We start from the raw sequence: 576,716 nt of genomic DNA, 5'->3' as shown, positions 1-576,716 counted from the left end.
GTACAGACAGAAAGGGCCTGTCTGACTGGAGTGGAGATTGGGGAAAACCAAGGGAAATGGATGGGTGATTATGGATCCAAAGATGGCCTCCCTGGCTTTCAGCATCTCCGGGAGGCAATCTAATAGAAAGTGGCATGCAGAAGGGTCAAGGATAAGTGGTATCAGATTGGAGATAGGACTTTCCGTTGGTCCAAATCAACTGAGTAAATGCTTTTTGTTCCTACTCAAGTTTGTTGTTTGTTTGTTTTTTAAATTTCTACAGAAACAAAACATCTATTCATGTGTGATTGCTTTTTATAAAACCAACCTCTCATCCAGAAACAACCCTCCTCCCCACCCCACCCCCAACTTTACAAATAATTCAGCAATCACTCGATATGTCCCTACAGCCAGCACCTCACCATCACACCTGATGTGAAAAGGCTGAGTTGCTTCATTGTTCCCCAAATTGATCCTCTGTGGTCTCCCTGGGAGATCTAGTTTTAGGTTCTCTTGCCTATAGACTCACAGGACTGCTGCCTGGGCTTCCGTCCTGTGCCCAGGACCCATTTAAATGACCATTGGAAACTCTAGGCCCCGTGTCTGAACTTTGACCTCCCACCTGTTCTCTGGGAGCTTTTTTTTTTTTTTTTTAACCAAGTCTTACATATTCATTCTGGTCATAGGACAACTGGGGCTCCTGGATCCTTAGGGGCCCCAAGCTAATCATCTCTCTATATGGACCATGTCATAGTTCATTCGCATTCTCCAATCTGGTTCTCTCCACATTGCTCTGTCTTCTGTTGTGTTTTGGGGGTCTTATGGCCAGTTCTCCCAGAGAACCCTGACCTCCAACCATAGTTTGGGGAAGGGGAGGGCGGGGGCTGGAAGGTTAAACTCACAGGTTTAATTTTCTTAAGGCAAAGCTCTGAAGCCAAGTATTAAACCAAGAACACCCAGTGCTGAGAAGTTGGAGCTCCATTCTTTTCTTGCCTGTACTCTTTGGGGCTAATCTGTAGCTCTTGAGCAGAAATCCTTCATTTCCCAACAAGGAGGGGGTCCTCAGCCTGTGCTTTGTATCAAAAGTGGTACCTTTAGATAGAAAGGTGCCTTCGCTTAGGTGCCTTGGCTGCGATGTTCAGAGAGGACGCAGGTGTTGGCCACAAACACAGTGCATGGCCCAGAGGAGGGGGAAGGGGCGCTCATCTCGATTCAAAGAATTTTTGGATGGGTGAGTATACTTATCAATGACAGCCAGTCGCTCTGGGACTTTTGGGCATTCCTTGAGCTGGATGATGACCTACGTCCAACCTAGCCATGAGAATTTGTTGGGCCTGCAGGGAAAGCTAAGTGGCTGTGCCTACTTTTTGGAGCACCAGACTGTCAGGATCTGTTGCTGGGCTCGCTCAGTGGCCCTGTCTAGTGGAGATGCTAGTGGCAGGATATCTAGAGCCACACCTCCGACCTTCTGATAACTTCCTACGACTTAGCGAAAGGGAGCTGTCAGGTCACACTACCAAATTCTGATGTATAACCCAGCCTCCTCTCAAGGATTAGTGTAGACTGGTATCATTTTTAGAATGGTATTGACATGTGTCACCTTAAAAATAATATCCCAGGAGCAACTGACTTGTGTTTCAGAACCAAGAAGTTCACAGACTATGGAAGAGAAGAAATGAAGAGCAAAGAGGGGCATTTATAAAGTACTCAAACAGCCAAGTATCCAGAAACCTGTTTAAATTCTTTCACTGAGAGAGGAGAGTGAACCCAGGGCCTCCTAAGTGCTGGTCTGCTGAATTACCATCACGACCTCCTTTTAATTTCTTGATCACAGAACACTAAATGTGTCGTGAACTTGCATTTAACCATGACTTTACATAGAGTATGGTGTGCTTTTGTGTCTTTGTCTCAGTATCTCTGAAGAATACTCATATCATCGGGGCACGCAGTTCAGATGAGACCATTCTACTTGGGAGAGGAATCTGAACCAACCATGATAATGGGACCGACAATGGGACCCCCCCACCCCCCACCTCCTTCATCATGAAATTTCCAGAACAGCCCTGATTTCAAATATTTTGTCATCTTGTCACAACCACAACTGGTTCTCCAACACTCTGTCATCCCAGCTGCATTTTCTGACCACATTGCACACAGTAGGGCACAGTAGAGCTGTGTAAAAGAAATGACTGGTTTCTCTCCTGAAATGATCTCAGTGGAAATGACCTCCAGCCTGGAGCATGTGTAGCTGCAGCTTGCATATTAGATCCACAGCCTTTCCCTACAAGAGGTAGTGCAACATCCACCCTCTGGCAGGAGAGAGGACAGAACTCCAGCACGGGACTCCTTGGAGTAGTCCCACCTGTAGGAAGTAGGCCAAGATTCATTCAAATTGGAAGGATACTATTAGAGACTCGTTTTCTGAACATCAGAAAACTGACGACACAAACAGTGGTACATTCCAGGCTTACTAAAAGCTTCTCTGTAATCAACCTGAAGTCAGATCATTCAAGCATTTAATATTCCATTAAAATGTCTAACCATTCATAAAGACTGTACCTCAATCAGCTTGCCCAGATGCCCATGACTCTAAGAGTAGCTCACAGAGAGGTGAGACCCCTCCATTGAGTTCAATAAACAAGGGACCTCTTCTGTTGACCTGCTCCTCGAAGGATCTGATCTTGGCATTGTCTGTGTAATGGCACCCAGCATTTTCCAAGTCGGGAATTTGACACTTTCCTCATTCATGTTCTGAGTATAACCTTTATTTTTGGAGACCTTTCTCTCTGCCTTCTGGGTTTCCCAAATTGATGTGTCACCTTGGCCACACCTTGGCCAGGTAAGAGGCCCTCCCTTCTCCTTCAACCTGCTTCTGTAAAAGTTTTCCCTACTGGTAAGATTGCACCAGCCACGGCCACCTAGGTTGAACAGTAGTTCTCCAATACCATGTCTCCTGTCCCAGCTCCCAACAGGCCTTATCACTTTTTGGAAGAGGTATTAGAGGCATCTGACAGACCAATATCTTCCACACACAGCACAGATGAACTATAGGCAGATAGCACATGTTCTAGAAAAAAAAGCGATAAAATTATGCTATATATATATGCCCTACTAATGTCAAGTTTTGTATTCCCCCTGCATGGACTTTTTGAAGTCTGTCATCTAGAACATTCTTCTGACATCAGCTCAGTCACAATTTAGATAATCCCTGCTTTGGCAACTGGTTAGTACCTTATGGGATTCCTAAGCATCCTCTGGTGTGCAAAAAAAAATTAAAAGGCAATGGCTAAAATCAGGACCCATGAATAGGCAACAAGAGCTTCATAAACACACTGAAATTATATGCAGTGGTTTTTTTGTTGTTGTTGTTTTGTTTTTTGAGTCTGGCTTTGCCTAATTTCCCTGGGCGAATGAGTTTGGTGCCTTAGAAGTTCATCACTGGGAAAGCACATCTCCATGGGTATCATAGCCAACTTTGGTACTTATGTCCACCAGGAAAAACATAGACCAGAACAATAGGCTTGTGGAGCCTCCTTTCCACCTCTCACACCCCCTACCCTCTTTTTTCCACCAAGAGATCCAGTCTGTTTTAATCAGTGCATGGGGGGCTCAAAAAGTCGATGTTTGGAGCTTAGTTTGTGCCTGAAGATTGACAGGCAACTGTATTTGTGCACTTCTCCACACGCAGAGTGCATAGACCATCATATGCCTGCTAATGGACTCAACCATCCAGACTACCCCGCTACTTTAGTCATTTCCCCTTTCTTCCCATAGCTGCTCTTCATCTCAGGCAGGGAGCCATGTGAATCACTTTCTCTAACTCAACAAATCATCCAGCTCTTGCTTCCTGTTTACTCAATTTAAACCCTTGTAAAGAGTATTTTAACACTTTGGTCATAGGATGCTTTTCTCTCCCAGCACAGCTAGGCACCCCTTGCTTCCCATCTCCCATCACCTTAGGCCGACCTATGGAGGTTTCCAGAAGGTTGTCATAGATTTTCCAATATGGAAGGAAAATGGCAGATTGCTGACACCGCTTTCTACGTCTTCATGAAACTTTGAAATGACTTCAGGAAGGCATAAGGAAAATTCTACAACACATAAGCATAGGTAAATATTTTCTGTAGAGGACTCCGGGTGCCCAGGCAATTCGAGAGCAAGAATTGACAAATGGGGTTGCATCAGATTAAAAAGTTTCTGCACATCAAAAGAAAGCAACTATCAGACTCAAGAGATAATCCACATAAAGAGAGAGACTCCTCACCAGCAATCCAAAGATTTAAAAATTAAACAATAAAACAACAAATAATCCAATGAATAAGTAGGCAAACAGATTGGACTGAAAGCGCTCAAAAGAATAAATACAAATGACTAACACACAAAGCAGTTTTCGCCATCTTTAGCCATAAAGGAAATGCAAATCAAAAGTACACTATACCTCCCCACAGACAGAATGGCAATCACCAAGAAAACAAGAAGGTTCTGGTGAGAATGTTAGGGACCCTCAACTAGTTTACATTGGTGAAGAATGTAAACTAGTAAGTCTACCATAGAAATCAGCATGAAGGTGCCACAAAAAAATTAAAAGTAGGCCTACTTTATGACATTGTCATACTACTCCTGGGCATATAGCTGAAGAAGTGTAAACCAACCTACAAGAGAGACACTTGCACCCCCATATTGGTTGCAGCCGTGTTCACAATAACCAAACTGTGGAATCAGCTGGGGTGCTTAATAGTGGATGTGTGAATAACTATGTGTGTATGGACATGATATCTCCATATATGTAGTTATAGTGTATTTATGAAATAATACTCCGCCACAAAGAAAAAAAATGAATAGATGGTGGAAACGTGCTCAAAATGCCAAATAACCATAGCCCTTGCTCATTTGTGAAATCCAGACCTAAAATGATCATGATACTGGTAATGGAGCAAGAATGAAAGCAGGGGGCTGTCTAGGAGGGAGAGCACCAAGTGGAGGACAGAAAAGGCTATTAAGGGGTAAAGGAGCCCAAAGTACCATGTGTACATAAGAAGACAGAATGAGGAAACCCACCAAAGCCTTGATTGAAACCAGCAATGGGGGGGGAGGTGAACATGCCTGTACTCAGCACCCTATGCTCCTGGGCATTGATTGTGAGGAAACTCCTCCTATAACTCAGATTTTTTAACTAAATTTGAAATATTCAGACTACTGAGCAGGAAAAGGGGGGTTATTTCAGGCATTGCCTCTGGTACTCAATGTGCCCCCATTTTGCTATTTGAAATTTATCAAGGTAGAATTTTTTTTTCCCCTTTCCCTAATACTGCAAGCACATTCAGATGCTTCCTTCTGGTCTCTGTCTAATGCTGTATGGGGTTGGGGGGAGGCGGGATGGGCCTCCCTTTCTTTCCTGCTTTCTCCAGAGTACTCAACAGACCAGATGCGGATCTTGACAGTGGCTTCTTTCCCCAGACAGCCTCTGTGGCTCAGACTGGCTGGTAGGACACTGCAAAGATATTTTCTGACCACATTAAAGTCCACCCCCTCTCCCAGGGAAACCAAGGACCCCTGCAGAGCCCTAGCATGCCATCCCTGGTCCTGATCTGCATCTTCCTTTGAGCCGTTCGTCCGCCTTTCCCTTCCTGGGAACCATCCAAGATGAGGTCGAGTTGCATGTGAGACTTCAGAGCAACTAGCCCTGGTTGCTACGTGGACAGGAGAATGACCTTTTTGCCTGAATGCACCCTGACTGTTCGCTGAAGGACTCATTTCTCCTGTGGAGCCATGGCTTGATCCCCAACCCCTCGGTTTCCCCAAGGAGGCATATAAGTGAGGTAGACATCATGCGCTGTGTCATCTGCCTCTCACGGCACCCCCACATTTATTACCTTCTTTTTCAGGGATGCACAGCACCCTACCAAGTGTGCCTTTCTCTCCACTTTCTGACCTCTGACTCCACTCACTTCTCCTTTTCTTTCTTCTCTCCTCCTCTTCAACCAGTACCTAAGTACAGACTCAGATAATCTTGACAAGGAAAATGGAGAGATGTTGGAGAGGGCTGAGAGTCTACGGGGGACTCCATGTTCTGACTCTTTATTCAACAGCTTAGAAACGCTGGTGGTCTTTAGAACTCCCAATAAGTGAAAGTGGCAAAGGTCTAATGGATAAGTCAAAGCGGCAGAGCTGAAATTCACTCAACAGGAGAGTCATGTGAAATTGAGATGTGTTTTATCAAGAAGGCAGGGAAGGCGGAAGCCGCAGCATGTCGAACCACAGGACCTGAGGCTCGGTTCTGCTGCGAATCTTGAGTCACTGAAATGCACCTTCAATATGTGCAAAACAAGGACAATCTAACCACAGAACCCTCCAAATCTAGTACAACCACTATGAAGCCCCACACATGCTAAAATGAGTGAATCTAAAAGGATTCATCCAAATGAACACTTATACCAATTTGAACTGGCACTGGTACTTCCCAGAGATCTGGCTTATCTTTTTATGGGTGGGAAAACTTGAGAGCTCAGGGCCCTCTGAGACAAGAGACCCCTTGGACACTAAGACTTTGCCAGACTCTGTTCTTGGATGATTTTTACCTCAACTCTGAATAAACCTAAGTAACTGTGTTTGCCCCCATAAAACAATTATCAACACCTCCTAAGTGAGAACACTGTGTGGTCCAGTTTTTGCAATGTGAATGAGAAGGGAAATATTTAACTGGAATGGGGGTAGGGGGGGTGTCTTTACCAAGTCCCGGAAAAAGCATAAAAAGACAATATGCCAATATCCTTAAGACTAATGATCAGCAAATTCCATCTATTAATCTATTACACTGTTGCTTGGGAAGGAAACATACATAAGGGTTGATGAACCAACATGGAACAAATAGCATATATGATGCTTATCGTGGAAGTGGAAAAAGAGGCCCCCGGACTCTTCCTGGGCTTTGACCTGTAGACTTTGGTCCTAACCAGTAGAATTCTAATCCCCTCCCTCCAACACACACAAAAAGTTTGTCCTCTGAGACATTATTAATTCCCTATCAAAAAAAGGACAACTGTGACAAATCTCAGTGTTCTCTCTTCCTGTCGTTTGTCAGCAAAATTGTGTCTCTGAGAACATTTTGCTAATCTCTCTACCAGGACGCAATTGGGGCTGTTAAATTCAGCACCCTATCCATGCTGGAGCGTTGGGGTGTCTGGGACCACCTAACTCACAATGGCACCTTAGCAATAGCAGAAAAAGTTGCTCAAAAGCAAGCGTGATGACAGATGCAGGAGTGAAGGAGGTCGCAAAGAAGACAGGCAAAGCCAGAGTTGTATAGCAGGCTTGGATGCACGCACCACGTGGCCTCCTGCGTCCAGCACTGAGGCCCCACCCACAGAGAGGTGACACGACATGACAATTCCACACCTTTATTGCCTCCTAGCACCAAACAGGAAGCAAGAAGCAGAGAGGAGGCAGAGATGGGGTTGTACAATGAGACGCCATTTTCTAGAAAGGTCATAAAAGGGGAAAGCTACTATGTTTGAAAGACTACGTTCATTTCTGTTAGGGACTCACCCAAGATCATGTTGAACTGGAGTCTTGATTTGTCAATTTCATAACATTTCCCAATCCCAGGGCAAAGATAGGAAATCCAATATTTAGAAAAATAAATAAATAAACCCTGACACCAACAATTCACCAGACCTCAGTACTGACAGAGCTAGGACCTGAGAAAATACTCCTGCATATGCAGTCCCCCCTCTGCATATGCAGAGTCTTTCTCCCCTGAGATATAAATTTAGGATCTTGTAGCAGGTGCTTTGACACTTGAGTCCCCAAGTCCTTTTTGTATTCCAATGTTTCTCATCAAGGGTCACCATGCTTTTACCTTTTTGTATTCCAATGTCTCTTATTATCTAGGGCTGTCCCAGGCTTTTGCCTGAGACAGTCTTAAAACCAGGATCCCTCCACCTTGACTCCCAAGCAGCTGAGATTACAGACATGCGCCACCACACCCAGCCTCTTAAGAGTCTTTTCAGTCTCCCGTTCATACTACTCTCCGCATTTGAGAAGGGGGCGGGGAAGGGGATTCTATTTCAACCCAGTGAGAATTGAAGCTACTTTGCTTTCAAGGACAATGGCACAGCTTCCCTTCTATAGGAGGTTTTTCTATTCAGATTTCTTTTGGATGGGCTTTCCAGGCTCCTCTGGGATGGGGACATTGAGGCCATACTCCCACTTCTCTGGAGCTTCCCAGATGCATACACCGAAGCTTCTGTACTTGACTATCTGGACCACGTGGGTGTGGAAAAAGTCAAAGGCAGCTAAAAAAAAAAAAAATTGCTTTGTTTAATCAAAACCACCAGCATTCTGTCTTCATGTGCTACCAGGGCTGGGATTGGGGACACAGTTCCGATCTTGAAGAAATGGAAGAAATGGGCAGGTCATGAGGACCGCAGCAGTGGGAGACCTCGGGAGCCAGGTGGCCTGTAGCAAAGCCCTCCCAGGAATTCTGTGGGTTCTCTTTCCTACTGGAAACAGGGCTAACATCTCCTCCGTGAACCCCAATCTTTTTTTCAGCCGCACACACAGAAGCAGCTATTACAGACGGAAGTGACAAGGACCGCCAAAGAGAAGTGTTATAAAAGGCCACCAAAGTGAAATGGGACTATCAAGAAATAGGTAGTAGTAAGAACTATGGGGCTGGGAAGGAACCAGAGACATTCAAAGCTCTCGTGGGGGGAAACCCTTGGCTGTATTTAGGATCAGACTAGGTCTCCCCAGCATCCATGAGTGGGGACGATGAGCCAAGCGATGCCCTCCCTAAGGGACAACATCCCGACATGGGGACACAGGAAGATGCTGCCCCAAGTTAAGAATGGAAGAGCATGGTCCCCGGGAGTAGCCCCCTCCTCCTCACACTCAGGCTGCTCTCCCCTCCTCCTCCTGTCTTGTCTTTTTTGGTCATCTCCTCTACTTCCAGTTTCCCTTAGCCTCCTCTGAAGGCTTGTTTTCATTTATCCCCATTTCTCTAATATTTCATTTGTCCTCTGCCCCCCACCCCGCCTTTCCCAATAAGGAAGACCATCTCTGGTGCTTTCAGTTCCCGTTTCTCTGATTCTCCCCTCCCTGCCCCCATCTTTGGGACTTCTGTTGCTTTGGGTTTTTTGGTTTGTTTTTTTTTTTTACTTTGATCTACTTGAGGGATGCACCGTCCCCCTTTCTCTTCCCTTCTTTCATGCCACCATTCTGTAACTAATCATAATTAAGAGCACGGAACCTCCATGTGCCCTTTTTCTTTGGTATTGCTATGGAGTGTGATTTGATTATTAAGAGATCCGTGGCCCTGAACCTCTCTACCTGCCCAGACCTCTGAAATGGTGAACACGCAAATGATGAATCTAAACATCTGATGTTGTCTTTGGTCATGCTGAAGCTGGCCCTCTGAGTCATTCTAAAGCTCTATCCCACGCAATAGATGACATGTGCGCTGTCTCAGGACCGTAAAGACCGGCTGAGGCACAAAGACACCAATTCAAACAACTTTTGCTGCTTTGTCTTTTTTTTTTCCTTTTGCAGGAAAGGAACTAGGTACTCCCTTTATTTCCAAAGTCTTGATACAGCCTATCGCAATGATGCTCCACGTTAAGTCCCTAAGAAAATTGTTTCCACATACGTCAAAGCAAGTTAGGGCTCCACAGAATGGAAGGCAGATTGATAATGGTTGTAACTGCTGGGGAAAACGGAAATCTTTGTATTACTCTACAGAAAATCTGATTCTTTTTTTTGTTGTTGTTGTTGTGTTTCTTCGCTTATTCTCAAAATGTCCATTCCTTTCTCCAACCCTATAACCTGGAATGATAGCTTTAGTGCCCTAAGCAACCCCAGAGTGTGTAAGAAAACTTAATTTTGGCGTTACGCAATCCAGGACTGCCTCCTACAGACTGTGTTTACATTGGGCAGTCTTCTCCCCGCCCCCCACTCCCCTCTGAGGATTAGTTTCTGCATCTGTAAAATGGAAACAATTACTTGACCTGGCAACATTTGTTTACTGTTGTTTTAGTTTGGGGTTTTTGTTTTGTTTTGTTTTTATTTATTTTTTTTAGACATGGTCTCCCTATCTCAGCATTATACAGCCCAGGCTGACTTCAAACTTGGAATCCTTCTGCCTGAACCAACAAAATGCTGGGATTTGCAGGTAAGGATCACCATAGTCAACTCAGTTTTAATTTTTAACTGTATATATAAAAGGAGTAAAATATGTCTGAATGCATTAATATACAATAAAGTGGCTGTTGTAGCCAAACAAATTGGCACTTATCATCTTATAGTTACTGTTTGGTTAGGTTCTTTAATGTCCTCCCAAAAGCTCATGTGTTCAAGACTTGGTCCTCAATGTAGCAGTGTCAGAGGTAGGGCCTTTAGGAAGTAATTAGAACATGAAGGCTCTGCCCTCCTCGGTGCTTTGTAGCTTAATCAGTTTGGGGAGAGGAGCTTCATTAGAAAGGCCAGCTCTCTCTTGCTTCCTCAGCCAGGTGAGGAAGAGCCTGGCTTCACCTTGCTCTTCTTGCCATGATGTTCAACTTCACCAGAAGCCCAAAGTCAAAGGGCCAAGCGCATGGACTGAAGCCTCTGAAATCATGAGCCAAAATAAATCTTCCTTCTGTTTGCGGTAACTTTGTCTCAGTAACACAAAGTTGGCTGACACAGAAAATTGGTACCAAGAAGTGGAGATTTTTGTGACTGTCGCTAACAATGTGTTCCATACATCGTCGTATCTGTTTATAAAAGAAGTTTGTAGTAAGCAGGCTAGGAAAAACTTAGAATGCTATAAATAGGCCTCAGTTGGCAACTTTAATGGGAACTCAGAAGACCAGGATGCCGATCAGATAATGACTGTTGACAAGGTTTTGAAAGAGGTGGGAATCAGGCTCTAACAAAGAAGTGTGTCCATATTTTGTCAGTGCTCTGAGATTTTGTTGGAGGTTGTATTTACAAATGACAGACTGGACACACAGAGGAACAACCATGTCTAGACACAGACAGAACACAGTGTCTGCAAGTTAAAGGACAGAGGCCTCAGGAAGAGCCAACCAGTCCTGCCCATGCCTTGATCTTGGACTTACAGCCTCCAGAACTGTGAGAAAATCAATTCCTGTAGTGGAAGCCACCTAGTCTGTGGTCCTTCCTTGCAAGAGTCCAATCAGGTTCATACAGAGATGCCTCGTCTACACCCACCATCTTCCAGAAGCTTGTGCAGGGACCACCAAGGTGACAGCACAGACCTAAGTTTCTTAGAGTCTTATCTGAGGCTTAGGATCAAACACTGGTAACTCAAGTGGTTTCAACCTGCCTGCCCTGCCAACTTGCTTCGACCCCAGAGAATTTTCTCTCAGAACCTGAAGCTGAGAGTCTGACTGAAGAGGTCTGCCTTTCTCAGGACAGTAGAGAGAGATCATAAACCAGACACTAAACATGCAGCAAAAAACAAACAAACAAACAAAACCTAATGCAATGAAGACAAAGCTTCAGCCCTTGGAAGAGGAAAAGAGAAGAATGAGCTGGCAGATGAAACAGCTATTGGATCCAGGTGGGGGGCGGGGGGGGAGGGGGGGCTCAACTTTTGTTCAGACTTGAAAATGTGAGGTACTGGGTAGGTCTTCAAAGGCACCACTATGAGGATACTCGAGCTGGAGCTTCCACACAAAAAGGAAAGAGGCATCAGCAAGCCCTGCCCTGAGCCCGTCCAGAAGCATCCACGGTATGAGAAGAGAACCCGAAGAGCTGACGGAACACCTGGACCAGGGGCTGGACGACGTGCCCATGTCTCTACAAACAAAGGGCTGCCTGGACTGGAGCACGCCTCTGCTGCCGAAAACACGCCAACAGCTGGAAAAGAAACTTCATTTCAGTGGACAGAACTGGGCCGAGTCTACTTCAAACGCATTAGTGCCCAACCAGCCAAGAGGGATCCTGCAGAGGGCCGGGAGGTGACTCGGAGGGATTGGCTGAAGAGCCTGGAGGGATGGCAGGAGGTGGCTGCGGGTGGTGCCGCTGAAGAAAAGGAAATTCAAACACTAACAGGTGTCGAGGACTGGAAGAACAGTATGAGAGAAGAGAGGCTTGCTCTGTGGTGGGTGAAGCTCCAGAGGCCCAGGAAGAGCTCCTGGCGCCCTCTGACCTGCTGCAGAAGGCACTTCACGCCTCCAACCTCCCAGCCAGATTCCCTGCAGCGCTGGGGAGGAACTGTCCTCAGCCCCAGCCCCAACCACTTGCTGTCATGGGAGGAGAAAAGGGCCCATCACCAGGACCTCGCAAGGCCCCAGTGGAAGAGCCACAGCCGGCAGAAAAAGAAAGTTGATTCTGTATAAGACAGCTGTTGGGCTTCAGGCAGATTATAAACCACAACTAGCCTAGGCCAAGTTGTTGCCACATCTCCCTTACCTGCCCTGCCTTCCACATCAGGGCTCCCCTTCACCCTGCAGCTGAGCCCCCCTCTTCCAAGCCAGTGGTAGCCGCTCCCCTCCCACCCCCCCTCCCCCCCCGGGGGGCAAGGAGAGTTTGTCACCATGATTCAGTCTGCCTCCTGGGTACATCCGGGCAAAGCCAGGTACCGTGCTACCAGAGGAAAGATCAGCCACCCACCACATCTGGAAGGAGAGTTGGCCCAGCTTCCCAAACCCAAGACCTTTCTTCTCCCCGACCCTCTCTCAAGAGCGGCTCCTGCTGAGCCCTCCCCTCTGCCGCTCAGGCACCTGGCGGCCCCGACCAGTGGCTGACATCGATTGTGATGACAATATTATTGTCACGCTGTCTCTGCCCATGAAGAAAAACCCCTGCTGCGTCTAGGCCCATACTTGTTGTCTCCAAATCATGATGCTGCCAATGAAAGAGTAGGGTCAAAGGACAAAGCACATTCTAGAGGACATACTAACCAAACTTGAAAAGATCAGTGCATCTTTCTAGGAAAAGAACAATATACATACCTCCCAAACACCTCAAAAACATAAGTAAAAACCTGGCTGGCTAGGCAACGCATGCCTGTAATCCCAGCTATTGGGAGGCTTAGGTGGGAGGGAGTCTGATAGTCTGAGGCTGGCCCTGGGGCAAAAAAAAAAAAAAAACTATGAGAACTTATTCGAAAAATAACTAAAGCAAAAAGTGGACTGGAGGAGTGGTGTGAGTGGTAGAGTGCCTATCTAGCAAGAGAAGAGTCCCTGAGGTTCAAATCCCAGTACTGCCCAAAAAATAAAACTTTTAAGTGACTAATCTGGTGGAAAAAGCAACTTTTCAAGGTGGTACAGCATTCAGACTGTGACATGGAGAGTGTCCATTTACAAGGAGAATGTTGAGATAGAAATCAAAGTGGGCCCAGGGTGTGGTGGCTGCAGGTCTGTCCTCCCGGCTACTCTGGGTGGGGGGGGGGGGGAAGGGGGAACAGGGCGATCAGGAAGATGGTGGGTTCAGGTCAGCTCAGGCAAAAAGTTAGCAAGACTCCATCTCAATCAATAAGCCCGGGCATGATGACTCATATCTTTCATCTCAGCTACAAGGAAGGCTATAGGAGAATCGTGGTATGGGCAAAAACATGAGACCCTACCTTTAAAAAGCGGGAGAGGGGAGCTACAGCGTGACTCAAAGTCAATCAAGTGAAAGAGCACTTCCTAAACAAGCGTGAGGCCCTGAGTTCAAACCCAGTACCATACACATACAGAAAAAAATCAGAATGGGAATATTTGAAGAAAAAAAAAAAAAAACATCCCCCCCCCTACCCCGCCACCAAAGAACCATGCAAATTTGACCAGAAAATGAGCACGTGTGAAGTTGTGGCCAAGGACTATATATGGCTTCTGAGGAAAGAAGCCTTGCATATTTTGCACTAGGACATCTCAGGAATCAACAAGACCCCACCCTTCGCAGGCTCTAGAGTATAAAATCATGAACTTCTTTGAAATGAGAGCGCGCCCCGGGGTGGGGGTGCGGGGTGGGGGTGCGGGGTGGGGCTCCCTGCTCACAGCCACTGCAAAGACTGTGGTCGCCATGTTCCAAGCAGCCTCAGCTTTTCTGGCTGGCAGCAGTCCTTGACACCATCCACATGATGATGGTTTTGCAGGCATGCAGATGCAAGAGTTGCGGGGTGATGGAGGCTTCCGCCAAGATTTTGAAAGAAGGCTGGGGGAATGGGGTGGGGTGGGGGGGGGCAGGGTGGGGAGGAGGAGGTGTCTCTACATATCCCTGAAAGGATGAGGTATGAAGCCATGAGAGTGAAGCCAACGCTGCAATGGAGACCCCTTCCCCCCCTTCCCCGGCAACTAGAAGTGCCAGGCATGTGGACTGCCTGCTGAGAAGAGCTATGGGCAATGGGCAGAACCACACAGAGAGGCTTATTTAATGGGAAATGTAAGCTACTCTTTCCTAGGAGGTCAATAGGAAGCCTCTCAGATCTTTACTCAAGCCTGTTATGAGAAGGCCCTCTTTGCGGCCATGTTCCAAGCAGACCCAGACAGTCCGTCTGCTGGCAGCTAAGACACCAATCCACAATGATCATGGTTTTGCAGGCAACTCTTGCATGCAGGTGCCAAGAATTGTGGGGTCATGGAGGCCTCCTCCAAGATTTCAAAAGAATGCCTGAAAAGGGCAGGGGTGTCTCTGAAGGCAGTCCCTGAAAGGGTCATGTAGGAAGTTGTGTGATATATGAAGCCAAAGCTGCAATGAAGACCATGTTCCTCTCCCCCCCACCTCCACACACACACACACACACACACACACACACACACACACACACACACACACACACACACACATGCGCGCACGCGCGCTCCCCCCAGTAAGGTACAGGTGCTAGGAATGAAGAAGGCCTGCCAAGGAAAGCAGGTACTGAGCAGAACCAGCCCTAGAGAGGCGAATTTAATGAGCAGCTTAATTTATTCCTATGGTCATGTTTTTTTTTAAATGTAAGTCAAGTCATTTAGGAATTGTTTGGGGGAAAATGAGATATGAGTTACTGCCTTTTGAAGTCTTCATTGAACTGGCAAGAAGCTGAAGGAGGCCAATAAGAAACTTTTATCTTGGAGAAACAGTAGAGCACATCTTTTCTAAGCTCTCCAAGTCCCAGGCTTGTCCTACAGTGTGCTGGTCGTGATGCACTGCACACATTTTTGTTTCGACTCAGAACTTGGTTCCTATTTGGAACTAACAGCCTTCAAATAAGAGCTTGGAGAATCTGAGCAAGGTTAGTTTTGTCCCCCTGCCGCCCACACCACTGTGGGTTTCTGATATCCAGACTGCTTCCCTTTATCCTTTAATATGAAGAGCATTTTCCATTAATTCATACTAGTCTGGTTTCTCTTTTTGTCCCCAAATGTCACATTCAACTTCATCCTTGTATACCAAGATAAAGAGTTGACGTTGGGCCTCCAAAAGGCCGTCAGTCGGTCAGTGACCTGTTTGATCTTCAGCCAAAGGGAGATGAAACATCAATGCTTCCCTGCTAACTCTGCCTCCGGCCCTCGGGTTCCAATATCAGAAGAGCGTTCCATCACCATATTTGTCTCTTGTCCTCTTGGAGGAACAGTAAGTTAGCCAAAACTTCCATTCTTTTCTTGAATCATTTGACCTTGAGGTAAGACTTTATATGGTGGATGGAGGAGGAGTATAACTCTAGATCTGTGTGGAGCCCTCAAAACTTAAGAGGTGCTAAGAATTAGAATTGTGAAGTTATTGGGGTCATCACCCCCATCATATGAGAAATTCTGCTCTGGGATTATCTAGCTAAGTATGCCACGAGTTTACATAAACCCAAACTGAAGCAAAATTCTCTTTCAGGAAACTATATGGATCAATTCAACAAGTATATATTGACTGCCTGCTTTTTCTTTTTTGTTTTTTTTTTCCCCTTGGGCCCTGAACATAAGTAAACTGGGTCCATGAAATTTCTCTCTTCATGGAATTTGTGGATGTTCAGGGGAGGAGACAAGCTTGTAAGCAAATGATTAAGACAGAACTAAATGCATTCACTGAGCTATGGAAAACAGAGTGAAAGGAGGTTTCCCAGAAAGAGGAAAAACTTACAATTTCACCCAGGTAAGAGGAAAGTGAGTTTTCTGGGTCCAAAAGTTGAGCAAGTCATTTCAGATTGTTATATGGGAATTTAATCGCGAGATACAAAGAAGCCACATTTTTGAGAGGTCAAATCGGGAGCCTTTAGTAGAAAGCCAGTGATGGCAGGCAGACACGTGTCCCCAGAAAACTTGCAGCCTGGAATACACTTAACACTGTTAGAAAACTGAGCCATGAGTGTAGTAGTAAAGCAAAGAAAGAGCAGAAAAACAATACCAACAAACCAGATCAACTCCAATAGAACACTAAACTGGGATGTAAGGTGACCTGAGTTGAGCCAGCACACACGAGGCATGGAGCAAAATGGTGACTGAGCTGATCAGTGTCTAAATAGGGTCCTGGTCAGGGAGCAGGGTCTTAGGGAGATCGAGAGCTCAGGAGTTCATGGCACATGACTGGCAGGCCCAGGAACCTATTGTCCAAGTCCCTGACTCTGCCTCTAGGAATTCAGGCACACCCATCACCTGGGGATGGGACCCCTCACCTTCATCCACCAAGAAGACAAGATGGTACCAGTTAAACCCAAGTCCCTATCATCCACCATGCTGCCAAGATGGCACCCGTGAGAACCAGTATCCTTATTCCAAGATAAAAGGAAAGGAAGTACAAAATCCCAGGCGATGAAACAAGTATACACAGCTGGGAACTATATGAACGTTCAGACAGCCAAAGTCCAAGGGCCAAAAGCAGAAGCTGGAGGTGGTCAAGGTTTCATCAGGCTGGTGTGGAGCAAAGCCTAATGGGAAGAAGCCGTTCCACCTGCCTCTTCCCTGCTTTTCTCAGCAATGTGAGTTGTCAGCTAGAGAGGTGTAGGAGCCAATTCAGAGGCTGTGAGGTTTGTAGTAGAAGTAGGGAAGTCTGGAGAACAAAGCCTTGGGAGTTTTCTGCGCCGTGACCTTCAAGAAATAAGGGGGTCCATTTCTGTCGACTGCTAAGAACTTGTGTAGAGGTATACATTCCCTGTCATTTGTCTGCAGCATTTTGGTTCCCAGAAGCGGCGACCGTTCTGGTCCTCGGTGGGGAGAGTGGGGGGGGGAGGAGCGGGAGAGAAGGGGTCCAGTTTCCAGGAGGAAGTGGCAGCCTCCCCAGACTCAGTGGACACACAGACCAACTCTAAACACCTGCTTCTGAATGAAGTAAGGGCCTCCGACCCTCAGACCCAGCCAGGCCCAGCCAGTAGGATGGAAGGGGAGCTTGGATCGCCTCCCAAGGACCTTTTGAAAGAGAGCCACCAAGTGAGGTGCCTTCATTTAGAGGCAGTCATCCGTTCTTTACAAAGGGCTGCCGGTACCAGGGTCCAGGGCTTCTCTACACAGAAAGCCACCAGGTTCAGGTACTCCCAGTGAGGGGGGATCGAGTACAACAGGGGTACACAAGAAATCAACAAGGGAGGTTGAATGCACAGGAACGTGCCAGAGGGATTTCCACAGGCCTGTGCCCCCCCTCCAGACAACCTGCCAGAGCATCGGGAGGTATGGCCTAAGGGGAGACTGCAAGTTACAAACCCAAAAGGCCAGGCTTTCTCTTCTTGAAGAGGACTCAATTCCAGTTAGGGTGCCCTACCCATTCTCCTTAAAAGACCTTAATCAGATGAAGACACGCCATAGGATGTGTTCAAAGGTCCATTCCTAGGCTAATGTACAGCCTTGCCCTCTAACAGAGACTCTTCTGCTCCTGGTTTGTTTCAGAGTAGAGGATTCTGTTCCTTGCTGGCAAAGGCTGCTTTCTAGCACTGGCCCTGTGGTCACATCCATCTTGAAACACTAGCTTTAGGGTGCAGGATCTGGGTTGTCACCACACGGTGACAATGACAATCAACCTGAGGAGTTAACGCACTTGATTGTGAATGTTAGGTTTGGGCAGGGGGCATTGGTCCATCAGGCTCTGGGCAAAAATACACCACTGGAATTCCCAGGCAAGTCACCGTCCGTTTTCATTTTTAAATTCAACTTAGTGTGTGCCTCAAAACTTTTTGTGCGCATGTGTGTGAACACATTCAAAATGATCTGAGATCTTTGATGCATAAAAACTGTTACCACTAACCAAGAGTTATCTTGCTCAATAGGTTTCAAAGGGGTGGGGGGGCGGGGAAAAGAGCAGCTTTAAACTCAAACTGCAAAGGAGGCCTTAAGATTGGGGGATGAACAAATGTATCTAATGGTTATTTCATTTTTTAAAAAAAAGAGAGCTTCAAATTGCTTTTCTTTATAGAGCATTTTCATAAAAAGAAAACTACGTTATTTGAGTTCAAGGCTTTTCTAAGAGTTATTTCAAAATACGAACAAATTAAAGGGAAGAATCAGTAGGGGATAAGGAAGTATAAAGAAAGGAGAGGCTTAAAGAAACAGGCTTTGGAAGAGGAAAGGGAAAATGGAGGAGAAAAGCAAAAGGACTCCATTCTCAACAGGCTAGGAGTGTTGAAGCAGCGGGGGTCACAGCCTTTCTGCGGAAATAGAGGTTGTGCGAGGTGGAGGATTTGGGGTCAGGCTTATGTGAGGTCTGAGCAAAGAGGCAGAGATGAATGAAAAATCCATTCGGTCTAGGGAGATGGGGAGCTTTTCCATTGGGCCCACAAGACAAGGCTTACAGCCAGGCGTATGTGGATGGCCCTGCTTGCACCCCAAGCATGTCCGTGCCCACCTGGGGTTTTGTCTGGCGTCTTTATGAGTCTGGGATGGTCGGGTGGGCATCAATCCTTCATATTCCATCTTTGGATACATAAAACAATTGGGCCAAGAAGGGAGAGGCAAGTCTTTCCATTTCCTTTAGATAAGAAAGGATTTGGAGAGTAAGACGTGCCTTACATGTTTGTTCCAAAAGGAAAAAAGGAAAAAATTAAGACCAACCTCAGTATGTTCAAGAGAGCAGCAGATGGTAAGAGTGTCTTGAGTTGTATCAGATAGCATTTATAAAATGTTAGTAAAATTGGCATTAACTGGCCTGTCATCTAAAAACGGATCTCAAGATTTTTTTTTCCCCAAAGGTCAAAACCTAAGTACCAAAATTCATTTAAGTACCTGTTTACATCAAAGTTCTTCAGATGGTCACCTTTTAATTGATTAAAACTGAACTGGGTGCAGGTGGCTCACACTTGTAATCCTAGCTACTCAAGGGGGCTGAGACCTGAAGATCATGGTTCAAAGCCAGCCCTGGCAGGAAAGTCTGTGAGACTCTTTTAACTAACCACCCCAAAACCAGAAGTAGAGCTGTGGCTCAGAGTGGTAGAACACTAACCATGAGCTCAAGAGCTTAAGGACAGCACCTGGGCTCTGAGTTCAAGCCCCACCACTGACCCCTCCCCCCCAACAAAAAGTAAAACTGAAATGATAATTGTTGCTGTCTAATGTTTCTGTTCCCAAGTATGTCAGGTGCCATGGATAGAAAGCTGAAAAGGCCACCAAGCAGGTGGTTGATACCACACCAAGCAGGCCTGTGTCTATGTGTTCCTCATTGTAAGCAGAAAAAGGCTTAGTGGCGTCTACAATTCTGCCAATCTTAATTAGTATCCTAAAATGCTATATGCAATGGAAATAACTAAACAGTTTAATCAGTTACTGTTTCAAAGTTGCCATGACTACTTTTAAGTCTTTTGTCATTGCAGGTTTAACCCTCTGTGGCAAATGCAGTCGGGCTGCACAAGATAAATGGCTACTGGTCAGTTTCCTGCTTGGGAACTTGTTTCTATTGATCTCCTTGTTGGCCCGGACTCTCCCCTGATCTGTCATTTGCACTGTCCTCCCCGCAACATGGGATTGGACCTACTGGGACACATCATCCCAGCAATGAGAAGAGATCTGTCAGGTCTTCCAGGACAAAGCGCATCCTGGCAACAAGGGATCATCTAGAGGCAGCAGGAAAGATTTGCACCAATAAGAGGGGATCATGTCAGAATCTCAGTGGAGTCACTTGTGCTTGCCCTTTCAAAAGTAACTAAATCCAGGATGTCAAAAGGAAATAGTTCATGAGCAAACCTTGCCTAATGTCCATGCCTGTCTACCTTCTAACCAAACAGGATCTTACACCCTTGCCTTTTTGGCACCTATAGCACCAGAATAAAAACTCAGATGTCACTTCTCTGGTATGGGTATGCATAGCTTTTTAGGACTAAGCATGCTTTACTTTTCCAATGTCCCCTTTAAGAGATGGTTGGGGTTTGTTATGATCAGCCCCAGAGCTCAAAATGATGGGGCTGCCTTGCGTATAACCCAACTGTACATGGAGGTGTCTAGACTGTGGGCCAATGAACTCTTAGCCCACAGCTTATGGACCTCCCATAATTATACTGACAAGTTTTCTCACCTCTCAGAAACTATGACCCACAGGACTAAAAGGAAAGCGATCACCTCCGTTGTAGTAGGCATTATTAATTGGTGTAGACACTGGGTAAACTCACCTGTAGAGTATTTACCAACCATATCGTCATGGCAACTTTAACCCATACACTGTCACATACTTCTGAAGAGGCAGGACTAGCTAGAGTCATCAATCCTTATCCTCTCTCACTTGTATTGTACGAACAAGTAGACTTCAGCCCTCAACAAGCCAAATGGTTAAGAGAGCAGTCTTTGCAGGCTCACCTAAACTCTGAAGTGTAGAGGAAGTCCTGGCTCCCTTCTCGCCACTTGGCTCCTGCCCTTTGGGGGGGGGGGCCAATAGGACTGCTTATACCCCTCCTGCTTGGGCCCTGCGTGTTTAAAATACTAATAAAGTTTGGGCTCTCTCTTAGACAAGTGATCATGGACACATGGCATCACAACCATGCATGCCTAGGTCCTCTGTTTTCCCTGAGGCTCTTCTGGTAGCTGTCAAGGACCCTTTTGTTATTGCTCTCAGCAAGAAGCAGCTAGACAGGAGCTCAATGCCTGCCTGTTCAGACAGCAGTCAGGGAAACACTCAAGAGGGGGAGAAATGAAGGGAAGTATTAGCTGACCACTTCAGGCAAGCCGCCGTTCTTTCACTACAGAACTGGATTTTAACATGAGTTAAAAAAGCTGGTGTCCTGGAAAAGCCAAAGACCTGGAAAGTAAAAGCTCATCATAAGACCTTCTGCAAATAAACTTAGGTAGGAGAGAACAAGACAATAGCCTTGCTTTGGTCATTCCTGAACTGACCAGTCTATGCACAGCAAAAACTTGAGGATGACCCTCTGGAGCAGAATATTGGGGATAATTGCCCTGACTGGACTGTGTATAAAAACTGTAACATCTGAGGATGGACATCAGGGCTGTATGTACACCACCAGATCAGGACAAACCCTGTTGCAGACATGACTTTATCATTCATACTACGTCTGTCCTGTAAAGAAAACCCAATGCCAGCACATCCAAGGATAGTACTTGTTCTGTGATTTCAAAGATGAAGCTGTATGCTTTGACCTCCAAGGTTCCCTTGAGGCAATATGGTTTGAACTAAGACCCAGGCAAGAAGCAAAGGCCTCTGGTATGAGAGACTCCCCAGATTTGCCCAATGGGAGCTGTTTCTTTCCTCTTTCATGTCTGTAAAGCTATTTCCCTCCAACATATTCAGAACAGCTGTGGAGGGATTGAGCTGAGAAAAGAGAATGCTTGAATAATAAAAGCCATGTGTGCGTGTTCAGGTAGTACCTAACTGTGGTATGGCAGGCAGCTTCCCCCATTTTTACTGTCCTTATGGGAGCTGTGTTGTTTGGAGCACCTGGCAAACCAAGGGAGACCTGGACAATCTAAGGAAGGGAGCCATAAGCTCGGATTGCCTGGAAGGGGGTGGGGGCGTTTTTCAACATTAGGCAGATTCCAGAGCTTAACGGGCTGAATCTTAGCCATCACAGCAGGGTGCGTAATCATTCCAGGCAGACTGACCCTCATCCGACCTCTCTCTCTCTCTCTCTCTCTAGCTTTATAGAACAGGTAGCAGAGAAAAAGCCAGCTGTGCATATTCTTGCTGTGCAAAAATAACTAGCCCTTGAATCAACAAAATTTACTTTAAAATAATGCTAAATATAGATAGGTATATATATAATTTTAAAGTATGCTAATATATAGGTATGTATACCTATATGCAGATAAGATGGATGGATAGATAGATTGATAGATAGATAGATAGATAGATAGACAGATACGTGTAGAGAGAGCATCAAAGTGGGGAATGATATGGAAAACCTGCCATTATCAGAATCAGATTGCCCTACCATTGTCAGAGCTAGTGCAGCCTCATAAGGGAAAAGCTGACATTGTTAAAACCCAGCTTGACCAGAACTAGCTTGACTTGTGCTTCTGTAGTCATCCCAGGGTTACTTTCTGCACATGGCTGTAATTTCTGAGAAACTGTCACATGCCTTCTGAGAAACTGTCACTTTCAGTGGTGGGGGGAGGGGACTAGAAACTAATGTGCATCCACCCCAAACTGGAATCCGGAGCCCCAATGCTATGAAAGGATTGTGCTCCTGTTGGATGGTGCTCAGTCTTGGGAAGTTCAAGCCCCACTGAGTTCTCCAACTCTCAAAGTGCCTGGTGGTGCTTTCCCATCATTCTTGTATAACAGAAGGAAAGAGAGAAGGATCCAAGTGTTCTGCCTAAAGGGGAAGTTTCCAAGAAGAAGCTTGCCCATAAGGAGGTGAAGAATCTCAAGTGCTGGTCCCAACGCCTTCCCATCCAAAGATTTTACTGAGGAGTGCAATAGTGATACTGACCAGAGGGAGAGGAGGGCTTGAGCTTGTCGGTACTTGAGCGGCAGAAAAGAATTTCCCCCCCCCCTCAGCCCAAATAGTTTGGACTTCCGGGGTTTCTCTCACAGTACATTTCCATGCTCTCAACAATAATTCCTTTCCCCTCTTTTCAAGAGAAGAAGGCATTGACAGACAGGCCGTCCATGTTTAGTCATTAATCCTTCTTTGTCAAGAACTACCACAAGATTGTTAAGGGGCCTTGGATCTGTGTTTCCGTATCTATACTGGGGAAGAGTCTCAGCAAGTTGCCCTCAAGAGTACTGTCTTCAAAGGTGGCAAAACTCCTTTATGGATATGTGTAGTCTTAAGTAAACTTGTTCCTGGCAGGACATTAGGGGTTTCATCTATTCCCATTGGCATATGTATACTGGAAACATACTTTATTGTATCCTACTGTTCTAGATAATGCAGTCCATGTAACTGGGCGGCTACTATGCACAAGGACTTAGTTTCAGGTACTCCTGGGCACGCAAGAAATTTTTTTAAGAATGTGTCCTTGTAATTACGGTTTTCTGTTTAGTTCTACCTATGCACCCTGTTGGGAAATAGCCACAGGCCAGTTTCACTTTCCAAAATTGTTCTCAAAAGCACTGACTAAAGAGGTACATGAAAGTATTATCCCAAGTAGATATAAAGCCATCTTGAGCAGATGAAAACCAAGGAGAGAGAGGAGGATGAGCAGGATGGGGAAGAGAGAGAGACTTGGTTTTAGCTCTAGGTTGCTCAATCACGGACTCTTCCTGCGCAACTTCGTTATTTCTGTGTTTTCCTCCCCATCTATCTTCATGTGTAGTTCTTACATTATGATGATGATGGGAAACTGCAGTTCAGGCAGATAGGACATGAAGAATACAGTTCTGGGTTCATTCAGGGACCAGTCATTGCTGATAAAAGAAATTTACAATCCACGGCCATCTCTATGACACCAAAGAAATTTTGTGGGGCATTTGGGCTTCTAGAAATGAAAGCAAAAGAAATGTCTCCAAAAGCTTTCTCATCAACTAACAGTAAATCTGACTTATACATGAAAAAGAGAGCTTATTGCTTCAAGTGAGGATGTGCTAGTACACAGACATGTATAACCATGAACCCATGAATACTTACATCAAGCAAGTAAAACACATAAAGAATGCCAGTTAAGGATACTGACTACTGGCAGTGAGCTTCCTGAGCAAGGAAATCTCAGAGCCTGCATGGCTGTGTAGAAGAGCTGAGTTTTGAGTAAGGATGGATGGGATTTACAACTGGAAGAAAGAAAAGGACTTCTGTTGTAGAATAACCATGCAAAGAATTTCTGCAGAGCCACAGAAGCTGGTCTCAGAGATGTGAATGGACCCATTTGAATCCAAGATTACTATAGATGAACATCATGAGAGAAGGATGGATTAATAGGCTGAATAGGGCCATATTAGATAAGAACACTTTCCTTTTAGTTTTTCTAGTGAGAAGCCAGTAGCCACACTCAGTGTTCGACTGGGCTCCTGAAAATGTAGCTGGCTTCTCAGCCAGTCCCAAATTCCAGAATCACCTATATACCATTATCTAAAGTGAATGCAGAAAAGAGGGTAGCTTAATAACTCATTCTTTGTCTTTGGGCATTTCCCTCACTTTTCCTGTTGAACTTAAAGCATCAATCAGCACATACTTTCATGAAATAACTCATGGCATACTCTAGACAGCAAATGCGAGGTTGAAACATTTGAGGATTGTGGAACAAGAACACTTGCCAGAGCACAAATCATTGAAAAAAAATTAGTTGAATCAGAAAAATTAGTAAGAGGTTCCCCAAGACTGCACAATGCACCAAATACATGCCGGTGAACGTGTACAATCACAAGACATAGAAACAAGAAACCAAATTGTTGTTCTTCAGTATATAATTTGCCAATGGGAGTGTATCTACTGAATTTCAGTGTTCCTGGGTTTCTTTTTCTTGTTTCCCATTTTAATGCCACCCAGGCCACATTATCTCCATTTCTCAGAGGATCTGAACTATAAAGGAGATAGCCAATCAAAAAAATCGACATAGAAAAGGGCATTGGGAATGTAAGAAAATGTGTGCATTGTTCAATGTCAAAAGAGGCAAGAGGAGGATATATAGAAGGTACAGAAACACTTTTGTAAACTCAACATCTATAAATCTTATATATTCCATTTTTTAATTTAGAAGAAATAGCTAACTATAAATCACAATACTGTGATTTTTTTTGATAGAAGCAACTGCAAGAGATGTTTTTAGTGCTTTTATCCCCATTCATACTACTTGTTTAATGTTAAAGCATGAGCGCTAAAGTTTTTAACTGCATAGGAATTTGGGGTTATAGTTCTTACTCCCAAACATTACTGAGCCCTTTGTCCTTCTCCCTCTAGCAATCTGACCACAGGAATAGTCTAAAGGAATTCTGATTGACTTAAAGCATTTACTGACCTTTCACCACTACTAACACCAGTTTTCGAGACAGTCTACCTGACTGATAAAGACTCCAAGCATTTTCACAAGTGATTATGCTCATTTAAAGAGAGAGTGTGCTAAATGCCCATGAATTTCTTTTAAAGCTAAAGAAGAATGCTAATTCAACATGTCTAATCTGTGCTCTGATATCCCCCCAGTCACTTCTGGGCTTCCAGAAGGACGTGGGCTCCATATAAGTGATAGATCACTTCGTTCCTCATCTTCCAAAGTAGACACAGTGGCAGCTCATGTGTCTCATTCCACTGCAATGCAAGGCACAGGCCAGGGCTTCTTCAGGAAAGACCATTCTATACTCATCCTGGGTCATCACCTGCACAGTCCTCAGTAGGAGACTACAGACAAGCCCTCCTGACAACTGGAAGGCTTCCTTCCATTGTTGCCCCATGTAGACTTGCTTGTATGTCTGTAATAGAAGTTACCAAAATCGGTTGCCACCTCTTCTTTCACACATCCTCTGAAAAGCCATTAGCCATGACCAGTATGTGGCTTGATTTTTGCATCTGTAAGTCTTAGGATGGAAATGCGAGCTATCACACGTATTTTGAATCTGTATGCCATCTGAGTTCATGAGGATGAGCGACAAGCATCATGCCAAGACACTCACGCCAATGTCTCACAGTGCCGGTGACCTTCAACAGGTTTTTCCCCACTGCCCTCAAAAAATTCCTAATGGTTTCCACTTCTCTCCATTTTTTTAAAGTAACAAAGTGCTTCTGAGGAAACATAATCCTAGCATTCATGAAACAAATAGGGTAAAGGATTAAAAAAAAAAACCTGAACATCTGAAACCAGATGTATTCTTTGTATTCTCTCCACCTGCTCAGATAGAACCATTTTGGAAACATGGAGCTTTTCAAACGTCATTGTGTATATGAATCACCTGAGGGTCTTTAAAGCAAAACAAAAATCCCCAGGTCCAGACACAAACCTAGGATTTGGGACTTCCAGTGAGTTCCAACACAATGATCATGGGAAGGTTGGCCCATGGTCCATACTTTGGAAAGCAGAAGCATTTGACATTTCCAGCCTTGGTATATTCTGTATCCCAATGGACCGAACTAATTCACCCTAGCACTAGTTTAGCTTGTGGGTGATCCAAGTTAAAAAAAAGTGTTAATCTGGTAATGAAAGGCTCACCTCTGACCAGACAATATTATAAAAACAGTCCAAGTCCTTTGTGCTCTGCACTCTCAGCCAAAGGGGAAATGGAAAAAGGAGAGCACAAGAGAGACCGGAAATATCACACTGAGAGGAAATAATATCCACATTTGGTCTAGAAGCTCAAAAAGCTTTAAAAGGCAAAGCCTGTTCTTTTAATATTGCAACCAAAATAAAACCAGGCACCCAAAACAATCCCAGAAACAGAAATGAACAAAACCAAAATGGAGACAGAGTTATTGGTTTTCCTAACTACTTTCTCTTGGAATCCAAAAAAAGAAAAGAGGAAGGCTTTTCAGAAGACAAAAGGGGGATCTGTGTTGCCATTGTCTTGGTTACTCTTGGTTGCTGACTTATACCTGCTAAAGGCGTTGGGAAACTGCGAACTAATTAGAATCTCCCTTAATTCAACACTAGTCTTGCCATTGTACCCATGAACTACAGAGCAGATGAATTAAACTGGTTACAGTAATGAGGTTCATTTCTAATCTCTAACGCTGCTATGATTACAGGACATATGTGAATTAAAACACCAACCAAGGTACATTTACTTCCTTCCTAAATGAAGCATTTGCACCTAAGTTTTCTTGACTCTATCAAAGGTGCTTACACCTTTTTTTTTTTTTTTTTTGCTTTCCACTACATAAGACAGTAGTAAATACAAAGAGGCATTCACGTATCTCTACACCAAAACATTGCTAGGTTAGAACAGATTGATACACACAAATTCTTAGAACCCTAAAGGACTAGAGAGAGGTCGGTGGTGACTTGTCCAACCAATACCCCAGTCTAGGGATTATGAGGGAATCCTTTCCAGAAGAATCACAGAGGCTTCATACTGGCTGGATGTATGGGGATACAGCTTATTTAAAAAAAAAAATTTTTTTTTTTGCCTCTCTACAAAAAAAAAAAAAAAGCAAGAAAGAATAAATGGCCAAAAATGTGGACTTCCTTCTGCAGTGACTACTTATAGAAAATAGCAGATTCCCTGAAAGAGGCTCAAAACAAGAGAATCCAACTAAGCATTCTAATCCCAGAGATGGACAGACAGATGGATGGCTCCGCTGAGAACCCAGCGTGTCCCTATAGCAGCTGAGGGACCTATTTCCATCACTCACCCGAAAGATTATGCTTTCACTTGAAAGACATTCTCTTTTATTGTCCAAGATTACTGTAGCAACAAATGGAAGCTTGCACCTGACCTGCTAGGCAAGAATCTAAGAATTGAGACAAAGGGGAGTATTTCCGTATCTTTCAGGACCTCACCCCGACAATGATCTGGCTACTCCTCTTAACAAGTCCTGTAATATCATAATGGAAAGTGAAGAGAGAAAAACAAAAGGACCTCATTCTCAGGATCCCTAAATCCTAGGCAAAGAAAAACTGTCCCAGATGTCCTTGCCTACATGATCAATAATACCTCCACCATATATGCAGAGAAGCGCAGTTACCATACTGACCTGAGTAGCAAGCAAGCTCAATAAAGACCTGTGGGAGAAAGTGAACTCTATTCCTCCAGCTGCCAGGCCACTCCCTAAAAGAGCCTCTATCTTTGAAACACTGAATTCTAAGCCTTCATCGCCGTCTCTCCTTATCCTTACAACTTCTCTTCCTTTCCCCTCATCACATCAGCTCTTCAGTCTGTCTCCTGTGTGTGGTACCCATCCCTTCCTTTTCTGGATGGACTAATGGTGAGATTACCACTGAGTCCTGTTCCCTTTCTTCTCCACATCATTAATGCCTGAACCACTCCCTTCCCAGTCCCAGTTGGCCTATTGGTCTATTGCCAACCTCTGATCAGTCCAAACATAGTCCAAACATTCCCCGCCCCTGCCCCCCCCCCATTGCCTCATGCGTCTATCTGTGTGCTGCTCAGCACTGCTTGAGAAAGTCAGTGTCTCTCGGCCTAGATTGGGATCACAACATCCCATAATAGCCCATATCCCGCCATAGATATCCCAAACCTTTGCCACTCTTAAATCTTCATCCCATCCCCCAACTTCCCACCCTCAGGAAGTTGGCCTGACCTCCTACCTTCATTGAGGAAAATAAAGCCCACAAAGGGGCCAGGCAAGATCCTCTATGCCTATGAATGAATCAACATTTGCATTCATCTTATTCTACATCTCCTCTAGAGAATATTAGACATTAAAGGCAATGCCCAATGCTGGGCACATGTCCCCCTTTCCTCCTTCTCTTCCTGGCCAAATAACCCTGTTTTCCCAACTCAGGTTCTTCCTCTCCTCTAACATTCTCCACTTCTCTCATCAGGCTACTACATTCAGCTTACAAAGGTGCCACAGTGCTTGCCATATACACAGGATTTCCCCTCATCTTCCATTTTCTCTAGCTGCTATGCCCTCCTCCTGGCCACGCTTACCAGATGTATCAACACTACATGCTCTTTTCACTACCTTCCCCAGCCTGCTCTAACCAAGTTATCAACACTTCTTTACTGAAGATGTTCCGAAGATGGTTCTAGGCTACCACCTAAGTAGCCAAGGCAGACTCAATAGACACCGTTAATAATACATAATGTGTGAATATACTCTGCTGTTCCTTCTCAAAATCTCAAAATGCCCTCTCTGTTGTAGGCCTGGCTTCCAGCTGCTGAACCAAACCATTTCTCTTGTCTCACCCTCTGCCTTGTTAACTTTCCCTAAGTGTCTCTTGATAGTTTCTCCTGTTTCTCTACAATGCCTCAAAAGTACTAGCCTTTTTCGTCTATGTGCTCAGGTAAAGGGCCTTCCCTACTCTTGTAGCCCTGTCTCATAAATAAATAAGCCCACGGTATTCAAGGCCTTTTCTGATCATCTTCTGAAAAGTATCTTTGCCTGGTGGCTTCTTCCCTTCCCACAACTTCTATGCCACAAAGAGGAGCACACTAGGTTTGAGTGCCTTCATGTAGGAGAGGATGTTAAAGGTAGAAAGACTGATGATGCAAGAAAGGTCTCTACAAAATCCTGAACAAATGGGATTACTGAGGGCACTAGTGGGAACATAGCCTTGGACTAAAAAAACGTTGTTCTGAAGAAGATTCTAGTATTATTTATTGAGTATTTACAGATGCCAACAAATAACAAGCAGTTGGCAATTTTGATAGCTTGGTTTATCTTTAATAATTGTGTGACGTGTGACTATTTTTGTTGTTTTACAGAAGAGTAAATACATATCAAATAATGTTAATCTGACACCGTCCAAAGCTACTAAGTGCCAGAATCAAGACTCAAACCCAAAGGAGCTTCAAAAGAAGAGTGCCAAGGTGAAGAGAAGGAAAACAGAGAAACCTAATAAGCTTCTACATATAAATATGAAATGAAGAAAGGCATGAAAGTCACAAAATACAATAAACACAAATGTTTGAGGATTATTTTCCTATTCCCCTCCCTCCACACACACACACACACACACACACACACACACACACTTCAGTTAAGAGGCAGAAGACAGGATTTTAAGTCATCTGGATCAACTGTATTTCCCTTCAAAATGTGTGTGTGTGTGTGTGTGTGTGTGTGTGTGTGTGTGTGTGTGTGTGTGTGTGTGTGTCTGTATCTGTGTGTGTGGTTTTTCTCATCTTTAACATTGAATTTTAAATTGAGAAGGAATGGAAAACTTTGTGCCTCCCATCTAAGGACTTTTTTTTCTTCTCCCTTTTCTACCAACTACTGTATCCAATCCTGAAGTCATTAAGCATTCAGCACTGACAACATTTTGTTGAAACTTAATTGGGTTCTCAAGAGAGGAGATCTGAGATAAGAACTCCATAAAAATATTTTCTTGCCTTTTTCTCTAAATTTACTCTATTTTCCTATCAGCCAGGAAAGTAATTTGTTCTTATTTTTCCTTTAGACTGTGAAGACCAGTAAGAACTTCATTGAATGGGTTCAAAGAGGGTTGGCTAGTGTATATGGACTATATGTGTTTGAGCACACAAGTATTTGTGTATTGAGGGTGGACCAAGAAGATTTTTTTTTGTCCCTAAGAAAGTGTCAAGTGAAATTATGCTTCCCAATTAAAGTACCTTCCTAGGACAATCAGAAAGAAGTCCATTATTCTCTTTAAACATTACGAGAAAGAAAAATTCTGGTCAGTAATAAAACCACAAATGATTATTGCTTATAGAAAGTGTATTTTGTTTACAACATTTGCAGTGAGAAAAGATTTTTAAACAACAAAAGCATGCCATACTATTGTTCTACTATTTCTCTCTGCCTAATACATGTCTCTAATGAGACCTCAAGATTTTTGGTACCATGCAGGGGAGAGCTGATTCCCAGAGCCCTGCGGGCAGCCTGCCCGACCACCTGTGATTCACCTAGACTATCTACATTTGTGCCAAACCCTCAAAGCAGCTTTATCCTCAAGTTTCTGTTCAAAAACAAGCTATCTGTTCTCCTCAAAAGCCTCGGACCCCAGGTCATCATTGAATTATCAAAGAAAGATGACACAGACCCTACAAAAATCACATAAAGAGAAACAAAAAAAAAAAACCAATTAGATGGGAGTTGGAAATAGTAGATCTTAACTTTGAGATTCAAAGTTTCCTCAGACACAGAGGGAGGCTGGAGCTAGGTCTCAGAGGGAATCCAAGTGCAAGTGGCAAGAGGAACAGCCAAAAGGACAGTTTAACTGAATGGAACTTGAGCAGAGGGGAGTTGCCACAGAAACCCACAAGCTTGGGGGTGGGACTTGGGAGAGTTCAGGGCTCAAAGCGAACCTACGACTCTTCCTCTTATAGCCACCACTCGTTTTCTTGTTCCTTTATGGTAACTTAATGCATGTTAGTGCTCCAGCCAGGCCTGGTAAGAGGATGCCCACCTATGAATATCAAGGAAAAGAATGAAGGAAGGAAAGAAGGATGGAGGGAGGGACTTGAGCAGCAAGACTTGTCCCAGATAGACAACAGGAAGACCTGGGCATTTTTGTTGTTGTTGTTGAAATCTCTGAAAAACTCATTGGGCTCTGAATAGTGGAGATGGAGTCTGCAATGTTGTTGTCAAGGCAAACAGGGAAAGGGTAAGGATGAGCACAAGGAACAATGTTGCCTTTCTTTTGTTCCATTTCATCCAGGGCCTGAAGTTAACAAAGAATCTGGTGAACAGATATTTCCCTAAAACCATGTCAAAATCAGGTGAAGCTCCTCTCTAAGGTGTTTTCCAGCTCTGACATTAGGGGATTCTGCCTTAACTCTGGTGGGAAAATTGATCTGACCTTCTGCAAGTATCTCAAAAAGCAAAGAAGAAGAAAAAAAAATGTTATGCGGAGATCAGAGAGAGGTAGAAGTGACTAGATCACTTTGAGAAACACTTCATTGTTCCAGTTGGCAGGGGTGGGGGGTTGGGGGGGAAGGGTCAGGCAGGTTGCCATTGCTGACCAAAATGGATGTTTTCCTCTTCTTTGGAAGATTGTTTTGTAAATGAATGGTAGTAGATGCTCCATTGAGAGAAATGCAAAACAAAAATGAGTACTTGCTTTTTGAATATCTACTCAATGGACATCCTATCCCCACTGATGTATGTCCCTCAGTTTCTCCACTCTGGAGGCCCCCCTTCCCCCCCATAACTTGATGGAAGAAAAACTCCCAACTTCCTGCGGAGAGAATTGTACTCTTCATCCCTTTCTTTTGTGCTCTATCTAACAAGGGAGCTCAGCCAAGTTGTCCTCAGAGCAGGATGAATGGTATAAGGACACAGGTCAGGGTCTCTGTCCCAGGATAACAACAGTGTGTTGTATGCATTTAGGAACTGACAGTCAATATGGGAAGAGAAAAAAGAATGGAGAAGGAGGGAGAAAGGAAGGGAAGAATACCAGAGATTTGGTCCCTTAAACTCATAAGAATGAGTAGATATTTTTGGCAAAAAGGAAGTAAAAGTTACTTCATTTTGCTAGGCAAAATGAAGACTATGTGAGCTGCTATCTTAAAAAAAAAAAAAAAAAGTACAGTCTTCCTCCAGTAGGTTTTAAATAAAGGCTTAGCAGCCATGGGATTCTGAATGGCTTTGGCCTAGATAATGGCCTTGATTGAGGTCTGATGTGCCGGCATTAGCTTCTGGAGCTGTAAACCCCTTGTGTCTTCCTGCTGTTCTGCCCCGAACAGTTCCTTCACTCCCATGGCCAGCTAAAGAGGGAAATGATGGCCTTGCCTAAAACCATGAAGACATAGTGAGTTCCCTAGCATGGGGGAGTAGAGAGGAAATAAAAAGGGGGGAAACCTTTTTAAAACTTTTCTAACTGCAAGCAGGCCAGTGAGTAGAATTGAGTTTGCTCTTAGGATTAAAACTATAGTTGTGAGCATATTCAGTGTCTGCTCCTATTACAGTGGAAGAAAGGATAAAGGGAAGGATGGTTGTTGAACCATCACTATTAAGTATAGATATATATATTAAGGGTATATATGTTTATCATTGAAGATGAAATAAGACTCCCACTTCCAGTCCACAGGCAACTCAGAAACTTTTTGTGGAAGAAATCTCAAAGAAAGGAGAAAGCGAGGCGGTCCAAGTTGTAAATAACTACCTTTGGGTCTGTGTTTTCTAGCTGGGTGAAAAAATTCCTTTAACTCAATCATTAGATACCTTTGGTTCCCCCACAGGGGGGGGCCCTCCATGCCATGCGGGTCTGGATTTGTAGACTTGGATAACATTTTAACTAGACCCCCTTTGGCCACACCCTTCCTCACTTGCCTGCAGTGGTACCTGACACCCTGGAGGAGAAAATAAAGCTCTCTGGCTTGTTACGCAAGTAGGACCAGGGCTCAGCTGCCCCCACAGTCCTGCCTTTCCGAATCTTAACAGTCCCATGTGGTTCATAGTTCCCTGAGTTCACCCCATCCACAGCATCTCTGTGCTTTTGCTAGTGGTTTTGCTCTGTCTTGAGACTCAAGTCCCTTACCAAAACAGAACGCTGCTCTGCTCCCTGCTACGTGGCAGCCCTTGCCCAACCCAGACAGGCTTCGTACATCACAATGGTCATGTCCTGTGACATGGCTCAGTGTCCCAGTTTCAAACTCACTAGACCAGAGAGGGGTCCTATGGATAGAAGACAGCGTCTTACCTCTACCCTGCCCCTTTGGGGTGCCATGGCTTGCACCTAGTGGGTACTCAATAAATGTTTGTTGGGTGAAGAGGTGAACGCATGATCAGTCATCATCCCCTTCCTGTGCTTGACTTCCATCTGCTCTTTAAAAACCTGTTCCGTTTGAAGCCACGCTGGGTGTCATTGCCTCTCTCTAGTTCTCTGGCACGCCATAGTCTGTGCCCTATCCTCCTTGTTCACTATCTCCTTTCTTATTCTTTGTCACTCTAATAGCAAGCTAACCCGTGGTCACTCTAATGGCAAGCTACCCCGTTAAGCAATTAGTAAGCAGCAGTGATTCTACAAGCAAGCACCAGCAATGAGAGAGGAAAGGATTAGGACTTCTGACTTTTTCCAGCCCAGGAAAAGTCAACATCCGAGTTTAAAAGCACAGTGGCCCAAACTGAAATGTCCCATTGGTACACATGCACAGATACATAACGTCTCCTGAGTTAGCTGAAGTGGTGCACCCCAGTAGCAGGAGCAGGCTTGACAAGAACCGTTTCTACTGCCTTTGCCAGGAGCACCTCCCTGCACTTTGGTTTGGCTGTCTGTCCACTGGTGACTTCCAGCTACAGAACTTTTGTTTTCCCCCTGAGCTGGTCCTGGAGCTTGAAAGCTTGAACTCAGGACCTGCGTGCCGTCTCTGAATGTCTGTGCTCAAGGCTAGTACTCTACTACTTGAGCCACAGCTTTGCTTTTGGTGGTTATTTGGAGATAAAGAATCTCACGGGTTTTCCTGTCCAGCTGGTTTCGAACCATAACCTTCAGATCTCAGCCTCCTGCATAGCTAGAATTACAGGCGTGAGCTACGGGATATTCTTGTACCTCCCATATCCTGTCTTCCAACTTGAACACTGGCAGCAGCGCAGAGTGGTCCTCCAGAAGAGCGAGTGGAGAAGAAGATAATAAAGTATTATATGTGAGAGTCGCTTCTAAAGGACTCTCCTAGCTACCGAAGAGGAGCTTGAGGAGGCTGGGGCCCCCGTTTCAGGGGAAGTGTGTGTGTGGGGGGGACTCTGAGGAAATGAGCCACCTCCCCGCACCACACTAAGATGACTCACTTCTGCTGGGGGCGCCTGGACATAACAAGGCACAACGATTTGAGATTTGTGAACATCCCTACCACAGTGTGGAGTGAGTGACAGCAGCAGTGGCTGGCCAATCCCAATGCAGGGATCTCAGCGTGGTATTCCCTCCCCGCCCCCCCAGGCAGGCTGAGAAGAAGAGAGGCAGGCCCTGGCATTTGACAGCACTGAAGGGGCAGGGCAAATGACAGTGCTGGGGCAAGGGGGCAAAGGGGTAATTTCATGGTAATTATCCAACTGCTGGCAAAGCAAGATTCCTCACCACCACCATCCCCCCCCCACCCCCGGACCTCAGGACTGTCTGTCTTAGTGACCGCCGCATGGCTTCTACACGTGAAGTCAAGCACTGGGACTCCATGCCATACTGCTTGCCACATGGTCGCCTGAGGAAGGGCGTACTGCTGGCCCCATGGCCATATACAGGCATTTCATCATTCCTGTCAGTGCCCATGTCTCTACACACCAAAAGGCTCATGGGACGGACCTCGTTTTTTGTTTGTGTTCTTTTTTTAAGGGGGGGGGTGTCTAGAAAATCCAGACAGATACTGAGTCCCAAAGCACCCAGAAATTGTGTTACAATCCTCCGTTCCCAAGCCTGCCTGATGCTCACCTTCCCGGGCTCCGAAGACCATTTGAAAGTGGGTTCTTCCAGTGAACAATGATCACGACAGGTGCTATTTTTTTTTTTTAACAGAACCACATAAGACTTAAAAGGGCCCCTAGGAAACACATGAAAAGGAGAGATACCAAGGCAGCAAATGAAGCCAAAGCCTGTCAAAGTGCAAAAGCAGAATTTCAAGGCCGGGCCCTTACTATGTGGGAGAGAAGATGCCAGGGAGGAAACGCAAGAGAGGAAGGGGGGGGGCTGCTGCCTGCCTCCATCTTCTCTCTGCAGGATCATCACAGGATGAAGAGAGCCTCTCAGCTGGAGGCTCCAAACTTCATAAGGATTCCTCTACAGTTCTCCGCCCTTCATTGCCTTTAAAAGAAACAGCTTAGCAAACCATAAAGCAGATAGTCATAAGGTAATCGCTTGAACCTATTGGTACCCTGTGCCAACCAACCCTAGGCCATCCATAGGGTAAGATCAGAGATGTTTCTGATTTCCCTTGCCGCCACCGTGAGCAGGCAGGAAGGGGACAGGATGCTACTCCTCACATTCAGGTCTGAATCACTACTAAGCCTCACCACAAGCTCCGGCCTTGCGGCCCAATCAGTGCTTTAAGCCGAGACCCAGGGAGACATGAGCCTGGGTGAAGGCCTCAATAGGCAGGTGCCACCCACCCGGCTTTCTGCTCATCTTCTAGCTGAAAGCACAAACTCAGGGAGTTGGTAGTCTATCGGGCCTTAAGACACTGTTCCAAGTGAGTCTGAGGAGGGATGGTAGATCCCTAGCCCATCTGTTACCACTGATCACAAAGGAATGGCTGGACACTGGTGGCTTCATCCATAATCCTAGCTACTCGGGAGTTAGTGATTGGGAGGATTACAGTTTGAGGCCAGCCCAAGCTTAAACATAATTACGCTGTCTCTTGTCGCTGAACATGGTGGCATGTGGCTGTGGAGAGCATACATAGACGGATGGTCTTCCAGACCAGCTGGGGCAAACACAGGAGACTCTATTGGAAGAAATAACAGGCAAAAAGGGACTGAGGCCTTGAAGGAATGAGGTAGAGAACTTGTGCCTATTAAATGGCAAGGTCCTGGTTCAGCCCCCCAGTACCACCAAAGAAAAATAATGACAGACCGATGGTACTGACTAAAGCCCCCAATTCCGCCCCCTCCCCCCCGCAACCACCATGTGACTTTTACACTTGGATTTGAAATGTAAAAGCTTGAGGAATGGAGCTCAGCAAAGTCACGCTTTTAACACCCATCTCTGACTCAACGTGACAGGTGTGGGTCTTTAAGCAAGTTATACTAACTTGCCTAGGCCCTAAAATACACCCAGCTACGAAAAGGAATCGCATTGTTGTTTTTATGCACTTTGCAATAGGACTTCACAATAGGTTTGACAAGCCAGCAACTGTTAACAAGTTCTTCTATTTCTCTTAGGGCTAAAAAAAAAAAATTAAGATAAATGGGGGAAAAATATTTTAAGAGAAACCATCCAACCCCTATCTGTTTTCTTGGTGTGTAGCCCCCAACCTTGAAAGATTTCTGGACAAGAGTCAAAGTCAGTTGCTCACACATTTTCACAAGCTGCGTGAGCCAAATAATGAGTCACATATGTTTTCCAGTGGATCACCTGTATCCTTCTGTATAGAAAACAGAAGAGGAAAAAAGTAGTAATAGCAGTACTAATAGACCTCATATTGAACCATCGTTAGAGCTATTTAAGTATTACTTAAAGTATTTTATATTAAAGGCATTTTGTACATGTATTCACTTAGTGTGTGTATACACACACACACACACACACACACACACACACACACACACACACACACACACACACACACACACACACACACACACGGGTTTCTTACTCAGTATGTCCAGGCGATTTAATCTGAATAATTCTAAACTTTTGCTGTTTAGTTTTTTTTTTTTTTTGAGAGGTGGGAAGTTCTCTTTCTAAATACTTTTTTATTATCTTTAAGTAGTTGAACAAAGGGGTTGCCACTCAACAAAACTGGTTATGAATATAATTAAGAGGCCATTCTCGTTGCCTTTAGCATATCTTCTTGGTCTCTCGTCAGAAAAGACCCAGAACCTAGGTTTAAAGACCTAAAAGTTTCAGGGGCGGGCAGGGAGAGGAAAAGCCTACGGCCCTAGGACGTGAGCACTCTTTATTTAGAGAAGTTGCACTGGACTTTCCTGCTCTGTTTGTTTGTCCCTTCTCAACAGGCTATAACACAGCTCTTCCTGAGGCAGGTGCCCGGAGAGAGGGCCTGCCTCCTCGCTTTGATAAAGTCATCTGATGTATCTTCTATGTCTTTCACCCTCACTTTCAACAGTGAGGAGCTTCTCGTGCAGAGGTGGGTGAGCCACTTAGTGCTAAGTCCTTCCTGATCTCAATGCTGAGTGGAGTCGAATGAAGCCATTTTCTGGCCTCACTGTCTTCAAAGATCCCCTGGTAGAAGTCAAGCAGGCTTCCCTCACTTTTCTTTGTAATAGAATTATCAGGAAGTGTGCTGTTTTCTCTTGAGCACTGGCCTTGGGCCTTTGGACAGCCTGGTGCAACAGAACTCCCTCTTTGGTCTAAGAAATCCTTTTTTTAATCCTCTTAAGGAAACACTACACAGGGACAAGGGCTAGAAAGCTGGGCAGAAAGCAGAGCCGCCCAGAGCTGGCCCCTCAAGGGTTCCAGGCCCACCTCCTCCTCAGTCTCTTTAGGCTCATTCCTCTTTGGGTCTTTTGTGGCCACGAATCACCTCAGAATGCTAAATCTTGTTTTGCACTGTTTCCTCAAGTCATTCTCCCCCACCCACCCCCCCTCTTTGTTTTCAGGCTTTTAGGAAGGACCTGGCCTTTGCGAAATTACTAAGGCTACTCTTTGCTCTTCAACATTGTCCACTGTGCTCGGGCAGGGGGATGTAAGCAATGTGGGGGGATCCTTCATCCTTGGTATCTAGTGGGGCTCACCAGCCACACGGTGCCCCATCAGGACTTGGTTAACACCCTCCATTCCTGCCAGGAGCCGCCATGCCCCCACTGGGAGACACAGCCACCAGTACCTTCTGCCCAGATACTCTATGCAAGCTCTCCTCTTTGGGTTTCTTTTCCCCTTTCCATTTTGTTTCTTCCACTTTTTCTAGGTTGGATTTTCTTTTTCAGAAGGATTAACTTCCTTGGCAGTTTTTATTGTGCAAGGTGCAAGGTGGGTTTTTTTGGTGGTGGTGGTTTTTTTTTTTTAACCTGTATTCCATATCTTTTCTCCTTTGCTTTTTCTCATTGTGCTATTGCTATCCACCAGGGACTGAAGAAAAAGCCAGAAGAATGTCAGGCCATACTCACTTTCCTCCTAAGCTCATACTTCTGTTGCTTGAGTTGGGGCCAGTGGAATACACAGGGAGTGGACAATGTGGAAAAGAAAGAAAATTCAAGGAGAGAAAAGAAAAATTTCTACCATGGGACATTGTCCAGCCTCGTTCATAAATGGGCTAGTTAAATTAACTGTGGATCCGTTTAAAATTGGGTCTCTTGAGAGCCTTTCAGAGGCCTGGAGAGAGGAGAGGGAAAGAAAGGATGGATGAGTGGGGGAAGGCAGGACTTCCTCATCCCTCTCTTGGAGGCCCATATTTTGGTTCCTTGGGATTTGTCTGTCCTGTATAAGCAGGAAATTGATCCTGAACTCCAGCTTCCCTGGGACTAGGCGGGGGGGGGGGGGAAAGAGCTTGCTCAACAGTGGGCACCAACTCTGTGTTTGGCTCCCCACAGTGCAGCCTAGCTCAGATGGGCCTAAAACTCAGTATTTGCAGGTGGCCTTGAAGGTGGAGCTGATGTAATTCCTCCACTCTCACCAGGCTTCCCCCATACTGCCCTGCCCCCATCACCCACCCCCCACTCTGCGGGAGGGAGGCAGGCTCAGCTTCCCACGTGGCTGGGAACTACTTTCTCTGTTTGTACAAGCACCTGGCGGAGGCCGAAAGGAATCTGAAACCAAGGACCCGCTAAGGGCATTGCCCCTTTCTCAGAAAGAGAATTTTGTTCCCAGTCATAATGCACATACGCAGAGCATAGCATCTCCAGGTACCAATCTTCTACAAATCAGGAGGGGGGAAAAAATGATCATCTGGTCCCACCTAAGAAACAAGATAATTCCGGTGCAAACAAACCATTTAGCACAGGAGAGAGAAGAAAAAAAAAAAGAAGTTCATAGGTGCAAGAATTAATGGAGCCCTTTATTCTTCTACAAGTCAACATGACACCTAGAACTATGGAGAGAGATTTTACTTCAGAAGATAGTTTAAGGCTGGGATCCTGGGCCCTGTACCTGCTGCCCATCCAAGCCCCAGCCCTTCTGGCAAGGCCACCCTGGGTCTCTATGGTTGAAGCCCACACTGCTCTTCTCTTCAAGGGATATAGGACCCAGACTTCCCTGTCTGCCCTGTCCACGAGCAGAAGGGAAGCTTGTCTTTCCCAGCACTATGTTTCACGTTCCTTTGCTCTTCATCACGGGATGAGTCTACCTTTTGAAATAAAGAGGCAAGAGTCCTCCTGTCATTGTATTTCTCTCTAAAATGAAGGTTAGGATCTGGATTCTGGACTCTGCCTGACTTAAGGCCTTAGGAGGAGGGGAAGAGCAAATGAAGAGCAATGAAATACTCTGGGTATTATCCAATCACACTCGCTGCTGAAAGTGACAATCCCAGTCATAATCAGTGAATCGTTGGCTTTAACCCTGGCTTAGAGTTTGTAATTTATCTCATTCTTCCCTTCACACATACACACACCAAAAAAAAAGAAAAACAACACTTCATACAACATGAGGGTATGTCTACAGTATTTCCAGGACATGCAAAAGAACCTTAAAATTTATTACCCAGCATGGTGCCTGGAGTTTACTGCTCCCTCATGGATGCCTCCTCTTACAGGGAGCTGGTGTTGACCACTATGGAATACACAGAGCTTCAGTTTCTCTTAATTCTTCTCAGACTTGCCATCATTCTTTGTGCTTCCGAATCCAGTCACTGTGTTATTGCCCGCCTTTCCACTCCCCAGGGCACACAGCCAAAGGTACGATCCTGAAGGGCTCTGAGCATGGCTTAATTGTTCCCCGTCACTCTTCCAAGGCCTCATACACAGTGGGGCTCTCTAAATGTTTGTTCAATAACTAGACAGACTGTACAACTTTAATCAATTACCATTGCCATTGGTTAATTGTCTCCTTTTCCTCCTCTGAGCACAAATCCAGTGGAGAAATTATTTGCAGTTTACATTCACTCCTTGAAATAATGGAGTGGCCCGTTTTCTTCTTCCTATAGACTCGAAGCAACTGTCGAACAGGATAGATTCTTTAAGGCATGGGTGAACATTTGATATAAAATATCGAAATGGACATCCATAAATGATGCTAGTATCTACATTTGCCAGTGATGCAATTGATTCCAGAATGTTAAAAGTTCTCCCAGATTCTTTGTTACAAAAAAAAAAGTCACGTCTCACTGGGATCCTGCTGTTTGCCTTGGGCATTCACAAGTGATTTAACGGGGATATTCATGTAGGCAGTTCATAGATATGCAATTAGAGTATTGTATTCAAATGTTACCACGTTCTAGATAAGGAAAAGTGCATGTGTAGATTGGTCTCCAATAAATTATGATCTTTACACTTTAATAAACACAGTTTCCAAATAGGTTGTGTGAGAAAGCTTTTTCTCTTTTTGCTTTAGGCTCTTTCAATGTCTTCCAAATTTCTCACCAAATTTGTATAACGTTTTTACATAAAGACAGTGAGTGGGTGCTGAACCTGTCTGCCATTTCAGATTCTATTATAGTCAGGTGGGAATCATTCCCAAAAGAGTTGTGCCATTCTGGTTCCATTAGTTGATGTGAGTTCATAGAAATGACCAGGTTAAAAAAAAAATTTGCCACTGTGATCAGTAATCTGACTCCAGAAGTCATCCCAGATACTCTCTGTTGGCCTGGAGTACTGACCTTTGACCTGCAGTCTTCTCCCATACTGCATTCTTCTGAACTTCCCACTGGTCAGTCCATATTCCAGGACCTCTTCTGCTCTGATTCTCTGCAGAATTCCTTCACACCACGTGTTTTGGTCTGCTATTGATGCTGCACACACCTGCTAAACTCCTATCATGTGCCAGGCACAAGAAACCAATGAGAAAGAGGAGACAGACAGACAGACAGACAGCGAATCCCTTCAGGAGCTTCCAATATGGGAAAGACGTACAATTATGAAAATTGAGTGTCTGTTGTTACTAGGGAATCACTAGACCACTATCTAGTCCCAGAGCACCAGAGAGGCTTCTAGAAGGCTCCTTCTTATGGCACAATGGCCAAGAGATAGAGCATGTGAATCCCCTCTCGTGAGCCTCAGGACTAACTGGAGACACGCTGAAGGGCTACAGTCCCCACAGAGGCAGGGACAGAGAAATAGAACTGTACGGCCATTGCTACGCCATGCTCACGAGGGTCAGCCGGAAGCCTCATCCACTGAAAATATTGTGTCTATGTACTGTGAGTCCTCCAAGAACAGAAGCTGTCTTCTATCATTTTGGAAAATCATTTTTAGGTTCAACAAAAGCTAACCAATTAGCTCACTTATGTCCTCTAGATTTTAATATTACTCATTTCTGAATACTCTACCCTTGAACGTAAATGAGTACTGAAGAGGCAATATCTTGGTACTGCTTTGAAAACAGTGGGCCCTCTTGGGGGAAAAAAAAATTCAGGGGTTTATATGAGTTGCAAAGCCATATTTTGAGATCTGGGAATGTACTTTTGAAGTGGGAGTATAATCTCAAAATGGATTCTAAGAATGCATTTGGATTAATGGAGCAGGAATTCTGTTATTGATGGATGATGCCTGCCTCGGGCAAAGGCGTTAGGCAGTGGCAGCACACTGGCTGGTGTTCAAGAGTCCTTCAATGCGCAATCTCCCATTTCCAAGAGGAATAGCTCCAATTCTCTCTGTAGTCAGAGGGCTGATTTTTAGCTAAACATTCCAGTATCTGCACATCTGGGAGCTAGCTGTCCTTCAGGGTCACTATCTTCTGAATCTAGTTACAGCACTAGTTACACCAACTGTTGCTGTGATTTAAATTTTGGAGCTCTTTGTAAATCAAAGCTACAAATCTAACTCATTACCTGATAGACAAACTTGGTTTTACCAAATACTACTTGGGAGTTGGTTAAATTAGTTGGCTCCAGGTGTCCTCTGATAAATGAGAAAAATCCAATCTGCCTTGAAGGATGTACATTGGTTGACAGCAAAGGTATCTTGTCCAGTGCTGAAGACAAAAGTGAAAAGCACAGTTTCTACTCAGAGGAGCTTATAATCTACATGACACAAACAGACCAAGAGACTAGCAGTTAAAAACCCAGAATAGCAAACCCTCTGCTGGAGGGAGAACCAAGCTACCTGGAAGGCAGCTGACTGGGAGGGCTAAGAGGATTTAGGAAGGACTTTCTCCAGCAGGTACCTCTTCTACTGGGTCCCAAAGTGAACAAGTGAGGTCATCTTGGAATGGGGATCAGGGCACCTAGACGAAGAGGACTTCTAAAAGGGACAGCAGGAACCAAAGACCTGGAGAGAGAGCAGAAAAGAACTCATGGACCATTTGAGGACCTCACAGGTTAATCCAGGGTTGGCAGTGTAATGAGCCAGAAGTTCACAGAGGGACTGACAGACCATTGCCCTTGGGTTTTCTGCGGAAGGCCAAAGAGAAACACTGACCTATTTGCAGATCTAGAAAACTCTCTTCGAGTTCACTGTATCAGGCCCAAGAAAACAGTAAAAATGAGTCCGCCCTGTCCTTGACCACCGGTGACCATCTCATTGGGTTAGCTTGGGCCAACGTCTTGGCTTTGACTTACCCGGAGGCCACATGGCCTTGCTCCATCCTACAGCCAAGATGTACCTTTGATGTCACGGTAGTCCTTCCTTACAGTAGGAGGGGAGAAAGAATGAGGACAGAGCTGGAAGAAGCAAGTCCCCTTTACTGGAAAGGTGAGAAAGGTGATGAAAGCACAATACATTCCCACTAATGTTGCAAGCCAGTTAAGTGACTCGGGTTTGAAGGTGATTTGCTTTCCGATGAGGTGGAGTTTCTCTAAGCTTTAAAGTCCTCAACCACCAAATGAACATGAACTCACTGACTCTTGGAGTGCTAACTGTGATGTGGCGCAAACCGTCTAACATAGTACCTAGTACATAATAGGTACTCAAAAATAGAGAAATCACCGTTTATCTTGACCCGTTATCACTAAGGCTGTGGGTGGAGGACATATATAGCGAGAGCAAATCCGATACAGCTTGAAATGTCAGCCTCCACCAAGAAGTGATTTACGTCAGAGTGGAGTATTTTCATGTTCACTTGGTTTTTGACCTAGGAAATGTGACTTGTTTGTTGTGAAACCCAGTGCCCAGCAACATGCAATCAGGATCAGGTAAAACAGGAACATGAAGGTAAATGTTCAGCCACAATACTGGTTTGTTGGACATTGTTTTTGTTGGAGATGGTGGTTGTGGGTGGAGGTGGTTGGAACTCCTCCTCTTACCAGACAATGAATGGCTGGCACCCAGATCTGCACCAACAGATACAAGGACGCAAGTAGTAACTGGAGAAAGAGCCCCTCAAGATAGAAGGCCTGTCTTGAGTATAGCTCCCAACCCAGCCAACCGTGAATCCCACATAGCCCCAGAAAATAAAAATACAAAATAAAAACAGAAGAGACACGAGACTGGATCTTCCAGATAGTCTTTGTTGTCATTTTCTCCATCATTGCAAAAGAAATGACATCATCAAATAAAGACAATAGCAGCACAGCTTCTTGAAATGTTACGAGCAAAGTTGCTTTCATACCTTTTCTAAGAACATTATGAAATCCCGGCCGCACGTATTATTATCTGTAAAATGCCTTTAAAAAAAAAAAAAGCACCATGAAATCCTACAGAAAGGAGAAAACAAAAACAAAAAAGGTTAACCAATCTCCACACATGAGTTTAGCATTGTTGTCACTGAGTCCCTGGCCTGAGAGTCTGGGAGGAGAAGGGGCAGAAGGCGGGCACGTGGAGGGGTCGGCTTCACTTGTAGGCCCCCACCCTGGGAGACCCACTGCAGTGCAAGCCTGCAGGCAGACAGGGAAGGCCTCCTCTTGAGCCTTGTTTTAATGGGCCAGCCACTCTCTGACAATTTTTTTTATTCACTTAAGAACCAAGAACACGAAGGAGATGTCAGCTCTTAGGCACCTGTGAACAGGATCATTTCTAGTAAATCATAGATGCCTCTCGTTTGTCCTCAGGACCATTGTACGGTCATGTGACCCGCACGAGCTCCCAAGGAGGACTTAGATGCAGTGTGGATGGGCCGGTAACGTCTCACTCAACCATTACCCCAGGGCAGAGCCATGTAACTTAACTAGCATGCCATTCCAAAGTTTCCATCTGCAGAATTAACTTCATCCAAAATACCCAATGAGAGTGACATTTGTGGCAGAGTTAAACTTTTCTTCTTTAGCTACTAGTTAGATCTTACCACCAGAAACTTCCTCTGCTCATTCAGCACACAATTACATGACAACAATGAGAAAGAATACCCACACACACACACACACACACATACACATACACATTGAAACACCAGCAGATGCAGAAGACAGTGTGCAATCCAGGTTTTTGTTCATGAGTTTTTTGGGGTTTTTTTAAAGCAAGTTTCTACAGGCATGTTTGTTTTCATATGACCTTCTGGTGGTTGACAGATCAAGGTCAGATGGAATGGACTGCCTCATATTCTTACACAATCCATTGAGCCCCAACCTGTTACCCTGATGACCTTCTCATTCATTCCCAACACCAAGCATACAAATAGCTATTCAGCCCTAACCTAGCTAGCTAGGAAATGATATCATCTCAGAGGAAGGCAAGAGGGTGGCTTGCTAATGTTTAGCACAACTAAAACTTTCAACATCCAATGGTCCCCCATAGAGCTCAAAGCAGCTACTTCCTGTGTATATGAAAGGAGAGAGAGAGAGAGAGAGAGAGAGAGAGAGAGAGAGAGAGAGAGAGAGAGAGAGATGAAAGTACTCAAATACATGAAGTTATCAAAAGGAACTTTTAGTACAACTGGCTGAAAATAGCAACGGCTTAAAATTCTTTAACTAGCTTTAACACCATGCAAAAAATGCCCGCACAGCCTAAGCCCCCACCCCGGGTGACAGTGTGCTAAATTTCTACAAGGAAGGATAGAGCCTCCCCAGGGTGGTGATCCTATTTTGGATATCAGTCTCCCAAATACATCTGGTCTCCATTCATCATCCGGAAAACAAACCCATGAAGGCAAAAAAAAAGATCTTCCCCCGAAGCCGAAGAAGAGCGGGACCATTCATTGGTATTCACAAATCCAACTTAGAACTTGCTGGTTAAGTTGGATTAACTCACGGACAGGGGATGGTTTTTGCCAAAGAACTCTAAAACCCAAAGAGTGCTGAGGTTCAGGGTGTGTTCTGCGCACACTGGTGGAGCCCAGACAGTAGTACCAGGCAGTAGTACCAGTAGTACCAGACACCAACCACCACTGCCACAACTACCATCACAGTAATAGAGCCCTAACCCCAGACTAGCACTGATTACTGAGCCGTGAGCGATGAGCTGTGCAAATGCATGTCTAGAACATGTGGCTGCTTGGCCTTTGTACATGTGTTCCACATACTAGTGGCCCTGTTCTTCACAAGGTTAACATTCAAGTAACTTCAGGACAACTGACTCCTTGGGCCTTAGCTTATGCACACAAAAAGGAGTCCAACCTCTCATCTTCCCTCAGCTCCTCCTCTGGAGAGTGGTGTTTGTGAACCATGTGGCCCACCTATTGACTGGCTCCCTGTCCCCGAGGGTCTTCTTTGACCCTTATTTGACAATGCTTTTGTCTATATTGTTCTCGGAGAGCGGGTGATAGGAGCAATTTCCCTTCTCCCAAATCAAACCTAAGTTTGATTCTCTGTTTTACCGTGGTTCAACTCTGGGGAAGGGTTTACATGCGCACCGATACAGGCACCTGCTCCATTGGGTGGACGAGGCCACTTTGAGCTCTGAACTGTTTCATTCCTGTGATGCGCAGAGTTTCTGCAAGTTACGCAAGTAAAGTGCAAAAGAGTGCTATCAAAGGGCAATTTTAGCCATACAGAAACGAAAACAGTGCACAGTAGGTACCTTCCAGGGAAACCTCTTGAGACCATGTTCACACAAAGATCTCGTGGCCTTTTGGGGGTAAAAACATCACCTCATTCCTGTAAACTGTGTCCATCAAGCTTAAGAGATATGTACATCTCTCTCTCTCTCTCTCTCTCTCTCTCTCTCTCTCTCTCTCTCTCTCTCTCTCTCACACACACACACACACACACACACACACACACACACACACACACACACATACACACACGGATACATGACACAGCCACTAGCAAGGTTGCAAACAGACCTTGATCATACTTGGAATACTCAGCCCTACCACATCCCTGCTGTGTGCTATTCAACGAGTTACTTTTGCTCCCTCCACCTTTGTCTCTAGAGTGAGTTTGTACATACTTCCCACATAGCATTGTGAGGTTTCAGCGGGTGCCGTCCCTAACGTGCCCGATCGAGTGCTGGACACACAGAAGGCACTGGATACCTGACAGGAAACCTCTTTGCCAGATCTGGCGGCTGGGCCTCCAATTTCAACATAGTACTATAAAGCGATAACAAGGTATGGCGAGGTATATGCTGCTATAAAGTGATAGCAAGGTTGGAGCCCATATGAATGAGCTCCAGACAGTTTAATCAGGACACTTGAACTTGTGGGAATAAGAGAAGAGGGGTTCCCACTTAGCTATTCTTCCAAAGGCCTTGGGTGAGACTGGAGCAGTTCCCACAGGAGACAGCCAGCAGCCACCCCTGCATAAATATCACCTGCCAGGGTCTACTCCAGACTCTGCAGACACCTGTGGAGACAGAGTTCACCCAAGCCTTTATGGGACAAGATGGGTCTCATCAGAGGGCTTCTCATTTGGCCCCTTCTCAAAAGCAATACGAGAAGTATTGGAGGCGACAGGCCGTGGGAGTGAGTTGTGCATTTTTTGGAAAAATAAAGGGAGCCAGGGAATAGGTCTTCCAAAGTGCCAGTGGTCCAGGATAGAGTGGGCGTCATTTCCCTCCTGGACATCAGAAAACACAAAGGTGGTTTCTGGACGTCTCCGCATGTGCTGTGCTGTTTTAGTAAATCTACTCTGTGAGTTGATTATATGACATCTCCAAAATGGCTTACTGAGCCTCGAAGACCCATAACCAACAACTTCCTGGTCCTGCCAGCGCACCGTTGAAGTGGCTCACCTGGCTTGCTAGCTTTGAACCGGCAGCCGGCCACTTAGGATCAAAATCCAGGCACACACAGGCGCCGATGGCCTCGTATGAACTGTTTCCCAGGACCAATGACTACCCCATCCCTCCCACTTCCCCTCACTGAATGGTCCAGCCTCAAGAGCAATCCTCCTCATTAGTTACCAGACATTGCCTTGAGCACATCAAGTCCAAGCCTTAGTGTAAGACAGGAGCAAACCGAAGAGACAAGGCGAAGAAGTGTCACTGTAGGAATACAGGAGTACAGCCCAACATAAAAATACAATCAAAGCTTTTGGAGACCTTTTTGTCGGTATTACTGTTTTGAATGGCATTAATGGCACTTAAGCTACAAGCAATTAGAGTATTTCAACCCTGCTATTCGGGGGTTGGATAAGGGAAAGTCTTCTTGTGTGAGAAAAGCAAGTTCGGGTCTCATAACTATGTCTACCCTCAGACACCCAAAGGGACAAAAAGCCCTGAGATGGAAAGATGCTGTGGTCCTCTTCACTGCCTCAGCACTGCAGGATGTCTATTTATATGTATATATAAAATTAGCATCAGCTAGACAGAACAGCCAGCCACTGGCATCCTGCAAGGAAATGGTTTTGGTGGTTGGTTGTTGTTGTTTTTTTTTCTTCCCCCCCTATCAAAACAAAAATGGGAAAAGCAAAGCTACGGTAGAAAAGTGAACATGGATATTTCAAAAATTCAGTTTATTTTTCACCTTCACACCCACTGAGGGAAAAGAAAAAAAGAAAAACAAAAATGCGTGGCTTGCCTTTTACCAGGCAGCAGCTGAGGATGAGTCTTTACCCAATGGTGGCACGTTCACTTGGGTCACCAAGCCCAGAAAGATGACAAAACACAACAGACGTGTGTGTCGTTGGTTCAGTGAGATCCACAGTATGATGTGTCTGTGATTATTTTGTGTGTGTGTGTGTGTGTGTGTGTGTGTGTGTGTTGTAATGAGAAAAGCAATTGCACCTTTTAGTTCGTGTGCTCTGGTCTGCTTCCAATAAAAATCCCAGGTCCCACTGGGTCCCACGAGCATTCATCTGGAGCTCTCTAAGTGTCAGATCCTATGCCCTGAAAGGTTGGTATCAACGGTCAAGCTCACAGCGTATGCCATTGTGTTAGCCCTAACCCACAGTTTACCAGTTCACCTGCAAACCGGCCCCACCCCTGCGGTGTGTGACTTATCACCAACAGTAGGTTCAGAAAATGAGACTCCCATTTAAACGTGCACGCGCACACACACACACACACACACACACACACACACACACACGCCTGTTGTAAGAAAGAGCTGCTCTTTGTCTGCCTGCCATTCCAAGTCAGCATCACTCCGGGAAGTCCCTCCATGTGTCCTGCCCTAACCTGCTATGTATGTGACCCCCTCCTCTCCCATGAGTCCCATCGCCGCTATATGAAAATGAAGTTCTTGTCCTTGATTCATTTTGGCAGAGCAATCTCTCAGTTGTTTATGGCACAGTGAAATAGATTCTTCAATGCTATGTAATTTTGGACTAACAAGAAGTCTGTTTAAGGCACGTGTCTTAGTGTGAATATTTAAAAAAAAGAACGAAAGAAGGAACGAAAAAGACCGCACAACACGTAGTCCCCAGCGTCTGTCACATTTAGTTTCTGTCTTCAAGTAACGCATTGTCCTCAAGCTGCTGGTCTTTGGTGTCGGTGGGGATCATTCCGTTCTCCATCTCAGCGTACTGCTGGATGGACTCTGTCAGCATGGCCGTGCTGGAGTTGTCTGAGTTACACATCTTTTCCGTCTCTTCCTCTTTCTTCTCTTCATCTAGTGAGTAATTGCGGAAGGTCTTGTAGATTTTCTGGACGTCCTCGGGCAAGGTCTTTTTGAGGTCCTTGTTTTTCCTCTTGGTGAGTTTAGAGGTGGACCCGAACTTGTTGATGATGTTGTCTTCAGAGGCGCCTTGCCCGTGCTTGTTGAGCTGCTCAGACCCCCTAAGGCGCAGGTTGTTGGGCCGGTTGTTGATGCTCTCTTGGGAGGAGGCCTTGAAGCGGCCTGTGTCCAGGGCAGCAAAGACGGAGCGCTTCTCCGGGGACAGCATGTCGAGTGAGTGGGCCCGCTGGTCCAGGCCCAGGCGCCGGCGCTCCATGCTGCGGATGGTGGCGGCCCGCTGCAGCTTGTCATGGATCTCCACGCTGAGCCGCCGCCTGGTCTCTCGGAACTCGGCTGTCACGTTGGCCTTCCACTCTGCGGCGTGGGCCTTGATCTCACCAACCTGGCGGAGAGAAGGAAGAGCAACAACAACAACACTGAGAAATTCCTCCCCAGCGTCCTCTGGGTGTCCCCGAGGGGAAGGGGTCCTTTGGGGGGGGGGTGGGTGGGAGATGTCCCAGGGAAGGGTGGACCACACGACTTCTAACCCCGGGGCTTGCTGACACCCAAGTAAATGCCCAGCAGGACCAGCGTGGATGGAGGGTCACCCAAGAGATGCCTGAGCCAGGCAGATGGCGGCTGAAGGAAAGGTGGGTGGCGCTCTGGAGGAGAGATCCGTCCCTGGGATTCTGGCCGGTGCTCATCCTATCTAGCTACCTGCCCCAAATCACTGAGGGCGTTTCCATTTTAGAGGAAACATAAATCCAGTGCCATGCTGAAACCCCAGGAGCTGGGCAAACCGAAGCAGGCTGCCTTCTGCTGTGGCTGCGGGCTAGGGGGCCTGTCCCGCTGGAAGGCTCTTCACTGGCACCTTCGGTCAGGGTGCAGGAAGGGAAGGGTCTATTTGGCCAAAGTGTCCCCCCACCCACCCCTCACCCCCCCCCCTGCAACGTATCTCCTTCAAAATCAAGCTATTTAAGCCTGAGGAAGGAGGTGCACTCAATATCTTGGCTTTTATTCAACAGGACAGTCAGTACACATCCCATGCTCCCCGGTGGAGACGAGGGACTCCGATTTGGGGACGGACAAAAAGTCCGTATTTTACGTTGTTCCTTTCACGCTTGTCATGGCCGATCTTCGGCAGGCCCGCTGGCCATTTAGAGAAGCAGAGTGGAAATAGCACTGGCATGGCCGAGGCCGGCCAGGAAACCCAACACAGGGGCCCAGGGAAGGGGCGGGACACGGCGCCTTCAGTAACTCTGTCCTGAGGCCCTTTATGTGGACAGAAACACAGAGCTGCCCCTAAAGCCTCCTGCCCTACGCTTGCTCTCTTGGGTTTTTCTTCTCTCACTTCCTTTTACTTGGCTCCTCCTTTTCCTCTCGCGCTAGAAGAAGCATCTGCGAGTCTTCTAAGTCACAAAATCCATCTTCCCCTTCCAGGTCTTCCTCTTTCAACTTTGTGTGGATGCTTGTGTGAGGGGTAAAGACCAGGCTTCCTTGGCAACAGGAATGCATGGGTCTCGGAGGGGGGAGGGCGGGAGGGACGTGTGGAGGACATGGTGAAAGGGCCCCCCCCCCCAGCCCCTGTCCCCATGGCTGGCTACTATTTCAAGACTTCGCTCTCGTATTAAGCAAAGAGCCTGGTATTCTGCTGCAGCCCCAGGCAGACTTCTGGACCTTGGAAGACCAGCCAGCTTGCCCTGGGATGTGTGCCTGGGGTCTCCCAGGTATTTGCACAGTCTGTCTTCACTTGCTATTTGTTTTAATTTCATTTATTTTAAAAAGGAAATCAGTTATTGTTTCCTTGTCTGCCTAGGGTGTGAGGGTTAGGAAGTAAATAACCATATTTTTCTCACCTCCCCCCTCCCCACCCCCCAAAAAAGATTCCAGAGAACAAAAATGTCCATTCCACTCCACTTGGCTTCTTGGCTTGAGGTCAGGATTGAAGGGGCCGGAGGGTGGGGGTGGGTGGGGGAGAAGCTTTAAAATAGGCACCATTTTTTGCATGGAGTCAGAAACATGCCTGACCAGAGAATAGACAGGCAATACTTGACACGAGTCAAAGTTGGAAGTTAGGGAGTTTGGAGAAAGTCCTACCTCTTCTTTTGTCTTTTTGGAGAGCACCCGTAGCCAGTCTCCGATCATACTGAGAACAGCGGCGAAGTAGGCCAGGCCAACAAGGATCCAGAACCACACCAGGGGCTTGTACCACTCCCGGTAATTGATGCCAGCATTTCCCCCTAAAAACAACCAAACATTTCCCCCTAAAAACAACCAAACATTATTGGGCGGGGGTGGGGGGGGTGGGACATGTGTGTTACAGTGCTGGGTCTTGAACTCAGGGCCTGGGTTCAGTCCCTTAGCTATCTTGCTCAAGGCTGGTTGCTGCTCTAACCACGTGAGTAGCAGCTTCACTTCAAGCCTTTTCCTGGTTAATTTGAGATAGAGTCTCATGGACTTTACTGCCTGTGCCAGCTTGGCCCCCACGATCCTCAAATCTCAGCCTCCTGAGTGGCTTGGATCACAAATGTGAGCCACCAGCATCTTGGCCCCACAGGTTGTTTTTAGATGGCCTTGCAAGTGCTCTTAACAGAGCAAACATGTGCCGGTCCATCCATGCAACGGAGATGTTACCTCATTATCCTAACACTCAGCCATCAGACTTGCAGAGTAATATAAGATATAGTGAGGGTTGGGGCAGCAGGAGAAAGATGTGCCCCTTTCCTGCAGGAGCCAGGCCTGTGATTCCCTTCCCTGGTTCTTGACCACTAACTGGAATGCCTGTAAGAGTACAATTATTAGAGGGCCTCTTGACTCCTCTCAACCTGAGCATCAGTGATGAAGGACTCCACTGATACACCTCAGGTCAGGCTCAGCCGCCATTGTTTTTGCTCTTAAACTTTGTACATTTATTTGGCTAAAGAGTCCAATATTTCTACACCCTCCCAAATGGTTTGGAGCTCTTGAGACCAATTTTAAGGTCACACTTAGTTACCAAAATTTCTTGGTTGGGTGCACAACAGTAAATTCGGGCATAATGGCATGACTGAGACTTTGAGCCGTGAAATAGTGATTTCATGCTGATGAGGGGTGATGTCTACACCTGGCAAATCCAAAGGGTTAATTAGGCCACATAATTAGAATCACAGTAAACTAGATTATAAAGGGATCTGGGGGTGGGGGGGAACCAACTATTCCAATCTCTTTAGATTATATATTTTTAAAAAGGGCTACCTTTAAAAATCCATCAAAACAAATTGGTCAGTTGCCTAAGGGTATTGACTAGCTGTTCCATTGAAAACACTAGTTGATCATTCCGAGTAATCAGCCTATTTATTGAAGCCTTCATACAAACACTACAGAGGGCAGCTAGGCAAAATTGACAGGCACCAAGCCCAGCCCTCACTCCAGAAGAAGAGAAGGAACTTGGTGACATAACAGATCAGCCCTGTCCCCACGCTGTGAGACACGCCTGCCCCATGGAGCAGGCAGGGCCATTTCTAAGAGAACCAATATTAGGCAATGACAGTAATGAAGGATGACGGATGGCGAGACTTTCCCACTGGGTCACAGCGCTAACCACAACTGGCACCACTGAAGCACAACCGAGCTTTGACCACATCTGTGGTGGCTTGAAAAGCCACCTGGACAGACACTGGGACCTGCGGCTCTTCTCAACGCACCCATGCCCACTTTGCAACACAACACTTGAGGTCTTCACAGCTGCTGCCACTTCTGAAAGTGAAAATACAACCCTACAGTGGTACAGGACTATGGTTTGCTTTAGCTGCCTCTGTTTTGGTTTTGGTTTCTGTTTTCTCTGTAGGCAACGTTCTCCCAAAGCTTTCTCCAGAATATAATTTGAATTCCTGTGACTTTCACTTGTTTTTTTGTTTGTTTGTTTGTTGAGGTCTGTTTTGTTTCTGTACAAGGCTAGAAAGCTCCCTCTGTGTAGAATTGTTTGGATTAAGTAATTATTTACCTTTGCAAGTCACTAGCACCTAACCAGGGCTGCCACCAGAGGGCGCTAGTGAACAATCCAGTCGACAGCCGTTTGAATTTATTTTTTTATTTTTTTATTTTTTTTATTTTGTTTTTAATCACAGGCTAGGCGGGAAATGGAAATGGTGAATGCTTCTAATCAGAGTTGCAAAAGGCTGCAGTGTTGTTAGACTGACCTCAAAAGGGGTCAGCTGCAAAACAAATGTGCAAACAACTGTATATGACTGATACCCCAATTACATTTCTACCAGAAGTCGATGCCAAGTCAGATGACAAAGACCATCAACTCTTGGCCATGTATCTTGTTTTAATGGCCAGACAACCTTCCCTCCCACTCTTACAGGACTGTTGGTGGGCTCGACTGAAGGTGTGTCAAAAAAGATTCAAGAGAAAAAAAATACTGCGTCTATATTAACATGTGCAGACTTTTATTTTCATTGTTCCCTTAAAAATAGGGTATTAAACAACTCTTTTCAAGGAATTTACATTAGGCCTTACACATAATCTACCGGTGACCTGAGTTATACAAGAGGATGTTCGTAGATGATGAAAAGAAATAAACCGCCATTTTCTCTCTAAGAGATTTCAGGATCTTAGGATGAAATGGTTCTAAACTCCCTCTAGCTTACCTGTATTTAACTCAGATTGGAATCTTGATAAAGTCTTCGTAGGGACAGGCTATGGATGATGCTCAGGAATTAAACTTAACAACTCCTACAGTTGTTCGTACAACTTCTCTCAGCTCCTCTGGCTTGTCTTTAGTGCGTGCGGTCTCTGCTCCGATAGCAATGGCCGAGCATTACGCACAAGGAAAGACTGGCAGGGTCCCAGGCTCTAGCTCTCCAGGAAGCTTTCATTTATTTTCTTTTTTTTTTTTTGAGACAAGTTCTTTCTATGTAGCCAAGGCTATTAAGCTAGCCTGAAATTTGGCCTGGTCCTGCCTCTGCCTCCTAAGACTGTGCGAGTGGCATCACCACACCCAGCTGTAAGCCATTTTTAATCGCTTTGACCCGGAAATTCTTTGTCATTTGTCCACAGAAGGGAAAGAGGGGGTAAAACCTCCCGACTATTTCTTTACAGTCAGCTCTAAGCTTCTGCCCAGGAGGAATAATTACCAAGCCACTATCTTGTTACAGAATTAGCATGGAAACACACACGCACCTATTGGTAATCTTCTAACATTCCTTCCAGAATTTTCTACTTTTACCAGATTTCCTAAAGACCAGGGAGATCCCTCTCCTCCTTACACACACTGTCCCCACAGAAGCGCGCGCGCATGTGTGTGTGCGCGCGCACACACACACACACACACATACACGAGGGAAACATCTCAACCTTATGATAGAATCATTTGGTCAAAGTGCCCATTTCTTAATGTAGAATATGAGCAATTATTAGAACACATACACTATCGCTATAGGGAAGAATTAGGATGGCCTTTTATTCCTGCCTTTCTGCCATACTTTGGGAAATTGGTTCATGAATGAAGCCAACTGCCATTTATTTTCAACCTCCTTGTCCCTTGAGAAACCCAAAGAAAATCCTGAGGACGGGTGCTTGTCTATACATTCCCGCAGACTCCATTCCATCACATCCTCCCCGGAGCCACCACAAGGCCTATCTCCTGCCAGCCAGCAAACCCCAGACCCGGATTGCGGGTCAATGGCGCTCAGCCTGGCATCAGGGACCAGGACTGCGGGTCAACGGCGCTCCGCCTGGCATCAGGGACCAGGACTGCGGGGTCAACTGCATTTAGCCTGGCATCAGGGACCAGGACTGCGGGGTCAACTGCATTTAGCCTGGCATCAGGGACCAGGACTGCGGGTCAATGGCTCTCAGCCTGGCATCAGGGACCAGGACTGCGGGTCAACTGCATTTAGCCTGGCATCAGGGACCTGGACTGCAGGGTCAACTGCATTTAGCCTGGCATCAGGGACCTGGACTGCGGGTCAACGGCGCTCAGCCTGGCATCAGGGAGCTTCCCCTCGGTAGGCCACCGCAGGCCAACTTTCACATTAACCTCTCCTGAGCATCTTATTTGCCTTTTGCAAATTCAAAACACAAAAGCTAGGATAACAGCTTTTGTCCATTGATAAGGAACCAGTCTAGGCCTCAGTGAGACATTCATTCCACCCTGGTATTAATTCAGGCAATGATAAGGCATCCTGAGGAGGGGGGGTGGAGCTGGCTTTCTTTTCATGGCAATGGGGGCGGGGATGTCCTGCTGCTGTTTTACATCACACAAGATTCGGGGTTTGAAATGAGTCGGTGCACAGTGGTCATAGCAATGAGCCATTTTTCACTTGCGGAAATTTCCTACAAACATCAGTTATCTTGATTTTGGAACGTACAACCCACAGATGACCCCCTCCCAGTGACACCCCCACCCCCACTCCCACCATGACAGGCATGCCCAGGATGCTTACCTGCCACAAAATCACCAAACCCCACAGTGGTCAGAGTGACTACCACAAAATAAATGGACTCCAAGGCCGTCCATCCCTCGATGTACTTAAAAATGACCGCAGGAATCGTCACAAACACAATGCAGCCCGCCAGGATGAACAGGATGGTTGAGATGACCCGGATCTTGGTCTGGCTCACTTGCTTTTTCTAGGAAGAGCAAAGAAGAAAGGCGGACAGGCAAGTCAGTACTGTCACCTGGCTTCAGATGTAGAGAAAATAAAGGAAGTCATGTCACTGGCTTTGAACCTTTCTCCAATCAGTCGTTGCCTGGGGCAAAAAAACTGGGGAAGATTGCAGCCTCTTTCCTAGGGAAATGCACCTATAGAAGTTTCTAGATGGACTAGGAAGATCTCAGGCCTCCATAGTTGAAGCCTATTCATGGACACCAGGTCAAGAAACACTGCTTCATGTATGCCTCAAATCTCTCTCTTTCTCTCTCTCTCTCTCTCTCTCTCTCTCTCTCTCTCTCTCTCTCTCTCTCTCTCTCTCTCTCTCTCTGTCTCTTGGTTTTATGAGTTAGAACCAAATACTAGTTCTAACTTTCTCATGAATACAAATGTCATTATTTCCTAAGAAGGGCTTGCTTTAAATATCCATGTGTTACTAACTCTCCGTTAGGGGGAATCTCTAAGGACTTTTGGACTCTTCCTAAACCTAGGGTAATAGAGTTGAACCTAGTTTCAGTCTCGCAAAAAAAAAAAAAAAAAAATGGAGTGAGGAAGCAAGGATCTGGTTGGCTGTAAGAAGTAGTATGCATATTGCCACGTTCTGTGGAGGAGACGTCAGCAGACCAAAGTGAAATTCAAACAGAGCCAGCCCAGCCTCACTGGTGACAGACTGTAGCCCAGCACTGGTGTGTGTCTCCACCCCCACCGTCCCCTGGTAGAGGTTGTCTATTTATGACACACATTTGTCTCAAAACCCACAGGGGGCTTTGATGATCAGATCTGCTGGCTGTATTACCCACCTGAGAGGAGAGAAGTCAGAAATGACAGGATCACCGCCTAAAGGGGCAGGCGGGAGCCTTATCTACTGCCAGCTTCTAAGGGAGTGAACAGTGGACTTAGATTGATTCGGGGGCAAAGGAACTGTGCTGGTGGAGTAAGGGGGGTGGATGGGGCATCTCTGGGAAGGCTACTGGTAAGACAAGGCTGCATTGTTTCTAAGCAGAATAATCCATGTGCTCGCCAGGCCCACAGGCCTGGTGCTGGAGATTTGCATCCGGGGCCTTTGGTACCATGTACTGGCATAGATTCATGAAATGTATTTTTGTATTATGTACACCTGAGTACATAGCCTGGCTATACTACTACCTAGATGGATTTGGGCAAAAGTGTCATTTGCTGGGGAAATGGAGAGGCAGTTAAAAATTGTAACTCGGGCTCAGAGAGTCAAAGGATCTATGTCTTCTTTCCTACATGGAAGTGTTATGTTGTACACATATACAGGCTCATATGTATATGTATAAATATATATATATGTATATATACAAAAAGTTAAAGTATGGTATATGCTGGGGTGGGCTCAATGGTGGAACTCCTTTGAACAACTAACTTACGGTTTAACAAGATGAATGCCAGGGAGCTGGAATGCGTATTATGGGACTCACGGAAAGTCAGGGACAGACAAATGGAGAGAGGAATGGCGGGTGAATACAGTCATAATATTCAATGGACATAAGTGAAAATGGAACAATGGAAGGGGAGGGGCGAGGTGGGAAGAAATGGGGGAGATAATGTAAGGGGTGACATTGATCTGGACGCTGCCTTGTACCCATAAACTGCTATGCTGAATTGAAACCCCTTTGAACAACTATGTACGGATAAGAAAACAAACTAAAATTTAAAAAAGGAGAAAAAAAAACCATAAAAATTTGTCAATAAAAAAGAAAAGTGGGCTGCTCCGGGGCTACCAGTAGAGGAGCTCTATACCATGCCATCAACTTCCTACTTGTCGCCTTGAGTCAAAAGACCATTTCAGAGCACAGAGGCCTTTACATTCATGTACTTCATTGTACGGATGCAAAACAGAAACCAAGAGGGACCATCATAAAATGAGGTTGCTAATTAGGGGCATGGCTGAGATCAGGATTCTGCTGTAATTAACTCTCAGTCCGGTGTTTAATTGCTGAAAACAGCTTTTCAGCTTATTCAACTATTCACCAGCTCAAAGAAAACCACTGCACTCTGCTTCACTCAACAGAAGACAACCAGATTCACTCTCATTGAAGAATCATCTATGCCCGTGTCCTTTTTGGAAAGGAAGGCCGAGAATAAACAACTTAAAAAAGTTATAAAATTAACAAAAAAAGAGTCACTGGCCTGACTCCTTTGAAAGGCGCTCAGGATATAAAGTGAGGAGGAGGAAAACAATTTGATCTGCACTCTTAAGTCATTCCCTCCTAGGAAAAGCCATAGGGGAGGGGAATGTATCGTTGATTTGTATTATTGAAACTGCATATAAGAATACTATTTCTTCTTCCCCCATACACAAAGGTATCGTGATAAGAGGAATTGCCTGAACACTCTACGGAATGTTTTGACCCATTCTTCAGTTTCCAAGTTGGGAAGTGGAAGAGGATGTTGTGAAGTAGCTAAGCCCCTCTTGAGAATCCAAGAACTTCTGAGCCTCGTTTGGTTTGTAGCTACGCATGACAGGCTCAGAGCCCAAATGGAAATTTGGCTTTGGATCTTTTCAGTTAATCCAGTTGCTGGCAATAGGAACATCATCGCCCGCCTCCCTCCGTAAAGAGTCCTCCTCAAACACATAATGAAATTGAAGCGAGCTAAATGTTCTACGAGCTACATCAGCCACAAATGAGGATGTGAGTGTGACTGCAGTCTAGTTGAGATGGAGGTTGGAAGATTGGTGAAGGCAGGCTTAGGGAACATACAGGAAGTTGGAGATGTGCCCAAGTTACCTGAGATGGGCAGAGGGGAGGGGAAGTTTGGTAGAAGAGAAGGCATCACAGCTCAGAGGCCGGGCAGCAGTGTCTTCATGACACAGTTTTCTGGAGAGTGTCTCAGTCAGGCAAACATTTCTCCCATCGCTGCCCTTCCCAGACCCCCAAGACCCTCACAAAATGCTTGTGGCATTTAATGACTTGGGAAGAGGGGTTATTTTAGGAGTGTAAGAAGTATTTGGCACGTGTGTGTGTGTGTGTGTGTGTGTGTGTGTGTGTGTGTGTGTGTGTGTGTGTAGGTATATGAAAATATGCATATACTCATGTTTGGTTATAAAAGGAAAGGAGATGTAAGTATAACATTTTAGTAATTCCTGTGATTCTGGAACCTAGTTATTTGCTGTTTTCTACATAAAGACAAAAACAAACAGTTGCCTCTGATCAACATTTTAAACTGTAGCTTGCACCAGGGAATAAACCCAGACTCCAAACTACCACATGTGCAAAGTGGTGATGGATCTGCAGGTCCCTTGTCCCTGTTTGCTCTTGCAACTTTCTCTCCAACCATGAAACAAGTGTTCTAAGAGCAGAGACCAGGGGCCGACTGCCCAAGACACAGCCCATCCTCACGCTAGTGAGCTGGGTGGTCTCATGCAGCCCCTCGGTACCTCGGTTTCTTCTGGAGATAAGAGAATCAACCATGTAGAGTTATTTGGAAGAATGCGTATGAACACTTAGCACAGTGTCTGGTAAGTGTTCAATCACGGTGAGCAGCCTTTTTTTTTTTTTTTTTTTTTTTTTGGTGAGTTGTGGGGCTTGAACCCTGACCTTGGGCATGTCCATCATCTTCAGCTCAAGTCTAATACTCTACCACTTGAGCCACAGCGCCACTTCCGGTTTTCTGGTGGTTCATTGGAGATGAGAGTCTCATGAACTTTCCTGCCCAGGCTGGCTCTGAACCACGATCCTCAGATCTCAGCCTCCTGAGTAGCGAGGATGACAGGCGTGAGCCACGGGCGCCCGGCTGGCAGCCATTGTTCATGTATCTTTGCTTACGCGTGGGCAGTCCCGCATGTGTTCTCTTTGCAGCTAAGGCAATGTCTCCCCGCCCCCCCCCACTTCATTTCTGGCTTAAGAAAATCGGTTTCGTTTCAGGATGTCGCTGGTGTTTGTCTCTTCCTGGTTACATTAGCTCATTTAATTTGCTTCATTCTTAATGGGGGATGGAGGTCCCTCATTCTCCACTCTCTGTGCCAAATCCAAATTAGGCTCTCAGCTCACAATTGTGGAAGCATTTTTTTTTTTTGCCCCTCATTTCTTCATTTTTCATCATTTTTCCAAAACTGTGAAGAATTACAGATGTCTGTGAAGAATTGCAGCTGAGGAAGCAGCTGTGGGGGGGGGTCCCCAATTCTCCCTGCCTCCTCCACTCCCCACACACCCCAACTCCACGTGGCAAGGCAGCTACAGATCGGCACTCTTGCCTCCACAATGAGGTTGCCAGACAAGACAATCCCGTTGAGGTACCAGCAAGCAGAGCAGGCAGCAGGCGGCTGTCTGAGCCAAGACCAATGGAACACAGAGCCTGTGGGCCCTGAGGCTGACAAAATCATGATCTAGGGGGAAATGGTCCTCTGTGGTATTGGGAGACTGAAGTAATGTAAGATGGTTCTATGTTTGTGACCCATTCTTGCTTGCCCCCCTTTGTTGATTGGTTAGAACAGATGGTGGGTCATTCACACTCGTATCCAAAGACTCGTACAAGAAACACTCTTGTGTTTGGCTGGTGCGGACAGAAGGAGTTATCGAAGGACTCAAAATCCATGTCCAAACTGCATGGACAATTATACCAAGGACCAAACCAGCTTCATAAACAGAAGGAGAGAATCAGCCAATAGCTCCCCGCTGAGAGAGAAGCGTGGATCACCGGCCAGGTGGGTTTACTTGAAGCCCTCGAAGGGTCCAGCCACCTGCCCAGTTATCACTGGGCATTATCTCCTGCCTGTTTGTATTTATTTCCACAGTGTTACCTTAGAGAGCACATATATTTCTGTTCTCTCATTGGCCTTTTGTTTCCCACTTACTTTTTGCCTTTTTCTAAAACCCAACCCTCTCATCGTTAGGTGGTTACATAGAACTCTGATATTAATGATTCAGAGTTTTGTCAGTCTGAGAAATATTTGGGGTGTAATTTGTGTAAAGCAGGACATTGGAGATTTTACTCAGAGAGACTACAATAAAAACCCTAGGAGTAGGAGCTAGAAAATGCCAGGTTCGCTAGTTTATGGTTTCCTTTGGTTTTGTTGAAATGCAAACATGTCACCATGGTAATGCAATTGAACTGAGGGTAATTTCTCAAAATGGAAAGATAATAGGAACTGTCTCAGAGAACCACCGGCTCTATTTTCCTACACATATTTCTTACATACACTTTCTGTAAAAATTTCTCCTAAAATACCCACTTGTAGCTAATAGTTTCAACACCACCACAGATAGCCACAAAGCACCAACCACTCTCTTTAAACGTGATCGCCTCTCATCTCCATGGTTGGAGACATTGTAAGCACATATTAGTGAGCACAGGGTAGTAAAAATCTCCATGGAGACTACTGAAAACATCCTACTCCAAAGCTGAATACACAAATGGATCTCTATCAAAATCAAGAATGATAGCCAGCCTGCGGCTCTGTATCCTATAACAGACTAGCCAATTCAGTGCTCTGTGGGGCTCAGCATGCAAAGTTTCTGAGAAAGAGCTTTATTATTCTGCTATGCAGGCAAAAAAAAAAAAAAAGAGTCAGACCATCTGCTGTACAGTAAGTTCTGCTAAAGGGGAGGTGACTTCCCTTCTTTAGAACGTGGATGTTCACCAAGAAGTCAAAAAGCAGAAAAGCCAGGGCGAGATTTCAGCAGGTCTGCTTGTTGCAGGCATTCAACTAAACAGGAGGCAAGGAGAAAAGAAAGCCCTTAAGGAAGCCTGAGGTCTAGATGCACAGGTCTTCAGGGTTGAGGCTCTGAGTCTGGGCTTGCGTAAAGCAAGATCAAATTTTTTGTCCTTCCTGGCCATCTCTTAGCCCTGTGACTGTTCACAGGATCCAAGTGGGAGAGATCTGTGGTCTTTTTTTTTTTTTTTTTAATCTTGCCTGTTAGAAGATTTGAAGGAAGTCTGATTTCAGCCAGATTCAGGTCAATACTTTAAAAATATGCTTAGGTAGAGATTGGGTGATTAAAAACTCTTCCTTCCTCCCCTCCTTCTTAGATAAATGCTTTTTTAAAAAAGATTTTTGAGAAGATCATCTTTAGTTGTCCAAAGGGAGAACCATTTAGCACAGCAGTTTATGAATACAATATATCTTGATCAATGTCACCCCTTTCAATATTCCCCCCATCTCTCCCTACCCACTCCTTCCCTCCCTCTTCTTAATTTTGTAGCAACTCCATTGGATTCTTGACTGCATTCCCACCCCCTTCTCCTCTTCCCTTTGTCCACTGTTTTTCCCTTGACTCCACCCCTTTCCAGTGTCTGCTTCCTAGTGTTTCATTTTGCTGAACTTCGACTTTGCCTTTCTAAGGAATTGTACTATTTGAGTTCTCTCTGGACTCTACCATATTTCGGTTAATATATTTGTATATACTTGCATGCCACTCAACGTATTTACTTACAAGTTTATACTCTAAATCTAGATCCCTTGTAAAACATAGATCCCTTGTCTCCCTAGGCCTGCCTGCCTTAACAATTTTTTCTAGGTCTTTCCATTTCTGTACAAATGGTACAATATCATTCTAACGGATGAGGAACATGACAAATGCTTTATAATGTAAGCAGATATGGGTGCTTGTCCACATGAAGTTACAAAGAATGATATTAGCTTCAAGAAATTTTATAAGATTGTACATTAAAAGAAAATGAAAACAATAGGCAAGAAAAAAGTCTCTCAGAATATTAAGTGCACACTTGAAAAAGAGCTTTCTCAGTTTAAAAGGTAGACAGAAAACAGTGGCTTTGTGGGGTGTTAGAAATCTAGAGATAAGACTAGTCATCTAAGTTTAGACATAATTGTTTCAGAAATGGAAATAAATTAAAAGAAAGAACTACATATGAGCTTTTAAGTTGGACTAAGAATAAAGAAGGCTAGATAAGAAGGGAATAATACATCTTTATGTGGAGGCCAGAAATATATCATAAACTAAGATGGCCTGTCTTGAGGGAATGCAACAGAAACATCTAGAACTGAGAAAATATCTTGGAGATTTCCCAAACTATGAATGGCTTTGACAGTATGACTTTTCTATTCTTTAATAAATATCTCTGTCAGATACGGGGCTAACTTTAGAATTTCTCCAAGATTCACTAAGCTAAAAGAGAGAGTCATAAAACCGTCTACGGAGTGAGAGCACCCCAAGACCACCTAATAATACTGCCGAACTACTTGCGCACCATCGCCTCCCTCTAGAAGATTCCCACATGGCAGTAAATGTTCCCGAAAATGAGCTTTGTGCTGGAGAGAAACAGCCTTTCAAGAAGGCCCACGAAGGTTCCGGTGAGCTTGGCACATGGCTCACATTGCTGTCCTCGGTCTTGGCAAAGTTTGCATTGACGGCTTCATAGCCAAACCATCCTGATCTCACCCATGTTTGCACAAAAATGCCTCTAGGAAGGTCCCAGTTGCAAGTCTGCACACATTGTGGACAAATAAACAAATGGGTAATTCATCTGTTCGCTCATCTACGATCCTCCTCCTCATTGTTTTGTTTTTAAACTTGATTAGAACGGATTTGATTTATAGCCTGTAGAAATCTATTTAGATTATGGAACACATATAATACAAGTCCCTGTTTTTTTGAAGTTCCCACATTTCCTCCTTTGAGGAATTAAGTTACATGAGAATCCTTTCACAGAGTTAACACCATGTTCAGAGCACATTTTCCTCTCTCTTTCTGGAGGAGCAATACTAGGATTTGAACTCAGGACCGTGCACTTAGGCAAGAGGCTCTACCACTTGAGCCATGTCCCCAACCCTTTTTTTGCTTCATTTTTTTTCAGAGAAGGTCTCCTTTTTTCTCAAAGGCCAGCCTCAGACTGTGATCCCCCCTCTTAGGCTTCCCGGACAGCTGGGGTTACAGGTGCACACTACAATGCTCAGCCTATCCATTGAGGTGGTGACTTGCTCATGTTTTGCCTTGGCTAGCGTTGAACCATGACTTTTCCAATCATCTCTACCTCCTGCACAGCTGAAATTACAGGTAGCAATTAACCATGCCCAGCCCTAATTTGACCTCTTTGTAAATTAGCTATATATATTTAAAACAAAAACCAGGTATTCATCTTAGTACAGCCAGGCATTGTCTCCAGGGACAAGCTGCTCCACACGCTAAGCTACTGAGCAGTAACCCCCTCTTAGAAAGGGTGGCCTTTCTGCAGGTAGTATTTTCTTCTTATAGACTGCACAGTTCCTGCAAAGTGTTTTTCAGAGAGAGGCTTTTGTTTAAACAGTTCTTCCAAGAGGACTAGAAACTGATACCTGAAAAACCAAAAAAAAAAAAAAAAAAGAGTCCCAACCTGATGCTTACCTCATGTTGGAACAATTAGAAAATGGAAATTAATGAATCCCAGTAAAGTCCAGCCGGCAGTCTACGTTAATAATGTTAATAGACATCAACAATGTCGTGCCAGGCCACGAAGATACAATAGTGTGTTGTGATGCTACTGGGCTAATGCAATCACAGTGCGTGGCCACGTTAAAGGATATTGAGCATTCATTCTTTTATCTGCCGTCTGCTGGATCCGTTTCTCGAGTCTGGCGCAAAGCAGACATTTCCTCTCGTCGCCGGCCTCTCTTACTGTGAGGACACAGCACAGGCCCCACCTCCCTGAACCATAAAGGTGCAAGTCTGACTTTGCACCACTTTGATTCAGGTGTGACAGGTTTACATCTTGGATTTGTTTGTCAGTTGTGGAGCTTGAACTCGGAGCCTGGGCACTGACTCTGAGCTTTTTCCGCTCAAGGCTAGCGCTCAACCACTTTGAGCCACAGCTCCACTTCCAGAAATCTTCTGGTGGCTAATTGGAAATTAGACTCTCACGGACTTCCTACCAGGGCTAGCTTCGAACCACAATCCTCACGCTTTGCCCTCCTGAGTAGTTAGGATTTACAGGCATGAGCCACTAGCACCTGGCATTCTAAAATACTTATCCAATGATTTCCTCCTGTTTCTCCTTTTCTTTCATGGACTACACCCCGCCCCCCGCCCCACAAGACTGTTTCTAAGGCATGCTTGTAGACCAATTTCTCCTCCCCCAGGGGACAAGGCAGAACTGGGATGGGGATGGGCAGAAAGAAAGAGGGGAGAGAGAAAGAGAAAGAGAGAGAGAGAGACAGAGAGAGCATGGAGGTGAAAGATGGTGGTGAGAGAAGGTCTTCCTAGGGTCTCCTGGGGGAATGGAAAAAGTTCCAGTGTAGAGGACCAGAGGGAGAACAGGAAGGGGTCAGACACAGAGCTCTCCTCTAGTGTGGGCACCAAATGATTGACCTTCTGTGCAAAGCCAACCTCTCAGGAGTCCTAGCGCCACGCCCCCCAAGTCCCCTGAAGAAGAGGGCAAAGGACTGTGGACACCTGAGTGGGGTGGAGGGGGGGGGAGACGTCTGCAGTGATCAGGACAGGGGTGGAGCAGCACCGTGTTGGAGCTCTCACAATGGTACAAGGGCCATTGTACCACTCATCTCAATGGAGTCACCTGGGCACTCCGAGCAGTGGCATCTAACACAGTGGGGCACCAGCTATGCCAGGTAGGCCCAGCAGCGGCTACTTCCGGGACCATTTTGCCTTACTTTTCTTGGGGATCTTCCAGGTGTGCTACTCCTATCCTCAGCAGCTATCCAATTTCCTATTGGAAGAGTTTCCTTTCTGCTTAAATGGGTTCTAGCTCGTCTTCTTTTATTCGGAGCCAAAGTGCTGGCCTGCAACAACCCCTGCCAGAGGTCAGGGTGGGAGCTGGCTAAGTCAAGACCACAGCCCAGCCTCACCCCTCAATGACCAGGCCCGGGAACTCAGGCCTCCCAGAGCAACCGGCGCTATAACCGAGCGAGCACCGTGGGTAAGATCCCTCTCCAGAATTCATGAATCTGGGGAAGTCTTTCTAAGAAGCAAAGCTGGTCTTGGCCGCCACGCAGCAGGTCTGTTGTCACTCCCAAGCCCATGCGCTTCGAGGAGAGCAGCAGCGGTCTCATCTCCAGAAGCAGCAGTGCAGTAGCACATCTGCTGAGGTAGAAGGGCCGTCCTTCATCAGGAAGGGACTGACTGCACTGCCTAGAAAGCTCGCTCGGTGGTTAGGGCGGAGGTGGATGATGATCAGAAGGAGAGGTGGACTCGGATGTCAATTTGTTTTCTTCTTCTGTGATTTTTATCAGCTTATTCATTGCACAAAAGGCTTTCACAGTGACATCTCCATTCATCCACGCAATTTGCTTTGACCAAATCACACTTACCCCCCCACCACCACTGGCTTTTACTCTTTCTCACCCTCCTTCCCCTTTTTAAACAATTTTAACAAGTTTCATTCTGTTTTCATACGTGCACATGGATGAAGTCCCTTGAGTGTATTCACCACCAGCCCCTTTACCTCTCTTTCCACCCTCCCCATGTTACACTGTGTGTCATCCTTTTCGCTTCTGCATATGAAAGAGAGCATGCCGAATTTGACTTCCTTTTTTTTTTTTTTTCTTTCTTTTTTGGTCCAGTCATGGGGCCTGAACTCTGGGCCTGGGCGCTGTCCCTCAGCTCTTCAGCTCAAGGCTAGCGCGCTACCACTTGAGCCACAGCGCCACTTCGGGCTTTTTTGTTTTTGCTTATGTGGTGCTGAGGAATCGAACCCAGGGCCTCAGGCAAGCGCTCTAGCACTGAGCTACCTTCCCGGCCTGGTATTTGACTTTCTGAACCTGCTTTGTTTCGCTTAACCTGATGATTCCCAGTTCCACCCATTTTCTGGTAGGTGACACAACATTAGTCTTCTTTATGGCTGAATAATACTCCATTGTGTGTATATACTACATTTTCTTTGGCCAGTTGTTAGTTGATGGGCGTCTAGACTGTTCGATAGTTTGGCTACTGCAGACAGTACTACCATTAACATGGGTGTTCAGATACTTCTGTTGTGCGCTCCTTTTGGATATATGACCAGTAGCGGTTCAGCAGGATCATAAGTGAGGTCTAGGTTTAGGTTTTGAGGAACCTCCATACTGATTTCCCATAGAGGTTTCACTATTTTCTATTCCCATCATCACCATCCTTTCTTCCTGCATTCTCACCAGGACTGGCTGACGTTTGCTTTCTTGATGACGGCCATGCTCACAGGGGTGAGATGGACACTCAACGCGCTTTGGGCTAAGGATGGTAGACACTTCTTCATGTCTTTATCCGCCATTTTACTTCTGCTAAGAACTGTCTGTTCAGCTCACTTGCCCATGTATTAATGGGTTGTTTGTTCTCTAGGCATATAATTTTTGGAGTCATTTGAATATTCTGGAAATTAATTCATGTTTAAGTGAAGAGCTCACAAGTTCTTCTCCCATTCTGTAAGTTTTATCTCAATTCTGGTCGTTGCTTTCTGTGCTGTGCAGAAACGTTAATTTGATTCGGTTTCCCAAGCAATAGAAACCCTATCAGAAAGGCTCTGCCTGTGCCTATGTCTTCAAGGGTTTTCCTCTGGTAGTTTCAAAAGTGTCAAGTCTCAAACGTAGATCTTTAATGCACTCTGAACTAATTTTTACACAGGGTGAGAGATGCATGTCTAGTTTCACTCATCTACTTGTGTACATCCAGCTTTCCCAACACCATTTGTTGAAGAGACTAGGCTATCTTTTCTACAATATATGTTTGGAGCACCTTTGTTGAAAATCAGGTCACTATTGCTATCTGGACTCATTCCTGAAATTCCATTCGATTCCATTGATCCAAATGTTTGTTTCTGTGCCCGTGCCATGCTGCTTTGGTTGCCATGGCTCTGTAGTATAACTTGAAGTCAGGCATTGTGGTGCCTCCAGCATCACGTATTGACCAGCATTTCTTTGGCTATTCGGGGTTTTTTGTTTGCTTGCGTGTAAATTCTAGGATTGATTTTTTTTAAAACTTTTTCTGTAGAGGATGACACACGAATGTTGATGGGCACAGCACTGAATCAGTAGATGGCTCTAAGTAGTATGACCATTGTCATGTGAATTCTGCTGGGTCATCATAGGGAGGTCATTTCTTTGGAGACACTGATGTTTGTACTCACACTTGCTATGTTCCTACTCTAGGACATCTCTAGTCATTTTTTAAAACCTGGAGCTAGACTCAGACCATAATTCTCCTACCTATGCCAATGGCAATAGCTCGATGCATGACACCATGCCTTGCTTGTTTATCAAAATGAGATTTTGCTGACTTTGGGCTCTGACTAGCCTCTTTTTGTTCAGGCTAGTCTCAAAATTCAATCTTCCCCGTCTGTTTCTCAAGTTGCTGGAATTACAGACATGAGCCACATAGCACCAGGCTCAATTTCTTCAAGATTTTATACATTTCAATGTATAAGTCTTTCTCCTCCTTTGTTAGGTTTACTCCTAGGTATTTAGTTTTCGAAGCAATTGTGTGGTAGATTGTGTCCCTGATTTGTTTTTCATTGTGGTATATATTTTAAAACTTTTGATTTTTTATTATGTTGATATGATACCCTCCTACTTAGCTGAAAGTGTTCATCAGATTTAAGTGTGTGTGTGTGTGTGTGTGTGTGTGTGTGTGTGTGTGTGTGTGTGTGTGTGTGTGTAGCCCTTAGGGTCCACTAAAGTACAGGATCATATTACCTGCAAATAATTTGAATTCTTCCTTTCCTACTTATACTCCTTTTACTTCTTTCTCTTGTCTGATTACTCTGGCTAATGCTTCAGGCACTATATGGAATAATATTATATTGAATCTTTTTCCCCCAATAGTGTACAGCCCTGTCTACTCCTGACAAGAAGGCAATGAAACAAAACCAAAGATGGCTTGCTTTTCTTAATCTATCGAGGCAGTCACATGATTTCTGTCTTTGTTTTATGCGGTGTACCACATCTATTGATTTACACATATTGAACTATTCTAGCTTTTTTGCTTGAGGCTGGCACTCTACTACTTGAGCCACACACCTCAGCACTTTTTTAATTTTCATACTGCATGTTTCTGGATATGATCTTGGCTTTTTGCCCTGAGCCAGCCTCAGACTGCCATACTGCTGCCTCTCCTGTAGCTAAAATGACAGGCCCATTGGCCCATTTCCACTGTTGGTTGTTGGTCTTGCTAACTTTTTGCCCAGGCTGGCCTTGAACTGCAGTCCATCCATTCTCCACCTCCTGAGAAGTTGGGGTTGCAAGCATGCACAACCACACTAGGCTATTATTTTCTTCATTGCATTCCTACCATTACCAGGTGTTCTCCTTGTAATTTTTACAATGAAAGAAAAGAGAGAGATGTTGGAGAGAGAGCACGGAGGAGGGAGAGGAATAAGAAAAAGAGAAAGAAAAGAGAGCAAACAACCAGGATGCTTCTGACCATAGCCACAGCAGTGGTTCCCCTGAGAGTCAACAATACAATGCTCTACAAAGAGCCTGTTCTTTGCTTTTCTTTGGGAAATGGGTGACAGCTATCCCTTGAGCAGAGAGCAGTGTGTCTCCCCTATGTACAAAGAGGCAGATGAGTCTTATCTGAACCGTCACAATCCCAGGAACACGTACCAAAGTTGGCGGAGGAAGCCAAGAGACCTGGTCACGTTCCAGCTCAGTAATTACATTCTGTTGGCTTCTCCAGGCCACTTCCTCTTCCTGCATTCTGCAGCAAGCCCTTCCTGAGCAGCACCATTGGAAAGCCCCACCGCGGGCACGCGCCTGCTGTCACCTCTCTCTTGTGTCCAGTAGCAGAGAAGTGGCTGCTTGCTCTCTGCAAGGACTAGAGTGCTCTCAGGGATTCAAAGCCGGCACCGTCCCATGCTTCTGGGCCCTGGTTCTTTGGGATTTGCAGCAAAATGGAGGGGAAAATACCGAAATCTCTCCTCCACACATCCCCAGCCTCCCCTCCTCTGAGCATTCCCACCGTCCTTGGGTATTCACTGCAACTATCTAATCTGCATGGCATAACATGTCACCCAAAAGGCCATCAGGCACACAAGGGCTCACTCTTGATGTTGTCTGTTCTAGGGGTGTAGATAAACACATGTATCCACCCTGATTGTGTTAGATGGGCTATGTTCAATGCCCTAAAAAATAATCCTCTGGGATCTACCAGTTGCTCTTCCCCTACCTACTAATCCTGGACTCCCCTGGTCTCTCTACTCTCTCAAGTTCCACCTTTCTATAATGTCACATAGTTGGAAGCATGAAGGTGGTGGCCATTCCAGATGAACTTCTTTCATGGAGTAATAAGGACATGTTTCTTCCATGTCTTCTCTTAACTCTGTGCCTCCTTGAAGGCTGTTCTGATCTTCTCCCTGTTTTAGTGCTTGCCAAACTCCTGCTCAGTCCTCAAAACGTAATTCTGGTATTTCTTCTTTTTGTGTGCCAACATTAGGGCTTGAACTCAGGGCCTCATACTTTTCCTTAGCTTTATCACTCTTGGCTAGCAGTCTACCAGCTGAGCCACAGCTCCATTCCCAGCTGTTGGCTGATGTACTGGAGATAAGAGTCTCTTGGATTTGTCTTTCCAGGCTAGCTTCTAACCATGATCCTCACATCTCAGCCTCTGAATAGCTAGGATTGTAGGCAGAAGCCACTGGCACCCAGCTTGAACTCACATTTCTATCATCTGTCTCTCTATTACATGGGGCATGTCTTCCTTTGTGTGACTTTAGTGTCCAGCACAGTGCCTTGTTTTACACATGGCCTCTCTCTCTTTTAGCATCTAGAGAAAATTCAAGTGCAGCCATAGAGGGCAAACAAGAAAAGAGACTACTATATGCATGTAGCAAGAAATGAATTTGAGAAATTCATAATATGGAATGGTAGTTAAATATATGTGATATAGGCAGAAGAACACATACATGCACATAATAAATATCTGGAACTAGACCATCTTAGTACCTTAACAGTTTGTCTGTGGACACTTACACAAGAATAGACAGGATACATGAGAATTCCTGGAAGTTATTTTTCCTGACATCATTTTAGATTAAAACATCCTAAGAGGGGGATTTGTGACTCTGTCATGCGGCGTGTAGTGTCCTAACAGCTGGAGGGGAACTCTTAGCAAGTAGCAGGTGGGAAAAGAAAGTTCAGACATCCTTTAATAGAAGAGGTAGTACCACAGGTCAGACTTATTCTACATCCAGTGGGAGCTTCGAAAACCCCATTGAGAAAAAATAATAATGTCTATAACTATCTGAGCCAAGAAACTTATACCCATATAGAAAGGGTTCTTTTTACACCACTTCAGTATAGAAGAAATTTTACAAGCATCTTGGCCAGTATCAACTGTGACAAGGACAAATTTTTAGTAGAGGAAAAATTGCTCGTGGCATCTTAGCCACTGCCACAATACACCTGAGGCAGGCTTTGTAATTAGCGCCAAAGCATTTGAAGCAACGTATTGATCCCAAGATTTGCTGTGTCAGCAGCTCTTCTAGGAATCCATGGCCAAACACCTAGAGTTAAGACAGACTTACAAAATATTTTCTTTTCATCTCTGCTTCCTCTGGCAACTAGGAAAAGAGTGTTGAGCTTTTCAAAATTACCTATCTGGGTATGCTACGCTACCCATGGAATTCAACTGGATGTAGCAAGTAAAACTCTAATACACATTTGCTCTAAAAGGGGATATTGCACACTATAGAATTAAGAGCCACCGGGCAAAAGCCAAGTACATACTGTACTTAACAAAGTGGACTCGTTCAGTGTGCAGAATTCTCCTTCCATCTGTGAAGGGGGCAGCTCCCCTACAAGATGAGCCACCTTTTCTCCAAAACGACGGCCCTTCAACGGTGAAGAGCTCTTCCCACCCTCGCCACTGACAGGTATTTGCGCACCGCAGTGCTGTCGGTTTCAAGGTCATGTTCTTTATCAAGAGCAGTGAGGTCACATCTGGTCCTGTTAACTTACTCCCCTAGTTAAGGGTGAGCCAGGCCCTGGCTCAGTACTATAGACAGTGGCAGTCAGGCAGGTGAGACCTGAGCCCACCTAGCTCTTGGGCTGACCAGGACAGCAGGTCCCAACCACTCCAGTTACAGTGAGGTGAGCACTAGCCTGCACCAAGAGGGACAGTGGGGTATTGGGGGTGCTGCCTTCAGTTGCTGGCATTTGTGCTGAGACCAGACTGAGGACATTGTGCCAAGCGTCCCATTATACCCAAGGATCTGGAGATGGAAATGGAGGCGCATTTGGGGCAAAGACAGAGGCCCTGGGAATTCCAGTGGGGAAAGCAGAGCTTTCTGCCCAAGCATCGTCAGCAAGGGGGAAACAAGAAATTCACTCTGGAAAAACTTTCTTTTGATGAGTATTGAAGTGTGTTTGGGGTTTTTATTTCCCACCCATGTGTTTCCCTCTTAGGAGAGAATTCAAGTGCAAAGATCTTTCTAGAAATATGAATACCATAAAAGTGTGATCCGTTTTGTTTCGTTTTTCTTTAAAAAAAAATGAATACATGAGATAGGAAGCAATATGTGCCCGTTGCCCACACAGAGAACAGTCCCAAGGGAAAGAGGAAGAGGACTTGTCCAGATGGCCCTATAAACATATGACACCTGCTTCCGGGAGCCACCACTGGGGGCATTTGATTGGATGGGATTATTCCCTCCTGCCCTGTCTCCACAGGGATGGTAGGAGAGAAATAACACATACTTTAAATGCAGAATGGAAGGGCGAAGGACAGTTGAAATGTCTTCATAAAGAGTAGCAGAGGCAAGAAGCAAACAGCCATGTCTGGAAAGGGATGAAAGCCAAAAAGAAAGCAGTAATAGCACGGCAAGAACACCATATGGCATTTATACACCATGCATTTCATTTTAAATGTTGATACTTGCTTGCTTGTTAGTTTTGGTACCATCTCTGTTATAGTGCCTAATGCAATTCATTTTTTTAAAAAAGAAATCACACTAAAACTTTCCTTTATACTCTATTCTTAAAAGCCTGTTCTTTGATTCACACAAATTCCTTTTCTTTTTGGACTCCATGTTTCAGATTCCTGTCTCTAATCATTTGAACTAATTTACAAAGCAGTGTCAGAATTAAAAGAGTCTTCAAGACATTTGTTTGCAGTAAGGAGGAATGGTATGTATGTGGATTGGTAGACAGCTCAGGATCACTAAGAATAATTTAGTATTTACCATTCCAACTGTTCCCCACGCAGAAAGATGGTTGAAGCTGCTCAAAGTAAAATTCCCTTACTACAACCGAGCACTGGTGGCTAACCTCTGTAACCCAAGCTACCCAAGACGTACAAATAGAAGGATTACGGTTCACAACAAGCTTGGGTGGACAAATTCAAAAGACTCTTATCTCCAATAAGCAGCAAAGAGCTGGAAGTGGAGATGTAGAACTCCAGCCTTCAGTAAAAAAAAAAAAAAAAAAAAAAAAAGGAAGAGCATGAGGCCCTGAGTTCAAATCCCAGTACAGCATAAACAAAATTCCCCTACTGCATGGGAATGGAAAAATGAGCAAAGGGGACATTGTTCAGTCCCCGTGGAGAAATGGTAAAAGTAACAGGAGAGTGATGAGAGAAAAAGCACATGAGCTCCACAAAACCCATCTTTGAGATTCGCTTGCGAAGGGCTTGGCATCTTTGGAGAAGAGCTCTGCCTTCCTTTGGTATCTTTTAAGACCACTTTGTTCTCCCAGGAGAACACAAGACTGGTCTGCAGGTTCACCATCCAGTCTCAGCACAGGCAAGCTGAGAGACAAGCAGGGCCTGTGGCTGAAAAAATAAATAAATCTCATGCTTTGTTTTGTGGTGTTTATTTCTCTTCTTCTTGCTTAACTAGAATCTCTGTAGAATTTCTGTCTGAACAGTGGTAGCCAGTGAGGTACAGCGCAGCGTAAAGGACATGACAGAAGGGCAGGGGCATGCTCCTGGGCACCCCAGAGCGGCTACCAACTGGCCATCTGCATTCTTTTTGTTGTTGTTGTTGCCGTTGAAAAGGGCTGGCTGAGTCACCGCCCATGCCGTTCCTATCTCCTAATGCATTGGTGAAGGAGTCAAACTTTGTTCCAGGCCTACGTCTCACAGCCTGTCTTGTTATCCATTCTCCTCTCCCCACCTACCCTGTCTGTGGCTCCTTAGACCTCTCCAGCCGTACCCAAACCCTAGTACCCACTGCCAAGGACAGAGGATAGCACTAGCAAGCACCTCGTTCTTTTTCTCTGGCAGGAGGGCTACATTATCCACACATCTTAGATAACGGGGTAAGACGTTTGCCTTGTGTCACTCCTCTCTCCAATCAACTTAAGAGTATTTACTGAACACCCCTGGGGTACTTGGCACTGAGTAGCTAGGTGCAGGACCAAACAAGTACAGCAGCACTTGGTTTCAAGACCCCATACGCATTAGCTGAGCTTCACAACCCCTTAACAAGGTAGGCAGGTGCCGTGTGAAGTCCAATTCACAAGGTCGAATTCTTGAGTGCTCACACAGCTAGCAAGGAGCTAGAGAGGAGATGAAGTGTGTTACTGAGGACTCACGATGCACCAGACATCGCTTGCCTACATCAACTAAGTACAAAAGACACAAGCACTCTTATTATCCCCAGTTTTCAAATTAGGGAATAGACACAGCCTGAGGTCAGAGGGAGATTTATCCACTGAGGCAGCGTGGCCTCAGAGCCTGCCTGCACAACACTGCCTTGCTATTATAGTTTTGTGCGACATTATAGACACTTGGTCTCCATACGTGTCCACTCTGTCCTTGGGAGGAAGGGCTCTCTCTTACTGGTTGCCCCACGCCCCCATCATGTTGAGAACACAGTAGATCTTTTCTTGTCAACTGTCAAATGGACCTGGGAAGGGATCTGTAAGAACAGCCACAGTAAGGAGCTGGACCATTACGAGGTAAATAAGAAGGATCTGAGAGTCAGAAATTTAAAAAAGAAAGCCTGGTAGAAATTGAGTGCCATCAACTTGCATGCCCAGATTGGCCTGGCATTGAACCGCCCGCCCTGTCACCAGATCTGTGGCAGGGCTGACGCAGCAGAAGAAGGCCTGGGAAGAAATCCAGAGACCCTGCCAGAGGTGAGGGCAGGGACGGGAGGGAAGGGCAGAGCACGCAGCCTCCCCCCTCTCCCCACGACATAACACAACGGCGGCTGTGAGAACTGGATTCAGGGGCAGCCGCGCTGCAGTCTGTGGTTCACAGAGGTAAAGAAGAACAAGACAAACACGTTGATGGGCAAGTAGAAAAGTAGGAAGCGGTGTGCCGCATAGACAGAAATGTAAAAGGGCATAGCAACTGTGGAAAACAGTAAGTCTAGAATTACCATCTGATTCAACAATTCCACTTCTGGGGACACATCCAACAGGATGAGAAACAAATACTCAAGTGAGCATTTACACATCACAGCTGTTTCCAAAGTCAGAAACAACCCAAAAGTCTAGCAACACACAAGAGGGTACCTAAAATGTGCTAATATACATACGGTGCAGTATCACTCCGTCCTAAAAAGAAAGTTTTGACACATGCTACAACATCCCATTTTGTGAAATAAGGCAGACACAAAAGGACAGATACTGTATGATTCCATTCATGAGCTATCTAGAGTAATCAACTTAATGGAGACAAAGTAGGATGGTGGAATACAAGTTCGTGAGTAAATAGATTCACTAGAGGAAGACAAGACTTTCAAGTTGGATCATGGTGACAGTTGCATAACAAAGGGATTGTACTCAATGCCTTTGAACTAAACATACAAATGGCTGAGATGACATGTCTTTTACTCCAGTAAAAATAGGGATAAAACAAAAATGAAGCAGGCTATAAAATATCCAAGTACCCCTAAGGTTATTTTATAGGAAAAGTAGACTTCTTTGAAAAATTGACTATGGACAGAACAAAAAATATTTTTATTGTGAAAATACTGTATAGAGGGGTTACAATTACATGGGCAAGATAATGAGTACATTTCTTATCAAGCATTGTAGCCTCCTCCTCTGTTTCCCCTTCCCATCCCTTCCCATCCTCCCCCCACGCCTTCCCAATCCTCTCCCCCCCTCCCCCGCACCAAAGTTCGTTTTCGACTTAACAACTTGTACATCTCATTGTTGCAATGGGTCCACCTGTGTCCCTATTTAAACGATTTGTTTTTCCCCTTCCCCTCCACAAATTATACCCACATCAAATACAGTGAAAGCAAGGGTTATACTGTGGGGGAGGGACATCCAAAACAACAAATAATCTTATAAACGTGTTAGAAACAATCACATGAAAGAAAAAAAAAAACATTTGAATACATATCTTAGGGTTCATTTCCCTAACATCAACTTATCTGACCTTTTCTGCTTGACTCAGACATTTACTAGTTATTGCAAATAAGGGAAACCATGGGACCTATGTTTCTTTGGGCCTGGCTTACTTCACTTAATATAATTTTTTCCAAGCCTTTCCATTTCCTAACAAATGGGGCAATGTCATTCTTTCTGATGGAGGCATAGAATTCCATTGTGTATATATTCCACATTTTCTTGATCCATTCATCTACTGAGGGGCATCTGGGTTGGTTCCATATCTTAGCTATGGTAAATAATGCTGCAATTAACATAGTTGTGCTGGTAGCTTTAGTGTGGTCTTGTTTGTAAACATTTGGGTAAAGTCCCAAAAGTGGGATTGCTGGGTCATAGGGGAGCTCTATGTGGAGTCTTTTGAGGAACCTCCATACTGCTTTCCAAAGTGGTTGAACAAGTTTACACTCCCACCAACAATGCAGTAAGGTTCCCTTCTGTCCACATCCCCTCCAGCATCTGTTGTTATTAGAGTTCTTGATTATAGCCATTCTAACTGGAGTGAGGTGGTATCTCAATGTTGTTTTGATTTGCATTTCTTTTATGGCTAGGGAGGTTGAGCATTTCTTCATGTGTCTATTGGCCATCCTCTTTCCTCTTCAGAGAAGTTTCTCTTTAAGTCTTTAGCCCACTTATTTATTGGGCAGTTGTTTCTTTGAAGATTTGTTGTTGGGGGATTTAATTTTTTGAGTTCCAGGTATATTTTAGATATGAGACCCTTGTCCGTTGTATGGCTAGTGAAGATCTTCTCCCAATCCGTGGGCTTTCTGTTGATCTTGCTAACTATGTCCTTTGCCATGCAGAAGCTCTGCAATTTCATGCAATCCCATTTGTCCAACCTTTCTTTGATTTGTTGTGTTTCTGGGTCTCTATTGAGAAAATTTCAGCCTGTGCCAACAAGACCTAGGGTTTCTCCTATTCCATCCTGTAATGTTTTCAGAATGTCTGCTTTGATTCCGAGGTCTCTGATCCATTTGGAGTTGATTCTAGTGCAGGGTGATATATAAGGATCTAGCTTTAGTTTTCTACATGTAGTTAACCAATTTTGCCAGCGCCATTTACTGAAGAGGCTTTCTTCCATTCTATTTTTTTAGCTCCCTTATTGAAGATTAGATGGCTAGGTTCATTTCTGGGCTTTCAAGTCTATTCCATTGGTCCTGAGGTCTGTTCTTGTGCCAGTACCAAGCTGTTTTGATTACTATGGCTTTATAGTAGAGTTTGAAATTTGGTATTGATATTCCTCCAGCAGTATTCTTTCTGTTGCGGATCATTTTGCTATTCGGGGTCTTTTATTGTTCAATATGAATTTTGGGATTGCCTTTTCTATTTCTTTGAAGAATGAGGTTGGAATTTTGATAGGTATCGCATTAAATTTGGAGATAGCCTTGGGAAGTATTGCCATTTTCACAATGTTGATCTTTCCAATCCAGGAGCATGGGAGTTTTTGCCACTTTCTAAGTTCTGTTTTGATTTCCTTTTTCAAGCTTTTAAATTTTTCATCATAGAGGTCCTTCACTTCTTTGGTTAAGTTAATTCCTAGATATTTTATTTTTTCTGGGGCTATTACGAATGGAGTTGCTTTCCTAATTTCAGCCACACTTTTCTCATTGTTGGCATACAAAAAAGCCATTGATTTTTGAGGGTTAATTTTATACCCTGCTACTTTGCCAAGGTTTTAAATCAGCTTGAGTAATTTGGGAGTGGAGTCTATGGGATTCTTTAAATACAAGATCATGTCATCTGCAAAGAGGGAGAGTTTTACTTCTTCTTTCCCTATTTGGATCCCCTTTATGTTTGCATCTTGTCTTATTGCTGTAGCTAGGTATTCTAATACTAGATTGAAGAGAAGTGGAGAGAGTGGACATCCTTGTCTTGTTCCTGAGTTAAGAGGAAATGGCTTTAGTTTTTCATCATTAAGTATAATGCTTGCTGTTGGTTTGTCATATACAGCCTTTATTGTATTGAGGAATGTTCCATGGATTCCTAATTTTTCCAGAATCTTCATCATAAAGGGGTGCTGGATCTTGTCAAATGCTTTTTCTGCATCTATTGAGATAACCATGTGGTTCTTATCCTTGCTCCTGTTGATGTGATGAATAATATTAATTGATTTGCGTATATATTTGCATCCCTGAAATGAATCCTGTTTGATCATGATGTATGATTTTTTGGATGAATTGTTGAAGTGGATTGGCCAAAATTTTGTTAAGAAGTTTTTCCTCAATATTCATCAAAGAAATGGGTCTATAGTTCTTTCTCTTTGATGAGTCCCTGCCTGGTTTTGGGATGAGGGTTATGATGGCTTCATAGAATGTGTTTAGTAGTGAACTTTCTCTTTCAATTTCATTGAAGAGTTGGAGGAGTATTGGTGTGAGCTCTGCTTTGAATGCCTTGTGGAATTCTGCTGTAAAACCATCTGGTCCTGGGCTTTTCTTAGATGGGAGGTCTCTTACTGCTGCTTCTATTTCAATGCTAGATATGGGCCTGTTAAGATGGTTTAACTCATCTTGGTTTAGTTTTGGCATGTCAATATTTGCTAGGAAAAGGTCCATTTCTGCCAAGTTCTCAAACTTACTAGCATAAAGTTTTCAGAAGTATTCCCTTATAATGTTCTGAATCTTGGTTGTTTCCGTGGTGATGTTTCCATTCTCATCTCTGAGTTTATTTATTTGGATGTGCTCTCTTCTTTTTCTGATAAGATTTGCTATGGGTCTGTCAATTTTGTTATTTTTTTCGAAGAACCAACTCTTTGTTTTGTTGATTTTTTCTATAGTTTTTTTTTTGGATTCTAATTCATTTAATTCTGATTTAATTTTAATTATTTCTTTCCATCTACTGGATTGGGTTTATCTTGCTGCTCTTTTTCAAGGAGGTTCAGATGTCTCATTAAATTGTTGGTTTCAGATCTCTCCAATTTGTTGATGTAGGAACTCAGAGCTATAAACTTGCCCCTGAGTACTGCCTTTGCTGTGTCCCAGAGGAGCTGGTAATTTGTGTGCTCATTTTTGTTGAATATCATGAACATTTTAATTTCCTTTCTAATCTCTTCCATGACCCACTCATGATTCAGCAGTGTGTTGTTCAGCCTCCATGTGTTACAGGACTTTCTTTGGTGACTTTTGGTGTTGAGTTCTAATTTTATTCCCTTGTGGTCAGAGAGAATGCAAGGTATAACTTCAATGTTTCTGAATTTAGACAAGTTTGCTTTGTGGCCTAAAATGTGGTCTATTTTAGAAAATGTTCCATGTGCTGCTGAGAAAAACGTGTATTCTGATGCTGCTGGGTGAAATATTCGGTAGATGTCTGTTAAATCTACTTGATCTATGCAGTTGTTTAGATCTGCAGTTTCTCTGTTGAGTTTTTGCCGAGTTGATCTATCTAATGGGGAAAGTGGTGTGTTAAAATCCCCAACAATTAATGTCTTTGGATCTATGTGGGATTTGAGGGAAAGTAGTGTTTCTTGGATAAATTTGGGTGCTCCGTTGTTTGGCGAATAGATATTTAGAATTGTAATATCCTCCTGAAGGAGAGATCCCTTAATTAGTTTGTAGCGACCTTCCTTATCTCTTCTCACGAATTTTAATTTGAAGTCTATTTTATCTGATATTAGGATTACAACTCCCGTCTGTTTATGGGGGCCTTTTGCTTGGTAGATTTTGTTCTAGCCTTTAACATTGAAAATGTGTTTGTTTTTATGGGCAAGATGTGATTCCTGAAGGCAGCAGATAGAAGGATCTTGCTTTTCAATCCAACTAGACAGTCTATGTCACTTAATTGGAGAGTTAAGTCCGTTAATGTTGAGAGATAGGACTGAGAGGTATTTGGGAGTTCCTGCCATTTAATCCACCTTCTTGGGGGCTGCAGCTACTGGGTTCTTCCTATGGTTCTTGGATTCTCAGTTTGGGTGCGGTTTCTTGGCCTTTCTTATGGTCTTGTTGGTTTTCTATGTGTAGGACATCTTTAAAGAATCTTTTGTAGGACTGGTTTGGTAGAGATATATTGTTCCAATTTTTCTTTGCTATGGAAGGTTTTTATTTGGCCTTCAGTTATGAAGGAGAGTTTAGCTGGGTACAGTATTCTTGGTTGATAGTTGTTTGTTTTTAGGGCATGGCATGCATCATTCCAGGCTCTTCTTGCTTTGCTTGTCTCTGCTGAGAAATCTGAGGTGATTCTAATTGGTTTCCCTTTATAGGTGATTGATCTTTTCTCCTTGACAGCTTTAAGGATTTTTTCCTTGGTCTAAATTGATATTGTGTGGATTATAATGTGACCGTGGGATGTCCTATTCTGGTCTGGTCTATTGGAGTTCTAAAAGCTTCTTGTATCTGAATAGGCCTATCTTTTTGCATGTTTGGGAAGTTCTCTGCTAGGATCCTGTTAAACAAATTTCCTAGACCATTAACTTCTGTTTCTAGGTGCTCCTCTATACCCATTATCCTCAGATTAGGCCTTCTGATGGTCTCTTCCAAGTGTTGAATAGATCTATCATATTTCTTGGACTTGTCTTGGATGGTTGTATGTTCTTTCTCTATAATATCTAGGCTGTCTTCAATCCCCGAGATTCGATCTTCTGCATGGTCTAACCTGCTGTCAAGACTTTCTACTTTGTTTTTCATTTCTTTTCCTTCTAATTGGTCAGCTTTGATGGTTTCAAATTCTTTGTTAAAGCTTTCTTTTAGATCTTGTATGAATTTCTTTACTTCCTTGATTTGGTGTTCAGTGTTGATTCTCAAATCACTTAGTTGATTGGTTATGGTTTCCTTGGACTCCCATTGCTTCTGTTGGGTACCATTCAGCATTCCCTTTCTGGTCTCCCTGACTTCCTTCAGCTCTTTGTTAATGGATTCCATGAATGCCTTTAGTGATCTTTGTGTATTCTCATCCTGCTCTCTCAATTCCTGTATTACTCTTTGCTTAGCTTCCTCACGCAGAACAAAATGTTTTAAATGTTAATTTCATTAGCATTTGTATGTACATCATGACACATAACCAAGGTGCTGATGGTTCACACCTACAATCCTATCTACTCAGGAGACAGATCTGAGAATCATGGGTTGAAGCCAGCCAGTGCAAGTAAGCCTGTGAAACTCTGGTCTCCAATTAACCATCATAAAGCTGGAAGTGGAGCTGTGGCTCAAGTGGTAGGGCACCAGCAGCAAAAAATCTCAGGGACAATGCTCAGGCCCTGAGTTCAATCCCAGGATCAGCTCCAAAAAAAAATTAATCATGATATTTTAATTTTGAAAAGCCAGTGTATTTAACTTAGTATGGAAATCCCTTTTGAACATTAAAAATACAAGAATTCCTTAATCATATATCAATAGGAATTTTGGCAGCAACTAGTGTTATAAATTCAGGACAGAGGGGCTGGGAAGGTGGCTCAGTGGTAGAGCGCTTGCCTTGCATGCCTGAGGCCCTGGGTTCGATTCCCCAGCACCACATAAGCAAAAAGAAAAAAGCCAGAAGTGGTGCTGCGGCTCAAGTGGTAGAGTGCTAGCCTTGAGCTGAAGAGCTGAGGGACAGTGCCCAGGCCCAGAGTTCAGGCCCCACGACCGGACCCCCCAAAAAATAATAATAAAATAAAATAAAATAAATTCAGGATAGAAATCACTCTTTAAAGTAGGTTAATTCTTGATGACAAATTCTCTCTCTCTCTCTCTCACATACACACACACACACACACACACACATGGGTGAAGACATGTGGTTTATTCTATCTAACAGCAACGCTTGAGGCACAAAGGATCCTCTAATGATCTTTCAAAATAGCAATAGTGGCTCCTGGGGGACTCACTACTCACAGAGTAAGAACCACAGCCCTGCCAAGCACTGGTGGCTCACACCTGTAATCCTAGCTATTCAGGAGGCTGAGATCTGAGGATCCCAGTTCAAAGCCAGCCTGGGCAGGAAAGTCCATGAGACTCTTATCTCCAATAAACCACTCGAAAACCTGAAGCGGCACTGTGGCTCAAGCAGTAGAGCACTCACCTTGAGCTGAAGAGTACAGGGACAGCACCCAAGCCCAGAGCTCAAGCCCCACAACTGACCAAAAACAAAAAAAAGAACCACAGCCCTATACTAATAAGAAGAGCCTCAGCAGTAAACTCCCAAGGCTCAGCTAGTGGCATTAAGTCCAAGAATGCTGTGGTAAGCCAGACAAGGTGGCTCAACTTTGCAATCCAATCTACTTGGAAGGTAGAGATTGAAAGACTATGGCTTGAGGTTAGCCCAAGCATAACAGTTCACAAGACTCAATCTCAACCAATGGCTATGTGGAGAAAGAACAAGGTGTCTGCTATCTCCAGCAACACAAGGAAGCACAACTAGAATGACCATACTGTCTCTTCGCCCTACTTCTTAGCAGTCTAGGCTACCCCAGGCATATAGCAAGACCCTATCTCAAAAGTAACCCATGCCAAAAGAGGCTGGAGGTGTTGCTTAAGTGGTAGAGCACCTACTTTGCAAGTTCAAGGCTTTGAGATCATTCCCCAGTACCACAATACCACTGCCACTACCACAAAAAGAGAGAGAAAAATAGGAAGGGAAGGTGGTAGGAAGAAAGGAAGGAAAGAAGGAAGGAAGGAAGGAAGGAAGGAAGGAAGGAAGGAAGGAAGGAAGGAAGGAAGGAAGGAGGGAAGGAAGGAAGGAAGCAAGCTGTGGTGTACGAAGGCAGCTCTTCTCAGAAAATGAAAACTTAACAAACACCCCCATCCTCCAAATACAGAGCATTTCCTCTATAGAAGTGCATATTGCCTAGGCTGGAATCCATTCAGGGGAACATCTGTTGACCTCCCTTCCCTCAGCGCTGCTCAGAGTGTGATTACACGTCTGTCACGCTGCCATCTCTCCAAAGAATAACCCCTTTGGGGCAGCATAATACCCACAACACTTCTCAATACTTACAGGTAATGTCAACATCTTCCCTTCCCTACGGCAAAGCACGCTAAAGCTTTCAGAATTATCAATGACTCCTGACATACGGGTCATTTAGAATCAGCCTAGGTGCTTCCCTAGTGCAAACACACTGATCACACACTCAGCTCCATGATGAGTGGACTCTGCTCAGCAAGCAAGTCTGTCAGTTTTCAGGGTCCTAAATTGTTGTAAGCTACACCACTGCATTATGACTGGCTTGGCTCACTGTCGTGGTGTGCTAGCCTGTCATCACTGTGATAAAATACCTGAGACAAATAAAAGAGAAAAGATTTACTTTGCTCTGTTTCAGAGGTTTTGGTCCCTGGTGAGCTGGATTCATTATTTTGGACCTGAGGCAAGACAGAGGACCATGGCGGGGGAAGGGAAGGAATACGTGGGAGAGGAGACTACTCACCTCATGGGGGCCAAGAAATAGGAAGAAGAGAAAGAAAGTGACCCAGATCTGTGTCCCCCTACTAGGCCCTATCTCCGGAAGGAAGGAAGGAAGGAAGGAAGGAAGGAAGGAAGGAAGGAAGGAAGGAAGGAAGGAAGGAAGGAAGGAAGGAAGGAAGGAGGGAAAGAGGGAAAGAGGGAAGGAGGGAGGGAGAGAAGGAGGGAAGGAGGGAAGGAGGGAGAGAAGGAAAGAGGGAGGGAGGGAAGGGGGAATGGAAGGAAGGAAGGTGGGAAGGAGGAGAAGGAAAGTGGGAAGGAGGGGAAGGAAAAGGGAAGGGACAGGAGAAGAGAAGGAAGAGGGGAAGGAAGGAGAGGGGGAGGCTGAGGTAAGGCAAGGGAGAAGGATGGAGGTAGAGAGGAAGGAAGAAAGGGAAGAAGGGAAGGGAGACCTTTCTGCATTGATAAATATAATAAAGGATCTAAGGGTTCTGATTCTATTAAATCAGGGCCTTCCACAGGAACTAAACTAGCTTATAAAAATCAGTGATAAAAGGGTGAACACAGGGAATCACCTACCTATTAAGATGATGTTATGAGATTAATAAAATGTGAGTGCTAATAAACTCTTAACATGTCATTCATAATTCAGAAGTTCCCATTAATTGTAGATACAATCTAAAGCATCACTAGATTGTTAGAGGCCTCCACATACAAAGATATAAAGCACTTTAATTAATAAATCCTGTGGGAGTCTTGGAAGTGATTGTCTCTTCAATGGGCAAGACCTTGCAGATAATGGATGAATTCCCATTTACTCTCTAGATAGTTTCCTCTATTGGTGCTTTTGGAAAAACTCCACAGCTTTCCTCTGAGGATGGGCTAACAGACAAAAAGAGAAAATGAATAGGTAAACCTGGTCATCGACTTCCTTTGGGATAAGTGTCTTGGAGACTTAGGTGTAGAGGCAAAGCCTGAAATTTTGAACATGGCACTCAAACAACTTGACAACAGGACATATGACACAACATTTTAGAGCAAACAGTAAGGGACATTTGGGCTAGAATTCCCTTGTGCTCTTGAGGTACAGTCTTGGGCAAGTTGTGTAACCTTTCTGTACCTCAACTTCCTAGAAGTAGAGTGGATGGATAGTATTATCTGAAAGGCTGTCTTGGGGGTGATATGGCATGCTGAATATAAAGAAGCATTTATTACAGGGTCTAGCATACAGTAAAAGTTATCAATAAATATCAACTATTCTAGTTATTGATGACTCTTCATTGTTGAAGCAAAGCATAGTCTAAATCCTTTCTCTTACATGTATCCATCTCCTCCACTGCCCAGTTTTTCCCCTACCCCATTGTATCTATCTTCCCAGCAACAAAATTAAGCAACTGAACAATTATTGAAAACTGTTTCAGAGAAGGCCTAGAAAGGATGAAACGTCCAAGGTATTGGCCTCCTCTCTCTAAACGTTGGAAATAATCCTGGGATCATCCTGGCATCCTTTGTAAGGGATCTGATTCAAAGCACAGACAAAGAAAGATAATGTATAGAGAATAAGAAGGCAGCCAGGCACTGGTTGCTCACACCTGTAATCCTATCTAGTCAGGAAGCTGAGATCTGAGGATTGCAGTTCAAAGTCAACCCAACCAGGAAAGTCTGTGAGACTGTTATCTCCAATTAACCACCAAAAAGCTATACATGGAGCTGTGGCTCAAGTGGTAGAGAGCTAGCCTTGAGCAAAAAAGCTTAGGGATAGCACCCAGACTCAGAGTCCAAGCCCTAGAACAGGTGAATGTAGGCGCGTGCACATATGCACATGTGTGTGTGTGCACACACACACACACACACACACACACACACACAAAAGAAGTTGGCATTTATTAAGCTCTTACTGTGCTTCAAGTATCCTGTCTGGTGCTTTTAGGACAATTCTGTGAGGAAGATGTTATGATCCTGTGCAGACCAAGAAATTAGAGTACAAAGAACAAATGTAAACTGCTCAAAGTCACAGAGCTAGAACACACAGGAGTTATGGTACAAACGCTGTTCTTCCAGGCCTTGGGAGTCTCTGGTGAGACACAAAAGCATATTAAACCTGCCTCTGAGTCTCCCGTGTATATCCAGTCTGTATATGCATGTCCTGCTCATGGTGAGTAAAACCCTAAACCAGAATGTTGTCACTGAGACCAGACAGCCTAAAAATATCCCTGGCAGATCTTCTATAGGTTCTCCTTTACATATAGTGCAACTAGTCTTTGGGTTTGATGTGTGTGTGTGTGTGTACCTGTCCTGGGACTTGAACTCAGGGCCTGGGTGCTGTCCCTGAGCATTTTCGCTCAAGGCTACTGCTTTACCTCTTGAGCCACAGCTCAAGTGGGCTCTCTGGTAGGTAATTGGAGTCTCACAGACTTTTCTGCCCAGGTTGGCTTCAACCTGTGATCCTCAGATCTCTGCTTCCTGAGTAGCTAGGATTACAGTCATGAGCAACTGTCACCTGGCTCAGTTAGATAGGCTTTGGTTATAACACCTAGCAGCAGTTGATAAGGACCTTAGTATGAGAATAAAGATGGAGACCCAAGACTTGAAAGTCACAGGAAATACAGCCTTGTCCCTTCCTGCAAGCAAGCAGACCATTGCAGCTACTTTTCCCACTTCACCGTCCATCCGTGCCATCTTCCTCTCAGGAAAGGAGAAGCAGCTCCAACAGCTGGTAAGGCGAAGGTTGGAATGTTGAGATTGTCAGGAGCCTCCAGAAAGCCCGAAACACAATAAAATGACTTCACAGTTCTTTAAAGGGAGAAAAATTTCAGAATATCACTAAAGCAAACCTTGAGTTTAGATCTGAGCTAAATCCTCAATGAGAATTAAAGTCTTGGTGCTGATACCCTCAAACCTCCTGTCCTCAGAACCATGGAAGCTGAGCACTGAGGCTGATGACCTTTGAACCAGGAGGATGGATTTGAAGAGCAAGGCCAGCTACCTCAGCAACCCAGGAAGCCTGGCTTTGAGTGTGTGTCTTTCTTCCTCTTCCAGCCCTGAGTTGGGGGTGTGCCGGGCAGAGCAATGGAGTGGAAGAGCATGGAGCACAGGGTATTGCTGCCTGGTGGATGCTTTTTTGGAAGGGGGCCAGAATAAGTCAGCCATCACGCTGGTAGGGGCCCCTCTGTGGTAAATCCATCTGGCATAGGTTGCCTAACAGAGTTAGACCCGAGCAAGGGGCCATTCATTTCCATGAATAGAGAAGACCAAGAAAGAGGTGTTAGCTAATAATGGTCTTAGGACCTCCTTCAGGCTGAAGAAGGATCAGAGGAAACTGGGGAGAGAGCTCCTTGGTAAAGAGCATCCCTAGCATGCACAAGGCCCTGGGTTTGACCCTTAGCACTGTAAGAAAAATAAATGATTGCTGAATGACTGCTGGGCATGGTGGCACACTCCTCAGGAGGCTGAGGCAGGTAGATCATGAGTTGGAGACCACCTTGGCCTCAAAAAAAAACCTAAAATACAAAACAAAAGCCTAGAGACTTTCATCCAATTCAATGAACAATAGGATAAAGTGCTTTGAAGGTGGATTAAGGCAGGGCCAATATCAACTTTCTCTCATTGGCCCAATCCATCCCTGGATCTCATTGAAACTTTGATGAAGAGTCTGAGGAATCATTAGACACAATTCCACCTTGCAAGAGGAAGAAGGAAGAAAGCACAAAGTGATTAAATGTAAGTATGTTCTCAGGACAGGAGGACTTGGTTGGAAGTACTTTTTCTGTCACTTCTGGGCAGGGTGACCTTGGACAGGTCCCAGAAGTGACTGAAATATTCTGATCCCAGAAATGAGGAAGACAATGATGTGTCACTGAGAGACTTATCACAGAGCTTGGATAAAGCCCAAACCCTAGTGTCTGGCCCACTGGAGTAGACACTCCAAACAGATGAGCAACTCCCATCTAATACTTAGATACCATAGTTCCAGAACACTAAATCTGACCTCAACTAAGCAAGTGACAAATTCAAGTCTCCCAAGACTATATCCTATCTAGGGAAGTTTAGGAGTAATTCTGTCCAGAAGGGATAATCACATTCTCCAAAGTCATCTGTAATCAATGTTTGTCAGAAAGAACAAGAGAGACACCATTAAAGCTATCTTTAATAATGTTTGACTATTAATCACTACTCAGACAGTATGGTAAGTAATTATACTTTAGTCAGAGTTTGATAACTTTAGTGTTTGTTTTTTTAAAAAAAAGATGTACTTTCAAGGCCATTAAAGCTTCCTGCCATGATCTCAGAAGGCAAAAGGAAATAATACCAAGGAGACACTGTCCAGTTACTAAAGATAAACTAAGAGAGAGGAAGAATCATACATTCAGTTAGTCCCTGTTGGATCAGCTAAGTGAATGCTGAGATGTTTGCCTGCTGAAAATCCTGAAGAACCAAGTATCTTGACATCTACTCATCAAAGCCAAGCCAAGCCTCTAGGCATTAACCCTTCTCAGTGAAAAAAAAAAAAAAAAAGATCTCATCTCCCAGCCTATGAGTCTCCCAAGTCCTCTTTAAGGACTCAGCTGTGACAAAAGAGCTCTGAGTAGAAATAGTGCTGGCATGAAGAAATGGGTAAGACCGTGGACTAAGAGCCAGAGCTCATGTGGAAGACTTGGTCAGGAGGCCAGGATGTAGACCTCAGGACCTATGTCACAACTGAACTCTTCCATTCCAGTCTAGCTATGGTCTTTAACTGGGAAACGTTAACCTGAGGAAGGCATTTAGTTATGACTAGAGACATTCTGAACTGTCATAATTGGGAACAGCGACGGTTCCGTTGGCATCTACTGAGGAAACGCTAGCACATTACAATGAGAGGACAACTTCCAGAACAAAGAATTACCCAAACCAAACATCAGCCAGACTGAGACTGAGAAACTCTGCATTAGAAGAAAGGAGAAAACGAAAGATCCTTCTAGGGTAAAATTGTGCCCTGGGCAGTTATTAAGAGCTACTGTGGAGTCTGGTTCATGGATGTTATTTATGTAGCTCACCTTCAAAGACCTGTCATTAAAACTAGATGATGTCCCTATTTGGAAGAGATCCAGTTGATAAAGCTTTAGAATTACTGACTTTTGTTTTTTGCATTTTAAGACCATGAGTTCCCATCTCCATCTAGCTCTCTGGGGAAATGTAAGAAAACAACTGTCTACACTAAAACTAGTATCTTCTCTTGGATAAAAAATAAACTCACATTATCCACGTAACGTTAATCCTAGTTATTTCCTATGAATTTATAATATGCTATGTATTCATAGAGGTGTCTTATAGAGACAGACCCACAGAGATTTGTGCACACACCCGCACATGCACACACATCTGCAAACACACACACATACACACACACACACACACACACACACACACACACACACATGCACGCACAAACATGTAGGGACTTTCACCAAGTTATAAACTGAAGGTCACCAATATTGCACCTTTTCTATGCTACAGAACTGCAGCTCTTTCTTAAAAACTCAGTCTACTACCATCCCCTCCTCCCTCACCTATCCACATACAATACTGGTGTGCAGAACTAATACCTAATGGACATCCTCGCCACTCATAGGACTTAGAAGCTATGATTGAACACACAGAGCCGAAAATAACACCCAATTTTCAAAACAGTGTTCTTTTTAACTGCTGTAAATAATCATTTTAAATCAATTCTTTGGCTGCTGTATGCAAGCTCAAAGATAGATGCCAAGTACATTCTTCCAGTTTTTCGCTTGATTCCTGACGGCCATATGGCAGAGGCCTCCAGGACTCTCCCTTCCTCCACCTGTCCTCTACTTCCACTCCACAGTGACGAATAAGCCCAGGAACTGAGTATCATGAGATTTGCCTTTACCCTGTTTTAAGCATTTGGCACGATCTAAAGTCCCTAAGGAATCAGGCACTGAGCCTAGGGTAATGCGTTATTTGTAAGCTACACCCACTTTCCCTTGGCTCCAAAAGCAAATAAACATTTCTATTACGTCCTTGGGGAGAAAAAAAAGACCAAGGAAGAAAAAATATATAGCCCCATGGTTTTAAAGGAAATATCAGAAAACTTACTGTTCAGCCTGATAAAAAAAAGAAGCATCTGCCTACTCCCAGAGACCGAAGCCCAGCTCCAAGCAGGAAAGCGGGATCTGCTCTGGAATTTGGCCAGTTTTCTTACAGTCAACTATCAAATGACAGTCAGTCTGGCCCAAAACAACAGCCAGCCCACAGCAGGGGAGAGAGAGGCTGTTCTCTTCCAAAATCTGCTTCGGAATCTGGTGTCAGCACTGCTTAATTCCAAGTCATTATCCTCCTTTGCTAACTGTTCAGATTTTCCAGTGGAAAGTAGGGAAGAGTTGTTTTCACCATAATTAGCATGATATGTTAAAGGAACTCAGACTCCTCCGTGTTGACTTCATGGTGGGGCAGGATACAGTATATCTGATAGTAAATATTTCCTGCCCACCTGAGAGAAGTTAGGGCAGGATAACTGGTTCAAATCCAGACAAGTGGCTTAATAAATCAGTAGCCTCATTTTCTCAGCTGTGATTTGAGCCTTGGGCAGTGGGCGTGGCTCAAGTGGTAGAGTACCTGCTTAGCAAGTACAAGGACCTGAGTTCAAACCACAAAGCTGTCCCAAGAAGAAAGTAAAGAGGAGGAAGAAGAGAAGAGGAGGAGGAGGAGGAGGAGGAGGAGGAGGAGGAAGAGGAGGAGGAGGAGGAGGAGGAGGAGGAGGAGGAGGAGGAGGAGGAGGAGGAGGAGGAGGAAGAGGAGGAGGAGGAGGAAGAAGAGGAAGGGGAGGAAGAGGAGGAGGAAGGGGAGGAGGAGGAGGAAGAGGAAGGGAAGGGAGGAGGAGAAGGTGGACGAGGAGGACGAGGAGGAGATATAGAAGGAAGAAGAAAAAAAAGAGCAGGAGGAAGGGGAGGAAGAGAAGGAGAGGGAGGAGAAAAAGAACAAGAAAGGAGGATGATAGAGAAGAGAGAAAAATGAAATATGTGTCTCACAATAATAGTATCCTAAAGAAGAAGACATAGGCTACCTGTATCTAAATTCCCAGGATACTTGTCATTCTAGAGTAGGGCCTAAGAGCGCATCCCAAGAAATATACACAGGATATCTCTACTAGTCACTGATTTCCCCATCTCCTCTTCTATGTGGAACTCAATACAATGCAGACCCCCTTCACTGTTGGGTAGGTGTCTAGTTCAAGTCAATGGACTCACCCTGGATTCCAAAACTCTTTAAGTACCACACAGACACACAGACACAGACACAGACACACACACAGACACACACACACACACACACACACACTATAATTTCCAACTCTCCCCACCACAGCAAATCCTAAAGCCCAGAGCATTGCCTGGGCCACAGCAGAGCTAACAGGTGAGAATAAGCTCAGGCTGTTGGTTGGCAGTGCAGGAGCTAGCTCTCCTAACCAATTGAAAGATCCCAAAGGCCTCCCAACTGTGACAAGAGGGAAATAACACAGCTTTCCTATGAGTGGTCTGGACGGCTAGCTTCCGATCCATGCCCATGACAGATCTTCATCAGCCAAAATAAGACTTCTCTTTTCTGGGTTCCAACATTTTGAATAGGCGTCAGAACCACCTGGAGAGCTTGCTATGCACAGATTTCTAGGTTACAGTCCCTCTCAGAGTACTTATGGCTACCAAGTTTCCAGGGGATGATGATGCAAATAGCGAAGGAATCACACTTGGAGACTCACTGGTCTAAGTCATCCCCAATCGTCCTTTACTAGATACCTGCTTTTCTAGCCTCCCTTGCAAGGGAGAATAGTCATGTGATCCCAGTCTAGTCAACAAAATAGCAAACAAAAGCTGCCAAGTAAATTCCAGGACAGATTTCCTCTGGAAAAGGAGTCCCTGCCAACACAATATTGAAGGAGAAAGTTGAAGAAATGACATTACCTGACTACAAACTTACTTTAAAAAGTATGCTAATAGAGTGTGGCATTGGTAGAAAAATAAATAGACCAATAAACAGAATAGGGAGCCCTGAAACAGATCTGTATACGAGCAGTCAATTTATCTTTACAAAAGGACAAAGGCAATCAAGAGGCAATCTTTTCAGAAAATAGTACTGAAAAACAGAACATACCCTTTTTTTTAATGGTGTGGATACAGACCTTACACTTTCCCCCAAAGATAACTCAAAATGGGTCACAGACAAAAATGTAAAATACACAACTATAAAACCAGAAAACCCAGTAGGGAGTCTAGATGACATTGAGATTGGCAATGACCTTTTGGCTCACTACCCAAAGGCACGATGCATGAATTAAATAATAAGTCTGACTCTATCAAAATTAAATTTTTATGCACTGCAAAAAAGACTTAACAAAATAAAAAGCTACATTTTCTGGTCAGCTCATCAGCAATAAAGTTAACATTTTGATATCTGTCTGATACCTCAATTCATTCTGAACTCCATAGGAGAGGAAAGCATTCTTACTTATTCATTCTTTTTTTTAAGCCAATAGTCAGGTATTTTATAATTCTTTTTTTATTCTTTAATTTTTTTTAATTGTGAAAATACCGTATAGAGGGGTTACAATTACATGGGCAAGATAATGAGTACATTTCTTATCAAGCATTGTTGCCTCCTCCTTTGTTTCTCCTACCCATCCCTTCCCATCCCTTCCCAACCCCCCTCACCCCCCCATCCTACCCTACCCCCCTACCCCCACCAAAGTTGTAAAGTTCGTTTTTTGACATAATGACTTGTACATCTCATTTGTTGCAATGGAGTCCACCTGTTTATAATTCTGTAGCCACAAAAATCATGGCTAAGGAATATGGTGCCTTTCAGAAATTCAAAATGAGGCTCAAACCTCATGTTTCTGGCCTAAGCCAGAAACATTCGAACATAGACACCTACAGGATTACTTCATGGGTTTTTTTTTGGGGGGGGGTTGTTTGTTTGTTTGTTCTGTTTTGGTTGGTCATGGGCATGAAATCTCGGCCTGGGCACTGTCCCTGAGCTCTTCAGTTCAAGGCGAGCACTCTACCACTTGAGCCACAGCACCACTTCTGGTTTTCTGGTGGTTCATTGGAGATAAGAGTCTTAGGGGCTTTCCTGCCTGAGCTGGTTTTGAACCACAATCCTCAGATCTCAGCCTCCTGAGTAACTAGGATTACAGGCAGGAGCCACCGACGCCCAGCTGTTTGCTTTTTACTCCAAAAAAAAAAAAAAAATTAAATCCTCTTCCCAAGAGCCAGCTGAGAGAAAACATGACATATGAAGATTTTTAATCTAATCACTATGGAGATCTTTTTTTATACATAACCTTTCCCCTTGAGAGCCCCAAGCTTTGTTGGTTTATATAATTTTCATCCCTCAAATCATCACCTAGGAATAGCTAGCCACTTAAATGTACTTTACATGAATGGATGAGAGAGCTTTAAAGGGATCCCCCTCCCCCTTTGAAAACTTCACCCACAGCTAGCAAACTGCTGCAGGAGGGGTTGTGTGTATCTTTGCATATTCAGAAGGATACTCGTATTTCCTGGAACTCCATTTGTCCTGCCCACATTCAGCAAGTGCGCCTTTTAGTCTATTATGTACTGCCAATTCAATGGTACATATCTATCTCGCCTTTCTGAACAATTCCCTAGTCTTTCTTTTCTTTTCTTTTCTTTTCTTTCCTTTTCTTGTTATTTTTCCTCTTGATATACCGGGGACTGACCCAGTGACCTAGCAGCCACTCTAACACTTGAGCTATGGCCCCAGGCCAGCTCCCGGTCTTTGATGGCTCTACAAGGACCTAGAGGGCCTTCATTATAAAAATGGAAAGTGAGATTTTGTTTAAGGCTCTGCCCCACAGTCTATTGAAAGGCCCATGTACACAGCTGTAAGAAGGAGAATGGCACACTGGACCTGTCATCTAGAATGCTTAAAGGGGAGAGAACAAGTTCTAACTTGATACCAGCTGCAGTAAAGTGATCGCAAGCTCTTCCCTCATTTAGAAGCCAGTACATTTTTGTTTTGTTTGATTGCCAAGAGGGATTTGAAAAGCATGCAGTCCAAAACCCTTTTCTTCTACAACTAAGGAAACAGGGCTAGAGAAACGACATAGAAAGTAGCATACCAGATCAGGCATTTCATCATGTGAGAGCTCATGTGCTTTCAAGTGTTTAATCCACCAGATTTCATTTTCCTCTAGCAGGGAAATGAATGGCCCTTTCTCACAGGGACATTCAGGCGATGTGGAGACACATCAGAGTCAGGGAGGCCTAAACATCTGAGAAGCTGAGGACTGCAGTTTCCATGGTGACCACACTGAGAATGAGGCCCCCTAGCTCCAATACCCAGAGAGCAAAGGTTGTGAGGTATTCCAGAGAAATTTCCATGTGGAGCTACTCAGCTAAAACCTGAGTGCGCAGCTAGCCTGCCAAGAAAGTTCTCCTCTCAGGACTAATGCACAACAGCTCTGAACTCTACGTGTGTGGCCCTGTGCCAATCTCTTTCCCATACCTTATTTCATTTAATTACCAAAATGTTATAAAATAGATCCACATTACATCCTCTTTGGTTAATGAGCAAATTAACACAGCTTACCCAGAATCAATGAGCTAGCAGATGTACCTAAACAAACTCTGAAACTGCTCACCTGGGAGACTCTCTAGCATTCTTCTAAAGAGAAGTATAAGCCAGGATCTGAGGGGCAGCCTTGAATATAGTTTGAAAGTTCTTATCTCAAAGGGAGAGCAAAAAAAGACTACTGTAAAGCTCACCCCTCATGTATCTTTGCCCATGGTTGCTAGGTTCTGAGAAAGTTCTCAAAATGTTATTTTTTTTAAACTAAGTCATCTGGGGAGAATGATGGAATAATTGATCAAGACAGCTTATATCATAGACTGACTTGTTGAATTGAAACCATTTTATACAGACACTTAAGTCTTTAAAAAAAAAGATGTATCATGCTCATAAACTGACATGCTGAATTGAAATCCTTTGTGCAAATACTTCAAAATGAAAAAACAAATAACATGATTGTGTCTACATGGGGGGGGGGAAAGCATTAAGTCACTATCAAAAATAATTTTCTTTCTCATGCTGAAAAGTCTAGAACACTTGAGACTTAAGTCAAGACTGGCCAAAGAGCAGAGGTAAACTTAGAACTTAAGCGAGACAAGAGTTCTATAGAATTAAGTGAGTGGATGTGATTTCAAGGGCTTTAAAACCTCAGTCTATAACCACTGCCACCCACCTTCCTATCACCAATGCTAGGCGTATTATCATCTTTAGGAAAGCAATTCCTTGAATTGAGATTTGTGTCTCTTGTTTACATACTTCCCAGAGGAAAACACTCACTAAGTCAGTAACAAACCTCAGCTACTCCCTTAGCCTGAGTCATATCAATGCGCTGGCTAGTCCTGAGGGATCCTTCAGCAGGAGGAGGCAGAATGGAGAGGAGCCACACCCAGAGCAGAGTTCAGAGAGGACCAGCTTTTGCAAGAAGCTAGGATCAGCCTGGAAGCATTGCAGCTATAAATGAAATGAAGGCAAGGAGTTCTGATAAGAACATGAGTGCATTTACATTGTTCTGTTTCCTTGCAAAACCACTATGGAAACCATTTTCCATCTTTAAGAAGCTGAGTGCTGTGATTTGAATGTGTCTCCTACAAAACTCAGCTGTTAAAACATCATGACCAGTGAGACAGTACTAAAAGGTGTGAGCCTTTACAATACAATTCCATCCTCAGGGCTCCTCATTCTTGAATGGGCTTTTATAAAGAGAGTTCACCCAGTGTTAAGTCCCTTTTCTCTTCCATCCCTTCTGCCCATGTGAGCACATAGCATTCTTTCTTTCCAAAAAGAAGTCCGCTTAAAGAGGACAAACGGGACCCTCAGAAGACAATCCAGACCTTCATCTCTGACCCTCAGCAGCCAAACTTGGAGAAGTAAATTTCTGCTTTTCATAAATCACCCTATCTCGGGGCTGGGAAGGTGATTCAGTGGTAGAGTGCTTGCCTTGCATGCATGAGGCCCTGGGTTTGATTCCTCAGCACCACATAAGCAGAAGAAAACAAAAAGCCGGAAGTGGTGCTGTGGCTCAAGTGGTAGAGTGCTAGCCTTGAGCTGAAGAGCTGAGGGACAGAGCCCAGGCCCAGAGTTCAGGCCCCATGACCAGACCCAAAAAATAAATAATAAATAAAAATAAATAAATCACCCTATCTCAGGGATTTTGTGCTAGCAGTGTAAACCGACTATGACACTGTGTGCATCTTAGTGTTAGTACTTAGCCATCTTGTACTGTATTTCCACAAGTACCATTATAAAGTAGGGAGCAATTCAAGAGAAGGGAATTTTGGCATTTAGTAACTCTGCCATTGGCCCAAACAGAAAACACAGTCAGAACATTAAACTATTTTATTTAAAAAGAAAACATGGGGCCCTGATAATGCCTTCTGAACCCTGGATCACAGTAGTTAAGGGTGAAATAGATGCAGTACTCACTCGAAAGACTTTCTCCACTCTTGCAATGCTTTTCCCAAAGATGGTTCCAAGTTGGTCTCCAATTCCAGCCAATAAAAAACCAAAGAGTGGAATCCCAAAGATGGCATATAAAATACAAAAGATTTTGCCTCCTTCAGTGCTTGGAGCAATATTCCCATACCCTAGTGAGAAATCGTAGAAAGAAAGAGGGAAAGTGGTGAGAGGGAAGAGAAGGTGAAATACTAACCAAAGAATTCACAGGTCTGTACATTCCCCATTTTGAATATTTGGCAGAAGAACTGCATTGTCCCATTGCTTCTCTTCCAGCCTTCTTTGTAAATAGTTTCCTGGACCTTAATAGACCTTATGGCAGACATAAAAGAAATGCAAATCAAAACAACATTGAGATACCACCTCACCCCAGTTAGAATGGCTACAATCAAGAACTCTAAGAACAACAGATACTAGAGGGGATGTGGTCAGAAGGGAACCTTACTGCATTGTTGGTGGGAGTGTAAACTTGTTCAACCACTTTGGAAAGCAGTATGGAGATTCCTCAAAAGACTCCACATACAGCTCCCCTATGACCCAGCAATCCCACTTTTGAGCATTTACCCAAATGTTCACAAACAAGACCACACTAAAGCTACCAGCACAACTATGTTAATTGCAGCATTATTTACCATAGCTAAGATATGGAACCAACCCAGATGCCCCTCAGTAGATGAATGGATCAAGAAAATGTGGTATATATACACAATGGAATTCTATGCCTCCATCAGAAAGAATGACATTGCCCCATTATATTAAGTAAAGTAAGCCAGGCCCAAAGAAACATAGGTCCCATGGTTTCCCTTATTTGCAATAACTAGTAAATGTCTGAGTCAAACAGAAAAGGTCAGATAAGTTGATGTTAGGGAAATGAACCCTAAGATATGTATTCAAATGTTTTTTTTTCTTTCATGCGATTGTTTCTAACACATTTATAAGATTATTTCTTTGTTGCTTTGTATGTCCCTCCCCCATGGTATAACCCCTGCTTTCACTGTATTTGATGTCAGTATAATTTGTGGAGGGGAAGTGAAAAAAGAAATCGTTTAAATAGGGATACAGGTGGACCCATTGCAATAATGAGATGTACAAGTTATTATGTCGAAAACGAACTTTACAACTTTGGTGGAGGGGGGAGAGGAGGATTGAGTGGGAGGATGGGGTAGGATGGGAAGGGATGGGAAGGGGAAACAAAGAAGGAGGCTACAATGCTTGATAAGAAATGTACTCATTATCTTGCCCATGTAATTGTAACCCTTCTGTACAGTATTTTCACAATAAAAATAAAAACAATTCTGACAGAAATGATACTATCCTTTTCAGAAATGCCAAGTGTCCTGGACATGATGGTTTATGAGAACCTGAACATCTGGAAATAGAATTTTGCAATTGCAGGACTGAGGATTTATCTCAAGTGGAAGAGTTATGAAGCTCTGGGATCCATCTCCAGTACCTCAGGAAAAAAATGCAATTATATAAGCAATGCATGTATAATGAATATTGGGTACACTCTATTAGATGGAACTAGAAGAAAAAGGGTGGGAGATGACAGCCTCAATTAATATCCAATCCCATAACAATTAGCATTGTACCCTCATGTTAGCCAGTGTCTACTGTAGATAGTTGCCTAACCATTCTCCCAAATTTGGGTAGCTCTCGTGAGGCCTGTATGTGAATCTATGCAATGAGTGAGTTATCAGTCCATGTTTACACACACATTGAGAATGTGGCAGAGTAAGAAATGATGTGGATGACTGCTCCATCATTTTTCCTCCTACAAGCCTGGAGAAGTCACCGTTGACTTCTGCCTTTGGGAATGAGTCACTTGGCTATTTTCTGTCTCAATGTTCTGTTTGGAACCATTCAAACCTCCTGTCACAGATTATTTAAAGTGTAGTTTCCATTCTGTAAATGAATGCTCAAGGCAAGACTTCCTCATTTTAAATTACTTTTACTCACCATCCTTTTGATTGAAACTGACAAAACTACTTGGGGAACTTTTCTCAAGCACTTGCAGGAATTTGAACAAAAATCATTTCACCAAGCATTCTCCTCCAGAACAATCTGAGTTACATTAACTTAGCCCTATTGCAAAGGAAACAAACATCTGTCTACAGCTGTTCACACATTTATGGTGACTCTTGGAAATATTCTAGTTTTGTGGACGCATAAGAACTCTAAGTGGACTGTATCGTAATTGCTTGATTTCCTTTTAGTTTGAGTATCTCTGAAAGAAACAGACACAGGAAAAATGAAGCTTTGAACCCACTGAATGGGCATCTTACTGATCCTGACATGTGCTATACTGTTCTTCCAGCTCTCAGACCGCTTTGCACATCTGGGCTAAGGTACTGTGTTCTCAAGGCATGTCAGTGTCACCAAGGAGGGCCAGAGAGGTGCCGGGGGATGAGGGTCCAGGTTCAGTTCTATCTACCTTCCACAGCCTGGTGGTCCTGAGACTACTTAACCTCTCCGAGTCCTAGTGTTAGAGGAATTCAAGAAAAATGTGAAATGAAAACCAGTAAACTAGCCTGCCTGGCACCAGTGGGTCACATCTGTAATCCTATCTATTCAAGAGGCTGAGATATGATGATAGTGGTTCAAAGCCATCCCGGGCAGGAAAGGCCATGAGACCTTTATCTCCAGTTAACCACGAGGAAAATGGAAGTGGCACTGTGGCTCAAAGTATTAGAGTGCTAGCCTTGAGCAAAAAAGCTCAGGGACAGCACCCAGGCCCTGAGTTCAAGCCTTACTACTGAAAAAAAAAAAAACCTAATAAAGTATCATACCACTACAAATTATTATTATTACCAAAGTATGACAATGCAAATATTATTAATAATAGTAGTAGTAGTAGTAGTAGTAGTAGTAGTAGTAGTAGTATTGGGTGAATTTTCATAGACTAGAACACTAAAATGAAGTTCACCTAGAAATAAAGTCTCTAGAAAAATTTAAGGGCCTCTTTTTATGATAGCTCACTTCATAGGAGACATAAAGTGATTATATTCTTGAGAAATGCTAAATTTTGCAGGTGAGCCTGTAAATGCCTGCGTTCTCCTGCCTCTAGGAACCTATATGGAAAAACAAAAGCAAAAACACTTGACCCTCCACCTTGTCACTTTGGAAAAATTCTGTAATTTGCAACTTCTCTCTGAAGCAATGAAAGGGTCCATCCCTTGACTTTGGATCTAGGTATACTGTACCTGTAGGACTGCCCTGCCCATCTTTCCAAAACACCTGTTAGAAACCTGAAATCAGATGTTATGCTTATATGCAGGCTCTAGAGTTGGAATCCACATGGTTTCCTGTTCTGATTCTTCAATTTATTGGATCTTGGGGAAATTATCTCAACTTCTCTGCCTCACATTCTTCCCATCTGAAAGGTGGAACTATTAAACACATCACATCATAGCCATTGGACTATTAAACACATCGCATCATAGCTACATGGGAAGCATGAGTTACACATAAGGACTCAATGCATATAAAGACTGCACAAGGTAAGTCTCAGTAAGCATGAGTGATTGTGCCCTGTGGCTTTACACTTCTGAACAATATGTCTCCAGGAAAACAAAGCCCTAGGAGCAAACAGATGGTGGGTTCCTATTTTTCTTGCAGAAACTCTGCTGTTTTCCCAAAGGCACCCAGACAAGGGACCAAATGACTAGACAATGAGCTAGGCTGGCTCGTGGCTTAGGTGGGCATATGGCTGGATAGTAGGTATATGTTACTTGTGGGCAGCCAGAGGCCATTGAGACTGAGAAATAAGAATAGTGACACAGCTGCTAGAGGAGCAACTTCCCAGGAAAACTAATCTGGAACACTGGAAGTAAAGCAAAAAGTACAAGAAGTTCACTTGGATGCTGGTGACTTTCAGCAGCAGATGAGCTGCCCTGCAAGGACACACCCAGGAACAGAGCTGTTCTGAGGGGTGGAACTCTGCTCACCCATCAAACTGTAGAAAACAGTTCCAAGTCCTTTATGAACCAAAAACAGATGTGTTAAAAAGAACTTAGACCACACACACACACACACACACACACACACACACACACACACACACACACACACACACACACACACACACACAAGCTTCCATGTGCTACCTCTACACCAAAGTCAAAGTCAAGGTTTTGCCAAACTGTTTAGTTCAGAGTGCATTCTGGAAGCAGCCAGTCTATTCGTGTGGACCTGCTCAGTGGATGTGAAAATCATGTCGTCACACAGGACCTCACACTTAGAAGGACCCCATGCTTGGTTGAATGGCCTGCTCTTGACGTTTTAGGTTCTTAATCAGTTCGTTTTTAAATAAGGTACCACATTTTCATTTTGCACTGGGCCTCACAAACTGTATGGCCAGACCTGGTGAAGGATGTTAAGATTCCATTGCTGACTAGGCTTACTGCCTGTAAGATAATGGGCAAAACTGAACTTCTGTGGGCCTCAGTCTTCACATAGGTAAAGCATGGCTCATAACAGTACGTACCTTGTGTGGTTACTGCTAGATTAAATGAGATTGTATGTGACACATAGTGTCTAGTATTTAATAAAGCACTCAAGAAGTGTTAGGAACAATGACTTCTATGCCCACAGCCACGGTTAAATAAACATCCAAAGTGCCGCAGAAACACAATGAGCTACCTTAGCACCTTGGTAAACAGGTTAGTAGAGGCTGCCAAGCAAGTGATAAAGTCACCAGATACCATCTGAGACCTAAACCAGATACTTTCTCTGATGTAGGTAGAGCAAAGTGACTCAGTCAGAAAATGCTTCAAAGACTACATTCCAATTGCCATCCATAACTGTTAGAAAGAATGCAATCCGTTGCTGCCCTTCTGCTAGTCACAATTTGTAGTAAAGTATCGGAATACACAAATGTGCATCATTTCTCCAACTTATAAAGCCAGTTGCTGCAGTGTCAATCATCAACAGGAAAAGGGATTTTACCACATCAGAATCAGTGATGGCTAAAGAGACAGGATGCTGGGCACCCTTGACAAGGACTGAGCAGTCCTTCTGGGTTTCCTTCTGGTGTGGCTACTGATTTGGAGAAGTGCCTGGGTGTATTGCCTGTTGGTATCCATGCAGGATAGGTTCCAGGAGCTCGTGCAGATAGCAAAAATTCAAATTACTTACGTAAAATACTGTATTTGAGTATGAGCCTACACACTTCCCTCCATCTACATCATCTCTAAATTACTTGTAACACTTTATGCGTGGCCATAAAATGAAATGCCAATCAAAACAACACCAAGTCCTATCTCACTCCAGTAAAAATGGCCATTATCAAGAATACAAATAGCAAATGCTGGTGAGGATGTGGGGGTGGAAGTGGAGAAAGGAACTCTTATTACATTGTTGGTGGGAATGTAAAATAGTGCAACCACTACGGAAAGAACTTTGGATATTCCTCAAAAAAGAATGAAACATAAAACTATCAGAAATATCACTCTCAGGTATTTATCCAAAAGATTACAAGTCCAAATAAAGTAAATCCACTTAACACCCATGTTCATTGATGTACAAGTCACCATAGCCAAGTTAATACAAACAACTTGGCTGCCCTACAATAGATTAATCAGGAAATCACACACACACACACACACACACACACACACACACAAACATACACAGAGTAATATATGTTTTATTCATTTATTCATTCATTCATTTGCAGGGAAATGGATGGATCTGAAAAAAATGTCAAGTGAAATAAGTTAGGCTCAGAGAAACAAAGAATATAGGTTTTCTCTAATATGGGGAAGTTAGATCTAAATTAAAAACATAGATGAAAAGATATACAGACACATATACATTATATACAAACATGGTAACTAAAGTATGCTGTCTTCAGGGGAGTAACTCCTTTGAAAAACTAACTTACAGTTTAATAAAATGAAGACTAGGAAGCTGAAACATGTTTTGTAGGAGAGGGGTTGTGACTCGAGGGGAGGGTAGAAGTATGGAGAGAAAAAAGATGGATGAATAAAGTCATTATAGCCAATGGACACATGTCAAAATGGAACCTTTCAAAGATAACTGATTGGATGAGTAGGGCTGAGATAGATGGAGATGTGGTAGAAAGGATAACATTGATCAAGACACATTATATTTATAAATTGACATGTTGATAGTTTGTACAACTGCTTAAATAAAAAATGAACAACAAGGAAACTTTCATGCAATGTAAATGCTCTGCAAATAGTGGTTATACCATGTTGGTATGGAATAACAACATGGAAAAAAAAAACCTCTACATGATCAATACAGGTGTCTCTTATTTTTCTTTTAAGTTCTCTTAATCCGAAGTTTGTGGAATCCTTGTACACAAATCCATGGATATGAACGGAAAGTGTATAAATACAAATCTCTGTATCTTTCATCATCAGAAAGGCTTTTAAAAATAAGTGCTTTGATATTCTCAGATTAAAGGAACCTCTGATACTGAATAGTATTGCTGCTTTTCAATGAGGACTTTTCTATTTCTAAGATCTCTTCCCTTCACTTTCAAAATAATAAGCATAGTTTTTGCATCTGAAAAGTATATAACCTCATGCTGCTCGTGAGAATTTTTTTAAGCAATCTGCCAAGTCCTTCAGGTCCATGCCCTTTAACAGAACAATCCCTTCCAAGGAAGCCTTTCCAAGGAAACAAGCAAAGATGAAAACTGCACTTCCTGAACAAAGGTTTCCTTGTGGTGTTAACACTCTAGCAAAAGTAGAAATAGCTTAAGCCTCTCATGTGTGATCACAGTGGGAAAGGTAAAAGGGAAATATCAAGACATTGGGAGTGCTACCATTACTAATTGCATAAAGAAATATGGACAATATTGTGTTGCAAACTATTTGAATTCAAGCAAGCAGGCTAGTATTTGTTTATTTCACAATTAATGAGAATGCAGCTCCTCACTATTCACGCTCTGCTTTCTTGACCCCTAAACAGTGGAAATTTCCCAGGAAGAACTGAAAGAATTAACAGTCCTTGATTTCTTCGTATTCTATGAAAGCCTTACAACGAATGAATTTACCACCAAGTAATGAGAAAAGCAATTATTTCCTCACCTCCCTATTCTTACTTACTTTGCATTACAGTTTTCTTTGAAATTCTCTAACTGTTTGACTTTATGAAGACACTCTCTACTCTGGGGTGAAAATTCAGTTTAAAAAAAAAAAAAGGAAAAAGAGAAAAGTATCATGTTTTCTAAATTGAATAAAACAAGAACCTAACCACTAGTGCTAACTCTGTGCCATGGGTTTTATTTTTGTCTGCTCTGTTTGCATGTTTATTTTGTAATAGTTTCCTGTGGGCATCCAGCATCTTTGTGATTTGGGACAAGGTCCCTATCCTGTGCATACGTGGTGTCACATCATCCAACCTCTTGCTAGCGAGGGAGTAGCCTTCCAGACAGCCAGAACATGGGCATGTAAACCTGGAGGTGCATCTGACAGGATGTTCTGTTTAAACTCTGACTCTGGAACACATGGCCCAAACATACAGGAGATGAGGAGATAGAAGCCACAGTGACCAGCAACATTAGCATTGGGGTCAGGAGACAATTACAGACCCTCCTGAGCTCTTTCCCATGCATATATATAGATATATATGTATATCTATATATATATATATGTGTGTATATATGTGTATATATATGTATATATATATATTTAGGGTTTTCTTTCCAGTTGTAGCTACATATACAAATATGAATTATTTAAATTTGAATCATATTGACCCTTGTAAACAAGAGATTTCCTATTTATTTCTTAGGATGTGATAGTAACTCCATCCAGAGCTCAGAAGATGTGAGAAGGAACCCCATTCTTCTTTTATTAACTCTGTTGTAGTGTTAACTGAACTCTAGACAAAGGAAGAAAATGCCCCATAGTGCCTTGGGTCCCCTTCTGTAGACTTATCTTCAGTAAGAGAAGAAGTCATTCCCCCCAAAGCACCAGTAAAAACCCGAGGCTCTTGTTGACCAGATCACATGTCCATCTTGGAGCTAAGGACTGTGTCCAAGCACTGAATTTCTTCATCTAGAAAACAGTTCTCCTGAGGTCTAGGAGATGGTGAATGGGGGAGAAATACTAAGTTAATGGTACTGGAAATACTAAGTTAATGGTACTGGTGAAAAGGAGAATGGATGCCTGCCAGGCTACAGGAACCAAGAGTAAGGGTCATTTTTACAAACTCAAAGATCTAATATCCACATATTGGATCAGGGCAGAAAATGTTTCACATCAAATGCTTTTCCATGGAACGACGGAGTGGTCATTCCTCAAGCACATAACGCCATGACCACCCACAAAACATATCCCTAACGGGTTAACAAATTAATTAGCCAATTAGCACAAGTTAATTTCCCAACAAATTAACACAATAAAGACCATTAGTGCTTCACAGAGGAAAAACAAACATGCTGTTGGTGCAGTCCAGTGTAGCTATATTTTTTTCCAATGCATCAGACAGAATACTGATTCAGCCTTTTCATAAAACATGAAAATCAAGCTTCCTATCAATCTTGAATAACCTGCACTCATATCTCATGGATCATAGACCAAACAAAATACATCCAGAAGTAGCAAGGACCTTCCCAACTTTAATTATGTTATAGCAAATCCTCCTAAAATACATGACCCATTTCGCCTCCCTAACAGTAAGACTGTCATCTACAGCCCTGGCTTGTACCAGGAGACAGGATAAAGGGCCAGGGCCAGGCTACAGGCTTCCACAGTTGTGTGCAGTGATGCTCTAGGCTAGCATGGACCAACCTGATTTGCAGTGTCACAAAAGGCTACTAGGCCCCAGACCTACCCAGGTAGTAGACACCTTGAAACCTGGAATAGCTAATGTTCTATACTTCTCCATTTGCAAATGTAACACTTGTATGTCATATAATTACACTAAGTAGCTGTGATTGTTAATTTTACATGTCAGCTTGACTGGATTTATGAATACTGAGAACTAATTAGGGAAATGATGAAGCATTATCACTACATGTGTCTATGAGGATGCATCAGAAGGCGTGTAAGTTGGTGAACTAAATGTGATGAGGAGATCCAACCTCGGTGTCTGAAGGTACTACCCAATCGGCTAAGGAACTGGATAAAAATAAAAGGGAGAGAAGAAAAGACTCTCTCTCAGTCTCTGTCTCCACCTCTGTCTTGTGTCTCTGTCTCTGTCTCTTTGTCTCTCTGTGTCTCCGTGTCTGTGTCTCTCTGTGTCTCTTTATGTCTTTTTGTCTGCGTGTCTGTGTGTCTGTGTGTCTGTCTCTCTCTCTCTCTCTCTCTCTTCCTCTCTCCCCCCGCCTCTCTCTGCTGAGATACATGGACCAAACCACACTACAGGCATGCCAGATTCTCCATCTTGCATATGGCCTGCAAAGGGACTTCTCACCCACCATGATTACATGCACCAATTTCCTTCCTTCCTGTCATCCTTCTTTGCTTCCCCTTTCTCTCTCTTTCTCTCACCCTCCCTCCTTTCCTTCTTTCCTTTCTTTCTGACTTCTTTTTGTCCTTCCCTCCCTCCTTCCTTCGTCTATCTTTCCCTATCTTCCCTCTTTCTTTCTTTCTTTCTTTCTTTCTTTCTTTCTTTCTTTCTTTCTTTCTTTCTTTCTTTTGTCAGTCGTGGGGTTTAAACTCTGGGCTTGGGCACTGTGCTCTTCAGCTCAAGGCAAGTGCTCTACCGCTTGAGCCACAGCACCACTTCTGGTTTTTCTAGTGGTTCATTAGAGATAAGAGTCTCACGAACTTTCCTGCCCAGGCTGGCTTTGAACCATGATCTTCAGATCTCAGCCTCCTGAGTAGCTAGGTTTACAGGTGTGAGCCACCAGTGCCCAGCTTTCTCTCCTTCTTTATGTTTATTTATTTATTTATTTTAAATAGAATCTTCTCTGTGTAGCTTCTCTAGAAGGAACTTGCAATCCTTCAGCCTCTACATCCTAAGTACTGGGATTATAAACATACCACCACATCCATCTTATCCCTCAAGATTATTATTAAGTAACTGAGTATGCTTTTTCACCAAGCAACTGATAAAGAAAATTATGTCCAAAAGACCTAGAGATGAACATTGGCAATATTAAATTACAGAGCTATGACAAAAGCAATGTCTCAGATGAAGAGAAAAGAATGTAATTGTATACCTTGATGTTACACTATAGAATGATTCAATGAATAATAGCTGAGATGCTGAGAAATGAATTGAGTTATATGAAATAGTTGAGAGCCAAGCAGCCTTGCTTAAAGCTGGCAAAGCCAGAATATTTAATCACTAAGGTAAACATTAACAAGATTGTGCCAACTGAAATTTTGTACTGGAGAAGAAGAGAGAGAAGAGATATCACCGCTCATAGGAGGTTGGAAGTCATGCTTGCTCGTGAGTAGAAGCCTAAGGTTATTACATACTGTTATAATTGTAAAACTCTAAGACAAAAATACAAAACTCACCAAGTATCAGGAAGAAACACATATACACACAACGACAACAATAACCCATGCAAAAAAAGAAGTGATCATAGTCTACAATATGATCAGTAGCAAAGAGCATCTGCTTAGTTTGAGTTTATCTCACTAAACTATCTTCAGAAAATAGGAAGGTAAGTGAGGCCTTCTGCTATGGGGTAGGAAAGACTAATTCCTCGTCTTTCACAATGGAAAGCCAAGAAACAACCCTTAAAACTGGAAATTCCACAAGTGGCAATACACAGGTGACAGTTAAAGGCATGGTAATAAATGTCAAACCACTGAACCCAAGAGATAAACATGGGTGTTGCTAGGAAGGTTAAAAAAGGGGTGGGGTGTAGAGCTGGGAATGTGCATTAGTGGTAGAGTGCTTGCCTTGTATGTGTGAAGCCCTGGGTTCAATTGCTCAGTACCACATAAACAGAAAAAGCCGGAAGTGGCACTGTGGCTCAAGTGGTAGAGTGCTAGCCTTTAGCAAAAGAAGTTCAAGGACAGTGTCCAGGCCCTGAGTTCAAGCCCCAGACTGGCAAAAAGAAAAAAAAAAGGAAGAGGGAGACAGTGGAGGAAGAAATATTCTATTTTTCATAGATTGTTTTTATAAAGTATTTGGGTTCTATTATACATAACTATAACAACAAGAAGTATATAATCTTTATAATAATAGGTGGTAAATTATGTGTGCCCATACATATAATTTGATATATTATATATTATAATTACATATTATATACATTTTATATGCACACACAGATAGGTAGGTAGATAGATAGATAGATAGACAGACAGACAGACAGACAGACAGACAGACAGACAGACAGACAGACAGACAGACAGACAGACAGACAGATAGATAGATAGATAGATAGATAGATAGATAGATAGATAGATAGATAGATAGATAGATAGATAGATAGATAGACAGATAGATAGATAGATAGAATTTGAGCTCAACTGTATAATCTGGGTTCAACTGGCTAGTTCCTCTTTTCTATTTCTTCCAAACTCAATGCTTCTGAGCCTTTCATTCCCAAGAGTCTTTATTGTACTTTGCCTTTTATTGAAATCACAACTATTGTATTCACTGACAGTGTTCCCCAAGCCTCCCTCCAGTCTCACCCTGCCCAGGGCTGGGAGGAGGAAAGGCTGGCAAACCACTACTGCAGAGGAAAGATATTAGCATGAATGGATACCTATGGTGGTGATGACAGTCCCAGCAAAGAAAAAGGCACTTCCAAGGTCCCAGTGGCTGCTGCTGTTGGAAGAGTTTCCTATCGGGCTGACTCCTGCGTTGTCAGCATCCAGAGCATGCTGCAAAAAAAAGGAAGAGCACGAGACTCAGTTAAGAAGGGTTGGTTTTGTTGGTTGGTTGGTTTTGTTGTGAATTGATCCCTGGCCTGGGAAACTGCAGTGATCTTAGGTGGCTGTTAAGGGTAGAGCCATGAAGACAGGATGCACTCATTTAAAGAAATTACAAAATGATTTGGGGGGGGGGTCTAGGATATAGAATATGATGAGAATTACATAGAAGTTGGGGGCATAGAATAGCTATAATGATGCAAAATGAATTCCTATAGCTGTGAGAAGATGCCTCTCAGACTCTGCAGCCCAACTGGTCATTTCTGGAAGGCAGAGGCCTTTGGAGCTTCTTTCAACAGCATAGGAGTTAACAGTTTACACTCTCCACGTCAGGCCATCTTGGCTATGCCTGTGGTTAACTTTGGAATCTTGGGTAAGTTATTTTAACCACTCCAAACCTTACTAACTCCTTTGCAAATGGGTGACAAGGCCTCACTCACTCACACACACACACACACACACACACACACACACACACACACACACACACACACACACACACACTGTTATAAGGATGGGTGAGATGGTCCACATAATATTCTCAACCGAGTGTTTGTCTGTTTGGGAGCTTAAGAAAGACAATGATGTGATGATGGTAGACATGTTTCTGACAAATGTACTGCTAAGCTCCTCTGTCATTGTGAAATCACCATAGTGTGTACTTCCACACACCAAAATAGACACAGTGTCACTTGCTGATACAGCCTAATGGAATCACCATCACATCCACGGTCCCTGGCTAACCAAAACATGCAGTGCATGACTGTAGTAGTAATTCCTAGACTGTAACTTTACTCAACTCCAACATACTCATATATATACACAGAGAAAGAGGAAGAGACAGAGACAGAGATCTTATTTTTTACTAAATTACAATGATCCCTTGTTAACTACTGGGCTTAGAATTCCATATATTTTTTAAACTACCACTACATTGGCCAGCCACACTGATAACCTTTTCTTGTGCCCGAGCAGTGTAAGTGTGTCCACTCCAGACAGGACAGTCCATGAGGGGTCCCCTTATCCCTCTGTTTAAGGCCTCTCCCATGTCCATTTGAAAGCATGTATCAGATCCATCTTCTTCCTGGAGACTCCCTCTGTTCAGCCCAATGTCTCCCTTCCCTGGTCTCACACTTCTGTACCTATCCCATGTTCTCCTAACAGTCCTTCTTTAGCTTCAGCATGAATAGAATAGGGGGGAAATGCTTCACAGTCTTTCTCCAGTTGGCCCAGCCACCCTGGTTCAGGCAGGGAAAATGTGGGAAATGAAAGCATTGTAGCTGAAGTCCACACTGCCCACACTTATAGAGCTGAGATAGGGAAGTAACAGGTGAAATCTTCAGAGAGGAGGTGACAGATCTATTTCTAGAACAACTAACGGACACACCTTTCCCTAAGCAAAGTTAATATCGGGCCTGTGTAGCAAGAGCAAGACTTTGAAATTGAAATGTGATTATATTTCTCCTCAACAATGCCAATTGAGCTCTGTTTAAACAGGCAGATAGTGCGCGTCATAAATTAGATTAGAATGGAAAAAAAACAATCATTACATTTGCTTTCAAAATGGATATTTAATGAGCTGTCAAACCCTCTAGATCAAGGATAAGCAAACTTTCTCCTCCTCCTGCTCTTCCTCTTTCTCTTCCTTCTCCTCCTACTTCTCCTCTTGCTACTTTTCCTCCTCCACTTCCTTTTCTTTTTTCCCTCCTTCTCTTTCTCCTTACCCTTCGTAGCCATAGAACCTTGCATTTACTAGGTAAGTGCTCTACCATTTGAGCCACACACCTTTTTTAGACAAAGAGCTGCAGACTAAATATTTTTAGCTTGAGAAGGTTACAAATAGTCACTTTTGTATTTTAATCTTTTTTCCTTTTCAAAAACAACAGTTTTTTATTGTAAATATTTTTAATTTTTTTATTGTGAGAATATCATACAGAGGAGTTACAATTACATGGGCAAGATAACAAGTACATTTCTTAAAAAGTTGATGCTAGTGGAATGAACCCCAAGATAAGTATTCAAAGGTTTTTTTTGTTTATTTTTCCTTTCATGAAATTGTTTCTATCATATTTATAAGATGATTTCTATGTTGCTTTGTACGTCCCTCCCCCACAGTATAACCCATACTTTCACTGTATTTGATGTTGCTATAATTTGTGGAGGGGAAGGGAAAAAAACAAATTGTTTAACTAGGAATACAGGTGGACCCATTGCAACAATGAGATGTACAAGTCCTTACGTCGAAAAACAAACTTAACAACTTTGGTGAGGGTGGGGGGAGGACCGGATGGGGGGAGGGGAGGAGTATGGGAAGGGATGGGAAGGGGAAACAAAGAGGAGGCAACAATGCTTGATAACAACACACTTTAAATATGCAAAAATCACTCTTGCTTTGGAGCTGGTATAAAAAGAAGCTGCAGGCTAGGTTTGTCAGACAAATAGATGATTGACTAGATAATAGTAAAAAGTCTCTTTTATTTGAATTCTTAGACTATTCCTTCTTGTTCTAAGAACATGAAACACTATGATGGATATAGCCAGTCACCATTTCTAACACCAATCCTGGCATACCAGAATTCAAAATCCTGCTGTGTGCATCAGATGTGGACAAATGTCTTTGCTAGTGGTTCAAATCAGTTTAATTGACAAGGACCATTTATTCACCCAGGGAATGTATTCTGCTCTGCTTTTGAAAGGAGACAGATGGTGAGTTCTTTCCACTGGTAAAATATTCACTTTCCCTGTGCTGGGTGAGCATTATCAAACCAAACCACAAAGCCTAAACCACGGGTTATATCCTCATGATTTTATCCAACTCTGGTGAGCCTACTTGGTTAAAAAAAATTTATTTTAATTAAAAACAAAAACAAAAAGCCCTCTGCCAGGTGCTGGTGGCTCACACCTGTAATCCTAGCTACTCAGGAGGCTGAGATCTGAGGATCACGGTTCAAAGCCAGCACAGGCAGGAAAGTCCATGAGACTCTTATCTCCAATAAACCACTAGAAAATCAGAAGTGGTGTTGTAGCTCAAGAAGTAGAGGGCTTGCCTTGAGCTGAAGAGCTGAGGGAGAGTGCCCAAGCCCAGAGTTCAAACCTTACAACCAACAAAAAAAAAACCCTCTGGGACAGATCTAGGCTCAGTCACCATCAATACTGATCTTTGCATCTTCCAGAGAGCTGCAAAGAGAGTTTAAGTTTAACCAAGTCTCACAATTTTGAAAACTACACATAAACATCACAAGCAGACTTAGTGCAGCTCATAAAAATGCAGATTTGCGTGAAAGACAAATGGAGATGACTATTTGTTTCATCAAACAAAATCCAAAGAAAGATGCCTTTTCAAGTTTCGCTTTTCTTGAATTATGTGATTTATATGTCTTTAATGTTTACACATCTATTCCTCAAGGGAAGTGTTTGTCAGATGAAAAGAAATGGAAACTGACATTTGTTAAGTGACTGTACTTAGCCAGGTGTGCTCGAAGTTTTATTCTGATTTATCCTTTCCATAATTTGCAAAGAAAAAAGTAGTATCATTCGCATTCTAGTGATGAGGAGAGAGGCGCATGAAAATTCACAAATTTATCCTTTATCAAGCAGTGGGAAGTAGAGAGGTCATGAGTCAAACCCTATCTAGCCCAAATGTCATGGTTTTTCTCCTTCCTCTACCTAGGCTACCCAGAACACACGTCACCTCTGCCACTGCCATCTTCACACCCACACAGGGATGAAGGAAGATGGTCATTGTCCAAGAATTTAGGTGGAAGAGACACTACAAATAATCATTTCTAACTAGACTACTGCCTCCAATATGCAAGACCCCAAACTTTGGTTGGGCTCTTGGGGTGATGATAGTTTAATTACTCTGCACTCAAAATAAAATTAAAAAAATAAGACTGGACATAGTGGTTCACCTGTAATCCTGGCTACTCAGGAGGTAGGGAACCATGATTTGAGACCAACCCTGAACAAGAACTAACCCATAAAAGCTAGACATAGTGGCATGTAGATATCATACCAGGTACAAAAGTATAAATAGGACAAGTGTGGTCCAGGTGGGCATAAATCCAAGGGCTTTATTCACAAAAATACCTATAGCCCAAAAGGGCTATAGATATGGCTCAACTGGGAGAGGGACTGTCTAGAAAGCATAAACTCCTGAGTTCAAATCCCAGGACCAGCAACAGATAGACAAACAGATACATAGATATAGATATATACATATATATGTATACATATATGTATGTGTGTGCTATATATGCTCACATATATCTATATCTGCAAAGGGAGAGAGCAGGAGAACAGAAGCACTGGATCAGAGAGCGGGAGGTTCAAGCTCAGAAGCATCAAGGCAGAGCACTTGGAAAGAACAGCTCCACCTAGTAACCAATATTAACTTGTTTTATATCTGTGATGTAAATTCCCCTCCCCTACCCAAATCTCCCATAAAGCAGGGAATTTGTCCAAATGCCTAGGGGAAGCCGTTTTGTGAAAATTATCCATAAGGGTTGCTACAAGCGTAATGAAGTTATGGATGGCTTGAACTAATTCCTTAAAGCAAAACATCATTAGAAAGAAGTAAAAATAGTTCTCAACCAGATATCACTGGCTTATACCTATCCTCTTGGATACTCAGAAGGCTGAGATCCAGAGGATCATGGTTTGAGGCCAGTCCCAGCAGAAAAGTTTGTGGGATTCCATCTCCAAACTAACAAAAAGCCAGGCAGAAGGCACAGATCAAGTGGCAGATTGCAGCTGAGCAAACAAGCCAAGCAAGTACAAGGCTCTCAGCTCAAACTCCAGTACTACCTACCAGGTTAAGAAGAGACAGGGAGAGGTAGAAGAAGAGAGAGGTGGGGGAGGGAGAGAGAGAGAGAAAGAGAGAGAGAGAGAGAGTGAGAGAGAGAGAGAGAGAGAGAGAGAGAGAGAGGAGGGAGGGAGGGAGGGAGAGGGGGAGAGAGAGAAGTAGAGAGAGAAGTAGAGAGAGATAAAGAAAAAGAGAGAGAAGCAAAGAAAAGGCAAGAGAGAGTGGGAAAAAAAGAGAAAAGAAAGATTCTCCTACAGGTACCCAAACTTACTTGAATTAGGACCATCATTTTTTTTTAAACACTTTTAACTGGGGAGTAAAAACTGTACATATTGGTGGGGTATCAAGATGTTTTGATAGATATAATACAATGGAATGCTCAAATCAAGATTCAGATATTTATCTCCTCATCCAATTATCATTTAGCACTTAAAAACTCTGACTTTTCAACACATATGTGTATAAGTGTGCATACACAGAAGGGTCATTTTACAGTAATAATAATTCTAATGAGTTTGTAGTTTCAATTCCTATTCATTTCCTAAAGTGTTTTTCAATGATCTTAGTGGCTTAAGCTCAAGTAAAACATTTTAAGACTAAATATATTTGCTTTAGGGTTTTTAATCTTGGTGTGTTCATACTGAATAAGTGAAGATAACTCAGCCCATTAAGAATGCCTGAGTACACAGATAATGAAATGGCACAAATGAACTGTCCAGTTGAGCTCAAAAGGTATGACAGGGCAGAGTTTTAATCAAGGCAGAGATTTAAATTTAGCCCACAATCTCAGACTCAGTGGGCATCATTTGTTCAAGTACAAATTCAACCATTACCAAGTTCTAAGGCCTCTTATGAACACCAAGACAGACAGGTAGATAAATAGACAGACAGTAGATACAATTAGGTAAGAAAATACATCATGCACTGGAAGTTCATGCCTATAAATCCTAGCTCCTCAGGAGGCTGATATCTGAGAACGGAGGTTCAAAACCAGTCTGGGAAGACAAATCCAAGAAACTCTCTCATCTCCAATTAACAAGTAAATAGTCGGAAGTGAAGTGTGGTTCAAGGGATAGTATGCCAGTCATGAGTGAAACAGTTGAGTTGTAAAAGAGAGAGCCAGAGTTCAAGCCCCAATATAGGCACATACACACACAGAAGAAGATAAGGAAAAGGAAGAGAAGGCAGAAAAGGTGGCAAAAGAGGAGGAGGAGAAGGAAGAGGAAGAAGAGCAGATAACATTGCCTTGCATTTTAATCCATCCCTTTTTGAATTTCCTCTAGGTTAGATTCCAGCACCTACCCAACTGCCTAGGTAATGACTCAACAATGAATCCTTATGGCAGCAATAAACAAATAAACACACCAAATAATAAATCTAGACACATAATCTTCCCAGAGGTGAGAGAGGAATATATTTTACTTCATAGTAAAAATGAGACGACAATCACACCTTCCCTTCTCCCAAGAAAAGTGTGTGTGTGTGTGGTAATTTTTATAGAGTAGAAAATGACAAGATCCAAAAGAATCCGTGCATCCCTCCTTTTCACTCTCCTTCATTCCTTCTTCCCACACCGTGCAGTAAAACCACTGCAAGAAAGTGTTAAGAGAGAAATGGCAACCTGTCACTGGGAGAACCAGGTCTGAGGCTGACATGAAGGAAGAGAGGAGGAGGTAACCCCTCCCACCTGCAGGACCCCCTGCAGGAAGCAAGGCTGGGGCTGCATAAATCACCATTCCAGACAGCGCAAGATGCCATCCAGAGTGCTGGTGCGGCCTGGAGAAGACTGATGGTCCACTGGGGACTCGTAACTGTCTGGGGCTTTTCTCCTGTGATCTGTGTACTCATGAGATCATCCCTTTTCTCTGTTCCCTAATGGGGCACCTGAAAAAAGAAAAAAGAAAAAAAAAACAGACAACAAAAGTGAAGCCATAATCACTCAGCTTGTCTCAGATTAGCTGAAGAAATCAACCAATTCATGCCACATGAAGGAGAGTGACAGCCCAGGTGGCCATGGGATTTACTGCAAGAGGACAGTTGCAGAATAAACGGTGGATTCTGCTTCAATGACGCTCAGCCCACAGCTCAAGTGCAGCCTAGAATGCACAGTCATTTCACTAATAACATTTCACTGGACAGAAAGAAAGGGACTGGGTTAGGTATGGTAATGCACACTTGGAATCCCAGTACATGAGAGACAAGAGACAGGAGGATCACGAGTTTGAAGCCAAGTTTGAAGACAAGTGAAAACGTGTGTCAAAAGGAAAAGGTACTCTTAAGAGAGGAATACAAAGGCGTAATGCCTGTGTGCATTTGATCATATAAAATAATACTTATCAAAACCAACTCGAGGAAATGAAGCAAGCAGCTTTTTCTTTGTTGCTGTTTTTGTTTTTCTTTTGTCTTGTGTATTCATTTCTCTGTCTTTGAGAGGGTAAGGGGGGAGGCACAGAAATGGAGGGCAGTGGAACTCACTAGACACTACTGAAGGGCTGGGAAGGTGGCTCAGTGGTAGAGTGCTTGCCTTGCATGCCTGAGGCCCTGGGTTCGATTCCTCAGTACCACATAAGCAAAAAGAAAAAGCCGGAAGTGGCGCTGTGGCTCAAGTGGTAGAGCGCTAGCTTTGAGCTGAAGAGCTGAGGGACAGTGCCCAGGCCCAGAGTTCAGGCCCACAACCGGACCCAAAAAAAAAAAAGAAAGACACTACTGAAAATAGACTAGACAATCTTTGGTGGGGTGGGGGTGGAGGGGATGAGAGGGGAAAACTGGGGAGAAAACAAGGGAAGGGATGACACCATCCAAAAAGAAAATGTACCATCTGACTTATGTAACGGTAACCCCTCTGTACATCACCTTTACAATAACAATTTAAAAATGCAAAGAAATAAAAAGATATTTAAATGTTACACACATACACACACACACACACACACAAACACACACACACACACACACAGGTCTGAGGACACAGTAGTGGCTCTACATTACAAATGTTCTTCATCCTGACAGGGCACTGTCAGCAAAGCTATTTATGAATTAGAAATTAAGCCAGGGGTTGAGGTAAGCTAAGGAAATGAGTGTGGAAGGCAACTTCCTATGTGTAATAAAAAGGGAGTATGCTTTCAACTACTAATGGATAGAAGGAACACCACAAAAGTGCTATGAGAAAGGTGTGGCAGACCACGTTCATGACCACTCAAAAATGCCCTGAGTGATCCCCAAACCAGCAGCATCTCCTCACTCATGGGTGGCAGAAGAGCCGTAGGTGAGAAGCAGAGAGCCGAGATTAATTTGTGTGCCACATTGCTTTTCCTCTCTCCTGCTTCAGAAGCACTACACCTATAAATATTTTACAGACTCAGAAGCGACTGTGCTGGGCATAGGGCAAAGGAATTTGCACCAAGAACAAGGCTGCATCCGAAAATTGCAAGCAGTGGGAGAAAAAGAAACTCTCAGCCCCACCCAGCCAGGCTGTTCTACGGTCTCTTCATCAAAGTCTTCTTTCAAACAGACAGGAAGAGGGGATCAGCACCCTATATACCCTATGGCCTTTTCAACACAGAAAGTTCTTATACAAAGCAACAAATGTTCGCCTATGCAAGTTACTCAGCTTACCTGAGCCTCAGTGTCCTCATCTGTAAGACTAGGAACTAGTAATATCTTCTTTGCAGAGTTGTTGGTATAGTGCCCAATGCACTGTACCTTGTCATTCTTATATAGTAATGATAGAAGAATTGGAATCTTTTCTGAACACCTCGTTGTACATAGATTAATTCAGCCTCCATTACTGAGTCTGATAGTTATTGTTACTGAACCTCTGGGACTTGTGAGACTCTGATTAATAAAGTTCCTGGTCCATAGCACACATGTGGCACATGGTAAGGCCAGCAAGTGATGCTACTAGAATTGTCAACAGGAAGTCGAGTGCCCGTGGCTCATGCCTGCAACCCTAGCTACTCAGAAGGCTGAGATCAGAAGATTGCTGTTCAAAACCAGACTGGACAGCTAAGTCCATGAAACTCTTACCTCCAATTAACCACCAAAAAGCTGGAAGTAGGGCTGTGGCTCACGTGGTAGATTACTAGCCTTGAGCAAAAAAGCTAAGAGATATTGCCCAGGCTCTGGGTCAAGTCCCCCCCTCCCCCTCTGCCCCCCCCCCACATACAGGCAGTTAACAGGAAGACCTTTGTGCTAAATGCGGGAAAGGTAGATTCTCTCCACCCTGAGTCTTCCTTCTTCCCATATCACTCTTGACCCAGCTTGCTTACCACCCCAGCTCACACCCAAGCTAGGACGTCCCAACTATCTGCACAAGGCTCAGGATACAGGAAGGAAATGAATGAACAGGTTGTCATTCTCTCCATAAGGGAGATTGTCAGTCTAGCAGCCAAGCCTGCGCTGACCTGAGTGGATCTGCCATCACCAAGTGGCCATCCTCACTGCTCCAGCATCTCCACGTGCCACACAAAGCCCAAGAGAAGGCACCAAGGGGAGGGTATACCGTCAGCACTGAGTATTTAGTTATATGCAGATGCTAGCCTTTCCTTGGGTCCCCAGGGGAGGCCTGCCATGCAGCAGACCTTCATCAGAACTTGACAACCTGGTTATAAATATGCAGTGAATGCCACCAGTAGAAGGTAGAAGAAGAAGACAAAGAATCTGTGGAGAATAAAAGAAACCCCAGATGAGCCAGCTTGGCTAACATAGCCCATGTCCTAGACAGGCTGGCTTTTCCCTGTGATCCTACATTAATTCTGTAGGCAGGGAATGGGAGATATTCCAGCACTTGAGTCATTAGTACCTTGGGTATATGTAATGACGGACCCAGGCACATTTGAAGGAGCTTGCTTATCTTCTAAATTGTGCCTAAAATGTAGACTGTAATATTTCTTCCCTCTTTGACTATCTCACAGAATAAAATGAAAGATATGTTCAACTCTAAGAAAAGCACTGAGCCTTAAGGAAGGGAAGGGATGTGTGTGTGTGTGTGTGTGTGTGTGTGTGCGCGCGCGCGCACGCGCGCACACGCACGCGCTTTGATATGATCAATGAACGTTCAGAGTAACTAACCATCCCCCTTTCATCTTAGTTTGGGTTCCACCTCCGCTGACCAAATAACAAATTTGCCAAGTGATGTTAAAGAAGAGGAAGAAAAAAGTCTCCCTGGTCCTGAGAAGAATACTGATGTATCTTCACTTTAGATTATTCCTATCTAACATGAGTCTATTCAATTCTTGACATGAAAGATGAAGAAAATAATTAATTTACTAGGCTAGAAAAGCTATAGTGATTCTGATTCATTGCAGTGTGAGCTAAATGAAAGATTAATATTCCTTCTATTGATGATCAGTGACATGCAAGAGAGAGACAGAGAGATTATGAACTAGACAGGATAGGCGCAGTCCTGTAATCTCAGGACTCAGGAAGCCAAGGAAACAGTGTCATGAGTTTACAGACAGCCTGGGCTATAATAGCAAAATCTTGTGTGTGGTGTGGTATACGCACGTGTGTGTGTGTGTGTGTGTGTGTGTGTGTGTGTGTGTGTGTGTGTGTGTGTGAGGGAGAGAGAGAGAGAGAAAGAAAGAGAGAGAGCCTCCTATCTTATTTTTTTGTTGTAGCTGTTTTCTTTAGACTCCCTACTGCTCTTGTACGATATTAATAAATAAAATGCCATGTCTTGCATCCTCTTAGAGAATGGGTCAGTACCAAAGAGCAGCAGGTGCCTAATGAGCACAGTTTGATAAGGGGGCAGATTAGAAAGTGGAAACAGTTTCTAGAGACTGAAGAAAGATCTAGAATGGCCTTTAAAATCATCATAGCAGCCAGCATTTTTATGTTATTGGATCCTTTCCACTAAACCCCTGTAATAAAAGGGTCCTGATGCTTCTCTCATTTTACAAATGAAACAAGATGTAGCAAGAACCCAGCCAGGGACCAAGTGGTTAAAAGGCGGTTACGTGTTAGCTGAGACTGGTTAAAGTCCTCTCCTTTAACATTGACCTCCGCTATCCTTTACAAATAAACTCTGTCTGGCTTATACACATTTTATTAAAGCTTATCTGATAAGTCACCTTCCAGGACAAGAAAAACACGTCAGAATTTGTATTTCTGATCCCCATTTTTTAAAGAACAAAAGGTTAAATCCTCCCTGACTCAGTACAGCTCACCTGAACCACACTTTTCACCTCTGCTTCCTATTTCCATTGAGATGGGAAAAATAAATGTTCTCAATCCACATTGATAAGCTACACAACTGCAAGCCTGAGTGATGAATTATGTACATTGATTGCAGACAGAACACATTGACCCAGCCTGACCACCTTATGTTAAACTCACAAAGCCACGAACCCCTGAGGAGATGAGCAAGCAGGCAATCATCACTCTCCAGATTACATTTTCAGGTGAATGACCCCCCCCACCGCCCCGTTGCTTTCTCAGGGGTCCTGAGGGTTGAGTTGAAGGCCCCCGCTATGTAATAAGGTCCTGAGTGCTTTCTGTCCTCTAGAACCACACACACTGGACACACTATCCAAGCCAAGCCTCTCTGCTCAACTCAAGAGTAGTGGTCAAAAGAAGCATTAATTCTGAAGCCAGACTGCCTACTATGCATCTCAATTCTGTCTCTCACTTAAGCTTGGACACATTATTTCCTTTTTGTGTTCCTCTGTTGCTTGCTCCCATCCCAGGATCATTGTCAAGGTTGAATGAGCTACTCTATATAAAGCAAATAAAGAAGTAAGCGTTTGGTAAGTGTGAGCTAGCAAATGCTCTGCTGCAAGCTCCTGGAAGACATATGTTTGCACTTGTTGTTTTTATATTTTATTATTATTAATCATTATCTAGAATCATGAGAGCTTGACACATCCAAGACATTCAGTATATATGTAGTTATTTAAATACATTTGATTATGAGTAGGGAGAATAATACATCAAGTTAATATATCAAATAATAAATAATCACCCATTGTGTATACAGCAACACTTCAAACCAGATCCAACATAGGTGCATTTGTACAGAAAGGTCAGCACAGTAGCAATCATCTCTGGGTCTTGGCTTAATTTTTATAGGAGATTTTGGGTTTTGTTTTTCAGAACATTGAATTCTCATTTGCAAATTCATTTTCCAGGGGCTTGCCAATTTCCATTACCTCTTTAAATGTGCAGCTTAAAAGCTTTAGCACTTCTGCACAGAAGAGAGACAGAATCAACAACCCCGGGGAGAAAAGCAGTAATAATAATGAAGTCAAGGCCTGCAGAGGCAAGCTGGGGGCCACAGGCCCAATCTTGCATGCAATGAGCAATCTTCTGCGTGACTGGTTCACTGACTAAAGGGCAGAGCTTCTGACTCCATGTCAACAACCAAGAAGAGTCACTTCAGAACTGTGTCCCTGGGCACAAAGGACCCAAACCTGCACTCACCAGAGGTCATCTGCTGGTTGGGTTGCTGTCTGAACTCAGGGAAAGTGAAGGGCTGGTCTAGCCTCACATTCTAAAGTCACAGGGAACATTTCCACAGCCTGGTACATGAATATCTCAAAATACTTTCTGATTGTTTGTTTCCTTGAAGTCCTTTCATTCCAAATATGTAAAGTTTTGGGAAAATATACGTACCAAGGAAATCTGTTCACACATAAGCAAGAGAGAGGTGATTTGTTGACAGCAATACTGACAACAAACCAAAAGGAAAGTTGTGTCCCAAAGAAACAAAATAATTTTCTGCTTGGCTCCTCTGAAAGTCCTGAAGGAAGAGCTCATGATCTCCAAAACAAAATTAAAAAGGCATGAGTTAGGCACATGCCGGTATATCAATAAAACACACATAACTCAACCTCAGAAGAGCTCAGTCATGGGTAAGGAGGGAGATGAGCAATCTTCATCGAGTCCAGAAATGTGGTGACAAATGTGAATGCTGGAGGCCAGGGGATCAAGAAGGGCACTACTGCGCAAATGGAGGGCCCACCAAGGGTGCCACAGAAGTAAATTTTGACACCACTGAGGATGAAATCAATCAGAATTCCAGAGCAAAGCACTTATCAGAGTGTCACAGGTGGCCCTCTATAAATGTTTAGATGTTGAATGAAAAAAATAAATGAATGGCCTAAGACCCAACTTATCATTACCACTACTACCCTTTGGGTTTCCATAAAGGACCAAAGAGCAACTGATTCATTCATCAGATCGTGGCATCCTGGTATTTAAAACCACTGCAGTTTCTTAAGGTAAGATCCAAAATCAGCCTTTGCCTGATTTGGTACCTGCCTGTCTCCAGCCTAATTGTCTACCAAGTTCCTTTACAAAATGACCTCTTGCCAAATGTGTCCATCTTGCCCAAATCCTCGGGCAGGAGGTTCATGCTTCTTCTTCCCCACACAGAGAATCTTGGCAGTTACACCCCAAATACTCAAATCCCTTTGCTGCACTGTCAGATCTTCTGCTCAGTTTTCGTATGACCCCAGCTCCTTCTCCTTTGAAATTCTCATCCTGAAGTCATTTGTATATATTTATGTGATTTTATGCATGAGGTTTGCCTCTCTCACTAGCTACAGAGATCATTTAGTTTTGAAGCCAGGACATTTTTCTGAGAGATAAATGGGTACTATTAACAATTACTCCCAAACCACAAAAACTGGAATATTAGGTCATGCTAGCTGCAAACTCCAAAAAGAAATACCATAACTGTCTTGGAGGCGTTCACCTTTCTGCTCCAGTACCTGGCACTGGCTGACATAGAGTAGGCAATCAATAAATATAGTGAATGGATAAATGGATACATGAGTGAGGGCTGTGGGTCTTGGCAATGCTACAGCCTTGGAAAACGGTCAAGGACCATGAAAAATTATTCCCACATCTCCTCTCTTAAAGAGAATAACTAGGCAGTTCATGATCTCTAGCCCTGTCCTTAGCTCCAAAATAGCAGCTATGGTCACTATAACATCAATCAAAGGTCCATGCCCAAGACTACAGCCTGGAACACTGTCTCTCATGCAGTTTCCCATACCCAAGGAGCACAGCTGATGGACCAGGTCAGTTCCTCCCAGAGACCAAAACTCCCACACCACAACCTAATGTGTGCAGAAGGCTCCCAATTCAGCAGAGAGAGAGAGAATATGATAGACACTCCATATCAGTGGGGAAGTACTGCCCCTCACAATGGAGCTCTTCCACCAGGCCATCTGAGTGGATTTCTCCTGAGGATTCGGTATACTCTCTATCATCTACTGTGTCCAGCCTGGAGGAGAATCTAAGTGAGCAAGCGTAGGCTCTGGGCTTGGAGAAAGTCAGATTTGATTCTGACTTTGTCACTAGTGAGGGGTGAGGCTGTAAAATGGATCAATAAGAAGGGCTACTTCAGGGCTGGGAATGTGGCTTAGTGGTAGAGTGCTTGCCTAGCATGTATGAAGTCCTGGTTTCAATTCCTCAGTACCACACACACAGAAAAAGCCAGAAGTGGTGCTGTGGCTCAAGTGGTAGAGTGCTAGCCTTGAGCAAAAGAAGCTCAGGGATAGTGTCCAGGCCCTGAGTTCAAGTTCCAGGAGTGCCCCCCCCCAAAAAAGAAGAAGGAAGAGGAGGAGGAGGAGGAGGAGGAGGAGGAGGAGGAGGAGGAGGAGGAGGAGGAGGAGGAGGAGGAAGAGGAGGAGGAGGAGGAGGAAGACTACTTTTCTGGAGAAATAGGAAGAGCCAAAATGAGGCTCAGTAATATATATGCAGTCATTGTTTAATAAATGATGGCAAATTCATCAAGCACATTTTAAAGCCCAAGTACTAGACTAAGTACCTGAGACTCCATTCAGAAAGGATAAAAATTCCACAACCACAAGTCTCTTCAGAGCCTTCCAAACACTCACTAAGGCAACCCTAACCACCCTTCCACTGACCCCCATTAAGATTTAGCTCCACTAAGCACCCATGGCTTGTATCTGTAATCCTAGCTATTTGGGAGGCTGAGATCTGAGGATCATTATTTGAGCCAACCAGGACTGAGTCCATGAGACTCAGATGTCTAATCAGCCAGCAAAAAGCCTGAAGTGGAGCTGTGGCACAAGTGGTAGAGTGTCAGCCCTGAGTGAAAAAGCTAAGGGATAGGATCAAGGCCCTGAAACAAGTCCAGTACTAGTACAGATAAAAGGGGGGGGGGGGGGAGAAAGAAAAACAATTATCTCCTTGAGTAAACAAGAATAGCAAAAGCAGCAATTATCTACCCTTTACCCTGTACCAGCACAGTCCAATTAAATCCATTGTTATAATTAATCTTTTAGCACCCTAAGAATAGGGAAATCCCCTGTCTTAATACACGTCTTAATACCAGCACCAGAATTAAGACTTCCAACATTCCACCATCCTGTCATCTATATTATTGCCTCTGAGCTCTTTTATGTAATAAAGAATCAAAGAATAGGCAATAATTAGCATTGAATTAATCAATAAGTAAGTTCACAAGTCTTGTGACATCACCAGTGTCTGAGATGTACTTTGATATCTCACTCAAAAGCATTTATCTGTTGGGCAGTAATTGGATGATACAGGCCATACACATATGCAAAGATATTATGACATGATCCCTTTCCTCATCTGTGGTATGAGGCTCAATTCAGATAATTTTCTACATTACTGTCTAATGTAACTATGTGCCACTGGTAAAAAAAATGTTCCCAGCATATCTCTTAACACTATGTGCAAACGTAATGATATTCTTACTTTAAACTACTCCACAATTGTTTCTCTCTCCCTATAGTTTATAAAGCCTCAGATTTGGCATCAATTGGTCCAGTATGCTCATCAACACAAATTGGGTAGCATTTTCCAAAACAAAATAAAATTAGGCCATCCATCCAAAAAAATTCCCTTAGTATGAAAGATTGATATAAAACACCACCCTCAGATATTTTTTAGAATATTTTTATTATTAACTTTAAGTAACTGTAACAACAGCATTGTCATTTAACAGAGCAGTTTATGAATACAATATATCTTTTTTTTGGGGGGGGGTCCAGTTGTGGGGCCTGAACTCTGGGCCTGGGCACTGTCCTTCAGCTCTTCAGCTCAAGGCTAGCACTTTACCACTTGTGCCACAGCGCCACTTCCGGCTTTTTTCTTTTTGCTTATGTGGTGCTGAGGAATCGAACCCAGGATCTCAGGCATGCAAGGCAAGCACTCTACCACTGAGCCACCTTCCCAGCCCCGAATACAATATATCTTGATGTATATATAGCACTCCTTTCAACATTCTCACCCTTGGATTTTAATGTGGAAAAGATTCATTTTAATAAAAATTGCAAAAATGGCTATAAAATCATAATTAATCCCAAAGGTGAAGAAATTTGTTCTTCTGTTTAAGAAGCAAGTTATACGCCTAAGACTAATTTAAACAAATATTATTGCTATGAAGATGCTCGCTCATAAGTAGCATTAGCATTTAGAGTTGTTTGAAATAAGTAAATAATAAGCCAACCCAGATTTCTCATTGCTACACAATTCTGGACCGTGGTAGCCATTAAAATGTAATACAATCCCAAAGCCAGAAGGATTGGTGAAAGCTATCTTTTTCATTCCTTTCCTTCTAAACTTTATAACATCCAGAAAAATAAGAATTTCCCTCTAAGTCTCCATCAATGTCATGGCCATCCATTCCTCCCCAGCATTTTAAGGGACAGGATGGTGTCTAGAAGAGAGATCTGCGACCTCAGCCGGTAGCTGGTCCTTATCCCCAAAGAAGAGTCCTTAAAGTGATCATTCAACCGCTTCCCTCTTCATGGGATTTGGCTTTTCTTTTTTTTCAGGCTTCCCAGATTTCTCAACTCTCCTGATTATCCTTCTATGACCCACCTTGGCCTTTCACTACCATAGTCCTTCCCGACAAAGCCCACCCTGCCTCACTTCTTCCAAGTTTCATCTAAAGTCTCATGGACACCAGGCCTTAGCCCTAAACCTGACATAGAAAATGTTCAAAAACAACAAGATTAAGCTGTGCACTGATGGCTCGAGCCTACACAAGAGGCTGAGATCTGAAGATCACAGTTCGAAGCCAACCCAGGCAGGAAAGTCCATGAGATACTTACCTCCAATTAGCCACCAAAAAGCTAGAAGTGGAGCTGTGACTCAAATGGCAGAACACAAACCTTGCTCACAGAAGCTCAGGGGCAGAGCCCAGGCCCTGAGTTCAAGCCCTGCCAGGACCAGCAAAAAAAAAAAGAAAGAAAAAACGAACTTGATGATTATAATCACTCTGAGCCTTATGACTTCATCTCCATTAACCCACAAAAAAAAAAAACTGTCACCAATAGATACATGAAGAAATAGTCAACATCGCTGGCCATAAAGGAAATATGAATCAAAACAACATGGTCCTCAGTTAGAACAATAACAGATGCTGGTGAGGATGTGGCCAAATGGGAATCCTAATACGCTGTTGCTGGGAACGTAAACTTGTTCAACCACACTGGAAAGCAGTGTGGAGGATCCTCAGAAATTAAACCCTATGACCCAGCCATTCCACTGCCAGGCATTTACCCAAAAGATTACAAACCAGGATACAGTAAAAATCACCAGTGCAACCACCATAGCCAAGGTACAGAATCAGCCCAGATGTCCCTCCATGGACAAATGGATCAAGAAAGTTTGGTATATATATATATATATATATATATATATATATATACACAGTAGAATTTTACTCATCTATTAGAAAGAGTGATATTGTACCTATTTTTTTTTAAAAAGGAAAGACCTAAAAAAGTATGTTAAGTGAAGTAAGTCAGACCAGAGAAATAAAGGATGCATGCGTATTTTCCCTTATATGTGGAGGCTAGCTTACAATCTTATAAGTAAATACATTGGGTGGTATATAAGTGTATACAAATGTATTCGTGGAAATATGCTAGATTCAAAGAAGAACTCACAAAATATAATTCATTAGAAAGGCAAAGTCAAAGTTCAACAAAATACAACACCAGAAAGGAAGTACTCAAAGGGGGTAGGGTAGGGTCAAGGGGAAAGAGGCCGGTGAATTAAGGGGAGATGGGAGGGAGAATTCAGACAAGAATCCAATGTATATCCTACAAAATTAAGAAGATGAGGGGGAGTGGACAGGAAAGGGGATAGGTGGAAATGTTGAAAGGGATGACATTGACCAAGATATATTCATAAACTGCTTCATTAAATGGCAACTCCTTTGTACAACCACTTAAAGATAAATTTTTTTTTTAGTGGGGGAAAAACACACAGTTTTCTCAAGCCACCAACAGCTTGTTCATCCACATGAACAAAAAAAAGCTTGGAGCTTTTTTTCTCCTTTATCCTTGTAGACTTGGGACCAGTAATCCCCCCAACACACACACACACACACACACACACACACACACACACACACACACACACACACACACACACACAGAGTCACACACCCCTCATGTCTCAGGTCAAATATCACAACCCCAGAGGGAAGATGTCCCTAAACCACAGTAGCATCACCTGCCCAGGCAGAACTCAGAGCTGCCCTCCCTCCCCACGGGTTGTTGGATGCCGATCTCGATCTCGCAGCACATACCTAGACCCTGCTCACCTGGATCAAAGTCTCCAGCTCCTGGGGACTCACACAGATGTGATCCCGCAGGAATTCGGCCTTCTCCAAGGCAATGGTGTTCTTCTGGCTACTCTCAAAGGGCTTCTCCAGTGCCCGGAAGACGAGGCCACCAGTGACGAGGTAGACCACGACGACCACAAAGATGGCAACCACTGTTTTCCACTTCATGACCGTCTGCAGGCCCCCCTGGGAGGCACCTTCCATTCTGGCTACCACCGTGGCTCTGGAGGAAATGGAGAGGCGAGGAGCAGCCGGATGGTGCCCGTTAGCAGCACTCTTGGGCTGGCACACTGGAGGGACAGCTGCAGGGACGGCCACTGTGGGAGCAAGCGGGGAGGCAGGGGCAGGGGAGAGAGGGGGAAAGACAGTTTATTGACAAATACAATATCCAAAACAAAGCACCAGCTCTCAGATGGGACGATTAAAAAAAAAAAGGTTCACCCAGCCTGCAGTAAGGGAACTTGATCAGTTGCTAGGTGCTTGTTTGTAGTTCTTAAAAACAAATGCCAGCAGTCCTAATTTTAAAGTACAGTGTGCTGATCAGGTTTGAAATGCTGTTTTCCACAAAGGTCCATATTGGAAAGTCATCTCCCTGTTATTTATAATTCATCTCTTTCCCTTAACGCCCTTGGTTAAGCAGTGTGCGGGAAATATGACAGATCACCACGTTTGAAAAACAGGCAGTGTTCAACTTGGAGAAAAATAAACAGGAGAGGGATGCTCAGCTTTTTATCCCTGTACGGGAGAAGAGATGAACATCAACTTGAAAGGCCTATCTTGTCACAAAACAGAGAGAGAGAGAGAGACAGAGACAGAGACAGAGAGAGACACAGAGACACACAGAGAGACAGAGAGAGACAGAGAGAGAGGAGAGAAAGGAGAAAGGATGATTTTGCTGTAAGGGAGCAAAGCTAAAAGTTAGACACAAGAGAGGTTTGGGCATTCAAAAACGATAAGTAGTAAAGACAAAGAAAAAGACAGGTGGCTATAATTAGGGAAGAGAGCAAGAGCGATGTTTTAAGTCTATTAACCTGGTTTCCTGGGGGAGGGGGGAAACAATAGGAATAATAGAAATTCCCAATTGTATTGCTTAATAGGAAATGCATTATCTTGGATGTAACCACTCCTGATCTATTAGTGACAGTATTTTTCTTCTTTTGTCTGCCAGTAAGGAGCCATTAGACAGGAAATTTCCCCTGGTTTTCATAACACCAACAATTCTCTAAGGTCATTGGTTCTCTGTAAAGGTTCTCTGTTCTACCTTAGATATAAATACGTTAAGCTGGTGGCTCTTCCACAATGGCAGGAAGTTCAAGACAGTGTTGGAAACGTAAAGCTCTCGTGCCTTGCAAGGAACTGTTCTGTGGATAGTGGTTACATTCTGATTTTGTTCTTGCTCTGTTATTCTCATTCTCATTATGGCCTCTGCCTTGCTATGGCCTGCCTGTTGTATAAATAAGGAATTAAGAGACGACAAACCTAATTACCTGAGTTGAGCAAGCAAATCCATTCATTCCAGGGGGAGCTAACCTGCTCAGATTCCATTATGCAGGCCAATTGAATCAATGATCAAGTATGTCACTCCTCATTTAGAATACCTGTAAGTGCCGCCGGAGGAAGGCATGGCTCAAAGGTTAAAGTGCCTACCTTGAGTTCAAATCCCATCTTATGAAAATATCAATGATTGACAACATGGAGCTGTCTGGGTGAACCATTAGGAGACTCAAAATATGTAAACATCATGCTCTGCTCCTATGCCCTCAAATCACCCTCTTCTCTTTGGAAATGGGTCTTTTTGTGCATATGACTCTGCCCAGTTTGTATCCAAAGTTACATTTCACCTGGATTTCACATGAGAACAAGATTCTCTGGAGTCTCGGAATACTCTTTAAATTAGCAACAGCTACTGAGTACTGTGTTCTCGCCACCCTCGTCTGAGTTTCCCACTTGCAGGTACTTGTTGGCACTGAGGTGATCCTGGGATAGGCTTTTCTTTAACATTGTCTGTGCTTCCCACTCTCTCTGCCTTTCTGTGCCTCTCCGTCTTCTGTGCCTCTTACTGTCCCCATGGCCGCCGGCCTTACACAAGCTAGCATCACATCTTGTCTGAACCAATCCAAGAGCCTCCTAAGTCATGTCCCTGCTTCACTTCCATTCAGCTCTGACCCATAGATCTTGGGCTAAACACCACTTCTGGAAGTACCTCTTTTCCATACCCCATGGTAGGCAGGATAACAGCCTCTAAAGATGCCCACATCCTAATACCCAAGACCTATGAGTAGGTCACCTTATCGTGTAAGAAAATAGCCTCTGGAGATGTGATTAAACTAAGCATCTCCAGGAGAGGAGATGATCTTATATTATGGGTAGGCCTGGAATAATCACACAAGCGGATGGTAAAGTTAGAATGTAAAGACAGAAGCAGACATGGGAGAAATGTAATCATAAACCAAGGGATATGATTCCTCTAGGTTCGAAGCTGGAAATGTTTCCCCCACCTCCTCCAGCCTCCAAAGGGAACCATCTCTACTCACAATTCAGCTGAGACCGATTTTGAGTAGTTGACTTCTGGAACCACATGATTATAAATTAGCATTGTTTGGGACAGCTTGTTACAGTAGCCTCAGTAAACGAATACACCCTGCACTAGATCAGGTTTCTCTGGCCCAGCACTCCGTTCACCAGTCTGCTGATGGAATCTGATTGTTTCTCCGGCTCACTAGCCTGAAAGCTCCAAGGGCAGCCTCCATGACCACCCTTTGCCCCCTTATCTCCAGCCTATGTACAGAGCCTAGCACACAGGGGCAACCAATCAACAGCTCTGGGACACCTTCACCTCCCTGACAAAAATCCCATCCTCCTCAGCCTCAGCCCAAAGCCACCTCCTCCACAAAGACCTCCTGGGCTCTTCCAGGCATATTCAGCCTGCCTGTCTCCCTCACTACCCTTGAAAACTTCATGGAGTTCCCAGCATAGGACATAGTGTGTGCTATACAATGTCATATTGTTATTGCTACATACCCACATGTTCCTCAGAATGACCACTACTTCAACAAGCAATTATTGAACACTGAATGGACGTAAGGGGCTGGGCCATGATGGGGTTTACTGAAGGAACACACTCTACAGTGCCAGCTAACAAGCCTGAGCAGGGAGGTCAGGTAAAGCCAAGTTTCCTTCACTGAGCTGCATGGCGGATATCTCCAGATCTTCTAGCATCCCTGAGGCTGGGCAGAACTGGACTTGAGAAAGGTCTTTTTAGGCCAGCTCCAGCTGAGTTAGAACAGAGTCCGCCAAAGCCTGAGCTTGCAGTGCACTGGAAGAGAAACCAGGGTTTCTATCCCAAGCTCATTAGTCACTGGGAAACCTTGAAACTGTCACTTGGCCTCTCCATTTGCTATCTGTGATAGGTGATGTGTGAGAGAGAGAGAGAGAAAGAGAGAAAGAGAGACCTTGCTGGGTCCTCAAGAAATGCAAAAATAAGCTGCTCCAGAGAAACAAATGGCCCATGTTTTCTCTTAAATGCAGAAGCTAGATCTAAAATACACTGGGACATGATAAATTGTACAGGTTTCCTGGCAGTCACAGAGTGAGATCAAACGAGGGTAGATACCCTTAGGGGAGAAACACAAAAGCGCAATGCCTCTGCGCATCTGATCATACAAAATAATATTTATTGAAATGAACTCCAAGAAATGGAAACAAGAGGGTTTTTTTCTTTTTTGCTGTTTTTGTTTCCTTTTATTTTTTTCCTTTTATTTATTTATTTATTGCTCATTTATCTGTCTTTGGGAGGGTAAGGAGAGGCACAGAAATGGAGGGACAAATGCATCATTGGTACTCACTGGACACTAGTTTGAAAATGAACTATACAACTTGTGGGTGGGGATGGGAGGGAAATATTGGGAAAGAGTGAAGGAAAAGGTGACATTGTCCATAAAGAAATGTACTTTATCTGACTTATGTAACTGTAACCTCTCTGTATATCATCTTTTTTATAGCAATTAAACAAATGTTTATAAAGATGCTCCACCGAATGAGCATGGTGATCTATTACTTCTAGATGAAACACAGACTTAGGTTCTTGCGGGCCTGTGGTTGATAACAACATTCTCATCAACTGATCAGATGTGTTTCTGCTTAAGGGCCTAGCATTCAAGCCTCACTACAAGATTTACTACACTGTGCATCCAGGACTTGCAGAAGCAGATGCACTGAAAGGGTTAAAGGTGCTTGGATTTTATTAGGGGGAATGCATGGGTGAGAGCAAATGAGAAAGGCTTGGGGGAATTAGGCTGGTCATCAGACACTATGTCAGTATGCATCCACATGCGTGTGTGTGCACGCACACACATACACACACGCATACACACACACACACACACACACACACACACACACACACACTGTGTAGCACTGTATGTGGGAACAGAGATAGATGTGTCTTAGATTATCTACAGAGTAAGGAAAATTCGACAGGTTGCCACAGAGGCAAAGCCAGACACCAGAGGAGTTCAGAGTCTCCTAGAACAATGCCCTCACAGTCCCTGCGCACTTTATTCTTTATTTCTAGCTGAGGGCAGGGCAGGGGAAATGCACCCACCCAGCAAGTTCAGAGACAGATTTTGTTGTAGCAGCTGGGTCTCTGGGTCCATTCTCCTTCCTCCAGTCTGCAAGCACATACACATGACCACCACACAGTCCCTGCTACACAGATCAAGAAACCGAAAGCAGCCAGGTTACAGGACTAAGCTAAGGCACAGTGTCCTCAGAGTAGAGCCGAAGTCAAACATGAAGAATCTGACTGCAAAGTCATTTATTTCTTCTGTAGGCGTTAGAACAGGGCAATAAGAAACAAGGCAATTTCTGAAGGATAGGCCTTTCTAATTAAAAGTGAAAATAGCATTTCTTTCAGGTAAGCATAAAATCATTTCAGTCTGAGATGGACTGCTTCTGTTTCCTAGTGGTGATGGAGTTCTTTCCTATAGAATACATCGATAATGGATGGGCCATACAAAATAATAGCCTAGACTACTTCCTAACTCCAACAAAGGAATATTTGGCAGGAAAATCACTGTAGATAACTGTCAAGAAGGAAATTTCAAAAGATAATATTCTTTCAATTTTTTTAAAAAACCTATTTCCTCATAAATGTTTAGCATATTTCATGTTTGTCTACACGAAGGTAGCTATAGTAGCAAATATGGTAAACAGCTTTTCATGGCTGAACTAATTCTTAGTGGGTTTATATTATGCAGGCTTTCCTTATCCAGGCTTTCTCATAGATTTTTTTTTATTGTAAAGGTGATGTACAGTGGGGTTACAGTTATGTAGGTAAGGAAATGCATACAAGTGTTGTCGAATATTATTACCCCTTCCCTTATTTCCTCCTGCTTATACATTTTGAGGGTTTTGGGGGCTGGAAAGGTGGCTCAGTGGTAGAGCACTTGCCTTGCATGCATGAGGCCCTGGGTTCAATTCCTCAGCACCACATAAGCAGAAAAAAAAAAGCCGGAAGTGGTGCTATGGCTCAAGTGGTAGCGTGCTAGCCTTGAGCTGAAGAGCTGAGGGACAGCGCCCAGGCCCAGAGTTCAGGCCCCACAACCGGACTCCACCCCAAAAAAAGATTAAGATTTTGAGGGTTTTTGTTTTGTTGTTTTTGTTTTGTTGGAACTGGAGTTTGAACTGAAAAAACCTCACATTTATTAGGCAGACACTCTACCATTTGAGCCATGACCCCAACCCATTTTTGCTTTTTTGTTATTTTTCAGATAAGGTCCCCAACTTATTGCCTGGGGCCAGCCTAGACTATGATCCTCCTAACCTCACCTCCTGAGTAGCCAGAATTTACAGCATATACCACCAAATCTGGTTTATTTAGTGAGATGGAGCCTTGCTCATTTTTTTCCATGCTGACCTTAAGCCGTAACCTTCCTAATTTCTGTCTCCCAAATAGCTGGCATTATAGGTGTATACCACTATTTCCATCTAAAATATACTCTCTTTATTTGGCAGAGTCAGTATTGGGAAAAATACAATTTTGTGCCTGCCAATTTTGCCACTTGACTTTATTGTATAAGGCAGCCATTCCTTTTTTTTTCTTTCTTTCAGTGATGAGGTCAAACCCAAGGCCTGTACGTGATAGGCCAGCACTCCAATACTGAGCCACACTCCCAGCCCTGCCCTTAATGTCTTTCTTTAGGGTGAGTGGTACTGAGGATTGAATTCAAGATCATGCACTTTGTAGGCAAACACTCTACCACTTGAGCCACGCCCCCAGCTTCTATAGACTTTACTGAATCATTCATGCATGCATTTAACTACCAAGCATTTGAGTTTCCTTGATACCCTGTTTGCCAACGTGGTATGTCAATGAGCATGACACATCGCTGCCTTTAGAACTGATCAAAGAGTTGGAAAAAAAATCTTAGGGGTAGGGGCTGGGCATGTAGGTGCATACATAATAACCACAGCTAGTCAGGTGGTCAAGGTAGGAGGATCACAGAAAAAAAGGCAAGGAGTTCAATCCCCAGTACATCCAAATGTACATCAAAACATAAAATGCATGCATGTTCCTGTTTTCACAGACCCTCTGAAGAGGGTAATGATCCTCATGTGACCCCACTTTTCAGGTGAGAAAACTAAAGCACTGAAAAGTGACCTTGAAGAATTCTTCACAAACTAGAGGCAGTTAGCATGTTTAGCTTTGTCCTCAGACCCTCAGCACTGGGTACCTCAACTCTTCCACACACTAGGAAAGACATAGCACCCCAAAGGATTGCAGCCACTTCAGCGATGACACAGCCACCCAGCAACCTGGCCTGCCAGGTGACCCAGGCAGAGTACAATGGACAGAGGCAGGCAAACCCCTCCTCTCACCTCCCACCCTCATTAACCACGAAGTCTCTGCTCTGGATTCTCCGGAGCAACCTTCTCAGAGCTTCCCAATAGCTCCAGGACAAAGCCTGTCTGGGGTCCCCAGGCCAAGCAGACTCCAGGCAGGTGGGGAGACACAGTGTTAGGAAGAGGAAAGGACAGGTAAGAAGGAACCAACTCCACCTCTGAGGCTCCAGCCACAACTGCCTTTGGCAGCCAAAGTAGCTGTTAGAGCCGAATGGGCGCCCTCTCTGATCCACACAACCCAGCAGCCAAATCTTGATTTATCCTCTTTCTCTAGGACAGCCTCCTACTTTCTTTTTTCCTGGTGGTTAACTGGAGATAAGAGTCTCATGGACTTTCCTGCCTGGACTTCTGACTTGGACCCATGATCCTCAGATTTCAGTCTCCCGGGTAGCTAGGATTATAAACCTAAGCCACCAGTGCCTGGCTGCCTTTTACTTTTTAAAAAAATTATTATTTTATTGATACATATTAACTATAAGAAGGTGTTTCATAGTGATATTCTCATATGTGCATACTTCAATCAGATTTAGCCCTCTATTACTTTCTTACTGCCCTTTCCCATTTTAAAACAATATGAATGGTTTACATTATTCCCATTTATACACACATATAGTACTTCAAAAATATTCACACCCCTTTCAGTCTCCCCTTTTGCTCTCTCCCTCCTTCCACTTCCGAACACACCCCCATTTTATACTCATGCACAACTCCCCCATCAGAAAGGCAATCACACCGTGTGAGGAAGGCAATAAGGCTCAATCTACAACCATTCCTGACATGTCTCCCGAAGGAAGGTTCTTCCTTTAGTCCAGTAACTGCCCTCTCCCCCAAACCCTCCCAAAAATTTTAGTCTTTCAAAGTGTAAGAGACCTCAGTACTACAAAATGCCCGCTATCCTAGAGATCTTTAAAAAGAGAGAGAGAATAGGAGAGAAAGGGAGGAAGAGGGTCCTATGGACAGGTTGCCCCCTGGTCTCCCCTTGGTAAAATGCTCATCTGTCACCTGAATCATTGAGACAGCCTCTAGTCCCAACCCTTTCAAATCCATCCTGAGCATATGGCAGCCACAGGAGCCCTCTGGTGAAGGAATCACAGGCTCCCTGTGTGTGGGTGTAAGGGCCTCAGCCAGCAGACTGGATCCATAGTAAAGTTCAGACTCCCTGGCTGGTTCCAGGACTCTCTTCCAGGACCTGTGCTGCCACACCCTCACCAACAACCTTTGCTCCAGACAAACCCAGCAGCACCGAGGCCTGCCCAGGCCGAGCCATCCACCCATGCCCATTGTCCCAGAGAACAGTGCTTGGCTTCCAAGTTCCTTTCTCTCCCTCCCCCACCCCGATTCTATTTTTGGCTAGTTTCTCAAATCTCACCTCAGATGTCACCACCTCCACCAAGTCCTCCCTGACTGCCAGTATGATCAGATTGCCTTTTCTTGGTGTCTCAAAGTAGAATGCCTACACTAAATATATATAATATTATATACATTATATGGTAATATAATATATTGTGTATTAGATATTTATGTAGGCACACACACACACGGTGTGTATGATCATTAGTGATCATTGGAAAGATGAAGCTGATTCATTCCCCAAGGTCCCCCCTCAGTTCTAGGCTCTCTTGTTCTCTTCATGAAGGGCTAGAAGTTTCTCATGTATTCATGTACACAAAATGCTTGTTCAGTTAAGAAAATCAAGAAGTCATAAGTCACCCCTGGTGAGTGCCTCTCCTGGGGTCCCTCTGACTACAGCCAAATTAAATAAACTTAGAACTGACAAGTCAAAAACAGAAAACCTTTTCTTGCCCTGCTTCAGGGGCTAGTGACGTCATTCCCAGTGCTAGGAAATAAACGTCTCCCCACCAATCTCTTCTTGTGTTCATATATGGCACAAAGTCAGCGTTCTTCACCAGCAAAAGGGGCCTCAAAAGTGGGACTTGTAGAGTGGGGGAAACGGGAAAGTGGCAGGGTTTCAATAGTCACCCATTCTACCCTCACCGAAAGTTTAAATTCCATCACAGCCCCACCCTTCACAGAAAACTTTAGGAAGTGTTGAGAACCAGAGTCCCTTCTCTGACAGGCTTCCTTCTCTCCCACCTGGAAACACACAGAAGTCGCAGCACCAGCTGGCAGACTGGATACAAGGCAGGACAAGTTGCCCAATGCCTAGTTCTAAACAAGCACGCAATCAACGTGTGCCCTTCTAATCGCTAGGAGGTGAGAGGAGCTCTGTGACCTACACAGACAAATGCAGCAAGTGTACGCATGCCTCCTGGGCAGAGAGAAGGTGATCAGAAAAAGATGAGACCAAAGAGGAGACCAAGAAAGGCTTCAGAGACTAATACAGAGAGGGTCTGCCTAGGGCAAAGGGAGACCAGAAAGAGGCGGCAACATGTACAAAGATACATAGCCATGTGTCCACCTGGGAAGTTTGGGGAATTACCCAGGACTGTGGATCAGGACCAGAAGGCTTAAGGACTGTTGTATCAAAATACATCTAGACACACAGACAGCATGGGGCCCGGGGTGGGGGGGGGGTGAACCTGTTAATGAGTATGGAAAGTCATCAAGGCCAATGCAGAGAACTACAGGATCAGATTTTAGTTTAATTGACAGGCAAATATGTGTGTGTGTATCATATATTATATATAACATATATGTTATGTGTATTATATATGTGCAAATTGAGAAACCATCAGAAGCAAACGTGAGTAGAAGTTTATTGGGCTTGATTTATGAGGATCTTGACTCAGACAAGTAGCAAAGGAAGGCTCAGAAACACAGAGAGTTAAGGGAGTAAAACCTACAGGTTCCTGTAATGAATGGAAAGCAAGAAGTCTTAGGGAGGGACCTGGGTTACTCCAAGCATGAGGTTCTCTAAGATAGAAGAATTTAGAAGAGCTTGGTTTACAGTTGCAGCCCACTGAGGGGAGTTATCCAGGGACACCAAACACAAGATACTAGAACTCTGTGGGGGATTCTAGCAGGATGGCTGGGTGGGAAAATGATAAGTATATAAGCAGCATTGAACCCACAGGACTGAATAAAAATGGTCCAGAGGGAGTTATAAAATGAGAAGAAAGTAAAAGATGGTGTTCAAGGGGGCAACATTTAAGAACAATGAAGAAGGAGCTGTGTAAAGGAGATGAGAAAGAATGGAGAGGAGGTGGAAGAGAACCCGGATGTGGTTTCCTGGACCCAGGTGCGGTCAATCTTATTTCGGAGTCTTTGTCTGGCCTGGTTCACAAGGCCTGACCCACGGGTGTCCAGGTGTGCTGAACAAGTCAATTAGTGTCCCACTGGATCATGTGCTGCTTTCACCATGTTCACTTTCTGACTACGAGGAACTCCTCTTCAACAGAATCCTGTTCTAGAACTTCTGCACTTGATCCATTGCTCCTGATCGCAGGTAGGATGCTTTTATTGCCCAAATGAAGTAAACTCTCTGTCACCTGCCTAGGCACAAAGAGCTACTCTTTGCATATATTGAACTGGTCAAAACAGCCCAGGCACTTCTGACTGACCGCTCACCTCCAGGTTCCAAGGGTACCTACCTCCCAGTCCACCTGGCTGCCGAGATAGCATCCTTGCTTCTCATTCAAGGTCATGGACAGAGAGATCCACAGCAAGGCTGCTCCAAAATGTTTCCCGGATGAATTATTTTGCCTCTTGCCCTAATTTTCTCCCATCATTTAACTTATAGTACTTTTAAGGGAAAGATCTTTTTTTCCCCTTCCCTGAGGATTAAAAATAATATAAACAGTTGGTAGTTCCCAAAATATCTCCTTTCCCCTAGGGCCAAGTATTTTAAATCTTACTTTAAATCCTACTGGCAGGGCCATTCCTGCAAGATAGAGGTTTGCCTTTCCCAGGTGTCTTGGGGAAAGCCGTTACCTCTCCCAACTGGGATCTGGTACAGGTTTTCTTCCCCCCTCAGGCTTCACACTACAGCTGGGAGTTTCTTCTAAAAGCTTCACCTGACTCCTGCTTCAATCCATACTCCCTCTTTCCAGAGTCTTTAGTGTCCTTTTCATGGCCAGCTCACTCCTCCATCTTTCGTTCTCTCCATACCCTGTCTTCTTACCCCACCAATAGCCCTCCTTTCGGCAGTCACACAAAACAGATTATCAGTAGCTACTCTGACCTTGCCAATTCTCCCTACAACTCCCAGGCAAGAAACAAAGATCCTATTACTTCGGTGCACATCCTTCATCCGACTGCCTAATTCCCTAGCCAGTCTGCTCATGGCATCCCACCTAATCATAGTAAGTAGCTAGAGATGTGTCAATAAATTCCATATGCATCAGAGCACAAAGTACATTAGAGAAGAACAGTAAAGCTTTTGATGATGAAAAGGAAGGGCATCTAGAAGTTGATGTATCATTCATTGACTTGTTCGACCTGCACATGGCAGCCACATGCCAGGAAGAGTTCCAAATGCCACACCCCTGTGTTTAGGCTGCAAAGCCACCATCCACCAGAAAGGAGACTGAGGGGACCCATTTGAGAAATGGGAAGCTGGTTGAGCCAATAGATGGGGGTGTCTCTGACCACAGAGCTTTGGCCTCACTCCTGCTCACCGCCTCCTGTCTTTAGACCCAAACTTCCCTCACTCCCATCCCAGACCATCCAAGACACCTCCAGAACTTCTGCTCAGAATCTCTCCTACTTCTTCAGTCTCTCCAGTGCTCCTTCTTACCTCTTTTCCCTGATCCTAAGCTCTTGAGTGTGGTTCTTGAGTACAGGCTATTTGATCTCCCCATCAGCAGTAGCCCTCACTTCCCTTTCTGATTCCACCAAAGCCTTTTATCCAAGACCACGTTCCTCCTGACCAACATCAGTATGCCACAGACAATTCACCCCAACAGCCAAACCTCTCATTTCTGCCAGTTCCTCTCCAGCACCATCATTTCCTCTCCATTCCAATTCCCGGTTGGATCTGCTTGTGACTTATCGCAAGTGGTTTACTTAGGAAAAATCCCTAAGGAGGTGAAAGGGTAAGAACCCCAGTAAGGGAACCATTCCAGGTAAAGTCCTTTCATCCATATGAGTGCACAGGAAGCTCTGAAGTTGAAATTCCTTCTTGGTGTTTATCCCACTTAGAGGCAAGCAAGCTGGGATTCCATACTTCAGTAAGTCACTGACTACAGGACAGCCCTGGGGGATATGGAAGCATCCTAGAAAGAGATGCTAGTGGATGAAGGAAGTTTCTCTGAAGAAGGCTGTGGGTACAAACCAGAAAGAGAGCAGCCCATAGAGCTGAAGGATAGGTGCACAGGGAAAAATGGATCTGAGAGGGAAGAGCACTGCATCCATTACAACTGCTTCCTCTATGGCCACCTCAGCATCATGAGAATTGTCCCAGGGTCAGAAACGGTGAAAGAAACTGTGACTCTACTGTGGTCAGAACGTTTATGTCACCTCAAAATCCATACACTGATCAACATAGACATTAGAAGGGAATGAGTAGGATGGGACAGCAGAGTCCTCATGAATGGAATTAATGCCTTTATAAAGGGGACCCCAGAGTGATTACCGGGCCTTTTTTACCATGTGAGGCCATACTGAAAAGACAGGTGTCTTCACCAGACATTGAGCCTGACTTTGACCTTGGACTTCCCAATCTTGAGAACCGTGAGAAACACAGTTCCCTCGTTTCAAAGGAACTCAGCACGTGGAATCTCGTTACGGCAGCCTGGGCTGGGTGAAACACTACCTTGCAGCTCCTCTCCACCTCTTCTCGAAATTCTCACACGGGATGTCTTGCCTCGCTCCCTGGGTTTTCTTCCTCTTCCCTGCCCAGGTTAGACCTCACGTTCAATGCCTCTCCTCTGCTAACAGACTTCAACTTGCCATCCTTTCATCTTTTCCTGGAACTTTCTGGAAGCACTCCCCGCTTACTCTCTATCTTTGCTCAGAGTCCACAGCCAGGATGTTGGAATGTGTCCTCTGAGATTGCTGTTTCTCTGAAACCACACTTTCCTTCCTCAACTGGGCCTTGGCTTCCCACAGCTATCCTGCCGGGTCCCTGCAGGGACAGCTGTCGTGATAAATGTGAACATATGAAGGTGGACCTCACTCCTGACAATCTTGAAACTGGAATTAGAAACCCTGATCTCTAAGATCTTTACAAAAGGATTTTCTGTAGAAAGCACTTAGCCCACACATTCTGTGTGCACCTAAAATGGACTTTGGTTTTTACATCTGTATGTTTTAAAGACTAAATCATTCCTATAGAATGAGATGTATCTTCCTGTTGCCCTCCTCCTGGGTCCCCAATACTGACTCACAAGCAGCCCTCGCCATCTCTCTTTGCCAGCTTAGCTGCAAGGGACTCCTAGCTCATTGAATAGTCACCAAAAACACCTACCCAAAAAACATGAAAACCAACCTCCAAATGGAAAATTCACAAACTGAGATGATTCTCCCTGTACTGTGCTACTAAGTTACAAAAAAAATAATTAAATAAACAACATCTGCTGAAGGGAGAAGATAGTTTCTTCAAAATACCCTACAAAGCAGCTTTGCATTTCAGCATTGCCCTCTAGGTAATTTCAAAAACCAAAACAAAATTCCTGTATACTGCTGACATCAGCAACATATCTGTGCCTTAAGTAAATGCAGCTATTAGAGGCAGGAGTGGGTGTGGGTTGGAAGAAGATAACAATAATAAGGGAAGAGGATCTTCCCACGTGATTACTCATGAAGCGGTGACACAGAAAACATGCAAGTCCATTCATCTGAAGATGGAGAAGGGTCCCTTAATACTAGCAGTCTTCAAGATGTCCCAGATTCACAAAAAACCTGAGCAAGTGAATTCTCTTCAATAGGATGTCTTGCTGCATTACCAGCAATGCTGAAAATGGGGGATAAATTGGGATCTGAGGAAAATTTATGCAGTTGGTGCCACATTCTTGGAATGGAATCAGCCTCCTGGGGAATTTCCACCCGAAAGCTGCTGAATATAATTTGGACCTGCTAGCTAGATGAACACCTCACTCCATCCCCCAAATGTCTTTCTTGCTTAACAATTCCTCCCATCTATGGCTAAACTCATGTGGATGACTCTTTCAGCTCTGTCTACAATTCCAATCTCAAGGCACAGCATCTAATAAGAGCTCAAGTAAAGTTCATAGAAGGAATTCCACCAATGTTTGCCAAGTGCCTATTGTACTTCCAGCACCAGAGGGCACAAAGATGATGAGCAGAATCTCAGCTGTCTAAGAGCTAACTGAAGTTAAAAAAAAAAAAAAAAGATGAATTACCAGGAACTGATGACTCACATGTGTAATTAATACTAGCTACTTGAGTCTGAGATCTGAAGACTGCAACTCAAACCTAGAAACATCTGAGAGACTCTATCTCTAACTAACTAGAAAAGGCCCAGAAGTGGATGTGTGCTTCAAGTGGTACAGAGCCTTAAGCACACACAACAACAACAACAACTACTACTAAGGAACAGTACACTGGCCCTGATTTCAAAGCCTCAGTACTGGGACGCACACAAAAAAGAATTGAGTGGAGAGATCAGGGAGTGCCCTGGCAGTATCTTCACCTCCACCACTATGTAATACAGAAAAGGCCCAACACTCAAAGTCCAGAGAAGGCATCCAACAATCTCAGAGGATTAACACATCTCATGGCTCATGTGGAAAGCTGCCAAGCTGGTCCTTAAATCTGTTCCCTAAATAGCAGGTCAAAAAGCAAGAGGAGATTGAAGTTTCCTCCAGGAATATTTTCAAGAACTGAATCCCTTCTATGAGAAGAGACCTCAATTAGTTACCCAGAGCTAACCTCCATACAATGGGTTAGTGGTAAACAGCCACCATAGCTATATTTTCCTTAGAAGAACTTTGCAGTCATAAAAATCATGTAACGTCTTTCAAGTGGGCACCGGTGGCTCATGCCTGTAATCCTAGCTACTCAGGAGGCTGAGATCTGAGGATCACAGTTCAAAGCCAGCTGGGGCAGGAAAGTCCATGAGACTCCAGTTAGCCACCAGAAAACCCAAAGTGATGCTGTGGCTCAAGTGGTAGAGAGCTAGCCTTGAGCTGAAGAGCTCAGGGGCAGCGCCCAGGACCAGATTTCAAGCTCTATGACCAACAAAAAAAAAATGTAAATGCTTTCAAAAATCTAAATTGGATTAGATGTTGAATAGTAGCATATAATAGATCACAGTAACTTCACGTAGAATGAAAAACTATATGCTGCTCACCATATAAGTAAGTGTGAACTGGAAATACACCATCCTCATAAATAGCAATGCTTGAAGGAAAAAAAATCACAAGAGGGGGAAAATGGCTTTTCACAGATAGTCAATTCTAACCATTGGGGTCTCAAGTTTTAGCCAAGGAATAGGACCTTGGTTAAAAAAAAATCCAGCTGATATTTATCATCCACTTGGAACCTAACCCACACTTAATTTCCTTGAAATTGCCTCTGAAAGAAGAGTCAGCTGAAATAGTGTGTGGTTGCAACTCTATTTAGAAAAAAGGAGGGGGGAAAACACAGAAATTGTCTCGACCAATTAAAATAGCAAGCAACTCCATCTGACTGTTGTAGAACCTGTGGACATTTCCAAGCATTCTCTGCCACTTAAAGATCTTTAATGGCTCTCAGAAGCCTGTTGCACTTAAAACACAAAACTGAATGGCGCTGAACTCAGCAAACGCATTTGCACCCTGGGCGCAAATGGAGTAAACACACTTGGCTTCACAAACACAGCCAAAAGTTCCAAACACAGCCAAAAGTGCCACATCACTAACTCACTGAGACTTCCATGTGAGACCCACCTCTAGCCTTCTCTATAGTACATAAGGCAAAGGAGTTAGGTAGAGGGGAAGAATTCTCCACAGAGTGAATTATGACAGGCTGAACAGGTGAGGATGGAGTGCCATCTGGAGAGTATGATGTCATCAAGCCTGTGGCATTTTAAGGAGGACAAGGTCTTCTTATGGGTGCTGCTGACAGCAAGTCACGTTGCTTCCATGAATGGCAGCCCCAAGACTTGGAAGAGAGAAGAAGGATAGGGATGGAAGCCAGGTGTTGTTTTTCAGGATTGGTATTGTCCACTGTCTTAGTCTTTTTTCTGTTGCTGTTACAGAGTAACACAAACTGGATTATTTATAAAGAAAAGACAATTGTTTCTCATAGTTCTGGGAGCTGGGAAAGCCCAAATTCAAGGGAATGGCATGTGATGAGCATCCTCCTGTTATCACATCCCACAGTGGGTGGGAAGGATGATGGAGGAAGAGAGAAAGCCAGGAAGAGAGAAGAAAGGGAGAGAAAGCCAAGAAAACCTAAGTTCAAAGTCCAGTTTGGCTTGCTGCTGTTTGTTATGGAGATTGTCAGGTTTTAACCAAGTCATCCATAGAATCAAAACACCAGAGCAGATAAAAAGAATCAATGTTTACAGCACTGTATCAAGTACTAATAAAATTAAGCTACTGTAAATTGTTGCTTCATTAGTTAGTGGAACAGACACATTAAGTTGTCTTAAGGAATCTATCTATTCAGTAAGTGACACTTTACCTTTTAACATCATGATGAATGTCCAATAAGGTCCCCTTTATTTATTTATTTTGCTGGAGTAGAGCCTGTTTCACACATTCTTGGCATGTGCTCTACCACGGAGCCACACCACCAGCACCCCATTACCTCAACATTACGGCAGTGGGGTTGAAATTCCAACACATGTGCTTTGGTGGGAAGGGACACACGGAAACCCTCACATCCAGTTCAGTGCTTCACTACATCTTTAGCTGCTTGTGTTGGATGGTTGTTAGGTGTTCTTCTCCTGTCTCTAACTCAAGGTTAGAAGATAAGATACCACATACTCAGTTCATTTGACTTTAAGGAAACAAAATTAGGGTAAGTGTCCCATATAATATTTATGACATATTTAATCCACATGTGACTTCGTCTCAGATCTTCACTTTATTCCTTCTTAAAATACCCCAGTGACATCATTGCTCCAGATTGGCCTCCACCCTCTCCAATTCCAGAAGAAATGCCCTAGATAAATAATAATAATAATAATAATAATAGCAATAACAATAACAACAACAATAGAGGTCCAGAAAGGCATTGCTGGGGAAATGGTAACATGTAATACCTTCTTATTCTTATGATCTTCAAAGTATCAAGCCATCCCAGGTCATATTCCCATGACCTTCGTGTTATCAAACCACCCTATGCTGAAGAATCAATGGAACCTGGAATCTATGACCTCCTGACTGCATTTCAATGTTGCACTACTCCGGTTGCAAACTTTCAAAACAAAACCCTTTCTTCAAATGTTCTAAAAGTTCAAATTTACCATGGAAATTCAATTAAACACAATTCAAACTTTAAGTGGGAATTATAGCTGTAGAGGGCATTTCAAGGAAATTTTTGTTTCTAAAAGTCCATTTGGTGTTCTGAGCCTTTCCTGGATATATGAATATAATATATTAGTGGTGTGACATACTAAATGTGATATAATTGATTATCAAAACAGGCTGCATGCGGGGTGCTAGTGGCTCATGCCAGTAATCCTAGCTCATCAGGAGGCTGAGATCTGAGGATCATGGTTTAAAGCCAGACCAGGCAGTAAAGTCCCGTGAGACTCTTATCTCCAATTAAGCACCAGAAAACTGGAAGTGGCGCTGTGGTAGAGCACTAGCCTTGAGCAAAAGAGCTCAGGGACAGCGTCTAGGACCTGAGTTCAAGCCCCATGATAAAAACAAAATTTAAAAACAGGCTGCATGGTTTGAATTTAGAGTAGAGCTCAGAGTTACAGGCACATTGTGTTCCCTTTCAGACCCTGCACCTGTAGCTGAGAGCACCTTAAGAACCCAGAAGATTTAGCACATAGTTGGAAAACCAAGTGTGTAGGAAAGAACACCAAGGAGAAAATCCACACCTTTGTGTTAACCAGCCCTATCGATTTCAGTTTTCACTGTGGAGCCAGATGAACTGACCAGAACGCTGGCCTGTAGGACTTAACCTCTGTACTACTCCCCTTCACCAACAGCATGGATTCCCTAAGGCATCTGCCTCATTGGATTATACAGCAAATTAAGCATATATAATACTGCTAGAGAACTTAGTCTACTGAATAGCTATAGTAAAGAATAATTGCTAGTAGTGCTCATGATTAATTAATAGGCAACATCCATAGAACAGGAAATGTGCTCCTGGATAGTGAAGGCAATGCTCCCTGAATAGGATTTCATTAAACTCGTTCCCTGTCTTGTTTTCGTACGTTTTAGTTGAACTATCATTAGGGGTTGTCAGTAGCCCCTGTCTTTTCAGAAGCTTGTTAATTGAAAGCCAACTGTATTCACCTCCACCTTCCAGCTTCTTGATTGCTCTGGGTGCCTCGATATGCCCCCATAGCAATTAGCACAGAGTCTTGCACAGATCAGAATTCACCACTGATTATATTCAGTGTTCATTAGATGAATGAAAGCTTACCAGTTCTAACAAGTCAATCTTAGAATTCTGAAACAGTTTAAGTTAAGAGCAAGCAAGCCCTTTTAATAAGCAAAAGAGCTTCTATTTTCATGTCCAAATGTCAGAAGTATACTGAATCCTGTAAGCCAGATAATCTCATGAATGACGTTCTACTTAAGTCTCTTGGCAGAATGTATTTTTTTCCAAAACTTACCACAACAATATCTCCCATCTCACATGATTTTCTTACTACGTGACATTAATAAATAATCTTCCCATGGGAATGTGGGATCTATGCTACATCTCCTTGAATATAGACAGACCACTTCTCTGGTTCTCTTGAGACACAAGCCATGCTGGTTGATACAGAAAGACCCCAGTCCATAATCACAGATAGACAAGATGCAATCTCAGCTGAGAGCCAGAATCCACTTTCACTCACTTAAGTTACAATATACCACTTTTTTTTGTCAGTTGTGGGACTTCAACTCAGGGCCTGGGCACTGTCCTTGAGCCTTTTTGTGCTCAAAACTAGCACTCTACCACTTAAGCCACAGCGCCACTGCCAGTTTTTGAATGGTTAATTGGAGATATGAGTCTCACAGGGACTTTTCTGCCTGGGTTGGCTTCGAACCATGATCCTCAGATCTCAGGCTGCTGAGTAGTTAGGATTACAGGTATGAACTACCGGTGCCGAGCACAATATACCTCTTTTAAGCCTCAAACTTTCCCAGATCAAGCTCTTCTGTGTCCTTAAACTCTGAATCAATGCATAAAATAAAACAATTGTTTTATGCCAGTACACAGGGTGGTTTGTTATGCAGTAATGGGAACAGAAATAGGCTTGAATAAAAACTATAATAGATCAATTTCTCAAAAATATAGAATAGAAGCAGCATTCGATATATTCAATAGTATTCAAAGATCCCACACATTGACTGATAAACAAGTTAGACAAGATTCTAAGGTCACACTTGTGTTATACCTCCCTCTCCCATCTATTGCAGTACTTTGCAATAGAAGCAAATAGAACAACAACATTACAATCACTATCATTCATTGAGTGTTTATTATATGCCATGTACTATTCCAGGAATTTTACATGCACAAACTCATTTAAATGTCAAGTACTATATATGGTAGGAATTATTATCGCCTCATTTTACAGATGAGCAAGCAAATCCCAGTATACTAGCAAGAGTCATGGCTGGAATTTAAACTTGGAAAGTGGCTCCTGAGTGGGTAATCTGACTCAGTATACTACAGATAGCTCGCAAGCCTTACACCACATGAAAAATAATATATGCAAAACAGCCAGCACAGTGCTTGGCAGACAGTCAACATAATACAAACTGTTTCCTTCCTTCCTCCACATTAACATTATAATTGTGTTTGCCTAAAGCAAAAAGCATAGCCCTCCTCAAGCAAAGTGTTTTCCTCCAGTGGTATTATTCACTCCCTGTCCACTGTCTATTCAATAACTCCATCCAGATGTTCAATAAGGGAGACTCAGTGGAACATGACTTAAAGAAAAATCCTGTTTTTCCTCACGCAGAACACCCAAATCTGCCTCTTCCCCTAGACTTGGTGCACTGAATGCTACCCCAATGGTCCATAAACTCAGCCAAAGAGTTTGGAATCATCTTTGATCTCACTCTGTCCAGGTGGCTCCAACAATCTAGCCAAACCCACCCAAAGAGATGCTGACTTCTGCTTCCCCCGTTACCACTGCAACCCCAATTTAAGCCAGTGACATTGTTGCCAACAGTGCCTTGGCCACCCCATCCATCACATAAGTCCATTCCCTGTATCACTGCTTTGCAGAAAACCTTCCAGGCATTCCCATCATCATCTCAAAATACCCAGACTCACCGGGCACCAGTGGCTCATGCCTGTAATCCTAGCTCCTCAGGAGGCTGTGAGCTGAGGATCATGGTTCAAATCCAGCCTGAGAAAGAAAAGTCCCTAAGACTCTTTTTTTTAATACTTTTTTTAATTGTGAAAATACCGTACAGAGGGGTTACAGATACATGAGCAAGGTAATGAGTACATTTCCTATCAAGCATTGTTACCTCCTCCTTTGTTTTTCCCCTACCATCCCTTCCCTCCCACCTCCACAACTACACTCTCCCTCCACCCCCCGCCTAAATTGTAAAGTTTGTTTTTCAACATAGTGTCTTGTACATCTCATTGTTATCCATGAGACTTATATCTCCAGAAAACCGGAAGTGGTGCTGTGGGTCAAGTGGTAGGGCACTAGCCTTGAGCTGAAGAGCAGAGGGACAGTGCCCAGGCCCAGAGTTCAAGCCCCACAACTGACAAAAAAAAAAAATACCCAGACTCCTTCCCATACTTCCCCACATTCTGATTCTTTCTGGCCTGTCCAATATCACCCCCTACCACCGATATACCTCAGCACCCTCCAGCCTCACTGGGCTCTGAGTTTGTCAAATTGACCTCCAGTCTCTTTGCAGGGTGCCTCATTCCCAGTACCACCTCCTCAGAGAAGCCTTCCCTGCTCCTCCTCATCTCTTGGGGCCAAGACTATTCTCCCACATCACTCTCTTGCCTGTCCGCTACCCAGCTTTAGTTTCTTCACAGCACTTTATTTTGATGGCTGACTGAAATCAGATTCTGCTTGCTCATTGTGAATCTCTTCCCATCTAAAATAAATTTCCCATCTAAAAATATGAGCTTTTAAATTCATTGTTTGTGCCCCAGTATCCCAGATTACTGCCTGCTGCTTAATAGATGCTCAAAAAAAGCTATTGAGCAAAATCAACAAGTACTCTTATTTATCAACAGTCAGAAACTGATCATTATTCATCTTTGTATCCTAAATTTTAAGCCTATGTCTATTCCACAATAGGTATTAGGAAGTGAGGGAGTAAGGAAGAGAATGGGGAGCAGAGGAGGCAGAAGGGAAGGAAGGAGATGGAAGAGAAGTGAAGGGAAAAAGGATCAAAGACACTAAGAGGCAGAAAGAAGGAAGGAAGAAAGAGGGAGGTGCAGAATGGAAGTCAACCTGTACCTGGTCTTGCTCTCCATGTACAATTTCCATTTCCTCTAAAGGAATTCTTGTCAGATGAAGAATAATGTGGCCTTTAGGAGTCAATTTCTGCCTTTCTCTTCTGACTCACCTGAATGTACCATTTTTGCCTTTGAAAATCTCCAGGTGGTGTATTTATGAATCACTACAGAAACGAGGCACTGAGCACTTTCTTTTTATTTTCGCACTCCGAGTTGAGCCAGACCCCATTAACATGATGATAAATGATCTTCAGAGGGAACCAGTTTGGTTGAATAAAAAACACATTCTGTTAGAGTCATATTAAGACAAGCTAGCATTTGTCCAATTGTCAAGGGCCTGAATTTGAAGTTCTGGACCCTCTTTGGCAGAGCTGGGAGAAATGCACTTGTTGGCCCTAAGAAGTCTGCCAACTGTGATCTGTTCTACCTTAGCTGGTCAATCTTATTTTCAAATACTGTTCAAAAGAGAATCCAAGATATGCCACCAACCTTTTAAGAGGCAATCTATAGTGTAATATTTAATTATAGAAACTTAGACTCACACAGGCCTGAGCTCATGTCATTAGCTATGTAGCCTTTAGGGGAAAAAAAAAGTAAGCCTCCAGTTTCTTATCCTTGGAATGGAAATATCTTCCCCTTAATGCTCTAGTAAGACTTCAAGACAATCTACTGAAAGTGCCTAGCTCCATACCTAGCATATGGTAAACAACCAGCAACTATTACATACTGTTCTTGTCCTCATATAGTTATTTTGGCATAACCATTGCATCTTATTTACTCTGCATATCCAGCATGAGGTAGAGGGTCTGGTACACTGTAGATCAAAGATAATCTTTAAATAAAAACTTAAGTAGTCAGAATAATGACCCTCAAAAGTTATCCTTATTCTGATCCCTGGACGTGACAAAAAATGCTTTGCAGAAGGGATTAAATTAAGGATCTTGAGATAGAGGGGTTACTATGGATTATCTGAGAGGGACCAGAGGATCACAATGGCCTTTCTTAGAGGGAGTCAGGAGGGCATGAGGTAGAAAAGAGAACACAAGGACCAAAGGAGAGGTTATCGTTGTACAGAATGGAGCTGCAATCAATATGAGTGGCCTTTGGAAGTGACTGGAAGGACAGATTCTCCCCTAGTACCACCAGAAGGATCACAGCTCTGTGGAGATCTTGCCTCAGCCCTGTAACAACCACTTAGGAAATGTGTAGCCTGCAAAAGGATATGGCCATTCATTTGTATTTTTTTAAGTTTGTGATAACTTGTCGTAGCACCGATAGGAAATTAATACAATCAGTGACATTGCAGATGACCCATGCCATGGGCTCTGTGTTTCAGGTGAATGTCCTCACAGAGATCAGCTCAGGACCAGGGTTCTACTCTTGCCTCCACTGCCAGTCTTACCCCTGAGGCCCAGAAGCATTTAGGTAACTGACCTACTGCCCAGACTCGTAAGCACAATACTAAGTACAAAGATGAAAGAGAGCCTTTAACAGAAAAACCTCTCCAGGGAATTCTTGGGTGATGTTTCTGTGAGGCACAATAACTCCACCCCAACTAATATAACCACAAAAAAAACAACCAAATTATTTCTGTATGTGGTATAGTTGCTACACTGAGAGCCAGAAGCAGATGCTTTCATTCACAAAGAAGACATCCATCGAGCAGGTTTGTACAGAAGCCCAGCACTCCCCAGAAAGTTCCCTGTAGGTGTCAAGAGGCAGAGCAGCCAATTTTCACCTGGCTGGACTGGGCAGTGCTCCATGGTAGCCCAGCAGATGGTCCTCTACTACAGGCATAGGCTGTACTGGGATGATTTCCATCTCCACATGACTTGCACAAAATGTTGTTTTCACCAGAAAAGTATGAACAAGTCAAACACTGCAGAACTAGAAATAGCAGAAAACTCTCCTTTGTCAGGGCAACCATGGCAGGCTCCCCTACGCCTGTGGATTTCAGTGGATTTCAGACAGTGCACAGGAGCCAGCCTCGGGCTGGTTGCTCTTCACGCAACCTACATAGTACCATCTCTATATTGGACTTCCCTGTCACTTTCATTCAGAGTGTTTTTCTGTCCTAAGGCAATGTTAAATGGGCTGTCTATGGGTGTGGAAGTCAGACTGAAGTCCCAACACTGAAGACTAGGCAGAACCTGCTAAGAGGAGGTCAACCTGGTTCAGAAATGACCTGCCACATCCAATCTATGTATAAGAGAGTTGGCTGGAGAAAAAAATACTTCTAGAAAAAAAAAAGAAATAGCATTGGAGAACACTGTGTCAAAAAAAAAAAAAGGGCCAGCACAAGATCTGCTGAGAGAGATTAGGGGAGACTGAAAGAAGGCAGTTATGCATCTGAGACCCTACTGGGTGTTCACTGAGCTGCACTCCTCCTGGAACTTTACCTGTGCGGCTCCAGGGAGGACTGTGAGAGACTTGGAGGGGACTGAGGATGATCACATCCACTCCACAGATGAGACGTGCCCTCTGGGATGTGTTGTGGTAATGCTCTGGGAAAGTCAGAACATGGCCTGTGATGGGAGGCCAAGGTCAGAGGGCAGCAGTAGAGTAGATACTTTATCCTAGCCTGGCATCACAAAGATGTTGAAGGGCTTCTCGTGAGCCAAGTAGGCATGAAAGGGCTCTCCCATCCAGAGGGCACCAGCCAAGGTGACTTTGCCATCTAATCATACTTCTCCCTGCCAGCTGGCTGCAGGGAGCAGAAACTGCAAAGCGAAGAGGCCGGAAATCTGGACAAGGGAAGAAAAAGAAGAGGTGCAGCTGTCCTCATGTCTGTACCTGGCACAGAGAGAAAGGAAGGCTTTGAATTGCATGGGAGGTTGACATTAAAATTTCAATAAACCTGGACTTCTGAATGCCTGAACATGTTAGACGATAACAAACATACTCATTTCTATGTTCTTTCCTTTTAAAAGTGCCTGAAAAGTTGTGGGATGTTTCTGGGAGACCACCTAGGGATGGTCTAACAGCAAGTATGAAGAGAGAAGTTGAAGCTAAAAAATAGGCCAGTTTTTGTTTGTATTCTCAACATGGCCAGCCAAGCTACTAAACCGATTACAGGGGTATTTAAAAATAAAAATTATTATACCATACCCTTCTTTTTATGGATCCATATGTCCATGAGTGTGTGTGTGTGTGTGTGTGTGTGTGTGTGTGTGTGTGTGTGTGTGTGTGTGTGTGTATTATCTTTTCACAGTCCTACCCTATAAATTCTAGACTCTTTACTCTGTTTAGTTAAATTTTCCACTCGGATATCTGGCTTCTCAAGTCCCACAGAATCAAAACAGCACAAATGACTTTAAAGTAATAGCAATGAAGCCAGGCGCTGGTGGTTCATGGCTATAATCTTAGCTACTCAGGAAGCTAAGATCTGAGCATCATGGTTCAAAGCCTTGTCAGGAAAGTCCGTGAGACTCTTATCTCCAATTAACCAGAAAACCAGAAGTAGCACTGTGGCTCAAAGTGGCAGAGTGCCAGCCTTGAGCCAGAACTCAGAGACAGATCCCAGGCTCTGAGTTCAAGCCCCATGACCACTCAACTAAATAAATTAATTAATTAAATTTTAAAAAATAAAGTAATAGCAATGATAATATAACAAAACCTTCCAGTTTCATCTGTCTCAAGAAATGATACCACCCTCATCCCAAGATGTTCAGTTCACAAACCTAGGAGTCACTTCCAATTCTTCTTTTTCTTTCTACCCCCAGCATGTATTCCAGCAGCAGATCTCACAGATTTCATCTCCAAAATATAAACCAAACATATACAACCCTCTCCATCTCAACTGCCGCTCTCCTTGTTCAAACCACCAAGATTCTTTTTCTAGAGTTCAATCACTGCCCAACTAGAGTATCCCTGCATCCATTCTCATCCTCTCTCTCTCCTCTCCCACCATCCTCTCAGCACTATAATCCTGCCATGTTGTGGCAACTGTGCACTCATTTAGTTTGGGGAAAACACTACATCCTAATGCTTAGTTCTTGGCCTGGTCTTCACTGGCTTGCAGAAGTAAAGCACCTGACCTAGGCTAAGCCAATCAGTGCATTCAGTTTAGCACCACCATTATAGCCAATTCTAGACAAGCCGATTGGGACCAAGAAGATTCCATTGCAAGACTTTCATTTTAGCCTTGGTGAAGTGAATCTTCTCTTTCCTAAAGGATATAAATCTGGAAGAAAAATGAAGCCCTGAAGCCATTGGCAGTAGTAGTTCCATGAAAGAATTTAGGCCTGAGAACAGAGCGATTAAAAGAAGATATAGAGAAATGAAGAACTATCCAAGCCTGCATGCAACATCTGAGCTCTACATTGAGCTTCATCTGGACTGCTTAGTTAAAAGAATCAATAGTTCCCTTTGAGATTCTGTTTGGGCACTGGCAACTGATTCATTGGCTCTTCTAGTGACTGTGTGTATGCCTGTGAGTCTCAAACATCAATCAACTGAACAAGCATACAAATATCTCCACAGGGTCACATGAGTAAAAGTCAACAAGAGGTTCTAAGTGGTCTTCAGAACGCCAATCTAGCAGCAAGGTATTCCCTTTAGGATCAATTCGTAACCTGAAACATCACCATTTGTCCCTTTACCCACCAAATCTAACATGCAACTTTAAGGTTACTCTCCAAATTTCTCCTTTCAGGCAGTCTAATAATGTTGCTTCTGGCCTTGAAAACACTTCAATAGATAATAAATCCTATTTTAAAAAATTTTTCAAAACATGTCCTTCCCAAAATCATTTAAGAAGGTAAGAGAGAAAAAATTTTAATGAAATTATCTGTGGCTTTTACATAACCTTCTCTTTGTACGTTCATGAATATGCTGAGTCAGAAAACTCTTCAATGTATGTCTTACACATTTTCTCATATATATTTATTTATATATTTCTTATACTTTATATTTCTTATTTATCTCTCTCTAAATATATGTGTTTTATCATATACATATGGGTAATTTTTTAATCAGTCATAGGGCTTGAACTCAGGGTGTAGGCACTGTTCCTGAGCTTTTTCTCTCAAGGCTAGCACTCTACCACTTTGAGCTACACCGCCACTCCAGTTTTCTGGTGGTCAATGGGAGATAAGAGTCTCACAGACCTTCCTGACCAGGATCCTCAGCTCTCAGCCTCCTGAGTAGCTAGGGTTACAGAGATGAGCCACCAGCATCTGGTTCATGTACGTATATTTATATTGAAATTTTCTCTATGTCAAAGTGATAAGACAAATGCTAAAAGTCAAAGTGCTAAGTCACCTCTTAGTGAGATACTGTATCAAGCCAACAAGTGGTTAAGCACATAAGAAATACTTCCTAATGACCAAAAAATAAAAATCATCACCTTATTGTGTGTGTGATTGAAGCTATTCAGAGGGATGTTTTCTCTAAATTAATAAAAATCAACTTTGTTCTGCCGCTTGTGTGGGAAGACATTAGAAACAGGCTATGTGAATAACTTAGAACCTGTCCTCCTTCCTAGAGTTAAGTAACTCTACTTTTATTGTCTTTGAGATCTTGGAATCTTTATTATAATCAGTAAAATTCAATCCTTGCTTTTCAATACCTTGTAGCAAATAACGTGGTGATTTTATTTTTTTAATTCATTAAACAGTTGTAAAAGGGACTCATCATTTTTAATATTTGAACAGAATGCACCTTGAGCAATGTCACCCCTTTCAACATTCTTATCCTCAACCCATCTTTTCCGTTACTTTCCTTAATTTTGTAGTATATACAAAGAATTCTTAACCACATTCTCCCTCCCCCCTGTACCCCATTTTTCCTCTTCATTGTCTACCTCTCTCCCTTGGCCCTACTCCACTGTTTACAAGTACCTGTTTCCTGTTGTTTATTTTGCTGGGCTTTGACTTTGCCTTTCTAATAAATTGCACTATTTGAGTTCTCCCTATTCTCCCATATTTCAGTTAATACATTGTAACCTCTTGCATGCTACCCAATGTGCTTATAGATTTATAGGCTAATTTTAGCTACCAGAGATGAGGGAAAGCATGTAACCTTTGTGTCTCTGGGTCTGACTTACTTCACTTAATATAATTTTTTTCCAAGTCTTTCCATTTCTTCCCAAAAGATACAATATCATTCTTTCTGATGGATGAGTAAAATTCCATTGTGTGTATCATACATATATATAATATATGATCTACATCACATATTATACAGATCATATATTATATATCATATTTTTTTCTTGATCCATTCATTCATTGAGAGGCATCTGGACTGATTCTATATCTTTGCTAAGGTAAATACTGCTATAATAAACATGGTTGTGCTGGTGGCTTAATACAACTTTGTTTTGTGATCTTTTGGATAAATGCCTTTTGGATCATAAGGTAGTTCTATGTTTAGACTTTGAGGAACCTCCATACTGCTTTCCAGAGTGATTGAACAAGCTTACATCCCCATCATCAGTGTATTAGAGTTCCTTTTTGGGGCTGTATCCTTGCCAGGATTTTTTTCTCGATAATGTGGTGAGGTAGTTGTTTTGATTTGCAGTTCCTTTATGGCCAGAAATGTTGAGTATGCCTTCATGTGTCTATTGGCCATTTTTACTTCCTCTTCTGAGAGTTCTTTCTTTGTTATTAGCCCATTTATTAATTGAGCTGCTGGTTCTTTGAGGGTTTAACTTTTTGAGTTCTATGTATATTCTGGATATTAGGCCCTTGTCTGATGTATAGCAAAGAAAAATTTTCTCCCATTCTGTAGGCTTTCTTTTTAGCTTGATGTCTATGACCTTTGCCACGTAAAAACTTGAGTCTGGTGCTATGCCATTTACCACGTCTTCTGATTTGTTACATTTCTTAACCCAGTGATTTTAAATGACTCCAAACATTTTAAATTTCCTTAAGGTCCACATGAGATCAAAATCTAAAGGGAATCCATTGGCAGGAGAACATCTCCACAGATAATAAAAACATAGCTAAAATTGTTCATCAGTTCCCAACGATGGATTGCGAGCTCAACCTCTTGGGATTATGGGCTATGTTAAAAGACCATGCCACCACGCTCTGGATTCTTAGCTTCCAACAGCACTGTGTGCTCTTTGGGATCTGACTGGTAAAGTGACAAATTCTTGAACCTCAGCCCTTAACTGCCAGGGCCCACTGAACATCTGCCCCTTCAGATGTGGTCCAGCCCAGGCACACACACAAAAAGTTAGAGACATCTATAGAATCATGCTCAATGACCTGATGCTATTGTATATAAGATGTGATAGCCACTCATCCCTGCTTTCTGGGACCTCACATAACTGGACATAAAATCAAATGCATAATGGGATTCTGTGCAGCACATAAAAAGTAGAGTAGACTTTGACGGCCTTTGTAGACCAAAGACTGACTCTTGGCACTACCATGTATTAACTACATGATGCAAGTGTTCAGTTGACCCTCTCCACACCCATTTTACACATGTAAGGGTAAGAATGGAGCTCAACAAATACCTAGTTTGCAAAGTTACGACTCTTTTTCAACATTGTGTTTAAAATGGTAAGGCACTAGATAAGTAGACGTTGCTGCTGTCATCATGGCTCTGGTGTTCACGCTGCCATCATCAGTTATACATGCTGACCCTACTTTCTCCATCTCCCCCACTAAGCCCTTTCTGCTGCCTCACACTTCCCCTGTCAGCTTGGATGTCCAATAGAGTTACACAGCAAGGAATTTATGCAGTCTCAAAAAGAGAACAGATAGAGAGACAGAAGACATAGAGAATTTTTCTTCATCTCATTGCTACTGTTTATGCATCTTGAACACATAAGATCCTCATCCACCTTCTGATTTGTACTCAGATACCAACATCTAGATATGTGAGTTGTGGTATCTCTGGATAAATGTCAATGTCTAAAACTAGAAAGACTTAGCATTAGTACCAAATTCCAAATGGAGCCATTATATTGTTCAAAGCATAGTGCCAAATAGTAATATACACACATTCCCTATCAAACCAAATATACTACCAATTATGAAATACATCATTGTATATAAATACATAGCTGTACAAAATTCAACTATGACATATCACTAACAAAGAAGTATACTTTGTGACTGGAGATGTAGGTCAGTAGTACAATGTTTGCTTAAACTGTGTGAGGCCATGAATTTGATCCCAAGAAGAAAGGAAGGAGGAAGGATGGACAGAAGGAAATAGAAGGAAGGCGAAAGGGAATAAAGAAGAGAGAGAGAGGAGAAAGGAAGGAAGGAAGCAAGGAAGGAAGCAAGGAAGGAAGGAAGGAAAGGGAGGGAAATGGAGGAAGAGAAAGGGGGAAGGAAGGGGAAAAACACATTCTGATTTTAGAAATATTCAAATACTAAAATCTACATTTTAGAATCAATATGGGACAATAGAACATTTAACAAAACATTAAAAGTACAAAATATGGCTTTTAAGCTTGTTTCTCAGACTCCTGGGCTGATCTTGACAGCCATAAATAAATATTTGTTTAATAAATAAGTCTGTACATGAATAAATGAATTTTCGAACAGCTATATTACCATCTAAAGAGAAAATCATGCTAAATACTATAGTTAAATATTCATCATTTTGCCAACTATCCATTTAAAATTTACTTAAAAAGATAAATGTACTTCACTCTGAACAGTGTGCGGCTACTAAGTTGGAGACTTAGATCTAGTAATAGATTCCAAAATTATAGTGCCTACTTAATAGCCAGTTTCAAAGAAGATCCTATTTTTAAGTATGCAGTAATGAAGATCATGAAAGTGGGGTGCTTATTCAGGAACATCTGGCAGCATCCTCAGGGTGCACTTTAGGTTCCTATTAGCTGAGAGACAACATTGCCATCTTCAATAACTGGGAAGCAGATCCATTGAACAGTCCCCTCTTCCTTCTTCTGTGCCACAGTAAATTGGCTGTGCACTTTCAGATTCCTCCTGGAACTCAGCCAATCCCATTCATGGTGATGAAAATGGTGGCCAGAAAGTCATAGTCTCCAAAGAAGTTTCATTAGGAGAATTCAGCCTACTTCCTGCTTAGAGCAGGATTTCCCATGAATTGCTTTGCCTTTATGCATTACAGTAAAATGGGTGCAGCTCCTACCAGGTACTACAGAAGTAAGCACTACATACAATAACTATGAGATCAAAACTCTACAAGCAAAGGTGATTTAAAACTGAGATGCGGGCTGGGAATGTGACTTAGTGGTAGACTATATGCCTAGCATGCATGAGGCCCTGGGTTTGATTCCTTCTTACCACATAAATATAAAATTAAATTTTTTAATGAAAAATAACCATTAAATTAAAAAATAAACCCAGACACAATGTCTCTGGAGAAACATCTAGTGGGACCCTCTTGACTGAAAATCCCAGGCACTAGCTAAGCCTTCATCTGTTCTCGCACCTACACTCCCATTAGAGTTCTTCCTGGATGAAGGCAGCACTCTACCCACAGCTGTCAATTGTCAAAGTCTTTCAAGATGGAAAACAAAGGATCAAAGTTGATGAATCCTGTCATGTAAGTTTCCTTGACAGTGGAGAAATTGAAGAGGAAACGCAAGGCCCTTATCTTGAAAGGTAACTAAAGCAAAAAAGGGCTAGGGGTGTGGCTTAAGTGGTAGAACCCCCTTCCTAGCAAACACAAAGACCTGAGTTCTAACTCCATTCCTGTCAAAGCAAAATAAAACTAAACTACATTAAACAACAACAACAACAGATCATCTCAGCCTAAATGTCCTGTCCTTGGATCTTCCTCCAACCACCCACTCTCACCAGGCCCTTCTGTCCATAGCACTGTTGTAATTTTCTGCATTGCCTGTAACTCCATGAAAAATTCTATTTATTAGGTTAGTGAACTGAAACAGATAACATGAATAAACTAAAAGCACTAAAATGGCATCTCCATGAAAGCAAGAGAGTCTTAAGAAGAAGACCTTAACTAGCATTGTTAAATGTTCTTACAAAGTCTGAAGTAAAGATGATCATGAGGACAAGGATGGTGGTGGTGGTAACTATTGACTACTGAGAGGTGTGTGTGTGTGTGTGTGTGTGTGTGTGTGTGTGTGTGTGTGTGTGTGTGTGTGTGTGTGTGTGTGTGTGTGTGTGTGTGTGTGTGTGTGTGTGTGTGTGTGTGTGTGTGTGTGTGTGTGTGTGTGTGTGTGTGTGGTGTTTCCCATAAACCTGGAATAATGTCAAAGATCTTGCATAGGTTCTCTTTCTAAATCCTGACAAGATCTCTGTCTCCAGAGTATGCATTCATTCTCATTTTTTCAGAGAACAATGAGACTTGGGGAGATCAGCTACTGTATCTAGTATATGCTAGTTTTAATTTGTGTTTTCTATGTGTGCGAATGGATTTCCCCCAAATCCTGAAGCTGGAAAATGATGAAGCTGAGAGTCCAGTTTAGGTCTAAGTGAATCCAAAGTCTAGATTTATAACCACTCTTCTATACTTGCTCAGATGAGGACTAAGAATAACTGATTGAGATAGACACCCTCTCTGAAAAAATAACCAAAGCACAAAAAGGAAAACCCAAAATACGGCTCCAGTAGCTCAAACTCCAGTACCATCAAAGTTTGAAAAAAGAAAAGATTAGGCTAGTAATACAGTATCTACTGGTGACCTTGATAAGAGCTCTCTTTGGAAGCATCAGTGGCTTAGAATGTGATGTAAGTGAAGATAGTGACTTCAGACTTCAGATCTTCTTCAGTCATTTTGCTATGAGGTGTGAAAAAATAGGTGGTATCTAGACAGGATATAGAGTCTAAGGGAAGTCCATGTATACATTCCTGGGAATATGCAAGTAGAGAGAGAGAGAGATGAATGGTTTTTGAGAGAGTATCCCAAAGAGCAAATGGGTTCCCAGTGTGGTTAGAAGCACTGGGCTTCGATTAGAAGACTCACTTCACTCATAAAGGAATGAGGAGGAAACAGTGAGCGAAAACACAGGTCGCTTGGCAGATTCTATCACAAGAAATCAAATTGTTCTGACCAAAGAAGCAATCAAATTGCTTCTTTTTGTCAGCATTGTATAGGAGACTCAGAAGAAAACAATGAACATGACTGCATTCTGCCTTCTCGCTTCAACCAGTGTGCTTTACGAGACCTAAAAAAGTGCCTGAGTTTCATATCTTCAAGTTTTTTGTTGGTGATTTCTCTGTGTCACCTCAGCTCCCCAAGTATAGTACTGATGCTCCTAAATGCATTTATTTACAGAGAAAACATGTGCGTCAGATAAGCTTCATGCAGGCAGGAGTATTGATTCTTTATTCAGTGCTGTTGCCATGAGTTCATTGATAAAATCAACAGTATTAGTGATGACCTTAAGCAGAAACACATCTGATCCATTGATGAGAATGTTGTGACCGACCACAGGCCTGCAAGAATCTAAGTCTGTGTTTCTTCTAGAAGTAATAGGTCACTATTCTAATTCAGTGGAGGGTTTTTTTAAAAATGATTTTTAATTGTTATAAAAAAGATGATATGCAGAGAGGTTACAGTTGCATAAGTCAGGTAAAGAGTACATTTCTTTTCAGACACTGTCACCCCTTCCCTTGCTCTTACTCAGTTTTTCCCTCCCACCCTCACCTACAAGTTGTATAGTTCATTGTCAACATAGTGTCTAGTGAGTGCTACTGCTGCATTTGTTCACCCTTTGTCCCTCCATTCTGTGTGTGCAGCAGCTCTGTAGAACATAGTAATTATCAATAGTAAGAATCAACCCTGTTTCATTTTGTCTCTTTCTGAGGAGAATTATGGAAACAAACGACAAGGCTAGGGCAAGTCGCACCCAGCTTTCTGCAAGCTTTATGGGTCGCTTACTAGTGCTAGGATTCAATGAAAAATGTCTTAGGCAGAGAGCTGTTGGTTGGTTATCACTTTTATCCCTTAGGATCCATTGAACCTGCCTAAGAAGTCCAACATGCTGAGAGTGTACCCTCTCCCTTTGCTTCTGTCATCAAAGCTAGCTCACTAGAACCGAGGCAAAAGATGTGAGGAAAGACAAAGTTTCGTCATGTGTCTTCTTCTTACAGCTGAATCTGCAGCAAGAATTTGTGTACCAGTAGTGTTTTTTGGTTAAAAAAAAAAAAGAAGTATCAATAGAGGAATGGTACAAAGAGACACAGGGATGGGAAGGCCACCAAGAAAACTAATAAAACATGTAGCATCAGGCTGCCACCAGGGCTAAACAGAAGTTTTTCCACCCAGGAAACAAAGATCCTATGCAAAACATACTTGTTCTCCCTGAGGCTGCTGATAGACCAGAGCCAACCAGATGCTTCCTTTCCAAGTCATCTTCAGTGAACCTGACATCAGTGAACCTCCCATCACTCATTGCTTGAAGACTGTTCAGGGTGCTCCAATTCCCCAGTGTTTTCTACCTTCCATGGGAACAGCAGATGAGGTTCAAGAATAAGCAATCCATGGAAGTACTGCAGTAAGTGGGTCAGCATATACCGATGGAATAAGAATGGAAGGAAACAGGTCCTGGCCTGCCGCTGCTTCGCGTAGAGCTGACGCCTGAAAGTCACGAATCAGCTGAGATCAGGAATGGGACCACTTCCATGAGAAACCTCCAGCCGACCAAATGCTTAGACAGCAAGCACGTACCTGCAACCAAGGCCTGGAGTCATGGTGTGCTTTTGGATAATCAGCTGACTAACGGCTAGTTCTCACTCGTTCTAAGTAAGGTTTTGTTTCTAAAGGAACACAGAAGTACACGAAGTTAGTGTCTTACGTACCGAAGCAGTTTGAGGGGACCATGGAGGAAGACTGGTACTTCCCAGCATGTGCTGTCTCGCTGCCACTGACTAGTTTCCAGATGCTCAGTGAGGTCATGGCTCTGCCTAAGAGCCCCCTGGTACTATGCCCTTTCCTCCCAAGAACACCTGTGCCCATCCACACTGTGTTCTTAGCAAGTAGATAGCTCAAAAGTCTCTTCTACCTTCTTTTTCTTTTGTGGCAGTACTGAGATTTGAACTCGAGGCTTTGTGCTTGCTGGGCAAGTGCACTCACTACCAGTTAGTTGAGCCACATTCCTAGCAATCCCTCCCAACTTCTGAAGTGAGTGTAATATGAATAGGGCAAGCCTTGGACATTTACATCACATGTGGAAATCTGTCTTTGGTGCCCTTCAGGACACTTCCCTTCTGGGCCTTCAGTCCACTCCCTGTAGGGCACCTCACCAACACCTATCTTAAAAGATGTTAAGAGTCTCACGGGCTTTCCTGCCTGGGCTGGCTTTGAGCCATGATCCTCAGATCTCAGCTTCCTGAGTAGCTAGAATTGCAGCCGTGAGCCATGGGCTGGCTCCCAGTCACTCTTGATGCTCTCTCAGAAGCAATGAACTTGGCTGTCCCAGTGGGCACTAAAGAGGTAGTAAGATACCCTGAGGGACTCTTATTTGCAGTTTAACAAGATGTGTTGTGGAGATGAGGTATTAATCTATATCTCTATTGATACATTTATTATGGTGCATAGCAGTTACTGAAAAAGGCTTCTGTGTCCGTGGGCAGACTGCAACTTCTCTAGTTGCACAGCCTCAGGCTCTCTCATTTGTGTCCAGCCCCCTTTCTGCCAGCAATCACTCCGTGTTTATAGAATGATCAGATGGATGAATGGCAGCTCCTGGTGGGGCTGAAGGATACTGGTGGTGATGGGAAACAGTGTGGGTCAGGGTGGACAGACTTAGGGTTCCTCCAGCCCCTCCCGCTGTGGCTGTCTGCTCTGCCTGTCTTTAGAACTGAGTGCAGAGCTTACTGCCTGATGGGCAGGCATTCATGCTCCTATAGAATTTTCTCTCACAGACCCCGCTCATTAATTCAGTCTCTGGGGAGACCATCTGAGCTGCGGGCCACAAGGACAGGCCTGGCAGGGGGTCCCATTATAATCAAAGAAGAAATACCTCAGTGTTAACAAGACCTCCAGACACACCAGAAACAAAGTAACTGGAGGGATGGAGGGAAAACTGGCCATTTCTATTAGGCTCATTATGCAGGACTGGTAGCTGCATGCTTTCAAGAGAGGCTTGAAGAAAGGAGGAGAATACGGTTTATTGCTTTGTTTATCCCAGATATGTACACGATCATAGAAGCCAGGTCTGAGTAGCAAAGCCAGGGAAAAGATTCTCTTCATTCATAGAAATTGACAATGCAGCTGCCTTTGCTTTAAGACATAACTCCCAATTGCAACCAGAGCATTGGAATTGGTTATCCTAAACCAAAGATGTCAAGAGGAGCTCTTTCCTGCCTTAATGTTTCATCATTTCCCATGATTCTTACAAAAAGACACAGACCCCAGGGGAGTCCAGCACTCAGCCTCATATCTGCCACATCACAGACATCTTTTATAAGCAGTCACTGCGTCGATGATTCCATATAAACCATTCAATCTTCAAAATCAAAATTCCATATATCAACCTCCAACTTCCCACCATCTCAGGCCTTCCCATTATTTGTGTGTGTGGAGGTGGAGGGGAAGACTCCTTCATATAACCCCTCTAAACCCTGTATAATCCGACACCCACCACCTCACTCTCGGACCACCACACCACCTCACCACAGCCTCCAGGCAGTACCAAAATCCACATGTCTTCACCAAACACTACAGGTTACATCTCGATGTTTCATTGGCTTTCTCTATTCTTTGAGAACACATCCAAAAAGCTCAAGGTTTGAACCAGACTGCAAGTTCAAGGTTAAGTATCAGGCCAGGTGCTGGTAGCTCAAGCCTATAATCCTGGGCACTCAGGAGGCTAAGATCTGAGGATCTGGGTTCAAAGCCAGTCTAGGCAGAAAAGTCCTTGAGACTGTATCTCTAAGTAACCAGAAAAAAAGCCACAAGTGGAGGTATGGCTCAAATCATAGAATACCAGCCTAGAGGAAAAAAGCCAAGCAAGAGTGAAAGCCCTAATACTAGCACAAAAAAATTAATTAAATTAAAAATGAGACTTAAAGAAGTATAAAGATATCCCTCTTGGTCATCCAAAGCATGACAAGTCAAGATGTGGTAAAGACACCTGCACATCCATGTTCATTGCTGTACTAGTCACAACAGCCAAGTTAGGGAAATACCCCAGATGTCCCACAATGGGTGAGTTGATGAAGAAAATGTGGTACCTATACACAGTGGAATTTTACTCATCCATTAGAAAGAATAATATTAGTGTTGTATGAATAGAGAGAAGGCTAGCACTCCCCTGGACAAGGATGGAAGAGGCCCTTGGGCCTAACAACATGTATACGGTTAAGGCATTGCCACCTACTTTGTGGCATCTAAACATTGTTTTTCAAGAAAATGTGGTATATATACACAATGGAATTCTATACCTCCATCAGAAAGAATGACATTGCCCCATTTGTTAGGAAATGGAAAGCCCAAAGAAACATAGATCCCATGGTTTCCCTTATTTGCAATAACTAGTATATGTCTGGGACAAGCAGAAAAGGTCAGATAAGATGATGTCAAGTGAAATGAATCCCAAGATAGGGACAAAAGTGGTTTTTTCTTTCTTACTATTGTTTCTAATGTCATTTATAAGATACCATGTGCTTTTTTTGTTGCTTTGTATGTCCTTCCCCCACAGTATAACCCCAGTTTTCACTGTATTTGATGTTGGTATAATTTGGGGAAGGGAAGGGAAAAAACAAAATGCTTAAATAGGGATACAGGTTGACCCATGGCAACAATGAGATGTACAAGACACTATGTTGAAAAACAAACTTTACAATACTCATTACCTTACTCATGTAACTGTAACCTCTCCGTACAGTATTTTCATAATAAAACCCTTATTTAAAAAAAATAATATTATGTCATTTGCAGGGAAATGGATCGACCTTGAACAAACCATGTTAAGTGAGGAAAACCAAGCTCAGAGAGACAAATGGCATGATTTCTCTCATATGTATAAGCTAGACCTAAAATATAACTCTGCATGATACATACTCAGGGCTCAATGCATTTACCGAAATAAACTGACAAAAGGAAGGTAGACTTAGGTGAGGAAACAAAAGGCATAACTCCTTTGAACAACTAACATACTACTTACCAAAATGAATACCAGGAAGTGAGAACATGTTTTGGGGGTAGGTAAAAGGGGCACAGGAACAGAAGAAGCGTGAGCAAGTGTAGACATTATATCCAATGTACATTATGTAAAAAGTGAACCATGTAACTAGAAGGTAGGGGACAAAAGGAAGAACACAGGGGAGAAGAAAGGAAGGAGTAACCTTTATCAAGAAGCATTGTACTTACAACCTGACTTACAGAATTGTTACCTCTTTATACAACTACTCAATAAGGATTGTTTAGTGGGACTTCAAGAAGTGTAAAGTTAGCTACAATTTAAAACTGCCCAGAGTAGAAGCCATCCTGTGGAGAAGACAGGGATGGGTCCCGGGATGAAGGAATCAAGCACAGAGAGTAGGCCCAGTGGCACATTGGCATCCTGAGGGCTTTTTCCTTCTGCCCTTAGTTGCTATGGTAACAGACACCATGAGCGCTGGCTTGGAACGTGACTAGAGCTCCAGCAGCCTCATTTACACACACATACCCTGCCTTAGACCCTGTCTTTGTCACTTTGTGTGGGAAGTGACATTTTCAACAATGTCCGGCTCCCCATCATTCTCAAGTCCATAGTGGCACTCTAAAAAAAAAAAATCTTCACTCTTCTCTGCCCAGGTCCCAGAAACCCAAACTTCCTTCCCAATACCAGGCATGGAATGCTGGGAAACATGGAAACCTTAAAACATCAGATCAGGCAGGATGCTGCCTCCAGCAAACCACATTCTCCAGAATGTACAGAGAAAGTAATGAGAGCATCAAAACAATGTTTACTGGAAATAGGACAGCAAGGGCCAACTGCCCTCTCTCCACTGGTGGCTTTTCCCTGTGTGCCCATCACCCCCAGACACACTGCCCCTGCCATCTTGGCAGGGCTCTGTGTTTGTCATACCATTCAGACAGTGGCTGTTGTCAGTATGGAAACACACCAAACACACAGACACCCTCTCCTTTATGTAAGCAAGCGGGGTTTGCATTCACTAAATCATTGAAAGAAGGAAGCTTGTAAAGAATTTAAAAGAGAAGACAAAGATTTTACATTCAACCTCTTTGGCTTCACAGTGAGGAAAATGTGTATATTGATCAAGCGGTCATTTTTTTTTCTTTTGTTAATCTTTAACCAATTTATACACCATGGTCCCCACATCAGACAGACTTGATAAACAGTTTCTGCATTTAAATAACACAGAACATGTGGACTGGTAGTTGTATTAGGATATATTATAAATCCATGTATTCATGCTCTTTATAAAGCATAATCATGCTCACTCTCTTTCGAATATCATTTCAAGCAATGGGTGAAAGGAAGGAAGAAAGAGAGCTAAATGAGCCAGGGTTTGTGGTTACATGGTAAAGGCAGAGATAACCAAAATTCAACATACTTCCCACCACAAGATTATTAGAGAGCAGCATACAAGGTAGAGGTAAGAGCTCAGGTGTTAAACTCTGACAGACCCAGTTTCATGACAGACCAGGTGTGCATGTAGGTAACTGTGGGCAAATGAAGCTCTGGGGGGCCTCCGTTTCCTCATTCCAAAAGCAACGACAATCATTTTGGCTGTGTCTTTGGATTACGAAGAGGAGGACATGACATAATGACTCTAAAGCTCTTGGCACTATGTATTCATAGTCAATAAATAACAAGAAGAAAATACTTACAATGGTTTTTAAATATACCCTCAAATTCTTTGACATTCCTCCCCTTCCTGAATTTAATCAATCCCACTGCTGCCTAAATGTAGGCGAAGCTTAGTGGTTCACATCTAATAAAAAAGATGTTGCTCAACATTGAGATTCCACCTCACCCCAGTTAGAATGGCTATAATCAAGAACTCCAATAACAACAGATGCTGGAGGGGATGTGGCCAGAAGGGAAACTTACTGCATTGCTGGTGGGAGTGTAAACTTGTTCAACCACTTTGGAAAGCAGTATGGAGGTTCCTCAAAAGACTCCACATAGAGCTTCCCTATGACCCAGCTTTTGGGCATTTACCCGAATGATCACAAACAAAACCATACTAAAGCTACCAGCACAACTATGTTAATTGCAGCATTATTTACCAAAGCTAAGATATGGAACCAACCCAGATGCCCCTCAGTAGATGAATATATATAGATAGATAGATAGATGTATAGATAGATAGATAGATAGATAGATAGATAGATAGATAGATAGATAGATAGATAGATAGAAATTCTCTGCCTCCATCAGAAAGAATGACATTGCCCCATTTGTTAGGAAATGGAAAGGCTTGGAAAAAATTATATTAAGTGAAGTAAGCCAGGCCCAAAGAAACATAGGTCCGTGGTTTCCCTTATTTGCCATAACTAGTATATATCTGGGACAAGCAGGAAAGGGTCAAAAGCTATGTACATATGACCAGATAAGCAAAATGTTAAGCAAAATGAACCCCAAGATAGGGACACAAGTGGTTTTTTCTTTCTTGCTATTGTTCCTAATGCATTTATAATGTACCATGTGATTTTTTTGTTTCTTTGTATGTTCCTCCCTCATGGTATAACCCCTGTTTTGACTGTATTTGATGTCAGTGCCCTGTATATACACTTCTCTAGCTTGCGGAGGGAAAGGGAAAAAACAAAATGCTTAAATAGGGATACAGGTTGACCCATGGTAACAATGAGATGTACAAGACACTATGTTGAAAAACTAACTTTACAATTTAGGCAGAGGGAGGAGAGAGAGGGGGAGAGGGGTAGTTGCAGAGGTGGGAGGGAAGGGAGGGTAGGGGAAAAACAAAGGAGGTGGTAACAATGCTTGATAGGCAATGTACTCATTACCTTACTCATGTAACTGTAACCCCTCTGTACAGTATCTTTACAATAAAAACGTATTTTTAAAAAAGATGTTGCCGTAATAGTGTCTGAGTATACCATAAGGTATTATTGCAATCTATATTTTACCCAGGAGAATGCTAAGCAGGCTCACAGAGGTTAAGTGATTTGCCCAAGTTCCTATGGTAGTATGACCCAAATGTCTCTCTCCTCAAATCTTGTTGTTCCCATTCAAATCCCCAGGGAGATACTATGAGGTTGTTGGCCCCTAAGGAGTGATTAGGTCCTGAGACCCTCTTGATGGTATCAGTGTCTTTATAAAAAAAAGGTCTCAAGAGAGACACCTCACTTCTTTCATCAAGTGAGGACATAGTCAGAAGTCGTCATCTGTGGGCTAGAAAATGGGCCATTAAATCTGCTTGTACTAGGACCCTGTCTTTTCAGGCCTAAAAGAAGCAAGAAACAGCCAGGCGTCAGTGGCGCATGCCTGTAATCCTAGCTACTCAGGAGGCTGAGATCTGGGGATCACAGTTCACAGCCAACTTGGGCAGGAAGGTCCATGAGATCATGTGCCTCCACTCCTCTTTAATCTGGTTTAAGAATGCTGAGAATACCGGACCTTGAATACTGAAAGTCTATGAGAGATCCCGGAGGAAGGGAGTCTGCTATGGGTCACCCTCCTGATCATCTGGGAGGGTCATGGATGCTTCTCCAGAGAGGCTGAGCAGATGCTCATCCCAACACCCCAGTTGGGACCCCTGTAAGCCTAAGTGGACAAACTCCTAGCACCCTCGGCATACTCCAGCACTCTTCGAAGAGTCGTTCATTTACCCTACATAGCAAACCTAGGATGTACTGGCTATAATTCTTCCATCCTACAGATGACAAGACCAAGACTCAGAGACATGAGGCAGCTTGTCCAAATCAGTCACTACTAACTACATAATGCACCTCAATTTAAAAAAATATATGGCCTTAATCAACAGCCTGACTCCCTTCTTTTCCACTGGAGTGGTAGGACCAGCTCTGGATCCCAGGTCCTCCCTCACTGAGATCCGACATTGTACAGACTGTGACGTCTTGCCATGAATCAAGGTTAAATGGCTGTCACCAGCACTTAATCTCCTATCAGGTGGTCATAGAGACATTCATGCTCCACCAGATCTCCCCTCACGACTTCCCATTTGGCTCCAAATACAAAGCATAGAAATGAATGCCTTTGACCCAAAGCAATACTGTCAACAGTAACATCCAGGAGCTGACCCAGGCTGATCCATGGTTAAAAGGGGTAAAAGTAGATGGTATCCAGTTAACAATAAATTCACAAAAATCTTTTGATCTCTAAGCTTTTCCTCACCATTTTTCTGCATTGTTTGGTGCCTGCCTTCTTGTCTCCCATGACAGAGAAGGTGAATGCTCAATTGTCAAATATCAGACTTGACACCCAGCATCTGTATACAGCCTGTCGGGATCATGTCACATTAAAGTCAGTCAGTTCCACTATGTTATTGTTGTCCCGCTAAAATACTTGGTGTATTGTAACTCTGGGGACCTCCATGTCTGTCTGTACATATGAAACTTCTTTTCTCACTAATAACAGTGTTGCTAGATTACATGTCAGAATTACAAATATGAACACTTCAAGCCGATCAACAAAGATCAAAGGTCTCCGTTACCCAAGCATATCTCATTGTCTCTTCCTGTATCTTCCTTTTTAAACTGAAAAAAATGCTAGGTGTGGTCATTTCAGAAGGAGAAGAAATTGAGGCTTCTCTGTAGAAGACATAGCAAATGAGAACAGAATGAAGTGAGAATGTGGTAGGGACAAAGGAAGTAAAGAAGAAAGGGAGGAATGAAGGGAAAGTGCCTATTATCCTCTTACTATACATAGTGGAAAATCTTATGTTTTCTTCCTCAATGCCATTTTCCACCCTTCCATTCTGCTTCCAATTTCCCTCCATGGAAAGAAGGAAGTGATTGAACAAAAGTATTAGCAGAACGAAAACTAGAATTCCTTTCAGTCTAATCACTCCCTAACATGGCTCTCTCAAGCTCTAATGCCCACCCTCTTACACTTCTGAACCTACAGATGGCAGAGGAAGAAGACACAATCTGGCAATAGCTGTCATCCTCAACCCCTTTCCTTCCATCTTAAGTGGAGGATTATAAAGTCCTCCATTTTCAATGGCACTTAAGAGAAAGGAAACCAATCTCAAACTTTGTCCATAAACCACAAATAAATTTTCTAGAGAGTAACACCAGCAGCTTTCCCCCGAGAGGAGCCAGGGGACCAGAAACCAGGAGTAGATGGGCTCCTAGACTTCCATTATTAGTATGGACAGAAACCAGCCAGGGAGTGTAACAAACACGGTAGACTTTCCCAATGCCACATTCAAGTGGATTCCATAACCAAGCCATGCAGAGTTGAGCTGCTAACCAATTCTGACCCTATCTGAGCCACTCAACCATTACCCTTTATAAAAAGAACCTGAGTTTTTAAAAAGAGACTCAGATTTTCTCACCTTTCTGCTTGTGCCAAGAGAAGTGAAACCTCCTAATTATCTGTCAGTAAACTGCTCTCTCTCTCTCTCTCTCTCTCTCTCTCTCTCTCTCTCTCTCTCTCTCTCTCTCTCTCTTTCCCTCCCCCTCCCCCCTTCCTCCTTCCTTCCCTTCACCCTCACTTTGTGCTGGTCCTGGGGCTTGAACTAGGGCCTGGACACTGCTCTTGAGCTTCTTTGCTTAAGGCTACTGCTCTACCAGTTGAGCCACTGCTCTCCGTCAGCTTTTTGATGGTTAATTGAGGATAAGAGTATCACAGATTTTCCTGCCTGGGCTGACATTGAACCACAATCCTCATATCTCAACCTTCTGAGTAGGTAGAATTACAGGCATGAGTCACTAGAACCTGGCTCTCTCCTCTCTCTTTCTTTCTCCCTATCCCTCTTCCTCTCCTGCTCCCTCTCCCATCCTCCTATTGACTAAAAGTAAAATGGAGCTTACTAGTTCACTGTACAATATTAATTTGCATTGTATCTCAGCTCCAGGGGAAGGTGCACAACTGGGGACAAGACTCTGTGTGTGTGTGTGTGTGTGTGTGTGTGTGTGTTCATACTGGGGCTTGAACTCAGGAACCTAGTGCTATTCCTGACCTTTGTCACTCAAAGCTAAACCTCTACTACTTGAGCCACAGATCCACTTCTGATTTCTTGCTCGTTAATTGGAAATAAGAGGCTCACAGACTTCCCTGCCCAGGCTGGCTTCAAACTTTGATCCTCATACCTCAGCTTCCTGAATAGCTAGTACTGCAGACATGAGCCCCCAGTATCCAGCCAAGACTGTATTTTTTAATGCACCTGATTCCAGAGAACACCAAAGCCCAGCCTACTCAGCATGCATTCCAGCCAGTGATTGCTGGGATTGGCAAAGCAATGATGACGTTTCCTTAGACCCCAGTGGAAAAAAAGTCTAAGCTAAATCTTGGCCCAGAAACTCTTTGGACCATCATTCCTCTGTACTTTCTAGGATAATTATGGTGATTTGGGTACATTATCAATCTCATTTGGAAAGCAGTCTGGCTGAAATTGGATAGCACATCAAAAATAGATGGTTTTCTTTCTAGAAAATCTATACTAAGTTAATGTGTGTTTGGAAACAGATTAATAAAAACAGCCCCTTCAGACACTAAGTATATATGGAATCCATTCACATTGAATCTCCTTCCAGCCAGGACCTGGCTGCTCAAGTCCTGGGACATGAAGAAGACGGTTTGTACAAGTACAACCTGCTGAAAACAACCGGTGGCTTGGGACTGGCCAATCATAGGAGACACAGTTTCCTCTAAAACACCCAGAGAAAATTTTAAGATATACCTTCTTCTTAGAAGAAATGGGAAACTGTGGACAAAGGCCCTAGAAGGAAGGAGAACATGAGGGAAAATGCTCTGAACGAAAGCATCAAAAGGCCTAGGTTGGGCCCCATTCTGTCTGCAGCTTTGGACCTCAAACAAGGTATCTATCCTTCCAGCCTTTCAACTTACCATCTGTAAGTCCTAATATCTACAAAACCAGGGTTCCTTAAAGGGCAATGAAATCATTTGTAAAAAGTGTTCTGTAAGCTGAGAGGTGCTTTATGCAAACACACTTGCACACACACACACACACACACACACACACACACACACACACACACACACAGGAAAAGCCTCTCTGGAATTCTGTGTTAAAAGCAGTCACTAAAAACTGCAGCTTTCTTTTAAACAATCCATCTCTAGTTCTGTGGTTTTGCTTCTTTCTTGAGTGGACACAAGTATCTAAAAATAGCTGCCCAGCCAGAGCTGCTGTGGTCCATCAGTAACAGAACGCTGATCATATCTTTGTCAGGCTACCTGAGCCCACCACCCATCTCCACCTTACTTCTTCCCCTTTAGCCTTCTCACTCCTGGTAAACAGGGGAGGAAAGGACAAAAACGGGACACTGAGGCCTGAGAATAGGTGACATCAGTGTCCTTTCTGAAAGTGGATTACTTAAAATTTATCTTCTCTTCTCCTTCTTTGCACCTGGGCATCTGTAGTCAGAGACGGCCTGGAATTTCCATGATTCTCAGAGCCTTGACTCCTCTTGGATCCATTCATTGATTCATTCATTCAATAAAGGACTGCTAAGTTCCTTACTGGGTGCCAGGCACTTCGTGGGGCACTGGGAGTATGACAATGAACCTGACAGGCTAAGTCCCTGCACATGGTGGAGTTCACATGCTAGCATCAAGTGTGACACAGAAGAAAGAATATTCCAGATCACTGAGGAAAACTGCAAGCACAAAGATCCCTGAGGCAGAGACTAGGATGATTTATTTGAGAAAGAAAAAAAAAAAGCCAAGTGGCTCCAAGGTCACTTGCAGGAATAGAGAAAGCCAGAGAAAAGGTGATGTAGAAAGCCCCTTTCCAACACAGATAGACAACGAAGCCCAGACAAGCTGTGAGCTGCCCAGAGTCACACAGCGAACTATTTCCACCGATCATTCTAAAGCCTAACTCTTCAGCCGTCAAATCCAGACTTGCTTAACCCTATATTGATCTGTCTGCCTCAAGCCATAGGAAGACTCTTTGCTGCTCTCATTAATGTTTAAAAGCTCTGAACCTCAACAACAACAACAAAAGCAAGCCAGCCCACATTTTAAGCAGAGAGGGATTGCTTTTGACTTAAGTTGCATGTAAATTCTGCTGTGACAGCTAAGACTTAGCACCAATCTACGTCTGTGCAGGTGCTCCCCAAACAGTCCTCCTATTTGTGGAAGGCTGGCTTCTCTAACTAGGGAGAAAGGACGTAGCTCACCAGAGTCTAATCGCTTTATATTTAGGTCTTTTTTTTTTTTTTTTGCACCTCCACCTCTTGATAGTGCTCTGTTTAATTCACCCAAGTGCAATCAAAGCCAATCTGTTCTAAAACTACCTTCATCTGATGCCTTTAAATTGACAGGTAATGTAGCTGTGAGCAAAACATCATAATTACAACTTCCTTCCTCAACCTAAGGGTTGTCTGTTAACAGCAAAATCCTGTAGTCCCTGTAATGTGAACTATCCTTCACTTTTCCCATTGCTATGCTACATTCCCCTTCTTCATCCTGGTGTGTGAACCTCAACCCACACCCACAGTCTAGCCACAGGATGGTGCCTTGGCTAAATGGGTAAGTGGAGAAAGGAGCAAAGAGGTAAGTCACTGCCTTCTTCCTCCTCACTTTTCCCATTCCCCTCTCCTTCTAACTCTTTCCACTTCTTTCTCTTTCCTTTTCCCTCCTCCAACAAATTTTTTCTAGTCTGGGGACTTTGGAAGACCAGAGACAAACTAGAAGAGAGCTTAAGAGCCTAGATAGTAGCCCATTATACCCCACCAAACAGGATCAAAAGGATAGCCCTAAGATGTTTGTAAAGTGTATTAAAATACACAAAGCATTAGACTGGTAAGTGGTGCACAATTCCATCCAGGCGTGAGACACACCACCCACTCCCCACCCTCCTCCTGCCCCCATGGCCTAGCCAGGACATGACTGTCACCTCCATCTTCAGGATGGCTCGTGTGAAATCCCATCACCTCACTGAAAGGCAGCTTAGTGTCCTGATGGCAAGTGAGCGTTAGATGGGACAATAATGAAATCAAGTAAGTATTGTAAAAATAACTATGAAGTAATACACATGAAGCATCTGGTGAGCTTCTGCACTCACTGTTGTTTTTAGTGTGTGTGTGTGTGTGTGTGTGTGTGTGTGTGTGTGTGGTGCCAGAGTCAGGGATGGAACTGAGCTCTTGCTCAGCTTTTTCCACTCCTGGCTGCTGCTCTACCACTTGAACCACATCTCTAGTCCAGTATATTTGCTGATCGGGGATGGAGTCTTGCAGACTTTTCTAGCCTGGGCTGATTCCAAACCAAGATCCTGCATCTCAGATTCCTCAGGGAACCATGACAAGGCTCGGAGGTCTTTTTTATAATAGCCCTGAGGGCTGTAACTGTAGCTGTTCCCGGCCCACTTTTCTTCACTGTGTCAGGCTAGAAAGTATGAGAGATTCATGTGCAGGCATCCCTGGGACATGAAGATATACACTGATGATCCACCCGGAGTGGATTTGAAAAGCTCCAGCCTGCTTCACAAGGTAAGTCCCACGGTGATCCCTCTACCAGAGGCCCTGGAAGCTCTCCTTAGATGGCCACCCCTGACACACCCTGGACACACTTGGGCCATCTCCCACTCAGCCAGTCCTCGGCTGCACACCTGCATTTTCTCTACCATGGCCCTGACCTGGTGGCCCGCCCAGTTGTTCCAAATGGTGACCACTCTTCATTCACACACCACCTATGCATTTCATGTCCTTTATAGCTCAGACTCCATCCACTTCTCCATCCCCTGTGGCTACCATCCCCGCCCTTACACCACTGCATATGGTCTGACATAAAAAGAAGACCAACCTGGCGCTGGTTTTGAAATGTACTTCAGATCACAGCACTCTTCTTCAGGGCTTAAAATAAAGACTATGCTCTCCCTCCCCTCCCTACCCCTCCCCACACACACCCCACCCCAAACCCCATCTACTTCCAACACTAGGGCTTTAGAATCTGTTCCTATGCATCTCCTATTCATGTCTCAAAACACACAGGCTCCCTTGGTTTCTGCTCCAATCATGGGAACCTCCTTTTATTTCCTGACATACACCTACTCTTTCTGCCCCAGATCCTTTGCACTTGCTGACTCCTCTTCTGTAAATACTTCCTCTTCTCATTGGACAAATGACTCATACTTACTTCTCAGAGAAGCCTTTCCTGACCATCCCTTCCTTGGTCTTTGTCTATGCCTTTGATCAGACGTTCTTAAAACTTCATTGAAGCTGTCCACTAGTGGCTCGTGCCTGTAATGCTAGCCATTCAGGGGGCTGAGATCTCAGGACCATGGTTTGAAGCCAACCCTGGGCAAGAAAGTCTGTGAGATTTTTAGCTCCAGTTAACCAGCAAAAGGCCAAAAGTGGACCTATGGCTCTCTAGCCTTGAGTGAGACAGCGAAGGGACAGTGGCGCAGTCCCTGAGTTCAAGCCCCAGTATGGGCACACACACACACACACACACACACACACACACACACACACACACCCCTGATACTTATGGAACATACATCAATTTTTCCATGCAATGATTGATTTAGATGTCTCTCCAGCCATAAATTCCAAAAAGTCAAAACTTTCCTCTTTGCTGTTCTGACTGCATTTCCAGTGCCCAGGACTGTGCGGCTGTGAAGTTAAGATTTAACAAATACATTCTGAAGGGATCAGAAATAAAAACACAATGTCTATATTTCCAGACACTGAGAGACAGACAAAAATAGCAGGTTAAGGTCGCATTTAAAGTGTCCACAAAACATCTCAGTGTTTCACAAGGACAGCCCTCAATTTCAATAGCCAGTCAGTTCATAAGACATTTTCCTCCACCTCTCAGGTTTCCTGGCTCCAGTCTGCAGAAGAAAAGAAATGCACTCACAAAGAAAAGTAAACACACACACACACACCGCAAATAAACAAATTTCAAACTGCAGTACGCACAGAGCTAATGCCTGGCCCAATTCAGTGGTCAGCAGAGCTAAGGGAGCATCTTTATAGTGTATTCCTCTCACAACTGGACGCAGGATTTCAACTTGGTCTGACGCCCTACCGGGTCCCTAGGAGGAACCTGTGTGCTGCTTTCAGGCTCTGTGACTCACGTTAGGTACACAGTCGCTCCCTGTTGCTGGGGGGCGGAAGGAGGACACGGTTTCACTTGGGTAGAAGCATGTCCACCATGCCACTGCTTGGGTGGCCACGCTGCCCGGCCCTTCCCTTTCCCTTTCCAGCCACGCCCTTCCCCACAATCTCTCCCCACCCTCTTCTACTCCAACCTAAGCCAAACTAGCTGCCTGGTTTAGGAATAAGATTGAGCCAAGACTGGAGAGGCCCTGTGGGCTTCATTATTCTGTGTTGCTCTAGGAGAAAGGGCCATGGGGGGGGGGGGGGGGGGAGACAGCTGCGGTGTGAGACCTGAGTCTCACTTGCTGCTGGGAAACCTTCCCCCCTGAGGACACCCAGGGCGTGTGCTGCTGCTCCTCCAGGTCCGGGGAGGGGCGACACCCCACCCATCTGCCAGAGAGACAAAGATCACCAGAAACAAAGGACACACGTACACACACAGACACGCTTGCACACCCCAAATCAGAAGCAAATACCCAGACTGGGTGCGATTTCCAACGAAACAGCCGGCTTGGTGTGTCTTTAAATAGGATTTGAAAGGATCCGGGAAGGACAAATGAACGTGTGCTCGTGGCAGGCAGGCAGGCCGGCCGGCAGGCGCGAACTGGGTTCCGAACCCACGCTGCCTCCGCCCTGGTCCCACTGCGCTGCGGTTCCCGGGCGCCTTTCCCAGCCCCAGGACACAAGCCCGGCCCGGCCCGCCCGCCACCAAGACCCAAAGCGCTTCGATTCGTGGAAGCGCACACTCTCAGGACAGCAGATCGGGGGCGCGGAGGGGGGCAAGGACGTCCCCCCAAGTCAGAAATACCAACCTTTAGGATCCCAGTTCACCTGTTTCCTTGGTGTCTCGATTGGAAATTTCATTGCTCCAGTTGCCCAAAAGGGGGAGGAAATGACAAGAAATCCAAACAACAACCACAATAATAATAATAATGATAATTAATAAGAATAAAAGTCCACACGCTTTCCCCGGGAGTCCAGGGAAACAATTTCCCAGGATCTGGGAGCCTTGGGGCGGGGTGGCGTGCGGAGAAAGGCCGGCAGGTGTGGCGGGGAGCCCTGGGGTAGGAAAGGAGCGGGGAGAGACGGCTTGGGGTGTTTGGACGGGCGGCGTGTGGGGTGGGGGCGGCCGGCTGCAGCCCAATGGGTGAGAGAAAAAGTACGGGTGGGCGAGGGATGGATGGAAGGCTGGCGACGGGAGAGCCAATCTGCGTCGCCAGAGCCGTGTGGGCCGGGGGAGGGGGGAGTGGAGGCCGGGCGGGAAGGCCGGGGCTGGGGAGAAGCCCACCGCAGTGTCACTGGGGCCGGGAAGGCGTGAACGCACGCACACGCGCGCACACACACACACACACACTCGGACCCGCGCCCCAGCAGAGCACGTCAGCGCACACGCCCCACCCTAAACCAGACACCCTCCCCCCCCCCCGCCGCCCCCACCCCTCACACACTCTCCCCACCCCTCGAAAGCCATTGGACAGAAAGCCTGGCAAGGCGCGCGCGGAGGGAACCCGGCGACCACCCGGTGGCGCGCGGCAGGTGCAGTGCGCGCGCGCGCGCGCAGAAGACCCAAGCGCCCCCTCCAGGGCTGCGCGCCGCGGAGCCCCCAACGCCCCCACCCACCCCAACGCCGGTCCACCACCCCGACGCCTGGCCCCAGGGTGCGGGCGGCGGCGGGGGGCCGGGCGGGGCGAGGAGTGAGGATGCGCGGCTACTCACTGGCTGATCGGGGCGGACTCCGCAGAGTTGCAGCCGGAGACACGCTTGGCTGCCCGGAGCCTCTGCGGGAGGCGCGGGAAGGGCCCCGGCGCCCCGCCGCAGACCTCGGCCTGGGGGCGGGCGGGAGGGGGGGTGACCTCTTCTCACCACTCTCCACCTTGAGCACCCTCTCCTCTTGTCACTTCATTTTTGTTTTACTCCAGTCCTCTTCCCGTGCCTGCTGAGCCCCGAACCCACGGCCCCACCGCACTCTGAGGAAGCCAGTGCCAGCCATGCGTCTTTTGTTCTGGGACCGCTCCGTCGCCTGCGGTCACCCCCATCCGGGACGCCAGCTCCCCGGGCGCTGCTTTGGTTCCCTTCCCCAGCTACCTGCAGCCCGACTGGGGCTCCCGGCCCGGAGAGACTGGGGAGGGGGGCCGGAGAGAGGCGCCTGGCCCCGGAGGAAAAGAGTTGCCAAGGCCGGGCAGCCCGGGGAAGCTGTGGCCCATCACCGGCAGGTGCAAAGAGGTCCCACGTGGCCAGAAAGAGGCTAAAGCTGGTGCATCGCTGCCCCGGCCACCACCCTGCCCTGCCCGCTGCCCCTGCCGGAAACCCTACAGGGGTTTGTGGTGGAAGCTGCATCTCCAGAAAAACCACATCGTCCCGAGGTGCCCTTGGATGGGCAAGTATCAAGATGAGCGGTGCTTACTAATTCCCTGGGTGCCTTGTACAGTATAGATGTTCAGGAAATACTTAGACAGGAAGCTCTTTAGGTCCATAGCCTAGCTTACAGATTTTTAAAATTCATTGTTCATTTTACACATTTATAGAGAGAGATCCCTTGTTTCCCCTCTATGTATGTACATGCATATGTTCATTGTGTTTATATACATGTACATATGTGTGTATATACATATAGATGTATGTATATGTATTATGCCAAACCTGTCCTACTTACTAGGTGCTGGCTACATAGCACAGAAGATAGACAGGGACCTTTCCTCCTGGGATGACCTCAGGTTTGCTATACTGTTGCCTTTACCTATGGAAGAGAAAGCAAACCAAGCTGGATAGATGTAGTTAAAATCATTAATTAATTCATTAATTAAACCCTCCTCTCTGAATTGCATGAACTCACAGGTACCTTCAGGCCTCTGGGGAGCCCTGGATCAGCAAAGTCTTTTTCATCACCAATCCCCCTCTAGCACACCCATGGAGATCCACTGTGGTGTGTGGGAAATGATGGGAAAGTGCTTTGTCACTTACTCCACAGGCAGCCCAGGCTTGAGCCCTGAGTTCTCTGTAGATGCTGTTCAAGCAAAACTGGTACCCATGGCATTGGTTCTGCTCTTACTGCTCAGAGCTTTGGGAGGGGTCCCCAGGTTCATCAGAGCTACTTTCTTGGGACTCAGTTTCCCTGTTTTATGTCTTTTGGTCTAGAGGAAGACTATAGGTTAGACATAGAAATGAGAGAAACAGAATTTCTGCTTCTCCCATCTGTGTACCCCCAGGGACTTGAGTATGTATGGAAAGTCAGTTCCGAAGCCCAGGGACAGTGCTTGTGAGAAGCATTTTCAAGCCCTACCCTGCCTTCTCTAAAACTGCTCACCAGAACTGGGCTTCGGTCCAGTGACTGCGATGAAACATTCTTACCCCTGTCAATCAGAGCTGTGTCGGCAGGGAAAGACACTTTCTCTCCCGGCCCTCCTAGGTAGAGTAGGCAAAGACAGAGCTTATTGAATACCCCTTCACCTTATTTCTCCTCCACCCATCTTCCTACATGTCCTTGAAGAAACTCCCACTGACCTCCTTTTACTGATAAGAACTCGGCTCAGGAGGATAATTTAAAATAAAAAAAAAAAACAAAAAAACAAAAAACTTCCAAAGTTGCAACATGGAGATTCAAACCCAAGTTTGCCTGACCACAAGCCCACACTTCGTGAGCTCATCTGGTCCCTAGATGGGTGACTCTGACCATGAACTTGCTAAATGGGTCCTTTGAGGGGCAATAACGGGCCAAGTATTATAGTATCCAAGACTCCGGCCTCCTCTCCTCTTTTGCAAAGTAAACTGGGCCATCTTTGCATTTGGGGGTTGGCATAAGGTCCTTGGCTCCCTATCCAAGGCAAATTTCAAAGGCACAAAATGCAGTCTTAGGGTGCATGGTTATTCAGGCAATTAACAAGCATGGACTGAAGAGTGCTCATGTGCCAGAAACGTTTCGGGTCCTCTTTAGAAGTTATTTTGGCCTCTGGCTAATAAAAGACCTTACCTAGAATGCCATCAATGAGGCAGCTGAGGAGGAATGCTTGGAGATGTGAGATGGATCCTGTTTGGCTGAGGAGTACCATAGTCTCCATAACTACTCTCTGATTTAAAGAATTGTACAAGTCACTTGTCCCTGATACATCGAGAAATGTTTTACCTCTCCTTTTACTTTCCATTGGCCACCACCATTTTCTCGAGCTGGCTCTTACCTCCATTGTGACTCTCCCTTCTCCTGGTGTGTTCAAAGACAAGTTTGTAAAGGGAGGAAACAAGATCCGCCAATAGTAAATAAGTAAATAAATCCCAACCTCTCCTCCAGCGTGCATGAGATCAAACCCAGCTCCTCTGAACCTGCGGTAGGTGGGTGGGATGAACTTCACCGAGGGAAGGGGTGGAAGACCCCCTCCCCCCCAAAAATAGAAATAAAAAACTTAACACATGAACCCTTGGCACTCCTATCATTCCCCCTTTTCCACCACCCGGTGATCATTCATGGACTGATTCCACTTACCCAAAGCAGGAGGGAAGAAGTAACCCGTGCAGAGCAATAGCATCCAGAAAAATCGCCGCCCCAAGTGCTCCCCTCTCCCCCTGTGCCTCTCCAACTTCCATGGCTAAAGCTACGGGGCGGGTGAAGAGAGGTGGAAAGGGACCGCCTCGCGTTCCTGCCGCAGGAAAACAAAGCATCGTGGCGCAAAGTCTCCCAGTCCCCCCCCTTTCCCGCGGCTCCCCCACCCCGCCCCCCATGGCCAGGAGTGTCAGCCTGGCAGCGTTGGATGGTGAAGCGGAGGATGCTACCCGGCTGCCCGCTGCCCCGCTGCCTGCAGCCCGCGTCTCTGCAGCCCAGAACCTGCCCACCCCTCCACCCCCAGCACCCCAAGGAGCGCAGCAACGTTCTGCACCACTTACTCTTAGCGCGCCTTGTGGCCTGGCGTGGGAGGGCTGGGGAAGCCCCCGAGACCCGCGGGTGCCTGGCGCTGAAGTTTGCCTTGCATTTGACTCCCTCGGTACACTGCAGCCCGACCAGCAGCAGTGAGACCCAACGGCAGGGGAGGGGGGTGCCCGCCACCTCGGGGGAGTCTCTCTGGGTGCCTGGCCAGGAGCAGCTTAGCCATTTGGGGAGTGGGGGGGGGGGTGCGCAGGAGAAATTTACGGGTTCAGAGAGTCCAGTCGCAGGGAGTCGCAGCTTGGGGAGATCCTATTTATTCCTGGTTTGGCAAACAGAAGAACAGGGGGCCGGTCTCCTTGAACCTGCTTTGAAATTCAGGAATCGCAGAATGAATTCGTCTATCTGCCTTGAACTGTTTCTCTTTGGTTTCGTCATTCCTTCCTAAAGTCAAGAAGTTCTAGCCCGCCAGATTCCTCCCAGTCCTCTTTTTAAAAAAGAACTGCAATTAGGTTTCCTTATCTTTTTGTTACACACACACACACACACACACACACACACACACACACACACACACACTATGCTTTCCCACTGATTAAGAAAAGTGATGGGGTTATACATTATCCTTAACTTAAACCTCATCCACCGCCCTGCATTGTTTCTGCATTGTTCTCAGCATTTCATCACTCCTACATTCGTCTTCATGTCCCAACCAGCATCTGCAAAAACCTAACCTTAAGTATATGTTGCCCTAATCTTGGGCTCGGCTTTGGCTTGGAAAAGCCAGGCAGCGCAGCAGCAAAAGGATAGGGGAAATAAGGGGAAAACTGGGAGTGGGGGCGGAGTGTAGGGAATGGAGCTAGTTGCTCAGTAACAAACGCTATGCATAAATCCGGCAGATTTATTTTAATGATTCAGATCTCTGATTGGAGATTCATGAGGATAACATACTATAAACTCCAAAGAAGTTGTAATTAAAGCTTCAGGCTGATGAACATGTTTTATAACCAGGAACTACAATCTTTTTCCCTCCTAAATTTCCCTATTCTAAATCTTAGCCAAGAAGAAAATATTATTTAAGCTCCTGTTGGGCATTGTGCCAAGCATCCTACCAAAATGTACAAAGCTATAATCTTGCTTCTTATAAAAACAAGTTATAAAATGATTTCCTCACTCTGGGTTACCACCAAAACATGACCCAATGTCATTTGTTTTAAGGTTGAGCTGGAATTTCTCATTTTGCCTTCAAGTTTTGACTTTAAAAATCTTAAAACACCAAGAAAAATCATAGCTGTTTGGTAAAGAATAGAACTATGTCTTAAATGTTTATGTCCTTCCAATATCCATGTCAAAACTTAATCCTTAAAGCAATATAGCTAAGAGGTGGGGCTTTAAAGACAGGAGGTCTCCATCATCATGGAAGGGGCTCTTTATAAAAAGGTGTCTTTCAGTCCCACATGCTGAGAAATCAGCCAGAAGGTGCCATCTTGGAAGCAAACAGTAGGCATACCAGCTAACAAACTTTTCGGGAAACTTGATTGAATATTTCCCAGCCTGCAGAACCTGAGAAACACATTTCTATTTATAAAGTAGTTTGTAGTAGAAGCATACATTGACTTAAGATGGCCAGGGTCTAATCAAAGACAGTATTTAGTTATGTCCCTTTATTAGATACCTTTGATATATAATGGAATTTTACTCGCCCATCAGAAAGAATAATATTGTTATTTGCAGGGAAATGAATGGACCTAGAAAACTATGAAGTAAAATAAGTCAGGCTCAGAGACACAAAATGGTGCACACTTTCATATGTGGAATCTAAATCTAAGATATGTGACAGTAAATACAGAGTTATATTCATCTACCCACAAACAAATTGATCTAATGATACTATACTTAGGGGGGGAGTTCAGTAGTGTAACTCTTTTGAATAACTAATGAACTCTTCAACAAAATGAAAATCAGAGAACTGAACCATGCTGGGTAAGGCAAGGAGAGGAGGCACAGGAATGGAAAGAGGAAGGATGAGCAAATACAGTCATTTATCCAGTGTACAATATGTAAAACTTAACTACATAACTTGAAAGTAGGGATAGGATGGGGCAAACATGAGGAAGACAACGGGAGGGGTGACTGGCCAAGATGCGATGTGGTCATAACCTGACTCACGGAATTGAAATCCCTTTGTACAACTTACATAATAAAAATAAATAAAGTTTTAAAGTTGAGTGGAAGGGGAAAAATATTTTTTGGCTAGCAAGGTATTAAAATAACACCACCTTCTGCATGCAATTTTCTCAAAATAGAAGAGTTAGATCCCCACTCACACAAGTGTCTCTCTTCCTCAGTCAAAGAAGTTAGTTTTGTTTCTTACTCCCTAAAAAGACATTTTTCAGGCATAGATGAGTGTTCCACACATACATACTGGGTTTACAATTTAAAAATCAGAACCTTAGCCAGGCACTGGGTGGTAGAACATTAGCCTTGAGCATAAAAGCTCAGCACCCATGGGGCTGAGAAGGTGGCTCTGTGGTAGAGTGCTTGTCTTTCATGTATGAGGCCCTTGGGTTCGACTCCTCAGCACCACATAAGCAGAAAAAGCCAGAGGTAGTGCTATGGCTCAAGTGGTAGGACGCTAGCCTTGTGCTGAAGAGCTGAGGGACAGTGCCCAGGCCCAGATCAGACCCCACGACCAACAAAAATAAAATAAAATAAAATAAAGATAAGAACCTTACCAAGGTCGAAGTCATTAAGAAAAAAATCAGCTCTTATTTTCATGTAAAGGGCATGTGTTTTCAATAACTTGTTTATAAGCAAATCTTATTCCTAGAGTCTTTCAGCTTTGGGCAGAGTTGAAAATCGTTCAGTAGGATGTACTGTCTAGGCATATTGACAGATGATTCTCCTACTCAGCTGATAAAAAGGATGAAATAGTCTGAGCGAAAGGATTGGCTCAATAGTGGGTGGGACATAGACTCGATATCCAATGGGGATATTAACATATTGGGATATATTGAGCTATGCGCATTTTATTCTTGCTAATTTTAAAGCTAATATTAGTAAGGATATGAGAACTTCCCCCCTTACTAATCATCTAAATATCTTCTAGAACTAGAGTTGAAAGAAGTCATTGTAAAATATTTCCTCATTCAGTTTCCACCTCTAAAGAAAACTGTAATTTATATGATTATCCGACATTTTAATACATCTAGTAAAAGAGATTCCAAACTCTTTATTAACAGTCTTTTCCAAAACATGAGAAACTTCGGTGAAGTAAAAAAATAATCTTACTTCCAGTCTAAATCTCTTTCTTCCTTAAATTTTCTAATAATTCACTGAAGATGAACAACAATAAATCCATCTAACTTTGTTAGAAATTGAATTGTTCAGAGCCTTCTTCTTTCTATCTCGTAACTTTTTACTCCTTTACCAATATGCACAAACATTTGACCAACTCATACCTTTCCTAAATGCATCTTTATTACAAGGCTCTAAAAACGAAAACCAAAATCTAAGACTTACTGAATTTCTCCATCTATAAATAGAGATCCCTAGTAAGTACAGTGTATTTGGCCAACTTATAAATATCTCAGCCAACCATCCTTCTCAGTAGGTAGTCCAACAAAGTAAAGCAGTAAGCTTTGTTCCGCTTCCCCACATATAAAATGGGGCACTAAATACATTGGCTAGCTCTCCCTTCAGGATTTCTGAAAGGACACAATAGATGAGAAAGTCCCTTATATCTGCAGAGCTGTGCAGGTGAAAGGGAGCATCCTTACTATTACTTGCTTCATAGGATTCTATTCACTCTGTGCCAAGCTCACAGCAACTATTTTTAAGAATATCTCATTTCCTTCTTATAACAACCCTAGATGATGAGTACTATGATTATCATGATTTCATTTTAAACAATACCTGCCATGTATTAGGCACATAAATGTTTGTTGAAGAGGAAATTGGAGTCTGGAGAAGCAGTGCCTGTCCAAATAAATATGCTTAGTTAGAGATGGAAGTAGAAATCAAACCACAGCTGTCTGGCTGATGTCTAGGGCCCACCAATCTCTAAAGTCAAATTATTCCCTCATACAGAACTGATTACATAAAGATGTCGATATCTGGTGTAGAATTAATCTAACTTGGACTTGAAATTGTCTCAATCTTTTTCCTATTTTATTGTCCTACCTTCAGGTACTGTCTACTTGTACGCTTGTCCCTTCCAGAATATGTTTTCTCCATACTGATTAACAAAGACAATGTTCTTCCCACCCCAGAGTTATTTAATAGGTGAGTCTTTAAGACAAAGTAGTGAATAAGTTTTAGATTACCAGGCAATGTCAATTCTTAAATATAAGAAATATTGGGGAGGGAAACTGGGAGAAAAATGATGGAGGGGGTAACAAGTTCAACAAGAAATATACTCATGTTGCAACAATGAGAAGAACAAGTCATTATGTCGAAAACGAACTTTACAACTTTGGTGGGGGGGGAGGATTGGGTGGGGGGGCTGGGGAGACGGATGGGAAGGGATGGGAGGGGAAACAAAGGAGGAGGCTACAATGCTTGATAAGAAATGTACTCATTATCTTGCCATGTAATTGTAACCCCTCTGTACAGTATTTTCACAATAAAAAATAAAAAAGAAATGTACTCATTACCTTATTTATATAACTGTAACCCCTCTGTACATCACCTTGACAATAAAACTTTTTAATTTTTTTAATTTTTTAAAAAAGTATTGGGGATGAGAAGGGAAGAAAAGAAAATTTTTGCTATGACCCTGAAATCACACAAAGTATACAGTTGTTTTGAGGTACTTACATATGTACTCTTAAAGGAATTACTTAGGCTTTTAACAATTTCTCCATGACATTGTTCAGCCTACTCTACTCTTCATTGTTTGATTCATAATGCTGAGTATAGACAAAAATTTTTTCTAGCTCACAATAACACTTTTATATTTGGACTCTAATGTATTTTATTAGCCAGTTAATGTTACTGGCATGTATTAAAATATTGATCTGCTCAGGCAGGCAAAATAACCAATGATCTTTACCACTCTTTTCAACAGGAATCAGAGGTAAGATGATTAACTGTAATATATAAGGAGTCTTATTATATCTTCTAGAAAAGATAAGTCTTACTTCTTTCCAAATATAGGTCAAGATTGTTTCAAGAAAAGTTTCAGAAGAGCCTTGTTGTCAGGTTCCCTAAAGTTGTGACTTGGCTTAAAAGAAAATCATTTTCTTTAAAAAAAAAAAAAAGAAAGAAAGAAAGAAAGAAAGAAAGAGAGAGAGAGAGAGAGAGAGAGAGAGAGAGAGAGAGAGAGAGAGAGAGAGAGAGAGAAAGAGAGAGAGAGAGAGAGGAAAAGAAAAGAAAAGAAATACCACAAATTAATTAATTAATATTAAAAATCTCAGCTGGTCAGAAATTACCCTGTTAAATCTGCCACCGGCAATACCTTGCAAGAGTCTAATAGTGTATCTGTGAGTACTAAACAATGCCATTTCAAGCCTACATAATCACTGTTAGCCTACGTGATAACTTGCCTACGTAAGCAAGTCATTACCAGTCTGCATAGTAATTAGAGAAAGATGCCCCCTTCTGGTGGCAAAAGCACCATGGTATTGTAGTGTTAGCTAGCAGGATACTCCTTGGGGATGAGGGACATGGCAGGGGAAGCACAGAGGGTGTCTAAAACTTGGATTGGATTTCAATTCCCACTAGGTCTCTTTCTGGTACCTACATACAGTGCACATAAGAAACAACTGTAGGGCTGGGAAGGTGGCTCAGTGGTAGAGCTCTTGCTTTGCATGCCTGAAGCCCTGGGTTCCATTCCTCAGCACCACATAAGCAAAAAGAAAAAAGCCAGACGTGGCGCTGTGGCTCAACTGGTAGAGTGCTAGCCTTGAGCTGAAGAACTGAGGGACAGCACCCAGGCCCAGAGTTCAGGACCCACGACCAGACCCCCCCCCAAAAAAGAAACAACTGTATGTTGTAACCCCTTATATTAAGATATACCAGTAGGTACAGCAAACAGGATTATGTGATAAATTCTAATTAGTCAGGGTCAATTTGGGGGAAAACATCTCCATACTTTATGTTATAGATGAATTCAAATCAATTTTAGATTTGTTTTAAGAAAGAAAATATATTATTATGTTAGTCATTATTGGGCATTTTCAGCATCTCATTTACTATTGTTCTCATTTTTAAAAAAAGCACTGTGCTATCATTCTGCAACATCATATCCATATTTCTTTAAATCATAACATTAAGCTTGTGTTTAATATAATAATGATATCCCTATTGCTTTTAAGCCATGAGTGATGGAAATCATAAGTTAATTCTAAAATATTTGGAGGAATAGCCACATTCTACCTCTGGCTAATTAGCATGTTATTTTATTAAGAAAGCTAGAGAAAAGATGTAAAAGTTCCAAATGAATACTTATTTAGAAAGACAAACTAAATCTCTAATAAACTAGTTTAAAAGTTGGCAAATACAAAAAAAAATGTTGCCTTTGAATACCCTGAAAGATAGCATGATTATATCTTCATTAACCTCTTTAGGAGGTATGTATTTTCAGCCTGAGATCCTTTCATATAATTTTCTACAGATAAAATTTTTTCTCATTTTTTTGTGTCCAAAAAAAATATGTGGCTGGACGCCAGTGGCTCATGCCTGTAATCCTAGCTACTCAGGAGGCTGAGATCTGAGGATCACAGTGCAAAGCCAGCCTGGGCAGGAAAGTCCATGAGACTCTTATTTCCAATAAACCACTAGAAAATGGGAAGTGGCGCTGTGGCTCAAGCGGTAGAGTGCTTGCCTTGAGCTGAAGAGCTGAGGGATAGTGCCCAAGCCCAGAGTTCAAGCCCCATGACTGACCAAAAAAAAAAGAAAAGAAAAGATGTAAAGTTTCTACATTTGTCTTTACACTGTGACCATGCCTGGCATGAACTGGTACATCCTGTTCCTTGACCCTCTATCTTTGCCATTTAAACAACTTTATTTCCACTCATCTCTGTTACTTTTCAGGTTTTTTTAAGTGTGGGACCCATCATTTTGTATTTTACAAGCCATATGATCCATTTGTATTCCTAGAGACCCTACTCCAATTTTTTAGAATTTTTATTTACCCATAGGTCTGTTTGTATTAGCTGAGGTTGGAGTCATGTTGGTTTATGGTTTTGAAATCATTTAGAGGATCCCTGGCCCCACAATCACAAACATCATCATATTAATTTGTTTTGTTTTGTTTTGTATCTTAGAAAAGTATATCTTAAGAGACATGGTACTCTCATATATAAAACTGCTCTATCCAGGAGCAGTTCAGTCAGTAATATTCAAATGTATTGACTGTAGATAAACACTTTAAAAGAGTATATGTGGTGATCGAATGTGCCTGTTCGATGAATAAATCACTCTAAAGTTCCAAGCAATGCATAAAGCTTCAGAACAACAACAACAAAAAAAGCATGTGTTATTTCAGGACCTTGGACAGTAAAAAGTACTCTATGATCCATGGCACCACCACATAAGCAAGCTTCTGGTACATTTTTAAATCTACAATATTATGCCATTGGTGGTGACTTGGAATGTCCTGCTGCTGTCCTTCAAACAAAAATAATAAAAATCGACCTTTAGCAAGTAATATAGAAAATAGACCCTTCTCTGTACCTCCCTCTAAAATAAATATGATAGGAAAAATTATTACAGAATTTTTTAATCTGTCAAGTTATTTGAACTCTAAGCTGAAAGCCCAAACTGACTAAAACCTCAGACAAGTAACAAATGCAAGTTATTTGGCCACATTCTGAAACTTAAGATTCTAAATTTATAAATCTCATGTGTGTTCTGAAAAATAATTATCATCATGAGAATTTTCTGCGACTCACATTTTACAAGGAGAAAATTAAGACTTCTATGGTAAGGGACTACAAAGTCTAAGCTGCATAGAGTTGCAGGAGAGCGAGCAATGTTAAGAGATGTTAATAACTGTACTCCCGTCATGGGGGTGGGGTTGCAGCAACGGGGCACTGCCTTGCCTCCTTAATTGGTCTATCACTTTTTTTGGGGGGGGGGAGGGCGGGGTCCGGTTGTGGGGCCTGAACTCTAGGCCTGGGCACTGTCCCTCAGCTCTTCAGCTCAAGGCTAGCGCTCTACCACTTGAGCCACAGCGCCACTTCTGGCTTTTTTCTTTTTGCTTATGTAGTGCTGAGAAATGGAACTTAGGGCCTCAGGCATGCAAGGCAAGCGCTCTACCACTGAGCCACCTTCCCAGCCCTGGTCTATCACTTTTTAAAATCAATGCAAACACAATTTCAGTTGCACGATTTTGAAGCACGGGTGAATGGTAACAGAAGGGAAAACTTCAGCCTTCTAAATTTTATGCAAGAAATGTAAATAATAGGGTGATGTTCTTCACTTTTCAGATGAGAAGTGATTAAGAAGATGTGTGTGGATGTGGGGAAATGGGTGCATTGGTGCATTGCCACAGGGCACACAGACTGGCACAACTCCTTAGGATGACCATCCAGAAGTATGGATCAAAGCCTGAGACTAGCGATGAAGCTGTTTATATAATAATATAAAAACAAACTCTGGGTCATTGTTAAAGGGAAAGAAATAAGCTACCAAGTTATTGGACAATATACTTATAAAATTTAAGATGTATTTTGAATTCATTACACCAAAATATCATTATCTGCAAGTATGAGTTGGGGCAGAGGGCCAGTATGTTTTCATGTTTTCCTAAGGCATCTATATCCAACATGAGTTACTGTTTTCTTTTGGGGGGGGGGGTGGAGAGGGTCCAATCGTGGGGCCTGAACTCTGGGCCTGGGCGCTGTCCCTCAGCTCTTCAGCTCAAGGCTAGCACTCTACCACTTGAGCCACAGAGCCACTTCCAGCTTTTTTCTTTTTGTTTATGTGGTGCTGAGGAATTGAACCCAGGGCCTCAGGCATGCAAGGCAAGCGCTCTACCACTGAGCCACCTTCCCAGCCCCCACTGTTTTCATTTTTTAACAATAATATATTCAATCATCAATCGAATTGTAGCATTAAGGACTACTTGGTTTCTCCCATTAAGTGGGATTGGCTTTTGCATGTCTAAGATGCTGACAGGAAGCTATCAGGGCATTTATCAGTAAGAAAGTAAGTGTCTCAGGTAAGCAGAGACAGAGTCTGGCAATGAATGACTCCAGTTTTGACACCATGGTAGAATTTACATTTTATTCTGGAAGCAATGGAGCACCATTTCAGGGACAGAGCAAGGAAGGGGTGGGTGGTGGTTATACCTGGAAATGTTTTGTTGTGTTGTGTTGTGGTTAGTGCTGTGGCTTCTGTTTGAATAAGAGAATAGAGCAAGGCAAATATGGAAGTCAGGGGTATCAGTAAAACCACCATGGAATATGGCAAATGGGATTAAGGCATTGAGGGTACAGATGGAAAGAAGTAGGAAGATTAGATTTGTCTATGTAACAAGTCCACACAGGAAAAGAAATTTTAAAAATATGCATATTTAGTATTAGGAATAATTGATAATATTCTTTAATATCAAATTTATAAAGATAGACTACTTCTTTTAGTTGCTAGCTTTCCATTTTTTAAATTTTATTTTATTGTAAAGATGCTGAACAGAGGTGTTACAGTTACATGAGTAAAACAATGAGTACATTTCTTTAAATTCAGGTATGTCATAAAATGGGTCAAATGATGACCCTCAAAAAGATATTTCCAGAATGTGGCCAAAAGGGAACTCTACTACACTGTTGGTGGATATGTAAATTTGTTCAACCACTTTGGAAAGCAGTATGGATATTCCTCAAAAGACTCCACATAGAGTTCCCCTATGACCCAGCAATCCCACTCCTGGGCATTAATCTAATTGACCACAAACCAGGACACACTAAAACCACAGCACAGTCATGTTCAAGCAGCATTGTTTACTATAGCCAAGATATGGAATCAACCCAGATGCTCCTCAGTGAATGAATGGATCAAGAAAATGTGGTATTTATACACAATGGAATTTTATGCCTTGATCCAAAAGAATGGCATTGCCCCATTTGTAAGGAAATGGAAAGACTCAGAAAAAAAAATTTATTAAGCGAAGTAAGCCAGACCCAAAAAAACATAGGTTGCATGTTTTCTTTCATTTGTGGTAACTAGAATGTGACTATAAATCTATAAGTAAACCCAACGGATAGTAAAAGACAAAAAATTACTATACTCAGACATTCACAAAGTGGGACCAAAGGAGGATATTCTTAGGAGAGGATCACAAGGGCTCAATAGTTATATACATATGATCATATAAAATGATGCTTATTGAAATGAACTCCAAGAAATGGAAACAAGAGATTTTTTTTTTTTTGTCGGTCATGGGGCTTGAACTCTGGGCAGTGCCACTTCCAGTTTTCTAGTGGTTTATTGGAGATGAGAGTCTCACGGACTTTCCTGCCCGAGCTGGCTTTGAACCGTGATCTTCAGATCTCAGCCTCCTGAGTAGCTAGGATTACAGGCGTGAGCCACCGACACCCAGCACAAGAGATTGTTTTTATTGTACTGTTGTGGTTCTTTTTCTTTGCTTTGCTTTTCTTTTGCCAGTCATGGGGCCTGGGCACTGTTCCTCAGCTCTTCTACTCAAGGCTAGTGTTCTACCACTTAAGCCACAGAGTCATTTCTGGCTTTTTCTGCTTATGTGGTGCTGAGGAATCAAACCCAGGGCCTCATGCATGCAAGGCAAGCACTCTACCACTGAGCCACCTTCCCAGCCCCTGCGGTTCTTTTTATTTTTCTTTTGCTTCTTCCCCCCACCCCTTTCATTGCTATTTTTGATTTCTGAATCCTTTGTCTTGGCTTATCTGACTTAGGGAGGAGAAGGGGAATCACAGAAATGGTAGGACAAATGGTGAACTAAGTCAGCAGTGATACTCACTAGACATATGTTGGAAATTAACTATACAACTTGGTGGGAGGGGGTTGAGAAGAGAAGAAAACTGGGAGAAAATGAAGGGGGATGACACTGTTCAAAAGGAAAGGTATTCATTGCTTGACTTATGTAACTATTACCCCTCTATACAAAGGTGGGAAGGTATTTCCATTTCCTAAACCCAGGAACCTGTGAATATTCTGGGTGGAAAAAAGGTGTTTGTAGATGTCATGAGGTTAAGAATCTTGGGATGAGGAGGTCATCCCAGATTATCTACTTGTCTTGAATTCAATGACAACTATCCTTGTAAAACAGATGCAGCAGAGAGAGCAGACAGACAGGAAGAAGCAATGTGACCTCAGAGGCAGAGACATGATGAAATCCCAAGTCAAACAATATCAACAGGTACCAGTAGGAGGCAGAGAGTGGGATTTCCCTGAAAACCTCCAAAATGGTGGGCAGCTCTGTGGGATTTCAAACTCTTTGCCTCCAAAACTATGAAAGAATACATTTCTGTTATTTTAAGTCACCCATTTGTAATAGCTTTTTTTGGCAGTCACAAATACAAAAATCTGTATAAATCATAAGCATATGGTTTAAAGGGATTATCACACACTATTTACTACCTTTTCCTGTTTTGTTTTTTGTGTCAGTACTGGGACTTGAACTCAGGGCCTCATATTCGCTCAAGGCTGGCACTCTGCTACTTGAGTTATATTTCCACTTAGGATTTTTTGCTGGTTAGCTGGAGATAAAAGTCTCCTAAGTCTCAACTCCAGTACAGCCAAAAAAACATTGAATTATGGAAAATTTTTAAGCACATACACAAGCAAAGAAGGTAATATTTAGAAGCAAATCTATATATCACATTATTCCAACTATAACTATGAAAGAAATTACTCATTTTTTACCACAACCAAAAGGCCAGATCCCACTTAAAAATTAATTAAATATATCAATATCAGCTATCTTAAAATTAATTAAATTTATCAATATTAGCTATCTGACCAGAATTCAAATTTCCCCTATTGTCTGGTTTGAATATGGTTTCTCCATTTAGTTGGATCATTTGAAATAGGACCCAAACATTGGTACAATGAACTATAGTTTTTTCTTTTATCTGTTGCAGAAATTAGGTCAAGTTGTAGTGAAGAATTTCCCAGATCTGAATTCATGCCTGAGTATCTTAGCAGTTTGTAGCTTTCTTGTTCTTCCTGTAAACTGAAAATTAGATCATAATAGATTAAACTTCAATATTTTTGGCAAAAATACTTCATAGGTGGGATTGCATACTTAACAGCTCATCAGTGCTGGCCAGAGCATCTTCTTGTGTTGCTCTGAAATTGCTCATTGGTTTCAGGTACTGTTGACTACCTACTCTGAACTTCTCCACTACCTTTTCTCCTAATTGTTTTACATCTATTCATAGCCATTGGCTTGAACCATTATTTGAAGTTGTAAAATGGTGATATTCTAATTATATATAAACTTTTGTATAAAAGATGCCCCATTATAAGCTCTTTGAAGCACAATCCACATAGGAGAAATAAGAGAAACAACCAGCCATTTGTTTTGACACTACTAGGGTTTGAATTCAGAGTCTTTTGATTACCTTGCTTCCTTGCTTCACCTCTTGGGCAATACCTCCAGCCAGGCTTTTTTGCTGCTTAATGAAAATGAGAACTCTGTCCAGGCTACTTTGGAACTGTGGTCCTCTAGATCTCAGTCTCCCAAATAGCTAGGTTTACACCAACCTGGCTACAAGTGCAAATTTTCCCTTTGCATGTTAGTTTTCATAATAAGGTCTTAGATCCGTACCCTTACTCAAAGATGATCACTGTGGTTTGTTTGATTTATTTCATTTGGAAATCATGAGTTCTGGTTTAGTTAATTTTTTAAATTTTTTGTTGTTATTATAAAGGTGATGTGCAGAGGGATTTCAGTTACATAAGTCATAAAAAGAGTACATTTCTTTTTGAACAACATCATCCCATCCCTCACTCTCTTCCAGCTAATATTTTATTTCTTATTTTGGAGATTCTGGCTAGATGACTATTTTCTTCACTTTGTTTTCCACAGACATCTCAGCCAACCTCTAAAGACCTAGTTGTTCTTATACCCATAAATACAGCATTGACTTCAGCCCTTTTCTTACTGAAGAAACAGGAGCAGATGGCAAAACCACTAACCTGGTTAATAGTAGGATCTAGACAAAATCCCAAATCCACTTTTTCCACTATAAGATAACTGAGATATTTTAAGCTATCATCTTGCTGAATATTTCACTTTCAGTTGCAGAACAACAGAGATCATACCAGTAAATATATCAATTTTTTCTGGAGGGTGTTCTTTTTCCATCACTGTAACAAAAATGCCTATGTTAATCAACTAAGAGGGGGAAAGATTTTGTCCACTATCAGTTAGCTTCATTGTTTTTAGGCCTAGAGTAAGTGAAATGCCTTGCCACACCTCCAGAACCAATGAGCCTTCACAACAATGAGCCAAAAGCATCCTTTCCTGCTTTAAGTTGCCTCAAGTACTACACCACAGTGATGGAATACTGACTTTCCAGACATTAGTAAAAAGGAGCTTAAAGTGCAGAGTAAACAAATACCTAAAAATATATAAAACACATAATTAGCATAAATCTGAACGTTTAAAGATCATAAAAATCATAAGAAAATGAAGAAACTACGCAGCATACACAAAGAACTCTTTTTAAACAATAAGAAAAAGACAGACATCCAACAGAAAATTGGGCACAAACCCCAAAACACACACTTTACAAAAGAAGCTACTCAAATATCAACCCTTGTGTGGAAAAGTACACAATTTTGTCATAGAAAATGCAAGTCAAACCACTATCTACCCACTAAAAAACAAAACAGTAAAAATAACAAGCAACAACCAGATTCTCATCCACAATTATTTAGAGTATAAATTGACAATCATTTGGGAAACTATTTGGCAGTGAACATGTGTTTATCCTATGATACAAGAAAAGTTATTCGTATATCTATATGGTAGATATTATAGAGACTATTCATTAGGAACACAATTTATAACAGTCAAAAATAACAGCAACAAAAAACCAAACACACAGCAAACAACAGAATGGATCGATAAATTCAGACAAAGCGTGCAATTTAATACTCTTCAGCAGAATGAACAACAAACCACATAGATATGTTGTACAAACACATAAGAGAGGCCAGACTGCAAAACAGGCTGAATGAGTCAATGCTGTTAGAAGGTGGAATACCAGGTAATCTGGAAGGTTGGTGACTAGAATGAATAAAAATGAGAATTGGTAATAGTTTATTCTTTCTTTCCTTCCTTCCTTCCTTCCTTCCTTCCTTCCTTCCTTCCTTCCTTCCTTCCTTCCTTCCTTCCTTTCTGTGTGTGCCAATCCTGGAGCTTGAACTCAGAGCCTGGGCACTGTCCTTGACATGTTGCTCAAGGCCAGCACTCAACTACTTGAGCCATAGCTCCACTTCTGGCTTTTTAGTAGTTACTTAAAGATAAGAGTCCCACAGACTTTCCTTCCAGGACTGGCTTTGAACCACGAATTTCAGATCTCAGCTTCCTGAGTGTCTGGGATTACAAACTTGAGCCACTGGTGCCCAGTGATAATACCTGTTTCTCAATATGGGTGTTCCTTGTACACACTGGTTAGAACTTGAGTACTTCTCTTTAAATAACTATGGCACTTTCAAGGTTTAAAATAAGGATGACCCAGGAGCTGATAGCTCATGCCTGTAATTCTAGTTATTCAGGAGGCTGAGATCTGAGGGTGGTAGTCCAAAGCCAGCCTGGGAAGGAAAATCTGTAAGACTCTTATCTCCAATTAACCACAAAAAAGCTAGAAGTGGAGCTGTGGTTCAATTGGTAGAGCACTAGCCTTGGGGGTGGGGGAAAGCCCAGTGACAGTGCCCATGCCCTAAATTCAAGCCAGGACTGATGTTCACACACGCACGCACGCATGCGCGCGCGCGCACACACACACACACACACACACACACACACACATGATGAAATCAGTTAAGTCAGGAGCTTGTTATTTCTTTCCATTTCTAGTTCTCTGGCTATTTTATTAAGTTGCCTTTCAATGTTAAAATATTTGCTTACTTTATCAGGTGGTAGGTAGTTGACATTTTTTTCTATAAATGTTTTATATGTGAGTTTGAGAAGTACAATATAAATGTCAGTGTCAAGCAATTAAGTCTGTACATGGTATTTTTTCTATTAGGAATAGTTTTATTTGGCTTTATCTCTGTATCAAAACTCCTAAAAGCATTTCTAATTTCCAGCAGCATCCCATACCACAATTTATTCCTATGAAGATCACAACTATTTTTTTTTTTTTTTTTTTTGTCGGTCGTGGGGCTTGAACTCTGGGCCTGGGCGCTGTCCCTCAGCTCTTCAGCTCAAGGCGAGCGCTCTACCACTTGAGCCACAGAGCCACTTCCGGTTTTCTGGTGGTTTATTGGAGATAGGAGTCTCATGGTCTTTCTTGCCCGGGCTGGCTTTGAACCGCGATCCTCAGATCTCAGCCTCCTGAGTAGCTAGGATTACAGGCGTGAGCCACCAGCGCCCGGCTAAGATCACAACTATTACAGCTACACATTAAGAAAAGAACCAGATAACACTCCACAGTTGCTCAGAACATCTTGCTGGAAATAATGAAGAAATTCTGAGAAAATGTGTAATCCTTTTTCATACTATTTCCCATTATTTGCCTATTCTTTATAAATATAGAAAAATAGGATTTAATCAGAATTTCCAGAACTCAAATTCTCGCTTCTTTCCACAAGTCCTTAAACCTACTCAACACCCTACTTCTGTCAATAAAATGTCTACACAGATAAAGTCTGACAGTAAATAAGTTATTCTTATATGTGACATTTTATTATTTTGGATAATGGAGCCCATAAGCCAAGCAAGGGACATAAAAACTTTTAAATTATGAAATGATGACTCAGTGGGCAGACATCTGTTTAAAGACAAAATCTCAGGGAGCATGTGTCAAGCAGTAAATTGTTTTCTTCTAAGGTCTCATAACAAATAGACAATGGGAAACAGACTCATATCAGTGTCATGGGATGTCACACATCAGGAAAACCAAAGCAACAGTTTTCTAACCCATACTGTTGTAAATAATGATCACCATCGTTTGGAAGTTGTTATGTTTTAACTTTGGTTGTATACTATGGAAACTATAGTCTATTTCTTTAAGATTTCTCAGAGTCATTGATCAGGTTAAAATTGAATGATGCATAGTAAAGTTTGTCTGAACTAATGGTTCTCAAATTGTGCTCTGATGAGTCTGTGGGGTATTACTTGATGTCTCAGCGGTAGCTGGAGAAGAGACAAAAGAGAAATACTTAGGACTTTTCAACTCGGAAGTTAACACTTTGTTTTCCTTGTTTTCAAAATGCACTTTGATGTGGGTTTTATTGGGGAAAAATGCATTCAACCATTTAAAAATAAGGAAGCGTAAACATTTTAAATTGTATAACTCATCAGATTCAAATATTCTCAAAACTAAAGAGTTTGCAAGGAATTTGAAGTCGCAGCAAGTTATGTGATTTGCCCAAATCTTAGAGTTAGCCAAGAGCAAGATGAAAACTGGAACCTTTGTATGCCCTTCTGATTTGCTTGGCAATTGTAAACTACCATGACTCCATCAAAGAGCTCCTACAGTTTCTAAAAAGAGGGATTAAAAATCTCAAGTCTGAAAATACTTAAAGCTTATACTTTTATCCTTTATGGATTCTTTACCTTCTGTGGTTAGAGTTCTTGGTTCATAGGTCATCATTTTAATAATGCATGACATTCCACATGAAACAGTATGGATAACAGAATCAAGGGTAAACGATTAACAGTCTACCTCCTGTTTACTGCCAAATGCCATTTGCAAATGGTAAAAGGAAATTACCAGCTAAATCATTAAATTGGTTACAATCTGGAATCCTTCAGCAGAACAAAGCTGCCATGAGAACTGACTACCTGATTTTAAAATCAACATGTGCTCTCATAATGTACAATTCAGTGGCATTGGCAGATAGTAGAATGTTGGTTCGAAAAATACCTCTGCAATTAGACACCAGCTTTTGGGGGTCATTCTAACTTATTCTCTAAAAATAATCTTGTCAAATTAAGTTCTTTTATCAGTCTGATAGTCAAAGGGTTAAAGATAGGGATCTCTATTTTCAGCTGCTACTACATCCAGGCTCCCATCCAATCTAAAAACAGTCCTGCATTTTACACCATTCTTAACCCTGCAGAGCAAGACTGAAGTCTATCCAAATTAAGGATAAGCTTAAATTAGCGCATCTTCAGTTAAACCATGGCAACACGTACACAGCACACATCCTGCATCTTGCCCGGTAGTCCTTAAAATTCCTTAATCACAAGCAAGAAAATTTGTTTGATTTCTATGTCACTTAAGGGCAAATTGGTTGCACAACAGCTAATCACCTAGTTTTATTTAGGGAAAAACAGATTTATGGTACGTAAGCATTACAATTTGGGAGAAACACAAATAATTTTCATTATTTATGAATTCACTGCCGAGTCTGATAAAAAAAAAAAAAAGATCTGTGTCTTAGAGCCATGTAAAAAGAGAGATAGAGTAATGAGAAGTCTTAGGAAGTGGGATTTCTGCAGTCAAGATAAATAATAAAAAATAAAATAGGATTCTACACAGTAACAACACCCAAGTCACACAATTAAGTTGGGAAGTATTGAAGGACTTTTGTTTTTGTTCTCTTTCAAGTATAAAGAAGAATTGTGCAATTTTTTGGGATTATAAAGTCAATATATGCTGAAATAGATAATCTATGCATGTTTAACTCTGGTCTTTTTTATTTTATTTATTGTTATTGTAAAAGTGACTGCAAAGGGTTACAGTTACATAAGTCAGATAAAGACCACATTTCTTTTTAGACAAACAGTCCTTTCCTCACTCTCTCCCAGTTTTCCCCTCCCATCCTCACCCACAAGTTGTATAGTTCATTTTCAACACAATATCCAGTGAATATCACTCATATTTGTTTACCTTTTGTCCTACCATTTTTGTACTACTTGTCCACTCCCAAAGACAGATAAATTAACAAACAAGACAAAGAGAAAGAAAAGAAAAATAGCCACAAAGAAAAAAAAACCCTCTTGTTTTCATTTCCTGGAGTTCATTTCAATAAATACTATTTTATATGATCAGATGTACATAGCTATTGAACCTTTGTGACCCTCTCCTGAGAATATCTTCTTTTGGTATCACTCTGTGTGAATTCCTAGAAACCTGTGTAATTTATCACATACCAGTTTTTTTCTTTTACTTGTGTTTTATTTCTTTTTGTGTGTTTTATTTCTTTTACAGTGTGTTTACTTGTAGATTTATAGGCACATTCGGGTTAACACAAATAAGGGAAATCATGTAACCTATTTTTTTGTGTGTCTGGCTTACTTCACTTCCAAGTCTTTCCATTTCCTTACAAGTGGTACAACATCATTTTTTCTAATGGAAGCATAGAATTTCATCGTGTATATATATGTACCACATTTTCTTGATCCATTCATCCACCGAGGGACATCTAGGTTGATTTCGTATTTTTTGCTCTGGTTAAACAACGCTGCAATTATCATTGTTGTGCTGGTAGCTTTAGTGTGGCCTTGTTTGTGTTCTATTGCATAAAAGCCTAGGCATGGAATTGCTCAGTCATAGGGAAGTTGTATGCTTATTCTTTCAAGGAACTTCCATACTGCTTTCCAGAGTGGTTGAACAAGTTTACATTCCCACCAACAGTGTAGTAGTGTTCCCTTTTGCATGTCCTAATAATTTTATAGTGATAGAATTGCATACTCTGTAGACTATACTGAACCCTATAGACTATATTTATTCCATAAGACTATATTGTACACCTTTTCCCACTCAACTCATTGTCAAGATCTTCCCATTCTAATCAACATAGATGTGTTACATATTGTAATACATGAGTATACCATAATTCATTTAACTAACTCCCTATTTAGGAATATCCACAGCATTTCTAGGATTTTATTATTATGAAGGACACTACAAAAAGAAGGTTTCACATGGGGGCTGGGAAGGTAGCTCAGTGGTAGAGTGCTTGCCTGGCAATTCCTCAGCACTACATAAGCAGAAAAAGCCCCAAGTGGTGCTGTGGCTCAAGTGGTAGAGCCCTAGCCTTGAGCTGAAGAGCTGAGGGACAGCACCCAGGCCCAGAGTTCAAGTCCTGTGACAGACAAAAAAAAAAGGTTTCACATGTATTTTGTACTAATGGCCAATTATCTTCACAGGGTGAATTCTCAGATGACAAGAGTCAAAAGATGTATATATTTCAATTTGGGGTTTGTATCAACCAGCTTGCACCCCAGAAAGTTCAAACCAATTTCTTCACACATCTAGAATGCTTGAGCTATGTGACTTCTTTTCTACAACCTTATCGATACTGGTTCTCTCAGTCTTTTCTATCTTTTCTCTTCTAATAGATAAGCTGTCATTAAATTTGAAACTAGCTGTTTTTCCACATCAATTCATGACTCTAGGAAAAAGTGAAATATGAAATCCAATGGGATAGATGGCCTAGATGATTTTAAAAGAATCTTCCAATTTTAACATTTTACAATTCTCAATTCATTTCTCTAATAAGCAAGGACCAGGAAGAAGAGAAATTTACTTTGAGTCTCCAATGTGAGTGAAAACAACCTTTTCTGATAGCTGTTCTTATATTTTTATAAAAGAAAATATAAAATTCAGAAGGCTAATTAAGCACAGAATCACAGCAAATTGCTCTAGGAAGCTGTACTATACTGTATCTCATTGGGTTCATGTTCTTTAAGAATATACTGTCAGAGAGTGAGGGAAGGGGTGACATTGCCCAAAAACTAATGTATTTTTTACCTGATTTATGTAACTGTAACTCTTCTGTACACCTTTATAATAACAAAAAAAATTAAGAACATATAGTCAGTCAGTCAGATGCTGGTGGCTCATGCCTGTAATCCTAGCTACTAAGGAGGCTGATATCTGAAGGATAATAGTTCAAAACAAGCCTGGGCAGGAAAGCCCACGAGACTCTCATCTCCACTTAAGCATCAAAACAAGCCATAAATGGAGATGTAGCTCAAGTGGTAGAGCACTACTAGCTGTGAACAAAAAAGCTCAAAGTAGTACCCAGGCCCTGGGTTCAAGCCCCAGGACTGGCATCAAAAACAAAGACCCAAATCAACAACAACAATACAGTCTACACTGAGACAGGAGTAAGGGTTTCAAGAAAAATCACACTCACGGGAAAACAATTCAAGTTGCATCTTCTGATTCCTATGCTCCTGCTCTCCGCCTCTGCCCAGCCCATCACTGGTGTCATCTTGCTTCACCACCTCTGCATTCAGCACACTGCTTTACACCAACTAGCTGTTCAATGTCATCTATGTTCCTCCCTATGTGCCCAACTACTCACTTGGGAAGAGGGGATTTCTCATTGTGGACGAAGCAGTCCTACTCACTGTACCGTATGATAGAAGCTAAATAGCTGGAAAGCTCTTTGCTTTAGGATTGGTCACATTCCTGCTAGGCTCCTCTGCTGTCAGCAGGGACCTGGGATGGAGCTGTAGGCAGAGAGAAGCAGCCTGAGCTCCAAAGATAGCAAGACACTGCTCTGGGCACAAATGAGGCAGAGGATATTATCATGTTCTGCTTCACCCCTCTAGCTGAGTAAATTGTTACTACATTCTCATCTTTAACTTCATCTCTCTAGTCCTTTAACACTTGTAGTGTCTTTAGACTTCACTGTGATCATTGTTATCATCATCATTATTGCTACTAATCACTAACAAGGGGCATCTTGAATCATTCAGGTTGTTTTTAAAATGTCCATTGAGTGGATGTAATAGTTTAAAAGGTATGCCCACTTAATCATAAAATTTATGTCTACAACCTCACTGGGTAAATACAGCTAGGTCACATTTTTATGGAATGACCATGTGTTCCATGTGTTTCAATTAAACTGGGAAAATGTGGACTGGTATGAATGTAGATGGGTTTTCCAGGCCCTGAGATATGACAATCCTGAGACTAGTCTACTTTCCAGTAAGTTTAGCTTCTATGTAAAAGAACTGCTTCTACTGACAACACTTGAGCCACAATGACAGCCCATGGACTCATGCTCTCCCACATTTCATCTCTCTCTCTCTCTCTTTTTCAAACAAATTTGACCTGACAAGGATCTGACAAGGCCTCACAACGCTCAACACTCATGCTACAGAGCTACATAAAAGCAGGAAGTGATGACTGGTGTGTTCTCGGTTGGCTTGGTTTAAAGAGATCACTTCCAAGAAACACTTACGATGAGTACTTGTAGTATGAGGGATATGTCCTGACAGCTCGGTTTACTGGCACAACGGCAGCTTTGTTCTCTTTTATGTCCACTTATTCTCCATGCATTTGTCACCAGCATTTGTTCATGCAGAAGGTAGAGCAGAAGACACAATAGAGTACCAGGAAGGAGGTAAGAGATGCTCTCTCACTTTGGCTGAGAAAGAGGGATCAGCTGTCAGGAAACTGTTATAATTCCTAGAGCGCTTGATCCAAGTTGATGTAACAAATGACAGCCTGAAAGACACACAGAAAAGAGAGGATGGAGCTTCTTTGACTGTGCCCACTCTGACTCCTCTTCTGATTATCATGGGTTTGGGATTGTTTTATTGAATGCTTCATTTTTTACCTCACCCTTTGCTTACTTCTAATATACCCTGAGCTGGGAAAGATGAAGCGACACACACTGGGTTGAGACATCACACTTGCGGGTTGATGGCTTTGGGAAAGAAAGTTGTGAAGAACACACATTCAGGAGAAGAGAAAAGCTCTCCTAACCTATTATTCCAGAATCATTAGTTGCTCCTTCTTTCCACACTGAGTCAACCTTGCAACTTTATCAAAAAGGCATTGATTATGTTCATGTGAGTCTATTTGCAGACCTACTCACATTGATCTCAGTACTATTGATTTATACTATCCTCCACAGTACCACTTGTCTCAAGTATTACATCTTTTAACTTGTGTAATCTGGTACTTGGACATCTCCAACTTTGTTGTTCTTTTTGACTAGTTCCCTTCACTTTTCCATGTAAATTCCATATTGCTGGTATCTGTATAGAAGCATATAGCTGTTTTTGTTTTGTTTTGTTTTCTGAAAGTCTAATAATCTCTTTCATGTGGTGGTTAGACCATTCACATGTAAGATGTATTAAAGTATACCTATTTACCAGTGGTTTTCTATTTACTCTATCATTTCTTTCCTTTTTTCCACTGTTTTCCCAGCTAACTTCTCAAATTCACTGTGAATTTCATAGGGTTCCAATAGGTCATCTCCATACATTTATTTATACAAGTCCTTAAAGCTGGTTAGTGGTTGCTTTAAGTCTATAATATGTGGCTTCCGTCACAATCTACATAGAAATATGTTTGTAGTGTAAGCAACCTATAATCATAGTCTAAAGTGCTTTTCAACCCTGCTTACACAAAGGTCACTAGGGAAGAAATGGAAATGAGATACCAATGCCTAAACCCAATCCCATTCAGAATATCTTGGAAGAGAGGGACCAGGAGTCAGTATCTTTCAGATTTTTTTTCTTTCTTTCTTTCTTTTTTGTCGGTCATGGGGCTTGAACTCTGGGCCTTGGCACTGTCCCTCAGCTCTTCAGCTCAAGGCTAGCACTTTACTACTTGAGTCACAGTGCCACTTCCAGTTTTCTGGTGGTTTATTGGAGATAGGAGGTTTTATCTTGGGCTGGGAAGGTGGCTCAGTGGTAGAGCGCTTGCCTTGCATGCTTGAGGCCCTGGATTCGATTCCTCAGCACCATATAAGCAGAAAAAAGCCAGAAATGGTACTGTGGCTCAAGTGGTAGAGTGCTAGCCTTGAGATGAAGAGCTGAGGGACAGTGCCCAGGCCCAGAGTTTAGGCCCCACGACTGGACCAAAAAAAAAAAAAAGAGGTTTTATCTTTGTTGCTGTTGTTTTTAATGTACTTATAATGTACTATGTGATTTTTTGTTTCTTTTGTATGTTCTTCCCCATGGTATAACACCTGTTCTCATTGAATTTGATGCCCTGCATCTTGTATATACATTTTTCTCATTTGGGGAAGGGATGGGAAATAACAAAATGCTGAAACAAGGATACAGGTTGACCCATTGTAACAATGAGATGTACAAGACGCTATGTTAAAAACCACGTTTACAACTTCGGGGTGGGAGGGCAAAGGGAAATGTTGGGGAAGTGGGGAAGGAAGGGATGGTTGGGGAAAAACAAAGGAGGGGGTAACAATGCTCGAGAGGAAATGTACTCATTACCTTACTCATGTAACTGTAACTCCTCTGTACAGTATCTTTACAATACAAAATATATATTAAAATAAAAAAGCAAGTTTTTACTAAGTCTATACATAAAACAAAAAAAGATTACAAATCAGGATTATAGTAAAGCCACCAGTACAACCATGTTCATTGCAGCACTATTAATCATAGCCAAGGTCTAGAATTAGTTCAGATGCCCCTCAATGAATAAATGGATCGAGAAAGTGTGATATTTTACACTCATCATCCATTAGAAAGAATTATATTGTATCATTTGTAAAGAAGTGGAAAGAGGGCTGGGAAGGTGGCTCAGTGGTAGAGCGCTTGCTTTGCATGCTCAAGGCCCTGGGTTCGATTCCTCAGCACCACATAAGCAAAAAGAAAAAAGCCGGAAGTGGCGCTGTGGCTCAAGTGGTAGAGCGCTAGCCTTGAGCTGAAGAGCTGAGGGACAGCGCCCAGGCCCAGAGTTCAGGCCCCACGACCGGACCCAAAAAAAAAAAAGAAGTGGAAAGACCTGGAAAAAATTACATTAAATGAAATAAGTCAGGCCCAGAGAAACAAAGATTGTATGTTTTCCTTTATATGTGGAAGCTAGAATTAGCTTATAATCTTGTAAGTAAATAAGTTGGGTAGTATGCAAGTGTATATAAATGTATTAACTAAAATACAGCAGATTCAAGGAAGAACTCAAATGCCTTTCGTGAGAAAGGCAAAGTCAAAGCACCAGAAAATAAACACTAGAAAAGGAGTACTATAAAGATGTGGGATGGGGTCAAGGGAACAGGAGCATACAAATGAAGAGGAGAAGATAGGAAGAATGCAATTAAGAATTCAATGTATATCCTACTAAATTAAGAAAAGTGAGGGATGTGGTAGGTCGGGAGGAATAGGTGAGAATGTTGAAAGGGGAATATTTAAGATGTATTATATTCAAAAACTGCTCTGTTAAATGTCAGCTCCTTTGTATAACCACTTAAAATAATAATAAATAAATTTTTAAAGAGTTTCATGGACTTTTCTGTCCATGCTGGCTTCAAACCACTATCCTCAGATCTTAACCTCCTGAGTGCTTGGGATTAAAGATGTGAGCCATCAATTCCTTGCCACTATCCTCTTTAGATCATGAGCACCCATTGGTGCTTCTGTGTATTCTGTCCCTGGGTATGTCCAGTGTCAAAAAGTCAAGGTATCACCGGGTGCCGGTGGCTCACACCTGTAATCCTAGCTACTCAGGAGGCTGAGATCTGAGGATCACGGTTCAAAGCCAGCCCGGGCAGGAAAGTTTGTGAGACTCTTATCTCCAATAAACCACTAGAAAACCGGAAGTGGCACTGTGGCTCAAGTGGTAGAGCGCTCACCTTGAGCTGAAGAGCACAGGGACAGTGCCCAAGCCCAGAGTTCAAGCCCCACGACTGACAAAAAAAAAAAAAAAAAAGTCAAGGTATCTGTGCAATGGATACAGCTGCTAACAATACCAGTGACTTGGTATTTATTCTCCTACTATATTGATGTCAACTGTCCATTCCCTGCAAGCTTTTCTTGATTACTGGTTTAGATCATAACCACAGAAAAAAAGTGAATTGTAAGACAAGTTAGTAAAAAATAATAATAATAATAATAATGCAAGTGGATTAAATAACACTCCTTATACTATAAGATGCTTTGTTCCAATCTTCCTCCAAAGAGGTACCAAACAGCATAATTCATCTCCTCACTCTGAAATACTTCACTTTTAATAAATGATAGTGACAACTATGTGGGTGTTTGAACATGACATAAAATAATAAGTGATTTCCTAAGAACTAAATATCAGTGAAATCATCAACACTAAATCTGCCATCTTCCATAAAGCAACTTGATAGCCTAAGTTCTAAAATAGCCCTCAAGTTCTAGCAATTTGACCTTTGTCAGACAGTAGGAAAAAGCAGCCCTTTGTGGGAAGGGACAAGTTTTTCACAGCTGTAATCAACACTTATTGCAAGTTAACCTATTCTAATGGCTAAGAAACAGTTCTTATTCATGTTCACACAACTAGCTTAGACATTACAACACAAGGTATCTGCTACCATAATTCTTTATTTGTTCCTATTTCCATCCTATCTCTAAACCTTTAGCATTGTTAATATTAACTGCTCTGGATCGTTCCTAGAACAGACAATAAAGTGGGGAAAACAATAACCAATAATAAAACTTGAGTATCAGTTTGGTTCAAGTTATTTATTAAGTTGTTCCTATGAAAATACTCAAGAATGAAAATATTTATAGCTTCAGTCTAACCCACATAGGCATTATATGGTCTAGTTAGATGCTACAAAAAAGACTGACAATGACTGGCTAGCGATATGTATAACTCTGGCAGTGATTGGCTAGGGGTATGTATACCTCTGACAATGATTGACTAGGGATATGTATTACTGACAATGATTGGCTATGGATATGGATAACTCTTAAGTCTGAACATTCATGCTTAGGGGCAAGGGAAGCCCATACAAGTCCACAGTGACAGAACTAAAGATCTTTTCCTAGCTTTTTACGGTACTACTACTTACATTCCAAAAGCCTCTTTACAGGCTAAGATGCCTGGCTTCAGATCCTGCCATCCCATCCACATTATAGCCTGGAGGAATAGAAAAGGGACTGGCACCTTCCTTCTTTTAAGAATATATCCTTGACATTTCATACAACCCATGTTATATGTTCATACAAGCCCATGCACTAATCCGTTTTGTTCTATGTGCATCCTAGTTGCAAAAGGAGGAGGCAAAATATAGTTTTGACTCCATATGGCCCAACTAAAACTTGGAAAGTGTTATTATTATACAGAATAAGGAAAGGAAGATATTAGGAACAAACAATAGTCACTGCTCTATCTTGGAAGGAGACTTTGTTATAAGATACGCTCCTAGTTCTCTAGAAAAGCATGATTTATAATGACCATCTTTGTGTGGCTATTATTCAGTCTTAAACACTCACCAAAAATATGGGGATGATTAAAGAGAAATGAAGGGGGTTACCTTTGGGTGGGAATATTTCTTGTTTGATGAAGTCATTCTCTGCCTCTCTTCTATGTCATCGGGAACGACGCAGCTGTTTCCCCTCTTAGAAACCGTGATCCCAAATGAATCATCCATTGGTGGGTTTAATATGCCTACAAGAAGGGGAATTTTGATTATACCTCCAGATTAATTGTCAACATTAGTCCCTAGGATCCAGGTAGAGTGCAATGAGTAAGGTAACAGGCATGATGGAAGGTGATCAGAGAGACCCCTTTTCATGTACTTCTCCTCTAGTTCTAGTTCCATAAAGACAAGGACTTCACAAACATGTCCTTAAGTCTAGGGTGAACAGTCTAACAAGCGATTACTACAGCAGGGGTCAAAGAAGCAAGTGCATTGAAGTAGTGAACAATGGACCAAAGGGGGTTTGTTTGGAGCCACATCTGAACACATACTACTAACATCTGGAGAAGTTTCATCGGCTGGAGCTGCCATCACAGGAGCATGTTGTAACACACTGAGTCCATGGACAAGAACACTTTCAACCACCCATGAAGAAAAAGGTGGCAAGTCAAACAAGGAGTCAAGTCTTACTTCTCTTTCGTTTCCACTCAGCACCACAGCCATTGATATACGTGGAAGAGAGGGAGGGATATGGAAACAGCTCAGGCCATCTCCACCAGCAGCCATCAAAGCCCTCTAGGCTGGCTAGTGCTGGAACAGGGAAAGAAAAGAGCCATGGATGTCATAAATTCTTCAATTCTTCAATTAAAAACAAAAGGTGTGGGGGGAGAATGATGGAAGAGATGGTTTTGATCAAGACACATTGTGCTCATAAACTGATGGCTTGAACTGAAGCCCTCCTCACCTTTGTACAACTACTTAAATAAAAAATACTTTAAAAACAAACAAAAGAAAAAGTGGTTTGTGGTCTGAATCCTAAAATCTGAAAGTGATTTTCAAATACCGAAAATATTTTTTTAACTAAAAAATCAGGATGAAGTATCAAGGGCCCCTGCCACCCAGTGAGCAGAAAAAACTTTATTAGAATTGAAAGTCATTGGGGAAAAAAATGAATGAGTTCGGGCTGGGAAGGTGGCTCAGTGGTAGAGCGCTTGCCTTGTATGCATGAGACCTGGGTTCGATCCCTCAGCACCCCATAAGCAAAAAGAAAAAAGCCAGAAGTGGTGCTGTGGCTCAAGTGGTAGAGCGCTAGCCTTGAGCTGAAGGGCTGAGGGACAGCGCCCAGGCCCAGAGTTCAGCCCCCACGACCGGACCCAAAAAGAAAAATGAATGAGTTCTGTGTTTTTATCCCCAAATGAATTGAGACTCACACCTCAATAAACCAGTTTGTCTTTTAGCAGAATCACATCAGAAAACAGGCCCACACAAATCTGAATGGATCTTTGACTGTTCCCTTCTTTCCCTAAGTAAACACAGAGACTAGTAAATTAAACAGATGATTTCCAAACTCCAATATTTTCAATCCAACTTCTATCACTTTTTCCATGCTGTTATTCCAGCCCTTTTACTACTTATGGTTTTCCTTTGAATGTGCTCATTTTTCAAATTAACCTTTTTTTGTTCTTGTTCCTGGGAATTGAACCTCAGGCCTCATGCATGTTAAATACATACTCTGTCTCTCAGCTGTGCCCCCAGATGCTCATATTAACCATATTTTTAGAAAGACATGATTCTCTCATAATTGGAAGAACCACAGTAATTGTCATAAACAAACAAAACAAAGACTATAGTGATTCTCTTAAATCCCATCAGGACACTGCAGAATCTAAACTTGGATCTTTGTTAGCAACAGAGATTAGCTAGAGTGAGAAGTGCTAAAGATAATATTAGCACCAGAGATTGTTCTCCTTCATATAATTAGGGTAGGAAGAATTGGAAAGAAATAACTTTGTCACAGGGAAATTTGAAATTATTTTATAGTATCGCTTCGGAAATAGTGTACAAAATACAAAAACTTCAAATAGGAGGAACAATGTTCTGAAACCGAACGAAGTGGCCAGTACATACTCCCTCCCTCCAACATCTGGCTAAAAAGCTTCACAACTACTTGGGTATTTACATTAAAAGATGATATGTTTTTGTTAACTAGCTGTACAGAGGGGTTTCAATTCAACCTGTCAATCCATGAGTAAAATACATATTGATCAGGATCACCCTTTCCATCATTCTTCCCTCCTTCCATCTATTCCAGCCCCACCCATCTCCTCAAGTTACATATACTTTTTTTCTATATGTACACTGAGCATTATTTGCCCACCCGTCTTCTCTCCATTTTTCTACTCCCATCTTCTTAAGGCTCACTCTCCTCTGACAAGACACGCATCAGCTTCCTGGTTTTAATCTGACTAAACTGTCAGTTAACTGCTCAAAGGAGTTATACCATTGCAATGTATATACCATACTGTCAGTTTGATTGTGTGTGTGTGTGTGTGCGCGCGCATGTGCACGCACGCACATATATGCATATGGCCCTGTATGTGTTTCCTATATGCTTAAATTTTTTTTTAGGGAAACATTTTATACTTTATATATAAAATCTCAGTATATGCTTAAGTTTTTATATGAGAAAATATATATCTTTTGTCACTCTGAACCTAATTAACTTCACATAAGTTTTCTAGGATCATCCATTTCCCTGAAAAAAATGGCATTTTTCTTATTGATGAATAAAATTCATACATATATGAAATTTTTATGTACATATATATCAATATAGAATGTAAATATTTTTTGATCCATTTGTCCATTGCAGGGCATATATATAAATATATATGGATTTTTTTTGCCAGACCTGGAGCTTGAACTCAGGGCCTGGGCACCATCCCTGAGCTTCTTTTGCTCCAGGCTAGCACTCTACCTCTTGAACCACAGAGCCACTTCTGTTTATATGGTACTGAGGAATCAAACCCAGGGCTTCATGCATACTAGGCAACCACTCTACCAGTAAGTCATATTCCCAGCCCCAGTGAATTTTGTACACATAAATAAATAAATAAATAAATAAAGTAGACCAGATGCCAGTGGCTGACACCTGTAATCCTAGCTACTCAGGAGGCTGAGATCTGAGGATCATGGTTCAAAGCCAGCCCAGGCAGGAAAGTCTGTGAGACTCTTATTTCCAATAAACTACCAGAAAACCAGAAGTGGCACTGGGGCTCAAGTGGTAGAGTGCTCACCTTGAGCTGAAGAGCTGAGAGACAGTGCTCATACCTAGAGTTCAAGCCGCATAGCTGACAAAATAAATAATTGTAGGCCATCACTGTAGGCCATCTGGGCTGGCTCCATAACTTGGGTATGGTAAATAGTGCATCAATGAACACAGATGTGCAAGTGTCCTTACTATACACTGACTTGTATGGAATGTGATCTATTCAAATATATCATAGGAAAAATAATAAAGTTATCATAGAATCTCAGATCATGAAATGCTACACACACACACACACACACACACACACACACACACACACACACACACACACACACAGACCCTTGTTGCTAATGGAAGTACTTCATTATTTATTGGCTTATATAACTGGTATAGGCCAAGAGGCATAGCTTACTTCAACTCACTTATAGGATAAAAGGTCTTCCGGCCCTTCCTCCTCCATTCTACAGAGAACAAGTAAAATACCTGTAAGTAGCCAAAATTTATGCCTCTTAGTTTACAGCACAAGCAGAAGAGGAAAGATATCAACATCAATAGCTCTAGCTGCTATTCCCAAAGAGGATACTGAAGAGTTGATAAAATGAGATGCTGTTAGTGTCCTAGAACCCTTCTGATGCAATCCCTATAGCCATCTGCCTTCTATGTGGGACCGTTCTCCCAGGACAGAACAGAAGAAAACATGGGATTTGGAATGAGAGAAAATTGAGACCATTTTGTCTAAAGGACATGAATGTCCTACAGAAAGGAGAGAGGATACTACCTAGATCAAAACAGCTGTTCACAGCAAATAACTTTTTTGTGTCAGGAATTTCAATTTTATAAGAACCTAAAAGCCTCTTTATAACAATATTTGAAAATATGAAGAATAAATGTATGCTGATTGGCCACTGTGCCAGGGCAAAGACACCATGTTCAGCCTACATCTCCTCAGCCAGCACCTGCAGCTGAGTGCCTGCAAGAGCTTTATCTGACCATGGAATCCCATTGTCAATGGGGCAGGTTAGAAGACCAGGAAATTAGCCAACTAAGGCCTCTAGTATCTTTTAGATAAGAACTAATGGGAGACAGGGAAATACTCCAGCTCCCCCAGCTCCTGGGTAAGAAAACTCTATGTTCTGTACTGTTTATCCTAAAGTTCCCTGGATTGAACTCTAGCTGGCCACAGTGGAACTTGCTTTAGCACTCCTTTTTATGCTTCCTTCCCTTCTGTCTCGCTTCTGTCTCCCCATTGAAGTGTAGAGAGATCACCTCCTATATAAATCAGCACATTTGAATCCCTTTCTCTGTCTGGGTCAGCTTCCAGCATATCCCAGAATGACAACTAAGCACTCTGATTGAAAACTATTTCCATGTACTACCTCTCATCAGCCTAACAATCACAAGAAATAGAGATCATCATACTAATACAGTACAGATGAAGAAATGATCAAGGTCACATAGCTGGCAAACAGCAGTCAGATCCAAAGTTGGCTGATTCCAAAACACTCAGTGCCTAGTCTGTGTGTGTGTTACCTGGTGTTTTCCAATATATCTGTACACATTCAACTTCCACTGATTCTGACCTGGGGAAAATATTGTCCTGTTCTGCAGACTCTAAGAGGAAACTGAATTAACAAGTCCTACACTTACACACTAGTATTACCTGAAATAACACATGGCAATTTTTAGTCTTCAGGGAGTCATTCATGTTGTCCTTTTCCAATGTCCTTGAAAGAGATATATTCTACCTGCTAAGGGATAATTCTCCACTGTAAAATGTTCCAGTGATTATTCAGAAGATTCCTAGAACTTTTGCCTAACACCATAAATAAAAATTATCTAGGGGCTGGGAAGGTGGCTCAGTGGTAGAGCGCTTGCCTTGCATGCATGGGGCCCTGGGTTCCATTCCTCAGCACCCCATAAGCAAAAAGAAAAAAGCCGGAAGTGGTGCTATGGCTCAAGTGGTAGAGTGTAGCCTTGAACTGAAGAGCTGAGGGACAGTGCCTAGGCCCAGAGTTCAGGCCCCACGACCGGACCAAAAAAAAAAAAGGTCATTCTTTTTCGTTTAAAAGACCAGCATATATTATTTTTCCAATATGACATACCAGACAGTTGAATCCAATTTCCCTCTTATTCTGGAGATGATTACTTTATCATGATCCAAAAAAATATCTAATTTAAAAATGCCTCTAAGGACAATTTGGTGGTAATGGAAAAATGGGGAGGAGCTTAAAAAGTACCTTTGGGTAGAAACTGCAGTGGACACTTAATGTTATATAACTACAAGCCATTTTCATATTTTATACTGTTAAACAATTTAGAGTTTTGTTGCCTTTACTGAATTTGTTAGGTAATTTTCACTGGTCATGTTAGGTATGCTGAAGATGAGTTCCCAAAATCTTCTGAATTATCAAGTGAAGAATCAAGATAGAGATTAGATGTATAATAAAAACAATGTAGTATTGTAAATGATATCATGAAGAATTATGATCACTAATTATTTGCAGATAAAAATGGAAGGGTTCAAAGAAAGAGAGAAGTTAAATTAGAGTTGTTAGAGATAGGACATGCCTGAGGGAACCAAGAACTACCTCCCATCTCCTTGAGACTAGGTGTGGCAAAAACAAAACAAAATTCAAAAATCCAATGTATATCTTACAAAATTAAGAAGAATGAGGGAAAAGGTGGGTAGGCGAGAGATGGATGAGACTGTTGAAAGGGGTAACATTGATCAAAATATATTCTACTCATTTACTGCTTTGTTAAATGGCAACTTCATTGTACAACTACTTAAAAGATAATTTAAAAACAAAAACAAAACTGTTATTATACCTAGAGTCCCAGCTACTTGGAAGGCAGAGAAGGGAGGATTGCAGTTTATGGCCAGTGTCGGCCGAAAGTTAGCAGGAACTCTTCTCAACTGATAGCTCGGCATAGTGGTATTCACTGTCATCCCAAGTCAAATGGATGTGTGAGACTAGTAGATTTAATGTCAAACGAACCTAGAAAGAAAAGTCTACAAGATTCCATCTTCACAGAAGGGAAATCTGATTGTAATAGTACACACCTTTGATTGCAACAAAGAGGGAAGCCTATCATAGGTGGATTACAGATCAGGTGCATGCCCAAGTGGGATGTAAGACTATCCCGAAAATAGCCAGTGAAAAACAGAGCTGGAGGTGTAGCTCAGTGGTATTGCATTGCACTGGCAAGGGCTAGGCTCTGAGTTTAAATCCTAGTACTGCCAAAAAGGATCATGCTGGGTTTAGTGGCCTGCCATTCCAACTACAATAGAAGCATAAATAGGAGGATCAACACAAGCCTTCTAGAATGGTTCACAGCTATAAAGACACCACATAAATGGGGTAAAGAAAAATAGAGAGACAGAGACAGATAGGCAGAATATCAGGACACAGGCTACCCTGAGGAAAAAGCAAGACCCTATTTGAAAAATAAAAGCAAAAAAGATTGGAGGTGTACCTCAAGTGGAAGAGTACCTGCCTAGCAAGAGCAAGGCTAGACATTTGAACCCAGTACCATTAAAAACAAACAAACAGGGCTAGGAATGTGGCTTAGTGATAGAACACTTGCCTAACATGCCTGAAGCCCTAAGTTCCATTCCTCAGTACCACATAAACAGAAAAGGCCTGGAAGTGGTGCTCAAGTGGTAGAGTGGTAGAGTGCTAGCCTTGAGCAAAAGAAGCTCAAAGATAGTGCCTAGGCCCTTGAGTTCAAGCCCCAGGACTGGCAACAAAAAAGAAAAAATAAGAAATTAAAAAAAAAAACACTCCATCTCCATTTTCTAAGCTTATAAATGCCTAAATTTCCTAAAGAAACTGCTGAAAGTCTGAACTTAAAGTGAAAGATCAGGATAGGGACTGGGAATGTGGTTTAGTGGTAGAGTGCTTGCCTAGCATGCATGAAGCCCTGGGTTCGATTCCTCAGTGCCACATAAACAGAAAGGCTGGAAGTAGTGCTATGACTAGTGGTAGAGTGCTAGCCTCGAGTGCAGAGAGGCTCAGGGACAGTACCTAGACCTCAGTTTCAAGCTCCAGGACTGGCAAAAAAAGAAAAGAAGAGAAGAGAAAAGAGAAAGGGAAAGGAAGGGAAGGGAAGGGAGGGAAGGGAAGGAAGGGGAAGGGAGGGAGGGAGGGAGGGAGGGGGAGGGAGGGAGGGAGGGGGAGGGAGGGAGGGAGGGAAAGAAGAAAGGAAAGAAAGAAGGAAAGAAATGAAGAAAAGAAAGGAAAGATAGATCAGGATAGATAAACAACTTTGTGGGGTTTTTGTTTTGCTTTGTTTAGAATGGTGAAACCATTGGTAAACAGTGCATTTAGCGGAGATTATTAAACTTTCAGGCTGAGCATGCTCCCTACTGTACTGTGGCAATTGATTAGCAGTGGACGAATAGAATGAGCTGTGGGGACAGGTTACCTAGTAACCACTGATTGATTAAGTGCTGTTCACAGAGACTTGTTCTTTTAATTGGATGAAAAGATTTAAGCAACACAGCTGGTAAGAAACAGAGATGGACAACTGTGGTAATTATCACTAGTTCTAGTATCTGTGCTCTCAGGCACTTTAGCTAAAGAGTCCCAATATGAGTCTTCTATTGGTAACAAAAAACAAAAGCCAAATTAAACTATAAGAGCATAAATTTGTGCTCCTTTCCAATGTAGAATTAAGCAAATTAGAATGAAATGAAAACTCTATGTGGCTGTATACTTCCGAGAATGGCTATGGACAAGATTCTATTTGTGTTCAGAAATCAGAATTCTGTTTCCTCTGAGAACTCAGAATAATCATTTGGGGTCAGTATAACCTATTATCTCTCTCTTTGGTCTACCTGTTCTCCCATTAGGCACATATTGCTTTACAGAGAATTATAGTCATTCATATTCTCTCTTGCCTTTAACAATAAAATTAAGAAAATCAAATTATAGGTTGACAATGATAAACATTGTTTTTATCTATTAAGGACCTTTAGACAATGAAGCAATTTTTTCCTGTGCTTGAAAAAGAACTTGGAATGTATGTCATTAAATATAATTGGAGGAGCTCTATTTTGGAGTCATTTTTTAAATGTCTATTGCACCTTATATCCTTGAATAAGATTTGCATTGTCTCATAGAGGTGAAGTTCAAACCTTTCCTAAAGCCCCCTCTAGTGACAAGCAGCAAAGCAAGCCATTATTTCAAAATACAATACCGATAAGCACTATTTTTCTATTTTCTAATTTGTGTTATTAAATAAATCACCCCTATAGTATTTTTGATGATTAAGAGATAGTCACAAGCTCAAATTTTTCAATCATTCTTTAGTCACCAAAATCTAAAGGGTTTTGAGTCTGAGATCAACAGAATGTGCACACACAATTTAATTCTATCCATTCTATTCTGCCTTCATACAGATATCTTCAGAAAATTCCACGAATTTCCTCCATTTTTTTTCTTTTGGGGATTTTAGGATTAAAACACATTTATAACAATTCAATGAAAAGAAAAACACAATCTTTGTCTTTTGCTTCTTCTTGCTTTTACTGCATTTGTTAGAGTCTTTTCAATGATGGTCCTAGGCATGTCCAAAGACACAAACTAGAATTCCAGGAATAGCCTGCATTATGAAACCAAGAATCATCTGTAAACACAGAGATTAAATGAATAATAGTAATAACATGGAGCTTAAAATAATAAAATGAATTATATATATTAAATACTGCATGTTAATAATACTGCATATTAGAATATAAAATATTTTTGTTCTGCAGACCATGTTATATCATATGCAATATACATTATCTTATTTATACTCCCACTCCAAGTGGCTTAGAGCATATCTGAGAGGTCTAATTTAATCATTAAAAGAATATAGAAGTGACATTAAGGTTCAAGTGGTACAGGGACAGTGCCCAGGCTCCAAGTTCAAGTCCCAGGACTGGCAAAACAAAAAACAAAAAAAGTAAAAAAAAAAAAAAAAAAAAAAAAAAAAAGCTGCACTCCCAGTAAAGGGAATGAAAAAGATAAATTAAGAAATAGTAAGCCAGGTGCTAGTGGTTTATACCTGTAATCCTAGCTACTCTGGATGCTAAGATCTGAGGATCATGGTTCAAAGCCAGCCTGGGCAGGAAAAGTCCATGAGACTCTTTTCTCCAATAAACTACCAGAAAACCAGAAGTGGTGATGTGGCTCAAGTGGTAGAGCACTAGCGTTAAGCTACAGAGCTGAGGGACAGTGCCCAGGCCCAGAGTTCAAGCCCACAACCAACAAAAAAAGAAAAGAAAAAAATACTGTAGTGGTTGATAAGTATATCACAACTAAACACAAATCTTAGTTTTGAGCTCATTTTCAACTAAGACAAAAAAAAAAAAAAGAAACCCAGTCTTTCACATGCTAGAGATCAGTATGTTTCTTCTAAAAGGTATATCAATTTCTAAACATCAATAGCAAAAAATATATTGGAATGATTTCTGAACATGAAAGATATGTTTATATATCAAGAAAAGGTCTTCAGAATGTTTCTGCTCAACACCATTGCAACTTGTGGTGTTCCCCAATGTCAGAACACTCTTGGGAACTTACTTGGCACACCAAGCTGGGTGCATGGGCTTAAGATCATAGCTTTTGCTGGGCTCATGCCTGCAATCCTAGCTATTAAGGAGGCTGAGATCTTAGGACCATAGTTGAAAGCCAGCTCAGGCAGGAAAATCTATGAGACTCTGATTTCCAATTAACCACCAGAAAACCAAGAGTGGTACTGTGGTTCAAAGTGGTACAGCAGTAGTCTTGGTGAGGGATGTTGGTTGTGGGGCTTGAACTCTGGGCCTGGGTACTATCCCTCAGCTCTTCAGCTGGATCCTCTAAAATGTATTGGGAGCCACAGGGCCATCACATCTATTTCCCCACTCCTTAAGTTCTGAATCTACTTTTTTTTTTCTCTCTATCTGGTTTATTCCTCTTTCCTTGATAGAGGGTTTCTTACTCCCTTATACCGGAACCCCTTGATGCTCAGCTCCTCTGAGTTTTAGAAAAGAGAATACTTGTAGGACACCTCCTTTCTTACGTTGACTGCTCTTATCAGACCATAACTACAAAATCAGTGGCATCCCTTACATTGGAGAAAAGAGGTCCAGAGAGATTTTGAATCTACTTAAAGCTCTGACTGGTAAGCAGCAGGAAACACAAGCAAGCCCTACCCGTCTGTCTCCAAAACCAGTACTCTTCACTCCAATCCAGGTGTGCTTCCCCTCCTCCCCCACTCCCCAGGCAACTCTTGGCAAGTGCAGAGGCTTTAAGTCATGACAAGGGGTAGGGTGAATGGGCTGCCACACACACACACACACACACACACACACACACACACACACACACACACACACACACACACACACACACACACACACACACACACACACACACACAGAATTACACACACACACACACAGAATTGCACATCGGCCTAAAAGGTGAAGTCCTACAGGACAGCAGGTTCTCGGCCCGAGTCCCAGCTTATCTCCAAGCATTCAGAATTCGACATGGCAGAGAGCCGCGAAGAGCTCGCCCCTGAGCACAGGGCAGCTCTCCCTGGCAGCAGGAAGTGGACCGAGGCCTTTGGAGCCGGGAGGCCGCCGGGCAGCTCGGGAAGCTGCTGGGAGGCTCCGAGGCGAGGCCAGGCGCAGCGGCCGCTCCTCCCCATCCAAAGGCCGACGCAGGGCTTGAAGTGAGCGGGTTCTGGCCCGGCCTCGCGCTACACCGGCCTGCTGGGCTTTAGTCAGAGGAAAGCGTGTCCGCAGGGACAAGGCCCGCTCAGGGGCTGGTGACCTGGAGTCTGACAGGAGTTCGCTCGGCGGCGTCCCCGAGCCACAGAGGGGGGGGAAACAGGCCATCTTCCCAGCGGGCACCGGGGAACCATCCCAGCGGGCACCGGGGCATCTGCCCGCGCGCTGTCCCCCTGCACAAGCATCGCCGCTCTGACCTCCCCTCCCCGAGGGGTGTGGCCCTGGAAGCGTACGCGTGCGTCGCGACGTCACAATCCTACGCCCTGGAACCCGCCCTTAGCAACCAGCCGGGCGGCCGTGTCCCCGGCAGCCGCCGACTCCTCCTTTCCACCCCTCCTTTGCGAGGGGGGGGCGGAGGGGCAGGGCCCGGCCGGGGGAAGGACCCGAGGGGACCCAGCGTGTCCCCACGGTGGCTGCGAGAGGACTAAGCATGGACGGCAGCCGGAGAGGTAAAGGGCAGCCTCGGGTCGGAGCGGTGGGGCCCCGAGGCTCGGCTCCCGCGCGCGCGCGCCCCGGAGCCCGTGTCGCCCCTGGTGAGGCCTGGGGACCCGAGGCCCGAGGCCTGAGGCCCGGGGCTGCCCCGACGTCTTGCGCTGTGAGAGGTCCTGCGTGCAGGGCTGCGGGTCCCCCCCCCCATGACGTCGCCCTGATACCAGGAGCCCCTCTCTGGAGAACTTGGGGGTCCTCCGAACCCCCCAAGCAGAGGAACCAGCTTGGTCTTTGGAAACCCACCCTTCTGGGGGCCCACACCAGCCCCCGATGATAATAACATCGACTCAGCACACACCCTCCCCCCTCATCCAATTAATCTATGTAAAGATACGTCTAAATTGCCTTTAAGTCAAGCTGCTAGCGAACTTGAATGAGGTCTTGCTTTGAATGAGTGGTGTGAGCCTTTAATATATAAGCATTGATTAAAATAATAACCATTGGTCTGAATGTAGGAGATTTTAATCAGTAAACTGAGTCCTCTGACAACCTCTCTGAGTCCTCTGAGTCCTCAACCTCTGTAGTCTCGAAAAAGCAAAGCAAAACGCTTTTATAGTCTTCAGAACATTTACAGGATTTGCGAACAGCAAACCTTGGCTGTGTAACGGGAACTATTTCCAAAATACCTCATTTGATATACAGAAAAAAATATTGATAAATGGGTATTGGCCTTATTTAGCAATGAATGAACCATGAGATCATGCAGTACAGGCCAAGGTCACAGTAAGTGGTGCAAAAGACGTTGAATCCTGGTAAGAAATGTAAAACCCTAGAGCTAGTACCTTTTACTGTTACATAGTAGAGGTAGGGGAAAGACTATGAGTAAAATAATAAACTTAGTAAGTTCTTAGCATTTATTAATTTAAAGTTACATATCAAAAAGATTTGTATTTTTATGACTTATCCAACTTAATTCATTTCACTTTTTGGATATTACATGATTCATAATAACATCAAACTTCATTATTGATTTTGAGTTTTTTAAATAAATGCATTATTTGACATATATTTGGAATAGTTCTTACATAAAATTTTATTTGTAGGTTAAGCATAAACTCAGCCAAAGCTTAAATGCTTTGGTAGAAAATAAATTCCTTAAGTTGAAAGATTATTATTTCAAGATGTGAAATAAAGCCAGGTGCTGGTGGCTCATACCTATAATCCTAGCTACTTAGGGGACTGAAATCTGAGGATCTCGGTTGAAGCCAGTCCAGGCAGAAAAATCCTTGTGAGACTCTTCAACTAACCACTCAAAAACCGGTAGTCAATATCCTAGCTACTTAGGAGGCTGACATCTGAGGATCGCAGTTCAAAACCAGTCTGGGGAGGAAAAGTCTGCGCGACTCTTACTCCAGTTAACCACCAGAAAATCTGAAGTGGCACAGTCAAAGTGGTAAAGCACTAGCCTAGGCAAAAAGAGCTCAGAAACAGTGCCTAAGTCCCGTGACCAGAAAAAAATATATATTTTTGTCATTTTTTTCCTGTCATCACATTCTTTTGTAGGGAAACCGTACAAAGTAAAGCAAGTGCACCAGACTGAGAAAGAGATCTTGTTTGTAATTTTTTTTCCCCCGGGTCGTGGGGCCTGAACTCTGGGCCTGGGCACTGTCCCTCAGCTCTTCAGCTCAAGGCTAACACTTGAGCCACAGTGCCACCTCTGGCTTTTTCTGTTTATGTGGCGCTGAGGAATCGAACCCAGGTCCTCATGCATGCAAGACAAGCACTCTACCACTGAGCCACCTTCCCAGCTCTTGTTTGTAATTTTTGTTTGGTATTAATATTCAGCCAGTTACTTTTCTTCCTGGGCCTGTTATCTGTAAAACAGTAGTTGGGAGTGGACTGGATAATCTGTAAGATATTGATTCCAACATTTCAAGTGGGAAAAGGAAGAGAAAAAAAATGAACTTGCTACAGAAATCACTTTTTCTCAATGGAATTCCTTCCCTTCTGATTATCTTTGCAAAAAACAAATTGTATGAGAAAACAAGCTGCTCTCGATGCTGAATAATTTCACTATCGTGGCAAAACAGTCAATCTCAAGCACATGTTTTTAGTCCATGCATATTTGAAGGATGGTGTTCTTTTTCCTGGCATTTAGTTTGAGATGACCTTTCCATGCTATTTTATATCATTCTGAGTCCAATCAGGATATAGTAACTATACATTAAGCAAGGGGAGAGGATGTTAGGATTTGTTCCATCCAAGACAGTATCACTAACTCAGCCTCTCTAACTTTAAGATATTCCTTTTCTTCACTTAGGGTGAAACATTTGCATGTATTAAAATGAAATTACAATTAAGAGCTTAGATAACTTCTAGGTTGTATCAATTTTAAGTCTGGTTCAAGTACTGAACAGTTTTTAATTGGTCAAGGTAGTGTTCATGAACCAGATTAACCTAGGTTCATATCTCAAATCTGTAACACTATAATCATGTAATCTTGACAAGTTACAAGTTTAACTTCTTTGAGCTTTATTAACCCTCATCTATAAAATGAAGAGAATGAAAGTGCTTACAGAACTGTAAGGGTTAAATGAGTCTACATAAGCACAGTATATAAACTATTAGAACAGTACCTGACAGTATGCAATAAATTAACATTTTTGACTAACAATGAAGAAATCCAACTAAAACTAGTTTGAGATAAAATAGGAATTTTTTGGCTCATGTAAAGAAAAGTTAAGGAATTGGAGTGTAGCTCAGCTGGTAGAATGCCAGCCAATAAGCAAAGTATCAAGTACTGAATTTGAGTCCAGGTCTGGCAAAAAAAAAAAAAGGGGGGGGGGAAAGTTTAGGGAGGGTAGAGCTTCAAACATAGCTGGCTGCAAGAACTCAGTTACCAGAAATCTTCTGTGCCTTCTTCTGAGCAGGCTTCATTCTCAGACAGGTACAAGATGGCCAGCAGCAATGCCAGGCTTACTTACATCCTGCACTGAGCATAGCAAGCTCAGCACAAAGAGCATCTCTCCTAATCAGTCCAACAAACATGCCAGGATTACATCATTGGCTGGACATGGATCATTCACCAAGTCATTGCTGATTCAGTCATCACTGCTTACCAGAACTGGGTTCTATACTCAGTGGGCTCAGCTCTACTTCAGCCACCTGGGCCAAGATTTTGTGCCAGTACGTGGGCTTGAACTCAGCCAGGTACTATTTTTTGTTTTTTACTTTTTTTTTTTTTTTTGCCAGTCCTGAGGCTTGAACTTTTTTGTTCAAGTCTAGTGCTCTACCACTTGAACCACAGCTCCATGTTTGTTTTTTTTGTAGTTAATTGGAGATCGAAGTCTCACAGACATTCCTGCCAGCACTGGCTTCAAACCAGGATCCTCAAATCTCAGCCTCTTGAGTAGCTAGGATTATAAGCATGAGTCACCAGCACCTAGCAAGCCTGGCACTCTTGCTTGGCTCTTTCACTCAAGGCTGGTGCTGTACCACCTGAGCAACACTTTTACTTCCTCATTTCTATAATTGGATTCTACTGCTCTTGTCTTTTTTTGTTTTCAGTCTTCCACTTTTTCCACATCTCTATGAGACTTTGTATGTATCCTTTCAACACCTTTATAGCTATTAACAGCCTGTCTTATAGCAAACTTGCAGCTATTTTACCACTGGAGATAGAGCACTTGGCCCTTCCTTGGTATAACATTTGATCCTTGGCATACACCCCCACTGCCATATGCACAGACAAAAAGGTCTTGCTAGCGCAATATTTATGCTTTTTATGATAATTTTCTGTAACTTTAGCGCTATTTTGAATATTGTAATTAATTCTATCACTCTTTGGAGAAAGAAATTATGATCAGTTCTATTTGCAATTTTCCAGCATCCTTTGTAGTCTAACAGATTGGGTTCTTTTAGAGGAAATAGTTTTCTATTACTAGAGTTCTTTTTAAATGTAGGATGTTTAGTTAGGCATTCAAGACTAACGTGGGCAACACAGCAAGATGACAAGATTCCACCAAAAAAGAAAAGCTGGGAGCTGGTGGCTCATGCCTGTGATCCTAACTACTCAGGAGGCCGAGATCTGAGCTGAAAGCCAGGAAAGTCCATGAGACTCTTATCTCCAATTAACCACCAAAAAACTGTAAGTGATAGAGCAGTAGCCTTGAGCAAAAGCCAGGCCCTGAGTTAAAGCCCCACAGCCAACAAAAAAGAAAAGAAAAAAAATGTATTAACAAAACCAGTATATATAAAGTGATACAACTGATGTATTTATCATTTTAGCCAAAGTCTGAATATGAGATGTTTTAAAATAACTTTTTCATTAAAACAGAAAACTTCAATTCATTACCACTGAATATTCCTATATATTATTGCTGGCTAGTAAAATAATTGAATAATATTTTTGATGACTATTTAAAGACAAATTTCTTGTTCTTTAAATCTTTTGTATTGGTTTTGTATTTCATTTTCCTAATTCTTGTTTTTGGGTTTTATTGTTAAAAGTCAGAACAACCCCTGTCCTTCCCAGATATTGCCCACCATGTGTATTTAAAGGACACTTGAGCACCAAAAGTAATGGTAAGTTCTGTACTTAAACTTCTAGCTGGTGAAAGATTTTTTGTTTCCTTTATTGGCAACTGTAGGACATAATTATTTAATGGTTATTTGGACTTAACATTATCAAATATCAAAAGAATTGTTTAGAGAAATTTAAGAGTTCAGGATATTGTTGACTTACTGCCTCCAGCTTCCTGCACAGGTAGAGTCTGTAGTCTGTAATCTGCTTTACCATCAACAACCCTGACAAAACATGCCTACCAGCCAGGTGCGGTGGCTCACACCTATAATCCTAGCTACTCAGGAGGCTGAGATCTGAGGATTGTGGTTCAAAGCCAGCCCAGGCAAGAAAGCCTGTGAAACTCTTTTTTTTTTTTTTTTTTGGTCCAGTTGTGGGGCCTGAACTCTGGGCCTGGGCGCTGTCCCTCAGCTCTAGGCTAGCGCTCTACCACTTGAGCCATAGCGCCACTTCCAGCTTTTTTCTTTTTGCTTATGTGGTGCTGAGGAATTGAACCCAGGGCTTCATGCATGCAAGGCAAGCGCTCTACCATTGAGCCACCTTCCCAACCCCATGTGAAACTCTTATCTCCAGTAAACCACCAGAAAACCGGAAGTGGTGCAGTAGCTCAAGTGGCAGAGCGCTCGCCTTGTGTGCCTTGAGCTGAAATGCTGAGGGACAGCGTTCAGGCCTAGAGTTCAAGTCCCATGACCAACAAAACAAACCAAAAACATGCCTACCTTGTTAAGATGGAAGGTTTCATGTGGCAAACACAGTCCTGGAAAGGAAAAGCGTGTAGAGAAAGAGAGAACTTGAATTTATCCTGAGAAAGTATTGTAGACCTCTTTCCTACTGGATTTCTAGGTCCTGTGATAGATAAGTATTTTAGAGCCTTCAAAGTGAAACTGTACTGTTCTCTTTAAATTTTTGTAGTTATAACTTAAAAGTTATAAGCCTTAGGCGGGCGCCTGTGGCTCATGCCTGTAATCCTAGCTACTCAGGAGGCTGAGATCTGAGGATCATAGTCCAAAGCCAGCCTGGGCAGAAATATCCCTGAGATTCTTATCTCCAATAAACCACTCAGAAAACGGAAGTGGCACTGTGGCTCAAGTGGTAGAGCACAAGTGCCCAGAGTTCAAGCCCCACAACCAACAAAAACTAAATAAATAAATAAAAAGAGCTTTTACATTTAAAAAGCTTGGAGCAATGCTTGGCAAGTGGTACTCAAAAAGTACTTTTAATGATAATAAAGCTCACAATTATTGTCTATGCTTATATTATGCATAGAGTTTCTCTGGAAGGGACTGGAGGCATGACTCAAGTGGTATAGTACCAGCTGAGCAAGTGAGTAAACATGTGGAGGTCCTGAAAAAGGAAAAACAGAAACAAAAAAGCCAGATGCTAGTGGCTTACACCTGTAATCCTAGTATTTAGGAGGCTGAGATCTGGGGATTGCGGTTGAAAGCCAGCCGAGACAGAAAAGTCTGTGAGACTCTTATCTCCAATAAGCAACCAGAAAACCAGAAGTGGCTCTATGGCTCAAGTGGTAGAGCACTTGCCTTGAGCTAAAGAGCTGAGGGACAGCGCCCAGGCCCATGACTGGCAAAAAAAAAGACGTTCCCTGGAAGAAATTATTTAAAAAGTAGTAGAGTTATATATTTGGAAGAGGAGACTTAAGGCTCAGTATAGAAAATTCACAAAATTATTTCTATCTCTACATGCTGTTTTAGCTATTGACTTTATAACGACTATATGCATATATTCTCAAAAAATGTTTTCCATATTCAAAGAAAGTATGTCTGTTGTCTAGTATGTGCAAGTCACTGGGTTTGATCCCCAGCCATACAAAAAATTATATCTACATTTTTATATTTGTTATGTAAATGGTTAACGATTTCTAAGATTTTTCTTTCAACAGTTTGAAGGTCTAAAAGTTTCATGTTACGGGATTTTAATGTAATGGTACTTATATTAAAATAGGCTTACTACATTTAAAGGGCTCTACTAAGCAGATTTGTAGATATTGTTTTCAGTTGCAAAACCAGAAATTTGCTCTCAAAATGGAATCTTTGTATAAGGTATTGTGGCATTAGATTTGTTAGATTTCCCAATTTCTGTGGATTGTTGGGGGATTAACATGTTAAGCAAGTAGCTAAAAATCTTTAGTTATGAGGTTAAGATATATTAAAAAGAAAGAAATTTTAAGGTGTATAATAGGTTGCTTCTAGAATCTCAAACACTCAGGCCTTGCAAGGCTTTGAACGTTACGTAATCATAGCTCATCAGTGTTAGCAGTGCAAGATTCAGGCTAGGATGTACTCAGCTTCAACACGGCAGAGTTTCAGTATCGCTGTGGTTTAATTCACAGCATTTTGTAAAAAGTAAGTTATCTTATGATGACAAACACTCAGGCCTTGCAAGGCTTTGAACGTTACGTAATCATAGCTCATCAGTGTTAGCAGTGCAAGATTCAGGCTAGGATGTACTCAGCTTCAACACAGCAGAGTTTCAGTATCGCTGTGGTTTAATTCACAGCATTTTGTAAAAAGTAAGTTATCTTATGATGATTAATGTATTCATTTTAAATATATAATGATTAAATGTGTTTTAATTTTTAGCTTTTTGCACTGACTCCTCTTCTCTCAGACTAACCACTCTCCAGCTGGTCAAGAATCACATGGCTGTTCACTATAATAAAATCCTTTCAGCCAAAGGTAAAAGTTCATATGTAAACTTTCTGTGCCCAATTTGACACCCCGCCCCCCCAGAATAAATCTTTGGCAAAAATTATTTTATAGAAGGATTTGTGTCTGATATAGTAGGATACCAACTATTGACTTTGTAGAACACCAGGATCTTTTGTTTGTTTTTCACTATGTTTAAAATCTACATAATACCTAGGCTATTTCATTTTATGTGTTTGAATTATTATCTTGTTGTTAGATACTGCTTTTTTTCCTTTCTATTTATAATTTTTCCTTGAAGCCCAGGTGGGCCTCAAACTTGCAATCCTCTTGCCTCAGCCTCCTGGGTGGTGAGATTATAAATATATACCACCACACCTAGCTGGCTATTGAATTTAATGTTTGTAATCACTTTTTTGTTTTCAAATCTGCTATGAAAGTTACACAAAGAAGATACTGGCTACTATTTTTATTTTTGAGTTTCTGGTCTAAATATAAGTGCATATTCAATTAACAATTCTGAAAAACATGTAAGTTTATAATCACTACTATAATTATACTATCAAACTGGAATCATTCTCCTGCCACCTGTTATGTTCAGTATGAACTAAGAATAATGTTTATATTTTAAAGGCTAAAAGATAAAAAAACAATAGTTTGTGACATATGAAAGTAATATGAAATTGATACATAACTGTTCATAGGCACCACCATGCATGTTGTTTTACGTACCTGTGGCCACTTTTGAACTAACAAGCAGAGCTGACTGCTGTTTCAAACTGTGGCACCATGCAAAGCCCAAAGCCCTTGCTCTCTGACTCTTTTTCAGAAAAATCAGCCCCAGAACTTCTTACCTTTTGCAGTCAGTCCCTCTCCCTCAAATCCCCCACAGCCACTAATCTTCACTGTTACTACAGTTTTACCTTTTCTGTAATTTCATCTTCACTTCTTTCAATCAGCATAATACCTTTGAGACTAACACATGTTGTCATGTTTATCAGTATGTCTTCCTTTTACTACAAAGTAGTATCACATTTAATAAACCTGACATCATCTGTTTATTGATTCACCGACTGGTGAATACTGGATTGTTTGGGATCACCTTTGGATACTGGGAGTAATGCTGTTATAAACATCCACAGATAACCTGTGAACATGTGTTTCTGTATTTGCTCAAGTGGAACTGTGAGGTAATATGGCAAGTGTATATTTAACCTTAAAAGAAAATGCCCAATTATTTTCCAGATTCCTGTCTTGCTTTGTATTCCCATTGCTTCCCCATCTTCACCAGCATCTGTTGGTGGTGGTCCTTGTTAGCCATGGCAGTGGACCTGTTATAGTAGGTCTTCATTGTTTGAGCTTCCAGAGGTCCTGATGCCCAATGATGCAGCCTTTCTTATTTGCCATTTGTCTTCTGTTTAAGTCTTTTGTCCACTTTTTAAAACAGGTTGTTTGTTTCTGTAGTAGTAAGTTATGAGTTCTTTACATATTAAATGCAGGTCTTGTATTTGCTATATATGTTATAGGTATTTATCCCCAGCCTGTGACTAGTTCTTTTTCCTCATAGTATTGTAGAGTAAACTCAGGGTCTCATAGCTATGAAACAAACTTTCTACATTTAAGCTACACCTCATATTTTCTTTTAAAAATATTCTGGAATAGCCGGGCGCTGGTGGCTCACGCCTGTAATCCTAGCTACTCAGGAGGCTGAAATCTGAGGATCACGGTTCAAAGCCAACCCGGGCAGGAAAGACTGTGAGACTCCTATCTCCAATAAACCACCAGAAAACCAGAAGTGGTGCTGTAGCTCAAGTGGTAGAGTGCTCGCCTTGAGCTGAAGAGCTGAGGGACAGCGCCCAGGCCCAGTGTTCAAGCGCCACGGCCGACAAAAAAAAAAAAAAAAATTCTGGAATAAATGTTAGTAACAGCAAGATTAAAAAATAAATGGTGTAGTTATTAGATACCTTTTCCCTAATGCCTTCTAAAATCTTAATATAATTATTAAAACAAGGAAATTAATATTATAAATACTAATAACTATGAGGCTTTTTTGAATTTCACTAATTTTTTGCTGATTTCACTTAATTTTTAAATGTTCTTCTTTATTATTTTTTTTAGGCAGGGTCCTTCTATGTAGCTCAGAGTGGCACAATGTACCTACCTACATCTCCCAATGAGTCATGTTTCTTATTTGCAGAACTAAAATTTTAAACTTGTGGTTTATATTTTATGATGCTTACATTTTTAAATAATTAAAATTTTCAAAAGAAAAAATAATATGATGTTAAAAATGTGAAATCAAATTCAGTTTTCAGGATTTATAGTTTGTATGCTCTATTGAATTCTTGGTCTAATTTAAGTCACTAAGGTTTTTCTAAACTTATTTCATTCTGGATGTTTTGTACTTTTAAATCTTACATATATGTCCCACTATATAATATGATTGAAATGTCACTGTTTTCCCAATCATATTCAAATTTTCCAGTACCATATGATTTAGAAATTCTCCTTTCCCTCTTGAATTACCTTGGCACTTTTGGAAAGTCATTTGGGCCATATGTGTGGGTCTTGTTTTTACTTAGTCTTTGGACCTGTTCATCTACGTGCCTGTCTTTATGTTTACTACAGTGTCTTTGTTACCATGGCATTATAGTAAATGTAAGTCAGGTAATATAAGTCCTCTACCTTGCTCTGTATTTTATCAAACTTATTTTAACTCCAGTTTCTTGTCAAGGTACATGAGAAAGGCAGTATCAAGTCAATTTTGAAACATTTATTTTTTCAGTCTTTGTTTCTTCTATTTCATTTTGAATAGTTTATATTACTATGTTAAGTTCTCTAATATTTTCTTCTACATTATCTGGAGAGCTGTTAATTCCAACCAGTGTAGTTTTATTAAAGATAGTTTATTTTTCATCTCCATAAGTACAGTGAAATTCAGAACAAAACTCAAGTAATAAAACTTATTGTGATTTCCATACTTAAAGTATTTGTTTTCATTTATAAATATGAACAGTATTTTGAGACAATCATTTTTTTTCTTACAGCTGCAGTGGACTGCTCAGTTCCAATAAGTGTAAATACCAGCATCAAATGTAAGTCATTTTTACACACTACCTTTTTAAAAAATCATGGTAAAATAAACATCACATAAAATTTGTTACCCTAACTGTTTAACTTTAAAAACACAATACTGAAAACAAACTGTTCAAGCGTTTAGATTCTAAAGTGACAAGGTCATTTCACATTCATACTCCTGTGAATTAGAGTGTCAGTTTCTCCATGTTCTCTTTACAGTTGTTCCCAACGCTCTGGTGATGGTAGGCATTGCAGCCAGAGCAAAGGAATCAGAAGGTTTTTTGTGACAGTGTCTGGGATCATCATACTAGTTGACACGCTTAGCTAAGAATATTCTAATTAATTTGTTCCACAAACATCATTATTTGCTATAATATTCCTATTGCATCCTCTAAGAAATATTTGAGGATGAAAAAGGCTAAATGTGGTATTTCAGTCTATATTTTTCCCTTTGCCACACTGGGGATCAAACCTAGGTCTTATACAGGCAAGGAAAGTACTCTACTACTTCAGAGTACATTTTAAATGAAAGATTAACATGTTCTTTACCATGCTTATTATCTTTTCAAAAATAATTTTACATATAAATTACCTTTATTTTTCCATAAACTTTTTGCAGAAAGCTTTAGCAGGAATTGTGTTTCAAATTGGGGTGATTAAAACCTGAAACTACTTTGTCCTTACATTGGGATAGAGTCTATCAAAAAGAATGTTAGTCCTGAATGGCACTGTGGCTCAAGTAGTAGAACACCAGTCTTGAGCAAAAAAAAGTGACAGGGAGGGTGCCCAGGCCCTGAGTTCAAGCCCCAGGACCAGCAGAAGAAAAAAAAAAAAAGTAGAATAATAGGCCTGACACTGATGGCTCACACCTGTAATCCTAGCTACACAGGAGGCTGTAATTTAAAGATAATGATTCAAAGTCAGCCTGGGCACAAAAAGTCCATAAGACTCTTATCCCTAATTAACCACAAAAAGCTGGAAGTAGAGCTGTGGCACAAATGGTAGAGCCTTGAGCAGATGAGTTCAGGGACAGCACCCAGGTCCTGAGTTCAAGTCCCAGTGCCAGCACAAAAAGGCTAAATTTTTAATTTGAGCTGGGTGCCAGTGGCTCACACCTATAATCCTAGCTATTTAGGAGACTGAGATCTGAGGATCATGGTTCAAAGCCAGCCCAGACAGGAGAGTCCATGAGATACTCATCTCCAATTAACCTCAGGAACTAGAAGTGTGCTGTGGCTCAAAGTGGTAGAGTAGTAGCCAGGCCCTGAGTTAAAGCCCTGTGATGTAACATGTGTGTGTGTGTGTGTGTGTGTGTGTGTGTGTGTGTGTGTGTGTGTGTGTGTGTGTGTGTGTGTGTGTGTGTGTGTGTGTGTATATGTGTGTATATATATGTATATATATATATACACACATATATAGTGTGTGTGTGTGTCTATTTATCTATCTACAAAAACTCATAAGCAGCCTTGTATTTAATTCTGGAGTTTGGCTAGCTTTCATTTCACCATTTTTATTTTGCATACAATGGTTAATCTCTGATGACAAGTTGACTTGACTTAAAGCACACTTAAGTGTGATGACATTTTCCTCTTTCTATTTTCAAATTAGTATGTTAGAGAAATAGGAGCCTGGTGCCATGATTGAAAATGTTATTCAGACTGGATTTGGTGGCGTGTGCCTTTAATCCCAGCACTCTGGAGGCTAAGGCAGGAAGATTGTTGATTTTGAGGTATATAGCCTGGGCTACATAAAGAGACTGTCATGAAGAAAGAAAAAAGGAAGGAAAAAGGAAAAGGAAGGGGAAAGGAAATAGGAAAAAAAGTGGGGGGAAATGAAGGAAAGGGGAAGGAGGATGGGTTTTTAAAGTGTAAAACTGGATTTTTCAGCTGGGCACCGGTGGCTCACACTTGTAATCCTAGCTATTCAGGAGGCTGAGCTCTGTGGATCATGGTTCAAAGCCAGTCTGGGCAGGAAAGTCCATGAGACTTTTATCTCCAATAAACCACTCAGAAAACCAGAAGTAGCACTGTGGCTCAAGTGGTAGAGTACTCTCCTTGAGCTGAAGAGCTGAGGGACAGCATCCAGGCCCAGAGTTCAAGCCCCATAACCAACAAAAAAGAAAAAAAAAGTGGATTTTTTGTTTTATTTATGATGTGGTTTGATATGTTTATTTTTTGAGACATGATCTCATATTGCCCAGGCTGGTCTTGAACTCCTGGGTCAAGTAACAACCTGGCCCTTTCACTGGTAGCGAGGACTACAGGAGAGAGAGAATCACCGTGCCTAGCTGTAAAATGACTTTTTTTTTTTTTTTTTTTGTCGGTCGTGGGGCTTGAACTCTGGGCCTGGCGCTGTCCCTCAGCTCTTCAGCTCAAGGCAAGTGCTCTATCACTTGAGCCATAGCACCATTTCTGGTTTTCCAGTGGTTTATTGGAGATAAGAGTCTCACAGAGACTTTTCTGCCTGGGCTGGCTTTGAACTGTAATCCTCAGATCTCAGCCTCCTGAGTAGCTAGGATTACAGACATAAGCCACTGAAGCCCAGCTCTAAAATGACTTTTTTTTTTTTTTTTTGGTCAGTCGTGGAGGCTGAACTCTGGGCCTGGGCGCTGTCCCTCAGCTCTTCAGCTCAAGGCTAGCGCCCTAACACTTGAGCCATGGCACCTCTTCTGGCTTTTTTTTGCTTATGTGGTGCTAAGGAATCGAACTCAGGGCCTCATGCATGCAAGGCAAGCACTCTACCACTGAGCCAACTTCCAGGCCCTAAAATGACATTTTTTTAAGTCATGTACAGGTCAGTGTTTTAATAGCATACACAGCTATTGACACTACTTCACTTGGAAAAATCTGCATTTTAGTTACACAGTCACACAGCATGACTGAGCATCTCCGCCTCTGTTTCTCTATAAATACCTGCCAGGATCTATACCTTGCCCTGAGACTTGTCTAGTTTCTCACACTATTTGTATGCTGTAGTTAATCCAGTTAGGATTTCCATAAAGTACATGTTTAAAGCTCTGTACAGAAAAAATTACTGGTTTTATTTAGCTAGCATGGAGTAAACATTTTTAGCAAGAAAAAAATATTCCATTTTATTAGTCTAACAAGACCAAAAACTTAAATCTTCCTTTTTTTCTTACATATTTTAAAAGATCTGTTTTCCCCCTTAGATGCAGACCAACAACGAAGAGAGAAACTCAAAAAGGAATTAGCACGTTGGGAAAAAGAGTTAAAATTAGCTAAAACTGCAATGCAAACCCATTCTAAAATTAATGCCAAGTCATTTTTTAACACCCTTCAGAAGGTAAGGTTGTGTTTTTACTATTTAAAAGCAAATATTTCTAAGGTGCTTCATTAGTCGTATGACATGAGTTTGGGGCAGCATTTTGTAGTTACTTAGGGTCAACAGACCTGTACCACTAAGAACAAGATGATCAGAGGTACTACTTAGGAGGCTGAGATCTAAGGATCATGATTGGAAGCTAACCAGGGCAGACAAATCTGAGGGTTTTTTTTGTTTTTGTTTGTGTTTTAGTTTTTTTTATCAATCATTTGGCTTGAACGCTGGGCCTGGGCACTGTTCCTCAGCAGTTTCTGCTCAAGACTAGTGATCTACCACAGCACCACTTCCAGTTTTCTGAGGGTTTATTGGAGATAAGAGTCTCATGGCCTTTCCTGCCTGGGCAGAATCTGAACCATGATCCTCAGATCTCAGCCTCCTGAATAGCTAGGATTATAGATAGGCATGAGCCACCAACGCCCAGCCTGAGAAAATTTTTATTTCCAATTAACCACTAGAAAAGCTTGAGGTGTGGCTCCAGTGATAGAGTGCCAGCCTAGAGTGAAAAAGCCAAGCAAGAACTGGAGGCCCTGAGCTCTTAGCTCAGTACTGGCAGGGGAAAAACAAAAAGAGCTAGATGGTTAGTATTTCAGGTTTTCATACCACACAGTCTCTGTCACAACTGTTTTGTCACCAGAAAGCCGAAAAAGACAATACCAAATAGGCTTGTCCATGTATAATAAGTCTTTATTAACTAAAAAAGACTGGATCATATTTAGCATACAGACTGTAATTTGATGACTTGGGCTGTAGGTTTTCTGTGATTCTTTTGTTGTTGGTGGTGGTGGTGGTGGTCCTGGGGCTTGAACTCTGGGCCTGGACACTGTCCCTCAGCTCTTTATCTCAAGGCTAGCACTCTACCACGTGAGCTACAGCACCACTTCTAGTTTCCTGGTGGTGTATTGGAGATAAAAGTCTCATGGACTTTCCTGCCTGGTCTGGCTTTGAACTGTGATCCTCAGATCTCAGCCTCCTCTGTGATTCTCTTTAATATCTGATTAAAAATCTTCTTTTCTATACCAGCTCTGCTAAGAGGATTTTTTTCTACCCCTTTATGAATGGATAATTTTATCTAATCTTTTTTACATCTCAGAATGATATCATTTCCTCTTTTAGTCCACTAATGTGGTGAATTTCAAAACTTTCTAATCTTAAACTGACTTTATATCCTTAGTATAAACAAAATTCCATCATGATGTATAACATTATACATTGCTGCATTAAGTTGCTAACATTCAGATTTCAGCATCTGAATATCACTGCTCTGCCATCTGCTTTATATACTTCCCTATGTCTGGTTAGGTTAACATCATAAATTGAGCACTGATTCCTCTTTTTTTGTATCTAGCTTATGAAAGTTTGAAATAATTTCTCTTTGATTTGACAGTACCTCAACATTAAAAAATTTTTGTTCTGTTTAAGGCTGACACTCTTACCACCTGAGCCCACTAACATTAAAAATGTTTAGTTTTAGAAACCTCAGCGGGGCTGGGAAGTGGCTCAGTGGTAGAGTGCTTGCCTTGCATGCATGAGGCCCTGGGTTCAATTCCTCAGCACCACATAAGCAGAAAAAGCCAGAAGTGGCACTGTGGCTCAACTTGTAGAGCACTAGCCTTGAGCTGAAGAGCATAGCTGCAGGACAGTACCTAGGTCCAGAGTTCAAGGCCCACAACCAACAAAAAAAAAAAAAAAAAAAAGAAAGAAACCTCAGCATCTACAACATTAGAATTATATAATGAATCTGCACGATCCCACATTCCTGTCACCCAGGTATGACCATGCTTACAGGATCAATCTCATTTCATCTGAGTCCCCACTGACTGTCTCCATCCCAGATTATTTTGGTCAGCATTTTGTGGTCAGTGGGAAATGCTGGGAGGTCTCAGACTAGATATAACCTTCCACCCAATGTTTCTCAGTTCTTGAAAGAATTGAAGAGGAATTCAGAGATGAAACAGAAATTGGAAGTTTTATTACAGAGTAAAAGTACAGCTGGGAAGGTGGCTCAGTGGAAGAGTGCTTGCCTTACATGCATGAGGCCCTGGGTTCGATTCCGCAGCACCACATAAACAGAAGCTAGAAGTGGCACTGTGGCTCAAGTGGTAGAGCGCTAGCCTTGAGCTGAAGAGCTGAGGGACAGTGTCCAGGCCCAGAGTTCAAGCCTCATGATAAAAACAAAAAAACAAAAACAGAGTAAAAGTACACACTCAAGGGAGAGTGTGCCTCTTGAGAGAATGGCATCTCTGGAATTTTAGATAACTTATCTTAAGAACAAACTTCAATTGGAGAGAAACTTATTCTTGAGTTTTGCAGGGAAAGATGTGGAATTCCATGAAAGGACCAGGAATGTCACTAAACAGAGTTTCCTCCACTTTTCTGTCCTTAGATGGGATTTTCTGTTGTTCCCTAAGTCAGATGTCTAATGAGAATAGGCAGTTTGGCAAGGCTACTGATGGGTCAATGATAGATGCTACTAAAATGAAGCAAGGATTAACCTAACAATCATTGTGATTGGCCAGTTGTGAAGCAAGGAATACCTAACAGTCCTGTTTGGCCAGTTGTGGGGGAGGGAGTGATCACCGTGATGTCCTGCTCTAATACAGTTTTTCAGTCAGTCACCAGCAACTGTGCAGTTTGCCTTTTTCCCCTAATGCTATCCAGCCTTCTCACAGTTTTAGCATATATCTGATAGAGAACCATACCACAGCAGAGCCCAGGCATTGTGGTTCATGTATGTAATCTCAGCTAGCATGGAGTTCAGGCGAGCCTGAGCAACATAGTCCCCATCTCAAAAAAACTTTTTTTCTTTTAAATGTCCATGGGTGATGGTACACTCCTATAATCTCAGCTCCTCTGGAGGCAGAGCTGAGAAGATCATAGTTTGAGGCCAGCCCACCAGACAAAAGGTTAGTGAGCTGGGGCCGGTGGATCACACCCGTAATCCTAGTTCCTCAGGAGGCTGAGATCTAAGGATCAAGGTTCAAAGCCAGCCCAGGCAGAAAAGTCCATGAGACTCTCATCTCCAATTAGCCACCAGAAAACTGGAAGTAGCACTGTGGCTCAAATGGTAGAGCACCCACCTTGAACTAAAGAGCTAAGGGGCAGTACCCTGGTCCAGAGTTCAAGCCTCACAACCAACAAAAAGAAAAGTTAGTGAGACCCCATTTTTAACAAACAAACCAGATGTGATAGAACACATCTGTGGTCCAGCTATGGAAACTATAAGTAAATGTTCTGTTTTCTGCCCCTAATTCTCATCTTGTGTGTGGTGAGCCTACCACTGCTCCACTTACCAGGTACTAAATGCTATACTTTAACTCCAGATCTCTCCATTGCAAATGAAAATGGGATTTATCAGTGTGCAGAGAAAAATGACTATTTGTCCATACTAGTGAATCTGAGAAATATGGAGGAAGTGTGGATTTTGATTGGGGAGCTTATATCATTATCGATTTAACAAAGGTTACACTGAATGGCACATGACCTGTGAGACACTTGCAGCAATCTGGAAAGGACTTATGACCCAATCCAAGGCAGTATAGAGAGCACAGGGATACATGTAAGAAATACTAACTACGAGCTGATAGCTCATTCCTATAATCCTTCCTACTTGGTTCAAAGCCAGCCAAGACAGAAATGTCTGTGAGATTCCTTCTCAATGAGCCAGAAGATATTGGGTATGGCCCAAGTTGTAGAGCGTCTGCTCAGCAAGAAGGACACCCCTGTTCAAACCCCAGTACCACCTAGAGAGAGGGTGAGAAAGATGAAGAGGGAGAGAGGGGGAGAGAAAGAGAAATATTTATCCCTCAGACTTGGTGACTGGCTTAAGAGGAACAAAGAGGGTTCTTGGGTTTCTGCTTGGGCATCTAGGATGATGACACTCAAGGAAATGAGAGTAACAGGATGAAGTGAGCTTTTCTTCAGGGAAGAGAGTAATTCAAAGTATGAGCTTGTTTGGGTATGATTGCTTCAGGATGTCTCTAGAACATCTAGTACATTGAATAGATAGTTGGATATAGACATCTGTGTCAGGAGAGAGATCTGGGCTGTAAATAGGCTTGGGAGTCATCGGGGAAGCAGTGAATATGATTAAGAACTCCCCAGGCTAGTGTGTAGATAAAAGCTGCAGAAATAGAGCTGCTTGCTTCAGAATAAATCTGCTATGGGCTCTGTGCTGTAATTTACCATCTGGGAATCTGGGCATTCATGTTTGACTCACAAGTATATTTTCATTTTATGATTATATATTATGCATTTTTTATTTTTGCAGCATTGGGGATGGAACCCACAACTTTGTGCATGCTAGGCAAGCACACTACCACCAAGCTATGTCTTTAAAGAGACTCTGTTTGGCATTTTATTTTAGGGAAAAACTACTATTACAAGCAACTACTAACTACAGATAACTACAACTACTGCTAACAAGTCTGTGAGACATCATCTTTTATTTTGTTTTCTTTTGTTACAGCACTGGAGCTTGAACTCAAGGCCTCAAGCTCTGTCTTGTCTTTTCTGCTCAAGTTTGTCACTCTACCCTTGAGCCATACAATCATGTCTGGCTTTTTGATAGTTAATTGGAAATGAGTTTCACAGACTTGCTTGTCTGGGCTGGTTTTGAACCTTGATCCTCTGATCTGAGTAACTATGATTACTGTGTGAGGTCCCAGCCGCTCTGAGATTTCATCTTAATGGAGGGAAACTGGATGTTCTGGCAAGATCCTGTCATCCCAGCAACCATGGAAAGCCTAAAATAGGTAGATTATAGTCCAGGCACACTCCTAGGCAAAAAACCAAGACCTTATTTCAAAAATAACTAGTAAGCCAGGCACTGCTGGCTCATACCTGTAATTCTAGCTACTTAGGAGGCTGAGATCTGAGGATCACAGTTCAAAGCTAGCCCCTGAAGGAAAGTCTGTGAGATTCTTATCTTTACTAAACTACCAAAAAACAAAACAAAAAAAAAACAAAAACCTGGAAGTGGAGCTGTGGCTCAAAGTGGTAAAGCACTAGCCTTGAAAAAAAGAAGCTCAAGGAATAGCACCTAAGTCTTGAGTTCAAGCCTCAGGACTGGCACACACACACAGAGAAATTAAATTAATAAATAACCAACAAAACACAGGACACACACACACAGGAATAGAGAAGTCCTGATTCCAAATCCCAGTACCACAAAAGAAGCGCTAAAACTTACATGATTTTCAAATGAGTTTTAACAGTAGATATGTAATGGTAAAGGGCAAAGGCTCGGATTCTATTTGAATCTGTGAGACCCTGTACCTCAGTCTTAAGGGTAGGACCCAGATGTAACTCAGGTAGAACGGCATACTCCGGTAACCTCACATGCACAAGGTTTGGGTTCAGCTTTTCCTCCCCTCCCCCCACCATAAAAAGGCAACAGTAGTTCTACCACTCAGGAATTTGTGTAAAGATTAAATGAATTGGGCTGGAAAGGTGGCTCAGTGGTAGAGTGCTTGCCTGGCATGCATGAGGCCCTGGGTTCGGTTCCTCAGCAAAACATACACAGAAAAAGCCAGAAGTGGCACTGTGGCTCAAGTGGTAGAGCACTAGCCTTGAGCTGAAAAACTGAGGGACAGTGCCCAGGCTCAGAGTTCAGGCCCACAACCGACACACACACACACAAAAAGATTAAATTAATTACACATCTTAATTAATTTAGGGAGCTGTAATTATGTGAATCTTTAATACAACTGATAACTATCAAATCAAATGTTCTTAGCCCTCAGGAGAACCGCAATACCAGGATGTGCTATTAGAAGTAAATGAATTTGAGAAGTCAGTAGTACCTTCTCCAGAAACACTGCACCTCCATCTACCTAAATCAGATAAAGTCTTCATGATTGGTGATGAGAAGAACTCCAGCTCCTGTCCACCCAGCCTGGATTATCTCCCCGCAGCCCCCAGGAAATCACGCTATGGAACCATGAATGGCAGAAGGCCCAGGAACACATTCCCAAATGCCCACAGATTTCAGCTAGTCATTTCAAAAGCACCCAGTGGGGATCTATTGGAAAAACATTCTGACCTCTTTTCTAACAAAGAGTTGCCATTCACTCCACGCACTTTAAAAACAGATGCAAAATCTTTCCTATCACAGTATCGATATTATACACCTGCCAAACGACAAAAGGAATGTTCAGATCAAAGGACGGAGGCTGAAACTCAGACTGAATTAAGCAGGTATGATAAACAACCACCAACAGTAAGCTCAGGAAATTAAAGTAAGTTAATGAGCCATATTCCTTGATTCCTAGGTACAATGGTGCTTTTGCTTTTGATTGGAATGAAGTTAACAGGACTTTTCCTATTCTGTATTTCATTAGCACTATCAATCATTGTTGAAAATAGCTATTAAACTTGTCTCTTGTGATGTTTCAAGTATGGGTCTAAAAACATATATAGATATAGATATGTCCTATATATATATAGTATATATATACATAGATAGATAGATAGATAGATAGATAGATAGATAGATAGATAGATAGATAGATAGATTTTTTTTTTTTTTTTGTCAGTATGGGGCCTGAACTCTGGGCCTGGGCACTGTCCCTCAGCTCTTCAGCTCAAGGCTAATGCCTTGAGTCACATGAGTCACATGAGTCACAGCACTACTTCTGGTTTTCTGAGTGGTTTATTGGAGATAAAAGTCTCACGAACTTTCCTGCCTGGGCTGGCTTTGAACCGCAATCCTCAGGTCTGAGCCTCCTAAGTAGCTAGGCTTACAGGCGTGAGTCACTAGCACCCGGCTTTTCTATATTTTTAAATACACTTTCCAAGAATCCTCAGTATATGACTTCAGAGAGCACTTGTGTAAGCAAGCACATTTATTCATGTTAATAACAGTAGAGAGTCAGGCTCCAGTGGCTCACACCTATAATCCTAGCTACTCAGGAGGCTGAGATCTGAGGATCACAGTTACATCAGTGATTGATCAGGTCCTGGATTTTAGTGAATTTAGGAAATAAAACTATTCTTTCAGTGTAGATAAGAGATACAGTAATAACAGATGAATCCATGTATATTTAACTTAAGGAATTGGAGCTACAACATAGTGAACTTGTCAAGTGAGAGGAAAAAAAGAGGATATAAACATATCCCTGTATGATTATATTTATTTATCAGTGCCACAAAGGTAATAGTCCCATTTCATTTAACTGGTGTCTAGTTACTATTCAAAAAATGGAAAAAGAGGTCTTTTTAATCTAAACCATATCTACTATTTCCTGGTTATCTAATTAGGATATAACACATTTTATGAGGCTAGATGGATCGCATTCCTTTGGGTTTGTTTTTATTATTGAAATTTGTTATCCCAGTGTTGATATTTTGAAAGAGTAACCATAACCTTTTTAAATATTATAGCTTTAATTCTGATTTGGAGACATCTGAGACAAAGAACTGGCCAGAATTGGAAGTGAACACAAAGCAGGTAGTACATGTAACATCTTTTAGAACTGCTTTCATGGACTTACAGATGCATTAGACTTTAGAATATGTGTGTGTGTTAGAATATATATACATTTAGCTTTATGGTACATGTAGGATAACTACTGTGCAGAAGGTTTATTTACAGATGATTGTAGCTCTTTCTGAATGGGCCTAGGCCCAGCCAAATCTGAGAGATCCTTTGGATGGTTGGTTAGCTGACTAGACAGAATAAAAGGCATTAAATATTTTTTTCAAATGTATAGTCTTGAATAGTGGACATATACAGTCATAAATATTCAGTATCCACATGTGAAAATGGAGCCAGGTAACTTGAGGATGAGTAGGGTTGGGAGAGATGGGGGAGAATGATGGAATTGGTGACATTGATTAAGAAGCATTGTATTCATAAACTAACATGCTAAATTGAAACCCCTGTGTATAACTACTTAATGATAATTTTTTTTGTTGGTCATGGGCTTGAACTCTGGGCCTGGATGCTGTCCCTGAGCTTTTCTGCTCAAGGCAAGCACTCTACCACTTGAGCCACAGTGCCACTTCAGTTTTCTGGTGGTTAATTGGAGATGAGAGTCTCAAAGACGTTCCTGCGTGGGCTGGCTTTAAACCTCAATCCTCAGATCTCAGCCTCCTGATTAGCTAGGATTATACATGTGAGCCACCAGCACCCAGCCCAGCTTTTTTTTAAGATAAGAAAAAATATTGGATAGAAAAACTTTTCTAAAACATTTTTTGTAATAATGTGTCTGTGATTTTACTGAATTTCTTCATTTTATTGAAATTTTGTCTTATTTCTGTTTTCATCATATATTTTGAGCTAAATAAATGTTTCTGTTACATTCCCAGGCATCTAACAGTACAATAAATGGTTCTGAAGGACAGATAATTCCCCTGCCTTTCCAAGGGCATAGCGTCACGTGGGACAAGATTAAAGACACCACCTTGCAGCGTCCCTCTCAACAGTAAGCAGTTGACAGGAGAAAAACTCGACTATCTTTATGTGCTTTCCTGCACAATAAGCACAATATTTATACATGTCCTATTATAAGCATTGCTCTAATCTGGTTGCCAGCAGTGTAAGTTTTACTAAGAAAATTTTACAAAATTGGGTGCTAAATAAAGATGTCAATGAACTAATTTTGTTAGTACACTAACAAAAGAAGAGGGACACTACTACAATATTTGTCATCACTATTCATGTAACAAATGATTTCTTCTTGGAAGATCCTGGCACAATAGGATAGAAGAACCTCACCATTTGAAAGATGTTAATTTGTGATTTTCCTCAGTTGCTAATGCTTGAACTGTCCCTGTTCTTTAGAGGTACCCTTAAAATAACTGCTCATCAGTGCAAGGCTCTAGGCACTCAGCACCTGAGCCAGGTGCAGTGGCTGCTCAGCTGTCATCCCAACTATTTTAGAAACAGAGTGGAAGAATTTCAGCTCAATGTCGGCCTGGGCAAAAGTTAGCAAGCCCTCTCACAGGCGCATGGTCTTTGATGAGCCGTAAGTAGGAGGATAATAGTCTGAGGCTAGTCCTGGGGCTGAAAGAGATAGTGCCCAGGCCCTCAAGCTCCAGGACTGAAAAAAAAAAAGTTATACCTAAACACCAATGATAGCCTAATAGCTGGTAAAGGTCCTACAAAATGATAGTTTCTCTATCAAATGCATTTCCAATGCACACCATGACTAATGTATCACATCGCTGACTAATTATATGTGCTATTACTCATGTATTACATGTTGTATGCCAGCCTTTGTTAGCTAATGTATTTTAACCTTTTCCTTGTAGGACAGTCTGTCAGTATTCCATACAGCTTCCTCCGAAGAATAAACGCTACTCTGAGTAAGACTATGGCCCTCTTCTTTCCTCTAGTGGGCATCAATCAGAATTAAGAATCATAGCACTTGGGGGTTAAGAGGTGGGGCTCAGGTGTTAGGACAGCTGCAGTGAGCCTAAAAGCGTCAGATACTCAGTTTGAGTCCTAGTCTCAGAGGGAAAACAAAGAACAATCAGGAAAAAAATAACTACATAGAGCCCATTACAAAATAAACTGGCATTGAACATTCATCCCTCTTATAACCCACTTTGGAGCATCATTTTCATAATACATGCCAAATTGGAGAAACTGACCAGAATTTCTGGAATAATTGTCAATTTTATCTACAGTAGAAATTTGTCTCTTAAGTTACTAATATCTACTCTATCCAATGATTAATAGCTATAATTCTTAATTCTTATCAGTTAAAATGATAAGAGCTTTAGAAAAATGTACATTTTTTTAGCAGTCCAACAACTCAGAATACTCTCCTTAGAGGTTTATAACTTTGCAGACAATTGTAGATTTTGTTGGTTTAGCTACATTACATTTTGTCAGGAAAGTAATCTATTTTATAGTTTCATTTATTCCCAAACTTGGCCCTTTTTAAGTAAGTCCCTGTGAATCAGTCAGTTTTAATACATTTAATAATATTTTTATACAAATTATTTTAACTTATTGTTTCTTCCTCTTATATGCTTTTTCACTGAGTAATGCAGGTTACTTACATTTTCTGTTATTTCACTCATTTCAACAAATTAAATGAAATTTATAATAATATCCTATTATTCCTGTAATAGCTACTAAGATACACTTACCTCATAAGGCAAAATAATAAAGAAATATATCTACATAATTAAAAATTGCCCCTTGATTTTTGTTCACAAATTTTTCTATTACATTTTTTTTCCTTTGCAATATTTTTCATACCATTACAGGAGCTCAGGGCCTCTCATTCTTTGATCTTGGCTGGCCCTCCACTACTTGAGCCACACCTTCACTTCAGGCATTTTGCTGGTTAATTGGAGTTAAGAATTTAATGAAATTTTCTGCCTAGCTGGCTGTGATCCATAATCCTCAGATCTCACCATGGAAAGTAACTAGGATTATAGGGGTGAGGCACTGGCACCTGGCTGTCCTCTGCATTGAGGGGGGAAAAAAAGAAATTGTCCTGCTCAGTAACTTTCTTCACCTAATGCAATATGTCATCCTTGGAGCAACGAGGCTATCAAGTTACAACTCCAGCTCACGGGCTGGCAGCCCTCCTGCAGGTGCACCCAACCACCTTAATTACCCTTTCTCTCTTGTTTAATTCTGATGGTTTTTTCTTTCTTTTTTTTGAGTGGGGGTAGGGGGAGGTATCACTCGTGGGAGTTAAACTAAGGGCCTGGGTGCTGTCCATGAGTTTTTTCACTCAAGGCTAGTGCCTACCACTTTGAACCACAGCTCCACTTCCAGTTTTCTGGTGGTTAATTAGAGGTAAGTCTTATGGACTTTCTTGGCTTTGAAGGCAATCCTCAGATCTCAGCCTCCTAAGTAGTTAGGATAATAGGTGTGAGCCACCAGCACCTGGCTCTGATGATTTTTTTCATTGCTACAAATGTTGTAGAAAGCTATTAAGTTTTACCCCATTAGATGATACTTTTTTAGTAAATATCTTTACATAGTTTGAGAAGTCAGACATATTCATTTCCTAATAACCCTCTTAATAATAATAATAATAATAATAATAGAATGTAATAGTAGAGACAGGTAAATCCGATGAGGTACTTGTTTCCTTCAGTTTTTTGGTGTAAGTGTGCATAGTATAATGCTGTGTTGCCTTGCCTTTGCAGTGAAGAAGAGCTTTTGTATCTAAGTTTCATTGAAGATGTAACAGATGAAATTTTGAGAATTGGTGTATTTTCCAACAGGTTAGTATTTTACTTGTATTGTGACAGTTGACATGTACAATTAAATATTTTTCATATAGTGTTAATTTTTTAAGTTACTTCTACATATTAAGAAAAAGTAGTTTTTAAGATCATCTTGTAGTTGATACCAAGTTATAAAGATTTTTTTTTTTTTTTTTGGTCCGGTCGTGGGGCCTGACCTCTGGGCCTGGGCGCTGTCCCTCAGCTCTTCAGCTCAAGGCTAGTACTCTACCACTTGAGCCACAGCGCCACTTCTGGCTTTTTCTGCTTATGTGGTGCTGAGGAATCAAACCCAGGGCCTCAGGCATGCAAGGCAAGCGCTCTACCACTGAGCCACCTTCCCAGCCCTAAAGATTCTTTAATTCATACTTCAGGGCAAGTTCACAGTTTGGGAGACTTACGGAGACGAAAAATTATTTTATTTAAATACTGTATCTCAAGTTAGACAAAGAATGTAATCAATACCTTACTTATGTAACTGTAACCCCTCAATACAATAAATTGACACTAAATTTTTTAATACTATAACTCTCTATAACAGATGAGTAAAATACATTGAGATTTTTGCTTCCTGGGGCCAAACTTCATTTTACCATGTGCCACCATTGTGGAAATGAAAAGCATTGTTGTTCTGTTGCTACTATGGGATCTGGTAAAATAAAGACAACTCTAAAGCTAGGCTTGCGAAAAAAGTGAAATGGAAATCTTGCCTGATCAGATCGGATGTTGTCTATCTTTTTGTCCTGGGATTTGAACTCAAGGTCTTGGACTTGCCTTGCAAAGGAGGCTCTTGAGCCACCCTCACATCCCTACTAAAAAAGAAGCTGTGCTGAATCCAGCATAAACATTTCTGGGTCTAAAGTTTGCTGGGCATAAGGCCCTACTTCATGTTGTATAGCACAGGACCCCTGTGGATTCTCATGTTTTTTCAGTTGCAACAGCAGGCAAGTACAGACATTTGTAGTGAGTTATTTCTATCTCTACATCAAGTATTTAAATTTTAAGGCAGATACTTCACCATTGGTGTAAACAGCTATCCCAAAAGATCTAAGTTTTATAAAAGTTGAATTTTAAAGTTTACGTATATGCTAGGCTCTGGTGGCTCATGCTGGTAATCCTGGCTATTCAGGAGGTTCAGATCTGAGGATCCTGTTTCAAAGGCAGCTGGGGCAGGAAAGGCTGTGAGACTTATCTCCAATAAACCACTCAGAAAACCGGAAGTGGCTCTGTGGCTAGAGCACTAGCCTTTAGCTAAAGAGCTGAGGGACAGTGCCCAGGCCTAGTTCAAGCCCCACAACCAACAAAAAAAAAAAAAGTTTACATAATAGTTTCATATTGGTAAGATGAAAAAGCTTTCAAGATGTTTTTCAACAATGTGAATATACTTAACAGTATTGAACTGTACTTTTAAAAATGGTTGAGCTAGGAGCCCGTGACTTATGCTAGGATTATAGAATCCTAGCTACTCAGGAGGCTGAGATCTGAGGATCTCAGTTTGATGCCAGCCCAGGCAGAAAAGTCCGTGAGTCTTATCTCCAAAAATCTATTCAGAAAAAGCTGCAAGTGGCTCTATGGCTCAAGCCTTGAACACAGAGAGGCTCAGGAGTCTAGGCCCTCAGTTCAAGCCCCAGGACTGGCTAAAAATAAAAATAAATAAAAGGTTGAATTTGCAAATCATCTTTTTTTTTTGGGGGGGGGGTCCTGTCGTGGGGCCTGAATTCTGGGCCTGGGCGCTGTCCCTCAGCTCTGCAGCTCAAGACTAGCACTCTACCACTTGAGCCACAGGGCCACTTCCAGCTTTTTTTTTTTTTTTTTTTGCTTATGTGGTGCTGAGGAATTGAACCCAGGGCCTCATGCATGCAAGGCAAGTGCTCTACCACTGAGCCACCTTCCCAGCCTGCAAATCATCTTAAGTGAGGTAAACCAAGCTCAGAGAGACAGATGGCACATGGTCTCTCCTATATGTGGAAGCTAGATCTAAAATACACTGGGACATAAATTTTATATATATGAATCATATATATAAATATATATATATAGAATATATATATATATATAGAATATATATATATATAGAATATATATATATATATATAGAATCATATATATATATGATTCTAGGCATTCACACAGAGACCAAAGGAGAACATTCTTTTTTTTTTGGGTCCAATCGTGGGGCCTGAACTCTGGGCCTGGGCGCTATCCCTCAGCTCTTCAGCTCAAGGCTAGTGCTCTACCACTTGAGCCATAGCACCACTTCCGGCTTTTTTCTTTTTGCTTATGTGGTGCTAGGGAATCGAACCCAGGGCCTCGAGCATACAAGGCAAGCGCTCTACCACTGAGCCACCTTCCCAGCCCCAAGAACATTCTTAGGGAGGAACAGAAATGTGCAATGCCTCTGTGCCTCTGGTCATATAAAATAGTATTTATCAAAATGAATTCCAGGAAATGGAAAAAAATGGTTGAAAACTGAACATTGTGGTACACAACTGTAATCCCAGAACTTGGAGGCAAAGGCAGGAAGAATATGAGTTTAGTCAGTATTGGCTACATAGTGAGATGGTTTCCAACAAAAAAGGTTTGACAATCAAGTTTTAAAATAACTGAAATTTCCTAATTAAAATGGCAAAGATGGCAAATTTTAATGGTGTTTTAGCCACAAAATATGTATTTATACTTAAAATGTTATATTTTTCTCTTAGAATTATGAGATTATTCACTGAAGGATTTGTGAATATGTGTATGTGTATATATCTGTGTGTACATGCATGTGTTCACGTGCCAGTACTAGGGTTTGAACTCAGGGCCTTGGGTGCTGACCCTGAGCTTCTTTGCTCAGAGCTAGCACTCTACCATTTGAACCACAACTCCATTTCCAGCTTTTTGGTGATTAATTAGAGGTAAGAGTCTCCAGACTTTCCAGTCTCCTGCCTAGACTAGATCCTCGTATCTTAACCTCCTAAGTAACTAGAATTACAGACATGAGCCACCAGTGCCCAGCCCTAGCTTTCATTTTAAGACATTAAAAGTTTTAAAACATTAACATTTTTTTTTTATCATTTGTAGGTTTTTAGAACGCCTATTTGAGCGACACATAAAAGAAAATAAACACCATTTGGAAGAGGTTTGTTTTCCCTTAGAGCCTCATTAGAAAAACCTTTAAAAATTTAAAGGTTTTTTTTGTTGTAGATTTGTTGTTTGGTGGGGTGGTTTGTGTGTGTGAAGGTCCTGTAGCTTGAGCTCAAGTCGTAAGTGCTGTACCTGAGTTTTTGTATTCAAGACTACTATCATTGTGGGCGATACGAAAGCAGCAGAATGAAAATACTAATCCTCCTGAGATAGTCTGCAGACAAAAGTCATTAAATTCCATTATCTTAATAAAAGTAGTCTTATAATTACTTTCTTAATCCTAGGGGAAAATGCGCCACCTGCTGCAAGGCCTGAAGATAGACTTGGGCTGCCTGTGCGAGGAAAATTCAGACAAGCTAAATGAAGTTGACAGATTGAATGTACTTGACCTTTCAAAGGCTATGAATTCAAAACAAAATGAATTGAAACATGAAACTGATATAGCATTTCAACAGGAATATCGACAATACCAAAAGGCTTTGGATCTGTTACTGTCTGCACCAAAGAACGAGAATGAGATGTTCTCCTCACCTGGTGAATTTATCATGCCCCCCTATAAGTCAAAATATTCAGAAAATGTCACAGTTCAACAGGTGAGTGACGAAAGCAATCTTGGACCAGCAACTTGGGGTGAAAACCATCCAGGAATTTCAGACCATTTAATAGACCACCAAACCTCTGTACATGTCATTGAAGGTGACAATGACACTGAAAAGGCTGAGACTTCGAGTGAATTATATTCTCTTAGCACATTACTGTCCCCATCTGGTCAGGTCTCTGGCATCAAAGGTGACAATAATCATGACAAGGAATTACCAACTCATCAAATCATGGAAATGAGCATTGAAGACTGCGCTTTAGATATTTGATCATCATTAATAAATACCCCAGATGGCCAGTAACTCAATATATTTTCTTTGTTTTTCTCTTATATGTTAAGATTTCTGTATAGTTTTCAATGCTAATTAATAAATGGTTATAAATTTAGTGGATTTATAAAACACATTTATTACTGTCTAAAGAATCTAAGCAGCCGGGCGCTGGTGGCTCACGCCTGTAATCCTAGCTTACTCAGGAGGCTGAGATCTGAGGATCGCGGTTCAAAGCCAGCCCGGGCAGGAGAGACCGTGAGACTCCTATCTCCAATAAACCACCAGAAAACCGGAAGTGGCGCTGTAGCTCAAGTGGTAGAGCGCTCGCCTTGAGCTGAAGAGCTGAGGGACAGCGCCCAGGCCCGGAGTTCAAGCCCCATGACCGACAAAAAAAAAGAATCTAAGCAATGTAGGTAAAGTCCTTTGCTCTGCATCTCCTAAGACTACACTCAAAGCAGCATTCCAGATCTGATCTCATCCAGTAACTTGCAGAGGGAGCATCTGCTTCCAGTCTCTTTAGTTATTGGCAGAATTCTTCTTGCAGCTACAGATTTCACAGCTTCATTTTCCTGCTTGATGGTAGCCAGACTGCCTTCAGTTTCCTGTCACTAGGCCCTCAAGCACACGGCTATTGCCTTTTCTAGACTTATATTAGCCTCTCTGGACAAGCAAAGAAAACTGCCAGTAAGATGGAGTCTCACCTTTGCCATTTGTTTTTGGTTTCAAGCAAGGTCACAGGATTCTCCCGCACTTAAGAGTTGTGAGGATACTATTCAGGGAGTCGATGTCCAAGGGTGGATAGTTGTGTAATCCAGGAGCATATTTTACGCATAGACTTCTCAGGCAATGGGAAATAGCTTGTGGTCGTTAACAGGTTTTGAAGTAGAACACCTTTCTACAGTGTCTTTGACTTTCCTTCTCACTTTTCCTCAATATTAAAAGCCCAAGGAACTTTTTCATTATGAGTAAGCTGGGCACTTCTCAGCATCTGAAATATCGTCATCTCTTGTGAGTCCCAACACTTTATCAGACGTGTCTGCTACCCTCCCCTTATGCTTTACATCATGAGGAAAATCCTCACCATGAAGTCTCAGGACAGACACCTCTGATAATGTGCTTTCAACTATTTATAATGATATGATTGAATATTAAATACCTGTCATATATACTTTCATTCCAAGCCACTCGGGAGGATAGAGTATTATCCCAGTCTTAAAAACAATGACCTCAGCAGGGTGCCGGTGGCTCACGTCTGTAATCCTCGCTACACAGGAGGCTGAGATCTGAGGATCACGGTTCAAAGCCAGTCCAGGCAGGAAAGTCCGTGAGACTCTTCTCTCCAATAAACCACTAGGAAACTGGAAATGGTGCTATGGCTCAAGTGGTAGAGTGCTTACCTTGAGCTGAAGAGCGCAGGGACAGCGCCCAGGCCCAGAGTTCAAGCTCCACGACCAACTAAAAACAACAACAAAAAAAAACAATGGCCTCCAACTTTTGACTAAACCACTGTTTCCAAAAGGAAACAGTTCCAATATCAGTCTCCGTGGAGCTAGGAAAGCTACTGGTTGTAAAAGGAGTCTCCCAAGCTTTCTTGTCTAGGCTAGCCTTTGAACTGTCATCACTTTTTTTTTTGCTTTGCATAAAACCTTGCTGGAAGCAAATTCTCCTAAATATCCAAAGAATTTCTATTATATTTATATAATTTGTGTGTACATATATGTATATCATCTTTTTAATACATCTACTTCAATCTCCATCACCAAAATAGTATAATATATATTATAAATAATATTTTATGCCGGGTGCTAGTGGCTCACTCATCTGTAATCCTAGCTACTCAGGAAGCTGAGATCTGAGGACTTATCTCTAATAAACTACTCAGAAAAAACCTAAGTCGCGCTATGGCTCAGGGACAGTGGCCAGGCCCTGAGTTCAAGCTCTAGGACCAGCCAAAAAAAAAGTATTATATATATTTATGTAATATATATTTACTTTGTGGTATTTTTCATACCAACTTAGACTTTCATATCAACCTGTCTGAAATGAAGCTGGCTGTATCACACTCATCAGTTATCAGTTTATCAGACATTGCTATACTCTCCTCCCTCCTCTGTGTTTCTTGCTAGACATTTCTTTCTGGAAGTTTCTAAGGAATCACAGGTCCAGTTTCTTTTCTGATCCTGTCAAAATGTTTTAATACTAAATTCTAGGGCTTTCTGGGTGCTTTACAATAGATGCTCTAGAAGAAAATAAAAAGAGCAATTAGAATTCCATTATAATAAAATGAGAACTTACTGTGCTGGAACCATCTAGAAAATTCCACCCAATGTCCTTCATGACGGCAGGCACTCCTGCCTGATCAGTGGAAGCACTGGTTTATATAGCCTATTTCTTGCAGCAGTGTACATTTTGGTACGAAATTAATATGGAACTAAAAGACACTAAGATATATGAAGCCTTGTGGATCTGGCAGAGAGTAACATCCTAACATGGTAAACCATAAAATTTCAAAGTCCAAGAACATACACTTACTTGTATTTAGAATTTTTTTCATACCAACTTGGATTAAAATTTTTTAATTACTTGGCTCTTCAGAATGACAGGCTTTTAAGAGTGACAGATTTATTACAACAGGAATACAAGTATGTCATATATTACTCTTTATTTAGACTTTCATTTTACAATATGTTCTTGTCAACAGGACACTTCAAAATGTTTAAGCCAAATAGAAAAGCATTTCGTAATCTTACCATTGGAAAAATAAAACCAGAAAAATACCTGCCCGTGGTTTGTACCTGGGAAGTACTTCTGACTCCATTCTTCTGGGGAACTGTCTCACTTGTCTATTATTATTATTATTATTATTATTATTAAAAGTTTTTAGGACAGTTTTAGATTTAAAATTGCTCTCTTGTTCCTGAGAAGTGTGTGCACTTTCAATGTTTACTTTCCTCGGTGTATCTAGAGCTTTCCCCTCGGGCAGCTGGTTTCCGGTAAGTTGGTTAGGCTGGCTTACACTGCAGATGGCAGTGCTGTCTCATGGAGGATGGCTTTTCTAGTTCTCAGAGTAGTGAGCTCAACCGCTTTAGAACTGATAGGGGAACCAGAACAATGCCTAGAACATGGTAATTGCTCCAAATAACTACAGGTTGGACATTCTGGAAGCTCTCTATTGTGAGCAAACAGCCTCGGAAGGGAAAAGGAGATGGCTTTTAATATGAATGTACTACTTCATTCTCACCGGCTCAATATAATTGGACAAGGCAAGACACCAGATGGCTCTGCCCAGTGGGATGGACCCAAACAAGATGGAGGGAGGGGATCCAGTACCTAAAACTGATCCTGGGAGTAAAGTTAGGAGATTAAGGAGGGAGCTAAAGTGTAAGTATCTCTTGGAAACCACAGCAATTCCTGGTACCCTCACAAATTTCAACTGTGTTTTGGAGAAGAGTTCCAACTATCATAAGTCATTCTCTTCTTTCAGTTAGAAAAAACAATACAGCTTCTTAAAGGCTGCGTGTGTGTGTGCACACATGCGTGCGCACCAGTACTACAACTTGAGTGAGGTCTTGTGCTCTCAGCTTTTTTGCTCAAGTCTACTGCTCTACAACTTAGCCACACCTCCACTTCTGGCTTTTTGCTTGTTAATTTGGAAATAAGAGTTTCCTGGACATTTTTGCTGGGGCTGGCTTTGAACTGCAATCCTCAGACCTCAGGTCCCTGAGTAGCGAGGATTACAGGCGTGAGCCACCAGTACCTGGCTTCTTCAAAGTTTCTTTGATAATATGAACCTGAATTTGGAAGAGAAAGAAAGGGAGGGGAGGGGAGAGGAATAGAGGTGGAGAGAGAGAGGGAGAGGGAGAGACTACAGATTTTGGTGGAAGGATTCTACGGAAACAATAAGCCACCGAGAGTAACTGGACAGTGAGAGGCGGTGAATTTTCTGGGGTCAACCCTCAGACTCCCAAGCCCCAACTCTCCTAACTGGGCTAAGTCTGAGTAAGGTAATACTGCAGCTTGTGTGAAGACTAAGATGTCCAGCACAGACCATCACAGACCACTTACTCTTCCTTGTCATCCTACATACTCTAATCCTTCTCTTTGAAATGCTTATAAAACAATGTCCATCATTACTGTCTTAAATATAAAGCAATACATATATAAAAACTCAGATTATGGTTGTTTTTCAAAAGTGCTTAAAACCATCCTATGTCATTGTTTTACACTTCATTTTTCCAACCCCCAAAAGGTCAAACTCATTTAGATTTATGAATAATACTGAAAAGAAATAGTGAATCTGATTCTCCTATATTTTAATGTGCCTTCATTCTTGTTTCTTCTGTGTGAATTGACTGGTTTCAGTATTGTAGCAAGTTGAGTTCTTGTTTGGAAAATACAGAAGGTACAAATATATAGAATTTTTAGGATAAAAAATTTTCTGAATATAAAAATGCTTTCCATACTTCAAAATAACACTTTTAGCTTCTCATTAGAGTTCTGGGCTCGGTAAACAGACCATGAAGTACCCAAGGGTTTTTTGTTTTGTTTTTTCTTTTTACATAACAAAAGATAACAAATTTTTAAATACAAAGTTATGTAAGGACCACTCAATCTGTGGATCATTCCCACAGAATGTTCAGTTTCTAGCTGAGAAAACCCCTAAATAGTTTAGTCATAAAACTCCATTATCAAAACCTAGCTTAAGATGGAAATCTATGAGCCATTAGGATTTCCCAGAATAACCCAGCGTAGCTTCAGTAAAACAGAGAATTGTCTAGAAAATACAATCTCCAAAATGTGTGCAAGTACTGCAAATCAGACAGACCAGGGCAGGACAGTCCTGTCCTGTCCAAGTCATGTCCTTGTTTGTCCTCCAGCACAGTTCTGAGGTCCCGAATCCCCTTCTTCAGCCTTGTGCTTTGCATGTTGCCTTCAGTGCGTAGCTATTCATCATGGCCTTTCCGGATGCATCTTCACATGGCTCAAGTGTTGAGGAGCAAGTGTGATGGCTGGGCAGTGTGGGAGCTTAGATGAGCCTGGAGCTTTTCAGGAACTGAATGAGAGCTCTGTACACGAACGTGTACTGGCAGAGGGTCTGCACCAGCATCATCCTCTGCTGTCTCAACATACCCAGCACTCTCGGGATGTCCAGCACCTAGGGAAGAGCAGCGATGGTGAAGGCTAGGGAAGCTGCTGTTCCAGCAGGAGGCTGGCTTGCTGGAGGGAGGCACGGCTCAAGTGGTAGAAGCTCGCTAGAACAGGGCAGTCTCCTCTAACCCACAGTGGCCTACATCTGAGTCATTTTAACTGCAAACAGGACATCTGCCGGGCACTGGTGCCTCACACCTATAATCTTGGCTACTCAGGAGGCTGAGACTTAAGGATTGCAGTTCAAAGCCATCCTGGGCAGGCAAGTCCATTAGATTCTTACCTCCAGTTAACCAGAAGTGGAGCTGTGGCTCAAAGTGGTAGAGCACTAGCTTTGAACACAAAATCTTAGGGATAGCCTAGGCCCCAAGCCCCACAATGGACCAAAAAACAAACAAACAAACAAACAAAAACAAACAAAAAATATATGACATCCATATGGAATGTTCCTCAACATTCTTTGGCTAGCTGGGTCTGGTTATAAGTCATCTCTCATCAGATAACCAAGACTGAACAAAAGCTAACTGTTGCCAACTGTGACCCAGCACTTGGGCTCAGCATTTCCCACAGAGCGCACTGGGCTGCACTCATCATCTTTGAAATGTTGGTTGATATTATGGGAAAAAGTTTTGCATTCAAATTGGAAAAATAACAACAAATGGATAAAACTAAACAGCCTTATTTACACATGACCTCTCAGTCTTCAGTCTGCTAGCTAGAACTGAGAAATCTGCAAAACTTACTCTTGTCAGCAATACATAACATGCTGAGGTCACCACAGTCCCGGGCAATGTGATCACAAAGACCTCCTAGTCTCTTCTCCTTTCTAGTCTGATTTCCAGCCCTCCGATCTTCCCACCAAAAAAGGTCAGGCTTAATCTAAGGCGTCACCTCATTGTGTTCCAGACAGGCAATCATGATCTCTGACAAGATGACCACGCCAGTCCTTCCCACTCCGGCACTGCAGTGGACCAACAGTGGAGGGTTGGGGCTCTTTGGTTCACCTGTACTATTTGTGTGGCGTCGAACAGATTGGATCTCTTCAAGGTATGCTGTAAAGAATAACATTAAAAAAAAAACTGCATGTTCATAGCCATTGTTAAGAATACTGCAGATAGCCGGGCACCAGTGGCTCACACCTGTGATCTCAGCTACTCAGGAGGCCAAGATCTGAGGATCCTGGCTCAAAGCCAGCCTGGACAGGAAAGTCCATGAAATTCTCATCTCCAATTAATCACCAGAAAACTTCAAGTGGAGCTGTGGCTCAAAGTGGTAAAGTGCTAGCCTTGAGCACAAAAGCTCAGGGACAGCGCCCAGACCCTGAGTTCAAGTCTCCAACTGACAAAATAAAAACAAAACAAAACAAAAAAGAACACTGTAGATAATAAAGCTGGGCACCAGGGAACCAGTCCCAACCCCTCCCTGCGACCTACGGGCAGAGCCAGCACCTCAAACAATGAAAGGGAGGACAGACACAGAAAAGCAATAGACACACTACTTGCTAACAAAACTGGCCCTTAAAAACAACTTACTTGAAGTCCCCCCACCACAAAACATTCCTGTTCTTTATTTTAAAACAAGTCCCATCAGGAGGCTGAGATCTGAGGATCAAGCTTTGAAACTAGCCTGGGCAAACAAATTCCCCAAACTCATCTCCAATTAACCAGTAAAAAGCCGGAAGTAGACATGTGGCTCAAATGGTGAAGTACCAGCCTTAAGAGAAAACGTGCAAGTCCCCGAATTCAAGCCCTAGTACTGGCACAAAAAGAACTATAAAAAATAATAATAATTTTTAAAAACTAAACCAAGTCCCAAGTCCCAAATCCCAACCTAAGGAACAGATTTCAGAAGCCTAAGCCTGAAGCTCTCCTGGAACAGACACTTACATAAGAAGCCCTTGAGGTCTTCAGGACAGCCATGCTCAGGCCAGTCTGTGTACTGGAGATGCCACACTGTCCTCTCCTGTCCGGTGAGGAGGTGCTTCATCTTCAAGCCTGTGGTGGCATAGCAGCCAGAGTCGGTGCGGAATCGGGTGGTGATCTTAAACCTTCCATAGGTGACAGTGTTATGCCTGGAACCAAGTCGTGGCCAATACCTGAAGCTCTTCTCTCTCCCACCCTCCTGTGAAAGACAAGCAGGGTTCAACAGCAGCACAGGATCCAGCCGCAGACCCAGAGAACCTGAAATGCAGTGCCCCAGTCCCACCCTGCCCTTTCCTCTACAGACCAAGGAAATCAAGGAAGAGAATGAGCGCATACCTCTTCCGCCGTCACCATCGCTATAATCGCAACTCCCTGCTCCCATACCATCTGCCAGAAATCCTGACAGGTATTCTGTAATGGACCCTGGGTGGCAATATAATCCCACTCAATTCCACTAACAGAGACCTGAAATCAGAAAAAGGTTATAAATTACTCTGTGCATGAAAAACATCTAGATATATTCATGGCACAACTGAAAAATGGACTGGGTTATTCAGCAGTTAGGACATACCTTATGCTTTTCTTTGAAGACAATGCCCTTTACCCTACATAAATATACATATGTATGTATGTATATACACACATACACTTTGCATATATATGTAGATGAATATATATACTTCATACATATATGTATATTCTTTATATATCTGTAGACATATGTGTGTATGTATATGTGTGTATGTGAATTCATGTAGCAATCTGCTAACCCTGAAATCTCTGTTTTTAATATAAATGAAAATGCTTCCTACTAACTGAATAGAAATATACTGTGCCAGGCACATAGGAAGTACTCAATAAGCAGCTATGATTGCTGTGACATTTCAAAAATACCAACTTCAAAGTACCGAGATTTCAAACACAATTTCCACAAGGAGCTAGTGGCTTATGACTGTAATCCTAGATAATCTGCAGGCTGAGATCTGAGGATCAAGGTTCTAAGTCAGCCTGGACAGACAAATCTGGGACCCTTAACCAGCAAAAAGCGAGAAGTGAATCTATGGCTCAAGTGGTAGAGTGCCATACTTGAATGAAAAAACTAACCAAGAATGCAAGACCCTGAATTCAAGCCCCAGTACTAGCACAAAAACAAACATAAATAAAACACAATTTCCCGTCACAAAGTATTAAATATCTTGGAAAATGGGCTAATAATCAAGCCAAAACCTAAGTTAAATGTCAGATTTCTAGGGGAAAAAAAATTTTCATATTTAAATGTTTTCTCATCTTGATCTTCTGAGTCAAGATTCCTCTCCAGAATAATACTAAGTTTTCCACTTGAGATTTAACACACTTGAACGGTATCTAATGTCACAGAGTCATTGCGGGATTTACAGTCAGGAAAGGAAACCTGGGCTAAATCTTAGCTCCAGGATCCAAGGATTCAAAACATGGAACACCTTGTCCAGGCCTATTCCACACACTCTCCCACCCTCTCCCTGAGCACCTGCTCAGTGAGCATGGGGTGGACACAAATGACCTCAAGGGTTGGACAGATGGGCACCCCTCAACTGAGGTCCTGTAACAGTGGGAGATTGAGAGGTCAACCCAATCTGCCCAATTCTGAAGCTCAAACTCTTTCCATGACTCTTCCATTTGCCACTGAAGACTGAAATGAACTATAGAAGCACACCTCCATTCAATTCTTATTTATCCACTCATAAAAGACTAGATCAGATATTCAAAAGAAAGAAAAACAGGCCAGGTATCAGTGGCTCACACCTAGAATCTAGAGACTCCAGAGGCTGAGATCTGAGGATTGACGTTCCAAGCCAGCCCCATCCCGCCCAGGCCAGGGAAGGAAAATCCTAGAGAGATTTTTTTTTTTGGGGGGGGGGGTGGGCAGCCCTAGGGCTTGAACTTAGGGCCTGGGCACTGTCCCACACACTGAGCCTCTTTTGCTCAAAGCTAGCATTCTATCACTTGAGCCACAGCACCATTTGAAATCGAACCCAAGAGGGCTTTATGCATGCTAGGCAATCACTCTACCACTAGGCCACATTCCCAGCCCCCTAGAGACTTATCTCCACTTAACCACAAAAAGCCAGAAGTGGAGCTGTGGCTCAATTGGTAGAGTGCTAGCCTTGAACAAAAAAGCTCAGGAACAGTGCTCTGGCCTTAAGTTCAAGCCCCAGTACTGGCACTAAAAACAAACAAACAAACAAAACCTCAGAATACTACGTGCATAGATTCCTCAAACCATTAAAGGTACAAATGAGCACATACAGATTGCCAAGTGTTCAGAAAACCCTCAGGGGTAAGACTGGTCTCGTAGCAAATAAGATTTGCACGCTGAAGAAAATGTGGGAAAGAAGAAAATCAGCTCCTGGCTACAAAAGCATACCCAGAAGACAGAGTACTGGGCTGCATTCAGCCACCAGTTGCAAGTGATCCCTTTCCCGTTTTAATGGGGGCAACGCTGCCCTGGTTAAATGGCCTCACCCTGCTTCCTGGGAAATGGTGCTGCTTCCTAGAGCAAGGTGATACTCAAAAGCAATCAAAAATTATATTAAGTAAAATAAGCCAGAGAAGCATAGGTTGCATGGTTTTCCTCATTGCTGGTAGCTAGCATATGTCTATAAATTTACAAGTAAACACACTGGACGGTTCAAAGAAAAATACACTGGCACACGATAAATTATACAGGTCTCTAGACAGTCACACGCATTGAGACTAAAGGAAGATATTCTTAGGGGAGGAACACAAAGGTACAATACCTATGTTCATCAGAGCATATAGATTTTATTGCAGGGTGCCAGTGGCTCACGCCTGTTATCCTACTACTCAGAAGGCTGAACTCTGGGACCGCAGTTTGAAGCCAGCCTGGGCAAAAAAGTCACTGTGAGAGTCTCATCTCCAACTAACCACTCAAAATCTGGAAGTGGTGCAATGACTCAAAGTGATAGAGTACTAGCCTTGAGCAAAAGAGCTCAGAGACAGCACCCAAGCCCTGAGTTCAAGCCCCACAACCAACACATACACACAAAAAATGTATCAAAACAAACTCCAGGAAATAGAAACAAGAGGTTTTCTTCTTTGTTGCTGTTTCTGTTTTCTTTTCCTTTTGTCTTGTTTGTTCATTTACCTGTCTTTAGGAGGATAAGGCAACACAGAAATAGAGTGACAAAGAGTGAACAAATGCAGCAGTGGTACTCACTGGACACTGTGGAAAATGAACTATACAACTTGTGGTTGGGGACCACAAGGGAAAAACTGGGAGAAGAGTGAGGGAAGGGGTGACATTGTCCAAAAGGAAACGTACTCATTACCTGACTGACTTAACTGAAACTCCTCTGTACATCACCTTTATAATAATCATTCAAAATGCACAAAGAAAAAAGAAGAAAGCACAAACATAAATACAAAACTTGCAAAAATAGATGAAATAAAAACGACAGTGACCATGCCAAGAAAACAGGTGACTCCTTCCTAAATAAAAGCTTTGTGAATGTCATCCAAAAGCCCAAACACCAGGCTGGGGACATCTTGGGTGGCAGAGCACCCACCAAGCATGCCCTGGGGGGTACCCCAAAGCCACCACTACCACCAAAACAAAACAGAAGCAGCCTGACACGTTAGCTACACAGAAGAAAACAAAAACGCATGCAGTTTTGTGGTGAGGGAAAACTAGCAATTTGGCAGCTCCGGTGAGAACTGATGAACCTGAAAGAAGACTGCAGCCTGAGAGAGACAAAGTTCTAAAGCTAGCAAGGAAAGTGCTCCCTGAGTCCTGGTAACAATACTGGAACACAGTGGTTAGCCTCGCCTGGGGAGGACTTAACTTCATCAGCCTCAGTCTGATTCTTTTTTTTTTTCCTAGCTCTGGTATATGAATTCTCCAGCTTATAACATAGTTGTCAACACGGTTCAAAACCAGGGCATTTGTAGAATACAAACACGAATACAATTCTGACCATTCTGATAACCCCAGGCCATTCGGCTCCTCTCTCACCTTAATATGTGAAGCGTTGATGTAGCCGGTGTTGTTTTCCTTAGTGGGGACCAGCTCCACTCTGGCGTCCTCGTAGGGAAGCACGTCCTGGAACCGGTTCCGCTCTGCATTTTCAGGAAGGCGGGCGGTGGAGCACTCCCCATCCACCAGCCGTCTCTTAAGAATCCTCTCATATTCGGTGAACACTGTTCCCTGCTCTAACCGCTGCTCCAGGACTTTGCACTGTGCAAGAGAATGTGTGGAATACAATGAATGCGGTCACATGCTGTGGCACGCCACGGCGTGCTTCACAAAGCTCGTCTTCTGCCTCAAGGCTGCATTACCAAATATTGAAAAGTCTACCCACAGTTAAACTGAAAAAGAAGTTAACAGGGAAAACTGGTGAGAACATATGGAAACAATAATCTATTTCTAGAGTTGAAAACCAGCCCCAAGCAAACTGTTAAAAATCTGTTGTCTCTAACTACCTTTCTCTAAAGTGAATCCCTGCACCACCACCACCCCCCCCCCCCCGCCACCCCAACGTGAACATGAATTCTCCTGGCAAACAGTAAACCTCCACAGGAGGATTAGTTCCAATGTCTGGGAACAATGCTCCAACCTGTAAAAAGTGACATGTGAGATACTAAAAAGCAAACACTGATTTTTACCTCCAGATCCAGTTGTTAGAAGATTCCTGTCTGACTTTGAGATAACAAAATCTCATAGAAAATACACCTCCCCCCAAGAGGAAATTTTACAAGGGTTAGTGGACTATATACTCTTGAGATTAAAAAAAAAAAAAAAAGTTTCAGTGTAATGAAATCAGTCGTGTGTGTGTGTGTGTGTGTGTGTGTGTGTGTGTGTGTGTGTGTGTGTGTGTGTGTGTGTGTGTGTGTGTGTGTGTGTGTGTGTGTGTGTGTGTGTGTGTGTGTGTGTGTGTGTGTGTGTGTGTGTGTGTGTGTGTAATTTGTTCTCATCTTTTCTTAATTTTGCCAGTCATGGGGCCTGAACTCTGGGCCTGGGCGTTGTCCCTCAGGTCTTCAGCTCAAGGCTAGTGCTCTACCACTTGAGCCACAGCACCACTTCCAGCTTTTTCTGCTTATGTGGTGCTGAGGAATCGAACCCAGGGCCTCATGCATGCAAGGCAAGCACTCTACACTGAGCCACCTTCCCAGCCCCATTTGTTCTGATCTTTAAGGCTAGCAAAAATCAACTGCCCCAAGTGACTAAAAGAAGGCAAAGGAGCATATTCAGAACAACACTCACTCAACACTGGAACCTAAAATTATCTATCAAGACATTAGACATCCATTTGCCCAGTACTATTCAATCATTCTAAAAGAATTCACAGAAACCACAACCAAGGCACTCATGTTCCGCCTTCCTGGGCACCGCTGGGAAGGCAGGAAGCCAGGTGTGGCGTACGTACCCTCTCATCATTCGTCGCTCTGGTAGACACTTCCTTCCCTTCATCAGGCAGAGGCAATCGAGACAGGGAGAGTCCGTTGAGGGCAGCCAACTTAAGGGGGCCAATTTTTTTTGCATCCACTCGAGACTTTTTCATTCCCTGGAAATATATATCCGAGCATATATATTTAATATACACACAGAGAGCCCTTTGGAAATCAGACTCAATGGCCACAGCCTGGAAACAAACTGAGTGTCCTCCTTCCCTCCTTTGCACATCTGTTTAGCAAACATTAGGAGGAAGACATTCCTTTCAAGGCCAAAGCTCTGATAAGGCCTCCCTTTTGAAACTCAATTGGTTGCGACTCTGTTGCAATGAGAAGGTGGGGCTCCAGACAGGCAGCATTCCTTCAAATGCTGAAATTCAAATCTCTCTCTCTCTCTCTCTCTCTCTCTCTCTCTCTCTCTCTCTCTCTCTCTCCTACCCCCTCTCTCTCTCTCCCTCTCCCTTTTTCTCTCCCCCTTCTCTCTCTCTCTCTCTCACACACACACACACACACACACACACACACACACACACACACACACACACACACACACACACACACACACACACTGCAGTCCCCCAAAACCTTTCAAGTGCCATTGTTTGATTGTTGTAATAATCCTACATTTTTTAAATAAGTCTTAAAAACTATTCTGAAAAAAATTACATGCTTTCCTTTTGAGCACTGCCTTCCCATGTCTACATTCTATGGCAAAATTGTGTGACCCAGGCTGCATCATTATTGTATTGTTTTTATTTTTTTTTATTTTTGGGTCCAGTCGTGGGGCCTGAACTCTGGGCCTGGACACTGTCCCTCAGCTCTTCAGCTCAAGGCTAGCACTCTACCACTTGAGCCACAGCGCCACTTCCGGCTTTTTTCTTTTTGCTTATGTGGTGTTGAGGAAGTGAACCCAGGCCTCAGGCATGCAAGGCAAGCGCTCTACCACTGAGCCACCTTCCCAGCCCCTATTGTATTGTTTTTAGAATGGCCATGTTTTTATTTTTATTTTTTTTTTTATTTGTTTTTGGGTCCGGTCGTGGGGCCTGAACTCTGGGCCTGGGCGCTGTCCCTCAGCTCTTCAGCTCAAGGCTAGCTCTCTACCACTTGAGCCACAGCGCCACTTCCGGCTTTTTTCTTTTTGCTTATGTGGTGCTGAGGAATCGAACCCAGGGCCTCGAGCATGCAAGGCAAGCGCTCTACCACTGAGCCACCTTCCCAGCCCTGGCCATGTTTTTAAAGCAGGAAAATAACTGGCTGAAATTTCCATCAGGAAGATAAGAGTGTAAGAGAGAACAACAACAGAATTTCTACCTATTGAAAATAGGCATTTCCTGAAGTTATTATTAAACAATGATTTTCCACTCAATAGGAAGTAAGTCTAAGAAAGCTAAGTCTCCTTGGATATTTATTCTATACTTTCTTAGAAGCCACAATAAGTAGGCCCAACTTGAAAGAAATGGTTTGCTCTTTCTGTCTTAAATGAAATCAGGTTTATTCCAGTTCTACCAAACCAGAAAAGGTTACAAAACCCCAATATCAAAATAATATGAAAGGAGTGGCACTGATCACGATGCATTGTCCTTAAGGATAATTTAAAATAATATTAAAAGGAGCCGGGCGCTGGTGGCTCACGCCTGTAATCCTAGCTACTCAGGAGGCTGAGATCTGAGGATCGCGGTTCAAAGCCAGCCCGGGCAGGAGAGACCGTGAGACTCCTATCTCCAATAAACCACCAGAAAACCGGAAGTGGCGCTGTAGCTCAAGTGGTAGAGCGCTCGCCTTGAGCTGAAGAGCTGAGGGACAACGCCCAGGCCCAGAGTTCAAGCCCCACGACCGACAAAAAAAAAAAAAAATAATAATAATAATAATAATATTAAAAGGAGAACATAAAGAAAAAGATACTAGGGTGAGAAAAGAAAATGCTGCAAGACTGCTACTGTAATTGAAGAATAAGATTGACACACAACTCAAAAAGTTACCTATAAGTTGGGCATTGATGGCTCACACCTATAATCCGAGCTACTCAGGAGGCTGAAATCTGAGAATCACAGTTCAAAGCCAGCTTGAGCAGGAATGTCTGTGAGACTCTTATCTCCAATTAACCTGGAGAAAACTGGAAGTGGTGCTGTGGCTCAAAGTGGTAGGGTGTTAGTCTTGAGCAAAAATGCTCAGGGTCAGTATCCAGGCCCAGAGTTTAAGCTTTACAACGGACATGCTAAACTAAAGGTCCTGCTTTGTTTAAGATGGTAAGACGTCATGATTCTAATGTGTGCAGGATACAGTGGTGTATTGGTGATGTCTAACAACTGGCTCCATGAGAAAAAGTTGTGCTGGGTTTGTTTTTTTTTCTGTCATGGGGCTTGAACTCAGGACCTGGGTATTGTCCCTAAGTTCTTTTGTTCAAAGCCAGCACTCTACCACTTTAAGCCACAGTTCCATTTCTAGTTTTCTGGTGCTTAATTGGAGACTCTTATGGATTTCTTGCCTGGGGAGGCTTTGAACCACGATCCTTAGATCTAGCCTCCTGAGTAGCTAGGCGCTGGTAGCAAGAGTTCTGATCTGCATTTACTAATTTCCATGATGTAAGATGACTCATGAAATCTTGTGAGATTCCTGAAAAATTAAACAGTCAATGCCTGCTTGCTAATTGGCTACAGTACTTCTCTGACTGAAAATGACTCAAAATGCCCTAAACTGAGATGCTTGGTAAAAGGGCAAACAGGGCTGTAAGGTCAGTTTAAATACCAGTATTCAAAGAAAGCCAAAACTAGCCTTGAATAATCCTAACTTCGCCCTTAGAGTATGAGTACATGGATTTAAATATCTAAATCAGTAGGTTTTTTATGTTTTGTTTTGTTTCAAAGGAGTGAAGGGGGGGGTACTCTTTATGGCACGAGGGGTTGGGGACAAGGAGCTGAAGTAGTCTCACTAAGGTAGCCCAGGCTGGCCTTGAACTAATGATTCTCTGCTTCTCAAGTGCTAGGACTATCACTTTGCCCCACCACATTGGGCCTGTTGATTTCTTAAGGCAAAACTACACTTCATCAACGAGAAAATCTATATGCAGATGTATGAGCACCCAAACCAGTCTGCCTTTGTGGTGACAATCTAGCTACTAGAGGTGGAGACACATGGGCAGAGAATTCTAAAATGTTCCTAGCCTGCAAAGACTTTTTTTCATATTTGAAATACTGAGCCATGTCTTTCACTTTAGTTCACATATAACAGTGACACCAACTGGCCAGCCTGTGCTAGGGGTCAGAAGGTTAGCAGACAGTTGGCCTCTTAACCCTGGAGGAAGTAGGAGGTTGAACAGATGATACAATTCTACACTGTTTAGTTAATGTTGCGCACTGTTCCATGCGGAGGACACGATGTGTCTCTGGAGTCATCACATTTACAAATAAAAACTGAAGCCCGGCGCCAGTGGCTCACACCTGTAATCCTAGCTACTCGGGAGGCTGAGAGCTGAGGTATGTGGTTCAAAACCAGCCTGGGCCTGTTCAGCCTTGACTGTTCAGGTATAAAACAATGTATCAGGATGTTTGAGTGTCTAGAAGCACACTTGAGATGGGAGTGTGCCAGGGAGAAGAGCCCTCCTGGCCAGGACAGCAAATGGAAGTGGCCCTGCCTCTGCTCCAGTGCGGGACATGGAGGTGTGGGCCAGAAGGAGCAGGTGGCTGAGCAATGCAAGATGATGTGGCGTGGATACGCTTTGTGATAGGGTCGCCAATGCTTAGGCAAAGGTTGAGAACTCACATGTTACGAAGTCTCAGTGGCAAAACAGAAGACCAAGGCTCCAACCAACACATTATTATACCTCAGTGTAGATGGTAAACAGGCCATGGAGATAAAGTGGGATTTAAATCTCAGGTCATTCACTTGGGGGGAAGGGGGGCGGGTCTTAGAACAGTGACTATCTTACAATCCACTGGTTTATATCCGTAGATGGGCAGAATAACAGTACGCTGGTTATAAACTGGATAGCAAAGTCAATCAAGCACTAGGCCCATAGTAAACCCTAAGAATGGCAGGCAGAGCTGGGTGCCTATGGCTGGCGCCTGTAATCCTAGCTACTTAGGAGGCTGAGATCTGAGGATTATGATTCAAAGCCAGGCCATTTGGAATATTTATGAGACTCTTATCTCCAATTAACTACCAAAAAGCTAGAAGTGGAGCTGTGGCTCAAGTAATAGAGTACTAGCCTTGAAAGGAAAAAAAAAGAAAAGAAAAGAGCTCAGGGGTAGTGCCCCCCCCCAAAAAAAAATGGCAGCCAGAGATGATGATAATAGTTGTTTCTTTTACATTTTGTTTCAAATAGGTAAGCAGTGTTTCATCTACACTTCGTGACTTCATGGAGTAGTAAAGGGCCCATGCTTCTGCTAAGAACTTGCCTTGAATTCTTAGTTCACTTCATCTTTCATCGAGCTAATGAGACATGGAGGACATGGAGCTCTGGGGGTTTTGTTTTGTCTTGAAAAAAAAAATTCCACAATGACTCCTGGTCCTCAGAGGTCATGGCAAAATTGGGATGTATTCAAACTGTGTCTACAGACGCCGACCTGGCGATAGAGTGAGCTGGGAACCCAGCCTCGGTGACTCCCTCAGACCCCACCTAAGCAGCTCTGGGATGCCGCCTCAGGTCCTGAAATTGTCACCTCTTCTCTCTTAACACTGCATTTCTAAGACATTCTTCCCATTCACTCTGACCCTTCTCTTCCATGGAGCCTTTTCCCATCCAATTATGTTTAGGAAAACCACTAAATGTCTTCTCAGTCTGTATTACTTCCATATATAAACACAAATGAGTTAAAAATAAAAACAAAGTACAGAGCGCTGGTAAGTCTTGCCTGTAGTCCCAGCTACTCAGGAAGCTGAGATCTGAAAATGGACGTTCAAAGGCAGCCTGGGCAAGAAAGATCATGAGACTCTTATCTCCACTTTACTACCAAAAAAGCTAGAGGTAGAGCTGTGGCTCAAGTGGAAAGAGCACCAGCCTTGAGTGAAAAAGTTAAGGGGCAGTGCCCAGGCCCTTAGTTCAAGTCCCAGTAGCAGCCAAAAGAAAAGGAATAGGAGGAGGAGGGGGAGGAGGTGGAGGGGGAGGAAGAGGAAGGGGGAGAAGGGAGAAGAGGAGGTGTGAAAATGTTAAAGAACAAGAAGCTGAGAACCACTGCACATAATGAGAAGAAAAAACCTAGTGAGACACAGGACAGGAAGGGGGGGTGGTGGTGGGAGGGCTGCGGGAGGCTTACCCCGACTGGGGGAAGTCCTTCCACCACGTGCTTCTTCCCGGAGAGGAGATCTGACACGGGCCTCTTCTTCAGAGAGTCCCGCCTGGCTCGGTATCTCCCGGACGTGGTGAGGTCGGACTCGGACATGGAGGGTGTCAGCCGTCCGTCCCTCCGGGGCCGCTGTCCTTCCGCAACCAGGTGCAGGGGGCTGATGTCCCTGGCCCTCTTCTCCGTCTCTGTGACGTGGGGCTTGGGCTCGAGTATGTGCAGAGGGCCGCTGAGGGCACTGACCGGAGCGCAGGGGTAGCTCGGCTGTGGCTCGGGGCAGTAGGGGGCGGGGGGCCGGGGCTCCAGCCGGGCGGCCAGGGCCTGCGAGCGGCGGTCCTCCTCCTGGTCCTCGTCCTCCTCGCTGCTGTGGATCAGCATGGTGGCCTCCGACAGAGACTTCTTGTGGCCGTAGCTGCCGCCCTCCTGCTGCTGCTGCTGCCCCTCGCTCTCCTCTTGCTTGGCTCTGTCGGCGAAGATGCTGGACTGGGAGCCGGCGGAGAGGGCCCGCGGGACCGCGTCGGCCGCCGAGGCCGACAGGGTCCTCTCCTTGAGCCGCAGGCCTTCCACGCCGTGGGTGAGGCCCGCGATCTCAATGCTGTTCCTCTTGTGCAGCTGCGCGTGGCTGGCGGCCGTGAGCGGCTCGCTGACCTCCTGCAGCGAGTGGGCCACGGGCAGGCTGTCCTCCTGGAAGGTCTGCACCGAGTGGTGGACCCGCCGGGTGATGAGATCCGGATTGCTGCTGCTGATGTACAGGTGGCGGGACAGGTCCGGGGTGCTGTTGGCCGGCCTGGGGTAGGGGTAGGGCGGGGGCGGGCGGTACACCTGCGTCCTCATGATGTTCGGGGCCGGGTAGTCCTGGGCCTGCAGCTGCACGTTGGTCAGCTCGGGCACGCTGACGGCGCCCACCACGGGCCGCCGCTCGGCGGGGTACGGGTAGGGCGACTGGCGGTGGAAGCTGTAGTTGAGGGCGAAGGGGCCGGGCGCCGACTGGGGCGAGGCGAGATGCGCGTGCTCCCGGATCTCGGGCTGGCTGTAGACCAGGGCGTCGGGCCGGCTGTAGGCGTAGGAGCTGCCGATGCTGAGGTTGCGCAGCGAGTGGCTGTGCCGCTCGGCCTGCGCCAGGCCGCGGTTGAGCTGCTTCATCACCGTCTCGTAGTCGGGGGTCGGGCGGTAGGACGGGGGGATCAGGGCGCTGTGCCGGTGGGACGGCACGTAGTCGGGCCTCAGGACGTCGCTGCCCGTGATGCTGGGGTTGGAGGACATGGGCGAGGGCTGCAGGAAGGACTGGGGGGTGTTGAGGGAGTTGGTGCTGTGGGCACTGTACACGCTGCCGTTGCGGATCCTACCGCCGAGCTCCATCTGGGCTCTATCCAAACTCGTCTGCGAGTGGCAGTAGTAGCCATTCTGGTTGGGCACAAAGAGGTTATCTGGGGGAGAAAAGGGAAGTTTGCAAGTGAGTTTTTATTTTATTTTCTTGCCAGTCCCGGGGTTCGAACTTAGGACCTGGGCACTGCCCCTGAGTTTCTTTACGCTCAAGGGGCGCGCTCCACCACTTGAGGTACAGAGCCACTTCTGGCTTTTTTTCTGAAGAGTTTATTGGAGATAAAGAGTCTCACAGATTTTCCTGTCTGGACTGGCTTTGAACTGTGATCCTCCTATCTCAGCCCTGAGTAGCTAGGACTATAGGCCTAAGCTACCAGTGCTCAGCTTTATTTATTTTTTAATGCATTAAACTGAACCCATTATCCAGGCAACTATGAGGTAGGTAGGCCCCGATCTTGGGTGACACTTTCTGCCCCACTGGTAAAAATCCTTGCTCAGCCGGGCACTGGTGGCTCAATCCTGGCATCTCGGAGGCTGAGATCTGAGGACTGCAGTTCAAAGCCAGCCTGGGCAGGAAAGTGTGAGACTCTTATCTCCAATTAACCACTAGAAAACCAGAAGTGGTGCTGTGGCTCAAGTGGTAGAGCACTAGCCTTGTGCTGCAGAGCTGAGGGACAGTACCCAGGCCCAGAGTTCAAGCCCCATGACTGACAAAATAAAAAACCTTGCTCAAATGGCATGTCACCAGCCACCCGACCTACCAGAAGCCTGGTATTCCTCATCTACAGAGGGAGGTGGGTCTACTTGCTTTAGGACTGGGCAGCCAAAAACAATCAGGCAAACCTAAGTCCAATGCCAAGAGTACAATTACACGAAACAAAGTTAAAAACAGATGGGAGAGAATAAGGAAAGGGGTAACATTGATCAAGATGCATTGTACTCATAAACTGACATGTTGAATTGAAAACCCTGCCGTACAACTATTTAAAGACAATAAAAATTAAATAAATAAACAAGTAATAAAAACACATGTTTCCTTAGAGACATACAACAGACTGGAATTCTTGAGGCACAGAAATCTTGGTCAAGGCACAGAATCACCAACTGCTTTCTCTGCCCGAATACGGAAGCAGCCAGGCTGATGCTGACCTAGTACCAATACCCTCGGTAAACATTTCCTTAACTGGAATTTTTATTGTTTGCACAGAGTCTTCCAGAATGAAGAAAAGGCTTCCACTATAAAAGGATACTGGCTCAACAGGAGCTGAGTGTCTCCCTACAAGACCCCTCTAGTAGCTGCAGCCCATGAGAGGCCTGGAAGGTAAGGAGGAGACTAAGGGTTTCGGCTGCCTGTGCCCAACCACTATGTTTCATAACACTTGGGTCCAGAGTTCACAGAATCTGATTCACCTTACAATAAATGCCAAGCAGGCACCTGCCTGGGGCTACAAGGGGCCCTGTTTCTTCTATGTAGTCTTGTAGCTCAACTGGATCCTTTATAGTAAGCGTGATTACTAATGCTACAGTTAAAACACACACACACACACACACACACACACACAAAACAACTCAGTCTTAGCCACTTGTAATCCTAGCTACTCAAGAGGCTGAGATCTGAGTATCATGGTTCAAAGCCAGCCCATACAGAAAAGTCCCCATGAAACTCTTTTCTCCAATAAATTCAAAAAAGCCAGAAGTGGTGCTGTGGCTCAAGTGGTAGAGTGCTAGCCTTGAGCACAAAGAGGCTCAGGGGACAGCACCCAAACCCTAAGTTCAAACCCCAGGACTGGCAAAAAAAAAAAAAAACCAGCTTTGAGGCAGTTGTCATAAAACACACGAAAACTGCCATAATGGTACAACAAGAACTTCTCAGGCGGGGGGGGAAAAAAAGCCTGGACATGCTTTGCCAGAAACCAAGAAAGCACTTTTAAAAGTTACTGGAAGCCAAGTACAGTGGCACTCGCATTTAATTTCAGCACCTGAGTTTGAAGAAGGGAAAGGCAGGAGGATCATGGGTTCAAGACCATCCTATGGACTACATGGCAAGATGCTGGGGGGACGGGGGCAGTAGGAGAGGGTTAATGAGAGAATGTTAAAAGAAATTAGGAGGGTTTGAAGCTTAACTCCAGGGTAGAGCACCAGCCTCACAAGTGTGAGGCCTTGAGTTCAAAGCCCTAGTACATATATATCTACATACATACATTCATGAATAGGCTCAAAAACCAGCATAAAGGAAACCCAACTGGCTAAACTTGGGGTTTGAGCATCAAAATGTGATATTTTATATCTTCAACATATATACAAGAAAAAACTTGAATGTAATTTTTTTTTCTTTTCTTTGTGCAGGGACTGGGGCTTGAACTCAGGGCTTCATGGCTCACTTCAAGCCTCACTTGGCTTTTTTAATCAAGTCTGATGTTCTACCATTTGAGCCACACCTCCTCTTGTGGCTTTTTTGGTGGTTAATTGGAGATAAGAGTCTCATAGAAGCTGGGCATCAGTGGCTCACCTGTTGCAGGTAATCCTAGCTACTCAGGAGGCTGAGATCTGAGGGTCATGGTTCAAAGCCAGCCTGGGCAGGAAAGTCTGTGAGACTCTTATCTCCAATAAACTGCCAGAAAACCGAAGTGGCGCTGTGGCTCAAGCGGTAGAGTGCTTGCCTTGAGCTGAAGAGCACAGGGACAGCGTCCAAGCCCAGAGTTCAAGCCCCACGACCAGCAAAAATAAATAAATAAATAAAGAGTCTCATAGACTATTCTAATCAGATTGCTTTGAACCACAATCCTCAAATCTTAGCCAATGAACAGCTAAGATTACAGGTATGAGCTACCAGTGCCCTGCTATAATGGCTTTATCTATGAATTTGGGGTGGCTGTAACTACAACAATGATTAGGGGTAGAACATCAGCCTAAAACTACTCAGGCTTCAAGATCTCCAGGTCTCCACCAATGTATTCATTACAGAATGAGTGCACCTTACCTTGGGAAGATGCATATGGCTCCGTGTAATGTCCATTGTAATGCAGCTGGGGTGGAGGGGGCATCACATAGGGCTGGGGTTTCGGCTAAGAAATGAAAAGTTGGACACAGAGTTCAAACAGATTGCCAGGTGAACAAATGCAGCACTAGTACTCATTAGACACTCTGTTGAAAATGAACTCCATAACCTGTGGGTGGGGACGGGAGGGAAAAACTGGGAGAGCAAGGGAAGGAGTTGCATTGTTCAAAAAGAAATGTACTCATTATCTGACTCATAAAACAGTAACCCCTGTGTACATCACCTTTATAGTAACAATTAAATGTTTTTTAAAAAAGCGCCTACCTACTAGGGGTGAAGTAATTCTCTGCTGGATTCTCTCTCCATTAAGAAACATGTAAAGGAGTGAACTATGTTTTGTATGGTAAATAAACATGCAAGATGCAACAGGCCCTACCATATCCACTGCTGTAACGCCAAGCCCAATGCATGGATGCATAGATAACAAGAACATGGTGGCAACACAAGGAAATCCGCATCCAAAAGGTTATGAACAAGAAGGAATAAATACAAATTTCCTTATAAAACCACAAATATAAAGTTATTATGCAACATAATCAATTTTTGGTTTAGGTGGTGTTTTTGTTTTTGTTTTTTTGTTTTTTGGTCGGTCGTGGGGCTTGAACTCTGGGCCTGGGCGCTGTCCCTCAGCTCTTCAGCTCAAGGCGAGCGCTCTACCACTTGAGCTACAGCGCCACTTCCGGTTTTCTGGTGGTTTATTGGAGATAGGAGTCTCACGGTCTCTCCTGCCTGGGCTGGCTTTGAACCGCGATCCTCAGATCTCAGCCTCCTGAGTAGCTAGGATTACAGGCGTGAGCCACCAGCGCCCGGCTTGTTTTTGTTTTTTGTTTTTATTGTTGTTGCTGTTTTTCCCGGTCCTAGAGCTTGAACTCTGGGGCCTGGGCACTGTCCCTGAACTCTTTTGCTCAAGGCTAGCACCCTACCACTTGAGTCAGAGCACAACTTCCAGCTTTTTCTGTGATTAATGGGAGATAAAGAGTATTGCAGACTTTCCTGCCCAGGCTGGCTTTCAACTACAATCCTCAGATCTCAGCCTCCTGAGTAGCTAGGATTACAGACATGAGCCACTGGCACCCGGCTAGCCTATTCAATTTCATTGACCAAGTCATCAGGTAATTTAAGCACCTATCATTTCTCATTATTCTTGGCTAACAGTTAAAATCTGTAGTATTTGACTGGTCCTTAGTATTTGAGTATGAATGTAATTTTGAACCTATAAAAAAAATCACCACTTGTCTGGATAAAAATGATCTAATGTCAGATCACTTTCTGTGTTCAAATTCAAAAGTAACACTGCCAAAAAGAAAAAAAAGCCTATTTTATCAAGGAAAATGACACCACTGTAAGAAAGCAAGCAATCCCATTTCCCTACTTTCTTACCAGAGACATCCTTGAAGATGACCTCCTTCTGATGGGGTTTGTGGCAACAGCCTGAGTTTGCCTATAAAAGACACAAGAGTGACACAGGTGTACACACTTCCTAGCCTCACCAAAATAAATAAGAAAGCTCCTAAGGCAAAAAGACAAAAATCATAAATTAGAAACCAGAAGAGAATTGCTGTCTGCCTGTGGAGCCTCTTCCTTTTCCTAATTTTGCTAGTGCTGGGATTTGGAAACTCAAAACCACCTACTTGTTCAGCTTGCTTGCTTACTAGGCTGGTACTCTACCACTTGAGCCACATCTCTAGCTTAGCTTTTTTCTGTTTCATTAGAGATGGAGTCCCATGGACTTTTCTTCCCTGGGCTGGCTTCAAATTTCTATCACCCAGATCTGAGCCCTCTTCAGTAGCTTGAATTTGAGATTTCAAACTATACATACCGTTTCATCTTTGAATAAATAATTAGATGAAAAAAGAAGCAAGAAACAGAAAAGCCCAAACAATTTATTTTTTTCTCTCCTGTGGTCAGTTTAAGTGATCACTTTAAGTGATCTAGGAACCTAAATACATTGGTCTCTTGGCTTTGTGGATGACTGTGTATCATCAAAGGATTTTTTTTTTTTTTTGCCAGTCCTGGGGCTTGAACTCATGGCCTGGGCACTGTCCCTATGCTTCTTAGGCTCAAGGCTAGCACTCTACCACAAGAGCCATAGCGCCACTTCCAGCTTTCTGTTTTTCTGTACTGAGAAATTGAACCCAGGGCTTCATGCATGCTAGGCAAGCATTCTACCACTAAGCCACCTTCCCAGCCCCATGGATTTTTTTTTTTTTTTATTTTTTTGGCACTTGATCCTGGCTGTGAGCTTATGTAATATATAATCACTGATTACAAAATATATGTTAGTATTTTAAGAACTATTTACTACTCTGAACATTACCTTTATAATAACAATTAAAACTAATTTTTAAAACTATTTATTGGATAATCCCTTCTCAAAAAGTGAACATTTAAATAGCAAATTTACCACAGTAACAAGCCTCTTTATTTCAGTTATAGCAGTCTGATATTCAAGTGTTGAATTTAACTTATTTTTCCAAGACTTTTGAGATAAAATAAAACTAACAGGCCAGGTACTTAAGGATTCATGCCTGTACAGTATTTTCACAATAAAGAAAAAAAAGAAAAAAATCACATAGTACATTATAAATACATTAAAAATGATAGAAAAAAAAAAAGATTCATGCCTGTAATCCTAGCTATTCATGAGGCTGAGATCTGAGGACTGTGGTTTGAAGACCGCCCAGGAAGAAAAGTCCTTGAGACTCTTAGCTGCAATTAACCTCCAAAAGCCAGCAGAGGACTATGGGCTCAAGTGGTAGAGCACTAGTGTTGAGTAAAAAAGCTCAGGGATAGCACCCAAGTCCTCATTAAGGACTTAATTTCAAGACTGCAATTGCTTTTTTATTTTGGGGGGGGGGTGTATGTTTTTTTACAGTTACATGAGCAAGGTAATGAGTACATTTCCTATTGAGCATTGTTGCCACCTCCTTTGTTTTCCCCTTATCATCCCTCCCATCTCCCCAACTCCCCCCCCAACAGCAGTTGAAGTTGTAAAGTTAGTTTGCAACATAGTGTTTTGTACATCCCATTGTTACAATGAATCAACCTGTATCCGTATTTAAGCATTTTGTTTTTTTCCCTTCCCCTCCCCAAATTAGAGAAGTGTATATACAAGATGCAGGGCACCGCATGGAATACAGTGAAAATAGGGAGGGAGGAACATACAAAGCAACAAAAACATCACATGGTACCTTATAAATACGTTAGAAACAATAGCAATGAACCCTATCTTAGGGTTCATTTCGCTTAACATCATCTTATATCATCATCTGTACATAGCTTTTGGCCTTTTCTGCTTGTCCTACACATGTACTAGTTATTGCAAATAAGGGAAACCATGGGACCTATGTTTCTTTGGGCCTGGCTTACTTTACTTAATATAATTTTTCCAAGTGTTTCCATTTCCTAACAAATGGGGCAGTGTCATTCTTTCTTTTTTTTTTTTTTTTTGGGTCCCGTCATGGGGCCTGAACTCTGGGCCTGGGCGCTGTCCCTCAGCTCTTCAGCTCAAGGCTAGCGCTCTACCACTTGAGCCACAGCGCCACTTCCAGCTTTTTTTTCTTTTTGCTTATGTGGTGCTGAGGAATCGAACCCAGGGCCTCAGGCATGCAAGGCAAGCGCTCTACCACTGAGCCACCTTCCCAGCCCAAGTGTCATTTTTTCTGATGGAGGCAGAGAATTCCATTGTATGTATGTATGTATGTATGTATATATATATATATATATATATATATATATATATATATATCATATTTTCTTGATCCATTCATCTACTGAGGGGCAGTTGGGGTGGTTCCATATCTTAGCATGGTAAATAATGCTGCGATAAACATAGTTGTGCTGGTAGCCTTAGTATGGCCTTGTTTGTGATCGTTTGGGTAATTGCCCAAAAGTGGAATTGCTGGGTCATAGGGGAGCTCTATATGAAGTCTTTTGAGGAACCTCCATATTGCTTTCCTGCTTTTCTTTTTTCTTACTTTTTTTTTTGGGGGGGGGGTGGTCAGTCATGGGCTTTTTTGTTTCTTTTTTGGTCAGTCATGGGGCTTCAACTCTAGGCATGGGCACTGTCCCTCTTCAGCCCAAGGCTAGTACTCTACCATTTCAAGCCACAGTGCCACTTCTGATTTTCTGGTGGTTAAGTGGAGATGAGTCTCATGGATTTCCCTGCCTGGGCTGTCTTCGAACTGTGATCCTCAGATCTCAGCCTCCTGAGTAGCTAGGATTACAACTGTGAGCCACCAGCACCTGGCCACAATTCCTTTTATTAAGTGACTTCTTTTAAATATTTTCTTTTCTTGCTGGGCACTGACAGATGGCTTATGCCTGTTATCCTAGCCACTCAGATGGCTGGGACCTGAGGATTAAAGTTGGAAGCCAGCCTGGGCAGGAAGGTTTGTGAGACTCTTATCTCCTATGAATCACCAAAAAGCCAGAAGAGGAGTTGTGGCTCAAGTGGTAGAGCACCATCCTCAAGCAAAATAAAGCTAAGGGGCAGTGCCAGGTTCTGTATTCAAGCCCCAATATGGGTTAAATAAAAAATTTAATCATAATAATTTCTTTCCTTACCATTGGAAAATAGGTTGTTGGTTAAAAAAAAAAAAAAAAAAAGACACCTTTTTTTTTTTTTTTTTGCCAGTCATGGGATTTGAATTCAGGGCCTGGGCACTGTCTCTGAGCTTTTTCACTAAAGGCTAGTGTATAGTCTACCTATCACTTGGAGCCACAACTCTACTTCCAGTTTTTTGGTGGTTAATTGGAAAAAGCATCTCACAGACTTTGCTGCCTGGGCTGGCTTTGAACCATGATCCTCAGATCTCAGCCTCCTGAGTAGCTAGGATTACAGGCGTGAGCCACCAGCACCTGGCAAATAGACATCTTTTCTAAAGGACATTCCAAACTTCTAATGTTCATGTTAATGAGACTAACCTGCATGGTGCACCTGGGCCTTTTCTAGAACGTAAGACACTGCATTTTGTCACTTCAAGATTTACATTGCAGTGGCTTCCCTCTGTGGTCAGAGTGAAGCAGAGGTACTCTGAGGTCTTCTCAGCTTTCTGTTTGGTCTCTTGGAAAGTCAGTCTGCACAGACTGAACCGTTTTAAGTACCATAAACTCAAGAACAGAGAAAAAAAGATGACTGCTAGAATACACTGTCGACAAACTCCAACATGTCCATGGTTGCCCACCCTGGGACAAAAACAAAACTGAAATCCAACCCAATACAGACTGAAATACAAGGACGCAGGGGCCAAGAGCACAGGGCAAAAACTCCCAGCCACATTATCTCTGCTAACAGCACCCAGCACAGAGGCAATGACTGCCCGCTGCACAAGCCAGTTCTGCTAAACATAAAAGAAACAAGTGCATTGGCCACCTACAGTAGTTTTACCAGTCTAACCTCTTCTTTTTTCCTCAGAACAGTTCTAAGGACAGTTTGCTCTGTGATCAGCCATCATCAACTTAGCACACAAGAGAAGAAGATGATATAACCAAAGTGTACTCTGCAGACTTTTGGGGGTTGTTTCTGTGCTGATGGATGCTATTAAATATGAGACAGTTTAGAGACAGCCTAAAAAAAAAAAATTCAGCAAGGCTCCAGTGGGTCATGGCTATAATCCTAGATACACAGAAGCCTGGGATCTGACAATCATGGTTCAAAGCCAGCCCAAGCAGGAAAGTCTGTGAGACTCTTTATCTCCAATTAACCAGCAAAAAGCCAAATGTGGAGCTGTGGCTCATGTGGCAGAACACAAGACTTGAACAGAAAAATTAAGGGACCGTACCCGAGCCCTTAGTTCAAGCCCCAGGACCGGCACGCACACGCACACATGCACACACACATACACACACACACAACTCTCTTAAAAGAACTCACTGGCAAGTGAACACTAGAGGAGCTAATAAGTAAACCAGCCGTCCACCCAATACAGCTCATCGAAACCGTGTTAAGGACAGATGTGATTATCTCAAGGAACCCAAACACCAACCCTGAAAGGGAGGTCTGGTTATTATCCTGATTTACAGGTGAGGAAAGTGATACTTAGATTAAGTAAACCAGTCTAGGTCATGTGACAAGCGAGTAGCAGAACCAGCCTTTGAACAGGCAGGTCTGCTGGGTTTCCAGCAGTAGCTTCTGAAAGTTAATTTGTGTGACTCCTCCCAACCCCAACTAACTCTTAAGCTTCATGGAGGTCATGGACAACTCACAGCATCGCTGGTGCCCAGAACACTGCCTGACACACAAGAAACCCTCGGGGGGGTGTGCAGAACAAAGGAATGACATCAGGAGTGGACACCGATGTGGCCCTCATTCCAGAGCACTTACAGTTGAGCTCATGTGTCTGAGACTTTGTGAGCTTCCTTTACGCTGTTAACTATTTATCTGTATTTGGTGAAGGGAAAGTTTTGAAGAGTAAAAAAATGTATTCGGGCTGGGCATGTGGCTTAGTGGTAGAGTGCTTGCCTAGCATGCATGAAACCCTGGGTTCAATTCCTCAGTACCATATAAACAGAAAAAGCCTGGAAGCAGTGGTATGGCTCAAGTGGTTGAATGCTAGCCTTGAGCAAAAGAAGTTCAGGAACAGTGTCCAGGCTCTGAGTTCAAGCCCCAGGCCTGACCAAAAAAAAAAAAAAAAAAAAAAAAAGTATTAGATAGTGAAAATATCCTGAGAATGACTTTCCTCTTGAGCTTTCCATAAGGGTAACAAAAGCAAGAACTCATCCTCTCTTCCCTCCTTCATTCCCTCTCTCTATTCCAGGGTAGCCTAGCATGTCTAGGCTGCTTCAAGGTGGCTGGTCTGGCTCTGAAGGTCTGGCTCCCATTTGTGGCAGCCAAAGCTTTTCTGGGTGCAGGCAAGGACAGAGCCAGAGTTCCCAGCAATCACCCCAGGTAACAGGACAGAACAACCAACTAGCTTCACAGATGGACTTTTCTACAAGGATACTGATGAGCATGTGATCGGGAAGGAAAGCTGCCTCTCTCCAGCTGTACCCCATATTCCGGTCTCCAAGTCTTGTCTGGAAGGGAGGGAAGCGATCCACTCCCACTGCCTGGTCTGTGGCTGCCTTTCCCCTCCAACCTGTTACTACCTTGCTCTTTCCCCAGGGTCCACAGGAAGGAACAAACCATGGGCCAGAAGACTGGAAAAGGAGAGGGCTGCTCCACCTTGTTCCTGGCTTCCTACATTCCCATAAAGTCCGTGGTAGACCCAGAAGAAAAGGGAGCAGCCTTTACTCCCTTCCAGGAAGGGAGGACCTACATCAATCAGTCTCTTGATAAGAGGCCACTGGCTTCAAGGTTCATCAACAGCCCTAACCTACAGGGGGCGCTCACTCACGTTCTACTGCACCCAGCCACCAGCACACAGGGCCAACTGAAAACAAGTTTTTCTAGAGTCTCTGGGGCCACTTGGCTTTGCAGGATGGAAGATACAGCCCACCAAGAGAGGGAAAGCAACTACAGCAATCTTTTCTTCATTCACCTTAGGGATGAACAGAACTGGGGTGTAAGATAAGGAAGATGGGGTTGGAACATGTTTTTTGAACTTATTTAATTCCTAAACCAATACTGAAGGAATAAAGTCCTATCATCCCCATTTTCTAAGTAAAAGCAAAAGGAAACTTTTAGCCAATGTCTTTAAGGCTCGGGTGACATAAAAAGAAGCTTCTGTTAGCAACATGCCTTATGAGGAAGGAAATCACTCTATCATCACATCATTGTAAACTACAGTACTATAGTTCCCTGGGTTAAGGTTAGCTGAATCACCTAAGGCTATCCCAACACCATGAGATTGTACATCAGACTGGAGTGCAGGGACACTGTGGAGAAAAGACCTCTTTTCCATGTAAGTAGACTCCATCTCTAAGCCACCATTGCCCCAGCCTAAACCAAGTGTCCAGGATCCACTGCCCAGTTCCAGGCCAGCTACAGTTTTGTTAACTGTCCATCACACACGAGTTTACTGATCTGGGACAGGACAAGTCTACCAAAATCCCAGGATCAGCATAGTGTTAAATGTAACTAAACAATCCATGTGGAAAGCCTTCAAAGAGACAGTTGCTAGCCTGTTGTCTGTGGCTCACACCTACAATACTAGCTACTCTGGGAACTGAAATCTGAGGATCATGGTTCAAAGCCAGCCCAGGCAGAAAAGTCCTTGTGAGACTCTTATTTCCAACTAACCACTCAAAAACTAGTGGTCGATATCCCAGCTACTTAGGCTGAGATCTGAGGATCACAGTTCAAAGCCAGCCTGGGCAGGAAAGTTCCTGAGACTCCTCTCCAATTAACCCCCAGAAAACAGCAAATGGTGCAGTGACTCAAGTGGTAGAGCGCTTGCCTTGAGCTGAAGAGCTGAGGGACACCACCCAAGCCCATAGTTCAAGCCCCACGACTGACAAAAAAAAAAAAACAGTAGTCAAGCTGAGGCTCAAAGTGGTAGAGAACTAGAGCAAAAGAGCTCAGGGACAGCGCCCAGGCCCTGAGTTTAAGCACTATGACAAAAAAAAAAAAAAAGAAAGAAAAGAAAAGAAAAAGAAAAAGAAAAAGATTGCTAAAACTGAAGTTACTTTCAATTTTATTCCCCACCAAAATATTGAAAGCTAATATTAAATGCTTCATTTTCTTTACATGGAAACTGTAAATATTAAGCTCACAGAATAAATCACAAATAATTACAGAAAGTTTGCAAAAGCAGGTTTCTATAATCTTTGAATATATACAGATTTAAAACAAAGTTTGGAAAACTGTTTGTTTGTTTTTTGCCGGTCGTGGGGCTTGAACTCTGGGCCTGGGCGCTGTCCCTAAGCTCTTCAGCTCAAGGCAAGCGCTCTACCACTTGAGCTACAGCGCCACTTCCGGTTTTCTGGTGGTTTATTGGAGATAGGAGTCTCTCGGTCTTTCCTGCCCGGGCTGGCTTTGAACCACGATCCTCAGATCTCAGCCTCCTGAGTAGCTAGGATTACAGGCGTGAGCCACCAGCACCCGGCTGGAAAACAGTTTTTTAAACATAATTGTTTTACACTAAAAAGAGTCACATGTTCCATATACAAGTATATTATACACATCTAGTAATGAGTTTAATGTACTTTATTCACACTTGTCAATAATATCAATATTCCAAAATCACACTAGTCACATTGTGTAATTTACCACAATCAAACAATCACTAGTTGCTTCTCTCTGAACTTTAAAAATCATTCCTAAGCCAGGCAACAGTGGCTCACATCTGTACTTAGCTACTTAGGAAGCTGAGATCTCAGGATCGCTGTTCAGAGTCAACAGGACAGGAAAGTTTATGAGACTCTTTTTTTCTTTTTTTTTTTTAAAGAGACAGACCTAGGCATTTTATTGTGGCCCGCCCAGGGGCGCCAACTCCTGGATACTCCTTTACAGAAAACATTGTTACTCCTTGCATTTTTTTCAAGCTAGACACTCATCTCCAAATGAACCATCAAAAAGCCTGAATCTTACTGTGACTCAAGTGATGAGTGCTAGCCTTGAGCAAAAAAGCTCAGGGACAGCATCTAGGCTCTGAGTTCAAATCCCAAGACTAGCACTAAATAAATAATCACTAGGTGACATGTGCCAGAAAGAAATCGATTAATATGAATATGCCTATTGGAAGGGTACTATGGCTTAATCAAAATGATTGATTCTCCAGTCTTTTCTAGAATACAGACCACTACAAATATAGAGATAAAGTGGTCTATGATATAGACCCCCACAAATACTCTTCAGTTTATAAAAGGCCTTAAAAGAAAAAGGCTGTGTTCCAACAGAGTGTCTATGTACTCTTAAAACACATTTCTGCACAGAAGTAACATCATAAATAAGTGGCTGGGTACAAAGGCTGGCCAGAGGGACCCTTGATGCAATGATTCAGAACTAATTGTACCACCAGGGGGCACCCTTGCAAACACAAATGCACCCCCAGGCAAGCAAGCAGCCAGCAGAAAAGCCAAGCCATGCCAAAAAGAACCAAACTATGTTCTTTAAAGGAAAATGAGTGAAACTGGAGATCATTAGCTTAAGAGAAGCAGAACAGACTCATAAAGGTAAGCTTGGCATATTTTCTCTCATCTGTAGTACTGGAAAAAAAGAGGAAGTAATAGGTGAATATTACCAAAGTAAGTTATATGCAAATATAAAAAAATGTTATAGGGGCTGGGAATGTGGCCTAGTGGAAGAGTGCTGGCCTAGCATGCATGAAGCCCTGGGTTCAAGTCCTCAGTATCACATAAACAGAAAAAGCCCCAAATGGCGCTGTGGGCTCAAAGTGGTAGAGCATTAGCCTTGAACAAAAGAAGGTCAGAGACAGTGCCCAGGCCCTGAGTTCAAGCCCCAGGACTGGCAAAAAAGAAAAGGGGATGGGAAGGGGAAACAAAGGAGGAGGCAACAATGCTTGATAAGAAATGTACTCATTATCTTGCCCATGTAATTATAACCCTTCTGTAAGGTATTTTCACAATAAAAAAAAAATCAGATTTCAGATCTGTCTTCAAAGTAGAGTTGGCAGGGCTTGCTGATGAGTTGGATGCAGTTTGAAAGAGGAATGGAAATCTGATCTCCTATCTTCTAGTTGTGGGGCCTGAGCAACTAGGGGAGCGTGGTTTGCTGCTGTCCATGTGGGAAGCGGTAGGGAAGAAGTAGGTTGGAGAAAAGTGTTTGTCCGACATATCACATACTCAAAGGGATAAGTGAAGTAAGCAGTGGGATTCAGGAGCATCCTCAGGAAAGGGCAGGGCCCAAGGTAAAATGGGATGCACTGGTAAGAAGACCTGAGGCTGGTGAAAGCTGGGAGTGGAGAAGAAATAGCCAGGAGCCAGGATATCCAGAGGAGGCGCGGCCCTGGCAGTGGAGGAAGGACAGGTCAGTCGGAGGCTTGGGGGCAGGAGCAGTTGAAGGACAGAGTAGAAATGACCATGGGTGAAAGTCACCTGACTATGGCAAGCTGTCCGTAGTGGGGTCCTTAGGGAAGTAGGGTAGAAGGAGGGGGACCAAGAAATGTTTCTCTATTTCTCCCAACTTTAACCCTATCCTACTAAAATAAACCTTGATAACACGAAAAAAGGAGGAGGAGAAGGTAGCAGTGCTGTCAAATGGCTTAAAAAGCCAAGGGTTTACACAGAATACTGACCAGATTATTAACTAAAATATAATATTATTTCCTAGTCTCTCTCTCTCTTTTTAAACTTTTGAGAATTAGAATGATTCCAATATACATATTGAAAGAAATCTTAAGAGACATAACTGTTATTAGGAGTTGTTGTAAAGCCCAAATGAGAAAAAAAAGTGGAGATATTGTTTTCATAAACAAAAAGATTATTAGAAACTGACAAGCCAGCACCAGTGGATCTGAGGATCTGAGGATCACAATTCAAAGCCAGCCCGGGCAGGAAAGGCCATGAAACTCTTATCTCCAATAAACCACCAGAAAACCGGAAGTGGTGCTGTGGCTCAATTGGTAGAGCACTCACCTTGACCTGAAGAGCTGAGGGACAGCACCCAGGCCCAAAGTTCAAGTCCCATGACTGACCAAAAAAAAAATAAAAGAAACTGACAAAAAGCTGCTACTAGATAAGATTTACCTCTGAAGATGACACAATAAAGCTCAAGATTAAAATTTCCAAATTCATTACTTTCTGCTGGTTTTTTTTTCCTTTGTACAATTTCTAGGAACAGGACATACTCACAGGTTACACTGGTTCAGCCTATAAAATTTGTGTCGTGCAACACAGAGTCTCCACACGTACTTTGCTGTTTCCATGTCTTCCTGGCAAACAAAACAGGAATAATGTCATATGAACATACGTATGAACATACACAGAGATACGCAGACACAGACACACACAGACACAGACACAGAAAGACAGACAGACAGACACACACACACACACACACACACACACACACACACACATGCACGCAAATTTGAACACTGAGGCTAAGACACAGCTGAGTGACATTCTACACGTCACTTTCCCCACACCAACAGACATTCTCGTTTTCCAATACTGTGCCTCTTGTATGAACATTACAAGAATTTAAATTACAGGGTTGGAAGTGTAGCTCGGGTGGTAAGGTGGCTGCCGATGTACATAAAGCCTCAAATAGTAAGTTCAAGACAATAATCACAAATGAAAAAAATTTTACGTTACAAAGACAGATAATCTGTTCCAATAGTGTGAGACTGATATTTAAATGAGTTGGAAATTTTTTTTTTTTTTTTTTTGTCGGTCGTGGGGCTTGAACTCTGGGCCTGGGTGCTGTCCCTCAGCTCTTCAGCTCAAGGCGAGCGTTCTACCACTTGAGCTACAGCGCCACTTCCGGTTTTCTGGTGGTTTATTGGAGATAGGAGTCTCACGGTCTCTCCTGCCCGGGCTGGCTTTGAACCGCGATCCTCAGATCTCAGCCTCCTGAGTAGCTAGGATTACAGGCGTGAGCCACCAGTGCCCGGCAGAGTTGGAAATTTAAAACATAAAAATATCAATTTTTTTTTTTTGGTTGGTCCTGTGGCTTGAATTCAGGGCATGGGAACTGTCCCTAAGCTTTTTGCTCAAGACCAATGCTCTATCACTTTAAGCCACAGCACCATTGCTGGTTTTCTGGTTAATTAGAGAGAAGAGTCTCACAGACTTTTCTGCCCAGGCTGTCTTTGAACCATGATCCTCAGATCTCAGATCCTCTCAGATCCTCCTGAGTAGCTAGGATTATACTGTGAGCCACCAGTGTCCAGTTCAATTTTTATTCTCTTTTTCTTTTCCTTTTTTTTTTGTCCTGGGACTTGAGCTCTGGGCCTGTGCACTATCCCTGAGCTGCTTTTGCTCAAGGATAGTGCTCTACCACTTCCAGCTTTTCCTGTGATTAATTGGAGATCAGAGTCTCATGGACATTCTTGCCTGGGCTGGCTTTGAACTATGATCCTCAGATCTCAGCCTCTTAAGTAGCTAAGATTATAGGCGTGAGCCATCAGAGCCTGGCTGGATTTTTACTACATTATTTTAAGATGGGATCTCATTTTTATGCCCAGGCTGACCTGGTCTTTAATCCTCCTGTTTGTACTTCCCTTTGTCTCTGGGATGACAAGTACGTACTACTGTGCCCAGCCATGGTGCTCCCCTCATAGCTTGGGATGACAGGTATATGCCACTGTGCTCAGCCACTGATTGAGATGGAGTCTCACCAACGTCTATCTAGGCTGGCCTTGAATGGTGATCCTCAACCTCTACTTCCCAAGGTAGGAAGGATTATAGGCTTCGGCCACCACTCCTGGCTAAGCAACCACTTTTTGGCAAGTGTTATTTTGCAAAATAGTGTATTTTAAAACTTCATGTCTTACAAAATTATGAAATACTACCATTCTAATACCACCTCCCACTCCAAACACACAAGGGCACACAAATGCTAACTTGTTAACTTTTAGGAATAACATTCCCTCTCAGATTCCTTACTGTTTACTCACTGTTTGAAACTGGATGGTCTCCTCTTTACTTGCCAGCTCTAATGCAAAAAAGGACTTGTTGTGGGACATGTTCGCAATGTCATGCCACCTAAGGACAGCAAAAACAGCAACGTTGAGTACACATACAGGACATAAGGTTTTCCCTTGCACTTGGCACATAAGTTACTGTTCATTCATTGTTTTTGAAAGAACACAGTGTTTAATCAGCCATCCTGTAGTTCTAATTCAGATGACAGTATCTAGTTTCAAATACAGCCAGACACCAGTGGCTCAAGCCTATAATCCTAGCTACTCAAGAGCCTGAGATTTTTTTTTTTTTTTTTGGTCAGTCATGGGGCTTGAACTCTGGCTTGGGCGCTGTCCCTGTGCTCTTCAGCTCAAGGCGAGAGCTCTACCGCTTGAGCCACAGCACCACTTCCGGTTTTCTAGTGGTTTATTAGAGATAAGGGTCTCAAGGACTTGCCTGCCCAGGCTCGGGCTGGCTTTGAACCGAGATTCTCAGATCTTAGCTTCCTGAGTAGCTAGGATTACAGGCATGAGCCACTGGCACCTAGCTAAGAGCCTGAGATTTGAGGATCAAGGTTTGAAGCCAGTCAGAGCAGAAAAGTGTGTGAGACTCTTATCTCCAATTAACCAGTAAAAAAGCTAGAATTAAGAGATGTTCAGCTTGTGTAAGAATAATTTATAAACCAGGCACCAGTACCTCATACTTGTCATCCTAGCTACTCAGGAGGCTGAGATCTGAGAATCACAGTTCAAGCCAGCCAGGGCAGGAAAGTCCATGAGACTCTTATCTCCAATAAACTACTCAGAAAAATCTGGAAGTGGGGCTGTGGCTCAAGTGGTAGAGCACTAGCCTTAGCACAAAGACACTCAGGAACAGTGCCCAGGCCCTGCGTTCAGGCCCCAGGACCAGAAAAATAATAATAATTTATAAACCGGGAGCCAGTGGCTCATACCTGTAATCTTAGCTAGCCGGGAGGCTAAGAACCTGAAGATAGCGGTGTAAAGCCAACCTGAACAGAAAAGCCCTTTCTAGGTAGAAATGTCCCTATCTTATTCTGTTGCCAATGTCTTAACTATTCACTTAACAAACATTTTAAGTATTTTTTTGGGCATGAATGTCATAAAAAAATTGCTCATCAGAGTGTCTCCTGATGAGAGAAATCATGCAGAGTACATTCGGCACAGTATTTGGCTAATGAGAAAATTTCTCAATAATGATGGGCACAAAGCAACCCAGAAAACAAAATAGAATATACTTTACCACTTTATAAGACAAAACAAACTTTTAATTCTTTATCAAGAGAAAATAGAATCTCAGGAGTTAAATTGGATTTTCTAAATCTCTTAAGAAATTATAATGTGGGTGCTGGGGGTTCACGCCTGTAATCCTAGCTACTCAGTCTAAGATCTGAGGATCACAGTTCAAAGCCAGCTCAGACAGGAAAATCCATGAGACTTACCTCTGGATAAGTGCCACTGGAAGTAGCACTGTGGCTCAAAGTGACAGTATTCTAGTGAAATAGTATTGAGTGAAAAAAGCTCAGGGACAGCACCCAGGCCCTGAGTTCAAGCCACAAAACTGACCAAAAAAAAAACAAGTAAAACTTTTGGCCAGATATCTATAATCCTAGCTACAAAGGAGTCTGAGATCTGAGGATCAAGATTCAAAGCCAGCCAGAACAGGAAATTCTATGAGACTCTTATCTCCAATTAGCTGCCAGAAAGCCAGAAGTAGCACTGTGGCTCAAAGTGGCAGAGCACTTGCCTTGAGCAAAAAGGCTGAGGGACAGTGCCCAGGCTCAGAGTTCAAGCCTTATTGGGGGGGGGGGGGGGGGGGGGAGGGGCAGGGAAGGGAGAGAAATTCTAATGTTCTACTGTGGAACAACATGGTTCAATTCACTAGGTTTAAGATACAGATTGGCCCCCTGAAACCATCTGCAAATCTGGTGTTGAAGAATCTCACACCACTATTAGCATATCCTTACTGGCTTTCCCTCTACATACACTCCAAGACTGATCCAAATAAAGAGAATCACTTTTTTACAATGGGGAGGGGGAACGTGGGGGAAATGGGACCGACATTGCCAAAGTAATTGAAATTTGCTGAGATGTTGGTATTTAAGGAATTTCATTACATAACTAAAGCCAGAAGAAAGGTCTAGATTTTCCACAACAATAGTCCTAGAAACCCAGAGCCCAAATGAAAACTTCCAATGAATAGCCTCCAAATGGCAGGAATCGGGGCACATATTTTCAAGCATCTTACAAGTCTTGTATCTTGTAAGAAAGCACCATTTTCTATATATTTGGTTTTGAAGAAGGTAGTCTATTAGTAACGTTACTCTAGAAAATGATTCCCATTTTCTAATGAGAAACTTGGAAGCAATTTAACTACTTACAAATACTTTAAAAAAAAAAAAAGTCTGTCACCAACAGAAGCCACAGAATGTACACAGAAAGAGGGGAGAAAAATACCTAAATATCACTGGAGGCCTCCCGTTCTTGTGTTTCACAAAGATACCTTCCAGACAGGCTCCGATGGATATGTCGCTCCCTTGGCTGTCCTGAAAGGGGAGAGCAGGGAAGAAACGCTGAGGAAACAGTTGCTCAGATCTGACAACAACACACACTGGCTGGAATCTGCCTTCCAGGAATGAAGCCTTCGGAAGAACTAAGAGTAAACCAGGCTGAGTAAGATGAATGGATTATCATTGAAACAGCTCTGAAAATACAAAGGACCTGAACTCCTAAGGAACGCCATGTCCAGATCAGTTCACAGCACAAACTGTGAAACTGGAATGTGTTATTTTACTACAGAAATTCTGGTCACAAGGACCTTGGCTTTTAAGTTTTCAGGGTCGTGCAAATCAAGGCATATTCATGCTTTCTCTCTTCTCTCAAGTTGCTTTTTTTTTCTCTCTCTCTTTTTGGACACAAATCTTGCCCATGCCTACTTCAACCTCCAGGGACCTGCCCACCTCAGCCTCCCAAACAGCTGAAACTACAGATGCGTGCCACTGTGCCCTGCTTACCAAGCCTAACTTTTGAAAACCTCAGTCTTCTAGCCACCCTTACCTTGGCAGGGTAACTCTCTTCTCCATAGCCATCCATTCTCTCCACCTCCTGCATATACAGCATTTCAGCATCTGGAGCTGTAAGCCCCCTGAGACACAAGACATTGGTGAGATTGTTGACAAAAGTGAAAGTTTTTTTGTCTTTTTGTCAGTCATGGGGCTTGAACTCAGGGCCTGGGCATTGTCCCTGAGCTCTTCAGCTCAAGGCAAGCACTCTACCACTTGAGCCAGAGCACCACTTCCTGTTCTCTGGTGTTTTATTAGAGATCAGAGTCTCATGGACTTTCCTGTCCGGGCTGGCTTCAAACTGTAATCCTCAGATCTCAGCCTCCTTGGTAGCTAGGATTACAGGCAAAAGCCACCAGCACCTGGCTTAGAAGTTTTTAAACTATAGCTTAAGAGCTACATATCAATTTGACATTATACATTATAAACATGGCAGGCTTCTACGCATAACTGACCATAATGATCCTCCAATATGGAGCCCCTACCTATGAAAGTAAACTCTGGAATTCTGCTAAAATACTAGAATACTATGGTGAATGCCAGGGTGACTTATTCAAGATCTAACCCTTGAATTTTAGGCAGATAAGAGCAGAGCCCAGAGTAGAGGTAAGGGATGAGATAAGCCCTAAAAGAGCTCCAAGTTAAAGTCAGAGGTGTTTTTCTTTTTAAGGCCACTCTTGGGGCTTGAACTCAGAGCCTGGGCACTACCCTTGACCTTTTTTGCTCAAGGCTACTGCTATACCACTTGAGCTACAGCTCCACTTCTGGATTTTTGATCGTTTTTATTGGTAGTAAGTCTTACAGACTTTGCTGCCCAAGCTGGCTTCATACCGAGATCCTCATCTCGCAGCTTCCTGAGTAGATAGGATAATAGGCAGCATGAGCCACCAGCACCCTGCTCCAAGCCACTTTTTTCCTATCTCACCAAGTAATTGTTGAATTACCCCCACATATCAGACATTATTGAAAATCATAGTTCAAGTTAAATGATAAATGCAGGGAATGGGGACACAAGGATTGTAGGTATAAATCCTCCTTCAACTCAGGAGGCTGGATTACTGGAAGAACATGTGCAAAGCTGGGCATTGGTGGCTCACACCTGTAATCCTAGCAACTCAGGAGGGTGAGCCAAGGATCAACATTCAAAGCCAGCCCAGACAGGAAAGTCCCTAAGCCTCTTATCTCCAGTTCACCACCAGAAAACCCAAAGTGAAGCTGTGGCTCAAAGTGGTAGAGAGCCTTGTGCAAAAACAGCTCAGAGACAATGTCCAGGCCCTGAGTTCAAGCCCCATAACCAAGGGGGAGTGGGGGGGAATGTGGGAAAACCAGAAGTCCATGGCTCATACCTACAATCTTAGCTACCTCAGAAGCTAAAATCTCAGGACCACAGTTTGAAGCCAGTCTGGGCAAGAAAAATGGAGCTAATATTTACCTAAAAGATTACTATAATTATATGGCAAATAAAGTACCTGGAACTGTGTGGCATTTGGCTTACAGCTAGCATTCACCAGGAAAAAAGTTTTCTTGCATATATTAAAGAAAGTCAACATCCTCGGCAGGTATATGCAGCAGTAAGTACCAAAGCTTCTATCACAGTCCACAGAGGACAGAATGCTGCTTTCAAAGCAGCATTGGCATGGAGGTTGGCAAGAAGGAACACATCTGTAATTCCAGAGGCTAAGGCTACAGGACTGGGATCAAGGCCAGCCCAAGCTACATAGTAAGAACCCAGGCTAAGTAGTACTTGCCTAGCATTGGTACAAGGCTCTGGGTTTCATCCCTAATACCACAAAAACTAAAACAAAAAATATACAGGAAATTGCCAAGTATGTAATTCTTACAGAATTGTAAAAGAAAACAAAAACCAGACACCAGTGGCTGGCACCTGTAATCCTAGCAACTCAGCAGGGTGACAGCTGAGGATTGTAGTTCAAAGCCAGCTCAGGCAGGAAAAACCATGAGACTCATATCCAACTAACCATCAAAAAGCTGAAGGGGAGCTATGACTCAAGTGGCAGAGTGCCAGGCTTGAGTGAAAAGAAGGGACAGCAACCAAGCCCTGGGTTCAAGCCCTAGCACTGATACCAAAAAAAAGGAACAGGAAGAAGAGAGAACAGAAAAAGAACTCTCCCCATAAAGCACCCATAAAGGTTTGGTTAGCAAACCAACTTCTAATACACGGAGTGACAGACTGGTAGTTTTCAATGACTAGTTACTTTCTATTTTCTCAGTTCCTGATTGGTAAGATGGAGAAGAAATAAACCAATACAGGCAAGTGCTCCACACTTGGCACATGGTAAGTTACCATGAACTTCCTGTGAAAGCAGTAGTAGCGACTACAGTTAAGCTTTCAATATATATTTAATCTACCAACACATATTGCACACCCACGCAGGCATTAATTCCATACCAGTTCCACGTCTTATATCTTAATGTTACCTGTATTTCTGATGTAGTAAGGCCACTTTCTGGGTTGCTTCTTCCAATACTTTTTCATCCTGTAACCACTCCTATAACACAAAGCAAAAACAACAACAACAACAAAAACTAAGCTTAGGAAGAATCATTGCTATTCTTATTGGCTCATCATTTCAGGTAAAACTGTAACTAGTAAGCCCAGCACTGGTGGCTCACACCTGTAATCCTAGCCACTCAGGAGGCTGAGATCTGAGGATCACAGTTCAAAGCCAGCCCAGGCAGGAAAGTCCATAAGACTCTTATCTCCCATTTACCACCAGAAAACTGGAAGTGGTGCTGTGGTTCAAGTGGTAGAACACTAGCCTTGAACACAAAGAGGCTCAGGGACAGCACTCAGACCCTGAGTTCAGAGACCAACAACCGACCAAAAAGAAAAAGGAAAAACTATAATATCACTGTTTGGGGGTTGGCTTATAAATGTATTCCTGGCTTCTATAGCTAACTGGGATCTTTCTAAGGACTTAACTGACTTCTGCTCAGGAACGCAAATAACTTGCCTTGCCTTCTCTACTCATCCCAGAGAAGGTTTTAGCTGAGTTATTTCAGATTGGTAACACTCATTGGCCACTCCTGAGCCCCGCGCAAAAATATCCTGTGCATTCTCTGGCTAGCTGTGTAGATTCTCAGGAGTGCATTCCACCTCCCTCAGTTGTTTCAAATATAGTTTTCGTGTCATTTCCAACTGCAATAACTTTAAAAAGTTGAGCTGGGACTTTCTGATGAGACGCCAAATTCATTTCAACATCAATTTTGTGATACTTCAAGCCTCCAGTTGAAAGCAAAAGTGCTGTGTGCTACTCAGAAGCCAAGAAAGCATCTCTCTTACACTCATATTCAAATACAGAAAGAATTTCTTTAGGCACAGCAGGGTGCCTGTCCCTCAGTTTCCATGATCTGACACTTGGGCTCTATCCCAAAGGGAGCTGACTTAACACTAAGCCCGACCTAAGACCTCTAGCATACAGACTTCATTTCAGGAATTAAGAAGAAATTGTTTATACAATTAGGAAAAATTTGTTTAGAAATTGTTAGAAATTTGGGGGAAAAAATGTTTATAAAGAGGCCCAATAACCGAAAGTCTTACCACAGGAAATAAGGCAAATTTCTGAAGAAAGTCTTGGGATTCATACTGATCAAAGTCACCAAAATCAGCTATTAAAAAAAAAAAAGAAAAATATTCACACTGATTTTATTTTCTTGGCATAGCAAAACATGCACAGTAAAACTCAATTCGCAATATGCTGATGGTATGGTTCATTCAGAAGTCACATTTTTCTGATAAGCTGCTACAGGTTGCAATAGTCTGTTTTTAAATCAACCAAAGCAAGCAAATGAGGACCTAGGAGGTAGCTCATGCCTATAATCCTAGCTACTCAGGAAGCTGAGACCTAGATGACCAAGGTTCAAAGCCAGCCCAGGAGAAAAAAAAAAATCCATCTCCAATTAATCAGCAAAAAGCTGGACTAAAGGTATAATTCAAGTGTTAAATTGCCAGTCATGAGAAAAATTGCTGAGCAGAAGGCCCTGTGTTCAAGCTCCAGTACCAGTATACACATATAGAGAAAAAGAAAATGCTTTGAATATATGTATATGTATTTCTATTTACTGAACTATTTATTGCCTTGATACATAACAATGAGTTTGTAGAGATTTCTAAAAGTCCCATATTTCATTGAAGTAAACAAGGAAGTCACTTAGAAAATAGAATATTTCCCTAATCTAAAAACACTACTAGAGATCATATAGAAGTCAGTTTTTTTATAACAGTTTAATCTGATAGAACAGTTCATTGCCCCGTAAGCATTACGTACCTTGCACCGCTAAGCCTGCTAAATGAATTGCTTGCTCTAATGTACAAGGAATGTTTCCTTCCAAGATATCTTTCTTCAGCTGCAAGTAATACTGATACCTATGAAAAACAATGTCAATTTTATAAAGTCAATATCATCTTCATTCAAGACACAGTGCCATTTACCATTCTTGGGTAGAGGAACATAAATACCAGTCAAATAAACTCTTAACTCTTGAGAGAGAGAGAGAGAGAGAGAGAGAGAGAGAGAGTGTGTGTGTGTGTGTGTGTGTGTGTGTGTGTACACACACACACCTGTCCTAGGTACTGTCCCTAAGCTTGCTTTCTTCCTTTTTTTTTTTGCTCAAGGCTAGTGCTCTACCCATTGAGCCACAACTCCACTTCTGATCCTTTGGGATTTTATTATTTTATTAGAAATAAGAGTATCACAGACTTTCCTACCCAGATATGAGCCACGAAGATGTTTAAATTGAGATAGTGATTAGTTCAAGTTTTCCCTCACAGCTTCCACTTTGTTCTTTAGCATTTCTATTTTTTACTTCTTTCACTGTAATTGCGTTGCTCCTACCACCTGCTTCGTGCTTATGTGGCGGTCCAGCCTCTTCCAGTAATTCAGACTCAGACTGTCAGATTCAAAAAGATTTTAAAAAGCTGGGCACTGGTGGCTCACACCTGTAATCCTAGCTACTCAGGAGGTTGAGATCTAAGGATCACAGTTCAAAGCCAGCCGGACAGGAAAGGCTGTAAGGCTCTTATCTCCAACAAACCACCAGAAAACTGGAAGTGGCACTGTAGCTCAAGTGGTAAGTAGAGTGCTCACTTTGGCTAAGAGCTGAGGGACAGCGCCCAGTTCCAGAGTTTAAGCCCTACAACCAACAAAAAAAAAAAAAGGATTTTAAACAGATTCAAACTGTCAGATTCAAATAGCTTTCCTCAGGTACAGATCACTGCTACAGCTGCTTTCATACAGAAGGTAAAGGTAAAGAAAAAATAATGGACTTAAAAGCTAGGAAGCTGAACACTGGTGGCTCACACCTATAATTCTAGGTACGTGGGCAGCTGAGATCTGAAGATTGCAGTTCAAAGCCAGCCCCAACAGGAAAACCCATGAGACTCTTATCTCCAATTAACCACCAAAAGCCAAAAACAAGGCTGTGGTTCAAGTGGTATAACCTTAGCTTTGAGCACAAAAGCTCAGGGACAGCAGCCAGGTCCTAAATTCAAATCCACAACCAGAAGAAAAAAAAAAAAAAGTAATACATGCAAAAATAATACTGGAAGTCTGTGATAGCCATCATCCTAACAGAAGTACTGGCAAAGAAGACAGCTAATTCCAGCCTGAGATCACAGAGCTTTGTAATGGAGGACCCTTCTGAATAGGGACAGTAACTTCTCACTACTTGGGAAATGGAAATCAAGAGGGTTTTAGGGTCAATGCAAGGCACGGTAAAAAGTCAGCAAAATCCATCTCAGTCTTTAAGTTAGGCATGGTTGTACGAATCTGTCATCCCAGCTTCTGCAAGGCCACAGGTAAGGATCGCAGTCCAATGCTGGTCCCAGACAAAAATTCCTTAAAAAACTAAAGCAAAAAGGGACGAGGGTGTGGCTCAAGTGGGAGAGCTTCTGCCTAGCAAGCACCAAGGTCCCTGAGCTCAAACCCCAATACCTCCTCCTTCACCAAAAAAAAAAGAAGATTCCAACATGTAACTGTGAGAAAATCTAGAACACAAGTGTTCAGTTTCTCTCTATCATGCTTCTTAATATCATCTTCCCTTTCTGTGTCCCTTTTAAGTATACTTCCTAGCTGATGCTTTCTGACTGGTAACTCTGTGCCTCCTATGTCCCAATTTTCCTCTCACCCCCCTCTAGGATTCAGCTTCCAGAGTTATGAGGCTATTAAAATGAAACCTTTGGCACAGTTTCTTGAAGAATAAACACAGATTTTTGTGACTCTGTTGTCTAAATCCTCTCATTCCCTTATTGCAAAGGGTCAGAAACAAAATCAGCAAAAACATCAAGGATGACATCACTACGAGAGTTCATAGAACTGGGAAGACAGTAGCTCACTCTTACAAGTAGCTACTCAGGATGCTGAGATCTGAGGATCAAAGCACAAAGCTGACATGGGCAGAAAAGTCCCTAAGACTCTTTCATTTCAAATTAACCACCAAAAAAAAAAAAAAAACAGAGGTAGAGGTTTAACTCAAGTGATAAAAGTACCATCCCTGAATGAAAACGCCAAATAAGGCTGGGAAGGTAGCTCAGTGGTAGAATACTTGCCTTGCACGCATGAGGCCCTGGATTTGATTCCTCAGCACTATATAAGCAGAAAAAGCTGGAAGTGGCGCTGTGGCTCAAGTGGTAGAGCGTAGCCTTGGGGTGAAGAGAGGAGGGACAGCGCCCAGGCCCAGAGCTCAGGCCCCATGACCAACAAAAAAAAGAAAAAGAAAAAGAAAAAAAGCCAAATAAGAGTGTGAGGCCCTAAGATTAAGCTCTAGGACAGAGAGAGAGAGAGAGAGAGAGAGAGAGAGAGAGAGAGAGAGAAAGAGAGAGAGGGAGGGGAAACAGAGACAGGGAGAGAGGGAGAGACACACACAGAGACAGAGACAAAGAGACAGAGAGACAAAGAGACAGAGAGAGAGAGTTGATAAGACAGTAGAGAAACGTCTCTTTAACCATTCCTCTGTTTAAGGCAAACCTATAACTCATCCAATGCACAACCCAGAACAAAAAAAATCATGACATGTCACATAGCAGAACCCGTTGGTAATATGGAGGCTAAAATGTAGGGTGGGAGAACCAAGTTTCCTGCTGCCTTCAACCTTGGCTTCACTTGACCTCACTAGATGGCTGGGCATCCACTGCAGGTACAAGACTCATTACCTGGTAATCTCCTGCTGCAGCTGGGAAACGGAAGGCACGTAAAACACCACTCCAAAGTACACGGTAGGCTCCAGTGCATATTTATCCAGCTGTTTCTTCAAAGGTTTTTCCAGATCTACCCATCGGCGCTGATTCTGCTTATTGTAGTACCAGAGGCTGAAGTAAGTGACCTGGAAGGACAGAAGGTCACTGAGGGAGGCAGTGATGCACAAAAGGATTTCAGTGATGTCAACTGCACCAACTAAGGGCCTGGGACCAAGGGGACGTGGTCTCCTATTGCCTCTTTTCTCCCAGGGACAACAGCAAGATGTAAAGGGGAAAGAAGACAGGACTTACCACAGAGATAACTAGTACAGGAAGTATAAGACAGCAGTATAAGCGAGAGGCGTAAAGGCAAAAGCCAGCTGCACATCATTTCTTGCACTCTGAAAGATGTGTACATGGCCTGGATACCACAAAGTGCTGTGCAACTTTTCATACAGATTTAACAACAAAAAGTACTGAGCTAGGGCTGGGAAGGTGGCTCAGTGGTAGAGCGCTTGCCTTGCATGCCTGAGGCCCTGGGTTCGATTCCTCAGTACCACATAAGCAAAAAAAGAAAAAAGCCGGAAGTGGCACTGTGGCTCAAGTGGTAAAGTGCTAGCCTTGAGCTGAAGAGCTGAGGGACAGCGCCCAGGCCCAGAGTTCAGGCCCCACAACCGGACCCAAAAAATAAATAAATAAATAAAGTACTGAGCTAGTCATGAGTGGCTCACACCTGTAATCCTAGCTATTCAGGAGGCTGAGATTTGAGGATCATGGGTTGAAGCCAGCCAGGGAAGGGCATTCTATACAACTCTTATCTCTAATGAACTGACAAAAAATCAAGGGGGAGGTACTGTTCAAATGGTAGAGTACTAGGGGCTGGGAATGTGGCTTAGTGGTAGAGTGCTTGCCTTGCATGCATAAAGCCCTGGGTTCCATTCCTCAGTACCACATAAACAGAAAAAGCCAGAAATGGTGCTGTGGTTTAAGTGGTAGAGTACTAGCCTTGAGCAAAAGAAGCTCAGGGACAGTGCCCAGGCCCTGAGTTTGAACTCAGGGGGAGATATGCCCCCTCTAACAAACCTTAGAATAATCTTTCTCCTGTGCCTGCCTACCTTCCCTGGGAAGGTCATGATGGATCCTAACACTAACTTTCTTTTTTCCTAATACTAACTTTATCACAGTTTCTTTTATCTTCTTTATTCCACAGTCCATTGGATACAAATTAAAAGCAACTATAAAGTTTTAAATCCCAGTTCAATGTAGAAAAAGAATTCTGAATTAAAGAATAGAATGTGGAAGTGTTCTCTTTCTTTCAAACACACACACTCACACACACATATACACACACAAGTGAAGTAACCTAAGTGTAATACTCAGACATTTTTCAAAAAAGAGGCTAGGGTTAGCATTTACACTTCACCTGCTGTGTAATATAACTGCCAAGACAAGTCTATAGGACCCTCAGCCTAGGCAACTTGAAAAGCTGAAAGGAAATGGCAGCTCAAGGCTGTTGCTAATATTTACCTCGAAATCAATTTGCAGCAGAGACGTATGAGGAACATACATGCCTGTAATCTCAGCTACCTGGGAGGTGGAGGTAAGAGGATGTAGTCAGAGGCCAGCCCCCAAAGAAGTTTTAGAGACCCTATTTCAAAGGCTAAAAAGGACCAACAGACTAGGGACATGGCTCAAGTAACAGAGTACTTGCCTGGCCAGAAGCCCTGAGTTCAATCCTCACTATGGGATTTTAAAAAAGGGGGCTAGGGGCTGGGAAGGTGGCTCAGTGGTAGAGTGCTTGCCTTGCATGCCAGAGGCCCTGGGTTCGATTCCTCAGCACCACATAAGCAAAAAGAAAAATGCCGGAAGTGGCGCTGTGGCTCAAGTGGTAGAGCGCTAGCCTTGAGCTGAAGAGCTGAGGGATAGTGCCCAGGCCCAGAGTTCAGGTCCCACGACCAGGGAAAAAAAAAAGGGGGGGGGGCTGGAGGGGAAAGCTAGAGATCTGGCTTAGTGATACAAAGCCTGCCAAGAAAGTGCAAGTCCTGAGCTCCAACTTCAGTTCTGCCAAATAAAATAAAAATTTGTAAATCCACTGACAGGTCAAGACCATTGGAAAACCACTACTCTGTTGTTTTTGCTGTTGTTGTTTTAATCGGTCATGGGACTTGAACTAGGGGCCTGGGTGCTGTCCTTGAGCTCTTTTACTCAAGGCCAGCACACTACCACTTTGAGCCACAGCACCACTTCTGGTTTTCTGGTGGTTTATTGGAGATAAGAGTCTCACAGACTTTCCTACCCTGGATGGCTTTGAACCACCACCATCCTCAGATCTCAGCCTCCTGAGTAGCTAGGATTACAAGGCTTGAGCCATGGGCACCAGCTGCTCTGTTGTTTTATACCCTAGAGCCGTGGAATAAAACATGCACAGTGACAGGCATGCTCCACATGCACTGTCCAGTACAGCTGCCACTCGCTACAGGGGGCTTCACAGCACTTGAATGTGACTAATGCCACAGAAATTCTATATTCACTATTGTGCTTAGCATATATACCTTTAGCACATCAATAAAACCTAGAGGGGAAAAAATTTCAGGTCATTTCTTTGACCTGAAATATTCACTTAAATAAAAAAATGAATTTTACCCAGTGTTGGTGGCTCACGCTTGTAATCCTAGCTACTTAGGAAGCTGAGATCTGAGGACTGCAGTTTGAAGCCAGCCCAGGAAGGAAAGCCCAGAGACTCTTATCTCCAATTAATTACCAAAAAAAAAAAAAAAAAAAAAAAAGCCAAAAGTAAAGATGTAGCTCAAAGCAGTAGAGTGCTAAGCGCTGAGGGAAAAAAAGCCCAGGGCCAGTGTCCAGGCCTAAGTTCAAACCCCAAGATTGGCACATAGAGAAAACGATTGGTTTTGATCAAGGTTAACCCATGAACGCAAACTGGGGAGATTCTAATCTCCAGTTAACCAGAAAAAAGCCAGACATGGAGTTGTGGCTGAAGTGGTAGAACGCCAGCCTTCAGCAAGAAAAGCCAAGCACGAGCACAAGTCCCTTGCCAGGCACCCAATGGCTCACACCTCTAATCCTAGTTACTCAGGAGGCTGAGATCTGAGGATTGTGGTCCGAAACCAGCCCAAGAAGAAAAGTCTCCATGAGACTCTTATCTCCAATCAACTACTCAAAAAAAGCCAGAAGTGGCACTGTGGCTCAACTGGTACAGTGCTAGACTTGAGCACAAGCATTCAAGCTCTGAATTCAAGCCCTAGGACCACCAAAAAAAACAGCACAAGGAAGTGGCGCTGTGGCTCAAGCAGTAGAGCGCTCACCTTGAGCTGAAGAGCGCGGGGACAGCACCCAAGCTCAGAGTTCAAGTCCCACGACCGGCAAAAAAAAAAAAAAAAAGAGCACACGTCTCCAAATTCAAGCTCCAGTACCAGCATAAAAACAAAAACAAAACACAGTTCTAGGTTTGATATCCAGCAAATCCTTCTGGCTATGGATGGGAAAACCCAATAAATCCAATTCCATTTTCTCAAATTAACTCCTCCTTCACAGTGTGATCATGAGGACTGCAGAGGAGAAATGATGGGAATGCATTTTGCTACTAGAAAACCATTACATTTTTGAGACACTATTTACTTTCACCCATTTTTATCTGCCAAGTACTCACAAAAACCAATTACCCCTTCCTCCAAAAGAGGAATTTGTTTTTACATATATTTGTTATTACATATGTTTGGATGGCTCACAGCACAGTATATTTTTAAGTTGTATGTTTGCTTTGTGTTCCACTTTAGGAAACAAGTTTTGGATTGCACTTAGCATGCCTGCTCTATAATGCACAACATTGTTATGAGCTTAATTACACATTTACTTCTGGTTATAAAGACAGAGCCTTGGCAGTAGGCCCAGGACAAGCATCTTGTAGGATCTAAAGCTGTCTGATTTATAAAAATATATTGTCACCTGGTGTCAGTGGCTCACACCTGTAATCCTAGCTACTCAGGAGGCTGAGATCTGAGGATCACGGTTAGAAGCCAGCCTAGAAGGAAAGTCCCTGAGACCCTTATTTCCAATTAACCACCAGAAAACACTTAAAGGTGGCTCTGTGGCTCAAAGTGGTAGAGCGCTAGCCTTGAGCTGAAGAGCTGAGGGACAGTGCCCAGGCGCAGAGTTCAGGCCCCCATGACCAGACCACCACCCCCCAAAAAAAAGAATTCCCTGGTTTGAAGGGAACATAGGCTGAAGAATCCAAAGTACTTGCTCCTGTGTTCAAGTTTTACCTTAAGCACTTCAAGAAATCAAACGCATTATCTTGTAAAATACTTCCAAGGAGGCATCATATTTGTAATACTGCTACTAGAAAGGTTTAGACACATGTCACTAAAATCACATAATGGGAGACTCTTATCTCCAACTGACCACCAAAAAAACTGAAGCTTCACAAATACATACTGGGCGATCTAAGGATCGTCATTCAAAGCCAGCTGGAGCAGGAAAATCTGTAAGACACTTTTATCCAATTAAGTACAAAAAAAAAAAAACAGAAGTAGAGCTGTGGCTCAAGTGGTAGAACACAAGCCTTGAACCAAAGAGCTCAGGGATGGTGGCCAGGCTGAGTCCAAAAACCAGTACTGGCACAAAAACAAACAAGAGGGAGGGACCGGTGAGGATATTCAAAGGGTGACATTTATCAGGAGGCATTTCATTCACAAACTGTTTTGTTGAATGACAACTACCTTGCATAACTGAAGATAATAAAGCTTTCTTTCTTTTCTTTCTTCTTTCTCTTTCTTTCTTTCCTTTCTTTCTTTCTTTCTTTTTTTGCTGGTCATGCAGCTTAAACTCATGACCCAAGGGCTGGGATGTAGCTCAGTGGCAAAGTGCTTGCCTAGCAAGTGCAACGTCCTGGGTTCGATCCCCAGTACCAAAAAAGAAAAGACAAAAAAAAAAAAAAATACAGTTAAACTCATGACCCAGGCGCTGTCCCTCAGCCTCTTTGTGCTCAAGGCTAGCACTCTATCACTTGAATCACAGCACTACTTCTGGCTTTTTCTGAGTAGTTTATTGGAGGTCAGAGTCTCACAGACTTTTCTGCGCAGTCTGGCTTCAAGCCATGGTCCTCAGATCTCAGCCTCCTGGGTGGCTAGCGACACCCAGCTAAAACTTTTTTTAACACACATAAAAGGGCTTAGGCATAGCTCAAAGTAGGAGCACTTGTCTAGCATATGAGAGGTCCTGAGTTCATTTTCTATGTTATATTGTTTTCTTGATCTTGATGTGTTTTCATTGGTTTGATAGTTTATATGTATAATTCTACATCAAGATCGCATGATCTAAGGGGAAAAAAATCACCTGAATGCTGTGTAACACAGAGCTAAAGTTCATTCAGGGGAGAAAAAACATAGTTGTAATATTACTAGCCATTTTAATATTAATTTTTGTTCTTTGCTGTACATTTTTATTCAAGCTGTCAAGTACAAAATGTGTATGCCTTCAAATAAAACCCAAATTTACTGTTAAAAATAAATCAGACATCTTATACTCTAGTTTTATCATAAATTGTGATATGTAGCAGACAAAAATAGGTGAAATGGAATAGGCCTCTTTTCAGACAATGTAGTTACCTTACTCTGCATGAACTGACAACAGCTCTTCTTCCTAACAATGCAGTTCCTTGTTAATTATTTTAAGAGTCTCTCTGGTTGTACTATTTTTAAAGCAGAGCAGAGGGACACCCAAATTAGCTAGATTGTTTTAAGCCACTAATGCATTATGTTTGATAAAAGTTAATCCCGTATAAAATTACAAATATAATTTTATCCTGATGCCTTTCTTAGACCACGCTGAAGCCAGAAGACTTTCATCGGGGAATGATGAGAGATGAGAGGAGATAGCCCTAGATATAGTCTATCCCAGAGATCACCTAACAAGGGTGGTTAACAAGTATTAACCTAATTCAAGTCCTGAGCTTACATGTACAGAGTCTGCCATAAATAATGAAGGACCCTACTACTTCTGCCTTCTGACAGATGGTCACACAGTCTCAAACAGGCAGTCTTCTCTGATGTTTAATTTTACTCCGTTGTCTTCTCTCGTTGCTTAAGTAACACACCCCATCACCTTACAGGAAAAGTGGTAACACATAATAAATGAAGACCGGAGAAAATAATCCAAAGTACATCTTTGCTGGAGGCGTGGTTTAGCAGAAACAATGTCCCCCAGCTTCTTCAGCTGTACGTGAAGAGAGAAGAAGCTACATGGTATGCCAGACACTGCAAAATCTCTAAAGATACTCAATTAAGGGGCTGGGAAGGTGGCTCAGTGGTAGAGGGCCTGCCTCGCAGGCATGAGGCCCTGGGTTCGATTCCTCAGGACCACATTAGCAGAAAAGGTCAGAAGTGGTACTGTGTCTCAAGTGGTAGAGCACTAGCCTTGAGTTGAAAAGCTGAGGGACAGCGCCCAGGCCCAGAGTTCAGGCCCCACTACCAACAACAACAACAAAAAAAGATAGTCAATTAAAACAATCTCAACCCACGTGCAAGAGAGAGAGAGAGAGAGAGAGAGAGAGAGAGAGAGAGAGAGAGAGAGAGAGAGAGTGTGTGTGTGTGCGCTATTTACGCTTCTTCACACAGGCTTGTACTCTACCACTTGAGTCACACCTCTATTTCCAGTTTTAGGTGCTTAATTGGAGATAAGAGTCTCACTGACAATCTTTAGATCTCAGCCTCCTAAGTAGCTAGAATTATAGGTGTGAACCACCCCCAATCTACTTCAGGAAAATAGTAAAAGTATTTCCTTTTTCTGTATAGAAGGACTCTACTTCCTTTTCTTTTTACTAATAATATAAAGTTCCATTTAACAATGGCCATACTTATAGGGGATTGTTGGTTTTGGTTTTGGTTGCTGGTCATGTTTTTCTTTTTGGTAGTACCTGAGTTTGACTCCGAACCTGGCACTTGCTACACTGGCTTGCTAGGCTGGTGCTCTACCACTCAAGCTATGCTTCTGGCCCAGCTTTTTGCTGGTTATTTTGGAGACTGAGTCTGGCCTGCCCAGGCTGACTTTAAATCTGGATCCTTCAGGTCTTAGCCTCTTTAGCAGCTAAATGCACAGACCTCAGGGACCAGAACCCAGCTGTGCTGGTTATTTTTGAGGTAAAGTCTTACTTTACTTACTTTTCTGGAGTCAAGTATTACTTCCTGCCCAGACACGTTCCTCAACTATGATCTGCCTATTTTAGGCTTCCAGGTCCTTGCTGGGATCAAAGTCCTGCACCAGTACATCCAGCTTCCCTTCAGCAGGATGAAATCTCACCGACTGTTCGGCCTGGGCTGACAAGGACAAGCTAGGAGGACCAATACAGACCACTGTGCCCAGCCATGGGTTGAGAAGGCACTTTGTGAACTGTTTTCTGCCCAGATTGGCCTCAAACCTCTCTCCTCCCATTCTCAGCCTAACAATTAGCCAGAATTATAGTCATGAGCCACCAGTACCCAGGTCACATTTAAAGTTTCTTTCTCTCTTTTCTTCTTTTCTTTCTTCTTGTGCAAGTCCTGGGTCTTAAACTCAGGGTCTGGGTACTGTCCCCTGAGCTTTGTGGTGGGGAGGGGTTGTGTTTTGTTTGCTCAAGGTTAGCACTCTTACCACTTAAGCTACAATTCCACTTTCTGTCTTTTAGAGTTTAGCTGAAGGTAAGAATCTCACAGTCTTTCTTGTGCAAGGTGGTTTGGAACCACAATCCTCAGATCTCAGCTTCCTAAACAGATAGGATTACAGGCATGAGCCTTCAGCTCTTGGCTTGGGTTTTCCTTTAAATTATGTTCCTCAATGAGGACAAGTCAAAAGGCCCTAATTATGAGAAGGTGCATAATTCAGAAACACATATTCAACATTTTTAACTATTTAAAATTTAAATTCCAAATACACTTTCATCCAATAAATGCTATTTAAGCATACATAAGACAAGAGATACTTCTATATTGAAAAGTAGAAGAGATGGTGATCTAGTTCCCAGGTACAGCACTTGCCTAACATGTATAGGGCCTTGGGTTCAGTACCCAGCATTGAACAGTCTAAGTCTCAATGGAAAATAGGGCAGTAAATGTTAAATAAACAAGATGATGATTTAGAGAGGAATTTTTTTTTAACTACTGCTTTATTTATTTTTGTTTATGGGGGACTGAGGAATTGAACCCAGGGCCTCAGATTGGTAGGCAAGTACTCTACCCGCTAAGCCACACTCCCAGCCCTAGAGAGGAATATGAAATGAAATAATGATTGATAGTGGTCCTAATTCACAGATGGTCTGAACTGCTGTAATATGTAAATTCCAGGTGTGCCCTGCAGCCAATTGCAGTAAGCCAGGACCAATGAAGGCAGCAAATGCCTGAGTGGGCTCACTAGTTACTTTGCCTTCCTTGGTTATTGATTCTGACTCCACAGCTCTCTGTCTTCATCCAACAGTACTGTAACCAGATACTGCTTTGGAAAATCTCACCGCAGGGGACTCTCCGGGCATCTATTTCTTCAGCATGATACTTCCAACTGTACAGGAAAACAAGCTTACAGAACACTCTACCAAACAGCGCAATCACTGAACAGCTTTAGAGATATTCCCTCCTTCTCCCACCTCCCACCCTGTCTTCCCACAGTGGTGACTTTGGTTCCTTCTCGGGACTCTCTTGCTTTGCCTCGGGTGAGCTTAGAATGTGCTTTTGCAAACAAGAAATTGTACAAAGGACAAAATACAGAATAAATGTATTTTAAGAGTACTTGAAACAAATTACCATCAAATGTAGGAGGCCGCCCTGTCCAGGCATGCATTATAGGCACCAGAGCAGGACACCTGTCACTTGCCTAAGGTTACATGATGAAAAAAGAGAGTGGTTCACGACTGTAATCCTAGCTGCTCAGGAGGCTGAGATCCAAAGATCTTGGTTCAAAGCAAACCCAGGCAGGAAAGTCAATGAGACTCTTATCTCCAACTAACCAGCAACAAACCAGAGGCAGAAATGGGGCTCAAGTGGTAGAGTAACAGCCTTAAGTAAAAAAAAGTTAAAAGACAGTGTCCAGGCCCTAAGTTCAAGCCCCAGGACCAACACCAGAGAGAGAGAAAGAGAGAGAGAGAGAGAGAGAGAGAGAGAGAGAGAGAGAGAGAGAGAGGGAGAGAGAGAGGGAGAGAGAGAGGGAGGGAGGGAGAGAGAGACTATCAACAAACCAGAAGAACAATTTCAGCTGTAGTTTCTACTACATAGCCACACCAGGAAGTTACTGAACACTTGTGTCTCAATTTACCCAACTGTAAATGAAGATGACTAAGGGTATGTCACACTAATAGCATTGCTAAGTTTTAGAATAAGCAAAAACCCTTCAAGCTCTTGAAAGAATGTCTCCAGTAAAAATGGCTCAAGTAATGTGAAATCTTCTTAGCATAGCTATCAACTCCTTTGAAACTGCATAAAATTACATTTTGGTTTGATTTGGGTTTTTTGGTCAGTTGTGGGGCTTGAACTCAGGGCCTGGGCACTGTCCCTGAACACTTTTGCTCAAGGCTAGCACTCTACCACTTCAAGTCACAGCTCCACTTCCAGTTTTTGAGTGGTTAATTGGAGATAAGCATCTCCTATTTTCTGTAGTAGAGGAAATTCAATGTTTACATGTATTTAGCTTTGATAACTTTTCATTCCTTTTAAAATAAATTAATTGAGGGGCTGGGAAGGTGGGTCAGTGGTAGAGCATTTGCCTTGCACGCATGAGGCCCTGGGTTCGATTCCTCAGCACCACATAAGCAAAAAGAAAAAAGCTGGAAAGCGGTGCTGTGGCTCAAATGGTAGAACACTAGCCTTGAGCTAAAGAGCTGAGGGACAGTGCCCAGGCCCAGAGTTCAGGCCCCACGACCGGACCAAAAAAATAATTAATTAATTGAAACTAGCAACAGATGGATTGCTTCTTTTTTAGAAGAATGGAGAATGGTGTGTGCGTGAGGCCAGAATGCCAAACAAAGGGCTCAAGCACCTGGATACTAAATGTGGGCCAGCACTAGGTGTGGACCTCACTCCTGGGTACTAGTTGTATTGCACTGTAAAGCAGTCTGCATTCTGACGGTGAATGACCAATGTTATACAATGTGAATGTACAATTTCAATGCATTCTTCACTATTATACACCCATTAGTTTGTCTTTGTTATCATACTGGAATGTGTAATTCTTTTTTTTTTTGGGTCCGGTCGTGGGGCCTGAACTCTGGGCCTGGGCGCTGTCCCTCAGCTCTTCAGCTCAAGGCTAGCGCTCTACCACTTGAGCCACAGCGCCACTTCCAGCTTTTTCTTTTTGCTTATGTGGTGCTGAGGAATCGAACCCAGGGCCTCTGGCTTGCAAGGCAAACGCTCTACCACTGAGCCACCTTCCCAGCCCCTGGAATGTGTAATTCTTAAGTGTTCGTCCAAACATGAATTTGACTTCAAAAGATGTGCCAGCCGTAAAAACACAAAGAAGTCAAATTTGTACTTGTCTAAACATTACCAGTGAATACAAAATACAGGTGAATAAGAATTAAGATTGTTATGTACACATCAGGAAGAAAGGAAGGGATGGTATGGTAACTGTCTTACTTCTCCAAATTCAATCATCTTAATGATAAGACCTCTCTAGTCATTTCTGTCAGACCCATTTTTCTCTCTGGCATATTATTCCAGAATAATATAAATGAATGGGAATGGGAAAGTGTTAAAGAAATCCATGTATAAAGTAGCGAGTGTAATGTAGGCACTGCTCCATCACCAAGATGGCAGGAGGAGGCACCATGGCAATATCACACACAGCTGACCTATGGAAAGCACCAAGCACTTCTTAATAGTTGGTACTGATACCCAGTAAAGAGCCATTCTTTGCTGTTGTTGTTGTTGGTAGTGGTGGTGGTGGTGGTGGTAGTGGTGGTCATGGGGCTTGAACTCTGGGCCTGAATGCTGTCCCTGAGCTCTTCAGCTCAAGGCTAACCCTCTACTACTTGAACCACCGTCCCACTTCCAGTTTTCTGAGTGGTTTATTGGAGATAAGAGTCTCACGGACTTTCCTGCCCATGCTGGTTTTGAACTGCGATACTAAGATCTCAGCCTCCCAAGTAGCTAGGATTACAGGCATGAGCCATCAGCACTGGCTATAAAGAGCCATTCTTGTGAGAGCTGAACCCAGATTCACCAAATACCAAAACTTCATCTTCTACTCCTGAATCTCTACCCAGAATATCACAAGTCAAGATACTGTGAAGACACTTGCGCATCCATATTCACTGCTGCACTATTCACAAGAACCAAGATACAGAAACAGCCCAGACGCCCTACGATAGATAAATGGATCCAAAAAATGTAGTTCTAATACACAAAGGAATTTTATACAACCATCAGGAAGAAAAATATTATGTCCTTGTCAGGGAAATGGATGAACCTAGAACAAATCATGGTAAGTGAAGTGAGCCAAGCTCAGAGATACAAACTGCATATTTTCTCTCATATGCAGAAGCAAGATCTACAATACACTAGGACATGATAAACCGTACCGGACTCCAGGCATTCACACACAATGACATTCATTCACAGTTCCTCTCTTAGGAAAAGAACACAAAAGCACAATACCTATGTGCATCTGATCATATAAAATAATATTTATCAAAATGAACTCCAGGAAATGGAAATAAAGGTTTTTTTCTTTGTTTCCATTTTTGTTTTCTTTTCTTTTTGTCTTGTTTGTTCATTTATCTGTTTGGGGGAGGGTAGAGAGAGGCTCAGAAATGGAGGGACACAGAGTGACCACTGCAGCAGTGCTACGCACTGGACGCTATGTTGACAATGAACTATACAACTTGTGGGTGGGGATGGGAGGGAAAAACTGGGACAGAGCAAGAGAAGGGGTGACAGTGTCCAAAAAGAAATGCACTTATTACCTGTCTTAAGTAACTGTGACCCCTCTGTGATCAATCACCTTTATAATAACAATAAAAAAACTTTAACTCCAGCCGGGCGCTGGTGGCTCAAGCCTGTAATCCTAGCTACTCAGGAGGCTGAGATCTGAGGATCACGGTTCAAAGCCAGCCCGGGCAGGAGAGACCGTGAGACTCCTATCTCCAATAAACCACCAGAAAACCGGAAGTGGCGCTGTAGCTCAAGTGGTAGAGCACTCGCCTTGAGCTGAAGAGCTGAGGGACAGCGCCCAGGACCAGAGTTCAAGCCCCACGACCGACAAAAAAAAAAAAAAAAAAAAACTTTAACTCCATCTTATTGCTTTCAAAGTACAGCTTAAATTTAACCATACAAAGTTAAAATGTGCAAAGTTAAATCATACAAAGTTATTTAAACCTAAATAACATAAATGAAGCAAGACAAGTTGTCATCAGATGTATAAAGAAAATTAGAAGTGGCGCTGTAGCTCAAGTGGTAGAGCGCTCGCCTTGAGCTGAAGAGCTGAGGGACAGCGCCCAAGCCCAAAGTTCAAGCCCCACGACGGACAAAAAAAAAAAAAAAAAAAAGAAAATTAGGCAGGCTAGGGAAGCACACTTAATCCAAGCAAGAGAAGAAAAAAAAACTCACCTGAACGCTGGAGAGAGAAAAGGGAGGTAGAAAAAACTAGAAGGAGGGCTGGGAAGGTGGTTCAGTGGTAGAGCGCTTGCCTTGCATGCCTGAGGCCCTGGGTTCGATTCCTCAGCACCACATAAGCAAAAAGAAAAAAGCCAGAAGTGGCGCTGTGGCTCAAGTGGTAGAGCGCTAGCCTTGAGCTGAAGAGCTGAGGGACAGCGCCCAGGCCCAGAGTTCAGGCCCCACGACCGGACCAAAAAAAAAAAAAAAAAAAAAGAAAAAACTAGAAGAAGGGAAGGAAGGAGGAAAGTGGGTACAAGCACACAGGCCTGCCAGCGTGAGTGGGCAAGCATGAGATAAGTTGTACATTGTTTCAGCCTGCCTAGTTAGAGTTAATTCAAAATAACACAATTATTCTGCCCTATTCAACAACTTAAATAAACTTTTTAGATGTCTATTATAGCACAAATCCTTGATAGCTAAATAATTTCTACCACATGCTATTTTCAGAGAGGATTTGTGAAGTAAGTAGTTTCTTCTACAGCAGCCTAAGTAAAAGTTTAAACTGCCTCTGGATATCTTATCAGCTGATTAAAACATACAGGATGGGTCAGGAACTAGTGGCCCACACCTATGACGCCAGCTACTCACTGGCAAATGCAGCCGTTCACTCCTGCAATCTCAGCGACTGGGAGGAAAAGATAGGAAGGATCATAGTCCTAAGCTAAACAGAGCAAAAAATGAGACCTTATCTTTAATAGCCAAAGAAGCCAGAAGGCGGTGTCATCCTAGCTATTCAGGAGGCTGAGATCTGAGGATCACGGTTCAAAGCCAGCACTGGCAGGAAAGTCTGTAAGATTCTTATCTCCAATTAACCACCAGAAAACTGGAATTGGTGCTATGGCTCAAGCACTAGCCACAGGGCCTAAGCCCAGAGTTTAAGACCCATGACCGAGCCAGGCGCCAGTGGCTCACACCTGTAATCCCAGCTACTCAGGAGGCTGAGATCTGAGGATCGAGGTTCAAAGCCAGACCAGGCAGGAAAGTTGGTGAAACTCATATCTCCAATAAACCACTAAAAAACCAGAAGTGGCGCTATAGCTCAAGTGGTAGAGCGCTAGCCTTGAGCTGAAGAGCTGAGGGACAGCACTCAGGCCCAGAGTTTAAGCCCCACGACCACCAAAAAAAAAAAAAAAAAAAAAAAATAGCTAAAGCAAAAAGACTGGCAACATGGCTCAATGAATGACAGGGTGAATGCCACCCCTGCCAAGGGTAAGTTTCTGAATTCAAATCTGGTACTGTCCTCCTCCTTCCAAATAAAAACCAATTGTCTTTTGTTTGTTTTTGCAATACTGAGGTTTGAATTCAAGGCTTACAACTACTACCACCATATCTCTAGCCTGGATTTTTGCTAGTTATGTTTTATTTTGTTTGTAGGTCGTGGGGGCTGAACTCTGGGCCTGGGTGCTGTCCCTCAGTTCTTCAGCTCAAGGCTAGTGCCCTACCACTTGAGCCACAGCGCCACTTCCGGCTTTTTCTGCTTATGTGGTGCTGAGGAATCGAACCCAGGGCCTCATGCATGCGAGGCAAGTGCTCTACCACTGAGCCACCTTCCCAGACCCTGCTAGTTATTTTTGAGATGGGTTCTCCCACTTCCCACCCAAGCATGCACCTGATCCTTGACCCACCTTCTTTCGACTTCCTGTTACCATTGGGGCCACAGGTGCCCACCACTTTAGCCTAGCTCCCCTCCAAGGAGATAGAATCTCAAAATTTTTTCTGCCTAGAAGTGGTGCTATGGCTCAAGTGGTAGAGCACTTGCCTTGAGCTGAAGAGCTGAGGGACAGCACCCAGGCCCAGAGTTCAAGCCCCATGGCCAACAAAAAAAAAAAAAATTCTGCCTGGCTGAGCTGAAATCCTGATCCTCCCAATCCCAGCTTCCTCCACGGCCTGGGTGACAGGTGCACACCACTGTGCTGCTGAGAAGGGCTGAGAAAGAAGTCTCTTGAACTTTTCTTCCCAGGTAAGCCTTGAGCCGTGGTTCTTGGTAATTAGGATTATAGAAATGAACAACTGGTAACTGGCTTTTTTATTTATTAGTTCTGTGATCCTAAGCAAACCACCTAAACTTTTCACAACTTCAGTTTCTTCATTTTAAAATGGAAAAAGATCATGCATAACCCATTTGTGAAAAATAAATGAGATAAGATGCCAGGCACTGGTGGCTCACGCCTGTAATCCTAACTACTCAGTAGGCTGAGATCTGAGGATCATGGTTAGAAGTCAATCAGAGCAAGAAAGTCCCTGAGACTCTTATCTCCAATTAACCACCAAAGAGCTGGAAGTAGATTTGTGGCTCAAGAGGCACAATGACAGTGTTGGGGGGAGGAGGAACAGCACTCAGGCCCTGTGTTTAAGCACCAGAAGAAGTACAAACTGAAATAAATAGAAAGGAATGGAATCTGAAACCACATACCAAGGACAATAACAAAACTCAAGAGACAGCACCCCAAAAACACCTTTGGAGCTTAATCCACAAACCTGCCCAGGTAAAACAAATCTAGCCTTAATTTCATTTGGTAGTGAAATGAATGTGGCAGATTAATGATAAGAGATTCGGTGACATGTCCATTGTCTCTTAAATTAAAATACCTATGTATAGCCCTTAAACTTATTATTCAACTAAACTTGTTTCTTTAAATAAACATGTTTCCAATAACTACTATGATTATATATTATATTTTAAAAATGCATATCTCTTCATGTCTATACATATAAATCCCTTGCTTATTTGTCTAATTCTTTTTTTTTGGGGGGTCCGGTCATGGGGCCTGAACTCTGGGCCTGGGTGCTGTCCCTCAACTCTTCAGCTCAAGGCTAGTGCTCTACCACTTGAGCCACAGTGCCACTTCCAGCTTTTTTCTTTTTGCTTATGTGGTGCTGAGGAATCGAACCCAGGGCCTCAGGCATGCAAGGCAAGCGCTCTACCACTGAACCACCTTCCCAGCTCCCTTATTTGTCTAATTCTTAATTATCTAAGCCAAGTGAGGAAAAAAAAACAAACATAAAAGTCAAGAAAACCCTCTGATCATTCATAGCTAGCTTTGGACGCCGATTTAATGTTATAGATCTTTCAGAAGGTGCAATAACTTGAATTGAAAAGATTTACTAATTCCCATCTATATTTCAGTCTTCTCAGTTTGATGAGTTATTTAGCAACTACTCAGCTCAAAAGATAAAAAAAAAAGTTTAAAATACTTTTCCCTTACACATATTTCAGTTATTTTTAGAGTCCAAGTGAAACCAGCCAAGAGTGAAGGAAATACACATGAAATTCCTGAGGTCTACTCAGATAACAGTCAAGATAAGGTCAGTGGATATTTGAAATACCTAACACACTACTTATTCCAACAAATCAACCTTGGGTAAAATTGTCCCCATTGGCCAGCAGAGAACTATTCCAAGGGGTAGGGGAGTTGGCCCTTGCCTTGACACAGCAATTTTTCCTGAGAAGCTTCTGGAAGGACATCACTTCCTAAGTGCTTCAGAAAAGCAAAATGAAAAGGTGAACTGGGTACAGTGCTTCACAGCTGCTAACTCACTACCTGGGAGGCAGAGGCAGAAGATCACAAGTTCGAGGCCAGTCTGCACTACAACAGCAAACCTTGAAGAAGAAAGGGAAAGGGAGGAAGGGAGGGAAAGAGTGAGGGAGAATGAAAGAGAGGGAGGGAAGAAAAAAAGTGGTATACAGTGCTTTGTACCAACGTACAAACCTTTTGAAATAGTCAATTCTTTCCAGGAAATAAAAATAGGGCAAATAAAGGCTGATTAAACTGAACTGCAATCTATGCTTATCACTCCAAATGTTGAGTTTAAATTAAGGAGGTATTTATCCAGTCAAGTATGTGTTGTTAAGACACCAAAGCATAAGAGTCCTACTCCAGTGGAGCTTACCAAGCAGAAGAGCAAAACCTTCATGTGAGGAATTCACTACAAATATAATTTACAATACTTTTTCTGGAGATTTATAATGATAATTTGGCTATAGGGTAATCAAATATCCAAAACAAAAACATGGGAAGGGCTGGGAATGAGGCTTAGTGGTAGAGTACTTGCCTAACATACAAAGCCCTGTGTTCCATTCCTTAGTACCACATAAACAGAAAAAGCCAGAAGGGGCTGAAGTGGTAGAGCACTAACCCTGAGCAAAAGACACTCAGGGCTGGGTGCAGGTGGCTCACGCCACCTGCTACTCAGGAGGCTGAGATCTGAGGATAGCAGTTCAAAGACAGCCCAGGCAGGAAAGTCTGTGAGACTTTTTTTTGGGGGTGGGGGGGAGGGGGCAGTCGTGGAGCCTGAACTCTGGGCCTGGGCGCTGTCCCTCAGCTTTTCAGCTCAAGGCTAGTGCTCTGCCACTAGAGCCACAGCACCACTTCTGGCTTTTTCTGCTTTATATGGTGCTGAGGAATCAAACCTAGGGCCTCATACATGCAAGGCAAGCACTCTACCACTGAGCCACCTTCCCAGCCCTCTGTGAGACTTTTATCTCTAATAAACCACTTAGAAAACTGGAAGTGGCACAGTGGCACAGCAGCACAACACTAGCCTTGAGCTGAAGAGTTGAGGGACAGTGCCCAGGCCCAGAGTTCAAGTCCCATGACACAACTAACCCCCCCCCCAAAAAAAAAGCTCAGGGACAGTGCCTAGGCCCCAAGTTCAAGCCCCAGGACTGGCAAAAAAAAAAAAAAAAAGCACTGGAAAACTTCTAAATTTTGGTAAAGTATCTACCTTCTAAAAAAGACAGACAGTCATTCTAGGAATGACTTTTAACTCAACTTTCAAACTGTAATTATCAATGTAAGTCATATATGAAATCAACAATGAAAATTTTTCCTAATGTACAAACTCAGAAACAGCTGAAAGAAAACCTACTTTGCAGGTTTAGCTTAAACTGCTCACACCTCTAATTCCAGCTTCTAATGTGCCTAAGCATTTTTAAGGATTGAGAATCTGCTAGTCGGGGTAAATATATTTGAGACTCTTATCTTCAATTAACCAGCAAAAAGCCAAAAGTGGAGATGGCAAAGAGCCAGAAGTAGATGTGGGGCTCAGGTGGTAAGAATGCTAGCCATGAGCCAAAAAGCTGAGCAAGCGCATAAGGACCTAAGTTCAAGATCCAGTACTGGGGTACATACACACGCACACACGCGCACACACACACACACACACACACACACACACACACACACACACACACACACACACACACACACACACACACACACACACACACACACACACACACACACACACACACACACACACAGATTTAGATTATAAAGGTATGCCCTTAAAAAAAAATCTTTCCATGATGAAAACGAACTTTGCAAATTGAGGGGGGGGGGGGGATTTGGGAAGGTGGAGAGGAAAGGGATGGTAGGGAAAAAACAAAGGAGGGGGTAACAATGCTCTATAAGAAATGGACTTTGAAGCTGGGCGCTGGTGGCTCACGCCTGTAATCCTAGCTACTCAGGAGGCTGAGATCTGAGGATCGCGGTTCAAAGCCAGCCCGGGCAGGAGAGACCGTGAGACTCCTAACTCCAATAAACCACCAGAAAACCGGAAGTGGCGCTGTAGCTCAAGTGGTAGAGCGCTCGCCTTGAGCTGAAGAGCTGAGGGACAGCGCTCAGGCCCAGAGTTCAAGCCCCACGACCGACAAAAAAAAAAAAGAAATGGACTTTGCTTGGAAATTACCTTGCTTATATAACTGTAACCCCTCTGTACAGTATCTTTACAATAAAAATATATATTAAAAAAAATCTTAGGGCTGGGAAAGTGGCTCAGTGGTAGAGTGCTTGCCTTGTATGCGTGAGACCCTGGATTCGATTTCTCAGCACCACATAAGCAGAAAAAGCAGAAGTGGGGCTAAGGCTCAAGTGGTAGAGTGAGCTAAAGAACTGAGGGACAGCACCCAGGCCCAGAGTTCAGGCCTCACAACCGGCAAAAAAAAAATCTTTCCATGCTCCAGTGGCTTACATCTTGTAATCCTAGCTACTCAGGAGACTGAGATCTGAGGATTGCAGTCAAAGCCAGCTAGGCAAGAAAGTCTAGGAGTCTCTGATTGCCAATTAACCAGCAAAATGCCAGAAGTAGAACTGTGGCTCAAGTGGTAGAATGCTAGGTTTGACTAAAAACAGCTCAGGGTTAGCACCTGGTTTAAGCCCCAGGACTGGCACACACACACAAAAAAAAGATCTTGAAAAACATAACCACATTTCAATACTTTTCTGCATCCTGTGTATTAAAAAAACTTGAAGAAAATCTAACCAAGTGTAAATTAAAAATGAATAAGCATCTTAAAAATCAAGCAATGGGCCAGGAGCTAGTGGTTCCTGTAATCCTGAGGATTGTGGTTCAAAGCCAGCCCAGGCAGGAAAATACATGAGACTCTAATGAAGCACCAGAAAACTAGAAGCAGCGCTGTAACTCAAAGTGATAGAGCACTAGCCTTGAGCAAAAACACTCAGGGACAGCGTCCAGGTCCCTAATTCAACTCCGATCTGACTCCCCCCCCCCAAATAATAATAATAATAATAATAATAATAATAATAATAAGCAATGACAGAGGATGCAAGCAATAACAGTTTATGGTAAATCTAATTGATATCCATGATGGCCTAACAATGTCATGATAATCTTACTGAGCAAGAATTTTCTAAAAGGCATGCCCTGCATAAAAAAAATACATAAACAATCTAAATATTGACAATTTTTTAATTATTTGGTTTAGATTGATCCCAGATAGAAGCAAATAAACTAATACCTCCACTTAAAAAAACATTAAACTGGCTGGGAAGGTGGCTCAGTGGCAGAGCGCCTGCCTTGCATGCCAGAGGCCCTGAGTTCCATTTCTCAGCACTACATAAGCAAAAAGAAAAAAGCTGGAAGTGGCGCTGTGGCTTAAGTGGTAGAGCGCTAGCCTTGAGCTGAAGAGCTGAGGGACAGCACCCAGGCCCAGAGTTCAGGCCCCACGACCGGACCCAAAAAACAAAAAACAAAAAACATTAAACCATAATTACTGTAGGTCTTTTTTTTTTTTTTAAGGGAATGGATAGTGACATTATGCACATGAATTTTTTCAGCTCACATGGAAACAGTGGTTCAAAAGTGGCTACTAAATTAGATGGCATACTAAAATTTAAACAATTTAGCAATGCATAGGAAGCATGATTATCGGTGCTCACTATAAGAACATGCTATAAAAAGCATATATTCTTTAAGTTACTGGAAGAAAACAATTACTGCTACAAGAACATGCTATAAAAGCTAGGCACCAGTAGCTCATGCCTATTAATTTCTAGCCATTCAGGTTGCTGAGATCTAAGGATCAAGGTTTGAAACTAGCCGAGGCAGGAAAGTCTGTGAGATTCTTATCTGCAATTAATCACCAAAAAAGCCAGAAGTAGAACTGTGGCTTAACTGGTAAAGTGCTAGCCTTGAGCACAAAAGCTCAGGGACAGCACCCAAGTCCAGAGTTCAAGCCCTAGGACTAACAAAAATAAAATTAAAATTAATTAAATGCATACTATCCATACCATGCCCTCAGATGGGAAGGTGGCTTAGTGGTAGAGTGCTTGCCTAGCATGCATGAAGCCCTGGGTTTGATTCTTCAGTACCATACACAGAAAAAGCCAGAAATGGTGCTGTGGCTCAAGTGGTAGAATGAGCCAAAGAAGCTCAGGGACAGTGTCCAGGCCCTGAGTTCAAGCCCCAGGACTGGCAAAAGAAAAACAGAAACAAAACAAACGTGTATGCTTTCAGTTACAGGAAGAAACAATATTCACAGAAGAAAAAAAAATTATCTTAAAAGAGAATTTCGTCAGTCACCATAATGTGGGCACAGATATCACAAATAATAACAACAAACGGCTGGGTGTGGTAGCTCCAGAGTATAAAGCAGAAGATCAAGAGTTCAAGGACAGACTGAGGAACAATGAGACCCTGCCTTAAAAAAAAAAAACAGCAACTACAACAATAAAAAAAAACTTGCCATACTTGTAATATACCCACAGCAGCTTATTCCCTAAGACTGATGGCCTCTAACAGGAGATGACACTTCCCTGGATTTCTTGACCAGAAGGAAAGGAATGCCAGTAGACTCAGTCCAGCTGAATTTATTGGGCACATTTCATGCTGTGGTGCAAAAATAAATACACCATGCTTCCTTGGGAAAATGACTGCCCTGGGGACTGTAGACAAACCTAGTACCACTGGATGAAATTAATAGAAAAAAAGAGATTAAAATAGGGGAAAAAAAAGAGCAACAGGAGGAGGAAAAAAAGAAGGAGGAGGAAGAGAAGAAAAGAGAAGGAGGAGGAAGAGAAGAAAAGAGAAGGAGGAGGAGGAAGAATAGAAGGAGGAGGAGGAACAGGAGGAGGAAGAGGGAAGAAGGAGGAAGGAAGGTGAAGGGAAGAGGGAGAAGGAAAAGAGGAGGAAGAAGGAAACACAGGTAAACAGGCGTAATCTCCTGGTTTATCTTCGCTATTCAACCATAAGCACTCTGCTCCATCTTTTCTCTCCCCTAGACAGCCTCATCCCCTCCCCCGGCTCTAGGCTGCTGATTTCAGGCCTCTTCCTTTCAGCTTCCATCTCCTGCCTGAGCTGCAGACAAGCGTGTCCACCTATCTGTTCAACATCTCAACTCAGAACCAGCTTGCACTTCCAATTTGGCATTTACATCCAACACTGAAGTCCACTCTTTGTTTTATGCTTCCTCCCCCCAAGTCCAGCCCCTTGCTAATTCCTCCACAACACCTAATAGGCAGGTCTGGTCCTAAATAGCCACTATTTTTTCTTCACGATTCTACCATTTTTCTTCATCCCCATCCAACTCTAGACGACCACCTTCGGCACCCAAACTACATCTCTCTAATCATTCTCTAGAAGGTTCCCTCCATGCAAAAAAAAAAAAAAAAAAATCACATGCCTGTTTAAAAATCTTTCACTATCTTCCCCACATGTAGCAGGTCAGTTCTCCTTTGTTCTCTTTATTGGAAGTCTTTTGCAGCCCAATAGGTCTGCCTAGCCCACCCTCCAGGTCAGACAGCTCTAACAGCACTTTGCAGAAGCAAGCTTTCCCGACCCTCTCCCTACCCTTCCCCTATGCCACCATATACTACACCTCACCAGTCTCCTCACTACCACCAACTCTAGGGGTAAGCTTCAAAAGACTATGTATTTGGCAGCAATGGGTCTGCAAGTCAGCCGGCACAGGTTGGCTCACTCCTGTAATCCTAGATAAGCAGGAGTCAAAGCCAGCCTGGGTAGAAAAGTGTGAGAATGTCTAATTTCCAATTAACTAACATAAAGCTTAAAGCAGAGCTGTGGCTCAATTGGTAAGAGAGCTAGCCTTGAGCTAAAAAGCTAAGGGACAGCACCAGACCTTAAGTTCAAGCCCCAGGACCAGCACAACGTGTGTGTGTGTGTGTGTGTGTGTGTGTTGTGTGTGTGTGTGTGTGTGTGTGTGTGTGTGTGTGTAAAATTATATAGTATATAAAATACATATTATGTATCATGTGTATTATGTAATATATACTGAATACACACACACCACACTGAATGATCAACTGATTTGTCTAGGAGCCAAGTCGGTCTATTCTGTGTGTGTGTGTGTGTGTGTGTGTGTGTGTGTGTCTGTGTGTGTCTGTGTGTGTCTGTGTGTGTGCTGTTTCCAGGACTTGAACTCAGGGCCTGGATGCTGTCCCTGAGCTTTTTGGTGGTTAACTGGAGATAAGAGTCTCATGGACTTTCCTGTCCAGGCTGGCTTTGAACCGTGATTCTCAGATCTCAGCCTCCTTAGTAGCTAGGATTACAGACATGAGCCACCAGCACCCGGCTTTTAATCTTAAGAATACTTACAAGAAATTAAGAATAAAGCCAGGTGCCGGTGGCTCACGCCTGTAATCCTAGCTACTCTGGAGGCTGAGATCTGAGGATCACAGTTCAGAGCCAGGCTGGACAGGAAAGTCCATGAGACTCAAGTTAACCACCAGAAAACCAGAAGTAGCTCAAATGGTAGAGTACTTACCTTGGGCTGAAGAGCTCAGGGACAGCACCCAGGCCCAGAGTTCAAGCCCCACAACCAACAACAACAAAAAATAATGTAGGATTTCTAGTTGGAAATACAACATGGCCATTCAAGTTGGAATAACCAGTTTCTCCTCCTTTGTCCTACCCCAGAGCAAGACAGCCAAACACAGGGAAGATCCTAGTTTTAATTACAGCCCTTCCATAGCCTTTACACTTAGGACATTATGTGGATATGTGAAGACTAACACTTCCTTCCTACTAAATTAGGGACTTCCCAGAGTAAAACTTCCTATGATTACTGTAACAAACTAGTTATTAGGGTTATCGCTTTACATGCACATTAAATCACACTACCCCAAGAAGTAGGCACCAGTTATGCTCCTGTGAACCATGTGAACAACTGACCCAGGGTGACACAATTTGTTGGTGAGGAAACCAGACATGTCTAGAATCTTGGCCTGTGGAATAGTCAGCACTCAGTGAATGCTAAATGAATAAATAAAGTCAGTAAACTGCACTAAAGATCAAGAGGACTTACTTATTTGGGATTGCAGTCAAAAAAATAAGAACTTGGGACTGGGTGCTGGTGGATCATACCTGTACTCAATCCTAGGTACTCAAGAGACTGAGATCTGGGGTTCAAAGTCAGCCCAGTAGAAAATACTGTTAAGACTCATCTCCAAATTAACCACCAAAAAGCTGAGAGTGAAGCTGTGATTCTAGTGACAGAATGCTAGCTTTGAGTACAAAAGCTAAGGGACAGGGTTGGAAAGGTGGCTCAGTGGTACAGTGCTTGCCTCCCACGCATGAGACCTTGAGTTCGATTCCTCAGCACCATAAAGCAGAAAAAAAAAAATCAGAAGTGGCACTGTAGCTCAAGTGATAGTGCTAGCATTGAGCTGAAGAGCTGAGGGACAGAGCCCCGGCCCAGAGTTCAGGCCCCACAACTCATCAAAAAAAGCTAAGGGACAGTGCCTAGACCCTAAGTTCAAGCCCCAGGACTAGCATAAAAAAGAGAGGAGAGAGACAGATAGACAGACAAATAGAGAGAGGGAGGGAGGAAGGAAGGAAGAAGGAAGGGACGTCAGTAGCCCAAAATGCATTCTGATTTGACCCTTGATGGCATTTTTTGAGAGGGAAGGGGGACATGGTATGTTCAAAAGTTAGGGACTCAGATTGGGAAGGTGGCTAGGTGGTAGAGTGCTTGCCTTGCATGCATGAGGCCCTGGGTTCAATTCCTCAGCACCACATAAGCAGAAAAGGCTGGAAGTAGTGCTGTGGCTCAAGTGGTAGAGCGCTAGCCTTGAGCTGAAGAGCTGAGGGACTGTTATTTCTTTTATGGGACACAGCCTCAGACAGGGTTTTGGGGGGATTTTCTTTTGTTTTGTTTTGCTCTGGTCCCTTCCTTCACTGGGAGAGATGAAGGCAGGCAGGCAGGCAGGCTCAAGTGGCACATTACAGTCAAGGTGTGTTTGGGTGCCCTATGGGCAAGAATGGCAACAACCTGCAGCCTCTTTGATAGCTTACCTCCCTCAGCTCCAGTCTCTGGGCGACAGCTTCAAGGCTCTCCTGGCCAGTGCTCTCCACCGACAGCGTAAACTCCACAAACTCATTATCGAGCAGTTGGATCCGGGCGACCAGGCAGCTCTTGCTGGAGACCGTGTAGCGCCGAGTGCGCTTCAATTTCAATCCAAAAGGCAGAGGCATCTTCTCCCTTCGATCGTGGAGAGGCTAAGAGGGAAGAGCCCCCAACACCGATGCAGTGAGGAAGAGGCTGGCACGAAGTGACCCTCTCCTGTCCAGAGGAACTGCAGTCCAGGCTCCCACAGCTCACCCAGCAGCCGCTGCAGCCATTAAAAAACAACGAAGTCGCCAAAGACCACCAGAAAGGAACGACCAGGCCAGCGCTGAGGAAAGAGGAACACCACGTTACACATTAAATCAACCACACTACCTCTGGACGGGGCTTTCAAAAATGACCATCGGTGGAGCTGTGTGACTGAAGAACACCATTTGCCTCTTTGCTAGCAAAAAAAGGGAGACTGGGGAAGTTTATCATCAGAGCTGAGGGTTGGGCTCTGGGATCAGACTCCACCCCTCACTGTGTCCCACAAATAGTGATAACAGCCTGTGGCCATTGTCAGGATTAAATGAGATAATGCCCTGCATGACTGTAATCCCAAATTTAGTAGTTAGCATTAGTGGTCATCTTCCTGTTTTGGATGGGGTGTTGAGAGGTAAGTCTTTCGAGCTCCCTAAAACTCCAAATGTCAAAGATCTCGGGAGTGGTGTAAGCGGTAAAACACTGTCCCACCCCGCCACCCCCCAGCTAAGGTTCCAGTTCCAGTCCCTTTAAGACAAATTAATTGCAAAAAGAACCACCCTAACTAAGCCTAGGCAGCTGTGAGCTTCAAAGGGTGGTGAGTGCAAAAAGAAAAAAACGAAACTTCCTGGTTGATAACTATTTTAGGTCACCAGCATGATTTGTTTATAAACAGATCACACAAGACCCCAAAAGCCCATCCCCAAACCAAAGCAGTTCCAAAACGCAAGACCAGGAGGGCCTACCCCACCTCCACCATCACCACCACCACCACCCCGGCTGGACGCAGGTGCTGACCTGAAAGGGCAGGTGAGGCCTGAAAGGCCATCCTGGGTGAAAAGGGGAGGACTGAGTTCTGCAGGCCCAGGAAGCGCAGCCCCGCCGCGCACCGCAGCAGCGCAGAGCCCCGGCTCCGGCCCGAGGAGCGAGGCCGGCCGCGTTGCCAGGCGCCGGGAAGCGCCGGAACCCTCGGCCCGCCGCCGCCGCGTTTCCGGGCGGACGCGTGGTCAGTAGAACCGGACCCCGGGCTCCCGGAGGGCGCATTCCGAGGGCTCGCCAGCCGCAGCCCGACGGGCGGTGCGCGGAGCCCGGCGCGCGGTTCGGCGCGGGAGGTGGAGTCCCAGCACCCCGGAGGGCAACCTCCAGACCGACGGGACAGATCGCTCCCCAGAGGAGTCGACAAGCCACCCCGATGGCGCTCATTACCACCACCCCCAGCCAGGCTGCCCTGGGGCCGGAGGGCAGATCCGAACCCAGGCCCCAGGAGAAGCGGCTTCCTCGGCTTCGGGCTCTGTGGCTGAGCTGGGATTCGATCCCGGATTTCTCCCTCACTCCCAGTCCCTGTCCTGACTGGGGCTGAGAACCCAGAGGAGATGGGGGAGCTCAGGGCTGGGGTATAGTTAGAGCTAGGAAATAATAATAACAATAATAGGGTTTAGCTATTACCCTAGGCTTTGCCAAACTTCACATTTTGAAATTCCATTCCACAAATGTGTATTGCCGTCTCCAAGCACAAGGCAGCCTAATGAGCATCTTGAGAAATCTAAGACGAATCCTAAGCTGTGCCTGTCCTTAAGGAGATTACAAGCAAGCTATAATTACATACAGAGCTCTATCTCCAACCCTAGCCCGACCACGGTTTTCTTTCTGGTTTTTGTTTGCTTGTGTTCTGGTTTTATTTTTATTTTTTTTGAGCTCTGGTTTTCCCCAGAAGGATAAACAAAAAGTTATAAATAAATAAAAGAAGGGGGGCTGTAATCAACTAAAAACAGTGTTAACATTTTCTGGATGCCTTCCGTGGGTAAAAACACTTTACAAGTGAGGGAAATGGAAAATAAATACCATAAAAATACTGTCTATACGTATGGCAGTTTTCAGTGCTCCTAGCAGGTTTCTGGAATATAAACAGTTGAAGTACTATGGAAAGAAAGGCACACCTTAAGAATCTTAAATAATAAAATTTTAACCAGAAAACTGCCTGATAAGTCAATACTGTTGTAATGTAAAAGATTATATACATATCTCATGTATACTCAATAACCTTTCATAAAGTAAAGTGGTAGATGCCACTCTCATATACAAATTATAGTATCAAAACTACCAATAAGTGGTGTTGATAAAGAGACCTGACATTGTATGTGCACAAAGGAAAGACAGATTTGATTTAGGGGCTATTTGAATATAATAGTTTCTTCACTACAAAGATAGATAACTATGCCTTCAACACAATAGATACTAGGCTGTGTAACCTAATTATTAACTTAAGCTCTGATTAAGCAAAGTTGGAGTAAATCTTCCAGATGCCCCTGAGATCTGAAATGTTTTACAGAAAGAGGGATAAGGAAAAGCCAGTGTTTATTCTTTTATACTTTGGTAGATGTTAAAATGAATTAAAAGAGTTGTTATGCTCATTTTCCCCCACGCTATATTCCAAAGGATGGCTTGCTTTTATCAGTGACCTACACATCTTAATTTTTAGATCTGTACAGTATCTGCTACCAAATGATTTCATAAACGCATGAATGTTTGGCAATAATAAAAACCAGGTGTGGTAGACATGCTTTGGGGGGACTGCTTCCGGTATAAAATAATACTCAATAGCTTGAAAGGTAATTGAGTCTGGGATTATAATTTAACTACTAACAAGTAATTCATAAGTAGCTTTTGAAAGAAAAAGACAGGAAATAATTTCTCTACAAAACCATTGTTACTAGAGAAAGAAAACCCATAAATGTGTTAAATGTTGCCTTCGTGCAAGTTTACAAAAAGCACACTACTTGTGAATTCGATTTTCCTCTCCAGATCCCCTTCCACTCTCAAATACACTAGAACACAGTTACCTAGCAGAATTCACTCTCCCCTCCACCCCACCCCATTAAAGTCCTCACCACGTGTCATTTGCCAATGGTGCTTTAACATAGCCACTCAGAGGAAAGCATATGGCCTTTTTTAGTCTTTTTTTCCCATGAAATCAAACCTATGTTTCTTAAGAGCAAACATCTGTGTGTAGAATCTCTATAATAAGATGTCCTAGAAACAAAACAGATCCTTTTCAGAGTTAAAAAAAAAAAAAGGGCTGCTAGCCACCTTTAGGCAAACAGCGATTGTCACTAGGCGCCCCCAAATGTTCTGAATGAGTTTTCCAACAGATGCTATCGTAAGACTTTCTCAGCAAAAAGAAAAGAAAAGAAAGACAAATAGGGCAGGAGCGCCTGCCAGGACCTACCCACCTAATCAGGATTTGCAGAAATCCCAAGTCGGAATCTGCAGATCCCATTCTTCCCCCACACACACACACACACCCTCCACCCCAAAGTAACCAGGCTTCCCTCCAAGAAAAGGCAGCAAGGCGCGCGTGCCAGCCCTCCCCACGCCCCAGCTCTCCGAAGTTATCCGGCCGGCTCCGCGCTCCACGTATTCCGAGAAGCACAAACACGCCTCGGGCTTTCCAACCCCGGATCCCCGGCGGGGCCGCGGCCATCCGCGGTGCAGCGGCGGAGACGAGCTCGGGACCCTTTTTAGACATTGCTCCCGGAGATCGGCGCGCACCTGGGCACCGAAGCGAGACTTGGCTCTTTGTGACGCTCCAGCCGGGGTCCGGGCGCCGCCACCCGTCCTGCGGGTGCCCGGGGGGAGGGGGGGGGGGTCCCCCACCTACCCACCGCGCACGCGCGCCGACCGTCCCCCGCACACACCCCGCCGCGGCCCAGGACCGCGCGCTCACCTGCGGCGGCTCCCGCATCCTCGGGGCCGCGCAGCGCTCACTGGCCCGCCTCCCCGGGCGCCTGCGCGCGGCCGCCGCCGCACCCGCACCCGCGCCCGCACCCGCTCATGGGGCTCGCGCGCCTCACTTCCTGTCTCCCCCAGCGCGGCCCGTGGACCATTCCCCTGGGCGAGGCCCGCGGCGGAGACGAAGATCGATCACCGTGGAGGGGTGGGGGGAGGAGGGGCGGCTGCAGTGCGGACCACAGAGAAGCCCGCGGGGCGGCCGGGGAACGCACGGGCCGGGCGGCGGGGCCCGGGGTCCCTCCCCCTGCCGGGCGGAGCGGGGCGGGGCGGGGCGGGAGGCGGCGGCGGCCCGTGACCTCAGAGAGTTGGAATGCGGGCGGCGGGGCTCCGGGGAGGCGCGGACAGCTGCTCCGGGACGCGGGAGGGGCGCCCCGCGTGAGTGCATGTGTGTGTGCGCGTGCCCGGGCGTGTACATGTGTGCGTGTGCATGTGTGCGTGCGTGTTTGTGTGTGTCCGCGCGCGCAATTATTTTAAGTTTCCAAATAAAGCCAGGCTTTTAGTAAAATGCGGAGCGGGGAGGATGGTCACCGCGACTCTGTTGCCGTGGGGTGCCTCGTTTCCTCCCGCGCGCATCTCTCCCTTGGCGCTGGCTCCACACAGCGGACGTACGGTCAGCCCTGGGTGGGAAAGAACACCGCCGGCCCCCAGACACAAAAGTGGATGCTCCCCGAGAACCGGGCTGTGGCCTTTGGGCCACAGAGCTGTGGGCGCACGCAGTAAGCCCCAGGGGAAGTGAGGGGGGAAGGGAGTCAGGGAGCAGGGTCAATTTGTGTGGATTTGAATCCTGCACCACCAGTTGGTACCTGGTTGACCAAGTGCAAGTTTCTTACCTTCTCTGGACATGATCTCTCTCCTGTAAAACGGGAATGGCAATAATCACTACCTAATAAGCTAGAGTAAGATATATGGGAGGAGTTTCATTTAATTCTAGGCCCTGCTAGTAATGTTTATTATTACACTGTACTACTGTGCTGTTTTATTGCCTGTAGTTCAACACCTAAGCTGAGGAGTAAAGCCATGCACCATACCAAGTGTATTTGATCTTGATTTGCATGTGATTTCAGTGGTTAGAACAGAGAAGCTTTCTCTCCCCGCCCCCTTTTTTCTTTTTGTCTTTTTTGAGGGGGTGGGTGCTGGGGTTTGAATTTACATCCTCATGTTTGCTACACAGGTACTCCACTAACTCTACTACGGGAGCATTGCCTGGGCTGGCCTCAAAAACCTTGATCTTCCAGATCTCAGCCTCCTGAGTAGCTAGAATTACAGGCATGAGCTTTGGCAAGAGAACCTTTCAATTTGTACACATTTTAATTTCACTGATTTGTGGTTTCTGGATAGCTATTTAATATTAATAATGTCTCACCTCTAACAAGGGGCAAACATTGAGTTTTTACTACTCCTAAGACACAGTCCTTGCACAGTACAGATACTTCTACATACACTGTGCAAGATACCCACGGCTCAAACCTGGAATCCTAGCTACTCTGAAGGCTGAGATCTGAGGGTCGCAGTTTGAAGCCAGCAGGAAAGTCCACAAGACTCTTGCCGCTAATTAACCACCCAAAAAGCCACTAGTAGAGCTGTGACTCAAGTGGTAGAGCAGCAACCTTGAGGGGAAAAAGCTAAGAGACAGCATGGAGGCCCTGAGTTCAAGCCCCAGTATGGGCACAAGCAGTGTCTCAGGAATGCTTTCTTTTCTTTGTTTCTGGTATGTTCTAATCCAAACCCTCACCATGTTGCATGCTCCTTACCACGTCATCACTGAGAATCCACGGTGAAGCTCTGCTGCCTGCCTTTTGAGGACTTGTCTATCCATCTTTCTTTCTCTCAAGTGCTTCTTAGGTTCCCCTTAAGTACTTTTGCCCAGGCAGCAGGACCATCAGCCCTGCTTCCATTTCACTGCAGTTTCTACTTTTTACCAGCCTGACTTCAAGACTCCTGCCAGAGCAACTTTCTAGCCACTCCATTCCCGTCATCTGCAACTTGGCAGCAGCTTTGAAAATTGTCTCCTGGAGGTTTCTTTTACATCCAGAATTCCTAGGACAGTACTGGACACAGAGGAGGCACTAAATAAAAACCTGCTAATTGAATCGGGAAGAAAATAAAAGAAACTTAAAAATAGAAAATGATCATAAAACCCAAGTGGTGTTTTAGACAACTAAATCGGGCCTCCTCCCCCACAGTCCCCAGATGGCATTTACTGACCGAGTACTTAAGCCCCATTTTCCCTCAGTCATGTTCATTTGGCAGTAACATCCCTACCACCAGGCCTGTGAACAAACCTCTCAAAGTGTTAGACCTAAGAATATTAGTGACTTACGTGTTCTTTGTAAGGGAATGGTGTAATTTATATGGCTCAACCGCTAAAAGATACACCAAAAAAAGTATAAGTGAAAAAGTCCTCTCCCCATTCCACCATCGGGTAGACACCCATCTTTTCTGGAATAATCAGTATTACCTCATCCCTGAGTTCAGAAAGGTTTTTTCTATAAAGCTATCATCTACAACATATAGATGTATATGGGTGTGTGAGTGTGTGGGTCCTGGGGCTTAAACTCAGGCCTTAAGCTCTTACTTGTTTTTTACTAAAGGATGGGGTTCTACCATTTGAGCCATACCTCCACTTTCAGACCACTATTTTCCTTTTTGTCTGTGTGCATGTGTCAGTGCTAGGGTTTGAATTCAGGTCCTGAGTGCTGTCTCTGACCTTTATCTCTCTCAAAGCTAGTGCTCTATCCCTTGAGCCACAGCTTCACTTCCAGCTTTTTTGGTAGTTGAATGGGATAAGAGTCTGACAGACTTTCCTCCCCAGGGTGGCTTTGAACTGCAATCTTCATACCTCAACCTCCTAAGTAGGTAGGATTACAGTCCAGAGTCACCAGTGTCAGCTAGAGTGCTATTTTCTCTTTCTTTCTTTCCTTTTTTAATTTTTTTTTTTTTTGGTCAGTTGTGGGACTTGAACTCTGGGCCTGGGTGCTGTCCCTCAGCTCTTCAGCTCAAGGCTAGCACTCTACTACTTGAGCCATAGCACCACTTCTGGCTTTTTCTGCTTATGTGGTGCTGAGGAATGTAACCCAGGGCCTCATGCATGCAAGGCAAGCATTCTACCCGAGTCACCTTCCCAGCCCCTCTTTTCTTCCCTCCTTTCTTCCTTCCTTTCTTTCCTGGTCCTGGGGCTTGAACTCAGGACCTGGGCGCTATCCCTGAGCTGCTTTTGCACAAGGCTAGCACTTTACCAGCACCACTTCTGGCTTTTTCTGTTTATGTGGTGCTGAGGAATGGAACCCAGGACCTCATGCATGCAAGGCAAGAACTCTACCACTGAGCCACATTCCCAGCCCCATAGACTCCTTCCTTCCTTCCTTCCTCCCTTCCTTCCTTCCTTCCTTCCTTTTTCTTTCTTTTCTTTCTTTCTTTTTCTTCCCCCCTCCTCTTTCTCTCTCTCTTTCTTTCATTTTTTTTTTTTTTGCTGGTCATCAGGCCTGAATTCTGGGCCTGGGTGCTGTCCCTCAGTACTTCAGCTCAAGGCTGGTACTCTACCACTTGAGCTACAGTGCCACTTCTGGCTTTTTCTGCTTATGTGATGCTGAGGAATCGAACCCAGGGCCTCATGTATGCAAGGCAAGCACTCTACCATTAAGCTACCTTCCCAGCTCCTAGACTGCTATTTCCTTACAAACCAAAAAAAAAATCTACTCCAGATGCAGTCATCTGTAATATTAGTCGCTCACTGAGATCTGAGGATTACCATCCAAAGCCAACCCAGATAGGAACATCCATGAGACTCTTTAGCTTCAATCAACCCCCCCCAAAAAAAAAAGCTGGAAGTGGAGCTATGGCTCAAGTGGTAGAAGGCCTTGAGGTAAAAGTCTTGAGGCCTTGAGTGAAAAAGCAAGGGACAGCATCCAGGCTGTGAGTTCAAGCCCCAACACCAACACACATATACACACACACACACACACACACAATCTGAATTGCTAACGGTGAATGCCTACTATATTGCATCATATAAACTCATAACCTTTGTTAAGAACCCATATTGAGTCCAGTTTAGTGGTGCATACCTGTAATCTCAGCATTCAGAAGACAGAGGAAGGAGAATCTTAAAGGTTGTTTTTGTTTTTAAAGTAATTATTCTTTGTACTGCTACTGGGGCTTGCTCTTGCTCAAGCTTCTTCAGTCATGGCTGTCATTGTACCACTTGAGCCATACCTCCAGTCCAGAATCATGGGTGGTGTTTGTTTTTTTTTTTTTTGTCAGTTGTGGGGCTTGAACTCAGAGCCTGGATGCTGTCCCTGAGCATTTGTGCTTAGTGCTAGCATTCTACCCATTGAGCTCCACTTCTGGCTTTTGGGTTTTTTTTGGTGGTTAAATGGTGATAAGAGTCTCATGGATTTCTCTGCACAGGCTGGCTTTGAACTGTGATCCTCAGATCTCAGCTACCTGAGTAACTAGGATTACAGGAGTAAGCCACACGTGTCTGGCTCAATCTAAACTTTTTTTTGGGGGGGGGGAGGGGAGGGTCTGGTCGTGGGAGCTGAACTCTGGGCCTGGGCGCTGTCCCTCAGCTCTTCAGCTCAAGGCTAGCGCTCTACCACTTGAGCCACAGCACCACTTCCAGCCTTTTTTGCTTATGTGGTGCTGAGGAATTAAACCCAGGGCCTCAGGCATGCAAGGCAAGCGTTCTACCACTGAGCCACCTTCCCAGCCCTCAATCTAAAATCTTGAGTTTAAGGCCAGCTTGATATACCCAGGAAGCCCCTGCAAATAAATAAACAAACAAATAAATAAAAATCAAACTTGAAGCCGGGCGCTGGTGGCTCATGCCTGTAATCCTAGCTACTCAGGAGGCTGAGATCTGAGGATCGCGGTTCAAAGCCAGCCCGGGCAGGAGAGACCGTGAGACTCCTATCTCCAATAAACCACCAGAAAACCGGAAGTGGCGCTGTAGCTCAAGTGGTAGAGCGCTCGCCTTGAGCTGAAGAGCTGAGGGACAGCGCCCAGGCCCAGAGTTCAAGCCCCACGACCAACAACAACAACAAAAAAACTCAAACTTGAAGTAATGCTCCTTCCTAGAACAAATACAAAGATGAGGTTGCCTTGGGGAGGAATGAGGAAAAGCTGGAACTGAAATTTCCTTTGATCTCAGTCCTTACCTTGAACTCTGACTGCTAAGCATAACATGACATCAGGCACAGCCCTTTTCAAGTTGCACCAGAGTGATGATTTTCTGGATGGATTTGGTTGGGCTTCAAGGAAATAGTTGAAAGCAACCATCTCAGGAGACCACAGGGACAGAGGCACGTACAGCAAAAGGAGTTTATTGTCAGCAGGAGTTGACAAGGCCACTTCTCTCATATCAGGGGCCATTTTATACTCAGGGGACTAGAGGCAGGAAGTATGGGAAGTCCTCTGCATGTATGCCCAGCTGAATGCTAAAGATGGCACATAACTGCATCTGGGTTTTCTAATTGTAACATGTATTAGAGGCTAGGTATTGCAGGGGAAAAAGTGAAGAAGATGCACTATTGGGCCCACAAGGACTCACCCTGTGAATATATAAATCTAGTGGGCAAGGAAATTTAGACCTGGGTATAAACTCCAAATGGATTGGTAATGTCTAGTTAATCATTATGATTAACCTATCTTTGAGTCTACAAGGGCAAATGCAAATTAATTAAGAACTTAGAAAAGAAAAGAGCTGGGGGGGGCTGGGAAGATGGCTCTGGTAGAGCGCTTGCCTCGTATGCATGAGGCCGTGGGTTTGATTCCTCAGCACCACATAAGCAAAAAGAAAAAAGCCGGAAGTGGTGCTGTGGCTAAAGTGGTAGAGTGCTAGCCTTGAGCTGAAGAACTGAGGGACAGCGCTCAGGCCCAAAGGTCAGGCCCCACGACCAGAACCAAAAAAAAAAAAAAAAAAGAAGAAAAGAGCCAGGCTGGGCACGGGTGGCTCATGCCTATAATCCTCTCTACTCAGGAGGCTGAGATCTGAGGATTGAGGTTCAAAGCCAGACCGGGCAGGAAAGACCGTGAGACTCTTATCTCCAATAAACCACTCAGAAAACTAGAAGTGGTGCTGTAACTCAAGTGGTAGAGTGCTCTCCTTGAGCAGAAGAGCTGAGGGACAGTGCCCAGGCCCAGAGTTCAAGCCCCATGAGTGACCTCCCCCCCCAAAAAAAGAGTCAGTTGCTGTTGGCTTACTCCTGTAACCCTGGCTACCCAGGAGGCTGAGATCTGAGGATCATGATTCAAAGCCAGCCCAGGCTGGAAAGTCCATGAGACTTATCTCCAATTAACCACCAGAAAATTGGAAGTGGTACTGTGGTTCAAAGTGGCAGAACACTAGCCTTGAGCAAAAGAGCTGAGGGACAGTGCCCAGGCCCTGGGTTCAAGCCCCATGACTAAAAAAGAAAAGCATTCCAGGATGGAGGAAACTCATTTCCTTCCTTCCATACCATATAGAGACACATACAAATTAGAAATCCAGCTGAAATGCAGCTGTGCGGAGGCTGCAGCTGCAGGAGAACCACTATGAGAGGACTCAGGCTCCAGGAGTTGAGGGCACTTGGGCTTCTATAAATTCATAGCAATGCTCTTTTCAGTTTTCTTCTCTGGTTGGAAGGTAGCCTAGGGCCCACTTAGCTCAGCTGCAGCTTGTTGTAGTCTGGTCTCATACTGTCCCTTAGAGCAAAGGTGGGGAACTTTTTTTCTGGCAAAGACCATTTGGATATTCAGAACATCTTTGCAAGCCATATACAATGATCAGGCAGGCAGCTGACGAGAACATGTGAAAAGTATAGCACGTGTCCTGTCATGGCCAAGTAATTTCAAGGGCATCAATCAATGAATGAATGAATTTTTGTGCATGTCCTGGGGTGTGAACTCAGACCCTGGACACTGTCCCTGAGCTCATATGCTCAAGGATAGTGCTCTAGCTCTTTGAGCCACAGCTCCATTTTCATCTTCTTGGTAGTTAAATTGGAGATAAGAGTCTCATAAACTTGCTTGCCCAGGCTGGCTTTGAACTGCAAGCCTAAGATCTGGGCCTCCTAAGTAGCTAGGATCAAGGGCTTTACTATACATTCTGTGGGGACCACATGCTGGTCTGGTTTAATATTTCTTTCTTTCTTTTTTTTTTTTTTGTTAGTTGTGGGGCTTGAACTCTGGGCCTGGGTGCTGTCCTCCAGCTCTTCAGCGCAAGTGAGTGCTCTACCACTTGAGCCACAGTATCACTTCTGGTTTTCTGGTGGTTAATTAGAGATAAGTCTCATGGACTTTCCTGCCCTGGCTACCTTTGAACCGTGGTCCTCAGATCTCAGCCTCCTGAGTAGCTAGGATTACAGGCATGAGCCACTGTGCCTGGCTTGGTTTAATATTCCTAAAAATCCAGTACCTTTCCTCCTTTGATGATGTGTTTTATGAAGCTGCATCACAGAGAGAAACACCTACAATAACCTGGAACCCCCCAAAACCATTGGCTTACTGTGGATACTCTTCTGTAACACCTTGGATCAACTGAGATCAGAATGTGTTTGGTTCTCAAATAGTCTCCAAGTTCCCTGAACTGGGCCTGGGAGTTGTCCCTCAGCTTTTCAGCTCAAGGCTAGCACGCTACCACTTGAGCCACAGTACCACTTCCGGCTTTTTCTGCTTATATGATGCTGAGGAATGGAACCCAGGCCCTCATGCATGCAAGGCAAGCACTCTACCACTGAGCCACCTTCCTAGCCCCTGTTCTTCAATATCTTTTAGTAAGTTTCATTATTCTAAATACATTTGAATAAAAACACTTTGGTTTTATTTTTCACTTTTTTGTTGGTCATGGGGCTTGAACTCAGGGCCTGGACATTGTCTCTGAGCTTTTTCAGCTGAAGGCTAGTGCTTTACTACTTTGAGCTATAGTGCTACTTCCAGTTTCCTGGTGATTAACAGGAGATAAGAGTCTCACAGTTTCCTGCCCAGGCTGCATTTGAACCACAATCCTCAGATCTCAGCCTCCTGAGTAGCTAGAATTACAGACACAAGCCACCAGCAGCCAGCTAACATTTTATATTTTTAAAGATCCCTCACCTAGTATTATCTATATATCGACTGACAATTTACCAATGATCCAACAATGATAAAAATGCTTTTATTCTTAGTTCTAAAAAGGTGCGTAAAGAAATAGTAAAAAGACTTACCTTCATTCAGACTGAGTGGCATGAAAGCAGAGACTTTGTCTTGCTCATCTGTGTGCTCTGGCTTCAACCAGTGTCTGGCTCAGTTGCAGTCATTTAATTTTTAATAAACAAGCATAATGCAGCTATGAGGTAGCAGTCTGTTCCACAAATATTAACTTACTTCATAATGACTCTTTGGGCCGGGCGCTGGTGGCTCACGCCTGTAATCCTAGCTACTCAGGAGGCTGAGATCTGAGGATCGCGGTTCAAAGCCAGCCCGGGCAGGAGAGACCGTGAGACTCCTATCTCCAATAAACCACCAGAAAACTGGAAGTGGCGCTGTAGCTCAAGTGGTAGAGCGCTCGCCTTGAGCTGAAGAGCTGAGGGACAGTGCCCAGGCCCAGAGTTCAAGCCCCACGGCCGACAAAAAAACAAAACAAAACATAATGACTCTTTGCAGTGGAAACTAGAATAACTGCCACAGATGAGGAAACTGAGGCACAGAGAGAAGAAATAAATTGCCTAAGTTTTCATGGGTCACCATTCAAACCCAGCCAGTGTAGTTCCAGTCACACTGCTTCTCTGCCTCCCACTAATGCGGTATATACAATAATTGGATTTATAGAGGAAGAATGCTTTTCTTTTTTCTTTTCTTTTGTTGGTCATGGGGCTTGAACTCTTGGCGTGGGCGCTGTCCCTCAGCTCTTCAGCTCATGGCAAGCACTATTCTACCACTTGAGCCACAGAGCCACTTCCCGTTTTCTGGTGGTTTATTGGAGATAAGAATTTCACGAACTTTCCTGCCAGGGCTAGCTTTGAACTATGATCCTCAGATCTCAGCCTTCTGAGTAGCTAGGATGACAGCTGGGTGAGCCACCAGCGCCTGGCATAAGAATGCTTTTCTAAAGTAAGTCTTTGATATCTTTTAACCTACAAATATTTAATAGGTGCTTATTATGTATCCAATATCCTGAAAGACTTTGTAGAACTGTCTAGACCCACAGAGCTCAGTTTTACAGTTTTGCTATGAAGAATTAAAACACACACAAATTTACATTATAAAATATATAGTTACATTAGTATTTACCATTTAGATACTGTAGGTATCTGATGGTTCATTGGAAATAAGCTCTCATGGACTTTCTACCTTCCTCAGGCTGGCTTTGAGCCTCTATCCTCAGATCTCAGCCTGCTGAGTAGTTAGGATTACAGGCATGGGCCACTGGTGCTTGGCTTGTTTTGTGGTCATTTATTATCCAGCAAGAGATAACTAATAGAAACCAATCAGGAGTTAGTGGCAGCCGGGGGGAGAAACTTCTGTTTATGTCTATTCTGCTTCCAAAATTTGGTGATCAGAGACAGACAGAATTGAGTTACTAAGGAGAGAAATAAGGAAAACTGCTGTAGAAAATAATTTGAACGTGAGAAGGGGAGGTGATGAAGATGACCTCGTAATGCCTGGATTTGGAGAAAATAAACTAGGCCTAGTCGCTTAAAACTTGGGGAGTTTGAAAACTCAAGGAAAAAACATTAAAGAAGTCCAAAGGGGGAGGAGGAGGAGGTGATGGAGGAGGGACAAAAGGAGAGGGAAGGGGGGAAAACAGAGGAGGAGGAAGGGGGGTGGGGAGAGGGAAAGGGAAGGAGGAGGGAGGGAAGAGGCAGGGGAAGGGACGGTGAAGGAGGAGGGGTAAAGAAAGGGGAGAAGAGTCATTCTGAAAGTCCAGGATGTGGGCAGGGCTCCGAGAGACCGAACACGATCCTGGAGCGCTGTGGAGTTCGTAGTCAGGACCCTGTCGGATGGAATCAGTTGTGTGGAATTAGTGACACCTCTAGGAGACACAGGTAAGAAACTGGAAGGTTCAGAGTCGAGTAAGCAGCATCCGTACCATTTCAACCGTAAGGAAAGGCTGGAATTTGAATCCAGATCTTACACTTTGATGTCCTTCTTACTATCCAAAGGGGAGTAAAACCGAGAACGAGGGCGGACGGGGAGCAGCACTTCCGAGGTACAGTGGAGGCTGCGCCCAGCCAGGCCACCTGCCCGCCGCGGTCCTCCGTGCCGCCAGCAGGGGTCACCCGAGTCCCCAGGCTCGGCAGCGTGAGACGTGCGCAGGCGCGTGCGCAGGCGCACACTCTCCCTCCCCCCTCTGCGCTCGCACGGGGACGCTGGGCCGGCGGGGGCGGGGACACGGCGGAGCGGCCGTGAAGGCGGCGGAGGCTCGAGCCCGGAGCGTGCGGGGGTCGAGCGGCTGGCTCCAGCGGAACGAAGCGCCGCGCCGTGCTGTGCTGCCGACTCGGACGCCCGCCGCTGAGCCATGGAGATTGGCACCGAGATCAGCCGAAAGATCCGGGTGAGGCCGGCGTCAGCCGGTGCCGGGCGGCCGGCGGGGAACCAGGCCCGGCGGGCGGTTGCCAGGAGTAACGGGGCCGGGGGGCTCGTCCCGCCGCGCCGCCTCGTCGTCTCCGCTTCCGGCCTTGGCGACAGCGGCGGGCCTCGGGGGGTGGGGGGGTCGCGGCCGGGGCCCCGGGGACGCGTGCGGGAATGGCGGGAGTCGCGCAGCGAGGCCGAGGCGCAACTCGTGCGTCGCGGGCCGCGGCGGAGGGGGGAGGGACGGGGAGGGGGGAGGTCGAGGCGCAGCCCCGCCCCCACCCGGCGGCCCCGGGGCGGGAGTGCGCCGGGCGCGCGCGCGGTGGGGTCCCCGGGGCGGGAGTGCGCAGGGCGCGCGCGCGGTGGGGCCCCCGGGGCGGGAGTGCGCCGGGCGCGCGCGCGGTGGGGCCCCCGGGGCGGGAGTGCGCAGGGCGCGCGCGCGGTGGGGCCCCGGGCTGAGGGGCGCGCGCCACCCCCCGGGGGTGCGGAAGGGGGGCGCGCGCGGGCGCGACGCCGCGGAAGGTCCGGTCGCCGGCGGTTCTCACCTTTGCCTTATCTCCCCCCCTTCCCCCGCCTAGAGTGCCATTAAAGGGAAATTGCAAGAATTAGGAGCTTACGTGGGTAAGTTTTGCCTTGTCGTGAAACCTAACAGAATGCACGTAGGCTCCGCAGCTTTCCGTGTTTTAGGCGTGCTTTTGACCTTCGACCCAGTGTCGCCTTGGTGGGTTCTTCTTGGGCTGCATTTTATGGAACAGTCTGGCAATCAGCAACCTCCTCTCTCTCTCTCTCTCTGCCTTCCTTCTTTCCTGTCGTGGGGCCTGCACTCTGAGCCCAATATCTGGACGCTGTCCCTCAGCTCTTCAGCTCAAGGCTAGCGCACTACCACTTGAGCCCCAGTCACTTCCGGTTTTTTCTGCGTCTGTGGTGCTGAGGAATAGAACCCAAGGCCTCATGCATGCGAGGCAAGCGCTCTACCAGTGAGCCACCTTCCCAGCCCCAACCTACCTCTTCTTCCAGTCTCTACTACACCTTCTTCCCCAACTCTAATATGATGTTTTGAGTTTACTTTTCTGAGCTAAGACTGTGGCTTAATTTTCTGTAATGTGTCACATTTGTGTGTGTGTGTGTACACATACTTGTGTACTCTAATACTATGTTTTGAGTTTACTTTCCTGAGCTAAGACTGTGGCTTAATTTTCTGTAATGTGTCAAATTTGTGTGTGTGTGTGTGTGTGGATGTGTGTGTGTGTATACACATACTTGGTATGTGTACTGGAGCTGGAATGTGTCCAGGTTCTGGACGCTGCTCCCTTAGCTTTTGTGCCTATGCCTGAGACTTTTATCAACTTGAGCCACAGTTCCACTTCTGGCAATTAATTGGAGATGAGTCTCATGGACTTCCTTGTCCAGGCTGGCTTCAAACTGCAGTCTCAGATCTCAGCCTCATGAGTAGCTAGGATTATAGTTTTGAGCCACCAGTGTGCCAGCTGATTCACTGAGTTTTATCTTTAGATCTTGAATGTTCATCTACCACTGTGTCAGAATGAGTTTACACTGGGCCATGTGCCTGGCCTTTGCTGGTTCTCTGTGGTGTTCTCTATGTACTTACATACCCAAGAAAACACTGAAAAGGTATGTGATAATATCCATAGTTGTTCAGACAGGAAAGTCTGAGTTTTGCCTACTTTAGCAAAGTTTTATTGAGACCTGGGACAGTTTGACTCTAAAGCTGGTAGTTCCTAGAAAAATGATAGCTACTTTTTTTTTCTCCAGTCCTGAGGCTTGAACTCAGGGTATAGGCACTGTCCCTGAGCTTCTTTTGCTCAAGGCTAGCACTCTTACCACTTGAGCTATAGTGTTACTTCCAGTTTTCTGCTGGTTTATTGGAGATGATTCTCAAAGACTTTGCTCCCACAGTCCTCAGATCTCAGCCTTCTAAGTAGCTAGCATTACAGGCATGAGCCACCAGTGCCCAGCTCTGAATGATAACTTTTAAAGGGAACAGTTTGTTGCCAGGCACATAGGCTTACCCCTAGAATTCCAGCTATGTTGGACTTGTAAGTCCAAGGATCCTGGGGGTTGAGGGTAGGGGGACAGAGACCCTTGCTGAAAGATAGCTAAAGCAGAAAGGGCCTGGGGTATGTCTGAAGTGGTAGAATACTTGCTTGGCTAGCAAGCATGCAGCCCTGAGTTCAAATCCCAAACTAGCTGAAGAAAGGGAGGAGAAACAGACGTATGTGATTGAGTTGAACACCAAGTTAGCCACTAAATTTTCCTGAAACTTTTTTTTTTGTTGTTGGTCGTGGTGCTTGAACTCTGGGCCTGGGTGCTGTCCCTCAGCTCTTCAGCTCAAGGCTAGCATAGTACCATGAGCCACTGCACAGCTTCCCGTTTTCTGGTGATTTATTGGAGATAAGAGTCTCACAGCCTTTCCTGTCCAACTGGCTTTGGACTGTGATCCTCATATCAGCCTTCTGAGAAGCTAGAATCACAGGTGTGAGCCACCGGTGCCCAGCTTCCTGAAACTTTTTTTTTGTTGTTCGGTCATGGGGCTTGAACTCTGGGCTTGGGTGCTGTCCCTGCGCTCTTCAGCTCAAGGCAAGCGCTCAACCACTCGAGCCACAGCACCACTTCCTTCCTGAAACATTTTTAACTCCATCCCCACCATCATCCCCTACAGAACCTACAGCTTGTAATATGGACCTGTGCATGCTCAACACTAGCACTCTTATCATTTGAGCCACTGCTTTTCAGCTTTTTGGTCGTTTTTAGAGATAGGAGTCTCAGACTTCCCTGCCCAGGAATCACAGTCCTCAGATCTCAGCTTCCTGAGTAGCTAAGATGCATGTTCTTAGATATTTTGGCAGATGTAGGGGTTAAAAACAAAAAAAAAACTTTGTTGCCAATGATAAGTAAATTGGACTTAGAAATAAAAATTCGAGTTTTGCAAAATTTGTATCTACTTTCATGAACTTGACAGCTTCCCAGTACTGGAAGACTTTGTGATGACTGTGGAGAAACTTGACAGACTTAACACTTGTTGTGTTTCGGTGTAGTATCAAAGAAGACTATATTATCTGTAAAAGCTATTAAAATATTCCTTTTCCAACTATATATCCGTGAGACTAAGTTTTCTTCACATTTTTCAATGTGAACATTACCACAGCAGATTAAATGGAAAAAGCAACAATTAGAATCTATATATTTTTTAAACCAGATAGTAAAGTGAGTTGTGAAAATAGAGGGCGGGGAGGGTGGCTCAGTGGTAGAGTGTTTGCCTCAAATGCATGAGGCCCTGGATTCGATTCCTCAACACCACATACACAGAAAAAGCCAGAAGTGGGCTCTGTGGCTTAAGTGGTACACCTCTAGCCTGAACTGAAGAGTTCAGGGATAGTGCCCAGGCCCAGAGTTCAAGCCCCATGACTGACCAAAAAAAAAAGTAGAAAGTAAGCTGGGTGCTGGTGGCTCATGCCTGTAATCCTAGCTGCTCAGAATGCTGAGATCTGAAGATCACCATTCAAAGCCAGCATGGGCAGCAAACTGTTTGCACTAAACCTTTGTTTTAGAAATTTTAGTTTAAATAAAAATTGTGTTAATTTATTGGGCTAATGTGATAGGAGTACTATTCTGAAATAAATTCTTTAAAATTAGCCATTTTAATTTAATCCTCTGGGAAATGAATGCACTCTTGAGATTTCTATAATCTAGCTGGGTGCCGGTAGCTCACACCTGTAATCCTAGCTACTCAGGAGGCTAAGATCTGAGAATCTTGGTTCAAAGCCAGCCGGGGCAGAAAGCCCATGAGACTTATCTCCAGTAAACCACCAGAAGTGGCACTGTGGCTCAAGTGGTAGAGCACTAGCCTTGAGCTGAAGTTCTGAGGGGACAGCGCCCAGGGTCAGAGTTCAAGTCCCATGACTGACAAAAAAAAAAAAAGATTTCTATAATCTGAGATACCTGGTTTTATAAGTAGAAACTCAACAACTACTCATTATTCTCCACTTTCTAATGTGTAATGAAAAGGAAGAAAAATTTGGCTGGGAATTTGGTTTAGTGGTAGAGTGCTTCATGAGGCCTGGGGTTTATTCCTTGGTACCACATAAACAAAAAATAAGTAATTAAAAAAAAATTAAAGCTGAGCTTTCTTGTCTAGTCTAATATAATTCCAGTATAGAATGAGATACATTTTGAAAGCTGGATTTGTATTTTCCGTTACATCAACTTTAAATATTAAATATGAAGGAAAGAAAGTTTTGATATACTTTTCCTTTTAAATAGACGAAGAACTTCCTGATTACATTATGGTGATGGTGGCCAACAAGAAAAGTCAGGACCAAATGACAGAGGACCTATCCCTGTTTCTAGGGAACAACACAGTTCGGTTCACCGTGTGGTATGTTTCAGACTCTCTCTGTCTCAGACTAAAGTTTAGGGAAAATCAGAGTGTTCTGTCTAAAATAAGGTTCTTGCCATTGCAGTTCAGTGTAGAGAGGCAATTTGTGTGTGCTAAGTGCACAGCCTCTGGAGCCTTGTTTCTTCATGTGTGAAAGGATAGTTAATTACCTGTTTTACAGAATTACCAGGAGAATGAAGTCAGCTAATGTTGTTTGCCTGTTTGCCTATGTCATCTGTAGGTACCTTTCTTTTGGTAATTTCTGCATCTCAGTGCTTTTTCCTCTGAGCAAAGACTGCTACATTACTGAGTACTAGGTGTAGATTGGTTCCTCTACTGCATTTTTCTTCCAGTGAGTTACCTTATACCAGACAGTTTTACTACCCCTTATCCCCAGCCTTTTTTCAGTTTGTAAACCTGTATGCTTTCAACAAAAATCTCAGTCATATTTATATCTTGGAAATTAGAAGAAAGAAAAATAAGCAATTTGTGTGTGTATGTTTTGTCAGTCCCTTGAGGCTTGAACTCAGGGCCTGGATTCTGTCCCTGAGCTTTTTTGCTCAAGGCTAGCACTCTACATTTGAGCCACAGCTCCACTTCTTCTTTTTTTGGTTGGTTGTGGGGCTTGAACTCTAGGCGTTGGGCCCTCACTGTCCATTAGCTTGTCAGCTAAAGGCCAGTGCTCTACCACTTGAGCCACAGCACCACTTTTGGTTTTCAGGTGGTTATTTGGAGGTAAGAGTCTCAGGGAGGGGCTGGGAAGGTGGCTCAGTGGTAGAGTGTTTGCCTTGCATGCATGAGGCCCTGGGTTCGATTCCTCAGCACCACATAAGCAAAAAGAAAAAAGCTGGAAGTGGCGCTATGGCTCAAGTGGTAGAGCGCTAGCCTTGAGCTGAAGAGCTGAGGGACAGCGCCCAGGCCCAGAGTTCAGGCCCCAGGACCGGACACCCCCCCCTCCAAAAAAAAAAAAAAAAAAAAAAAGAGTCTCAGGGACTTTGCTGCCTGTGCTGGCTTTGACCCACAATCCTCAGATCTCGGCCTCCTGAGTAGCTAGAATTAGAGGTGTGAGCCACCAGTGCCTGGCAACAAGAAGTTTAAAAAAAAAAAAATTAACTTTTGAAGTCTTTAAATTCCATTTCCAGCATGGAGAGCAGGGAATGTTTTTCTTTTTCCCTACTTTAATCTTGTTATACTGAATTAAACCCTTGTTAAGATCTAAAAAGGAGACATTAATCTTATTATTGATCTGTTGTCTTATACCTTATCTGTTTATAATGTTGGAAAATATGGAATAGCAGTCTTGAGTGAAGCTTTTTGTTTTTGTTTTTAGGCTTCACGGTGTATTAGATAAGCTTCGTTCTGTTACAACTGGTAAGATTTGTAACATTGAGGGTTTTGGGAATTCTTGGCACTGTAGCATATGAATTTTTAGTTTTAAAACTCATGGGGAAAAGGTTAGGGGAAAAAGGCTCCAAAACTTTGAAAACAGTGGTTTATTTGAGCTTTGTAAAGAACTACTTTTTCTTTTTCTTTTTTTTTTTTGGCGGTTGTGGGGCTTGAACTCTGGGCCTGGGTGCTGTCCCTCAGCTCTTCAGCTCAAGGCGAGCGCTCTACCACTTGAGCTACAGCACCACTTCCGGTTTTCTGGTGGTTTATTGGAGATAGGAGTCTCATGGTCTCTCCTGCCCGGGCTGGCTTTGAACCGCGATCCTCAGATCTCAGCCTCCTGAGTAGCTAGGATTACAGGCGTGAGCCACCGGCGCCCGGCTTCTTTTTTTTTTTTTTTGTCAATCGTGGGGCTTGAACTCTGGGCCTGAGTGCTGTCCCTCAGCTCTTCAGCTCAAGGCTAGTGCTCTACCATTTGAGCTACAGCACCACTTACAGTTTTCTGGTGTTTTATTGGAGATAAGAGTTTCACGGAGGACTTTTCTGCCAGGGCTAGTTTTGAACTGCGATCCTCAGATCTCAGCCTCCTGAGTAGTTAGGATTACAGGCGTGAGCCACCTGTGCCCGGCAAGAACTACAGTTTTATAAATATCAATCAGTAAATTTAGTGTGATTTGATAATAACTATGAAAGGGTGCGCCTTATCCTAAAAGTAATTAAACACGTATAAATAATTAACCTCAAAAACTAATTGTCTTGTTATTGTGTAATTGAAAAGTACTTACAAGTCTAGTATTAGTTGAATAAGTTATTAACATGTATTAAAATGATTCTCAAATACACACAAAAACGTCTTGTTTTTTAAAACATGTATTAAAATTTTTTTAAAAACATGTATTTTAAAAAAATCATCTTTTGGGCTGGGAAGGTGGCTCAGTGGTAGAGCGCTTGCCTTGCATGCCTGAGGCCCTGGGTTTGATTCCTCAGCACCACATAAGCAAAAAGAAAAAAGCTGGAAGTGGCGCTGTGGCTCAAGTGGTAGAGCACTAGCCTTGAGCTGAAGAGCTGAGGGACAGCGCCCAGGCCCAGAGTTCAGGCTCCACGACCGGACCCAAAAAAAAAAAAAAAAAAATCATCTTTTATGTAATAGGTGATTATATTTTAAAACTTTAAATAAACCTCTGTTGCTTTTGAGTTGGTGAAGAGAAAATTTAAAGTAGTGAAAAGAGATTAAACTAGACCATGTGTTTTTCTTCCCAGAGCCTTCTAGTCTAAAGTCTCCGGATACCAACATCTTTGATAGTAATGTGCCTTCAAACAAGAGCAGTTTCAGCCGGGGAGATGAGAGAAGGCATGAAGCCACAGTGCCTCCCCTCACCATTTCTAGTACTAGATCTGAGAAAAGAGATTCCAGAGGTTCTTCAAGTTCCCAGGAACAGAAAACCACTAGTGTTAGGTAAGAATCCTATATAGGTCTAATGGGGGCAAATGGGTGTTTGTATGTGGCATTTATATTTTGCTGTTCTTTTTTTTATTGGTCATGGGGCTTGAACTCTGGGCCTGGGCGCTGTCCCTCAGCTCTTCAGCTCAAGGCTAGCACTCTACCACTTGAGCTACAGTGCCACTTCCGGTTTTCTAGTGGTTTATTGGAGATAAGAGTTTCATGGACTTACCTGCTCTGGCTGGCTTTGAACCGCGATCCTCAGATCTCAGCCTCCTGAATAGCTAGGATTAGAGGCGTGAGCCACCAGCGTCCAGCTATATTTTATTTTTCTTACCTTTCAGTTTCTGTTTTCAGAAAATTTTGAAAATAATGAGTGACTTTTTAAATAAAATAATGGGTAAATCTAAGTGATTATCTTCTCTTTCAAATGTAGCAAAGTTATAAAAAATTTAAAGGCTGGGAAAGTGGCTCAGTGGTGGAGTGCTTGCCTCGCATGCATGAGGCCCTGGGTTAGATTCCTCAGCACCACATAAGCAGAAAATGCCAGAAGTAGTGCTGTGGCTCAAGTGGTAGAGTGCTAACTTTGAGCTAAAGAGCTGAGGGTCAGCACTCAGGCCCAGAGTTCAGGCCCCATGACTGGCCCTCCCCCCTAAAAAATGTAATTTAAAAATACTTTTGATTAAAACATATAAAGGAAGTACCCATATTTATTCACTAATTTTTTAAGTATTCTTTGAATATTTGGAGATGAAATTGCCCTCATTTTGATGAACATGATAGCTCAAGCCTGTAACCTTAGCTGCTTAGGAAGAAGAGATTAGAGGATCTTGGTTTGAGGGTAGTGCATGGGGGGGAAAAAGTTTGAGAGAGACTATCTCAACTAGTGGCGGGGTGCAGTTGCTTGAGCCTGTCTTCTCAGCTTCAGGAGAAGAAGCATGATGGGTGGGTACAGTGACATGGAACCTGTCATGTCCTCTGCAGCCTGGGGTTGCACAGGTAAGATTGCAGTCCTGACCTGCTCAGACAACATGAGACCCTATATAAAAAATAACCAACACAAGCCGAGTGCCAGTGGCTCACATGTATAATCCTAGCTAATCAGGAGGCTGAGATCTGGGGATGATGGTTTGATGCCAGCTTGGGCAGCACAGTCTGTGAGACTTTATCTCCAATTAACCACCAAAAAAAAAAAGCCAGAAGTGGAGCTGTGGCTCAAGTGTGGTAGAGTGCTAGTCTTGAGTTCAAAAGCTCAGGGACAATGCCCAGGCCTTGAGTTCAAGACCCTGGACTACTGGCCCCAGAAAAATCCCCCAAACACAAAAGGGGTCGGTAGAATAGCTCATGTGGAAGAGTGCTTGCAGGCCCTGAGTTCAAACTCCAGTTCAAACTCCAATATCACAAATTACATACGTACATATATATATTTTTAAAGCATATATGTATAGTTCTAATTTGGTTGTAATACACTTTTTTTTTAATAGACAGACTTATGATGATGGTGCTGCAACCCGACTAATGTCAACAGTGAAACCCTTGAGGGAGCCGGCACTCTCTGAAGATGTGATTGACATTAAGCCAGAGCCAGATGACCTCATTGATGAAGACCTCAATTTTGTACAAGAGAATCCTTTATCTCAGAAGAAACCTACAGTGACACTTACATATGGTTCCTCTCGTCCTTCTATTGAAATTTATCGACCACCTGCAAGTAGAAATGCAGATGGTGGTGGTCATTTAAATAGGTTGCAATTTCAGCAGCAGCAAAACAGTATTCATGCTGCCAAGCAACTCGAAATACAGAATAGCCAGGTGTATGAAACAGGACGTTTGTGCGAACCAGAATTGCTTAACAGTTTGGAAGAGACTTACAGTCCCTTCTTCAGAACCAGCTTGGAAAAAATGAGTGTGGAGGTTTGTATGTTTTTTGTTTTTTTCCTTTTTCGTCATAGGGCTTGAACTCTGGGCCTGGGCTCAATCCTGAACTCTTTTGCTCAGGGCTAGTAGTACTCTACCACTTTGAGCCACAGCCCTACTTCTGATTTTCTGGTGGCTAATTGGAATTAAGAGTGTCATAGACTTTCTTGCCCTGTCCATCTTTGAACTGCAGTGTTCAGATCTCAGCCTCCTTAGCAGGTTGAAATTACAGAGGCACGAGCCACAGTACTCTGCTGTTTTTTATTTTTTTTTAACGTGTTGAGGTGCTTCTTCCTCTATTACTAGGATTTGAACTTGGATCTTATACTTGCTAAGCAGGCAGTTAATGCTGAGCCTGAAATCAGTTTCTTCAGCGCGCGCGCTGGTGTGTGTGTGTGTGTGTGTGTGTGTGTGTGTGTGTGTGTGTGTGTGTGTGTGTGTGTGTGTGTGTGTGTGTGTGTGTGTGTGTGTGTGTGTGTGTGTGTGTGTGTGTGTGTGTGTGTGTGTGTGTGTGTGTGTGTGTGTGTATTATATATTTAAATTGGGGCTTAATTGATATTAAATAGCATGTGAAGTAACTAAAGACATAATATTTATTTTGCCAGTCCTGGGGCTTGAACTCAGGCCCTGGGTGCACTGTCTCTGGGCTGCTCATTTTGCTCAAGGCTAGTACTCTACCACTTGAGCAGCCACAGCACCACTTCTGGCTTTTTTTGTGTATGTGGTACTGAGGAATTGAACCCAGGCTTCATGCATGCAAGACAAGCACTCTACCACTAAACCACATTCCTAGCACCCTATACATTTATTTTTAAGCTGATTTCTCTGGTATACAGTGTATCATCCCAGTCATTTTTTTTTTCTCCCATGGCCAGTTCCTTAGGTTTTATATATATCTGTACACACACAAACACACAAACATACCTTTCCTTTCTTGGGATTTCTAGTGTTTGAGTTATCTATTGGGTTAGCTATAAATTGTAATTTTGGATGGTTTATAGGTTTTAGATTTTTTTACGGTAATTGTTAAGAGAACAACCAAGTAACTACTTTATTCAATAGTATTGGATGTAGCTGTTTATAAAATGAATATTAGGCTCTTGTTTTAGCTGAAGTTGATAGTTTAAGGTATATATATATTTATTTTTTAGCTTTTGGCTTTGAACCATGATCCTCAATCTCAGCCTTCTGAGTAGCTAGTATTATCACAAACAGGAGCCACCACCTAGCTCCTTGTTATTTTTTTGGGGGGGGGGAGGAGAGGGCTTGGTCGTGGAGCTTGAACTCTGGGCCTGGGTGCTGTCCCTCAGCTATTCAGTGCAAGGCTAGCGCGCTACCACTTGAGCCACAGCGCCACTTCTGGCTTTTTCTGTTTATGTGGTGCTGAGGAATTGAATCCAGGGCCTCATGCATGCAAGGCAAGCATTCTACCACTGAGCCACCTTCTCAGCCCCTCTTTTGTGATTTTTTTTTTTTCCTGGTTGTGGGATTTGAACTCTGGGCCTGGGTGCTGTCCCTCAGTTCTTCAGCTTAAGGTGAGCATTCTATCACTTGAGCCACAGCGCCACTATGGGCTTTTTCTGTTTATGTGGTGCTGAGGAATGGAACCCAGGGCCTCATGCATGCGAGGCAAGCACTCTACCACTGAGCCACCTTCTGAATTCTTTTTTTTTTTTTGTCGGCCGTGGGGCTTGAACTCTGGGCCTGGGTGCTGTCCCTCAGCTCTTCAGCTCAAGGCGAGCGCTCTACCACTTGAGCTACAGCGCCACTTCCTGTTTTCTGGTGGTTTATTGGAGATAGGAGTCTTATGGTCTCTCCTGCTCGGGCTGGCTTTGAACCGTGATCCTCAGATCTCAGCCTCCTGAGTAGCTAGGATTACAGGCGTGAGCCACCAGCGCCCGGCTACCTTCTGAATTCTTAATATGACTTGAATTCTTAATATGACTATTTTCTTTATGTTCCTGTGTGAGTACTGGGCTTGAACTCAGGACCTCATAATGTTACCTCTTGTTTAGCTTTTTTGCTGAAGGGCCATGTTCAACTTAAGCTAACCTCTACTTCTAACTTTGCTGGTTAGACTGTGTCTCAGATTTGTCTGCACAGGCTGGCTTTCAATTGTGATCCTCAAGTCTTAGCTCCTGAGTAGTTAGGATGACCAACATGAACTATCAGTGCTTGACCTTTTTCTTAAACAAATGTTTTGTGGTAGAACTTTGTTGTTTTCTGAGACTAGATTAGCATAAATTTATCTGATTGCAGGATGAAAACTTTCGGAAGAGAAAGTTGCCTATGGTAAGTTCAGTGGTTAAAGTAAAAAAATTCAGTCATGATGGAGAAGAGGAGGAAGAAGATGATGATTTTGGCTCCCGAACAGGAAGTGTGTCCAGCAGTGTGTCAGTGCCAGCAAAACCTGAAAGGAGGTAACTGAACATGGCTATGGATTAATCTTTAACTGCCAGAAACCCCTTATACTTGGTAGGCAAGCGTTTTGTTACCACAGAGCTACACTTCTGGCTTGCCTGGGTATCTTGACAATGATAATTATTAAAATAATTAGTGTCAGATGTACGACATTTTTCATTGCCCTTGAGATTGGGGAAAAATTTTACAATAGAGAGGGCCAAAGGGTGGTGATCATGTAAATAACTGCAATTTCAAATGTTTTGAAAGCACATTTTTTGAAACTCCTTTAGACCTTCTCTTCCACCTTCTAAACAAGCAAACAAGAATCTAATTTTGAAGGCTATTTCTGAAGCTCAAGAATCTGTAACAAGAACAACTAACTATTCTGCAGGTAACTTAAATCTTGTATGTTTTTCTTGGATGCAATTTTTAAGTATTTTATTGGCATTGTTTTACAAGGGAAATGAATATACATGTAGACAATGTACCTCTTCAATCTCACCCTTTATCACCCTTTATTATTTCCCCCTTTTTCCTTAAAACAATTTTAGCAAGTTTCATTATTCTGTTTTTATATATTCATATAAAGTTCTTCAAGTATATTGATCCTCTGCCACCATTCACCCTTCCAGTGATATTTGCTCTCTGACAGAGCTTGTTATGCGCTCGTGTGTGTGTGTGTGTGTGTGTGTGTGTGTGTGTGTGTGTGTGTGTGTGTGTGTGTGTGTGTGTGTGTGTGTGTGTGTGTGTGTGTGTGGTGTGTATGTGTATGTGTGTGTGTGTGTGTGTGTGTGTACACCCAGGGGTTGATGGATGCTCTTTTTTTTTCCTTTTGTGCCAGTCCTGGGGTTTGAACTCGTTCTATCCCTGAGCGTTTTTGTGCTCAAGACCAGGGTTCTACTACTTGAGCCACAGCTCCAAAAATTCTGGCTTTTTAGAGATTAATTAATCTCACTTCTAACGACAGTCCTCAGATCTCATTCTCCTGAGTAGCTAGGATTCTGGGAATGAATCACTGGCTCCTGGCTTCCTGCATCTCTTTGAATGAGCTCCTTCCTGAAGAGAAGTAAAGTGCCATAGTTTTTGATCTTGATATTTTCTGTTGCTTTTGTTCATCTCTAACCTTGGACATGTAAAATTAAATAGGCTTTGGCATATAGCTTATCAGGCAAAGGCCAACATTCAACCTAAAATTTCATACCTTTCATTCTCTTCTTTTACCATCAATATATGATACGAATGATGAGATTTTGAGAGTTCCTATGATCTTGGAATATTCTTTCTTCAACTAAGTTACACGTCATGAAGCAGCTTTGGTTAGAAATAAATCCATATGTGTTGTATTATATTCATGGCAATATGGCTTAAATTGTGTAGCAACATTATTTATGTGCGTTTAGGTAATGAGTCAGATGTCTGTCTTAGGAATGTTATAAGAAAAACAGGTGGTATCCTTGGATGAGGTGCATTCAACCTAGGAAAGCATTTATTGTTGAATCTGATATGGTCATTGTTGAGTTTTTTGTGTTAATAGCATTTGCTTTGTCAACTCTTGCTTTTATGTAAAAGTCCCACAGAAACAAACACTTCCAGTTGCTCCCAGAACTCGAACTTCTCAAGAAGAATTGCTAGCAGAAGTAGTCCAAGGGCAAAGTAGGACACCTAGAATAAGTACCCCCATTAAAGAAGAGGAAACAAAAGGAGATACTATAGAAAAAAACCAAGGTAAGAATGTAGTGATATTTCATTCTCTGTTCATGAGACATTAAGAATTTTCAAGTACATTTTTATGGGACATTACTTATGCGATGAAAAAAGGTGATATCCTTAGGCTCAAATAGAGAATGGGAAGCTAGGTAGAGAATTCATGCCTGTTTTCCAGAAATTTGTTTTTTTTTTTAATTTAATTTAATTTTATTTGTGAACATACTGTACAGAGGGGTTACAGTTACATGGGCAGGATAATGCGTACATTTCTTACCAAGCATTGCAGCCTCCTCCTTTGTTTACCCTTCACATCCCTTCCCAGCCTCTCCCTCCCCCCCTGTTTTCCAGAAAATTTAACAAGCTTTTATTATAGAAAATTTCAGTGTTCTCAAAGGTGGAAAGGCTGGCCATAAATGTCTGTCAATCACATCTAAATAATTATTAGTATTTTGCTGGTCTGTAAAGAGTCCTACATAGTTATTTTCTCATTTTTCCTTTCCATCTTACTGTTGATACTGTTCCTGTTCTTCCCAGCTTGAAACTACGTTCTGTTAGCATTCTGCCTTTGTATCCTGCTGTATCTCTCAATGGCTCTGCTTCTTCGTGCCTACCACACTAAGAGCAGTTAGCTTTCAGCTGACTTCTTAACTTTTTTTTGGTCAGTCGTGGGGCTTGAACTCTGGGCCTGAGCGTTGTCCCTCAGCTCTTCAGCTCAAGGCTAGCTCTCTACTACTTGAGCCACAGTGCCACTTCCTGACTTCTTAACTTTTATTTAACTTCTTATCTACCCAACTTCTGCACAAAGTCTCTTTTTTATTTTTATTATTTTTTTTATTTTTTCCTCCCCCCCCTTATTTTTATTTTTTTGTGCCAGTCTTTGGACTTGAACTCAGGGCCTGGGCATTGTTCCTAAGCTTTTGTGCTCAAGGCTAGTTGGTGTTCTACCACTTGAACCATAGCTCCTTTTTTGCATTTTGGTGTTTAATTGGAGAGAAAAGTCTCACAGACTTGTCCTGCCCAGTGCTCTGGCTTTGAAGCATAGTGTTTAGATCTCAGCCTTCTGAGTAGGTAGGATTACAGGCATGAGCCACTGGCACCTGATTCCATCTCTTTTTACACATGTCTGAAGGTGACTAACAGCAATGGCTAAATTAGTCATGCTGCTGATTTACCTCTAAAAGGTTGTTTAGCACATCAGAAATACTTTTTAGCCTGATAAAAATGACAAGGAAATGTGCACTTTTTAAAAAATGCTGGTACTGAGATGTGAACTCATGGCCTCATGGTTTTCTTAGCTTTTTATGCCAAATCTGCTCACACTTACCACTTGAGCCACATCTTCACTTTTAGCTTTTTGCTGGTTCGTTGGAGAGCAGAGTCTCATGGACTTTCCTGCCTGAGCTGCCTTTGAACTGTGATCCTCAGATCTCAGCCTCCTGAGTAGCTGACAGGCATGAATCTCTAGTGCCTGACATAATATGACTTTGGGGGGGGGGGCGGTCCGGTTGTGGGGCCTGAACTCTGGGCCTGGACGTGTCCCTCAGCTCTTCAGCTCAAGGCTAGTGTTCTACCACTTGAGCCACAGCGCCACTTCCGGCTTTTTTCTTTTTGCTTATGTGGTGCTGAGGAATCAAACTCAGGGCCTCATGCATGCAAGGCAAGCGCTCTACCACTGAGGCACCTTCCCAGCCCAACATGACTTATTTTTTGGTCAGTCATAAGTCTTAAACTTGAGGCCTAGGCACTATCTCAGAGTTTTTGTGCTCAAAGCTTAACACATACCACTTTGAGTCACAGCTGCACTTCCAGCATTTAGGTGGCTAATTGGTGATGAGAGTCTCACAGACTTTTCCGCTTGTGCTCTCTTCTAACCTTGATCCTGAGAACTCAGCCTGCTGAGTTGCCAGGATTGCAGGAATGAGCCACCAGTGCCTGACAATATGACTTCTTTGTGAGACCTTCTCCCTTTGTCTTTACTGTTCAGGATGAATGCCATCATTTTGAACTTCAGACAGCTCTGTTGTCTGGCCACTGCCACCCACTCCTTCCTGCTCTCAGACTTGTTCTTTTTGTTCCTATTAGGAAAGATGCTTGATGAAACCCTGTGCTTGAGCCTACTTGGCAAGTGCTTGGAGCTTCATTCCCATCCCTTAGTATTTTTCCCCGCTATATTGTGTAATTTGACATGGTAGCATTAGAAACTATTTCAGTAAATGCTGAACCTGAGAAAAGAAAACCCCATAACAGCCAATAAGTATTGATTAGAAAGTATAACGGTGTCTTAGAAGCTTGAGAAGAATATCTGCAAGCCGAGAGACATCTTACCCTAATAATACTAGGTAAGGCTTAAAGGGCCTGTAACAATCATTTTATAAACTTAAGTTAACTGCACTACTGTTGTCTTCAACGACAGATTACTGGGCTTGGGTATCTCTGCTACAGTTCAAATTGAAGATCCTAGTTTTAATCCACAGGACTCAAGCTAAAGGAAAATTTACACCATTTCAGAGTGAGCTAGAAGACATTAAGAAAATATGAAGCATGCAAAAACAACACAGAGCAGACTTAGAAATTGAAATGGGATGGCAAAAATTATAAATAGAAAATTTAGAAATGAACATGCTATAAGCCTGAGGCACTAGATTCAAGCCTAGCACCCTAAAATGAGTAAACTAGAAAAGAACTCAAATTTAGTGTGTCTTAAGATATCTTCAGCTGGGTACTGGTGGCTCACACCTGTAATCCTAGCTACTCAGTAGGCTGAGATCTGAAGATCACAATTCAAAGCCAGCCCAGGCAGAAAAGTCTATGAGGCTCCAGTAAACTTGAAAAATGTCAGATAAACTTCAGAGTCAGAAGTGTAGCTGTGGCTCAAAGTGGTAGAATGCTAACCTTGAGCAAAAAAGCTCAGGGACAGTGCCTGAGTTTCAAGCCCCAGGACTGACTAAAAAGAAGAAAAAAGAAATTGAAAAATAAAAAATCTTGATAAAAAGATAAAAGCGGAAGAGGGCTGGGAAGGTGGCTCAGTGGCAGAGCGCATGCCTTGCATGCCAGAGGCTCTGGGTTCAATTCCTCAACACCACATAAGCAAAAAAAAAAAAGCCGGAAGTGGCGCTGTGGCTCAAGTTGTAGAGCGCTAGCCTTGAGCTGAAGAGCTGAGGGACAGCGCCTAGGCCCCCCCCCCAAGAAAAGTAGAAGAATGTTTTAAAATTAAAGAAGAGTTGGGTGCTGGTGGTTATGCCACTTAGGCTGATATCTGAGCATATTTTCTTGCTGGTTTCCCCCTTTTTGGGGGGTGGGAGGAAGGGTGTGTGTGTGTGTGTGTGTGTGTGTGTGTGTGTGTGTGTGTGTGTGTGTGTGTGTGTGTGTGTGTGTGTGTGTGTGTGTGTGTGTGTGTGTGTGTGTGTGTGTGTGTGTGTGTGTGTGTGTGTGTGTGTGTGTGTGTGTGTGGTTTCCCCCTTTTTGGAGGGTGGGAGGAAGGGTGTGTGGGGGTGTGTGTGTGTGTGTGTGTGTTCCCCCTTTTTGGGGGGTGGGAGGAAGGGTGTGTGTGTGTGTTTTATTTTGCCACGTCTGGGGCTTGAACTAGGCACTGTTGCTGAGCTTTTGTGTTCAAAGCTAACATTCTACCACTTTGAGTCAAAAGCCCATTTTGGCATTTGAGTAGTTAATTGGAGATAAAGAGACTTACAGATTTTCCTGGCTGAACTGGCTTTGAATTACAATTCCCAGATCTCAGATTCCTGAGTAGCTATTGGTTGCATATTTTTTGTCTAGTTCATAATTTAGATGTTCCATATGTGTTCTTAGAGTCATGAAAATTCAATTTATTATTTCAAAAGTTAATATCCTAACTTCATTCCTAAGTAGCAGAAGAAGTTCTCAGAAGCATAGTTTCAGTCTTGAACTTATCACTTTGGTCATTTTTTCAGGGAGGGGGGTCCGGTTGTGGGGCCTGAACTCTGGGCCTGGGTGCTGTCTCTCAGCTCTTCAGCTCAAGGCTAGCGCTGTACTACTTGAGACACAGTGCCACTGCCATCTTTTTTCCTTTTGCTTATGTGGTGCTGAGGAATCAAACTCAGGGCCTAATGCATGCAAGGCAAGTGCTCCACCACTGAGCCACCTTTCTTGTCCCCACTTTGGTCATTTTTTAAAGGCATCAGTTGGTACCATGATTTTGTCTAGATTTTGTCTACATGTGTTAATGATCATTTTTTCTCTGTCTTTTTTTTTTCTTTACATTTTGAGCAAGGATTTTAATTAACAGGAGAAAGTAGAGAGAAATAGAAACATTTCCTATTTCCTGCACAGGAAATGGGAAAAGTTAGATTCCTCATCATTTTCTAATACTAAATTTATTTTTTCTTTTTTAGGTACTGGGAATGAACCTCTGGGTCTTGTGCTTGCTAGGCAAGTGCTCTATCACTTGAGGCATGCCCGTAGTTCTATTTAAAATATTTTTGTTTTGTTTTTTTTTGTTTTTGGGTCCGGTCGTAGGGCCTGAACTTTGGGCCTGGGCGCTGTCCCTCAGCTCTTCAGCTCAAGGCTAGCGCTCTACCACTTGAGCCACAGCGCCACTTCCGGCTTTTTTCTTTTTGCTTATGTGGTGCTGAGGAATCGAACCCAGGGCCTCAGGCATGCAAGGCAAGCGCTCTACCACTGAGCCATCTTCCTAGCCCCTATTTAAAATATTTTTGAAGTATAGCCTTTAGAAATTGTTTTAAAGCAGTGTTTGGATTGAACGCTTCCAAGTTTTATTGCCTATAAATATTTTTATTTCTCCTTGTTCTTGTGCGAGTAATTATAAAATTTCCAGGATTTAGCCAGAATTAACTGGCTATCACCCTTTGCATGTATCATTCCCTTGTCTTCTGCTTTCCATTGTTGTTCAGTGGACTTCTGTCTCTCTAATTGTGTGTCATTCCTTTGTAGGTGATCTGTCCTTTCTCTCTGGCTGCTTCCAAGATCTTCTCTTTGTCTTTGATGTTCTGCAGTTTTACTACGATGTTTCTAGGCATGGATTTCTTTGTTTTTCCTGTTTGGTATATGTTGAATGAAAACACCCGTATAATTTAAAATATATTATTTTATAGCATGAAGTATATGTGTACCATAGAATATTTGGGAGAACGTCAATATGTAATGCCTGTTGATAGATCAGAAATATAGCTTAGAAAGACATCACCAGAAGCAGCATCACCCATGTTAGACCCATTGCCCTAGACCCCACTTTCACATGCTTCTATTTCATGAGTTTAGTTTACTCCATATCTGGAATAGTAAGCCTAGTTTATGATGTCTTCAACTGGAGATATTGTCTGACTTCTTGCTAAAATTTTCAGGGTCTAACTCAAACACCTTGCCTTGACTCCCAAGTTTGAATAGTGAGATGACTTTTTTTTTTGGGGGGGGGGGTCTGTTGTGAGGCTTGAACTCGCCCTGGGTACTGTCGCTGAGCTCTTCAGCTCAAGGTGAGCACTATACCACTTGAGCCACAGCACCACTTCCCCGTTTTCTTGTGATTAATTAGAGATAAGAATCTCACAGACTTTCCTGCCAGTGCTGGCTTTGAACCGTGATTCTCAGATCTCAGCCTCCTGAGTAGCTAGGATTGCAGGTGTGAGCCACAGGCACCCAGCAGTGAGATGACTTTCTACTTCACTTACTGGTTATATTCATGATTTTAAGTAATATACTTTGATGCTTACTTATATCTGATTGACTATTTTTCAATATATCCTGGCTTCTCAGTTTCAATATATTTTGATTTCTGAAGCATTAACATTTGTGCTTAGCATGGTGGCACACACCTCTAATTCCAGCATTTGGGAAGCTGAGCATGCTACATCATGAGTACTATGCTTTCCAGGGATGAACATTTTAATTTCTTCCTTACACCTACCTAAATTGTGTATATTTTTATATTGTAGAGTTGATGAAGTTTACTTAAAGTTTTTTTTTTGTTGTTGTTACTGGTCTTGGTTTTTGAACTCAGGGCCTGGGCACTGCCCCTGAGTTTCTTTTGCTCAAAGCTGGCACTCTACTATTTGAACCACAGCTCTACTTCTGGCTTTTTGGTAATTTATTGAAGATAAGAGTCTCACAGACTTACTGGCTCAGCCTGGCTTTCAGCTGCAAACCTCACATCTCAGCCTTTTGAGTAGCTGGGATTGTAGGTGTATCAAATTTTTTTTTTTTTTTTTTTTTTTTGTCGGTCATGGGGCTTGAATTCCAGGCCTGGGCGCTGTCCCTCAGCTCTTCAGCTCAAGGCGAGCGTTCTACCACTTGAGCTACAGCGCCACTTCCGGTTTTCTGGTGGTTTATTGGAGATAGGAGTCTCATGGTCTTTCCTGCCCGGGCTGGCTTTGAACCGCGATCCTCAGATCTCAGCCTCCTGAGTAGCTAGGATTACAGGCGTGAGCCACCAGCGCCCGGCTTGTAGGTGTATCAAATTTAAAATTAAAATTTTGTTGTATTTTTCTCATACAAGCCGGTGTAATTTGTAAGTTCATTATTATGATTATAAAGAAAAGCATCTGACTTGAAAAAATTTTTTTTTTTTTTTTTGGTTATGGAGCTTGAATACAGGGCCTGGGAATTGTCCCTGAGCTTCTGGGTGCTGTCCCTGACCTTTTTGCTCAAGACTAGTGCTCTATCACTTTGAACCACTTCCAATTTTTAGATGGTTAATTGGAGATACATGGGTTTTCATGCTAGGGCTGGCTTTGAACTGTGATCTTCAAATCTTAGCCTCTTGAGTAGCTAGGATTATAGGCATGAACCACCATTGCGTGGCTTGAAATTTAAATTTTGTTTATTTTCCTTGTAAAGGTCATTATGATTTGCAGATTCATGATTTGAGGATAAATAAGCAGCATTTCTATTAAGATTTAAAAAACACTCATTACAAAGGTTTTTTTGGGGGGGGGGTTGTTTTTTTTTTGCCATTCCTGGGGTGTGAACTCAGGGTCTGAGCACTTTCCCTGAGCTGCTTTTGCTCAGGGCTAGTGCTCTATCACTTGAGCCACAGCGCCACTTCCAACATTTTCTGATTATGTGTTCCTAAGGAATCAAGCTCAGGGCTTCAAGCATGCTAGGTAAGCGCTAGACCACTAGCCACATTCCCAGCCCTGCAGAGGTCAGTTTTTCTTTAGGGGTTCCCTAGAACTTATTTTTTCCCTCTTTGGATTTTTCCCTTCTTGATTGCCTTCCCTTTCTTACTACTGAAAACTCTTAATATCTTTCTGCTGTGGAATCTTTGCCCCCCTTTTTGCCTAGGCACCTCATCCTTGATTGTCTCCTAATGTTGCTCCCCAGGCCTGCCTGCCTCACAGCCACCCACCATTTTCCCAGGACTGCTTACTCCTCCCTTAGGTGAGCTCTGCTTTCTTGCGTCTCGCGGGCTTCCTGGGCATTCCCACCTTTTCATTATGTATTAAGGAAACTGATAGTATCTACAGGAGCTCAGTACAGCATTTAAAAAATGTACTTGGCTAGCCAACACTGGTGGCTCATACCTGTAATCCTAGCTACTCAAAAGGCTGACATCTGAGGATCATGATTCAAACTTAGCTTGGATGGGGAAGTTTATGAGTTAACTACATAAAAACTGGAAGTGGAGCTGTGGCTCAAAGTGGTAGAGCACTAGCCTTGAACAACTTTTTAAAAAGTTTTAGATTTTGGGGCTGGGAAGGTGGCTCAGTGGTAGAGCGCTTGCCTCGCATGCTCGAGGCCCTGGGTTCGATTCCTCAGCACCACATAAGCAAAAAAAGAAAAAAGCCGGAAGTGGTGCTCTGGCTCAAGTGGTAGAGCGCTAGCCTTGAGCTGAAGAGCTGAGGGACAGCGCCCAGGCCCAGAGTTTCAGGCCCCACGACTGGACCAAAAAAAAAAAAAAAGTTTTAGATTTTGTTTTACATACAGTCTTGTCAGTTCAGGCTGGCTTTCAATTCCTGAGTTCAGATGATCTTCCTGCCTATTTGGCAGAGTAGTGGGACTACAGGGTGTATATGCCACTGTGCTTGGCTAATACTTGGGGGATTTTCCCTCTGGAATTTTTAGTATTTTCCCTTGTTTTAGGTCTGCAGTGTTACTGTGATATGCCTAGATACCTGCCACTTTTAGGCTGAGTAGTGGTTTCATTTGTGTGTGTGTGTGAGTGTGAGTGTGATGATCCTGGGGCTTGAACTCAGGGCCTAGGTACTATTTCTGAGCTAGTATTCTACTTGAACCACAGGTCCACTTCCAGTTCTTTTCTTTCCTCTTTTCTTTTTGATATTTAATTAGAGATAAGAATCTCAGACTTTCCTTCTCAGTTTAGCTTTGAATTGCACTCCTCAGATCTCAACTCTTGAATAGCTAGGATTACAGGTGTGATCTACCAGCATTTGACCTTACATCCTTTTAATTAAAAAAAGAATGCTGTAATCATAGAAAGCTTTGTATCTCCATTTTGGGGTTAGTACTTGCTAAATAAGGACTATACCACTTGGGTCATGCCTCTAGCCCTTTTTGTTTTAGGTTATTTTTCATGTAGGTCTTGATTTTTGAACTAGATAGATCTGTTCCTTGATCCTCCTACTTATGCCTCCTGTAGTTAGGATAAAAAGTATGTACCAGGGTTGGGAATGTGGCTTAGTGGTAGAGTGCTTGCCTTGCATGAAACCCTGGGTTTGATTCCCCAGTACCAAGAAAAAGCCAGAAGTGGTGCTGTAGCTCAAGTGGTAGAGTGTTACCTTTGAGCAAAAAGAAGCTCAGACCCTGGTTCAAGCCCCAGGACTGGCAAAAAAAAAAAAAAAAAAAGTACCTATCACCACACTTGGCATATTGGTTGAAAAATCTGCTCTTCTTAAGACCAGGTGTGGACTAGGTGTGGCGGTATACAACTGTAATCTAGCTGCTCATTATTTGGAAGTGGGAGAACTATCCTCCAGGGCTGACCTGGGTAAAAATAGGAGACCCAGCTGAGAAAACAAAGCGAAAGAACTGGGGCTGGGGCTTCCTTGTTTATCTAGAAGGGCAAGACCTTGGCTTCAAAAAGAAAACCAAATTACACCCCTCTCTGTTTTCATTATTATTCTAGAAGTTCTCTAGGATGATAAACTTCTTGAATCTTTTATTAATTTGTGTCTTTTCTCCCCCTCCACCCCCTGCCCCTCCACCCCCACCCCGTTCCAGTCCTAGGGTTTGAATTCAGGGCTTGGATAACTGCCCTTGAGCTTTTTTTTTTGGGGGGGGGGTCTGGGCCTGGGCGCTGTCCCTCAGCTCTTCAGCTCAAGGCTAGCGCGCTACCACTGGAGCCACAGCGCCACTTCCGGCTTTTTTCTTTTCGCTTATGTGGTGCTGAGGAATCAAACCCAGGGCCTCAGGCATGCAAGGCAAGCTCTCTACCACTGAGCCACCTTCCCAGCCTGAGGGATAGCATTTTTGTGAAGAGTAAATGTTGAAATGTGTAAGTTTTCTCTGCTGATGTATAGTTACATTGCAGTATTTGAAAGGGCTTTTTGGGGATCCTGGGGATTGAACCTAGGGCCTTGTACATGCTAGGTAAATTGCTCTCACCACTTGAGCAATAGCCCCAGTCGATTTTGTTTTATTATTATTTTTTATTTTTATTTATTTTTTGTCGGTCGTGGGGCTTGAACTCTAGGCTTAGGTGCTGTCCTTGCACTCTTCAGCCCAAGGCAAGCACTCTACCCCTTGAGCCACAGCACCACTTCCGGTTTTCTAGTGGTTTATTGGAGATAAGAGTCTCATGGACTTTCCTGCCCAGGCTGGCTTTGAACCATGATCCTCAGATCTCAGCCTCCTGAGTAGGATGACAGGTGTGAGCCACCAGCACTAGGCTTGTTTGCTTTATTTTTGTGACAAGGTCTTTACATCTTTGCCTGGTCTGGCAAATTCATAATCCTCCCATCTCTATTTCCCAAGTAGTGAGGATTACAGGCCTTGTGTCATACCTAGTTTGGAAGGGCCTTTTATTACTTTATATCCTAAACTTAAGGCACCATAGGCTATATGGTAAGTAAGCATCCAGACACTCTGTTAGGTGTCTTGTTTCTCTATCAAGTAACTTTTCTCCTTTTCTCATTGAGATAGTTAACTGCCTTTTGGAGAGCTACCTGGTGTGTAGATGATGCTTTGCTTAAATGTCATGTTAGTACTCTAAAAAATTCTGTTTGAGGCTGACTGCTGGTGGCTCACATCTGCAGTCCTTGCTCTTCAGGAGGCTGAGACCTGGAATATTGCAGTATGGAGTTCCCCAGGCAGAAAAGTCTGTAAGAGTCCATCTCCAGTGAACCAGCAGAAAGCTAGGCTGGAGCAACGCTTAAGTTGTAGAGTGCCAGCCAGCTGTAAGCAGATGACCTGAGTGTGAGGCCCTTGTGGTTAGACTTGAACCAGCAAAATGAGCAACACACCCCAAAGCCAAAGACTGTCGGCTTTGCATATTTTCTGTTTGAATCAAAATTCAAAGAGTCAGGTTATGAATAAAGATTGTCACATCAGTTCCAGGAGTGCCCTTTGCCCTCCTTCCTACTGCTATGAGTGATAGTTTTTTGTAAAGAATTCTTTTGAAGAGCCTGTGATGAATAATGTTCACTAATTTATGTCCTTATAAGTCAGTTTACCTGTTGCTTAGAGTAAACCAGAGTGAAAATAACTACTCAGACTAAGGATATGGAAAGATTTTCCAGTTGATGGATTGGTAAGTCTATGTATTGTTAAGATAACAAGAGTCCCCAAGTTGCTCAACAGTTTTAACTCAATTTCTGTTGAAATCCTGCTGGCTTTTTTTGTTTTACAAATTTCCAATATCTGTTGAAATCCTAAAATTCACATGGAAATAAAAAGGGACCTAGAATAGCCCAAACTACAGAAACAGTGTTGGAGGTTATGTATCTCAATTTAAAAACTTGAAGTACAAAGCTGTGGTAATCATCTTGGTAAACACATCAATGGAACAGGATTGAGAATTTAGAAATTAGTGCATTTGGGATCAGTTTTTATCCCCCTAGTCCTGGGGCTTGAACACAGGGCTCCAGCGCTGTCCCCAAGCCTCTTTGTGTTCAAAGCTAGCACTCTACCACTTGAACCACAGCACCACTTCCAGCCTTTTCTGAGTAGTTTATTGGAGATAGCATCTCACAGACTTTTCTGTCCAGTCTGGCTTCAAATGGTGATCCTCAGTCTCTTGAGTGGCTAAGATTATAGGCATGAGCCACCAGCACCTGACTAAGGTCAATTCTTGATGGAGGCAATAAGAGAATTTAGCAGAAAAGGAATTTTCTTTAATAAATAGTACCAGACAGTTGGATGTGTATACACAAAAGAATGAATTTGAGCCTTTCCATATATAGTGTATAAAAATTAACTCAAAGTGGAACAAAAGACCTTTATTTAAAAGTTAAGCCGGGTGTCTGTGGCTCAAACCTATAATCCTAGCTACTCAGAAGGCTGAAATCTGAGGATCATGGTTGAAAGCCAGCCCAGGCAGGAAAGTTGGAGAGACTCTTTTTTTTTTTTTTTTTTTTTTTTTGGTCGGTCGTGGGGCTTGAACTCTGGGCCTGGGCGCTGTCCCTCAGCTCTTCAGCTCAAGGCGAGCGTTCTACCACTTGAGCTACAGCGCCACTTCCGGTTTTCTGGTGGTTTATTGGAGATAGGAGTCTCATGGTCTTTCTTGCCGGGGCTGGCTTTGAACCGCGATCCTCAGATCTCAGCCTCCTGAGTAGCTAGGATTACAGGCGTGAGCCACCAGCGCCCGGCTGAGACTCTTATCTCCAATAAGCCACTCAGAAAATGAGAAGTGGCTCTGTGGCTCAAGTGGTAGAGTGCTCACTTGAGCTGAAGAGCTGAGGGACAGTGCTCAGGCCCAGAGTTCAAGCCCCACGACCGGCCCTCCTCCCCCCGAAAAAAAGTAGATCTATAAAAAATTTTAGGGAAAGAATGAGGTGTAAATTTACATGATCTTGGACTAAGGAATGGTTTCTTAGATATGATTTCAAAAGCACAATGAAACAAAGAAAAGATATGTTGAATTTCTTCAAAATTAAAACCTTGAGACAGGCATTGGTGGAATATGTTTGTAATCCTAGCTCCCTGGGAGGCTGAGATACACGATCAAGTTTCAGAAGCAGTACAGACATCCATGTCCATATGGCTTCCCTACTCGTCCAGTAAGTGGGTGAAGTGCTATACTCCTGTCATCCCAGTCATCCCAGCCATTTGGGAGGCTGAGATTGGATGGCTTATAGTTCTAGGCCAGCCTCTACATAAACAAGGGAGACTTCATCCCACCAAAGAAGTTGTCTACAGTGTTCATTTGTTATTCTAGCTACCTTGGCAAATAGGAAGATCAAAGTCTAGATGTACCTCTGGGCAGGAAGAAAAACCATGTCTTAAAAATAACCAATGTAGAAAGGGGTGGAGTCATGCACAGTGGTAAGAGTGGTAAGAAAAACAAACCTGTGTTTCAAATAATACTATCATGAAAGTGGAAAGAGGGCCAGGGTATACCAACTGTGAGGTCCTGGAGACTGTTTCCTCTCAAAAACACACAAAATGGGAGGAAATATTTGAGAACATCCTATCAAATGATGTCATCAAATGAAGGTAGAGTTCTTACTTCCCCATTCTTAAATTCATGCCATCATAACGTCAGTGCAGTTGAATGTTATTCTGACTGGATACATACGGTGCTTTTATCCCCCTCACCTGGATTGAATTTGTCTAGGCAGGTATCACAAGTCATGCCCCTAACCCTTTTTTTTTCCACTGTTATCTTCAAAGTAGAGTCTTGCTTCTTGCCCAGGCATTGCCAGTGTGGGATCGACTATGTTAGGATTCGTTTTGTAGCTACATGACACATATGCACCGTCACTCTCACATGTGCCTTGAGAAGTCTTAGAAATTGTTCTCCTCAGGCTGCCTAGAACCAGCATTCTCTTGTTTTCACACTCTCAAGTAGCTAAGCTTATACGTGTGAGCTACTGATGCCCAGATGACCATGTATATTTTTAGAGTTTTTTTCTGTGATCATGAGTCCCATCACACCACCTTCCCTCCTTTTCTTGGCATTGACAGTGCAAGAACATAACTGACTGTCTTGCATTATTTTCAAGGGGAAATTAAACTTCAGATATAATAAAGCAAATAATAGTATGAAGCTTGGAAGTTATAGTTGAATGGACAAGGGGGAAAGATAGTGCTATGCTCTAAATTTACGGTACAACTCCTTTTGTGTTCGCATCACATGAAGTAAATAATTGAGCATTCTTTATGTGTCACATGTCTGTAGCCAATCAGCAGCCAGGATTATTTGATATGTAATAATAGGGTTTATTTGCCAAAGAGCTCTAAGTAGAACTTACAGGATGTAGGTGGCTATGTACTAGGATGCTGCTAGTGAGAATAGTTGTAGCAAAGAGAAAATTGGACTGGTATATTTAGCAATTTCAGATTTACTTTGAATTCTGACTCTAGAAATGTACAACCTTAGTTTTTCAGTTATAGGTTTTAAAATGCTACATTTCATTTTTCTTCAGGTAGCATTTATCACTGTTTTTACTTTTGATGAGAGATTTAATGAGATGTAAAGGAAAAATTACTAGAGACCTAGGAGAGAAAGAATTTTATGAAAATGTCTTCAAGGTTCCCATCTCCACCAGTTTGCCTTTCACCAGAGCGGGCTGATTTAGGTTCTGTAACAAGCTCTTCTTGTTCACTGAATGAGCTAGACAATATTTCCCACCTCTTAAAGAAAATATCAGCTGACATCAATGAAATCAAAGGAATGAAAGCAGCCATTTTGACAGTGGAAGCAAATCTTTTTGATATAAATGTTAGAGTGTCCCAGAATGAAGCAAAAATTTCATCTTTGGAGGTTAAGATGAATGAATATTCGGCAGCAACACCTGAATGCAACAGGCAGTTTGAAGATTTTCAAGAGGCAATTGACTTTGAATCACAACCAAGAGCTACTGGTGTAAAAATAATTGGCTTCCTTAGAGATATTGAGAAAGGTAAACTGCTTTGATCTTCATCCTGGCTATTGTGGTATAGAAGCAGCAAAATAGAGAAGTCTTCATTGGTTTGGGTTCTATGATTTATATACCTTAGAAATTTAAAATTTATCAGGACAATATCCTGTTTAGTATAAGCTAAAATATTTTGAGTGCTTTGTTGTTGCTTTGTGGTACTGGGGATTGAATTTAGAGCCTTATGTAAAACAAGCAGTCTACATTCTGAATCATTTAAAGTTGGTGGGTTTTTTTTGTTTGTTTGTTTTTTGTTTTTGACCAGTACTGGGGCCCAAACTTAGGGCTTTGTGTTCTCACTTAGCTTTTTCACTCACGGCTGGTACCCTACCACTTCAGAAAAAAATAATTTGATATACCATCTTGTATGAAGTTTTCTGCCCTGACCTCAGTTTTATGATGCTTTGATCCTCTTTCCTCGGGCTCCCAGGTACCTAATAGAGGGGATTATAGATATTTGTCCCAACTTCAAGTGATGTTTTGAAAAGGTAGATGAGAATAGAGACGAAGCAACAACTTGAATGAGAGAAAATGGCCTTCTTTGTGTGAAATTATTTTTAGATGTTTCATTTTTTTCTATTTAGATCTAGTGTTTGGATTGTAGCATTTTTTTTGTAACCACAGGAATATATCTTGACCAAATGTCATGATTTCCAGATCTGTTCTTGAAATTCGTTTTGGCAATGATAATAAAGGAATTCACCTTTTTTGTACATACTGCCGAAGAGGAATTTAACAAACGTTTTAAAAGAAAAATATTCTATAGACAATCAAATCACATGTATCTTTTAAAATTTAAGCACCTTGCAATAAAATATGGTACTAGGCCCACTTACAAGTTTGTTCAGAATAAGCAGAGCCTGCCCTAGCAAAACCACACATGCTAAATATCCTCAAGTTGGCATGTAGCATCTTACTGAGACTTGAGTACTAGAGACCTTAGCACTTAATTATCAAATGGGTACCTGATACCTGCTAAGCACTTTTAGGGACATAAAGAAGTGTGGCAGCATTCTATCCAAGTAGTTTACGAAGATAAACTTTGCTTCATCAATCTCATTAGGAATATTTTGTAATATTAAGAACTTAAAGAGTTGTTGTAAACATCTTTAAGAAATAATATTTGTACTTTTTTTGGGGGGGGGTTGGTGGTGGGGCTTGACCTCTGGGCCTGGGCGCTGTCCCTCAGTTCTTCAGCTCAAGGCTAGCGCTCTACCCACTTGAGCCATAGCACCACTTCCAGTTTTCCAGTGGTTTACTGGAGATGAGTGTCTCATGGACTTTCCTGCCCGGGCTGGCTTTGAACTGTGATCCTTAGATCTCAGCCTCCAGAGCAGTTAGGATTACAGGAGTGAGCCACCTGCGCTTAGCCTCATACTCTTTTTTTTTTTTTTTTTTTAATAACTAAGTGGAATTTTTTATTTTTGTTTTAATATTTTTTTTTAAAATTGTATTTTATTTTATTTGAGAACATACTGTACAGGGGGGCTACAATTACATGGGCAGGATAATGCATACATTTCTTACCAAGCATTGCAGCCTCCTCCTTTGTTTGCCTCATACTCTTATTATGAGAAATTTAAACAGTTACATTTGTGCCTCACTGAATAATAGGAACGCTCTCAAATACAGCAGTGGATGATTCTAGACTTGATTTTTATATCCTCCCCCTCCCCCATAGGGCTTTGGATAGCAGAATTCTGAGTGTCATACTTGTTCATTGTTCTTTTGCATTTATCTATGCCCATTGTTTGCCCTTTGGAATTCTCTGTCAAGGTTTGTTATCCTCCAGTACGTGGGAGTGGTAGTTCTGGTGAGTGTTCAGGTGACTGCAGAGGAACTCGGCAGGTTTGTCACACAGTGTCAACATAGCTCATGTCCCAAGGCCCGTGGCCTGTGAGATATTTCCTCCTGACTGTTTTGCCCTTCACTTCTCCTGGAGACTTAACTTCTCTCCCAGGGAGAACTAGGGGTGTCCTCATTGCCATTGTTGGTTTAACCCTCAGTAGAACTTTTTATCTTGCAAGGATATTCCTGTGGTCTGTCCATAGTATCATCGTGTTGTCGAAGCTTTATTTGTAAGACTTTCTGAGAATCAGGTGCTGGCGCTTTGTCTTCAGGCTCAGTGAAGTTTTGATTTGTGTTCTAGGAGCTCAGCAGAGGCAGTTGTTACCCCGACTGCACATCGACCCGGTCATGGCAGAAACGCTGGAACTTAGTCAAGGTAAGGAGGTTTTAAATTTCCACCATAATACAGCAGTTTTCCGTTGCCACCCACATTTGTACACCTCATTCAGTGCATCATGTGTCTCTCAGATCCTGCCCTAAGATGCCACACTAGCTCTCTGAAAATACTTGAGGGCCAGGAGATAAGATTTGCATTCTCTTCATGTTTGTGTGATGTCCTTATTTTTTTGCCTTATTTTGTTTTATTCATGCCATCCTTGTAGCCCTGGCTGTTTTCGCTTGCTCTCAAAACACTTTAGCCCTGATTTGCCTCTCTAACCTGATCATAGCCATTGTTTCGAGCTGCTTCAATATTCACCTTACCCTCACTCTGACTTCACTTTAGGATCTTAGTGCAGAGGCCATACCTAGAATTTGTTCTAGAACTACTGTCATACTTGTTGGCCTCTCCTACCTCCGATACACATGCGATTGGGGCAGCTTCAGAACTGGGGTGAGTTCCATATTTATCTCTCTCCTCAGTGCTCAGCCCCTGCCAGATGCATGTTCTGTAGCCTCCCAGCCTCTAGCTCTGAATCCTCCTGCCTCAGCCTCCTGAGTGCTAGGATTAAAGTATGAACCACCATACTAGGTACTTTATTCCTTTCTTGTTTCCCCTAAGTCTGCCCTTTGGAGGCTCTGGTCTCTTGATTCCTTCTTCCCTGAATTTTCTTTTCCCTCAGCCAAGACTTAACAGTAGGTAGAGTTCCCAGCTGTTGTCTCTGATGGATGTGCTTTTCTGGCCTAAAGGATACCTGCACCAGATGCCAAAGCCCTTCCCGTCTGATGAGCTGATCATGTGCTCCATCCCTCTGGCCACCTCATGCTGCTGCTCTGCTGCTCCCTTTATCCTTGACTTTACCCTCCTTTACCTTCCGACATTCCATCCTGCTTTGGACATCATATTTGAAAGAGTTTGGGGGCTGCAGTCCATATATGTTATGCTACTTCATCAGCTCTTGGGCATCTTTTATTTAGTTTTTCATTTTACTCTGTACATACAGCTTGAAGCATCAAGTAGTGGAAAGGCTTACAAATGACCACATTCTGAAGTTCCTACTTCCTATCACGCCTTTATTTCTAAGGGCCCATCTCTTTTTGCATGGTTTGTTTTTTTTTTAAAGCATACTCATTTTGCTTCATGTGTATGAAACTATTTCTCTGAGGATATTAAAGGTGGTTTTTGACTTTTTTTTTTCCTTTTCCTCCTTGGTGCTATTTTTTTCTCCAGGTTGGTTTTGGCTGTTGGGGTCCTTATTATCTGTTGAAAGCTGACCCTGGCAGGTTGAGTTCATGAATTGGGGCTGGAACATGGGAGGGTAGATCCATATTTGAAGGTAGATCCTGTGGATTTATCGTGGCAGCCTAATGTGGGGGCATCCTGATGTCAGTACCTTAAAGCCTTTTCTCTCAGCCTGGTCAACTCAACAAAGCTCTTTCATGTACTATTCTGGTTGCCAGAGTTCAGATAACTCAATGGAGAAAGAGGGCTGGGAGAGGGCATGCATTATTAATGCAACATTCACTTAACACTCCCCTCCCCGTCTCACTGTGGATTTGGCTGAGCATGGCATCCTTTGTGAAGATAGTCCCTCTGTGTTGGTCTTCTCAAGAATCCTAAGCCTTACTTTTTCCAAGGGTGGATATATAAAATGGATAAAGGTTATCAAGAATGCTGCCATTGTTTTTCTTAGACAGTAGGGAATTTATTGTCTGATATATTAGGAATGCTATTCAATAGTGACATTCGGGGCAGTTTTTTTTCCTGTGCTCTGCCGTCAGTGGATGTCTTTCTCAGATTGATAGCAAGATGGTGGCAAAAGTTGTGAGCATTGTATCCAGTTTAGTGGAAGGAGGGGTATACATTGTTTGTGACTTTCCTAGAGGCAAAGCCTCTCCCCACACACCCTAGAAGAATCTTCTTGTGTCTCATTGGTCAGACTTGGGAGATAACCCAAGGCAGGACACAGCTGCCTTTGAAACAGAAACGGTAATGGTATACACTTAGGTTATTCTGTTGTGGTATCTCACTATCAGAGGCCATGATGCTTCACTGCTGGCCTCTTAACAGTGATCAACAGGAAGCCCATCTCCAGTCATTGTGAAATCTCCATTGGAATGGTAGGGGTAGGTGTGTTAAGGATAAAGGAAAGAAAATAGGTGAATGGACTTCAGGAAGGTTTCACTGCTTCTGACACGGGTCCTCTACTCTACTTCTCTTTACCCCCTCCGTAGGCTTTGGAGAACCTTTTGCTCTGAGTTGGATTGTTTTGCTCCTTGCCTAGAACTCAGTTTTTACAGATTTACTGTTTAGTTCCTAATCATGGTTTTCTTGCAAAATGTGGTTTTCTCTCTATAGTTACTTTCTTTGGGAGGGGTATGTGCTTTTTTTTTTTTTTTTTAAATCTTGGGCTAGGTGCACTGGGTTATGCCTGTAATTCCAGCTTGTAGGAGGCAGATCCAGAGGATCAAGGTAGTGAGACCTGGTCCCAGCCGGGAAACTGGCCGTGTTGGCACACACCTGTTTCACGCTACAAGGAGGTAGGAAGATTGCAGTCTTAACCTGCCACTGGCAGAAGTGACATCCTGCCTGGAAAATCATGGAAACTCAAAGGGGCTGGAGGTACGCCTTTAATGGTATAGGGTCTGCGTGGCAGCTGCGACCCTCTTGATTGCTAAAACAAGTTTTTATTGGAATTGGTGTAGCACTTCAGGCAGGAACAGAGAGTGAATGCACGATTTTAACCTGCAGTCTGTCAAGGGATGGCGCCCTGCCCCTCGGTCTGGCTTCCTCATGTTGTTGCTCTGAAGCTTACAGAAGTGGCAGGGCGTGTGTGGCTGGAAAGCTGCTTTCAGTGCGTCCTTGGCTGGGTGCTGCCAGGTGTGACTGGCCCCCACGCTCCCGCGCTTTCCTCAGTCTCAGCCTCCGGCTGTCGGGATTTCACACTGTGCTCCTCTCATCCCACCGCATTCTCTGGTCGGCTCCTTTCTGCCCCTGCCCTGTGAGGGCAGTATTGTTTTTATCTAAGTCCTCTCCGCAGGCTTCCTGAGAGGACTCATGAGAGTAGCACTGTGAGCACACAGCTAAACACTGATTTCACCTCTGCCTCCCAATGTCTGTCCCCTTCCTGAGGACCAGATTCTGAATGTCCACCGTCTTCCTACTGTGCAAGAGCCCCACAAAGACTTGAGACCAAGTACATCAAACAGTGAAAGTTGTCGTTGCTATCTTGTAACTCGGTTCTTCCCCTCTCTCCTATACACCTGTCAAGCTTCTGTTCTTCCTGCTCTCCCCCACTCTCCCCCGTCTCTTTCCCTTGCTGTCTGTCCTGCCTTCCTGAGGGCACCTGCCCCTTCTTACGAACGAGGTGATTGAAATGGCAGCTGCTGTGGAGGCCTGCAGAGGAGAGGGTGGGGGTGTCCTCCCCCCTCCGTGGGTTCGAGGGGCCAAGACGCCATTTCTTTCCTAAAGCCCAACTTAACCATGTCACTTCCCCCTTGGGAACCTCTTGGTTTCCAGTTACTTCTAGATGTGTTTCTCCACGTACGTCTACAGTTCAGAGTATTGAGGCAAACAGGCTACTTCATTCCTTAGCTGCCCAGCCCCCATCCTCCCAGTCACCCCGTATTTCTCACCTTCCCTCAGGTGCCTGTGAAGGCCCGGCCTTTCTCCACGTGCTGGTAACGCTGCTTGAAGTGCTCTCTCTCCTCAGTAATTCCCACTCCGATCTTTCATACCCACCTCAAGCTTTTGACTCCTCAGTTGGAGATTGGTTGCTTTGTACTCTGTCAACACTTGTTCAGACCCTTTTTGGATCCTGGTGTTCAGGGATCGTGTGCGCTTCTTTTCCTTTTTTTGTGTGTGCCTGGCACAGTTGGGCTTAGTTGAGTAGATATTTGGTGAATGACTGTTCTGTGAATTTTGGTCCCTATGATTTACTACTTATCCTTAAAAGAAACATTATGCTCACATATGAATAGGTCAGCCAGATCTATTCTACGCTTTTAGGTTTATCATATTTTGAATTGGTACTATGCAAACATGAATAAGGGACATTGTTTCCTAAATTCTCCCTGATTTTAGAAAAAGCTGTTTTTCTTTCAGTGTGTATTGTTAACCTCCCAGCAGATCCCATCCCAAGAGCCTTCCTCTCCTCTAGTGCCGTATGAGGAAAGAACCACTTGAGTTCTTTGAAAAGCTGTTTGGAATGGACTGATAACCCTATTCCTGTATAGAATTAGTTATGATTTGCCTTGATGAGTAATTAAGAATATATAAAAGACTGACATTCTTCTCACATGTATGATGTTGGGAATGAAAGGTATATTCAAAAGTAAACATTTGTGGCCAATTTTTTTGGCTCAGATTACTATGACATGGAATCCATGGTCCATGCAGACACAAGATCATTTATTCTGAAGAAGCCAAAGCTGTCTGAGGAAATAGTAGTGGCACCAAACCAAGAGTCGGGGATGAAGACTGCAGATACCCTTCGGGTACTTTCAGGACACCTTATGCAGACACGGTAGATGGTTTATTTTTCTTGTGTAGTTAATTTATGTGATTAGATAGCTCAGGCCAACGCTAGTTCTCCGAGTCCCCTCCTCCCTGCCCTGGCTTGTAGTATTTTTATTGGCTCATTAGCTAGGCCATGACTAGTTGGCTGATTATTTCTGTTGTTCAGAAATCCATTAAAATACAAATACAGATAAAAGCTCATTTGGTTTAGTAACTTGAGTAAACTAAAGCTTATGCACATTCATGAAATGGATTTTTGTGTGTGTGTGTGCCAGTCCCTGGGCTTGAAGTCTGGACCTGAGGTGCTGTCCCTGAACTTTTTGTGCTCAAGGATTGCATTCTACCACTTGAGCCATGGCTCCCTGTTTGACCTTTTTTTTTTTTTTTTTTTTTTTTTTTTTGGTGGTTTACTGGAGGTAAGAGTTTCACAGCAGAATTTTCTACTCAGGTTGGCTTCAAATCGTGATCCTCAGATCTCAGCCTCTTGAGTGGCTAGGATTACAGGTGTGAGCCTGGCTTCATGAAATGGAATTTTTAAAACCAGGTGACCAAAAGCAGGAAGTTTCCTTAAGAGAGTTAGTGAGTGGGGTTTGGGTGGTCCTTCCCAAAAGTGTTCAGTGCAGGAACACATATATGGATAAACACACAACTGTTAGCCAGTGTATTCTGCGTGCTCACACTAATGTTTTGTTTGACTTCCATGTTGATCCCATGGGGATCGAATGGACAGCAGTCATGGTGGAGGGAGGTTGTCCTCAGTAAGTATACCCTGGAGGGCCACTGGCTGTGGGGCCGCGGTGGCTGGCCTGTGGCATTGTGTGGTGCCAGGAGTCCACTAGCACTCGACTGCAAATCCTACCAAGTCCTTTTCACTGAACCAGATGCAAAGGAGGGAGTAATAGTTCTGCTGAAGAATACTTTAGAGGCTTAGCATTTTGTGTTTGTTTCCCTAATTCTATGGTATTTTTTGTCTGTCTGGCAGAGATCTTGTACAACCAGATAAACCTGCAAGTCCCAAGTTTATAGTGACGCTGGATGGTGTCCCCAGCCCCCCAGGATACATGTCAGATCAAGAGGAGGACATGTGCTTTGAAGGAGTGAAACCCGTAAACCCAGCTGCAGCCTCTCACAAGGGACTCAGAGGGCTCCTCCACCCACAGCAGTTGATGAGCAGGCAGCTTGAGGACCCAGGTGGTAGCTTTTCCAACGGTGTGTTGAGAGCACAGACTTGCCCTGTTCAGCGTGCTGGCATTGTGAAGGCAGACTGCCTGTCTCTCTACTTGACTATCGCTTTGAGGCCTTGCTTCTATTTATATTGAGTAATGTTCTTTTTTTCTTCTTCCACACAAAACCAGCAGGGAAATTTCAGACTTTTCTCCTGTATCCACTTCACAGGTGGGCTGTTACTCTAGTGCTAACATGGAGTTCAGCCATGGGATCAAAACTTCCTCTTAATTATGCTTGCTGAAGGATGAACCATCATTCTTGATGCCTTGGTTCCTTTATTTCCTTGAAGAACTGTCACTCTCCCCCCTGTACCAGCATCTGTGTCTCTCAGTGGTTAACTTGGGAGGAAGGTGGCTTTGAATTTTGATGCTTTTTCCACCTCAGTCAGATTTTGAATCTGTGGGGAGCTACTTCCTGTAGAAGTATAGGAAAGACCCTAAGTTGACATTAATATTGAAGGGGAATATTTAGAACCTTGTGCACTGATTGTGAGGCTTCTTGGCAGAAGTGTGGGTGTCCAGGGAAACCCCAACCTTCCCATTCCTGGAAGTGTTTTGGAAAGCCTCTTCAAAACCAGGGGAGGTTAATTACTTTTTTCATTTCATAAAGCTTAAAAATGAGCAGATTCAGAGAAAACAGATTTTGAAATCCCTCTGAGTAATCATCTTGGTAGGGTTATGGAAATGTTCTGAATACTGAGTTAAGTCACTGAAAATATCTAGACTTTGGGGGGGATGTGGAGCTAAGAAATTACAGCTACCAGGGCTGGGAAGGTGGCTCAGTGGTAGAGCGCTTGCCTTGCATGCTTGAGGCCCTGGGTTCGATTCCTCAGCACCACATAAGCAAAAGAAAAAAGCCGGAAGTGGCGCTGTGGCTCAAGTGGTAGAGTGCTAGCCTTGAGCTGAAGATCTGAGGGACAGCGCCCAGGCCCAGAGTTCAGGCCCATGACTGGACCCCCCCCCCAAAAAAAAAAAAAAAAAAGAAAAGAAATTACAGCTATCTGTCAGTGCTTTTCCCTGTAAATCAGTGACCCTGTCTAGTATTAGTTTTTGGAGGAACTTGGAAATCTGACCCTATCAACAGGAAATACAATTAAAACAGCAGAGCAGTAATAGGCCTTGCAGATTTCTTTTTTTTTTTCTTTTTTGGAGGTACTAGAGTTGACGTCAGGGCCTTGTACTTGTTAGGTAATCAATACTACCTGAGCCTTTTTTGCCTTCATTATTTTATTGTCAAGGTGGCATACAGAGGGGTTGTAGCTACATAAGGTAATGAGTACATTTCTTGATGGACGTTTATTGCCCCTTCCCTCATTTTTCTCCCATTCCTCCCCCCCTGTATCTCTCCCCCCCCCCCCAAGGTGTAAAGTTCATTGCCTTTTTTTTTTTTTTTTTTTTTGGTCAGTTGTGGAGCTTGAACTCTTAAGCTTGGGCACTATCCCTCAGCTCTTCAGCTCAAGACGAGCACTCTACTGCTTGAGCCACAGCCCCACTTCTGTTTTTCTAGTGGTTTATTGGAGACAAAGAATCTCATGGACTTTCCTGCCCGGGCTGGCTTTGAACCATGATCCTCAGGTCTCAGCCTCCTAAGTAGCTAGGATTATAGGCGTGAGCCACCGGGGCCGGCTGCCTTTGTTATTTTTTAAGTAGGGTTTTACATTTGTTTGGTTCTTCTTGGACCAGAATCTTCCATTTTACACTTCCTATGTAACTCTGATGACAAGTAATGCCACCACACCATGCAGATTTTATTGGCTGAAATGAGGTCTCGAGGACTTGGTGCCAGAGCTGACCTTGAGCCAGACTGACTTTGAACCTCAATCCTCCGGATTGCTGCCTCACTAGTAGTTAGGAATACAAGTGAACCATGAGTGCCTGCTGGCAGTGCAGATTTCTTGACCCCCCTTCTCTTATGTTTTGTTTAAAGTTAAGGAAATTAAGGTGTTTTTGCTACTCTTGCCTTTTGTTTTGATGGCTTAATACTTGGGTCTGTTATGACTCAAGTTGGTGTCTATGTCGCGCTGTGTTGGTGTGTGTGTAATGTTATGTCACAGTTCTTGTGTAGGTTGCGTAGTGCTGTGGTCCTTGTGGGGACTGCGGGATGAGCATGAGCCGCCTCTTCCTGTCTTTTGTGCTGTTTCGCTCCTGAGGCATTGCTGCAGCTCGCAGCCTCTGCCCCTGCCTCTTCCACAGCACACAGGGAGCTGCTGTTGGTTTGCTTTGGAGTTGGCATTTTGGAGATGCTTCAGCATGTTACTAACAGCGATATCTATCTTAAGTCACCCCCACTGGCCATTATTGTATGGAAGTAAACATCTGATGAAGTAAAGTATTAGGACACTAACAGGTGTGAGCTTGAACTTGTATCGATGGCTTATCATTCCCATTGCAAGGAGAGTTGTTTCTTATATTTAGTTAAGGGTGTGTGTGTGTGTTGCGGGGTGGTCCTGGGGCACTAGTCCACTCAGGGTCCACACACTGTCCCTGAGTTTTTGTTCAAGGCTGGCACTTTATCACTTGAGCCACAGCTCCCACTTCTAGGTTTTTGGTGGTGAACTGAAAATAATAGTTTCACAGACTTACTTTCCTGCCTCAGTTAGCTTTGAACCATGAGTCTTAGTTCTTAGCATCCTGAGTAGTGCCATAAGCTCTGGTGTTTTTAGAGAAAAATTATGTGTCATGCATAGTCTTAATAGTTACCTGATGATGTTCATTTTGGGGCCTTCTGACAGGATTTGTGTGTCACGATGTGTAGGGAGGACAGAAGTTGTGTTACTAGAATAGTGGGTTAGATTATGATCTGGTTTGTGTTCTTCCATTTAATCATCTTCTGAAGTATAAGAAGATCTAGCCTTGTACTGAGGGAGAAGCTTAAGTTGAAAGATGTTAAACATCCTTTCCTGAAGTGTCCAAGCAGCTAAGGTGAAGAAGAGCCAGATTACTCTGCCTTACCCTTGTGCAGGAGGATTTAAAGAACATGGCTGAAGTGATGCTTTTCTCCACATGTAATACACTCACTCATTACCCACAATGCATAACACCTCTGATGCCATTTTTTTTAATAACTAGGGTGTCTCAGCTATAGTTTTGTTTTATTCAGTGTTTTAAAGTTAAAGTCAAAATATATTTGTGGTTTTTTAAATACTAAAACAGAAGATGTGGCAGTACTGACCCCACTTTGCTGTCATAGTTGCCAGTGGAATTGGATCTGTGTGGTGAGTGCCAGCCCTGCTTGACCTCTGCGGCAGCAGCATTTAAGCAACCATGTCTTCCTCTTTTGACACCATTGTATGTTTAGCACTGGACTTGTGTGAGAATTCGTTCTTTTCTTCCTAAGTGTTTTCAGTTTCCTTTAACTTTACTGGCTCCCTTTTGCCATCCTTCCTTTTACTTTCATGTTCTGAAATGATAGGTTTAGAATTCTTGGTGAAAACCTAGGCCAAAGGTGCAGAATCACTTGATTCTGCACCAGATTATATTTTTGTAGGTTGTAAGGGTGTTTGGGGGAGGAATTTATTAAAGGGTCTGTACTGAATTGATCATAATAAGATGTTTTGAATCTTTTCCACATCATAGCTGAGATGAGTGAACTGAGTATGGCACAGAAGCCAGAAAAGCTGTTGGAACGCTGCAAGTATTGGCCAGCTTGTAAAAATGGGGACGAGTGCGTGTACCATCACCCTGTCGCGCCTTGCAAGTGAGTAGTAGCACGTTGGTGCTTGTTCACTTCCCTCCCTCCCTCCCTTCCTTCTTTTTGTCATTCATGGGGCTTGAACTCTGAACCTAGGCGCTGTCCCTGAGCACCTAGCTCAAGGCTAGCTACTCTACCACTTGAGCTACAGCGCCACTTCTGGTTTTCTGGTGGTTAATTGGAGATAAAAGTCTCACGGACTTTCCTGTCCAGGCTGTCTTTAAACCGTAATCCTCAGATCTCAGCCCCCTGAGTAGCTAGGATTATAGGTGTGAGCCACCAGCACCTGGTGCAACTTCATTTCTGTATTGAAGAACTTGTAGTTTCTTTAGGTAAGTTTGAGTTGGTGTGTATGTGCATGAATAGGAGGTTTCATTATTATTCATATCATGTGATACTGTGGAATGTCTAGTGTCTTGGGGACTGGGTACATACATTAAAGGAGCTAGATGTAAATGTACCACTTAGTGACATTTTGTTCACCTATCAAGTTTTTCTGAGGGGCATTGGAGAAAGTTACCAGTAATAAAAAAGTATCCTAGACTTAGGTTAAAGTTTTCCTGCTGAATGTAATGAGCTTTGTGAGGATTGCAAGTTAAGGTTATCTCAGGTAAAAGAAAGACCCTCTCTCAGCAAGCTGTGTGTAATGACACACACCTGTCATCTCAGCTACTTGGAAGTCCGAGAGAGAGGAGAATCATGGTCTAACGCTAGCCTGGGGGAAAAACAGGACTTCTCCCCGAAGAACTCAAAGCAGAAGGACTGGGACATGGCTCAAGTGGTAACATGCTTGGTTAGCAAGGATGTCCTTCATGCCGGGTCAGTGCTCTTTCATTGAGCTACATACTTAGCCCATTACTTCTCCACTGGCGCTTTATCGTTCTACCCATGCTTTCAGAACCTCGGCATTTTTCAAAATCATTTGTAGTGAAGTTATAAGAAGCCCCTCTATAGAACACTGATAATGCATTGACAATATTACATATGAATAATATGCTTTTTTGTTTTTAGAGCCTTCCCCAATTGTAAATTTGCTGAAAAATGTTTGTTTGTCCATCCCAATTGTAAATACGATGCTAAGTGCACTAAGCCTGACTGCCCCTTCACACACCTGAGCAGGAGGGCGCCCGTGCTGCCCCCAAAGCCAGGTGAGTGGCCGCCTACTACAGCGGGGGGCGAGGGCAAAATGACTGGAAAAGAAAGCCAGCGCAAAAAGGAGCAGCTGTAATTTGACAAAGATCAAGTCTACCCGGTGTATAAGCTGAGTATTTTGTTTTTAAGTCATGAATGCATAAAATTTACTATTCTTAGTGGTTATCACCTTAAAAAATACACTAGACTGCATTAAATTGTATTTTGCCAATAGCTTTAATCAGTGTTCTAATTCTGATTTTTGTTTGTAGTTACAACACCATCACCATCCTCTAGTGGTCAGCTCTGCCGTTACTTTCCAGCTTGTAAGAAAATGGAGTGTCCTTTCTATCATCCAAAAGTAAGAACTTTCATTTTCCAAAAAATTGCTTCAGTGGTATGTCTTGCTCTAAAGTAGATGAGAAATCGGCTGTCTAGCCCTTTTGTTTTCCTTCTCAGTTCCACTTTTTTTTTTCTTTTTTTTTGTTGGTCCTGGGGCCTGAACTCTGGGTCTAGGTGCTGTCCCTCAGCTCTTCAGCTCAAGGCTAGTGATCTACCACTTGAGCGACAGCACCACTTCTGGCTTTTTCTGCTTATGTGGTGCTGAGGAATCAAACCCAGGGCCTCATGCATGCAGGGCAGGCACTCTATACCACTGAGCCACCTTCCCAGCCCTCAGTTTCACTTTCTTAAGGATCTTTCTTATCAGCTGGGTGCTGGTAGCTCAAGCCTGTAATCCCAGCTACTCAGGAGACTGAGATCTGAGGATTGCAGTTCAAAGTGAGCCCAGGCAGGAAAGTCCCTGAGACTCCAATAAACCACCAGAAAATGGAAGTGGTGCTATATAATAGTCCCTAAGTAGAAAAGCTGCCTGGGCTGGCTTTGAACCGTGAGCCACCGGCACTCGGCTTCACGGTAGTAGCTTAACCTCAAGGAATGAGTTCTACTTGACTCATTATCCGTGTTCATCTGAGCATTTGTGTATGTGTGTGTATATGTCATGCATGCACACCAGTTATCCTGGACTTTAAACACAAAGCCTGGGCACTGTCAAGTCTTGAGTGTTTTTGCTCAAGGCTAGCACTCTACCACTTGAGCCACAATTCTACTTTTGACTTTTTGCTGATTAGTTGTAGATAAAGAGTCTCCCAGACATTCTTACCTGTGTTGGCTTTGACTTACAATGCTCAGATCTTGCCAACTGATTAGTTAGGATTATAGGCCTGAGCCACTAGCACCTGGGGGGGGTGGGGGTGGAGGTGTTGTTTTTTTACCTCTTGCTAGACCAGAATTGAGATGAAGAAATCCAGTATCATACAAATTGTACCAGTTTTGCTTGTGTGTGAACCATCAATTGATGTATCTAGATCCAGCCAGTGAGCTGCACTCTGTTTAAATAGCAGCCTGAAGGCAGTTTTACCAGCTGTACTTGGGCAAAAAGAAACTCTGTGAGGAGTGAGGGATATTAGACAGACTGCAGGGATGATTGCTACACTGATCAGAAGAAGCTTGCAGTGATACTAAAGTAATACTAAAGAATCACCTATGATTTTTGGCCTTTGTTCCGTGTTCCCAGAGAAAGTTCTTACTTTTCAAGGCCTTAATAGTATTAAAATGGAGGTTTCTTTGTTGGCTAATTAGGGTGGCTCAAGTACTGTCATATCCAGTTATTGTAGGTTCATTTGTGTTAATCTTGCAAATGTGGCTGAAAAATCTATTGTTTGTTCAGCACTGTAGATTTAACACTCAGTGCACAAGACCGGACTGCACATTTTATCATCCCACCATTGCTGTACCACCAAGACATGCCTTGAAGTGGATTCGACCACAAACTAGGTACTTTAAATGGCTGTTCCTCATTTCATGTCTTTTGCAACTACAGAATATAACTTCTTAAATGCATAAACACACAAATCGGGGGGATATTGTACTCTCGTTTTGATTCTTCCCCTCCTGCATGCTGTTAAATTAGTCTAGTGTCCTTCAGTTAAAAGGATTTACTAATACTTATTTTCCAAGTGATTGCCCCTCCCCATTTGTTTACTAGTTTGGGAGTATGAATGGCTCATTTTCTCTAGGCTTGCACGCTCATGCCTGGAGCTCTACCACTTGAGCCACATCCAATGCCAGCATTTTCCTAGTTACTTAGAGACTGACTTTTCTGCCTAGACTGGTTTCCTGAATAGCTAGGATTACAGGTGTAAGCCATCAGTGCCAAGCTGATTACTTTTAATCTGTATCTCCTTAGATCAGATTTCTTAGATCAGGTTTCTTTACCTTCTGACCATACACTGAAAGCATTCTAAGTCATCAGGAGTATGTGTGATGTATGTTTATGCCACCGCTTACAAACTTCAAACCAGTTTTCTGAGAAGAAATTAGTGACTAAGAATTTTAAGTTTCAATATATTTTAGTGTGTTTTGTATGAATTTCATTATCTGCCTTATATACAAAATAATTTCTTCTTTTGTTTATTCAGCGAATGACACCCAGTCTTAGCTGGCAGAAGATCGTGCAGTTTGATGAAAGACTATTGAACTTGTCAAATCTTTGAAGCTTGGAATATATTGCTATCATAATACGAAGTTTATTGCCTATTTGAAGTGTCTAATTTTTCAAGTTTGTAAGTTGATTAAGTGATTTTAACATTGGGGTTTTTGTTGTTGCTATTTTATTTTTACAGTGAAAAGGCAGTTTGGGAACAGCTCTACTGCTATTAAACAGCATTTGCAGTGACATATCTTTGACAGCACTGCAGTTGGAGCAGAACTGTCAGGAGGCCAGTGTCCTGAAAGTTTGAATTAGTGCTTCCCCAAAGAGCATGTGTTTGTAATGAGGGGCCAGAGGTACTGTGAGGCAGCTTAAAGTAGCCGTTCAAATCTGCTTTTAATTGTTAAATGAACACACTTAGAAAAGCATGATAATAACAGCCACGTGGTCACTACTTTGGTAGTATGATTCCCTTGCCTTCTGTGAATGATGTGGCATGTAGGGTGAAAACAAGTACAAAAGATATAAACAGCTCCTTAAAATGATTTAATTTACTGTTAACATACTTTTAAAATAAATTTTTTTTGGGACTACATTATCACAAAATGATAGGAAAGTTTTTACAAGTATATACATAAAGTACCAGAAAACAGACTTTAAACTCACAAGATTATATACATATATATATTCCCACATTCTGAAAAATAACATACTCAGAAATAAGTCTACCGAAAATATACTTAGTTATTACCGAAGATAATTTTTGAAATGTAAAAACTAGATTTAAGTAGTATATTTTAAATGACAGAACTATATAATTATAGAGCGCTCAGATGGGTAAATACAGAATTCAACAAAACTTGGCCTACTATATTGATGATGGAGTTTTTGTGTGTTTGGTTTTTATAATTGTTAAGGCAAGAAGTGTCATGTTTGAAAATTAATTAACATGGAAAACTGATTTCAAAGACTCAATGTATATATAGTACTTTTCAAAATTAAAAGCTTTATGAAGTGGTTAGTAAGGGTTGAATTACTAGAAAAGGAATTATAGACTCTCAAATATTTTCAGGACCAAATTACACTGTAAAAATTTTAAAAGTTAACTGATTAGCAGAGCACATAGTCATATGCACAAAAGATGGATAATAAACACTGTGAAAGTTCATGTTTAAGATTGTAAGCCAGCCTTCTGCTGTTGGAATCATTATTCTTTCCCTTGGAAATAAAAGAATCCACTTGAACTTGGTTGTACCATCCCCAAAGTAAACACTCAAGACCAAAGACCAAAAGGTAACAAACACACAGGGCCTGCCCTAAAGCTGCTGTGTTTAGGCATAAGTGAAATGACAGTTCTACTTCATTCTGAGTGTATGTTTAAGGCATGTTTTCATTGTAGTGTTAAGATGTGTTGCATCTTTGCATAAGAACTTTGTTTTAAAATGTTTCTATTTCTGAAAATACAGTTTTTTATTTATAAATGATTCATAGTGATGTTCTCATAATTCCACACAAAATGGGGAACAAGGGCTTATGTTCAGTTTTTCTTATAAGGAAGCCTCATTCTACAATCTGATTGTACTTTACCATTTCATAGATTTTTATCTTTCATTTGCTGTGGGTTTGTGAAAAGCTAAAGTTGGCCCTAAAACATTTCTTGGCTTTTTCTAAATTCAACCATCATAAAAAGAAAGAGGACAGGTTGGGTGTGGCTGCTGATTGTGAAATGAGAGTGTGCGGTGTGTTTTGGCATGCATTTCTAAATACATACAACTATGAAATGAATTGGGGGCTGGTTATATATAGCTCAAGTGGTGGAGAGCTTGCCCAGCTAACTGGAGGCTCTGGGTTCATTAGCCAGCCCTGGATTCAATGAGGATGAAGTGGACACACAATAGTCAGACTCAACTGTAAAATGACCACTAGTATCAGATTAGAAATTCAGGAACTTAGTGAAGAAAAAAAATTCTCTAGGTTAAGAAAAGCAGGGCAGATTTTACATGGCTTGTGGCCTTTTTTCATCTTCCTATAGTTGATGGCTAGTAATAGGTGTTCACATAAGGTGACTTTACAGTCAACAGGGACCTTCAGTCATGAAACTGACCACAGCAGTGGTTAAGTCTGGTTTGATGTTGGCTGCTTTGAAGGGCAAAAATGCAATGTAAGTAGCTTTATGTTTATAGTTTAGTTGCTTAAGGTTTTACCTACAGTAGAACTGACATTTCTCTGTAGCCAAAAGCTGGCTAACTTGATCCCGAGAGAGAATTTATAACTTACAGGAGGCTCAGATTTGGAGTAGTAATTCTCTTTTTTTATAGAAGAGTTTTAACTTCTGTCTACTACATGGTAAAACAGGTTGAACAGAAATACATTCTTTTTTTTTTCTAAAATTTGACCTAATGTAGGAGAATCCTTTCATGCGCATGATAATAAGTCTAGTTTCTAGCCTCCATCAGTATTCAAATGAGGCCATTCAGCTTTAAAGTGACCAGGGTAAGTCACCGCGGAGATTTCTATAATGTAGTAAATTCATCATTTTGCTTTGTATTTTCAGAGTGTGACCATAGAAAATGAAATCTTCATGTGTCTCGTACAGCAAAAAGATTCTAAATGCCTGAGGGAGGGGAACCTATTAGGCTACAAATATAACTAATACAGTAAAATAAAAATTGATAGGACAGGAGAGCAACTTCAACTTCTTCATACTTAAAAAAATATATATTTCTGAAAACAGCAGTTCATGTAATCTTTAATCTTCAGGAAACTACAGGTGGACTAAAAAGAGCAATGTCCTAGATGGTATTGATCTTTGGCAGCATTTAAAGTGAAAGCAATCTCCCTCACCCCCCCATGGACCCGATTCATTCTATTTTGGAAACTAGTCTGTGGGGTGGCATATTTGCACCTAAACAAATTTTACAATAGAAAAAAGAATATAAAATTTTGTACCAAGAGTTAAATTGTATAATGTGCAAACTTAACTTTTGTTTACATGATAAATGTTTACATATTAGACCACACTTAAGTATGCAGTATCCATAAATATATTGCTGAGAACTTAACAAAACTGTACACCACTGAAAATGTGTGTTCATCATACTATTCCATTAATGAGGCTATAAGTATGCTTTCATATTTTATAAAGATGGCTTCTGATTCATTGCTCAAAAGTGAAAATATAACAAGTATATATTACTAATTTTGGATCTGTTTCTGAATTCAAATAGCAAGAAGTGTCCTTTATAAAGATTTCACTGGGCGCCAGTGGCTCACACCTATAATCCTAGCTACTCAGAGGCTGAGATCTGAGGATCATGGTTCAAAGCCAGCCTGGGCAGGAAAGTCAATGAGACTCTTTATCTCCAATTTAACTACCAAAAAACTGGAAGTGGCGCTGTAGCTCAAGTGGTAGAGCGCTCGCCTTGAGCTGAAGAGCCGAGGGACAGCGCCCAGGCCCAGAGTTCAGGCCCCATGACCAACACCAAAAAAGGATTTCATTAGTTTGTAAAGAACATTTTCCTTAGGGAAAATGTTTGTCTTAAAAACAGTGATCAATCCTTGCGGTGGAGAACCTTTTCTTCTACTAAGAGCCTGGGCCCCCTGCTTGCTAGGCAGGCTGTCTCCCGCTTCCGTTGCAGCTCTTGCCCACCATCTGAGCATCATGACATTACAGAGCCATCCTGAACGGCGAGTGCAGGCGAGAGCCGCACGCAGTGCACCCACCCCCAGTGGTTCTGTGGGCCTTGTGTGGCTGACATCGAGGTCCCCGGAACCTTATCTTGCAAACCACACCTGCAAGATACTAATGGTTTTTCTTAAAAGAAATTCAAGAATAGAAGATTTCATGGGGCAAGAAACCTTGAAAACAAAGTGCTAAAGAGAAACAGAAAAGATGAAAAATGTCCAAATTGAGTTGTAAAGCTTTTTCTTTTGAGATGTGGTCTCTATGTAAGCCTACACTGATCTCAAGCTTACAATCCTCCTGCCTCAGTCTCCTGAGTGCCAAGATTAGAGGCATGCACCAACACAGGAGTGCTTCATCCTGGCTGGTATGTCACAGCTGTACACAATCAAAGAGGTCTCTCACCATGATATCCAGTCCTTCCTTGAAAGACTTATGTGGCAGTGCATGGATTGTGGATAGGAACATAAACGTTTTCTACTGTTGTGATGATTCTGGGCAGTCCTCCTTGTTACAATCTTCAGTTAGCACCACGACCATGAAGAGTTTGGATTTGGTTTTTTTTTTTTTTTTTCTTCTGTAATTCTGGTTTCTCAAAATGGTTAATTTGTATAGTCCTCTCAACATCCGTATCTTTCAGTGAGGCATATGCATACATTTCCAGACAAATAAACTGCATTAGAAAAAAAATATTGCAGGAAATTCATTACATTTCTGCATTTGTCAGAACAGTTGAATGTCTTCAGTTGAGTTTTCAAATCACACATGTGTGCCAGGCATGGTGGCATCTATCTGCAATGCTAGCGTGCTAGCATTTGGGAGGCTGAGCAAGATCCACAAGTTTGAGGCTACAAAGTGAGCCCTTTCTTTAAAAAAAGCCTGCTGTAAAAGTGTTTGCCTAATAGGTGCAAGGCTCTGGATTTGATCCCCAGCATTGAAGAGTGAAGTGTAACACTTCATTAACTCATGAGGAAGCTTAGGGCTCTACAGTCTTTAATTATACTACCTCCAAGTAGTGCTGAGGTCATTAGCCAGAGCTTAGAGAAACTGTTGTACTAAATTTCTTAACTAGTAAACAAAGCATTCTGCTCTTGGGCTGTGAAAGTTACTGACCTGCAGTCATCACCTCCAGCACTAACAACATGGCGGTCACCACTGGTAAATCGAATATTTGTCACATGGGATGAATGACCAAAGAACCTTTTGTGCTTTGCCTAAAACAACAATGATATACTTCAGGACATTGGATGCACACAAAAGTCAAGCTGTCAGAGCTATGGAGAAAGGGAGTTTGGACCACAGCCAATGATTAAAATGCTTTTCAGGGTTAATACATCTGCATATAACACAAAAACCAGGTCAGGTGGGCAGTCCGATGTTCCAGTCCTAGGAAAATACGTTCTAAGGAAAAGCATTTGAAATTTGGATAATTACAGGTTTGGTAAAAGGATAAAGCTTATCAGCTTTATTCAAGCATTATTACTTGGAGTGAGGAATATGTTTCTAATAGCTTTTATTTTCATGGTGTAGATTTTGGAAGCAAACATTTTAAACCAGGACAAAACATGCTGTTAAGTTTGAGGGGGAAATATTAATGAATGGTCAACTTAAGTTAGAAGTAAAGTGATAAATACAAGCTTACAAATTTTTCTGGACATGGGAAGTCAAATAACTTAACCATGCCGAAGTCGTCTCCTGTGACAAGGCTGATTCCGGAATGAGACACACACGCACAGTTGACATCGGCTTTCTCAGCGTGTCTGGACCAGATTCCCATAACTTCATCTCCTAGAATACTGGAAGGAAAGAGAAAACCCACCCCACTGAACACTGACATCTTTGCCATTCTACAGAGTAATTTGCCAAATCTCAATCTTACTTAAAATAGAGCAAGTGAATGAGGTCATATTGGAGGCCTGAGTTTTATTTTTATCTGGGTATTAACTCCCATGTATTATTAAGTAGAATTTTCTAATTTAAGGATTTAAGGGGTTAAATAATCCTTTAAAAATTGAGCTTATTCCTTTTTTTTTTTTTTTTTGTGAGTCATGGAGCTTGAACTCTGGGCCTGGGTGGTGTCCCTCAGCTCTTCAGCTCAAGGTGAGCACTCTACCACTTTGAGCCACAGTGCCACTTTCGGCTTTTTGTTGGTTAAATGGAGATAAGTGTCTCATGGACTTTCTTGCCTGGGCTGGCTTTGACCCGTGATCCTCAAATCTCAGCCTCCTGAGTAGCTAGGATTACAGGTGTGAGCCACTGGCACCTGGCTAGATTATTCCTATTTCTCTAAAGACTACAGAAGGACTGGAGGTTTGACTCAAGTGGTAGAGCACCTTCCTAGTTAGCATGAGGCCCTAAGTTCAAATTCTACAGTGCTACCTCTCCCAAAAGTCTCCTCCCAGGATTTGATGGCACTTCTCACTAAGATGGATATAAAGGGCTGACCTGTCCTGCAGAGCAAATTTAAAGGCAAATTTAATTTCTAACATTCACAACATCTTTCTGGTGTTTTTATAGCCTGTTCTTAAGTATTTAGAAAAATACTACTGTATATAACTTGGATTCTTTTATGAGGATACCTTTATGGTAAGCACAGAGACTGATAAAACCCGATAAAATCATTAGAGTCCCAGAATGAACATAATGGCAGAATTCAAGATACAGTAACAAAAAAGTGCTATTCCCTAGTGGAATTTCCCAATTATTCTGACCTGAAAAGCTGCTGCTGCTGCCTGAGTGTGTGTTTACCTGGTCCATGTAGCCCAAGTGATTCTGTCAATGGCAGCGTGATCCAGGAGATGTTTTCCTGAAGGCACTTCATAGACATGTCGTTTATAGCAGCCACTAGAGACCTTTTACCGCATAAAAACAGGACAAGAATTCCATTAGCAAAATCCACAAGGGGTTTCTGAAATACTAGAAAATGCAGTTTGGTTTACATGTCTAATGTGAAGAAAGCAGTATCAATATAAAAACAAACCGGGGTGCTGGTGGCTCACGCCTGTAATTCTAGCTACTCAGGAGGCTGAGATCTGAGGATCACGGTTCAAAGCCTGGACAAGAAAAGCCTTTAAGACTTATCTCCAGTTAACCACCAGAAAACTGGAAGTGGTGCTTTGGCTCAAAGTGGTTGAGTGGTTGCCTTGAGCTGAAGAGCTCAGGGACAGCATCACAGTAAATCAGATCTCAGGCAGTACGTGAGGGCTCCAGGTAATGAGATTTGTATTTGGAACTGATGCTGTAGTCACACCAAGAGTGTGTGGAAGAGTTCTCGGTTAAAAATGTTAATTTACTTCACTATGGTGAGGTAGTGAATACATGTGCAACATCCCTTCCTTAAATGTACACCAAATTTTTTTAAATTGTATTACAGGATTCATATAAAAAGAACAGTAAATGCACAAGCTAAAACACACGGAACTTGGGGCAGCAAATATATTCACTGAGTTTCTCTTGTAACCTGGTGCAGTGCTCTACCTGGAGAAATCTGCTATCTGCAGAAAAGTCCATCTGAATGACAAAGCTTGGAATGTCTTTGCAGTAGCCAACTCTGTTCAGGGTGGGACCCAGTGTGAGGTCATAGAAATCCACTGAGTTATCACTGGAACCCACTGCCAGGTACTGGGAATCTGGACTAAATCTGAATACACAACAAGAAATAAAGAGGCCATTAGACCACATGCAATAGTTTAAAACCTGACATCAGTGACTTTTCCTATTACATAGTCTTTGAAAACAATGTGTGCCATGGATTCCAATTTATTTGGAAAACTGATCATGTATACAGAGTACATGTGTACATGAAATAGTTTTGCATTTTACCTCAATTTTAAATATCTTCCAATTCCTTTAAAAAAAAAATAGGACTGGGAATGTGCCTTTGTGGTAGAGTGCTTGCCTAGCATGCACAGTGCCCTGGGTTCAATTCCTCAGCAACACATAAACAGAAGCCAGAAGTGGCACTGTTGCTCAAATGGTAGAGTGCTAGCCTTGAGCAAAAAGAGCTGAGAGACAGCTCAGGCCCCGAGTTCAAGCCCCAGGACTGGTAAACAACAACAAAACCCAGTAACATTCCGGAAATAATAACATACTTAAAACTAAGATGGGTAAACGAATGAAACCTGTCTTATTAGTAAAAGAGCAATCCTAGTCACCTCAAATTACTAGAGCCCAGAAGTTACCCAAAGCCTGGAAGAGCTTGTGCTGGTGAGATGGGATTTGCCCACCAGTCTTGAGAAGCAGTATGGACAAAGCCAGTCTGGATGAAAGTATGACCAGGAGTCCTTAGGGACATGGAGCGCTTCTGAGGAAGTTTCCCTCACCAAAGGAGTTTACAGCCCTTTTCACAGACCTGGATCCACCTGATCATGGAGAAGTCCTGGTGGCTGGGTGCTACTGTTAAAGTACACCTAAATACTGTGGAGCAAATTTAAGCCTCAAGACCGGTTTAAGTTAATTCTGATTTGGGGACTCCAGAGAATATATGATCATAGAGACTCAGAACATAGACCTGGAAGCCTCACAGAGGCGAGGTTTTTTCCAACTTCTGGAGGGCTGTGGTAGGGGGTGCTGCTGGCAGCGCATTTAAGGGGAATCCAGAGTGCCCCATACCAAGCACCCAAGTCAAGGAGAGATCAGTGTACAAACAGCCACAGGTTAGTATGTAATTTCTGTTTTTTTGTTGTTGTTGGTCGTGGGGCCTGAACTCTTCAGCTCAAGGCTAGCACTCTACCAGTTGAGCCACAGTGCCCCTTCTGGCTTTTTCTGATTATGTAGTGCTGAGGAATCAAACCCAGAGCCTCATGCATGCAAGGCAAGCACTCTCCCACTGAGCCACCTTCCCAGCCCAGGAATACATTTCTTTTTGAACACATTACCCCTTCCCTTGCTCTATTTGGGTGTCTAAATTGTTTAAAAAATGTATTCTTTTGTAGTACTGAGCCTTGGACTATGCCTCAAGTTTGCTAGATAGGTGTTCTCTATCATTTTGGCCATTTCCCCTATTTAAAAGATGTAAATAAGTTTTTCAAATATTGGCTGGGTCATTATAGGCTAAAAATTTTTATTTTATTTTTGCTAAGATATTCAGAGGGTTTTTAACATGAATGCTAGTATGTAGAACAGTCACAGACATGCAGGTAAGACATTATAGGTTCAATGGTTTAGCACAACATTTAGTACTTAAGTTGCTTAATAAGCACAAGATGCCAGCTTTGGTACAGTACATTATCAATCATTTTTTGTTCTAGTCCATTTGTTGACTAACCTGATATCATGGATGGTACATCGTCTGTCTCTCTTTTTGCCCCATATCTTTAGAGAGGTCACCAGTAAAATAATAAATTCTCCATTTTTCATCCCAATAGCCACCATGTCCCCTTCAGGACTATAGCACACTGTACGAGCAGCATGTCCCAGGTTCACTTTGTTTAACATCTTCTGCATACAAAGCAAAATAATAGTAGAAAACTACACTAAGTAAATACAGACAGAACCAAACTTTCCCCAAACCACAACATAATTTTTTTTTCTTTTCCTTTTTTTTTTTTTTGGATCTGGTCGTGGGGCCTGAACTCTGGGCCTGGGCGCTGTCTCTCAGCTCTTCAGCTCAAGGCTAGCGCTCTACCACTTGAGCCACAGCACCACTTCTGGCTTTTTTCTTTTTGCTTACGTGGTTGGTGCTAAGGAATCGAACCCAGGGCCTCATGCATGCAAGGCAAGCACTCTACCACTGAGCCACCTTCCCAGCCTCCACAACATAATTCTGAGCTAAAGACTAGCAGTTAAGACCTTCAGAAGTTGTAACCTCTAACAACTGTGTACCTACTTTATCAGCAATGTCCCAGAGTCTCACTGTCCCATCTTCTGCAGCAGAAAGGAAGAAGTCCCTTGAAGGATGCGTTGCTAGTCCCCAGACTGGTCCATCCACATGCCCATTAACTAAAGTACTGCATGCTGCATTTTTCTCTCCAACTTCAATTATTTCAGCATTCCTTGTCCCAACTAGTATCTTGCCCTGAAATGTATAACCAACACATTAAACGAATATAGCTATTTGCCAGCTTCACTCCCAAGCCCATCAATGGGTAAACTCTTCTATGGTCACAGGCACACATCTGCAGCAGTGCTGGGCTGGGTGCATGGTAGAGTCAAGCAAAAGGCAGACCTCTTCTATGGTAATGCACCTGGATTCTTAAATAACCAGAGTTTTGACTTTGATTAGGATAATCTTAGGACTTCCAAAAAGGCTCTAAAAATATTGGGAAATAGGGAGAAAACTAGAATTCATACATTAGTTAAAAAGGAAAATAACCAAGTAGTGGTGGCCCATACCTATAGTTCTAGTTATGTGGGAGGAGGAGGTAGGAGGACTGTAGAACAAGGCTTGGTCTGGGCAAAAGTGCAAGAAAAAAGTAAAAAAATGCTCAAGTGGTAGGGTAGAATACTTTGCCTAGCAAAGGCAAAGTCTTGAGTTCAATTCCCAGTAGCCCACGTGTAAAAATAAGCTTAACATTTAGATATCTAAACTAATAGCCATACATTAACAAGTGCATACATATTCAACAGCTTTTAAAGGAATATGTAGCTAAAGATGGTGATAGCTGCTCTAATCCAAATGAATCAGTTGGCAAATGTGTGTGTGTGTGTGTGTGTGTGTTTGTGTGTGTGTGTGTGTTTGTGTGTGTGTGTGTGTGTGTGTGTGTGTGTGTGTGTGTGAATTTCCATTGGTACTGGAGCTTGAACTCAGGGTCTCACACTCTTGCTTGGCTTCTTTGCTCTTGGGTAGCACTCTACCATTTGAACCACACCTTTTTGATGGTTAACCAGAGATGAGAGCCTTACCCTGGATTTGTCTGTCCAGGCCAGCTTTGAACCATGACCCTCAGACCTCAGACTCCTGAGTAGTTTGGATTATAGGCATGAGCCCAGCCTGGCGAGGATTTTTAGTTCCTAGGAGGCTTTTGTTGGGCATAGTAGCTCACACCTGTAATCCTGTAACTATTCAAAAGGTAAAGATTGAGAGGATCAAAGTTTAAGGCCAGCTCAGGCAAGAAAAGTCACAGATATTATTTCAATAAGAAGTTGGGAATGGAGCTGGGAAGGTGGCTCAGTGATAGAGTGCTTGCTTGCCTTGCATGCATGAGGCCCTGGGTTCGATTCCTCAGCACCACATAAGCAGAAAAAGCCAGAAGTGGCGCTGTAGCTCAAGTGGTAGAGCGCTCGCCTTGAGCTGAAGAGCTGAGGGACAGCGCCCAGGCCCAGAGTTCAGGCCCCAGGACAGACAAAAAAAAAAAAAAAGAAGTTGGGAATAGTGGTACATGCCAATCATCCTAGCTACGCAGGAAGCATAAACAAAATCATGGTTCATGCTCCTCTGGCATAAAGAAAACCCTATCTCAAAAATAACCAATGCAAAAAGAATTGGAGGCTATGGCTTAAGTGATAGAGTGCCTGCTAAGCAAGCATGAGGCTCTGAGTTCAACCCTAAGACTGCCCTCCTCCCCCAAAAGTAAAAAAACAAAAACAAAACCCTAGAGGCTTAATTACAATAGCTGCCTGTCCTCTCACCGCACAGGCACCAGCAACTGCAGAGAAAGGCCCAGTAAGATGACAACAACTCCATTCTTCAGTATAATATATAATATAAAGTATCACAGGTGAGAAGGGCAGGAGAGTGGCACTGCCTTCCATTGAGGAACATCTTACTTTGCCTCTGCACACAGAACGGACACAATCTGTGGACTGTCCTGTCTCCAGCCTGAAAGCCCGGCATCGCCTTAGTTCCTGATCCCACAGTTTAACCGCTCCGCCTTCTTTGGACCTGCGTAAATAAAGTCAAACCCAAGTAAAGGTTTATATTCACTCCAGATAGGGTTCCTTGTAAACAAACACATAAGGTATAAGCAGAATGCTAAAAAAGCCTAATATTTTTAACTTCTAATCTTATTCTAAACTTCCTATGGAAATTACAGGACACAATCAGTCAAAATGAACGTTTGGCTTCAGGAGATTATATTTTGAGAAACACTGATTACTTTCTGAAGAGCCTAACTTTATTTAGCTTCTACCATACATTGTCCTCTCGTAATACTATGTCACTATAAAGATAGGTAAAACAATTTTTAATGTTAAAAGGATAACAAATGCAAATCAAGGTATTATATGCAAATCAGGATTATAGATGTCTGTATAAAATTGTTAATAATTTTGTGCCAGTACTGGGGCTCGAACTCACGGCTTGGGCATGTCCTTTAGCTTTTTCACTCACCATTAGCCCTCTATCTCTTGAACCACACTTCTAGCTTTTTTTTTTATGGATGATTATTTGGAGGGAAGTGTCTCACAGGACTTTTCTGGCCAGCGGGTTTTGAACCACGGCCCTCATATCTTAGCCTCCTGAGTAGTTAGTATTGTAAGTGTGAGCTACTAGTGCCTGGCTTGTAAAATTATTTTTTTAAGGACCAAAAGCAGCATAGTCCTTTCCTACAATTATTATACAACCACCACCACCACCATCATCATATGTGGAGTTCTGGGGAATGAACCCCGGGCCTTGTGCTTGCTAGACAAGTACTCTATATCCAGTTCCCTTTCCTACTACTACTACTACTATTATTTTATTTTATTATTATTTTATTTATTATTATTATTTTGATTGGTTGTGGGGCTTGAACTCTGGGCCTGGACGCTGTCCCTGAGCTCTTCAGCTCAAGGCGAGTGCTCTACCACTTGAGCCACAGCACCACTTCCTGTTTTCCTGTTTTCTGGTGGTTAGTTGGAGATAAGAGTCTCATGGACTTTGCTGCCCGGGCTGGCTTTGAACAGTGATTCTCAGATCTCAGTCTCCTGAGTAGCTAGGATGACAGGCGTGAGCCACCGGCGCCCGGCTCTTTCCTACCGATATTAAAGTATCTTGCCAAGGCAGTTCATAGGTATAGGCCAAACAAAATATGGGAAGTATTAGAAGTGATATGTGAAGAATAAAATTGAGCCCTCACACAAATTTTCTCTCCAAAGAACATATTCTTTCATTTCCTGCTGTCTTAGGAGAAAACATGCCAGTGTACCGTAATATATTGCTCACAGGTAAAGGAAAAGCTCTTGTGTCTGTTTAACTGACATGTGTAGGTTGTTCTGATCCTGTGGTGAAGTATACTTATTTTTTGTCAGTCATGGAGCCTGGACTTTGGGCCTGGGCGCTGTCCCTCAGCTCTGCATCTCAAGGTTCGCGCTCTACCACTTGAGCCACAGGGCTACTTCCAGCTTTTTCTGCTTATGTGGTGCTGAGGAATCGAACCCAGGGCCCCATGCATGCAAGGCAAGCACTTTACCACTGAGCCATCTTCCCAGCCCTGAAGTATACTTCTTAGCTGCTTGTCTGTCACATGTCAACATGTGGTGACTTTGTTGGTGGCAAATCATTTTTTAAGTATCTGGTTACTATTTGAACATCTGAAAAAAATCACTCACATTCACATTTCAGGTCTTGTACAAAGTTTGTCTAACAAGTTTGCATGAAGCCAAAGCAAACCAGGCAGTTTGTCACCAGCCCTCCTTTGTTCCTTTCTTGTGGGGCAGTGTGCATTGTACTCTTTAGCAGACAAAAAGAAAAGGCAGTCAAGATGCAGCCTGGGGCCAGGGCACTGGTGGCTCACTCGTAGCTACTCAGGAAGGTGGGAGCTGAGGATCCACGTTGGAAGCCAGCTGAGGCAGAAAAGTCTATGAGAACCTTATCCAATTAACCAGCAGAAAGCCAGAAGTGGAGGTACGGCTCAAGTGGTGGAGTGCTAGCCTTCTGTGAAAAAGCCAAGTGAGAGCATGAGGACCTGATGCCGCTTCACTCAGTGGGAAGGACAGACTGCCCCTTATGTCCCTTTCACTAGGCACACGCTGATAGCCATGAAGGCATTAGGAAACCCCGTTCTTAATTTGAGGACAAGTGCTTATCAACTTATCAGCTAAACTAGCACCCCAATTAGAGCTGAAGTTTTATCTACAATGTGAAGAAAAAAGACTAACATTAAGGCCAGAAATGAGAATTCTAAGAAGGCAAAGAAAAAGCAACAGGGGAGAAATATATGAGAAGGCCCGAGAGGACAGCTGTGTAGCACGGGGAGAACCAGAAGCTCTAACTGCAAGCCTTGGGGATCTCATCGCTAAGTACCAGTGAGGACGGAAAGGGAAAGAGGACTCACGGCCTTTCCTTGCCTCCGGTGACGATGAGTCCATCCCGCAGTGTGGTGTACATGGCAAACACAGGCCCATTGTGAGCTTTGGCCACGACTCTACACAACATGTGATCTTTCCACACACAGACATCACCACTGATGGTACCTGTAAACGTCAAGTTATTCTGAAAAGGAGTGGGGAAAGGGGAGACACGTTCATCAAAAGTTCAAAGAGAGTTCAAATGTAAGCATCTACCTGAGTGGGATGCAGTATCGCCTCTGACAATGCACATGGCAGGGATGGCCCAAGACCAGGAACCTAAACTCGAGGTGTAGCTCGGTGAGGGGCTTTCCCTTTCCCAAGTCTACCACTTATTAGTTAGATCAATTAGGAGGAAGATTCTTTCCTTCTGGTTCTAAAATACTGCAATTCTTGTTTATTTTGTACCTTGGATTACTTTCCTCTAGCAAAATAAAGGTCCCCAATCAATGAGAGTAAGAAAAGAGAATAGGGAGTGAACATGGCTTTTTAACAGGTTTTTAGAGAAGAAAACTTGTCACAAAGTGAAGCTGTCATCTCATCTGAAGTCGTAGGAGTTTTCTGTCCCTCACTAACACCTGCAGATCGAGGGACATTACTAGCTCTGCAGTTAGAAAGCAATTGCTTCAGTACACAGCACGGGCTCCAGCCTAGACTCGAGTGCTTCAACTGAGAAACATCAACATGCTACCTCAAACGCATGTACAATTTTGTTTTTATGTTTTATATTTTATGTTTTTATGTAAATTAAAAATAAATTAGAACCACTTAAATTGAACATAAACCTACCTTTTACGGGAGAAAACATCCTGGATGATTGCACTACTCCTTTATATACAGCAAATAAACGGTTTCTAATATTTTAGTCACCAAGCTTATTTTTTGGGGGGAATGGGCAATAAATAAGGAATTCTATATATATGGGCTTATTTAAGTGCCAGAATTGTGTGAATGTCTGGATCTTCTTCCAGAAACAATTTACTGGTCCTATATTAAATATACCCAAAATGTCCAACTCAAGTTTGACAGGTTGTGGCCACTAATGTCCATGGTCTTTTCTCAAAAGCAGAAGTGCACTTCACTGTTCTAAACTTGTGATTTTCCTTCTTAAAGTACCTCATACTCATACCCATATGAACACTTCCATAAGAAAACCATGGAGGGCTTATTTTTTTAAATTGCACCAAAGGATTTCTAAAGTAGCCAGGGCACAGAATTACTGGGAAGAGCCCAGATGAAAGGGAGTCAAGGGAAGAGAAAGGAGTCTTGAATATTGTTAAGACTAGAATTGGCTTCTTTCTTTCCGTCTCTCCCTTCTTCCCTTGTATTAGAGGTGCTAGCCTCTAGTTTAACTACGCCATAAACAGAAAGTTAAGATGCTAGAGAGCAAAGGAATCCTAAACCCAAATGAGACCTTAAATTTCTTGAACATCATGGTAACTTGTTGGACTTCCCTTTTATTCTGACAAAAATAAATCTTAGGTGCATGAGGAACTACTTGGAAGACACATAGAATAACTAGTGTCATGCGTGTACTAATGAAGGCCTTGGAGAACAGCAATAGCCTATGGATGCAGATGTTTCATAAACATTCTTCTTCCTCCTTAGTAACTTTCTTCCCCACCCTCATTTCTGATAGAGATGAGATATATGTGTGACCAGGACAATGATTAGTGGATAACTGTGCCATATCAACATTTATGTGACTCTATCTATTTATAGAAAAAAAAAAAAGTCACGGAGTCTAAATTCTACTACCACACAGGATTTTAAGAGACATACTGCACCAAATGCAACGGCGAGCATGGTCTGCATCCGGGCATCCTGCAGGGTGCTCAGCAGCCCTTTCTTGCTAAGAAGGGCCCTTCCCGCCAGTGTCCAGAACTTCACATGTTTTATTCCCACAGAGACAAACTGGGTATCAGAATCTGGTCGGAATTCTGCGACAAAAATTCGTTGGCTGTGCCCAGCTTTGCTGGCAATTTTGGCCCCTGACACAGAGGATACAACAAAATTATCCAAGTTAGTATAAGAAGCAAGCTAATCAACAGTCAAACAATCCAAGTAATATGGTTCAAAATAATAACAAAATAATACTTGTAAGAAGAGAGGGTCATGGTTCTTGCTCCACTGACTAACAATCCATAACCCTCAATTACCTATGTTCCACAGGGGAGGCACACAGGAGGCCTTCATTTTGTTTAAGGGCCATTCTAGATTTTAGGAACATGACTTATATTTCTTCTGGGTTGACTCCATTAATTTCTCTATATGCCTTAAAATGTTTGTCTAAACTGTGTTAGGTAATATTTGCTATTGGGCTCCATTATGATTTAAAGGACACTTTAGGGGGCTTACTGGTAGAACACTTATCTGGTATGTGTGATGCCCTGGATTTGATTCCTAGCATCTCTGTCTCTGTCTGTCTCTGACACACACACACACACACACACACACACACACACACACACACACACACACACACACACACACACACACACACACACACACACACACTGTGTGATGCCCTGGATTTGATTCCTAGCATCTCTGTCTCTGTCTGTCTCTGACACACACACACACACACACACACACACACACACACACACACACACACACACACACACACACACACACACACACACACACACACACCACGCGCGCGCTCGCTCAGACCTGGCACTTGAAAGACAAGAGCTCCACCGCCTGTCACCTGAGCTGTATCCTAGCCCTCATTTTCATTCTCTAGTAAGAGCTTCAAGAACCAACCAGTCATTCATTAATGATTAGTAAAGACATAATTTCTTATGGAAAGGAAATAGCAATGAAAAAGTCTAATACTAATAACAGTTTTGAACATCTTTTGTGAGCTTTTAAAGGGAAACACCTACTGTATACTAACTGCATTGGTATTGTGTGGCACTATAGTAAATAATGGCTTCAACAATCATCTACTTAAAGGACATAGTATATAGAGAATTCATATTACCTTATATTCTTGTTTGTTTTTTAAATCACACAAACAAGAAAAGTCTTACCTTCCTGCCATCTCCAAATGGTAATGGTATGTTCTGGGTCTAAGCCCACAGACAGCAATAGTTTGCCAGTAGCACTGAAGCTGACTGAACACACACCCTTTGAATGGTAGCATCTTAATATAGATAAAGTCTGCTTGTTCATTGCGTCCCAGACGTGGATAGAAGGGGCTGTAGCTAAACAAAGACAATCCAAAAGTTATAATTGACCTAAATGTTTCCATCTAAAGCTGATACTCACCTCTAAAATGTTGAAAAAAAAGTTGTAAGAATTATAATTATTGCACAATAGCTAAAACCAAAACTAAATTTAGAGATGGAAAAAAACAGGAGCAGGAAAGAAAAAAGAAAAGGAAACAGAAAGTATATAATACTTCTTCAGGATAAATAGCATTTTGGCAAGCAAATCAGGCAATTAATAACGCTAAACAAATTATCAAAAACAATGCATGTTTATGGCCCAAAGGCAAAGCTCAGGACTAGTGCAAAGCCCAGGGTTTGATCCTCAGCACCAGATGGGAAACAGGCATAGAAACCTACTCATAATTCTTTATATAATTACATGGAGAGCTATATGCATTTAACATGATAAATACATTGAATTGAAGTTTTCACTGAAAAGGCCTAGCTATTAAATATCTAGAAAAATGGGTACACATTATTAATTTAATAGCTTTTTAATTTATAAACTAATGTTCAAAAACAAAAATGAAGTAATTTTAAGTTTTAGTGCAGTCTGTTTAATATGTATAACTGAACAATACATTTCAAAAACTGAAGTAGTCTATAAAAATAATACATTTCAAAAGATTTAATCCTTAGATAATATTTGTTGATTTATATTTAAAATGAACTTTTAAAATTACATTTTTTATACTAGTCCTGGGGCTTGAACTCAGGACAGAAAATGATCAATTTTCCTTACCTGACATATCTGCTGAGTCACCTATAATGGAAAAAGCAGAAAAATAATTACCTATAAATAACAAATATTAACAGTAAAAGTGCAAAAACCCAATTATTATAAAATAGTTTTAAAATAATCTAAATCCTTAACAAATCATTAACAAAGTCTTGCTTATTCCTTTCAGTTGAATAAATTGGATGGAGGGATTTGTGTCAATTATACATATTAACAGTCTATATTAGCTTTTCAAACTCTTTTCTTTTTTTATTAATAATTTTTTATTGTGAAAATATGGTACAGAGGGGTTAAATTACATGAGCAAGGTAATAAGTATATTTCTTATCAAGCATTGTGGCTTCCTCCTTTGTTTCCCCTTACCATTCGTGCCCTCCCATCCTCCCCCCTCCCACGCCTCCAACTTTTTCTTTTTTTTTTCTTTTTTCTTTTTTAAAATTTTTTATTGTAAAGATACTATACAGAGGGTTACAGTTACATGAGCAAGGTATGAGTACACTTCCTATTGAGCATTGTTACCCCCTCCATTGTTTCCCCCCTACCATCCCTTCCCTCCCTACCTTCCCCAAGGTTCTTTTTTTTTTTTTAAAATTGTGGTTAAGTGATTACATAATTTCCCAAATTTCACAGTATTGTGGAATAATGATGCTCATTTAAAGTCACAAGTTCATTCTAACTTTCCTGGAGCAAATTGTCTATCACAGTCTATAACATATAATGGTGTATACTATACACCATACATGTGATCATCCGTATGGGGTTATTTAGTAGTGGTTCGACCAGATGAGTGGGAGTTCTTTGTTTCTTAAGTCCTGTTAATTTTGTCGTATCACCTAACAGTTTGGATTTAGCATCCACTTATCAGGGAGACCATGTACTGTTTGTCTCTTTGCTCTTGGCTTACCTCGCTCAACATGATTCCTTCTAGCTCCATCCATTTCCCTGCAAATGCCATTATTTTGTCATTTCTAATGGCTGCATAATATTCCATTGTGTATAGATACCACAATTTTTGGATCCATTCATCTGTGGTGGGGCATCTGGATTGTTTCCATATCCTAGCTATTGTGAACAGTGCTGCAATAAACATGGAGGTGCACGTGTCCTTGTATATTGGTTCCTATTGTTCAGGGTAGATGCCTAGAAGTGGTATGACTGGGTCGTAAGGGAGGTCAATCTTTGGCTTTCTAAGGACCCTCCAGACTGCTTTCCAAAGTGGTTGTATAAGTGTACATTCCCACCAGCAGTGTAATAGGGTTCCTCTTTCTCCACATTCCCTCCAGCATTTGTCGTTGGCTGATTTGTGGATGTGGGACATTCTGACGGGTAAGATGGTATCTCAGGGTTGTCTTTATTTGCATTTCCTTCACCACCAGGGATGATGAACATTTCCTCATGTGTTTCTTTGCCATTTTTATTTCTTCATCTGAGAAGTCCCTCTTTAGTTCCCTTGCCCATTTAGTAATTGGTTTGTTAGGTTTGGGAGGGATTAGTTTCTTGAGTCCCCCAACTTTTTCTTTAGATAAAATATTTTCTTTGTAGTTAATGAGGTACATAAAATTTTAATTGTAATATCTTTAAAAATAATGCTGATATGATTTAAGTCTTGATGACATTTACTCTGGTTTATAAAATGCATCGTCAAGTAGGCCCTGTGAATCTCTGCTTTCAGAGAAGAGGTAGATATAGATGTGAAGAGGTAGATATAGATATAAACTTTAAGGGTCATGATAGTAAAATATCCATATAGTCCAAGAAACAAAAACAGTTCTTCCTTGTAACAAAAGATGTTCTATATGAGTAAATGTTTGCCAAGGAAGAAAATGTGCATGCCTATGCTTATTATATTTGTTTGTTAGTATTTTTTTTGTTTTTCCCCTGAGAGAATTATATTTGTATTGGTCCTGAGCTTAACCTCAGGGCCTGGGCACTGTCCCTGAGATTTTATGCTCAGCTCCACTACTGACTTTTTGGTGTTTATTCTTGGAGATAAGAGTGTTGTGGAGGGCTGGGAAGGTGGCTCAGTGGTAGAGTGCTTGCCTTGCATGCATGAGACCCTGGGTTCGATTCCTCAGCACCACATAAGCAGAAAAAGCCAGAAGTGGCGCTGTGGCTCAAGTGGTAGAGTGCTAGCCTTGAGCTGAAGAGCTGAGGGACAGTGCCCAGGCCCAGAGCTCAGGCCCCATGACTGGCAAAAAAAAAAAAAAAGAGTCTTGTGGACTTTCCTGCCAAGGATGACTTTGAACGGCGATTCCCAGATCTCAGCCTCCTGAATAGCTATGATTATAGTTATGAGCCTTTGGTACCCCACAACAAAGTTGTTTCTTTTCTTTTCTTTTAAAGTAACAGTCTTTAGTAGGACAGAAGGCTGTAAACTGGGTGCCAGCGGCTTACTTCTGTAATTCTAGATAGTGAAGAGGCTAAGACTTGAGGATTTTGGCTTGAAACCAGCCTTAATAGAAAAGTCTGCAAGAAGTCTCCAACAAACCAGCAAAAAGCTGTACGAGAGGTGTGGTTCAAGAGTTCTGAGTTAAAGCCCCAGGACCAGCACAAAAATAATTTTAGAAACTCATTGGAATTACATAATTGTTTTTCATCAACCAAGACAAAACAAGGATTTCTAGAACATATTGATTAAAAGGTCTAGAGTATCTTGACTTCAGAGATGAGAGAAGAGAGAATAAAGGAGTCAACTCTGCCAAGTGCTCATATAGTAAATAGTATGTTTAGTTCTAAACGTACTGTGATTTTAATTTCTTGACAGTACTGGGGTTTGAATTCAGGGCTTTGTGCTTGGTGGGTAAGCACTCTACTACTTGAACCATGCCTTTATCCTTCTCAACATACTTTGATAACTTCCAGTTGGTAGAAGGACTTGAAACTAGGCCACATGAAGAACTGTTGAAAGATTGGGAGTGTTTGTTGTGACCAGGCTGGTCCCTGGATAACTACGAAGTCTGTGACAACAGTACAGATCTAGAAGTCAAATATCAAAAAGCATCAAGTGAGGTCTCTTTAATTTTGGTGAGTACACCCCTGCAGTGACATGGAAGGATGGCACAAATGGAGAACTCTTTGGAGGTTGGGGCAATGTAAGTCCACCTTCTCACCCTTGCTCCATTCCACACTACCAGGAGCCATGAAGCTCACACGTGCTGCTACAAGCTGAATGTTTGTGGCCCTCCAAAATCCAAACATTGACACTAATATCAAACACGATGGTATGAGCAGGTGGGACCTCTGGGGGACAAAAGTCATGAGGATAAGCCTTCACCCTAAGATCAGTGTCCTAGAAAGGAGAGGAAAGAGCCTCTTTTTCTCTACCATAGGAGGCTATAAAAAAGCCATCTGTAGGGCTGGGAAGTTGGCTCAGTGGTAGAAGCGCTTGCCTTGCAAGCCTGAGGCCCTGGGTTCGATTCCTCAGCACCACATAAGCAAAAGGAAAAAAGCCGGAAGTGGTGCTGTGGCTCAAGTGGTAGAGCGCTAGCCTTGAGCTGAGGGACAGCGCCCAGGCCCAGAGTTCAGGCCCCACGACTGGACCCAAAAAAAAAAAAAAAGCCATCTGTAACCCAGAAAACACATCTGTAAACCCCACACAGTCTAAACTCATGATCTTGAACTTCTAATTTCCAGAACTTGAGAAATTACTTATTTTTGTGCCAGTGGAGGGGCTTGGACTCAGGGCCTTGCACCTTGCTTCGGCTTTTTTTGCTCAAAGCAGGTGCTCTATCCCTTGAGATACGCCTCTATTTCTGGCTTTTTGCTGGTTAGTTAGAGGTAAGAGCTTTCCAGATTTGTCTGCCCCAGCTGGCTTTGGTCCTTAGATCTCAGCCTCCTATGTAGCTAGGATTACAGATGTGAGTCACCAACTTCTAGGTTTAGCCCACCTAATTTATGCTATTTATTACAGTACTCAAAAGCAACTAAGACATCCTTACTTGGAATCTCAGAATCCTACCCTTCAAGCATGCACATATTGGTTATACAGAATTCTAGGATATCAAATGGGAGAAGGCTTTCCGTGAGGGAAACTACATACATTGCTCCCATGGACATCTCATCTCATGGAATGCCACTGGAGACATCCAAAGCAAACCTTCCAGAAAAGAAGTACTAGACAAGACTCAGTAAGAATGTGATATGTCTCCCAAATGGAAGATGAAGTCACAGGCCTATGCGATTAGAAATTCTAGAATGAGGGCCAATGAATAGCAATCACAGACTGAGTTCTTGCTAAAGGACTAAGTCCAACTGTTTCAGGTACTATCTAATAGTTTATTTTAAATGCTGAATTATCTGAACTAATTCAAGTAACAGAAAATTACATGGAAGTAAATTTTATAGAATAATAGGTATTTGGCTTTATGTTCATACACATAGACTTTGAACCATCCATAATTACACTATATTTAAGCTTTTTCTTAAGATACTGAATTTATTTAAACAAAACCAATGTTTCAAATTGTTTCTTTTTAAAATACAGAAACATACCTACTTGGCCAGTAGCCACTATGTTGATAAACTTGGGATGCTGATTTATAGTGAGGCACAGAATGTCATCATTATGTTCCTGATAGAAACTCTGGGTCCCTATAAGGAAAGAATTTGAGATATAAGTTTCAAAATTTGAAGATGTAACAGCCAAATGTACTTATCTAGTATGACAAACTACTCTTTTAACGTATTTGTTAGTTCGCATAGTGTTTGAGCACTTATTGTCTATAAATGGTCATAAAGATACTAATGAATCAGAAGTTTTAAAGCATACAATACAAGTCTGAAGATACCAGAGAAATAGGACTCAAATGCTATGGAGGGATGGGGATGTAGCTCAGGGGTGAAGCACTTGTCTAGCATGTACAAGACCCTGGTTCAAATCCCAGTGACTCTCCCCCCTCCCCACAAGAATTCAGTACAGGAAAGAGTATTCAAGAGTATTCCCATTATATAAATGTGGTACTCCAGCTGGGAAGGTGGCTCAGTGGTAGAGCACTTGCCTTGCATGCATGAGGCCCTGGGTTTGATTCCTCAGCACCACATAAGCAGAAAAAAAAAAAAAGTCGGAAGTGGCGCTGTGGCTCAAGTGGTAGAGTGCTAGCCTTGAGCTGAAGAGCTGAGGGACAGTGCCCAGGCCCAGAGTTCAGGCCCCACGACCAGACCCTCCCCCCAAAAAAAAAGAAATGTGGTACTCCTATACTGACCCAAACAGATTCTATAAATGTGATGGTGGTTGAGGAAGACCATTTTACGCAGAGAAGCACTTTGAGCAAAAGCAGAAAGGCAGGCAAGGGCTGGGTGTGTGCACGGGGCTCCTTTGGCTGAAGTGGAGGGGTCATGAGTAACAAGAATCAGCAATGTGGTTGGAAAGGCAGCTACAAACTGGAACTATGGAAGATTTGGAAGGCTAGATGATGACATTTCTGTTAGGGTTTTGTAAAGGAAAAGATTCACCAGAGTCACATAAAAACAACAAATGTTTTTCCATTTAGTAATTTGGGCCATTTTTACTCTTATTTAATATTTATTCTGCAGTGAATGGAGAAACACAAAAGATTTTTTATCAAAGAATTAATTTATTAAGGAATTGCAGCATCTATCAGTACTGAAAGTTGAAGAGACATTAGACAGTCACAGCAGCAGTCCATGTGGGATATAATAAACTCAATGAAACTGGATATTAATGGCCTGGAGGGAAATGGTACAATAGATCCAAATTATAGACACCATGAATAAAATGAAACAAAACAAAACCTCAACAACTACACTTAGCAGACCTACTATTACTTTTAAACTTCCCAAAGTGAAATGTGCTTTGTACTTTCTAGACCTAAAGGCTGTTTGCTAAATTGGTGAAGATCAGGTAACAGATCTAGAGTCCCAGATTATGAAAATGCATTGGATCACCAAACTGGTAAGAAACCATATTTGCAGAATGTAGGCAATGCCTAGTCTTCTTTCTGCCTTCTCTCTTGAGAGCTCATCATTAGAAAGGTGGTTAGTTAAAAATAAAAAAAAATAAAATTGTAAGTATCAGAGTCTAAACATTCTTTCTTTCTTTTCTTTCTTTCTTTCTTTTTTTTTTTTTTTGCTTATCTTATTCCTCCCTATTCTTAAAGGGTAAGTGAACCTTCAATTTTCTTTTGAAATAGCATTTTTTTGGGGGGAGGTCCGGTCGTGGGGCCTGAACTCTGGGCCTGGGCACTGTCCCTCAGTGCTTCAGCTCAAGGCTAGCGCTCTAACACTTGAGCCACAGTGCCACTTCCTGCTTTTTCTTTTTGCTTATGTGGTACTGAGGAATCGAACCCAGGGCCTCAGGCATGCAAGGCAAGTGCTCTACCACTGAACCACCTTCCCAGCCCCTGAAATAGCATTTTTTAAATGCTCAGAATTATTAAATAGAAAACTACCAATGATTTCATGTGTTCCTGGTGAATCCTTTACTTTAGGTGCTAAATTCATGATTATTTAACTAGTGACTAATGATTAGCACTGACCAGGAAGAGAATCAGGACTCATGTGATCCATCTACTCCTTATCCATTCAGAGAGAAACTATCAACGAAAAAACTAAAAAGTTTGGTTGGACTAGATAACCTGTTTCTAGTTCTAACTTAAGATTTAATGATGCTTACAAACATATGTAACAAAACAGAATTCAACAATGTCACTAGACTGTTCATGTTGATCATCAAATGGTGCTAAAAGAACTTAATTTGTTCTTCAAACCAATCAGTTAAATAAACATCAAGAAATACTTTCTTGCTGGGAGCCAGTGGCTCACGCCTGTAATCCTGGCTACTCAGAAGGCTGAGATCTGAGGATCTGAGGATCACAGTTCAAAGCCAACCTGGGCAGGAAAAGTCCTACCCGATGTGGCTTAAGTGGTAGAGTGTTTGCCTTGAGTTGAAGAGCTGAGGGACAGTGTCCAGGCCTAGAGTTCAAGCCCCATGACCGACCAAAAAAAAGAAAAAAGAAAAAAACAATACTTTCTTACATTTTTGGACTCATGAGTAGAACCATAGATAAGCAGCTTCCTCAGCTTTCCAAGACCTCAGTAAAAACAATCTACTCAGCAATCATTTACCAATATGCTACTTTCAATCATTATCAAAAACAATGTTCCTAAACCATCCTATGGTGAGGATGTGGGAAAAGGGAGCTCCAATTATGAATGGTTTCATTATAAAACATGGTTCTTCTCTTCTTTTTCTTCTTCTTCTTCTTCTTCTTCTTTTTGTTGAGCCATAGCGCCACTTGTTTACTTGGAGATAGGAGTCTCATGAACTTTCCTGCCTGGGTTGGCTTTGAACTGTGATCCTCAGATTTCAGCCTCCTTAGTAGCTAGGATTATAGGCATGAGCCACCGGCACCTGGCTAAAGCTATTTACTGCAAATCCTCACTTCTAACAGAAAGCAAATAGAACTTTGCATGATAAAATACTATTCTGCTGTATAATGCTCTTAAGACTGAAATGTGGCTGGGCATGATGGTGCATGCTTGTAATTCCAGCACTTAAGAGGTTGAGCTAGGAGAATTGCAATTTTGAGGCCCCCCTGGGCTACCTAGAGGTACAGGCTAGCCTGGACTGTACAGGAAGAGCTTGTCTCAAAAACAAACAAAAAATAGCAACATAATCCCTCCCCCAAATACTGAAATATGAATTAGTTTGGACTTTTTCTCCAATATATTTAAAATATTTACAGCTTTAACAAATACCTATAGGCTGTTAGATAAATCCTAAATCAAAAACAGTATGCGTGTGTGTGTACTGATGAATTAGGATTTCCTACCTGTAGCAACATTGTGTAGAATTCCAACAGATGCAGTGTGATATATTATATCATCACCATCATTTAAATAATGTACATTATTCCTGCAGTCTCTGCCTCGATAACCAAACACAAGATCCAAAACAAGATCCTGTAACAATAATGGGAAAAAACCTTTTACCATATTTTTCCTCATATGTAAATGTTCATCTATGTTCTGTGGTATACACAGTACTGAGCTCTTCAGTCACAATGAATGGAAGGTATGTTTTAGATATTTAACAAACTTCAAACACAAAACCAACTAGATACATTTCTCTATGTAACCTGTTTTGGTCAACTAAAAGATATATTCTACATATTGTATTTTTCTTTTTTTTTTTTTTTTGTCGGTTGTGGGGCTTGAACTCTGGGCTTGGGTGCTGTGAACTCTGGGCTTGGGTGCTGTCCCTGCGCTCTTCAGCTCAAGGAGAGCGCTCTACCACTTGAGCCAGAGTGCCACTTCTAGTGGTTTTCTAGTGAATTTTTTATTGGAGATAAGAGTCTCACGGAGTTTCCTGCCCGGGCTGGCTTTGAAGCGTGGTCCTCAGATCTCAGCCTCCTGAGTAGGTAGGATTACAGGCATGAGCCACCGGCGCCCGGCTACATACTATATTTTTCTATGTAAACTAAGGAAAAGGAAATAATGTGATCAGCTGATTGCAAGAATTTTCTACATGTTAAACACAGATGTTTGGTTCCAAAAGAATACTTTAACCTGTATTCAATATAGTCACAAAAACTTTATCCAAGGATAAATAATCGTCTTAGGATAAATGATGTGCATGTCAGGTACTCTGATTAACCCAAGGATGTCTCTGACAAGTCATGCCCAAGTTCAGGCAGAGAGTCCTACAACTGAAAGTGTCCATTCTCACTGACCAGCCATAAACCCTATTCATGCCTGAGGATGCACAGGCTGCTGGGGCTACAGATGCTGGCCACAGCCTTTCTTCTTCCTCTATTATTGTGAAAGATCTCTTGTCTGGAGAGACAGAACAGTCTCCATAGACCTTGTGGTCAAGTTCCAGATATAATGTAAGTATTTAACCTTTAGTTTATAAATTCAGCCCAGAAAGTATAAGAAAGTGCCAGTGCTGTGCTTACCTAAGTAACTGATCATTCCCATACATGTATATTTACAAATTCTGAGATACTGATCAATCTTGCAAGGTATTACAAGACTCATTTAAAAAATTAAAGAGAATTTGGGTATCAGTCTAAACCTCAGAACTGAGTAGGAGGGGCTGGAAAGTTGGCTCAGTGGTAGAGCACTTGCCTTGCATGCCTGAGGCCCTGGGTTCGATTCCTCAGCACCACATAAGCAAAAAGAAAAAACCCGGAAGTGACGCTGTGACTCAAGTGGTAGAGTGCTAGCCTTGAGCTGAAGAGCTGAGGGACAGCACCCAGGCCCAGAGTTCAGGCCCCACGACTGGACCCAAAAAAAAAAAAAAAGAACTGAGTAGGAGTCAAGCAATAGATATTTTACAACCAAAGGAAGTAAGATTATATTCGATACACTTATTTTCATAAAAACCAATGACAAGGCTTAGTTATAAAAGGAACTCGGGAAATATTTTAGTAACAACAGGAAATGGGCCTTCCTTACCTCTATGGGTCTCTTTTTCTTGCCAACGTTGTTCGTCTGCAGTTTTTCTGGCTGTGGTGGGGCTCTGCTCACTGGGGGCCTGTAATGAAGGTGGGAAGGAGGAGATGTATGCATCACCTGTGCCCAGGACCGCCCAGAGGTGCCTTCCAGAGAGGTCCCAGCTTTGCCAACGGGAACCCATCTGGCTCCCATAGACTGGTGGCCTCTGATTTTGATAGGCTCTCATGCAAGAAGATGAAAAGAAAATAATTTAAAATTTTATTCATTCTCTTGGGTTTCGGTGTTTTTTCTTCCCCTAGTGTTGAGTTTGAACTGTGTGCCTCATGCTTGCTCAGCTTGTTCACTTGTCTCTCTACCATTTCAGCCAGGCCTCCAGTCCAACTTTTTGCTGGTTATTCCAGAGATACAGTCTCAGAGACTTTTCTGTCTATACTGGTTTTGAACCATGATTCTCTAGATCTCAGTTTCTTGAGAAGCTAGAATTACAGGCATGAGCCACTAGCCCCACCTTACTTTTATTTCCTTGTTAATAATACATATATTATAAATATATTATAATAAAATATAATAAATCATAAATAATAAAATAGAATGATAGAATGATATATTACACATAAGAAAATAATTTTACATACTGAAAAAATGTGAGGGGTACATTATCAAAAAGCCTAGATTATTGCTTTAAAGCACCCAACACCAACATTTTCTTCTTGAAAGTGAATTTTAGTATTTCTGTGTACTTTCTATACTGTTAGCAAACATAAATCATATGAGTTTAAATTTATAGTAGCATGCTTTTTCATGCTCCTTGTTAGCTCTTCTTCCATACCTCCCCTTCACTGGCTCTGCTTCTTGCAATCCTCATATGTGCGAAATGCTTCACCATCCAACAGTTATTCAAGGGAAACAATTTTTAGTCATAAAGGACTATTATTAATACGACACTCTGGAGAAGGTAATCACTATTACTAATGCTGCTCATTTTCCTTCTTCTCATCTGCCAAATTGAATAACCTGAAAACTGAATCTAAATCAATCATATATCAACCCTTCTCCAAATTTTAAATATTCAGTTTATAAAAACTAAATCAAAAGGAAATTAAGGCCAGGGCCAGTGGCTCTCGCCTGTAATCCTAGCTACTCAGGACGCTGAGATCTGAGGTACACAGTTTAAAGCAAACCCAGGAAGGAAAGTCTGTGAGACTCTTATCTCCAATTAACTACCAGAAAACCGGAAGTGTCACTGTGACTCAAGTGGTAGACTGCTAACCTTAAGCTGAAGCGCTGAGGGACATAGCCCAGGTCCAGAGTTTAAACCCCATAACTGACAAAGAAAAAAAAAAGTAAAAGAAAAGAAAAAGAAATTAAGCTGGGCACCAGTGGCTCTTGCCTATAATCTTAGCCACTCATGATCTGTCGATCATGGTTCAAAACCAGCCTGGGAAGTAAAGTCTTATCTGTTATCTTCAATTAACAACGAAAAAGCTAGAAGTGGAATTGTGGCTCAAGTAGTATAACAGCCTTGAGCAAAATGTTAAGGCCCTGAGTACCAGACTCAGTACTAGCACACACACACACAAAGTGATACAAATAATTCTATTATGGAAAAATTTTAATATTTATGAATAAGTCTTCTAGGCATTACACTATAGTCATTTTATACATTTATAAAAAGTAAATGAAGCTAGGTGCCAGTGGCTCATGCCTATAATCCTAGCTACTCAGGAGGCTGAGATCTGAGGAGCACGGTTCAAAGCCAGCCCGGGCAGGAAAGTCTGTGAGATTCTTATCTGCAATTGACCACCTGAAAACTGGAAATGGTGCTGTCACTTAAGTGATAGAATGTTCGCCTTGAGCTGAAGAGCTGAGGGACAGTGTCCAGGCCCAGAGTTCAAGCCCCATGACCAAAAAAAAAAAAAGTAAATGATTAACCTTGAACATGCAATATAAAATAAATCGATGTAGTGAGCTGGAACAGGCAAAATATAAAGTGATTATGTGGCTCAGTGTTAGAGCACAAGGCTCCAGCTTTGATTTCCAGCACTGCAACAATAAAATTAGTGTAGATTTTTATATGTAACATAAAACAGCATGTAGAATATATACACATGCCTGATTGGTGTCATAAAGTAAATGTCCTAGACAGGCACTGATGGTTCACATCTGTAATTGTAGCTCCTCTGGAGGATGAGATGTGGAGTCTGGAGATTTGAAGCCATTCCAAGCAGAAAAGTCTGAGACTTTATCTCCAAAATAACCAGCAAAAAACAATACTGAGGCATGGCTCAAGTAGCACACTATAAGCAAACTGATAGGGGGTGTGCATGTAACTGCAGCGGATCATGTTTGTAATCCTAGGTACTTGGAAAGTGGAGATCAGGAGGAATATTGTTTGAGGCTAGATGACCAGGCAAAAAGTGAGTGATCACGGATTACATGTTAATCAATAAGCCTGGTGTGGTGGCACACTCCTGTGGATCCCAATTATGTGACATGCCATAAGTAGGAGAATCAAGTTTGATACTGGCTCCAGGGAAAAGAACGGAACTCTATCTGAAAAATAACTGAAGCGTGAAAGGGATGAATGGGGTGGTAGTGGCTCAAGTAGCAGAGTGTCAGCCAAGCAAGCAAGAGGAGCAAGGGCAAGGCCCTGAGTTTAAAGCACAGGACAACTACCAAAAAAAAAAAAGTGCCACACACGTCTGTCTGTCTGTCTCTGTCAATTATTATATATAAAAATATATTTTCATGTTATCACAGAAAGTTTGGATTCAAATCATTTACTTTTGATTTTTTATGCAAATGAACCATTTTTTTAATATAATGAAATAAAAGCCACTAGGAAACTTGAATTTTAAATTAACCAATGCTGTTCAAATGCTGCTGTCTTAAACTACCCCACTTGGGTATCCAAGCTTCCAGGATGGATGCTTATTGATAACAACACTGAAGTGACCAGATTGATGGGCAATTCATTACCAGAAGATTATGGGACATACAGCAACATGTTTTACAGAGAATGACAGTATGATGTTAAATGAGTAAAATGAAGAAGAAAAGCTACATGACATGAACCTCAGAAAACAATTTATAAAGTATTGTGGTTCAAAACTAGCGATGAAGTCGTGGGAGAATGCCACCCTTCTGGCTGACATGCTCCTAGGACATGCAGAGAATAATGGGTAAGTCATTTACTTTTTAAATGTCCATGAGTAAAACATAAAACTAAATTTGTCGAATTTAAACTTACAATAGTTCTACTAGGACTGCCTGTTTCAAATAATAGAAACTTTTTTTTTTTTTTTGGTGCTGGTCCTGGGGTTTGTACTCAGTGCTTGGACTCCATCTCTAAGCTTTTTTGTTCAAGGCTAGCACTCTACCACTTGAGCCACATCTCCATTTCTGGTTCAGGTTAATTGGCAATAAAGAGTGTCAGAGATTTGTTTTCCTGGGGTGACTTTGAACTGTGATCTTAACATCCCCACCTCCTGAGTAGCCAGATATGAGCCACCAGTGCCCAGTAAAACTGGTTTTCTTCCAAGTCAATTTAGTAGTTTGTTTCATCAATGTTAGTATCTGACAGCTTTAACTATAACTCAAACAATAAACAAGCAATTTGTATCTATACAACTCTATGTAACAATCAAGCATATTTTAATTTTTGTAAGGACAATTCAAATAAAGGATATTGTATTATTGCTTAAAATAAAATTATACAAGTCGAAACACTGTACAAATGAATGCATGAAGCTTAAGTAAAGCAATTATATGTAGTACACATCTACTAATTATGGTTCTATACATGCCACATATTGATGGCTCATATCTATAATCCTAGCTGCTCAGGAGGCTGAGATCTGAGGATCATGGTTCAAAGCCAGCCCAGGTAGGAAAGTTCATAAGACTCCAATAAACCACCCAAATAAGTGGAACTGTGGCTTAAGTGGAGCTGTGGTTTAAGTGGTCGAGTGTTAGCCTTGAGTGTTAGCTCAGGGACAGAGCTGAGGCCTTGAGTTCAAGCCCTAGCACCAACACACACACACACACACACACACACACACTCTCTCTCTCTCACTCTCTCTCTCTCTCTCTCTCTCTCTCTCTCTCTCTCTCTCTCTCTCTCTCTCTCTCTCTCTCTCTCTCCATTTCAGGGGCTCTAATTCCAAAGGGAGAAAGTGCAGAAAAATGAATAGAGGTAAACAGCATTGAGTCACATTGCTCATTAATGGCAAATGAAAAAGATTATGGACACACAAAATTAGGCCTCATAAACATAACAAGAAGATTACCTGGAACCTCTTTTCAGCAGCAAAGAAAGAAAGAAAGAAGAAAATATTATAACATAATTTGAGTTTTAAAACAGAGAAAATATTTCCTTTAATACAATATTTTATACGTTTAATGCAGCAAATTACACTGAAAATATTAAAGGCCTGTGGACTTTTATTACTGAACATTGAAAAGGTTTAAATTATTCCATTAATGGCAGACAGATTAGAAGAAAAAAGGCAAAAGAGAAAGATAAGTGAGAATTCAAAATGTTCTGTGTTGTAAACTACAAGTATAACATTCTTTTTCTTATTCAGATTAGACAAAGTGAATTTCTATCAAACTACATCTGCTTGTCTTTGTATTTACAAATAGGAAACAAAATCTAGATTTAAAAGGCTAGTAGCACTTGAGTTTTTAAGAGAACTTTTTAAGAAGAAGGACCCACAGTCAGCCAATCCCGGAGACAGCAGGAGTAATTGAAGATCTAGTTAGATTTGGAATTTGGGTAGTAAACGAATTAACAATAAAAAGAAATATTCCACTAGATGCTGTGGCTAATGCCTTTAATCCTAGCTACTCAGGAGTCTGAGATCTGAGGATTTTGGTTCAAAGCCAGTCAAGGCAGCAAAATCTCAAGACTCTTACCTACAATTAACCAGCAAAGTGCAGCTCAAGTGGGAAGTACCAGGTTTGGATGTAAAAGTTGAGTTCAAGCCCAAGTACCAGCACATCATCAATCAACACAAAATTTTGTTGAGATTGATGTTATATGCCTGTAAGCACAGCTACTTGGAAGACAGAGATCAGGAGGATCACAGATCAATTACAGCCCACACAAAAAGGCTAGAGACACCTCCATCTCATTAACTAAGCCAGGTATAGTGGGTCACTTCTGTAATCTCGACTACATTGTAGGGATAGGTAGAAGCATTGTGGTCCAAGGCTGACTTTATAAAAAAGAAATACAGACCAAGCAGGAGGCCCCAAGTCCAAACCTTAGCACTACAAAAAAAAAGAAAAACAAAACAAACAAAAATTCCAACTATTTTAAAAATGTAGTAGTTCCTTAAATTATGTAGAAAAATGTGGTTAAAGAAAAACTAACTTTAGTTGCTTTTTTTTTTGGTGGGTCATGGGGCTTGGGCACTGTCCCTGTGCTCTTTAGCTCAAGGCAAGCGCCCTACCACTTGAGCCACAGCGCCACTTCCAGTTTTCTAGTGGTTTATTGGAGATAAGAGTTTCATGAACTTTCCTGCCCAGGCTGGCTTTGAACTGTGATCCTCAGATTTCAGCCTCCTGAGTAGCTAGGATAACAGGCATGAACTACCGGCACTTGGCTCTAATTTTAGTTTTTAGAAACTATTAGTGTAAGACTAGAGTGGAGCCCTGAGTTCCATCGTAGCATTGAAAAAAAAAAGAATTAGAAAAAGAAAGAAAAGGAGAAACAGTACCTTTCCCTTAATATTATAGTGAGTTTTGGAGTGGTGATATAGAACCACAGTTCCAGCACTCAGGAGACTTTGGTGGGAGGATCTCAAGTTTGAGACTAGCCTGGCTTATGTAGTGAGACTCTGTCTTGAGAAACAACAAACAAAAATATACAAATAAAGCTGGAAGTAGGGCTGTGGCTCAAGTGGTAGAGCACTAGCTGCGAGTTGAAGAGCAAATATATATATATATATGTACACACACACACACACACACACACACACACACACACACACACACACACACACACACACACACACACACACACACACACACACACACACACACACACACACACAATAAAGACTGAAGATGTAGCTCGATGGTAGAGAACTTGCCCAGTACCCAGGGGAATGGAGTGTAAGAGTGTAACAGAAGTTCAGGGTGTCACAAGGGTCCCTCCTCCATTTCACCCAGAAACCATCCTTACTCATCTAGAGCATCACTTTATGGTGCTCATGACAAATGGTCATCTAAAGTGCATAAACACAGACTGACGGGGACATCATGTCTACATAAGAAGCTCTTCAAGTCCAAGACAATAATCACATCTCTACTTCATTTTCTTGCTTTGAAACAAGTGATTCCCAGAAAACTGACTGTTCTTCATAAGAAGTGGCCATGCCATCTTCCTTCATTCCACAAGCAGACAATGTCTCCAGAAAGTAGAGACTGGTATGGAACAAGCTACTTTGAATTAGAGGCTAGCTTTGAATGCTTCACTTCTGTTAAACAGCAGGAGATAATGTAGACTTCTTTATTATTTTTTTGTGCTAGTACTCTGGCTTGAACTTAGGGTCTCGTACTCTAGCTTGGTGTTTTCACTTGACTTTTTCCACTTCCGTGGAGCTCTAGCATGGGAACCACACCTCCACCAGTATGTGGGTCTCTACAGGTGGTGGTATACTCTGCACTCACTTTTCCACACATCCCTGCTTAAAATACACCATGAATTTCACAGATATTTCCTGCTGTCAATACATTCAGGGGCCTACTATTTGAGTATCCGCACCATTTGGTCAAATGCACTTTTTAAATTCTATCTCTTGGAATTTTCTCATTGCTATTTTTTTTTAAACTTCTAAAGTTAATCCCCTCCACCCCCAGGCTTCTTTCAGAGACTGTGACTTGATCTCGCTGTCTCACACTTAATGCTCATAGCAGGTACCCTACCACCTGAGCCACACTTCCAAGCCCAACTTCTAAAGCTGACTGTATTTTCCCAGTGTAGTGTTTTATAAACTCTCTAGAGACACTTTCATTTCACTAAAGGTAATCTAAAATTACCCATGTCATTTTATTAAATGTACAATTATGTAATTAATCTTTTATTGTTTTTAAATGAAGTAACTATGCATTAAATGAAGCTATCAGATTTCACTGATAAATATATGTGTCTATGTTTGTTTTTATGAGCCTCTAAAACTGAGAAAAGATCTTAAACTCTCTAAAGTATAGAAGTTCATTAAGTCATTGTAAAATCAATGAATCATAAGATTTTCACAGTAATAGCCACATATTATATCTAAAAATGCAATTTTATGGGATTTGACCTATTTTATATCTTTCTTGATAAATCTATCTAAATATTTCATAAGAAAATATTAATACAAAGCTTGATGCTGGTGGTTCAAGCCTGTAGTCCTAGCTACTCAGGAGGCTGAGATCTGAGAATCATGGTTTGAAGCCAGCCTTGGTGGAATAGTCCAAGAGACTCTTATCTCCAATAAACTACTAAGAAAAAGCCAGAAGCAGCACTGTGGCTCAAGTGGCAGAGTGCTAGCCTTGAGTACAGAGGCTCAGGGACAGCACCCACATCCTGAGTTCAAGCTCCAGGACCAGAAAAAAAGAAAATATTAATACAATGCTATAAAGATCACAATAGAACAAAGAATAAAATACTTGATAGTTTAATATAAATAATATATCGGAATAAACTATATTCTTCAATAAAACACTTACCTTACTACCCCCTGTCTTCGAAAGGAATAGGGGAAAAAAAGTAGGGAAACAGATGAAAATTAATAATAAATAAGCATAGCAGTTTACTAAACACAATAAAGGTAACACGTCAACAGAAAAAATACAAAACTATCTCTACTTTATGTCACATTGTTTTGAAAAGGTTTTAGTAATATATATTTTTAGTAATATATACGAAGTTGGCAAAAAGAAGGTTCTTAATTTCTATCTACTCTTATTTCGTGAAATGAAGGTTCTTAGGAGCCACATTAGCAGAATCAACACTGAATTTTTTTTTAAACAGAAGACAATTTAAAAATAATTTTTAAAAAGTTAGGGGCAGGCCAGGTGCCAGTGGTTCATGCTTGTAATCCTAGCTATTCAGGAGGCTGAGATCTAGGGGTCATGGTTCAAAGTCAACTCAGGCAGGAAAGTCCAGGACAGTCTTATCTCTGGAGCTGCAGCTCAAGAGGTAGAACACTAGTTTTGAGCACAAAAGCTCAGGAACCTGAGTTCAAGCCCCATGACCAGCACACGTGCACGCACACATACAAACACAATGTTCAATGTTAGCTGCAAAAGATCCAAGTTAACACCAAAGATTACAGTTAGGGCAAGTGTTAATTGTTCTTCAAGAGCAGGAAAATATTCCATCTGTCTAAATGCGGATCACTTCAACATAGAGGAGGATCTAAATTTAAGTGTTGTACTATGAATGATGGACTACAGATTACAATTAGGTAACATAACAAATTTATCTGACAGAGATAATGTTCTTATCTTAAAAATAGTATAAAGCCGGGCGCTGGTGGCTCACGCCTGTAATCCTAGCTACTCAGGAGGCTGAGATCTGAGGATCACGGTTCAAAGCCAGCCCGGGCAGGAGAGACCGTGAGACTCCTATCTCCAATAAACCACCAGAAAACCGGAAGTGGCGCTGTAGCTCAAGTGGTAGAGCTCTCGCCTTGAGCTGAAGAGCTGAGGGACAACGCCCAGGCCCAGAGTTCAAGCCCCACGACCGACAAAAAAAAAAAAAAATAGTATAAGAAGCCGGGCGCTGGTGGCTCACGCCTGTAATCCTAGCTACTCAGGAGGCTGAGATCTGAGGATCGCGGTTCAAAGCCAGCCCGGGCAGGAGAGACCGTGAGACTCCTATCTCCAATAAACCACCAGAAAACCGGAAGTGGGGCTGTAGCTCAAGTGGTAGAGCACTCGCCTTGAGCTGAAGAGCTGAGGGACAGCGCCCAGGCCCAGAGTTCAAGCCCCACGGCTGACCAGAAAAAAAAAAAAAAAGTATAAAATATGAAAGAAATATATGGGACTCTATAGGTTCTTTCTCAGGAACTCAATTTAACTATTATTTATTGATATATCATTGCCTTTTAAAAGCTTCTACTGGCACAATTTATTATTAAAATTTTGAATCAAAAAGAAAGAAAAAGAAATATATGGGACTCTATATTAAGAGTTCTTTCCTTACAGAACACTACTTTTTCATTACTAGAGTGATACAATTTCTTTAAGGTAATACTAAGAATACTTATTCTTAGTATTTAAGAATTCTCTACATCCACATGTGTGGATTTATATGCATTATTCTAAGAAATAAATATACAGGTAGTGCTTGCTTATTATTTATGAATATTTTATTTCAGAAAGACTATTTCAGCCATATCCTCAGGCTACTCTGTATTTCATCTCAAGGGAGGGTGTCACTGGTGGAGGGTTAAGTAATCTATCCATCAGGGATTATAATTTTCATTTTGATCCTGTGGTTTAGAAAGAATAAATAAGACCTCAAGGTCACAACTAGTAAATGGAAAAATGAGTATTTTCACCTATTTGGCTCCAAAATCTATGGCCTTTGGGCAGCATGAAGACTACATATTCTAGCAAGCTGATACAACACTGAAGTTCTCTGCAGGTATTCAGATTATGGTATGACCGATTTCTGTTAAAATTACTTTGAAGTTTGTGTCTTTAAACATAACACATGCATGGTTAGTCTATCCTTCTCTAGCTGACCTCTTCTATCAGTTATCCTATCTGCAAGCTAACCTTTACCTAGTTGCTGAGGAGTTACCTTCTCTGGAACGCTGTGTTAGTGAATTTACCAGAATCTCCAGTTGTTCCCTTACCTGTCTGTCACCAAAGTTCACCTCATTCCTCACACTTCATTCCCTGAATAGGTTTTATTTTTCAGCTTTTCCTCAGATACAAACTTCTTCGATATTTTTCTTCATATGGAAGTCACTGATGTTCCCATCTCCCACCACCTCTGTTTGTCACTGCTTCTGCTTTGCTGAATAATCTTCCTTAACCATTTTCTAAAACCTCTCCCCTTCTTAAATCTATGCCATCAGCCTCACTTTTTTTTTCCACTTTGGGAATGGAGCTTAGGGACTTACACATAGTAGGTAATCCTTCGAACTCTGAACTACGTCCTTGGTCCCCATAGGGCTCTTCACTGTTTTCTGTCTTTAATTCTGAAAATTCTAGGTCCACAGTTTCTCCCTTGACCTTTCCTTTAGCCCAGAGACTTTCTTAAAAAAGCTATCTCCTTATAAAATTGCAGTGTATATGTCCTTATTTTTGACATGCTGATTACATACTACTACCAGTTTCCATTAAAGACAAGCTATACCTCAATCTGCATTTTTTGCTTTAAATTTTTTGAAACAATGTCTCTCCTTGATTAACGGTATATGATAGAAAGGCCTTTTAAAACTGAATCACATACATGTATTTATATGTATGCATGTATATGTGTATATATTTATATGCACATATATGGATATATATGGATGTAACATTCCCTAAACTACTAAAGACAGTTACTAACAAAGCATTTCAGGACAAACGTATTTTCTCAGAGTTGCTGAGCACTGTACAAAACGAGGTTCCCACTGTTAGCTTTCTTAATCAACAAATTTACTTTTTTTGTTAATGTATTTTTCTTCAATTTAAACTTCATTTTAATTTAAAAATAGTTTTAAACTTTATTATTACCTCTCATCAACTGAAGGTTCTTTTTGTTGTAAATGAGGCTTGACTCCAAACATTGGGCGAATATTTGTTGATAAGGCTCTGATGGTGTAACTGATTTCTTTCTCTTTTGTAACATCACTGTCATAGCCTATCAGCAAAATATGAAGCGATTCCTTAAGTAATAGTTGAGATCAATTATGACCCCATAAATATAATGAAAGGATTTCCAACAGTATGAAATAAGTATGTTATAGTTAATATTCAGTTGGCAAAATTACTATATAGTGGTATTTTCAAAGCATCACTAAGAGATAATAGCAAACTACAAAAATGAGTTCAACATGATCCCAATTTATAAAATTTTCATGTGCCTAAACACATACTAAATATCTGAAAATGTTAGTAGAGGTTAAGATGCAATGATATGGGAGTATTTTTTCATCTTTCAGAGGTGGACTCAATATATTATTGTACATTTCACATGAGAATCAAACATTTTCACATTTTGGAGCTGATTCTTTTCCCCCTCCCAAACTGAGCGTTGTTCTTATTTTTAATTATTTAAGAAGTTGTAAAAAGGAGCTGCCATTTAACAGAGAATGTTATGAATACAGTATATCTTGATCAATGTCACCTCTTTCTACACTCCCCCCATTCCTTCCCTATCCACCTCTCTTCTCTCAATTTTGTAGTACATGCATTGGATTCTTGACAGCATGTCCCCCTCTTCAGTCATCTGTGCTCCTTTCCCTTTAATCCCACCCCATCCCTTTCATGTACCTGCTTCCTGGTGTTTTATTTTGCTGAACTTTGATTTTGACTTTCTAAGGAACAATATTTCAGATCTCCCTTGAATCTACCATATTTCAGTTAATATATTTATGTACACTTGTATGCCACCCAACGTATTTATTTATGTGTCTGTAAGCAAGTTCTAGCTTCCACATATAAGGGAAAATGTGCATTCTTTGTAGATGCTGTGATTTTTTTTTTTTTTTGGTCCGTCGTGGAGCTTGAACTCTGGGCCTGGGCGCTGTCCCTCAGCTCTTCAGCTCAAGGCGAGTGTTCTACCACTTGAGCTACAGCACTACTTCCATTTTTCTAGTGGTTTATTGGAGAAAGGATTCTCACGGTCTTTCCTGCCCAGGCTGGCTTTGAACCGTGATCCTCAGATCTCAGCCTCCTGAGTGGCTAGGATTACAGGTGTGAGCCACTGGAACCCGGCATATGATTTTTTTTTTAATACTACAAAATGCATTTTCTAAAATGAACTATTGAGTATGACTGGCACATTAGGAAAAAAATCAAAATATTTTAAAATGAAGTTTAGCCAGCATGATAATTCCAGCTATTTGGGAGGTAGAAATAAGAGAATCAATGTTTGAAGTTAGCCAGGGCAGGAAAAGTTAGTAAAACATTTTCTCAAAGTACAAGCCTACAATGGTGACACAATGCTTGTGGTTACAGCTATGGAAAAGCAGGGGTAGGAGGAGTTCAATTTGGGGCCAGTCTGGGCAAAGTCACGGAACCCTGTCTGAAAAATAAATAACGAAAAAGGGGATCAAGGGTTGTGATTTAAGTGGTAGTATACTTGTGTAGCAAGCACAAGGCTGAATTCAAAACCTCAATACTGCCAATAAAATAAAATATGACGTTCAATAGTATTTATTTAGAATTTTGTCTTACATTTATACGAAGAATATTAAGAGTCACCAATACATGCCAGCCTGTTGTTATTTATCAAAAAACAAATTCTGGTGTAAGACTGACCAAAACTACTAATATCACAACTACAGACTTTATTATTGTTTTAACTTTCCTACTTCAAGTGAGTCAGACTCAACTTTTTCTGTATTCTTGTTAAAATGTTTAAAAAGAACATACCTCCATCTTCTTCAGAATCTATATCCGATTCTTCACTGTCACAGGGCCTTCTTTCTCGATAACTCTCCACTTCATTTGTCCACACCATTAAGGACATATCTGCACCTCCTAGAGTGACCAGCATGCTGTCATCATAAGTCCAGCGAACATTTGTGACATGTGTACTGTGGGCCACATACTTCTTAAACTTTCCAAATTTTCCCTAAAGATAAAAAAATTCAAAAATCCCTTTCTTGGAAAAAGAAATTTCATTATTTGAAAATGTTTAGCCTTTTTCAGTAGATGAGTAGAAATTAGGGATTTGATAATAGATATTAAAAACATGAGAAAATAATTTTTTTTTGGGGGGGGGGGTCCGGTTGTGGGGCCTGAACTCTGGGCCTGGGCACTGTCCCTCAGCTCTTCAGCTCAAGGCTAGCACTTTACCACTTGAGCCACAGCACCACTTCCGGCTTTTTTTTTTCTGCTTATGTGGTGCTGAGGAATCGAACCCAGGGCCTCAAGCATGCAAGGCAAGTGCTCTATCACTGAGCCACCTTCCCAGACCCAATATTGAGATTTTTCAAGGATAAAAAGTACTAATTCTAAAACTTGAGAAGGAAAAAATAAACTAGTGAAATAAAAGTAGTTTCACTATGCTGAAAAGTGAACTTTAAGCCGAACGCCAGTGGTTCATGCCTGTAATCCTAGCTACTCAGGAGGCTGAGATCTGAGGATCTCGATTCAAAGCCAGACTGGGCAGGAAAGTCCGTGAAACTCTTATCTCCAATAAACCAACAGAAAACCGGAAGTGGTGCTGTGGCTCAAGTGGTAGAGAGCTTGTCTTGAACTGAAGAGCACAGGGACAGCACCCAAGCCCAGAGTTCAAGCCCCACAACTGACCAAAAGGAAAAAAAAAAAAAAAAGAAAAATGAACTTTACAATTTAGGTGGGGGTGGGGAGGAGTGTAGTTGTGGAGGTGGGAGGGAAGGGATAGTAGGGGAGAAACAAAGGAGGAGGCAACAATGCTTGATAAGAAATGTACTCATTACCTTGGCTCATGTAACTGGAACCCCTCTGTACAGTATTTTCACAATAAAAAACTTATTAAAAAGTAGTTTCAGGGGCTGGGAAGGTGGCTCAGTGGTAGAGCGCTTGCCTTGCATGCCTGAGGCCCTGGGTTTGATTCTCCCCAGCACCACATAAGCAAAAAGGAAAAAAGCCGGAAGTGGCACTGTGGATCAAGTGGTACAGCGCTAGCCTTGAGCTGAAGAGCTAAGGGACAGCGCCCAGGCCCAGAGTTCAGGCCCCACGACCGGACCAAAAAAAAAAAAAGTAGTTTCAAATATTCTTAATGAGAATTAATTCCTTTAGAAATCAATTGCAATAATATTCGATGTTAAAAACATAAAAATGTTCTTACTTTTTATTTACACATCTCCCTTGTTCTATGCTCAACAATGTTATGTGTGCAAAAAAAAACTTACCATAATGTTTACTTACATTAGCAAAAAATTTAAATAGTTTAAATGTTCAATAAAATAACAGTTAATTACAGTTAATATGCAGCAGCATAATCTATTAGAAACAATGATTATAGATATCATTGTTGGAAATAAACATAATTGAGAGAGAATATAAATATCTGTGCACACAGATGGCTACAGTAACAAACAATTATCAATTACTTTGGTAAATACATATAAATATCTTTCATCTTAATTCATTAGTGCTTTTATTGGAAACTTTTAAATCAAGAAATCGGTGCTATAAGTTACACAAGTAAGGTTCAGTTCAATAAATAGGATTTTGATGGATTTTCAAGGGTATTAGAATAAAAGATGGTCTAAAGAAAGTATGGTGAATAGCAAAAACAGTGAGTTCTCTAGAAAAACAAGACTATAAAAACTTAAGAGTCTTTATAAAAGACTAAAGAACCTTAAATAATAAATACTCTTTTTTTTTTTTCCCAAAACAAAAAAACAAAACCAAAACCAAAAAACAGAAATGGAGCTGTGGCTTAAAATGGTAGAGTGCTAGCCTTGAGCAAAAGAGGTCTAGGACAGCACCCCGGTCCTGAGTTCAAGCCCCATGACTGACACACACACACACACACAATGAAAGGATGAAAGCAAAAGAAAGAAGGGAGGAAGGAAGGAAAGGAGGAAGGAAGGGAGGAAGGAAGGGAGGAAGGAAAGAAGGAAGGAAGGAAGGAAGGAAGGAAGGAAGGAAGGAAGGAAGGAAGGAAGGAAGGAAGGGAAAATGTATTTGCTAGAATATGTCCCTTGTAAGAAATTTAAGTTTGCTTGTCACAGAGAAATGTGGCTAATGATACTTCCCTTCACATTTTATTTTGTAACTTCAGTAGTACTTAAGAGGCCTGACTATGTTTTAGCCAATAGGATCATCGTGAAAGCCTGTTTGTAATCAACTTAGGGAAACAAAGGATTCATTTCCAGAAAGCAACAATATGTGTAGTTTTCTCTAGCAGGAACTAGGTAGAATACTCCTCAGCATAAAAGGACCCAGATAGGACCAGAATAATGTGGCTCTGAATGAAAAGGGTGAGCTCCGCTAATGACTAGGTCATTTGCATGGAAAAGGGCTTGTTTCCAGAGAAAGTGGCCTGGGTTCCAAGGAAAGGGACCAATGACAGGAGAAGACTTCCTAGACTTGATCGTACCCTTCTATAAAATCTCCCACTGGCTGTTTCCTAAAGATCACCTAACAACTCCTCTCCCAGTAATAAAGACTCTTAATAAAAGGAAATTTGTCTTCAAAGAACTGTACAAAGATTCTTGCTACAAGAAGGAAATCTGTAGACCAGTATCCTAGAACCTAAAGTATTTATACTATCTGGAATGGAAGTGAAGTCTGTGACTAATAATTGTTTAAGTGGGACACATTCTTATCTACCATGGTTCTAATACTCCTATGCATCTAAAACAGGATCTGTGGAATTCTGTCTCTGTTTCTTTCTCTGTGTCTGTTTTGTTTCTCTCATTCTCACTCTTTGGCTCTCTCTCTTTTTTTTTTTGGTTGGTCATGGGGCTTGAACTCTGGGCCTGAGCGTGCTCCCTCAGCTCTTAGCTCAAGGCGAGGGCTCTACCACTCGAGCTACAGTGCCACTTCCGGTTTTCTGGTGGTTTATTGGAGATAAGAGTTTCATGGACTTTCCTACCCGGGCTGGCTTTGAACCTCGATCCTCAGAGTAGCTAGGATCCTCTTGAGTAGCTAGGATTACAGGCGTCAGCCACAAGCACCTGGCATTCACTCTCTCTTTTCAGTACTGGGTATCAAACTTGGGGTCTCATTTATCTAGATAAGTGCTCTATTAGTAAGTTGCTTCCCCAGTTCTGAATGTTTTCTTGATTAGCTGAATTGCAATGTAAAGTTTTGTTTTTGTTTTTGTCTTTTTGGTTGGTTGTGGGGCTTGAACTCTGGGCCTGGATGCTGTCCCTCAGCTCTTCAGCTCAAGGCTAGTGCTCCACCACTTGAGCCATAGTGCTACTTCTGATTTTCTGAGTGGTTTATTGGAGATAAGAGTCTCACAGACTTTTCTGCCCAGGCTGGCTTTGAACCGTGATCCTCAGATCTTATCATCCTGAGTAGTTAGGATTGCAGGTGTGAGCCACCAGCACCTGGATCAATGAGAAGTTTTAAATCTATCTTTTTATTTCAACGCTGGTCTAAAAACATTAATATAGAAAGTTAAATAAGACCATCATGAACTAAAAATCATAATAGTGCCAGGTGCTGGTGGCTCACACCTGTAATCCTAGCTGCTCAGGGGGCTGAGATCTGAGGATCACGGGTCAAAGCCAGCCTGAGCAGGAAAGTCTGTGAGATTCTTTATCTCCAATAAACCGGAAATGGCACTATGGCTCAAGTGGTAGAGAGATAGCCTTGAGCTGAGGGACAGCACCCAGGCCCAGAGTTCAAACCCCACAACTGACAAAAAAAAAATTTATAAATATGAAGCCACGAATAGGAAACAAACTGGACACCTTTCATGGTACATTACATGGTATATATGTACCATTCATATTACAAGCATAAAGTACTACATGAGAACATTATCTTAACTATTTTCATAATTGTGATTATTAGAAAAGTTAAAGAAAATACATACTTTCGCAGGATACCTAAATAACTTCACAAATCCCAAATCATCCCCTGTAGCTAGGACCACTTTGTCATTGGTAAGGCAAGAGGCAGTTACATCTGTGGCTTCTCCTGTTACGGGCCAAATTCCTTCACAACACAAACCAAGCACACTTGTCCATGATGACCAACTTATTTTTTCTACCTAAAAAGGAAAAAAATTGTAGATTTATAAAATTCAAGTTGACAAATCAGAATATGAACTTTTTATACGTAAAGATTTAGTGGAAAAATAGCTAAATTGTGAGTTGCCTTGGTTGTATACTTCCCCAGATTCTATGAGTTTCTGAAGAAAAAATTTAATATAACACGGTTCAGGATTTACTTATTATATATCTACTATATGTTCTATATTATATATCTACTATATGTTCTATATTTAAGCATACAGTAATAATGAATAAGACAGTTTCTAGTTTTGGCATAATCAAGAAACATTTATATAGTTCATATCTATATACATTCACTAATACATTATAAGCATGTTTTCCGATTAATCATTTTGGAAATCTTGCTTTTACTTAATCTTTTTCCTTCCTTCATTAAGACACTTTCATGTTAAATAAAACTCTTCTTATGCTATGTTCATAACCACTAAGACTATGAAGCACAAAACCAAACACAATCTTTAAAAAGTCAGAACAAGCATCTTAGGCATATGGATTTCAAAGGATATGGCAGATATTCAGTACTTCAAAGTAGATTTGGCATGTGTGTTCAATTACTGTGATGCTTCTCATCCTTTCAGGAAAGTGCTTACAGAATAGCTAGACTTAGATATAATTTTTTCCTTTCCTAGAAACAGTGTTTCTTCTTTTACCCATCTATGTATTCTATGTATTCTAGCCCAATAAAATAACTAAAGGAAATCCATAATTCAAACAATGTGAGAGTGAATACTCATAGACATTAGTCAATTCTCCAACAACTCTTACTAGTGGAGACACAACCACAGTACCAGAATCTTCCTACCTCCACACTGGGGATGGTTTGTTTTTTCCCTCTGGGAGCTTCAAAGAATAACTGTTCTTTAGCACCAGTGTTGACCTGTAAAAGCTTTCCTTAAAAAAGCATTAAAATAAATAAATACATATATCATTAGTATATTTAAATTTTATGGAAAAAATTAAGCTGAAACAGAAAGACCATTTTCCTCTGTTGTCAGTATATATTAACCATATTATATTTTCTTTTTCTTTTTTTTTTTTTTGTCAGTCATGGGGTTTGAACTTGGGGTCTGGGTGCTATCCCTGAGTTCTTTTGCTCAAGGCTAGCACTCTGCAACTTGAGCTACAGTGCCACTTGTGGTTTTCTGGTGCTTAGGAGATAAGAGTCTCATGGACTTTTCCTGCCCAGGCTGGCTTCAAACCATGATCCTCAGATTCAACCTCCTGAGTAGCATGAGTAGCATGAGCCACCAGTGCTAGGCTATATTTTCTTTTTGTTTTGATTAGTATAAAATAATTGTATTTCCATACATGTATTATAATGTACTTTGATCAAATTTATTATTATTACTTTTTTTTGCCAGTCCTGGGCCTTGAACTCAGGGCCTGGGCACTGTTCCTGAGCTTCTCTGTGCTCAAGGCTAGCACTCTACCACTTGAGCCACAGCACCACTTCTGTTCTTTTCTGTTTATGTGGTACTGAGGAATTGAACCCAGGACTTCATACATGCTAGGTAAGCACTCTACCATAAGTCACGTTCTCTGTCCCAAATTTATAATAATAATAATAATAATAATAATAATAATAATAATAATAATTATTATTATTATTATTATTTTGTCGGTCATGGGCTGAACTCTGGGCCTGGGTGCTGTCCCTCAGCTCTTCAGCTCAAGGCTAGCGCCCCACCACTTGAGCTACAGCACCACTTCCGGCTCTTTTCTGCTTATGTGGTACTGAGGAATTGAACCCAGGGCCTCATGCATATGAGGCAAGCACTCTACCACTGAGCCAACTTCCCAGCCCCCCAAATTTATTATTTTTATCTCAGCCTTTAGAATCCTTTTTGGTAGGTTTCATTATGCAATTTTCATACATATATAAACATATATAAAATGCATTTCAGTCATACTCACTTCAAAACAAGAATCCTTTCTCTTTCTCTACTCCTAAGGAGTAGTTTCACAAACAGTCCCTCTTTTACAATCATGTTCACCACTTGTATTCTACTTCCTCTTCTTCACTTGCTTCCTTCTCCTCCTGCTCCTTTTATTACTATTATTACTATTACTTATGTCTAGATTCTACGTACTAGCAAAAATGTGCTATTTGTCATTCTGAGCTTGGCTCTTTATTCTATCTATTAACTTGGCTATCAGTTCTATCTATTTTCCTGCAAAAGACATGATTATATTCTTCTTCATGTCTGAATAAGACATGAAGACATGTACATAGGAATTACATTTACTATATCTATTCATGTGATTTTGAGCAGGCCTTCTGTCTTTATGTCTCAGTGCCTTCAGACCTTGCCCAGCAAATTAATCAACTTGAACAAGGGAAGAGGCTAGAAGAAATCATGTGACTTAACAGAGAATCCTAATAGTTGATTGAAATAAAAAGGACAGCGTAGAATATGACAACGGAATGCAATAAATATATAAAGAACCTGAAAAATCAAATCAATGGAAATGAAAAACTGATTAACCCCCTCAATCCCAATCAATCAAAAGCCAAGTCATCAGGATGGAACAAGTAGAAAATAGTGTATCAGTAACTGAAGCTCCAACAAATTAATTAGATGAACCACTTCAAAACATTGAAAAAACATGAAGATATTAATGGAATATGTAAGGTTTTTAGGCCATTATCAAAAGAAACCTATGAAATGATGGGTATAGAAAAAGAGAAACAAATTAAACATATAAATAATCTATTTAACATAATAATAGAAAAATTTTCCCCAGCCTTGAGAAAGACAGTGTTTTCCAGATACAGGAAGCTTACAGAACACCAAATAGGCAAGATCAGAAAAGAAACAGCCCTCTCATGTTATAGTTAAAACAGTAAGTACAGGGAACAAAGAAGATACTGAAAGCTCCAAAGGAAAGTCCAGCCCATCTGAATAATAGTAGAGTTCTCAGCACACATTCTATAGTGAAGAAGAAATGGAAGGACATAATCCAAGCTCCGAAAGACAGTAATTGTCAACCTATATTAGCTTATCCACCAAAGCTATCCTTGAAGAAGAAATAAAACTTTTACTATAAACAAAAACTAAAAAGAAATTCATAAAACTAAACTAGCATTTCAAAGAATGCCAAATACAGAAGAGGAAGCTACTGAAAACAGGTAAATATGGAAAGAATAAGCCCCACTAGAAGAGCACATTAGTAGGAGAAATAGGAAAGAAGTATACATTAAAAAAATAAAAAAAGTGTTAGGAAATAGGAAAAAGCTTTCAATTCTAATGTTAATGATCTTATGTTCCAGTCAAATGTGCACAGAACAGCAAATTGGATTTAAAAAGTAAGACCCACTGAGCACCAGTGGCTCTTACCTGTAATCCTAGCTACTCAGGAGGCTGAGATCTGTGGATCACGGTTCAAAGCCAGCTGGGGCAGGAAAATCTGTGAGACTCTTATCTCCAATAAACCACCAGAAAACTGGAAGCGGCACTTGTTGTGGCTCAAGTGGTAGAGCACTAGCCTTTAGCTGAAAGGCTCCAGGACAGGGCCCAGGCCCAGAGTTCAAGCCCCATGACCCCCCCCTCCCAAAGTAACACCCAACCTTTTGTTGTCTACAAGGAACACTTTCACTGACAAAGACATATATAGGTTTAGAGTGAAAAGATGACCAAGCAAATGGACCCTAAAAGCAGACAAGAGTAGCTAACATCTAATAAAACAGAAGAGACAAAGAAGGCCACCTCATATTAATAAGGGAAGCAATCCATCTAGAGGAGATAACAGTTTCTAATTATAAGCCCCAAATACTAGTGTTCTTAATTTCAACCAGTATAACCAATATAAAGGGGCTGGCAAAATGGGTCAAATGTTACTGTGCTTGCCTAGCAGTGCAAGGCACCAAGTTCAAACCTCATTATCATTTGAAATTTGTCAATTTATCTGATATAAATTAGGAGATTATCATGACATGGTTTTTCTTGTGTAAAAGTTACTAGTTAGCTGGGTGCTGGTGGTGATCTGAGGATGGTGGTTCAAAGCCAGCCGGGGCAGGAAAGCCCATGAGGCTCTTATCTCCAATAAAGCGCTAGAAAATGGTGCTGTGGCTCAAGCGGTAGAGTGCTCACCTTGAGCTGACGAGCGCAGGGACAACACCCAAGCTCAGAGTTCAAGCCCCACAACCCACCAAAAAAAAAAGTTACCAGTTACTGTACTACCATTGGGATTATATTGGGCAAAATACTGAAAAGTCTAAATCAACAGTGTTTATCTTCAGATGTCAAATAAAGTAGTGGAAAACAACTGTTTTTCACAAGACTTCTGAGGCTATCTGTTAAATTGTTTCTGTTCTTTTAAAATAGCTATACTTAGTTAAATGAAACTAAATAACAATATTAAAAGGTTACTCAAAGTCTTACCTCTAATATCCCAATCAATATGGGTTATGTAACTGGTAGCTCCTTTGCATATTCCTACTCGTTTGCTATTCATTACATTGTATATATCTATAAAGGTGTCATGAGATGCCACAGCTAAGTATTTCCCAGAACCTAAAATAGAAACACATTCATTTGTGATTTTTCATCTATGCAAATGTATTATTTTCATTTTTTTACTAGCATAATTTTAGTCATAGAGGGAGGATTTAAGTGCTGTAGTTTTGGTTTTTTTTGGTCGGTTGTGGGGCTTGAACCTGGGGCCTAGGCAAGGTCTCTGAGCATTTTCGCTCAAGGCTAGTATTCTACCACTTTGAGCCACAGCGCCAGTTCCAGTTTTCTGGTGGGTAACTGGAGAACAGAGTTGCATGGAGTTTCCTATTCAAGCTGGCTTTGAACTGTGATCCTCAGATTTCAGCCTCCTCTGTAGCTAGGATTATAGGTGTGAGCCACTCGTGAACAGCTTGGAAATAAATTTTTTATACTCTAAAACTGAAGTTGATTTTTTTTTGTTTTTTTGTTTTTTTGCCGGTCATGGGGCCTGAATTCTGGGTCTGGGCGCTGTCCCTCAGCTCTTCAGCTCAAGGCTAGTGCTCTACCACTGGAGCCACAGCGCCACTTCTGGCTTTTTCTGTTTATGTGGTGCTGAGGAATCGAACCCAGGGCCTCATGCTTGCAAGGCATGCACTGTACCGCTGAGCTACCTTCCCAGCCCCTGAAGTTGATTTTTAAAATATGTTTTTGGAAAAACTTTAGGTGTTTTATAAGTTATAAACAGACATATATGCATATATGTCAAATGACATTTTAAAATATTAATAACTAGTAAAATGAAGTAACTTTTTTTGTCTAACAAATTAGTTCAGTGGAGAGACTACTGTCAAATATTATATGATGTCCTTCTCGTATACTTCACACTTAGCCTGACTAAAACCTCTAAATTTAGAACAAAATGGAACTAAACCAACATCAGAAGAGTTTTGTCTTAACAGTAGTAATTTCTATATTGTTGTAGGTTTAATACTTACAATAATGCATAGAAAGAAATAAAATGGCATGAAATTAATGCAGATTCCAAAGCATTAAGACATCCTGAAAACTGTTACCAAACCCCTTTCATGTTACAGTTACAAACAAAGAAAATTTCCTGAAGCTAATAGAAGAGTTTAGGTCATTTGGAAAGTTGTAGTGTAAGAATTCACACTTACCAAGAGATTTGTACAAATCAAATATGAAAGTTTTACCTATTCTCTTGCTACTCTGGTCAAAAAAATAAAATTCTGGGCTGGGAATGTGGCTTAGTGGTAGAGTGCTTGCCTAGCATGCATGAAGCCTTGGCCTTGGGTTTGATTCCTCAGTACTACATAAACAGAAAAAGTCAGAAATGGTGCTGTGGCACAAATGGTAGAATCCTAGCCTTGAGCAAAAGAAGCTCAGGGACAGTGCCCAGGACTGGCTAAAAAAAAAAAAAAAAAAAGCAAAATTCTGAGATGAGATGAAATGAGTTAATGAAAATTACACATGGATAGACTTACTTACAGAGAAGTTAATAAGCAAATATAATGTCAAAAGGATCTTACCAGGTGAAAATCGAATATCTGAAATAATATCTTTTCTATGGTGGAAAGACACAAGATCCTCTAGAGTATCGGCATTTGCCATTAAGAAACTTCCATCATTGAGGCCTACAGCTAAAGCTTTTCCATCAGGAGAAAAACAGCAGCACCTCCCACCTGAAAGAGAAAGAGAACATGAATCAGACAACTTGCTTTGATATTTTAAAGGACCTTCAATTATAAACATGATGTCTCCATTATGGCCTCAAAACATAAAAAGAAGACAAGTATAAAGTTGATACATTTTTCTATGAAAATCTCAGATAAAAATTTCTATGAAGGGCTGGGAAGGTGGCTCAGTGGTAGAGTGCTTGCCTTGCATGCATGAGGCCCTGGGTTCGATTCCTCAGCACCACATAAGCAAAAAGAAAAAAAGCCGGAAGTGGCACTGTCGCTCAAGTGGTAGAGTGCTAGCTTTGAGCTGAAGAGCTGAGGGACAGTGCCCAGGCCCAGAGTTCAGTCCCCACGACCGGACCCAAAAAAAAAAAATTTCTATGAAAATCTCAGATGGAAACTTAAGCAAGAATTAAAACAAATTCAGCTCTAAATGTAACAAAATAAGTATTGATATTTATCTTAAAAGAAATTAAGTTGATGAGAAAGAATGCTACTTTGGTACGTTATTCCCAAGAAATCAGAAATTTAAGAAGTGAGGCTATCTTTATAAAAATGGTTTAAACATTTTTATTTTTTGTTTTGGGGCTTGAATTCTGGGCCTGGGTACTATCCCTGGGCTCTTCAGCTCAAAGCTAGCTCTCTACCACTTGAGCCACAACACCACTTCTGGTTTTCTGGTCATTTATTAGAGATAAGATCACAGGCATGAGCCACCGGTGCCCAGCTGCTTTAAACATATTATAAAAATGCTTTATAAAGCTGGGTGCCAGTGACTCATAGCTGTAATCCTAGTTACACAGGAGACTGAGATCTGAGATCATGGTTCAAAGCTAGTCTGGGCAGGAAAGTCCATCAGATTCTTATCTCTATTAAACTACCAACAAAGCCAGAAATGGAGCTGTGGCTCAAGTGGTAGGGTGCTGGCTTTGAACAGAAAAGCTCAGGGATAATGCCCAAGGCCCTGACTTCAAGCCCAAGGACTAGAACAAAATTAATTTTATATACAAATTATATATGTAATTATATAACACATAACTTTATATATTAAATATATACCATTATATATTAATAAAATATTATATGGATCTCATGGCTAGTGTTCTATCACTTGAGTCGCCTCCAGTTCTGGTTTTTTGCCAGTTAACTGGAGATAAAGAGTCTTAAGGATTTCTTTCCCACAGCTTAGCTTCAAACCATGATTCTCAGATCTTAGTCTCCTCAGTAGCTAGGAGTCTAGGTATTAAAAAAATATTTAAGGTATTAAAAAAATCTGACAATAGACAATTATTAGTTTAAGTTAGGAAGATCCAAGTTTCAAAACTACAGGACTGATATCATTATTATTCATGTTAATATTAATTTTACTTCCATATATACTGTTCTTCAGGCCTCACAGACTTTATCTTTTGCCAGCTTTGCCAACAGAGGGCACTGGAGAGACACTCCAGGCCCAAATTGCTGCTGTGTTGTTTTACATACACATATGCTAGCTTTCTTCACAGTGGCAGCCCCGGGTCCTCCAGAAAATCCCTTCACCTTCACAGTAATGATTCAGTTACAATCTGAAGACTCCAGCAAGATTCTATGTATGAATAGCTGAGGTCCACAGTTCAGTGACAGCCTTAGGTTAAACTATTTACCAGGAAGTGGACTACACCCTCTAGCAAGTTTGTCCATTACCCAGTTAACACTCTCACTGTTCCACTGAGTCTTTCACTCTCTGGTAAGCCTCTTCACCATAGACAAATGGAGTCTTCTGGTGACAGGAAGGAAGATCATGGTCTCAGGCTTTCCGTGCAAAACAAGAGACCCTATCTAAAAATCACTAAAGCAAAAGCAGGCTGTTGAGGTATATCTGCTTTAACAATGCAAGGTATTAAGTTCAAATCCTATGTGAGACAGAAAGAGGGGAGGAGAAGGGAGAGAAAGAGATAAAGTGAAAGGAAAAAAATATCATTAAATTGTTGTTTAATGAGTATAAAAGGGTGGGCACTGGTGACTCACCCTTGTGATTCTAGCTATTGAGGAAGCTGAGACCTAGAGGATGATGGTCTGGAGCCAGCCCAGACAGAAAAGTCTTCAAGATTCCATTTCCAATTAACTAGCAAAAAGCTGGGCTAGAGATATGACTCAAATGGTAGAGCCTCCACCATGAGCAAGTGAACCAAGCAAGGAAGCATGAGGCTCTTGAGTGCAAGATCTGACACAATAAAATAAAGTTCTTCAGGTCAAGATCATCTTTGTCCACCCAAGCATTAAGAATCAAGCGAATAAAGAAACTCTGCATCTGTCCAGACAACAGAGTGCAGAAGAGTCAAACAAAGGTATAGTGGAAATTCAGAAAATCTGTCATTAGCTTCCAGTGCTGGAGTATGGCTCAAGTTGAAAGGTCCTGTCTAGGAAGTGGGAGGCTCTGAGATCAAACATCACTACTGCCCCAAAATAATGATTCTAGTTTATTTTGTTCAGTACCTCATATTTACAACAAAACTCCCAAAGTGCTATGCTACATTCTTCGAATTCACATGTGAAATTTAACATCCATTATGTTAATTAGAAGTAGTGCGACTATAGCAATAAAGATTTGTTTTCTGCATACAGCAAAAATAATGCCAATTGAAGGGGGTTGTAAATATTCTTGAGAAGTATTTCTAAGAAACTGAAATTGTATATATATCTTTATCTGTCCAAGATAGTAAATTTGCTCCATTGAACTCCTTGTGTCTATACACCAACAGTTTCCTATGCTTCCTACCAATGCACCTGTTAGTATTATGTTCACCTTTGGTTCTCAGCTCCACCCAGACCTGAGCCCCACTTCCCTGGAGTTCCTTCCATACAGCTGGCTCCACCCTCTCTCCACCCAGACATACCTGAGCTCCCATCTACCTCACTTCCTACCCTCAGACCCTGCTGCTACTAAAATAGTAGAGGGTGCCCTGTGCTCCCTCTCTGGGGGAAATATGGCTCCTCTAATAAAGCTTGTAATAATCTTTCTCTTGTGCCTGTCTGCCTCTGAGTGGTCCCCTGGGATGGATGTGACAGATCCTTTCAGCACCAGTTCTGTTTATCCTAAAATACACTTCCTTCACTACTGCTACCTCTTTTAAAGTTTTTCTTTATTTTTTTTTTCTGAAAGAAATATGGAATGCTTCACAAATTTGTGTGTCATCCTTGCACAGGGGCCATGCTAATCTTCTCTGTATTGTTCCAATTTTAGTATACATGCTGCTGAAGCGAGTGCTTTATTTTTTTTAAAAGAGGGTCTTACTATGTAGCCCAGGTTGGCCTTGAACTCAGGATCCTCCCACTTCATCCTCCTAAGGTGTTAGCATTACCAGCATGCAGCCTTTTAAAGTTAAAATTTTCTTTCTAAATTTCTAGTTCTGGATTATACATAATCATAGTCACAAAGGAGAGAAAACTCAGACATTAACTTCCTCCATTCTGTTCTACAGCATGTCACTGAACACTTGTTTAGTTTAGACAAAATCATAAGGTAAATACTAGGCATAATTAATTTTCTTTGCATAGCGCCATTAGAAAGTAGACACTGAGTAAACATTTCAAAATATTTAAAGTCTTTTATATTTTTACAATTGATTTATTCTACCTGTGAAGGTGAAAAAACTGAGAAAACTTAAATTGAAGGCCTCTTACCCTTTTTCAGTTTCCGGACAGCTAACATACAATGACTAGGAGAGAGATCCCATATTCTTAAGGTTTTATCATCACTTACAGTAGCACAGATGGGTAGATAAGGGTGTGTAGCCAAACCCCACACCTCTCCTTCCATGTGTCCCTATAAGGAAACAGTTCAAATTAATTTAACTTGAAAATATATGCATGACAAAGTGAGGAGCTGCACAGACTGGAAAAACCGATTTTTTAAAAAAGTACCCAAACATTTAATGTCTGGAAATGCTTTCAAGGTGATACAACAAATGAAGCAACATTTATCTAAGGAAATCTGCTAGAATTTCTTTCTTTCTTTTTTTTTGCAGTCATGGAGCCTGAACTTTGGGCCTGGGCGTTGTCCCTCAGCTCTTCAGCTCAAGGCTAGCATTCTACCACTTGAGCCACAGCACCACTTCCCATGTTCTGAGTGCCTTATTGGAAATTGAGAGTCTCATGGTCTTTCCTGCCTGGGGTGGCTTTGAACCAGGATCCTCAGATCACAGCCTCCTGAGTAGCCAGGATTACAGGCGTGAGCCACTGGCGCCCAGCTTGACTTCCAGCTTTTGGGCAGTTAACTGGAGATAAGAGTCTCACGACTTTCCAGCCTGAGCTGGCTTTGAACTTCTGTCCTCAGATCTCAGCCTCCTAAGTAGCTAGAATTACAGGTGTCAGTTACAAGTATCCCACCTAGAAATATTTATATTTATAGGTTGATTTTACATTTAATCAAATCACAAGAATCTTCTAATCATTAGTTCAAATACATTTTCTTGATATTCAAGGTATAAACTTGCTGTATCTGAACATATCACTGTTGCTCATTTATCGCCAACATACTTTTTTGTTGATTTGTTTTACTGGATTGGCTATGGTGTAACCCACAAAGCTGGACAATAATGATGAGGCTGGTATCCTTGTCTTGGTTGCTGACAGAAGTCAAGGGGATAAAAATATAGTACCATCTTAAACTCATTATATCAAAAAACAATGGAATGGGACTCGGAGTTATAGTACATGACTAACACAAATGAGACCCGATATTTAATTAAAAATAACTAAAGAATGTATTTAAAACGATATTAACTGGGAGTCCATCAGGACAGTTGTGTGACTTAGGTTCCTATGTAAGCAATTCAAAGCCAACGTAAACAGTACAATGAAACTAAAAACTTTACAAGTCAGAAGATACCAATTAACTTTTAATAAAAATTTATCAATCAGGAATTGCCAGCAAATCTCTAATTAAGGGTTTGACAACTTGAATCAATGAAACAGATCTTTATCTTGCAAATTCAGCCTATAAATGTGCAATTGCCATGCTGCTACAGCAGATATATCCTTCAACCTCTTCTTGCTTTCAGTGCTGATCAATTCATGAATGTTTTAAAGTTCAAATAAATTCTGTTATTTTGTCTAAAATTTTTTCTCTTAATAAATGTCATTTATGGGTCCTAGACTCTTTTCACAATTAGAAAATAGTCTGCTTTTAATACTTTGAACTCTGGATTCATCTGTAAAAAATTATTTTGTTAATATTTTCAAAAATATTATAAATACATTAAAATCATGACCATCTGAGCATAGTGGCACAAGCCTATAATACTAGCACTTGGGAGGCTAAGGTAGGAGGATCAGAAGTTCAAGGCCCTCCTAGGGCTACACTGCAAGTCCATCTCAAAAGAAAAAACAAAAACAAAAACAAACTCCCATCATACCTCCATAAACTTTTTATTTCAAAGGCGTATGATGTAGCTAAAATTAATGAGCAATATGTAATATCTTGGCATTTGTATATATCTCATTCTCAATATATTAGGGTACTAATCATATAATAAAACATTATATCATGTGCAGTGCTCTTTGATGTCCCAACAAGAATGAAGTAAGGATCAAAAAGAAACATGTCCATATTAAAAGCCAGGTACTCATGGCTCATGACTATAATCCTAGCTACTCAAGAGGCTGAGATCTGAGGATTGTGGTTCAAAGCCAGCCCAGGCAGGAGAGTCCATCAGACTCCTATCTCCAATTAATTACCCAAATGCTAAAAGAGCTGTGGCTTAAGTGATAGAGCACTAGACTTGAGCGCAAAAGCCCAGGAGCAGTGTCCAGGCCTAAGTTAAAGCCCCAGTTCTGGCATACATACAAACAAACCCCACTTTTTTAAACTCAGGGCCTCACACTTGGTAGCCAAGTGCTTTCTTTACCACTTGAGCACACCTCAGGCCTTTTTGGCTCACTTTATTTTTCAGACATGGTCTTAGGCTTTCAATGGGGCCAATCTTGAACCACATTCTGCCTATCCTATTTTAGCCTTACGAGTGACTAAGATTACAAGCATGAGTCTTGTCTTTTGAGGTAAGATCTCATTAGCTTTTTACCCAGGCTAACCTTGAATTATGATCCTCCTATCACCATCTTCTGAGTAGCTGGTAATACAGGCATGTACCACCATGACCAGTCCTAATATATCATTCTTGATAGAAATGTTAATTATTCCATATGAAATTCCTGCTGTTTAAGTTGACTTTTCCATCTCCCAAAATTCTGTATTTTTATATTTTATTAACATCTTTTCACTGATATTTTCAGTAACAAAGTTTTAGTATAGAGTCATATACTCCTTTTGTTTTTCTAAGTTGAAAACTTAAAGATGACTTAACTAGAGAATTTTACAGAAAAATAATTAGCTAATGTTCAACAAACATGGAAGTGGCACTGTAGCTCAAGTGGTAGAGTGCTAGCCTTGAGCTGAAGAGCTGAGGGACAGAGCTCAGGCCCAGAGTCAAGCCCCATGACCAACAAAAAAAATTAATAAAATAAATATGAGGCCTAAAAACCAGAGTGTCAGTAAAGCAAGCATGAGGCTCTGAAACTCAAATGCTAGGGCCACCAGAAACAAACAAATAAACAAATAAGCATATAAATAAATGTGCTGGGCTAAATGGGTCAAATTAATTATAATTAATTTTTCTAGCTATTGGGCTATTTTGTGGTAAGAATTTATTTAAAATATTGGCAGAGCCAGGAGCTGGTGGCTCATGCTAACTACTCAGGAGGTTGAGATCTGAGGATTATGGTTTGAAGCCAGCCTGGGCAGGAAAGTCCATCAGACTCTTATTTCCAATAAACCACTCAAAAACTAGAAGTGGGACTGGGAATGTGGCTTAGTGGTAGAGTGCTTAACTAGTATTCATGAAACCCTTGGTTTGGTTCCTTAATACCACATAAACAGAAAAAACTGGGAGTGGCAATGTGGTTCAAGTGGTAGAGTGCTAGCCTTGAGCAAAAGAAGCTCAGGGACAGTGCCCAGGCCCTGAGTACAAGCCCCAGGACTGGCAAAATAACAACAACAACAACAAAAAACCCAAACCAAAAATGGCACTGTGGCTCAAAGTGGAAGAGCACCAGCCTAGGGCAAAAGAGCTCAGGGACAGTGCTCGGGCTGAGTTCAAGCCATGACTGACAAAAAAAAAAAAGTAAAAATATAAAATATTGGCAGTTTTTCTTATAAAATGTGACATGTTTATTTTTACTGACAGTCATTTAACTATAACTATTTCTTTCTGTATATATTAGCTTTAGGAATATTTCCCTAACTATTTTCATTTTTTTCACTGTTAACTTCTGCCTTTTATATACTAGAAGAATAAATTACATACAAAGAGAAAGAAAGACTATAAGCCTTTAAAAGTACCTGGACCAGAAGTGTTATTGGGCCACTTTTATCCATTTCCAGTATTTCACCATTCTTTGTGCCAACTAAAATATGACCATGTCCTAATGATATGGCACGTATAGATGGGTTATCTTCCAAGAGAAGACCTGAAAGGTGAAATAGAGATATTCTTGAAGGTATAAAATCACTCTAATAATCTATGTGCTGTCAATAACATTATTTTGACACTGAAAATCACATTATAAGGTTGTTTCCTCCTATATTTTAAGTATCCTAATAATGTACAATATTTCTTTTAGTTACTCTATTAATCTCAAAGTAAATCCACAAACACAGTAAATTTTATTCTATCCCAGGTCCTTTTATTTATCTTATCTCATCTACCTTCTGTACCTCTCAGTTCACTTACAATATTATGATTAGATATTTTAATTCAAAGTAGGATACATTCCTTTATGCATAGTATGTTTTAGGCAGTCCTGAGCTACATATTAGTAAATATGATGGGTCCAGTTTCTACCACACAATGAGAAAAACAGACCTCATGTGAGGACCATATTGAAAAAGGAGTATACAGGAGTGACATTTATAAAGAGGGAATTATTCTAGAAGAAATAATGTTTAATCAATTAGGACTGGAGGTGTGGCTCACTTGGTAGAAGGAAAAAGATACTGCACATGTTCACTTCAGACATCAGGTATATTAATGAACAAGTCATCTTTTTCTATAGAATAAAAAATGAGCATGTGTTGAGATAACTGGAAGGGGCAAGTGGGAACAGAAAGAACAAATTCTAGGCAAAAGTAATAGCATGCAGAAAGGCCTAGAAGTTAGAGAGCAGCACGGCATGGCACCTTAAAAGAAAATGAAAACACTGTTTTATGCATTAAAAGAAAAAGCATGAGGACAAGGACCTCTGAGGCTAGAGGAGCAGGGGCAGCGACACAGTACAGTGGAAAACACTGTTTGAAAACAAGTTCCTGACTGTGATAAGTAAATTTTATAGAGAAATTTTTATTTGCAAAATTAAAAATCCTCCTGGGCTCTGGTAGCTCACACCTATAATCCTAACAACTCAAGAGGCTGAGATCTGAAGGTTGCGGTCCAAAGCCAGCTGGGGCAGGAAAGTCTGTGAGACTCTTATCTCCACTAGACTACAAAAAACCAAAACCAAAACCAAAACCAAAATCAATCCCCCCACACCCCGAACTGTGGCCCAAGGTTCAAGTGGCAGAGTGCTAGCCTTGAGCATAAAAGCTCAGGGACAGCGCCCAGGCCCAAAGCTCAAGCCCCAGACCCAGAAATAAAAGTATTAAGATTAATAATGCTATACTTGGTTAATATTTTATCATGCATATTACAGAAATAGATTTTAGAAGTATAGCAATAATTTTAGTATCAAGTGTCTTCTATTTCACTTTTTTAAAAAGAGTTAAGGTGATATATGAAGGGGTTACAGTTACTTAAGTAAGGTAGTGAGTACATTTCTTGTTGAACTTGTCACCCTCTCTCTCATTTTTCCCATTTTCCCTCCCCCTCCCATTTAACTCTTAACACCCTCCATATAAAGAAGAAAAAATATATTCCATGTGTTCCACCCCAATAATCAAGCATATAATATGCAACGGATCTTTTCCTACAAAGCAAAATAAATCATAAATTACCTTTAGATCCTGGGGCCAAAGCAGCTCTTTTTATAGCATAGGTCTTGAGACATCTTTCAAAGGAGTCATCCCAAAGAGCTACTATGCCATCTTTTCCTCCAGTTACAAAGCCCTGTGATAATAAAAGCTTCAGTTGATAAAAATCTAAATGCATGAAAAATGATAATCTCTAGGGAGAAGACTATAGTCAAAGGTTAAAGGAACTAGCATAAAAATCCATTTAAAAAATCAACACAAAACCTGCAAAAAATATCTAGTAATACGAAATATTTTATAGGGGCTGGGAAGGTGGCTCAGTGGTAGAGTGCTTGCCTTGCATGCATGAGGCCCTGGGTTCAATTCCTCAGCACCAACTGAGCAGAAAAAGCTAGAAGTGGCACTGTGGCTCAAGTGGTAGAGTGCTAACCTTGAGCTGAAGAGCTCAGGGACAGTGCCCAGGCCCAGAGTTTAGGCCCCACAACCGACAAAAAAAAATATTTTATAGGATAGAATATTCAAAACAGTCTCTAATTTGGTACTATGAGTTAGATCTACCACTTTCAGCAAGTCACATGTATCTTTTTAGAGTCTTTATAATCCTTTAAAAAGAAGGGGTAATAAAGACCTACTTTATAGGATATGGCAATTATAATGTAAAGCAGTTAGAATAATTTTTGATACACAGGGCTTATCAATTATTAAAATTCTTTTTTGTCTGGCAAGAAGATATTGCTTTGTAGTTCAGACTGGCTCAGCTCCTAATCCTTTTACTTGTCTTCCCAGTGCAAAGATTACAAGTGTGAGCCGTCCTGATTGGCAAACCTATTTTATACTTCGTTAAGGAGTTTGAAAAAAAGGAACAAACTAAGGTCAAGAGGATCCATCCATCAACTACAACTGGGTAGTCCAGGAGAAAGGCAATGTTCCTTCACTTCTGAAAATGCTTTGTAGACCATGATCAGATTATGTTGAATTAAAAATCTCTCTAGCTTACTCACCTTTTCCAATGCATGCATACTGAAAACTGGCCCATCATGTGCTTTAACTGTTTTTACCAGAAAGACATCTCTCCAGATACACACATCTCCTGTGGATGTTCCAGAAAAAGCCATCTCTTCAGTCCATCCATACACTGCACACATCATTGTTTCACTTTTCCCCAGGGTGCCTATGTAGCCTTTTCTTCCAATCAATCCTCCCCCTGGTTCACAAAAATATTCAAAAGTACCACTTTCAAAATGTACATGATCATAAAGAATTACAGTTTCTCTTCTACTGTTATTGCTGCATTAGAAAGGCAAGTAAGAGTAGAATTAAAAAAGAAAAATAAGGGTTGTCTCTGTCAATTATTTGGATAAAATTTTGCACAGTGGATTACAGGCTATGCACCAAGACGCATGTATTAGTCAGGTTTTATTTGTTTTGTTTCGTTTTTGGCTGGTTCTTGGGCTTGAATTTAGGGCCCTGGTGCTGTCTCTGGAGTCTCCTTGTGCTCAAGGCTAGTGCTCTACCAATTTAGCCACAGTGCCACTTCCAGCTTTTTCTGAGTAGTTTATTGGAGATAAGAGTCTCACAGACTGGGCTGGCTTCCAACTATGATCCTCAGATCTCATCCTCTTGAGTAGCTAGGATTATAGGCACAAGCCACTGGTGCCCAACTTAGTCAGTTTTTGTTTGTTTTTTTGTTTGTTGTTTGCTGGTACTGGGGCTTGAACTCAGGGCTTCGGTGCTGTCCCTGGACTTCTTTTGCTCAAGGCTAGTGCTCTACCACATTCAGCTCTACTTTCAGCTTTTTGGGTAGTTAATGGGAAATAGTCTTTCTTGCCCCAGCTGCCTATGAACTTCAATCCTCAGACCTCAGCCTCCTGAGTAGCTAGGATTACAGGTGTAAGCCACCATTGCCTGGCACATTAATCTGTTTTAATAAGTCTTTAGCATCTTTGATGGTGTTTCCCAAAATTGTTACTATGACATGTTTAAATTCACTGAGACTTTAAAGTGATAGTACTCAGAGAATATACCATTCTATTTGAAAAAAGTATTTTATAACTTTAAAACATTTACATAATTACAAGTGACTGAAATAATTCATTTCTATATTATTTTATAGCATACATAGATTTTTTAACAAAATAGTTCAGTTTCAATTTAGACTATAAAACACATCCAAAAAAAGGAAGGAATCTGGATAACAACTGATCAAACAGCTGTGTCAAATCTTTTAGCAAACACAAATAGCAAAGAAATATATATATATATATATATATATTTTTTTTTTTTTTTTTTTTTTTTTTTTTTTTTTTTGTCGGTCGTGGGGCTTGAACTCTGGGCCTGGGCGCTGTCCCTCAGCTCTTCAGCTAAAGGCGAGCGCTCTACCACTTGAGCTACAGCGCCACTTCCGGTTTTCTGGTGGTTTATTGGAGATAGGAGTCTTGCAGTCTTTCCTGCCCGGGCTGGCTTTGAACCGCGATCCTCAGATCTCAGCCTCCTGAGTAGCTAGGATTACAGGCGTGAGCCACCAGCGCCCGGCAGAAATATATTTTTGTTTAAAATGCATTAAGATATTAGAAAATCATTTTAAAAATAACTTTTTTTTTCCAGTCCTGGGGCTTGAACTCAGGGCCTGGGCGCTTTCTTGGAGATTCTTTTGCTCAAAGCTAGCACTCTACTACTTGAATCACAACACCACTTCTGGCCTTTTCTGTTTATGTGTTACTGAGGAGTCATACCCAGGGCTTCATGCATGATAGGCAAACACTCTACCACTAAACTACATTCCCAGACAAAATAGCCTTTTTTTAAACTAGAGATTTTTTTTCCCTTTATTTGCAATGTTGGGGATTATATCAAGGTCTTTGGGCATAGTAGATATGTACTCTATCATGAAGTTATAGCCTTGCCCTCCCCCCTACATAAATTTTAGATAATTTTAGATTTCTAGAAAAGATGCAAAAAAGTAAAAAAGTAACATTTTTTCTGATACACTTGTCTATCCAGTTTTTCCAGTGTTAATATTTTATATTACCATAACTGTCAAAACTAAGATATTAGGACTGGGAATGTGGCTTAGTGGTAGAATGCTTGCCTAGTATGCATAAAGATCCTGGGTTTGATTCTTCAGTACCACATAAACATAAAAAGCCAGAAGTGGCATTGTGGCTCAAATGATATAGTGCTAATCTTGAGCAAAAGAAGCTTAGGGTCAGTGCCCAGACCCTGAGCTACACCCACCCCGCCCTGACACACAAGCAAACAAAAAACAAATAGCCCAAAATAACATGAATATAAATTAGCCTCCAGACTTCATTTGGACTTCACCAGTTTTTTCCTCTTTTTTTTGAGTACTGGGAATTGAACGCAGGACTATGGCTAGGCAAATGTTCCACCTCCTGAGCCACCTCCTCTGGCCCTTTGGATTATATTTTGTTTTGGAGTTAGGGTCTTGCTAACTTTGCCAGGGCTGGTCTGGAACTTGCCTCTTAAAGGGTGAGATGACAAATGAGTACTGCCACTGTCAATTACCAGTTTTTCTAATGTCTCTTTTCTGGCCCAGGACATCACATCACTGCTAGCTAATTTTTTTTTTTTGTAATGTATGTGTGTCAGTATGGGCTTAAACTCGGCTTCTAACTCCTCCTTGGTCTTTTCACTCACAGCTGGCATTCTACCACTTGAGCCATGCCTCCAGTTCTGTTTTTTTGCTGGTTAACTGGAGATAAGATTTTCTAATTCTGCCCCAGCTGGCTCTGAACTTTGATCTTTATATCTCAGTCTCTTGTGTATCTAGGTCTAGAGATCTGAGTTACTGGCACCTAGATTAAATTACTTCTAAAAGTAACAATTTCTTAAAAATTAAAGGAGTAGAAAGAAACCTTTCCTTACCTGCTCTACGCCAAAATTTCATGTGTTTAATTCCAGCTGTAATTAGTTTATCAGGCACATGGGGGTTCATCTTTACAACAAAAATTTTATCTTTACTTCCTCTGAAATAAATACAAAAGTGTTTTAGGTCTAAAGATAAAACACCCAGAAACTTTTAGGCAAAAAGTTCATGCAGCATGTTTTCCTTTCCTTCCTTTAAAAAACAAACAAACCTCAGATATTAACACTCATTAGGCAAGTGCTTTATTACTCCATGACCCCAATCCTTTGCTTTTTTTTAGTTTTGTTTTTCAGTACTAGGATTACTGGGGTTTGACCTCAGGGTCTCTGCCAGGTTTTCTACCACTTGAGACCCTCCTGCCCCTTGTGTTTTCACTTTCAAATAGGGTCTAGTACTATGCTCAGGATGGCCTAGACTGAGATTCTCTTATATCTGCTTCCCACAGTTAGGATGATAGGTACATGTCCCCTGCCAAGATTTTTTATTGGTCAAGATGAGGGAATATCATGAAATTTACCCAGGCTAATTTCCAACTGCAATCCTTCTGTTTCTGTCTAGGATTACAGGTTTGAGCCATGGCACTTGGTTTTTAGTTTTTTGTTTTTTTCAGACAGGGTCTTTTGCTAACTTACTTGGGCTAGCCTTGAACCACAATCCTATTTCTACCTCCCAAGTAGCTGAGACCACAGAGGTGGGTCCCCATACTTGGCTTATTTCTTGAGAGAATTTCATTAACTTTTCCCTGGCTTGCTTTGAACTGCAATTCTCCTGTCTGTGCCCACGTGAAGCGATAGTTACAGCTGAGTATCTCCAGACCTGGCCCTCCATAAATATAGCTTACTGAATATTAGGTTGTAAAATCATATATCCATATACTTGTTCTTTGGAAAAAATTTAATATGCTAAATCTGCTACACAGATTCTCAAAAGGCAGGAACAGTGAAAGCTGAATTTCATTTGGCTATCACTTGTGCTACTCAGTAGTACAATGCATGAGAATGGTGTTAGCAGCATGAAAAACTGTAACTTCAAAGTTTGAAAGACGATATTAAGCTGTAGTGAAGTATGGAAGACTACAATACAGTGAAGTGAAGTTTTATTATCTATACACTATGCAGAAAGCATATGCTTAGTGCTCTGATGCTCAGAGTAAGGAACAGGAAATTAAAAGTGTAGCTCTGATTTGGTGACTGTTTCTTCCTTCACAACACTGTTTGTATATTTATTATAAAAATAATACATGCCCATTTTTAGAAAATGTACAAAGAAAAGTGCATAATAAAAATGTGTCTTTCTTTTGGCGCTGCTGCAGGCTTCCTGCTATCATGGTTAATGTTCCTAAAACCCACGGTACTTTCTGTAAGAAGTGTGGCAAGCACCAACCTCACAAAGTAATACAGTACAAGAAGGGAAAGGATTCTCTGTATGTCCAGGGAAAGCATCCTTATGACTGGAAGCAGAGTGGCTAATGGTGGTCAGACTGGAAAAAAAAGCCAAGACTACAAGGAAGATTGTGCTGAGACTTGGATGTGTTGTGCCCAACTGCAGATCTAAGTTAATGCTAACTATTAAGAGATGCAAACATTTTGAACTGGGTAGAGATAAAAAGAGAAAGGGACAAGTGATCCATTTCTAAACTCCAACTTTTGTTATGAAGACAATAAAATCATGATGTCTAAATTCCAACTTTTGTTATGAAGACAATAAAATCATGAGGTCAAATAAAAAAAGAAAAATGTAGAAATTCCTTGTGATATATGTATCTTTTTCATTTAAATATATGAGCATTTTATCATGCTCTGAAATTACTGTACAACAGTCTTTCCTCTGAAATTCCCTCCAGCTGTACATGGAGACTTGAGAGAACAGTTAATAGAACACCATGTTCTAATTACTTTAGCAAGTGAGTTCACTTGGGATAAACTTATCAAAAAAACCATAAAATCACTTATCTTTTTATCATGATTACATTTGTTCAAATATGATAAAGATGGCAATAAGAAAAGGTTATACATTAGCTTAACTTCAAAATTGTTTTAAAAAAACTCAAAGCAAAAGTATTACTAGCATTGGTATTGCCAATGTGTTTTCATATCTTCCTTTTTCCCCTACCTTGCTATTGATAGCTTCTCTCCTTTCTTCCAGTCCCACAGCACAATAGTGTGGCTATCATCTATTCCAACTGAAGCCAAACGTTTCCCATCCGCTGTGATAATTAATCAGAAAGATATGCTTATTGATCATTAACATTTGGAAGATTTAAAAAAGCATTTACTATGTTTCTTAAAGCTATATGCTTTCATTTGAATGTAGTTTTCCTCCCAGGTTTCATATGCTAGAGGCTGGGTCCTCAATGTACTAGAGTTAAGGGGGTGGAACCACTAACAGGGGAGGCCTAGTGTGAGCTGATTATGTATCCTTGAGGGCCCTTAACATGTTAGTCAGTTTCATCATCATGGGTTGTTATAAAAGCCTCTTTCTGGCCTCCTGTATCATCCTGTAATGTCTCTCTCATGCATGTTATTCAAATATGTTGTGATACAGTCAAAGGGACTCTCATTTTAAGCAGCATCAAAGGGATCACCTGACTTGAATTTCCAGTCATACGGTACAGCTCTGAGCTAAATAAATCTCTCTATTAAAAATACCTAGCCTCTGGAAGTGGCGCTTGTGGTTTAGGTGGTAGAGCACTAGCCTTGAGCACCAAGAGGCTCAGGGATAGCACCTAGGCTCTGAGTTCAAGCCCCAGGACTGGCAAAAAATAATACCCAGCCTCAGGTACTATATTACAGTAACAAAAAATGGTTCAATAGGCCCCAGTAGTATAATTAAAACTTGAAAAATAATGAATGTTAGGCATCCACACAGCTATGAAGGAACATAGAATTTACAAAAGAGGGATGAGAATGATTTCTTGAATTATCTATTAAGTGTTGATACCATCTCACCTGACTTCATTTACTTTATTTATCCATCAGTTTGGGATGGGAAGGGAGGGAGAAAATAGTAAGTGTGTGAGGTGATGGATATACTAAATACCCAGAGTTAATTATCACATAACATGTAGAGGCATCAAAACATGACACTATAGCTCATAAATTTGAACAGTATTATGGTCCATTAAAAAATAAAATTTGCAGAAAAAAGTGAGAGGGAAAGACAAAAATTAACAAAGAAGAAGAAAAGAACCAATTAATTAGTTTTTACTGGGGGTTGAATTCACGGCCTTGTGCTTGCCAAAACAATACTATCACTTGAGGCACTCACTAGTCCTTTAGCATTTAGTATTTTTTTTAATATATAGATCTCACATTTTAACTTGGCTGGCCTTGGGTCATCTACTATGTTCATCTCCTAAGTAGCTGGACAACCATGCCTGGTCCAGATTTATTTCAATTAATTAATTCACCTAAGAATTCAGTGGATATAAAGTAATGAAACAAGTATTTTTACATTATACTGTCATTAATATGTCTGCTTTTAATGAAGGTTATTTTAGTTATCATCATCAAGGAACAAGTAACAAATGTATTAAAGTATTCAAGCAAAATGCCTTGTAACAAATGCTGACAAGCATGCATGTGTTTGTATGTTGTAAAATTTATAAGAGGCAGGACAGTTCATTACTTTTGCTTGACAGTAGAAACAACTAAAATAATTGACTTTTACAAAAACATATTAATAACAGCACATTATAACCTTCACCTGTTTCATTTAGCTTTTCATAGTCACTGAGTTCTGAGTTCTTATAAGTCAGTTGTTATGGTGGGTTTAATTTTTTTCAGTTCTTTTAAAAAATTCTCTTAAGACTTGTAGAGAGGTTTCAATTAAATTTATGAATATAATTATCCTGATCAGTATGACCCTTTCCATCATTCTCTTCCCCATCTATCCCAACAGAATTACCCTTTCTTAATTTTCTTTTCCTCTCATTTTTTTCCTACAGAACACCACAGAAATGACAAGTTTAAGTTACACTGATTTAGACTAAAGTGGTATATATTGCCTCTGATTTTGATCATTATTGAATAGAAAACACCCTTACCTGAGAAATCAACAGCACAGACACCATACTGGTGGAAGCCCTTTAATATTGACAAGGGTTTGATAGTCTCTGTATCCCATATGTGAACTGAGGGATCCTTACCTACCTGAAAGAATCATAAAAATCATTTTTCACAACTGCTTATTTTTATATCTGTTAAAAGGAAATAAAAAGCTGGGTGCTAATGGCTCATGCCTTTAATCCTAGCTACTCAGGAGGCTGAGATCTGAGGATCTCGGATCAAAGCCAGCCCTGGCAGGAATGTCCGTGAGACTTTTATCTCCAATTAACCACCAGAAAACTGGAAGTGGCGCTGTGGCCACTTCCGCTGTGAGTAGAGCACTCACCTTGAGTTCAGGGACAATGCCCAGGCCCAGTTTAAGACCCATGACTGATTTAAAAAAAAAAAAAAAAGTAAAACGAGATTTTATAGCTTTTGTTTATAGCTAGGAGATTTATCATATAGAAAATATGAAGCAGACTGTGTACATGACTGATTTTTTTCTTAACATTTTCAGAAGCTAATGACAGTGCTAAAGATGTGGCTCAGTGACCCAGTATTTGCATAGTATGTTCGAACCCTGGTTCCAACCCTAGCACAGTAAAAGGGTGTATGGAAAGCTCATGAGACAAGACACAGTATTTCTAGGCATACTACAGAACTATATGACTACTTCTAATCTTATACTATAATTGTATAATCTTATACTATATAACAAGTGATTATTAAGCATCTGCTATTGGCAGGGCTCTATGATCGATGCAATGGATATTGAAACATTTAGATTAACTTTTGCAAACTCACTTGAAAAATAGGGTGTTTTCAGCTAAATAGAAAAAACCCTGGTAATAAATGCTTAATGAGAATTAAAAGATTCTGGAGACAATACACAATGAAAGAGATGACACTAGAGGTGGGCCTTCAAAAACTCCAGGTTTTAGATAAAAAGAGAACCAAGCAAGTACATCCTCAAAGATTGAGAAGTTAACAACATCAAATATGCATGCTTGATAGACAAAATTTTACCATTTTTTTAAACAGGCTTTTTTTTTTTTTTTTTTTGGTATCCTGTTATTTTGCTGAAAGTATTTATTGGATCTAGATTCCTACTGGAATCTGTAGTATCTCGTAAGTAGAATATCATCTGCATAATTGGAGTAATTTTTTTTTGGGGGGGGGGTCCAGTTGTAGGCCTGAACTCTGGGCCTGGGCGCTGTCCCTCAGCTCTTCAGCTCAAGGCTAGCGCTCTACCACTTGAGCCACAGCACTTCTGGCTTTTTTTTTCTGCTTATGTGGCGCTGAGGAATCGAACCCAGGGCCTCATGCATGCAAGGCAAGCACTCTACCACTGAGCCACCTTCCCAGCCCAAAATTGGAGTAATTTTACTCCTTACTTATATCTGCTTTCTTTTCCTTGCCTTGTTGCTCTGGCTAAGAATTTGAGCACTAAATTGAATAAAAATGAGCACCTTTAGTTCATTCCTGATTTTATTTTATTTTATTTATTTATTTATTTTTGGGTCCAGTCATGGGGCTTGAATGAACTCTGGGCCTGGGCGCTGTCCCTCAGCTCTTCAGCTCAAGGCTAGCGCTCTACCACTTGAGCCACAGTGCCACTTCCGGCTTTTTTCTTTTTGCTTATGTGGTGCTGAGGAATGGAACCCAGGGCCTCAGGCATGCAAAGGCAAGTGCTCTACCACTGAGCCACCTTCCCAGCCCCTTATTCCTGATTTTAGAGGAAACACTTTACAGTTTTTTTTCCCCACCATTCTGTATAATGTTGGCTACAGAGCTGTTATATGCAGCCTTTGTTATGTTAATATATCCTAGTTTCTTCAAGGTGTTAACCATAAAGAATTGCTGTTGCTGTTGTTGTTGATGATGATGATTGCCAGTACTGGGGCTTGAACTCAGGGCCTGGGCACTGTCCCTGAACCTCTTTTGCTTAAGGCTAGCATTCTACCACTTGAGCCACAGTGCCACTTCCAGCTTTTTCTGTTTATGTGGTACTGAGAAATCAAACACAGGGCTTCATGAATGCTAAGCAAGCACTCTACCACTAAGCCACATTCCCAGACTCTGAATCTTATTTTATTTTTTATTGTTATTATAAAGGTGCTATACAGAGGGGTTACAGATACATAAGTCAGGTAATGAGTACATTTCTTTTTTTGTTTTTGGTCGGTCATGAGGCATGAACTCTGGGCTTGGGCCTTATCCCTCAGCTCTTCAGCTCAAGGCAAGCACGCTCTACCACTCAGCCACAGCGCTACTTCTGATTTTCTAATGGTTTATTGGAGATAAGAGTCTCAGAGATAAGAGTCTCATGGACTTTTCTGCCCGGGCTGGCTTTGAACAGTCATCTTCATATCTCAGCCTCTTGAGTAGCTAGGATTAGAGGAGTGAGCTGTGGGCGCCCAGCCATGAGTACATTTCTTTTTGGACAATGTCACTCCTTTCCTTGCTCTGTCAGTTTTTTCCTCCTGTCCCCACCCACAAATTATATAGTCATTTTCACTATAGTGTCTCGTGAGTACCACTGCTGCAGATAAAAAGATAAACAAATGAACAAGACAAAAAGAAAACAAAAATATCAACTAAGAAAAAACCCTCATTTCCATTTCCTAGCATTCATTTTGACAAATATTATTTTATATGATCAGATACATATAGGCATTGTGCTTTTGTGTTCCTTTCCTAAGAATATCCTCCTTTGATGAGCTGTTAAATTTTGTCCAAGGTTTTATCTTTAAGTGATCTCAATAATCTATTGATTTTGGTCCTTGATTCCATTTATCTGCTGGATTATGTTTATTGATATGCATTATGCTTAGCCATCACTGCAATGAAACCAAATTGATCTTTTAAAATGTGTTACTACTGAATTTGGTTTTCAGGTATTTTCTTCAGAATTTTCGTATCTCTCTTCATCAAAATAATTGATCTACAATTTTGCTTTTTGTTATATCCTTCTGTTCATTAAAGCAATAATTAGTTTCCAGGATGAGTTTTGAGTATTTCTTCCCTTCTTGATTTATAGCTATAAATAATTTAGATATATTCTTCTTTAAAAGCTGGAAGAATCCAGCAGACAATCCATTTGATTTTGAGCTTTTCTTCACTGGGAGAGTATTACTGTTTCAGTCTCACTGAATGTTACAGATGTTTGGGATGATGTTATCTTCTTGGTTAAATTCTGGCAGGTCAAAAATTACCCATTTCTTCTGGATTTTCTAATATGTTGAAATATAGATACAAGAAATTTTTTGTATCTGTTAAGACAAAAAATATCTGAGATATTTTGAAGTTCCATGGAATGCTGAGAAAAATGTGAATTATGAAACTTTTTTTTGGTTGGTTGTGGGGCTTGAACTGTGGGCCTGGTGCTGTCCCTCAGCTCTTCAGCTCAAGGCGAGGACTCTACCACTGGAGCTACAGTGCCACTTCTGGATTCTGGTGGGTAATTGGAGATAAGAGTCTCACAGACTTTGCTGCTTGGGTTGGCTCTGAACTGTGATCCTCAGATCTCAGCCTCCTGAGTAGCTAGGATTATAGGTGTGAGTCACTGGTGCCTAGCTTATGAAGGTTTTTGATGGAATATTTTGTAGATGATGAGTTCATCTGATGTACTGTATATTTTAACTTTGACTTTCTTTGTTGACTTTTTTCTGGTTGATTTTTGACGAGTTAAATCAACTGAAGTTATCACCACTATTGTATCTGCTCCTTCATGTTCAGTAATGCTTGTTTTATGAAATTTGGTTCATGTAGCTGGGCACTGGTGGCTCACAACTGTAATTCTAACTATTCAGGAGGCTGAGGTCTGGAGTATCATGGTTTGAAGTCAGTCTGTAAAGACAAGTCTAAGAGACTCTATCCCCAAATTAACAAGCAAAAAAAGAAGTAGCAGAGCAAGCTTGAGCCAAGCAAGCTTGCCAAACAATTGTGAAGCCCAGAATTCAAACGCTGAACTAGAAAAAAAATTGGTATATTTGATGCCTATGTACTTAATGTTGCTATATCTTTTTTTTCTTTTTTGGTCGTGGGACTTGAACTCCAGGCCTGGGCGCTGTCCCTCAGCTCTTCAGCTCAAGGCTAGCGCTCTACCACTTAAGCCAACAACACCACTTCCAGTTTTCTGGTGGTTTACTGGAGATAGTCTCACAGACTTTCCTGCCTGGGCTGGCTTTGAACCATGATTCTCAGATCTTAGCCTTCTGAGTAGCTAGGATTATAGGAGTAAGCCACTGGCGCCCAGCTATTGAATGTTTTTTTTATAATTTCACTCTGTATCTCAGATGTCTCTTCTAGTTTCTTAGGTTTAGTCTCTTGTATTACAGAGGTCTTAAATGTCTTAGTTATGATTTCTTTTTTCATAGTTTCTTTTCTGACTATACTGATTCTTCAACCTTATCTTCAATTACTGATATTCTGTCTTTTGTGTTGTCTACTCTACAGATGATGCATTTCACTATTTAATTTGTTGTAATTTTCATTTCCATTTTTTTTCAGAATTTTTAATTCTTTGCTGAATTTTGCATCCAGTCTTGAACTGACTTTTTCACTGCAATTATCTGAGTATTCCTTGAAGTCATTAATCATTTTTCAAATTAGACTTTTTGAAGACTTTTGTGTTTCAATTGTGTCAATATCTTTGGATTCAGTTGCTGAAGTTACAAACTTTTGGAGGAGTTGTGTGTTTCATATTTGTTGTGCATCTATGTTGCAATGTACATATTTGTTTGCATAATTATCTCTTCTAATTTTATAAGGGAAATCTCTTAGTGAGAGTAGTGCTTTCTTTGAAGGCTTTTCCAGCACCACAAGGGAGAAAATAAACTACTGCAAAATCAAGATACCAAACAAACCAGAGCCACAAACACAATAGACATTAATTAAAGACAACTACTGTCCCAGTAATAACCACAGATCAGGAAGTGACAAAATTAATGTAGAATAAATTATGAAGTAAAAGTTTAACAAAAGTAGAAATAATAATATAAGGAAACAATCCACAGATAGGAAAAGGGGAAAAAAGCAGAACAATTAAGTATAAGAAAAAGAAGAATGTGACAAAGGGGAAAAGTACAAGAATCTTTTTAAAAATCAGACTGCAAAATAAAGAAACAATACATAAAGTTAAAGGTGGGCTAGAGATATAGCACAGGGATACAATATCTGAACTCAAGCTCTAGTACTGCCAAAAAAACTAGTGAATGCTAACAAAATTAAAAAAAAATTTCAAAAATTAAAATAAAAACATAGCAAAAACGAAGAAAAAGAAGCCAAGAGGAAGAAAAGGGAGGATAAAGAGTATAGAAGATGGGAGGTGATAAAAAATTGGAGTATTGCCGGGCGCTGGTGGCTCACGCCTGTAATCCTAGCTACTCAGGAGGCTGAGATCTGAGGATCGCGGTTCAAAGCCAGCCCGGGCAGGAGAGACCGTGAGACTCCTATCTCCAATAAACCACCAGAAAACCGGAAGTGGCGCTGTAGCTCAAGTGGTAGAGCGCTCGCCTTGAGCTGAAGAGCTGAGGGACAGCGCCCAGGCCCAGAGTTCAAGCCCCACGACCGACAAAAAAAAAAAAAAAAAAAAAAAAAAAAAAAAAAAAAAAAAAAAAAAAAATTGGAGTATTCCTAGATACTCTAATACTGGAATCCACCAGGTCTGGTGTGGCAAGAAGATAAAGCGTCCCATCTTGCGTCTATTGTAGCTCCTATCTATACCACTGTATGAGGTGGAGCTGTATGCAGGCTGAAGGTTGGGCCAGATAGAGGTATGTTCTTAGCGTCAGGGCTGCAGTCACTTTAGAATTTCCCTTCTTTGAGTACCAGAAATTGCTACTATCCCCAATGAGGTCTGCAGCCTGTGGGAGCCAAGCAAGTCTGACTTGCTCAGAGATACCCACCACACATACTGCCCCACCTGCCTTCCTCAATTTGTGCAACCAAAAGCAGCAAATGTACAGCCTCTTCAGTAAATGGTGCTGGCAAAATTGGTTAACTACATGTAGAAAACTAAAGCTAGATCCTTATATATCACCCTGCACCAGAATCAACTCCAAATGGATCAAAGACCTTGAACTCAAAGCAGACACTCTGAAAACATTACAGGATGGAATAGGAGAAACCCTGGGTCTCCTTGGCTCAGGCCGAAATTTTCTGAATAGAGACCCGGAAACACAACAAATCAAAGAAAGGTTGGACAAATGGGATTGCATAAAGTTGCAGAGCTTCTGCAGGGCAAATGACATAGCTAGCAAGATCAATAGAAAGCCCACCAATTGGGAGAAGATCTTTACCAGCCATACAACAGACAAGGGTCTCATATCTAAAATATACTTGGAACTCAAAAAATTAAACCCCCCCAACAACAAATCCTCAAAGAAACAACCGCCCAATAAATAAATGGGCAAAAGACTTAAAGAGAAACTTCTCTGAAGAAGAAAGAAGGATGGCCAATAGACACATGAAGAAATGTTCAACATCCCTAGCCATAAAAGAAATGCAAATCAAAACAACATTGAGATATCACCTCACCCCAGTTAGAATGGCAAAAATCAAGAACTCTAACAACAACAGATGCTGGAGGGGATGTGGACAGAAAGGAACCTTACTGCATTGTTGGTGGGAATGTAAACTTGTTCAACCACTTTGGAAAGCAGTATGGAGGTTCCTCAAAAGACTTCACATAGAACTCCCCTATGACCCAGCAATCCCACTTTTGGGCATTTGCCCAAATGTTTACAAACAAGACCACACTAAAGCTACCAGCACAACAATGTTTATTGCAGCATTATTTACCATAGCTAAGACATGGAACCAACCCAGATGCCCCTCAGTAGATGAATGGATCAAGAAAATGTGGCATATATACACAATGGAATTCTATGCCTCCATCAGAAAGAATGACATTGCCCCATTTGTTAGGAAATGGAAAAACTTGGAAAAAATTACACTAAGTGAAGTAAGCCAGGCCCAAAGAAACATAGGTCCCATGGTTTCCCTTATTTGTAATATCTAGTATATGTATGAGTCAAGCGGAAAAGGTCAGATAATGTGATGTCAGGAAAATGAACCCTTAGATATGTATTTTAATGTTTTTTTCTTTCATGCATGTGTTTCTAACGCATTTATAAGATTATCTCTTTGTTGCTTTGTATGTCCCTCCTCCACAGTATAACCCCTGCTTTCACTATATTTGATGTCAGTATAACTTGTGGAGGAGATGGGGAAAAACCAGTTGTTTAAGGATACAGGTGGACCTGTTGCAACAATGAGAAGTACAAGTTGTCATGTCCAAAACGAGCTTTACAACGTCGGTGCGGGGGGGGGGGGGGCAGGAGGGGAAGGGGGGGGAGGGGTTAGGCTGGGAAGGGATGTGAAGGGTAAACCAAAGGAGGAGGCTGCAATGCTTGGTAAGAAATGTACGCATTATCCTGCCCATGTAATTGTAACCCCTCTGTACAGTATGTTCACAAATAAAATAAAATAAAATTTAAAAAAAAGCAGCAAATGTCAAAGCTGAGGTTTTTTCTAGTTCAATGGATTATGCAGGAAATGAAAAGGGCACAGATCAGAGCACCTAACCTGTGGTTGTTCCTTGTTTTCAAGTTCCCAGAGTAGCTTAGTCTCAAACAATCAGCCCCCTCTCAAAACAGCACCTGGTTATAGACCTCTGAGATATAGGGAGTGATACAATAGATTGCTTCTTGAAAGCTAGCCTGCCACACAGCAGGAGTCACTGTCAAATCACATCGCTGCAATGAATTCAAGGGTTGTTAGTATTGTGTTCCTCCTGAAACTAGGAAATGCCAGTCCATTCTCACCAAGGCTGCCTGTGTACCTTGTGGTTGTGACTTCAGCTTTGCTCCATTCTCTGGAGAGCAAGGGTTGAAGTTGCAGACTGGTTCCTAATTTTCTCTGCATCACCTTTTTGTTTCTTTCTTCTTTTAAGCTGTCTGTCCCCTCTTTTTTGATTACTGATGCTCCTCTTTTTATCTCCTTGGAATATTGTCTCTCCTTTGTTATCTTGGTTCTTGTCACTCACAATTGTACAAGGAACTTTCTAACTGACTCTTCTTCTCATCCTCCCCATCTTATTTATCTTTTAACTTGGTGCTACAGTTTAGATCTGGAGCAGTCCCCAAAGGCTCCTAAGTTTAAGGCTTGGCCACTAGCCTGTGGCTCTATTCAAGGATTGTGGAACCTCAAGGATGTAGGCCTCATAGAAGGAAGTTAGGTTTTTCGTATGTATCATTAAAGTGGTACTGGGACTCCATCCCCTTTTCTCATTGTTTGCTTCTCAGTTGCCCTGAGGCAAGAAGCATTGCTCCACATGTGCTCCCCACCAGGATGTGTTGCCTCCTCACAGGCCTAAAATTAGAGGGACATATGCCTAAAGCAGTTTAAGCCTCTGAAACTGTAAGCCCAAATAAGTCTTTCCTCCTTTAGAGCTTGGGTATTTTGTCACTTTCACAGTTAATGCTTAAATAACTATCTCCCAAATCCTACTATCATTGTCTCTAGAATTCAAGCCTTAACATTTTCAAATGGCAAATAGATCTCTCTCCCATAGAAAGGAAGAAGATGATCTATACTAACATTTACTGAAAACTAACCTATATGCCAGAAACTGTCTTATCTTATATACCTTACAAAGGGTGCCTAATTTAACAACCATCACAACTTGAAGACAGGCACTAACAGTATCTTTCTTTTAAAAGATGAGGAAACAAATGAAGAAGATAGATAATTTGCCCAAAGATAACAATTAAGGAGCTGAGAGTTGAACACCAAATTAAATCTGGCTGAGATACAGACAAAGGAGTATGATTACATCAGGCACATTTAGGTCATCTCATTTTAGGGACGAAGGGAAAAGTGTTAGTATTCCAGTACTGTGAAAAAAAACTGAGATAATCAAGTTAAAAGAAGTAAAATTATATTCTGGCTTAAAGTTCTAGAAGTTTCAGTCCACATAGTCTCTTGTCTCCATTGCATCTGGACGTGTGTGTGTGTGTGTGTGTGTGTGTGTGTGTGTGTGTGTGTGTCAGCTAGTCTCAGTTATTGTGTGTGTGTGTGTGTCAGCTAGTCTCAGTTATTGTGTGTGTGTGTGTGTGTGTGTGTGTGTGTGTGTGTGTATCAGCTAGTCTCAGTTATCTTTGTGTTTGCCACAAGACAATGCTTTCAATGAGGAAGTAATTCAAACATTGTTGAATTAAACAAAATTTAAAATTTATGGTGCATATAGTCAAGATACTCAAGATGAACTCTATAATCTACCAAGTAAGGTTCTTTCACTTTGTGATCAGTTCCTGACAAGGAATTATTCTTCATATTTTGTTCTCCATAAAACAAAGAAAAAGCAAAATACTTTTCAGAGTGGTTATCTAAATTTCAAAATACCAGTTAAAATGTTTCAGAACTAATTTTCTTTCTACCTTCATTCCATTTTTATTTTGGTGCCAGTACTAGGGCTTAAACTCAGGGCTTTGTGCTCTGGCTAAGTTTTTTCCACTCAAGGTTGTGCTCTACCCACTTGAGTCACACTTTCACTCTTTTTGCAGGTTGGATTCAAACCAGAATCCTCAGATTTCAGCCTCCTAAGTAGACAGGATTCAGGAATGAGCCACAGGCACCTAGCTATTATTTTCTTTTTAATCAGTACTTTCTTCATTTAAAATGATTTTAACACATTAAATATATTTTTAAAAACTAGCGGTTGTAATTTAACAGGAAAGAAATAGAAACCACTATAAGTCAGACTGTGTGAGCCTATGCTTTCGGAGAACGACTGAATCCACAGTGCCTAAAGTAAAAATGCTGTTGTGTAAGCAAGTCATGAACAAAGAAACTAGGGCCTGATGGGTATTCAGGAATATCCAGCAGCACATGAACTTTTTATTTAATCTGACTTGAATTCCCTTAAAAAAAACAAACCCAGAATCATGGGACAGCCACTGTTAATACAGTCTTCATTCCAATTGCCATAGCACATGGAGGCATAACTGTGTTTCAAGAGAAACCCTATACAACCTCAAGATAAACTGTATTCTAGAGGTTCCATCCATTCTTTGATTAGTTCTACTGCTAGAGCCTATTATGTCCTTACTGATTAAAATACTGTGGGCCACTCACAGTTCTTTAAATAGCTAATTTAAACTGAGGCTTATTTTTGCCCCAATTTTATACACGACATGACACATTTTAAATATTTTTCCCAATATCTTCCCTCTACCCAGCATAAATGTCACCACCTTATTGAGATTTTTCCTTGGTTCTAATTAAGTCCTTCATTATATTGACACCAGATACATATTTCTGTCTTAATAACATGGGTGACTTTGCCTCATAGGGAACATCTGGTATTGTCTTTAGACATCTTAATTGATGAGTGTTACTGGTATTTAGCAAGAAGAGGTGAGAGAAGCTGCTAAATATTCTGTACTGCATAGATTAGCCTCCCACTAAAGCTAATAAGCTGGTCTGGGAAGGTGGCTCAGTGGTAGAGTGCTTGCCTTGCATGCATGGGGCCCTGGGTTCAATTCCTCAGCACCACATAAGCAGAAGGGAAAACAAAGGAGGAGGCAACAATGCTTGATAAGAAATGTACTCATTACCTTGCCCACGTAATTGTAACCCCTCTGTATGGTATTTTCACAATAAAAAAAATTTTAAAGGCCAGAAGTAGTGCTGTGGCTCAAGTGGTAGAGCACTAGCCTTGGGCTGGTTTCAAACTGCGATCCTCAGATCTCAGCCTCCTGAGTAGTCAAGATTACAGGTGTGAGCCACCAGCACTTGGCAAGAATTCCTTACTCTCCATTTCCTAAATCAACCCCTCCTCCCTGAGGAACTTACTTGGCCTGTTGCCACATAGTCTTTCAGAGGATGTATAGCCAGACAGAGAATATCATCATCATGACCCAAGTAAAAACGCTGTGTGTTCTGTTGTCGATTATAAATAACACCCACTGCTGCCACGTGGTATACGATCTCACCAATTTGAGTGTAAAACAGATTACTCCGGCAGTCATAACCTCTGTAACTAACAAAAAAGACAAATCATATGCAATTAATTTTGGCCTTTTAGCTGGCCAATACAGAATATACAGAGAAGCAGGTGCCTTTTCTTCATTCAATCTCTAGTTTACAAGGATAATCAATAATTGAAAGGTAATACAAATTTCTCATAAATTTTTATGAATTGCTTGGATTACCAATAAATCCAACCTATAGTATTGAGGAAAAAAAAGTGCAGAAAAGTAAACTGAATATATTGCTATTTGCATAAATGTAATATTAATTTTTTGTGCCAGTCCGAGGGCTTTAACTTAGAATCTGGGCACTGTTGAGCATTTTTGCTCAAGGGTAGTGCTCTATCACTTGAGCCACAGCTCTCCTTTGGCTTTTTGGTGGCTAATCAGAGATAAGACTTTCCTGCCCAGGCTGGCTTCAACTGTGATCCTCAGATCTGAGTCCAGGTACTGAGGCACCTTGGGCACCCAGCTTCAAACAGTTGTTTTTAATAAGTAAAAGAGCCAATAAAATTCATTTGCATTTGTTTACATACTTACTTTTATTTCTGAAACTAAGCAACAGTGTTAACTTGTGGAGTGGGGAAATGATTACAATAAGGCAGAGGAGATTTCCAAACTTTATTTTGTTATGCACATTGTGAACAGGAAAATATAGTATACATTCCAAAAATAGGTTTAAACAGTAATTTAAATATTTAGCCAGGAAAAATAAGCCAAATCTTCTTAAAATGGTCAATAATTCCATTATGGCAACTTTGCTTTGTGTTTCAAAGAAACCAATTTCATAAATCACAACTGAATAGAAACACTGCCTCTTTAACATTAGAAGAAAAATACTTTTTTGTTGTTGTTGTTGCCAGTCCTGGGTGCTATTCCTGAGCTTTTCTGCTCAAGGCTGGCACTCTACCACTGAAGCCACAACTATACTTCTGGATTTCTGGTAGTTAATTGGAGAAAAAAGTCTCGAATTTTCTGGCCCAGGCTGGCTTTGAACTGCAATACTCAGATTTCAGCCTCCTGAGTAGCTAGGATTACAGGAGTGAGCCACTAGCACCTGGCAGGAAAATACTTTTAAGGAATCCTTTTGTCAAATTCTTGGAATGTATTATTAGTCTACTTAAGAAAATAAATGCTGGCTGAGAGGTAAAGTAATAAGTACAATGCCAGTTTCTGCCAAGCTGAAACAAGCGACCTGCATTGCCAGATGGTCAGAACCCAGAAATAAGTATTTTACTGAAACTAAAACATGAAAACCACTCAGGTGGAAATGTCACAACATCATTCCATACTAATATCTATAGATGACTATATTTTGGAATTTTTTTAAACATGAAGTGTCCATTTCTACAAAGATAAAGTTGTGTGCAGTAATTTTTAATTTAATAAGCACTTATACAGTAACTGACTGTATGCCAGACAATATATTAAATCTCCACAAGTATGATTTCTAACTTAAAGATGGGGAAACAGAGGCATACAGAGGCTAGGTAACTTGAACCCAAATTCAAAGACATAAATAAAAATGTTTTTCATACCCATGAATGAAGTGTAATCGAATACTATTTCCTGGAGCTTGATCTCTTCTTTTAGAAGTAACACTATTTTGTTTCTCTTTGCATTGTTCTTTAAGCTGAGGTAGATCTTCTTTGTAAACCTTTAAAAATGTATATAAGTGGGAATATTTTTAGCATATATTTAAATAAAGGTGTTCATATTCTCCTAACTTTCAGTTCTTGTGGCTACTATTAATGAGCTGCTAATACCAATTGTTTTCAGTAATATAGGAAAAAATTCTTATTTTCTTTGTATTACACTGACAAATACATATTTGGTGTTTCAATAAATCCTTATGCTTCAAAAAAAGAGTAGTGGGAGTACACTGTGTAAGAATATATAGGCAAATAGAATGCAGACATACTTGGTATATCAAGCACTTAACATAAAAAACACTTTATACAAGTGTGCTTTGGAAACTGAAAGTTATACAATACTTGGAAAACTAAAGCTACAAAAATTAACAATAGATAAGTAGCAGACAGTAAGAGATAAAGAAGAAATGAGACTTTTAAGAAAAAAAATCATGTGATAATAGAAAACTACCTGTCGGTGATAGGTGAGCTGTGTTTCCTGTTCAATTTCAGAATCCAGTTCTGGAACATCAGAAAGATCTGAATCTGATTCATCACTGTTAGACTCAGCCAAGGTTTCTGTAATGTTTTAAAAATACAATGTCATTTGTTTAAAGAACATTTTCAAAATAGCAATGTAAAATTAATAATTAATTAATTAACTGACTCTGTCAGTCAACATGGAGACAAGCCATAAAACAATCAAATGGAGTTACCTATTCAAGTGACACAGATGTCAGTAAACTGTACTACAGATTATCTTCCTCTCCACTCACTGCAAACTCAATAGCTCCTTTAAATCCCTTCACTGGCTCCCCAATGACCGCTACACCAAATTTAAATGTCTGTGCAAATATAAGTGAATATAACCTATAGTTAACATGAAAAATAGCTAAACATACTATGCGTAAAAGATGAAAAACATATAAAACCTAAACCAACAGTGTTAGGTTTGTTTTGCTAACACCTTTTTCACTCATCAGTTGATAGATGAAAATGCAACCCAAAGTACGTTGTATGCCACAAACTATGACATCTGACTTTAAATACATAAACCTAATATTTAATTAAAAAGTTTTGCTACCAAGTTATATTGTTAACTTATGAAACTAGATTACATTTCAACAGTAAAACTGCTAGTTTGGGGTTAGTGAATTCAGAGTAAGATGACAATGCTGCTTAGGCAGTATATGCTACTCACCTTGGGGTGCTATATGAAGAGCATCTTTTAGTTTTCTTTCTGGAATAAATTTCCACTGAAAGACAGAATGATCTGCTCCACCAATAGAAATAACCCACTGATAATCATGTGACCATCTGACATTTGTTACATGAGCCGAATGGCCAATATATTTTCTAAACTTGGCCCCTATAACAAAAATATATCTTTAAATTGGTAAATGAAGACTAATACACAAAATGTAAACAATAATTCATATACACAAACCATTGTGTTGTCCTTCCATTATCTTAATTATGATCAAATACAAAAAAATCCTGATTCAAAACTGGTGAAATGAACACATACTTTCGTTATTCCCATCACTGTATTTGTTATGTTCATTTTAATGTCTCTTCAATAACTTTTACCAACAAGCCATGTAAAATCATTATTGTATTTATTAAAAGTATTGATGTCATAGAAATATATGTTCACTGCATCTAATATAGAGATTCTTGTACAGGGAGTATTTTGAAAATTCAATCTCAAAAGAAAGTTGACTTTCCTTAGGGATATGTATTTTTTAAAATCTACAACGAATATAATTTTGTGTCTTGCTTTTTGTTTTCTAGGAAGATTAGATTCAAATTTGATATCTGGGGCTGGGAAGGTGGCTTCATGGTAGAGCGCTTGCCTTGCATGCATGAGGCCCTGGGTTCAATTCCTTAGCACCACATAAGCAAAAAGAAAAAAGCTGGAAGTGGCGCTGTGGCTCAAGTGGTAGAGTGCTATCCTTGAGCTGAAGAGCTGAGGGACAGCGCCCAGGCCCAGAGTTCAGGCCCCACGACCGGACCCAAAAAAAATTGATATCTATTATTTTTAATATGGTACTTGTATTTATATTTACTTTTGTTCTGTTTCTTTATATAAATTGCTTTATCAGAGGAGGCACAAAATAAATGACTACTGGGACATCATTTTATTTAATCATCCTAGGTTCTATTAACAGAATGTTTAATATCCTAATTTTAGAAGAGATCCAAGAAAAAAGTAATAATGTGTAAAATATATTGAAAATAACCAATGAGGGGCTGGGAAGGTGGCTCAGTGGTAGAGCGCTTGCCTTGCATGCATGAGGCCCTAGGTTCGATTCCTCAGCACCACATAAGCAAAAAAAGAAAAAAGCTGGAAGTGGTGCTGTGGCTCAAGTGGTAGAGTGCTAGCCTTGAGCTGAAGAGCTGACGGACAGCACCCAGGCCCAGAGTTCAGGCCAGACCCCCCCCCAAAAAAAAGAAAAGAAAAGAAAAGAACCAATGATAAAAGCCCACTATTTCTACATCTTACTATTGCTGAAAATTAAGAAATATCATAACAGTATGTACTAAGAATTTAGGCAAAAACACAGTCACATATGAAAACCAGCCGGCAAACCAATAATGTTTCAAACTGTGACCTATGTTTATACACTTTTATTACATCCTTAGAATTCTTAAAGGAAAAGACCTGAGAAAAATATCTCCCAAAAGGCCTAAATTCAGCAAGCTAAATAGTTTCACGTAATACATCATAAGAAAAGTTTAATCATTTTTGCATAGTTTGATGATATGAAAATTTTCAGGAAGTATGGAGGAAAATGTTTCATTAAAAAGAAGTCTAAGCCAGGTATAAGTGGTTCATGCTTCTAATCCTAGCTATTCAGGAGGCTGAGATCTGAGAATCATGGTTCAAAGCCAGCCCCAGCAAGAAAGGCTGTGAGACTCTTATCTCCAATTAACCACCAGAAAACCAGAAGTGGCACTATAGCTCAAGTGCTAGTGTGTTTGCTTTGAGCTGAAGAGCTCAGGGACAGTGCCCAGGTCCAAAGTTCAAGCATAACGACTGACCAAAAAGGAAAAGAAAAAAAGAAAAAGAAGCCTAATCATTATATGAATTAAAATAATCTAACAAGAATTTCATATCCGAAAAAATAAATAATGTGACAGATTTTGAATTAGCAAAATAATTTTTTTTGGCAGTTGTGGGGCTTGAACTCAAGGCCTGTGTACTGTCTCTGAGCTCTTTTGCTCAAGGTTAGTACTCGACCACTTTGAGCCACAGCTCTACTTCTGGTTTTTGAGTGGTTAACTGGAGATAAGAGGCTTACAGGGACTTTTCTGCAAAAGCTGGCTTCAAACTTCGATCCTCAGGTATCAGCCTCCTGAGTAGCTAGGATGACAGGTGAGAGCCACCAATGCTTAGAATTCTTTACCTCAATACATATTTAAAATATGAAATTACCTTATTCAAAGGCTTACTTTCTGCAAGATCATAAAAGTCTTTTTATAAGAGAGAGGATTAACTATTTTGAAAGAAAAGATATCTTTTTTTTTTTTTTCCAGTCTTGGGGCTTGAACTCAGTGCTTGGGCACTGTCCCTGAGCTTCTTTTGCTCAAGGCTAGCACTCCACCACAGCACAACTTCCAGGCTTTTCTGTTTATGTGTTACTGAAGAATCAAACCCAAGGCTTCATGCATGCAAGACAAGCACTCTACTACATTCCCAGCCCCCAAAAGGTACCTTTTTTATAGCATGGATATCGGAATAATTTCACAATTCCAAAGTCATCAGCTGTAACTAACACTTGGCCAATATAATTTCCATCTACTGAATTTATATCATTAATATCTGAATACTTGGGCCAAATTCCATTTACTTCAATTCCTGAAACACATGTCCATGAAGCCCAATGAACACCTTTTATTTCTTCTTTACTTGTTACTTCCTTTCCCCCTAAAAACAAATCAGACTTAAGTTAAAAAGTGATTTCATTGAATTTTTTAAAACTAAGGCTTAAAGTGTACTGAACTTAGTAAAAGAAAATTTTAAATAATTTTCTGCCTCAAAGAAGATTACACTTAAATAGCTAGACAAGTTTGGGTAAGGAGAAAACAAAATGCAAGTGATTTTTATAAGGCCACTGATAAAATTACACTGATTCAAAGGTATACAGATTTGAAGTGATTGCCATCTTAGCAGGTTCACCCATGTAGAAAATGAAAGTTTTATAAATTTTGAAACTCCTTGTCACAATTAACACACATTTTAAAAAGTCCAAAAGAATGACAAGTAAAATAAGCTTTGTTATGCTTTGTTGGTGGTGGTGGGAGACAATGTTGCTTAGGAGAGGGTGAACAAGGAAGGATAAGTAGTTTTTTTCATGTGTGAAAATAGAACAATGAAACTTGTTAAAATTGTTTCATAAAATGAGGAAAAGGGTAGGGAGAATGACAGAAGGAATGAGTATGAGACACATTATATGCACGTATGGAAATGTCACAACTGGAAATGTCACAATGAAACCTTGTACAACTTATGCATACTAGTGAAAATCACAAAAAAACCCTGAATTTTATTCAAATCATGATACAAATTAGATACAGGCTAAGTTATAAGAAAAAAATCAGATATTAAGAAAATCTAAGCTACAATAATTAAGAAAAATAAGAATTTAAAAAGACAAAAATGGAAGTGTGAGCGTAAAAGAATACATTTGTATTTGATAAGAGGAATTTAGAACTAAGTAAATCTTTGTATCTAGATTATTAACAAAAAGATTTTGGGGAGATACACTGATTAAATAAATGTCTTATTAAATAGGCTCTCAGAAGATAGTGACTAGTTTAATAAACATCATAGTAAATGAAATACTTTGCTGATTGATTTTATTCTTTTCTTTTGTGATTATCAGTGTTTTAAATCTTTGAGAAGGGCTAACCACATGGCTCAAATGGTAGAATACCTGCCTAGCTACTCCAAAACTCTAAATTCAAACCCCAGTACTATCATATGAATAAGTAAGTCTTTAATGAGAACTATTTTTTAAAAATTTAGTTTGTCAGCTATATTATTAGTATTCATAAAGTCTTTAAACTTTCCTTGAACTCACAACCTGAATGCTTTCTCTTAGCTACTTGCTCAAGGCTGGTGCTAAGAAAGCATGCAGAAGCTGGCTTCTAGGGGCTGGGAAAAGTGATCAGGATACAAAATGTTGGTCAAAGGGTATAAAGCTTCAGCTATGTAAAAGGAATTCAGACTGACCCAGTATAGCACATTGACTATCATAATTACCATATGGAATACTTGAAATTTCTAACAGAGGAAGATCTTAAACATTAGAAAATGTTGGGTATGATAATGCATGCTTATTAATTCCAACACTTGGGAGGTAGAGCAGGAGAACAGCTGTGATTTCTAGGCCATCCTAGGGCATGTTTTCAGCACACACACAACAGTGACTATGTAAGAAGATGGATCTGTTAATTAGCTTGATTGTGGTAATTATTTTATTATGTACAATGCAGGCATATACAACATTACATTGTATATGCTAAATATACATACGATTTTCATATGCTATTTATGCCTCAGTAATCTGGAGTAGAAGGGGAAAAACACCAAAGGATGACAATATAATGATAAAGGCTTATAGAAAAGGCCACAATACCTGAAATATTAGTTCAGATTGTCTTTAACTTTCTATGATCTAATATTATATTTTATTTCTAGTGAATAAAAAATATTGCACAGGCACTAAAAATCTGTAAACTATATACTATTGTTTTAGTTTGCTGAAAAATTTTACCTGGCATCCTATAAAAATGTCTTTTCCCATGTCCATCATTTGTCTGCAAATATCTACTATCTGAGGACCAGTCCAAGTGAGTGATGAAACTAAGTGATCCAACACATTCGCCAATTTTTTTATAACGCTGAGCAACTCCATATATATCAACTGAGTTGTCATTGCAGCCAACTGCAAGGTAAGTTCCATCTGGTGAGTATTTTAACTCATGAATTGCTTCCTTCCTATCTTTAATATGTACAACTTCTGTCATATCTCTGTTAAGAAGAAAAAAATAAGACAGTATGAATAAATGTCATCAAAACTTGTTTTAAATGTTTATACTATGACTGTAAGGCTGAATTGTGTTTATTACATAAAAATAAATTAGAAGGCATAGTTTAGGAATAATTATTTTACTGTATAAAAAATATGCCAGACATAGAGAAAAATGGGGTGACAGTGTGTAGTTCAATGGTAGAATGCTTGTCTAGCATTTCTGAAGCCCTGGGTTTGATTTCCATCACGGCAAAAACCCAAAACAGAAAACAAAAAAGAAGTAGAGAGTAACGATGGGACAGTGCCCAGGCCCAGAGTTCAAGCCCTATGACCAACCAAAAAATGCTTCCTTTATGAAATAACTTAATACTTCAACAATATGTTTGAATATATATCTTTATGTACATAGCACTAGTTATTTTTATTCTTTTTTCCTCACTAGTTATTTTTCTATTTCAACCTCTTTGACTTTTTATTTTTTCGAGACAAGATTGTATTATGTGCTTCAGGCTGGTTGTCTTGACCTCATTATGAATCCATATCTGGCTTCAAATTCTATATCCTCTTGTCTCAGTCTCCCCAGTACTAACATTACAGACATGTACCACCATACACAGCTTAACAGAACATGCCAACCAGTAAAGTTAAGTACTTTTCAAAAATGCTTTGTATTTCCCAAATAATATAGGTATTGATAACAGCCATTAAAATTGATGAACACTTAATTTAACTGAGTTTCCATAGTGGTTTGAGATCAGCCTGGGAAGTTTGTTAGGCTCTAACTCCACAAGAACTAGCAAGCAGGACCAAAGGTATCACTCAATCTGTAAGGCACTAGCAAGTGTGAGGGCCAAGTTCAAATTCCAGTACATTAAAGAAAAAAAATACAAGATAAAAAGAAGAAAAATACTGAAAGAAGATAAGATTAGATTAAAGGTGAGAAGGAACAGCTGGGAACGTGGCTTAATGGTTATGCACTTTCCTAGCATGCATGAAGCCCTGGATTTGATTCCTTAGTAACAAACATTATCAGAAAAAGTTGGAAGTAGCACTCTGGCTCAAGTGTTAAGAGTGTTAGCCTTGAGCAAAAGCAGTGATAGTGCCCAGGCCCTGAATTCAAGCCTCAGGACTGGCCAAAAAAAAAAAAAAAAAAAGGATGCGAAAGAGCCAAGGAAGGATACAATTCAATGTGAGCATAAAACGCATAAAACCTGAGCAGCTGATTATGTCTAAAGTGGAGAGAAGGAGCTGGATTTGGTAGCTCTTGCTTGTAATCCTAGCTACTCAAGAGGCTGAGATCTAAGGATTGTGGTTTAAAACCAGCCTCCAGCTCAAGCAGGAGGAGACTCCTATCTCTAATGCAGGCATTTTTTTCAATGAGTTAATATATAATCAACAACAAAATATTATCCACTCATTTTTCATAGCCTCAGTTTCAGTGGCAGGACAGAAAAGTCATGACCCAAATGTATTAGCTCAAAAGTTTAGCCAGTTATCTATGAAGCACTTTTAACCCCCCTCCCAAACCAAAGTTTCTGAGTTTAGTTTTCTAATAAAACTTTGTAAATATTTAATGAAACAAATATGTGAAACATATTACTATAAAGTGGGCAAAAATGAATGGGTAAAACCAATGAAGATTATATAATTTAAATGCATACCAGAAAATTATTGCTTGGGGGGGAGTAGTTGAGGAAGTGGGGAAGGAAGGGATGGTAGGGGAAAAACCAAGGAGGAAGCAACAATGCTCGATAGGAAATGTACTCATTACCTTACTCATGTAATTGTAACCCCCCTGTACAGTATTTTTACAATAAAAACGTATTTAAAAGAAAAAGAAAATTACTGCTTCTGTTTCTACCCTAATAGCATACCTTACTCTAAGTACAGTGAATGAGCCATCCTTCATTCCAAGGGCAAGATGGATTCCATCTACATTTATAGCTGCACAACGAATTGGTTCTTCCATATTACACCTTGCTATTAATGCATGATCTACTAGGCTCCAAATCCTGGAACATTTAATTTATAATAAGAGAAGAACAGTTAACAGTATGCCTTAAATTTTATTTAAATATATTTTTTAAAATAATAATCTTTTTTTAACTCAGAGTTAAGGTATTTTCTCTGACCATTTTTTGCTCTATCTTGGTGCTCTACCACTTGAGCCAAATCTCCCCTTCTGGTTTTTTGGTGGTTAACTGAAGATAGAAGTCTCCTGAACTTTCCTTCCAGGACTGGCTTCAAATCATGATCCTTAGATCTCAGCCTCCTGAGTGGCTAGGATTATAGGAGTGAGCCACCAGTGCCCAGCAATTCTTTAATTGAACTCAGGGCCTGAGCACTGTCCCTGAGCTTCCTTTTGCTCAAGGCTAGCACTCTACCACTTGAACCACAATACCACTTCCAGCTTTTTCTGTTTATGTGAATCCAGGGCTTCATGCATGCTAGGCAAGTACTCTACCACTAAGCCACATTCCCAGCTCAATTCTATTAATTTTAAAGTACTTTTTAATGTTCATTTGATATATTATCAGCTACAGCATAATTATATATAAGTATTTTTAAAGTTTTAAGTGTATCTAAGGACAAATCTCAGCCTATTCAATTACTTTGTGAAGTAAATTATAGTTGATTACCTGACTGAACGATCATCACTTCCAGTCACAGCCAAAGGTTTAGTGGGATGAACAGCAAGTGCCCAAAGTTCACCTTCACAATGCCCTTGCATAATTAAGAAAGGTTTGTTTCTTTCATGTACCACAATTTCAAAAATTTCACTGTCCTGTGTTCCAACTAAAATGTGGTCACCTCTCCAGCAAACACTTCTCACAGACAAACCTATAAAAAGTGCATTTAATATCAATATTAATATTGTGCTTAGAATCAGTCCTCTGATAAGGTAATGCCAATCTTCTTCATTGGAAATCAGTGCGTGCGTGCGTGCGTGCGTGCGTGCGTGTGTGTGTGTGTGTGTGTGTGTCTGTCTGTCTGTCTGTCTGTCTGTCTGTCTGTCTGTCTCCTGGGGCTTGAATTCAGGAAATGGGTATGTCCCTGAACATTTTTGCTCAAGGCTAGAGTTCTACCACTAGATTCACAGCTCCACTTCCAGTTTTTATGGGGTGGTTATTTGGAAATAAAAGTCTCATGGACTTTTCTAGCTGGGCTGTCTTTGAGTTGAGACTCTTAGCTTCCTGAATATCTAGAATTACAAGCATGAGCCACCAGCACCTGGCTTAATTTTTGTACCTTTTGTATCATGGATAGAGATAGAAGAAAATAATCCAAGTCTTTGATTCATAATCTCAGTTTCTTCAATGATCCATATTGTTTTCTGTATGGAATACTTCTATTTTTATGTACTTTTTATGTATTTTCTACCATCCTTTTATTTTTTATTTTATTTTATTTTATTTTTTTTTTGGGGTCCGGTAGTGGGGCCTGAACTCTGGGCCTGGGCACTGTCCCTCAGCTCTTCAGCTCAAGGCTAGTGCTCTACCACTTGAGCCACAGCGCCACTTCCGGCTTTTTTCTTTTTGCTTATGTGGTGCTGAGGAATCGAACCCAGGGCCTTGAGCATGCAAGGCAAGCGCTCTACCACTGAGCCACCTTCCCAGCCCTCTACCATCCTTTTAAAACATACATTCTATTTTCTTTCACCTTGTTAGGCAATTTTAAGAGTCTGATGATACTAGCCGAAGTCTTACAGCACGATGGTCTATATCATTAAGTAATTACTCAGCAACTACCATATAAAGGTATAAACATATAAAGTCAGGTTATTACAAAAGAAAAATAATACAAATATATATATATATATATATATATATATATAAGTTATCTTGCTTTTCTTTTGTAAAAATCTTGATTTCATATGTTCGTAGTAATCTCTTGCCTATGTTTCATTTGTCAATGTGCTAAATACCAAGTCTGAGTAAGGGGAGAGAATTTTACTCTTACTTCCTCATACTTCACTCCTGTAACCTTAGAAAAATGTGTTTTTTCAGTTTCTCATCTGTACAATGTGGTCAGTGTAAAATACTGTATACCTTATAATATTCTTGTGAATGTTGTAAATTCAATAAAATAATTATATAAGCTTCAGAATTATAATAATACTAGCCACATTAACAAAATACAACAGTCAGCATTCACAAGCTACATATGTTGCAGATATTCTTCTAAAGTATTTCACAGATACTCAGTATTGTGAAGTAGTTATTCTTATTTCCTTAGTGTACAAAAGATGTTAAAGGATTAACTCAGGGTTAAATATCTGCCAAGTGACTGGTGCATGATTTAAACACAGGCCTAGTCTTGTAATACAATGAATGCCACATTAGCAATTAATATGTTAAAGCTTGCGTTGAAAGATTCTGTTCCATATATGATTTATCCATAGTACTGGAGTTTGAACTTAGACCTAGTACTTGCTAGGCAGTTGTTCTACAGCATGAACCAGCCAAATTTACAAATTGTGATGAAGGAAAAATACTGAAATCATCTTTTGCAAATGCTCCCCAATCCAAACATACTTTAAAACAGCTTATTTGGTAAATAGCCAAATTTAGCTTTTTTTTTTTTTTTTTTTTTTTTTGTCGGTCATGGGGCTTGAACTCCAGGCCTAGGCACTATCCATGAGCTTTTTTACTCAAGGCTAGAGCTCTACCACTTTGAGCCACAGTGCCACTTCCAGTTTCTGGTGGTTAATTGGAGACAAGAGTCTCATGGATTTTCCAGCCTAGGCTGGTTTGGAACTGTGATCCTCAGATTTCAGCCTCCTGAGTAGCTAGGATTACAGGTGAGAGCTACCAGAGCCCAGCAAATTTAGCATTCTAATAGTAAAATATTTCAAAAATCCAAGGTTACTAAAATAACACTCTCAGCCCCTTTTCCCCTTAGTATTATTTAGATAAGATTTCTCATTTTTGCCTGAGGCCAGCCTCAAACTACAATGGACTCTCCATTAATTGGGATCACAGATCTGTATTCCTACACACAATTTACACTTAACATTCTAATTAATATTTTCAAAACCCAAGGTTACCAGAATAAATGCCTACCACATCTCTGTAGACTTCATTATTATAGCCATATAATCCATATAAGCCTTTGTAAGACCATAGTGAGCCCAAATTCTCTTTATTTAAGTAAAAGTTCCCCTCAATAGATTTCAGTTAAATGTATACAGTGTGAAGAAGTAAATCAAACTCATATATACTTACGAAACATTTATGTTTACTGAAATAACAATCACGGATTCACTGAGAATTTGCCTAGTAATAAAACATTTATTTCATTATTACCTTTGTATCCCTGTTCTGTTTCCCTGAGATCAATCACAGTAATTGGTTTAAAAGTTAAATCCCAAAGACGAATACAGCCATCTCTGCCACCAGTAGCAAATCCTTCTTCACAGGCATTCATGGTAAAAATTCCTGCCTAGATGAAGAAACAAAGAAATTTAACCATATAAACTTCTGAAGAACATCTGTTATATGAAATTTAAAGTCTACTTAGCAATATTTTTGTGTATGATATGGGAATAAACAAAAAATTCAGAAAGTAGAAAAGAAAATCTAGATATAAAGTTCTTTGGGACCTTAGTATATAATTAAGATGGTATGTAATGACATAGACCTAACATACAAGAGAATAAAGTTAAATTTTACAGTACACATAAAATTGAATTATAGAGGAAAATTCTACATACAAAATAAAAAATTAATTTTTATATGAGGAAAGAAAACATAAACAAAGACAAACAGGAAACTACTTTTAATTTGTATGAACCAAAAGTTAATTATCACTAATATACAGATAAATAAAAGAAATAAAAAGGCCTGAAATGTAGCTCAGTGATTAAAGTGCATAACTAGGATTTCTAAGACCCTGGGTTCAGCCCCAGCACCATTAAAGAAAAAAAGTAAAATAAAAACAAAAAAAAACCAACATAATACAACAAGCAAACAAAAGAGCAAATGATAAGGAAAGTTAATTAATAGAAAAGGGAAATAAACGGTGAAATATATGAAATTTCTCAAGTGACAGGAAACAAAATTTTAAAAGTTACCATCTTTATCCAGAGATAAGCAGGAATTTATAAAACATGAGTATATTCTGTGTTGATGAATATGAAATGGCACTAGTATTTTTACACAATGATGCCAACTATGCAAAATACCACAACTTTTGTGGAAAAATCTGATGTTTTGGTTCTTTAGGCATCTTGCTCAGAGCCAGTCTTTACTAAGTGTTTCTTATGTTTACTCAGGATATTCTACTATTCTTACTGCTAACAACATGACAGATCTGTGCTATGTATAGCTAGCTCCCTTCACTTTGTAAGAAGGGAAACAAATGTCAAAAAGCTCAAATCAAAATACACTTATTCATTTTAATTGGTTTTATTTTTTTCTGATTTGGTAACTTATTTATGTGAACATGTCATAAAGTACAAAACTTAAATCACTTTACCATTGACTTAATGAATCATTATTTTTTTCTAGATATGTACTCAATTTCCAGTAGTGTTAGCCTTAAAATTTCTAGCTTTATTTTATTATAGTTAATCTAGAATTGAAGTCGACAAGTTTTTCTTTAACATGTTCTAGAAATACACTGCTAGAGCAATGGTTTTAAATAAGATACTAATTAAACTAATTTAATAACTAGCCATTAGTCTAACTGTATATCTCTTCATTGAAACCTTAAAAACAAATTAATTCCATTAGAATAGCATTACTCAAGAAATTTAACTGATTAGAAACAATGTTATTCTGTTGTTCTAAGAAGGTTAAATAGTTAAAGTGTAAATGTTTGTAGTATCAAAATACTTACAGTATGGGCTCCTTGTATTGTTCGTATAAGATTAATTCCTTTCCAAACATATATATCTCCACTGAGTGCACCAGAATATGTTAATTCATCCCTCGCACAGGCTAGGCACAAGATTGTCTGAAGGTCACCCGTTTTACCAAAGATACCACGTTTTGGGGTCAGAGCATTTCCACACAAACTCCAGAACTGAAAGGTACACAGTATAGTCAAATTACAAAAAAAAAAAAAAAAAAAAGGCATCACAATACTTTTATGCTAGCAGCAGATAGAAGTTAGCTAGCTAATTGCCTTATGATACAATAGCCTTCAGTGTTCACATCCTCATCCTAGTGCTGTTATAGCAAAAAGTTATGTTATAGCAAATAAATCACTGTTCTTCAATCTTTATCTGTAAGAATAAAGACTTTTAACTAATTTACTTTTTAAGATACATACTATCTCGTTTAAAAAATGGACATCAAATTTAGTTTAAAAAGTTGGAATTGAGTAAGTTTACTGAGGTGCTTCAAGAAAAAAAAATTGGGAATGAGAGCTAGCAATGAAAATGAAGATACAACATCATACACTAACAGGAAAAGGACCAAATTTAATATTTAGTCTCTGTTAGAAACAATAAATATGGAGAGAGACTGTATGTTATACAAATCATTATTTCAAAGTTGAGCAATTCTTTTGTTTATAAAGCTTAAAAACAAGACAGCAAGTGGGGTGCTGGTGGCTCATGCCTATAATCTGAGCTACGCAGGAGGCTGAGATTTGAAGTTTGCAGTTCAAAGCCAGCCTGCACAGGAAAGTCTGTGAGATTCTTATCTCCAATTAATCACCAGAAAACTAGAAGTGGGCCTGTGGCTCAAAGTGGTAGAGCTCTAGCTTTGAGCACAAAAGCTCAGAGACAGTACCTAGGCTTTCAGTTCAAGACCCACGACTGGAAACACAGACACAGACAGACAGAGACAGAGACAGAGACAGAGACAGAGACAGAGACAGAGACAGAGACAGAGACACACACACACACACACACACACAGAGAGAGAGAGAGAGAGAGAGAGAGAGAGAGAGAGAGAGAGAGAGAGAGAGAGAGAGAGAGAAAGAGAGAGAGAGAAAGCAACCCATTTGAAATTACTTAATCTTGTGAGGAGTTAAAAGAGATGAAAGAGGAGACTCTTCTCTCCAATTCACTACTCAGAAAAAGCCAGAAGTGGCACTATGGCTTAGAGCACTAATTCAACTTTAAGTTACCATGTAAAATAACAGTTCTTTAACATTATATATTTGCATTTTAAGGCCTGATGCCTAAAGAAAAACTATGATACATGTCCATTCAAGTATCATAGGGCTTTAAGTGTACAATTTTTAAACTTAAAAGTTATATAATTTGCATAAGAACAGATAGTCTTCTACCTTTCTGAAAGTCCTAATCTGAATCTATTCTTTTCTTTTAGATCACTGACTCCCAAACTTGACTTCACCTTAGACTCACCTAGGAAAAATTATAAAATTTTCTATTATGTTGTTTTTTTTGGTCTGGTCATGGGGCCTGAACTCTGGGCCTAGGCACTGTCCCTCAGCTCTTCAGCTCAAGGCTAGCGCTCTACCACTTGAGCCACAGCGCCACTTCCAGCTTTTTTCTTATGTGGTGCTGAGGAATGGAACCCAGGGCCTCAGGCATGCAAGGCAAGCGCTCTACCACTGAGCCACCTTCCCAGCCCCTAAAATTTTCTTAACTGAGATAAATTGAGGCAGAATCTTTGAGGAATTAAAGTCGAGATTTCCAAATGCTTTTGGTGTTCAACAGAAGTTAAGAACAACTGTTCTAGAACAGATTGATACCATCCAATGGAATTTTCAGTGAAGTAAAAATTATCTATCTATAGATAGATCGATGAATGGATAGAGTAACCAAAAGGTATATAGAAATGAATCCAATAAACTACACAGAAAAAGCCAGAAGTGGCACTGTGGCTTAGAATACCATTCTTGAACAAAAGAAGCTCAGGTCAGTGCCCAAGCCCTCAGTTCAAGCCCCAGGACCTGAAAAAATATTTATTTGTTGTTGTTGTTTGTTTAGAATCAGACACAGGGTCTGAGGACTGCCAGCTTAGGCAGAAAAGTCCATGACACTCCATTTCCCATTAAGCAGGAAAGAAACTAGACTGGAGGCATGGTTCAATTGTTAGAGGTTCAGGGTCACATAGAACACACGGAGATACAGTTTATTTTGTTTGAGAAAATGAGCTTTAAAAAAAATCCAGAAAATGGAACATTTTAGCTTTATTTACAATATAAGACATTTATTAGGAATATGTATCAAATACCTTGTTAACTAAAGTAAGCCAAATATCTCTATCTGAATGTTTAAATTATGTACTGACAAAGAGCCTTCACTATTAATTTGTGTTGAAAACTAAAGATTTAATACTAATCATCCATCAAATCAATAGTCGAATATCAAAACCAGAATTACAACAGTTATCCATGGAAGACACATATATAAAAATGACTATATCATAAGAATGAATGATTGAGCCGGGCACCGGTGGTTCACGCCTGTAATCCTAGCTACTCAGGAGGCTGAGATCTGAGGATCTCGGTTCAAAGCCAGCCCAGGCAGGAAAGTCTGTGAGACTCTTATCTCCAATAAACCACTAGAAAACCGGAAGTGGCGCTGTGGCTCAAGTGGTAGAGTGCTGACCTTGAGCTGAAGAGCTGAGGGACAGTGCCCAGGCCCAGAGTTCAAGCCCCAAGACCAACCAAAAAAAAAAAAAAAGAATGACTGAATGCAAATTCTTATGAGGAATTGTTTTGTAAAATGGTCATGTAAGACAGTAAAAGAAAAATGAGTATTTTTGTCATTTGCATTGGTGATTTTAAGGTAACTCTAGACACAAAATGAATATTCTCACTGACTTTAAGGGCTTTAAAACCCCAATAATAAAACACTATGGAGTTTGCATAAGGAAAGTAAATAGTTACCAATGTTACCAATGTTGAAGGCAAATGAGAAGGCAAAAAAAAAATAACACTTTCAGCAGGCTATCCTATGCTGAACCCTGTGACAACAAGCACTTAAAATATGCTACATCTGTAATTAACTCTGAGAATGGTAAAAGCAAGCACAGTACCAAGATATGAAAAGAAAGCTCAAAAAGCTGTAAATGGATAATCTAGGTTAAGCATCTAATAAGCAGCAGCACCACTCTTTCAATTTTGCTTCTTCAATTCCATTGTAGCTCTGTGAATGAAAAACTCCTTAATTGACTTTTTTCTTACCCTTATACTTTTATTTGAAGCTGAAATATGAAGAAACAAAATGAACACAATAAATCCTATCTCATCAGACTACAAAATTCTTTATGGATAGAAGTTGTTCAATTCCCTTGGGCTGGGAAGGTGGCTCAGTGGTAGAGTGCTTGCCTTGCATGCATGAGGCCCTGGGTTCGATTCCTCAGCACCACATAAGCAAAAAGAAAAAAAAGCCGGAAGTGGCGCTGTGGCTCAAGTGGTAGAGCGCTAGCCTTGAGCTGAAGAGCTGAGGGACAGCGCCCAGGCCCAGAGTTCAGGCCCCACGACCGGACCCAAAAAAAAAAAAAAAAAAAAAAAGTTGTTCAATTCCCAATTCACATCTATATCCCTCCCTTATAATGTCTCAAAATGACCACACAATAAGATTTGTTAGACTGAACACAACATTAAAAAATTAACATTTTAAAATTAAGAACTGTCAATATTTGAAACTATCCTGAATTTTTAATAGCATGATATGAATTGAGTAACAAAAAATAAATATAACTATTATAAAACAAGACCCTTCTAGTACCTTGATATGTTTTACACCACAGCTGACAAGTTTATTTGGCTGGTACAAATCCCAAGAAATATCAAATATCTGTAAATAAATCAGATTCATTGTTACAATATTTATTTCCAACATCACTTAAGAATTATGTCGAAAAGAGCACATGTTCAGTACGCCATCTATTAAAACGACAGCAATATGAATACATAATTACTAGAATCTCCATTACAAACTCATAAGAAAAAGTAAATAAGAAAACACATGATAAGGAATAAAAGCTATTTCTTAGTTTTAACTTTATAAGAGTGTATTAAAATTTGATACTATTTATGTTTAGGCAGGGTATTGCTATGTAGTCCATGGTGGCTTCAAACTCAAAATCCTCCTCTCTCAGCAACAAAGATTATAGGTATGCATCAATATGCCTTGCTCTACCCTGTTCTCCCCCCTTCCCCCCCTTCCCCGCCCCCCCCCCAGCTTACTTAGCTCTCTACCTCTTGAGCCAGCTTGACTTTTGCCAGCTAGTTGGAGATGGAGTCTCTTGTACTTTTCTGGCCAGGCTGGTTCCAAACCAAGACTTTCAGATCTCAGTTACCTGAATAGCTAGGATTATATGTGTAACCCACCAGTGCCCAGTTAACTTTAATTTTTTTTTCTATGTGTATGGCAGTCCTGTAGCTTGAATGAAAGGCCTGGGTGCTATCCCTGAACTTTATTTTTTATTTTTTGTTGGTCGTGGGGCTTGAATTCTGGGCTTGGATGCTGTCCCTCAGCTCTTCAGCTCAAGGCTGGCACTCTTTCCCTTTGAGCCACAATGCCACTTCTAATTTTCTGGTGGTTTATCAGAGATTAGTCTCACAGACTTTCCTGCTTGGGTTGGCTTTGAACCTGATCCTCAGAGCTCAACCTCCTGAGTGGCTAGTATTACAGGTGTGAGCCACCAATGCCCGGCTCCCTGAACTTTTTTTGGATCAAGGCTAGCACTCTATTCACTTGAGTCACAGCTCTACTTCTGGCTTTTTAGTGGCTAACTGGAGATAAGACTTTCACAGACTTTCCTGCCCAGGCTGGCTTCAAATCACAATCCTTAGATCTCAGCATCCTGATTAGTTAGGATTACAGGCATGAGCTACTGGTACCTACCATAACTTTTAATTTTTTAAATAATAACTTGGTCTATAAATAATAATAGTTTAACAGAATTAAGTCATAGGCATGTACTGCATAATTTCTACAAAGATAAAAATTTGCACAGTTAGAAGTAAGAAATATTTCTATAGCTTTCTGTACATTTACTTAGATAACAATTTTAGATATTTGTCTTACACCAATGTTTTTCTTTTCTTACTGTGTATGAGTCAACTAAAATTAATTTACAAATACTTAAATTTTGGAGGTCCTCAGGCATTGTTCTTATCTAATATTCTATAAATTATAAAGGCATACAAAATACTTTTTGCTACAAGCAAACACTCAGATGAAATAAAATATGCATTGGAAACACAAATTGATCACTAGAAGACAAAAATTTTAAAAATAATTTACTAATTCTACCATCACTTTGTTTCTTTAACCACTGTATACTTTAAGTTAAGATGTTTATACTTCTAAATATATTGTTATATTCTTATGATAATACATCTTTCAATTGGTGTTTAACTAGTAATACAGGTCATATAAAAATATATCAACTTAAAAATACTAACCACCAAAATATTTTTGAAATTGTATGATGATATAATTTTTATAATTGATAGTAAATTGAGCTAAGTAAATAAGAACATACAGTTGTCAATAAAATGTTACATATTATGTGTTATATGTATAAGTCTGGGTAACAGGATCCTTCATGATTATACTAAAAAACAAGTCTTTTCTTAAAAATGCAAATAAACACATTTTTCTACAACATTTCTGGATTCATAGCTACCTACAAAATAGAATTTTTTACTATGTCTTTATGTTGGTTCAATACATACATACACAAAAACATAAAAATTATACATTTTAAAGATATATGTTTTCCTGTGTTTGTAAAAGTGGCACAAGCTATGGAAGAATTATTTTTTAATTAAGTTTTTATGAACTATTTTCATTAATAGTCTAGGAATCAGAATAAGGAATATGTATTTTTACATGCTTCTAGAGAAAAAATGTTAGGCCTCTAAAAGTTTATAATTATACCTTAATTTGTTTATTTATTTTTTTACTTACTGTGAAATTTTTATTTAATATTTATTTTTCAGTTCTGGGGATTGAACACAGGGCTTTGTACATACTAGACAAACACTCCACCACATAATAACATCTCTAGCCCACAGTAATAAATAATTTTAAATTCTCACAAGGCATATAAGGTAAACATTGGTTCTCCTTAACTGGTAATATGCAACATATTAGTGGTGAAGCAAAAATCTTAGACACAAACCATTTAATTTAAAAATTAATATTTGAATGTATACATCCAAACATCAAATGGTATGAATTAAATATTAAATAGTCCTTTATAAATCAATTATATTTCAAAAAATCTGCTAAGAAAAAAACTTGCAGTTTTCCCCAATGCAAACAGAGTTAAAAGTTTTACGCTAACAATTACACACTGAATCATATTTCTGAGTCCTATAATATACTAAGATTTTATAGACACTTATAACTGCACAGCTTCATTGAGATATGCTTCACATACTCTAAAATTTCTGAAATTTCAGTGTTTCTTAGTATGCTCATTGAATTGTAAAAGCATGACTACAGTTTTAGAACTTTTCATTGCTTGTAAAAGAATTCCATAATATTAGTAGGAATTCTACATTGTTCTCTAATTGTCTCTCTTTCCCAAAAATGGTATAATCTTTTACAAATTGTAAAATTTTAATTAACTATGATATATCTGGAAAAACAAGACACTGAAGAGCACAGTATCCTGAACTTTCTTCTAGCCTTTTCTTGTCCAATATTCATTAGACATCCCAAAGAGGATACTTACCCTATCTGTGTGACCAGGAGCCATAGACAACATTTTCCCCCTTTTCCAGTCCCAAACACAAACTGTATTCTTTGAATCCAGTCCAACTGAAACCAAGCGCTGGATAATATCCAAAAGTCCAGGAGGGAATAAAAAGACAAACAAATCAAAGAACCACCAAATTATAATTGGCACATAAATACTACTTAGGGAGTTTTACAAATATCAAAATATACATTTCATAGCTCTCATAGAAGAAAAGTAGATGTATTTTATGTTAATATTTGTGCATACATACAGTTTTGCATACTAAGAAATGGAAGAAATACTTATATTTCTAATAGCAGGATTGGCAAAATAGCCTAAAAATAACTCCTGCCAAAAAAACTAAACATTCTAGATAAAATATAAAAAATATTTTAAATCACACTACTGAGAAGTTTAAGAATTAAGGATAATTGAGAACAAAAACAGATTCTCAGTGGGAATCCTGGAAGCTAATACATAGTCTATATCTACTCTAAAGGTATCAAATAAATCTTGGAACTCCTGATTTTTGTGTTGTAGGGCAAAGGAGAATAGGCTATAAAGTCTAGTGCTTACCCAAGGTAAGTATCTGACTTGCAACTAGAACTCTGACTCTAAGTCAGAGTGAAGCCCTCAGAACAAGGGATAAGAGGGAGTGGAGATTCTCCCTGAACATCTGTAACCAGAAATAATATTTACATTGTTGTAAAACCTAAATTCATACTAATCTTGACTTTTCAAGCAGGAAATTTCACTCAGTGATCCTTAGGGATGGTATATTTTCAAGCAATTCCAACAATATGGTATATAGGCAAATATAAATCCATATAAGGGAATGCAACTTTCAAACTTTCCCTCAAAGAATTTCTACATAGCAAAATTCAATAAAAATAAACATAAGGCCAGGTGCTAGTGGCTCATGCCTATAATTCTAGCTACACAGGAGGCTGAGATGTGAGGACTGCAGTTCAAAGTCAGTCCCAGCAGGAAAGTCTGTGAGACTCTTATCTCCAATTAATCACTAAAAAAGTCAGAAACAGAGCTATGACTCAAGCGGTAGAGCACTAGCTCAGGGACAGGACCCAAGCCCTAAGTTCAAGCTTCATGACTGACAAAAAAAAATAAGCATAAGATAAAAATAAAAACAAACTAAACATCCCCTATAACCCTAAGTAAAAAAATAAAGTTACAACAATCAGCAAAATCAGTGTTGTACAATACATCAGACATTGGAATTTTCATAAACAATATAAAATAAATGTAATGTAAAGTAGAGAAAAATAATCAAGGCTTCATAATGTCTACATCAGATCAAAGAACAGGAAGCTATAAAAAGTATATAAAGTGTTGGATGTCAGTGGCTCACACCTGTATTCCTATCTACTAGGGAGACTGAAATCTGAGGTTCATGGTTCAAAATCAGTCCAGGCAAGAAAAGACATTTAGATTTTATCTCCCTGGGGCTGGGAAGGTGGCTCAGTGGTAGAGCGCTTGCCTTCCATGCATGAGGCCCTGGGTTCAATTCCTCAGCACCACATAAGCAGAAAAAGCCAGTAGTGGAGCTGTGGCTCAAGTGGTGAGCGCTAGCCTTGAGCTGAAGAGCTGAGGGACAGCGCCCAGGCCCAGAGTTCAGGCCCCACAACTGACAAAAAAAAAAAAAAAAAAAAGTGGTAGATTTTATCTCCCTTCCAACCAGGAAAAAACAGCAGAAAGCAGAGCTGTGGCTCAAGTGGTAGAACACTAGCCTTGAATGAAAAAGTTATGGGACAGCACCTAGACCCTGAGTTCCAGTTCCAGTTCCAGTACCAGCACAAAAGAAAAGTACACAGACATATAAAGAGGCAAACAGAACTTCTAGGAAGAAAAAAATCAAACTGGTGAAATCAAAGCTCAATGGAAGAATTAAATAACACATTAGGGGGAGATAAAAAATAGTTGATGTGACAGCTAGATAGGAAGAATGAAAGAGGGTTAAGAAATGTGAAAGGTACAATTCTAGACAAAAGTAGTATCAGACTTCAAAGCAAGCTTTTCATAAGGATTGATGTGATTTGTGAAAAACTTAATCACATGTCAGACAAATGTTCAATTGTTTTAAAGGGATCTAATAAAATGTAGCATTCAAAATGTAATATGCACAATGTCCAATATCTTTAAAAAAAATACTGGCTGGTAGATTACGCCTGTAATCCTAGCTACTGAGGAGGTTGAGATCTGAGGATCACGGTTCAAAGCCAGCCCCAGCAGGAAAGTCCATGAGACTCTTATCTCCAATTAACCACCAGAAAACCAGAAGTGGAGCTGTGGCTCAAAGTGGTACAGCACTAGCCTTGAGCTGAAGATCTGAGGGACAGCACCCAGGCCCCATAGAGTTCAAGCCCCACAACTGAGGGAAAAACAGTAACAACAATACTAGCATGTGATAAGATAGAAAAATAAGATCAATCACAAGGGTGGAAGGAATCAGTCAATAGAAACCAATACAGAAAATAGGCAGATGATGAAATGTGGAATATATTAGTAGTTAAAATGAAAATGCTTAAGACAAAAAGGATAAAAAGAGACAAATTAGGAGTCAGAGACTCAATCCTATGATCCTAGCCACTCAGGAGGCTGTGATCTGAAGGTTAGTGGTTTGAGGATACCCTGGAGACAAGTAGCTCCAAAAGAAATGACAGAGAAAAAGACTGAAGAGCTGGGCATTGATGGCTCATGCCTGTAATCCTAGCTACTCAGCCACATAAGCAGAAAAAGCCAGAACTGGTGCTGTGGCTCAAGTAGTAGAGTGCTAGCCTTGAGTTGAAGAGCTGAGGGACAGCACCCAGGTCCAGAGTTCAAGCCTCACAACTGATAAAAAAAAATTTTTTTAAATAAAAAAGGAAAGAAAAGAAAAAGACTGACGAAATATAACCAATAATGTTCTAAATTTGATGATAATCATAAATCCATAAATATGTTAAACAAATCTCAAACAGAATAATCATTCGCATAGAAAAACCATACTTTAAGACAAATTATAATTGAATTACTGAGTCTAGTGTTAAAGAAAAACATTCTAAAAGCAGTCAGAAAATAATTTTTTGTGTATGGAAGAACAAATATCAAAAAAAATTATCCTAGAGCTGCAGGTACGGAATAAGTAGTAGAGCATCTGTCCAGTATAGTTCAAACCCCAGTACTACCAAAAAAAAACAAAATAAAAAACAATTCTCTTAGTCCTCACTCATTAAATGGGGATAATACATCACAGGGACAATATGAAAATTAATTGTGATCTTCCTAAGTTCAGTCTCCTAAGTAACTAGTATTTCCTGCTGGGGCTGGCTTTGAACCGTGATCCTCAGATCTCAACCTCCTAAGTAGCTAGGATTACAGGCGTAATCCACCAGCCAGTATTTTTTTTTTAAGATATTGGACATTGTGCATATTACACTTTGAATGCTACATGTTATTAAAACAATTGTTATTGTTATTAAAACAATAAAACATGTTATTTAAAACAATTGAACATTTGTCTGACATGTGGCTAAGTTTTTCACTGATTAATCCTTATGATCAATCAATCCTTATGAAAGTCAATGGAATGACAAAAGTCAATGGAAATCTCTTTACAGTGTTAAAGGGGGAAAAAGTCACCTGAAACTGTATACTTAACAAAAATATCTTTTGAAAAGTAAGTCAAAACATTTCTCCCCCAAGCAAACAAAAGCTGGTAAGTATAGGCAGGGACAATACTTGTCCGAGCTCCTTGGGAAGCTGAAGTAGGAAAATGGCTTGTCAGCAAATCTACACACTAGATACAATAATGGAAGTTTTTTTCAGACAAATAGAAAGTTATTTTACACATATAACCAAGAATCCTCAAATGGTAAATCTGTAAATAAAACATTTTTACCTAAAATTTCCTTTAAATATAACTGTTGACAATAAAAAAACCTGGTTATTCTGTGATTTATAAAATAAGAAATAAAATGATTAAAAATAGCACCATAAACACAAGGAGGAAAGTAAACAGTAAGATACACTTTTCCATTTCATTGGTGGGGGTGGGACAGAACTAGAGTTTTAATTCAGAGCCTCCTGCTTTCTAAGCAAGTGCTCTACTGTGTGTGTGTGTGTGTGTGTGTGTGTGTGTGTGTGTGTGTGTGTGTGTGTGTGTGTGTGTGTGTGTGTGTGTGTGTGTGTGTGTGTGTGTGTGTATGTGTGTGTAGATAAAGAGAAGAGAGGAGAAGAAGAGAGAGACAGAAACAGAGAGAGACAGAGACAGAAAGAGACAGAGAGACAGAGAGACAGAGAGACAGAGAGACAGAGAGAGAGAGAGAGAGAGAGAGAGAGAGAGAGAGAGAGAGAGAGAGAGAGAGCCACTTTCTGAGCTGGCTGCTTTTGACATAGGATCTTAATTCCTGCTTGGGAATATGCCTGGATGGCATTCTTCCTATTTTTCATTTCCTACAGTAGCTAGCTAGGTTAACAGGCACATGCCACTGAAATGGAGTCTCGCCATTATCTCCAAACTGGCTTGGAACTGTGATTTTCCTAAATTCAGTCTCCTAAGTAACTAGCATTATAGGTATGAGCACACAAAATGTCACAATCACAAAAATTGGGCTCATAAAATAGGGACCCACAAATTAAATAAATATAGAGTATGTTCCCTGATAATAACAGAATTAAATAAGAAATTAACAAGGAAGTTATTCAGAAAATTGCCCAAATATGTTAAAATTAACAATAACAGTTACTTCTAAATAACCGAGGAGTTGAAGAAAGTATAGGAAAAATGTGAGAAACAAATTCTCAGAGACTTATTGATTTAGGGAATCTACAACCATCATGCCAATTTCTGACTATATCCTGTTTTCACAACTTAAGTTTTTCTGGAATACAGCCATACTCATTTCTTCACACTGGCTATGACTGCTTTCAAGCCACAGTGCAGAGATAAATTGCTACAACAAAAACCATATGGTTCACAAAGCTTGAAATATTTACTATCATGTGGTTTTTTTTAAGCTTAGCAAAGTATAGTTTAGCACATAAATTCTGGTATCAGACTTGCCAGACTAGCTGGTGGGCGTTGAGCAGTTATCTACATAGCCTCTCAATACCTTACATTCCTCACTCATTGAATGGGGATAATACATCACAGGGACAATATGAAAATTAACATATTACATATGAAGAAATCAGAAGAGCTTCCTGGCATATGATTAGTGTCACATAAAGGTTTATATCCTCAGCATCATTACTAATAATTTAATATAACCATAATTAGCTTTAAGAACCCATGCACTTTGTTTATCCAAATGAGAAATGCTATCTAGAACCCAACTAAAAATAGCTTTAGAGAAGTAGAATTATGCCTGGCACTGGTGGCTCACACCTGTAATCCTAACTACTAAGGAGGCTGAGATCTGAAGATCACAGTTCAAAGCCAGTCTGAGCAGGAGATTCTTATCTCCAATTAACCATCAGATACTGGAAGTGGTGCTGTGGTTCAAAGTGGTAATGCACTGGGATTGAGCAAAAGAGCTCAGCACAATACCCAAGCCCCCAGTTAAAGCCCCATGACTGATAAAAAAAAAAACCCAGTAGAATTATGATGTGAACCAAGTGGGAAGAACGAATAGCTCATATAAAGAAGACACAGAGCTAGGGGCTAGTGTCTCATGCCTGTAATTCTAGCTACTGAGATCTGAGGATTGCAGTAGAACACTATACACACACACATACATACATACATACACATACACACATACACAGATACAGAATACAGACTGTCACAATTTTATATCAAATAAAGCTAGCAAGAAAGCCTATACAGGAAGAGAAAATGATTTCCTCCTGCTAAGACTAACAATTAGGACCTGGAGGACTTCAGCAATTATCTAGCGAGGACAAAGATATCTACCTCATGCTACAGCATAGTGTAAAGACTAAAATGTCACAAGACAAATATAAAGTGCTGAACAGTTCTTCTACTGATGCTTTTTTTTTTTGTTAGAAAATCTCAACTGGGAGCTGGGAAGGTGGCTCAGTGGTAGAGTGCTTGCCTTGCATGCCTGAGGCCCTGGGTTCGATTCCTCAGCACCACATAAGAAAAAAGCCGGAAGTGGCGCTGTGGCTCAAGTGGTAGAGCGCTAGCCTTGAGCTGAAGAGCTGAGGGACAGCGCCAAGGCCCAGATTTCAGGCCCCACGACCGGACCCCCCCCCCAAAAAAAGAAAATCTCAACTGGACACAAACTTTGAAACTCCAGGTATCCAAATAGAGAGTCAGTCCTGGAGACATGACTCAATGGTGGGGCAATTATGTAGTATAAAGCAGCTAACATTCAATCTACAGCATTGAAAATAAATAGAACTTTAAAGCATTTAGCTTATAGACAGCATCAAAGTAAGCCTGAGAAAATGCACTCTGTAGGCTTGGCAGTATGATGACCCAAATCAACTTCCTTAAGCAGAGGTCAAGGAACAAGAATCAGGGCAGAAAGAACAGTTAAATACTACCTCTTTTAGGTTTCTACACTTTTACTTGTCATTTTCTCTCACATTTGACCCAGTCTGGGTAGATGATGAATTGGATAATGAGAGTTTCACAGAAAAAGTAATGCTTAATCTATATCTTAAAGGAAGGTGCAAAAGTAACAGAAAGTACATTTCAGATCCAGGAGCCCAGACCTCAAGACCTCAGTGCTTTCAAAACAAAGCCAGTAATTCAACATGTCTTGTCAAATTGCAAGAGACTAAGCTGGAGAGTTAGCCAGAGCCAAAAGAAAAAGTAGGCTTTGTCATTTGATAGTTTCAGAATGAACAAATAATGTAGTTCAAATGCGTAAGATTGGGTATATATTGAACATTCAAGGGGATTACTTGAAGTTAAGAGAATCCAGAGCCACTGTGGTATAGAAATTGAAGTCCTAGGTTCAGATAATCATTTGTGGGGTGGAAAACTGAAAATTTCTGATAAACACTAACATGAGACAGACACTGATATGAGGCTCTTTTAAAGATAATAAGCAACAATCAGAGAAGGTGAAGAAAATCAGGTAAAGAAGCCTCTGCCTAGTTTCCCAAATTCCTCCTTGATCATATTCCCAAATAAAATTTTACTTGTGCCCATTAGCTGAATTGAAAATAGTACATCATTCAAGTAAGAAAATGACCTGCATATACTAGAAGCATCTCATGAGTTCCTGAAACTATAAAACAAATTCAAATAAAGTGCAATTAAATGATTAAACTTCTGATTCTAGTATGATGCACCTTGCAATCTCAGTGTTCTGATATTACAAAGTTCACTGTTTTGGTGTTACAAAACACAATTTTTTTTTGCTAGTCCTGGGGTTTGAACTCAGGTTTGAACACTGTCCCTGAGCTGCTTTTTTTGCTCAAGGCTAGCACTCTACCACTTGAGCCAGAGTGCCACTTCCAGATTTTTCTGTTTATGTGGTACTGAGGAATCGAACCCAGGGTTTCATGCATGCTAGGCAAGCACTCTATCACTAAGCCATATTCCCAGCCACAAATCACAAATTGTATCGAGGATGCTGGGCTTAACTGAATTAATAGGGGTCAAATCATACTGAAAGCCAGTGTAAATTAGGGTTTAAAAAAACAATTAAAGAGAGGCAAATTAAAGAAAAAAATAAAATAGGTATCTGAGGTATGTTTCAATATCAAGAAAACGAAAAGGCCCTTGGAAAAGCCAAGGTTCTGTGTGAACTCACCACTCCAACACATTCCTATTTTGCAAAAATGATCCTCTATATTATGTGTTTTCAAACTCAAAGATAAACTGAATTATTGTATTTTATGCCATCTTATAACAAATTTAGATGTAAAAACTATTCTTAGCTCATTCTACAACTAAGCAGAATTGTAACTATCACTTAGATTTGTGTTAAAAATGATGTATTTTTATAAAGTATGGTCTGTGAAGGAAGTGTGCAGTACTCGGGGATTGAACTGAGGGCTGTGTGCTCATTAGGCAGGAGATTTACCACTCCAGCTATGGCTCCAGGCTTAAATGACGGTCATATACACACATACACACACACACAGAGAAAATGGAGTCTCACAGATTTTTTTTTCCCTTTGTCCTGGGCTGGCTTGGAACTGCAATCTTCCTAATCTCCCTCTGGAATAGCTAGAATTAGAATTGCTTGTACAAGCCTCAGGTGCACCAGCCAGTCTTTTTTTTTTTTTTTCTGGTCATGGGACTTAAACTTAGGGCCTTGTCACTGCGCCTGAGTTGTTTTGTTTTTTTTTTTTTTGCTCAAGGCTAGCGCTCTACCACTTTGAGCCACAGCTCCATTTCTGGTTTTTAGGTGGTTAATTGGAGATAAGAGTCTTACATACTTTCCTGCCTGGGCTGGCTTCGAGCCACTATCCTCAGATCTCAGCATCCCAAGTAGCTAGGATTATAGGTGTGAGCCCCTGGTGCCTGGTTAGCCATAGTCATATTTTAAAGATGAAGTATTAAGCTTCTCCTCCTCCTACTCCCCTCTCACTTACTATATGAAGTTTTATTCTCTGATTAACATGAATTCATAGAAATAGCTTTTTCAGGCCCTAACTAACCTCAATAAGGTAAAATGTATGAGTGTGGATATTCAACTCATTTAGAAGAAATCTTCTGGAATAAGAATAGTCAGAAACTTACTGACTGGGTAAGTCCTAAATAATCATTTACAATTTTAAACCTAGTATAAAGTGCAAAAATCAGACTATTCCCTACTTGGTATTCCATAAACAGTTTATAGATACAATAAACAAATAAATATATTCTCTCAAATATACTTTTCAAAGTACAGTATTGAGATTTCTTAATTTTCAATTGACACCAGTTCCTTACAATTTAACTGTTCTTAAAACTGGATGACTTTTTTTTGAAATGTAAGTAACCTCCTCCAAATTATACGTTTGGGAGGCAGTAAAGCATTGCGATGAACAACATGAGCTTTGCAGTATGACTGACCTGGGTTCCGCTCTGTCTCCATTTACTAGCTGTGTAACCTGGGACAAGTTATTTAACCTCTCTAAGTCTCAGTTTCTTTATCTGTAAAATAGAGATAATAACAGTATCTATTTCATAGTGTTGTTGTGAAGAGTAAGTGAGATAATGCAGGCATAGTAAAATGCCTGGCACTTACTATGTGTTCCACAACTTTTAGATACTATGTTTTAGAAGCTTAAAATTATAATAGCATGTTCTCATAAAGATCTATAATGGTAGAATACACGTGTCCAAGATTTTCTTCTAAGCTGATCAAAGTAAGCAAACTTAAAAGGCTCTCCACCTGTAAAAGCTATGGGAATGATTTTTCCTTGGAGAAATGTGTTAAAGGAAGTTTTCAAGAAAGCAATAGATTACATTCTAAAAAACAATTTTTAAATTAAGAAGAATCCATCTATATTTAAAGTATATAGATTCTCACAGTTAAAAATCTCGAGTTATCATACTGTAAATGATCGTTCATTTTTGAAAACATTTAACATTTTGCTTCATAATATTTTATACTCCTGTGAAGTAAGAAAAAGTATTATTCTCTTTTCTTTAAAGAAGATAATGACATTCTGCTATGAGGACACTAAAAGACATGAAAGGTAACAGTTCAAATGGAATTGAGTCTAGTTTCTATAACTGTTAATCCTTACTTCAGGATGAAATTGAATCCAAAAGCATATTTTTTCTACATAAGGAGTTCCAATTAAATCTCTCCAGGTCTCTTTAAAGTCATCATCTACACAAAGAAACCATTCCTCTGAATAATTCAGAACCATCTACTATCTTTTTTTCTTTTTTTTGGTCAATCGTGGGGCTTGAACTCTGGGCCTGGGCGCTGTACCTCAACTCTTCAACTCAAGGCTAGTGCTCTATTACTTGAGCCACAGCACCACTTCCAGTTTTCTGGTGGTTTATTGGAGATCAGAGTTTCATGGACTTTCCTTCCCTAGGCTGGCTTTGAACCATGATCCTCAGATCTCAGCCTTCTGAGTAGCTAGGATTACAGGTGTGGCCACCAGCACCCAGCTCTATCATTTTTGAAGAAATAGAATATACCTCATCTGTGTCTGTAAAATCAAGATCTCCAAAACCAATCTTATGAATTATAAAGTAAGTAATTAAAATTGTTCTGTAAGCTAAGATAACTTTAAAGTCTAATTTCAACATAAGCCTTTTAAAGATTATCTATTAACTATGCCTGAAAAATCTAACATTCTGTCATGTTTGAAATATGTTTTAGGTACAATAATGTTCATACAATCACTATGCAAATGCTCTTGCTTTATTTAATTTTTTAAAAAAATCACTGAGTAGGGGTGGAAAGGTGGCTCAGTGGTAGAGGGCTTGCCTTGCATGCATGAGGCCTGGGTTCGATTCCTTAGCACAACGTAAGCAGAAAAAGTCAGAAGTAGCGCTGTGGTTCAAGTAGTAGAGCGCTAGCTTTGAGCTGAAGAGTTGAGGGACAGCCCAGAGTTCAAGCCCCATGACTGACCAAAAAAAAAAAAAAGATAAAGATTAGAGCATGTCTGCCCCACAGCAGGCCCAAGGAAGATTGTCACTTGAAAGTGGTAACATTTAAGTGGATGACACACAATCTCTTCCATTCCCAAAGCTAGTCCAGGGCCAAGAAGAATGCCCTTGGTTTGTGGGTCCAGTATTATCTACCTCATTGTTTTTAATAAAAATATAATTATTAAAGATAACCTTTAAGTACCTGAAGATATAGCTCTGCTTAGAAAAAAATTTTAATACTTTATTGTAAAAATAGTGTACAAAGTGGTTACAGTTACATGAGTAAGGTAATGAGTACATTTACTATCAAGCATTGCTACCTCCTCCTTAGTTTTAAGCTTAGAAAAATTTAAATTTTCCTAAGATATTTTTCATCTGTCCTACCAAAATACCCTATTCACAAGAGTTGCACATAAAATTTTCTACAGCAATCAGGTAATATGGCACTAAATCAGAATCTCTCTGGCATTACAGTAGTAATTCATTTAACTAAGGAAGTTCTTAAGATGATAAAAAACCCGATCCTTTAATTTTTATCACATAAGTCAACCACCTACCATACCACATTTATACACATCTCCACCTTTGCATGAACATTTTTCATCAGTTGCTCTTTAATTAATATTTATAGATTTATAATCATGTATTATAGTACACATTTTAAAACATTACTTTAAAAAGGGAAAAAATTATCACATACCTGTCCATCTAAGTCGAATGCTAAACAAGCTATACCATGTGTATGAACATCCTTTAGAACTGATATGGTCTGCACAGTATATGAATCCCAAACACAGATATAAGGCTCTTTCCCAACTTGTCCTGTTGCTACTAATACTCGTTCAGGATGCAGTGCAAGACTACAAAATAAAGAATAAAATAAATAATAAGACTTAGAAGTTGCTATTTGAGCTTTTATAGTCTTTGTATATATAACATATATGTATGCCAATATGCACATTATAGTTTATTCATCTTAACTAATTTGGATTTTAAATAATTTCTATAAAGTCTTTTCTAAGAATTACTACTCTTAGTAGTATAACAAGCAGTTAAAGATAAACTAGTTTTACCCTTCATTATCCCTATATGGTAAGTATATATAAACTTCTCTTCTTTTTTTTGGGGGGGGGAGGAGGGTCCGGTCATGGGGCCTGAACTCTGGGCCTGGGCGCTGTCCCTCAGCTCTTCAGCTCAAGGCTAGCGCTCTACCACTTGAGCCACAGCACAACTTCTAGCATTTTTTCTTTTTTGTTTATGTGATGCTGAGGAATCGAACCCAGGGCCTCATGCATGCAAGGCAAGCGCTCTACCACTGAGCCACCTTCCCAGCCCGTACATAAACTTCTCAAGAAAAGAACTTTCATATCAACAGAACTAAAATACTAAATTTGTAGCAACTCTACTATATTGGATTTTCTCATTTGGTATTATCTTTTTTTTTTTCTTTTTTTTTTGTCCGGTCATGGGGTCTGAACTCTGGGCCTGTGCGCTGTCCCTCAGCTCTTCAGCTCAAGGCTAGCGCTCTACCACTTGAGCCACAGCGCCACTTCCGGCTTTTTTCATTTTGCTTATGTGGTACTGAGGAATCGAACCCAGGGCCTCAGGTATGCAAGGCAAGTGCTCTACCACTGAGCCACCTTCCCAGCCCGGTATTATCTATTTTTAAGCCCTGTCTTCCATTTGACCATTACTTATTCAGTATAGTGGTATTAGGGTTTGAATTCAGGTCCTACTAGGCAGGTCCTCTACTACTGGAGCCATATCCCATTATTTTTATTACATAGTATTATACCAAATCTCTGTGTGTGTGTGTGTGTGTGTGTGTGTGTGTGTGTGTGTGTGTGTGTGTGTGTGTGTGTGTGTGTGTGTGTGTGTGTGTGTGTGTGTGTGTGTGTGTGTGTGTGTGTGTGTGTGTGTGTGTGTGTGTGTGTGTGTGTGTGTGTGTGTAAGAGAGGGGAGAGAGAACTCTCAGGGCCTCATGTTCCTTCTCATCCCAATCCCCACTCAAGGCTTAGTGCTCTACCACTTCTAGCTTTCTACCTTCTACCAGGTACAGCTTTTTTTTTTTTTTTTTTTTTCTGTCGGTCGTGGGGCCTAAACTCTGGACCTGGGCACTGTCCCTCAGCTCTTCAGCTCAAGGCTAGCACTCTACCACTTGAGCCACAGTGCCACTTCTGGCTTTTTCTGCTTATGTGGTGCTGAAGAATCAAACCCAGGGCCTCATGTATGCAAGGCAAGCACTCTACCACTGAGCCACCTTCCCAGCCCCCACTTACAGCTTTTTGCTAGTTAACTAGAGATAAATCTTGGATTTGTTCAGCCTTGCTGGCTTGGAACTACACTACTTAGATCTCAGCCTCCTAAATAGCTAAGATTACAAGCATAAGCCACTGTCTTCCAGCTTAGACCAAATCGTAATGGCACTTAGTAGCACTACAGTAATATTATGTAAATTACAAATCCTCTGTAATAAACAGAAAGGTCATTTATGATTTACAGAAAGTGACTATGAGCATTTAAAATTAAGACAAAGATTTAACAGTGTGAGGATTTATGTACATTAACACAGGCATGGAGTAAAATAAATTTCTACTTGATTTTTTCTAAAAATAGGTTTTAAATATCAGATTTATCTTTAAGATGGAAAATAAATCATTTTTAGCATCAGAATGAAGGAACTAAAAAGGGAAAGTGAGGAAGCTATTAAAACAAAATCTCTGGATTGGATGATGATGATAAGAGAAAGGGAAAGGTCTAAGGTGACTCTAGCTTGTGCACTGGATTAGTTTGGGGTGGAATTTATCTTGTCAGGGAATATAATAGGAGAAAAGATGAGTAGAAATGTAAAATTGACCCAATATATGAAAATCAACAAATACATATATAAAATAAAACATAATCTCCCATATACATAGACACAAAAAATTCTTAATAAAAATCCAACCCCATTCACAATAAAACACACACACACACACACACACACACACACACACACACACACACACACACACACACACACACACACACACACACACACACACACACACACACACACACACACACACACACACACACCTGCCAGGCCCCGGTGGCTCATTCCTGTAATCCTAGCTACTCAGGAGGCTGAGATCTGAGGATCAAAGTCAGCCAGGGGAAGGAAAGTCCGTGAGACTCTTATTTCCAATTACACACCCGAAAACTGGAAGTGGTGCTGTGGCTCAAGTGGTAGAGCACTAGCCTTGAGCTGAAGAGCTGAGGGACAGCACCTAGGCCAAGAGTTCAAACCCCACAACCAAAAATAACCACACACACACACACACACACACACACACACACACACACACGCACACACGCACGCACACACGCACACACACACACACACACACACACAACCAACAACCTGATAACAGCATCTACAAAAACCTACAACTAACAACATATTCAATAATGAAAGCCTGATAGTATCAAACTAAATATATTCAATAATGAAAGCCTGGTAGTATCAAACTAAGTATAGGAACAAGAAAAGGATGTCAGCTCTTACAATTTTATGCAGCATGATACTAAACTGTCTAACCAGGACAAGTAAGACAGAAAGAAACAAAAGAGAGAAGTAAAACAGTCTCTGCTTGTACATGGTATTTTTTGGTCAAGAAAATCCTAAGAAATCTACGAGCAAAAAAAGAGCTATAAAAGAGCTAAGCAAGGTTGCAGGAGATAAAAACCAACATAAAAAGTTAGTTGCAGGTTTGGGTATGATGGTATTTGTTTGGAATTCCAGGTACACAGGAAGCAGAAATGAAAGGATCATATTTTGAGGCAAACATAAGCAAAAAAAAAGTGAGACCATATCTCAAAACAACAACAAAACATACACAACAAAAACAGAAAACAAACAACAACAACAAAAAACCCAAGCTGTGCTGTGCTAGGCTGTGTAGTTCACATTTGTAATCCCAGCTATGAAGGGAAGATACACAAGAGAATCCCAATTCATGCTGGTTCCAGGCAAAAATAGGAGACTCTATCTGAAAAATAAGTTAAAAAGCAAAAAGGGATGGGGTGTTGCTCAATAAAGCACCTGTCTAGCAATCATGAAGGCCTAAGTTCAAACTCCAGTTCCATATATACAAAAACAATTCAGTTCCATTTCTATAGACAATTTAAAATTAAATCAGAAAACAATCCAATCTACAGTAGCATTAAAAAAAATTGGGAATAATATATTATAAAACTTGCAGCCGCGTGCCAGTGTCTTACACCTGTAATCCAAGCTACCCACAAGGCTGAGATCTGAGGATCCTGGTTCAAAGCCAACCCGGGCAGGAAAGTCCGTGAAACTCCTTTTTTTTTTTTTTTTTTTGGTCAGTCGTAGGGCTTGAACTCTGGGCCTAGGCGCTGTCCCTGCACTCTTCAGCTCAAGGCAAGCACTCTACCGCTTGAGCCACAGCACCACTTCTGGTTTTCTAGTGGTTTATTGGAGTCTCACGGACTTTCCTGCCCGGGCTGGCTTTGAACCTCGATCCTCAGATCTCAGCCTCCTGAGTAGCTAGGATTACAGGTGTGAGCCACTGGGGCCTGGCTCCGTGAAACTTTTATCTCCAATAAAACACCAGAAAACCGGAAGTGGCACTGTGGCTCAAGTGGTAGAGTGCTAGCATTGAGCTGAAGACCTGAGGGACAGCACTCAGGCCCAGAGTTCAAGCCCCAAAATCAACCAAACAACAACAACAAAAACTTGTACACTGTAATCTACAAAATTCCACTGAAAGTCACACTAATGGCTAATGCCTACAATTCTAGCTATCTGAGAGACTGGTCCCAGTAAAAAGTTTCCAAGAACCCATCTCAACCAATAGCTGAGCATGGTTTTACATACCTATCATTCCAATCACCTGAGAAGTTAAGATCCTGAAAATAACAATTCCAGGCCAGCCAGGCCCCAGCAGGGAGAGGGGGACATTTGTGGGATCACATCACAACAGAAAAGGCTGTGTATGGTGGCACATGCCTGTCATCCCAGCTATGGTGGTAAGCATAAATAGGAGGATCATGGCTTAGGCTGACCCAAGCAAAAAGTGAGACCCTATCTCAAAAATATCAAGAGCAAAAAGGGTGGCTCAAGTAGTAGAGTGCCCGTCAAACAAGCGCAAACCCCCTAGTTTAAACCTCAGTACCATTTTAAAAAAATCTAGATAATCTAGAACCTCAGGTTCTATGCTTGAAAGAATATTCGTAAAATGGCAATACTTCCTAAATTAATCTAAAATCTTTATAATTCCTGTCAAAAGTACCAGTTGCTTTTGTAGCAATTCTAACAATTCTAATATTCAGAAAGACCCAGAATAGTCAGAACAATCTTGAAAAGAACCAAGTTGAAAAGCATATACTTTCCAATTTTAAATTTATCAACTTACCACAAAACTATAGGAATCAAGATGGCATAGCACTGTCATAAAGATAATAAAATCAAATTAAAGGCCCAGAAATCAATTGTTGATCAACTGATTTCAACAAGTGTGGTACCAAGACAATTCAAGGTTGATTAGAATGGTCTTTCCAAAAGATGGAATTTGGACACCTGAATATCCACATGTGAAGAATAAATTTGTACCATAGCTCAAGCCACATACAAAAGTCAACCCAATATAAATCAAGAGCCTAAATATAAAAGCAAAAATTATAAAATTCTAAGAAGGAAGTATTAAGCATACATCTTACAGACTTTAAAAGAAGCAATGATCTCTTACATGTGACACCAAAAGTGACAAAAAAAAATTAAGCTTGACTTAATCAAAAAATTTGAGAAGGAAATCAGTAGGAGAAAGAAGGAAGAAAGGAGAGGGAGAGTAGGGGTGAATATGATTGCAGTACATTATATGAATGCAAATAGCCTAGCTAAATCACTTAGAACTACAAAAAGAGGGGGAGTAGAGGAGGTATGAAAGAGCAATAGAGGGGGTAAATTTGGACAAGTACATTATATGCCTCTATGGTAGTATCAATGAAACAGGTCCAATCAATATATGCTAATTTAAAAATCTGAAAATCAGACTTCAGTGTTTCTAAGAATGGCCATGAAGAATATGAAAATACACCAGACAATGGAAGAAAATATTTGCATAGCATAATTAATCTAAATTGGCAAATATATCCAGAACATAAAAATTCTTATAATAAGCCGGGCGCTGGTGGCTCACGCCTGTAATCCTAGCTACTCAGGAGGCTGAGATCTGAGGATCGCGGTTCAAAGCCAGCCCGGGCAGGAGAGACCGTGAGACTCCTATCTCCAATAAACCACCAGAAAACCGGAAGTGGCGCTGTAGCTCAAGTGGTAGAGCGCTCGCCTTGAGCTGAAGAGCTGAGGGACAGCGCCCAGGCCCAGAGTTCAAGACCCACGACCGACAAAAAAAAAAAAAAAAAAAAAAAAAAAAAAAAAAAAATTCTTATAATAATTCCTGTTAGGCCTTAAAAAGTTACTAATCTAGGGGCTGGGAAGGTGGCTCAGTGGTAGAGCGCTTGCCTTGCATGCCTAAGGCCCTGGGTTCGATTCCTCAGCACCACATAAGCAAAAAGAAAAAAGCCAGAAGTGGTGCTGTGGCTCAAGTGGTAGAGCGCTAGCCTTGAGCTGAAGAGCTGAGGGACAGCGCCCAGGCCCAGAGTTCAGGTCCCACGACCGGACCAAAAAAAAAAACAACAAAACAAAACAAAAAGTTACTAATCTATTAGAACCCAAATAATAAACACAAAAATATTGATTCATCATATATATTAATGTTAAACATTCTAAATTGCTTTTCCAAATACAATTTTGATTTGCACTGAATAAATGAAGCCTATTTACTATAACTACTGAGCTGTCAGAAAACACTTTTATTAGATTACAGTGAGACTTGTATTAATTTCTTTCTTAAGAACACCATACTACCTACTACAATGGAAGAAAAGAACTCTACTGTCTTAAAAAAGGAAAAGCTATAATACAAAGCAATGAATTACTATTCAAATCTGCAATCATATAGTATGGTATACTTCTCAAATTATTTCAGATGCATTGTCATTTCAGCTTATCATCACTTAAGGAGACACATTCATTATGTTTTAACAACAACAAGGAACTAGATAATGGTATACTTCTCAAATTATTTCAGACGCATTGTCATTTCAGCTTATCATCACTTAAGGAGACACACTGACAACAATAAGGCACTTCAAATCTACAAAATACACAAACAATGGGCCCTGTCACTCTCATAATTAAACAAGAGTGAAGTACCAAAATACACCAAGTTAACCTCATTGTATCAATGGTCTTCACTGGTCTAAATGATTTTAAAACTTTTGATAATATCCACCACCTTTAAAGGTGACAGAACAAACTTGCAAAAAATTGTGGATGGGCAGTAACTGGAAAACAAAATGTAAAAGTGATCTTATTCTTTTAAAAGACAACTGGTTGCTGGGCTCATGCCTATAATCCTAGCTAATCAGGAGGCTGAGATATGAAGATTGTGGTTTGAAGCCAGCAGGAAAATCTGTGAGACTCTTATCTCCATTAATAAAAAAAAAAAAAAAAAAAAAAAAGCCAGAAGTGGAGCTGTAACTCAAAGTGGCAGAGTGCTAGCCTTGTGCAAAAGAACTCAGGGAGAGAGGGCAGGCCCTGAATCCAGTCCCCCCCTCAAACCCCCCAAAAAGAAAGACATCTGGCAAAAGTTTCAAAAACTAAACCAGGCTACTGATGTGCATTTACTTGAAACTGGTACTAGTAGCTTATAACAGAAGCTTAAATCTGTTGTAAATATCTAATAACCACAGAGTTTCATCAATTTAATTTGAGCCACACACACAAAGAAAAAACTCCAGTAGTATATCTGATATTAAAGATCATTTCTACATAGAAAATAATTACTAGGATAAATATTAGTGACTACCGAAGTATAAGGTAGTCAGATATATGCAAAAAGAAAGTAGACAAATATAAGCAATGCAGAGAGAATGATGAGATGTCACATGGCACCACTAATGGCAATCATCATAGATGAGTTGAGATTACAGAAGTGATCATATCTTTATGACCAATGTAACACATTTTTGAAACCTAGGAATGATAACCTACTTGTTTTGGACTAATCTTAGCTCCAGACTGTCATATCTGACCATGCAAGTTTAAGAAAATATGAAAACAAAACTAAAGGTGAAAAAAGCATTTTTATTACTAAAACTTATTATCACACCATTGTTTTCTACCATGCATCACAATGATAAAAAAAAAAAAATCACATCTTTAGCTGGGCGCTGGTGGCTCACGCATGTAATCCTAGCTACTCAGGAGGCTGAGATCTGAGGACTGCGGTTCAAAGCCAGCCCAGGCAGGAAAGACTGTGAGACTCCTATCTCCAATAAACCACCAGAAAACTGGAAGTGGCGCTGTAGCTCAAGTGGTAGAGCGCTCACCTTGAGCTGAAGAGCTGAGGGACAGCGCCCAGGCCCAGAGTTCAAGCCCCAGGACCGACCAAAAAAAAAAAAATCACATCTTTTTCTAAAAATTACTGGAATAGTTATAACTACAGATCAAGCACTGAATTTAAAAAATACAGTGCTTTTAATAGTTGCTTGACTTATTGCCAGACATTAATCTGTCATTAAAATTTTCAGAGCCCTTTGATTTATTCCTAACTTACATTATCAGTGCTGTGCTAAATTTGTGACACCTTTTTAAATACATGATATGATTCAGATATTAATACCCATTACAACTTTTCTGGAAACCTATTTTAAATGTTATAAATTAAGGATGTGACATTGTATAAAAGCATAGGAAAGTATTTAATGTGGCATAGAGTATGTTATTTAAAATATTTTGAGATTACATATATTTGGGTTATACAATTATCCAATAAGCAGCCCAAATCATGACATTCCTTACAGTTCACTGAAACCAAACATGAATTTTCATGGAATATAGCTTAGTAGTAGAGCACTTGTTGAGATACTGGATTCAATCCCCAGTACTGGGAAAAAAAAAAAAAAAGCAGTGTAATGCATAATGTGGTTTCTAATCACTATTACCACCACCCCAAATAGAGCATATCTGTTAGAGTAAAAACAATTCAAATGTACTATGAAGACCCTAAATCCTTTACACCTGCAGTACTTACTTCATTCAGCCTAACACACACGATCCTGAGGACTGTTACTTCATCTAGATGGAGCTTATATACCTGGTACTGGGACAGCCCTAATTCATGAAAAAGATGAGGAAAAGATGACAGGACTGGGGAAAAAACAAAGAGACTGAAGTAAACTCTGCTGTTAGGATGAAGAGCAACATAGATAATTACTATGGTTTATGTTTAAGCTAGCAATTTGAATGATTATACTAGATGTCTACCACTACAAAAAGAATCCTAATTTGAAATGTATGTGTAACTGGGCATATTAAAATGAATCCTTGTACAAGCAATTAATGCTAATAAAAAATCCTAATTTGAGAAAATTAAAATGATTAGCCAATCTCCTTTCCAAAACAACTCATCAAGCACAATCTAGAAAAATTCGGCATTGCTTCATTCTCTATCCACAATATGAAATTTTGCTTTCCTTTTCTCTTTTGTCCTACCTTTGTTCTAGGCCTGCTTTTCCCTCCCACACATTACAGATGTACAAAGAGACAAAACCAAACTGCTCCGTGGAATTTCAGTACCACAGACTGTTACTACAAGACATCAAATCAACACACTAGATATGAAATAACCAACTTCAATCCTGTGGACCATTCAAGAAGGACTAAAATTAAGCCACCAAAACCAATCACAGAACCTCTGTAACTGCTCAAAGCAGCCCACAAACACAATCCCAAAATGTTTGCATGTAATATCCTCCGTAAAGGATGAAAACGCTGTGTTGGAGGCAATAATCAGTAGCCTAGAGGAATCTCTTAAGCACCTAACTACTACAAAAGTTTTACTGAACCTCTGACTGAAAAACGACACTTTAAATATGCCACTCACTAAGGAAATGTAAACAAGCACCTAGACCAACGTAAAGATATTGCTCAAGAAAGAATAAAATACACAGCAAGTCTGTGATTTTAAACAAAACCAATAAAGCAGGCGAGTAAACTAACAGGAGTATTTTCATGAAGATGGTAATCTGTGGAATTATTTGGGGTAACTTTCAAATCAAGATGTACCCCTAAGCTGACTTTGGGTGTGCCAATTTTAACTTCCAATGAATCGCGCGGAGGCTGCCTTTCCATTTGCTGCTAACTGCAGTCGGCGAGACCCGAACCCAATAAAGAATCGTTCTGGCGGAGAGAGAGGAGGTGCGTGCGCTCCAAGATGCGGCCCGGGGCGCGCTCGCCCGGACCAGCCTGAGCTGCGCGGGGGCTCGGGTCAGTTCTCCATGAGGGGAAAGGATGTTTTTTGGCCCTCGCTCTTTAAGAATCCATTTAATAAGAAACCTCTCCTGGGGTTTTCTTCTTTTAATTAGAGCGCTACCGAAAGAGCCTCTCTTTTTAGAGGTTTGTGTTTTGGTTTTTAAACCATTCCGGTCGGGGGTGGGGAAAAGGTAAGAAGGAAGCCAGCGGAAGGCCCCACGCACCTGCGGATGGGAGAACGTGATGGGAGGGGGGGGGCAGAACTGGAGGCCGGGATGGGATGGGGGGGAAGCGGGGTGACAAGTGGGCTGGGCTCGGGACCAGGCAGCGGCGGTTCCTCGGTGTGTATGGGGGGGGGGTGATGCTCCCCGCCAAAGCAGTCACGACGCGCGGCCAGGGCGGCCAGGTGCCAACTCCAGGCCGGGGGGGGGGGGGCGACGCCCCGGGCCGCGCGCCCCGTACCTGATGATGTCGTCGCTGTGGCCCCGGTAGAACTTCTGCCGGTGCTCGCGCGGGCTGTACACCACGCCGACGCCCGCCACGAAGTAGACGATCTCCTTGGCCGCCGTGTAGTAGAGGTTGTTGCGGCACTGGTGGCCCCGGTAGCCGTACACCCACTCGAGCCGCAGGTGGCAATTCGGGGCGCTCCGGGCCGCCATGGCGGGGCGCCCACCCGCCGCTGGGCTCGGGCCCGCGGTGGCCTCGCAGAGGCGAGGGCGGCGGCGGCGGCGGCGGCGGCCCGGCCGGCGACCCGAGTCTCCGCCGGCTGGCGGCTGGGACTCCGCGCCCGCCCGCCGCGTCCTCTACGCGGCGCCCGGCAGGTGCATCCCGCGTCAGCCCACGGGCGGGAGGGGACGCCGCGCCCCGCCGAGCATGCCGCGCGCCGCGGGCGCCGCCGCCGCCGTCCAGGGGAGCTCCCCCCACCCACCCCGCCTCCCCGAGTTCTCCTCAGCCCGCCCTGGCCGGTCGCGGCTCCCCTGCCCGCAGCGCCCAGGTCGTGAGAGGAGCAGAGTGAGAGGGCGCCGTCTCCAGCCGGCGGCGCTGAGGGGGTCGCCCGCGCGCGCACACGCGCGCGCGAGCCCGGCTCCCCGCCCCGGTCACCTGCGGCGCTCCGACCTAGCCGCCGACCGGGTCGCCTCAACCCTGAGGTAGCCGCGCCGCGCGCTCCCGAGCCCCGCCGAGCCGAGGGCGTGCGGCGTCGCGCGGCCCCGCCCCCCGCGCTCGCCCCGCCCCCGCCCATGTTCGCCCCGCCCTCCCGCGCTCGCCCCGCCCCTCCACTCACTCATCCGCTTCCCCCACCCCCCCTCCCGCTGAGAAGGCCCGGACAGTCCCCTGACCCTGCGAAGCTGTTGCTACTGTGCTGGGTGGTTCTCTCCTCGGGTCCAACCCGCGCCCGAAGCCCGCGTTCGCGTTCTCCTCTAAGTTGCAAGCATCCATCACCAAGCCTCTCAACCCTTGGCAACCGCGATTCCTGTTGCAGGGCTTTCTCGTTCTGTATGCTTCTCTGCGCCGGACCCAGGCTACTTAACACCGGGATGCTAACTTCATTCTTTCGTTTGTGTTTGTTTTTTTCTTGTTGCTTCATCAAGCTCACTAGCCCCAGACATTTGGTGGGAAGAAAATCTGATTTCCTAAGGGTACATCTGACAAGTCAGATTCAAGGTCTTAATAAATAGTAATGATGCCTGGACTGCTTTTTATCCAGTTGCTACTTTGGATATTACCATCAGTTGCCTCCTAATTAAATAATTTCTTGCAGAGCATGTAGGGTAATCGTGAAGTCAAATGGCTTGAATATTTTGATCAGGTAGGAAGTTCCTGAAAAAAGATGTTGATTATGCAAATTTAAGCAGTGAGTTAAGATTAAATAGTCTGTTGCTATACATTTGTGATAGATCTATTACTAGCTACATATGATTTTTGTGAAACGAAGTGTACAAGAATGAGAAATCACTTCACTTCTGTCTTGGATTTTTCAGCACAATGGTTTATGGATACCATGATACATATTTAAATACTTCAATTAATAATAGATTTAAATCATTTATTTTCCCATTATCATATTTTTCCATTACAATTTTTAATGACCCAAAGGGAGAGTGTGAAGCAAAAACATTCTTAATTAAACAATCCTCAGATGACAATTCAAGACCAAAAGAGATGGCAGAGGCACAAGGTAGGAAAATTAACTGCTCATGAATACTCAAAAAAGACAAAACAAACCTGATCAATTCTTTTTCTTTTGTCAATTGTGGGGCTTGAACTCAGGGCCTGGATACTCCTGTTCCTGAGCTTTTCTGCTCAAGAATAGCACTCTACCACAGCTTCACCTCCCTGATCAGTTCTTTATATAATCTGTTACAACTACTGTCACAACAGAAAGCTCAATCAAGCTTTTCTTGCTAGATAAGATGTAATCATCTGTGTCCTTTGAAAGTAGCTTAAATAAGGATATGAAGAACAGATCCAAAATATTCTCCAAATCAACAAGTAGACATCGTTAGGCATTTTAAATAAAAGCTACCATACCCACTTGTATAATCCTTTAATTTTTGAAACATGAACGCCCAGAGAGGGGTTGTATATTCCAGGTACTTGAAATATTTTCTAAAATTCAAACAAAAAGCAGATGATTTGCTGGTCAGTGATTATGTGCTATCACCATTCTAGGTATCTTTAGGTCAACAAAAGAAATACAAGGCAAAGCATATAAAACTTAAAAGGCAAAATTCTATCTAGATAACTCAGCTATTTATAAATTATAATATTTTAATGAGCCACAACAATATCTATAATCAAACTTTGATAAATCTATTATATGTTCAAAGCACTGCATCTTCCACTAGCATAGACATTCTATATGTTTCTGTCTATAAACTGTATTTAGTTTTCTATATTTTGTAACAAAACATTGTAAACTGACAATATGACTCCTTTTAGTTTAATCTGAGAAATGTGTAACTCTTGAAAACTTGAACATTTTTATATGCATACTGTATTATTAGTCAGGACTTTATTGTTTATAAACAACAGAAACCCACTCAAAGAGGCTCAAGCTAAAAAAGATATTGTAGTGTTATTTCATTTTGTTTTTTGTCGGTCGTGGAGCTTGAACTCAGGGCCTCAGCACTAGTTCCTGAGCTCTTTTACTCAAGGCTAGCACTCTACCACCTTGAGCCTCCTGGTTTTCTGGTGATTAATTGGAGGTAAGAGTCTCACAGACTTTCCTGCCCCAGCTGGCTTTAACTGTGATCCTCAAATCTCAGCCTCCTGAGTAGCTAGGATTACAGGTGTGAGCCACTGGTGCCCGACCATTGTAGACTGAACAGCAGTAGAACTGGCATTAGTGTTCTTGGAGCCTAGGACTCAGGTGATACCATCAGAACCAGTTCATCACAATTAACTCACATCTAACTTTGGCTTGACCCCATTCCCAGACGAGCCTAGACACTACTAGACTTTGGTACTAGACACTACTAGACTTTGACTCTGATTGGCTGATTTATGTGCCCTGTTAAAACCATAGAGTGAAGCTGGGGGGAAGGAATGGAATAAAGTCAGAGAGGGGGAAGGAGTGATCCAAAGACCCTGGATTTGAGCCTCAGAACCACACAAAAAGAAAAAAAATTACAACATAATCTGGAACAAGATAAATAAAAGAACTTAATTGTCTAACGAAAAAGACTGAAAGAAAATGATTCAGCCAAATATGACAAAATACTATAAGATCATTGAATTTTAGATTTTCAGATAAATTTTGGCAGCACTAAAAATTTCTCATGACAGACTGAAAGGGAAAAAAATCAAGCAGAATGCAAATTAAATGGATATCTAGAATGCTCCCAGTTGCATAATAGAATGAAGACGGGAACACATAGCAACTCATTAAGTTTTCTGAGATAAGGGGCAATTTTCTGGTGTCTTTTCTTAAGTTCTTTAAAAAATACATATAATGACATGACAAAATCTTATTCCTCAGAATTCATCCTGAAAAGAGAATTCTGTTCCTTTGGAAAAATACCTGAATGGGAGCTTGGCATGGGAAATGAGATCCTGAAGGAGCTGAATGTGGGCAGGACTGTTCTGCATGAGCAATGAGGATGAATTTGTCATTCCAGGAAGATGCGGGAGGAATGAAGTCAGAAAGATGACATAATTACAGCTCTCTCCAAAACCTCTCCAATCCGAAGTTTGATTTTTTTGTTGTTGTTGTTTAAACTGGAAACCAAAGACTTGGAGATTCTCATCTGAGCTGATGCAGTGGGAAGCAATGCCACAGGAAAGGAGCCATTAAAATGGTGTGGATAAAACAGTAAGAATGATGGATTCCAAGGTGGAGTTCAGGCCATATTGAACTTCCCAAATGATAAGAAAGCCCTAATTAACATTTCAGCCACACTAATGCCTTATAATTAGGTAATGAAAGTAAGTTTAAGTGAACAGATGGAAGGCTTCTAGATAAATATGAAATAAAGGAGCAACTACTCACTATGACACATAAAACTTCCAGTGGGTTTTAACAGTCTCACCTCCTGTTTCTCCCTGTGCTGAGCTGACTCCTCCGTGAATAGTCCTTCTTGAAATTAAGCATGCTTTTCTAGAACTCCAGACATATACGCAGCATCCATGATCAGTCATACCCTCAGCTGTCAATCTTGTTAACTCCTGTTAAGTCTAAGTGCAGGTTAAATGTACCACCTTGTTATGGGTTGAATTATATACGCTTCCTCCCTACCTCAGTCTATATGCAGGCACTCTAATCTCTAAGACCTCAGATTGTGACTTTATTTGCAAAGTGTTTCATTGAAGGTATACCTAGTTAAATTAAGATAAGACTCTTATCTTAATTAATGGAGTAGGATGAAACTCTAATCCAACCTGTCTAGCATCCTTATGAACAGGAAATTTCAACACTGAAACTTGTAGGGGGAAATGTCATGTGACAAGTTAAGGAAAACCAAGTATTGTCACAACCACCAGAAGTTGGAGAAAGGCACAGCCATCGGAAAGAACGAATCTTGATCATAGGTTTCATCTTCTAGAAACTGCAACAATAAATTTCTGTTGTCTAAGCGATTCAATTTATTACTATTTTATAGCAGTCCTGAAAAATGAATTCACACCTCTTCTCTGTAGTTTGCTACAAAAGCCCTATCTATACTCTCCAGAACTAATTAGCATTCATTTAATTAGCGAGTACATTTGGTACAATCTTACAGACTTTACAATAGCATGGTTACTGAATTTTAGAAAACTATTTGTTTTTAATTCTATAATACATGTACTAGAAAGCATGTGTTTACCTGTTCATTCTTTTCGAATCCTTAGCCTTCCTTCTTTTCCTACCCAATACCTTAGTCTAGAGTCTCAAGAAAACTAAGCACAAAGTAAAGATTAAGACATTGATGTTGTAATGAGGAAGATCCAACTCAGAAGAGTGAGGTTAAAAAAAAGATGAAGTCATATAAATGACATAAAGTAATGTTACTGCCTGGCTGCCACTGTCTATGAAGCTGTGAAGAAACAGAACAGGTATCGAGGCAGAGCAGCCACATGGTACAAAGGATTCCCTCAGTAGGAGGCAAGCACAAATCATCCATAGAAAATATAGAGGAGCAAAATTATTTGTCCAGTTCCTTCCTTCATGCAAGTTCATCTCATAGAGTTGGAGTCTGTGCCTACACTTTCTGGTTGTATACACCAGCCTTTTCTTGGCCTCTCAGTTTCCTGAGAAGAGACAGAGAGACAGAAAGAGACAGAGACAGAGAAAGAGGCAGAGAGATAGAGTCAGAGACAGAGAGATAGAGTCAGAGACAGAGACAGAGACAGACAGAAATAGAGAGAGACAGAGACAGAGAGAGACAGAGGCAGAGAGACTGAGACAGACAGAGAGACAGAGACAGACACAGGACTCAGATCCTGAGGACCAATTTCCTCATGGAAATATCAAACAGGACCAGGTGACACCCACATATCTAGTGAGTTATATTATAGAAGAGAAATCTCAACCAAACCTAGGGAACCTAAATCTTTTATTATGGGCAGTAAACTTACTTGAACTTTGCCAAGAAGGGACGTACCATCTTTATAGTATGGATAATAAACAAACCTGTTCTCTGATCTAGAGAGATACTACCTTTATTATCCATGGTTGTTTACTACATAAATAGACAATCTGAAACAAAGGCAGCCCATACCTGTGCTCACAAGAATGTAGGAATGTGTTGTCCCATGTAACATTATCCCCTAAACAGAGATCAGATATATTATAGTAAGTTGTTAATATATAATGCTCCCAGATTGTGGTAAGTATGTGAAGTATATCTCCACATCTAAGCTCATAGTCAATCACTGAACTATACTCCTAGTCCTACAACTGAGAACATTGATTTAAACCAGCAATAGAGCATATTATATAGTACAAATAGCTAGCAACTAGCGAGATGTATATCTTGACACCAATCTAATAAAAAGAAAACAGGAGAAATCTTTGCTCCATGAGTTGACAGAATACTTTCAGGACCATAAACAATTCTACTCAGATAGCGATGTACTATTTGAAGATGAGGATGTTATAACAGGATGCTTGTGTAGCTAAGGAAAGATGCTATCATATATTTTACTAGTAGTTATCCAACTTATGTTGGATTGTTTCAAGTTGTTTCTAATTCTTCAAGGTACCTTGCTCAAATTTCTGAGAGAAGAGAAAAAGAGCAAATTTGACAATGTCTCAGGCCAGCCCACCATCCTTTGGCTACCCTCTAGGGGAGGGTCTTACCTGTTTTAGACAAGCCAATCACAATCTGACAAATGGTCTAAAGGGAGGAGAAAAAAAAGTGGGGGAAGTAGGGATAACATAAAACAACAGCTCTGAGACCCCTGAGATGACAAGTGGTTTCTGGGTCCTGAGTTCGTCTGCTCACTCTCCGGAGTGGTCTTTACTTTCTCTTTGCTAAATGAACTCTTTCCTACCTTATTATCACTGTGTTCATTGTTCCTGGTTTTATTCCTATATTGCCAGAGAACAAGAATCCACCAAGCATGGTCATCATGTCTACTATTCACAAGCATGTTGTAGAAAGAAAAAGGTTAAGAACCACTACCATCATTATTCCTAAATAGAAGTTGGATGCCCACATGTAAATCACTAAGCTTGGTACTATGGAGGAGTGATCAAGAAAAATGAATACATATACACTGTTTTAAAGAATTTATGTTCTGAGGAAGCAAGCATGGTAAAGATAAAAGTTTTAAGATGGAGTGAAAAAGTATATAAACAAGTGATATAAATATATATGTATGTAAATACATTTTCACATGTATACCCATATTTCAATACAAGCCAACATCATCTCATTCAACATTGTAGTATCTGAACTACATGTTTAAATATTTTTCTAAGCCTAACTACAATTATTGCCCCTAGTTCCACCAAGTCTATATTGGAATTTTCTAATGGCCTCCCATTAAAGACTAAAATCCTTAACTAGTCCAAGAAGTTCAGCATAAAATTGCTCCCATCTGTCCACCCTTGTTTCATACCCTCCTTCTACTCACTGACCTCTCCTGCTACACTGATGTCTTGCTTTTCATCTAACCAGAGGGATTTTTACAGGTTGATTCTCATCTACTGAGGAAGATTTCCTCCTCTTGAACCTCCATCTAGTCGACTCTACCCTGCTTTCATACATGGTTAGTGATGATTGATCAAGAAGAAGATGGCTGCCCTGCCCTGCTGAGGAAGTCAGTTCCCTCTCTCACACAATCTCATCCAAGTTGCTATTTCCTGTCTATTTGTTTAATTCATTAGTGCCTTTCTCTTCCACCAGCTGTTAATTCCTTGAGGGCTTTCACCTGAAAGATGGTGGGTAGAGCAGGAAAATAAGAGAATCTCCAGGCAGAAAACTCTGCCTATTCCCTTGGATACTCTCATAAATCTACTATTGGGACCCAGGCAATGATCAATTTTTTTATAAGGAATGATACCAACAAAACTTATCAGCCTCTAGGGAGGCAAAAGGAATCTTGGGTCCAGGATTCTGCACCAATACAAAGCTGGGGTCTGTTAGTTGCTGTTAGATTAGTAGAAAACTCCTCCAAAGAAGACCAACCAGAGATACAGGAGTATCATGGGAAAAGGGCAAGCATAGAAGGAGGAGGAAGAGGAGGAGGAGGAGGAGGAAAGATGAAAGAAGAAGAAGAAAAGAAAGAAGAAAGAAAGAAAAAAGAAGAAGAGAGAAGATGATAATGGAGGAAGAAGAAGGCACAAGAAAATAGAAGAAGAAAATAGAAGAAGAAAATAGAAGAAGAGAAGGAGGAGGAGGAGGAGGAGGAGGAGGAGGAGGAGGAGGAGGAGGAGGAGGAGAGGAAGAAGAAGAAGAAGAAGAAGAAGAAGAAGAAGAAGGAGAAGGAGAAGGAGAAGGAGAAGGAGAAGGAGAAGGAGAAGGAGAAGGAGAAGGAGAAGGAGAAGGAGAAGGAGAAGGAGAAGAAGAAGAAGAAGAAGAAGAAGAAGAAGAAGAAGAAGAAGAAGAAGAAGAAGAAGAGGAGGAGGAGGAGGAGGAGGAGGAAGAAAGAAGACAAAAGAGGAGGAGGAGGCAGAAGGAGGAAGAGGAAAAAGATGAAGGAATAAGATGAAGGAGAAGGAGGAGGCTCAGGCTCACAGAAGGAGGCTAAAGGACCTCAGGGCATCCTCCCACTCCCATACAAACTGAGTATGGGTGACAAATACCAGGTCTACTCTTGGGTTGGGGGAAAGAGACTAGGAAAAAAAGACTACTTGCCCCACATGGCATATACATGCAAGGACTTAATGAAAATGTACCATGTGTCAGAAGCATATGCCCAAATAATCCTACAGCACCTTGGACTCAGTAACATACAAAAATAACAGCAGTTTGCTCTCATATGAAGCTTGATGTGCACTGAAGTTAACAGCGGCAGAATAATGCTGGAATCCACTTTAATCCCTGCCTAGATTAATTGGAGCCCTTATAATAGTGGCCTGGCTGAGAAGAGGGATAGCCATTTTCAAGAGGAGGAAGATGGTCAGGAAGAGCACACCGGTCCCAGTGGAAGACCTCCAGTCACTTGGTGAATGGGTGAGGATAGTTAATCTTCTTGCAGCCAAAGATTGAAGAAGTGGTTGACTATATTAATACAAACCCACTACAAGATCCTAAAGGAAAAGGAGTCAGAGATATCAGAATCCAAAGACCTCTAATTTTAAAATTGGAAAATTCCAGAGTGAAGCGGTAGAAGAAAAAAAAAAAAAGCTCAAAACATGGAGGGACTTGGGAGATGGGAGAAGAAATGCCAGTAAGTGTAGATCAGATAACTTTAACAGAAGAGGACAAAATATCTTCCACTATTTGGCCTAATCTTAACTCTCCTGAGCCACTGTTCTCTTTTCAGATGCATGTGGTCGTTTCCAAATAGTTGGTTGAGATATGAATGAGAAAGCAGTTTGCCGGACAAGAATTCTTCTGTCTCCTCCTCCTCTCTGCCCTATATTCAATTTATCTAGTAACAATACTGTAGATTAACAAAGAATGATCTCAATCTAGGTATTAGGAGAGGGGTAAAAAAGGGAGAGTCTTTCTTTCCTTTCTCTCTTGATTTCTCATTATTGTTCTTATTGGCAGTGTAAGGGCTTGACCTCAGGAGGCTTCACCTGGAGCCACACCTCCAGCCCTTTTTACTCTGGTTACTTTTTGCCCAGCCTAGGCTGGAAAGCAATTCTTTGGTGTATGGTTTCTACCATATCTGGGATGATTGGCACGTACCTGCCATCGTGTCAAGCTTTTTATGTTGTTGTTGAGATATAATCTCTTGAGCTTTTTTGCTCCAGCTGGTCTCAAACCCTGATTCTCCTGAATCTCCACCTTCCAAGTAGCTAGTATTGCAGGCATGAGCCACCAGTTCTTGGCTTGTTTTTGTTTTTGAGACAAGATTTCACTACGTAGCTCAGGCTAACCTTGAAATCCTGATCTTCTGGATTCAGCGTCCCAAGATTACAGGCAGATAGTCATTTCTGGCCAGCAGTTCTTTAAATGACACTTTTCCTAAGAAAAAACCTGTATTATATTCAATTAAATAGCCCACATTCCCAAGTGCTAAGATATATCAGTGTTCATTAATAGCTGGATCTTTAAAGTGGTCCTTATCTTGTAGTAAGTATATTACTAGAAAAAAAGCTATTCAGCAAACATTTCTGAGCACATATTGTGTACAAAACAGTACAGTATTCTAGGCACTAGAGAGGCAGCAAAATTTCTGATCTTGGTAGGAATATTCTTGAGAGAAGGGGGAATTGAATAATAATATGTTCAAATACACTTACAAAATATACTAGGTAATGTTAAAGAAAATCAGAGCCTGTCAGTAAACAGTAAAGTAAAACAGATTTTCATTCAGACAAAAGGAAAAAAAAATCTAGGCTCACCTCCAAATATAAGAACCCATGCAGAGCGAATGCAACAGAGAGCATTGCAAAAATGAAGGGAGAAGATGGGAGATAGAAAATCACTAAGAGATATCCAGTGTCGTGGGACGTCTTTTTTAATTGAAAAATTTCTGATTGCTATTTATTTATTTATTTTTGGTCCATTGTGGGACTTGAACACAGGGTCTGGGTCCTGTCCCTGAACCATTTAGTGCTCAAGGTTAGTGCTCTGCCACTTGAGCCACAGTGTTACTTCTGTTTTTTTGTGGTTAATTGGAGATAAGAATCTTATGGGACTTTCTTGCCGAGGCTGGCTTTGAACTGGTATCCTCAGATCTCAGCCTTCTGAGTAGCTAGGATTACAGGTGCCCAGCTCTGATTGCTTGAGGTAGGGGGAGGGGAACTTATTTTTACTAGTTTACATTAGTTGTACAAGGGCACTTTCATTGTGACATTCCCATTGTGCAAAACTATCTCAATCAAACTCCAGCCCTCTAATCATTCTCTCACCCTTTCAGCTACTTTTTGAACATACACATCCTCATTTACTCTCCTGCTCGCTTCCACCCCAACACAGCTGATTTTACTTTCCTGTATTAATTGCACCAAGAGATTTCACCATGATATTTTAGACTTGCATATATTAGATTTTAATCAGATAACCTTCTGTATTGCTGTTCTCCCCCCTCCCACCTCCAATTCTCTGTTAATCAACAGCTTTCCTTGAGTCTCTTTATAACCAATCTTCATATATAACTGCAAAGTGTTTCAAAATTATGCACTCTACATCTTTCTTTTTCCTCTCTTCCCTCATGCTCATCCCCCTAAACAGTCCTATAGTTAGAATCATGGTCTGTGCATGTACACATATAAGAGTATACAATATACATATATGTGTGTATTTTGTATTTATGTATGTACATGTTCATGGATGTCTGTCCTTTAGATCTACCTTCTATAAATAAGCAAAAACATTTAATAGTTGGCTTTTTAAGCTTTGGTGCATCTCAATCAATTTGATGTTCTCCAATTCCATTCATTTTCCAACAAACAACCTTTCATTTTTCATTATGTCTGAGTATTATTTCCATTGTATAAATATGTACCATGTTTTCTTTACCCAGGACAATTCTTTTTTTAATTTAAATTTAAATTTTATTGTAAAGGTGATGTACAGTGGGGTTAGAGTTACATAGTAAAGATAATGAGTACATTTCTTTTTGAAATGTTACCTCCCCTCCCTTATTTTCTCCCACTCCTCACCATGTCCCTCCCCTCCCAAATTGTAAAATTCATTTTCAACACAGTGTCTAGTGAGTATCACTGTTGAATTGGTTCACCCTTTGTCCTACAGGTTTGATGATTCCCTTTCCCTTCTCCAAATCAGATAAAATTATATACAAGACAAAGGGTATACAAAGCCAAAACATTGACCACAGGGAATATACTAAAGATAAAAGAGAAAGACAATTCTTATTAACAGGGTTCTTGCCGAAAGAAAGCAAAAGATGTTGGGATAGTGGAGAGTAAGAAATTGATCAGCTATTGAGAGTGATTACATATTCTAAAACAATTGAGTGAAACTGCACTCTGTAGGAAAGCATACACAAGCCCAAGTTTGGGAACAAGTGGAGCACAGGGGCCAAAGGAACCGGATTAAAGTTTGTTTAAGGAACAAATCTTTTTTAGTGATAAAAAAATGTCTTGAGAACAAATGCATCAGGTAAAGGAAATGGAGATGATTTGAAAGGAAGACCTGTCCAATGAAACCACATGTCCTTAGGGACTTTTATGAAATCACAGAGAGGAAGCAGGTGGATATCTGCTGTCAGAACATTACAGGTATAAAATGTCCTGGTAGGGCTGGGAAGGTGGCTCAGTGGTAGAGCGCTTGCCTTGCATGCATGAGGCCCTGGGTTCGATTCCCCAGCACCACATAAGCAAAAAGAAAAAAAGCTGGAAGTGGCGCTGTGGCTCAAGTGGTAGAGCGCTAGCCTTGAGCTGAAGAGCAGAGGGACCTTGCTAAGACCTGCAAGGAAACCAGTGTCACTTGCATGTGGAATATGAAGGAAAGGACAAGATGTGCTCAGAGAAGTGGCCAGCAACTACAACCTGGAGGGCTTGTTGATGATCACAACGATATCTCACTAGGTAGCCCAGGCTAGCCTGAAACTTACAGTCCTTCTGTGTCAAGCCTCCAAAGTGTTGATATTACAGGCGTGCCCTACCATATCCAACTCAAACCTGAACAATTTTAAAGGAATTTAGATGGTGTCAGAAAAGCATTCTGAAGCAAATTAATTTGCTTTTCCAAGGAGCAGGGCGCTAGCCAAAGCAAAGGCACTTTCTTACTTATTGCTCTCCTCTCATATATGAGTCTTTGTGGCAGATCACAGTAAAAGGCAAAAATGTGAAGATAAATTGTATATCACATTAAAGAATCAAGTAGGTTTTTTTGCATCTTAAATATTTAAAGCAGATTTCACTACTTTAGCTTAAATTTTTAGATTTATTTTTCTATTGAAAATATTTGAAAATAATCTGCTATGTAACTAGAAATAGACCTTCTTTTCCATTGTATTCAGTAACATCAGGATAAGATGGAGCCAGAGCTGGTTGTTGCATCGACAGAATTTACATCAACCAAACTCTAAGCTTACTTCTATTGTTGAAAATTAATTCGTTTTCAGACTTTACAATCTGATTTTCAGAGTACAAGAAGCTTGATAGAAAAAGCAATTGAGTGTAATCAGCTCTCTTTATGTGCTTAGTTTAAACCTGTTCAGGCTGTCGAATGCAATGTGCATCAGAATAACTTGATAAATATTCCTGAGAACACCCGTTTGGATCACCTTAGTCAATGTGTAATTGCCTGTGATATTCAGACTTAAACAAACAGAATTAGAATCAAAGGCAAGGCTTGATAATTGTAGTTTTCACTTTGTCTTTGCCAAAATAGCAGGTGGTGACTTCATTGAAGCTGTACGAGAGGAAAATGGCTCTTGGCAGATGGTCAGTAATTTGAGATTAATGCAATGCAGTTCACGTACAGAAATTGAGAGGGATTTTTATTTTCAGGGAAGTCACTAGCTTTATAGCACTTTTTGATTTGGAGATTTCTACGGAATAGTATCTCACCAGATAAGCAAAAAAAAAAAAATCATTGTTCAAGTATTTGAAATGCCAGCAATCTAAGGCACAAGACCATCATTTGCGTTCATAAAGATTCATATAAATTTGAAGAAATAAGAAAAATATGAGGATTTGCAAAAAAAACTATAAAATTTAAACTACTGACTGGTCATACATATTGACGTTTACATCAATAGCACTACATAGGTTAGGCACTGAACATTTGCTATACATCAAAATCAGCATATGATGATGGCAGCATTCCAAATTACGAGATCAAAATGTCCAATAAGGAAGTAGCACGGTGGCTCAAGTGGTAGGATGCTCGCCTTGAGCTAAAAAGCTGAGGGACAGTGCCCAGGCCCAGAGTTCAAGCCCCACGACTGACCAAACAACAACAACAACAACAAAAACCCCACAAAATGTCCAATAAATTACATAATACAAAATGAGTATATTTTATTTATTTATTTTTTCTTTTTCTTTTTTTATTGTGAAAATACTGTACAGAGGGGTTACAATTACATGGGCAAGATAACAAGTACATCTCTTATCAAGCATTGTAGCCTCCTCCTTTGTTTCCCCTTCCCATCCCTTCTCATTCTCTCCCTACCCCCCCCCCAAATGACTATATTCTAAAAAGCAGATTTCTAAGCTGAGACTAGTGGCTGCTGCCTATGATCTCAGCTATTTGAGAGGTGGAGGTGGGAGTATCATGAATTTGAGGCCAGCCCAGGCAAAGTTAGCAGGAGAACCTGTCTGAAAACCAATAGTAAAAGAGCTGGGAGTATGGCTCAAGTGGCAGAGTACATACCTAGGAAGCAAAAGGCTCTAGGTTTAATCCCGAGCACTGAAAAAGACAGAAACAGATTTCCTACCTAATAAAATTTTGTTCAGAAACAATTATCTGTAGCTGCAGAACAGTAATTTTAGTTCTGTCTTTCCAATAGCTAAACCTCTTATTTTTGTATGGTTGTCAACTAGAATCTCCTGAACAATATTCAATAATAATATTGCTAGCATATTCTGTTTTAGAGTTTACTGAGAAGGCTTCTAAGGGTGCACTGTTATGTATGTTGTTGGCTGTGGTTTAAGGCAGGTATGCTTTAACAAGCTAAGCAAATATTCATATGTTCCTAATTTACCAATAGCTATAATTTCTCTTCCCATTCATGAGAACAAAGAGGTTATATCCCTATAATTTAAAAAGTAGCTGGCATAGGTAGGAACTCAATAAATATATGTTGAATAAATAGGAAATTATCAAGAAGACTGTATCAAGAGGATATGAGGTTTTCACGATATCATATGAAGACAGTTTTCTTGAGGTCTTCAGAAAACTTAGCAATATTGGGATTTCAATCATCATCCTATATTGATTCCTACTTTGCCTGAGAACACACAACTGACCTCAAGTTCAGTGTTCAGTAACTATTTTATGTACAAATATACTTAGGAAATCTATGTACTTGTTTAATTTATTAAATTAAATTAATTTATAGGAAATATTTCACTAACTAGCTTAGGCTAGCCACGAATTCACCACCCTTCAATCTCAGGAGCTTCTTGAGCTTCTTCAGGGAGGGAATTATAGGTACATAGCACCAGGCTCAGACTTATTTCTGCCAGGGGGCTCATTCCAAAAGGTTTAGATGAATGTTGTTGACATGTTTTTTTTTCTATACATTTTTTTCTTTTGGGGCAGATTAATTGTCTTGAATAAATCCAGTTTGATATATAAGAAACTTCAGCCTTGGGCATTTAACATTACACAACTGTGTTTGATTTTAAAAGGGAATTGACCTTAAGAGATATCTAGTTGCTCCAGAGTAAAAGATAAAGATCTGGGCTGAGATCTAGAGCTGATTGGGAAGTGTTTAAAGAGATTAAGCTGTTTCTCTCTATTATCTCTTGCAGTAAAATGGTTCTAGAAATTCTTATCTATAACAATCCATTGCCGAGTTTACAATTTTACAGTTCAACTTAATGTCTCTAAAATATAATGTGTGATTGTGATTCCCTAGTGGTTGGAGAAAATCCCAGATAACTTGTATTTGCTAAGAGCATTGTCAGTTTGTTATCTTCAGCGATAAAGGAGATTTAGACTGGATCAGAAAGTACAGCCAGTATTGGGATTTATTTTCCTTCTCCTCCTAATGTCGTTGGAAGGAGGTGGGGGTGGGGTGGAGGGAAAGAACGGGAAAAGATCTCCTAGTAGCTCATGAAATTTACCTGGCTTCACCCCAGCCACATATTTGTCTTCAAAATCATTTATATTGAGTATTTATGCCTTCTGAGAAAATAGATGCCTAAAGAAATCTCCCTAAGGCTGGAAGTGTAGCTCAGTGATACAGTATCACTGCAAAATCCTGGGCTCAATCCAGAGCAAGCAGAAAATAAATAAATAAATAAAAAATTTAAACAAATACTTGAAAAAATCACGCTGTGCCCTTAACCATGCATGGCGGTGCGTGGCTGCAAGCCCACCGCTGGAGGCCGAGGCAGGGGTGTAGTGAGCTTCGTGGCCAGCCTGGCGATCTAGTGAAACTTTTTTAAAGTTCCTTAATTTTTTTTTTTTTGCATACATCGTCTACTTCGAAAATGTGAACAGCCTCCAGTCCACAGCTCTCTAAATCAACGAGGCTTTCGGGAAACAGTGTCTCGTAGTTGTGTTTGGCATCCGTGCGGTGAGTGCTGGCGTGGACCAGGCTCTCTCTTAGGCTCTTTTGAGATCCTGACACAGCCATTTCGGAGGAGTAACAAGAGTGGAACGTGGAGGGTTTGGATCGCGATGGGCTGCACGGGCATCGGAAGAAACTGCTTCCGTGTGGACGTTCCTCGGCCCGCAAAGGAAAATGAGACTCTGAATGAGAGAACGTGACCCTGGACGACCCTAGGGACTTGTCGGAACTGGCGCTGTAAGCAGAGCGTGCGGTTGCTAGGCAACTGCGCCTCCTGGGAGGGCGAAGGACCCTAGGCGAGGTGTCTACGTTGATTAACTCTTAAGGTCTTACTTTTCGAGATTAAGGACATCTTGTAGCTCTAAAGCACGCAGTTTTTTGCATGTGAGTGTAGGCATCCTCCATAGTTGAGGTTCCGCAGGTGCTTTTTAAAATAAAAAAAAAAAGAAAAAGAAAAAGAATTTTTTCAGGCATGCTTTGGACGCCTCTCCGGCGAGGCCCCGTCGCTACGCGTTGCCGGGCAGAGCCTGACGCCGCCAGTCCGTCCGCCCCCCCCCCCACCCCCTTCCCGCCCCCTTCCCGCCCACCGCCTTCCCCCGGCCGGACCTCAGCTCTCCGCGGGCCGTCCTGGGCCGCCATGGCCTCGGAGATGGACCCGCTGCTTCTGGCCTGGAGCTATTTTAGGCGCAGAAAGTTCCAGCTCTGCGCCGATCTGTGCACGCAGATGCTGGAGAAGTCCCCTTATGACCAGGTACCAGCTGGCCCTCGACAGTCTGTGTTAGATCCTCGCGCTGAGGGCCAAGGGGCTGGGGGGGGGGGTGTCTCCCAGGCCCCCGGGAGGGGAGGCCAGGGAGGAAGGCCCATGGCCGGGAGAAAGACCCAATGGGAGGCGGATCATTCCGCCCACAGAGGTACCTGTAGCGGGATCCCCTGGAGCCATGCACGGCTGAAGGGTCCCGGCCCGGGCAGCACCGGGGATCACAAGTTCTGGGTCCCTACTGACTGCTCCTCAAACTTCAGCACGTCCTCTTTTCTTTAAGAGGCCCAGAATTGGGGCCTTGGAGTTGACATCGGTGAAGGGAACTTTGATAATTCGTTTCTAACTGGCATTAGGAAGGATTGTTACGGCCTTCTGAATTTCCCAGAAGTTACACGTAAATAAAGACTTGCCCCCCACCCCTCACCCCTTTAATTTACACTTGTAATCTTGCCACCCTCATCCTCATCCAGGCTTGGAAGAGCTTTTAACTCTGGGCCATGAGTTCAGCTTGAAGCAAGTGTGCAAGGCAGGAAAAAAACGTAGGAGGGGAAAAGATGTTTTGTCAGAAAAGAAACCACATGGACAAGGGAAACTAATACTAGGTAGGAAGGAGGGATAGGACACAAAGTCCCCCTCCCCCCCCCAAGTAATGGCATTGATTAAGAGGAACTTAAAAAAATTAGTGATATTGTGTGGAGTGAAAAGGGCAATAATATGGACAAAAGGTACAACTTTGACAGCCAGTTAGCTCTTGGAAGAAACAAAAAGAGAAAGAAAACAATGTGTGAAGTTTAGTAAATGCAGAATGTACCTGTATAGTTTTAGTTCCCTATCTTTTCCTCTAGTGGTAGTTCCTTGGTGATGGTAGAAGACAGAGAGAATGGAGGAGAGTTTTGAAAGAGGAGATTTGAGTGTGGAGGTTGTTCTTAGGCTCTGTTTCATCTTTCAACAGATGGCTGGTGGACAACCTACTGACAGTACATCTCTAGCAGAATAGCTTGTAATTGATAAAACATCTCAGAGGATAGTCTGTAGTAGCTGTAATACCAAGCTGGGTTGTTTGTTATTTCACTTTAGTGAAGAAGACTGTGTCTGTTGACACGTATTTTTGCAAGGGTGTGTCTTTGCCCCAGTAGTCCCATAGATGCTGCTTTAAAAAAAGGAAGAAAAAAAGTCCACAGCCTAATTTGTTTGGAAACGGAGAGGATGTTGACACCTTTACTTTTGTGGTGATGGAAGTTTAAAATCTTTTCACATACCCAACATTGTTTAGGTATAATAGTTTGCTAAAAACTTTGTTGCTACTTCCATTTTTCCATTGAGTTAGAGTAGTTTCCATTCAGTATTCCTCCTGACACTAGTCCCAAGAGCTGCTCAGTGAAACAAAGTTTCCTCATTAAATGCTTTTGGGAGATATATATCCCCTTGGTAGAGATTCTGTCTGCAACTTAAAGGCTCTGAATAGTTGTGAAGAAATGAAGCCTAATTTTGATGAATAGTTGTGGAGCTTATTTGAACACTGATGTCTTTTGGCCCCAGGGCAAGGTTCTTAGATACTGTTAGGAAATGTTATAGGCAAAGCAGCAGTGTTCTTAATAGTATGGAACACTCTTGAGGTTTTACTCAAGGTCATGATGACAGTAAGTACTGCATCTATGAATTGAGATTTTGTTTGAAACATGGTGATCAAGATTTTTCTTTCTTTCTTTCTTTCTTTTTTATAGTCTTGGAGTTTGATCTCAGGGTCTTGCATTTAACAAGTTGTCCGCCATCATCTGAGCCATAACTACCTATACCTGGTTTTTTGCTGGCTATTTTTGAGATGGGATCTAATTTCCTGAATAGGCTTGAGCCATGGTCTGTCTAGTTTATGTTTCCTGACTTCTCTGATATCATGGTATCCACCTTCCCTCCATGCAGATAGAGTCTTGTGGACTTTTCTGCTTGAACTGGCCTGACACTATGATCCTTGGGATGACAGGCATGAACCACTGCACCCAGTTATAGTCTCTAGAAGTTTTCTGCACAAGGTTGCCTCAAAGCACAGTCCAACCATTCTCAGCCTCTGAGTATCTAGTAGTTAACAGGTATGAATAGTTCAGAGGTGGATATTGAGAACATTGTAGTTTGAGGCTAGCCTGTCATTTACCCTACATGGAAAGCTGAGCCCAAGATTGCAATCCCAGGCCAACCTAGGTAAAAAGAGCAACTCAACAGAAAAAAAAAAAAATTAGGCATGGTGGCACATGTCTGTCATCCCAGCCAATGCAGAAATGTAAATGGGAAGATCGCTTTTTGCCTAGGCAAAAAGACCCTATCTCAAATTTTAACCAAAGTTAAAAAGGTTGTAGGTATGGATTGAGTGCTAGAGCACCTGCCTAGTAAGTGTGAAGTTAAAACTCAACCTTGAATTAAAATCATAGTACTGCCCCCCCCACAAAAAAAAGAGAGTAGAAAAACTAGGAGATATATCTAGGGGATATGGGAAAAAGATGTTAAAAATTTCTACTATTAACAGCCAAACCAAGTAGGAATTTGGATCCTTTTATGTGGCCTCTTTTGCAGCTTCCATTGTGCCTCACAGACTGGCTTGGCAGATTAAGACTTATCACTGAGTTTGGCTAGCGGGAGTATGACTTTGAAAATGACAGTGGAGAAAAGAAGACACAAAGTCATACTGGGAAGTACTCTCATTGACATTAGATAATGTGGTTAATTAAGCAGAATTCATCTAAACAGGTTAAGATTATTATGGCAATAGGTCTTGTTAGGTCCTGGCCTGTTCCCATTGTTCTATTTCTTGTGGATTTGATATAATACTTCATAATGTGATAGATAATTTCTAATACCATAGAAATGTTATTCTTTGCTATTGTTTTATTGTTATGAGCAGTTGGATAAATATAAGGGTATATCTAACAGAATCAGTACCGGATCTGGAAAAAAAATGATATTTTTTTATTTTGTTGAAGTAGTCTTTTTTTATTGTTAAAATAATGTACAGAGGGGTTACAATTACATGGGCAAGATAATGAGTACATTTCTTATCAAGCATTGTAGCCTTCTCCTTTGTTTCCCCTTGAAGTAGTCTTTTATAAAAAAAAAATCTTTAAGTAGTTGTAAAAGGGGTTTCAATTCACCAGATCAGTTTTTTTTTTTTTTGCTTTTTTTTTGGGGTCCGGTCATGGGGCCTGAACTCTGGGCCTGGGCGCTGTCCCTCAGCTCTTCAGCTCAAGGCTAGTGCTCTACCACTTGAGCCACAGCACCACTTCTGGCTTTTTTCTTTTTGCTTATGTGGTGCTGAGGAATCGAACCCAGGGCCTCAGGCATACAAGGCAAACACTCTACCACTGAGCCACCTTCCCAGCCCCAACCACCAGATCAGTTTTTAAGTATGTTGTTTCTTGATCAATGTCAACTATCCCTTCCTCTTCCATCTTTCCTAACCCCATCCAGAGGAAGTAATTTGGTTTATAGATGAAGTGCATGCATTGTAAGAATAGTATTCTCTTTCTAGCCAGGAATAGAAGTTGTTTTACCAAAGAAGACTTTTGACCCCTACGCTATTGAGAAGTCTGCAGGACTCACTCAGATTTTCTGACACATCTTTAAACACTGTGCTTTTATCATGGTCTGCTTCTCTGAGCACTAGTTTATTCTTTATGTGGGTAATATTTCCCAATTTGGATTTTCCCAAGGTTAAAGAAATTCTACCTTAATTAACTTAAAAAAAAGTATTTGTATTGGAGTGTTATCCTTTAGGAACCTTAAGGAAATTCCTTTAGCTGAAAGCTTGAACATTGTCATTCCTTAGAGCCTTAGAACATATTTCTGTGGCAGACCCCCCTCCTTCCTTTTGTTTGGTAGTGGTATTGGGGTTTGCACTCAGGGCCTTGTATTTGCTAGGCAGGAACTCTACAGTTAAGCCACACCTCTACCTCCAAACCTTTGTTGCACTGCTTTTTGTGAGATACAGTCTTTTTTTTTTGCCCAGTTAAACAATTGCACCAAAGCCTGTTTTTCATTTCCTACTGCAGCCTGGATGACAGGCATATGCCACTGTATCTACCTTCTTCCATTAAAATGAAGTCTCATGAACTTTTCTGTCTGGGCTGGTCTGGAACCCCGTCCTCCCAATCTCAGCCACTCACATAGCTGGGATGATAGGCAACTGTTATTGCATCCAGCTACTGATTGAGAACGAATCTTGTTTTTGCTCCCAACATATACATAGATCTGTGTTTTCTTTTTCTTTCTTTTTTTTTTTTTTTTAGTAGTAGTAGTACTAGGGATTGAATTTAGAGCCTCTTGCTTGCTAGGCAAATGTCTTTCCACTTGAGCCATAACCCAATCCTTTTTGCTTTTACTTTGTTTTCAGATAGGGTTCCAAGTTTCCTTGGGCTACACTTGTACCAAGATCCTGCTGTTTCCACTTCCTGAGTAGGTAGGATTGTAGTACACCACATAAAATTTGTTTGTTTATTTTTGACATCAGATCTAAATAACTTTGCTTGGATATACTGGAACCTTGATCTTCCTATTTGTGTTTCCTGAATAGCTGGTATTATAGGCCTGTACTATCATACCTAGCCATATATGTAGGAGTTTGTTTTGTTTTGTTTTTTTCCAGTCCGGGGGCTTGAACTCAGGGCCTGGGCACTGTCCCTGAGCTTCTTTTGCTTTTTTTTTGGGGGGGGGGGGGTTGTCGGTTGTGGGCCTGAACTCTGGGCCTGGGCACTGTCCCTCAGCCCTTCAGCTCAAGGTTAGCCCTCTACCACTTGAGCCACAGCGCCACTTCTGGCTTTTTCTGCTTATGTGGTGCTGAAGAATCAAACCTAGGGCCTCATGCATGCAAGGCAAGCACTCTACCACTGAGCCACCTTCCCAGCCCTGAGCTTCTTTTGCTAAGGGCTCTAGCACTCTACCACTTGAGCCAAAGCACCACTTCCGGCTTTTTCTGTTTATGTGCTTCTGAAGAATTGGACCCAGGTCATCATGGATGCTAGTCAAGCACTCTACCCCCAAGCCACATAGGTGTTTTGATAAAGATGTATGCCAGATTCCTCTCTATGAAGATCATCCCCTTTGTCTGATGATCTTATTTCTTCCAGTCCTCATTCTTCTCATTACCATAGGTTGCTGATATTTGTCTTCCCTTGCCCCCATCTTTTATTCCCAGTACATTCTTAGATATACTTTTACTTTTTAAAATAAATACAATGCACTATGGGCATTCTTAATTTATTTACTATTTGAGAGTCATTTGAAAAGAATCAGTTTAGCAAACTCTTCCAGGATTCCCCAGGACTGTGTTTCTAGTTTCTAATAGTGCTTCCATTGTTTCAGTGCAGGAATTGAATGGATTTTCTATTTACGAAAGTTACAAGTGCGACTAGATCAGGAGCAGTGGTTCATAGCTCCAGCTCATCTTCATGTGCTCCTTGTGGACCTTTTCTGAATTTCCACAATTAAGAGTACTTTTCAACTTTTTTTCTTGTTGTTGGTCGTGGGGGCTGAACTCTGGGCCTGGGCACTGTCCCTCAGCTCTTCAGCTCAAGGCTAGCGCTCTACCACTTGAGCCACAGCGCCACTTCTGGCTTTTTTCTTTTTGCTTATGTGGTACTGAGGAATCAAACCCAGGGCCTCATGCATGTGAGGCAAGCACTCTACCACTGAGCCACCTTCCCAGCCTGTGCTTTTCAAGTTTACAACTACTTAAATTACCATTTCTCAGCCTCCAACCCGATTTTATTGTCAATGAATTGCTTTGGAGCAGTGCCTGTGGACACGAGAAACAAGGAAATTGAAATATTTCTTCTGAGTGCCACATTGGATTCATTTCTGCTCTTGATTCTTCTCCCCTCCCAAAACAAGTGGTACCTTTCATTTGTAAGAATGATTGCTTATCACTTTGGTTTTGTTTAATTTCCTTCCAGATGATGAGAACTTCTATGAAGTGATTGTCAATTTAATCTTATCAGAAGTTGAGTCAAAGAGCTTTAAAATATGACTTACCCACTTATGATATACCCACTTATGGAGTGAAGTGCATAGGTGGGTATAGCTGTGTCTTCTCTGGTCTCACCTCAGGGCTGAGGATAGAACTTGGAGTCTCATGCATGCCAAGCAAGTACTGTAGCAGAGCTCCCCAGCCATTCATTTGCTTCTGATTCCCCCTTTAATAGGTACCATTGTGGTACACTATTTTCCAAAAATCTTTTGTCAGTGTCTTGTATTTTATTTTATTATTTTTTTCTTTTTTTCTTTTCATTTTTATTTTTTTCATTTTATTTTATTTTTTTGTGAACATACTGTACAGAGGAGTTACAATTACATGGGCAGGATAATGCGTACATTTCTTATCAAGCATTGCAGCCTCCTCCTTTGTTTACCCTTCACATCCTTCCCAGCCACCCCCTACCCCCCCACCCAATCCCCCCTACCTTTCCCCTCCCCCCCTCCCCGCACCAACGTTGTAAAGCTCATTTTCGACATAGTGTCTTGTATTTTATACTAGGATACTTAAGTTTATTTATTTTTTCAGTTCCTGGTAAAGTCATTGTAATCAGGCCACTTAGAGAGGTATGAAATGCTATGGAATAGCATGTTTCCAGTTTTATTTAGCTACTCAAGAACTGAAGGGTAGCTTGGACATAATAATTGAGTTTTGGTAGCAAGGAAAATTTCTTGAAGAACATGGAATCTGAACTCCTTTTCCAGACACAGAATGATGATCAACAGAGGGCAGAGCCCCTAAACATCAAGGATATTAATGTTTGGATCTTTTAAGAATAAAGAAAGATGGGAATCATTTATCATAAGTTACTTTTTTATATATAGTAGGAAGAACTGATTTAGAGAGAATCAGTGGCTTTTATTTTCAGTTGTGATCAAAAAGTGGTAAATAATGGTTAGATGAAAGTAGGAAATACAAAGTAGTCTTCCACATAGCAGTTTGACCTGAGTGAATACTTTCTCCTACTGTTCATGTTGACCATCCCGATTAGTTGTTTAATCTGATTACTGTTGTCTGTGTTCCATATGTCAGATTCATGGCTTTAAAACTAGTCCTGATTCTGATTTTTTTTCCTCTGTTGCAATTAAACAGCTCATCAAAAAACAGATTTTCAAAGACAGTATGCTGTCATGAAAAGGGTAGGTTTCTAGTAGATTTTCAGATCGTTAAAATTAGTAGTTCTGATGGTCAGTACATTACGTGTATATCAGAAAGAGGTAGCCAGGTTTTCTTCTTCACTTTCTCCTCTCTACTTGGAATGTGAGTGAATACAGAGAAGAGGGGTTATTATTGTAAATGACTTCAAGGTGGAGAAAAGACTGAAAGCTACTGGTTTAGATGAGAGATGTGAAGTGAGTTTTCCCCTATGAGCTTAGTAGTTGGTTGAATAAATAATAATCCAACCCTTCCTCACTCCCCCCAAAATCATCTTTCTGTATAATTACTTAATTTGTTTCCTGTTTGGGGCCATGGAGACCTAGCTAGATTTTTATCCATTAGTTCAATATACTGTCAGGCAGTTCATTTTATGAATTTTTATTTCTGTTTAATTATACAATATGTATATGTATTTCTATGTGGCTGCTTGGTCACTTGGTCTCCCTAACCTGAATTCATCCATTTCTTTATTCTCTTACAAGTTTCTCCTTCCTGTTATTACTAAATTCTGGATACCAACTCAGCAATTTAAGCGTAGAGCTGGGTAGACTCATTAGCTACAATTAAGTGTTGGTAGTAATTAGGAAGTTGCTTTCAGATAGATCTGGAGATTTAGCTCCCTAAAGAAATAGCAGCCTAAGAGAAAAGCTATACCCCAAGGAGGAAGGAAGGAAACTTCTCTGAGTTGGAAGCTGAAGCTAATGAGTATTTGCTGGTTCTAGGCAATGCCACCCTGCTTTCCAAGTCCTTTACCTACTTTAAGGAGATTCAGAGCAAAGTTTCAACTTAACCCATCATAAGTCAGTTCTGAATTCTGAAAGGATTCATAGATGGTTTGATGCTTTTCTGTTAACTTTATATTTACTTAAGTATGGTTGCATTTGTGAAAGAACTCTGAAAATTATGAACTACTTTTTTTTTAAAGCAAGTTTTTAGCATTAAGCCTTATAACTACCCCAGAAAATAGAGATTATTGCTTTACTTTGAGAGGATACCTAATGAAAGTTGCATGACTTCTTGGTTGATGGTGCTTGAGTTGCTCCTTGAGGACAAACCCAAGTCTTCTAACACCAGACAAGACATCTACTCACCTGTGTCAAGGCCCATAGAAGTTTTTGTTAATACATGATAAGTGGCCAAAATGTTAGATGCCACTCTCATTATATAGTTAGTATCAAACTGAACATAAAGAGAAAGACTAAAGGAAAGTGATACTTCTTTGGGTATTAGCAGGGAGCATTGCCATGTGGAACTACACATAGCATGGACATCCTGGGCATATTCAGAGGGGATGGGTCAAGGCAAAATGAGGAGGATTATGTAAATTATCTAGAAATTATAATCCCCTTGGCCACAGGATTAATAGCAAGGGTTTTGAAGGAACATGATATCCCTCCAAGGTTGAATGGACTATTGTTAAAAGGTATCTTTGTGGAAATAACTTTCTGTTTAAGATTTCAGTGGTGTTTATACAAGATTGTGATTCGGGCACAGACTTTGTGCGAGTTCTTGCTATCAGACATCTATGTGTGAGTTCCGCTCTTTCATAACCTTATGGCTCTATCCATCTATCTATCTTATCTATCTGTCTGTCTGTCTGTCTGTCTGTCTATCTATTTATTTTTGTTGGTTGTGGCGCTTGAACTCTGGGCCTGAGTGCTGTTCCTCAGGTCTTCAGCTCAAGGTGAGCGCTCTACCACTTGAGCTACAGGGCCACTTTCGGCTTTATTTATATTATAATTGTTTTTTTCTTTACATTTTGACATGAGCCAACTCCATTTTGATTCTGAATCTTTTACCCCTGAGATACTAACATGCAGAATACTGTCACCTGTGTTTATCTTAAAGAATTGTTGGTAATCTGGAAAGCATTTGTGAGGAAAATGTCTACTGAAATGAGTGGCAAAATGATAATTTATATATCACTGACATTGGATGCTTTGCAGAATAATCTCCCCTTTCTCTGCTCTTCTTATATCTGTTGTCTTTAGCCTTTCTTCCCCTAAGTATGGACTATGCTTAGAAAATCTATACCTTTTATAGATCTTTCATGTGTACTGTAGTTGCAATTCCTTTATGAACTTGAGTATATCATTAACATAGTGTATTATAGTGTTTATGTTTTCTCCCATAAAATGTTTGGCATCTCCTTGGTTGCCAGAGATGCCAGGAGCATGTAGAATTAGTATATTCTCTTCTTCCCACCATCAAGGCCTTATGTATGTTACCTGTGCCTATACCACCCCCAACTCTATAAGCCTTACCTTTTTCTTCTCTGACCTTCTCATTGTTTCCCTGCCTGCTGTTACCTGTATGCTAACAAATATATCCCCAAGGGCAGAAGAAGAAGACAAAGTTCATGAGCCCTTCATCCGTAAGCAGAATCCAGAGAGGCTGAATGGTAGTATCAGTTTGGGCTATGGGAGAATCTACCTGCCCTTGATAACAGCATCCAGCTTTTGCTCCTTGTCAGTGGCTTCTGTTTCATCTAGCTGTGTTCCTTCCTCCCCTACTTCCCCCAGCACTATCATCTTTAATAAACATTTCCCCCTTTTCTGCGTTGGTCTTACCTTGTAGTTCTCCTAAACTTTATTCTTTTACTTTTTGTTATACTGTGGCTTGAACCCAGTATGTTGAACCTCGTGCATGCTAAGCACAAACTCTTATCACTGATCTATACCTCACCAAAAATTTGCCCTTCAGTCCTGCTTTGTTATGTCCAGCTCTTTTCAAACTTAACTTCCAAGAGGCATTAGTAAGAAAGAGCTCTTGCTTCAGTCAATCAATTGTGACTTGGAACACACTACTTAATATCTTTAGATTTATTTCCTTATGTGTAAAATGGGTAATAATATCTACTTACTTTTAAAAAATGGTTGCTTGTGAGACTCAAATGAGATAATGGGTGATACAGACATTTATGAATATTTTTTTGTCAGTTATGGGGCTTGAACTCTGGGCCTCTGCACTGTCCCTTAGGTCTTCAGCTCAAGACTAGTGCTCTACCACTAGTACCACAGTGCTACTTCCTGTTTTCTTGTGCTTTATTGGACATAAGAGTCTCACGGACTTCTCCTGCCTAGCCTGGCTTTGAACTTTGATCCTCAGATCTCAGCCTCCTTAGTAGCTAGGATTATAGGCTTGAGCCACCAATGCCCGTTCATACAGACATTTAGATGCATAGAAGAGTGAATAGGAAAGCTCACTTTTGTCATCTCCCATCTCATTCCCTATAGCTGTATTTCTTTCACAATACTGTATTTAGGAAATGTATAGTTATTCTAGATCCTTGTTATGTGCACTGGAATTTGCAAACTTGCAATTGCTGTGTATTTTTCACTTGTATTTTGTGTTCAGTGGATTACCAAATCTTTTGTAAATCCCAGTCTTTGGGGCCATCATTTTATAGCCTTGTATAACCTTTTCCCCTCATCTTCCTACCATATGACCATGCCAAACAAATGGGTGGTCTTTGCTTGTGACCATATGGTTTGCATATTGTTTGTAGAGATAATTATCTACTTAAAGTATATTCTTTTGGGGTTTTAGAACTGAAGAAAGCAAGGAGCTTTCTCTTTTCCTATTTCTTAGTAGTTTCCCCAATAAAACATGATACAGATTAAGGCTCAACAGATGTTATTGCATAGACATATAAGAATTAGTGTTTGATAAATGAATTTTTATAAGACTGAACTTTTTAGTAGATGGATTTCTATTTAATTTGGATAAAAAAGGCTCAGATGATGCATTTAGTAGCATCTGGCACTAATGTGTATTGTGTAGTCTGTGACAGAGAACATTGCAGTTAGAATTAATTTCTTATTATCAGCCATTAATCCTCTCTTACTTGTATGGAATAAAAGGGTTTATGTTGTCTGGATTTTCCTTCTCTTTTCAAAGTGATTAAAGTCTGAATGTTTTAACCACCATGAACTTGTTTAGAGTACAAAGAAATAGATCCTTAGTAGAGTTGTAAGATTATTCTTCATTCTGTGCTCTAAATTAGGCTGGATCAGGTATAATTTTCTAATCATAGAAAATTTAGCATTCTTCATTATATGTTAGTTTTACTGAATTCTTGATACCACTTAGGGGAAAAGATTGAAGTTAATATTTGGATTTTTTTTTTTTTTTTTTTTTTTTTTTTTTTGCCAGTTCTGAGGCTTGAACTCAGGGCCTGTCCCTGAGCTTCTTTTGCTCAAGGCTAGCACTCTAGCAGCTGAGCCACAGTGCCACTTCTGGCTTTTTCTGTTTATAGGGTACTGAGGAATCGAACCCAGGACTTCATGTGTGCTAGGCAAGCACTCTACCACAGTATTTGGATTTTTATTGCATGAGTTAGTGTTCACCTATGGATACTTGGTTAGTACTTAAAACTTTAGATTTTAGGAACTGCGTTTCTTAAAAATGTTTACTACCTTCTTAATGCTTTCAAGGAACCAGCTTCTGGTGTGCCGGTGCTTCAGGTAAAAGTTTAGCTTTTAGTTTTAGCATTTAGTTTAGAAAATGTTTTAGTTACTAATGCTTACTTATTAATGTAGATTAGAAAATCTGCTACATATCTCCTTGTAGTATTAGAAAATTAGCTGAATCTACCAGACATCTGTACATTCCTGTGTAAATAAACTATTATATTTGTGATACTTTGGCATATATGACTAGCCTTATAGAACTAACATGCTCTACTTATTAAGACTTGCAGTTTCAACAGAAAGGATCAAAATTGACTAGAAAGATGAGAAAAGTAAAGAAGAAAGTGAGGAAATAATGGACTTAAGAAGGAGGGATACCAAGCAGTCAGCCAAGTTACAAGTATCTGCAAAGATTGAAGAACAGGGCAGTAAGGTTAGAGTAGAATGGTCTGCTTCTGCTTATAAAGATCTTGATGTAGCTCTAAGAGGGAGGAACCTGCCATATTGAATTAGGAAGAGAGAGAACAAGGAAGGGAAGGAAAGGAAAGAGAAAGGGAATAAAAGAAGGAAGGAAGGAAGGAGTGAGAAGAGAATGCATCAGAAGGCCGGCCCTGGGATAGAGGGGTTTTGGTTAGGGGGAACCACTTGATTAGTGTAGCTTTTAGCCTGGGAGGGTTTTCAGTGAGTATAAAGATAGGGAGAAGGGGTAGAGAAAGCTCTAAATCAGACAGTTGAAATGTTGCCAGGTTTGTTCTACTAAGTGACACAGAATATCATAGTATTTTGTAGACAAATAAGTGATTTGAAATTCATATGAAGTTCATGTGAGTGACAAACTTTTTACAGTAGAAAAGTACTCTTATGGAGCTCTGTATAATATTAAACAAATATTGTACGTGAGCTACAGTGTGCCACTATGTTCTTTAAAGGGATGACATTGTTCTTAACGTTTTTAATCTTGATTTACAGAACTGATAGGTGGGAGAAAACTTACTAAAAGGCTTTCCACAACTAAAAATAAGTACACTTAGAAATTTGGAAGATTTTGGTTGGAGGTATGATTGGAAAGCTATCATTGAAAAATTTCAGTCATACAGAGGCCATTCAAGAGGCCCTTATATTTAGCATTTACCTTTTTTTTTTTTAAACCTTCTTATTCTATTCTTGTAGACTTAATTATACACTGGATAACAATCTAAAAGAGAGAAAGTTTGGCTGGATGCTTTTGACTCATTATTTACACATTTTAGGGTCTTTCTTTTTTGCACATTTACCACTTGAAAAGAAATGAGTCTTCTGCTAGTCATTACTGTGACATAGTGCATGAGAAAACTTGAAGACTTGTTAATCTTAGCTCACCGATTTATTGGTTTAGGTGGATACATTACTTTTAGGCCTTTTAGGCAGAAACACGGCAAAAGGGCGTGGCAGAGGAGAGCTGCTCACTTCACGGCACCCAGAAAACAGAGACAATTCAAGGGGCCAAGGACAGTTTACCATTTAGAGGCATGTCTCCTTTCCCGCCCTAAATGATCTCTTTCCTCCAGCTAGATGTACCTTACTTCCTAATAGCTCCTTCAGCCATGGTTCACAGTGGATTCATGGATGACATTAGATAGATTAGTGTAAATTCATAGACGATGTAACATTAGTACCCTCATAATCTGATGAGATTGAAGGTTAGTACCTCTCAGTAGCACCCCAAGCTGGAAACAAAGTCTTCAACACATGAGCCTTTGGAGACATTTTATATCCAAGTCCTCACAGGACTTGCCAGTAATATATTTCAGTATCTTATACTTAAATTTTCATTTCCATAATGTAGTCAGAGTGTCATATATTAAAATTTGTTATTATAAGGGTGATGTACAGAGGGGTTACAGTTATATAGGTCAGGTAAAGAGTATATTTCTTTTTGGACATTGTCATCCCTTCCGTTACTCTCTTTCAGTTTTTCCTTCCCCTCCCCATCCACAAGTTGTATAGTTCATTTTCAACAAGTGTCAGATACTAATCGTGGTTTTTTATGATGTCCAAATTAGATCAGACAGATTTCATTTGGTAAAGACTTACTGCAGTTATAATATTTCTTATGTGCTTTAAATTACTGACCCCAGTTTTATATTAATGATAGATATAGAATATGTAACCATATTTGCTCAGTCAGTTGAGTTTTACCTTTTGATAAGTTTATTTTCCTTACCAAAATTGGATGAACCTCATAAAAGTTAAAACCTAGAAGTCAGCACTTTCCTGATGTTAGCTGGTAGGTATGGGCCTCAAGAGGATATTACTAAGCAGGATGGAATTATTTTCCAAGATATAAACTGAAATTATTGTTATAATGATTATACATTTAGATTGGAATGATTTATATTTTTCCCTTAAAAAGTTCCTAAGCATATCTTCTTATTTTTATTGTACTTCCAATATATAAATACTCAAATAAATGATTCTGTTTTAAATTGCAAATTCCTACTATATCAAATGTATCAGATAGAACAAATCTATAGTTTTATTCTAATTCAAGGGACAGTTTGAGATTAACATGTATTTTATTATGCTGCTGCTTCTTTTTTTTTAATAGGCAGGGAATTTTAGGGCCATGAAACATACTTGGCTTATTTTTTAAAAAAATTTAAAGCCAAAGCCCATCTGCTGTTTTCATGAAAATCTCAAGAACTGTTCACATTGCCAGAAGTAGTTCTTTGAATATAATCTGATGTATAATCAAGCTGTGATACATGAGTTTCAAGGTCATTTTTTTGTTAGAAGAAAAACCGAGAAGATTAATTTTTTAAGCACTGATAAAATTTTAAATTGAATAATGGTTTGAGTAAATTTTATTACGGATCTTTAAATATTAAAAACTCACATCCTCATTTCCATTTCTTAGGAATTAGATTTTTTAAACATGGAAACAAATATAAATCTGTTTGGAAAGCTGATTCTTTATTCATCTGCTAGGGATGGAAGAGTGGATTCACTTCCTTGTGTTTTCTTGAGTTCTCATGGAAACATTTTCCTCTCCTTGATATTTAAGATGGACATCAATATCATGATGAATTAGACTAGGAGAAAACAGTCTGAACCTGAAAATAGCTTTAAAAAAAAAAAGCAGGTTCATGGATACGTAGAAACCAACCATGTAAACAATACCTAATTTTAACAGTTTGGCTTATTGATTTAAGTAGGACTCCAAGTAAAAATTCTGAAGTTTAGTTAGCTATCCATTATCTAGATACTGAATCCTTTACTTGTGGTGGTCCACGTGCTCCATCCCTTGTCCTGAGCCTTTTTCTCCAGTTTTGTTCTCTGACGACTCCTACATTTCAACCTGGTTTTTCAACATAGGCAACTCTTGAGAAGTTTCCAAACACACCATGAGCCCTGGAGCTTGCCTCTCGTGCTCTTTCAGGTGCTTTGGCTGGTCCAGGGCCAGACACTTCTCAGTACCCTTTTTCCCACCACTGGACAGATTGTTGCCTTTCCTCTCTCCTTCCATATCATACTTCTCTTTGTTTTTGTGGATTCATTTTTCTTGTTCTATTGATTTCTTTTGAGCTTGAACTAGAACTGCCATTTTTTCTCTTTGTATGCCCAGGTTGTAGCCCAATGTAGGGGTATGCAGAGCCCAGGCTCCTCTGCTTTCCTTTTCAACAGCAAATGCTGCGGTTCTTCATCCTTTAGTGAGAGGCAAGATCACAGAATCCTTGTAGGGAAGTATGAACTGTGGAGATTTAAGATGAATCAGGAATGCTTATTTCTATTTTGAAGCAAAGTCAAACCATTAGTCTAAGCCAGGGACGATGCCCTTGACCTCTAGAAATAGTTCTATAGATCTGGCATCTTTCCTCATCTTTTATGAGTAAAGTCTATACTTTGGTGTCTCCTCCAGTTAAAAACAATTAAATTTGATTTTCTTTCTTTTTTTTTTTGGTCAGTTGTGGGGCTTGAACTCTGGGCCTGGGCCCTGTCCCTTAGTGCTTCAGCTTCAGGCTAGCACTCTACCATTTGAGCCACAGTGCCACATCCTGTTTTCTGGTGGTTAATTGGAGTCTCGCAGACTTTTCAGGCTGGCTTTGAACTGCAATCCTCAGATCTCAGCCTCCTGAGTAGCTAGGATTACAAGTGTGAGCTACTGGCGCCTAGCTAAATTTGATTTTCTTAAGTGGACAAATTGTGTTTCTTTCTCAGAACCTAGCCCAATGCTAAAATTGGGAAATACTCAATAAATACAGACTTAGACTAACTTAAAGACTGTTCTTTATACAAGGACTTTGTGGACATTCTGTAGCTCCATCTGTTCTTAGCCCCTTTGGCTTTTACTCTGCCTGCTTCACAGTTATATCCCTAGTATACTGGTCCATCCCCAAATATTCTTTGCTGTTAATTCTACATTAGAGTAAGATTGGTATTTCAAGACTTGCCTTTCCAAATCCTCCACAGAATGTTGAACTTTAGTCATTCTCTGCTTCTATTTTGTATTGAAGAAGAAAGGAAAAAAATTCCGGGAAAGCAGTTACACATATTTGACAAGAAAGTTAAACATGCATCCTGTTGCACTGAGTTTCTCAAGCTAAAGCAAAGCTGCTAAGATATTTTCCAGATGAGCTTCCTTAATTACCTTTTCTACCACATCTCCCTAATCTCTAGAAACTTTTCTATTGATTATTTGGAATCAAGGGGAATTAGTCTTAGCTTGAGTCAACCTGTATTTCTTGAATATGGTATGTAATCATTTAAAAAATTGTTTAAATTTCTTTTTTTTTAAATAAGGGTTTTGAGCCATGGCTCAGTTGGTAGAGCAGAAAGAAGCCTATGAGCAAAAACAGCAGCAGGTATGAAGTTCCAGTCCCAGTCTTGGGGGGAAAAAAGAAAACCTACATGTATGGAAAATTCAAGAGTAAAACCTATGTGTATTATGGAAAATCCAAAAGTAAACAAGATATAAAAGCTTGAATTCTGTGGAAGAGAAGGCTAATATATGCCTAGATAATTGCAGTGTTTATTGAATAGAGTAAGTGCATAAGAGTCAAGGTATAAAGAGAAAACTATGAAAAGGTCAAGAGGGTAATATACTAACTGGGGAAAGCTTCATGAAGGTCTTCATCCTGAGGGAGGAAAGCAGAAAGAGCATAGTGGTTGTAGCTTTATTAATTTATTTTCTAATTAATATTTCTAGTAAAACAATCTCTTAAGAATATTCTTTTACTTTATGACAAGAAATGTTAGAAGATTAGTCTAGAAAAATGCTACATACTTACTTAATAGGTAATTGATACAGGGATGATTTGTGACTAATTAAAAAGTATGCTTAATGAAAAGTGAAATAATAAAAGATATCTAGCTCCCATAAACTGTATCACATTTTTAATGCTACTTTAATACTTGTTTTATTTATTCATGGTTTTATAGGCAGTCTGGATTTTAAAGGCTCGAGCACTAACTGAAATGGTATACATAGATGAAATTGATATAGATGAGGAAGGCATTGCAGAAATGATTCTGGATGAGAATGCTATTGCCCAAGTTCCACGTAAGTATGGTTCAATTAAGTTAACGGAATACTATTGAGAAGAGGAACACTTACATGTAGGAGAAATGCATTTACATACATATGTGTATATATATATATATATATATATATATTTTATATATGTATATATTAACTTTTTTTTTTTTTTTTGCTGGTCCTGGGGCTTGAACTTGGGGCCTGGGCACGTCTCTGAGCTTCTTTTGCTCAAGGCTACCACTTGAGCCACAGCTCCACTTGTAGCCTTTTGGTAATTTATGGGAGATAAAAGTCTCACAGACTTTCCTACCTGGGCTGGCTTTGAACTGTGATCCTTGGATCTCAGCCTCTTGAGTAGCTAAGATTACAGGTGTGACCCACCTGTGCGTGGCTATTCGTTATATAAACATAATAAACCATCTATCTATCTATGTATCTTATCTATCTATCCATCTATCTATCTATCTATCTTAAATGATTTCTATTCTGTCACATAGTACAAAGGCTTTCCCACGACCATTTGATTAAGGTGTAAATTTATATTACTACTTTTCTAATAAAAGTTACATAATGCATTTAAATATATGTTATAAAAGTACGTTTTACTTGTTTTGCTTATCAAAGATTGTTTTTCTGAACATCTATACACAGTGTTCTGTGTTTAGATAGAGGTCTTCTGAAAGGATTGAAAAGCATCATTAGAAAGGATCTTTTTATTGTTACAGCCACAGTTGAGTTGGTCTAGGGCTTGATGTGAGGTAATGACGTGGTCTGTTGAGCTGTGAATGTCTATGGGGATTGTCTCAGGGTTGGCAGCATTACCATGACATATGGTGCTTTTTCTGATGATTTGTTTTCAATTATTTGTATGTTTTGTATGATAGTAGCTGTTTTAAAGATCAAAATGGAATTTGAGGGAAAAAGTACATATAACTCATGTTAAAATGTTTTTCTTTCCTATTACTTTGGTTTTTTTGGAGCAAAAATGTCTAAATTTTAGATATGGTTGGTAAGTGATGATTTATTGGAAGTTTATCATCAAAAATAAGTAATTTGGGGGCTGGGAAGGTGGCTCAGTGGTAGAGCGCTTGCCTTGCATGCCTGAGGCCCTGGGTTCAATTCCTCAGCACCACATAAGAAAAAAGAAAAAAGCCGGAAGTGGCGCTGTGGCTTAAGTGGTAGAGCCCTAGCCTTGAGCTGAAGAGCTGAGAGACAGGGCTCAGGCCCAGAGTACAGGCCCCAGGACCGGACCCCCCCAAAAAATAATAAAAAAAATAAGTAATTTGTATGAATAGAACAGTCATTTTAGACTTCGGAGCCTGCTAGTCTTGAATTTGAATCCAAGCTCTACTAGTAGGTCTATCTGTTTACTTAATTCTATAACTTTTGTCAAGTGAGTTTAATGCTTACCTGACTTATGGATTTATATGATGATTAAATGTGATAAAACAAGTAATTTGATAGGCACTTACTGAATTTTAGTTTCAAATGCATTATCCTAAAATATATTTCTTGCAATTAATGTCTTTACCACCAGACCAGCACAGTTAAGAAAGTTAGACTTAACTGATAGTTTTTACAAATTGACAAATAATATGTAAGTTAGTTTTTGTTGTTGTTGTTGTTCCAGTCCTGGACCTTGACCTCCGGGCCTGGGCACTATCCCAGAACTTTTTTGCTCAAGGCTAACACTATATCACTTGAGCCACAGTTCCACTTCTGGCTTTTTTGCTAGTTAATTGAAGAATAGAGTCACATGGACTTTGCTTGGGTTGGCATTGAATCTTGATCTAAAGATCTCAGCCTTCTGAGTAGCTTGAATTACAAGAGTGAGCCAAAGGCTCCTTGCTGATAAGTTGAATTTACATCTCATCTCTCAGGCCCTGGAACATCTTTGAAACTCCCTGGAACGAATCAGACAGGAGGACCTAGTCAAGCTGTAAGGTAAGTACTTCTGTTTTATACTTCTGCCATTAAATATTGGCTAGCTTGTGTAAGTCTTTCCTTAACTGATCTTGTTTGTATTATACCAACTTCACAGGCCGATCACACAAGCTGGCAGACCCATTACAGGTTTCCTTAGGCCTGGAACACAGAGTGGAAGGCCAGGGACCATGGAACAGGCCATTAGAACACCGAGAACCGCCTACACAGCACGTCCTATCACCAGCTCATCAGGAAGATTTGTCAGGATGGGTACAGTAAGTTCTGTCAGCTTTCCTATAGCTTCGTATTGTTCAGGCAACTTTACTTCATTTTCCACTATTGTTATGGTAGAGAATTACATGGAAAAAAAGTAAAGATGATTCATTGTGCTTATTTAGTTTTTATACTATTGTGGGGACAATTCTGGGGCTTGAATTGAGCGCCTTGTGCTTATCATACAGTTACTGTACCATCTGAGTGATACCCGTATCTCATTTTGCTTTAGTATTTATTGGGTGTCCTGAACTGCAGTTCTCCTACTTATGTTTCCTGAGAAAGTGGGGTGACAAGATGTGAACCATCACACTCATTTTGCTGATTGGTGAGCTAGGGGTCTGAACAAGTGGCCTCTGACTATAGTCTTCCTAATCTCTGCCTCCTAAGTAGCTGAGATTACTGGCACAAGCCAACACACCTAGTCAGCCTTTATAATCTTATGCATATTAAATTCAATTTAATGTTTTAAGAGGAAGTTTCAGATTTCTTATTCTGTCTTTTTTCCCCCTCTTTTATAGGCTTCCATGCTTACCAGTCCTGATGGACCATTTATAAATTTATCTAGACTGAATTTAACCAAATACTCCCAGCAACCTAAGTTGGCAAAGGTATGATTTCAAGTTATGAAGTAATGGTAGAAATATGATGATAGTGACCTTGTAGAAAATAATATAAAAAATTGTGAAGAAAAGACCATGCCTTGATTGAAATGGAAGTTATCCAGTTACTGCAATATGAAAGAATTCTCTCAGTTTCAGAATTTCTACTAAACACATTCTATGTCATTTCAGATTTCTCATTTCTAAAATAGCATAATTAAATCATAATCACTATAACTATAGAGCATAAAAACTGACGGAAACTGCTTTGATGACAAGTCTAACATTGGCCTTTAGGAAGTAAACTTTTCATTTGTCTCTAATAAAGTAGTATATGTAATGCAAGCAGTTGGGGGGAGGTTCATTTTTGTGTGTGTGTTTTTAGTATGTAGCCTGTAAAACAGGAATCAAGTTGGGTGCGAATGGCTCGCGTCTATAATCCTAACTACTCAAGAGGCTGAGATCTGCGGATCTTGGTTTGAAGCCAGCCCAGGCACAAAAATCTGTGAGATTCTTATCTCTAATGAACCACCAAAAAGCCAAAAGTGGAGCTGTGTCTCAGCAAAAAAGTTCAAGGATAGCATCCAGACCCTGAGTTCAAGCTCCAAGGTAGGCACCAAAAAAAAAAAAAAAAAAAAAAAGAAACCAAACAAACTCAGTAATCAATTGTAAATGATGTATATATATATATATATATATATATATATATATATATATATATATATATATTAAAGGGTAATTTACACCAAATGTTGGTATATACTTTACCTAGAAATCCCAGGCACGTTAGTGTCCAGTGTTTTTTTGTTTTTTTAGATCAAGCAAGCTTTGAATTTTGCTATGACAATAGAGCACTTTTATTAAAAATAAAACTGAATGTATTTTGAGTATTACTTTTCTTTACAGGCTTTGTTTGAATATATCTTTCATCACGAAAATGATGTTAAGACTGTAAGTTGTGAATTCATGCTATTTTCTTTTATTGAAATTTTTATGACATTGGGAATTTGGATTCTGAAATGCTCTGTTTCCTACCTTATGAACAAGTGGTATATAGTAGAGAATCACTAATATTTCCAAAACCACTGTATCAGTAGGAATATTTGCATACAAATAGAACCATAAGAACTGTTCTAGTTCATAGAATATGTGACTTGGTTAAAAGGCAATGTAGACCTAACTGAAGATGCTGCGTAATATGCTTGTTAACATTTATTCTTGATACTAATAGCATTGTTGCTCCATTTTTCTTTTAACCTTGCAGTGTGTTAGAGATTCATTAATATGTGCATTTCTGGTTTCTTCATAGTATGCTCCCTTTCTTCTACATTTAACATTTTATGATTGAGAATTTCAAATGTACAGACGTAGAAAGAATAATATAAAGGACTTATCACTTATCACCTCGCTTCAGTAACTATCACCGAAGAGGTTATATGCATGACACTTTTCAAATTTGTTTCAATTTTTATATTTCCTAGAATATAAAGAAGTAGTTTTATCAAACCAAATGTAGTTAATTCTGTAGTATCTGATAGTATTTTTCCTTATTTTCTTATTAAATCAAGTAAAAAGTTTTATATCCATATGTTAAGTATTTAGGAAATAATAATTTCTCAGTTGTATTTTCTATGTCAACCAAGATGCAGTGAACTAGAAGAACAAATGAAAAAATGATACTATATCCTATTGCTATAACTATGCAATTGAGCTGAGGAAATAAATTTGACCAAAATAAAAGAAGTAATTGGTATTGGATGTGGTAGTGTATACCTCTTATCCCACTATTCTCTTAGATGAGAGTTGGAAGTTCATGAGTTTGAGTTGAGCTTGGGCTACTTATCAAGATCCTCTCTCAAGAGGGTCTGGCAGTGGTGGCTCATGCCTGTAATCCTAGCTACGCAGGAGGCTGAGATCTGAGGATCGTAGTTCAAAGCTAGCCCAGGCAGGAAAGCCTATGAGACTCTTATCTCCAATAAACCATTCAGAAAACCAGATGTGGCGCTGTGGTTCAAGTGGTAGCACGTTAGCCTTGAGCTGAAGAGCTGAGGGACAATGCTCAGGCCCAGAGTTCAAGCCCCACAACCGACCAAATAAATAAATAATAAAAAAAAAATCAAACTGAACTTGTTAGCATGTAGTACAAGGGAAACTTACAAAAGGTAAAGATCCATAAAGTAGTAATTTCTGCAAAGGAGAGGAAAATAAATGCAAAAGAAATAGTAAAATACAAGAAGAGTATGGGGATGAGAGACAAATAGGCCTTTCTTCAATTTGGAAGCATCAGAGAAACCGTTTAATGAAAATAACAGAACTTAATGGTAGACATAATGTTAGGAACAAAGGAAAGAGACAAACCTGCTTCCTTAGAGGAAGGAGAGGATGAGGATAATGGTTTTATGACTAGAAATGGGATAATTGGGAATACAGTTAGATCATAAAGAAGCTGAATAATTTACTTAAAGGCATTTTGAGTTTGAAATCCTACACGGCTATCCAAGTGGAGATAAAATTGTGTGAACTGGGAGGGAGACAAGACACTAAAGTGAGAGCAGGTGAGAGCCAGGACCAGATCTACAGTATGGGTCTGAGCTGTGGTGAAATGTTGGTGGATGTGGTCACCTTGGGGCAAAGAGGAAACTAAGGCTGGAGCTGCTGAGAAACTGTGTGCGTTTCAGCCATTTTCACTTAACAGAAAGCTGAGTAGAGAGTTTCCTTGTGATGGTAAAACTAGATAGTGGTTCTGTCACTAAAAACAAACATCCAAATGCAGTTCCATTTCACAAATGAATACTTCTAATCACTAGATAATCATTACGTAATAGTCTTCTTTTTGAACACTAATTCATCATTAGTTTTGTTTTGTTTTGTTTTTTTTTGGTCCAGTCATGGGGCCTGAGCTCTGGGTCTGGGCGCTATCCCTCAGCTCTTCAGCTCAAGGATAGCAGCGCTCTACCACTTGAGCCACAGCGCCACTTCCGGCTTTTTTCTTTTTTGCTTATGTGGTGCTGAGGAATCGAACCCAGGGCCTCATGCATGCAAGGCAAGCTCTCTACCACTGAGCCACCTTCCCAGCCCAGTTTTTTGAGGCACTGTGGTGTGCAGCCAGTGTTCCAGTTCTGACATGGCTGAGGGAAGCAAGCAGCCCACGTTCTCTTTTGTTGGAGATGATACTGTGGTTGAGCAAGGAGTAGAAACAGAACAAACTAAAGCTCTGTAAAGTGTCATGGAACTATAATACTATAGGAGCCAAAGAGCAGATGGGGGAATAGTTAATGACCTGGGGGGAGGCTATTTTATATGGAGTGGGAGATGGTCAGTTTGCTCTGAACAATAAACCATTAAGCAAAGACCTGAACGAGGGTGGACAGGAGCCATGTCATTACATGCAGGAAGTGTGCATTTCAGCTAGGGAGAACTTTTCCCACAAAGACCTTGAGTAGAGGCATGCTTGCACTGTGCTATTTAAGGAATAGCCAGCAGGCCAGAGTGGCTAAAGTGAGGGAGTTGTAGAAGATGAGTTTAAAAAACACAAAAACTATACAGGTCATATGTCATTCTATATGTTATAGTGATGATGTCTTTATTACTAGATCCATCTTGAAGATGTCAATGTCTACATCTTGGGATTTGCACAGTGTTGTTGAGAATTAGGAATCACACTGAAGAAAACATAGGAGTCTCTAGTGGGGTTCAGTGGTATGGGCATGTACTAAGCATGTGTTTGGCCCAGGAGTTAATCCCTACCACCAAACAATGACAATACGCTTCCCAAACAAAACACAACAAAAATATTTATTTCTTGCACTCCTGAATTTGTGTTCCAAAGAATCTAGTAGCTAATCTTAGTTTTAGCCTTTATATATTATATGAAGGCAATACTATTCACAGATCTTAATTTTTAAAATTTGAAACAGCAGGAACTTCAGACTTTTATTTATACAGTAAAGTCTTTTTCTTCAAATGAAATCTTACTCAGAACTCAGGTGGAGCTGCAGGATTTATGGCAAGTTTGAAAACGTCTCTATGAGACTCCTGGCTGCTTCCACCCCATGAGCTTTCGCCTCAGTATGAGGGCTGTTATGCAGACTTGTGATCTACTTCTGAATTATCTGTGGAATTTTAAGATAATGGATTTGTAGATCTATGCTAGACTTTTCTTGAATCGACATCACTAGGGGCATGTCTAGTGGATCTGATTTTAAAAGCTCTACAGGCATTGCTAATTGTTCATCAGAAACTGGAATTGCTGAATAGGACAGTTCCAAAACCATACAAACAACAGAAAACACGTTTCTTCTAATATAGTAGGAAAAATGCAATTAAAGAGCTTTAGCAGGATTTGAAGGCCAGAGCTTTATATAGTCAACAGGATATGTGTGTCCTGACTCTGTGAAAGTAATCAATGAGTTAAAAGCCAGGAAACAATGAAAAGACTCAAATAGGCACACACACACAAAAATCAGAGGTACTTTGGATGGCCTCTAAATTATTCAAGTTAAATATTTCACAAATATAAAGAATATTATAGATGAATATAAATAAATACTGTGATATAGTACTTAACTGTTAAATTGGTTTGTGATGGAAAACTTTCTATCATCTTTGAGCTCTTCTTTCCTAACTTGAGGGGAATTATTGACAAAATTCAAGTGAGACATAGGCTGGTGATTTTATATTTGTCTAGAAATAAGGAGAATATTGTAGACCATTACAGAGACTACTGTGAAGTGGTATTTAAATGTTAAGGGGAAAAAATGATCTATAGAAAAGTGTCTTTGAGTTTTAATAACTTTTCCTGCCCTCCCTTTTTGGCTTTATCTACAAACTAAAGTGTATGTGGGTTGATGATTCTGGATTCTTTGTTTCCATATGCTCTTTAATTTCATCATCCTGAGGTTGTCACAGCTATAAAAATAGTGGAAAGATGACTTTTTGATAACTTTAGTGGTTAGACATAGTCACAGTCTAGTTCTATCAAGATCTCTCCTATATTTAGACTTTTATGAACCTATGGCTTAAAAGATTACATTCTAGGCTTTTTGTTAATATGGGTATTAATAAAAACTAATAGAAATATTGGTTTTATTAAGTTAGTCAGTTTCTTAGATGTAAATCTATCAATAACAAAGTTAGAAAAGACTTCAAAGAAATACAGATTTTCTTTCACTACTTAAAATGTAACTTTGAGACTTGGAAAAAATTATATTAAGTGAAGTAAGCCAGGCCCAAAGAAACATAGGTCCCATGGTTTCCCTTATTTGCAATAACTAGTATATATCTGAGACAAGCAGAAAAGGTCAGATAAGATGATGTTAAGAGAAATGAACCCCAAGATAAGGACACAAGTGGTTTTTTCTTTCTTGCTATTATTTCTAACATATTTCTAAGGTACCATTTTTTTGTTGCTTTGTATGTCCCTCCCCCACGATATAACCCCTGTTTTCACTGTATATGATGTTGGTATAATTTGGAGAGTGGAAGGGAAAAAACAAATTGTTTAAATAGTGATACAGGTTGACCCACTGCAACAATGAGATGTACAGATGCTATGTTGTAAAACAAACTTTACAATTTAGGTGGCGGGGAGAGAGGGGGCAGGAGGATGTAGTTGTGGAGATGGGAGGGAAGGGATGGTAGGGGAAAAACAAAGGAGGAGGCAACAATGCTTGATAAGAAATGTACTCATTACCTTGTTCATGTGATTGTAACCCTCTGTACAGTATTTTCACAATAAAAAACTTATTTAAAAAATGTAACTTTGATGGGCTTGGAAGGTGGCTCAGTGGTAGAGCACTTGCCTTGCATGCCTGAGGCCCTGGGTTTGATTCCTCAGCACCACATAAACAAAAAGAAAAAAGCGGGAAGTGGCGCTGTGGCTCAAGTGGTAGAGTGCTAGCCTTGAGCTGAAGAGCTGAGGGACAGCACCCAGGCCCAGAGTTCAGGCCCCACGACAGGATTCCCTCCACCCCCCAAAAAAAGTAACTTTGAATAGTGACATTATGTCATTTGTTGGGAAAGGGCTGGATCTGGAGACCATTCATATTAAGCTAAATAAACCAGATTCCAAAGGGCAAAGGTTACATGTTTTCTTTCATGTGGATGCTAAACCTAAAAGATAAACATAAACATCAACACATGTAAGCTGATGAAAGCATAGTATATGCAGGATGAGATACTGTGGGGAAGCCTTTCTGTCCTGTTTAAGATGCAGGTGAACGGAGAAGGTGAAGGAGGGCAAAGATGTACAAAAAATACTCTGTAGGCAAGTTGCTGAGATTGGTTTGGGAAGGAGGGAAGAGAGAACATCGACAAAGATGTTGACTGTGATTGAGCTACCTGGTAATATATATAGACATGTCAAAATGAAACAACCTTATACAATTTTTTGATGCCGATTTTGAAAGAGAAGATAAAAAAAAGAAACTTTTTCTACTGTTTTTATTCTGTATCAGTAATTTATAATTTTTTTCTTAATTGGAGCCGTATAAACACAAGGGCCCTTCAGGAAACACTGAGGACCAGATCTGGACATAAAGTCAGTGCCTGTGTTAAACACTAAACCCAACTTTAGAAAGGTAGAACATGTAAAAAAAAAATTTCCTTTGAATGATAGATTTTTTTTTCTAAAGCTAGAAGATCTGTCTGCATTAAATCTGACAGCAAATATGATCTGTTTGCTAGAAAAAGACCTTTATAAAGATTGAGTTAAAATCAGCATGTTCAGGTGTTTACAATGCACACCTGAATTCAACAGATTGAAATGATATTTTCCTAGTGTTTTCAGACAGGATGTTAATTGGAGTTATAGTTTCTTCTTTCTTCTTTGCTTTTATTTTTATTTCTGACTGGAGGGGCTGGGGAGAAAAAATAAGCATATGGAAGTAGCGTGTGGCTTGTTGATTTCCATAGCTTTCAAGTAGAGAGGTAGATTTTTCAAATCTATTAGAAGTCCAGCATGGTGACACCCTTCCTTTGTAAGTGGTTTGCATATTTGAGGTGTCCTCTGGAGTAAGCGAAGACAGGGAACTCATGGGAAGTAATTAATTTAGCAGTAGGAGATTGAAGGGACTTTTCTGGCATTCATTTTCAAAAGAGTTAGTATTAAGAACACTCCTTATCTTTTGTTTTGTTTTGTTTTGGCGGGGGGGGGGGGGGGGGGGGTCCAGTCATGAGGCCTGAACTCTGGGCCTGGGCGCTGTCCCTCAGCTCTTCAGCTCAAGGCTAGCACTCTACCACTTGAGCCACAGCGCCACTTCCGGCTTTTTTCTTTTTGCTTATGTGGAGCTGAGGAATCGAACCCAGGGCCTCAGGCATGCAAAGCAAGCACTCTACCACTGAGCCATCTTCCCAGCCTAGAACACTCCTTTTCTATCTGCTTACTGATCCGTACTTATTACTCTACATTGTCTTAAAATGGGGACTGACATTTGACCCATTTGTATTTAACAATACAAAAAGTTTGATCAACACTGAGGTTGAAGACTTTTTGAATATTAGACATAGGTCAATCATGGGAAGAGAGTCAAAGCTGAGGGATTTTTTTTTTTTTTTTAGTATCAGTTTTGAATCTTGTCTCTGATCCATAGTACATATTCATTGCTTTAATCAGTGTTTGTAACTCATCTGCTGCTAGCCCTCTGGTCTGGAACTGATTAGGGACAATCAGTGAGGGCCTCTGGAAAACCTGAGCAACTTGAGTTTCTGGCTGACTCCTAATGCATGTTTTGATTGGTGCTAATTATATGGTTTATTTAATTATTTATCTGACTGTTTGTTGTTAGCAAAGAGAATCCTAATCCAACATGAATTGTTTTCAAAGGCATTGGATCTAGCGGCCCTTTCCACAGAGTATGCTCAGTACAAGGACTGGTGGTGGAAGGTGCAGATTGGAAAATGTTATTTCAGGTAAAATTTTGATTATTTGTGAAAGGCTTGGAAAGGGCAATATATTTCAGAGTATCCAATCTGATATTTCAGATTTCCAAGTGAAGAGATGAGAACTTTGACTTACTTGTGAAAACATTTTTTAAAAAAACCAATCACAAGGCAACAATAAGAACTGATATCCTTAGGATAGTAAAAGTCTTAAGGAAGTGGAAGGCTTTGAGACAGACCACTGGGTACCTTTTCAATTGAGGAAGGGGAGAACTGGCAGTGGCTGTGATTTTTTTTTAAGGAGCTACTTAGTATCAGGCCTTGGACTAGAACCCAGATCTGTTTATTCTATTCCATCCTCTTGGCTTTTAAGGTTTTCATGATATCTTAATGGTATAATGTACTTTACAGTTTGGCACTAACTAGCTGATACATCCTCTCCCTTCAGTCATATAGCACTTGGAAGGTAGTTGCTATTATTGGTCATTTTCCCAAATGAGCAAAATTGAGCCTGACAAAGGTAAAGTGACATGTCCAAATTTATATAGTTCACAAGTGGCAGAACAAGAAACTGAGCTCCACTTACTGATATTAGTTCTGTTATTTCCATAATCCTATATATTTTTTTCTATGGCCTGAATAGTCTCAGGTACCCTTTGTCTTTAAATATATTTCAAAGTCAATGAACTAAGATCAAAAGTTATGATTAATTTTAGAATATTTATATAGCAACTGATAAATTGGTGATGAAATTTGTTGCTTAGGATGAAGTGCACTTGGAGCATTTGGAAAAATAAACCATTTTTTATAAAGATAAATATGTCTTTTGTTATTTAAAAACAAAATAGACTTTAATGTCTGAGTACCCTCCAATATTTATAAACTTCAGTGATCATTCAGACAATGTGGGAAATGAAGAATATAAATGGATTGAAAAGAATACTTACTGCTCTGCTATTAAAATTGAGTGCTTTCCATTTAGGCATTACACACAGAACTCTAAAATGTTTTAATGTTTTTTTCATACTTCTAGGTTGAGAGAGTGCTTTCTGCCAGGTCATTGTAGAATACCATAACATTAAGCTCATGAATATAATTCCCAAAGACAATCTTAAAATCTTGAGCTTCCAAGTAGAACCTTTAAAATCATTAAAAATTAAAGGAAAATACAACCCTGATTCCTTCTGCCATCCATACATAATGGTATCAAAAGGAGTGTCTTTTTTATTTACTTTTGATTTACTTAGATTTATTCTCTCTTCTAAGCTCTCAAAACATTTTCCCTCATGGGCCACAATACAGTAAAAGTTGCAAACTTTTTTTTTTCCTTTTTTATTTATAAGTACTTTCAGTCTTTAATTTTTCCCTCACTTACTATAGTGAAATCTATTTCACTATAGTAAGTTATTGTTTGATGATTTTATTGAATTAGATTGCGGAGAGAAAGTTGGTATTTGTAGGAACTATCTCTTTGGCCTCTTGCCTCCTGTTACTGCCTGAGTTTATGAACTTGATTGGCATTTTCATTATTCCTAGACTTACTTTGAATATAGTCTATTTTATTTTCTTATGGAAGAATCTATGTGACTTATGCTTGTAATCCAAGCTAGATACTTAAGAGGCTGAGATCTGATGATTGTGGTTTGAAGTCAGCCTGGGCAGGAAAGTCTACAAGAATCTTATCTCCAATTAATTACTGAAAAGCCAGAAGTGGAGCTGTGGTTCAAGTGGTAGAGCAATAGCCCTGAGCAAAAGAATCTCAGGTATAGCGTTTAGGCCCTGAATTAGTTCAAGCCCTAGAACTGGCTCATTTAAAAAAAAAAAAAAAAGAATATGTGATAAATTCCTTTCTAATCATGCTAAAAGAAGTTTTTTTTACTGAAAACTTCAATAAATTCATTCATTAACTTCATTATGAATACATCTATATATATTGAAAATATGGATCATATGAAAAGATGTTTCATGGTCATATGAAAAGAAATTTCATATAATCCATATTTTCTTCCTTTTTTGGCTTCTATATCATTTAATAGCTCGAACTCTCTTCTATCTCCTGTTTTTTTTTTTAATTTTATTTTTTATTTATTTATTTTTTTTGTCTGTCTTGGGGCCTGAACTCTGGGCCTGGTAGCTTTCCCTCAGCTCTTCAGCTCAAGGCTAGCGCTCTACCACTTGAGCCATAGCGCCACTTCCGGCTTTTTCTGTTTATGTGGTGCTGAGGAATCGAACCCAGGGCCTCATATATGCAAGGCAAGCACTCTACCATTGAGCCACCTTCCCAGCCCTTGGATTTTTTTTTTTAAATCAATTTGTTTTCCTATTCTTTTAAGTCTTTGAGTGAAAAATCACTCAGCATATTATATATCACTCTGATTTGATTTCACAAAATAAATCATTGTAGCTAAGTGGCTGTTGGCTGGCTATGGATAAGTAGTTATAAGAAAGCCTAATACATGGGGCTGGGAAGGTGGCTCAGTGGTAGAGCGCTTGCCTTGCATGCCTGAGGCCCTGGGTTCCATTCCTCAGCACCACATAAGCAAAAAGAAAAAAGCCGGAAGTGGCACTGTGGCTCAAGTGGTAGAGCGCTAGCCTTGAGCTGAAGAGCTAAGGGACAGTGCCCAGGCCCAGAGTTCAGGCCCCACGACCGGACTCCCCCCCCCCCCAAAAAAAAGCCTAATACATTTCCTAAGGACAAACAATGTAAGTTGTATGTGCTTGCGTGATTGATTTAGTGGGAATGACATCCTCCTCAGAACAGGTAGACACTGACATCAGGCAGTCATATTTAAGCAAGTCTCAGATTCATAGACTAGAATAGCCAGTATCAAATACTTAATAAAAACAAAGCGTCTCTAGAATAATAAGATAGTGTTGCTACTCGGATAGCAGTTATTACACCGAAATAGTCAAGGGATAACTAAAAACTAGGCTATTGTCTCACAGCCGAGGATGTTTTCAAAGAAACATCATCTTTCAGTTCTCCCAGTTAAGCGTTTATTCAGGTCACTTGCCATATGTCCAGCTGATCGTAAGCTCTTTGAGTGGTGAACTGATATGACCTGGCTTACTGGCAGCTATTAGTCCTGCGGTGAATAGGCTGCAGACAGACTCTTTCCACACCATTTGAGGATTAGATAGCCAGTATGAGGGATAGGCAGTGCTTTGCTAAATTTACTGACATTCAGGTTGATACGTGTGTATGCACATGACCTTCTTTGGTATATGCTTGCTCTAAGATGTGATTTATCTTTATTTATTCTTCTCCCAGGGCTTGAAATAATGATGTCATATGTATTTTAAAAATTGACACTCTAATTTCTTAATGGCTGTTTTTAGGCTGAGAATGTACCGTGAAGCAGAAGAGCAGTTTAAATCAGCTCTGAAACAGCAGGAAATGGTAGATACGTTTCACTATTTGGCAAAAGTAAGTAAATATCCTTAACTTGAATGAAATCTGTCAGAATTCTGGCCATTGCATGGAAAGAGTTGCCAGTTCTTCAAGAATATTTGGCAACAAGCTTATTAATTGTTTGTTATACATAGGTTAACTTATTTTTCTTTATAGCAGAGGAGAAATAGCATATGGAAAGTAAACACCTCAGGAGAAACTAATAGCCATGAAAAAGGAAAGTCTCCTCCTTTTTCCTCCTCTTCTTCCTCCTCTTCTTTCTCTCCTCTACTTTCTCTTCCTTCCTTCTCTTCTTTCCTTCTCGTTTTCTTCTTTCTTCTTCTTAATCTCCTTTCTCATCCTCCTTCCTCGTCGTCCTCCTTCTCTTTCTTTCCTCTTCAACTTTCCTCTTCTTCCTCTTTTCCTTCTTTCTTTTTTCCTCTACTATGTCCTACTCCTCCTTTTCCTCCTCCTCCTCCTCCTCCATTATCTTCCTTTTCTTTCTTTCCTTTCTCTTCCTCCTTGCTGTCTCTCTCTCCTCCTTCCTCTTCTTTCTCTCCTTCACCTCCCCTTTTCCCTCTTCCTCCTCTTCTGTCTTCTCTTCCCTTCTCCTTTCTCTCTATGTTTCTCAAGCTGGCACTGAATTCACCATCTTTCTGGGTAGCTGGACTAATACATATGTGCCACCACACCTAGTTCTGAGAACAGAGACTGATTTTATAGCACCTAAGTCACTCAACTCTACTGTAACAATAAAGACCTTATTTCTGATTTGTTGACTCCTGCTCAGTTTGAGGAATTGTATCAGATTAATTTATATATCTGGTTTAAGTTTACCTTCTAGGTACCCCTGCATAGTAGGTTTTGCTTCTCTTGTATTGTTAAGGAAAATAAGACTGCAAGAAGTGGGGTTTTCAGGGGCACTAAGCTATTAATAGCTAACATTCAAATGTAAGTCTTGAAATGCCTACTCATTGCTGCACAGTGCCACCCACAGCCACAGGCAGCGCAGAGCCACCTGGAATTATCAGTATAGGCCAAGTATTCCTAATCAAAAAATTAGAAATCTGAAATGTTCCCAAATCTGAAACTTTTGAGTGCCAGCATGATGTCACAAGTGGAAAATTCCACACTTGCCCTCCTATGTGAAGTGACAGTCAAAAACAGTTTTGCACTAAAAATACCATATATGTATATATAATATAAATGAAATATGTATAAATTTTGTATATGTTGTAGGTTTCATCTCTGAAGTATCTTTTTGTATATCTGTAAATATTCCAAAATATTTCTGTTCCAAAACATTTCAGATAAGGGGAACCTCTATTGGAATAAAGTTAGTTCTCTTCGAAAGAAAAACTGATGAAGTGGTGGTTATGACCTTATCTTGCTGTATCTTAAGAGGTTTCCAAGTTAAAAAGTGTAGTATAGAGGCTAGGTGCAGTAATAGCTCATGCCTATAATCTCAGCTGCTTGGGAGGTGAAGATTGGGAAGACTGAGTTTGAGTCTGGCTTGGAACAAGTTAGCCACACCCTATTTCAACCAAGTAGTCAACAAACTGGCAGAAACCTATAATCTTAACTACATAGCAATTACAGGTAAAAGAATCTCAGTCTAAGACTAGCCCTATGTGAAAAATAACTAAAATTAAAAAGAACTGGCAGCTGGGCGCCAGTGGCTCATGCCTGTAATACTAGCTACTCAAGAAAGTGAGATCTGAGGATCAAAGTTCAAAGCCAGCCCAGGCAGGAAAGTCCTTGAGACTCTTATCTCCAATAAACCACTCAGTAAAGTGGAAGTGACACTGTGGCTCAAGTGGTAGAGCGCTCGCCTTGAGCTGAAGAGCGCAGGGACAGCGCCCAGGCCCAGAGTTCAAGCCCCATGACTGACAAAAAAAAAAAGAATTGGCAAAGTGGCTCAAGTGATAGAACACCTGCCTAACAATATGGAGTTCTGAGTTCAAACCCAAGTTGTCAAAAATATTCAAAAGAAGATTCAAAAGAGGTGAGGTATAAAAGGAAGTCTGGCTTTTTGCCTGACTTTTTAGGTTGCAGTGTGGGCCTCACTGTTACCCCAGCTATGTAGTGCTGATCATAGACAACAGGAAGAAAGGTTATCAGAGTCTGCCAAGAAAGACCAAGACCCTGTGAAACCCAGAGGTGAGGCCCCAAAGAAGTAATATCTCTACCTCCAAAGTAGCTAGAATTACAGGCTTGAAACACCATGCCCTGCTCATTACTGAATTTTTTTTTACTGTAATATCTAGGTGATGATTTGCTCCTCATCAGTAATTCTGAACTTGTATTACAAACAATTCTGAATTTGTATTACAAACTTTAAGAAATGATAATACTACTCAAATGCATCTTGCTTTTAGGTTTATATCTGGTTGGATCAACCTGTGACTGCTTTAAATATTTTCAAACAAGGCTTAGAGAAATTTCCAGGAGAAGTTACCCTGCTTTGTGGAATTGCCAGGATCTACGAGGTGAGATTTATATTATTTTACAAGTTTAAAAATAGAGGTTGGATGCTACTTAAATATGTATAGCTCCTTGTGATCCTAGCATGGAGAACAGTTTATAAAATTATGAGTCAGCAGTAGAATGATTTTGCAGTGTGCATTTAGGCAAACAAAGGTTTGAGTATGAAGTATTCCAGATACGCAGGAGAGTACAGACAACTGTACAAGATAGAGATCTAAGCTAGTTTTCCTGTATGGATCATCCCAACATTTATCAGTTCTTTCCCTAGTTCTGTAACATCAAATGTCATAGTTTTCGGTTTCTGATAGATTTTGAGGCTTTCTATTCTGCTCCATTGGTCTATTGCTAGCTCAATCTCTAGCTTTTTAATCACACCCAATAGGGTTTACCTTCATCCGGAGTGTCTTCACTATTTTGGCTTTCTAGGAATTCTTAAAAATTTTTAAGTCCCTGCTGTCAACTTCCATGAAAAGTTTTATTGAGTTATTTTGCTTGCTGCCTAATTACTATAGCTTTACAATAATTCCTGAAATTAGATTGAGTAGGTCTTTTTTCTTTTTTCTTTTCCACACTTGATAGTATGGGCTGTTTGTTATTCCATACTCTAGGATTGACCCAACTTGAACCATTTAAAAACTCTGTGGATACAGCGATTGGAATCACTTTGAATACCTGAGGGACAGGCTGGGTAGCGGAGCTGTCCTTCTTTACTTCCTCAAGCCTATGACTCTTTTTAGGTCTTCTGTTTTGTCCTAACTAAATATTTTGTGATTTCCTCCAATAAACTGATCTCCAATAAATTACTCAGGAAAAGCAGAACTGACGCTGTGGCTCAAGTGGTAAAGTGCTATCCATGAGCAAAAGAAGCTCAGGGACAGTGCCAGGGCTTGAGCTCAAGCCCCAGGACAGGTACAAAGCAAACATACAAACAAAAATGGCAACAGATAAAAGTCATGAAGCAACCAGGCACTGGTAGCTCACTCCTGTAATCCAAGCTACTCGGGAGGCTGAGATCTGATGATCACATTTTGAACACAACCTGGACAGAACAGTCCCTAAGACTTATCTCCAGTAAACTACTCAGAAAAAGCTGGAAGTAGTGCTTTGGCTCAAGTGATAGAGTGCTAGCCCTGAGTACAAAGAGGCTCAGGAACAGTGCCTGAGCTCTGAGTTCAAGCCTCAGGACCAGGAAAAAAAAAAAAAAAAGATTAATGAGGCAGTGTTCAGAAGAAGCCAGGTGCAAGCTTCCAGGAGTATTTTTCCCAATGGAGTCACAATGGACATTTCTTCCAGCAACAAGTTGTGACAACTTGTAGTAGTGTTGTCTACCAGGGAAGCTCATTAGATAATAGGTATCGAAGGGCACTGTCGGAGCCAGTCCTTTATAGGTACCCTGTGCTTAACTCACTTAGGCATAACACACCTTATCATGCAGGAAAGTTTCTATCAGTGCAGAGAACCATCTGAGTTTTCAAATGCTGGACTAAGAACAATCATCACAGGCCTGCTTTGTTAACTCATTTTCTACATGGAGGTATTCCTATGTGTAATCATGAGTGGAGTCTTTTTTTCTATGTTATGTTTCATTTCTTTTGGTGACTAGAAATGCATTTCTTTTTCTAAGTTGATTTGATATTAGCTATTCTTTACATTTTTAAAGACATTGTCAGATTCTCTTAGACATGCTTTTAGTAAAGAAAATGCTCATCTGGGCTGGGAAGGTGGCTCAGTGGTAGAGCACTTGCCTTGCATGCATGAGGCCCTGGGTTCGATTCCTCAGCACCACATAAGCAAAAAGAAAAAAGCCAGAAGTGGTGCTGTGGCTCAAGTGGTAGAGTGCTAGCCTTGAGCTGAAGAGCCGAGGGACAGCGCCCAGGCCCAGAGTTCAGGCCCCACGACTGGACCCCCCCAAAAAAAAAGAAAAGAAAAGAAAAGAAAATGCTCATCTGCAAATACTGTTTCATTTCTTCATTTTAATGATTGATTTGGAAATATATTGCTTATGGCTTTTAATACAAATGGAATAGGCACATCTCCTTTCTTTACATTCCCTCCACCAGGAGTTCATGAGATGCTTCCAAGGCATAGTGCAGTTTTAGACCTGGGTGATAATCACTTCCTTAAGTTATTTGTGATTTTATTTTGCAGAATTCAAATTTAAATCTTTTTTTTTAAGTCTTTTTTTTTTTTTTGACAGTCCTGGGGCTTGAACTCAGAGCCTGACACTGTTTCTGAGCCTCTTTGTACTCAAAGCTAGTGCTCTACCACTTGAGCCGTAGGACCACTTCCAGATTTTTCTGAGTAGTTTATTGGAGATAAAAGTCTCACGGACTTTTCTGCCTGGGCTGGCTTCGAACTGTGATCCTCTGATCTCAGGTTCCTGAGTAGGAGGATTACACACATGAGCTACCAGTGTCTAGCTTAAGTTTATATATTTTTTCAATCAGTTCAAAAATAACCACTGAGGGGAAAAGTCACTTAAAATGATGCCAAGTTATTACACACTTGAAGTGACATTTATATATTTGAAAATGTTATTTTAAGTCTACATTAATAAAGTCTATTCTAGGACTAGTATAATTGAAGTGATTCTAATGCTGGAATACATTTAAGGACCAAAATAGAATCAACATATGTTCAAACATATGAAAATTTATGGTGTGATAAAAATTGCTTATGATTATTAAGTAATAGTTTAAAAGTAAAGCGGATGAGCAATGATTTCTTTTTCTTTCTTTTCTTCTTTAGGGGTGGTTATTTCTCTTCTTCCTTTCTTTCTTTTTTTGGGGTGTGGGGGGTGCAAAATTGGAACTTGAACTCGGTACCTGAGTGCTTTTTGGCTAACACTCTACCACCTGAGTCACACCTGCAATTCCAAGCAATGGTTTCTTACACTAAAAGAATCCACTACTGCCAGACTTAAAACTTAAAAAGAGTAAATATAAAAATAGAAAGCATGTAGTTTTCAGAGAAAATGCAGATGTAAGCTGGAAGGTGTGACTCAAATAGTAGAGTACCTACTCAGAAAGTGTGAGGTCCTGAGCGCTGATAGGATTGCTTTTAATTTCCTCAATGTGAACATTGCTTAGAATTTGCTAAAAAATGAAGAGATTTTACACACACACACACACACACACACACACACACACACACACACACACACACACACACACACACACACACACACACACACACACACACACACACACACACACACACACACACACACACACACACGAAGAATGTAAATACCCCGAAAGCTTTTCTGTAAAATCTTATGTTTATATTAGCCCATGCAGTGGCCATTGGGGCTCTCCATACAATTGAAGGCACTGCAGAGATGACAATAGCTTTCAGCTGCTTCTCTCTTTCTCTCCATTCCTCCACCCCCCTACCCCCACCCCTGCAATCCTAACTCCTATGTTTGTTCGTTTCTATGCCCAGCATGAGCTACTGCCAGAAATGTTCAGAAATGTTCCCTCACTTCATTTAGACCTCCTTTGAACTAGCCCGTTTCAAGGGACCACCTCTTCAGGAGCAATACCCTTCTTCCTTCTCCTCCTCCTTCCCTCCCTCTTCTTTCCCTGCTATACTCCTCCCATTCACTCATTGTGACCATATGATATTACCTCATGTATTTATTCATTTGTTTATCTCCTTACCTTCCTTCAGAACAATAACTTCATCTTTTTTGGTATATAGTTAGCATATGGCAGGTTGTCAATAAATAATTTAAGTGAATGAACTTAAATTGATCAGGAGAAATCATTTCTTGTCTGATATTAATAAAGTATTGTTCTTCCATCTTGATGGAGAATAGGAAATGAATTATTATTCACCAGCAGCTGAATACTATGAAAAAGTGTTGAAACAAGACAACACACACGTGGAAGCCATTGCATACATTGGAAGCCACCACTTCTATTCTGACCAACCAGAAATAGCTCTGCGGTTTTACAGGTGTGCTGTACAGTCAATTTATTGGATTTGCTGAGAACCATTGGTGAAATAGGAATAGAGATGGAATTAAAATATAAATGGGAAAATAATATATAGGCCATGAGTATATGAATCTGCAAATTCTAGCTCTAAGAAGTTTTATGCACATTAGAGTGACATCTGGGAATTTGGAATTCCTGAATGCTTCAGTTTTCATTTTATCCACAAACAATACTTAATAAAAAGCTTAATAGTTATACTTGTCTTCACTACTTCCATGAAAACTGATAAACATAAGGACACTCAGATTGAAATAGTTTGCAAAGAGCAGATGGCCCCATGTTCTGAATCTTTGTGAGGCCTTGAAACAGGATTGCCTGCTTTGGAAGTAATTGTCACGTCTTATTTTTCAACTCTGTTTCTTAAAGGCTAACTAAACTATATTCATTGGTTCTCTTTTGAGCACATGCTTATTTTATCCTACATCTGACCTCTAAAGTTCATTTTTAAATTACGATTTTAGCCCTTAGGACATATGCAAGGAGATGACTGACAGAATGCTTTCCAATACATATTAGAAACATAAGATGCATAATTACCCGCTGTACACATACAGCTGACCCTTCTCTCCCCGCCCAGAGTGGATCGTGGCTGACCCATAGCAGTTGGGCTAGATTTTCATTAGAATATCTGAACTCGATTCTCTTTTGTTCCTTGGAGTTTATCATGCCTCCAAGCAAAATGGGGCTCTAGCTGTATAGTTTGAAAGCAGAGTGGATAATCTAGTGATCTACCTTTCCTCTAGTTATCATCTCTTCCTCCGTGGAAGGTTATTGGAGGTCAGTAGACACAGCTTAACCACAAAATACAGGTAGCTAGAACAGGATTCAACTCCATTGAAAGCTGAACAATACATGGAACACACAATCCTCAAATCAGATGAGGTCTTAGAAACCTGCCGACAAGAACAGAAGTGTTGGGCTGGGAATGTGGCTCAGTGGTATAGTACTTGCCTCGCATGCATGAGGCCCTGAGTTCGATTCAGCACCACATAAGCAGAAAAAGCTGGAAGTGGCACTGTGGCTCAAATGGTAGTAGAGTGCTAGCCTTGAGCTGAAGAGCTGAAGGACAGCACCCAGGCCCAGAGTTCAGGCCCCATAATGACAAAAACAAACAAACAAAAAATTTTTTAAAACCCTGAAGTTTTATAACACTAAAATGTGTGGGCTTTACTTTCCTGTGACTGTTGCTTATTTTCCAAAGCTTTTGGGAAAATGTTGACCTTGTCTTGTGACTAGTTAGGACAGATAAGCTTTTGTGTTTGCTTTAAACATTTATTTGTTTGCTATATAACGCTTCGTATTTATACTCTCTGCAGGTGCTACAATTCTTAAACAGGTTCATTCTTAACTTTATAAAAATAAACCTTAATGTGTATAAAGTTGATCTGACACCAGCATTTATGTACAACTTTTTTTTTTAAACAAGGCGACTCCTGCAGATGGGTGTTTATAATTGCCAGCTTTTTAACAATCTGGGGCTGTGCTGCTTCTATGCCCAGCAGTATGATATGACTCTGACCTCATTTGAACGTGCCCTTTCTCTGGCTGAAAATGAAGAAGAGGCAGCTGAAGTCTGGTACAACTTGGGACATGTAGCTGTGGTAGGTGGTGGTGGTTGTTTTTCCAAATAATATCTGTTGTAGAAAAGTTAGTCTTAAATTCCTTTTGAAGAAATTTTCAGGTATTGTAAATCTAAGTGGCAGTTGAGAGTTTTCTCAGTCATTGTAGGTCATTTCAATCCTCAAGTTAAATCCACTTACACAGAATTTACAGTGTATGATCAGTACTTGATTTTCTCTGTGTATCAGGAAAGCATATCACGATTTGTGTATACAAAAGTTTGCTTCTCTTTGTAGGGAATAGGAGATATGAACTTAGCCCATCAGTGCTTCGGGCTGGCTCTGGTCAACAACAACTACCATGCTCCAGCCTACAACAACTTGGCCGTGCTGGAGATGCGGAAGGGCCATGTTGAACAGGTCAGAGAACAGTGGCCCCGTGAACGGTCTGCTCTCTTCAAAGATAAGCTGTCACATGTGGCTGTCATTGCATGTTAGGATTTTAAAATGAGCTCTGCAGTCTTCCAGGCTTGGGTTTGAAGAAGCCCATGCACTAGCTATGTGATATTGGGTAAGGGATTGCACTTTTCTGAATCCAGAATATGACATTTGATTTTATTGGGACCATATATGCCTTCCTGGTCTTCCTTAGCTTAGAAGTGAGTAGATCTAACATTCACTGTCACCCATCCATCATCTAATTGCTCCTACCAGAATCCTAGGAGCTGCCCTCAAAACCTTCTTTCCTCCTCTCTACTCTTGATGCCCTCACACCCAATCATAACCAACAGACCTGTCAGTGTCATGTCCTGTGACAACCTTGCTCTCTTCTCTTTTATGGACTGTTAGTCCAGGCTTTTCCCCACTGACTCCAGTTAGTAAGTGTTATAAATATAAATATAAAGTTAATAAGTATTATAAATATATCCTTCTCAGAGTAGTCTTAAGGGATTAAAAATGAAGATTGTTTTATTACTACTCTGCTTAGAATCCTTCAGGGCTTTCTCTTTGTATTTGGGCTAAAACCTGGGCTGCCAAGCATTGCCTGTGAGGTTGTGCACCATCTCTCCCCCTCTCAGATCACATCTTTCATTTCTTCCTCTTTCTCTTGAACTTCCACGCACATTAGCTGCCTTGCTGTGGTGCAGATATGCAGCACTCAGTCTTCCTTTAGGGCCTGTGAAATGTTCTTCTCTCAGATCTTATCATCAGAAGTGTCTCTTTGTCACTCAGAGCTTCAATACTACCTCTTCAGCAAAGCCGTCTTGAGCATCCATCTAAGAAACGCCCTTGGGAGATAGCTCGTGTTCCACTCTATACTTTCACAGTTCTTATTTGACCAGGTATTGTCTCAGAACCGCTCCTGGCATGTGGAAAGTGCTCAATGAACATTTTGGGAATAAGTGGGTGGTCAGTAACATAGACTAATAAAAATAATACCTACCTGAAGGTGTCACTGTGAGGATTACATCATGCCCCTGAAGCTCTGGCATGGTTGAAGCAAAGTATTGAGCACATGGTCATTTCTCCTCAATGTACTATTATTATCTGCATGGCAAGAAGTTTAAAATGCTAAATATAATACAGAAAGGCAGCTAAAGAGAAATATTAGCTCTGCCACTTTGGATGAAGAAATGGAGATTTGAGAGGAGGGTGGTAAGTAACTTTACCAAAGGTCACAGACACATTGAGCAGCAGGCTGGGACACGCATTTGGTTTTCAAGGCACATTGATAACCTCTTAACAAAAATAAGGATGGGATTAACTTTATTTCAAATTCTCCCAAAGTAACTGAGGTGGGTTTGTGTTTCATATCAGCTGTTCAGGAATGGGTACTTGCTTGGTTAAGTAACTCTGCTGTGTGCTTATGCCTTTTTGTGACTGCCTCTGCCTCCAAGTTGGTGTTGTCTGTGCGTCCTGCTTACTGTGGTTTCCTCAGGATACAGTCGACCTGAAATGTTGGGGTGAAAGGTTGTATACTAATCCCATTTGATCATTAAAAATAAATATCTACCCTCCTATATGAGCTGACATCCTCTTATTTTCTATTAAGGAAAAAAAAAGGTCTTCAGGGTTGTAGACACAAATTGGGGATTTAGCTACAAGTTGGAAGGTTGTCTAATACCTTGTTACGTTATTAATATTCTTGACAATCAATCATTTATGAGCATCTCTTGCCGCTCTATGGTTTCTTCAATGTAGGATCCTTTAGCCTTGTAAGGCACAAAAATGAATGTGAATTTTGTGTTGTGAATACTTTAGAGATCAGAAAGCTTGTTATTTCTTTGTTTTTTTTTTTTTTTTTTGGTCGGTCATGGGACTTGAACTCTGGGCTTGGGTGCTGTCCCTGCGCTCTTCAGCTCAAGGCGAGCGCTCTACCACTTGAGCCACAGCACCACTTCCGGTTTTCTAGTGCATTGTTGGAGATAAGAGTCTCATGGACTTTCCTGCCCGGGCTGGCTTTGAACCGCTATCTTTAGATCTCAGCTTCCTGAGTAGCTAGGATTACAGGCGTGAGCCACTGGCGCCCGGCTAGAAAGCTTATCATTTCTTGTTGTTTTTTTTTTTTTTCTTTTTTTGGTCAGTCGTGGGGCTTGAACTCTGGGCCTGGGTGCTGTCCCTCCACTCTTCAGCTCAAGGCTAGCACGCTACTACTTGAGCCACAGAACCACTTCCAGCCTTTTCTGCTTATGTGGTGCTGAGGAATCAAACCCAGGGCCTCATGCATGCAAGGCAAGCACTCTACCACTGAGCCACCTTCCCAGCCCCTCTTGTTGCTATTTCACTTAGAAAAAAGTCATCTGTGTGATGAATACTTTCTCATAGTCATCCAGCACAGGACTTTGAGGTTTAAAATGTATTATATATTTTTTGGTATTATTATTACATTTGGGAACAGATAATGAAAGCCTGTTAACTCAGTTACCACTCACAAGAACTAGATTAAGGAGACTTCTTTTTACATTAAGATAATATTTTAAGTTATATGTTATGACAAGATTTATTCTTATGAGACAGTGGTTTTTGAATAATAAGTCTACTCAAAATTTTCAATGCTCCTTTTTTCTCTGTCTTTTGGAGTGTTTATTATGAACATCATTTTGGCAGGCTATCAGTAGCTAATTGTATTTTAATAAAAGCCCTGTATTTCAGGAGGCACAGCATCTGTGTTCACCACAGGATCACATTACGGTCCTATCCTAGATAGAATTCGTTTATCAAGAGAAATCACAGACAGCTCTGATGACAGTTCTGATGTATGTTTATGAGCCTTTGACTTTTCCTTTTTCTTTTGATATAGGCGAGCGCACTGTTACAAACTGCATCCTCCTTAGCACCCTGTTTGTATGAACCACACTTTAATTTTGCAACAGTATCTGACAAGGTATTATTCTCTTTCTTAAATTTATCACCATGTCTGTTTCTTGTTCCTTCTGGGCTTAAGAAATTCCAGCTAAATAAGACAAGTCTGACCTTATCTTCCTGAAGAAGACTGATTTTTACAGTCTGAAAGAAATGGGTTTTTAAAACAAAAAAAAATGGGTTTTTATATACACAAACATTTTCATTTCAAGGGACAGTTGAATAGACTTTTGTAAACTTTAAAAACCAGATATCTTCTCAACATTGTTGTGTTAGTGCCATTTAAAACTTCTCAAGAATGTACTGTTATGTTTGAAATACATTATTTTTTGTTTAAATTTCCTGATAATACCCTAATCAAAATATGTCTTAGTGGTACATTACCAGTAATTACCTAAGCTACAAAGTATCAGCTATTTAGAAACGCAAATGTCATTTTGTGTTTATAATATTGTCAGTGACAGGAAAAGAAAACACAGGTTTTTGAATTCATAACTAGTTAACTAGAATGAAGCATAAATTGCTTATATAATGGATGATTTTGTTTGTCTCATATAATATTTATGGCGAGATTATAATCTCCATGATAGAATTCTAGTTTATGAGAGGCATAAATGAGCAATTTACCTTTAAAATTTTAAAGCTCTTTTAACATTTTACATCTGTAAAATGTTAAAATCTTATCCTTTCCATACTCACCTTCTAATCTCATTCTGTTCTCATTCTGGTATTTCTCACAGATTGGGGATCTGCAGAGGAGCTATGTTGCTGCTCAGAAGTCAGAAGAAGCATTTCCTGATCATGTGGACACACAACATTTAATTAAACAATTACGGCAGCATTTTGCTATGCTCTGATTATTCCTCAGATCCAAGATATTCTTAAAAAGGGAAATTACACAAGCGGAAAAGGACTTAGAGAAAGTATCATATAAGAAACTTGAGATTAGAATGTATAATGCTAGATTTTATAATACCTTTCTAAGATGATGTTATAAACTACAGGATTTAGGGATTTTGTTTTGGTTTGTTTTTGAGACAGGGTCTCTTGCTATATATACCTAGTTGGCTTTGAACTTATGATCCTCCCGCCTCAGCCCTCCACATGCCAGGATTACAGAGGTATACCACAATGCTCAGCTGATTTAAACAAGTCTGAGTACATTGTGGAATATTCTTTCATCTTACAGAGTAGATGTTTGTATATGTTTACCAAACATTTTCATTAGTTTCCTCAAATTTCTACAAATGTGCATTTTAAAAGTCCTTAAGACATCATGCAGCTTTAGGGGTTTGAAATCTACCTTCAAAACTGCTTGTATGGGTACTCATATATATATTTATTATAACTATGGACTTTATTTGAAACTTAAACATTGTATTTAACTATTTTTATGATACTTTGTGATTATATATAGTGCTTTAAAATAAATCAGTATGTAAACCATTATAATTTTATCATTTCTCTTGAGTTTTTAATTCATTGATCTCAGATGACACTTTTTTTAATCTAGTAATCTTATAAATCAACTCTTTAATTTTACTTTAAAGATGTGCCATCATTTTTTCCCCTGAAAAACTGCTTATGAAACATAAAATGAAAACACCAGGGCTGAAAAATAAAGTTGCAGGTCAGAGGTCACACCTGTGGTTAACCCCATGGATTCCCTACCCCACTGCCATATTTTAAAGTCCTGGTAAGGTGCTAAACTGCCCTCAACTTCATTTTGTGGAATTCTCATTATTCATACAAGGATGTGTTATATCAGGGCCACTCAAACACATACCTTCAAATCTGGCCATATTTTCTTGTTTTGCTTTTTTTTTAAAAAATGAAACTATTAAGTGGACACTTACATTCTGCTTATGTTTGTGTAAATAGCTTAATAACTTATTAAATAACTTAAGCAAATAGCTTGTCAAATAACTTATGTAAATAACTTAGCCGACCAAAAAAACAACAACAAAATTGGAGTTAAAGAATTATAGAATAGGGCTGGGAAGGTGGCTCAGTGGTAGAGTGCTTGCCTCGCATGCATGAGGCCCTGGGTTCGATTCCTCAGTACCACATAAACCAGAAGTGGTGCTGTGGCTCATGTGGTGCTGTGGCTCAAGTGGTAGGGCGTTGGCCTTGAACTAAAGAACTGTGCTCAGGCCAAGTTCAGCTCCCATCATTGACTCAAAAAAAAAAAAAAAAGAATTATAGAATAGTAGGGGAAAAACAAAGGAGGGGTAACAATGCTCGATAGGAAATGTACTCATTGCCTTATTCATGCAACTGTAACCCCTCTATACAGTATCTTTACAATAAAAAAAGGGAAAGAAAAAGAATTGTAGATTGTTAGAGAACAGAAGTAACTTCAGAGTATGTAAACAGATCCCTTGGTAGTGCAGACAGAGAGCCAGGTCTAGCACCAGTGGTGGTACAGCCACAGATAGAACACAACATCTTGGTCCTCTGCTTTAGGCTGCAACAGATACATTAGAGCTTGTTCAGCTCTCAAGAATTTCCTCAGATACTGTCAAGTTTCCCAAAACTGTTTCCAGTACTTAGAAAAGTTACATGATATGAATAATTTTCTTTAGTTGACTGAAAATAAGAGCAAATAACAATGGCTACATTTATGAAGGTATTGTGTAGGCCCAACTCTATTAATGGAAGGAATTAATAGGGGAATTAATTCCTTTCACCTCCAGTATGAAGTACTATTATGACTATCACTGAGAGAAAAAAAGTTTGAAACCTAGTGTCAGAGCTGACACTGAAACCTAGATGGCCCTTGAGTGTGAGCTTTTAAGGACGGTTCAATATCTGGTGTGTCTCCTGTTTAAAATGAATGTTGTAGGCATTAGGAAAATTCATAAGAGAATAACACTGCATATATAAATGATTCCATACTCCTAAGGTGATAGGGAGAGATTTTTTTTTCTAGTTATTTTCTCTTTATTTTTAGCTAATATAACAATATTATCTGATTAAACTTTATACAAAGATGCCCAAATAGTATAATTTGAAAACAGATACTTCTATTATTAATATGGCTCACAGTAATAGTTTAATCAGTTCAATAGTTGCAAAGATATTTCATGATCTTAACTAAAGTAGAACATTTTAATTTATGTATTTATTTTATTTTATTTTGCAAAACTGGGGTTTAAACTCAGGGACCTGGCTATTTTATTTATTAGTTATTTTATTTTAATCATTTTTTTTATTTTTTTTTTATTTTTATTTTTTTTAATTGTATTTTATTTTATTTGAGAACATACTGTACAGGAGGGCTACAATTACATGGGCAGGATAATGCATACATTTCTTACCAAGCATTGCAGCCTCCTCCTTTGTTTACCCTTCACTTCCCTTCCCCGCCTCCCCCCTCCCCCCACCCAATTTTACCCCCCTCCCCCCACCCAATTATACCCCCCTCCCCCCCCCCACACCGACATTGTAAAGCTGGTTTTGACATGACATTTTGTACTTCTCATTGTTGCAACAGGTCCACCTGAATCCTTAAACGACTTGTTTGTCCCCATCTCCTCCACATGTTATACTGACATCAAATATAGTGAAAGCGGGGGTTACACTGTGGGGGAGGGACATACAAAGCAACAAAGAAATAATCTTATAAATGCGTTAGAAACACATGCATGAAAGAAACGAAAACATTAAAATACATATTTAAGGGTTCATTTTCCTAACATCACATTATCTGACCTTTTCCGCTTGACTCATACCTATACTAGATATTGCAAATAAGGGAAACCATGGGACCTATGCTTCTTTGGGCCTGGCTTACTTCACTTAATATAATTTTTTCCAAACCTTTCCATTTCCTAACAAATGGGGAAATGTCATTCTTTCTGATGGAGGCATAGAATTCCATTGTGTATATATACCACATTTTCTTGATCCATTCATCTACTGAGGGGCATCTGGGTTGGTTCCATATCTTAGCTATGGTAAATAATGCTGCAATAAACATAGTTGTGCTGGTAGCTTTAGTGTGGTCTTGTTTGTAAACATTTGGGTAAATGCCCAAAAGTGGGATTGCTGGATCATAGGGGAGATCTATGTGAAGTCTTCTGAGGAACCTCCATACTGCTTTCCAAAGTGGTTGAACAAGTTTACATTCCCACCAACAATGAAGTAAGGTTCCTTTCTGTCCACATCCCCTCCAGCATCTGTTGTTGTTAGAGTTCTTATTTTTGCTGTTCTAACTGGAGTGAGGTGATATCTCAATGTTGTTTTGATTTGCATTTCTTTTATGGCTAGGGATGTTGAACATTTCTTCATGTGTCTATTGGCCATCCTTCTTTCTTCTTCAGAGAAGCTTCTCTTTAAGTCTTTCGCCCACTTATTTATTGGGCAGTTGATTCTTTGAGGATTTGTTGTTGGGTGGTTTAATTTTTTGAGTTCCAAGTATATTTTAGATATGAGACCCTTGTCCGTTGTATGGCTAGTAAAGATCTTCTCCCAATCGGTGGGCTTTCTATTGATCTTGCCAGCTATGTCATTTGCCCTGCAGAAGCTCTGCAATCTTATGCAATCCCATTTGTCCAACCTTTCTTTGATTTGTTGTGCTTCCGGGTCTCTATTCAGAAAATTTCGACCTGAGCCAAGGAGACCTAGGGTTTCTCCTATTCCATCCTGTAATGTTTTCAGAGTGTCTGCTTTAAGTGCAAGGTCTTTGATCTATTTGGAGTTGATTCTGGTACAGGGTGATATATAAGGATCTAGCTTTAGTTTTCTACATGTAGTTAACCAATTTTGCCAGCACCATTTACTGAAGAAGCTGTCTTTCTTCCATTCTATTGTTTTAGCTTCCTTATCGAAGATTAGATGGCTATAGGTCTGTAGGTTCATTTCTGGGTTTTCAATTCTATTCCATTGGTCCTGAGGTCTGTTCTTATGCCAATACCAAGCTGTTTTGATTACTATGGCTTTATAGTAGAGTTTGAAATTTGGTATTGATATTCCTCCAGCAGTGTTCTTTCCGTTGAGGAGCGTTTTTGCTATTCGGGGTCTTTTATTGTTCCATATGAATTTTTGGATTGCCTCCTCTATTTGATAGGGAGAGATTTTTGTCTGGAATGTATTATTCTACTGTGGGCACTGATAGAATGTCAGGATGGTATAGGGCACAATGACTACACAAGAACCTTGCATCAGGAGCTGGGAATGTGTTTGTAACTGTAACTTGAGGCTTCATAACTTGGGGCTGTGCCAACATTGCTAAAGGCCATAAACAGTGATCTTCTATCAGGGCTAAAGAGGTGTTTAATCCATAGAGACAATTGTATACCCTCCAGCCTGGAGGCAACAGATGAAAAAGGAGATCTGGTAAGAAGGCTGTGCCTGCTGAATAATGGCTGAGACTAGATGTTCTTCCTTCTGCATAGATGTGTTCCTTCAGAACAGAGAATCCATCAGGATGGAAGAAAGCCATCTGAAAAAGAGTCAGAGGTAGGAAAATTAAATAACTTCACTGCACTTTCTTCTCCTCTTCTTTGCCATGATATAGCCTAAACTAGCCTTGAACTAGTGATTCTACTATTTCGGCCTGCTACACTTTCAAAGTAGTTTCTACTGCCCACTCTCTTTGCTAATTAACATGAAGGATTTCTGAGTGTTTTCTACTGGGATTGAGCTAGGCATTCAGAAAACAAAGATACTAGACTGTGGTACGGGATACAACCTTGTAAAATGATACACCTAGACATTGGTTTTAGGGAAAAAAAAAAAGCCATGACCCTGTAGGGTTGCTTTATTTAGCTATGTTGTTTATAGGGACATTTCATGCTATTTTGAGCAGGCTGGTCTTGAACTTTAGAGTTCACATGATCCTCTTGGCTCAGTCAGGTAACTGGGACTAAGGCACGTGCCACCAGGTGATCTCCCATTTGAACCATCCTCCCAACCCCTTTAAAGTTATCTGTATGTAGTTGGATGTTTTTGTTGGTTTTGCTTTTTTAGTTATTTTTAAGACAGAGCCTTGAGTTTTTGTCCATAGCCGCCTCAGATAATAATTCCTCTCCTTATGCCTCCCACAAAGCAGGATTATAGATAGGAACCAACATGCCCAACTTTTATTTATGGACATTACTGGCTTTTTACTTGGTCTAGCCCCTAATTATGACCCTTGTGAGCTCTGCCTTCCTAATAGCTGAGCTTACAGACATGAGTTTATAAGATAGCCTAGTCAATCCCATGCTTTTAACAGACACTCTTAAGTTCTATACCCAGTTAGTCTTTATAAGTCTTGATTACATGAATAAGTATTGATAACATATAGAGAAAATAATTGGATGAAGTGTTTTATCTTGAAAAACTAGCAGAGGTTTGGACAATGAGGAAAGAGGTTATTGAGAGGCCTTCCAGACAAGGCTAGTGAGTGGGTGAACATATGTAGGAGTCATTAGAATATGAATTCTGATCTGGTACTGGTAGCTCACACCTGTAATCCTAGCTAATCAGGAAGATGAGATCTGAGAATCTTGGTTTGAAGCCAGCCTGGGGAAGAAAGTATGTGAGACTCATTTCTAATGAGCCATGAGAAATTGAAATGGAGCTATGGTTCAAAGTGGTAGAGCAATAGCCTTGAGCAAACCAGCTCAGTAACAGTGCCCTGGCCTTGAGCCCCATGACTGAACAAAAAACACGAACAAACAAAAATTCCAAGAAACAGGAGTTGAATGATAGTTGGAGGAGAGGGTTGATCACTAGAGCTAACTTTGGTGGGGCTCAGAAAGTCTGCAACCCAGGAGATTTGAATTCCAAGCTGAGGAGTTTAAGAAGCAGCAGCTGTTTTACAAGTAATGATCTGGAGGTGGTATTTAAAAATCAGGTGGAAGACACAAAGTTGGATGTTGATTTCAAATCAAGTTTTCTTGGAAGAGTGTGAAAATGAGTATATTTTCTTTAGATAAACAAAATGTTCTTAGCCACATAGAGTATGTACCTGGTTAGATAATTCATGTCACATTTCTGCTTGGTTACATACCCTTTTCTCTTTCCCATATGGCTAAAAAGCATAAAAATTTGCCGAGATAGTCACAGCTCATGCAAACAACACTAGTGCTCACAGATGGGGCCTCATTAATTTCAGTTTGCAACAAATAGTTTTCTCAACAAGGTTGTTGTCTTTTTTTAAATGCAGGATAGATAGTTATGTTTTTATATTTTAACAAGCAGGAATTATGGAAAGAAAAATAATAGTATTATTTACCCCGAGGCTGAAGTTTTCTCCATTTTGATGTTGTGACATTGAATTGGTTTATAGGGCTGGGGTCATGCCAAAGTTGATAACCATTTGTTAAATGATTGCTAACACTCCTTTAAATTGCTTAACAGACACAATCTAGTGAAGCTCCTTTAAGAAGAAATCAATCTAAATTAGCCCTATATCTAGTGGAGAGACTATACAGTTCCAGTAGAATTATCCTGTATAGTTCCATTGGGTCATGTCCAAGTTTCGTGAGAGGGAGCTTTAACCTGAAGGATCCAGGCCAGATTTTGACACCATTGTAAAATACTCGTGGGTAGAGGGAGAGAGTGAGGAGCCCCAGGGGCAGGGGGGGAGGCTTGGGGGATAGACTATTGTAAATAAAAAGTAATTGTGATATATGAAATGCCTGTTTTGTATAATCCTTTTTTTTTTGGTCAGTTGTAGGGCTTGAACTCAGTGCTTGGGTACTGTCCCTGAGCTCTTTTGCTCAAGACTAGCACTCTACCATTTTGAGCCACAGCTCTACTTCTGTGTCTTGTTTGTTTGTTTGTTTGTTTTGGGAGTGGTTAATTGGAGGTAAGAGTCTCCTGGGGACTTTTCTGCCTGGGCTAGCTTTGAAACATGATCCTCAGATCTCAGCCTCCTGAGTGAGTAGCTAGGATTAAAGGCGTGAGCCACTGGCATCTGGCTGTCTTATATAATCTTTACAACTCTTCTAGTTACTATATTTGACTTCCATTTTGCTGATGATAACCTCAGAAAGATTACATAACTTGCCCAAAGTTGGCTAGATAGTAAGTGGCATAGCTGGTAATGCCAGCATCTTGAATGCTGTCTTTCTCCAGCTTGGAATGAACAGACAGCTGCAATAAAAGGAAAAGACCAGACAGCAGGTCTCACCAGTATACAGATGTGACTGAGAACAAGTGGACTCACAAATGATGCAGTGTCTCCTAGAAAGGATGATGATATCCCCATGGATTTTCTAGTCATCCTTTTTTTTTTTTTTTTTTTTTCGGTCGTGGGGCCTGAACTCTGGGTCTGGGCACTGTCCCTCAGTTCTTCAGCTCAAGGCTAGCACTCTGCCACTTGAGCCTTAGCCCTACTTTGGGTTTTTCTGCTTATGTGGTGCTGAGGAATTGAACCCAGGGCCTCATGCATGCAAGGTAAGCACTCTACCACTGAGCCCCTCTAGTTATCCTTTCTGTGCCTTTATGATCTTCTCAGTCTTACCAGCAATCTGTGTGACTGGTAGTACCTATCTCAGCAATTGGGGAGGCTCATAGCCATTTGTAGCACCATCTTACAGATGAGAAAACTGAACTTCAAAGCGATAAATGACCCACCTACCATCCTATAGGCTGGTAAGAGACAGATTGAAGACTTAGAGGACTTTTATCTTTTATTTCTCACTACACCAGTATGTTTCCACTTTCCCAGCCATGTAGCCTAGTAACAATCTGCAGACTAAAAGGCAAAGCTGGATTTATGAAACGACAGCAAAGGGACCTGTGCTTGGAAATAGGCCCTCCACGCCCTCATCCAAGAGTCCTGAGCATGACACAGAGTGAGCACTGAGCGTGTGTCACTTATAAAGAAAGTGGAAGAAGATCCTGGTTGGCTCTGATAGAAATGAGTTGTTAATGTTTCCGCATCCTATATTCTTACAATGGGCTTATTTAGTTTTTCTATCCATCCATCCATCCATCATTGACCAGCTGTTTATCTGTCTGTTGAATTTAGAGCCTGGCACTAGCAAGGCAAGCACTCTACCAATTGATTCAAACCTCCCTGCTCCAGTCCCTTCTGTTGGTTTTGTAGTCCCTAATAGAATTCCAACCAGAAAACGTTTTCTCAAGGATTTTACTTGAAAAAAAAAAAGTGTGTTTTCTCAGTACTGCACCAGATCTGTTCGTGCCATCGATTCCTCAGAACAAGGCTTCTCAGTTTGATTTCCTGAACGCTCATTAACAAGCGGGCCATCCAGCTGTGCGCTGACCTCCACTCGCAGGAGGCAGAGCTGGGAAAATCTCAGGCATCCAGGTCACCAGCCAAGAGGCCCCACTGCACGTGTGAAATGTGAAGTTAGAGCCTCCTGTCTTCACTCCTTAAAATAACCAGGTGACTTGTGATTAACCTCAAAGCAGATCTGTATGATTCAACAGACAACAATATAAGTCTCACATATTCATACATAGCAGCTGTCTAGGAGAAGTTGATATTTTAGCTGGTGGCTTCTATAGCAATACTCACACGCCATGCTTCTGTCTTCTTAGCCCTAGGGAAAGGAAATAAGTAGGTGAAGTTTGCTTTGGTAACACCTTCCTCTCCTCTCCTATCCCTATGGCTTCCAGGTCTAGAGATTCAACTTGTCCTGAATGTAGCCATCTTAAGTTATAACTGCTCTGCTTGCCCTGGTCAATTTGACCCACCTGGTCTCCCAACATACTATATATAGTTAAAAAAAACAGAGCTTCAGATCTGGACCTGGAACCCATTGGTGCCAAGAATGTGCCTTTGTAGCAACTGGAATTAAACCAGGTACATTCTGGTTTGGATGAAGTCACTTCTATCCTAACTATTATCATTACATAAGCTTCTTTCTTCTTATCTCAGTTCCCATTCAATTCCATTCTGTGTAACCCTGTACCTGTGTGCATCTTTCTTCAGTCTCATAGCAACTTGAAGGCAGTTCTCACACACCAGAACCACATGCTTTCTGAACAACAGAGCCCAGGATTCTCCCCTCTCCTGCCCAGCCCACAAGGGCTGGATTCTTGTCTGTTCTGGATTCTTGTTTTCTCTACCAAGGTTTGACCATTCTTTGTCTCCTTCCATAATGGCTGTTGAAAATTACTACCTAATAAGAATAGTTTTCTGATTCTCCCTTTCAAGTAAAAGACCTCTTTTCATCCAGGATTCCAGGAGTTGTAGCAGATGTAGATGAGATATTAGAGGGAAAGATAGATCGCTTAGTCACGTACCTTCATGCACACCATGAAAGCAACCACCTTTTTTGCCCTTACAAATCCCAAAGTCATGACAGCAGCTGATAAAGTTACTGTAACAGAAAGGAAGTTGTAGATCTTCTTCAAATAGGTTTTTTTGGGGCTCACTATGGTGTTGCTCCATGCTGCGCTCAATGGGGTTTGATTTTCAAATCTGATGGAAGGCTATAGCAATGACAGATTCCAAGAGTTGACCTAAGTAAGCCCTTATTGGTCTCCAAGTTCCTAGGGGATCAGAAAAGTCTGACTAAACTTGGTTTATCCTTTCAGTAAGCCATTTCTTATTGAGAGATGAATCTGTTTCTTATATGTCCTGTTAAAACTCTCAGGATCTACTCTCCCATAAGTAAAGGTGTTAATTACATTTTCAAAGCTGTAAACTTAACACAATGTTTTTGGAAAGGCAGTGGGAGGATGAATAAGTGTTTGGAGACACTTTCTGTGCTGGTTTTGCTCACACTTCCATTGCTGCCCACATGGTGCCACAAGATGACACCTTTGTGTCTATGTGGAATGTGTGTGTGTGTGTGTGTGTGTGTGTGTGTGTGAGCACACCCATGTGTAGGTGTATGTATGATAGAGGGAATCATGTTTTTTTTTCAAACACAAGTTTATCTGCAGATAATGGAAGTTGCTATGTAGATACCACTAGGGAAATCAAAATGTCTTTGCTTGTGATACAGACACAGTCTTTGCAGTCATGTGGTTTCGTATTTTGCATATCAGTCTACCACATAGAACAGACATCTTTCCTTTTGTGGTGCTAGGAAGCCTATGCATTCTCTTGAAATGATGTCCACAGACACTTCTACTCACACTCTTCCCCCAGAACTGTTTCAGCATGTCTTTGCCCCCACCCCTCTGGTCACAGCTCATAATGGGACCAGAAGCAGCAGATTCTATATCTGGCCAGCATTAGTCTCATTTTGTCATATGTTGGTGCGCATGAGAAAAGAAAGGCAGCGATGATTAAGTGCAGTCCTGATTAAGGGCAGTTACTATTGTTTGTTCAAAGTTACCTATGCAATTACTAATTTCTTGGGATTAATGAAAATTGTTTAGGGCATCTCAGAGAAACTTGCCTTACATTTGGTATATGACCCATGGATCAAAATTTTGTGTGTTCTCTGTATTAAAGATCTCAGATTTTTTTCTGTTCCTCTAACAGGTGAGTCATTTTATTTTCCTTATTTTATTACTCAGTCTATCTGCATCCTTATTGACTTTTTGTCTGTTATATTTGTCTGATTCTAAATGCACCCTAACTGATCTACTGTCTCCCAGGATATTGATTCAAGTATTAAAATTGTGTGTGAATATGTATAAAACAGCTCAAGGGCAGCATGTGTTCAAATTTCTCTTCCATTTATTTCTTTACCTAATGGTCCAAAGCCTTCGATGATGATCTATTCTATACTGTCCAAAACAATAGTTTCTTACCTTAGTATGGTTTGTTTGAGGGCTCTCATAGGGCTGGAAGGGAAAAGTCTGAAATCAGGGTATCCACTGGGCTATGCTTCCACCGGCTCTGGGGAAGAATCTTTTCTTTTGTCTCTCCAGATGGCTGCAATCGTTGGCATTCTTGACTTGTAGCAGCCTCATTCTAGTCTCTGCCTTTGTCATCTCATGATTTTCTCCCCTGTGGATCTGCATACTTCCTCTTTTTTTCTTCTAAGAGCATTGACTACTGTATTTAAAGGCTGCTGTGGTTTGGATATGGTTTTGATGTGTTACCTCCAAAATATGTGCTGGAAGCTTGGTCCACAATGTGGTAGTTCTGAGGTAGTTGAACCTGTAAGTGGTGGATCCTGTTGCTTATGAAGTTAATAGGACATCACCTTTAGAAGGGATTAATGCTGATCTCCTGGGATACTTTTCTCAAGATCAAGAATTCTTTGTTCTGAAAAGAGCAAGCCTAGCCCTGGAATATTTCTGGCTTCCTGTCTGTGATCGCTCCTTTCCCCATGCCCCTGCATGATGCCATCCACCATGTTTTCAAACAGCCACATAACTCTCCAGAGGAAAGCCACGCTCTCCTTGGAGCCACCCAAGCTTGGACTTTGAACGGCCCAAACTGTGAGCTAAATAAACCTGTTTTCTTTAGAAAGTACCCACTTTCAGGTATTGAATCACAGGAACAACAAAAAAAATTGCACTCATTCAAAATTCATCCTATTCTATTATGACTTCATCATAGCTAAAGAATTCCTGTAAAACCTCTATGATGAAAACTTTAAAATCTTAAAAAAGGAAATCAACACAGAACTTAAAAAATGGCAAAACCTCCCATGCTCCTGGATTGGAAAGATTAACATCGTGAAAATGGCAATACTTCCCAAGGCTATCTACAAATTCAACGCAATACCTATCAAAATTCCAACCTCATTCTTCAAGGAAATAGAAGAGGCAATCCAAAAATTCATATGGAACAATAAAAGACCCCAAATAGCAAAAACGCTCCTCAATGGAAAGAACACTGCTGGAGGAATATCAATATCAAATTTCAAACTCTACTATAAAGCCATAGTAATCAAAACAGCTTGGTATTGACATAAGAACAGACCTCAGGACCAATGGAATAGAATTGAAAACCCAGAAATGAACCTACAGACCTATAGCCATCTAATCTTCGATAAGGGAGCTAAAACAATAGAATGGAAGAAAGACAACCTCTTCAGTAAATGGTGCTGGCAAAATTGGTTAACTACATGTAGAAAACTTAAGCTAGATCCTTATATATCACCCTGCACCAGAATCAACTTCAAATGGATCAAAGACCTTGAACTCAAAGCAGACACTCTGAAAACATTACAGGATGGAATAGGAGAAACCCTAGGTCTCCTTGGCTCAGGCCGAAATTTTCTGAATAGAGACCCGGAAACACAACAAATCAAAGAAAGGTTGGACAAATGGGATTGCATAAAGTTGCAGAGCTTCTGCAGGGCAAATGACATAGCTGGCAAGATCAATAGAAAGCCCACCGATTGGGAGAAGATCTTTACTAGCCATACAACGGACAAGGGTCTCATATCTAAAATATACTTGGAACTCAAAAAATTAAACCCCCCAACAACAAATCCTCAAAGAAACAACTGCCCAATAAATAAGTGGGCGAAAGACTTAAAGAGAAACTTCTCTGAAGAAGAAAGAAGGATGGCCAATAGACACATGAAGAAATGTTCAACATCCCTAGTCATAAAAGAAATGCAAATCAAAACAACATTGAGATATCACCTCACTCCAGTTAGAACGGCAAAAATCAAGAACTCTAACAACAACAGATGCTGGAGGGGATGTGGACAGAAAGGAACCTTACTTCATTTTTGGTGGGAATGTAAACTTGTTCAACCACTTTGGAAAGCAGTATGGAGGTTCCTCAAAAGACTTCACATAGAACTCCCCTATGACCCAGCAATCCCACTTTTGGGCATTTACCCAAATGTTTACAAACAAGACCACACTAAAGCTACTAGCACAACTATGTTTATTGCAGCATTATTTACCATAGCTAAGATATGGAACCAACCCAGATGCCCCTCAGTAGATGAATGGATCAAGAAAATGTGGTATATATACACAATGGAATTCTATGCCTCCATCAGAAAGAATGACATTGCCCCATTTGTTAGGAAATGGAAAAACTTGGAAAAAATTATATTAAGTGAAGTAAGTCAGGCCCAAAGAAACATAGGTCCCATGGTTTTCCTTATTTGTAATATCTAGTATATGTATGAGTCAAGCGGAAAAGGTCAGATAATGTGATGTCAGGAAAATGAACCCTTAGATGTATATTTTAAGGTTTTTTTTTTTCATGCATGTGTTTCTAACGCATTTATAAGATTATCTCTTTGTTGCTTTGTATGTCCCTCCCCCACAGTATAACCCTGCTTTCACTATATTTGATGTCAGTATAATTTGTGGAGGAGATGGGGAAAAAAACAGTTGTTTAAGAATACAGGTGGACCTGTTGCAACAATGAGAAGTACAAGTTGTCATGTCCAAAATGAGCTTTGTAACGTCGGTGCGGGGGGGGGGGGGGGAAGGGGGGAAGGAGAAGGATTGGGATTGGGGGGGAGGGGGGAGGCTGGGAAGGGATGTGAAGGGTAAACACAGGAGGAGGTGCAATGCTTGGTAAGAAATGTACGCATTATCCTGCCCATGTAATTGTAACTCCTCTGTACAGTATGTTCACAAATAAAATAAAATTAAATTAAAAAAAAAGAATTCCTGTAAAGATTCTATGTCCCAATAAGGTGATACACTAAGGTTCCAGTGGAGGTTGTAAGTAGAGGTCACTACCCCACCACAGGGAATAATGTGTACAGAGATGTGGTGGTATACATTCAAAGGGGTCAGTAAAAGAACTTTGAAGATAACATTGGGAGTACAAAGTCTTTGCACAGGATACAGGATAGGATGCTCTGTGAGCAGACTGCACCTTGATGGTAAAAGTCAATAAAAAGAGGCTCAAGCTCATTTTTAAAAATTGAAAAAGCCCTCTGTGTATGCCCTAAAGGGACAAAGACAAACATATCTCCTGGTCTTCTTTCGCTAAGCTTTTGATAAACAGCTCCATCTCAAAGGAAGAATATACCCAGTAATCAGGAACCAGGCTTACCCTGAGTCCACATGGAAGTAACAGAAACTTGCCAGGAGATATAAGGACTGTTACATGTCTGACACACTTATGGCAGAATCGGGGCCCTAGATTTTAAGTGTAGTAAAACCAGGTAGATAGGAATGGCTGGTAACTAAACAGCAATTGCAGAGGAAGGAATTGTCCTGGGAAGAGTATTTCAGTAAATTTATTCATATGAACACTTACTGAAGACCCACTAGGTGAGGCTCTTTAGTAGTTTCTACACTCTCCTTCAGGAAAGCTCAAACACGGGCACAGTGTCTTAGGGTTGTTTACTCAAAACACAGAAGTGTTAAGCAGACTAATGTGAAACGACAGGATGGCTTCAAACACCGAGTTAACTGAAGCCAGAAGTGTGGATATAAAATAGCTGGACATTGTACCTGGAGTTAGAGTGGACCTGTCAAGCTTTGTATGAGACTCAGAGAGCCAGATAAATCAACGTGACGTGCAGGAAAGATGTTGGTTAAGCCTATCCATGTAAGATAATTCTTTAGTTGAGGTCACATTGAGTGTTGTAGAAACATTAGGAGAAAACAAATAGTAAGATGTAGCAAATATTCAGAAAACAATTATTCTTTGGATTCCTTTAAACTACCTTCCATTATGATGATTTTACACATAAACCTCAATAATTGTGCTTCTTAAGTAGTTACTGGCAAAAGAGTTGATTCATCTCAAAAGTTGATTAATTGATGAAAGGTCAGGGAAACAAATCCACATTGGGTTCCTTTCCCTCCATGAGCACATGGTAGATCCAGTCACTTGGACATAAGAGCTGGCTCTCTGGGGAGATGTTGTACAGGCCATCCCACCTTGCCCTCTTGTGTTTGAGATGGAGAGTTGTCCCAACACCACCGCTGGCTGGAGTCTGAGTCACGTCAGATGCTCCGTGCACAAGACCACGCTACCATCTCTGTGCCCCAATGACTGACTGAATCCCGGCATGGAACACTTGGGCTGGATCACTGTACTTTTGGCAAAGCCTTTTGCCTCCTGGTCTGGGCTTATCCTAAAACATAATTATCAGTTAGTGTGCAGGTAGGACAGTGAAAAGAGGTAAAAATAAGATATAAACAAGGGGGGACATTTAAGGAAAGTTGAAGACTACTTCATTTCTATGAATACCCTTTTAGGTGGTATTCAACACCACAAGAATCCTAAAGGTTCATTAAAAAAAAACCAAACCCGAAACCCATTGTAGCCTCAGGCAACGGTAATAAAAGGGAATTGCATTTTCAAGTTAATAAAATTGTGTTCAATGTTTCAAGCTGATGTTTTTAATATATACTTATGGTTAAATTTTGGCATTAGAACATAGAAGAGTGAATATATAATTAAATGTTTACTTGATAAATGTGCATCTCTTAGTGCCTGGGGTGGTCATTCTGGTAAGATTGTCCATATAGAAATATATTATCAATATAGAATTGATGAATTTAAAGCATACTATATAGTTACTTGGGATTATTTCTTAAGAAGATACCTTGCTGTAAAAGTCTTGGTGTCAGCTTGTTTTGCTATCATTTCAAGCAATTCCATTCACTGCGTCCATCTCTTGAAACAAAACAGAAACCAAAATGGAGGTTGAATCTACTTATAAGTTAAATTCAGATGTTGAAAGAGCAACAAAACAAAGCTGAATGGCAAAGCTATTTGAATCCCAGAGAATGAATTTCAAGTTATAGCTGGTGTGATAAAATTCTAGTGCAGCATATAAGTTTAGGCCATTTTGAAAATCTTAAAATCTATGAATGTAAGTAACAGGAATGGAGAATCTTTTTAGGTCATTTCTAACCTAAAGTTCTGTAACTTTGTATTTTCAGTTTAGAAACAGTAATTTTGTCTATGTGACATAACTGACCCATACAATTGTTCTTCTACAGGGAATAAATAGAAATAGATTTAATTCACTTTCCATGTTAAGTCAATTCCATCCACTTCTCCACAACCCAAAATAAACCAAATACAGAATGACTTGAAATCTTCCCCACCAAAGTGTATATGTATATATCCTTCAGGCAAAGTAAGAAAACTTTTCATAAGCCTATATTACTTCTTGTTATGACAGCTCAAGAAGACTGAGAGATATAATCTACTTCATATACAATTTCAAAACTGAACTGAGAGACTGTTCCTTTCTTAGGGGAATGAAGGTCTTCTCTCTAAAATCATTATTTCAAGTTTTCTTTTAGAATGCTTATTTTAAGAAGTAACACCATGAAATTAACTTTTTCCTGCCAAACCTTTTTTTGCCAAACCCTGTTATATTTCACTAGTTACTAACTAGTAACCTTTTATATATCCTACTGAAAGAAGCTTTTCTTTTTTTGGGGGGGGGCAAGTGGGCATTATCTTTATCATAGTGTAACATCTCTTCCAAAATGATGGAAGAGGTGTTTAAAACCCAGATTCCTCTAATCATCCTACTAAACCAGTCACTGGAGAAAGAGTCTTGAGAATAATAGACACACTGTAGTTAAGTTTTTATGCTTATAAAGGTGTTAGAACAGTTTACAAAGGAGATATTGACGCACAGTTGAGTAATCACCATGACAACCAAAGAATTTATCCTCTGAAATATACTCCAAATCATTTCATGTTTCCTGTCTTCTTCAAATGATGGATTAGACTAGAAGAAAAAAAAAAACAGAAAAAAACACACAAAGATCCAGTTAGAAAGTCATCATTTATTCATTAACACAATCCCAAGCCTGGAAACAGCCTGACATGACAATCTTGGTTATGGTCTGTTCCAGACAATAGAATGATGAGGTCATGGGTCTTCCTCTACAGACCAGAGATGTGCTTGTCCCAGCGTGCCTCATCAAGGACACACCGTCATTCTGCCAGCCTTGCTGATGTGAGGTATGTGGGGTGACACCCCAAGGGATCTGCTGTGTGCTAATTCTATCCCAATCCATCACCTCATCAAGCACAGGCATCTATGAGTCAGACAGCAGATCCGAGAAAGGGGAAAAAAATGAAAGAACCAAACATGTTCAGAATAATTTTAGGAAGAGGAGAGACGAGCCACTTTTAGAACCTAGATATGAAAACACAAGAAGGAGGAACAAGAGAGACTATGAATTTTTTCCATCTTCCGTTTTCTGAGACCATCTGCAATTCACTCTTGATAAATCAGTTTGGAAGAAGGCTCAGGTAATGGGCCTTTGGTTGCCATGGTAATTACTCAGCTGTGTGCAGCTGCCTAGTGCATCTCTAATTTCCCTACAGAAGTACATACAAGGTCAGAAGAGGACATAATGCATATCCCAAGCTCCTGGGAACAGAGTTGGACTCTCTCTGGCACATTTTTTGTTTGTGTTCTTATGGGGCTGGGGAATCAAACTTAGGGCCTTGCAGATGCTAGACAAGTTCTCTGCTACTCAGCTATATCCCCAGCTCTACTTTTTTTTTTAATGGAGTCCATTCCTGAAAATACTTGTGATTATTTTAACTCAAGATTAAAAGAGGTCTGAATTCTGGCATGCAAGATACAGTGTTTTATGATAACTCAATTTGACTTCTACTTTTGTTCTCATGGTAGAATGGAGGACTGTAACCAGTCTTTAAAGATCACTCTGTTTGTGATGTGGCTGTTGGACACAGGGGCTTGGATGGACAATTTTTAAGGGGAAACAACTTGGACATATAGGTTGTCCTGAGGCCTTCCTGATCTCTGTCCAGGAGGCCATCTTTAGTCCTTGCCCTCTCTTTGCTGCTCTGCTCTCTGTCTGATTTTGATTCTCTGGGCATGGGTGCAGCATCGGTATCCCCTCAGAGGTCATGGAGCCTAGTTTCCCTCTTCAGAACTCACTCTACTCTTTAAGGCTTTCTATCATTTTCCTTCTGTCCCTTCCAATATTTTTCTAGAAGGTAAGTGGAGGAAAAGTCATGTCTTGTCTACACCCTATCATGTCTGTTACCTGGAAGCTTAGTGTTGTAAAAACTCACACTTTTTTCCCCTACTTTTCTGCCCTTCTATTATTTCTTCTCTGAGACATTCCTTCATTTATTTAACAAATATTTATTGACTATCTTCTAAAATTAAGCACTAGTCTAGCCTAGAAGGATATCCTAGCAGACAAAATATTCAAAAAATTCTGTGACTGTGGCTTCTATTCTAGCAGGGGAAACAGATAGCCACCGGTAAATATGACAGTAAGTAGGTACATAAATAGGGCACCTATTAGAAGACATGCTACAGGAGAATGGTCTGGGATGGAGGAAGCAGCACGTTGTAATTTTATTTACTTATTGATTTATTTGGCCAGTCCTGGGGCTTGAACTCACGGCCTAGGTACTGTCCCTAAGCTGCTTTTGCTCAAGGATAGCATTCTACCACTTGAGCCACAGCACCACTTCCAGCTTTTTCTGTTTATGTGGTACTTAGGAAACAAACCCAGGGCTTCATGCATGCTAGACAAGCACTCTACCACTAAGCTACCTTCTTAGCCCCTGAGCTGTAATTTTAAATAGAAAGAATAGACAAGCTTCATGGAAAGGATGAGCCTAGTCTTGAAGCATGTTAGAGGTTTTGACATTCTGAAAAAGAGGATTAAGGCTCTAACTTGTTCTTCCTTGAGATTGTCTAAAGGGCACAGAAAAGCTGTATGGCTGGAGTCAAGGGAAGAGAGAATCAAGACAAGTCAGAGAGGAGTGTGTATGTGTGTGTGTGATTGATGGATCATTGAGGACTTAGAAACCATCTTTGAATTGAGGAGAGAACCATTAGAGAGTTTTGATCAAGAACATAATCTGTGTCAAGCTTTAAAAGGATAGCTATGCTGGGCATTGGTGACTGATGCCCACAATACTAGCTCTGCAGGAGGCTGAGATCTGAGGATCATGGTTTGAAGCCAATCTGGGCAGACAAATCTGAGATACTCTTATTTCCTATTAACCAGCTAAAAAGCCAGAAGTGGAGGTGTGGCTCAATTGGTAGAGCCCCATTCTTGTGTGTAAAAGCTAATCAAGAACACAAATCCCTGAGTTCAGCTCCCCCTCTTTTATAAGCGCAGGTGCACGTGTGTGTGTATACCATACACACACATACTACACACACACACACACACACACACACACACACACACACACACACACACACACACTACTGTGGTGGTAACCAACCAAAAAGCAAAAGAACAGAAATAAGATGTCAAAAACAAAATCAGATCTAATTTAAAATTTACTGGTTTATTGGCATGCAATCAAAGAATGTACAGATTGTACTCCAGCATAGCTCTAAATAGGTGATAAGAAGCTTTTCTTTTGCCATCGACAGCACAGGTTATAAAGCATAAAAGAGGAAACATTTTCACCCTTTATGTGATTGGCCGCTAGATGTTCTCAGGCTTTTAGGGACATACAGCTGTTTGTGCAGATTTGTCTATTGTTGATGGGTTTCTTTTCACTGACTCACACCAACGAGGATATGGGGTAGATGCTTTGTATTTATGACTAGAGAGCTTTTCAGGGACATCAGGATGAGTTGAAGTTTGGTTACATAAATGTGAGCTTAGCCTTGGGGGTGTTACTTACTCTGTGTTTTATTTCCTTTAAAAATATATTTTATTGTTATTGTAAGGTGATATACAAAAGGCTTATAGTGCCGTAAGTCAGGTAATGAGTGCATTTTTAAAAACTATGTCACCCCTTCCCTCACTGTCTCCCAATTTTTCCCTCTTGTCCCCATCTACAAGTTGTACAGTTCATTTTCCACATCACATCCAGTGAGCACCATTGCTGCATTTGTTCACCCTTTGTCTTACCTTTTCTGTGTTGCCCCTAGCCCTCCCAAAGACAAACTAACACACAAGACAACAGGAAAAGACAACAAAACATCTGCAGCAACAAAAAATACCTTGTTTCCATTACTTGGAGTTCATTTGGTAAAATATGACCAATATGTACACAGCTATTGCACCTTTGGGATCTGCTTCTATGAGTGTCCTCCTTTGGTCTCACTGGGTGACTGTCTAGACACCTGATAATTTATCATGTCCCAGTGTATTTCTTTTTACATCCAGTGTGTTTTCTTGTAGATTCATAGGCACATTCTAGTTACCACAAATGAGGGCAACCATGCAACCTATGTTTCATTGAGTCAGGCTTACTTCATTTAATATAATTTTCCCCTGCTCTTTCCATTTCCTTACAAAAGACACAATAACATTCTTTCTGATGGAAGCATAGAATTCCATTGTTTCAGGAACCAGGCACAGGACATTGGTCACGCATGATGACACATGGTCAGGTTCTGGAAGGCTCCATGATTCTGTTGGCTATGTATCTCTCCTCCCCCTCCCCCGACTGCTCGAGGCGGTCATCACAACCCAGGTTTTATAACATGTGACAGGTTTTCCAGGAGCTTTGATTCAAGAGGAGCAGAAAATACCCTTCAGGGATAATGCAGATAATCATTTGTGCTATAGAACTTCCGGGGGAACATGAGTCATCTTAAAATGCTATCTAGTAACTCGATTTTGCAAATGGCCTCACAATTAGATTCAGATAATCTAGACTTTATTAAATCCTAGAGGACATGCCTTATCATGTGATCTACCAATTAACCCTCTCTCTTCCCACTCCTTGGACTTTTAAGTTCTGTAGCCATTTGTGTTATAACTGTTACATATCAGCTCAGCTTTTATCCTATGCCTTGATTTATAGCTCAGTCCTGGCCACCTAGCCATTATAACAAGGGGGCTGTTATTCTCAAGCTTAACCTCCATGAGCAGAGAGAGCCTTGGAGGAGGCTGAGGTGGGGGGAGGGGGCTGATACCTGATTTTTTTTTTCTCCCAGATGCTTTTCATTTAACATTTTCTGGCAATATGGGCTTGTCTGTTTGAAAATGGTTCTGTATTCATAAAAAAAAAACTGATCTCCTTAATTTTCCTGATTTCAAATTCTTCTAGCAACAATTAAATATCTTGGATTTTGTGTGTGTGTGTTTGGGCCTTTTTTAAAAATATGTCAATTAGGTGCCATGATCATGGTTTTTGGTTGTAACTTATAGCAGTTATGTCTGGCTGAACGGAAAGTGATTGTATGGAAACAAAGTGAGATAAGAGGATTAGAGAGCCAGTCTTAAGGGACAACTAAAAGACAGGGGAGGGAGGCAGGAATGGTTGGGCTCATACTGTACTGTAGGAGGATGCATCATCTCGCATCATTGGTTTCTGACCCTTGGAAGTTTGTTGTTGCAGCTGTCTCTGAAGCTATCACAAGTGACCTCTCTATTCCTCAAAGTTTTTGTTTGTTTGTTTGTTTTTGCATCCAGATACAGAAGTTGGACAGTAACATCTGATTGGCCCAGCCTGAATCAGCTCCTAGGTGGCACCTGCTAGGGAGTGGGGAAGGGATCTTTTGTCTTCCTGTGGCCTCTAGTAGAAGTTGGGCTACTGCCATCCCTGTAAGTTGGGATCCGCCAGATAGACCATGTGTGGATGTGCTTCGCTCATTTACTTGGTGGGTAGATATTGTCACTTCTCCATTAAGCCTGGGATTTGAAGCAAGTAGGACTGGGATGTATGTTGTCCATACTCACTGGAACCTGCCCATGTCTCCCACCAATGTCTTCTTGATTTAATATTATCTGTTTTAATATTATCTTCCCAGAAAAGTGTTGGCCACTTGTTAAATCTTGCCTCCCCCCCAAAAAAATCCTGCCTCCAGTTCTCCCTTTGCAGACCTATCACATATATAACCAAATGCACACTTAATGCATATCCTTCCCGGTCACAGAGTAGCTCCACAAGGGCAGGCCTTATTTTTTGTTCCCAGTTGTGTACACAGTGCCTAGCGTAGTGTCAGACACACAGTACAGGCTCAGAAGATCCATATTGAAATTTTGTTAAATTGGGTGGATGATTGAATGAATGAACCAAGTACAAATTTCAATGTATCTGTCTCAGGTCCATAATCATCTTTTCCCACAAGCCACTGAATTCTTTTTCTTTTTTTTTTTTTTTGGGTCCGGTCGTGGGGCCTGAACTCTGGGCCTGGGCGATGTCTCTCAGCTCTTCAGCTCAAGGCTAGTGCTCTACCACTTGAGCCACAGCGCCACTTCCAGCTTTTTTCTTTTTGCTTATGTGGTGCTGAGGAATCAAACCCAGGGCCTCATGCATGCAAGGCAAGCGCTCTACCACTGAGCCACCTTCCCAGCCCCTGTTATTCTTACTAGCCTGAATTACATAGGATATATATATATATATATATACACATATATACATATATACACACATATATACTATATACACATATATACATACACACATGTGTACATATATACATATACACACGTACACATATACACATACATCT

The 576,716-nt window shown here is 41.4% G+C and overlaps 6 protein-coding genes and 3 non-coding genes across 23 annotated transcripts; 4 read left to right on the top strand and 5 right to left on the bottom strand.

The window, feature by feature from the left end:
* Positions 1-47,878: 47,878 nt before the first annotated feature.
* Positions 47,879-177,518, bottom strand: Kcnk10 (potassium two pore domain channel subfamily K member 10). 2 transcript variants are annotated; one of them, XM_070028411.1, is made up of 7 exons: positions 177,440-177,518; positions 126,304-126,641; positions 107,776-107,893; positions 96,093-96,253; positions 55,850-56,036; positions 51,519-51,661; positions 47,879-49,824 (listed from the first exon to the last, which is right to left on the bottom strand). In XM_070028411.1, coding segments are annotated over exons 1-7 (1,569 nt in total). In that variant the 5' UTR covers positions 177,441-177,518; the 3' UTR covers positions 47,879-49,203. The 2 variants fall into 2 exon arrangements, with proteins under 2 accessions (XP_069884512.1, XP_069884511.1); XM_070028410.1 differs by lacking the exon at positions 177,440-177,518 and adding an exon at positions 175,599-175,684.
* LOC138835351 (U6atac minor spliceosomal RNA) lies at positions 162,838-162,963 on the top strand. Its single transcript, XR_011374560.1, has one exon. It is a non-coding gene; the product is annotated as a U6atac minor spliceosomal RNA (small nuclear RNA).
* Positions 177,519-217,165: 39,647 nt separating the features above from the next.
* Spata7 (spermatogenesis associated 7) lies at positions 217,166-246,288 on the top strand. Of its 4 annotated transcripts, none has more exons than XM_070028409.1 (12): positions 217,186-217,334; positions 221,824-221,898; positions 224,494-224,589; positions 227,607-227,654; positions 230,807-230,940; positions 236,714-237,174; positions 238,360-238,426; positions 239,287-239,402; positions 240,232-240,285; positions 242,095-242,172; positions 245,239-245,296; positions 245,586-246,288. In XM_070028409.1, exons 1-12 carry the CDS (start codon positions 217,316-217,318, stop codon positions 246,168-246,170), a joined length of 1,791 nt encoding a protein of 596 aa, XP_069884510.1. In that variant the 5' UTR covers positions 217,186-217,315; the 3' UTR covers positions 246,171-246,288. The 4 variants fall into 4 exon arrangements, with proteins under 4 accessions (XP_069884488.1, XP_069884508.1, XP_069884510.1 ...); XM_070028397.1 differs by lacking the exon at positions 217,186-217,334 and adding an exon at positions 221,291-221,461; XM_070028387.1 differs by lacking the exon at positions 221,824-221,898 and having other exon boundaries at positions 217,166-217,334.
* A 2,530-nt stretch (positions 246,289-248,818) lies between these two features.
* On the bottom strand, positions 248,819-320,508 carry Ptpn21 (protein tyrosine phosphatase non-receptor type 21). 2 transcript variants are annotated; one of them, XM_070028363.1, is made up of 19 exons: positions 320,297-320,508; positions 316,278-316,657; positions 292,072-292,241; positions 289,190-289,287; positions 288,463-288,530; positions 287,340-287,410; positions 284,896-284,983; positions 284,296-284,384; positions 281,815-281,902; positions 280,046-280,125; positions 269,732-269,792; positions 268,274-268,358; positions 263,944-265,397; positions 258,667-258,804; positions 257,256-257,477; positions 253,580-253,708; positions 253,208-253,442; positions 252,213-252,373; positions 248,819-251,328 (listed from the first exon to the last, which is right to left on the bottom strand). In XM_070028363.1, the coding sequence occupies exons 2-19, from the start codon at positions 316,455-316,457 to the stop codon at positions 251,200-251,202; spliced, it is 3,546 nt and encodes a 1,181-aa protein (XP_069884464.1). In that variant the 5' UTR covers positions 316,458-316,657; positions 320,297-320,508; the 3' UTR covers positions 248,819-251,199. The 2 variants fall into 2 exon arrangements, with proteins under 2 accessions (XP_069884464.1, XP_069884473.1); XM_070028372.1 differs by lacking the exon at positions 320,297-320,508 and adding an exon at positions 317,371-317,424.
* A 10,185-nt stretch (positions 320,509-330,693) lies between these two features.
* Positions 330,694-374,933, top strand: Zc3h14 (zinc finger CCCH-type containing 14). 5 transcript variants are annotated; one of them, XM_070028323.1, is made up of 17 exons: positions 330,695-330,871; positions 331,467-331,509; positions 335,170-335,284; positions 336,615-336,655; positions 337,931-338,126; positions 339,596-340,025; positions 342,288-342,448; positions 342,722-342,822; positions 344,001-344,156; positions 360,315-360,389; positions 364,758-364,917; positions 365,893-366,101; positions 369,713-369,833; positions 370,839-370,975; positions 371,231-371,319; positions 372,688-372,794; positions 373,439-374,933. In XM_070028323.1, the coding sequence occupies exons 1-17, from the start codon at positions 330,836-330,838 to the stop codon at positions 373,443-373,445; spliced, it is 2,184 nt and encodes a 727-aa protein (XP_069884424.1). In that variant the 5' UTR covers positions 330,695-330,835; the 3' UTR covers positions 373,446-374,933. The 5 variants fall into 5 exon arrangements, with proteins under 5 accessions (XP_069884432.1, XP_069884424.1, XP_069884415.1 ...); XM_070028314.1 differs by having other exon boundaries at positions 365,893-366,119; XM_070028331.1 differs by lacking the exon at positions 344,001-344,156 and having other exon boundaries at positions 330,694-330,871; positions 365,893-366,119.
* Positions 345,256-345,378, bottom strand: LOC138835205 (small nucleolar RNA SNORA19). Its single transcript, XR_011374507.1, has one exon. It is a non-coding gene; the product is annotated as a small nucleolar RNA SNORA19 (small nucleolar RNA).
* A 64-nt stretch (positions 374,934-374,997) lies between the features above and the next one.
* Positions 374,998-494,579, bottom strand: Eml5 (EMAP like 5). 2 transcript variants are annotated; one of them, XM_070028290.1, is made up of 42 exons: positions 494,383-494,579; positions 484,240-484,399; positions 473,015-473,113; positions 470,050-470,118; positions 466,233-466,418; positions 464,699-464,834; positions 462,032-462,233; positions 461,267-461,404; positions 459,135-459,391; positions 457,070-457,282; positions 454,553-454,720; positions 453,824-453,930; positions 453,259-453,377; positions 451,545-451,731; positions 440,684-440,789; positions 438,751-438,844; positions 436,638-436,738; positions 433,754-433,956; positions 432,777-432,888; positions 431,130-431,257; positions 427,415-427,556; positions 423,602-423,754; positions 422,004-422,135; positions 418,424-418,512; positions 417,420-417,596; positions 413,309-413,510; positions 411,446-411,572; positions 400,715-400,793; positions 399,088-399,217; positions 395,789-395,887; positions 391,301-391,321; positions 390,379-390,552; positions 389,123-389,331; positions 387,328-387,485; positions 384,839-384,953; positions 382,959-383,147; positions 382,398-382,570; positions 380,609-380,771; positions 379,880-379,983; positions 378,774-378,927; positions 378,245-378,345; positions 374,998-377,804 (listed from the first exon to the last, which is right to left on the bottom strand). In XM_070028290.1, the coding sequence occupies exons 1-42, from the start codon at positions 494,577-494,579 to the stop codon at positions 377,768-377,770; spliced, it is 5,910 nt and encodes a 1,969-aa protein (XP_069884391.1). In that variant the 3' UTR covers positions 374,998-377,767. The 2 variants fall into 2 exon arrangements, with proteins under 2 accessions (XP_069884391.1, XP_069884401.1); XM_070028300.1 differs by lacking the exons at positions 374,998-377,804; positions 378,245-378,345; positions 378,774-378,927; ... (11 more) ...; positions 400,715-400,793; positions 411,446-411,572 and having other exon boundaries at positions 413,315-413,416.
* On the bottom strand, positions 426,892-426,994 carry LOC138835693 (U6 spliceosomal RNA). Its single transcript, XR_011374700.1, has one exon. It is a non-coding gene; the product is annotated as a U6 spliceosomal RNA (small nuclear RNA).
* A 16,176-nt stretch (positions 494,580-510,755) lies between the features above and the next one.
* On the top strand, positions 510,756-554,961 carry Ttc8 (tetratricopeptide repeat domain 8). Of its 5 annotated transcripts, XM_070028248.1 has the most exons (15): positions 510,756-510,925; positions 522,545-522,574; positions 527,939-528,059; positions 529,916-529,979; positions 530,077-530,236; positions 530,756-530,845; positions 531,743-531,787; positions 538,659-538,744; positions 542,054-542,141; positions 544,484-544,594; positions 548,413-548,552; positions 550,020-550,194; positions 550,450-550,572; positions 553,454-553,537; positions 554,256-554,961. In XM_070028248.1, the coding sequence occupies exons 1-15, from the start codon at positions 510,812-510,814 to the stop codon at positions 554,370-554,372; spliced, it is 1,548 nt and encodes a 515-aa protein (XP_069884349.1). In that variant the 5' UTR covers positions 510,756-510,811; the 3' UTR covers positions 554,373-554,961. The 5 variants fall into 5 exon arrangements, with proteins under 5 accessions (XP_069884349.1, XP_069884357.1, XP_069884376.1 ...); XM_070028256.1 differs by lacking the exon at positions 522,545-522,574; XM_070028275.1 differs by lacking the exons at positions 510,756-510,925; positions 522,545-522,574 and adding an exon at positions 515,345-515,378.
* Positions 554,962-576,716: the final 21,755 nt, after the last annotated feature.

The sequence above is a fragment of the Dipodomys merriami genome, unplaced genomic scaffold, assembly GCF_024711535.1.
Source record: "Dipodomys merriami isolate MVZ:Mamm:240054 unplaced genomic scaffold, mDipMer1.0.p SCAF_1, whole genome shotgun sequence".
Lineage (NCBI taxonomy): Eukaryota > Metazoa > Chordata > Mammalia > Rodentia > Heteromyidae > Dipodomys > Dipodomys merriami.
Note: the sequence above shows the minus strand (reverse complement) of the source record. Positions and strands in the feature narration are given on the sequence as shown.

Coding starts and splice junctions, on each gene's coding strand:
- Kcnk10 (XM_070028410.1), bottom strand. CDS start 175,650: ATGAAATTTCCAATCGAGACACCAAGGAAACAGGTGAACTGGGATCCT. Junction 126,642..175,598: donor GGTGAACTGGGATCCTAAAG/GTTGGTATTTCT, acceptor TTGCTCCCACAG/TGGCCGTCCCTGCAGCTGTC. Junction 96,254..107,775: donor GACTGTCATCACCACCATAG/GTATCCATTCAT, acceptor ATTTCTCACTAG/GGTATGGGAATATTGCTCCA.
- Spata7 (XM_070028409.1), top strand. Junction 227,655..230,806: donor TGTAAATACCAGCATCAAAT/GTAAGTCATTTT, acceptor TTTCCCCCTTAG/ATGCAGACCAACAACGAAGA. Junction 230,941..236,713: donor TTTTTAACACCCTTCAGAAG/GTAAGGTTGTGT, acceptor AAATGTTCTTAG/CCCTCAGGAGAACCGCAATA.
- Ptpn21 (XM_070028363.1), bottom strand. CDS start 316,457: ATGCCTCTGCCTTTTGGATTGAAATTGAAGCGCACTCGGCGCTACACG. Junction 289,288..292,071: donor CTGCAGCAGGAGATTACCAG/GTAATGAGTCTT, acceptor TGTTTTTCATAG/GTATCAGTATTACTTGCAGC. Junction 269,793..280,045: donor AGGCTGAACCAGTGTAACCT/GTGAGTATGTCC, acceptor TGTCTTTTATAG/GCAAACTCAGGCTGTTGCCA.
- Zc3h14 (XM_070028314.1), top strand. CDS start 330,836: ATGGAGATTGGCACCGAGATCAGCCGAAAGATCCGG. Junction 342,823..344,000: donor AACAACTAACTATTCTGCAG/GTAACTTAAATC, acceptor TTTATGTAAAAG/TCCCACAGAAACAAACACTT. Junction 360,390..364,757: donor AACGCTGGAACTTAGTCAAG/GTAAGGAGGTTT, acceptor TTTTTGGCTCAG/ATTACTATGACATGGAATCC.
- Eml5 (XM_070028290.1), bottom strand. CDS start 494,579: ATGGCGGCCCGGAGCGCCCCGAATTGCCACCTGCGGCTCGAGTGGGTG. Junction 470,119..473,014: donor CTCCTGGTCACACAGATAGG/GTAAGTATCCTC, acceptor ATTTATTTACAG/ATATTTGATATTTCTTGGGA. Junction 395,888..399,087: donor TCTACACAATGTTGCTACAG/GTAGGAAATCCT, acceptor CTTTCCTTATAG/GGACCCAGAGTTTCTATCAG.
- Ttc8 (XM_070028248.1), top strand. CDS start 510,812: ATGGCCTCGGAGATGGACCCGCTGCTTCTGGCCTGGAGCTATTTTAGG. Junction 538,745..542,053: donor ATTGGAAAATGTTATTTCAG/GTAAAATTTTGA, acceptor GGCTGTTTTTAG/GCTGAGAATGTACCGTGAAG. Junction 550,195..550,449: donor ACTTGGGACATGTAGCTGTG/GTAGGTGGTGGT, acceptor TTCTCTTTGTAG/GGAATAGGAGATATGAACTT.